This window comes from Lissotriton helveticus, chromosome 2_2, assembly GCF_964261635.1.
Source record: "Lissotriton helveticus chromosome 2_2, aLisHel1.1, whole genome shotgun sequence".
Lineage (NCBI taxonomy): Eukaryota > Metazoa > Chordata > Amphibia > Caudata > Salamandridae > Lissotriton > Lissotriton helveticus.
This window is the reverse complement of record NC_136060.1, coordinates 297,739,542-298,316,257: the sequence shown is the minus strand read 5'-3', so window position 1 is coordinate 298,316,257 and position 576,716 is coordinate 297,739,542. Positions and strand designations below refer to the sequence as shown.

The window sequence follows — 576,716 nt, the reverse complement described above, 5'->3', positions numbered from 1 at the left end:
CAGACACGCGGGGTGCAGACCAGAGCTAAGGCGGCAGATCTTAAAGGATGCCGTGGCACGTAGAACTCAAGCAACCCCGCTAACCCCACAGGTGCCTGAGGTGATAAGATCTTATGCGTCAAACAAAGCGCCTTAAACTGAATGCGCTTATCCACTGGCAACCAGTGGAGTTTCTGAAGTACGTGGGAAACAGAGCAAGAGTTCGGGAGGGCCACCAGCATGTGGTCGGCTACATTCTGTGCCCTTTGAAGACGCTTGACACTGGCCTTGTTGGCGCCCAAATATAGGCAGTTACCGTGATCCAGTCTAGACAAAATTGTAGACTGAAGAATGATTTGGCAGACTTTTGGAGGGAAAAAACCCAACAGTGGCTTCAGGCCCCGCAGAAGCCCAAAACACGCCCCAGCCACTGCCTTGGATTGGGCGTCGAACGTCAGGCCACTATCAAACCAGATGCCTAGGTTTTTCACTGTCTCCTTGGGCAAGGGGGCAGGTTTCAAGCGGTCCGGCCAGCAGTGCTCGGACTACAACCCCTGATCCTTCCCAAACAACAGAATCTCTGACTTGCTGGCGTTGAGCTGTAAGCATTTACGTCGCCATCCAGTCCGCAATCGCAGAGAGGTCCTCTTTGAACTTGATCAGATTAGTGCACCTTTTTTTGGAAAATGCAATCACTAACTGGGTGTCGTCGGCATACGATACCAGTGACAAGCCCCTTCCCTTCGCCAACACAGCCAAGGGCTGGACGTAAATGTTAAACAATAGGGGGCTTAACACTGAACCCTGCGGTACACCCTGTCGCAAAGCAAGCTCTTGTGAATGGAAAGGAGGGACATGAACTTAGAAGGACCTCCCCTCCAGAAAAGACCGGAGCCACTCCAGGGCCGCGTCCCTGATGCCAATTTCCTGCAGGCGTCTTAAGAGTATCGCATGGGAGACGGTATCAAAAGCGGCACTTAGGTCCAAAAGAACCAAGGATGCTGAGTCTCCGACACCCAAGTTTGACCGAATGGCCTCCGTAACTACCAGCAGAGCAGACTCAGTACTATGGCGGGCACGGAAACCATGCTGAGATGGATCGAAGATGGCATTCTGCTCGGAAAACTTGGAGAGAATGGAATTCACGTACGATTCTGCCACCTTTGCTAAGAACGGCAATTGGGAAATAGGGCGATAGTTGGCTGGCTCTGCAGGGTCCAAAGAGGGTTTTTTAAGCAGAGGAATAACCTTAGCATGTTTCCAAGCCCTCGGTACAGACGCTGAGGCCAAAGAAAGATTGACCAGGTTGAAATTCAGCGGAGAGAGGAAAGTGTGGAACTGACGAAAATGAGCAGGAGTCAGCGGGTGCGCTGGCGAACCCGATTTGATCTTTGAACAGAGTGCCACGAACTCCATCTGTGACAACGGAGGAAAAGATGACAGGGTGTTTACCCGCATGGAACACGAGACCCCCAAGTCCCCCACCACCAGGGGCAAGACAGGGGTGGGTAAACCCTGGTAAATCTTATCAACTTTGTTCACAAAGTACAAGGCCAATTCATTGCACTGCTGATCAGAGGAGATCGAAGAGGTCCCCGTAATGCCTCCGCTCTTCATGCTCTTCAGCACAGAAAAGATGGTCTTGGCATGGTTGGTACTGGCCAGAATTTTATTGGCCACGAACTCTGCACGAGCTCGCTGAATAAGCTTGTGATACTGTTTACTCACTGCTCGATATTCGCTTGTAGCCGTCTAGTCAAAGGAGCTCCTCCAAGCACGTTCCAGCTGCTTACAGCCATTTTTGGCTGTGACTAATGAGTCGCTAAACAAAAGGTTCGATGGCCTGCGGGATTTCCCTCCTAGCCTAGCTGGGATACAACTATCCAAGCCCGATGTTACCCACTCATTGAAGCAGGAGTTTGCTGTCTCAATATCCGGTGGCAACTGGGGCTTATGGCTAGACAGTCATGCAGAAAAACAGCCAGAGCCGAGCTTGTGCCAAGGGCGCTTTAGGACAGGAATTGGGCGGGTCAAATCGCCTTTTACCAGAAGACGTATAGCGAAGGAGACCAAAAAATGGTCGGTCCATGCCTGCGGAATGGGCGGTAGAATCGTGAGAGAGCTTAAGTTTGAAAAGATAGGGTCCAGCAGGTGACCAGCCACATGGGTACCTGTTTGAACCTGTTGGATCATCTGGTAGGCCTCCAAATCCGCCAGAAACCTGGCGATCTCAGCCTTCCCACAGTTGTCAAGGTGAAGGTTGAGGTCCCCAAGAATGGTAAAATTTGCTGTCCTGCACGCATATTGCGCAACTTTGTTAAGCAGGTCTTCTCTGAAAGGACTAGAGGGCCCCAGGGGATGGTAAATGAGGAGGCCAGTCATAGTAAGATTATAATTCAGTGTAATTTTAAACAAAGAACTTTCGCAGCCAGCAATATCCTCCTTGCTCAGGGAACAGTTGTAAGCATCCTTAGCAATGATTGCGATGCCCCCTCCTCTGCCGACCCCTCTGCAAATACTATGCAACTCATATCCCGAAGGAAGGGCCAGCCATGATTCAGCCACTGAGTCAGGTGTAAGCCAGGTCTCAGTCAGGAATAGAACATCTGGGACCACCTCAGTTAGAAGGTCAAGAACCTCTGCATGGTGTTTGGCAAAAGACCTACAGTTAAGACTCAAAAACTTAAGGTCAGAACCAACTCCCTGCCGGAGATTCAAGTCCTTAGGTGGCAAATGACAGGCACAGTGCTTACAATTGAAGGCATCCTCACACGTGACCCAGACCGGAGAATGACACTTGACTTCCAAAGCCAGCAGCTCATCACGCGCATACACAATGCGAGCGGCAGTAAGAAGGCCAGGGGTCCTGGCGACTGGCGATGACCCGGACGGGCGCAGACGGGCTTACCTTTGCGGTGTGTCCGCTGCGCATCTGCGGCAGTGCCGGCATTTCAAGCCTCAGCGAGGAAAACAACTGTCCCGCTGACCTGTGTCCTACCCAAGATGGCGGTCTCGCTCCGATCGATCTCTGGAAGTAGCCCCTTGTCCGCCCGTTCTGCCACCACAGAGCACTTTCCTGCCCTCCCCCCGCAGCCTAAGAGCAGCAGCCGAGGGTCCTAGCTCAGGTAAGAACAGTGCAACAAACAATCCACACGTTAAAAACAAAGTGCAGTGATGCGCTATTACAGGCTAAAATCTAATGAAATTATTTGGCAAGATAGAAACAGCAACTAGCTCCCGGCTCACGCCTCAGGAGACTGGGGTCTGCGCGTCCGCTGCAGTACCGGCTTTTCAAGCCTCAGCGAGGAAAACAACTGTCCAGCTGACCTGTGCCCTACCCAAGATGGCGGTCTCGCTCCGATCTATCTCTGCGAGTAGCCCCTTGTCCACCCGTTCTGCCACCACAGAGCCCTTTCCTGCCCTTCCCCCCTGCTCACAGATCTAACACTTACCTATAAGTCCTTAGTGTATAGTACAAAATGTACCTAGGGCCTAAAAATGTAATATCGCTAGTGGACAGTAGCACCTATTGGGACATCTATTACATTGGCAGTGCAAAACATGGGTTCAGGCCTACCATTGTAGTGTGACTGCAGCAGTTTAAAAACTACAGTTTGACCTGTTGAAATAAACCTCTTTGTCAGGTCAAAACATCCCTTTTAAATATGAATAAATCACCCCTATATAGGCCTTGTAGTCCACAACTGTAATGTTAACATGTCTTTACAATGTCTGGAATCCCAAAAGCTATTTTTCACTGTGGCATGCCTAGCTGCCCTATGTAGATAACCAGAGCTCAGATTAAAATCTATAAAATGATTAGTTATTAAAAATCCAATTATTTGGTGAAGTCTGATTCCTAATACATATTTAAGAAAACTAACATTTGAAATTTAACTTTTCTCTACCTGAAGTTAGTGGAGGCTAATTTTCATTTGCTCTCAACAGTCTCCCAGCTAGTGATTAGCATTTGAATAGGCGTGAAAAAGGTGGGAAATGCTTCCCAGGAGCAAGTAATAGGCTGACCTGAATAGACAGCGATGACTACTTTAAACCTCAAAAAATATGCATGACGGGGGCTGTCAGCTTCCTTTTTGACATTCAGTGTCAAATCCTGCTTGAGGGTCAAATTCCTGATTCACAGGTGTCATGGGTGTCACCTTTCATCGCCAGTTTAGGTGTTGCCATGCTGGTTTATCTGCACCCTTAACGTGACTCAGCAGTATAAAACAAGGTTTTATGTTTAAGTTTTGGTTTTTATAAAGCACATGGCTGCCTGAGGGCTTCCCCGCCCTGGTGAGTGCAGGACTGAGAGCTGAGACCACTAGAGTATTAGAGGGGAAACATCCAGGTCTTGAGTTTTTTCCTAAAGGATAGTACTTTTGCAGTGATCTGAGGACAAGTGGGATATCATTCCACAACTTCAGAACCAAGTGTGCGAGTGATCTTCCTCCCCATCTTGTCCTTTTGACGCTGGTCGTACTGAGGTGACTTTGTTGAGAGGATCTTAAAAGTCTGTTTGGCGCATATGCAGATACCAGATTTCTGAGTTTTACTGGACTTTTGTTATTTATGTGATGCAGAGGGATTTTAATATAATTCTTGCCTCAATCAGCAGCCAATGGAGCTGTGTAAAGGATTCTCTTACAGAAGCGTATCTTGGAACCTTTAGCAGGAGCCTTGCTGCTGCATTTTGCACCACCTGAAGTCTCTTTATTATATAATTAGGCGAGCCCATATAAGGAGAGTTGCCATAGCCCAGGCTCAAGACTATGAGGGACTGAATAACAGTTTTCCTTAAATGATCTGGGGTCGGTCATAGAATCTTCCTGATCAGTCTAAGTAGCCCAAAACAGATTCGAGCTAATTTATTTACTTGGTGATCCATTGCTAGGGAGCAGTCCAGACATACTCCCAGCTTTTTTTTATAGTGGATTTGGGCTCATATGAATTGCCCATCCCATTTGGCCAACTATTCAGTGGTCTGGGTATGGCCGGGTTTCCTAGTATCATTAATTCTGTCTTGTCTCCGATTAGTTTTAAGCGACAGTTAGACATCCATTTAGCCACTTTATCCAAGGAAGGGATCAACTGTTGATTTCCTACATTGGGACCATTTGACTGAGAAGCAACCCGCTGGGGGTCATATGCATAAGAGACGACCGAAATGCCAAACTCCTGCACTATGGTAGCAAGCTGTCGAAAGTATATGTTAAACATCGTAGGGCTGAGTGACGAACCCTGTGGCACAGCACATATAGTTGGCAAGCTGTCTGAGAAGCAATCTTTTTCCATGACTTGATAAGATCTGTTGTCCAGAAAGAAAATCAACCGATCCAACGCTTTATCCTGAACTCCTTCTTCCCTTAATCTGTCTTTTAAGATGTCATGATCAACGGTGTCAAACGCCACGCTCAGATCGAGCAGTAGGAATAGCAGCGGAACCTCCATTGTCTGATAGAGCTTTGAGCTCCTCAGTGACCACCAGAAGTGCTGCTTCTGTGCTATGATGAGCACAAAAGCCCATCTGGGTAGGGTGGAGAATATTGTGGTCTTCTAAAAAATTGGCTAATGTCCTATTGACATGTTTCTCCAGACGTTTGCTGAGAAAAGGAAGTAATGAGATGGGTCACATATTGCCAGCTATTGCTGGATCTAGATGTTAGTAAATGTCTAATTACTGCGTGCTTCCAATGTTTTGGAACCAAGCCCACATCTAGTGAGTGATTGAGAAGGTTAATTAGAGAAGGAAAAATAACATCTGTCACTTTGGATAGGATATGTGGAGGTGCAGTGTCTAGTGGAGACCCTGAGTTGGTTACCTTTATCAGGCTGAGGATAGTTTTTTCATTGAGCCTAGGGAAGTGTGTTAGACTTGGGGTTGAGGAGAATTCTTTAATCTTGATTTCCTACTCAGGAGCAGGTTCGATATTGCCATGCAATTGGTTATAAATGTCTGACACTTTTTTGTGAAAGAAAGATGTCATTGCGTTGCATCTTTCTTTTATGGCTTGAGGAAGAATATTATTTTCATGGGGGTGGTCAGGGCTTTGACCACTTTAAATAGTTCCTTTGGAGAGTTTGCTGCCTGATTGATTTTTTTCCTCATAAAATTTAGCCAGCACTTTCTTTATTTCGTTATGATAGGACCTGATTGAGGGTTTACATTTTATTTTAAGGGCAGGGTCGAACTCCTTTCTCGAGTTCCTTTCTGATTTCTTACATTGTTTTTTAAGTAGAACGAGAGGGTCACTGTACCACGGGGCTTTCTTTGTATGTGATTTAAGGTTGGTAAATATCTTAGAGATGCATGCCTTCAGTGACTGAAATTCCCTCATTTGCATACCCTTCTGCCACATAACTATTGCTCAATCATTAATCCATGGTGGTATTGTTATAGGTGCCAATATATGTTAAACGGACACATATATCCAGAGTGTGCCGTATTTATAATGATGGAAATCCCTGGAGGCAGTGGTAGGCTATTGTTGGGACCCACGTGTCTATTTTTGTATTAATAAAAACAGTTTAGCACTATTGGTATGTGAACTGATGCTATTACTAATTGCCCTCCCGTGCACATACAATTGAAGGAGTGCTTCTTCAGCATGCATCGCGCAATAAACAGACCACGCAGTGTGTCAGCGTAAAAGGCCATTTTATTAGACCAGGCTGCGCAATCTTTACATAACAATAAACATCAACAGGTAAATAACATCAAACCCCCAACTCACACTTCACTTCTCATACACTTCACCCGTTCCACCTCATCACAAACCACTACATGCCCCATACCGTACCTTATTCATATCCACCAATCACCTGTCACCCAGCCTGCTCCTTGTGTCCTTCCAGCCATACCTCCATCCGCCATTCGAACTCCCCCCCAAGGGATGGGTGTGCCCGCTCTTGACCCCCCGTCCCTTCAAAGTACCGCCTAGCGCAGCTCTGGCCTAAACTGGCACGCTATAAGCCGGCCCAAACCGCACCCCAAACTGCAGGGTGGGTGGGAGGCCTTTTGCTAACCCTCCCGATGGTGCCAGGTGCAGGAAGAGGAAGTTCCCTTCCTCCCCTGCGCCCTATACCCACCCCTAAACTCCTCCCCTTCCCCTGCCTGTCCTATCAGTGTGCGAAAGACCCCGGGGGAAGACTAGTCTGCGACTGTGCTTCCCCCGGGGCCCGGCATCGCGCAATAAACAGACCACGCAGTGTGTCAGCGTAAAAGGCCATTTTATCAGACCAGGCTGCGTAATCTTTACATAACAATAAACATCAACAGGTAAATAACATCAAACCCCCAACTCACACTTCACTTCTCATACACTTCACCCGTCCACCTCATCACAAACCACTACATGCCCCATACCGTACCTTATTCATATCCACCAATCACCTGTCATCCAGCCCGCTCCTTGTGTCCTTCCAGTCATACCTCTATCCGCCATTCGAACTCCCCACCAAGGGATGGGTGTGCCCGCTCTTGACCCCCCTGTCCCTTCAAAGTACCGCCAACCAGGGAAACCCCTGTAGGGCGGTTCCCTTCCCCACGCCACCCCTGGGTCCGCATTCCAAACCACCAGCACCCCATCCGCACTCACTCCCTTCGACACCAAATCGCCTTGTTCCACAACTTGCTCACCACATCCCTCATCTCCATCATGTAGTAAGCATTCCCCAAACGAGACAGGTGCACTCCGTCGTCCCTGAAAACTAACGGCTCCTCCAGTCGAATGCCTCCGTGTGAGATCACCTGAGTGTCTTTGTCCCCGCAAAAAAGTCTCATCGCCCTGTTGAGTTTCCTCCGTGCTTTCTCAATTGCCCCGTGATTCCGTGGCCCCCTCCAGACTTTTCTGGGCACCAACTCCGTCCAGGCAATGCAAGTCCCTGCAAGCCTTGACTTCAATACCTCCAGGTCCCTCTGCATCAGCTGCACAAGTGCCAAACCTGACAGCTGCACCAGATCGTTCTCCCCCAGATGAATAATCAACAGGTCCGGGCATCCCTTTTGCGGAACCATTTTTGCGAGCCAGGGCTGTAGTGCCCCCCATCGCATGCCACCTTTTCCCCACCAGTGTACCTCATGGAATCGCGTTTCAGTCCCAGGTTATGGCCGTACACCTGCTGTTCCACGTATTTAGATGCCCAATGCACAAAGGAGTGTCCAACAATCCAGGTCACCGTCCTAGTCCCCGGTCCACCCACGCAACCTACGAAGAGAAATATGTTAGCACCAAACACAAATCCTGTCCCGTCCTGAGGCGGAAAGCGGGGAGCTGGCGGTACTCTCACATTGCTTTTAAAAATTGTAATTTCTCTGTGTGGTGTCACTTATCTGTGTTTTTAAAGTCCACTCATACCTTCTTGCAATACTCGCTTGCAGCGCACAGCTGATCTTAATAGCTGTCGCGCCTTTCCTCGCTCGCACTCAGCGGCCGCCATCAGTCCAGGCGTGCGCGCTGACTCCGCCCACTTTTTAGGCCACACCCCCTTTTCTCGCTAGAAATGTGCATGCACAGGAAGCGCAGCGGGAGCGCCATTTGCGAGCCGAAGGCGCGCCTAAGGCAAGCCCGTCTGCGCCCGTCCGCGCTAAGACCGCGCCAGGCGCAGGAATCCCTGCCCAAACCTCCATGCATATCGGGTACCTCCCTAGCGAACTCCACCTATTGCGCGGTAACCACCACTGCCCTTACAGACTGGATTTGTCTTATGTCTCCGGCCCGGCCTGCTGCAAGCACTGCCGCTGGTCCCTCACTGGCAATCCACCTCACTCCTCCTCCCCTTCACCCCATACCAACGACTCCATGCCCTTTAAAGGTGGTTTGATAAACGCTCGATCGATGTGCAAACATAGCCAGGATATACACGACCTCATTCTCGAGTCCGATCTGGACTGTCTTCTGATCACAGAAACCTGGCTAACGGAAGACAGCAACCCAGACATAGCTACTTCCCTCCCCCATGGTTACTCCTTTCTTAGACAAGACAGACTGAAAGGTAGAGGAGGAGGCGTTGCAATTATTTTGAAAAATACCTTCACCTGTCATACGTTTAGCTTAGACCCCTTAACTGATACAGAAGGCATAGGTTTCTCTATCAAACTCAGCCAATCCTTCTCCTTCTCTGGTGGCTTGATCTATCGTCCGCCCGGAAATGCCTCAAAATTTCTAGCCTCCCTGAGTGACTCTCTGGGACACTTCCTACTTCGTTACCCTCATTTTACCCTTCTTGGAGACTTCAATCTTCACCTTGAGTCTCCATCTGATCCCCAAACTAACAGTTTTTTACAGACACTCGAAATCTTCAATCTTCAACAAAGTGTCATCTTGCCTACCCATTCACTAGGTCACACCCTCGATGGTGTCTGCACCAATCTCTCATTTCTCACTACCCAACCCCCCCTCCCCCAGGTATGGACAGATCACAGCCTGATCCCATTTCATATTACTATCTCACTCCCTTCTGTCAACAAAACAATTTCTCACCGTGACCACTCTGTCAACTGGAAAACAGTCCAGAAAAACCTTACACTTAACCCCATCCTCCAATCACATTCCCCCGTCCTATCCGGTAACATTGAATTGGACGCAGATCTCTTCCATAATTGGATTTCTCATGAAATCACAAATCGGAACCCCACTAAGCACCCCTGCAGAATTCTAAATAATACGAAAAACAACGCCCCATGGTTCACACCTGCCTTAGCGACCGCTCACCTAATCTGCAGAAAAGCCGAGCGAAAATGGCGCAGAACATACGATAAGGACGATCGTCTCTCCTATATCCAACAAAGAAAAAACTACCTTTCTAGCATCAAATCTGCTAAGAAAACCTTCTACGTCAATGCCATCAAAGAAGCTAGTCAGAAACAAAAAACCTTGTTCTCTATAGTAAAATCGTTTATCCAGCCCAAAGCACTCCAACCCGAAATCCCCCCATCCCAAGATCTCTGTGATACAATTTCAGACTATTTCGACGAAAAAATCACCGCCATCCAAATGAACTTCCCCCCGTCACAAACCCATCAAGGGCCCCCTATTCCTGACAAATCAGAACCCCCAGTTGGGAGTCTCAAACATTTCACCCCTGTTTCTCTAGCCCAAACTAGAGAAGTCATTTTATCTTGTAGGTCCGGCTCCCCCTCTGATCCATGCCCTCCCAAGATTCTTCACCAACTCATTGACGTTGTTAACCCTGTCATCAATGACATAGTCAACTCGTCACTTAGCTCCGGATCTGTCCCTTGCATATGGAAAAGGGGCACAGTCAAACCGCTCATGAAGAAAGCTAACAAATCACCGGTGGACCTGACCAATCTTCGCCCGATCACCCTTCTCCCTGCCTTGGGAAAAATAACAGAACAGTTGGTTTACAAAGAACTTAAGATCTACTTGGAAGCCCACAACATACTTCACCCCCAACAGTCTGGTTTTCGTCCCAAACACTCAACCGAGACCGCTCTGATCGAACTGTCAGATACCATAAAAACGCTGCAAGACCAGAGGAAGGAGGCTATTCTCATACTTCTCGACCTCACAGCAGCGTTCGACACTATCTCTCACTCTATCCTTATCAACCGACTGATGGAGATAGGGATCTCAGATACGGCCCTACTATGGTTAAAATCATTCCTCAGCGACAGATTCCAAACTGTCGCTCTTGGTCCTTTCCAGTCCAAAGAGAAAAAGGTCTCCTCTGGAGTACCCCAAGGGTCCATCCTAAGTCCCCTCCTTTTCAATATTGACCTCATCCCACTCCTTTCCCTGATTGAATCGTATGGCATCCCAGTAACCTCGTACGCCGATGATACGCAGCTGATTGTACCCCTTGAGGATAATTCAACCAAAGCTGAGTTTAACCTCAAAAACTGTCTAACTGCGGTCTTCCACTGGATGGACACCAACCACCTCAGATGTAATTCCAGCAAAACAGAGATCCTCCGCGTCGGAAAGAACACCTCCTTCTGCCCAGCCCTCTGGTGGCCGGACAACTCTGTTGCCCCTCCGCAGACCGTAACAACAGCTAGAAACCTCGGTGTAACATTCGACTCGGACCTTTCATTTGACCAGCACGCCAAGAATGTTGCCGGCAGATGCTTCGGCATAATCAAATCACTTAGAAAGTTTTTTGACTTTCTCCCTCTTGAGGCCAGAAAAACAGTAACAGTGGCCCTCATAATTTCACGCCTTGATTATTGTAACGGTCTATTGGCAGGGACAAAAAAGTCCACACAAACCAAACTCCAAAGCATCCTTCACACGGCTGCTCGACTGGTCCTGAAATTACCCCGCACATCTTCTGTCTCTGCAGCCCTGAAAACCCTGCATTGGCTCCCCCTCCATAAAAGAATTCTTTTCAAAATACTTACCATCGCTTTTTGAGCGTTCAACAAGACTGGCCCAAAATATCTTACCAGACGCTTCCCCCACTATAAACCTAGTCGTCCCCTTCGTTCTGCCCAAGAAAATCTCATGTCCTCCGTCAGTTACAACCTGAAGACTAAAGGTGGAAAAACTTTAAATTCCCTGGCCATCAAAGCCTGGAACAGCATGCCCAAACACTTGAGACAACAGATCCTTGAGAAACCTTTCAGGAAACTTCTCAAGACTTGGATCTTTAACCTCCCCGATGATTGGACTAAAGCTGCCATCTAGCCCTCCTTCCGCCAACACGACTAGGCCTTCAGGAATTTTCCGCGCCATGATGCTCCCTTCGGAGCGACCGCTGCGCTTTAGAAATACCCCTTCAAATTCAAATTCAAACCTCATGTCCCAACCAACTGATTAACTAGAAACGGCTCACTTTCTCACATAACGCTCGCAACAGCGTGACTTCCACCGTCCAATCTGCTTAATCCTGTCCCAGGACCACCCCAAACGGGCCGCAGCTGTCCCAGAAAATGCGAAAAGAGTGAGTCCCAAAGCCAAATGCATCCAAACCCAGACGAACCAAGGCCTTGCGCAACACCGCCAACAACTGGCCGCCGACATTCGCGCGCCCGATTATTGACAGAAAATCTCACCGACCGACACACGAGCCGTCCCCAGAAAAGACCGCCATTCAGCCACCGGGCAGACCGCCACGTCACCCGCGCCATTCAGCCAGACCCATTTGCCCCTACCCAACTGATCAGTCTTCGAGCACCGCAACCAAATTCCCAGGCGCCCCCCATCCACCCGAATCTCCTCAAACAATCTGCCAGCCATTGTCCTTGTACCCAGCAGTTCAGACACCCGAAACGCCCCAAAAAACATCCACACCATACACAAACGAAAAAGTCTCGCCTCTAAAAGGTCGTAGCAGCATTCCGGCAAAACCCCAACCAGCCGGACCAATAATTCAAACGTAACTGTCTCCCGCAATCTACCCCCCCCAGACCTACATTCCCTACCCCAACCTCGCAGCATTCTGCTCACAATCACATCTTTAGTCGGATCAAAACCCAGAAACAAACTACAGTAAAAGGAGATCCCTGCCAATTTACCGGAAATCGTAGCCGCAGTCAAACCCTTGTCAATGCAACACAGCACAAAATTCTTCACTCCCTGTTCCACCACAGACCTGTCACCCATACCAGATTCCTGACTCCAACCCATGAATGCCCCAAATTCCAGCCATGCCAGTCGATACGTCCTCCTTGTGGTCTCCGCTACTGAACGTTCAACAAGGCCAATCATCCTCACTCCCTTAAGGCCCAGATGCCGGCCGGCAGCTCGGTCTTGCACAAATCCGCTCCCGGTGCCAGGTGCCGGAACCGCTGCCACAGCGAACGAGACAAAGCATCCGCAATGTCATTATTTGCCCCAGGGACATGCCTCGCCCGAAACACCACATTCAGTCTCAGACAGGCCAACACGAATCTCCGCAGCAGCCGCAGCACTCTCAGGTCCCTGGCTCTCTGGCGGTTCACCAGCTCCACCACCGTCATGTTGTCGACGTGGAAGAGCACTGATCTGTTCTGAAATTCACTCCCCCAAATCTCCAGTGCCACCAGCAACGGAAAGAATTCCAGGAAAGCAATGCTCCTCCCCTGTTTCAACCAGTGAGCAGGCCAACTCTCCGCGCACCACCTCCCATCCCAGAAGATGCCAAACCCCGCTGACCCAGCTGCATCAGAGAAAATTTGACATTGCCAAACCGCCTGTGCACGTGTTGGACTGGCGGACCGGAATATCAAGTGCGGAGGCCGTATGTAGTGGGCAATGTTTGTTTATTCTTGCCACTGGATAGACAGAGCACGTAAGGGTTTTGGTCAATGAAAACAAGAAACAGCTCCTCTGGATGATGGTTGTGGTCTGGTCCGGGTCACGCGACGAGCTGGTCCCTCCGGGGTTCGGGTCTGGGGTGGTCCTCAGAGGTTCCGGGAGAAAGAAACAAAACAAAGGAGCCGTTAGTCCCACCGGACTTGTTAGGTTGGAACCGTTCACCAACACCCGGGTACAAGTGAGAGGGAAGAAGCGACAGTGAGGAGGGGGAAGGTAGGGTCGGGTCAGGATCCGAAAATAGGAGGGAGGTAGAGAAGCAGAACGTGAACTGTGAGAGAGGACGTGAGGGGGAAAGAGTCTCTAGCTACAGTGCTGTACAGGGCTATGAAGTGCTATACAAATAACTACAGTGCTATAGGCGATAGCGTGACTCTCGGGTGACTCAAACAAAGAGGAAGTTATCTACAATGCACCTAATGTGCTATGGGGGCGGTTCTCGGGTACTCACACGCTCCGCCGCAACTCTCCTGGTTGAGTTGCGGCCGCTCCCCAGCCGCCTCCTGCGGACTCCACCAGTCCTCGCTCCACTCGTCTTCTTCCTCAGCCGCCTTCTCCGTCTCCACTCCGGTCTGGGTCTCCTGCCACAAGCTTGATCCGACGACTGTCTGGTTCCTGCTTCCGGCTTTTCCAGTGTCCGGATCCTGATTGGGGGAGGTACTTCCGGGGTCGTGCTGGTGTGTTTCCGGGAAAAGGTTTCTCCTGGTTGGCTCCTGGAATAGAGGACAGAGGGGTGGGTTTCTGGTTGGCAAGGCTGTTGCTAGGGACGCATCGGGATCGCTTTCCCTGCAGCGTGAATGTCTGAAGAGACGCGGCCCAAGTGAGGTAAGGGATGATGCCGCATCACACCGCCCTATCATCATCAAAATCCAGGGACACTCCGTTGAAATCAGACAGAAAGGTAATCCAGGTCCTCAAATCAGCCCGCACCCCCATCGAAATCCTGACTCTGTGGTGTGGAAGCACAGCTCCCGACATGGCCATGCCGAGCCGCCTACAGAACGTCCGCCCTGCTCTTACCACTCTACACGCAAAGTTCAAGAAGCCCAAGAGTTTCTGCACTGTTCTCAGAGGGATCCGCTTCTCTTCAATCGCCCACGTCAAACATGCCAGAATGTCCGCCACCTTAGCCCCTGGAAGCCGCGCCAGCCACTGAACCGAGTCCAGCTCAATCCCCAAAAACGTCAGGCAACAGCTGGGACCAGCCGTCTTCTCCGGCGCCAGAGGACCACCGAAATGGGAAGCCATCTCCTGGAACCGCGACAGGGCCCTGCCGCAATCACCAGAATCCGCCCTCCCTAGGAAAAGGAAATCATCCAGATAGTGAGTGACCTCACGGCACCCACTAACACTCACCATGGCCCACTGCAGAAAAGTACTAAAGAGTTCAAACAAGGCACAAGAGATGGCGCACCCCATGGGCAAAACCTTGTCCATGTAGATGGCCTCCTCAAACTGCATGCCCAGGAGCGAAAAATCCGCCGGATGGATAGGCAGCAGACGGAAGGCTGACTTGATGTCACATTTCGCCAATTCAGCCCCCGCCCCGCACACCCGCACCAGACGGATCGCGCCGTCAACTGAAGCATAGAGTACCCTTGAATCTTCCTTCGCAATAAAGTCGTTCACTGACTGGCCTTCCGGCCACGAGAGATGGTGAATCAACCGAAACTCCCCTTCCTCCTTCTTTGGCACCACCCCCAGTGGACAGATGATCAAATCTACCAAAGGCCAGTCAGTAAACGGGCCAGCTACCCTTCCTGCCTCAACCTCCTTCTGCAACTTGGCAGCCACCACGCCCGGCAATTCCTTCGCTGATCTCAAATTTTCCGCCCAACGGCACACCCTGGGACCCTGATAGCCCACCCGGAAACCTTCCGTGAAACCCCATAAAAGTCGCGATGCCTCCTCCTGATCCGGGTAGCACGAGAGCCACGGGGCCATCGCCTCCACCTTAACCGGTGTAGGAGCCCTTTGGACCAGGGTGGCCCCGTCCTTTGGCGTTCCGCCATTGTTCAGAGGGAGTGGCAAGCTTGAGGCACTGAGTGAGAGCATGTTTCCCGCCGCACTTTGAGCATTCGTGCTTAAACTTACAGGGATATCTGGAGCAGTATCCCTTGTTGTAACTCCAGCACGCCCCCGTCGAATATCCCCCTGGCTTGTTCTGTTGACCATAGACGAGGGTGTTAGGCACCGCACCTCCTCCCGCCCCACCCTGGGCGGGACACGGCGGAAAGGACCGATACACTACCGGCAAACCGCTGGCTGTGTGGGTAGAGGCAGTGGAGTGCGTGGACGCCATCCACTGCACCCAGAGTTCCTGATCTACCTCCCCCCAACTCTTCTCCGGATCTGCACTAACCCGCGCCCTGAACTCCTCGTCATAACTCAACTAGGCAAAACCCCCAAACTGCATCTGGGCCTTGCGAATAATGTCCATGTACTTAAACAACGCAATCGCCCTGTCCAGGTACCTCTCACAGTAAATATTGGCATAAATCCAAAATGCCGAAGTCCAGTTCTCCATTGTCACAGGCACCCTGGGTCGCCTAGTCAACTCTCACTCCTCCTCTTTCGTGCCCTCCTTGGCCTGAACCTCCCTATGCAGCAATTTGAACACATCCACGAATTCGTGCCTCCAAATCCGTGCCTTGACCTTTTCTGAAAGATGCGAACCCAAGGGCATCGCCAAACCCATATAGGGAAGTTTTTTCGGTACCTTCAACCATTTCTCCTCCCTACCGTCCCCTTTGTCCGTCTGCACTCCCGTAGTCACCGACTTACCGTCCACCTTCTCACCTTCCCCAGGTGGACCGCCCGATGGCGTCACCGACTCCCGAACTGAACCATCCCCAACACCCACCGACCTGCACGTCCTCTTCCTCCCACTTTGAGGACCGTCATCCCAGGCTGTCCACCAAGATCCCTCACCTGCAATCTCCGAGATCCGCTCCCTGGGCCGTCCTCTGGGCGCCGCCACCTGGACTGCTACTGCCTTGGCCGTGGTCTTCGCCGCCGCCGGGGCCTGCAATACACCAAATGCGCCGTTGTCCGCCGCGGCCCCTGAGCCATCTGCGTCATCCCGCACCTCCCCGTCTTCAAGCTCCTCACTCTCGTCACCATAGTCCAGCTCAAGCACCGGTTCCAATTCCACATGTGTACACACCACTTCTTTCACTGCCCTCTTCACACCCTTCTGCACACTCACAGATGCACGAGTTCCAGACTCAACACGCGCCGCCGGAGCCCGAGCCCTCGGAGGAGGGACAGCCGCCGCTGACTGCCCTGCTGCTTCTGTCCTGCATTTTGGGGCCGTCTTGCCAGGCACCCCCGGGCTCTGCCGACATTCGCCAGCTTGGTTCCCCTCCCGCCCCATAGGTCGCTCCAGCCTGAGTGGGCCCCAGCACCATCGGGCCTCAGAGCCGTCCTGGCCGTCCCTACACCAGCCATCACTCTCTTGGGGGGTTCCTCCACATCGTTCCTGGCCCTGACCCGCCTCTGCGCCTCTTCTAACTCTGCCTCCCGTTCCTCCTCAGAGGTCGGGGTAGGAGGCCCCTCAATCTCCGGCCCCCACACTGCCCCCACACTGGCCCTGGTCTGCTCCGCCCATCTGGCCTCACGGATCTGCTCCAGGATCCGCTCCTCCCTGGCCCTGTCCTCCCGAGACAAGGAGCCCCAGATCTGCGGGGGTGGGCAGTAGCCAAAAAACTCAGCCCCCGGGGGTAAGAAACCCCCTGTAACAGGCCCCGGGGCCCACCCCCCCCCACCACCCAAGGGAACAGGGACAGCTAAACCTCCCGGACCTACTGGACCCCCGCCCGCCTCCCGCCCGCCGGGGCAGGGGTGGGCGCCCTGGAGCTGGTGGACAGGTCGATGGGGGCATCGTCCCATTGCGCCACGTCCACAGTCACAGCCCCCTCATTCCAGTCCTTCCCAGAGGTGAGGTCCTCCACCTGCTTCCCTTTCCCGGTGTCCCCTGCCTCTCCACCAGCTCCCACAGTCACCAATGGGGCCACAACCTGGTGATCCCCCTGCTCCACCCCACACCACCCTCCTGGCCCTCCGGCACCTGCTCCTGCAGCAGCAGCTGGCCGGGGGGGTGCGCCCTTCACTGCCGCCCCAGAGGCCCCTGGCACAAGACCGAGCAGAGGGAAGACTCGCGGGGGCAGGCCCATGCGCTTCCCGCCCCTCGCCGAGTCTCTGGGCGCCCCGCCCCCCCTCCGCTCCAGCACCTGCCCATGCGTGCCCAGCTCATCGTCCTGACACGCTACCACAGCTGCCTTTACCCCGACCGAGGCCGCACGCGTGCCCCTCGTGGCCCCCACCCATGCTTGTCCCAACACACCTGGTTGCAGCAAGTCCTCCCTGCCAGCCCGGGCCAGCAACAGCAAGGCCGCCCGACCTCCTCGGACAAGACGCTTGACATCGTGCAAAAACACACGCTTCCGGCGTGTCCTGACTCGGCTGCCGTGAAACAGCCCCCGACGCCAAAACACAAGCCAAGCTCGCTAACTAAACGGTACAACTTTCACTATCCCTGCACTAAGCTCTCCTTTTGCTAACCCTCCCGATGGTGCCAGGTGCAGGAAGAGGAAGTTCCCTTCCTCCCCTGCGCCCTATACCCACCCCTAAACCTTCTCCCCTTCCCCTGCCTGTCCTATCAGTGCGTGAAAGACCCCGGGGGAAGACTAGTCTGCGACTGTGCTTCCCCCGGGGCCCGGCAGCGCTCCACGTGGGCAACCTGTCACCGTTGCAATCACTGACGCGTGTATGCAAGGACTGGTATTTAAAGAGCGCACACGCGTCAACTCTCTGCTTAGCCTCATTGGATTTGGACAACTTAACCTGGCTCCTCCGGTTCCTGTTGGCTCCGTTTCTTCCCTGTTCCACGGCTTCTTCTCATCGGCTTCTTCAACTCGGAGACTGACGCCGGCCTCCCAGACTTGCGCATCAGTGCTCCATTTACCAGTAACTTGGAATAGAAGCGCAACAGAAAATAGTACAGTAAAGGCGAACCATTGCTTATTGTATTGTATTGTAATTGCAATTTATATAGTGCTTACTACCCCTGATGAGGCGTCGAAGAGCTTTTTCGGCAGGTAGCACGCTACTCCGGGACCCATAGAGGATTAGTGTTGAATTAGTATAGTGAAACATGCAAGTACATTTTAAGTGGTGGATAGGTTAGTCAGTTATTTGGATTTGGAATGATAGCAGGAGGATAGAGGAGAAAAAAAAGGTTTGTATTTATATAGCGCTTGTTACCCCTGATGGGGTGTTGAAACATGCTATTCAGGAAGCCCATAAAGGATTAGTGGTGAATTAATATGGTGAAATATGAAAGTAATTTCAGTGGTGGATATTAGTTAATTATTTGGAGTGAGAAGGATAGCGGTGGGATAAAAAGGGGATGAAAGGTTTGCATTCATATAGCACTTGTTACCACTGATGGATGTTGACGCGCATTTCTGGCGAGTAGCAAACCACTCCGGAACTCATAAAGGATTAGTGTTGAAAATTAGTATAACAAAATATTAAGTACATTTGAGTAGTGGATATGTTATTCAGTTATTTGGGTAGAGAAGGGTAGGTGGCGGGATAGTGAAGGGAAAGAGGTTTGTATTTATATAATGCTTGCTACCCCTGAAGGGGTTTTGAAGCGCAAGTAGCACGCTACTCTGGAACCCATCAGGATTGATGTTGAATTAGTATGGTAAAACATGAAAGTAATTTTAGTGCTGGATTTGTTAGTCAGTTATTTGGATTGAGAAGGGTTGGGGAGGGGTAGAAAAAAGGGAAGAGTTTAGAAAGGTTTGTTTTGGGGGATCGGTATAGTAAAAGAGGTGTAAGATGATGCAAGGAGGGGTAGAGTGGGAGAGAGTCTAGAAAGGGTTATTTTGGGGATCATAGTAGTGGTATGGGGTTTGGGGTTAAATGAGAGAGTGGATGTAGAGGATATATTGAGCGAAGTATAGGCTGAGAAATAGGGAAGTGCATTGGAAATGCAAAATGTGAAGATAGTGATAAATATATACAGCCTGATTCATGAAGCTAAATTGCGCCCGCAATAGCTGCGAAAATGCTATTGCGGGCGCAATTTCCCTAATCGGCATTCATCAAGAAAATATCTAAAGCGCAAACAAAAAATAGCAAATAGATTCTCAGATTCCCGGCAGGAGTGCGCCAAACCACAGAGTCTGAGAAAATATTTTGCGAATTCGCAATTAGATTCTCAGATTCCCGGCAGGAGTGCGCCAAACCACGGAGTCTGAGAAAAAAAATTGCGAATTCGCAATACAAGCGCAATCGGTATTCATGAAAATTCTCTAATAGCGAAAAAACACAAATTCTCTGTTTGCGAGGCGCAAATTAAGGACAACCCAAAGCAGGTGGTAACCACAAAAGCCATTAGAATTTTTTTGGGAAAAACCGTTGGCCAATCAGGAACAGGTGCAGGCCTGACCAAACACACATAACGAGATTCAGCAGCAGCAGTTGGAGTCTCACAATGCCAGGAATGTACATGGTGGTCAGGCGGCGAAGGCTACAGCGAGTAGCACGGAGGAGACGCAGAATACAGGACAGGATATTCCGCCAGCGGGTCACCCTGCTGGCCCAAACCAGGGAGCAGATATATGCAAAGTACCGCCTGAATGGGGAAATGATAATCCAGCTAATACAGGACCTTGACCCCCTGATGCAACACCCAACAAGGCGGACCAATGCTGTGCCTACACATGTACAGGTATTGTGTAGCCTGCACCTCCTGGCCTCTGGGAGCTTCCAGGGGATAGTAGCGGCTGCTGGGGGGATATCCCAGCCCACCATGTCACGCTGCCTCAGGAGTTTTGTTGACGCAATGCTTACCCAGCTACACCGACACATCAAATTTCCCACCAGCCAACAGGAACTGGACTTGACAAAGCTACAATTCTACAATGTGGCCCATTTCCCATCTGTGATAGGATGCATAGACTGCACCCACATCGCCATCTGCCCACCAGCTGCGACGGAGTACATGTACCGGAATCGCAAGTCCTACCACTCCCTTAACATACAGATGGTCTGCAATGCCAAGACATTCATAACTGACATTGTGGCCCAGTACCCAGGGAGTACCCATGACTCATTTATATTCCGGCACAGCGGCCTCCACACACGACTGGCCAGGGGAGACTTTGGGGAAGGACACCTACTTGGTAAGTACACTTTGTCAACAATGTCACATTGCAATGAAGTAGCTGCGCAGCACAGGCACTCACCCTCTGCTCCTCTCATTCAGGTGACAGTGACTACGCCCTCCGGGAATACCTCCTCACCCCATACCTCAACTCTGCTACACCACAGCAACGGCGGTACAATGTTGCTCACATACGGACAAGGAATTGTATAGAACGGACTTTTGGGCTACTGAAGAGCCGGTTCCGCATACTGCACAAGACAGGTGGGGCCATGTATTACAGTCCTGAATTGTGCTGCCGCATTGTGGCTTTCTGCGCAATACTCCATAACATTGCCACCAAGCGCAGGATACCTGTTGACATCTCTGGCAGTGAGTCAGAAGGGGACGCCCAGCCACCTGCACATGGGCGTCATGCACGCGGGGAGAACCCAGCTGAAGGCCACAGATGCCGCAACCACATCACAATGAACTGTTTCTAGTGAACCCTCTCCCCTCACCCAACATATCACAATTGCATGCAAAAGTTAATAATGACACTACGCCAATGTGTGCTGCCAAATTAAATCTTATTGTTTGAATCACAATAATGTTGCCAGTAGACATCCTTTCATTGCAAACAGTATTTCAGCATACTGCTGCGTCCAATACACAGGGCAGGCTTATGTTCAGCCTGTGCCTGTAAAAGTACTATTCAGTCAGGTGCGCTTCCGGCGCGAAGCACCCAAGCGCCTCTCCGGCTCCTCCTCATCCACCGCACGTGTCCCTGCATTGGGCCTGGTGCTGCGTCTCAGCGCCCCTACGTGTGAGGCAGAGTGGCTGCTCACACTTGATGTCCCCTCACTGGCATCGTCATCCCCGACAGTGGCAGGTACAGCAGGGTGAAGTGCCATCACGGCAGTGGTCAGGCCCTCAAGTACCCTGGCAAAATCCTCGCAGCATTGAATGAGCTGCTGCTGCTGCGCCAGGCACCGGCGCGATAGCTGCGAGGTGGCATTGCCAATCACATAGTTTGACCGGGTGTAAGCCGTCAGCCGGGTCAGTAGCTGACGGTGGCGGCGCCGGTCCGTGTTGCGCTGTTTAATCATTGCAGCTGTGTTGGCCTCCATGGCTGCAGTCATGCGGGTCATCCCCTCCCCCACACCTGCCATGGCTGCCATCATGCGGTCCATCCGGTCCCCCACCCCTGCCACATTGCGGCCAATGTTATGCAGCTGCAGCTGTGTGGCCCCTTGCCGGCGTGCCTGCATCTGGTGAATCCGGAGCATGCGACGTTCGACACTCATGCTCGGCAGCCGCTGTCCATTCCCCCTCCTGGTGCTGGGAGCATTGGTCTGCAGGCGAGCCCTGCCACGGCTGCTCTGCTGGCCTGCCACAGTGGTGGCCGCTGTGTTGCCGCTGTTGCGGGACCTGATGTTGGTGCCCCAGCTGCTGGTGGTGTCAAGCTAGGCATTGCTGGTGGGGCAGAGGCTGGAGGCACAGTGGTGGTGGGCCCGGCTGCAGGTGTTGGTGCAGCGGCAGAGGCTGGAGGCACAGTGGTGGTGGGCCGGGCTGCAGGTGTTGTTGCTGCGCAGACGCAGGAGGCTGTGTGTGTAACTGCATGTCCTCGTAATCCTGTGCATCCTCATCTATGTGCAGCCTCTCACTGTCGCTGCTGTCAGCGCCACCTGTGAGGGGAAGTGGACGTACATTAGTTGCATGTATCTGTCACACGTGCACTTGCTACATGCATGCTGGGTGACATTCCCTGACTGCCTATAGCATTGCGTACTTTTGGCCCTGTCTGGCTGCATTGGGGTACTTGTACATTGTGGCCACACTACATGTCCCACAATGCTTTAGGGCATTAACTGATGTGCACCGATGGCATGACTTTGGAACATTATGGGAGGCTATTGGGTCATGGCCATTCATACGGGACAGGGTCGCAGTCGCATGCCACTTACCTTGGCTCTCTTGGGCGGGGCGGGATGAGTCCATTCGGGTGACTCCAATACACGCCTCTTCCTCCAGCGTGTCCTCAACGCGATCCTCCAGGGGGGTGTTTTGAGGGACTGTAGGTCCTCCCCCTCCAGTGCCCAGGGACTCTCCCAGCCTCTCGGCGACCCTCTCCTTGGCACGACCTCGGAGGTCGTACCACCTTTTCTTCAGGTCTTCCAGTGACCTGTCGGCCACACCCACAGAGTTCACTGTGGCCGCTATTCTGAGCCAGATCCTGCGCCTCTCCTGCTCGGGCACCCTCCTTGAGTCTTTACCAAAAAGTTTGGAGTGGTTCTCCACCACCCCTTCAATTAGGTGCTCCAACTCTTGTTCCGAAAACTTGAGTTTCCTCTTGCGCCCGGGGTTGCTGGGCCCAGGTACTGCATCCTCTGCCATTGCTGCAGTGGTATTGGAGGTGGTAGTCCAACTTAGCAGGTGTCCTTGCAGGAGCTGTCTCTGTTGCTGCCTCGAGGTCTGCCTCACTGTGGTGAATGGGGGAGGGAACTGGCTGCTTCCTGGTTGTGATGTCATCGCTGTGCTCCAAATGCGACTTCCCGTTTTCCCGATCTCGCGCTATTTGCGGTCCCGCTATTGACGATCTCGCTATTAGAGATATCGTTATTAGAGATATCGCTATTAGAGATATCGCTATTAGAGATATCGCTATTCTGCCACGGATGTTGCCGGAAATAGCGTTTTTAATGCGAATTTCGATGATCAGGAACGGTATTTGCGGCCGCGTGCGATTCGCTTTTTATTCTCTAAATACATCATGAATTCCATTTTGCGTGTCCTTAATAGCGATTCGCTATGAATCGCTATTAGGGGCTCGCAAAACGGCCCGTTGATGAATCAGGCTGATAGATCCTTAAGTACATTGAAAGTATATAGATGCATAATGGAGGTATGTATATTGGGCAGCATTTCTGGCCCTGGCCAGTCTCGAACAGGCTCAAACAGGCAACTGCCCTTGTCCTCTCCACCCTTAGCAGGCTCAAACAGGCAACTGCCCTTGTCCTCTCCGCCCTTAGCCTCGTCGCCTGGGCTGCGATGCCCTAAGACTGGCCTTTTATAGCCCTAGTGTTAGAACTGGGGGTCTCTAGTTGGCAGGGGTAGGTACCACTGTCCAAATAGGGACCCTTGCTTCTAGTCAGGGTAAGGAGGAAACCCTCTGAGATAAACCCTGCTCACCCTCTAGGTAGCTTGGCACGAGCAGTCTAGGCTAACCAGAGGCAATGTGTAAAGCATTTGTACCAACACTCACAGTAACACAGTGAAAACACCACAAACTGACTCCACAACAGTTTAGAAAAATAAAGATATTTAATCATAACTACACAAGACCAAAATGACAAAAATCCAACATACACAGTTCAAGAATATGGTTTCAAAAGAGTTCTTAAGGTTGCGATAAAATTCTTTAGGTTGCGATAAAATAATCCAGTTACGTGAAAAGTTCACAGTTGCGTCACGTTTAGCTCACAGTACCTTTAGTTGCGACAAAGTTCCAAAAGCAGAAGCTGGTGCGGTGGAAAACAAGCGATGCGTTGCTCCTTTGACCCTGGGGAGGCGATGCGACAGCCCCGCTGCAGCAGCGGGTGTGTGGCGACGAATCCGGTCTGTATAGGGAGGAAGGCCACTTGTATGGATTCTGGTGCGTAGGTTCCGTAGGAAGTTTGCTCTCGCAAAGGCACGATGCGATGATCTTTGGAGGTGCGAGAATCTCTTGGGCGACGATGCGCGGACCAGCGGTGATCTTCTCTCTTGCAGCTCATCGATGCAATGGCCTCGATCTCACCCAACGACGACAGGCTCTGCGACGACACTCGCAGCGATGTTAGGCTTCCTGTACCGATCGGGTGCGTCCCGCAAGCGAAGGATGTGACTGCTCTGACAGCAGCAACAGGCGCTGCGACAATCTCGACCTTTGTAGTGGCTGGAATTTCCTCGCACTGTCTAGGATGCGCTCCGCAGCGAGCAATGCAATAACTTTTCTGTAGCAAAGTCTCTCAAGCTTAGTTTCCAGCTTCCCAACACAGGTACAACTTCCAGAGGCACCACACATGGGCCAAGCACTCCAGGAAGGACAGAACTCTCTCAGTAGAGCTCAGGGGAAGCTGGGGGTGAAGTCATTTTGTTCCTGGGACTTCAGAACAGGGAGCCAGCTCTTCTCAGGCCCTTGGAGATTCCTTCAAGCAAGGGGACACAGCACAAAGCAAAGTCCTTCCCCTCTCCTTGGCAGCAAAGCAACAGCAGGGCAATCCAGCAGAGCAACAGCTGGACAATCTTCCTTCTTCAGTTTCAGCTTTCTCCTTGGCAGAGGTTCCTTCTTGATTCCAGGATGATCTAATTTTCTGTTGTCAGGGGTCCTGTACTTATACCCCTAAAAGTCTATGTTCTCTTTGTGCAAGTGGGCCCTGAGCCCGGTCTGAACCAGTTCTGGGTGTTTCTTCAGTACTTTGTTTTCCTGGCTTCTCCTTTCCTTTCAGTGTGAGGGGCAGGGTCGTCAGCTGCCCAGCAGGAGGTGGAGCCAGCATTGTGGAAGGCAGGCACAGCCCTTTTCAGGCCCAGGTGCTATCTCCTCCCACCACTCAAGTTGCAAATGCAGTCATTCAGCCTAGGGCTGACTCAGCCAGCCTCCTGGGGAATCCCCAGCCCCTGTCACTCTCAAACCAGACAGCCAATCCACAAACAGGCCAAGGCACACAGAAAGGTCAGACAAGAGAACAGCAACTTTCTAAAAGTGCTATTCTCAAACACAGGAGTTAAAAACCACCTTTCCTAAAAGATGTGTTATTAAATTCTGAGTTCAGGGATACTAGACTCTTATGTCCTATCTTGTTCCTGTGAGAAGAAATGCTGGTAGCCACTGTAGCCAGCATCCCCCATGTTAATCTATGGAGCAAGATAGCCTTACAATAGTGAAAAACGAAAATGGCTGTCATTCACTACCAGAGCATGTCACCTGCACCAGTACATGCTCTACCTTTCACATACACTGCACCCTGCACAGGGGGGTACCTTGGGCCTTCCATAGGGGTGACCAATGTGCACAAAAAGGGAAGGGTTAGGCCTGGTCAGTGGGGACACTGACCAGGAGGACATGGCAGTTCACAGACTGCACACAGGCACTGCGGTGGCAGGCCTGAGACACCATTTTAGGGCTACTCATGTGGGTGGCACAATCAGTGCTACAGGCCCACTAGTAGCATTTGTCATCACCAGCCCTGGCACACCCAGTGCACCTTACTAGGGACTTCATGGTGATACAAATATGCCAATCATGTATATCCAATTACAATACAATTTACACAGAGAGCATATGCACTTTAGCACTGATCAGCAGTGGTAAAGTGCGCAGAGTCCTATTGCCAACAGCCACGGGTCAAGGAAAATAAGGGAGGAAGAAGCAAAAAGTTTGAGGATGACCCTGCAAGAAGGGCCAGTTCCAACACCAAGTAATCAGGTGACCCCGTCAGCCAATGGGAACCCTAGCCCTAACACTATCCAATCACAACAATAGCCCTAAAAATCTAGAACCAATAGGAAACCAGGACCTTACAGCCAATCTTAACCCTAGTCCAAGCACCCAATCAGTTAAAAACCCCTAATCTCTACGTACAATAGAGGCCCTAGCCCTACCAGTAGTCCCACCCCAAGTCCAAGCAACCAATGGCACAGGAAACCCTTGAGCCTACTGCCAATAGAAAGCCTAACCCTACTCTTAGTCCCACAACCAGTCCAGCAACCAATCACACCAGAAGCCCTAATCGCTACTTCCAATTAAAATAGCCCTAGTCCCACCCTAGTCCCAAAAACCAATAACGCAGGAAACCCCTAGTCCCTACTTCCAATAAAAATCCTAACCCTAGCCCTAGTCTCAACCCTACATTGATTGAATCACAGACCCAGAAACCAATCAGAACACTCAAATACCCAACCAATGAGGACACTAACCCTAATCCAATAGAAACATCAGATACAACCACCAATCAGTGTACACATGTACCAAACAATATCAGACCATATAAGGTCCCAGCGACCTCAGACAAGGTTTGCTGGCCAGGGAGTTGGAAGCTGCTTTTCCTGTTCAGAATCTCCTAGGAGACAGACAGGCTCAATCTGCACTTTGGACTTCTGCAGGTAAAGGCCTCACTAACTTGAAATCTAACAATACTGTTTGAATAAAACTTTACTCCCTCTACTGGCCAAGGAAAAAACACAAGTTTAAAACACAAAACAGATGATAAAATATCCAATCACAGGCAGGTTAAAACTACATTTTTTAAACTTTAACAACCACAGGCAAAGACAGAAATCACAGTAAGGGAAAATCTTTTTTTAAAAAAAAACTTTTGTTTAGGGGAAGAGACAGCACTAGTCTACCTCCTTACCCCTTCCTGGACTCTGCTCACTGCAATCTGGGGCACAGGGAGGCTGCAACTCACAAGATGTAGGCGAATTATTTGGGGTGCACCCAGCAAGGCCTTAAGGTGCCTGGGCTAGTGTGAGGGGACGGCTCAGAGTTGCCTGGTAGTTGAACAGCCAATCCCCAGTCCTGGGTCTGCTGGCCTGGGGGGGTGCCAGGGGGGGCTGGGGGGCTGGGGAGCTGCTTTTCCTGTTCAAAATCTCCTAGGAGACAGACAGGCTCAATCCACGCTTTGGACTTCTGCAGGTAAAGGCCTCACTAACTTGAAATCTAAAAATACTGTTAGAATAAAACTTTACTCCCTCTACTGGCCAAAAAACAAAGTGCTCAGTCCCTAGTAAACACAGTTTAAACCCTCTGTGTAGTGTTTTGTTACTCTGGAAGATTGAAAATATCACAAACAATTTTAATTTCGCAGGAAAGACGCATTTCTTGGCAACACAGACAAAGTTGTGTAGTGTTTTGTGACTCTGGAACACTGAAAATATTGCGAACAATTTTAATTTCACAGGAAAGACGCATTTCTTGGCAACACAGACAAAGCTGTGTGGAGCGTTTTGTGACCCTTGATCACTGAAATTATTACGAACCATATTCAGCTTATTTCATGCAACTAGCCTCCAGTGTTAAAGACACATACGTACATTTGGTGGCACAACTGTCATGACGCATCCTGTTGCTAAGGAAAGACCTTTTTGAGAACAGACAGATTTATTTCCGGTACAGTACTGAATAGAAATTATACTAGGAGTATTTATGCACACTCTATGTACTGGTGATAAATAGCACTGACAACAGAAACAACTAATAACCAGTGTTATTTTTCTGTTTACATATCATATGCATATGTATATCTTGTACATCTAAAGTAATCTAGTGTGTTCCTGATTCATTATGATGACTTCCTGATACTATTGTGGTACACATCCCTTTATCTAGTTAGTTAAGAGGATATTGTATTACTCCATTATCAAATGTAATAATGTCTGTTTTATTTCAGATGATTAGTGTACCGTGGGCAAGCAGTGCACAACACTATTGACCCCTGTCTCTTACAGTGCAGCACAGAACCTGTACCTAATACTCCAGCATCCCACAACAGAATCTCCACTACACCAACGCGACAGATCAAAGTGGTGGCGTCCTGGTATTTCTTTCTCTTTTTTTTATCATCCCATTCCCTCCTTCCCCTTGAGAGGTCACAGGTGAACAGTGTGAAATTCATTGCCACCTAGTGAGCTTTTATAGGGACTTGGTGTCAATCCTCACCCAAGTGGAACCACCTGGAGTTCAGGTCTGCTGGACTTACATATAACACTTTATGGTGCACTTTAAAAAATGGGAAACAAGATGCCAAAATAAACCTGGATTTTAGTTTTAGATGTGAGCGGACTCTAGGATTACCATAGTACTCTCCCCACACACACACCCCCAGTCCTCAGAGCTCAAGTCTAGACTTCCACCATCTTGAATATTTCCAAATTGGTGTGGTTGACCCCAGGAATATTTGCCTCATTAGTTAGGGCCTGCCCAGAAGTTATTCCCACCCACTAGCTTGTGCCAGGCATAAATGTGACACTTCCAGGAGCCCATTTCAGAACACGTTCTGGACCTGAAGGAGAACATATCTTGTACTCAGGACAAAGAAGTGGACTCCAAGGGTCATATGGCTGACCTCCTGTTCAAGCTACAGCGATACAACAAGGTACAAGAGGTCTTACCTGCAAGTTCTCAGCTAAAGCTACAAGGATACAACTAGGTGCAAGAGGCTTTTCCAGCAACTGCCCACTTAACTAGGAGCAACTGGACGTGGATTGGACCTGCTGCTGGCCTCTACCTGACACTCAGTGAGTCTCTAAGTGCCAACCCAGAGGTGCTGGGGGCTTTAGAAGTGTACTCCTGTGGCGGATTGGCACTTAAAGGACAAAGGACCTGATTAGAGTATGGGTGGATGGGTTACTCTGTCACAAATGTGGCCGATATCCTGTTCACCATATTGGAAGTGTTTTTTATCCTACGGCACTTGTAATATTGTGGCAGGATATCCGTCACATTTGTGATGGAGTAACCCGTCCCCTGAACTCAAAATCAGGCCCTAAGTCAGAAGGTAAAATCTAGTTGGTGTATCTGGACCATGCTCCATCGCACTCTGTCTCAAAACTACACCTAGGTCCCTAGATATACCGCAACCATTGACTATCATTGGTGCTCTCTGCTTTTTTACACTATTTCTTCTTAAAACTTTAAAAAATCATATATTGGGGCGTGGTCTGGACATGGTGTAAGATGTTCACCTAAACGGAGAGCTCCGCTCCGAGGGAGTCTCCCTGCAGGGAAAGTGGCATTCCAGAGGAGGTCCCGCACCATCACTTTGGCCGCTTCAGAGGAGGGGGCCCTCCGGCAGGCTCCGGTCCCGTTACCTAAATTGTGGACCGTCCAGCAGGGAGGAAAATTAGTCGGGCGGCCGCTGGGCCTGGAGGCATAGCAACAGCCTCAGCCTGGCGTGGCTACTTGGCCTGACCCCGTACCAGGTAATATCTCCACGGTCCCACCGAGCGGAGCCTGCTGCCTAAGACCGGCGAAACACTGCAGCGACCGGAAAACATCCTCCTTGGCACGTAGAGTAAGTGCTGCCCCCCTCGCCCGGTTTCCCCTTTGAGCACAGCCTGCATGGGCACGCTGTAGTCCTCGGCCCCTAGCTACCTCGGAGCCAGGAGGACCCTTCCAGTAAGAGGCTGAGGCAGCACAGAGGCAACAGAGGATTGCGGCTGCCCAAGGCCACGCAGTGGCCATCAGGAGGGCGGCCTCCTAGTCACAGTGGGCTTCCCCCACCCCCTCCTAGCACCCTCTCCTCCCCGGGGCAGGAGGAGTCCCGAGGGAACGTGGGAGGAGCTGTGTGGTCACGTCCGGTGCGGCAGGCAGGGCGAGGGGTACTTAAGTCCCCCTCGCCATTTTCCATGCCTCTTTGCCACACCGGACGCGTCGTGGTGACCTCGCCAGCGGGGACACACATTGCGCGGGTCAGTATTTAATACTACAACGTGCGTAATAAAGGTTTCGAGACAGAAGCGAGGTCATCGGGTTGGTTTCACCACCCTGCTGATTGGCTGCCGTTAGCCATAGAGGCCGTTGTTAGGCTTACTATTCCATTCTCTTTCTTAGTTGTCCAGCCTCTTCTCTCTTCCTGTGGCAGGGAAACTTTCCCGGGATCTTGCTGCCCTGCTGCATCTACTGGGGTAAAGGGCTATGCCTCCCAGCGTGCAAGATGCGTTTAATTATACAGTGCTGCAGTATGCAATTATTATAGTGCTATAGGAGGCGATTGATACAGTGTGGTAGGATTTGTAGCAACTCCAGTGCGCCTTCTGCCCCCGCACTGTGTCCCGGAAGGCATCAGAGCGCGTCACAATAGGAACAGTAATGAGACAGGAGGAGAAATTTACAAGTGAACAGATTACAAAGCTGTGTTACAAGAGAAGTGGCGTGTGCACGTTACACAATCGTACCAAGCTCTGGCGCGAACATTACCCCAGGGTCAGAGCACTGCATAGAAGAACCAGTTTTCAATTAATACAAACCCCATTACGAGCTCCGTTCAGCCGCTTTACATATATACTTATGTATGCGTTTCATATAGCACGGTCTTTACCTGAAGGCGTCAGAGCGCTTCACAATGGGAGCAGTTATGACACAGGAGGAGAAATTTACAAGTGAACAGATTACAAAGCTGTGTTACAAGAGAAGAGTGGCCTGTGCATGTTACACAATCGTACCAAGCTCTGACGCGAACATTACTCTAGGTGTCAGAGCGCTGCATAGAAGAACCAGTTTTCAATTAATACAAACCATGTTTAATGCTTCCATCATGCTGCGGGGCAGGAGCTGTAGCTACGTTTATTTAAAGGTGCTTTCATATGGCGCGAACTTTGCCCATAGGTGTCAGAGCGCATTACAGAGAAACAGTTGCATTACATTACTCTGGACTACATAATTCGGTATTAGACAGAAACGTCTACAGTTGCTTAGGAAAGGAGGAGAGCAGAAGCGTTTCAATTTACACAAGCTATGTTCTGCCATTGGGGATTGTGTACACCTGACTTGGAAGTGCTTCAGTGCGTGTGAGGCAACCAGGCTAGCAGCAAGCCGACACAGCATGATATACTCAGTAGGTACATGCCGCTGAGTGCCTGCATGTAAGTTGAGATGATATACTCAGTATGTATACGGGTTTGAGTACCTGCAAATGAGGTGTGCGGTACACCAGGCCATCAGCTGGTGTACTCTGCATGAGGCCGCTAATGTGTACGTGTGACTGGGTGCCCCTGTGCAAGAGGTGTGATACATCAGGCAAGCAGGAAGATAGAACTGCATGATGTGACTAATGTGTACGTGTAACTGAGTGCCCATGTTAAGAGATTTGTGTTATTCCAGACGAACAGTAAGCCAACTATGCGTAAGCTGATCAGTATGTACAGATGACCGGGTACCCGTTTCTAGGACATGTGTGTTACACCAGCCAAGCAAATGCTGTCCGCATGGTGTGGCAATATGTACACACAACTGATTGCTGGTTTACAGGTAATGTGCAGTACTTCAGGTCAGCAGCGTGCAGACATTGTATGATGTGGCTATCTGCATAGGGGACTGAGTGCCCATCTTTAGGGGACGTCTACTAGACCAAGCCGTCCACTGCATGACCGAGGTATACATGTGACGGAATGCATGTTTGTTGGCAATGCGCGATCCACCAAACCCTGCATGCGGTGGCCTGAGGGCATGTAAATGAGTGGCCAATGCAGAAGAGTTGCATGGAACAGACATTGTGGTGTGCACAGCAGACTTGTGAATGACTGCTCGGGCCGGGTGAGGCAAATAGTGATGTGGGCACAGTGTACTTGTATATGTATGGACAACTGCTTATGCACAATCATAGGGCCATCTGGAGCGTTACTATTGGACATCATCTAACATTCTCTCAAAACAAGAAAGTGCTGCGCTGTCAGAGCAGAATTCACGTAGGCGACGACAGTGTGGATTCAGTGTGCCTAAAGGTGTTAATTTTCGTCACGTTGTTACGTTTGGCATAATATATGGGTCTGTTCAAAAACAGAGCTGAGCTGGCACTCCCAAGAAATACTCATCAAAAGTTGTATTGTTTGAATTTTGCTCTGCCAATCCATATCTGCGCCTGCCGTCGGGCGTTTACCTCCAGTGTTTGTCTTTTAAGCAACCACATGGGTGCACATATGCCGCCTTTCCATAACCATGTACCGGCCAGATCCCGCGCGTGCCCCGGCGCTCCCCCCCTCCCCGTTGCCCGGGGTAGGTGACAGGTTCCCCCAGTCTCAACTAGCACGTGCAATGCCATCAGGCCTGGCCTCTGGCACCGTTTAGTTTTGGCAACGGCTTTTAGCCATCCTGCACTGCATCCCAACGCCTTAATTTTGTGCAGCATGGCTAAAGTGAACGAGCATTTGCGAGGCACCTAGTGCACGCTGGTCAACTAGTGGAGCCTAGCAGCTTGGTCTGGACATCTAGTCGCAGAGCAAACACTACAAGAGGTAGCAAACCGTGCATTACAGGAGGATGGGTGACGGGTGCTAGTGACATAAGCGTTCTATGTACATGAGAAGTATAATGCTACATCATATGGAGGACACACTAACACTAGAACATGCGTACATAGGCAAGGGTGGCACTCGTGCATGCACCAGAACCAAACACTTCGCAAGAGGTAGCTATCAGTGTGTGTGTTACAAGAGAATAGCGTCGGGTGCATGTCACATTAAAAAGAGCACACTAAATGCACAAGAACCCACGTCACGTATGCATAAGGTGGCACTTGTGCAGGTATCGGAACCAAACACAGTTTATGAGATAGCATTCAGTGGGCATAGAGAAAAGTGACGCGTGCATGTTACAAGAGAGTTCCTACCACAGGTAGTAAGATAATACTTCATACAGGGCAGACTCTCAGCCACTGGTACACACTGGGAGGACACTTCATAGTAAAGGAGATTTGAATTTTATACATTATAGGTCTTCAATCAGATAAACAGGGCTTGTATTATATGGGGAGGTGTCCTTGAAGGAGAAGAATGTCGAGGTCAGTTTTGAAGGCCTGGGACGAGGAGGTGCCTATGAGATGAGGTAGAATGGGAAGAGTTAGAAGTGACTCTAAATAACACACTCCAAAGTGTATTGGTCGTTATCAGACTTAGCATGTGAATCAATGTCTTAGTTTCACGACGCTACTCTTCTGCAATCTGGCGCTGGAGGTACGCAGTATGTGCCACTCCCATCTCCTTCAAGAATGTATTGTGGGCAAACTAGTTCCCGTAACTGACTAACTAGCTTGGCCTCTGTAGCGGGGGGAATTTATGGCCCTGTCTCACGGCAGAGTATTCATATCAATTACGAAGGGGAGCAGGGCTTCTAATGGATGTTCTATGTCTCAGATGCATGAACCGTGCTGGAGAACCACCCTACTGTTATGGGGGTCCACCTACTACCAAGAGTTATAAGGGTTGTAGCACGCTGGGGGCAGTGTGCGAGGGTCTGGGACTCCCAGGTCCTCCACAGGTGTCAGGTCGGTACCTTTTTGGGGCACGCAGGTTACACCCCAGGGAAGTTGTACATTCGTAGTCAACTGTTGCATCTGAACTTAGCAGGTAGCTACTGTACAATTATTGGTTGTTTCGCATGAAACGTCAGATCTACCGGGCAATTTGTTATGTACTGGGCAAATATTTGGCTGTTCTGTCAGTAAGCAGTGGGAGTCTGTATGCGACGCAGGCATGCCCTGTAACAAAAGTGAAATGCGTTTCTTTACACATATGATGTGTCTAGGCATATGTTGCTGCCCATGTGCAGTAAAGGATTGTTTTTCTTTTGTACAGCAATTGGGGCGCAAGTATGGGGTTCTGATTCAATGTGAGGTAGGATGGCCGGAGATCGTGCTACGCAGGGTGGCAAGGTGACCAAGCCTTTGAAGCAGTAGAGAGTCCTTGGTGACGAGTCAACAGTGCCTTGGGCAAGTTCACCGAGCAGAGGGCTCCGGGACTCGCAGGCATGAGTTGATTCAGGAACAGATCTGGGCTACCATGAGGTGGCGGGGTCCACCTCTCACCGGTAGGGATGGACCTTTTCTCCTAGACCGGCAGGTAGTTCTCCAGCTAAGAGGTTGCAGGTTGGAAGGAAGCTAAGTAGTGGGATCCGGAAGCAGAGAGGTGCAGCACTGTACGTCAGCGGGCACATAGGGATGCCAGAGCCTAAGACCTGGGGCCTCAGGGGAGGTTCCGGGAATCCGTGTCGGCGCCCCACTAGTCCTTTGGGCGGTTGTGGGCCTGTGCAACCGGGGGTTTGCCTAGCTACGCCCCGCAAGGGGCGTGAGTATAATCATTACCATAAGGGGCAGCACATAGGTGGTTCGCCACGGTGCTGCCTGGCTCAGCAGGCGGGCAGGTGGCGAGAATGCGGCCTGCCCTTGGATCGTCTGTAAGATAACCCACTATGATTACATAACGTTGTATGTAATAAACCTGCAGCAATTTTCCCAATCTAACACTGGTGTCTAGTGTGTTATTTGCGGGATGCATGCTTATGTTGTGGGGAGGGGGTTCTGTTGCCATGATGTGACTATGCGGCTGCCCGAGGCCACGCAGTGGCCATCAGGAGGGCGGCCTCCTTGTCACAGTGGGCTTCCCCCGCCCCCTCCTAGCACCCTCTCCTCCCCAGGGCAGGAGGAGTCCCGAGGGAGTGTGGGAGAAGTTGTGTGGTCACGTCCGGTGCGGCAGGCAGGGCGAGGGGTACTTAAGTCCCCCTCGCCATTTTCCATGCCTCTTTGCCGCACCGGACGCTTCGTGGTGACCTCGCCAGCTGGGACACACATTTTCCCTCCCGACCTCTCACCCCGTGTGTCAGCTTGGGGGGACATTTTGAACGTTTTAATGTTTTAATTCTCGTTGCAGGCGGAGTTACAGGGCGATCCGGAAGCAGAGAGGTGCAGCACTGTACCTCAGCGGGCACATAGGGGTGCCAGAGCCTAAGACCTGGGGCCTCAGGGGAGGTTCCGGGAATCCGTGTCGGCGCCCCAGTAGTCCTTCGGGCGGTTGTGGGCCTGTGCAACCGGGGGGCGTGAGTATAATCATTACCATAAGGGGCAGCACATAGGTGGTTCACCACGGTGCTGCCTGGCTCAGCAGGCGGGCAGGTGGCGAGAATGCGGCCTGCCCTTGGATCGCCCGTAAGATAACCCACTATGATTACATAACGTTGTATGTAATAAACCTGCAGCAATTTTCCTAATCTAACACTGGTGTCTAGTGTGTTATTTGCGGGATGCATGCTTCTGTTGTGGGGTGGGGGTCCTGTTGCCATGATGTGACTATGCCTCCTTCACACAGAGAGCACAAAGCCGAAACACGGCCCAAGTGTCACAACAGGGGGCAGGCGAGTGGAGCGGGGTACTGGAGGAAGGCAGGAAGGGCCTAAAGACTTCGACGGATTCGAGTGGACACCCAGATCGGCCGGCTTGACTCCTGCTCCTGCTAATGCGTCATGGCCCTCTGCATCATTCTTTATACATCAAGGCGGATGCCTGGGCACAGCAGAAGCTGCTTAACCCCTCACTCACAGGCCGAGTGCACATAGTACGTACTAAGCATTGACAGCCCACACCCACGATCCCCCACTACTACGGGGCTGCGGAGAGCGCAACACAAACTCCCTTAATAGCAAGGCCCTGCAAGTGAGCATCCAAGCACCGCAGCGGACCGGGGTGTGTGCCCTCCCCCCGCCACCCTCTACCCCGCTCAGGTTAGTGCCAGGACCAGCACAGCAACGCGGCACAAATATCCATGGATAAACCTGGGAGCAAGACTTCCATAAAGCTCCTATTCACAGAGGCGCACAAACAACCGCACACTATGGCCTCGAAGACTGATGGCCCCCCAGAGAGCGGCCCCCAAGCGCCTTCACCAACACCGGCAGCAGGCGCCACCGTGGACCACATACTCCAAGAGATCTCCTCAGTCAGTCGCAGACTGGAGGGGATGGACTCTAACATCTCCAAGCTGTTGGAAGAAGTCAAATCAATATGAGCGGACTTAGCTCGGTTCCATACCTGAACGGAGGTGCTGGATCAGAGGCAGACGGTGGTAGAAGACCGGCTGAACACAGTCTATGACAGGGATCTGGAAATCCTCTTCCTCGCAGCAAGCTCATCAACTTGGAAGACCGCAGCCGCAGTAACAACATCCGTTTTTTTAGATTTCCGAAGTCCATCGAGAGCCCCAATGCTGCCACATTCCTGAAGGATACCCTCCCGAATCGTACTGGGGCCACTTGTACCCCCCTTTAGAAATACAACAGGACCACCGCATAGGCCTCCACGAAAGGACTCTAACACGCACCATGTCCACTCATTGCCTGCTTTCTACGCTACGATCAGACGAGGCAAATCCTGGCTGCAGCACGTGTCCATGGGTCATTCACCTACGACAGCCACAGCATCCGGACAGCTGCAGACTTTTCCAAAGAAACTAATGAGCACCGCAAGACCTTCCTTTCCCTTCGGCCTAGGCTTCGACAACTGAACATTAAGTATGGCCTCTTCGAACCTGCGAGGTTTCGCATAACTAAGGACGGCAAGTCCAGGGATTTCTACAAACCAGAGGACCTCTGCCGGTTCTTGGACAATGTAGCACATCAGGACATAGATACGCACCAAGGTGACTCCGACCTTTCTCAACCGCATGGACCCTCTCAGTCGCCGGAGAACAGAAGACATACCTCTGGAGGGATTTGGAACTGCAGCATGGACCAGGACAGAACGAAATGCACACATGAAGGAAGACATAACCTCCACGCTTCAGGCGATGGGCACTTTTGCCCACAATCTGCAGAGGGATAAATCCCGCTCACCCCTGAAGCTTTCAACTGAACCTGAACAGGTGCACAGAGGGTCTGGAGCGGAGGGCTCAGGCTGATGACTCCCCCTACAGCTGGACAGGTGCCCGCAGAAACAGTAGGATGACTCCTGATCAACAGGCAGCTGAATATCCTATAAACTGTATTGTATTGTAGTGTGTAACATCTTTTGGGTTATGTCGATTCCAATTCATTCTAAATGCATACCTGGTTTGTTGTTTCAAATGTTATTGACTATTGTTTGATTTATAGCGGGGATCGGTTGTATCACTTCACCATATTTACCCCCCTGCCGCTCCGCTCAACCATGACCACCCCTCCCTCTGCACACCGACAGCGGCACCGGAGCCCAACATGACACAGACCCCTCTCTCATGGAACTGCCCCTTACACCTCCATACACACCCATGCCCACATGACATGACATAAAGGAACCGCATGGGTATGGGGTTGCCCATATTCCCCCTTCTGGATTGTCGTTTGCCTCTCTCTCTCTTCTTTCCTCAAACCTATGTACTAGTGCTTCTCTCACAGCAGCTGCCCACCCCGCTGCAGTAGACCAGGACACCCTTGGAGTATAGACCCGGGGAAAAAGGAACACTGTTTCCTGCGCACAAGGTGCCGAGAAAGTACACCTCCCCTCCCTTTACCCCACTATCTTTTCCCTTGCTCCCCTCCCCCTGTGAGAACCACTTTATTTGAACACTGCGCACCCTCACTGTGACAACCTAGCATCCCCACTACCCCTCCCCCGCTGCTTGAGAAGCCCTTGCAGCAGCCTTTGGTTTACAAGATACCCTAACGCCCGCCAGAAGCCCCACTGATCTAGCGGATCTCTATTTCATCCGGGTAGTGCCAGAGGGTCCCCGTGACCCCCTCTTCTCCCCTTTTTCTTTTCCTTTCTTTTCTTATCTTTAATATTTATATTTGCTCTCATTCTATCTTGTCTTATCTGGAGTCTCACTCCAGCGGAAACTCCTATGCCCCCATTGGAGTCTTTTCTTCTCTTCTTATCCCCACTCCTATCCTAGACTTGATACAGTCAACTTTGCACCCTTCTGTGTGACTGAGGTTCCCCCTCTCCTCCTTGGTTCCACCAAAACATTATTCCTGCTCCTCGTAAGGCCCGCTTTTAATTTTACAGCACCAGTTCTCCTGAGCTCCCCCTGCCACGCTATCATATTATTAACTCCCCACGACCACTGTGAGTTGTGACATGGAACGTTCATGGCCTCACGCACTATATACAGCAGAGGAAAATTCTGGCCTATCTACACTCTAAACGTGCAGATGTGGCTCTACTCCAGGAAACACACCTTGACGTAGTGGAATCAGATAAGTTACGCCAGGACCAGGTAGGGAGGGCAATACATAGCAGTGTACAGACTGAGGTACCTGGGATCGAGGGACCTCCCCGTAAATGTAGTGAAGCAATTCTTCTCAGGAAATCCCTCCCGGCGACAGTGACGAAGACCTGGATAGACATGACGGTCCCTACATCTTTGCAAAGCTGAAAATAGGTGACCACCACATATGCGTAGGGCTGGTCTACGCTCTGACAGGGTCGAAAAAAAATGATTTTCTTACAGCTTAATAGGGCCCTGATGGAAATAGGTACCTCCCAACTCTTATAGTCGTGTCCTGGAATTTAGCAAGAGACCCGATTCTGGATAGGACTGGACCACTGCACAGGAGTAATGCAGCTGATAGGGCGTTGCTGGAGGATGTGATGCAAGATAATGGTTTGGTGGACCATTGGCGCATGAGCCACCCCACAGATACGAATTACACCTTTACCTCCCAGGTGCACGGCACGCTCTCCCATCTGGATTACTTTCTCGACTCCCATAGGGTGGTACAGCTTACCCAGGACTCCCGTATTCTTGAGGCGGCCCTTTCAGACCATTCCCCTGTTCTCCTCTCCCTGGAATTAGGACTGACCAGCCCTGGCCGCAAGCCCAGGCAGATGAACATCCAGTGGTATCAAGCCCCTTCCGGCAAATCCCTCTTGCAGACCCATGTTATGGAATTCTTATCAGATAATCGAGGTTCCGTTAACTAGCCCAACCATATGGGCGGCCGCAAAGGATACCATGCAAGGCCAACTTATGAGAGATGCAGCTCAGGCTAACAAACAAAACAAAGAAAAGCAAAAAGCGCTGGAAGCTGACATCAGGAAATATGTCAGTCTTTACTCCGTTCGCCCTACACCACAGCACCGCGAATCTCTTGAGCAGGTAAAGATGGCTATGAATAGCCTTTTTACAACTAAAGCAGAATATGCCTTGCAGAGAATGAAGGAGAGGCACTACGATCAGGGAGAAAAGACAGGGAGGCTGCTAGCAGCCCAACTCCGCCAACATGAAGCGAACATGGCTATCCCGGCTATAAGGTCGACGTAAGGTGGGACTCTCAACCGTCCCCAGGACATAACAAATGAATTTGCCTCCTTTTATAGGGCTTTGTATACCCCAGGACCTCCAATAGAGACGGACAGACTGGACTCATTTCTGCGGGAGGCGAAACTCCCTCGCCTTTTGGATAAAGGCAGAGAGCTTTTGGACAGAGATCAGCAAAGAAGAAAATGCCACGGCGATAGCAAAGCTACCCTATCATAAGGCCCCCGGTACGGATGGCTTCCCGGCAGAATTCTATCACTGGGAAGAGGAAGAGGTTGTTACCACAATGTAGGCAGCATTCTGTGAAGCAGACCTGTCTACTTCCCTGGGCCTCATCTCCAATATTGCTGTAGTAGCCATCTTGCCCAAGCCTGGTAAGGACCCCCTAGAGTGCGGAAGCTACCGGCTTATCTCTCTGTTAAATTGCGACATAAAAATACTGGCAAGTGTCCTGGCAGCTCTCCTCCGCATCTCCCATCTCTGGTGTATGCCTGGCAGGTGGGTTTCGTGCCTGGTCGATCCTCCAGGAATCACTTACCCACCCTCGCACACACACTTGGGCGGCTAAGGACCTCTCTCAGATGCCCTTTCCTTATACGCGGAAAAGGCATCGAATGTGAGTACCTGTTTAGAATGATGGAGCATTATGGCCTTGGGAACAATTCATAGCTAAAGTCTGCCTACTATACGGGAACCCCACGGCACAGGTGAATTGCGGGGGTTCCTGTCCAACCCCTTCCCAATACATCACGGGGATTCCACTTCCGGTTGGCGAATCCAAACTGTATCTATATGCAGACAATATCCTACTAACCCTCACGGATCTATCCCGCTCAATACCAGGGCTGGATTGGGATTAAAAATCAGCCAGGGCACGCAAAAAAAAATAAGTGGCCCCCATTTGCATATTGCCTTTCTGCAAACCACTGTTTCGGCAACAGTTTATTAAAAAAAAGGGGGGGGGTTAAAAAAATGCACAGATTCGTTTATACTGATGAAACACACCTGAAAATAAGTGAGGCCACTCCTGCTCAGGCCTCTGCCCCGCTCAAAATGCATATATTAATAGGCCGGCCCAGCGAGAGAAAGGGAGAGACACCTATGGAGGTAATGGGCACCCATCTGCCTCCAGCAAGGCCACTCAGGTACCCACTGGGCTGCTGCAGTTACCTGAAAAACGCAGAAACCACCCAAATTGGCCCCCAGACTGCTCAAAAAAGCAGCTCACAGCTGGAACTGGACACCGGCCCCTTGGGCATTGCCCGAGTGCCCGCGTTACCAATCCAACCCTGCTGCTCCAGATCATTGACGATTTTTCCTCCCCATCTGGATATAAGATCAACTGGGGCAAAAGTGAAGCACTCCCCATTTTGGACAGGACCACAAAAGCTGTCATCCATGGTTTCCCATTCCGCTGGCAACAATCGCGACTCAAGTATCTGGGCGTTCTTGTCAATAAAGGCCTAGTAAGCATGAGTCAGGACAATCTCAATCCACTGATCACTCAAATGCAAAGGGACTTAGAGACGTGTAGGGCGCTGGGACTCTCGCTGTGGGGTAGAGTGCAGGCAGTCCATATGGTAACGCTCCCACATTTTAACTATACCTTGGGAATGCTCCCGATGCTGGTACACCTCACCATCCTGTGACAGATAGACTCCAAGATCAGAACATTTGTGTGGGATTTTTCGAAACACGCATAGCCATGTCCAAACTGCAAGATTGCTGAACTCACTGGGGACTGCTGAGCCATCCCTCTGTAGAACTTTACACTCTGTCCCTGCACCTCTCCCAGATAGAGTGCTTATTGCTAGACTCTCCGGCCCCGCCTCACTGGGTGCCATTAAAGCGTCATTTGCTCTCGGCCAAGGCGGAGCTATCTGTCTTATATGTGACAGAACCCAAGAACCCTGGTATTAACCACCCGATCCTATCCGCCACGCACGCAGTCTGGCACGAGCACACAAACTACTAGGCACCCCCCCCCCCACCGTCTGCATGAGAAGGCTCCTCTATGGGGGAACGACACCCTGCGCATAGAGGGGGGAAGGGCTTAATGTGGCCCGAATGGCAGGCGGCGGGCATTCAAACAACTGACCAGCTCGACATGGGGAGGAGTTTGGTCTCCCTGTGACACAGTCCTGGAGACACACCCAACTGCGACACTGCCTGAGGCAATGTTTGGGATCCCCTCTGTGGTCCCTGCCCACATCACCAGTGGTCTCATTCCTCCTCACCTGGGGGAGGTACAAAGGGGTGATGTCCGGCCTCTAAGGGGTATTCTCGTCACACCATTTCCCGATCCCTCTGTCACAGGCGTTACGCACTAGATGGCAAGTACTTCTGGCAATTACGTATGATGATGGCGACTGGGCGGATATCTTAGACACTCTGGACAAGGGCACGAGAGAGGCACGGATGAAATTCGGCCTTTTCAAAACCCTGCATAACTGGTATTGGACGCCCACGAAACTCCACAGAGCCTGCCTCCTCCCACATGCCAATTGCTGGAGATGTACCAATTCTTGCTGCGACATTACACATATCATCTGTGAGTGCTCCTCAGTGCAGGCCCTCTGGGAGTATGTGGGTCGGGCCCTCAGCGTCTCCATGCCCCTTCGCTTACCTCCACACCCCCGAAGTTCTTTTGCATGATCTAAAGTGGTCCCCAGACCTATCACAGCCTCAACTCCACCTCTTTCATACAGCTCTGGCTATGGGCAAACTTTGCATTTTGCGTCAATGGAGTGTCCCGGCCCCCCCAACACTGGAGTCATGGCTGACAGAAATGATCCGAATGGCTTCCTACGAGAGGATCATTTACAACTTACAGGATCAATCAGACCTCTTCCTAGAGACATGGACTCCCTTTCTGCGCACGGAGGTGCCAGAGATGGACACAGACACGCAATAAGTGGCACTGGGTGACTAATGCCAGGGACTGCCGGAGTACCCCCCCCGTTCCATTAACAAACACTATTAAAAGGACATAAAAGGGATTTCTTTTCTTTGGAGGCGGGGGTCGTACAACCCCCGGCTGTATTTATTAAAACATAAAAATAAATCACATATTTAAATAATTTTTTTTTTAACAATTACGCAGAAAACGTTACACAACATTTGATTACAATTGATATATACAGATATCAGATGGCTAACCTTAACATAATTCTAGTACAAGGTATTTCCTATCCGGATCTAACGTATCAATCACATTATACAATATTTATTTTCTGCGTATCCTATTTGGGCCTACGGCAAGGTCACTAACTGACTTATCACTTAAACTGTCGGAGTGCGCATGCGCAGAGGTCCCGTTTACCTTGAGGGTACTTCCTCCCGCGGTTACCCCCGTACACTCTATTAACCACACCCTTCCGTCAAAGTGCGCATGCGCAGAGGGCCGGCTTACCGTGAGGGTACTTCCGCCCCCTGGTTACCCCTGTACGCTCTATTAACTCCATTGAAGGGGGCCCTTGCATCTCTGCGCTGTTTACTGGCGTCATTGTGCACGTGCGGGGTGGCCAACCAGCCTAGAGAAAGCGTGACTCTCCCCTCCCCCGCACCCATGTAGCCATCAGGCTGTAACTGCACCAGGAGTTCTAGGAGAGACCACTTGTCCCTCCCTTTGGGCAACCCCATTCAAGAATGGCGCCGCCCCCTAAGGACCTTCAATTAACTGCTCACCAATCATGACCTTACCGCCACAGACCAGCGTAGTTGACCGACTATCTGGTCCCCCCTACCCACCTACACTGAAAGGTCATGCCCTATCCTTAAAATTCACAAACCTAGCCGTTATATTTTGTAGTCCGACTATTAGGCCCTACCAACTCACTGCAAAGTCATGCCTTGTCCCTATACGCCACTAACTAGGCAAGAAGATTCTCCGCGACGGTTTCACCCCCCGGTGTGGACAAATGGACGCCGTCTTTTAAGAAGCACGACTCCCCCCAGATGCACCCCTGGGCTATACTCTGTAAGTCTCAAACCCTAGCTAGCCTCACCATTCTTGTCACTAAGTATTCGTTTCCAGTGGCCCAATGGCCTCTCAGACTCGCTTCCCCTATTGGAAGCTCTGGAATGTCTGTGCCAGGGTGTACCCCGGGCACAGACATGCCGACCCACCCTTCTACCCAGGCGTCCCGGTGTACCCGGTCCTTTCACACCCCCTCCCAAGTGCGGGATAGATATGCTAGGGCTGTCTGATTCAGGGAAATTAGACCTGCGGCCATGGGGCCACCAGATGGGCCCAATTGATGGCATCACACTGTGCCCGATAAGACACGGCACCCCAGACACTGACACTCATTGAAGTCCGTGAACCACCTACACTTGACCACTATGCTCTGGGAAATGTTCTGCACATGCCTACCTCCCTACTACGGACTATCCTAACCACGCAGTGTCCGCTAAGATGGCACCCGTGAGCACAGGCACCGTAAAGGCAGAATACTGTTTCCCGACAATGGGTGTTGAGGTGCCTGTGAAGCAGCGTACTACTATATTACTGCGTCTGAATAAACCACTGGTTAACACACCTAGAAACAACCAACGAGTGCTGGCACCTCTTGAGCCCTTGATTGATCGCCCATCACACTGGATGCCGTCGCTTACCACTCATGTTCCGGATCTACCGGTCCCATTGGCTGTCCACCTCTTGCAGTTGTTACGGTGTGGAGCACTTTCCCGGGTATCCGCCAGGGATCCGGGCATACATAAATGAAAACAAACACAAATGATTAGTGTTTTTTGGCTTAAAGATGAAAGATACAGTTCACATGCCAGCCCTTACTTCATGCGACTGACCCCCTCTTTAACTCACACCCCCAGCCTAGGGTGTATAGGTACTGTTGCGACACAACCCAGGCATCCAATATGCATACTTGCATTAAATAAGGAACATTGAAAAAAAACTTTTCAAGCATGCCTAGCACAACACCTGTTGCACTTCATGGGGACCACTTCCCATCCACAGCACGGGAGATTAAGTGCTCTGCCCTCCCTTGCCAAACTATTCCGGTGCCCTGATAAGTGTGACTGCAAAACATAGTTCTGCTAATTAATTAGCAATCAACTGGTAAACCTATTTCCGCTATTTCTCTTACTAATGGTTTTCCTTAGTTTATAAACAATAGTACCAAAGTGAGGGATCCAATCCTATAATTGCATCTGCAATTGCATGGAATACAGCTAAGGGTTTTCAATATTTGCAAACTAAAGGTAGGAAGCGTGATCCGCCAGCTAAATTTGAGGTATTAGAACCACCCAGCGTGGCCTTGTCCTCTGTTGAAAGCCGAACAACATAGCACCTGCGCCATAAGTACTCGAGTTATTTTGCGACAGCACTGGTGACATATGGATGCTAACAAAAACTATCTCGAAATTAAGGTCTCTTGAGTAAGTCATGCACCCTAGCTGCCACCACCAGGACAGCTCAGAAGCTGGCCCCCTCTACTGAACAGACAACCAGTCCTATTCACCAACCCAGGCACTTTGATGCAATGTACCCCTAACAGAGCAATTGGACAACGTTTGCAAGTGTCAAATGCTTAGCTTTTTGGAGTCCCTGGTACTAACCATCATTTTACTAAAAAGCCTGACTGGCTCAGTGACTTTTGGGATTGTTGTTGACCAATCAGAAGTCATCCCAGTATTCAATCTACTGTAGGTGCATTTATCACCTACATCGTTCGAGGTGCTTAAAATTCACTTTGAAGCAATAGATAAAGACACGTTGTGGCTAAGATCAGGAAGGAGAAAGTCAGCTATGTCCACTATCGCCAAGGGTAATTGTACCATATAGGTGCAGGAGCCTTAACACATAGACACCACTAAGGACTAAACCAGTATAAATGCACCTGTACTACTGATGCAGCCCCTTCAACATTGCATTCTTACTACCAGCAACAAGGGTATTAAACATTATATCACCCTGAGCTATCAGCGCGTGTTCACCTACGTTGTAACAGCAGCTGAGCAACCCGGGAAGCCCATCATAATCCCGCGCCGGCCCGTCCCTCGGCCTCTTCTATCCTCGGTTGGTCAAGAACCAGCGACTTAGGTCTTTTAACAAGAGGACTGCACACACCGCGTTGGACCCAGTTGCTTGCAACCTAAATTACAGCAAGAAAACAGATTGGGCGATGTCTCCGGAGAGGCTGAGGAGCAGCCATGCCTCCCATGATTCAGGAAAATTGGCTTGCTAAGGGTAAACGTACCATGATCCGCCCTTTATTCCCAGATGAGCTTAAAACATGGTGTTAAAACCAATGGGCAGAACATTGCCCAATAGCGATTTCCATATTTCTTACCAAATGCCTTTTGAAAGTCATCATCAATTGTGTTTTTTAAGAAACGTAATCCGCCCAGCCCCTGACCCCCACAACTGTCTAGATGTGGTGCTAACACAATAGGGCACCGGGCCAACGCTTTATCAAAATGTATCATCCCATTTTTGTCACTAAATAACTATTGTATACATCTCTAATTGAAGGAACCGCTATATTGAGACACCCCGAATCGAACACTCAGAGGGTAAGAGTCTTGCAGCCTTATTCATCAACGGGGCCGTTTTGCGAGCCCAAATAGCGATTCATAGCGAATCGCTATTAAGGACTCGCAAAACGGTATTCGTGACGGATAGCGAGAAAAAAAAGCGAATCGCACGCGGCCGCAAATACCGTTTCCGATCATCGAAAATCGCATGAAAATCGCTATTTCCGGCAACATCCGTGTCGGAATAGCGATATCGCTAATAGCGAGATCGTCAATAGCGGGACCGCAAAAAGCGCGAGATCGGGAAAACGGGAAGTCGCATTTCGAGCACAGTGATGACATCACAACCAGGAAGCAGCCAGTTCCCACCCCCATTCACCACAGTGAGGCAGACCTCGAGGCAGCAACAGAGACAGCTCCTGCAAGGACACCTGCTAAGTTGGACTACCACCTCCAATACCACTGCAGCAATGGCTGAGGAGGCAGTACCTGGGCCCAGCAACCCCAGGCGCAAGAGGTGTCAAACCAATCCACGTCGTCCCTTACCTTGTCCTTGCTTGAGGCCCTCTTGGATGACGTAGATGATTTCGCAGAGACGCAAGGGACCAACTTCCCAAATCACTAACTAAAACTTACTGGTTCAGATTTTTAACAGCAAGATTTAAACTAGGAATTAGGGAGGAGGGCCGGTACTGGACGTTGTAGTGTAGAATTTTGTTCTTGCTGTCGACCTGCGAAGCAACAAGCACAAAAGACTTTAGAAATCTAAATGAAGAAGAATTCTCCTATCTAACCTGTGACCTTTAAAACTATTCTTACTAATTCAGTCAAAAAGCCTAAGTCAATCTGGGAGTTCAGATATTCCCCTACCTGCGATCAGAAAGGTGTTGGCGTTCGTCCAGTATTTCTTTCGGGGATAGAGATGTTGAAGTAGTCAGACGTCCTCTAGGATTGATGGTCAGCCTGTGTAGTCAGGAGGTGTAATCAGGAAGTAGTTGCTCTCTAAAAATAAAAGGAAGTATTACTTTAAATTCTTTAAATGACTCTTCGCAAACCCACCTAACTATTCCTGTCACTTACTTGACATAAACTTCTTGCTTCTTGGTCTTGGGGTTCTTGTAATCTCCTCAGTTCAAAAGAAAATAAGCACTAACCAAAATATACACTATATCCTAAAAGTCTTCCTTCAATAACTTATCCTTTGGGCTCAAAAACTAAAATTCACATTCTAAAATATTTCACAGCATTGTACATACATGTATTCAGCAAACAAATGTTCTCTCACATTTAGAAATGCAATAACCAATATAAATCAGAAATGTCCAAAGTCTCTTCTTTGCATATGCTTCTGCAAGTTTAGAGTTCCAAAAATTATTGTTGACCTTTCTTGCGAAGGGCGCCTTTAAATATTTAAAGTACTTAGCTTTTCTAAAACTTGTCTTTCAGAATCCTTGCTCCGATGAGAAGGAGGAACCGCCGTGAAGAGAAGCAGCTTGGAAGTCCTGCCGGAACCGATATGCCATCAGGTAAGTTCCCTCTGCAGAGCTGCCTCCAGACGCGACCTTCGCTGGAGGAATTCTGTAGGCAAAGCGTCTTCTAGAAGGCTGGGTGTGGTTTAAATACTAGACCACACCCAGCCGCTCCCTGTTACGCACGAGAACGTGCGTGAAGATGAAGTCTTCAATCAGACTTGGATGCGCACCAAAAGGGTGCGTGCGAGGGATGCAGGGAGAGATTGACGAGACCTTCAAAGTGCACGGTCTCGGTTTCTCTCAGCGCAACGTTCTAAACTCTGAAATTAAACCTCTGAAACTGAAATAAGAAACATCGCATGGCACAGCAAAGGCATTGTTAACATGATATACACTGCCAAGAGGTACAAAGTGCAAAAGTATATGATACACACAATCACACTGACAATGAGCGTGCGGGGCGCACGGGACAGGGGCGGGTTTCAATGGGGACAATACTGCATGTGTCTAGAGGGCATGTGTAGCGGTAGGCGAATCATGACAGTACTCCCTCCTCAAGATCCCCCCAAGGACAGTGGCAACGGGTTTGGGTTTATCAGGATGTCTTAAATGAAAGAGTCGGACCACTCTGGGAGCATTTTTAAGATGTTCTAAAGGTTCCCATGATCTTTCCTCTGGGCCATAACCTTTCCAATCTATGAGGTAAAAAAGTCTTCCCCTCACTCTCTTTGAATCAAGGATTGATTTGACTTCAAACTCGGGGTGATTTTCCACCATGATGGAAGGCGGAGATCTTGGAATACGAGTTTGGGGATGAAAAGGTTTAATTAGAGAGACATGGAAAACAGGGTGCATCAAATACTTGTGAGGAAGAATCAATCTCACACAGACTGGGTTAATTACTTTGTCGATAGGAAAAGGACCAATACATTTTGGATTAAATTTCCTGTTTCCTTTTAACTTCAAGTTTTTTGTACTCAACCATACCTTCTCCCCAGCCTCATACCGAGGTTGCTCAGTTCGATGTTTATCCTTGGCTTCTTTTTGAGATTCTTTTGCTTTGGCCAGGTTGAATTTAGCTTCTTCCTGAATAGAGAATACCTTGGATACATAATCAGAAACTGCGGGCACGGACTCATCGCAGTTGGAACCTTCGGGAATACTTTTAGGATGGAATCCGAAATTACAAAAGAATGGGGACATTTTAATGGAGGAATGTTCAGAGTTATTATAGGCGAATTCCAAAGGACTTAAAAGATCGGACCATTCTTCGGATACATTAGGTAACATACAACGAAGATATTGTTCAATAGTCTGATTAGTTCGTTCCGTTAAACCATCTGTTTGGGGATGATAGCTAGAAGATAAACGAACTTCCATATGTAACAAAGAACTCAGTTTTTGCCAAACCTTAGAAATAAATTGGGAACCCCTATCAGAAATTACAACCGAAGGAATTCCATGTAGCCTTATCACATGAATCATGATTAATTGAGCAAGTTCTAATGCAGTAGGGAGCTTTTTTAAAGGAATAAAATGGGCCATTCGGGTGAACTGATCTACAACTGTCAAAATTGTATTAAATCCCTTCTTGGTTTCAGGTAGTTCGACAATAAAATCCAACGATATAGTATGCCAGGGTTGAGGTGGAATAGGTAGGGGCATTAACAAACCACTAGGAGCCTGATGAGAAGTTTTGTGTTGAACACAAATACTACAAGTTTCCACAAAACGTTGGATGTCTTTGAACATGGAAGGCCACCAAAAGTTCCTCTTAATAAGTTCCATAGTTTTCAAAATGCTTGGGTGAGCAGACAACATAGTATCGTGGTGAAGATGGATAATGGATTTTCGAATCTTTTCATTAGGAACAAAAATTAAATCATGAACCATCATTAAACTGTCTTTCTCAAGTAGAAAAGGATGATCTTTTTTCCAGAACTCCGAATCCTTTTCACTCAAGGCTTTCTTGATGTCATCGATTATGTCACAAACAGATATACTACCCTGAAAACAAGAAGTTGGGATTACAGGATAAACGATTTCAGGTTGATCGGGGCCCTTATCTCCTATTCTAGATAAAGCATCCGCCTTTAGATTCTCCTTTCCAGGACGATATGTAATCGCAAAATTGTAATCATTGAAGAACATAGACCAACGTAATTGTCTAGCAGATAGGGCTTTTACTGATCTTAAAGCTTGAAGATTTCGGTGGTCAGTATAAATGGTTACCGGATGACGAGCCCCTAACAAGTAGTGACGCCACTCTTCAAACACTGCCTTGATTGCTAATAATTCTTTATCAGCAATAGCATAGTTCTGTTCAGCTTCCGACAACTTTCTTGAATAGTAGGCTACAGGATGCATTTGGCCGGTGTCTGAATTTCGTTGTGAAAGAATTCCGCCCAAGGCTAGTTGGGATGCATCAGCTTCTACTATAAAGGGTTGACTGGGGTCTGGATGACATAGAATTGGAGCCATAGTAAACCTTTTCTTTAATTTCTGAAAGGCTTCATCAGCAGCTGGAGGCCAAGAAAACTTTACTCCTTTCCTCAACAACTTGGTAATGGGTGTTATAATTTGAGAAAAGTCCTGAATAAATCTGCGGTAGAAATTTGCAAATCCTAGGAAACTTTGAATTTGTTTCACAGACGTGGGGCTCGGCCAAGTTGTTACAGCTTCTACTTTTTTGGGGTCCATTTCTATTCCATCTGGACTGATAATATAGCCCAGAAAGTCTACCTTAGAGACGTGAAACAGACTTTTTTCCAATTTCACAAAGAGTGAATTTGAAAGTAGTTTTTGAAGAATGGCGCAAACTTGTTGTACATGTTCTTCCTCAGAGTTTGAATAGATGAGAATATCATCTATGTAGACCACACAACAGATGTCTAAGAATTCATGTAACACCTCATTTATAAAAAACTGGAAGGCAGCAGGAGCGTTACAAAGACCAAATGGCATTACTTGGTATTCGAAGAGACCAAATTTAGTGCGGAATGCTGTCTTCCATTCGTCTCCCTTTCTTACTCTAACTAAATGGTAAGCTCCTCGCAAGTCCAGTTTTGTATAAATCTTAGCCTTTTTAATTTGGTCCAAAAGTGTAGGAATCAGAGGTAGGGGGTACCTATTCTTAATGGTGACATTGTTTAAGGCTCTATAATCTATGCACGTGCGCAATTCCCCTCCCTTCTTTTGATTAAAAAAAAGAGCTGATGACACAGGAGATTTTGAGTGTCTAATGAATCCGTTAGCTAGGTACTCATCTAAGTATTCTCTCAGATGGACATTTTCAACCTCAGTAAGAGCATATATCCGACTGCAGGGTAAGGTTGCTCCAGGCATTAAATCAATCCTACAGTCAAAATCCCTATGTGGTGGAAGGGTGTTGGCTTTCTTTTTGTCAAATACATCAGTCAGATCATTATATTCCGAAGGAACCCCATCCAAAATCAGAATATTAGGCGATTCTAATCCAAAGTCAAAACCTTGAATCACGTCCTTAGATCTTTGAATAAGGAAGCAATGATCGGTACAAGTAGAAGATTTAAAGGTTATTGACTTGGTTACCCAATCTATAAGCGGGTTATGTTTTACCAACCAAGGGATTCCTAGTATCATTTTAAATTGAGGAGCATCAATGATGTCAAACTGTATCCTTTCTCTATGTATAGGAGAGCAATCCATTTCCAATAATTCAGTCTGTCTATTTACAGGACCTGAAGTCAATTCCTTGCCATCCACAGCTCTAACAGTTTCAGGATGATCCTTAAACAGAGACTTGAAACCTAACTGAAGGAAGAAATGAGAGTCAATAAAATTTCCTGTAGCTCCAGAATCTATAATGGCTTCTACCTTTCTAGTGTGAGAATCAGGAAGCAGACCTCGAAGTTCTACTAGTATAGAAAAGTGTCTACAACCGATGGGAGGAAGAGTTGAGGCCAAACTAGAGAATAAACCCGATAAACTGACCTCTCCTTTTACCGAGTTTTCTAGTTTTCCGTCTTTTCTTGTGAGATGGCTAAGTTAGATGATTTAGTCTTAAACTTATTTGGTCTTGTAGGGCATTCCTTTACAAAGTGTCCTGTCTTTCCACAATAAAGGCACTGGTTTAACCGTCGCCTCTTTTCTTTTTCCTCCTTTGTTAAAGGACCACGGATAGAACCTATTTGCATAGGTTCTACAGTATCTGATTTAGAGCTCGTTTCTCGATTAGGTACTGATTTTTCTTTGAAGAAAGCTAACTTATGCTCAAACTTCCCTTTTTCTCCCTTTCTCTCAGAAATACGATGATCCAACTTAACTACTAAGTCAATGAAAGCACTAATGTCTTCAGGAGGTTCTAAAATTTGAGTTATCATATCCTTTAGTTCGTCTCTTAAACCTCTGTAGAAGATTGAGACTCTTTTATCGTAAGGCCAATCTGCTTCTAAAACCAAACGGTTAAAGTTAGAAATATAATGTAATAAATCCGATGAACCTTGCTTTAATCCTAAAAGCTCATTGTCTGCTGACTGAACAAAAAGATGTTTTGCAAACATTTTCTTTAAAGCCCTCTCAAAGTCTTGGAAGTTGTACAAAATCTGATCATTATTTTCCACTAAGGGGACTGACCAAAGAGCTGCGTCTCCACCCATGTAGGATAACATAAACGCTACTCTGGAGGAATCATCAGGAAAGGCTGAAGTCTTTGCTATAAAGTGTAAATGACATTGTTGAAGAAATACCGAGAATTTGTTACAGTCCCCATAAAATCTCTCAGGTGGGGCTAAAGGGGTTGGAACCGGGGTTACAACTTGGATTTGCGTTGGAGAACCAGAGCTAGAGGATGAAACCTGGAACGTAGCTGGTTTCAAAACAGATTTCTGATGAACTGAGTCCTGAAGAGATGACAGGTCTCTGCGTAAAGCAGCATTATCCTGTCTAATAGCATCTAAAACTGTGGCCAAATCCTGCAGGGTAATTTGATCCATTGCGTCTGGGCGAAATTATCAACGTGTGCTTTGCCTTCTGTCAAACCAATCCACGTCGTCCCTTACCTTGTCCTTGCTTGAGGCCCTCTTGGATGACGTAGATGATTTCGCAGAGACGCAAGGGACCAACTTCCCAAATCACTAACTAAAACTTACTGGTTCAGATTTTTAACAGCAAGATTTAAACTAGGAATTAGGGAGGAGGGCCGGTACTGGACGTTGTAGTGTAGAATTTTGTTCTTGCTGTCGACCTGCGAAGCAACAAGCACAAAAGACTTTAGAAATCTAAATGAAGAAGAATTCTCCTATCTAACCTGTGACCTTTAAAACTATTCTTACTAATTCAGTCAAAAAGCCTAAGTCAATCTGGGAGTTAAGATATTCCCCTACCTGCGATCAGAAAGGTGTTGGCGTTCGTCCAGTATTTCTTTCGGGGATAGAGATGTTGAAGTAGTCAGACGTCCTCTAGGATTGATGGTCAGCCTGTGTAGTCAGGAGGTGTAATCAGGAAGTAGTTGCTCTCTAAAAATAAAAGGAAGTATTACTTTAAATTCTTTAAATGACTCTTCGCAAACCCACCTAACTATTCCTGTCACTTACTTGACATAAACTTCTTGCTTCTTGGTCTTGGGGTTCTTGTAATCTCCTCAGTTCAAAAGAAAATAAGCACTAACTAAAATATACACTATATCCTAAAAGTCTTCCTTCAATAACTTATCCTTTGGGCTCAAAAACTAAAATTCACATTCTAAAATATTTCACAGCATTGTACATACATGTATTCAGCAAACAAATGTTCTCTCACATTTAGAAATGCAATAACCAATATAAATCAGAAATGTCCAAAGTCTCTTCTTTGCATATGCTTCTGCAAGTTTAGAGTTCCAAAAATTATTGTTGACCTTTCTTGCGAAGGGCGCCTTTAAATATTTAAAGTACTTAGCTTTTCTAAAACTTGTCTTTCAGAATCCTTGCTCCGATGAGAAGGAGGAACCGCCGTGAAGAGAAGCAGCTTGGAAGTCCTGCCGGAACCGATATGCCATCAGGTAAGTTCCCTCTGCAGAGCTGCCTCCAGACGCGACCTTCGCTGGAGGAATTCTGTAGGCAAAGCGTCTTCTAGAAGGCTGGGTGTGGTTTAAATACTAGACCACACCCAGCCGCTCCCTGTTACGCACGAGAACGTGCGTGAAGATGAAGTCTTCAATCAGACTTGGATGCGCACCAAAAGGGTGCGTGCGAGGGATGCAGGGAGAGATTGACGAGACCTTCAAAGTGCACGGTCTCGGTTTCTCTCAGCGCAACGTTCTAAACTCTGAAATTAAACCTCTGAAACTGAAATAAGAAACATCGCATGGCACAGCAAAGGCATTGTTAACATGATATACACTGCCAAGAGGTACAAAGTGCAAAAGTATATGATACACACAATCACACTGACAATGAGCGTGCGGGGCGCACGGGACAGGGGCGGGTTTCAATGGGGACAATACTGCATGTGTCTAGAGGGCATGTGTAGCGGTAGGCGAATCATGACAAGAGGAAACTCAAGTTCTCGGAACAAGAGTTGGAGCACCTAATTGAAGGGGTGGTGGAGAACCACTCCAAACTTTTCGGGAAAGAATCAAGGATGGTGCCCGAGCAGGAGAGGCGCAGGATCTGGCTCAGGATAGCGGCCGCAGTGAACTCTGTGGGTGTGGCCGACAGGTCACTGGATGACCTTAAGAAAAGGTGGTACGACCTCCGAGGTCGTGGCAAAGAGAGGGTAGTCCCTGGGCACTGGAGGGGGAGGACCTACAGTCCCTCCAAACACCCCCCTGGAGGATCGCGTTGAAGACACGCTGGAGGAAGAGGCGTGTATTGGAGTCACCCGCATGGACTCATCCCGCCCCACCCAAGAGAGCCAAGGTAAGTGGCATGCAACTGCGACCCTGTCCCCTATGAATGGCCATGACCCTATAGCCTCCCATAATGTTCCAAAGTCATGCCATCGGTGCACATCAGTTAATGCCCTAAAGCATTGTGGGACATGTAGTGTGGCCACAATGTAGAAGTACCCCAATGCAGCCAGACAGGTCCAAAAGTACGCAATTCTATAGGCAGTCAGGGAATGTCACCCAGCATGCATGTAGCAACTGCACCTGTGACAGATACATGCAACTAATGTACGTCCACTTCCCCTCACAGGTGGCGCTGACAGCAGCGACAGCGAGAGGCTGCACATAGATGAGGATGCACAGGATTACGAGGAGGTGCCGTTATACACACAGCCTCCTGCGTCTGCCGCAGCAACTACACCTGCATCCCGGCACACTGCCACTGTGCCTCCAGCCTCTGCTGCAGCACCAACACCTGCATCCCGGCACACTGCCACTGTGCCTCCAGCCTCTGCTGCAGCACCAACACCTGCATCCCGGCACACTGCCACTGTGCCTCCAGCCTCTGCTGCAGCACCAACACCTGCATCCCGGCCTACTACCACTGTGCCTCCAGCCTCTGCTGCAGCACCAACACCTGCATCCCGGCACACTGCCACTGTGCCTCCAGCCTCTGCTGCAGCACCAACACCTGCATCCCGGCACACTGCCACTCTGCCTCCAGCCTCTGCTGCAGCAGCAATGCCTAGCTTGACTCCACCAGCAGCTGGCGCATCAACATCAGGTCCCGCGACAGCGGCGACACAGCGGCAACCCACTGTGGCAGGCCAGCAGAGCAGGCGTGGCAGGGCTCGGCTGCAGACCAATGCTCCCAGCACCAGGAGTGGGAATGGACAGCGGCTGCCGAGCATGAGTGTCGAACGTCGCATGCTCCGGATTCACCAGCTGCAGGCACGCCGGCAAGGGGCCATACAGCTGCAGCTGCATAACATTGGCCGCAATGTGGCAGGTGTGGGGGACCGGATGGACCGCATGACTGCAGCCATGGCAGGTGTGGGGGAGGGGATGACCCGCATGACTGCAGCCATGGAGGCGAACACAGCTGCAATGATTAGACAGCGCAACACGGACCGCCGCCGCCACCGTCAGCTACTGACCCGGCTGACGGCTTACACCCGGTCAAACTATGTGATTGGCAATGCCACCTCGCAGCTATCGCGCCGGTGCCTGGCGCAGCAGCAGCAGCTCATTCAATGCTGCGAGGATGTTGCCAGGGTACTTGAGGGCCTGACCACTGCCGTGATGGCACTTCACCCTGCTGTACCTGACACTGTCGGGGGTGACGATGCCAGTGAGGGGACATCAAGTGTGAGCAGCCACTCTGCCTCACTCATAGGGGTGCGGAGACGCAGCACCAGGCCCAATGCAGGGACACGTGCGGTGGATGAGGAGGAGCCGGAGAGGCGCTTGGGTGCTTCGCGCCGGAGGCGCACCTGACTGAATAGTACTTGTACAGGCACAGGCTGAACATAAGCCTGCCCTGTGTATTGGACGCAGCAGTATGCTGAAATACTGTTTGCAATGAAAGGATGTCAACTGGAAACATTATTGTGAATCAAACAATAAGATTTAATTTGGCATCACACATTGGCGTAGTGCCATTATTAAATTTTGCATGCAATTGTGATTTGTTGGGTGAGGGGAGAGGGTGCACTAGAAACAGTTCATGGTGATGTGGTTGCGGCGTCTGTGGCCTTCAGCTGGGTTCTCCCCGTGTGCATGACGCCCATGTGCAGGTGGCCGGTCGTCCCCTTCTGACTCACTGCCAGATATGTCAACAGGTATCCTGCGCTTGGTAGCAATGTTATGTAGTATTGCGCAGACAGCCACAATGCGGCAGCACAATTCAGGACTGTAGTACATGGCCCCACCTGTCTTGTGCAGTATGCGGAAACGGCTCTTCAGTAGCCCAAAAGTCCGTTCTATGCAATTCCTTGTCCGTATGTGTGCAACATTGTAACGCCGTTGCTGTGGTGTAGCAGGGTTGAGGTATGGGGTGAGGAGGTATTCACGCAGGGCGTAGCCACTGTCACCTGAATGAGAGGAGCAGAGGTTGAGTGCCTGTGCTGCGCAGCTACTTCATTGCAATGTGACATTGTTGAAACAGTGTACTTACCAAGTAGGTGTCCATCCCCAAAGTCTCCCCTGGCCAGTCGTGTGTGGAGGCCGCTGTGCCGGAATATGAATGAGTCATGGGTACTCCCTGGGTACTGGGCCACTATGTCCGTGATGAATGTCTTAGCATTGCAGACCATCTGTATGTTAAGGGAGTGGTAGGACTTGCGATTGCGGTACATGTACTCCGTTGCAGCTGGTGGGCAGATGGCGATGTGGGTACAGTCTATGCATCCTATCACATGTGGGAAATGGGACACATTGTAGAATTGTAGCTTGGTCAAGTCCAGATCCTGTTGGCTGGTAGGAAATTTGATGTGTCGGTGTAGCTGGGTCAGCATTGCGTCAACGAAACTCCTGAGGCAGCGTGACATGGTGGGCTGGGATATCCCCCCAGCAACCGCTACTATCCCCTGGAAGCTCCCGGAGGCCAGAAGGTACAGGCTACACAATACCTGGACATGTGTAGGCACGGCATTGGTCCGCCTTGTTGGGTGCTGCATCAGGGGGTCAAGGTCCTGTATTAGCTGGATTATCATTTCCCCATTCAGGCGGTACTTTGCATATATCTGCTCTCTGGTTTGGCCCAGCAGGGTGACCCGCTGGCGGAATATCCTGTCCTGGATTCTGCGTCTCCTCCATGCTGCTCGCTGTAGCCTTCGCCGCCTGACCACCATGTACATTTCTGGCATTGTGAGACTCCAACTGCTGCTGCTGACTCTCCTTCTGTGTGTTTGGTCAGGCCTGCCCCTTATTCCTGATTGGCCAACGTTTAAAAAAAAAAAAAAAATCCAATGGGTTTTATGGTTACCACCTGCTTTGGGTTGTCCTTATTTTGCGCCTCGCAAACAGCGTTTTTTTTTTTTCGCTATTTGAGAATTTTCATGAATACCGATTGCGCTTGTATAGCGAATTCGCTATTTAGTTTCGCAGATTCCGTGGTTTGTCGCACTCCTGCAGGGATTCTGAGAATATATTTGCGATTTTGCTATTTTTCGATTGCGCTTTGGGTATTTTCTTGGTGAATGCCGATTAGGGAAATTGCGCCCGCAATAGCATTTTCGCAGCTATTGCGGGCGCAATTTTGCTTCATGAATCAGGCGGTAAGGCCTTAAGCCGGCCCCGTATTAGGCCACAGTGACTCTGCAAACAGACCAGCAGGCGCTCGTTAAGGGACGCGCTCCTGTAATAGAAGACAACCCACTTGATCACACGGGAGCAGTAGTGAAGTTGTGCCCTCCCAAAACACTTCAAAGGGACGGGTGGTACGCCCTGTAGTACAAATTAACTGTCAGGGCGCCTAGCTGGCAGCATTACCATGAAACGTGAAGAGTTCGTGGGAAGGGGGGCATCACGGTATGAATCTGTGCAAAGATGGGCAACTACAGTCCCTCTAATGTACATACACTGTGCGTTCTCATGAGATATACATCAAAGAACAGGCCGACATGGGTGCCTAGATGAGGGTAATATGCAAAACGCCCATAATAGAGGTTACACAATATGGTGCGGCCAAAGACCGGCCTCCACCCATGCAGCCCTTCAATGCAATGTGGAAAGCGCATTTCTATGGAGGTTTCTAAATATGGAGCTGTTGGCTAACACCTCCTGCTCACTGCACATACTGCTCATTTCAATTGGGTGCAGACAAAGTAACGGAATTGGGAAATGGATGCTTTACAACAAGGAGCAGTTTACTGCTCTCACAACCTCTCACAACTGGATGTAAACCAAAGAGCAGACCTTCAAGCCACGCTTCAATCACTAGTAGTTATTTACGAAAACAATAAATTGCCCTGAAACCATGTTATAAGAGGAAAAAGTCGGGGGGCGTGGTCTGGACGCCGGCTAAGATGGCGGCGTGACCCGGAGGCTCTGTCACCGTCCTCCGCACCTCACCGTTTTATGGCAGCTACTCAGCACCTACAGCGGACATGATCCTGGGTTCTTGCACCGGAACATGAAGAGAGCCTAACGCCCTCATTATTTCCCGGTTTCGGCGAATTTCGGAGGTGTTTGCCACGGTGTCCCATTTTCGGCAACCTGCGGCTGCCATTTTGAACGCCGGCCGCGATATCGAACGGCGGCCGCCTGGAGGCTCCTAAAAGCTCCTGTTCTACTCCTTCGCCCTCTGGTGGGCTCTAAACACCCAACTACATGCTGGTGAGCACCCAAGAGTGACTTTATCTTTTTCCCTGCCTGTTACACCTTTTGCGGTTCGTCATTGCAGATATGGGCGCCATTTTGAGGCTCTTGTGATTCTCCTCACGTCCTGCTGTTCCCCGGACTTTCAGTATGACCTGCGGGTGTTTCCTCGGCGGCCCCCCCCTCAAGTACTCTTTCTTCATGCGCTTTTGGGATTGCCTGACTTTCCCAGGATAGCTCTATCTCCCAGCAGCGCTTCAGCAGTGTATGACGCACCCCCTTTTGCGTGCCTCTTTGCTCCTCCACCTCTGTGTTCCTGCATGGGAGTGGGAATTGCCTCCTCGTGATCTCCCAGTGTTTTTCCTACTCTTGAATCCTTCTGGAGCATCACATCTTCCCTCATGCTTGTCGCAAATTGCATTCTACTTTGCAATTCAACTGTCGTCGCTCTGTTGGCTGGAGGTGGTGTTTCCTCTTCTATCTACATTTACTGCATTTATTGCGCTTCTTACTACACCAGAAGAGGTCCTCTTGCTCTATTGACTTTTTGACTCTTCTTGCTTCCTCCCCTATCTTACATGGGGAAATTGCGCAATTTAAAGATCGCCAAGATTTCAAAGCTGCCTCTTAGTTCTGACTCTGATACTCCTGCACAAGATATGGAAGAAAGTATGCCGTCTAAATCTGATTCTCATTAAGGGGCCATTCCTAAGAATCATTCTGGAGGCAAACTGCCTACTCCCTCCATTTCAACCTCATCCAAACGCCTGAAGAAGGACCCACCGTCCCCTGGGAGTGCCTCCTCTGCTTCTGCTATGGAGCTCATCTTGGAGGAGTTACGTGCTTTCAAACCCTTCATGGAAGCCACCACAAGCAACATGCAAGCCATGCAGGAGAAATGGTCATCTCTGGACTCCCGAGTTTCCTCTTTGGAGTTATCCTCAGACTCTTTGCAATCCGCCTGTACGCGCATCCCTTCAATGGAATCAGAGATCCTACAACTTAAACGTCTAACGGAGGATTTGGAAAATAGGAACCGCAGAAACAACCTGCGCTTATACGGACTTCCGGAACTCACAGAGGGATCCAACCCCACTCTTTTCTTCCAGTCCTTCCTGTCCAAGATCCTGGATGCTCCGGCCTTGTCTTCCATTAACATCCAGCGCGCTCATCGCCTCGGTCCTAGGACCACCTCCAAGCCAAGGGGCGTCATCATGTTGTTCCTGCAGTTCACTGACCTCTTGCAGGTCCTTTCAGCCGCCAAACTCAAAAAACAAATTATGTGGGAAGGCCATCGTCTCTACCTCTCTCAGGATGTCTCCAAGGCCACTGCTGATCGCAGAAAGAGATTTTTGGACATGAGACCTCAACTCCGAGCTCTTGGCGCCAGATATGGTCTTTGCATCCGTGTCTTTTCAAGGTTACTTACAAGGACAAGACAACCACATATGAGGATCCTGCAGCTCTGCGCGCCTTTCTTCAACACCACGTGCCGGATGTTATGGACACTTCCAAATCTGGTTGATTGGATTTTTACTCGCTTTGCTCTTTTTATGATGAAGCTTTGATGTTCTCTTAATTGGCGTTGTTGCTGTATTGCGTTTCCCCTTCCTCATGGTTTCCGTTCTCATGGTTGTCGCTCCCTTTGATAGTCGTGTTGCATTCTCTCCTGATGTATGTTTCCCTGATTGCTTTCCCTACCTGATGTTTATCTTAATGGAAGTTATTTCTCCTTTGGTCTTGTTATAATTTCCGTTCCATATTTAACTTCTTAATCCTTTTCAGATTCCCACACCTCTTCTAATATTTTTTCTCTCATTTTTCAGGTATGTCTTCTTCCTCTCCATCCTGCTGTATCCTATAGTCCATTTCTGCTGCCCCATTTTTGACTTGTATCTTAGAGGTTTGGTGTCGACCCTGGTTGTCATTGTCGCCGTCTCCCGCTTCCACCACCCCCATTCCTGTTCTGGTGTTTTCGTAAGTATGTTTTTCAGTCGTCCGTTTTGGACGTGTACTGTCTTCCTGATCGTTCTTGTCTCTGTTCTCTCTCCTCACTCTTTCTTTCTGCATTTTCTCACCCTCTCTGCTTTTTTGTCTTCATCTCCTTTTTTCCCCCTCTCTTCTACACCCTTCTTTCCTCTCTTATGCACTTCTCTATTATCTCATTTCCTTTTCTCAAATTTTTCTATTCATTCCTCATATGATTATTCTTTGATCTCGACTAATCTCTTTTTTCTCTCTTTTCTATTTTTTACAATTTTTTCTTGTTCATTGCATTTGTTAAGCATGTTTTTATTATTAATCTTTTTATACTGTTTCATTCCGAGTTACAACTTGGAATGTTAAGGGATTAACCAATCCCATTAAAAGGCAAAGGGTTCTATCGCATTTTGCTAGATTGCATACAGATGTTGCCTTTCTCCAGGAATCTCATCTGTCCGAGGAGGAGGCTCTCAAGCTGAAACGTTGTTGGGTGGGCCATGTTTTCTGCTCCCCTACTGTTGCTAAAAAGAATGGCGTTGTGATTTTACTTCACAAAAAGTTAAATGTTACCTCTATTTCGCATGAATGTGATGTTAATGGTCGTTGGGTCATAGTTAACCTTTTAATTGATAACATTCTGCTCACTTTTTTCAATGTATATGCCCCTACAGGGATTGATTAATCTTTTTGGCCCTCTGTCTCGGACAAGCTTGTTTCCCTTTCTGGGGACTATATTCTCTTTGGTGGAGACTGCAACCAAATTATGGACCACTTCCTGGATCGGAACTCTAAGACCAGATTTACTCCCTCCAAAATGCACTCTCAATTTGTCAAAACTTCCCAAAACAACGCCCTAGTGGATATATGGAGATTGTGCAACCCAGACCTCAGGGAATACAGTTTCTTCTCCCCTCCGCACCATTCCCAATCCCGCATTGATCACATTTTCCTTAGCAAGTCCCTATCCCAACACGCCATCCGTTCTGAAATAGGCTCAATCCTCCTTTCTGACCATGCCCCTGTCTTTGTGGATTTGGATTTCCTCCCCTTTTCCCCGCCCTCGGGCAGATGGAGATTTAACAACACCCTGCTTCAAGACCCCAATTTCTGCTCCGAATTCTCTACCTTCGCTAACGAGTTCTTCCTTCTTAATCAAACTCCCGATTCATCTTTCGTCATGGTTTGGGACTCCTTTAAAGCAGCATCTAGGGGTTTTATTATAAACTTCGTCGCGAAGCGGAAGAAACTTCGAGAAGCCAAATCGGCTCAAATCCTGACAGATATTAAGCGATTAGAGCTTGAATATTACTCCTCTTCTTCTGATTCCTCCCTTAAACGTCTTATCGAGGCAAAGATCTCCTTCAACAAGTTCACGACCGAAGCAGCCTCTAACATGTTATTAAAATGTAATTCCAGATACTACGGTGGTAAAAATAAGATGGGGAAGCTCCTTGCCAACTATTTGAAAATCCGGAAGGAACGTACAAAAATTGAATCCATCCGTACTTCTTCAGGTGCCTCTTGTTTTAAAGATAAGGAAATTCTCTCTGAATTTGTCAACTTTTATGATGCCTTATACACTCCTGAATCCGTTCCCTCACTCTCAGATCTTGATTCCTACTTCCAAACATTACCCTCCCCTTCTACTTCCCACGTTAATCTTGCCTCATTAGACCTTGATATCTCCCTTTCAGAGATTTCTCTTGCGGTTTCTAAACTGCGTCATGGTAAAGCCCCAGGGCCCGACGGCTTTACTGTCGAGTTTTACTCCCACTTTGCTTCTCTCCTTCTTCCTAAACTTCTCCTTCTCTTCCAATCCTTCATTGCAAATTGTGCTTCGAGCGGTTCTTTTCAGCAGGCTTTGATTTGCCTGATTCCCAAGGAGGATAAAGATCACTCTCTTTGCAAAAACTATCGCCCGATTTCTCTCGTTAACACGGATTACAAAATACTAGCTAAGATTCTCGCTCTCCGTATGGATCCCCTTCTTCCTGACCTACTTGGCCCTGAACAATCTGGGTTCGTAAAAGGTCGCCTCTCTTCGGACAATGCGCGTGTCTTCCTTAACATTATCAGCAAATCTTCCCGGTTGAATCTTCCCTTTGCGGCTATATCCTTAGACGCGGAAAAAGCCTTTGATAGGATTGGTTGGGATTTCATGTTTCGAGCTCTCCATTGGTTCGGCATCTCTCCAAAATTTATTTCCCTCATTTTCTTGCTCTATTCTAATCCTCAAGCTTCCATTTTTGTTAACGGTATGACTTCAGATTATTTCTCTCTCCATAGGGGTGTACGTCAAGGCTGTCCTCTCTCTCCTCTTCTTTTCGTTATGGCTTTAGAACCTTTTCTCACTAAAATCCGACAGGACGATACCATTTCCGGATTTCATTTTGGCTCCCAAAAGGTTAAACTATCAGTATATGCGGATGATATCCTCTTTTATTGCTCTGACCCTCCCTCCTCTCTACCTTCCTTTCTACAACAGGTCTCCTCGTTTTCTGCGGTATCTGGCTATCGATTGAATGTCGACAAATGCGAGGTCCTTCCTCTGAATTCTCTCTGTCTCCAACATCATTTCGCCCAATCCGGTTTCTCGTGGCAATCCTCCAAAATTAAGTATTTAGGTGTCCTATTCGCTCCTACTCTCTCGGACACTCTTAAGCTTAATTTTACTTATCTCACTAAAAAGTTAGACACTAATATCACCCGTTGGCATCCACTCTTTTTGTCTTGGTGGGGGCGACTTCACTCTATCAAGATGATGCTCTCTCCCCTCCTTCTCTACACCCTTTCCATGCTCCCGATACATATTCCCATTTCATATTTCAAAAAAATTGATTCTCTACTTTTTGAAATTCCTATGGCACGGCAAACGCTCCAGAATCGCCCTTGCGACCCTTCGACTAGATAAAGCTCGCTCCGGTGTCCGTTTTCCGGACTTTAGGCAATACCATCGAGCTTTTTCTATGAAGCACACTGCTCGGTGGCTCTCGGACGATCCCCCCTTTTATCCTCCCGTATGGCTGTCCATGGAATCTTCTTTCATCTCTCCCTTCACTTTCCGTGAAGTTCTGTCCTTCACATCTTGTCCGGCTCGCCTCCGCACCCCGGTTATCTCGCATTGCCGCACTCTTTTCCTTCCCTTCCTGTCTTCATCTTTCCCTTCCCTTCAATCTTTTCAAGACCAACCTATTTGGTTCAATTCTCGTCTTCAAATTCGTAATCGCACGATTTACTGGAAGGTCTGGCATTCCCGTGGTTTATGTTGGATCTCTCAATTACTTTCTAATGGTGTTCCTTTATCTTTCTCAGTCTTACAGTCCTCTTTTCACCTACCCTCCAGCGCCCGCTCTCAATATGATTCGCTTTTACCTGCTCTCATCTCCTTTCTTCAGTACCTCCCTTCCTCATGTAATATGCCTGCTGATCATCAGGCCACCTCCTCCTTGCTGGAGTCTTCCCCCTCCGCCTCTTCTCTTTACAATTCTTTTCGGTGCTCAGTAGATAGGGCAAAATCTAAACTTGAGGTTACGTGGGAATCCGATTTTTCTCAGGAATGGTCCACCCTTCTTTGGGACAGAATCTGGTGTGAACTTCATAAAACCTCTAGAGCTGCTAATACTACCCAAACTTTGTATTTTCTTTATAACAGAACCTTATTTACTCCTCTCTCCCTCTCACGTTTTTCACCTGATACTCCTTCCACCTGCTAGTCGTGCCCTTTTCCCTCAGCTGATCTCAAACACATGCTTTTCGAATGTCCACACATTTCCAAGTTCTGGATTTCCGTATGGGCTCAAATTCAGAAAATTTTTCACTTTCAAATCCCCTTCTCCCCTATCTCGATCTTTCTGGGCTCCTTATCTCCTGAACTTCCTCAGTCCCCTGGCCACTACCGACTCCTGGATCTCTTCATTGCTATTGCTTTTCATACTATTACCTCTAACTGGAAACAGGCTGCCAATGTGTCTTATCGTTCCTGGTGGAATGCAGTCTGCTTCCATCACCGATTGGATACAAATTATGTCTCTCCCATCTCACTAGCTATCAAGCGGGACCTTTTATGGATCCCTTCGGTATCATATCTCTCTTCCACTGCTCCTGTTTGCCCTTCCTTAGCTCCTGATTCTGTTGAGGTTCGCAAGCCACCTTGAATTTACTTTGCCTTTTTGTTTTGTTTCATTGTTATTTCATAATTTGTATGCAGAACATTTATTTATCTTCTTTGTACCTTATATGCTCATATTGTACATGCTCATTGTAAATACTTGTTTATTATTCTTTGTAATTTTCCTTAAGTTGTAATTATTATTATACCCCTTTGCTGTTTCTTCTTTTCCTCCCCCCCTTTCCCCTTTTTCTCTTATTTCAATAAAATCAAACTTAAAAAAAAAAAATAAGAGGAAAAAGTCATTCTCAAGGAAACTAATGTGAATCAGGCCCCCATAAGAAAATACAAAACGTGCTGACCCCAGTTCTGCACCATTATTTCTCAAGGAAACTAGTGTGAAATAAGGCCCCCATAAGAAAATACAAACCGTGCTGACCCTAGTCCTGCACAATTCATTTTTTCAATATTGTTCATATTTTACAAAATGGGAATCAAGCTATCAATGATGTCATTATTTTTGTGTGTTCTTCAAGCATGTAATTATATTTTACTTTCGGGATCGCTGTGTCTGCAAATCCGATTGTATTCTTTTAAAATTTAAACCGTTCCTCAATAAACCATGATCTTTTACTCCCGCCTAAACTGGAGCTCGACTCCCGCCTAAACTGGAGCTCGAACCCATATCTCCCCAGATAAAGGCGACCGCTCTGACAATTGAGCCACCATCTTTCAGCGCTCATGGGCACTGGTGCCTGACAGCTTTGGACAGACATTACCTTTGCGACGCCCGCCTAACACAACAATGTCACTTACAGCTGACTGATACAACATGGACAATTGTAACTTGCATTTTACCTACGCATATTCCACTAGTGGCCGTGCAAATTAGGGTTAACAGTAAACTGAAAGGTGCTCAGGTATCACCTGGCAATGAGTTTGCCCAGGCAAGGTTAATAAACACGGAACGGATTCGGAGAAAAAGGTGGGGGGCAAGGGAGATACTGAGAAGGATCAAGGCTCTCCGCTGTTTAAACGGGCATTTAGGCTGTTCGAGTGAAAGAACACAGCTCGTTAATGACAGGACACTATCAGCCAGATTCATCAAACTATCAGCCTGATTCATCAAGCCGAATTGCGCTCGCAAAGGGCCAGATTCTGAGAATCTGGCCCATTGCGAGCGCAATTATTGCATTTGGGATTCATCATCCCAAATGCAAAATTCGGTAATTGCTAATTCGTTAATTGCGAGGAATTACATTAAAGGAATCTCTATTTGAGATTCCTTAAATGCAATTCATCAACCATTTTTAAATTGCTAATTCGCAATTTCGGGCCGCTATTTACCGAGAGGTCAGACCTCTCGGTAAATAGCAAAAACTTAGAAAAATGCTTTTAAAAGCATTTTTCTAAGTTGCATGTTGCACACACGTGCGCAACACCAGTTTCAATTTGCATTTAAGGGGTGCTACAGGGTGTCCTTTGGACACCCCTGGCACCCTTTAAATCGCTATCTTATTTGCGAGTAGCAAATTGCTAATCGCAAATAAGGAATACTCCCCATTCATTCCTATGGGCCTTTTGGCTCATAGGAATGAATGGGGAGTTATTCCTTATTTGCGATTAGCAATTTGCTACTCGCAAATAAGGAATGTGTAGGAATCGCTATTTATTTAGCAATTCCTACATGAATACCGTTTTGCAAGTCCTTAATAGCGATTCGCTATGAATCGCTATTAGGGGCTCGCAAAACGGCCCGTTGATGAATAAGGCTGTAAAATCGGCTCGCAAAGGGCCAGATTCTGAGAATCTGGCCCTTTGCGAGCGCTATTTTTGCATTTGGGATTCATCATCCCAAATGCAAAAATCGCAATTCTAGAAATCGCTAAATTGCGATTAATTGCATTTAAGGAATCTCAATTAGAGATTCCTTAAATGCAATTCATGAACCATTTTAAAATTGCGAATTCGCAATCTGGGGCCGCTATTTACCGCGAAGACTAACTACGTGGTAAATAGCAAAAAAATTGAAAAATGCACTAAAGTGCATTTTTCAAAGTTCCATGTTGTGCACACATCAATTTCAGGGTGCAACAGGGTGTCCTTTGGACACCCCTGCACCCTTGAAATCGCAATCTCAATTTGCGGATCGCTAATTGCGATTAGCAATTTGAGATTGTCTTCCCATTCATTCCTATGGGCCTCTAGGCCCATAGGAATGAATGGGGAGATATTCGTTAATTGCGACTCGCAAATTGCGAGTCGCAATTAAGGAATTATTAGTAATCGCTATTTTTAAGTGATTTCTTGATGAATAGCATTTTGCTATTCCTTAATAGCGATTCGGTATTTTTCGCTATTAAGGAATAGCAAAATGTGTTCTTGATGAATCTGGGGGTTAGTTTGCTCCTTCGGTTCGCACAGTCTGCCTGCACAGCCTGACTGCATCCCCGACTTATCACTCAGACTGCAAGCAAGTCACAGCAACCAACGTCAGTACATACGCACTGTTATCAATTGCGCATCCTTTTAATTACGCTGCCACTTTGATTATACTAACTTCGTATTTACTTCTTTTTTAAAGCTAAATTATATTCCGCATCCCAGCAATGCTACAGAGCTCAAACACACAACGCTTAGAGCCTGAATAACTACTTGCCCCATTGCACAAGGCAGTTTACCGCTTCCAATTAACAGTGCATGTTTAAAACCACCCCCTGTTATACTACAAACAGAACTCCGAGCGCGATCACACAACGCTTAGAGTCTGAATCACCACTTGCCCCATTGCACAAAGCAGCTTACCGCTTCCAATTGAAAGCCCGCGTTTAAAACCCCCTGGTATACTTAACATTGCATACTGCTTCTTCGTACCACCGCACTCCTGCCGGAATCCACATGAAAGATGCCACGATTCCTCTGCACAACTGTTCTGATCGAACACCGCAAACCCCCTCGTGCTCTCGTGACCATTAGCAGGCTGCTTCTTTGTCGTACCACCGCACTCCTGCCGAAATCCACACAAAACAGCCTCGATTCTCGGCCCAATTGTTCCTTTCGAACGCTGCAACCCCCTCGCGATCTCTTGGCCTGTAGATGGGGAACACAAAGAAATAAAATTACAGCCTCCTAGGGAGGCCGATATGACTAAGGCAGCCTGGGGGAGCTTCAACGAAGCTCCAAACTCTGACCACTCATAACAAATTCCAACTGTGGGGAAAAGAAAAGAAAAAGAATTACAGCCTCCTAGAGGCTGGAGGGGCAGGCCGTGGAATGCGGAGTCAGAGAGGCAAACTCCCGCGCTCCCCGGCCTTTTAACCCCTCATCCGCCAGGCCGGATCTAACCGGCCTGGCCTTTGTTCCATAGTGACCCGGAAGTGATTCAATCACTTCCGGGTCACTAGGGGACCCGGGGTCCAATCCACGTTGAGGCGCGCCCGCCGCGTCATGTTTACTCGATGGGGGCGCGCCCCAACAGCTGGAGCGGGTAGCGGATGGGGGCTGGTGCGCCCCGCCATACCTGTGGTGGGGCCGATGTCAGCCCGCCTTTGTCAGAATGTATGATACACACCACCTGCTTTGGATATCGTCCTCATCTTCCTCAACCCCAATCTCTTTACCATCCTTGTTCTTATTTATTTATTTCTGTTTCCTCCCCACCCCTTTCTCCCACCCACCTCCCTCCTGGTCTTTCATTCTTTCCTCTCTAGCCCCCTCACCTTACGCTATTCTTTATTCTTGTCTTCCTGGACTCCACCACCACTACTGAAACCTCTTAGTTAGTCTTAGTCTTATTCTCACTATTCTTATTGCTGCCTGCCTCATCACATAAATTACTCGGGGCGACTACAACTGTCACTACGAACCTTTAGACGATATTAATACAGTCACCCAGGAAGAGGCTTCTGCATGGTCCATCCTAGAATGCACTATGTATCCAACAAAGGGCTGGACTCCATTAGCTCTCCAGCTAAATAAGCTCACAATCTCCCACTCTCTTAGAGCCTGTAATGGAAGATTTCCTTCTGATATACCAGGCAAAGTCACATTTAATAGACCAGGTAGAGACACAACAATAGATTATATAATGGTAGACATTGAATTCTGGACTTATATCAAGGACTTCAATGTTATTACCAGACACGATAGCGATCATAATCTTTTATTATTGGAATTAAATCTCCTGATGGGTCACAGCCAAATGCCCCCCTCTGAAGAGCCTCCGTATCTACCAAAGTTAATTGCCATAGCTGGTGGTAGACGAACCAGATGGGGTAAACATATTCAATCAGTCGATAAGGTAGCTTCACTGTACCAACATGCTCTCCCTTTTATAGAGAATGTCTACAGTTTTCCAGTGGAAAAACTTGAACCACCACACCAACTTGCTTTAAAGAACATCAATCAAGACATCTTTAGTAAAATAGCAACCTTCTTTTATACCACTGTGAATTCCAAGGCCCGTCCAACACGTTCCCACCCAAGGTTTAATTCTTCCTGTAGACTGGCAAAAAGTGCCCTTTTAAAACAGATAAAAAGTGGAACAAACACTAACATCAGAATAGCAAGAAGCTTTTTATAAGAACTTAATTGCCCAGGCTAAGCAAGAGTGGGAGGATGACAGATGGGCGTCCATTAAAATCACACTGGACAGCCGTGACTACAGGGCCTTCCGGAACCTAGTTAAAACGGGCAAGGTTGAGGACTGTGATGCCATAGTGCCCAATTTAAGCGAAGAGGTTTAGAATTATCATTTTAAAAATCTGTATTCCCAAACCAATACGCCACCAGCCACCGCCCTCACCTCTACACCTAAGGGGACATTCGTCCCCTCTGACCCCGGTAGTTCTAACACGATAGCCCCGCCCTGCACTATGCAAGAAGGTTTTGAAGAGCATACCCTCAGGGAAAGCCCCTGGTTTGGATAGAATCCGAAGAGATCTGTTCCGCAGTGAACGGAAGGTATAGGCTCCCTACATTTGGGTTCTGTTTAATAATATTCTTCAGGGCATGGAGGTTCCGCACACGTAGTTAGGGGCAGAAATCATACCCATATTCAAAAAGGGCTCCCCTCTAGACCCGGCAAATTATCGCCCGATCAGCTTAATTGATGTCCTCCAAAAACTGTTCGCCCCTTTCCTATTAGTAAGGCTGCAGACTTGGATGGACGAGTTCCAGATTCTAACCCCCCTACTGGCTGGTTTCCGTGCCAAGATCTCCACCATCGACCAACTATTTAGACTTCAATTAATTCACTGGAAAACTGTGGTTATGGGGGGGGAACCTTGTATCTGATATTTGTAGACCTACGAGCTGCATTTGATCTGGTCCAAAGAGATAAGCTCTGGGCCCTTTTGAAAGATATGGGTATTCCCTTATATATTTGCTACCTCCTACAATGATTGCACCAAGACACCTTTGCAAGGGTACGGTATGGGAAAAAGGGGGAACTTTCAGCGCCATTCCCTGTGGAAAGGGGGGTCAGACAAGGGTGTGTCCTGGCCCCTACACTCTTTTCTCATTTTTTGAATGGCCTGATTGCTGACCTTCTGGGCAAGAAAGATTTAGATTCTCCTCGAGTTTCAGATCGTAAAATACCTGCTCTCATGTTCGGGGATGACACGCTTCTTTTGTCAAAATCACCAATGGGCATTCAGCGAACATTGGAAGCATTCTGTCAATTTTGCAAAAATACAAATTTGGAGATTAATCGTTCCAAAACTAAGTACACGGTTTTTGGAGCCAGCACAGCAAACTGCCCTCACCCCCATATAGAGGGTATGGCCCTCGAGAGAACTCCAACATTTGACTATCTAGGGGTGACCCTGAATGACCGGATGGATTGGGGGACACACGTGGCCAAAGCTTGAAGCTGGCCCAAGCATCGGGGGGTATTCTTAAGGTTTACAACGATTGCTCCCAGAAAACCCTAGGTCCCCCATTAGCAATTTATAAGACCCAAGGCAGGGGAGGAGCACTTTATGGGGTGGAACTCTGGGGGCATGCCACCGCTAATCCTCTTGCTTTGACTGAGAACGATTTCTTCAGACGCCTTTTAAAACTCCCCCAGAGCACCCCTATCCTCCCTTTGCGACTTGACCTGGGCACGGTCCCTATTTTAGACATATCTGCTAATCGCCCCCTTTTTTTCTGGAGACGGCTTTGGAGCACGCCCGAGCTCTCCAGCTATTGAGAGGAACTAAAGGACCTGTTATCTAATCTGGGGGTGGGGAAGATCGCTTGGATCACGCATGTCAGAAACCTTTGCTACGCAATAGGGAGGCCTGACATCTTGCTTCTACCAGATCAGACATGCCCCTCTATCTCAAAAAAATCCCTTGCATCTGCCCTTAAGGAATATCGCTTGGCTTGCCTATCACGAAACAGCACATTAGGTATTTTGAGTTCTAGATTCCTGGAGGTAAAGTCTGTTTATCACTTTGAGCAGTTCTTTGACCAAATACAGCCTCTTTTGGCCAGGAAATTATATGTGCAATTCAGATATGGAACACACCCACTTAGGGCCTACACTAACAAGTGGATAGGCGCACTCACCCCTGTGCAGGGTTGTCCAGGGTGCGACGCTAGTGTAGAGTCTAATTTACATGTTTTGTTATTCTGCCCTTTATATAAAAAGGCCAGAGTTAAATGGATTGTCCAATTATGTAAGAACTTGGTCCTTAGGAATTATCTCGAGGTGTTTAGACTTTTAAAATATGATACATCCTTTTTGATGGCAGTTGTCACTTTCAGGTTTCTATATTCTATGTGGTGTACTAGGAGTGCAAAGATCAAATCAACAGGAAAAGGGAGATTCGTTGAATCTGCCTCCCCCTTACAGACCTACCTGTTGGTTAAAGTCTAAGCCTATAATATTGTAATCACCTGACAATTTATATGTACGGCTTGTAGTTTTTCCCTTCATTTTAGCACATTTTATCTGATGGTTTTAAATTTTACAATTAATTTGTTCGAGATTTAATTGTGATATTTTTTGTATTTAATGTCGCTTTTTATCCCTGTTGGTCATGGAAAATCTAGAATTTTGTCTTTTATTGAAGTTTTTGTATTGCTTTTATGGCCATAAGGCCGATAATAACGTTTTCTTGACTGACTGACTGACTATTCTTATTAGTATTAGGAGTTGCTTTGCCTCCCCTATCTCCCCCCTCAGGCACACTCACAACCATACCTAGATGGTCATATTGTCTCATTGTCGTGATACCATGGCCTTTGCATGCTGTTGCGATATCCCCGCCAGCGCTCCAAGTCCTCTTGCTTCTCTCCTCCAGACAGTCCCTAGTTCCTTCTCTCTGGCTCTCTTCTCCTACAATGAGCGAGAGACTCAATAACTCACATGCGCCTCCAGGCACCCTGGTGAATCAGTAGGGAACAGAATATGAACCTTGGCAGGGCAGTAGTTACACACACCACGGAAGGGGAGGAGTCAATTGGCGGAGGCATGCAGGCATGTTAAACCCCCCACCCTCGGCTCCCTTCTTACCCCCTCCCCTCCATCCCTATCCCGCATAATACTTACACTGTATGGGTGTTACTAGTAGGAACTAAATGTTAATGCAATGGGAGCACACCCAATGTTGCATCGGAAGGGAGATGATCATGTGAATGTAACCAGTATTTGTATATGCACAAGTCTACCTCGCTTTTATGCTTGTTAGTCTGACTATTTAATAAAAAACTTACAATGCAAAAAAAGAAAGTGGGCAGTTGGGGACCAGAGGTTGAACATGTGCCGAGCTGTTGTTGGTGCTATATAATCTCAATAAATAATGGTTTAATCAACGTTTAATACAAAAAAACTAAATAAAAAACATTAAAAAATCATATGTTGGGTTCTCCTCATTGGATGTTTGTCATTTTGGTGTAATTAAACTTTACTCTATTTTCCTGATTCGGTTTGCAATTTTTATTGTTTTGCATTTCAGCTTTATTACTATTTTGGAACCTCATAAATACTTTACAAATTGCCCTAAATTAAGCCTGTCTGCTCTGTTTCATAGCACGGGAGTTGAGCTCAGGTTAAATTAGTGACTTTTAGGGTTCACTATGACAAGGGTTCTGATTATTCCTTGGGTAGTCATTCATCCTAAATATTAATCCGGTTTCTTACAGAAACCTAGGCAAAGTTTCCTGTGCCTAAAATAGTTGGATCAACTGGTTTTGAGAAAGTTCTCCTCAAGTTGAAAAAGATTTTTTGCAGTTATGGTGTACCCAACTAGTTGAAGGCAGACAATGGCACACCCTTTCAGGGCTGTGAATTTTGACCTATGGGATACACACTACCCACATATCACTCATGGGTCCAGGATCCACAGAATGTATCAGAGACTCAGCAAAGAAGGATGAACAACAAGAGTCAAGCCAGCTGCAAAACACGTGTCAAAACTCCGGACCTGAAGTTTGGAGACTTGGTCTCGATCAAGGACAGGAATTCAGAAAGTAATTTCTGCACTCTGTTTGAGTGCCAACCGTGGAGAATTGTTGCTTTGAAGCGGAATCCCCAAGTACCATTGTCCCATCAAGCGGGGTTGGTTATTTCCCATTCTATACTGGTGGTGACTTTCAGATGTAGCCCACGGCAGTCCCCATGCAATAAAGTCTATGTTTTGCCTTAAAGTCAATGCTAGCAGCATTTAAGTACTACGTTCATACAGGTCCCCAACAGGCCAGATGGCCTGGAACAGTCACCCGGTGGCAGCCACAAATCACAGAACTGGAGTGCTCCTTTGAGACCTCCATTCTCCTGATTCTGAGAGACCGCAACCTCTTGCAGTTTTTTCCCAGTGACGTGTTGTCTCTTTAGACGTCCCATGTCAGTGTCGGACATTCTAGCCTAGCTCCTGTGGTAATTGATAAGTGATCCTTCTGTCTTTCTTGGCACAACAAACCAGGGTATTGGCCTTGTCCCACAGTGGCCCTCCCCCCAACTAGTCACTAAAGGGGATCACTAACCTCGACCCACACACTGGCAACCGCCTTGTCTTCACAGTGACCCTCTTCCTGGTGACATAGGGGTTACAGACCCTGACAAAATAATGAGCGAAGGCTTGCCCTTAACAGTGGCCCCCTTCCTTGTCACACGGGGGTCTCAGCAAGCCCACACTCCTGCAGTGTCCCTGACCAGACCCAGCGTCTCCCACTTCACTCACTGGGATCCACTTTATAAGATTCCTGCTGGTCCTGGCTCCCTCAAGGCCCTCTCCTCCTTCTCACAGGATCCATTGATTATGGCAGGGAGTCAGAAGGCTGGTGCTCAGGGCAAGTGGTCATGACTTCCCGGGTAATGGTCCCTCACCCAGCATGGAGAGTTGTTACTTAGTCCTGGAATCAGAAACTAGACATATTTGATATCTTCTGTCTCCTGATGAGGAGCGCTGTTCAACAATTTGTTGGTCTCATGCTCCCACCTTTATATACTAATTCCAGACACAAATGTAATTTAGTATTTTATAATTCAAAATTCTGATGTGAGTGTCAGCTGCTTCGAAGTGCTCTCTCCTATGCACTTTTCTTTGTCAAAGGGGCAGACTTCCACAGCAGGAGTGGCTCCAGTTCTGAATGATCCACAACACAGGCCAAAGGAGTAACTGGGGATAAAATGAAATGGGATGAATTTGTACTTGTAAAGCGCACTTATACCCCAACCGGGGGTTCCTGGCGCTGTACGCATACCGCTGTGGAACCCTTCCGGGCTTTTCCCTGTGAAATGTCCACTCCTAGGCACCCCCAAGGTGAAGCCAGGCATCCCAGCCCTGTTGGGGCCGTTGTGGAGAATAAGCAAGCTATTACCCAGAGTTGCAAAGCGGGACCCATGATTAGAATAGGCACCGAGGCGAGAATTATCAGGTCCGAGGAGATTGAGCCCAAGACCCGCCAAGGCAGGAATTGAACCCTGGTCCCGGGCCAGACCTCTGCATCAGGGTCTGCCGCTCTAACCATTGAGCCACATTTCTCCACCTGGCTGTCAGCCATGAGTAAAATATGCTTCATAAAGGTGCACAAGTCTATGCCTTCCTTTCTATCATGATCCCTTGGACCACAGGACCAACATTATCACTTCCACCATCTCTCTGGCTGTGAACCCAGGCATCATTGATCAGTAACTCTTTCTGGAATCACAGAGACCTTTAACTGGCACAGAGTGTGCTCTGCTCCCTTTCCTTTGGAGTGTGCCTCCACTCCAGCACTCAGGAATGTCAGCAATACACATTTCATGTCAGGGGTGTGGGGGGGTGCTCTCCTCACCCCTTCTAACCTCCCTAGGCCCTACATTTCCATATTAGAGCTCACAGACCTTTATGTTATGTATCATACACAAGCACACACATATACCAGCACAAACACAGAAGTATTACATGCTGCCTGGCATTGCCCACATCTATGCAGACCAATGGCGAGTTAAGTACACAGCCACTGAAATTTACATGAGTGGGCCACTAGGCATCACTCCATGATACAGGTAAAAAGACATGTTAACACTACTCATCACTATGAAATACAAAACAGGTATACTGCCACGTCATGGTCCAACAAGACCTCATTACCAGGGGCAGAGCCTCGCGCCCAAGTAAGATGGTGGAGTCTTCCTGAGCTCCGTGCTGGTCAGGCCACCACACAACCTAATCTCTTTACACTGGGGCAACTCATTAGGCATTAAGATGGTGACGTGAGGCAGAAGCAGGAGCAGATGCAGCAACATACATCTCGCTGCTCCAACTGGTACTGGGCCGATGAACTTCCTCAAAGAGTGCCAGCCCGTTGACCAAGCTCTAGAGAAACCGGATACAGTCACCAAATAATTGCAACTTGGACTTACCTGCGACCGATTTCTAGAGGGGGTGGGTGGACTGGTGATAACAGCGCACTTGTGCCTGAATGCGATGAGTGATGGCAGTATTATAGAACTTGGGTCATACTCCTCTTGTAGAGAATACTTTACAAAAATCAGTTTACTATTATGGGGGGGTTAGGATTCTTAGGTTGCAACTTTGGTCTGTGAGCTACTGTGGAACCAAATGGATGGGTCAGGTGTTACACTAAGACCTGGGACAACCCCTTGATCAAAAGCATACAGACACCTGGGGGACAACACAAAGCCCTCTTCTATGCAGATGATATTCTAGTAACCCTTTCAGACCCACAACAATTAATAGCCACCCTAATTAGCCTGATCTCACAGTTCCAAATTTCTCTTGATATCAAAGCAACTGGAATAAATATGAGACCCATCCCCTGTCCCCAGCAACATCCCAGAAATCACTAGTGGATTCCCCATTATGGTGGACTACTCAAAGCCTCGGATACCTGTGGATCCGTTTGAATATACCACTACAAAGTTTGATGCAAGAAAAACTGGGCTAACTTATTGAAGTTATTCTAATGGCTATCACCTGCTGGTCTCTACGGAATTGCTTCCTTTGGGTCAGAATTCAAATAATCAAAATGAATAGTATGCCCCATTTGAACATTTGTCTTTGCAAAGCCCTTACTCTGAATCCTGTCCAGCCTACAGCAAACACAATCCAAACTATGGAAATAATTCCAGTGGCATAGAAGGAAACCCAGACATAAATTGCCCAAGCTACGTGCATCCACTGAGCTCTGTGGTCTTCGACTTACCCCAACTGGAATCTTAGTGGTTGTCCCTCCAACTTGCTCAAATTAGATAACACATGCTCATGAAACTAGAGAATGCACCTTGGGTTGTGATAGAAAATGGGATCCAGGGGAAGTGTAGGGGATTAAAGCTGGTGTTTACTAAAGACCTTTGACAGGTGGGAAAGAGAAATCCAATTCTAAATGCGACAGTCTACGGTTTCCATGGCTTGTAACAGACACAAACATGTAAGACTTTGGGAAGCTGTGTAATCTGTATGTGAGATGAAGAACAACACTAGCCGGACTTTGAAGCACTTGGAATATCCTCCCAGATCACCTTTTTACCTGGAAGACAGTCTCAAGACACTTGCAGAGGTACAAACCAAATTTGGCCTCCTCCCCAAGCACTTTTAGAATTACCCAAGATAGAGGCACTGTGTTCTTCTACTCTTGGAGCCAGCTCTAAAAGATCTTCCAGACTTGGAAGACCTATAAAGGGGTGTCTTCTGGGCTATACAAAATGATTAACAACCATATATTTCATACACCACTGCAGCGCACTTAAGGAGATGGTAGGCACATAGACTAGAAAATGTGTATTCAAAAGAAGAAGGGGACGAGGCATTATTCTAGTTCTGATAAGACATTGTATAGGTGGCCTTAATCCCCTAAGAGACTGAGCAGGACAGGTTTGACTTTCAACTCGAAGTGGTGGAGATGCCCTGCCCAAAATAGTGACTGTGTCCACATGCTGTGGTAATGCACTACCCTACTCGCTTACTGAGGTGATGTTTGGTCAAAAATAACCTGTACTGTAGAGATAACAACTCTGCTTAATAAGTCGAGGTGCACTTCAGCACAACGCAACAGACTAAGCTAAGATCACTGGGCATAGGGGCAGGTGGCTCGCTACACCACTAGCGACGGCAAATGTTGGCATACTATAAGTCTCTTGAAATTCGACAAGTCCCCGACTATCCAGACAAGATGTACCAATTTGTAACTTATGAAAGGGTTATATATAAATGGAACAGACAAATTCACAGAGATAAGGGGTGACTTTTTGATGGATAAAAGTAAAGCATAGTAACAATTACATAGGTGTATACTTATACCTGTTTCACAGGCACACTGCTGCAAAAGTGCACTCGTTACTCTGTTACTCTTACTTCTCCCAGGGACTTGGCATAAGTGGTGGTAGGGAACCTGCTCTTGTTGCCTTGCTCTCCTTTTTGTGTTTTCCAACAGCTTCTCATAAACGATGCGTGAGCCGACTACTACCTAAGCTCTTAAGTTTCATTGGGTTAGCTGGATACAGTATTCATCTTTACAGTGATGTTCTTTCAGAGTTATGTCTGTGTTTTGGGGATCAATTTCATTATGAGGTGACCAGAGTGATAGACCTCATCTTTTAACATTTCCTGTGTCACCACACTGTTTTTTAGCCAGAGAATGAAAATTTTTGCTAGCTTAGGGAACATATCCCTTGTATGGTGTGTCAGCTGAGGGTAGAGGTAAGCTCCTTGCTGCTGATTCTGACATCTGTGCAGAAGTTGTAGGATCACTGAAATATGACACATGGCAAACACTGATAAAATTGGATAACCGCCCAAGAGATATCACACTGCACTGGGCAACTGCTGGCTTCTTTGGATGTTGAATCGCAATTTCCAAGGGTTAACGCACATGCGGGATTTTAGCACATGAACCTTTATTGTTCGTTTTGGCAGGACAATTTTTGTGTGTATGAAAAGGGATGGCATAAGCGCATCTGTGCAAAAAAGTGTATAAATTGCAAGGAAAATACGCTTTTTTATATCAGATTCTTGTCTGTTATTTCTCAGAGCAAAAAACTCAAAACTCACTTTTATCTTATGTGGGTGGAGGGTTATTAGAATGCAATTAGGGAGGGGTCATATATTTACATGCCTAAAGTAACTATTTGAATCTACCAAGGAGAGAATTAATGTACTGTTGATTTTGGTGTACAAATCCCGATAGAGCAAACTTTGCTTCAAAACGGTCAGTATTGATTTGGGAAGGACAAAGGCACAGGTACTACCAATGAATGTATTAGGGAAGTGCCCTTAGATTTCAGATGAGCTACAGGTACACCACGGACTGACTGAAAATGCAGATTTGTCAAGCACAGTACTTTATTAGATACACCCTTCAGAAAAAGGGGTAACAGTATATGTGTTGCCTACTGAGTTTAGATAAGAAGAGAAATCACTGTGGTATTCAGCAGTTACTGGAATTACATCTATTACCCATCGTTTCTATGGTAAAGATGTGACATCAATGATTTGACTTGCCTGTAGGGCAATCAGGCATGCCTGATTAAACAACATATTAAAGGTAATCAAATGGCAGACCACAGACCTGGGAACCTAAATAAGAATGTCAAAGTACAAAAAACATAATCAAACCTCCCTGGACAAATAGCCCCACCCACTAATGCAGTAATGTACTCGAGGCAAAGGGGGGGACACACAAACTGGGCCAGCACAGACCTACATCATCATACTGTCCAAAGTCGTTGGTCGAAACAGAGTCCGGTAGTGCCTTCCCTTGTAGTCCCTAAATTCATGCTCATCTTTATTACCGCTCTAAGGTAAGTGTAAACAGTTGCAGTAACATCAGCAGAAGCAAAACATAGAAGAAGATGCAGTGGCTGCATGCAATGTCTTAGAGAGGGTTTCCGTGATCTTGGTAGAGCATAAAAGCTACAAAAACATTACATGTAAGGTACTTTGTGAGGGAATCCAATCACTGGGATAGGGGTCCAAATTATGCTCCCAGTTATTACAATAAGGGAATGCCACCAAGCTGTGGAATACATTGAGCTGGAACATCAGCAGGAGAAAGTTCTGGTAGAGTAACAAAAATGGCTGGGGACCATTGGACGCGTCCAGCAAGATATAAGATAAGCTCGAGGACATGGTTTTGACTTTGTTTCACCTTACTGGCCATTACTTAACATAGCACATATCCCTCAGAATCCTTTTGATGAGGGAGAAGAGAGATGACGGTTTGCCGAACAGCTCTGGCCCCGTCGGAGCCATGGTTGTATCCTTAATTTCCCTCAGCCAGGGAATTTCAAGGCTCCAGTCCAGTGACAAGCAGTCTTCAATTATTGCTCTATTTAATGTCAATGCCTCATTGGTCCAGAATCATCATCACTGCATCATGGGGGGGATCTGTATTTTGTCCTCCAAAGGAATTAACCCCAACTCATTCAGGCAGAGAAACGTGGCAGTGCTTTGGGGGAGGGAAAGCAGGAGACGGGCAAACCTTTTTTTCAGTTGGCTGTAGCCCTGTTGCTTTTTTCAGGCCCCAGAATCCAGCCCCATAAGTAGCCACACTTACGCATTTCACCTGATAGACCGCTAATATATGATCACAGGTCTCCTTCCTAGTTGAGCAGCAAATTGGAAGAGGGTGTTAATACTTCACACAGACTCGCTATTTATGACCTCCAGCTGCTGGTGCCAAGACCTAGAGTTGTTAAAAATAAGGCTGAAGTAGCTAAACGTGTTTGTGAATTCAAAGGGGCTAGCGTGCAGAAAAAAGAAAAAAAACTTGATTCAACCCCATGTTTAGGACTGCATGACATAGCAAAAGTTTTGCTAATTTTAACTTTGAGATCCAGCCCTTTCATAAAGGTGGAGATTAAGTCTAAAAGATGCAGTAACACTAGGGGGGTGCACCCCATAAGGACAGTGTCATCTGCATACACCAGAGCTGGAATAAAGCACTGACCAATCTGGAGCAAGACCCTGCAAGTATGATCCAGATCCCTCTCCAAATAGTTGATGTAGAGGAAAAGAGTAGAGACACAATCGTGGAATGCCCCCCTACGAACATCAAAGGACTCAGAGCGTTCACCCTGCCCCCCCGCACCCCGGCCAAACCTCACTGATTCAATAACGTCCCAATTAAGCTCTCTGATGAGGTTAATTATTGGCCTGTCCACGCTGAGATCTTCCAGGTTGTTCCAAAGTTTTCTATGAGAAACACAATCAAAGGCACTGGACAGGTCCATGAACCCCAAGAATAAAAATCCCTGCTGGCGATGGTGTACTTACCAACCAGAAGAGAAAGATTCAGGCACTGATCGTCCATCCGGAGCCCTCTCCTGTATCCATACTGAATATCAGAAAAAGATCTGGAATCCTTGGCCCAGGCCTCAAGATGAGATAGGATGGCATGACCTAGGACCTTCACTATAGAATCCTAGAGAGAGAGATCAGGTGTCAGCAGCTCACGTTCCCTCGCCCCCCTTTTTTAAAATGGGGACGATGATCGACTGCAACCAGGTAGGTAGTTTACTAGTATGGCTTGCTGCCCAAAGGACGTTGGTGACCGGTGGGGCCCAAAGATCCAGCTGGCGCTTGTAAAGGTCAATGGGCACCCTATGAGGATCAGGGGCTTTACAGCTGAGGCTAGTTTCAATAGCTTCTAGTACTTTATCACAACACAGGTGGTATTTAGGTTGGAAGTTATCCCTTGGGTCTACCCAAGGGGTACACTTAGATTCACTCATCTCCGTCTCTCCAGGTCCCATAGAATAGACCCCTCCGAAGAAAGATGCCCACTTCTCCTGTCCTGACATAGCATTTTCTAGGGAGGCCTCAGCTGCCTCGCTTAGGAAAGGCTGGTTCACATTTCTTACAGCTAGCTTCCTCAAGATCCTCCAAGGCCTTCATCTTTAGGGTATTTTTCCTAGCCTTCAGTGTCTTCCAATAGGCTGTCCTGCACTGGGTCACTACATGCGGTGTCCTAAGGTGTTGTTGGAGAGCATGCATGAGTGCTTTGTGGGTACTTGTGCATTCGTTATCAAATCGTCCCTTCTGTTGCCCTAAGTGTGAATTATGGGGCCTGGCAAGTGTGGCATTAACTGTTTTGGAAAGAGATAAGAAGGCCTCAATAATATGGCTGGGGTTCGCCTTGTCGTCCAGTCAAATGTTTGTCAAGCGACAGCTGACCTCCACCAATTTCGACATAAAGCCCTTGCAGTTCATGTGTTCCCACTTAACCCTCAAGCACTTTTCACAGTGAGCAGCGATGTGTGTTACACACCGGCCAGGGCAGAAGGTAGACTGCCAGGCAGAAATGTCAACGGGTACTCTTTGCGTTAGATGGTCACTAAAGGGACTTGGTGAGTGGCAAAGCTCCCAATACAAGGGTCTAGGTTGGCCGAGGAAAGAATGAAATCACTGGTGGATTCCTCTCCCTTACCTAAAAATATATTTGCAACAGGTGCAATATTACTACTGAAATCATTTTCAAAACCCCAAATCTGCTTTAACAAGCCATGATTCATCTATTGCCAAGGGTGTCATGTGCGAAGTGAGACTGTGGTAGCCCATTTGTATATAAAACCCCACAAGCCTCTCGTAGCACTGCGGGGCATAAGTGGCTGTTGAAGTCCCCCCCCCCACGCAATGCTCATATGTTTGCCACCTCTAAGACTAATGGAGTCCAGATGCATGTCCAGTCTGGACAATACTGTGGCTCTGTTAGTGGTAGGAATATTATTATGAAAATTAACAATTCCAAGCCTTGTACCTTCTCTATATGCAAGGCCGAGCAATTGATAATAAGGTGAGCCTGCTTTGTAAAAAAATTATCTTGTATATGCCATGACTGAGAGGTGGATTGCCAAGCCTCCCATGGGTCTGCCGGAGGAAGATTGCATAGCAACAAGATAGAAAGTGTTAAAAACATTTAAATGTAGTGGTATTGTAGCCCACGTTTCTTGCAAGCAAGCAATTGCAAAGGTCTTCATGGAATCAAACCACAAAACGTTATTACTTTTGGGTCTAAGACCTGCTACATTCCAGAAAACAAGCGTGTCCGTACGACATGAGTTTCGGGGGCTCTGGGGTGAGAATTCGGCATCACAGTGTTTATTAGAGAAAAAGTATGCTCAGCATTAAGCTGGGGGTCAGCATTTGGCTCCCCAGGAGTAAAGCTTGAGTGCTGGATTCATGTGTTGAGGATCAGAGCCCTGTGATGCTGTCCTGCAAATTGGGTGGCAAGGCAACAATTTGTCGTTGATGACCTTTGGTGAGGGCGCTGGTGACCTGCAGATTTATATAGTTATTACAGAGCTGCTCCGCGCCAACAGCTCCTCTGAGAACACCTGTGTCGATAGAATCGGAATTGCCACGGCTTGGCTGTAGAGGGGAGGGATAAAGCAGTGGTGTCTGAAAGTCAACCTTAATGCCCAAGTCTAGGGATTTATGCCTATGCTCCCAGACCATGTAGGCTATCTCCTGGGTTACCCATGATTATGCCTCTAACTTGCAATGTGGGGTGGGGCTTAAACCCCACACATTCAAGATCTTTGGATGTTACATGGTCCAGACCCCCTAAGGTGCCGAACAGTCAGAGTATGGTGCTCCTATTGAGGATGTCATGACTGACTTTAGAAACGTAACTGAGAGTCAACACTAATTTCTTTGTGTGTAGGCATGAGCTGCTATTAACCTCTGAGCTAGCTGGAGTTACTCCAGCAGTGCACTGCACGTTGGCCCCAGCATGGATCTCAGAATCGCTAATAGTTGGGTTATCCATGTTCACTGGCTTACGCCACCAGGCCATGCCCATTAGGTGAATATCAAGGGTATTAAGGAGATCCACCCAGCCGCGGCCCATGGAGGGAGTTGCGGTGGGGCAGGCAGGCGAGGCAGGGGAGGGGCAGGATGGGGGGTGATAAACACCGGAATATGGATGATTACAGGTAAGTAAACAATTAAATTAATAAATCAAATTTTGTTCCGTGTCCTGCATCGCACAATGCAATGCAGGGCGTGCTACGAAATTAGTTTTATTAATTTAATTGTTTACTTACCTGTAATCATCCATATTCCGGTGTTTATCACCCCACCCACCCTGCCCCTCCCCCGACCCACCTGCCTGACTCACCGCAACTCCCTCCACGGGCCGCAGCTGGATCCACCGTAAGCTCCTATTTGTTGGCGTGGAATTTGAGAGCTGTAGAAATTGCATCCATGTTATATAGTAGTGAGCCCCAAAGTAGTGCCACTGGGGGGGTGGGGCAGGGGGCAGGTGCGGGGAGACCACGCTATTGGATGGCCCATAACGTTTGTGTTCAGCCACTGGTGTGACATATCCTGCTCTGTAGGTCATACTTTCAATCCCCCATAGCGCTATTAGCCACACTTTGCAGATGCCCAGTTGAATTGAGAGGTGGATTCCAAATGGTTCCCTTTGGTTCGTTCAAGGAGGATGATTCTGGATATGCTTGTGGGAAATGCTCTTGTGGTAGAAGCAGTTTAGCAAAGGTAACTTTATGGGGGTTAGCAAATGGATGTAATCCCCAATGGTCCGTCTCTGAATGGACCTTCTCAGGTTTAACTCGGTGGTCCAAAGGGACTGAGGAGAATTGATCCCATCTCATGTAACAAGAGAGAGTATGCTGGCTTGTCTGCTGCAACATCCACCATAACCAGGGTTATGTCAGAGACCCCCCCTTGGGCAGTGCTGTTGTTGTACAAGTATGGTCGAGAATTAGTCCCAGAGGTAAAATCAACTGAGGGAGTATCTCCTTCTGCTGGTGGCTGCGGCATCCCTTCCAAAGAGTTCTTGAGCCCACTGGCATTAATAGAGAGCACCGCTTGGAGCCTAGTTGTGTGCACTATAGCTAGCAAAAGGGAATGTACTTCCATTTTCCGGGCAAAGGTCCTCCGCCAGTAAGTGGCTAAAGATCTTAGTTTGCCTGTTAGCTTGCTTGTTTCCTGTGCCTAGGCGTGCCGGGGGCTGCAGCGGTGACAATTTATCAGAATTTAAAACCTGTTTTTAAAAGTCTGTGATCCACAGCCTCTTTGCAGCAGGTGAGTTGAGACTTAATCCCTCATACAAAGTTCCACTGACAGGCTCATCCTCCAGCAGCACACCTTTATTGGTGTCTGTGTTACAATTTTTATTTTAGTTTTTGCTTCTCCACTTACTGTTATGACTGCGGGCTGGTTTAGTGGGCCCCCAAACCTTGCGTGAAGGCGTGGGACTCTTCCTCTGTTGCCAAAGCTGTCCTAGCCTTCAATTATTCTACCTTTGGCTAGGCACGACAGCACAGCAGGAGCAACTATGGGGGCCTATTGAGGAGGCTTAACAGCCAACAGACTGGGAAGGTAAGCGCCGCCTCACCTTTCCTAGTAGGGGATATCTACAGGGAAGGGGCACGAGCACGCTGCAGAGGGTCTTTAAGACCTTTGAGGACTTTGTGCCTGACAAGAACTTCCCTTCACTTTGAATGCCCCGAGTCTTCAAGTCTTCAGAAGGCTGAGGAAAGCCAACATAAGCCTTGAGTGAAAGGTGCAGAAGCAAGCTGGTGGAATAAAAGGGAGGCTGAGGCAATGAAGCAATAGGGTGATGAGACCTGCGACTGGCGTCTTGATGTACCGACACACCAGAAACAAGGTATAGTGAACAAAGGCGGTGTAAGACTCACTCCTCACTCCTGCCTTACTCGTTCCACGTTCCGCACTCCACACTCCTACTTCGACTGGTACTGGTGCACCCTGTGACTCTCTCAGAGTCCTCGCCTATGATGCAGCGGAAGGGGCTTTTGCCACATTTTACCATCAGGACCCTGTTTAACTAACAGTCCCTTTCTCGCTACATGAGTTTAAAACATGTTACCACATTTCCATTATCTATAATGATCCTCTCTCCCTCCGGTGAATCTAGTATAGTTGACAGGGATTGGCCAAGCATTGACAGAATTCTAACAATGAGGACCTAAATAAAGAAATAATTCATTCAATATAACTAAAATGACATTAATAAAGACAGACTCTTATTACTTATCAATCTAAATAAATGTGGTGCTCATCAAATACAATGCAGCTCGAATCATAGATCACCACACAAGAGAAACAAAAATATAGTCATTTGTAATAACATCTCAAAACCGTGTCATGAGAGAGTGGATAGGTGAAGAGACAAAAGAGTAACGAACATTGCAAAATAAGATTAATGCAAATTCAGAATATCATACAAACTTTTAGCACAAAATGCTAATAGTCTGAATAGCTACCCTCCGGCCGGAAGAGTAAGCTAGGGCACCCTCATGAAGTTATGAGGAGCAAAGTCAAAGAGTCAGGATTCAGCAGAACAGCAGCCAGCCAGTTCAGTTAGGACACAGCAACACAGCTCTCTCCTCTCGCAAAGTCAAAGTCTCTCTGCCAAGCCTGCCTAAGTATAAATTCTAACACTAGTAATTATACCCTAATTCACTAAAGATCCAACCCCCCATGTATTGAAACCCAAAAAAATCCTCAAATCCCATTGGACTAGGCCATGGGCTATCTGATCACTCCACTTCCAGTGTACCTAACTTTCAACAGTTCCTTTGTCTTTAGAGAACTTTCATCACTGTCTTTCAGCAGAGGAACCTCCGATAATCTCTTCTGCGGCTTGCACATTTCTCTAACCAGCTAATGTGTCAAACTCGCAGCACAAGTATCCACATACTCTGGTCGGCAAGGAAATTCCATTAATTACGTTCATTACTTCCTCTACACAGCCTTGGCCATCAGGAACTCATGAAGGACAAAATACATTTATTTGCAGCCTATGTTTTAGAAAGCAAATTAAACCTAAAAGACTCTTGAGGCGGCCTTCTCTGGAGAACAGTAAAATGTGCTCTAGGAAAAACAAATACATGTGTGATTATCGTTGTCACTATAAAACAACATTATTAATGCTCTATTAATGCTTTGCATTTCTCTCCATGTTATGCAGCACATTATTTTCAAATAGTTAGTAGAAAGGAAAATATCATAACTCTTTTAAACTTATGGCTTCTATCATTATTTTCTTTGGCTGTTATTTCTGCATTAATCATTCACATTTGCGGCCTACTACAAAAGCACTGGAAATACTGATTTATTTCCAGAACGCAATTTCATCTCCCTATTTTTAGTTTAACACTGTTACTTTTTACACAATTTTGTTAATAATCCACACAATGAGAAGTTGGATCCGAGCAGGTTTTATTTTGCAAAACCCTGCTCCATCACCTGGAACACACGAGGACTGGCTGGCTGGCTGACTGAGCCTGGGCAGGGTCTCCATGGTGGTGAGTGAGGACACTAGAGCGCCAGGATACCATGATGTCTGGGTGCCAATCCCACAGGGGCCAGTTCTCAGGCAACTCTCCAGCAGGACTGAGAGCTCAAACTCCCAGAGCAGCACGTGGAAGGCATGTGGGCTTACTCACCAGCAGATGGATGTGGATCGTCCTCTACCCGTCCGTCGTCACCCTGTCCCCACGCTGTAAGAGTCACTCACTTCTCATTCCTTTCTCCGGCAGCCATAATCCTTGGTCCGTTAGAACAGCAACTGGAAGAGAGCCGACAGCAGGACAGCAGGTCAGGGGGATACCAGGACAGCTGGACAAAATGGTACGGCCTCTGCTTTCGGCCACGCCCCTCCTGTAGCACAGAGTAACAGCGTAACGCAGCAGCAGAATATTAAGTGGCATCTTATCTTGAAATTGACAATTCTCAAATTTAGTCCATGTAACATCCTGGGTTGTGTAGTCTTCCTCTATATATATAAATGCTATGGACAAAGATTGTACTTATACTTGCTCTGTGCCATCATGCCTTTTGACAAAATATATCCTGTCTATATCTCTGTCACAAGATTGCAATGATGCTGACAGCCGTGGCCCTTTATCTTGGGCATCCCATTACATTATATTGTATTATAATTGCATTTATAAAGCTCTTACTACCCCTGACGAGGCGTTGAAGCGCTTTTTCGGCCAGTAGCACGCTACTTCGGAACCCATAAAGGATTGGTGTTGAGTTAGTATAGTGAAATATGAAAGTAATTTGAGTGGTGGCTAGGTTAGTCAGTTATTTGGATTCAGAAGGATAGCAGAGGGATAGAAGAGGGAAAAAGGTTTGCATTTATATAGCGCTTGTGTTAGATCTGGGGGTCTCTAGTTGGCAGAGGTAGGTACCACTGTCCAAATAGGGACCCTTGCTTCTAGTCAGGACAAGGAGATAACTCTCTGAGATAACCCCTGCTCGCCCTCTAGGTAGCTTGGCCTGAGCAGTCTAGGCTAATCAGAGGCAATGCGTAAAGTATTTGTACCAACACTCACAGTAACACAGTGAAAACACCACAAACTGATTCCACAACAGTTTAGAAAAATAAAGGTATTTATTCTAAAACTACACAAGACCAAAACGATAAAAATCCAACATACACAGTTCAAATATGGTTTCAAAAAGAGTTCTTAAGGTTGCGTTAAAATTCTTCAAGTTGCGGTAAAATAAACCACGGTTGCGTGAAAAGTTCACAGTTGCGTCACGTTTACTCACAGTACCTTTAGTTGCAACAAAGTTCCAAAAGCAGAAGCTGGTGCGGTGGAAAACAAGCGATGCGTTGCTCCTGAGACCCTGGGGAGGTGATGCGACAGCCCCGCTGCAGCAGCGGGCGTGTTGCGACGAATCCGGTCTGTATGGGGAGGAAGGCCACTTGTATGGATTCCGGTGCGTAGGTTCCGTAGGAAGTCTGTTCTCGCAAAGGCACGATGCGACAATCTCGTAGGTGCTGCGACGATCTCCGGGGCGACGATGCGCGGTCCAGCGGCGATCCTTTCTCTCGCAGCTCCTCGATGCGATGATTCTGCGACGACACTCGCAGCGACGTGATGCGGTCCGCAATCAAGCGGTGCGGCGTTCTCACCCAGCGACGACAGGCTCTGCGACGATACTCGCAGCGATGTTCGATTCTCCCGCACCGGTCTGGTGCGTCCCGCAAACGGAGGATTCGACGTCTCTGGCAGCGGCGTCAGGCGCTGCGACGATCTCGACCTCCGTAGCGGCGGGAAACTTCTCGCACTGTCGGGGATGCGCTCCGCAAGCGAGCGATGCGACACTTTTCAATTTCAAAAGTCTCTCAAGCTTTAGTCTCAAGCTTCCCAGCACAGGTCCAACCTCCAGAGGCCCCGCAACTGGATCAAGCACTCTAGGAGGGACAGAACTCACTCAGCAGAGTTCAGGGAAGCTGGGGGTGAAGTCCTTTTGTTCCTGGGACTTCAAAACAGGGAGCCAGCTCTTCTCAGGCCCTTGGAGATTCCTTTCAAGACAGGGGACACAGCTCACAGCAAAGTCCTTCCCCTCTCCTTGGCAGCAAAGCAACAGGTCAGTCCAGCAGAGCAACAGCAGGACAATCTTCCTTCTTCAGTTTCAGCTTTCTCCTTGGCAGAGGTTCCTTCTTGATTTCCAGGATGATCTAATTTTCTGTTGTCAGGGGTCCTGTACTTATACCCCTAAAGTCTTTGTTCTCTTGGTGCATGTGGGCCCTGTGCCCGGTCTGAACCAGTTCTGGGTGGATCCTGAGCACTTTGTTTTGGTGGCTGCATCTTTCCTTTCAGAGTGAGGGGCAGGGTCCTCAGCCGCCCAGCAGGGGGGTGGAGCCAGCATTGTGGAAGGCAGGCACAGCCCTATTCAGCCCAGGTGCTAACTCCTCCCACCACTCAAGTCATTCAGCCTAGTGCTGACTCATCCATCCTGCCGGGGAGTTCCCCAGCCCCTGTCACTCACAAACCAGACAGTCAATACACAAACAGGCCCAGGCACACAGAAGGTTCAGACAAGAGAACAGCAACTTTCTAAAAGTGCTGTTCTCAAACACGGGATTTAAAAACAACCTTTCCTAAAAGATGTGTTATTAAATTCTGAGTTCAGGGATACTAGATACTTATGTCCTATCTTGTTCCTATGGGAAGAAATGCTGTTAACCACTGTAGCCAGCATCCCCCATGTTAATCTATGGAGCAAGATAGCCTTACAATAGTGAAAAACGAAAATGGCTGTAATTCACTACCAGAACATGTTACCTGCACCAGTACATGCTCTACCTTTTACATACACTGCACCCTGCCCAGGGGGGTACCTTGGGCCTTCCATAGGGGTGACTGATGTGCACAAAAAGGGAAGGGTTAGGCCTGGTCAGTGGGGACACTGACCAGGAGGACATGGCAGTTCTAAACTGCCCATAGGCACTGCAGTGGCAGGCCTGAGACACCATTTTAGAGCTACTCATGTAGGTGGCACAATCAGTGCTGCAGGCCCACTAGTAGCATTTGTCATCACCAGCCCTGGCACACCCAGTGCACTTTACTAGGGACTTCATGGTGATACAAATATGCCAAACATGTATATTCAATCAGAATAACAATTTACACAGGGAGCACTTACACTCTGGCACTGGTCAGCAGTGGCAGAGTGTCCAAAGCATCTAAACCAGCAAAAACGAGATCCAGCACAGCATCAAAAATACAGGAGGTAGAGGCAAAAAGATAGGGGAAACCACGCCAAAGATGCCAGGTCTAACAGCTTGTTACCCCTGATGGGGTGATGAAGTGCTTTTTTGGTGAGTAGCATTCTACTCCTAAACTCATAAAGGATTAGTGTTGAATTAGTATACTGAAATATGAAATTCCTTTGAGTGGTGGATATGTTAGTCAGTTATTTGGATTGAGAAGGGTAGGGGGGGGATAGAAGACCCCTGATGGGGTGTTGAAGCACCTTTTTGGCGAGTAGCATACTACTCTGGAACTCATAAAGGATTAATGTTTAATTACTATAGTGAAATATGAAAGTAATTTGAGTGGTGGATATGCTATTCAGTTATTTGGATAGAGAAGGGCAGCACACGGATAGAAGAGGGAAAAAGGTTTGCATTTATATAGTGCTTGCTACCCGTGATGAGGTGTTAAAGCGCTTTTTCAGCAAGTAGCATGCTACTCTGGAAACCATAAAGGATTAGTGGTAATTAGTATAGTGAATTATGAAATTTGAGAAGTGGACATGTTCGTCTGTTATTTTGATTGAAAAGAATAGTGGAGGGATAGAAGAGTGAATGATTTAGACTTTTCTTTTTTTTGGAGGTCATAGCAGTAGGAGGATGCTTGGGGTGAGTAAAAAGGGATGTGGTGTGGAATGCCACACCAAACTCTACAGTGCTAAGATTTATGCAGAAAATATTAACGTTTTGAAATTAGCTTCTTTTCTACCAAGCTCGCTGCATCAAGTTTGTGCTTCCAAGATTAGGTAATGTTGCAAACTACGGTTTGTTACTTGGTCTTTTGTGATCCAGGCCTTCTTTCTGATTAAATATTATGGCTTGAACAAGTAAGACAGGTAAGTGTTGCGTATGCAACCAAATAGTAAGAAAAAATATCCTCACACCTCAGAAAACATAGCAATTGAGCATCAGCAAGACCCTCAGCGCAGTAGGGAAGGGAAAAGAGAACACCGTACTATAGATAAAACAGTGATTAAAGGTGTTTTGTAAGAGGTGTGTTTTTAAGAACCAGTTTAGGATGTGTAATGGACGTTCCAGCTTTGTTACTGAAGTGTTTAAACAGATGGATGAAGCCAAACTGGAGAGTGTCTCTAGAAAGGCAGCAATGCAGAATTCAGGGGGGGTCGGGACGTGTGGGCCAAAGCTTAGGTTTGGAGAAGCATGAAGCAGACATTAGGGATAACACAGGCAGAAGAACCTCCATTGTGGGTAAGGCCACAGCTACGCAGCTTCACAAATTGAGGTAGACATGCCATTGCTTTAGCAGACAGCATGCATAGCAAGTGGCAGGAAAAGACAAGCTTCAATCATGATCAATATTCCAATCAAAATCAGAAGCAAATATCCCATACTAGAGAGCATGTGTTCTCCGCCAGATACCACAGCGCAAGAGGTCTGCAGACCCATGGCTAAATGGTCCTCCTTATCTCCCCGTAGCATAAAACCTCCTTACGGTCAGGCTGTCATGATGGGCCAACCCACCAACCTTTGCTTATCCCATAGTCCTCTATGGATCAAAGGAGAGCTGCTATACAAAAAGCAATTATACACACTTGGGCAGGAAGTTGGGGTCCAGCAGCCACACACATGTGAGCTATATGACATGGGACTACCTCTCTCCTATCAGGTGGCGTAACAAAGCAGCAAGCACGCAACTCTCAGTGGCTTGCTGTATTGGTGGGTAATCATCAGGCCCAAAGAAAAGAAATTAGGTAATTATTAGCACTACCGCAAGTCTGGTTCAGTGTTATTCAGCTAGTACCCTGAAGCAGTTAGATGCCCCGGGTTGTATGATCCCGAGGTGAAAGACCCCTGAGGATCAGGGCATATACTGGTGGGGATGGCAGAGCACCTCGTTACTGTAATTGATGGGAGGCAGTGCAACTAGCGTGAGTCGTACCCAAGCTCCGGGCCCCGGAGCTTGAATACCACTGAACCAGACTTGCGGTAGTGCTAATTATTACCTAATTTCTTTTCTTTGGTCCTGATAAAGTGCTACCAGACCCGTTAGGGGCTACTCTGGCATGAAACATGTTGACAGTAGGCACCACACCAGCCCTATATGAACATTATATCCAGTTGGGGCAGATTACTTTTAACTAGGTTAGCACCCCCTGGGAATAAACACATTTAGGTAGGATGGCTCTAGACCTATTTTGTACTCACTCACTCACCGCTCTACCAAGCTCACACACTCGCACGAACCCTACGGCTTCATCCTAAAAGATCTCCGCCAAAGAGCTCCTTTGCGGGTGCCCATTGTGCATTGCAGCGCCGGCCCAACGTGGAGCAAGGCCCAATGATGAAGCATGACATCCTTCGGGGTGTGTGAGGGCACATTTTAGAAAAGACCTTTGTTCCCCTCCCTTAGGAACTGCACACCCCTTGTATTCCTTACTACTGCCTTGGAGCACGTGTGCAGGACCTGCTTAAATAAAGCTCCTGGTTCCACTTGTTTCAAACATTATATAAATGATATAATCACACAGTTTGAACCAGTTAAGACAAAAAGAAAGGTCTGACTAAATTTACAAAAAGAAAACACTGCGAGAAGATATGGGTGAGTATCTCGAAAATGTTCTGCTCACTGTTCATCTATGAGGGGTGCCTCTCAATCCTCCTTTTCAAGACTATATTTAACTTAGTGCCTTATAACGAGTTTGACGGTCTTGGAGCGGGCCGCCACACCAGCGCCCCACGCCAGTTTACGAGTAATCCTTTGGTCTGGCTGGCAGTCTTTTGGCGTTCCCACAGCGGTGCCTATTAAAAAGGCACCACAGTGGGGGCACCAAAGCCTGTTCTTGCACGGCATGAACTGTAAAGTCCACGCTGTGCAGGAAAGGGGGTGACTGCACACAGGGGGGCACAAGATGTGCCCCCCTGCCGGCACCCCATGGCCCTGAGGCAACAGAGCCCCCTTTGTTTCCTCACTACCCCAGTTTTCATGGCGGCCTCACCACCATGAAAACTGTGGTGCAAAGAAACTCCTAATATGCTCGATGGTGACGCAGTGGCACCACCAGCATATTAGGGCCTCTGACCGCCGCACCATCACGGCGGGATCCATGATACCCTTTGGTTGCGGCAGCCCTGTGGTGATCCCACTGCCATATTCCTAATCAGGACCTAGTATCTCTTGTCACCCATTGCTGTTGGGTGCTCTTCAGTGATGTATAAGTAAGGCATCACCAATCTATTACCGTACTAAGAATTCCTATGAATATTCAGCAGTGAACCAATGACCTTGTCAGCATTTTTCAGATGGTGGATTGTGCTAACACGTATGCCTTGGTCACACTAAGGGGCGGATATACAAAGGGCCTCTGCCCTCATGGCAGAGTCGCCGCACTTGTGGCAGAATCTCTGCACTGCAGTTTCTTATTGCGGGGATTCCCCCACCAGTGCGGAGACTCCGCCACGACTGCGGAGGATCTTCATGAATCGGGCCCCAAGTAGGAATGAGCCTGTAGCACAGCAGAAATACACTACTGTAAGTTGTTTTACTAGTGGTGATGTGGCATTCTATAGCCCAGTGTTCTGCTCCAAGCTTCTCACCAACGGTATACATGCAGCCGCGGTCTGTGTAGGTAACAGCGATTGGGCGGTGGGGCCGCGTGGGGGGGGGATTTTGAGGGACGATGCTGAGGGAAAATTAAATAAATAATGAATTTTCCCTCTGCATCGTCCCTCGAAATCCCCCCCCCTAACGCGGCACCACCACCCCACTGCTGTTACCTGCATGGACCTCGGCTGCATACATGGAACAATTTATAGTCTCCATTTTGCGCAGATAAAGAGCCAGCACGTGGGACTCCTTCGTGTTAACTGGGTTGAGTATTTTCCTTAACAATCAGATGTTCTCCAACACACTAGCATTGCATTTTAGCACTGTGTGGCCTAGCGCTCTCCCTCTATCAGCAAGACATGTTCCAAAAGTACAAGAACCTGGCGCGGAACCAGGAAACGACCTACAAGTACTGCTTCCATGTTGATCATATTTAGTGTTTCTGATGAATAGTTATATAATCATTGGAGTATAATGAGTGCCACCTTCATGTAGGGTGTGTGAATTAAAGGGTTCAGATTGTTGCCTTTAGTGGGATTGCGCCAGTGTGATGAGTTGAAAGTTCCAATCAACTTTATTCCAGAATTTTCTATTGCTGTTCATTTCACTGTGCTTGTTTACAAATAATTATTGATCACATATTGCGTCTGTGAAGCAAACTGCTAATTAATTACTTAGCACTTTATTTTGGGAAGAAGAAACTTTGAGAACTATATTTACCTGTTCTGTTTTCGTTCTTAACACCTGCCTGTGAATGGATAGGGTGAAATTTACAATGACAGTTTTTGCTTGGGATTTTTGTGTTAGCACAAAATTAATTAATTGTCATCAAGCTAATTTTACTATTACAATTTCCCATGTATTTTCAGGTAGGTTAGCTTGGAGGTATTCCCATTACTACACAATAAATTGTAATAGCTCCAAGTTCAGAATATCAGGGTATCAGAGCGCATGTTTAGATTTAACCAAGTTTTACTTTCAGTGCCATACCAGAGTGATGCACTTGCTGTCCTAATCATCTACTTTGAGTGTAATATGGTAACCTCTTTCGTTATTATAAACGCCCTGAAGTGGTATTGTGATGATGACCTTGTTTATATTAAATAGTTGATTAGCTTTCAGAAACATTAGATAATACTGATGGATCATCATGTATTTTCTCATAAGTCGTGTCTCTGTGGTTTAGAAATAAGCATCTAACATTTTATGGAAAGTGAACAAATTTTTAAAGTTTTGAAAACCTTTCAAAAAAGGCTTTGCAGGGTACTCCAAAATATCAGAAAACTGAATTAAAATGGTGTACTGTAGGATCCCTTCATTGCTTGCAGTAAAGTGCCTTTTGTTTTTTTTAATTCTCAAATGTCAATAAGATTACACACATGGGAGGTTATGACAGTAGAAGTTTCCGGAGGTACACCCAGAAAACGTTCCAAGATCCCCTTCTCCACCAATGCAAAGGCGTCTCTAGACGTATAATTGTACATAGTGCTTAATTGGAATTGCACTTCAAAACCTTTTAATTTTTCTTAAAGGAGAAACTATTCCCCCCGGAGAAATCCCCTTCCACTTAAACCTTCACCTGTTATGGGTGAGTTCCATTCATAGTCCCTCCTTGGAAACAAATTTACTACTGTGCTTGACAGGAATAAACATCTGACTATCTTCAGGGTGGGGATGGCCTAAAAAGATTGTAAATATATACACAATGTTTCCGAATGTTTCCAAACTTTCAAGGCATTCTTGCCTGTGATTGCCAGCTCCCAGTGTCCATTGGGTGTCCTGTGGGCGAATAGGAAGTTCTGCGAGAACAGGAGCAGCTAGCTTCTATCTTGAATGATTGGGTGAAAAAACAGCTCCTTCCTGCCACTGGGCTTTCTCAGCTTCTTCTGAGTGCATGGGAAGGCTCCTCATCTTCAGTCAAAAGAAGGGGGACAGTGGGCTTTTGGGGAGATCCAAACGTACATGCCCTAATATACTGTGAAAAAATAGTGTACGGAGTTCCTCAGTGGGTCATGGAACACAATGGAAGGGGATGTGTGATGAAAGGTTGGTCGGAAGTCCTCTATGGAGGGGAATTCCTCCTTTCGGAGCTAGGGCCCTCACACACCCAGCAAGCTAGGTGTCATGCTTCATCATATGGGCCTGCTCCTCGTCGGGTAGGTGCTGCAATATCCGACGGGCACCCATAAAGGGGCTCTTTAGCGGAAATCTTTTGTTCCTTGCCGTATAGATGCAGTGGGTGTAAGGAGCCTAGTATGTGTAGATGTAATAGTGGAATGTACAGAGTAAAACAGGGTGGTATTCCTCTAAATACCTTTATTCAGGAAGGATCCTAGCCTGGTTAATAAGAATACAGGAGAGGCGACAATCTGGCTACAATGTGTCGGAAATGCGCTCTACTCCTAGGTGGTCGACATGTTTCTCGCCTGATAGTCATGAATGATCTGTGGCGATTCCTCAGGACTATATGTGAAAAACTATCTACAACTAGTGGTAATGTGTGCAACTACATACCATACAGTGGTTCTATGGGAACTGTACCCGCAGGTAAGAAGCCAACTGGTTGCAGCGGTGCGGGGTAGGTCAACCACTGGGCTTCTTTTTGGAGCAGACACAACATTACGTGTGTCCTTTTCCTGCTGCAACTGATGAGGCAAGATCTTACATAATTGAGGTTGGCTTCTTACCTGCGGGTACAGTTCCCGTAAAACCACTGTTTTTAACAAGGCTAGGATCCTCCCTGAATAAAGTTATTTAGAGGAATCCCACCCCTGTTTTACTCTGCACATTCCACTATTACATCTACACATACTAGGCACCTTAAACCCATGGCACCTATACAGCAAGGATCAAAATACCTCCGCAAAAGAGCCCCTTTATGGGTGCCCGTCGGGTATTGCAGCGCCAACCTGATGAGGAGCAGGCCCCTTCCACTGTGTTCCATGACCCACTGACGAACTCCGTACTCTATTTGTTTCACAAGGCTCCTAATCTTGCATTTAGTGAGTGGACCTAAGAAAAGTAGACAAAAATACACTTTTTTTCCTGCTATTCTTTAGATGATTGGGTTTCCCTTTCACCAAAAACAAGAGGAGGATGAGTAATGTGTGAACCTGTATCTGATGGAGAAGAGGCAGATGGGAATTAACAGTCATTACTGCCTGCGGGTTCAGGCATTGTGGGCTGTGTGAACAGCGTCAGTGTCTTGTAAAAACGCACATTTCGTTTGGCTATTAGCTTCATGGATCCGGCTCATCAGTGTCCAAAGGCAGCCAGCAGACTTTCTCTCCTGCATCCTCGCAGAAGAACTAGTGCAGCCTATGGTTCAAAATGTGCTTTGAAGTTAATTAATAGCTAAAAGGTCGAAGTACAAATGTTACAGATAAAAGCTTATTAGAGATGTAATAAACAGCTAGTTCCTCCCCGAGCAGCATCAATACATTTCAGCCAAGCTCAAGCGAAAGACTGCATGTTTTTGAACTATCTTTTCAACCAGAGGTAGAGAAAAGGTAGGTGATAAAGTTGAAATATCTTAATTTAGGCAGATTACTAGACTGTTGTCAGTCAAATATATTTTCATTAACAGCATCTGTTAAATGGTGGTCTATATTTTACATTTACACGCTTAGTATATAAAAGTTTTCTTTTTTTCAGGCGTTTCGCACCTTGTAGATGTGGATCTAACTTCCCCACAATGCGTGTGATTGAGGTTTCCCTGTTCTTGGCTCTGGTGCTCAGAGCCAAGGTTGGTCAAGCGGAGGGCGTATCCAATAGCCGATGGACTGGCGCGGGCACCACCCATAACCTGGAGAGCATCGTCATAGGGAGGTGCAACTCTTACATTCGCCTTGTAAATCCCTCCGTCGGGTGAGTAGCTTTATTTATGGCCTTTGCTGACATCTATTTTGGATGTAGCTGCTTGTTTTCTAACACAATATTTCTTTTATAGTTTTATGAGTAATAACTCAAAGGTCATCTTGCTCCGGCCATAACCAAAGTAAACATTAGCAAGATTTCAAGTTCAACACGAAAATGTTCTGAAATATTCCCATGGGCTGAGCATAAAGATAAAAGGATTATTCTGATACGCCTTCGTGGTTTAGTTTAAGTATATCTAGATGATCTTCTAATCACCAGTCGTTCAGGCTTTAGGATATTTTTGTGGCCAGAGAATGTTGCCAAACTCTATATCACACTTCCTGGTTAAACATAGAAAGGCCAAGTATTTGTCATAAAGGAATACAATATATGTTATGCTATCAGCATTTGTATAGTGCTTTCTTAAACTACTATGGTTCCATAGCGCTTTCTCGATCTAGGCGTCCTTTTCCTATGGTTCTGAGATTTCCTACATCGGCTGTGTAAGGTTACATTACAAAAATGAACTCGCAATTCTCTTCTAAACCAGGTAATCTTGTACTTCACCTGTACAAACATTTGATAGTAAAGAAACCGTATTATCAAAATGTAATTTCATCTTGCTTTTCTTCCATACACAGATATTACTCATGCACAAATATTTATATAAAAAACTAAAAATCCATACGGTAAAATCATTCAATGCTATTTGTTTTTGCTTCCTTAGCTTCAGCTTCTAATGTTAACCAAACCAATATATCAGAGTGGCGGTTCCTCTGCTAAGGCGGAGGAGCATCGACCCACTGCTGTGCTGCAGCGAAATAATAGAAAAATAAAATGATAATAACTCTAGGTTATTATCATTTTACTTTGTCCTGCTGCCGCAGCTGTGCAGGGAGGGGCAGGGCTGCTCTGACACAGGAGCTGGAGAAGTGGTGAGCACACTTTGCAAGTGCTCATGAATGTTTGGCCGGCTGTCTGGGGCCAGCCAAACATTCATGCGCACATGACATGTTCTCCACCCAGGCTGGATTACAGCCTGCATGGAGAACATGTCCAGCCTCCCATTCCCTGCACTCAGACCAATAAAAACGCTGCATTGCAGCATTGTGATTGGCTTAGGAAGCCTGGTTGTGCTACCTGTTCTGTTCCGGTGGTGCTGAGGGACGAGGAGGAGAAACTGAGGAGAGACGCAGCGTAACAGTACTTTTTTTTCTATTGTTATGTTTTTTATTCTTTTAATTCTCCTTTACCACCCCTGCCCCCGCCCCTGCCGCCACCCCGATCGGTGCCGGCCGCAACAGATATATCATCATTGACAGTGTCTTGTGTTCACACTCTATTCTTATTTTCCATGACCCTTCAGTTTTGCTCTGATTATATGTGGTGTTTGTGAGAAGCTGGCATGGTATATGCTGTCCACTTATGTAAGTGGGCACCTTGCACCAGTCCAGACAACGCTTATGGGGATGAAGAGGTCTTAGACACCCTTAAAAAGCTCTCTCAGTGGTAGCTGTGGAGTGCAGCCTCAGGCTTAGTCTGGAAGAAGTGTAAAGCAGCTTGTTTTTCAGAATGCAATTTTATAGTATAGATTAAGTGAAAAAGAACCACACAAGGTATTTATAAAAATATATATTTATCATAATGTAATCTCCAACACATTTAGATACCCCCTACCCAGAGATAATCACAATGCACACAATACTTTGCGAAGAAACACAGTAAATAGCACAGAATACACAGTGAACCAAACCATATACTAAGAAAGTGGTATAAGAACCACAAATCGTGTCAAGACATGTTGAGAGGACGAAGAAGTGCTTGTGCAGTGTGGGAACATGACCGCGTGCTCCATACAATTCTATGAGAAAGTCGTGGTTAGATTTTTAGAGATTAAGGACCCTTCCCAGTGGACCCTGAAGAAACCCAGTGGAAGACAGAAGGTTGGAGAGACACCCCACCCGTGGATACCCGAGTACCCATGTTACCTACACCAGAGAAGTCGAGTGTGCGGTCGGTGGTTTCTCTTGGGTACGTGAAGGAGATTCTCTCGTTGAGGTATTGGGGTCTGGTGTTGTGGAGGCATTTGTAGGCGTGTGTGAGTAGCTTGAAAGTTATTCTCTTCTCAATGGGGAGCCAGTCATTGTTCTGCATGTGTTGGGTGATGTGTTTGTGTTGAGTAATGCTGAGGATGAGTCTGGCTGCGGAGTTCTGTATGGTCTGGAGTTTGTGCTGCAGAGACTTGTTGATCCCAGCGTAGAGGGCATTTCTGTTGTCCAGTCTGCTGGTTATGAGTGCGTGGGTGACAGTCTTCCTTGATTCGGGAGGGATCCATTTGATGGTCTTTGAGAGGATGTGGAGGGTGTTGAAATAGCTAGAGGCGACAGCGCTGACTTGTCGGATCATGAAGAGGGAGGAGTCAAGTACGATGCTGAGGTTTCATGCATGGTCTGTGGGGGTGGGAGGGCTGCTGAGGTGGGCCCCCAGGTGTTGTCCCATGCAGAGGGGGAAGGTCCAAAGACGAGGACCTCTGTCTCCTCTGAGTTGAGCTGCTGCTCATCCAGGATGCGATGTTCTTCATTCCTTTCTGGCAGTTGAGTCTGGTGATGATGGGGTCCTTGGTGAGGGAGAGGATGAGCTGGGTGTCATCAGTGTAGGATACTATGCTGAGTCTGTGCTGTCTGACAATGGTGGCGAGGGGGGCCATGTAGATGTTGAAGAGCGTGGGGGCTAAGCGAGATCCTTGGGGTACTCTGCAGTTGGTTTCAGTGGCTTCGGAGAGGAAGGTTGGTAGTCTAATTCTGGCCGCTGAATTTTGGACTCACTGCAAGCGCACTTCTTCAGCCTGGTTCGCCCCTAGGAGGAGCGAGCTGGCATAATTTAGCCTAGATAGAATAGCTCCTTGATGATCAGCTGACGGGTAGGTGGATCATAAAACCCCAGCAAGGGCCCAAATCCCTAAAGAAGGCCAAAGCAAGTGACGGCCACTTTCTTGGTATGATCCTGGAAGCGGAGAGTAGAATCCATCCATACCCCCAAGTTTTTTACCACCATCTTAGGTGTGGGTACACTACCAAGAGTGGTGGGCCACCATTTCTCACTCCATAGTCTCCTGTCTCTCCCCACCAGCAACACCTCAGTTTTATTGGCTTGAGCTGGAGGTGGTCATCCACTCCGTGACTGCAGCCAGGCCGCTCCTAAAATTTGAGGCATCCTGCGTGGAGTTGTCGGAGAGGGCCAGCACCAACGGCGTATCGTCAGCATATGAGACCATAGTGAGGCCTTTGTCCCTAGCCACTGGAGCAAGAGGTTGAACGAGGATGCCACGAAGTGTGGTTCTAGGGCTGGTGTTGGCCTGGAAGTGAAGGTGTTCGGTGATGGAAAAGAAGTCACTTGTGGTGGAGGTGGAGAGTCGGAGGGAGCTCTTGTCTGTGATGGCAAGTTCTCCTCTAGGGATGTCGTTATCGATGTCGGGGGCGGAGGAGGCGTTGGTCCAGGTTTCCGTGAAGAAGGTGACGTCTGGCAAGAAGGTGTCCACGAGGTCTCAGATCTCTTCGGCCTGTCTGTGCAGGGAGTGTACATTGAGGAGGACGCACTTTAGGGTTTCAGAGGTGTTGGCATCCGACGTGGGGGCGGTGCCCGTGGGGGTGCGGAGGGTGGTGAAGGTCTGGCAGCAGTGACGGCAGGAGAATTGGCCGTGGGTGGTGTTTGGCATGGACAGTTTACAGTTGTTGTTCCTTCCAGGGATGAGTGCGAGGAGGGTAGCCAAGTCGTATTGGTGGGTGGCCGGAGCACCAGGGTCTCTGGCGCTAGTCGTGGTCGGGTCGCGGACTGGTGCAGACGGGCTTGCCTTTGACACACCTTTGGTGCCATTAAATAGGAAAGGAGAGGGAAGTGCAGCTCGTAGGAGGGAGTGGGAAGTAGCAGGGGGGCAAGGCCGCGGGGGCAGCAGCGGGGGGAAGCAAACAGCAGAAGTCACGAAAAAGCAAAAAAACAAACAGAAAGGAACTAACAGAGGCACAAAAACAGATAAGACAGAAAAAAAACAGGCACAACAGAAAAATGGGTACAGACAAGGCAGAAGACAGGCACACCACAATAAAGACAGCAGTGGAGGGCCTCAAACAACTACTAGAGAGGTGAGCGGGGTCAACGGCAGCGGACCAACTTCAGAGCTGCTGGTGGACAGAGCAGCTCTCTGACCAAGAGTTCAGAGGTCTTGCTCTGCAGCTGCCGCTGCAGCTGCAGAAGCAGGTGAGACTTGAATCAGGCCTGTTTGGCCCAGGGGTACTCACTGCTGAAGGTGCAGCGGCACCATAGAAACTTTTGACTAAATCCTATACTTCAAATGGAAATGCTTGAGTACGGCCTTCTAGTGAGCATTCCCTGGCTGCGTCCACCAGTAAATGGGGAAGAACCCTAACCACATTGCAAAGAGCCCTAACCTCAAAGGGATTGTGTTGCTGCCTATGAATGTCGTTATTTCTTTGAATGCATAGAGTTAGAAATAAAACATTTCTTTTTCATGTAATAACAAGTATTTGACTGGATATTGATTTATTGAAATTGCGAGTGCACTTTGAGTTATGAGTTGTGTTCACTAACCTGTATCTACACCCTCCTCCCCTAGGAAGCATTTGACTGCTGATCCACAGCTACCACCGAGAAACAAGTGCAGAAGGGGTACTTGGTCCACTTGCTTAGTTTACATAGTAGGTCAGGCTTGGGACATCAGGAAAAGAAGGCCTCAACCACCATGGTTGGGGCCAGTGGCACCTAAGTGCCTCTTGGCCCCCTGAAAGTTCTTCTGACAGTTTAATTTATCCTTCAAAAACAGGAAAGGTTCAACAGATCATGCCTTAGTATCACATTATCATATACCCACACCTGTTTCCAGAAAAGCAAAGACAAAGATCTGTGCAGCAACAAATAAAATCAATTCTTTCGAACACCAACACGGGGAACAAAAGCCTGAAACCCGGGCGGTGAAAAAAAACCAAAATCAAACAATCGAAAACAAAGCAGGGGCAATAGAGTCCAAAAGAATCCACACTGTAAAAGGGCAAACAGGATGTAGCGAGACAAGCGAAGGCAAATAGGACATAAGATCAAACACAGATGCGCAGGAAAAGCGAATAAGCAAGTTATAGTTAGTTATAGTTATTGATTTATATAGCGCTGAATCACCCATGAGGGTATCTCGGCGCTTAGGCTGTGGAACCCTTCCTGGCTCTCCCTGTGAGGGGCGGAGCCAGGCATCCCAGCGCTGGTGGGGCCGTTGTGGAGATTAGGCAAGCTATTGCCCAGAGTTGCAGCGTGGGGCCCATGATTAGAGAAGGCACCGAAGCGAGAATTATCGAGTCTGCGGACATTGATCCTTGACCCTGCCGCGTCGGGAATTGAACCCTGGTCCCGGGCCTGATCTCTGCTTCAGGGTCTGGCGCCTCTAACCAGTGATCCACACTTCACCAGTCACAGAGGAAGAAAAAATCCCTGTAAAACTAACTGACGACAGAAAAGCAACGGAATATAGAACTCGAAATCAGATAACAGTAAGTTTAAATAAGTAGGGTCGCACCTGCAGATTTCCCTCTGCAGTGGCAATAACCACGAATTCATGGGCAGCATCTAATAAAAAGTCTGGGTGTACTGAAAACTAAACAGCAAGAGAGGGTAACCCCAACCAAGACGCAGACGGCCATCGGAGGACGCCGATAAACCTCCATTCCCAAGAGAGGGCCCTAAAAGAACTCTATGATCAAGATTCACAAAGGATTTCAGAATTCCAAACACTTCAAAATTAGGATCAGTCAAAAAACAGAAAATGAAATTGCTAAACTACACACCAGAGACAGCAACAAAACTGTTTTTTGTACTAGATTATGCAACAAAAGTGAGAGAGAAGACACTTTAAACTGGGGGAATTTGTTAAGACTGTTCAAAGAGATACCGGAAATAAGGAGAGTAAAATCCACAGAACTCTTAGCCGTAGTATTCCGGCAAATTGCAAATTCTTCAGAAATTGAAGAGACACTCATCACCTGATCCTCCAAGGAGCTTGGGGACCTGATCTACATGACCAGACCCGTATTTGAAGCTTGGGGGATCATCCTGAGGCCGCACAAACAGCTAAAATACCCTTACCCGCTTTTACAAAAACTAGAGATGGGCCCTACATCATGCTTAAAAGGTGCTAGAAACAAAACCCCGACAGTACAGGAAAACTTGCTGTAGAAAGAACCACCGTTAAATTTCCTAAGGTCGGAAATCAAACCGTGTGAAAATGAGGACTGGTCCTGGGTGCAAGGGCCCTTATCCAAAAACGCTTCTGATGAAAATACACAGCAAAATCCAAACAACACCTCAGGGGCACTCAACAGTCTAAACCAGGGAGACACAATCAAGATCTGTTCATGGAACGTCCATGGATTTAGAGAAATGGGCCAAGACCAGGAAACATTGTCTTTTCTACAACACCATGATCTATGTTACTGCAGGAAACATGGAACACACAGCCAGCTTCAATCTTAGGCTACGTAGAAACCATATATTGGCTGAAAAATACTCTAACTTTGGGCACCCAAGGGGGGTCTATCAATCTACGCCACAATAAAATATGATTGGTTCACTGAAGAACTAGATGTTGGAGAAAACTGGCTTCAAGTATTGAACCTCATCGGCAAACCCTATTCTAAAGAATTAACCTGGCAATTAATTCTCATCAACGTATACATCCATCCGGAGAAAAGACAGAAGAAGGAAAAACTTTTCTGCCTGGTGAACCTATTAAAGGCTCTGCAAATGACCCATCAAGGCAGCAAGCTGATTGTCTCAGGGGACTTCAATCACAGTCTTGTCGGGAACAACCAAAGTGAAAGAAAGGGGAAAATAGACCTGGAAATTCGAAAACTAAAACAAGAGCTAGAAGCATTGAGCCTAACACTCTTAAATGGAAACACTACAAGAGATAGCCCGGTCGCCTTCACATACATGAGCAGAAATAGGCATTCAACCATTGATTTTATTCTAGCTAGTAATGACCTTTTCCACATGATAGACTCTGTTCACGTCCAGAAAGTAACCACTTCCTGCAAATTGTGAAGATAAACATCAAACTGGCTACAACATGCAAAGCTAAAACCCTAATTGAATTCCCAGAAATTTGCAATCGAAGGAAACTAAAGTGGCGCAGATCAGACACAAAAGCAATCATGAAAGTTATCAAAGATTATGTAAATCGGACAGGGTGCCTGAGGGAACAAGACATAATTACAAACTGGGAACAACTAGGTGAAATTCTCATTCAAAACTTCCCAGTCAAGCACGGATGCAGGAAGAACATCGAAACAAGGAACAAACCCTGGTTTCATAGGCAGCTGCATGACCAAAAAAGAATGATTGCTAGAGAGGTGCAAAATCAGGCCTGAACAACAAAGAAAGGATTAACCATAGATAAATGCGAGCTGAAAAAACTGAGGATTACATATAGGGAAACATATTGGGAATCTAAAACAGCTTACAGGGTATCTATTTGGAGCAAACTTCTCTGGGCAAGGAAACTGACAAATATTAGGAGTTTCTGGGGAATAATAAATAACTTAACAAAGGGACCAAAACTCCAACAAGAATCAGGAATAAGCGGCGAAACTTGGAAACAATATGTGCTCAAAATGTACAACCACATGGACCACAACAATACTGGTCAAGAAAGAAAGGAACAAGGTGATCCACAAGAGCAAAGACCCAGAGAAAGGAAGATCGGCCCCCAACCACGAGCGGAGCTACACTTGGCTGCTGACCCAGACACGTACTCCGAAGGCTTAAATACCCTCACGGATGTAAGGAAATTAAGAGGAATATTAAAAGAACTAAAAACGGAAGGAGCAGCAGGGCCGAATGTTATCCCCAACACCCTATTTAAACACTCACTATATTTCTGGGCAGTCTATCTAACGCCCCTCTTCAACTATATATTTGGGCAGAATAAGAGGCCATACTCTTGAAAAGGTAATATAATCCAGCCAATTTTAAAAAATGGAAACCGCAACCAGCCCGAAAATTCCAGACTTATACTCCTGATCGATGTAGAGGCCAAATTGTATGTATCATGCTTATTAGTCCATCTTCAGGCTCGGATAGAGGAGACATGCGTAATTCCGAAGTTCCAAACGGGTTTCAGGCCGGGCATGGGAACGACAACAAACCTGACAACCCTAGCAATTCTAACGGAAAAAGCCATAAGAAGGATAACACAACTATTTGCCTGCTTCATTGACCTGAAGTCTGCGTTCGACAGAGTAACCCGAAACAGATTATGGGAGCAACTAAAAACATGGGGGGTCCATCTCAATTACTCGAAGCATTGATCGCACTGCACTGTGAAACATGGGTGAAGGTGAAACTCGGAGACGGTAGCAGAACCACGGCAAGGATAAGCACCCAGAACGGCTTAAAACAGGGCTGCATCTTGGCACCGAGCCTTTTTAATTTATACCTAGCTGACATAGTTAATCATATGCTAACAGCCAAGAGTAATCCTCCAATTCTGGCTAAGGAGCCAATACCTTACCTACAATATGCAGACGACATCGTGGTGCTGAGCCAAAGCCCGATTGGCTTACAAAGAGCGATAAGCAATCTGAAATTATACCTCGATCAGGAGATGCTTGAATTGAACAAAAAGGAAACGAAGGTTGTGCGTTTGGTTGACTCCAAGAACAGTACATTCAAATGGTATGTCAACAGCGACCAAGTGGAAGAGACAAGTTTTTACAAATACTTGTGCATTACTCTGGGGCATGGCTTGATTCATAAGGAATATAAAATGGATTTGAGAGCAAAAGCTCAATCACTAATTTTTGTAAAACAAATTGTTGAACAACTACATTTCCTGCCCCGATTATAGCCATCTTTTGAAAGTGATGGCAGTACAAACACTACCTACCTTATCAAATGGCATGGAAACATGGTGTGGCAAGGACGCCGATTTGCTGAACGAGCTTCAGACTAAGGTGTACAAGGCCGTTCTTTGCCTCCCCAAATGCGCATCACCAGCCCAGGTCTGTCTAGAATTTGGCCTCCTGAATCAGAAGTTTCAAAGTATGAACGCCTTTGTGAAGCTGTGCTGGAAGCTTCGGGCCTCTGAACCTGGCTCACTGAACAATATATGTTGGGCTGAGATCCAGGCACAAATGGCCTCAAAACCTTCAAACTCATGGGGCGCCCTTCTAAGTAAATCCTTGGAGGAGCTAGACATCTGGGAGCTTTGGGATAACGAGAACGACATGGCAGCATTTAACAAGTCCTGCAACAACTACGTAAGGAGGAAATCCCTTTTGGAAGACAAACTAATCCTGACCAAACGACGCCACGCATGGACAGTGATAAATTCATGTATGAACCCAAAGCAGCAAGCCTACCTGTCTTTATACTTCCGTACAGAGATAAAAAAGAGTTTCATCAAATACTTACTAGGAATGCACGACTCGAAGGACGTCCTGCCAACATGGAAAAGGATAGCACAATCGACAAGCTTCCATCTGTGCATCTATTTTAATGAAACATTAACGCATGTGCTGTGTGTATGCCCAAGCATCAGTGACCTAGGAAGATTCTTTTGAAACCTATTTTTAACGTCCTAAAAATTCGAACATGCAGACAGGCAGTGATCCACTGGATGGAGCGTACATCCAACCTCCTGACTTGTCGTGGAGTAAAATTCCTCACACAAGTAAACAAACTTCTTCAGGAAGCGGACACAAAAGCCTGCCACGGGAATAGTCCCATTTCAAAATCTTAGGAAGAAATGCAGAACATGAGTCGTAACAGACCCAAGTTACAAACCCGTGGATATAAGATTAATCAGTTTTAATTTACACAATGTTATCCCCAACACCCTATTTAAACACTCACTATATTTCTGGGCAGTCTATCTAACGCCCCTCTTCAACTATATATTTGGGCAGAATAAGAGGCCATACTCTTGAAAAGGTAATATAATCCAGCCAATTTTAAAAAATGGAAACCGCAACCAGCCCGAAAATTCCAGACTTATACTCCTGATCGATGTAGAGGCCAAATTGTATGTATCATGCTTATTAGTCCATCTTCAGGCTCGGATAGAGGAGACATGCGTAATTCCGAAGTTCCAAACGGGTTTCAGGCCGGGCATGGGAACGACAACAAACCTGACAACCCTAGCAATTCTAACGGAAAAAGCCATAAGAAGGATAACACAACTATTTGCCTGCTTCATTGACCTGAAGTCTGCGTTCGACAGAGTAACCCGAAACAGATTATGGGAGCAACTAAAAACATGGGGGGTCCATCTCAATTACTCGAAGCATTGATCGCACTGCACTGTGAAACATGGGTGAAGGTGAAACTCGGAGACGGTAGCAGAACCACGGCAAGGATAAGCACCCAGAACGGCTTAAAACAGGGCTGCATCTTGGCACCGAGCCTTTTTAATTTATACCTAGCTGACATAGTTAATCATATGCTAACAGCCAAGAGTAATCCTCCAATTCTGGCTAAGGAGCCAATACCTTACCTACAATATGCAGACGACATCGTGGTGCTGAGCCAAAGCCCGATTGGCTTACAAAGAGCGATAAGCAATCTGAAATTATACCTCGATCAGGAGATGCTTGAATTGAACAAAAAGGAAACGAAGGTTGTGCGTTTGGTTGACTCCAAGAACAGTACATTCAAATGGTATGTCAACAGCGACCAAGTGGAAGAGACAAGTTTTTACAAATACTTGTGCATTACTCTGGGGCATGGCTTGATTCATAAGGAATATAAAATGGATTTGAGAGCAAAAGCTCAATCACTAATTTTTGTAAAACAAATTGTTGAACAACTACATTTCCTGCCCCGATTATAGCCATCTTTTGAAAGTGATGGCAGTACAAACACTACCTACCTTATCAAATGGCATGGAAACATGGTGTGGCAAGGACGCCGATTTGCTGAACGAGCTTCAGACTAAGGTGTACAAGGCCGTTCTTTGCCTCCCCAAATGCGCATCACCAGCCCAGGTCTGTCTAGAATTTGGCCTCCTGAATCAGAAGTTTCAAAGTATGAACGCCTTTGTGAAGCTGTGCTGGAAGCTTCGGGCCTCTGAACCTGGCTCACTGAACAATATATGTTGGGCTGAGATCCAGGCACAAATGGCCTCAAAACCTTCAAACTCATGGGGCGCCCTTCTAAGTAAATCCTTGGAGGAGCTAGACATCTGGGAGCTTTGGGATAACGAGAACGACATGGCAGCATTTAACAAGTCCTGCAACAACTACGTAAGGAGGAAATCCCTTTTGGAAGACAAACTAATCCTGACCAAACGACGCCACGCATGGACAGTGATAAATTCATGTATGAACCCAAAGCAGCAAGCCTACCTGTCTTTATACTTCCGTACAGAGATAAAAAAGAGTTTCATCAAATACTTACTAGGAATGCACGACTCGAAGGACGTCCTGCCAACATGGAAAAGGATAGCACAATCGACAAGCTGCCATCTGTGCATCTATTTTAATGAAACATTAACGCATGTGCTGTGTGTATGCCCAAGCATCAGTGACCTAGGAAGATTCTTTTGAAACCTATTTTTAACGTCCTAAAAATTCGAACATGCAGACAGGCAGTGATCCACTGGATGGAGCGTACATCCAACCTCCTGACTTGTCGTGGAGTAAAATTCCTCACACAAGTAAACAAACTTCTTCAGGAAGCGGACACAAAAGCCTGCCACGGGAATAGTCCCATTTCAAAATCTTAGGAAGAAATGCAGAACATGAGTCGTAACAGACCCAAGTTACAAACCCGTGGATATAAGATTAATCAGTTTTAATTTACACAAACATGTATTTTAAAATAACTTTTACTTTTGAAGAGGCTCTGAGCGCACTGCTTGTATAACTGAAGTTTCTATATTTAAAAGTTCCTCTTGTACATTAAGCGTGCAATCAAAGCGGCGCCTCTTGCCTTAGGCTCCCCATGAAATACTCCAAAGTTGTGCTCTCCACTATCAAGGTGAAAGCATCCCTTGATGCACTGCTTTAAGATTCTACTGGGGATTACCCAGAGTTCCTCTGTGATTTACTCCACAAGGTTTTATCTGTTCATGTCTTTTATTTTTTCACACAAAAATCATTCTTTTGTTGCTCGTGTTCATCATTTAAACATCTTGTGTAAACATTTATAAACTTGATCAATCCTCATATCAGTCCAATGCATTTCGGTCGATATGACCTTCTTCTGGGACCGTTTAAGCTGAAACAAGGCATAACATTGCTATGTATCAATGATAAAATCATACTGATATAAATAATATAATGATATAAACAATATTCATGCATATTCATCATGCCGATAGACATAAAAATCGTAATTGTGACCATTTGTGTTGGCACCCCAGTGTCAGCATGCTATAGTGCTCAATTGTAATGCAAAAACGCCTCACTGGCACTCACTTTTTTCTGTTAGTTCTGTTCACCTTGAACACAAAGCTATATGGGAAATTAATAAAAAAAGAGCGAAATCGAAACTAGGGAAAACCTTTAATCATTATATACCGCTACTATCTCTCTTTAGTCAAAGTTTATATTGCCGTGTAACTCACTTCAATAACGTTATGGGAAACGTTTTCTCTCTCCTATTCTCTCTTTCAGACAAAACGAAACGAAAGGCTCCGGCATTAGCATGACGCTGGTCCAATCACTGATGTTTTGACTGCACATTATCTGCACTCTTCTGTATGCTTCGTTTTCATTGGCTATATGCCTGATCACATGATCGGAACTCAAGCCAATAGAAAACGAAACTATCCCTTCTGGTTTACTGAGAACGTGCGTGGAAAGGCTTCAATAAAGCTAATGCTAGGACAAAATGTAAGATGGTCTGTGTTTTGTAGTATGCGGATTTACCACAGAATGAAATGTACTAGCTTATCAAATAAGGATATGCTATTCCTGAAATGTTAAAAACGTAAAATAATGAAGTAATAAAACATAAAACATAACAGTGTCATTAAACACACTCAATCAAATTAAACTTAAATGGGTATGCGGCAGCTGGCTCAAGCGTCCATATATGTAGGTAAGGCTCAGCACGCATGTGCTTCTATGCATAAGTGAATAATGTCTATAAATAGCAGGTAAATTCCACGCGATCATTAAGCCCAAAAGGCTTATGTGAGTTCAACATATACATCCAACTGTTCTCCCTCTGAAGGAGAAATCTGTTATTGTCACGTCCTTCAATTTTGTCGATCACTTCTAGAACTGTGAATTGTAACTGAGACACGTTGTGCTTCTCTTCTAAAAAATGAACAGCTACAGATGATTTAATGTTGCCAAGCCTGATGTTTGACTTATGTTCATTTAGTCTTATTTTCAACTTGCGGGTAGTTTTTCCTACATAAACCTTTCCGCATGGACATTTCAACATGTAGATTGCATTGGCCGTGTCACAAGTTGCATTTACACGGAGTTTGATACTATATCCTTTCCTGGGATGTGTGATGACACTTCCTCTGATGATATTATTGCAATGCCCACATTGCAGGCAGGGTCTAGTACCTCGATATGTTTCAACTTTCAGTTCTCTTTGTTTTAACAATTCACCAAGATTCTTGCCTCTGGTAAAGGCAAAGATAGGAAGATGTTCAAAACTCTTATCGAAATCACTTTCGGCTCGTAAGATGTTCCAATGAGTGCGTATTATCTTCTTGAATTTGTAACTCATCGTAGAGTATTTCGATACTACGGTCATTCTTTCTTGCTTTGTTTTGACTCAAGTCTTCATTAGTTCTGATCTCGGAATACATTTCACCTTTTCAATTGATTGTTCAATCAGGCTGGTTGGATAGCCTCTCTTATGAAATCTTTCACCCATGATTTCTAATGTACTTTGTATTTTATTGGTGTCCGAGGTAATTCTTTTTGCTCTCATCATCTGAGAAGTGGGTAGATGAGTTTTTAGCGAATCCTGATGGAAACTTTGAAAATGAACAGTGTTATTTCTGTCAGTGGACTTTCTATGCATTTCCGTTTCTATCTTGCCTTGGTGCAAATTCACTCGAACATCTAGAAATGTGATTGAAGATTTAGAAATTTCCCAAGTGAGTTCTATCCTATCATTTTTTGAGTTCAATGTTGTTAGTGCCTCTTGAAGTGATTCTTCGCTGTTCTTCCAAATGATGAATATATCATCGATATAACGCACTAGCATTTTCAAGTTCTTGATCCAAGTTGCGTTTTTTAAAATGTATTGTTCCTCATATGTCTTCATGTACAAATTAGCATATACTGGGGCGGCGCAATTGCCCATAGAGGTTCCGACTAATTGTTGGTACCATTTGTTGTTGAACTTGAAATAACTGTGATAGAGCGTGAATATTATCAGTTCCATCAAGAATTCAAAAGTAACAGTTCTGTATTCTTCCTTGCCACGGAGGAGAGCTGCACGCACACTAAAACACATCACGCTTTGAATAAACATCGATAAAAATGCAATATGAAGAAATCTCAAAGAGCACGGAAGCAAGGGCAGATACTTTCGCTTTTCAGGAGGGAGAAGCCTCCAGAATTTATTCTTTAATTCAAGAAGAGATGACTCAAACGTCCTCCAGTAGGACTAAGGCACAAAACTTGAAGCAGTTAATTTATATCTCCAAACGGCATGTGAATCAAAAACTCCACGCAAGTACATTGATCCGTTATCACAAAGCACAGCGGATACCTAGGGGATTACGAATTGCCCTCAAACCCTCTCTCTGTAAAAATTCGAAAGCCTTTCAAGACAAGTGGTATGCCATTTTGAATAGATGTTCGTTGGATCTAATTTTACTGATCATTGAAGAGCTTTCACTTATCTTGGTAGAATTAACTAAAGAGAAGGATGAACTCACAGAGGAACTATCTAAAATGATGACAACAGAAGAATTAGATACAGCCTTAAAGGAAGCAACCGAACAAATAGATCGACATACCCAAGAAGTGAATGAACGAAAAATAAGAAAATTCAGACGAGATACACTCGATTATAAATTAGGGGAAGTATACACATGGGCATATGTGTATGCCCAGAGAAGGAGGAATCGCCCCTATACCTCATTCACTGACACCTCATCATCAGGAAGCGACACCACAAATAGACCACCGTTCAACAAAAACCAAGTACCGAGAAAGGCACCACAGTCAACAGCCACAAAAGAGGGAGCAACAATGGCAGAAAAACCGACAACTTCAGCAGGTACCATTATTAGAGATGAGCATTTTTTAGAAGTAGGCCCAGACCTACAAGAAGATCCGGGTGGAGAAAAGGAGGCTCCAAACACAAGGAGTGCCACAATAAAGATGAAGGAAAAAGAAAAAAAGAAAACCACACCCAAGAACGCCTAGTGATAAACATATCCAAATACAAAATAACAGCTCAAGAACTAAAAGTATTGGAGAAAGGCACCTCGTTTGTTCCTACAACCCCTACCAATTCACTTGAACTTGAAATCAGTTTCTTTAAACTGATGCGAAAATTGAGGTTACGGTATTTCTTTGATCATGTAGTTGATAAACCCACCATAAAGGAAGAGGATCAACTTAAAGGTTTAAGAACAAGAAGTACCTTCATGGCCCCATCAAGCCATAAAACTTTAGATCTTTTTGAGACGATGGTCAAACAAGATCTGAGCAGGATAAAATTTGACAAAAAGCCTAGAAGGAACCTTACTAACAAGGACATGGATACTCTAAAAAAACTTGCACACAACAAGGATATTGTCTGCACTAAAGCAGACAAAGGCGGAGGCCTGGTCATAATGGATGCCACCATGTACCAACAGAAGGTAGAAGAACATTTAGCTGATTCCAACACCTATGCAGAGTTACATTTGAATCCTACTTATGAATATGCCACAAAATTGAGGGAACTAGTGGGTCGAGCCAAGGAGAATGGCACCATTAATGAAAAAACAAAAAACTTTTTGCTTAAAGAGAATCCCAGCAGCCCTTTGTTTTATATGACACCGAAGGTACACAAAAACCTATGGGACCCCCCACTGCGTCCCATCGTCTCAACGAGAAACAGCATTCATGAAGCCACGGGACAATTTATCGATAAATACATGCAACCGACAGTACAAAATATGACAACATACATCAAGGATTCCACAGATTTTTTAACCAGACTTAATCTTTTGGAAATAGGAGAGAATGAGGAATTACTGTTATGTACAGCTGATGTGAAGTCCTTATATACCTCAATACCCCACGGAGCTGGAATTGAAGCAATGGAGGAAGCGATTTTGACAACAGACTACAAAGAATCCATGCAAATATTCTTGATGGAACTGATAATATTCACGCTCTATCACAGTTATTTCAAGTTCAACAACAAATGGTACCAACAATTAGTCGGAACCTCTATGGGCAATTGCGCCGCCCCAGTATATGCTAATTTGTACATGAAGACATATGAGGAACAATACATTTTAAAAAACGCAACTTGGATCAAGAACTTGAAAATGCTAGTGCGTTATATCGATGATATATTCATCATTTGGAAGAACAGCGAAGAATCACTTCAAGAGGCACTAACAACATTGAACTCAAAAAATGATAGGATAGAACTCACTTGGGAAATTTCTAAATCTTCAATCACATTTCTAGATGTTCGAGTGAATTTGCACCAAGGCAAGATAGAAACGGAAATGCATAGAAAGTCCACTGACAGAAATAACACTGTTCATTTTCAAAGTTTCCATCAGTATTCGCTAAAAACTCATCTACCCACTTCTCAGATGATGAGAGCAAAAAGAATTACCTCGGACACCAATAAAATACAAAGTACATTAGAAATCATGGGTGAAAGATTTCATAAGAGAGGCTATCCAACCAGCCTGATTGAACAATCAATTGAAAAGGTGAAATGTATTCCGAGATCAGAACTAATGAAGACTCGAGTCAAAACAAAGCAAGAAAGAATGACCGTAGTATCGAAATACTCTACGATGAGTTACAAATTCAAGAAGATAATACGCACTCATTGGAACATCTTACGAGCCGAAAGTGATCTCGATAAGAGTTTTGAACATCTTCCTATCTTTGCCTTTACCAGAGGCAAGAATCTTGGTGAATTGTTAAAACAAAGAGAACTGAAAGTTGAAACATATCGAGGTACTAGACCCTGCCTGCAATGTGGGCATTGCAATAATATCATCAGAGGAAGTGTCATCACACATCCCATAAAAGGATATAGTATCAAACTCCGTGTAAATGCAACTTGTGACACGGCCAATGCAATCTACATGTTGAAATGTCCATGCGGAAAGGTTTATGTAGGAAAAACTACCCGCAAGTTGAAAATAAGACTAAATGAACATAAGTCAAACATCAGGCTTGGCAACATTAAATCATCTGTAGCTGTTGATTTTTTAGAAGAGAAGCACAACGTGTCTCAGTTACAATTCACAGTTCTAGAAGTGATCGACAAAATTGAAGGACGTGACAATAACAGATTTCTCCTTCAGAGGGAGAACAGTTGGATGTATATGTTGAACTCACATAAGCCTTTTGGGCTTAATGATCGCGTGGAATTTACCTGCTATTTATAGACATTATTCACTTATGCATAGAAGCACATGCGTGCTGAGCCTTACCTACATATATGGACGCTTGAGCCAGCTGCCGCATACCCATTTAAGTTTAATTTGATTGAGTGTGTTTAATGACACTGTTATGTTTTATGTTTTATTACTTCATTATTTTACGTTTTTAACATTTCAGGAATAGCATATCCTTATTTGATAAGCTAGTACATTTCATTCTGTGGTAAATCCGCATACTACAAAACACAGACCATCTTACATTTTGTCCTAGCATTAGCTTTATTGAAGCCTTTCCACGCACGTTCTCAGTAAACCAGAAGGGATAGTTTCGTTTTCTATTGGCTTGAGTTCCGATCATGTGATCAGGCATATAGCCAATGAAAACGAAGCATACAGAAGAGTGCAGATAATGTGCAGTCAAAACATCAGTGATTGGACCAGCGTCATGCTAATGCCGGAGCCTTTCGTTTCGTTTTGTCTGAAAGAGAGAATAGGAGAGAGAAAACGTTTCCCATAACGTTATTGAAGTGAGTTACACGGCAATATAAACTTTGACTAAAGAGAGATAGTAGCGGTATATAATGATTAAACATTTTCCCTAGTTTTGATTTCGCTCTTTTTTTTATTAATTTCCCATATAGCTTTGTGTTCAAGGTGAACAGAACTAACAGAAAAAAGTGAGTGCCAGTGAGGCGTTTTTGCATTACAATTGAGCACTATAGCATGCTGACACTGGGGTGCCAACACAAATGGTCACAATTACGATTTTTATGTCTATCGGCATGATGAATATACATGAATATTGTTTATATCATTATATTATTTATATCAGTATGATTTTATCATTGATACATAGCAATGTTATGCCTTGTTTCTGCTTAAAAGGTCCCAGAAAAAGGTCATAGCGACCGAAATGCATTGGACTGATATGAGGATTGATCAAGTTTATAAATGTTTACACAAGATGTTTAAATGATGAACACGAGCAACAAAAGAATGATATTTGTGTGAAAAAATAAAAGACATGAACAGATAAAACCTTGTGGAGTAAATCACAGAGGAACTCTGGGTAATCCCCAGTAGAATCTTAAAGCAGTGCATCAAGGGATGCTTTCACCTTGATAGTGGAGAGCACAACTTTGGAGTATTTTAAAATAACTTCACACAGCACAGCCGCTTGCGACAATACCTGCACCCCCGAAAAAGCCGAAACGCATCTTAAGATAAACGCACTTGCACTTTATAATGACATATCAATCTCAGATACAGTTTTTAAAGTGCCCCTACTTTACGAACACATCCTCATTCGTTTTACTCACAACCAGATGATCCAAATGAATTGCATTGTTGTTGCACATGTTTTAATATGTTGTAATGGTTTTAATTAACCGATACAAATATAGTTTTGGTTTTTTTATTTGCACTTGTGTATTACATAAGTAATGTTTCTTGGTTTGTTTTGATCTTGTTACACTCTTTGTCTCCATTACACCTCATAATTATACCCACACCTTCTACCTGTCTACTGAAAGAGGGACAGTGCACATCTCCACTTAAAGGTCAGCATGCTCTGTGGTTCAGCAAGTTGTCATGTAGGTGAGGCTTAGAGCACACTTTTGTGTTATTTGTGAGGCCCAACTGTCATGCCACATGCTTGGTGGTGAGGAAGGGCCAATGGGTGATAAGTGAGGACATATCAGAAGCATTAAATGTTATAGACAATATATTTTCCTGCTGTCACACCCCGTTTGGGGGTTCCATATGCATACAGGGCCAACTGGCCAACAATAGTTGTGGCTGAGGCTGTTTACCACTGGTATCATGGGGCACATCCTACTATGGTTCTACAAATGGGACCAAATACACAATTTCAGTACTTGACCCTCATGGTAGCGAAGGCAAGTAGTTAAATGCTTCACAGTGAGTTAGTGTGGGGACTAGAGCTCAGAACTCAACGGTCAATCAACATGCAAAATAACGTACTGTCCTGCCAGTTGCTTATCTTAGTATAATGAAAGTACTTCAATTTTACAGCAAAAGGAAATAGTAAACAGTTGATTTGGGCTACAGTGTCAGAGTTGCAAACTCCTCTAGAATTCTGAGAAGCACTACAACCCCTTCAGTGCCCTCTCCCCATCATAGGAGTTTTTGTAATGGGTGCTGTGGCTCGTATGAATCTCTGGCACAGGCATTGATTCTGCACTAGTGCAGTTCACTCTGTATTAACCCCACTGTATAATGCATTGATCTCATCAACAGTTCTTGCCACAAAGAAGTCACAGAGGTAAGAGTTTAATGTTCTTACTGCAGATGTACTTCTGTGCATTCTGTCTTACATTGGCTAAGCCCCACTCTAACTGGTGAGTGGCAATGTGGCTCTTGCAGGTCATGGGATGTGTTTTGCTAACTTTCTACAGAAGCAACTTCAATGATGCAAGACAGCAAGCGTAGTCTCACTACTGGGGACTTAGACCTCTGGGCTGATATCAGCATGGAAAATCTGCACAAATAGGGCACTTATCTTCTGAGATTGCCGCCTCCCAGGCTGGATGCAGATGTGTGCTCAATTTCAGCAGTTGCCGCTCCATGCGGGATTTGAAGTGGATGTCCATCTTTGGCACTAGAGGTTGTATTTAAGAGACAGGGAGAAGAAGCAGTTATGATGCCAAGATCTGATATTAAGTTTGATGATAAGGTGGAGAGTGTACCTGAAATTCTGGTTTTCCTTATATCTGGATTGATATGGTGAATTATAGGCAAACGTTTGGTAGGGAGGGTAGGAATTTGCAGAAGGTAGATGTTAATTAGGTGGTTATGATAAAGAGCCCATTGACTGGGAAGGCTTAGATCAGATGAAAATATTCTTTAAGTCTCCAGTTCCCAAACTGGTCGTAAAAAATCTAGGTATGTGGCTCGACAGCTCACTTTCAATGTGCTTTGGACTCCTGAGGATGCTCAGAAAGATGTTAGAACTGTTTCTGGAGCAACTCAGTAAAACTGTCGTGCAGTTCTTGATAGTCTCCCGTCTGGACTATGGCAACTCCCTATATCTGGGCTCTCCCAAGTATGTGATCAAGAGGGTCCAGACGTTGCAAAATGCGGCGGCCAGGCTCCTGCTCAAACTCCATAGACAAGCGCCAGTTAGAGAATCCTCGAAAGTACGCCACTGGCTTCCTATAGCGTCAAGAATAAAATGTAAAGTCCTCTGTATCACGCACAAAGCTTTAAATAACAAAGGCCCACTGAAACTCGGATCCTTGATCTCGTGATACACCCTCTCGAGATCCTTAAGATCCTCCCACGCTCACCTCCTCTCCACCACCAGAATTATAAAATCCAGATGGGGAAGTAGCTCTTTCTCCCACCTGGTTCCAAAGGTGTGGAATGCTCTTCCGCTGAACCTTAGAGGGCAGAAAGCTGAACTTATATTCAGGAAAAAGTTGAAGACATGGACTAATGGGCCATTCTCTCACTGCAGTTCTTATTGTTAGCGCGGGGAAGCCTCCGGGTAGCCAGGCGCTATATAAATCACATAAATAAATAAATAAGTGGTGCTCAATAGCAGATAAGATTTCCCAAATGCAGTGACCCTGTGATATTCATGAGGAAGAAACTTGTTTCCAAGTTTCGGAATGTTGTAATAAAGATCTAGGTTTTTCAAAATGCTTTCATCACAGAATTAGAGGGTGGAGGAAGCTGTACCAGTGGCACAAATAGTGGAAATATTACCACTGTTAATGGGGTGGTGCTATCGAAAGCAGAGCTCTATAAGATGATGGAAATGTTGCTCTGGAAAGTATTAAGTGGCTGTAATGGCTATTGGACCTTGTGCACAAGACCAGTGATGGCTTCTGTAAACGAATAATTTGAGCAAGAACATCTGGGTTGATAACCATGCCCAGCCCAACAGGGATCTTCAGTATGATGAAGGAAGTGCTTGACATCTTTTGTTACACTTTTGAAAGCTTATCCTTTGTACAGAATTCCACCCATGCTGGCATCTTGTGGAACAAGTTTGCAGTGAGTTATGAAAGGGATAATTCAAGATTTACCAATCGTTCCATGTTTTCATGATGGCACAGGCTGCTTATGGAACAGATATTGAGGAACATGACATCACTCTGGTCCAAGCTATGAGAAGAAGGGTTTGACAATAAAATAGGAGAAATGAAAATTAAGCAAGGGTTTAGTTACAAATTTGAGGGTAAGAGACTTATTAAAGTTAAGGTGTTTTTTATAAAATGATATCATTGTCGTACACAGGGACCAGCCACCCCAGTGGTGCGGTTGGGCGCCCAAGCTCCAGGGGATCCCCTCAGCATCATTCTCTGGTTGGAGAGCTCCTGATTGAGTCCGGAAGGGGCTCCTCCATGTACCTTGCAGGGGGGGTCCTTAAGTTTCATTACGCCAGTGCAGGTAATTTAACCATTTCAGGAGGGAGTGCAGGAATTATGGGATCTGAGAGATTAATTAAGTCTGCAGAAAGGCAAGTTGATTTGCTGGGGGAAGTTGGTACCCTTCTTGGGTTTATCTGACAAACTTGTGGATTTAACTTACAGTGGCCACCTAGGAAGAAGAATTACCAAGAGCAGTATGTGCATCAAATGAAAAGATAAGACTGGAGCGCAAAGCTCCATTGGAAGTGCCTTCCTGGAAGAGGGAATCCTTGATATTTTAGGTCCTGATTTAGAGTTTGGTGGACAGGTTACTCTATCACAAACGTGACTGATATCCTGCAGCTGGTATTACTAGTGCCGTAGGCTATATTACACTTGTAATACTATAGACAAGATACCCGTCATGCTTGTGACAGAGTTACCCATCCACCAAACTATAAATGAGGCCCTTAGTCAATAATAATGTTTTGTGGATTATTTCCTCTGAAACTGAAATGTTCTGATGGGAAGTGGCTGTCAATGATGTGAGAATTGTTTTGTATTGCCCCCTAAGCCTGCAGGTTGGAGGAGCTCATACAGCATTTGATAAATGCGGTAGGGAGACGGTGGCAGTGTCTCCCAGACCCGCTGCTGTGCTAGAGAGCGTCCTTCACTTTTACTAGAAGTGGTAAATATAGGGGGCTGCGAGAAGCGCTAAAACGAGCGGACTGATTTTATAGTCTGTTGCATTTTAATTTGTATAACTGTGTTTTTACTTGGACAGACTCACGTGTTCCATTAGAAACTGCTTCTCTCCCTCTAAATCACCTGGGCTCGATCTTACCGCCTGCCCGCCTCGTTCCGACCCGGCAATAGTGCCGTTGTGCGGAGGGCGGACAGGCAAGAGCCAGGCAGACAGCACTTCCGGTTTTCCCGGAGTTGAGGTTAGCGCTCTAGTGGCTACCTCACTCCGGGCTATTTAGGCCGTCCTGACCCTCGAGCCAACGCGGTAGGGAGACGGTGGCAGTGTCTCCCAGACCCGCTGCTGTGCTAGAGAGCGTCCTTCACTTTTACTAGAAGTGGTAAATATAGGGGGCTGCGAGAAGCGCTAAAACGAGCGGACTGATTTTATAGTCTGTTGCATTTTAATTTGTATAACTGTGTTTTTACTTGGACAGACTCACGTGTTCCATTAGAAACTGCTTCTCTCCCTCTAAATCACCTGGGCTCGATCTTACCGCCTGCCCGCCTCGTTCCGACCCGGCAATAGTGCCGTTGTGCGGAGGGCGGACAGGCAAGAGCCAGGCAGACAGCACTTCCGGTTTTCCCGGAGTTGAGGTTAGCGCTCTAGTGGCTACCTCACTCCGGGCTATTTAGGCCGTCCTGACCCTCGAGCCAACGCGGTAGGGAGACGGTGGCAGTGTCTCCCAGACCCGCTGCTGTGCTAGAGAGCGTCCTCCACTTTTACTAGAAGTGGTAAATATAGGGGGCTGCGAAAAGCGCTAAAACGAGCGGACTGATTTTATAGTCTGTTGCATTTTAATTTGTATAACTGTGTTTTTACTTGGACAGACTCACGTGTTCCATTAGAAACTGCTTCTCTCCCTCTAAATCACCTGGGCTCGATCTTACCGCCTGCCCGCCTCGTTCTGACCCGGCAATAGTGCCGTTGTGCGGAGGGCGGACAGGCAAGAGCCAGGCAGACAGCACTTCCGGTTTTCCCGGAGTTGAGGTTAGCGCTCTAGTGGCTACCTCACTCCGGGCTATTTAGCCACGCCCTTCCCATAAGCGCGCAGCGGTTGCGCGCAGGGGGCGCCTTCGAGCGCGCCTAAGAAGCGCCGAAGAAAAGCCCGTCTGCGCCCGTCCGCGACAGGACGGGGCGAGGGGCGATGGACTCTGACCCTACCCAACGAGCTCTGACCGGTAAGGGCACACGGATAATTAGCTACTCGGCCCAAACGCTTCTGACCCTTAGACCATCTCGGTCATGTAGCACTAAAATTCCTTGGCACCGGGTAGAGGGAGGTTTCTCCTGTCTGCAATGTCGGCGTCTATCTGGAAACAGTATTCCCCCCTCGGTTCCTAAACCCCCTCCTTCGGGTCTTAGGAGCTTCTTTCTTAATGTACGGTCATTACCCAAACACCAACATCAAGTTTGGGATTTAATTTTCTCTATGCAACCAGACATCTGCTTCCTGGCTGAAACATGGCTAAAACCACATACAGTTACTGCCATTGCCATGGGGATCCCTGCTGGGTATAAAATTAAACATCTAGACCGAGAAATAAAAACCGGAGGCGGCCTTGCTATTATACACAAAGATTGTATAAAAGTTACTATAAGTGAGCAGCACATGCACCCTCAGTTAGAAATAATGATTTTTAAATTCACTCTCACCAATCATATAACCTGGAAAGGTGCTTGGTATACCGACCCCCAGGTCCTAATACGAATTTTGCTCTTCTTCTTCAAGAAATCTTAGCCCCTCACATTAAATCTAAAGAAGATTTTCTTCTTCTGGGAGACTTCAATACACATGTTGATCTACCTACACACTCTGATGCCACTGCCCTGATTACAGACCTTGCTAACTTAGGTCTGGAATTAAAAAATCATGGACCCACCCATAAAGGAGGACATACGCTAGATCTACTCTTTTGTAATTGTGCTAAAGTTATTTGTTCCCCGGCAAAAGAAATAGCATGGACAGACCACTCCATGCTTGAATTCCTTTTGGTAACCCCTGTAAAAATTGTTAAGAGTGCTCCTCTTCCCCCTATTTGGCGACGAGAGTGGCATAAAGTCACTGCCAATAAAATCCAGGAATTCTGGACAAATCCGGAAATTTCAGCAACTGACACGTCTGATATGGCCTTAACTAAGCTCAATGTCTCAATCAAGCAAGCTATTGACATTGTAGCCCCATTAAAAAAACACAAACAGTATCCAGTGCTTAAACAAGATAGCTGGTATACCCATGAATTGAGGGTAACTAAGCAAAACTGCAGACGAGCTGAGAAAGCTTGGAGAAAAGGGAAGACCGAGAGCAGTAGAGTAGCTTTCTTAGACACTCAATCCAAGTATTACAAAAACATCAAGCAAGCCAGGAAGCAACATCTAACGCAGCAGATAGCACAGGCTGGCAACTGCTCTAAGGAGCTTTTTAACATTCTGCAGAATTTTATTAAGCCGACTGCTTGTGACAGCTCTGAGGACTTCTCACAAAACTTATGTGATGAAGTCTCGAGATATTTTGAGGATAAAATAAAGAACATCTATGAAAAAATAGTAGCAGCCAATGACGCTATAAAAATTTCTAATACAGGCCACCCCCATCCTCAAATATCGGTATCTAGCAACAAATCCACCCTTTCATCTTTTCCTCCGATTACCAACACAGAGCTCCTTTCCTCCTGCAGCTACATTAAATCTGGGTCGCCTAATGACCTTATTCCAACTAAAATGGTCGGCCCCATGATTTCTATTTTGGGCCCGCACATGTTGGATGTGATTAACATCTCCCTAACAAAAGGCCAGGTCCCTGCAGATTGGAAAAGGGCGGTGGTGAACCCGATTAGAAAAAAGGCATCCTCTCCTTGGACAGACCTCTCCAATTTACGACCTATCTCCCTCTTGCCTCACCTGGGCAAGGTTACAGAGAGGCACGTGAACACCTATCTTTCTCAACATCTGGAAGCGACGGATGGCCTGGACTACTCACAATCTGGTTTCAGGCCAAACCACAGCACAGAATCAGCCCTTCAGACAGTGACCAATAACATCAGAATGGCACTGGATGAGGGCAGCTCCTTGATTCTGGTGCTGTTGGATCTTTCCGCCGCTTTCGATACGGTGTCTCACACGGTGCTTCTTGACCGCCTAGGTGAGGTGGGTGTGGAGGGAGAGGCTCTGACATGGATGAAGAGCTTTTTGACTGGTCGTGTCCAAGAAGTTAGGCTGGGCTCCCACAATTCCACGCTAAGGGAGCTCAATAAGGGAGTGACACAAGGCTCATGCCTTAGCCCTACACTTTTCAATGTGTATGTGGCACCCCTAGCCAACTTAGCTAGATCTTTCGGGTTCACCCCGGTGTCGTATGCTGACGACACCCAACTCCTTTTCCCTTTTAAAACTCTCACATCTGCAATAAAAAGATCTTTTGCAGATGGTATGAGAGCCATTGCAGACTGGATGTCAACTAACTGTCTGCAGTGTAATGTGGGGAAAACGGAGGTCATGTGTTTTGGACAAGCGGCAACATATTGGTCATCTGACTGGTGGCCCGTGGAGCTAGGCCCTGTCCCCACCCCCAAGAGTTCTGTTAGGAACCTGGGAGTGCTCTTTGATCAGCAACTTACTTTTAAGGGACATGTTAATCAGGTTGCTGGTACCTGCTTCGGGGCTATTGGGATGTTGAGACGATTCTTCCCCTATATACCAGACCATCACAGAAAAACGCTCGTGCAGGCTTTGGTCATCAGCAGGGTGGATTACTGCAATGGGCTGCTCCTCGGAGCTAACGAGGAGCAGCTCAGTAAATTGCAAGTAATCCAAAATACAGCAGCAAGGATTGTCCTGAATGTTCCAGCAAGGACTCCTTCCAGTCCCCTGCTGATGAGACTCCACTGGCTTCCAGTGAGGAAGCGAGTCCAATTCAAGACTTTATGCACTATTCACAAGAGCATGATAGGGGAGGGCCCGAAATACATGACTAAGATCTTTCAGTCCTACATCCCTGGGCGACTTCTGCGCTCCAGTCATCAGCAGCTCTTGCAGATACCAAGAGTAAAAAAGGCCAGACAAGGTGGCCGTGCATTAGCTTATGCCGGCCCAGCACTCTGGAATTCTTTGCCTCCAGAACTCAGATCAATTCCCAGTCATCTGAGTTTCCGGAAGACTTTAAAAACGTATTTGTATCCTGATAAATAAATTAATTACTTTCCAGCTTCTGCACCCTATATCAGACACACTCTCGTAACTAGCACACTCTCGTGGTACAGCAATAGTGCGGAGATACCCCTTCGGGAGTCTAGTCTGGCGCTTTATAAGAATATAAAATAAATAAAAATAAATACATAAATAAAGGATTGTTTGCAATTGGCTAAAGTTAACCAGATATCAACTTTTGGACTAGGTATATCGCCCTGCTCCATTTATAAGTATTTGTATATTTATATTTATATTTATAATATATTTGTATATTTGAAAGCGAGAGAAACAAGAACCAATTTCGTGCCATTGTAGCTGAGTGAAAGAAAGTTGGTGAATGTTGATAAGAATGAAGTGATGAGGGGAGAGCAGAAGAACCAACAAGCATTTGCAATGCAATAGGACTCGCATTTACGCGAGACCTATTGCATTGGAACGGGAGTGCGGGCGGAGGAGAAGGCACGAACGGGAGTGGGGTGGTTGAGGGGGGGCTGAGAAGTCACTGACTACGGGAGGGGCCAGGGGGAGACAAGGAAACAAATAGTGTTCGGAGTAAAGAGGCCAGTAGCGATGTAAGGATACAAATGAGGACATTGCCGTCATGAGGAGGGACTAACAAGCCTAAAACCAATCGGAAGACCCCATTTAGGACCTAAGCCAATTAAAAAAGCGAGCTGCGCATGTGCTGCAATGCTGGGCTCGACCAAAAAACATGTAAAGAAATGCATTCATTGTGTGAAGTAGATGTGTTGGAATGGCATTGGGGTAGTTCTTGGCATGCTGAAAACTGCCTGTCACAAGAAGATTTTATGTGCTCCATGCCTTCTCTACCAATAGGTTTAAGACTTTCTCCCATCTTGCTTCAAACCCGAGGGCTGAGGTGGTGGTGCAAGGTGGCCTTTGACCTTGGACAACTGTGTTAAAGTGTATCTACTTTGTATACATTATATAATGTTCTTTTTTGGGTTTACTTATTATACCCAACTGGAATGCATAAATTCTATTTTTCTGCGATTGATAATGTTTGAAACTTTGATGAAACATTTCTCATTTTTGCAGAGAGAAGAACTGTTCGCAGATCTGGGAGGCTTTTCAGCTTGCCTTTGTGAACAAGGATCCGTGCTCTGTCCTCCCTTCTGACTACGGACTCTACATTAATTTGACAATCCACAAAATTCCTCCAAACAAGGTGCAGTAAAATGTTTTTGTCATGTGGATTGTAGGTTATATATTTACATAATGAACTTATCTTCGAGTAAGTGATAGACTGAGTAACCTTAGCAACATATTTGTATATGAAAAGCTTGCATGGGTGGAAGAGGAAGGTCATTGAAAAAGGATGGTAGGTCTTCACACCATAACAAGATGGACGATAGAATGGTACTAGTCCTGGTAATGGTTTGCACAGGTGAAAGTGAGGAGATGCCCACAATTCACATAATAAAAATATACAGTACTCTAGTCATTAAGACTCACTGCATTTTGGGTTTAAGTTAGCTCTAGTAAACCAGTGGCGTCTTAATTGGTCTTCTGGCAGAGCACTCCGACTGTGGAGTCATGACTAAGGTCTGTGGAGCTGGAACATAAGGAATCCCCTGAAAGGAGGAAAGATCTGGCAGACTCCTTCACCATTTTCTCTCACCAGCCTGGGTGTCCACTCTCATTTCCACAGAACCTTTGTTAGACACCCCTGCTCAAATTCAGCTCATTAACATGACTTAATAACAAAGGAGTTTGGCAAAACCTGAAATTGTTACAACATATCCCTGTTTTTGCAATGGCATGATAAGGTTGCTAGTTAATACAAGGAAATGGTCCCTTCTTATCAAGACAGCCAGTCGCTCAGTGGCACTCACCACTACACAAATCCACCTAGCAGACACCCTTCAATAAAAACATTGTGCCGTAGCCCCACTAAAACCGTTTCCTATCATGTGGAGGGAATGGAGCTGTGATGTGCTAACTTTTGCCGTGGTATCACACAGATTCAAACTTTCAGAGTAACAGCAAGGGACAAATAGCAACTGTCCATATGTGTTGAAACTGGCAGTCCTTCTGTCAACGAATGGGCACTAAAAAGGTCTGTTCAATTGCTTTCATAATTGCCTGAGGAAAGGGTGACGCTTCCAGTTGCCACTGTGCACTTAATAGTATGTATGTATTTTATTGCTTGTTAAGCGCAACTGTCACCCAAAGGGCATCCTGGCGCTGAGACCGATCCAGAACCATCTATTACATAAACTACACTACCCTTGGAAACAAATGGGTCTTTAAGTCCCTTTTAAAAGTGAGTAGATCAAGGCTACTCCTCAATGTCAGAGGAAGAGTATTCCACAACTTGGCGGCCGTAAAACTAAAAGCACGTCCGCCCATCCTCACTCTATGTATCCTGGGGACCCTAACCAGGAACGCCGAGGAGGATCTCAGAGGTCTAGTGGCCTGATACCAAGAAAAGAGACTCTGAAGGGGTAGTGGTCCCAGTCCATGCAGGGCCCTGAAGACAAGGCACGAGGCCTTGAATGCAATTCTCTGCTGGACCGGAAGCCAGTGAAGATCGGCAAGAGCTGCCGATGAAGAAGAGGAACGCGGGCGAGACAAGGCTAATTTAGCGGCCATATTCTGAATCCTTTGGAGTTTAAGGACCAGGATCTTCGGGGCTCCCAGAAGTAGTGCGTTACAGTAGTCTAACCTACTGAGGATGGAACTACGCACTACCTCTGCTCTGGAGCCCCGGGGAAGAAGTGGCAAGATTTTCCTAAGCGCACGAAGCAGGCCCATACATGTCGCTACCGTCCTATTTACGGAAGCATCCAGCTGCAAGTTGGGTTCGAACAGAACTCCCAAATTGCGAGCCGATTCTGCCGCCTCCACCGAACCCGGGATAAAAGATGGCCAAAAGTCAACCGGTAGTGTACGAGAAATTCGGTCCGAGGAGCAGTAGAGTACCTCCGTTTTCGACCCATTGAACTGCAATGAATTAGCTCGCAGCCATGCTGCTGTTGCCAACATGCAGCGGTGAAAAGAGTCCCTTGATATTGTCTCCGGTCCCTCAAAGGAAAAAAGCAACTGAGTGTCATCGGCATAATTGATGACTGATATGCCGAATGACTTTATCAGTGCTACCAAGGGACGGAGATATATGTTGAATAGGATTGGGCTAATTGCCGATCCTTGAGGGACTCCTTGATTCACCTGCCGAGTGGCTGATCGAAAAGGTGGTAGTGCCACAGCTTGTTGCCTATTATCCAAATAGGAAGTTAGCCAATTCAAAGCCAGACCACTCACTCCCGCACTCCGAAGACGGCCTAGTAGTACTTTATGGTTCACCGTGTCGAACGCGGCCGACATGTCAAGTAGCACTAAAAATGCAGACTTGCCCCTGTCGACCCGCGTTCGTAGCTCATCCAACACGGTGACCAAGGCAGTCTCGGTGCCGTGAGCCGGTCTGAAGCCAAATTGAACAGCATCCAGGCAGAGATTAGTTTCCAGGAAGTTGGATAAGGCCCTTGTCACCCATCTCTCAAGAATTTTTATCGCGAATGGTAATAGCGAAATCGGCCTATAATTGGCCGAGCAGAGAGGGTCCAAAGAAGCCTTTTTCAACAAAGGTGTTACAATTGCCATCTTCCAACTGTCCGGAACTGTTGCAGTTGTCAATGATTGGCAGCAGATGGAATGCAATGGGGGAAATAGCTCGTCTTGAAAAGCCTTCCAGATTTTATGAGGCATTGGATCGAGCGGCGACCCTGAGGATACGCCGTTGGCCAGGGTACAAAATTCCTCCAGCGAGGGAACTGGAAAACAGGACAGCTGAGGCAAATCATTTCCGACATTTGCCCCCTCGGATCCCAAAATATGAGAAGGCTCCGAAAAGGGGGATGTAGGCGACAAAGACTGTTCAGATCTAGTAAGTCCAGTCAAGATATTCCTGATTTTCTCCTCGAATGCAAGGGCCAAGGAATCGCACAGTTCCTGCGAGGCCGGTATTGTAGGCGCCATACAAGATGGGTCGGACAGACTCTTAACAAGCCTGAACAGGGTCTGTGATTTATTAGAGGCCTTCGCCAGAGTGTCTTCTAGGAACTTGGCCTTTGCACTTCTTAGCTGGGCCCTGTATTCATGCAGGGCCACTTTATAAGCCGCCTTATCCTGTTCCCCGTACCCCCTCCTCCATGTACGCTCTGCTTGTTTGCAGCGAAGTTTATGCTGCCCTAGATCTTCACTAAACCAGGCATTTAAGCCTCGAGGTCTGTCTCTCACCTTACGTAAAGGGGTCAGTGCATCCAGAGAAGATGTGATAGTCATAAAATGTGTCTGGCATTTCATTGTATTGTTTTTTTTGGGAGCAAATTGGTGTAACCCAGTCAGTTCCTTTGGTTTGGGTTTTTTGTTGGTGTACCATGCCTTTGGGGAAAGATTCCTCCTCTGTATCTCAGTGGTCAAGATGTCTGGCATCTTGGGTCTGTCAGCGTCTTTGTCAAGGAATTGACTGTGCTCAACAAGAAAACAAATACAGTGATTATATCCAACCTAGCATCTCCAAACAAACCAAAAGCATACCGACTGAGTAGCCACCTGGACACCTACCTTACCACTTGTCTGTGGCCTCCAGTTCCTGCTTGTTCCAGACTAATCCAGTGACACTGCAGATGCCCTGATTTTCCTGCTGGAGTTTTCCCAACCAGGATTTTCAAATCACTGTTCTTCTTGCCAACAGAAGCCCCTTCCACCCCAGGTCCTACCTAATGCAAGCCTCAGCATGACCACTCTCAGCGGACAGGCTGCTGGCAAGTAGAAGGCGCACCGTCTGCATCTGTCCACGCTTGGACTGTGCCAGGCCCTCTTACTCCCCGAAGATACACCACCGCCGAGATCTACACCATCAATCCCGGACAGCGCAACAAGCACTGCCACCATGCTGACTCATGATCCATAGTAGGACCTTTCACCTGCACCCACTGCCACTTCACTTGACACTGCACACACACCAGCCCACCAGTACCATCCCAAACAAAGCACAGAAACCACCTGAACAAACACACCAACTCGCATGCGCCCTTCTCAACACATGCTCACTGTGCAAGCTTTCCACTGAAATATGGGACCTCATCTCCACCCTCGCACCCAACATTGTCTTCTTCACTGAGACCTGGTTCAAACCCACATTCGCCCCAGACATTGGCACAGCGATCCCCAACAGTAATAAAATCATTCACCAGGACCGCACCAACAGGCCGGGAGGAGGAACGGCCATCATCCACAAAGAGACCATACAGTGTACCACCACCACCGACAACACCACCACCCCATGGAACATCTCAACTTCAAGCTCCACATGGATGACAAGACAACCATCAGAGGCACTCTCACATACTGACCCGCAGGCCTGTGCTCCAGCTTCTGCAACACCATTCCAGACTTCATTGCGCCCCTAGCCTTAGACTCTAGGACTACATTTTCCTAGGTGACCTAAAATTCCACATCGACGACCCCAATGACAAAAATACTGAACACCTCCTCGACAGTATGAGCAGCCTCGAATTTTACTCAGATCATCCATGATCCTACACACAGCTCAGGACACACGAAGGGCCCAACTTTCACTTCCAGCAACCACGTCAAATACAGCCAGGTCACCACCTCCACCATAAAATCCATCCACTCCGGAGCTCCCGGAGACCATTGCCCGCACCACATCTTCAACCTTATAAACAAAAGGATCTGCAAGGAACTTACCACCCTACTCAGCACCTCTTTCACCACCGCAACATTTCCCAATGCCTGGAAACACGTCGAAGTCAGACCACTACTCCAAAACAAAAACCCTCTAATCAATACCTCTCAATCCAGCTTCCGTAGCAATCACAGCACCAAAACGTCCCTGATAGCAGCCACCAACAGCATCCGAACACTCCTTGACCGATGAAAACCAGCAGTTTTGATCCTCCTCTAACTCTCACCAGCCTTCAAGACATCACCACATCGGCATCCAAGGGGGATGCGCTCAGATGGATCACATCCCTCCTCAGCGGAAGAACCCAGAGGATCCACCTTCCATCTTTCACCTCTGACCCCAAGGAGATCATCTGCCATGTCCCCCAGTGCTAAGCCTTCCGCTCTTCAATGAATTTATGACTACGCTGGACAACATCGTCAGATACCACGGTCTCAACATAATGTCCTATGCAGGCGACACCCAACGCATCCTGCAACTCATTGATGACTCCACTAGAACCACCTTCCACAGATGCATGAGAACCTTCGCCGACTGAATGAAAGACAACTGCCTGCAACTGAACACATACAAGATAGAAGTACTGATCTTTAGCAACAGCAGCAACACATGAAGCGACTCCTGGTGGCCATCAGATCTAGGACCCGCGCCCACTCCCTCCAGCCACACAAGAAACCTCGGAATCATCATTGACAACAAGCTCACCATGAAATCACACATCAATGCCGTCTCCTCCACCTGCTTCCTAACTCTGCACATGCTATGTTAGATCTTCAAGTGGCTACCCCTACATATAAGATGCGGTCGTGCCCTGGCGCAGCCCGGGCCAAGGGTGGGCCCGTACGCGCCCATCATAGCCAGGAGTCAGGGCTGGGCCACCCCCTTTTCTTTGACATTCCTGTGTCCACAGAGACTCGGTTAGTGACTTTAAACTCTATACCTTCGGGTGCATTTGTTACATGAACATTACTTGTATATTTTAACAACCGTGTACTCTAGTAACTATCATGAGCAAGGGTAGCTGTAAGGGTGCAGGGGTTCGGGGGTGGTGGGAACCCTTGATGCGTTTCTCTTAAGAGCAGAATCGGTACTCAACCACGAGATACAACTGACCCAAAGGCGTCTTTCGCTAGACCATCGTCGTATCTCTGCTGGAGCCTCTTTAACTGGCCCATTGTTGGTATCAGAAATAGAAGCCACAGTGGACAAATTAGATGTCCATGTAGAATTGACTCAGCATTCGGCCGCCTTAATAGATGATGCAGCTAATAAAGTCTCTACCCCCACTTGTCCCCCATCCCAAAATCCTGACCCGCCAGCCACGATTAACCTATGCAAAAGAAGGGGAGTGTATGGCCACCGCTATAGCTAAAAAAAAGGAAAGCGAGTGGCTTGCCAGCTTCTTTACACCAGGCCAGCAAAGTGCCTAAAAAAAGAGGGGGTACCAGAGGTAAGAATGGTTGTGGGTCTGAGGCTGTTACCCCAAGCACACCAAGCTTAATGGGCACTAGCTCACAGGCCTGGTCTGAGCAAGAGTCTCGTGACCTGGAAGACCGTATTGTAGCCAAATTTGACGAGAAATTATTGACATTATTGAAGCCCATTTCCTCCAAACTCTCTGACATAGACTCCAGATTGAGCATAATTGAGAATGGGCTTCCTTCTCTTGAACATAATTCATCAAGCAGAAGGACTAGCGTGCCCACTGCCATGATTGGGGATTCAGCTCTCGTGTCAAACCAGACCCCAAATATGGCTGATGTAGGCTGCACTTCTGTTGCCCAAGTTCCCCCAGTAACTACAGGTAGTAAGTATGTTCCTCAAGTTAATAAAAGATCAAGGAATGATTTAAATGGGGATATAAATAATTGGTTGGGCCAGAGAGACCATCCTTGTCAAAATAGAGCTGATAGGCTAAATCTACCCCCTGAGGCTATGCCATATACCATCATTCTGTCAAATGTACCCCCTTGCAAAGAGGAGTGGAGGAACATTGGGTTTCCCTTAGAAATAAGGCTCTCCACCACCTGAACATCTTAACAGGGCTAGGTAGTCGTTTATTTAAAGAATTTAAAATGACCCGTAGGATTACCTGGATAGGGAACTCTGTTAAAACCAGCAGAGGTGACTGTGTGATATTGAATTTCGGGTCTCCACAGATTGTTAAACTGATCTTGGATAGGGCTGGAACTAGGCACTTAAGTGTTATTAGTATTCTTCCCCTAGGCTTTTTCTATCGAAACATGCCACCAATGTTAAGAGGAAAGCCTGAATGCACGGACAAAACACAAGCCCAGGGATTTTACGAGTATACTGTACCTACCCATAATAGATTTGAGGCATTTACAAGCCTGGAAGAGATAGATTGACTGGGCCCTTCGGCACCAGCCAAGACTATCACACATAGGAAGTTGGCTTTTACTAAGGAAACCCCAGCTCTAGGTACCTCTACTAGGGATAGGGTAACATTTACTGAAATCCATGAGGGCACAAAGATACTTAGCTGGAATATTGCAGGGCTAAAAAATAAGTTAGATGCTGTTAGGTGGAGACATTTTTTAAGTGAATCTGATAATATTGGGCTCCAGGAAACATGGGATACTAATAACCTGTTTAGCTTGGATGGCTATACCACTTATTTTACACCAGCAACAGCCTCCGCTATGTGGGGGGCGAAGGGCAGATTAGTGACTGTGATTTCCCTGAATACAGCAGGCATTCAAACCAAATTGGAAACAGGCGCACCTTATTGTTTAGCAGTGCAAATTGCATCCACTAATGCTCGTACTATCCTTATTGTAAATTTTTATAACTCTTTTGATAGAGCATTCTCTAATGAACATTTGGTCAGTCTGTATCATTTTCTTGAATTGTATAAGGAGAAAAATACAAATTCTTATTCGGTTATTGTTTTAGGAGATTTTGATGTGCATTGTTGCCAAGAGAATTGTCATGTCTGACATAGTCTAGGCCCAGCAGATCAAGGAGAAACCCATTTTGAACATTCAGCACAGGGAGTTTATTTGGAGGAGTTGATGGCAGAAAATGGCTTAATATATCCAAGTACATCTAAAGGGGTTACAGCTGTACCCACCTTTAAAGGTAATGCTGCGCGTTCAACCATTGATTATATTTTTATCAGTGCAGTGTTGAGCACCAGGGTCAGTGGCTATACTGCAATCTGGTCTATGCTTAGTGACCATAATCCAGTCGTTCTGACTTCGGTGGATGATTTCAAGAAACCCGAGAAATGTAGTAGGACGGTGGGTAAATCGGATATACGGTCTACCGATCAAGCCCGCAGAATTAAATGGTGCCAGGTGGTGCCACAGGATGTTAATGCCAATCTATTAATTAAGGCTGGCTGCGATATGGGTATCTGCATGAATGAAAGTGCAGGGGATAAGGATGTTCTTGTAGCTTACACTAAAATGTGTGCTCAGATTGCCTCAGATCTTAAACGGCCGTGTAGGGAGCAGGATAAATCTGGGGATGGATGGTTTGACCATAATTGCTCGGTAGCCCATCGGAAGCTGCTGGTGGCCTTGAAGCAAAATTCGCCGGACAAGCTCAGTATAGCAGCTTTAAGGAAAACTTACAAAGTGGTTTTAGCAAATAGGAAAAAGGAGATCAGAAATGAGGCTTGGAATGAGCTATTATCTATTGATGTCATTAAAAATAGCTCTAAATTTTAGGAAGTGGTCAATAAACCCTTTTTCCAAGATTCTTTTAATAATCGCCTTGACTGTGGTATTCAGGAGCAGGCCTGGTGTATTCATTTTAAGTCAGTGTATGAAGGTGAAGACACACGATGTCACGTTAACACTACCTTTAAGAGCGAGGCGTATACCTTATTCTTTACAGAGTTAGAAATATCAGTGGCTATTAACCAGATGACGTGCAATAAGGCTCCGGGACCGGACGGCGTTCCAGCTGATCTTTTTAAATCTGATATTAAGACGTGGTCCAAAATGTTGTGCAATGTTTTTAATAAGGTCTGTAAATCAGGATTGCCGAGCACTTGGTCTGAGTCAGTAATAGTTCCTATTTTCAAAAAGGGAAATAGAGGGGACCCCAGTTCTTACCGACCCATTTGCCTTATTGATTCTGCTGTTAAAGTGCTTGGAAGGGTGGTACTTATTAAGCTCACGGGTTGGTTGGCTGAAACAAAAACCCTTTCAGATCTACAATTTGGATTTAGGAAAGGCAGGGGCACAACTGACCAATGTCTCAACTTACACCTTTTAATCGGGAAGTACACCGTTGCCAAGAAGGTCACACTTTATTTAGCATTTATGGACCTTTCCACGGCCTTTGACCGAGTGAATAGGCCCAAATTATGGGTGATGCTTCTCCAACAAGGTGTTGATAAAAATATTGTGCACTTCTTTGCTGATCTGCATAGGGATCTATCTGCCACCGTGAGATATGACCAAATGGGCAATTGCACAGGGGGGTACGCATTGCCAACGGCGTTTGGCAGGGGTGCATGTTGGCCCCATTACTTTTCACCCTTTACATCAACAATTTGGCCCCAGTTTTATGTGAAGTGTGCAAAGATATTCCCCGGGCAGGGAAACGACTTATTCCGGCACTGCTGTACGCAGATGATGCCGCCCTTTTAGCGCGAACGGCGGTTGCGCTGCAACTCCTCTTAAATTCATTTGCTGCTTTTATGAAATCTTTAGATCTTAGTGTTAACTTTTCTAAATCCCATGTTATGATAATAGGCTGCAAAGTAAAAGGGGAAAAACCCTGCACTGTGAGGGAAATGTGTTGTCTAGGGTTTCCACCTTTCCGTATCTAGGTATTATATTTGACGATCAAGGCTCATGGTCACCACAAATCCAAGCGAAAAGAAATGTTCTGGCCAGATCGACATCAGCTGTCCTGGGATTTGCTCGTAAATTGGGGGCCAGACCAATGCAAGCCCTTTTAAAAATATACGGAGCAATATGCATCTCCCTCGCAATGTATGGTGCGGATCTTTGGGGTGTTAGGAATGTGAAGACAATCCAAGTGATTGAAAATAAGTTTTTAAGAAATATTCTATCTGTCCCACAATCCACATCTGGTTATATCGTTGATCAGGAGTGTGGAGTTTGCTTTGTGGAGGATTTAATAGCCATCGCACCGCTTTTAAAATGTATTCTAACCTGGTTAAACCCTGAATTGGAGTTGAACCAGGAAATCCTAAGAGATTGTTTAGCTCTTGATCACGGGAATCGTATCCCCTGGCTGAGTTATGTTTATAAATTGACAGAAAAATTAGGTCGACCAGAGTCATTTAACTCGCCTGAAAAGCTAGTGAAAGGGGATTTTAAATGGGCAAAGGATTCATATATGTTAATGGCTGCTATGGCTCGAGAAGAAAAGGAGCTGGTTAAGCCGACTGTAAGAGCTCACCAATTGCTAAAAACATCTGACGCAATTGAGCCATACTTGAACTTCTTCACTAACCCAAATCACCGTTTTTTATTGGTCAAATTCAGGCTGAATCAATTCCATTTCCTCCTTGCTGACTCTTCGGGGTGGAAAAGGGGAGAAGATTTGGGGGTATGTTCCTGCGATGGTTTTTCTGTTCAAGACACAATGCACTGGTTTTTTTTCTGTGAGCATTTTCTTCAAATTCGGAAGCGCTTCATTTTCCCAATTTAAAAAAAACAAAGGCTTTTTGCAAGTTAAACCAGCCCTCCTTTATTTGCAGCTGCTATCGAATGTGTGGGAGATTTTTAACATTACAAATTTTCTCACAGCGGCAGTTAGATTAATGAGGAAAAATAAGACGAGTATAGCTCACTTAATGAATTAGCTTGAATTAATTTAATCTAACGACGCCCTAATCCTGAAATTACTTAAAAATTAATTGATTATTTGTATTGAATGTATTTAATGTTAGTATGGTTTTATTGTAATTTATGGCTGTTTTTAAGTCGGACTGTATGAAGTGTTTAGTATGCTTTTATGAACCGAATAAAGTATTTTTTTGACTGATTGACTGACTCTGGGTTCATGGAGCGCACTATGTTTGCGTTTTAACTGTCAGTCCATATAAATAGCTGCTACGTGACCTGTGCCATGTATAATAACTTCAGTTACAACTGACTTTTTAACACCAATTTCCATTTTGGGATGAATAGTTATTATTAAACAACAACATACCAAATGCTAATAGCTAAAACCCCAGGATGATCGCAAGGTGTTAAAAGTGGCATCTTTCCTGTATTGGACATAACAATGTTGCCCCAAAATACACTCCTCCTGCTGCACTTGACTCAGTGCCAGCAGGACGTTCTCTAATGCACTGGATTGTCTGCGCTCTAACTCTACTTTGCGGCACAACACTCAGTTGTCACCTCATACACAATACCTAGTACTCGCCTAATGCACAGCACCCAGTGCTACTACGAGGCACCTGTTCCAGCAGTGCTTACCCAATACATATCACCTAGTGCTCTCTTTAGCAGCATCCTTAGGTCACTCCTAGTGCACAACATATGTGCTCTATTCTTTCCTGCTGTTCATCACCCTATGGCTCCCAGATGGACAGGAGCTCACCCTGTGCTCCACTGTTGCTCATTCTCCTGTGGCCTCTGGTAAATCTATGCTTACCTATACATATTTACCTTTACAGTATTGTGTGAGTGGCGGTTTTCGTTATAATACTTTGGCAGGACAATATTAAAAAGTCTTAATTATGGTACAAAATCCAAGACTTGAAACATATTAGGTGTTAATTACAATACCATAATAATAATACCTTTATTACGATCAACATGATCATCAAAGTACAATCAGACATAAAATCATTACAAGAATACGTTTACATATTAACAAACGACCATACCATAGTGGATCAAAAATAGCAAAATGTTATATGTCTGGACCAAATATTACCTTGTTTTGGCTGTTTAACATATATTTTTTCAGGCCAAAAGTTCAGTAATTTATTTTGTATGAGCAGTAAAACAATCATATTTTCAAATACAATGCAAACTTTCCCCGAGGAGGCTAGGTTACATTGAGTTTAATGCCTCACCGCAACAAAATAAAAACAGAAAGGGCAAGTATATAAAAATCATTCTCTTGTAATTTAAATATAGATTGCAATAACTAAATGCAAACTAAAATCAATTTAGTAAGCAAAAGGTGATAAAAATGGCAAGATAAAAAGCAATTTTCTCCAATTTTCTCCATCCTGGCAGTAGCTTAAAATATTCCTGATAAAGAACTCTTAGCTCCCCAAAACGCAACTCAATAGCCGAAGTAGCATAAGTCAGCTAGTGTTGTCTGTTTGAAAATACATACATTCATTGTATGGCAAACAGTATACAAAAAGCTCAAATGACTGAGTCTAGTAATAATCTCTGATTGTACATAAAGGGAGGCTAAAAAATAATACCACAAAACGATTTTCTATTAGGACCACAACAAGATTTCTAGTACGGGACTCTTCGCTTCCCAAAGCACATCTCCCTTATACTGTGCAAAAGGCAATAAAGTGCAGTAACAGGCGCAGTATAATGTAGCTACTGTAGTCTATTTTAAAAACCACATTGATTCATTATATGACAAACACTATGCAGAAAGCATAACTTAGGAGACTGTGCCTAGCAATGGTCTCCAATTATACAAAAGTACAAAGAAGAGGGCTTACAGTTAGGGCCACACAAGCCTCCTACTTGGGATACAAATTATAGCATTTAGTCATTCGTTAAAATGCACTTCCTGTGCCAGATCCAAGCTGACATATGGAATCTGACAATCGAGCATTCCATATGTCTGCTTGTATCTGAACTAAGGAGCCTGAAGGACTCTTTGTGCTGAGTTGTACCCGACCTCCTGCATTGAGATGCTATCCACGTTGTTATTTGATAATGGTATGCTGTACAGAAGAATACCATGTGAATTAATGATTTTATCTTATCTTATCTTAACAAAAATGTATACAGCGCACGTTCACCTGGGGGTTTCATGGCGCTAACCGATAGAACTGGAAACTAAGCCCAGGGAGGAGAGATGGAAAACTAGGCTGGCGTCTGAACAAACAGCCACGTTTTAAGCTGCCGCCTGAACTGGAGAAGAGTGGTGGAGGAGCGGATCTCTAAAGTGAGGGAATTCCACAGTTTAGTGGAAAGCGTTGCAAACCTGCATCCTCCCTTCAGTTAGAATTTAAAACAGGGGACAATCAGGAGAATCTGAGAAGCAGACCGCAGATTGCGTTTAGGGGCGTACTTGGGAAGAAGTTCCTGGATGAACCTGGGACTGCGTGCATGAAGAGCTTTAAATGTCATGCAGGCAGTTTTAAAGAGTGTGCGCTGTATAACAAGAAGCCAGTGAAGTTGCTTCAACAGCGGTCTGTCCGATTGCCAGCGTGGAAGACGATAGATAAGTCTGGCAGCTTGATTTTGAGCCAGTTGAAGACGTTTAGTGAGAGCCACCGGAAGGCCCAGATAGATGGCGTTGGCATAGTCTAAGTGCGAAAGTACCAATGCCATCACAACCTGGGTCAGAGCGGACTGAGTGAGCATTCGGCTAATCTTTTTTATTTTCCGCAGCTGAAAGAAGCAGGATGACACCACTGCGTTGACCTGAGGCTTCAGTGAGAGCTCATCATCAATAAGTACCCCTAGGCTTTTAACCACTTTGGACGGGGTAGGTGGCCAACCAAGTTTGAGCGGCCAATAATGTGGCCCCCAGAGGAGTTTGCTTTTCCCAAAGAGGGCAAGCTCCGTCTTCTCAGGATTCAATTTGAGATGGTTGCTGTCCATCCAATGGCCTATTTTGATGTCTCTACACAAGTAGGTCAAACGTCACTCCCAGGTATAGCTACTGACCAATTGCTGCAAAAGCGTTTATGGGAAGGGTTCTATACCAAACTGGATATACAGTTTGCAAGCAAGGGGGAGGGGGCTGATTACATCTATTGAAGTCTCATAGTATGGGAAGGGTTTTACATCCAAGAGCTCTGAGGTCAGAGACCCTCTTCACTTTGTTAACCTTTGGACCATCAGATATTCCCAATATATATATTTTAGGCCTGCTTTTGAGATGGAAGGCCTTTCTTCTAGAGTAACCCAAACTTTCTCCAGACTTGGTCTCCACAATAATGATTTACAAGGTTCAACCACGGGATCCTGTGGACACATGCAGGGGACATAAGATCACTTGCTTCCACCCGATATGATACTAAGGCTGCTATTGTTCACAATCAGTACCAGTAAATCAAAAGCCTACACTCTATTTTCCAGGCAGTTCTTTGACGTGCCATTTATAAGCACACCAGAGTCATAGGTGTGCTTGCAAGGAGACCCAGAGATGATTGAATAAACTTGTTTACTTCTGCTTGCAAAATATTTACATTTGTACCCCCCCAGATTTTTGAGCCACCTAAGGCTGCACCTAAGGCTTTTAAGTTATACATCTCTAAGGCCTGTGCTACACTCCTCGATAGTGTTTGTGTGTGTATGTTTACAATGCTTGCTGTATGTTGCATCAGTACTACACTGTAGGAAAGTGCCCCTTTTTTGCATAGTTGCCCCCTACTTTTTGCCTGATGTTGATGCTCTTTGACTAAGTGTGCCGCGGGTTCCTGCCAATCCAGGGCCTATGTTTTTTTTTTCGAAACCTGTACTGTTGCACACCCAAATTGGCAACTCTCTGGCCACATATAAGTGCCTTGTAAAAGTGAACATGGGCACCAAGGGCACTGTGACCAGGGACGGCATCAAAGGGCTACAGCACATATTGTGCCACCCTTAGAGGCCCTATACCCTGACTCACACATACTGCCATTGCAGGCTGCACGTTTTGGAGCAGAACAGATTAAAGAGTCGACATGGCACATATCTCTGTGTGCCATGCCTTCTACCCACTGCTTATGGCATAGGTCACCCACCCCTTTAGCTGGGTGCACTATGCCACTGGTGAGGGTACAGGTGCATGAGCCCTGTACCCCTACAGTGCCTTATTCCATTATTTGACATTGTAAGTGCAGCAAAGCCATAAAGAGTATATGGTCTGGGAGTTTGTGATTACGAACTCCACAGCAACATAATGGCTTTACTGAAAACTGGGAAGTTTGATATCAAACTTCTCAGCACATTAAACCCACACTGATGGCAGTGTGGGATTTAATGAAAAATGCCAATCAAAGGGCATCTTAGAGATGCCCCCTGAAAAACGACTTGACTCCAGTGTCTTGACTGACTGGCTGCTCACCAGTTGCCACCCTCAGACATGTTTCTGGACCCCTGGGTTGAGAGCCTCCCGCTCTCGGGGTCCTCAATCAAAACACATCTTGGGCAGAGGTGCCAAGGTCCTCCCCCAGGATGGGCAGGGTCCACGAAGGTGAAGCTTCAAAGGCTTGCTGCCTTTGTGAGCTACACCAGCCATTTGCTGCTCCCAGCAACTGGCCCCCACAGGTTCTGATCCCCACTTTAGGCAGGAGAATTGGCGGGAAAACCAAGATAGGAGGAGAGGGGTGCCCACCTTTGCCAACCCCACCCCTCAGGTGGGGGAGGTGAGGTGAAGCACAACTCTCAGTTCCCACCATCTTGAAGATGGGGGGACCAATCCAACCAGAGTGAGGCTTTTGCCCCCTCCTACTGGAGGGTGGCATAATAGGGGGTGTGCCCCAAGAAAGGGACCCATTGGTCAAAAACCTGTACCTACCTGAGACACCCCTAAATCTAGTATTTAGGGGCAACTCCGAACCTTGCCTCCTCAGACAAGAAGAAGAAGGACTTAAGAGCTGTGCTGAAGGAAGAAGAGGAGGACACCAACTGACTTGGCCCCTACCCTACTGGCCTGTCCCGACCTCGACCTACTCCAGCGGAGACCCGGTGTGTCCTGCAGCCAGCAGCCCACCAGAACACGGAGAATCTGCCCTGCCTTCACTGAAAAGACGTTGTCTCCTGTGAGGACTGGATTTACTCACCAACAGACTCTGGCTCCGTCCAAATCCGCGAGTCTGCACCACTCTGCACCCGATGCTAACGGCCCGAGTTCGATTGGCCGAATAGCAAAAGGAAGCCTCCCGGCGATCCTGACCTGGGATCTGGGGATCCCCGACCTAACTCAAGTCTCCCGACGACGCCTATAGCTACTTTCTGGAGGATCCCCCCCAACCGCGACTGGAGCCGGTAAGAAAATCCAGAAGCCAAAAGACAACCTTGGGTGGCCCAACCGATGGTGTCCTGGCATCCTATGACATCACAACTTACCTCTCCAACCGGTGGTCGCCTCCAGAAGATCTTTGTGCTCGAGTCTGCAGAGTTTGTTCAAACCAGACAATCCCCATTGAAAGTAGCATGGCACCCGACACCAAAACAGCACCCTGCACCCAGCTGCCCTAGTGCTGATGTGGGTGCACCTTGGGTGCCAACTTGAACCCCCCTATGCCCTGAGCTTACATCCAGAAGGGTAATCAATGTTTACACCGCATGCAACACAACGCATGTCGTTACAGCGCGGTCATTACAACAACTGCGTTGTAACAACGCATGCCATTATAATGCAATGCAAGTCATAACAACGACTTGCTTTAGGGGTCAGAAGGTGTTGGATTTAACATCTAACACCTTCCCTACTGTTGCACTGACTGGAGTTGGAATAGTAAATTATACTATTCCAACATCCAGCGCCCCCCCCCTTGAGCAAGTCGTTGTTCCGACTTGCGTTGTAATGGCATGCATTGTTACAACGTGGTTGTTGTAATGACCGCGTTGTAATGACATGCTTTGATGTAAAATGGCATATTCATCCAGGAGCTCTGCTCCCTCAACCTTGTGGCCTGCTCTTGAGCAGCCACCAACCGGATGCTCCCTATACTCCAATGGATAACATTGCGCCTCAGCACTCTGCACCTAGCCGCCCTTGTTCCGTTGAGGGTGCTCTTGGAGTGCATCCTTGACCCTGGGGGAACCCTTGTTTTAACCCCAGCAAACCAACTCCCAAACCTAAGTACTTACCTGTACACCGATAACTTCATTTCCTCCCATTGGATTGCATTGACTGCTTTTCTATGACAAGTAAGGAGTTGGAAAATTATATGAAATCATAAGAAACTGTGTACTTACAGAAACTGATTTACTTACCTTTTATTTAGGAAATGTCCCAATGTGATATCTTGGCATATCACACTGAGTAGAAAAAGTAACTTGAAAAGTAATCTAATAAGTAATCACATAGTAACTGCAAAGTAACTGAAAAGTAATTTTAACTGTTTCTGAACAACTGCCTTACATGTATCCAAACCAATTATACTGTATTATTTCTGCAAAGTATTATTTCAATTACCTGTTCAGGCCATGCTTGATTCTAAAAATAAAATACAACTAAATAATATTTTTATACAAAACAAATTAGTCAGAGTTCAGTCTTTGAGTGTGTGAAATCATTTCTTGCCTGGGTGTGTACAATAAATGCTTAACACTACCCTCTGATAAAGCCTTACTGCTCGCCCACACTACCACAAATAGAGAGTAAGGTATTATCTACTTTAGCCTCTGCCTACCTCTGAGGATCCACTGGACTCTGTGCACACAATACTTTACTTTGGTATGGTATATACAGAGCCATCTTCCTACATGCATGAGTTGTTAGAGTTGCAAAGCCCAATTTAAATTTGGAGTTAATCTCAACCCTACATAATCAAAATGTGACACCTGGTCAATTTGATCACTTCTCATGAACACATTTCTGTGGTAGGCCTTTTGGTTTGACAAGCTGAAAAACAAAAATGTGTTCACGGACTGTTAATCTCCAAATAGATGGTGATTTTTAGAAATTCAGGTACTCTTTTTACAGTGCACACTTTATTTCCAAAGATAACCATGTGATGCAGTGCTTTAAAGGGAGGATGCCCTCCCAACATCCCCAGCTGAAACCTAGGGTTTAATAAATAGTTACACAGCCTTATGCACACACAAATTATGTACACAATTGTGAAAAATTATTCAGATGTTGGTTTTTATGGTTGGTCAAAATTCAATCTTTATTGGTCCTCTGCTCACTGCCAAAATGTGTTTTGTCGTTTGGGCGTGTTGCCCCACGACTTCATCAGGGCTGAAATAGAACATAAGCAAGTATTTTACACAGTCCCAAAATATGTTTTCAATGTAAAAATAATCAACCTGTGGCATAATGTGCATGCTCCTCATATCAAAATCAGAACAGCTGTATATTGGAAACCCATGCACCAGGGTATCAGACATTATAATTACATCAGTAAACACTTAATTCATACATTGTTTATCATTCAATAATTAGTCAAATGTAAATCTGTAGCTACTTATGTCACATGCCTGTTGCCTCTTCATCAACTAAAAAAGCCTCAATTTGCTCCTATACTACAATTCCCTAATTATTAAGGCGCGTATCTAAAATTAAATTAACACAATCATTGTCCAAAACATAGTACCAAGACACATAGGCATCACCAAAAATTCCAAAACAATACTTGTGTTACAAATACCTGTCTTTTTATTCAAATGATTCTGTAGGAAAATTGAGATGATATTATAGTCCCTTAATAATACCCACACCTCCTGTGCATTAAATGCACATATGAGCCTCCTACCTCACACCCAGGAAACTTTCACAAGTCCTTTGCAGTTATTAGGCTTGGGACTGTACCACTGTAAGTAATAATTACACAACATGTCAAGGCTGTAATCCATATGCCAATATGTCAAAATACCACTTCCATCAATAGAACCATGGAGAGTGGAAACCATGTCCCACTCGCCACTACACTAACATTTATCAAGTTAAAAAACGCATTCAATTCTTGTGGGAAAGAGTCTGCGTGTCCACTGCCTCAATCTAGTTGAAAGAGTCGTATCTTTTAAAAGAAATTATAGAACCGCATAAGGTGCATTTGCCCAACTGCAACCAACTTCACAGAGTCTCCCCATCGCTCCCTCCCTCATTGTCGCCAAAATTGACTGCTCAACTCGCACTCAGTTTGTGTAAGACATCCTACAGCGAGGACACCTAGTACTATAGCAGCCTATTTGGGACCATCTTTATTGCCGTATATATCAGCACTGATTATTTGATTAGAGAACGGACCAGCCTTTCCAAACTCAGCCACCATCTTTAAATATCCTATAGCGTGTTCATCTGCAACGTCCTACTTGGGCGCCATTATTGCTGTAAATATCGACATGAATTGTAACTTTGGAGAATGGACCAGCCTTTCTAAATCACCCTATGACCAACATAAACTATGGCTTCACTTTTTTCTCAATCAAATAATCAACAAGAGAAAATCACCCTGCTGCTGATAGCTTAAAGCAGATTATCACACTCTTTATCCTGGATAAATGTTCCAATAGAAAGACCAACGTACACAAAAAAGGATAATAATGTGTATGAATTAACACATCAAAATACAATCAGTTAATACAAAATGTTGTCGTACATTCAGATCCCTTTTCATTGTTTTTGTATGGGTCAGAACAGCACGAAAGACTGTCGAAGCCTCTGATGAAGTGCGGCAGCACAGAAATGCGCCAGGCATGCATAACTCAACACGAAAGCTGTTATTTGCATCGGTATGCTGGTTCCGTTCTTACCCTTTAAAAGCCTGGTGCTAGCGGATGTCTGAGTGCGTCTTTGTTCCGGTGGGGAACTTTGGAGCTTTTATTACACGTGGTGTCCCCGTCCGCGAAAGAAGCACCACCCTATTAAGGTTGGGGGCCACTGGCTCTGTATTCCACAGAGCCACCATGTGAGACATTTGCTTGGGATATTGAATGGCACCCACATGCGGAGGCCCATCTGTGGGCTCTGAACTTTTTGGCAACAGCAATAATTACGTGCACCCATTAGGGTAGAGTTTGCTGATCCAGACTACTACACCCACAAGTCAATGCGCTGAACAGAGCAGCCCATTGAAGGGTGACATTTTTCATTGTGTGTGTATGGGTCAGATCAGTACGAAAGACTGCCGAAGCCTCTGATGAAGTGCGGCAGTACAGAAACGCGTCAGGCAAGCATAACTTGACATGAAAGCTGTTATTTGCATTGGCATGCCGGATCTGTTCTTACCCTTTAAAAGCCTGGTGCTAGCGGATGTCTGAGTGCGTCCTTGTTCCGGTGGGGAACTTTGGAGCTTTCATATAAATATATATATATATCTATATATACATATATATCTTTTCAATAAATGCACCATAGTACAAAGTTAATGTTTAATTATAATGTAGAAAGAAACCACTTTTTCGTCCCCCACTCAAACAGCATTCAGACCTCCTCATCCATACCTACTCACATGTCACAGCACTCAGACCATACACCAACAACTCTCTCCTATTACACACTGTACTATGTTCTATTGGATATTTGCCACCTATGTACACAGAAAAAGTTGCTAAACAACCGGAGCACAAGAAGATACCTCCATATGCTAACAATCAGCTTGATTTCTCGTGAAATATTGAGTGTGTACTAAGTACATTTGTATGTAATCAAATAAATCAGCTTCTGATAATGCCAGTTTTTTAGTCAGTCGCTGTTCCCCCCAAAAAATTATAGTAATTGGCATGAGCTTCTTAGGACAGTCTTAACATCCTGATGCTCCTGTTGTAGTCTGCGCCGACGCATGTTTCAGTGACTACCATTTAATGGGTTACGCGTTCATCTGGGCACTCATATAAGATGTCCCAACGGATAATAATGGAATGGAGTGTGGGGGACAAAACAGAAGTAAACCTAAAAATAATTGGTTTGGTCAAGATTAAAAATGAACAAAGGCTAATAAAAAGGCCTTGGTGGAGTTCATGCTAAATCCCTTTTTCTTAGTCTGGGCTGCCATCTTTAAGTATCAGTAACCTACCAAGTTTATGTTCTCTCTATTCATCAACCCATGTATGAGTCTTGGTCAATGCACCTACTACTACCCACAGCCTCATTGGGTCATATCCATCTAAATTTCCATAATGATTAAGAATACAAAAGTAGTCCCTTCACAGTGTTACTTGATAGTATGCTCCCTTACCAATTACCAGCAATCCTATTGCATCAGTTAATTACAAAGTGCCACTAGTAGACCGGTATACCACCTTCCAGGCTGCCCACTCATTAAATCAACATGCCTCTTACATATTTTAGAGGTTCTTAATATTATGCTTAATGTACAAATGTACGTATCAACCCATAAGAATCATACCATATTGTATTTGTGGTTGTCATTCCAGACTTGTGGCAGCTACCCCAGTATTCAATCATTTAAACCAAGCTGGTATAAGGTGGTGGCAAATACATTCCATCGCAATCAAATTGTTGACAAAGAAACTGTATATAACAAGTGATGTGGGAGCTGTAATTTGCCATTTAATTGACCGTCTAATCCATCTCTGTAAGATATTTGAAGATGGCGGCCAAACTTGTAAAGGCTGGTCTGTCCTCAAATAATCAGTCCAGAGATATACAGCAATAAAAATGGCACCCAAGTAGGACGCCATGATACTAGGTGTACTCACTGTAGGATCTATTGCATGGACTGAGTGAAATTTGTGTGGTGAGTTGTGGTGGCACTGAGGGAGGGAGCAGTGGAGATACCCTCTTGAGTTGGGGTGGCAGTTGGGCGAAGGTCCCTTATGCGGTTCTACAATTTCTTTTAACAGATATGGCTCATTCAACTAGATTAATTAAGCGGACAATCTGACTCTCCTGCAAGACTTGAATGTGGTTTTGAACTTGGTAGGTTTTAGTGTAATGGAGAGTGGGACATGGTTTTGTTGATGGAAGTGGTATTTTAACGTATTGGCATATGGATTGCAGCCTTGACATGTTGTGTCATTATTATTTACAGTAATACAGCCCCAAGCCTAATAACTTTCCCGGGCAATGCACTGGACTGGTGAAAATGTACCGGTATTTAATACGAGTGGAGTTTTAGAATCTTTGGTGATGCTCATGTGTCTTGGCACTATGTTTTGGACAATGTTTGTGTTCATTTATGTGCCTTAATGATGAGGAAATGGTATTTCTGTGGGCTTTAACTATGAGCACATTGAGGCTTTTTTAGTTGATGGAAGGGCAATCAGCATGTGGCTTAAGGGGCTACAGATTAGAGGCAGCCAGTACAGGTAAGAACAGTGGGGTGGGGGAGTCGGAATAAAATAAATAAATAAAACCACCTTGCCCATCTGTCGACTTCCACCCTGCTCCACCCCACCACCCCACGGCTGTTACCTGTTGCCGCGCCTGCTGCCGATGTACATTTGAGTATTGATTGAATGATAAACAATTTAGGAATTAGGTGTTTACTTATGTGATGATTATGTCTGATACACTAGACTTGTATAAACATTTAACTGGTGCATGGGTTTCCACTATACGGCTACACTGATTTTGATATGAGGAGCATGCACATTATGTTACACGGTGATTGTTTTCATACTGTGGACATATATTTGGCCTATGTAAAATACAGATTTCTGCTTCATATTAGCCCTGATGACGTTGCTGGGCAACACGTTCAAATGCAAAAACGTGCGCCTGCAGTGGGCAGAGGACCAATAAAGATTGAATATTGACCAACAATGAAAACCAACATCTGAAGATTGGTTTCACAATTGTGTATATAATTTGCATGTGCTTAAGGCTGTGTAACTGTTAAGCTCCAAACCCCGCTCAATACAAGAGGAATTAAAATGGTTTAGCAGCTGTTGGAGCTCTTGCGGAGACAAAAGGGCATTGTCTGCAAAGAGTAAGGCAGGCAACCTCTGCCCCCCCACCTCAGGGATCACAATCATCCTTGTTTAAATATTCAACACCCCATTAATGTATAGAGCAAACAGGGTCGGAGGAAGGATGCAGCCCTGCCTGACTCCACGTTTTATTAATTAAAATGCCATGCGTGTCCCTTCAGTATAATTCAGGGTTTTCCCTATATTAGAGGATGCTAACTACACAGAAAATGTACAGTTTGATGCATTTTGAGTCCTTTTTTGGTTTTTCTGCTTTATTTCTTATTTTCAGTCTCTTTTCTGGGAAAATAACAAGCTTCTGGTGCATAGATATGCTGATAAAGCTCGGCGCTTCATCCCACTTGGAGACTCTTTGATGGGATGGATAGTAGATGACCTGAACTGGTGTGGGCAGATGAGCTACCCAGGTAACACAATATGTGAAACTACATATGTAAAGCAGTATGCAGCTATAACATATGCCAATTAAATTCAATTACACACCTGTTAATCAACGCGGATGTAAAAAGTGAAATTAATCAACAGCAAAAATAAAGTTCGTCATAGTCTTAATAAAATCTGTATGTAGGAGATTGTTAGGTAAATTAGGTGGTTTACATGCGCATGAAGTAATGTGATCATAGGGATAAATTACTTTACTTCTTGACTTGGCATAGTACCCACAGTGAATGGACCTTAGGATTGCCCAAGACAAGGCTTTTTCCCAGGGCCATGCAGTCAATAGGACAACCTAGCAATGTCAAAGGCGAGACTTCTGGTCAGTCGCGGACGGCATGGCTCGCGGTGGCGAGGTGGGCGCAGGAAGTGGGGGGAACCGGGTGTCGCCTGGGGGGAATCCCCCAAAAAAACGTAACTCGAGGTTGGGTCTTGCATCTTCTCTGCTCCTGCTCTTCTGCTCTCCTGCCTCGGACAGGAACAGGCAGCAGGCAGCCAGGCTCCCATCCCTAAGAGAGGGCTGATCAAACAGTCTTTACACACTTTTGGAGTGGGCAAACCACTCCTACCTTGCTCTGCTCAGCAATGGCGTAGCTGGGGGGCGGACCGCCTCAGGCGACACAAGTTTTAGTGGCGGCGGCTGGCCCCCACTGCCCCTGCTCTTACCTGTGGCCCCCGCTCTTCGATCAGGCTGCCGTGGGAGGCATACGCAGGGGCCGCCATGGGCTGCCTAAGGCCTACCTACACCCCTGCTGCTTGGAGAGCAAAGCAGCACCACCCACCCACCACAAAGCAGCAGGACACGAAAAATAAAATGACAATAACTCTGAGTTATTGTCATTCAATGTTTCTCACTGCTTAAAAGCAGTGGGGTGAGTCTCCTCAGCCATAGCGGAGGAGTCACCCCTGCTTCTGGTGGTCCCCATGAATTTGGTAGCTGGTGGTCCTGTGTGATGGTAAGGTGGTGTCTTAAGCCTTCTTGACTCTCTGGAAGGCTTTGGCTTTAGTGGTGGATGAGTTGAGGTCCATTGTTGATGATGGGGATGTGGCAGGTGTGTCTTTTAGATCTATTGACTGTGGGGCTGAACTTAAAGTATGTGGGGTGCGGTTTTACTCGAAGCACAACACAATTATAGGATGTACAATATTGACAGGAATGGTTTACTGTTATTATCCAGATTCTTACCAAATGGCAAAACTATACTTATCCTTTGATATCACAGAGTGGAAAGTAGGTGCTTTATTAACACTAAACAAAAGGCTTAGGCTTTAGTGGTGGATGAGTTGAGAACCATCATTGCTAATGGGGATGTGGCAGGTGTAAACCTTTTGGATCTATCGACTGTGGGGCTGAACTTAAAGTATGTGGTGTGAGGTTTTACTTGAGGCACAGCACAACACAATTATAGCATTTAAAATATTGACGGGAATGTCCAGCGGGAGTTGTTACTTTATGTAAAAGAACAACACTTTAATAATAAATTAGAATATATACATTTGTACAGTAAAAATAGCAACCAATGGATGGGCGTGGCCAAGCAGTCCAACATGGTGGACACGTCTTAGCTTGGCTCCTGTAGCCTCATTCTAATCCTTCACAATCCTGCCGTAAATCCTGTCCCTGCAACACTCCACCTGTTGTACTGGCCACCGCATACCCCAGGCTGCCATTCCAGACCCAAGGCCGCGGTGGACTACGGAAACACGGAGCTCCAGCCACCTTACTTTGGTGTGGCATGTGCCACCTGAACCGAGACTGCTGTTGCATAGATCTGGAGCTGGTAGGGGACCTGGATTCCCTGGCCGTGACCGGATGACGCTGGTGACCCTGGTGTGCGGGGGGGCGCCCAGTGCTCGTGGATGCCGCCCCGGCCTCCATGGTTTTCCTTAATGCCACTGGAGCCGTGGCTAGGGGCGGAATCGCCGCTTGCCCGTGGCGTGGGGAAGTGAGTGCTGCTGGACCTGGCAGGCCGCTTGTGCCTGGAGAGCTGCATTTAACCTCTTCCATGCTCATGACAAGCCCAGTTCGTCATGAGTCACAGGAGAGCTGTCACGGTCCGTCCACGCGCGATTGATTCCCCGCCTGTGCGGGCACATTATTCAGTGGGCGGAGTCGTGATGTCCAGGGAGGGGAGCCCAGCGCGTGGGTGCCCCTGGAACTCACCCGCGACCCCTCCAGGGCCTAGTGGGGTCTGGGTGACGGCGGGATTGTGAGGCTGACCACTACTGCACATGGGACCCTGAGGTGCTTCAAACATCACATCAAGCCCCCACCCCTTGCTGAAGATCCTGAACCTAAATAGCGCGCAGCAAACCTCGCACACCGGGTGTCTCTGTGCCCCGCCGCCAAGAATCAGGGCCACGGACGGGGGACCGGGGTGCACGGGGGACATTCCTGCCTGCCCCAACTCCCCTCTGGCTGCCGCTGACCTCGGAGGACACAGAGCCAGAGGAACTGTGCGGGGGCGCCTGAACACCCCTCACTATCATCTCTCGGGGAGATATTCTCCGCCAGCTTGCTGGGGCACATTCGAGGAGGATCGCGAGCATCGTCCAGCAGCATCCAGGCGACTACTGGGAGCCATAATCGAAATAAGAGCGGGGGACACCACAAAGAGAAACATAGTCCTCAACTGACCGCAAGCCACTGGACCTCCACAGAAGGAGAGTGACACAAGCAACCACCGGTGACTATCAGCTAGGGACATGACCACCATGGGGCACCCATGCGCAACGGGTACTGCACAGACCCGGGGGCCCCCGAGAACATAATCCCCGGCACCCAACACCACACAACTGGGCGGGGGACCCTCAAGCTCAGAATCCATGTCGAAGAAATTGGACAAAGTCCTAGCGGCAATTGAACACTCGAGAGTAACCATGGAGCACAAGTTCGGAGAACTGGCCATGGACCTTAATCTGCTCCGGAACAACCACAGGAAGTTGGAAGATAAAGTTAAGCAAGGAGAGAAAATGCTGCATGCACTGGAACCGCAAATACAACAACAACAAGACACCTTGAAAGACCTGCAATCACGGGTGAAGATCCTGGAGAACAAAACGGATGATTTAGAAGGACGGTCCCGCAAAAGCAACATTCGCATCCTCAATCTCACGGAGGGAGTCGAAGGGACTAACCCTCTCGGATACATTGCAATGTGGATCGCGACATTCACACCAGCTGGGGGCCTGACGCCATTCTTCTCCATAGAAAAGGCACACCGGGTACCGGCCTGCAAACCACCACCAGGGTCGCCACCCCAACTATTTCTCCTAAAACTGCTCCATTACCAGGATAGAGACGCCATCCTCCGAGCCGCTAGATGACAGGGAGTACTCCGAGAGTGGAGGACAAGCAGGTCATGCTATTCCCAGATTACTCACGGGCTGTTCAGCAACAAAGGTCCACCTTCTTAGCAGTCAAACACATCCTGCGCCAGAAGAATGTCCAATATGCGCTTCTGTTCCCAGCCCGTCTCAAGATCATACACAAAAGAAATACACACATTTTCTCTGACCCCCATGGAGGCCAGCAGCTGGGTCGAGCAACAGCTGTCACACTTGAACAATCCCAGGAAGGCGCAGACCTATCGACCATCAGGCTGCCAGCGACAACAACAGAAAAAAAGTCATGCTCACCCAATTGAGTTCACATTCGGACTCCTCTAAAAAGAACTCTCCAGATCTCGCACAAATCTTTGCAGAACGCCGAAAAGCACTTCAAGCAGACACAGAGATAGGGCTTCCGGGGGACAGCTCGGGTGGCGAGAGAGGCCTGCACCTATTCACTTTAGAGGAGGAGGGCAGTGACGTGAACACTCCCGGAGATGGCTCAATGACACGGAGGACACTCTGATCTGATACTCCCAAACTGGAATGACGTACATTTGGGGAGGTGTCCTTCGGGTCCTTCAGGCCTCCCAAACTAGGAGATATTGCTCAACGCCAAAGGGGCTCTCCAGCAACTGATCCTGAACTTGATGCGCCTGAAGATTGTCTATAACATTGAACTGTACCAGACGGTGGTGGCTACCATAGACACAGTTGGGCATCACCAAAGCACAGTCAACGAGCGGGTAGCTGCAGCAACAGCGGCTGATGAAAGCGGACGACAACTTCCCCCACGTAATGAACTAAAGTTTTGGGGGGCTGAGCTAGCTATCTTCCGATCATTTGGCATCTCATTTGAACTATCGACAGACTGCTGCTCGTTTTCCAGCTTTAAAATTGTCTGACACGCTATCCGACGTCTTGGAAACTACTCTGACCCCGTGGAGTTGATTCTTTGGGAGGCTGACACCTGCCCGGTGGTCGTTTTGATTGAGGACCCACACTCGCTCTACCTATTAAATAGTCGGGTAGAAAGTTTCCCTACAACTGTGAGCCTCTGACTGCTCTATAGACTGTACGTCTGAATTTACTAGACCTGGTTTTCGTTACTCGTGCCATTCTTCATTAAAATGGGATATGAATTCAGATTATTCCTCTGAATTAGGATTGTACCCCCGCATGACCATTAATTTGGAGAATTAACCTGGTATCTATATATCAAGAACAAGAAATACATATATGGAATCAATGATTTATTTGCGCCCTGACGAAGGAGTCTAGGACAAAAATTCCTTTCCGAAACGCGCGTCTGCGCTTCTTTTGCTTTTCATATGTTGTTGTACTTTATATTGATATGAAATGTTATCTGGAGCTTTTTTCTATGTTTTTGTATTATACATTGATATGAATTGTTATCTATTGTTTACATTCTGAATATTGTCTGTTGTGAGTTGGTGATTGTGGCGAAACTGGTTGTTCGGATGAAATGTATGAGTGGTTCTGACTGACTGGGTATGTCTGCCTGTGAATTTGGCTTTTTGGGGGTTCTTCTTTGTGTATATAATAGAAATATGTATATATAGAACAATTGTAGTGCTGTGTGGTCACGAGTATGAGTTTATGTTGCTATTATGTTCTAAAGTATCAGAAAAATGTGTAAATAAAATTTGACAATATTTTTTGAATAACATCTGTTTGTGGGACAATGTTATTCTCCATGTGAATGTAGGATGCACCACCGAGTTTAAAGTATTTCTTAGTGAGGGGCTTGTTTTTGCTGTTGTTCATTTTTCCCTGCCTCCCCCTCATTGTATCATTTATCAGGGACCCCCTTGTGTTACTGGTGAGCTAGCTCGCAACCAAGATGGCTGCTTAAGCCGAGAGCTCTCTCGCTTCCATTACCATCCTGTAATTTATCCTATTTATAGCAGTGGTCTGCGAGAACCGTTTGCCCAGATCTGTGCTCCGGAGCGCATGGGGCTGCTGACAGGCGATTTTCAGCCTCATACTCTGCCTGGAAGTGCTGTGGCGGTCCGTTGAGCCTAGACGAGCTGCGGGCCATGGAGCGGTGGGGCCTGCTGAGGGCTGCGAGACGATCTGCTGACCCCCCGGGTGGCGCTGCACCTCCGCCGATACCTAGACCACCCGGAGCGAAGAGACGAAGTACCGCGACTGCTGTATGGACCAGGCAACCCCCAGGCTGAGTGCAGAGGTGAGCGGGAGGACGGGGAAAGTGAGGCTTGCCGCTCTGAGCCTCTGACTGCGGCCGCGATACTCTACGCGAGCACCCGGCTTCGATTGGGCCTGCGGGGCTGCCGAATTGGAGCGGAGCCCTGCGGCCGGTGCAGCAGGTTCTGGTGTGGGACGTGGACCCCTCGGCGGCTATCTCCCATCCTCTGGGCACCCAGGAGGCTGACGGCCGCTTTCTGCAGATACGGCCGGGCGGATTGATCTGTCGGCCCTGAGACACGGGGAGGCCCCCACGCTGGCGGAGACGAGGGGAGCTGGGGCTGGCTGTGTCTGACTGCTGGAACGCTGCTGGAGGAGGCGCCGCTCATTGAGACTGACTAGGCCCTCCCTGCCCCAGAGTGCTATGGCTCTGCTAAAATGTGGCAGATTGCCGGTGTCCCTATGAGCCCTGAGGAACACGTAGGGGCCTGAAAGCGTAGCTGGCGCAGGTGCGGTGTGGGACCAGACCGTGGGGGCACATTGAGAACGCTGAGGAGGCGCGAAAAGTCCATTGTGGGCACTTGAGACTCTGGCTTGACTGCCTACTCACTGCACTCTGGTCGTGGAGAGGGGCCTGATCTCTCGCTTCTGGGCTTCTTCGGGGATAGCGAACTCTTGGCATTGCGAACATTGCCACCCAGTGCTGCTGCCTAGCTACGGACTGAACGAGGGTGGTGACAGGAGGAGGAGTAGGACCCCTCTGCGAGAGAGCTGCGGTGCTGTCCCGACGGATTGGCCCGGTCCCCGGCTGCTATGAGGCCTCACTTTGTTGCCTGAGCTGCGCCGCCGGCTGGCGTGTGGAGCGCATTGTACCTGGCCACAGGAGGCCTCTGAGCTTTCTGTAACTCTCGCTTGGTGGGGGTCGAGAGCCCTCGCGCCGCCATGGGACGCCCAGACAGGACCCAGCCTAAACTGAACTTTGAAAACAAAAGGTTCAAATACAGCGACCCCCTCCCCCTCGGCAATGGAGAAAGACGGAGCTGAGTCAGCTGTGGAGAGAGACCCTACGGAACCGGACATTCGCAGTATCTTACTGGCCATGGAGAAGAACCTGCAGGGCGGGATCAACTCCTTAGGTACAAAGATGAACGCCCTCACGTACCGCATGGATCGGATGGCAGAGCGTCTGGACAAACATGCTGAACGCCTCGGTATGTCAGAGCACCGCATTGGTGAGGTGGAAGAGGCGCAGACCGCTCTGGACTCAGAACATAAGCAGCTCGGCAAAGTGATCCAACTCCTGCAGGACAAGGCCGAAGATTTGGAGGCGCGGTCTCGCAGATGCAATATACGCATTACAGGTTTTCCGGAAAGTACGCAGACAGGAAACATGGAGCTGTTTGTCGAGGCCCTTTTGAAAAAATTGTTGGGGGAGACGGCCTTCCCAGAGATGTTCATTATCGAGAGGGCGCGCCGTACCCTGGGCCCGAGACCTAAACCCGGAGTCCCCCCGCGTCCCATTATAGCCAAACTACTTAACTACAGGGACCGCGACACGGCGCTGAAGCTTGCCAGAGAGAAGCAGCCGCTGACCTATGAGGGTTCCACGCTCTCTCTCTTTCCTGACTTCACTGCGAGGGTGCAGGAGGCGAGGCAACAGTTTGTGCCAATGAAACACCAACTTTGCGAACTGGGTGCCGATTATGCTATGCTGTACCCTGCCAAACTACGAGTCAATCGACAGGGGAAGTCGATGATATTCACGGACCCGAGGGCGCTCCAGAAGGCCCTGAAGGACTGGCGCAAGGAAACGCGGCACTCATCGGAGAGCGGACGTCCTGAAGACTCGGTCGATGGCTCCCTAGACGAACAGGTCTGAGGTTATGGACTGCGACTAGATGGGGTACCCAATTCGTCCTAAGACGCTGTGAATGAGTGTTGCATAGTCCATAGAACCTGATGTTGGTATTCTTGGTCTCGACTGCTGTTTCTGCTGGCACTTTTCCCTCTGTGCCGCTATGGCGCTTTGGGCTTGTGGCCGTGCAGGATGGGCAGGGAAGGGGGGGATGATTTTGCTGATGTGTACATTACTAGAGTTACAATATTTGCCTTGAAGACCTCAGAGATGATGTAAACAAAGAACATAAGAGAGACTAGTTGCCCTGTGACGACACGCCGGCTCTAGACGACATGTAGAGCAAAAGGATCCTTACTTGAGACTGGTTGCATGAGGCCTGATTTGGGCGCTAGACAGTTGATTGGGAGGGGGGGCGGCATAGTTAGAAATAGTGTATTGGCGTACTCTATTGTTTAAGGAGCATTGCTATGCTGTCTGTGACCACTTGCTATTACCTTTTATTTTATTTTGGAGGCGAGGGAGCGTGTCGCTGCAGCGAGTTATTCAGTGAGGAATTGTTTTAGATTTGCTGTTAGCGGACTACCTACGCCCCAGCGTGTTGCACACCTTTCTAAGTGAGGCTCCTCTACTTGGGGATCCTCTCTCTTTTTCACTTTTCCCTTTGTATTGGTCTCTAGTTTGGTGGTGTGAAGGGAGAGGGAGGGGGGGATTTGGAGCTATGAAGGGTGTTGTTGTGGGGTTTAGGTCGGGTGGGGAGGAGGGTCGTGGCCGAGTTGGGGTCGGGCAGGCGTGGGAGGGACAAGGGGGAGATCTACATGGTTTTCTTCTAGAGCTGAGTGTGGGAGGGGGGATTGTCTGTTAGTTTTTAGTTTGGATGGGAGTCTTGCTGGCGCGGGCATGAAACGGCAGATACACTGGACACTGGCACGGACAGCGAAACCTGGTCATTCACGTACATCCTTTCCCCCATTATGACACAGCAGAAACACGACACTGACACAATTACATTGCTGACTTGGAACGTTCGAGGCCTGAACGACCACAGAAAGGTCAGGCGTGTGCTTCAGTACCTCTCTAGACATGCGATAGATATAGCACTACTCCAGGAGACCCACTTGCGCCCCGATAGCCCGATACTAAGCTACAGGGGCTTGTCTAACAACATACATGCTGCTGGTTTCACCTCTCATGCTAGGGGCGTTCTGACCTGGGTGAACCCTAAGGCCTCAATGACATTGACCCCGGTTGACACTGACGGGGAGGGACGTTACGTCATCACGAAATGCGTTGGAAAGGGAATGACTTTACACATAGTAAATACTTATGCCCCTAACTTTGACTGCCCTATCTTCTATTTGACGTTGGCTTCTAGGGTGCGTGACCTCTGTGGTTAACATGTTTTATGTGGCGGCGATTTTAACATGGTAAGACAGCCTGTGCTTGATAGGTCGGACGGCCCTGACCGATGCCCTTCGGCCTCAGCCAGAGTCCTGGAGGCTGAGATGACATGCCTAGGATTGCAGGACGTGTGGCGTGCTAGGCACCCGACTCCGGGGGGCTACACGCATTATTCAGCTCCGCATGATATCCATACCCGCATCGATTATTGGTTGGCCACCTCGCACCTCCTCTCTTTGGTACAGTCGTGCACAATGCTGCCGCGTACCTACTCTGACCACTCCCCGGTACTGGTTGCCCTTAGAGCTCCGGCGAGACGACCTCCTCCTTTTTCCTGGCGTCTCCCCCCTTACTCGTTGTTAGATGACGTCCTCCGGGAAGAGCTAGGTGCTGCCATAGAGGAATTGTTTGACAAGAACGTTGGCTCGGTGGACTCCTTTTTGACAGTCTGGGAGGCCTTCAAGGCCTATATGCGCGGTGTGGCCATATCTAAGCATGCGGGTGTTCTAAAATCGATTAGGGGCCGTCTGTCCTTGCTAGAAAATAAGCTCAGGGACATTGAGGCGCGACGCCTACATGACTCTAGTGCAGAGCTGCTCTGTGACTTGGCCCAAACGATCCGTGAATATCATGAGGAGGCGGACTCCGAGGTGAAACATTTGGGGAAGTATGCCATTGCAAGATCATATGGCGAGGGAGAGCACTCGGGAGCGGTATTAGCGCGGATGACGAAGCAGCGCAGGCACTGCGCGACGACACCTGGGCTGAGATCCCCTCTGACTGGGGAACAGTTACCTGACGAGCAGGTGGCGGTCCGTTTTCGGGACTTTTACGCTTCACTGTACGCCTCCAGGGGGCCAACACTGGAGGAAAGTATACTTGATTATTTGACGCATATCCAGCTACCATGGTTGACCAACATACATCGCGAGTTCTTGGTTCGTCCATTTGAGAGGGAGGAAGTAGTTTGGGCGTTGTCGTCAATGAGGGCTGGGAGTGTGCCGGGCTGTGATGGCTTAACGGTATCTTTCTACAAAACGTACGCTGATTTGCTGATCCCTAGATTACTGACGCTCGTAGAGCAGATGGCGGAGGCAGGCGTAATGCCTCCCACGATGCGGGAAGCAATTATAGTTGCTATTCTTAAGCCCCGGAAGCCCCCAGAGGACTGCGCTTTGTATCGACCGCTATCGTTGCTTAATGTCGATGCGAAGATTTTTGCGAAAATTATTGCCAACCGTCTTAGTCCGTTAGTCCCCAAGCTAGTTGCCCCTGAACAGGCGGGCTTTGTACCTAACCGCAACCTCACCTACAACTTGAGGACTGTGTTCGCGGCATTTCAGCACACATGCCAAGATGTCCCTGCAGTAGCGGTCTTCCTGGATATGGAAAAGGCCTTTGATTCTGTCGAGTGGCCTTTCCTTAGACTGGTACTGAGCCGCATGGGGGTGGGCGACTTTTTCCTCCAACTACTGAATGCGCTCTATGCTTCCCCCTCAGCCCGGGTCCGCATAGGCTCGCTTACGACTGAGCCTTTCAACATAGGCTGTGGCACCAGGCAGGGTTGCCCCCTTTCCCCCATCCTGTACGCCATAGTAGCAGAGCCCCTAGCTTGCGCTTTGCCCGAATATCATAGCCACCATGGTATACGATTCCCCACGTACAACTTGATAGTGTCTACGTACGCGGACGACACTCTTCTGTATGTGCGACACCCGGAGGACAACCTCTCGACGGTGCTGCGTGAGGTGGTACTATTTAGTTCACTATCTGGGGTACACGTGAATTGGAGCAAGACACTAATGTTTCCACTTACGCCTGCCACCAAGAGAGTTGACTTGGACTACCCTATCCAGTGGATCACAGACTCGGTTCGCTACTTGGGAATTAGGCTGCATACGGACTCAGAGGTGGTCCTCAGGGAGAACTACGGGGTGGCAATTTCTAAGTTGGAGGATGATGTGAACAAATGGATAAATCTTCCTTTATCATTGATGGGCTGCATCTCCTTGCTGAAAATGATCGTACTTCCTTGCTTCTTATTCTTATTCAGTAATATACCCATGGTCTTATCGGGGGCATTCTTTCGGCAGCTCCACTCTCTGGTGCTGCGACTGACAAGGGCTGGGAAGCAGCCTAGAGTGGTGTGGGACATACTCATCTGTTCCTTTGAGGAGGGTGGCTTGAACGCTCCGGACTTGGAGCTATACTATCGCGCTGCACAGAGCGCATACGCGTATGGCTGGATCCATGGCCCAGCTGACGCGCCGCACTTGTGCATAGAAGCGATTGTTGCTGACCTGACCCCACTACCGGCGCTGATGTCCCATCCTAGGGACCGACGGATGGGCATCCTCGACTCTTTGAATGCCGTGACACATGCATGGCACCGCCTGATGGATGCTCAGGTCTGCTCGCTACTATATGCTACAGGGGCACAACTGGCCTGGTGTTCGTGGCTCGACCCTTGCAGAGATAGAGGAGTGGCGTCTGCCCTAGCTAAAATGGATATTGTCCACATGGGTGACCTATTCGCAGAAGGTAGGGCTCGCACCTGGGAGGCAATAGACCCGGAGGGCACACCTGGTGCTCTTCTTCTCCCACGCTTCCAGTTCCACAGAATTCGACACGCTTTGAAGGAGCTGCTGGGTGAGGATATGGCTGAACCCCAGGTGGTTTTGGCATATGATTTTGTTGTAAAAGCTGAGACGCCGACTAAATTAATTACGAACTTGTACCGCATTACACTCACAGAGCGGACGGCGAACTATACTAAGTCTCACTTGGCATGGCAGGCTGACCTGGCAGTCGACCTCCCTGAGGAGATATTGCTGCGCTAATGTTAAGAGAGTGTCTCTGAACGGTCGCCACCGTTTGATGCACTTTAAATTCCTGAATAGGGAGAGTTCTGGCTGTGAAAGATGCAGGGAACAGACTGCTGATTTTTTGCACCTAGCCTGGCTATGCCCGAAAGTCTCCGATTTTTGGTGCGCCCATCTACGGTGAAGTGAACAGAGTTACTGGGATGGCGCTAACCCCAACTCCTTTATTGGCCCTCCTGGGGTATTCTAAAGATATTTTGCCTGAAAATAGAAGGCTTGTTGACATGGCCTTTATGATTGCAAAGAGATGTGTTGCGCTTACCTGGATGCATGGGCCGACCCCGACGCTAGCTAAATGGTCTAGTGATATGCTGTACTGCTGAACGCAAACGGAGCTGTATAGTGACCTGCTTCCTACCCGCAGCCGTCCCAAGAACTACTGGGCACTGTATTTGGAGAAGAGGGCCGCACAGGAGACTCCTGACCTGAGTGAGTCACACATAGCTCTGGAGATGGGGGGCCACGGGAGGACGCATCACAGCACACTGACGAGGAGACACTAGTTTAGGGGGCACTAGCTGGGGTTCCTAATTCCATGTATAGGGCTGGAGCTGTGAGGGCGGTGGAGGTCTGCGGGGGGGTGAAGCGAACTTTTTACCTGTCAGCACTGTTGACTGTGTGGGGGACAAAGTCTTATTCTTTGATCGATATGCCCATGCTGAAAAGTAATTGTGTTGCTATTGTACTGTACGTGCCAGCTCTTTGACCCTTGGTTGTATGTTTTTGAAATGCCAATAAATACAATAAAAAAATTTAAATAAAAAAAATGAACTAAAGTTTGCACATGTCATGCAGTTTGGACGTATCGCCTTGAGCGATAGGTCCTATAAGTTGGGACAGTTTCCCGTTGGTTCACCTTACCTCCCCCTCATTTCACATTCCCCCAACACTTCCAGGGGAGCGCACACAAGGCATACAGAAATATGGTTCGGACACCAGTGGCAGGCATTCTGGTAGGAGGGGGGCACGAGGGATGAGCCAAGCCAAGAGAAGCACCACCTAGACGCTAGGAGCAATGGCGGCCAAGAACCCTAACACAGACCTGAAAGTTGTTACATTAAATGTCAGAGGCATGCACACAGCAAACAAACGATACGTGATTTACGCCTATATTAAATGGCAGAAAGCACAGATAGCTCTCCTACAGGAGACACACCTGATGGCGACAGAGGTGGATTGCCTACATAAAAAATGGCGAGGTATTATTTCGGCTACAACATACTCTGCATTCGCATGGGGTGCCCTGATTTGGATTAGACCTGGGATCCCCTTCAGAGAACGTTCCAGGTTGGTGGATAAAGAAGGTTGGTACTCCCTAACAGGACACCTCGAGGGCCGGGAAATTCTGGTTGGAAGCATCTATGCCCCCAATGTGGAGCAGGATCAATATTGGATCCGCCTTACTGGAGTGTTAGCACAATACACGGCAAAGCCATGGTTGTTGGGAGGGGACTATAACTGCACCCTAGACATCAACTTGGATAGATCTCATCCCCCTCCGGCGCTGAAACAGACATAGCAGTTCAAAAATTGGGTTACCCACTGAACACTAGTAGATGCCTGGTGAGAAAAGATCCCAAACGTTAAAGTTACTCCGCCCTGCACAATCTCTGGGTGAGACTAGATAGATTTCTCTGCTCCGCAACACTGCTCCCCCAAATACAGCACACCAACTACCTGGGCAGAGTACTGTCAGACCATGATGCGCATACCGTGACCCTCAGATGGAGGTGGCCCACCCCCGTACCCACGTGGAAATTGTATTTTGTCACACACACGGAGACCATATTCAGGAATACTTCACACTAAACGCAGACACAGCCTCATCTAGATCAATAGAATGGGAAGCGTTTAATGTCGAGGCTAGGGGACACTGCATCCAACACATAGTAGGAGTGCGAAAAATACTATAGCAATCACTACAAACTGCAGAAACACGATTGGCGGACCTAACAAAAAGCATGGATATAGGGGAAGCTACTCCAGAGCAAGTAGCAACAGCTAAAACATTGTATGTGGAGACTATGAGAGACATTCGCAAATATAATTTTAGAGCTTATGTTGCCCGGGTACATCAGGAGGGAAACAGGGCGGGAACACTCCTAGCCTGGCTCTCGAAACAGGACACGGAAAAGAAACCCATCACAGAACTGATAGACACAACCGGTGCCCCTAAACAGTCACAAGTAGATATACTACGCATTTTCCACGACTATTACACAGGAATCTATCGGGCTCCGCCACAGTCATCACAACTAGCGTTATCCCAGTTCTTCCACTCCTTGCCTCTACCCAGCATCCCGTCGGCGGATGGAAAGGCGTTAGAGACAAAGATAAAATCCCCGGATGTCACCCACACACTCAGGGCACTGGCACGACGTAAGGCGCTGGGAATGGACGGCTTTCCCCTCGAATTTTATACCACCTTTTCGGGCCAACTGACCCCGCGACTTGTGTCCATGTATGAAGACACGTTAAAAAGAGGTGAACTTCCTGGTTCTCTCAGGGAATTTACCCTGGTAACATTTCCCAAACCGCTTAAGGATCCCACTCTCTGGTCCTCATACAGGCCCATAACTCTACTCAACGCGGACTGGAAAATTTTAGGGAAAATATTGGTGGATCGGTACATTCAAGTCCTCCTACAATTGATCCACCCAAACAAAACAGTTTTCTCACCAGAGGCAACGTGTCACAGATTATACGTAGACTCTTCCACATACAAGATAGAGCAAAAGATCACTTCCCACAAGCCACATGCCTAATTCTAGACCTCAAAAAGGCCTTCGATACACTACTATGGCCATACCTATCCACAGTCCTCCGTAAAGTACGCATCGGCCCAACCCTGTTGGCATACACACAACTCCTCTATAAGGACCTCACAACTAGGGTGAGAGCGGGAAAGTACATTTCAACTCCATTGCGGGTGGAGCGCGGACGAGGCAGGGGTGCCCCTTGTCTCCCCTCCTCTTTGCCTTGGCAGTGGAACCTCTGGCCATTCGTTTGCATCAGGGGGGTGAAACCTGGGGCATTCCAATCGCAGACACAGTACATTCTGTATCGTTATACGCCGATGATCTCCTGATCTATGTGCTGGATATCACAAGCGACCTTACACTGATTTGGACCATATTACAAGGCTTTGCAGAGGTCTCCGGAGTCAGTTGGGAAAAATTGACGATCTTTCCCCTCAGCCCTCGCCTAGCTCCCTCGGAGATAACGATTGTGCCCCAGACACTCGGTTGGAGTGCTGCATCACCCCGATACCTTGGGGTGAGACTGTATTACTAACCCGAGAGCCTTTATGAGGTTGCCTTCTGGAAGACCCTGCCCTTGGCTCCCATAGGGCGTATAGCCATAGCGAAGATGATTATGGTACCCAGACTGCTCTACTCCTTTACTAATCTCCCAGTGATACCGCCTCGCTCCTTTTTTCAAGAACTAGACACACTACTTACAGCATTGATATGGGGGGGTGGTAGACACAGGGTAGCCTTACAAACCCTCTACTTACCCACAACACAAGGGGGTCTAGGGCCCTCCCCCCTTTGAGGCTTACTTCCTCGCAGCGCAGGTTCAGTGGCTGTCCTATTGGACAGCAGCGCGCCACATAGAGGAGACATTCTGTAACGATGGCCGGATACCTCTCCCGCCCATCCGGAGACTACTGATGCCATGTACTAAGCCTACGCGTATACACCCCCTACAGGTATCGATAACCCGCAAATGCATGATGTGCATACACCGTATGTCATGGGGTCAGCCCCTCTACTCCCCGCTGCTCCCATTGGTAGGATTCCCTCAACGAGAGAACTATTATACCTCCAGCACCCTCCGGATATGGAATGAGCAAGAGGTGACAGAGGTCGAGTCCCTTTTCGAAGATGGGCAGCTGAAAACATATGCTCAAATGAGGGAAGGCTATGATCTCCCCCCGGGACAATCGATTAGTAGAGAGCGCCCGACACTGCTGGGACCTCACTGAGGGAGACACACCCGGTGCTGCACACAATTCTTAGTATGGGCACAGGGAGACACTTAGTCCCTTGGCACTACAAAGCGATCTGGGAACTGATCACGGCCCCTTTACAAGCCCTACACCAGAAATGGGAGGACGGGATAGGACGGGTGCTCCATGACAAAGAGTGGGAAAAAGCACTAGAGTACCCAAAAAAGGTTTCAAGGAACGCAATCTTCAAAAAGATTCAATTCAATATTTTACAATGTGCATACTTAACACCTCACCGGCTTCACCGATTTTACCCTGATACACATTTCACATGTCCCAGATGCCAAACACCAGAGGCTAACTTCAAACACATGTTCTGGGACTGTCCCACAATCCAACTGTATTGGGGTAGGGTACATCAGACCCTGAGGGCGACAGTCAACCTCATGAATATTTCTACGTGGGATACGTGCGCCTTGGGGGTCTTCCGCAGGCGGAAGACAGAAAAGGTGCAATGCAGGTTTGCATCCCTGGCTTTGCTCTTAGCGAAACGAGGAATAGCCATGCATTGGAGGGCCCCGGCAGGACCCCATGAGGCAGCCTGGATAGGCGCAGTTAAAAAGTGGGAGGCAGAAGAGGAAGAAACACTGAGAGATAAGGAGGTGAACGGGATACGTAAACATCCCATCTCCATGGAATGAGCACCACTCCTGTTCCAGTTTACACAAGAGACAACACTAGATAACTCACCCATGGCCACACAATCCCAATCCCCACCCCTGTCCCCCATAGCACAAACAAACACCAACACGTAACAACCATGTGATAGGAAGGGCCGACTGTGTACTAGCGGTACAAAAGGGTAGTTCGGGCTGGATTGTTCCCATGAGGCACAGGGTCAGACTGATTTGCATATGGCCATGTCTGAACTAGGGTGGCAGAGTGGGCTAAAGAATGGTGATGGATTGAACCCAGATCTGTTGACTGGGTGTGAGTGTTTGATTGGTTCAGATGCTCCGTCCATCACCACCCCCTTTTGTACCGACTGTGTACTAGGGCCCCACCAGAGTAGCACCCTGGTCCGTGATGGGAGACGCAACCCCCTTCGGGTTCCTCTCTCCCATCGCTACTGACACCACAGCTCCTTAATGGACAAACTAGAATCGGCCACAAAATAGACAACTACCACAATACAATCCATAGGCTCCCCGACCCCTCCTTCCCCCCACTTCCCCCCTCAGTTAACTGTTCTACGTTTTCCCCCCGACACCGACGTAGTCGGCTTATCTGTCTTGGGAACACAATTATGGACAATATAAAAGGAGGTATACGGGGATAGAGCGGGGGACTGAATATCAACCCACACCTCGTGGAAACCCACATATGCAGGCACCAGACAACCGACCATTGCCCGTAATAGTCCACCGGAAGTGTAATTTCCATTTCATTTTGCTGTTTCTTACTCTTGATGTACGTTATATGAGGGGATGGTTGTTCCATGATGCACTGATGTACCATGAAAAGTAAAACTCCCAATAAAGAAATTTAAACAAAAAACAATAAGAATCAGGAACGGAGGACGCCATTACGACACTGCAAGGCAATGTCCGTACACTGGAGGGTCTCACACAGGGTCTGGACGCTCGAGTTGAGGATGCAGATGAAAGAGCCCGATGCAACAACCTGCGCTTTGTGGGGTTCCCAGAGGGGTGTGAGGGCTCGGACATGAGTGCATTCTTGGACCGGTGGCTCAAATCCTGAATACCAGATGAGGCCCTGTCCTCCTGCTTCGTGCTGAAGCTTGCACACCGGGCGCTCGTGGCCAGACCACCGCCTGGGACTCGGCCTCACCCCTTAATTGCACGAATCCTCAACTATCATGGCCGCGGCATAATCCTGAGACAAGCACGGAGCCAAAAGTCCCTAACCTTGGAATTTCACCAGATTATGATTTTTCCAGACGACACCAGAATTTTACAACTGAGACAGTCATTTACGGCTGCCAAAGAACGCCTCCATGAATTGCAAATATCCTATATGCTGCTCTTTCCAGCTCGACTCAGAGTCAACTATAAAAATAATACACTGTTCTTCGACACCCCGGAGGAGGTATTTCAATGGACAGATGAGGGCTTGCTGGTCAAGGCTCACACGCTGCCACCCCGGTACTCAGATTCATCATCCAGAGACCCACGCCTGCAAAAGAACACATTTCATAAAGAAAAACGGCAGCACCAGTCAAGATCCTCCTGGCGTTCTCACGGAAATAAACAACTCAGAACCCAGGAACCGTATTCGTAATGGGTGCCAGACCTGCACATGGCTGCGTTATGTGTATGCCGTGGAATCTTCAGTTCAAATATGACTACATAATGGCAACAACAAAGGCTATTACGATAAAATAGACTCCTTCACAGGTCCAATGGACGTACGAAAGTGATGGGTCCCTTGGGGGGTACATTTTGGACTTCATCGGCTCCCACCCCCATTGAGGAGGGATCCGTACAAAGTCTACGACAGATACTTCAGCGTTCTTTGAGGTATTGGGTTGGGTTAGGGTAGGGGTGGGATGGGTGGAAATGTTCCTATTTCAATTCTCAATTATTGTTGAAGCTTTACACATCTTCAGTATGTTACTTAAGTGTGGAATCTGCTCCTCACATGTATCCAACCCTCATATCATATATCATGTCTGTACCCTTGAATAATCCAGCCCCGCTAGGCGGAATCAAAGTAGTCTCCTGGAATGTCCAGGGCCTCCTGGATAAGATCAAGAGGGACGCATTTCTTAAATGTGCCACCCGCCAGGGGCGGATTTCTTACTTACTATTTACTGACCTAACAGCTTCCATGCGGGTGTCCGGCACAATTTTAGATAATTTTCCTATCAATCGTGGTACACGTCAGGGTTGTTACCCTCTCACCTCTTTTATTCACCCTAGCGGCCGAGCCCCTTGCAGCCTGGGTAAGACGCGATGCCCTATATAGCGGGTTTGAGTGGACTGTGGACATATCTGACCTCATAGCCTTATAGGCACATGACATCCTGTTCTTCTTGACCGATCCCCATTGGAGAGGACCTTGTATAATTCAGGTTAAGTATATCTTTTTTTTTTTTAAAGGAGTGCCAGAAGCACATTATATTTAGAACAAGCAAAGTGGAAACATTATATTAGAACAACCAAAGAGGAAACCATAGTATCAGCACTGTTGACAGTAAATGTAGGAGTAACGCGACAAAACTTTTTGCACATAAGTGCTCGTAACACACAGGGTGGACGGAGCAAGTGACAAATGGAACAGCGATGAGCGGCGCAAAGTGAATAATGGTGACAGTATTTACAAGGTACTTGAGGTTCACAAGTAGGTATTTACAAAGGATTACACAGGGTTTGGCCTTTTGGTGAACCAGAGTTTAGCGCCAAAAGTTGCACTGGAAAGTCAACGGCTTTTTGACTCGTTACAGGTCAGGGTCATCATCAGGATCAGGTTACCATTTGCATGGTGAAAGGTAATTTCACGTGTGGAGGACAGAGGAGGCTGGGGGGGGTTCTTTTTTGGAGAACCTATTTTGTTTGTCATGAGTATTACTCTTTGCTGACCAGTACAGTTCCCAAACTATGTTTATTTGCATTTTCAAAGTAAACCTTTACAAAGAAGAAAACAGTTGGTCAGTGTTATCACAAAAACATTCTGTGGTGAGCAAGAGAGCCAAATGGCTTATGACAAGGAATATACCTGGTATCCAATACAAATGTAGCAGGGGTCAATGACATTTATCCACATATACAGTATCTGCATTAATGTTTTAGCATTTGTCGCGATCATTTAGCTGCTACAGCCACATAATGCATTACCTGTGTCACATGGTAAGGATTGGAATACGGCATGGGTTGTGCCCCTTGGGCCTACGGTGTCTGTGGTGTCTGCATAGGTGTAGCATTGATTTCTTGCAAACTTAGTAGGTACGACAATAAGGGTTGCCAAATATCCACCGGTCTAGAGGCGGGCGGCTGTAGTTGGGCATACGTATCACTGGTGGTGTTGCAGTATGTCATGCTGTGCAACCATGTGTGGAGTATAGGGCCAGTTTTACATGCCCACTTAATGGCCACTTCACACTTAGCAAGCAGGAGCGCCATCGCTACAAAACGGTGCCGGGATCTAGGGAGGTCCTGGACATACCCCAGGAGAGCAAGGAAAGGTGACGCGTTATTTATACCTCTACCATCTTAGATATCTCTTGGAAAATTGATTTCCAAAAGTCCTCTATTTTAAGGCATGTCCACGTCATGTGTGCAAAGTCTGCATTCGGGCACTACATCTCGGGCAGGCGTCCGAACGAGCGGGGTCAATGTGATGTAGCTTGCTAGGGGTGACATTTACTCGCCGCAGGAACTTAAAATGCTATAGTTTATGGGGGTGGTTCGGCGACACTTTTTGCGTTTGTGTGCAGCAACAATACCATTGGAGGTCAGTTAAGGGGTGTCCAAGATCGCTCTCCCATGCAGCCCTCACAGCCGCATCTCTATTCGGGAGCCGCGCTATCGCCTCCTTGTACACTTTGGTGACCTGGTGATTCCCATCCCCGCCACTAATGACCCCAGTCAGGAGAGGAAATTCAGTGGTTGCCAAGGAATGGCTCTCCATGCATGCACGGAGCGCCTTTTGTTTGCGCAGGAGCACAGGAGTTGTGGCCTCCCGGAGAGGAGGATCTTCAGTACGCGAGAATATGTGCCCCCAGGGAAAGGGTCTCCAAAGGTAGTAAGCTGAAATTCAGATAGCGTTTGCTTGACTAGCGTCTCCTGCAGGGTGAGTATCCAACTGTTGCCGGCCAGGGGCAGTGCATGGGAGTACAGTGCACTCATACGATTCACCCTCGCCAGCTTATGCCAGGCCCAGCTCATGGTGGACAGCATTTGAATGTCACGCGGGTCTCTAGGGAAGTGGCACGGCACCAGTGTGTGGAGTGGGACCGGAAGTGCCAGGTCCGCCTCGGGCCGATAGTACAGAATCTGAATATCCATGTCATACCAGTGTCGAGCATCCTCTCCTAGGCAACCAGGTAATAAATCTGCAGGTTCGGAACTCCAAACCCACCTCTCTCGTAGGGCAACACCAAGGTATCCCATCCAACCCGGGGCTGCTTACCACCCCACTCTAGCTTCCCAAGCAAGGTGCGCAATTTGGAGAAAAAACTATTATAGAGCGGGATTGAAATGTTCGTGAAAAAGTATAAAAATTGCGGCAACACCACCATTTTTATTATGGCTATTCGACCTGCCATTGACAAAGGGAGTCGCAGCCATCATTCTACGTTATTTTCAAGCCTCTCAACTGCCGGGCCATAGTTCAGCTGCAGGACACGATCCCGGTCCCTGTGAATATGGATACCCAGGTATTTGACTGAGTCTTCGCGTCAAGTTAATGGATAGTCCACCGCTCTAGCACAAACCGCCTCAGTCAACAGGAATGTATAACTTTGGCAAGACATCGAGTCTTCACATGAACCCCACTAAGTCTCAAATATGGCCACTCTGGGGGTCATTGGGGAATGGGAGATGGGCCGACGGTCTGAAGCGGGCTACATAGGGCTTCACGTATTTAGGCATCTTTGTTTCAGACAGTCAAACACCCTCCTGGAAAGAAAACCTAGAAAAGACCACAATCAAGGTCAAAGGCGAGATGAATAATTGGGCCTCACTCCCCCTTTCGCTCTATGGAAGATCAGCCGTCTTCTAGATGGTATACCTGCCAAAACTATTTTTTCAATTACAATCCTATCCATACCCTATTCCAGCGACCTGGTTCCGGCAAATGAATGCTGCTCTGGGCCAATCAATGTGTGGTGGCTCCACGGCGAGAGTCACCCTACGTACATGCATACAATCCACATACTGCGGCGGCATCGACGCAGCAGACATACTCTCCTAATATGCGGCATCACAGTTACAGGTCCTGAATGAGTGGTGGTATGGGCCTAGGGATGAACCCACATAAAAGATCGACCAACGGTTATTGGGGAACCATCCCTATATCCTCTCCTTTATAACAGAGTGACAGCAAAGGGCCTTCCCCCTCTACATTGGAGGTAATTTTGTTCTGGAGACAGGCACTGCGTTGTATGGGCTGGTGGGGACGCCTTACACGGGAGACCCCGCTGTGTGCCCTACATTAGGGACCTGACATTCCTACCTAAATTCAGTCCATTAGAGAGCAAGCTCCTTATGGGGGACCTGGAGGACCATAGAATTTCTAAAATTTACCAGACCCTAGTGACAAATAGCCATACAACCCCAGCTTGTCTACGGGCTTCATGGGGCACAGATATTGGACCCATAGAGGCTGACTGGTCCGAGGCACTCCAACCACCACGTAAAGCTGCAATCCCCACCAGACTATCTTATATACAATTCAAATACCTGCACAGGGTGTATTCCACTTGACATAGTCTATGGCAGGCGGGACTGATCGCCTCACCCCAATGTCTCTGCTGTCATACTGGAGAGGGTACCTCCCAAACTCACGCTCCTGCATTGCTCAGATGAAATTGGGGGTAACCATTATAAAAGACACCTACTATTCCTGGGCCTGACACTTGCAAAGCGGGATGTTGCACAACAGTGGAAGGCTAACCCCCCTCGCGTATTTGACATGGAAGAGTAACATGGATTATGCCATGGAGATGGAACGACCAGTGTTTATCACCCATGGGTGTCCTCATAAGCCCACCAAAATATGGAAATAGTGGGCCACATATAGGAACATACCCTTGGAGATATACACCACAGAAGCTCACTTATTAATTAATTATTAATGCCTGAAGTGGTAACAAGCCATTAGGGATTGAGGGCTTACACTGTTAACTTACACTAGCAACTGTGACACAAGTAACCACAAGATATATGTAAATGACTAGACTAGATTCGGGATTAGCTAGATGCGGTTGTTAATGTTGTTTGTGTTCATTGAGAGTAATCCTACAATACCGTATAAGATGTGGGCTCTAATTTCTTCCCTACTTCCAAATGTTATTATAATCCTATGAGCTTTAAAAACTCAATAAAAATTACTTAAAAAAATAGCAATCAAAGAAAAGCACACAAAACGAATAAGTAACAGAAGGACACAAAGTAATGCAGTTGCTGCTCAAGTTACATACAATGGGGCCTATTCACAAACTACCTTTTATAGTAAGATTAGTAGTGCCACAATAGCATTTCTACTATACTGCAAACTACTATTCACATACCTACATGTATTGGTTCTGCTTCTTCTATCTTTTTTTGTGCAGAGTCTTTGCACACGTAACTATATGTTTTATTAGTAAATTTGGCACGATCAGGGAGGAGAGAATGGACAATGGGGCCTATTTACTCCTAAAAGGGAGGGGCTAAGGTAGGAATAAGGAGGGCTCAATAGAGTGTTAAGAAGGGGTTTAAGGAGGGACACAGTACCTCCCATAAAAGAGTAAGGCAATTCCTATTCACAAACTGTACTTCTAAATTTACTACAGTCGAACAAATTGACCCAAAACAGCCGTAAATGTACACCAGCTCAGAGCTGGAGTATGTGCACCACCACACATGGCAATTCACTAATATTGCAACACTCTACAGAAAATGTTGGCGTTGTGACTTAAAATAGAACCTAATAAGAAATATTGTTACATTAAATTAAATTATTTAAAATAGATAAAAATATAAAATAATTATCTAAAAATATAATTTATTTTAATTTTAAAATATTTCAATAACATTTGTTGAATTTACAAATTAATGTAAAATAATGTTTTATTAAAATATAATGACATTACTTTTAATTAATTCTATGTATCACTTTTAGTAAGTATTAATGCCTAATAATAAATATATTATTTTACTTTAGGTGGGAATTCTTTTTATAAACTTCAGAAATCCTTTTAATTTTTATTCCAAGTAATTGCATTTTAAATTATAATTACTGCAATTGTCATTGTATTTAGATAGTGTTTACTACCTCAAACGAGGCTTTGAAGAGCTTTACGCCGGGCGGCACTCTGCCCCGGGAATCCAACGTTAGTGGTAGGTCCTGTGGTTTTTGGTTATTGTTGGTTATTGGTATTAATCTTTCACTCTCAAGGAAGCCAATCCACGCAGTTACTTTATTTTCTTTGTGGTGGATTAAATTAATAGAACTTAAGTGTGATCATCAGTAGGGGCATGTGAGTTCATTGAGATGGTTGGTGGGATTGATAAATGAGCTAAAGGGGAGGCAGGAGTATATGTTGCAAAATAGTTTGTTATGATCATTAGAAGTTGGAGTGGGCAATTTGCAGAGATGAAATAATAGAGATTAAGGCATGTTTAGAGAAAGAAAGAATGCAGGGATGGAAAGTAGGAAAGTGCAATTGAAGGAAAAAGAATAGGTGATAATCATATGTTTTAAGCCAAGGTCAATTTTTATGCAGGGTTTTAGGAATTTACAGACGGCATTTTGAGATAGCATTCAATCTAACGTTGCAACACTGTAGAGAGAAACAACGTTATTAGCATGTGATATAGTGGTCTTCTAGAAGCTTTTGACAGGCAGTAGATTCAGTTGAACAATATGCCCACTGCTCAAATGCCACTACCACCACAAATACCAATTTAGTTATTAATGTTGTACCTTTTTTATACATTCAAAATAAATATATACAATTAATTTTCACTAATATATAACATAAACATAGTTTTACAATATTTTGTTACCCAACATTTTACAAGTATGCTATACTTTGCCATAGGGAGATCAGGGTTAAAGTTTAAGTAAAATGTAAACATGTTCTTAAACTTGAGAAATAGTACAATATTTTATAATGAAAATCTCCATCTGAAGATCAGTCAATAGTCGCACTATCCCACACATAACAAAGGAATGTCTGACAAAATATCGAGATTCACAATATCGACGTACAAAAATATCGGAGCAAAAATATCGAAATCAAAAATATCGGGTTCCTATACTTAACTAGATATATACACAAATATCGATTTTTTAATATCGATATACAAAAACATTGTTTACTTTTATATCGACTACATTAACATCGGAAAACAAAAATATCGCTATCTACAAAAAATAATGACATTAACTATAATATCGACATCAAAAATATCGTGCACTTCAATATCGGATTATCAGCTATATCGACTTTTTATATGCATCTGTTTGCATAATTAATTAACGTTTTATATGTTTTCACATCTAAATAAACACACAATACTTAAATTAATACTATAGACACACTATTAATTTGTCAAAAATATCCTATTGGTATAATTATATCACCTACACATATAAAAATATTCTATAGTACTTTGTATAATTTTATAATTTGTTTTTGTTTTTCACTTCTATTACAAAGTAATCACAACTGAAATTCAAATATACTAACTAACCAATCACAAACCTAATTTTTTAAATGAACCAATAGCAAAATAATTACTACTGACACTCCCCTATATAAACAATTAAAATCTAAGCACAAACTACTTGCCAAAAGTCACTGAAGGAGATTCATCTCTATCCGAATTGCTGCACAACAACTAGAAGAACCAGACTATCAACCTACTATCACATCTTCTAAGTAAGTAAATAAAATAGAAAATGCATTATTTGCTAATACTACTTACTTACCTGCTAAATACCCAGTGCCCCTTTGCTATTCATACTACTTAACATGCTAAATATTTATATGAAACTATTTTTTTTAGATACAACGAGTACTGAATATTCTACTCAAAATAACTGTGAACAAACCCTAGGAATACAGATTCTAATAACTATGTAAGTAATTTCACATTGATTCATTATGTGCACATAAATCTAAACACACAGAAATAATGACTTTTGCCCCACATATTTCTTTTTTTCTGTAGATTCTACTACTGAAAACTGCACTACTAATGAACTAAGGACATCAGTACTATTTCTCCAATACATTTTACTACGTAAGTATTATGCAACTGAAATAAATGTGGAAAAACAATACAAACATTTAGAACTGTTCTAAATATGTTCTATTATATATTGTTTATTTACAGAGCAAACACAACGAATAGATATACAGACATAATACAGAACTCCACATTCTGAGTAATACAGATAATAATCACAAAGTAAGTATATTAAAGAACATAATTACCAGATAATCTATTAAAAAACATACCAACATGGTGATTATTCTAATACATATGTTCCTTTTTTATTTAAGGTAACACTACAAACTACTCTCCAGAAGCTGAAGAAACAACTATACTGGCAAAGACCAACCTAAAAAAATATGTAAGTATCTTCACAATGTGAATCATGAAGATACACTTTTGTAGTAGAAATGAGCTCTAACATTGCAAATGTACCGAAACATTAATTAATAATATACTACTTTCATGTTTTTCATAACAGCTACAACAACATCACAAATAAATATCCCCAACTAAAAAAGCAAGCAGCTCCTAATTTTGCTGTAAATTCAAAAACACGTAAGTATAAACATTCCTACTTATCACTGACATAGATTATTTATCACATTTAATTTGACATTAACTATTATATATACATTTTATAGATATACAAAGTACAAAATGACCGAAGGAGCCGAATTTGTGACCAGCCAGAAAGGAAAACTATTACTATGCTACATGGGTTACACTTATACAAAAGAAAAGCAATATGGCATGCAAGTTAATTGGAAATGTTGTAAATATTATTCTAACAAGTGCTATGGCAGAGCAACAACTAAAGAAGCTACAGTACTGTATACTAGGGAACACAATCATCCACCTAATGTTACTGAAATAGAAGTTAGAACAGCTTTGGAAAATATAAAAGAAGCTAGTACTGGTTCCCAAAAGCAAACAAATGTCATTTTAAAAGAAGCCATTCCTAAAATCCCAAAAACTGCCACAACTCAAATGCCAAATATCCTCTCCTTAAAAAGAACTATAGCACGAACTAAAAAAGCTACTACTTCTACAACACCATCTCCCAGAACATATCAGGATATAAATTTAACTGCTAACCAAATAATAACTTTAAATAAACAACCATTTATAGTTTACGACAACGAAAACAATGACAAAAGGCTTATAATTTTTGGTACCAGTATGAATTTAGTTAAACTGCAGCAAAGCCAATATTGGATGATGGATGGAACATTTAACATCTGTCCCAAACCATTTTTCCAATTATACACAATACATGGCCTCTACCACAACTGCAACATACCTTTGCTATATGCACTATTACCAAACAAAAATAATTCCACATATATGGAATTAATAAATATAATTAAACAAAAAACTAATGATTTTTCTCCTGAAAGTATCATTCTTGATTTTGAGCAAGCAATGCTCTCAACTATCATAAAAATCCACCCCCATACCTGCATTCAAGGCTGCTATTATCATTTAAACCAGTGTTTATGGAGACACCTTCAAAAAACTACCCTAAGTGTCGAATATGCTACAAACTCATCTTTTGCTTTCCAAATTAAAAAACTCATTGCACTTGCTTATGTACCTGAAACAGACGTAGCTGAACACTACAACATTCTTATAGACAGCCCCTTCTACAAACAAAATGAAGCTAAATTAAGTCCATTTCTCGACTACTTTGAAGACACCTGGGTAGGCAGACTCCACAGATCTGGCCACAGACGAAATCCCAAATTCCTCATACCCTGGTGGAACGTTTACAGAAGTACCCTTAACGGAGATTCAAAAACTAAAAATGCAGTGGAAGGTTGGCACAATGCATTTGTACAATCAACTGGCAGAACCAAACCTACTCTAGAACATTTCATTAAATGCCTACAGAAAGAACAGAGCTACCAGGAATTTAGAATGGACCAATCTGTAACTGAACTTGTCCCTAAAACATCAAAGCAAAATAAACAAATGCACAAGTACCTGGAAGAACAAGTTAAACTTTACCCTAGTACAAAAGGCATAGAATACCTAAATATCATTGCCAAAACACTACTCTAATTAATTCCCAAAATGTTATAAAACACTAAAAGTATCACCTAAGTATGGAAAAATATGTAACGTGAGCTTCTAAAGTATTTAATGTATGCAATATATAGAGATATTATTATAATATATGCACACATTAAAACTAAATAACAAGTAAAAAACTATTCCATAATAAAAATAACATTACCCACCCACACAAAATAAGAAAGCAAGGATTTACCAATCATGTTGTCAATCCAATAACCTCCTTGTCCACCAAAGTAATCCAGGTAGTGCCAAATTAACCCCAAAAAAATGTAAAAATACAACTGTTCCAAAATTAAGACATCCACGTTATCCAGAGCCATCGAATAAGCATAAAAAACCCGAAAAATTTGAAAAATAGAAAGAATCGCTCCAGCAAAACCGAAAAATGTAAAGAAGTGTTTGTAAAGCAGTGTTGAATTAAACAAACAAACACTTCCTTTAAAAAAAAACGGAACTTCCGATGTAGCGTACACCTATGACAAAAACATAGAAAACAGACATTCCCACCCACATTAATTAGCTAGTAATTAGGTACAAACATATTAAAATAGATGATTTCACTTGTAGATATACCGTAAAAGACTAAAATTCACTCTATATATAATGAGTTAACTAACTAACACTACGTGTATATACCATAAGTAATTATCTGTTTTCGAAATCTAAAACATACCTCCCTCACATTCAACAACACAAAATATAAGGTCACTAATCTCAAAACATCATTAAAATACACATAAAACATATAAAATAAACCTTACCTGAAGCGACGTGAAGTGTCTCCCAACCGCGATCAGCCCTTCTTCCAAATAACCCAAAACGACCTAACCCGGTTACAAAATAAAGCACCCAAATGCAATAAAATAGTCCCAAGTATAAAATATAATATATATACTTCACTAAATATGCAAAAATGAACATTAAGTTTCTATTATTGTAAAGAAATATTTACTTTAATCCTACAATGATTTGATTAACAAATATGTAAATGAATGTAATAAATACATATTATGAAAAGAATAATATTTATATTAACAATGTATAGAAATATAACTACATTGTCAAAATTTATAATAATAGAAAAATGTGTTAAAAATATGTGACTCACATAATAAATATTTTATGTATTGAAATAAAGTGTAAAAAATACTTTTGTTATTTCTACATTTCTTTATGAAATTACAATATGTAAAAGAGATAATAAATAATATTCATTTTTGTACAAAAAGTATGAAAATAATAATGCTTCTGTATAGTTGCTTATCATTGTGTTTATAAAATATGTTTATAAAACCAAATGTAATAAAAAGAATTTTGTAATGAAATAACATTTTATTTGTGAAACATAAATAAAAATAATGTTTCTACAATCATGTTGTACTATTTGTATCATTATCTTACTATAATGTAACAATCTTATCAGAAATTTTGCACTGTATATTAAATGTGAGTATATGTTGGTCTCTAATAATTTAATTATTACTATACCAAATCCAGCGTACATTAAATTAAAACTGACCCTGAACCCAAAAAATACCCCTTTACCCAAAAACAAAAAACTGACCCTGAACCCTAAAAATACGCCTTTACCCAAAAACCCAAACCTGACCCTGAACCCTAAAAATACCCCTTTACCCAAAAACCCAAAACTGACCCTGAACCCTAAAAATACCCCTTAACCCAAAAACTGAAAACTGACCCTGAACCCTAAAAATACCCCTTTACCCAAAAACTGAAAACTGACCCTGACCCCTAAAAATACCCCTTTACCCAAAAACTAAAAACTGACCCTGAACCCAAAAAATACCCCTTTACCCAAAAACTGAAAACTGACCCTGACCCCTAAAAATACCCCTTTACCCAAAAACCCAAAACTGACCCTGAACCCTAAAAATACCCCTTAACCCAAAAACTGAAAACTGACCCTGAACCCAAGAAATACCCCTTTACCCAAAAACTGAAAACTGACCCTGAACCCTAAAAATACCCCTTTACCCAAAAACTGAAAACTGACCCTGAACCCAAAAAATACCCCTTTACCCAAAAACTGAAAACTGACCCTGAACCCCAAAAATACCCCTTTACCCAAAAACTAAAAACTGACCCTGAACCCAAAAAATACCCCTTTACCCAAAAACTGAAAACTGACCCTGAACCCTAAAAATACCCCTTTACCCAAAAACTGAAAACTGACCCTGAACTCAAGAAATACCCCTTTACCCAAAAACTGAAAACTGACCCTGAACCCAAGAAATACCCCTTTACCCAAAAACAGAAAACTGACCCTGAACCCTAAAAATACCACTTTAACCAAGAACTGAAAACTGACCCTGAACTCTAACAATACTCCTTTACCCAAAAATAATTATTATTATGTAATTACAAATTAATTATTAATTAATCATAACAATAAAGTTAATATATTTGCACATTAGCTGTAAAGAAATAAATTTAATTATTAATATTATATTTTCCAAAATAATTTACAATAAGTAAAAAATATATATTAAACTAAATGAAGCTAATTAATATAATTAAATAATTTATATTAATTAATTACCAAATAATTATTATTTAAAAATATGTAAAAAATTATATTCATTAATTAACTCATTAATATTAATTAATTAACAATTATTTATTCTTTAAAAATATATTCAAAATTATATTAATTAATTAACTAGTTAATATTAATTAATTACCAAATAATTATTATTATTTAATTACCAATTATTTATTATTTAAAATTATGTCCAAAATTATATTAATTAATTAACTAATTAATTATAATTAATTACCAATTATTAATTTTTTAGAATTATGTACGATATTATATTAATTAACTAACTAATTAATATTCATTAATTACCAATTAATTATTATATAAAATAATGTACAAAATTATATTAATTAATTAACTAATTAATATTAATTAGTTACCAATTAATTATTAATACATTTTTTTTACAAATATATATTAATTTATTAATTATTTTTAAATTACTTCCCACCCTTATCCCCTATAAACCCAATAACCCGCTCCTAAAACTATATATGTTTTTTAAAAATATTTTTATATTAAATATATTGTAATTTTTTAATATAGACCTTTTTATCAAATTTTTATTTACAATTATTATATTTTTTCCTACACTATTTATTTTTTCCATTACTACACGATATTTTGTATTGTCGATATTTTGTCATACGATATTATTTTTTTCGATATTTCTACTTACTTACCTATTACGATATTTTTGTATCCGATATATTTGCTTCCCAATATTTTTTACCTTCGATATTTTAACTTCGATATTTTGTCTTTCCGATATTTTTTTTTCGATATTTTGTCTGTGTACCCAACAAAGGACTACTGCTGCAAGTCTGTTCCAATTTCAGAAGGAGTTTCAGGCTCCTTCACGCTATTAATTATGTATCTGCAGATTACATTTTGTTTGTCTTTGTATTCTAGTAATTGGTCACTGTTTGTATCCAGATTCTTACCAAGTGTCAACAATATACTTATCCTTTGATCTTGATCCCACATAGTGGAAAGCAGGTCCTTTAACCCTACTAAACAAAAGGCTTTGGCTTTAGTTGTGGATAAGTTGAGAATGATCTATTGTTGATAATGGGGATCTTTTAGGTCTATTGCCTGTGTTCAATATGGTTAATCAAACCATCATAATGATGAGGCTCGACCAGATAGGCATCTGTGAATCAGTGAAAAACTGATAGTCATCCTTCAGACGGATATGCACCAAACACTGCCCTTGCTGCCCTTCCTTTCCAGAAGCTTTCCAAGCCAGTGTTGAGCCATTCAAGGATAAGCCCTGCCCCCATTCTTTTAAATATTTATGCTCAACTATCAGTCCAACGTATCAGGTTCTTCTGCTGTTTTGCGGTATCATATGCAGGTGGCCCTCAACTGGTGGCTCTGTTGGATCATTCAGCTCCCAGCTCCGCACCCAATTTTTAGTATCCTGCAGTGGACGAATGTGTCATTCCTGAAGCTAAATATATTACTTCTTTTAGTGCAAGGTCTTCAATTTCTTTCTAACGAAATTTCCTTTAAGGCAGTTGATCTTGTGTTTTGCCATACTTTGACTTCTGTAAAACATAAAAAAGTAATAATAAACAAAAAGAGAATTCTCTGTGTTGAGTATGTAAGAACCTTCAGTCTCTTAGGGCCCAATTTACAGAGCTAACTTAAGACAAAATCCTAAACTTACTATTTTTGGTATTCACAGAAACCATTTAGTAGTAGTAACGTTAGGATTTTGTCTTAAGTCTGTCTTAAGTCTGTCTTAAGTTTGTCTTAAGGCTGTCTTAAGTCTGTCTTAAGTCTGTCTTAAGTCTGTCCTAAGTTTGTCTTAAGTGTGTCTTAAGTCTGTCTTAAGTGGATCACTGACATAATATAGAATGCCAAAATATCGACCTACCAAAATATCAAGGTAAAAATATAGAATACCAAAATATCGACCTCCTATCTCCAAACAGGTAAGTACAAAAATATCGAATCAAAAATATAGATGTAAAAAATATAGTTAGTCAAAATATCGAATTTTTTAAAATGCTTTAAATAAGAAATATAATTAACTTAAACATACTTAAAATACTCAAGATTCAAGATTCAAAGATAGCTTTATTCGGTATTTAACAAACACCATAAAAGCGAACATAAATGCAAAATACAATCAAGACACAATGAAAAAATTGCATGAATTTAAAAGACACTACACAAATACAATTCATTAGGCTTATCAATTAATCTGATCTAAAAACCATTAAAAACTTTACATTTAAAAACATTTGATGGGGAGATAAATTCATTAAAGCGAAGGAGCAATTGAGGTAAATATAAACATATTTGTGTATTATATGATGTTATTAGGCACAAAATAATACTCATACAAACCCTCATGCTCCTAATCATTTCTCATGGTTCCTCTGCATTTTATAATGAACGACAAGAATTTTATCATCACTACAATGGTGAGCTCATCTTGAAGCAAATACAATCGATGGAGGGCAGATTTGCAACTTCTCAGACCCCATGCCTTTAACAGTGGTATCAAAAGTTTTTTCCTCCCCCACTGATAATACTGACAGAAGAGGATGCAGTGTATGTTAGACTGGGTGGCTACACCATCGCACGGGCATTTTATCAGGTTCCCGGACCACTCATTTGGCACGGGGAACGTTATTAACCTGAAAAAAGATTCCGTCCTCATTCGTGCTAAGAGCATTCTGTGGTAGGATGAAAAATTGGGCGCCAGATAAGGGTGGAGGCCTTGATCATGGAGGATCTGGCGATGGGCAACGATAGTGGACTTGTGCCCATCTAAATAATATCTCCTGTCCTCCAATAAACCAAGGCATGACATTTTTAGTGATTTTTTTGAGATTAGGGCACATGATGTTGGATTTGAGAATAACTCTGGTTGGTTAATAGAATTCAGAAATTTCTTCACATATGCCAACCACGGCTGCTTGGTGCCCTCGGCTTGCCCCAAGCAATCGTGAATTACTTCCCTATTGAAAGTCGTGTCCTCACATGTCCAAATCTTGAACCATAACATAACTGGCGCTATCTTTATCAAATCACTAATGTGGGGTCTGTCAAGTTCATTGTGGCATATGGTGGTGGATGTAGAGCGCGGGACTGCTAGAAGGTATCTCAAAAAAGCATTTTCCACCCGTTGTATTTGAGAGGGATCCGCAAGACCCCAGATCCCCGCCCCATAAACCGCCGTAGACACACACTTAGCTGCGTATATCTTAAGTAGTGTGTCTACCGGTTTCCCGCCTAGTTTTTTGGCAAATTGTTTAACTGCCCCTATCGAGCGTGCAAAAGCCAAGTTCCGGGAAGTGATCGCTGAGGACCATGTCCCCCTGTTATTAAAAATAATGCCCAGATAAGAAAACGTTTTAGACACAGCTATCTTTGAATCATTAACAAAGGTTTTACAGTCAGGCACTTTTTTACTGGTGGTACAAGACATCGTAAACGTTTTCCCCACATTTATTTTTAGGCCCCTAGAACTCATGAAGGTTGCAAAACCCATTAACGCCTTTTGGAGTCCCCGCTGAGTGCGGGCCATAATCACCGCATCATCAGCGTATAGCAATAGTGGGACTGGGAGACCATTTATCTTTGGGTAGTCCACCTCCAGAGCAGTTAACGAGACTGCTACCTCGTTAATATATAAGTTGAATAGAAATGGCGCAAGTATGCAGCCTTGGCGGACACCCTTTGCTATGGGGAACTTTCTAGTTTGCTCGCCATTTTTGCCAAATCTCACCGTAGCGCCTGCATCTCTGTACAACTCCTGAATAAAACTTAAAATATTATTATCTATCCCCATTGTGGCCAGGGTTCTCCACAACATTCCGTGATCTAAACAATCGAACGCCGAGGTTAGATCAACGAATGTTAGGAAAAGGTTCCCTTTTTTTGCTCCAATATATTTATTTATTATTAGGGACAGATTTAGACCTTGCTCTACGGTTCCCAATCCGGACTTAAATCCATATTGGAATTTTGAGAGAATCCCCTTGCTCTCAGACCATGCTTGTAATTTAGTTAAGAGAACCCTCCCTGCTACTTTCATTAGGTTGTCTAGCAGGGAGATGGGACGGTAACATTTTGGGTCTTGTCTGTCCCCTTTTTTAAATATTGGGATGAGTATTGCTTCGTGCCATGTGTTGGGAAAACCTAAATTGGTATAAGCGTTCATGACATTTGCTAGTAAGGGGGCCCAGAGATCCACATTCCCCTTAAATAGATCAATGGGAACTCCATCAGGCCCAGGGGCCTTTTGACTAGCACTCTGGCAGATCGCTTGTTCCACATCAGCAGGGGTAAACATTATATTTAGTGGAAAATTTCTGTAAGACGGTGAATGGACCTCTCGCTCTACCTCCAACTCATCTTGTTCCAGCAATGCAAGTGATTCTTTTTTGTAGAGGGAGGTGAAATAGTCAACCCAGGTATCTTCTGGTATGCCAATTTCCAAAGAATCTTCCTTCCTGTCTGAAAAGAAGGGAGCATTGATTTCTTTCCAGAACATGGTGTTGTCCCTTAGGGCACTTGCCTTAATAAGGGCTTCCCAGGCTGCGTTTTTGAGGTCTAACTGTCTGGTTCGTAAGGTCTGCTTGTATGCTTGCCTGGCCTCCTTAACTCTGCCACTATCCCTTGGGACTGTCTTTAGGGCCTGTAAGAGGGCTTTATGTGCTTTGGTGCAGGCTCGATTGAACCAGCCATGTAGTCTTTTTGCCTCCCCTAGCTTTTGTTTCTTATTTAACTTGGCGTTTATTGTGGCGGTAATCCCGTCAAACGCCTGTATTATTTGCTCGGGGTTGGAGCTTGATTCTAGGCAGATGGAAAACTGGCCCATTTCTTTCTGAACCAAGTCTTTCAGGAACTTTGTGGGATCGATTTTTGCCCATTTTATGGCGTAGCCGTTTTTTCTGGCCAGCGCCACTGAGCGACCATGAAGTGTGCTTATCGTGCTTGTTTTTGTGGTTCCCGAATTCCCTAGACTAAGGGAAGTGCTGATAGGGAAATGATCGCTTATTGCTAGATCCTCCGTATCAAAACCCACCACCCAGCCCTGATTCCTGTTTGAGACTAAGATAAAGTCGATTACAGTACCTGCTCCCCGGCCACAAAAAGTAGACTGAAATGACACAGATGGCTCACATAGTTCATTGGCGAAGGCCAAATCCCAATCGTGCATAAATTGGTTTAGCAGGTTGCCTACTATGGAGTGTTCAAAATGCGTGGTCGGGTCTCCCCTTAAGTCAAAAATACCACAGTTTTTTGTTTGGCTATAGGGGCATAGGTGGCAATTAAAGTCCCCAGCTATGAGAAGGCAGTCTGCCCCCTGCCCACCTCTCCTTAGCAGTGAGTCAAGCTCCGCTATAAAGGTTTTAACCTCCACAATCGGCGCGTTACTATAGATGTTTATTAGAAAGAAGGAACGCCCATTTAGTTTAATAAACAGACCTTGTAGTAGGCTCCCAACCCCTGCCTTTGAGCCACTAACCTCATGAATACACTTTTCTGTCTTACAGAGGTTAGAGGTAAAGATGCACAGTCCCCCCGAGCCTCTACCTCGAGTACCCTGAATCGAAGGGACGTAGAATGTGCTGAAACCCTCGACATGGGTCTCGTCTAAATCCCAACACTCCTGCAGGCAAATTATGTCCTGCCTTTCCATGAAAGTTAGGAATAACGGGTTCCTCACTTTTTTAGCTAGCCCGGCAATATTCCAAGATGTTATTTTTAACAAGTTTTTTTTTCCCTCGTTGCATGGACTCGGTTCTTCCTGGCTGATTGCTGGAGCAATACCCACGGGCAGAATTCCAAACTCATTATGAGTTAGAATATTATCTGCTCTGCATTGGTGTGCGGACATGCAGGTAGTTTCGACTGTGGACCCAAGTCCTTGGTCAGTTAGTGGCATAGTAGTTTGCTCGGTTAGGTGTAGGCCTAACAGGTTTCCACCCCCCTTAGCATGATCTAGTGGGCTCCTTAACACGGAATTAGTACTTTCTGCCTGAGTAAGGACATCTTGGGTCTTATTTATGGGGGTTAAGATTACTAAAGCCCCAGGGATGACCTTTGTTGGTCAATCGACCATGTCTAAGCAGTCGTATCTGTTCCTTGTGGGAACCCCCCTCCAGAAGTCAGGATTTGAGTTTCCTCTACTATGGTACCAGGGGCGAGAATCCCAGCCTCTGGACCAGTAATTATTGCTATTCCTGTTTCTATTCGAGTAACCCACCTGCGTCCAGGGCCAGTCTTGCACTTCATCCCAGCCAGTTGGAACAGCATAATTGGGGGTATTTAAAGGGGGATAAAAGAAGGAAAGACGCTGTACGTCGATCCCCCCCCTTTTTTCGAGGGCTGGCCAAGAAGAAATATAGTCAACCATGGCAGGATCGTCACAGTTGACTATAACACAGTCACCCTGTAGACTTTTTTTCGTGTCCCCAATCCAGTGCACTCTTCTCACAGAAGTTATTCTGCTATGGTGTGATGACTGGAGAGGTCTATTTTGACTTAGCCATTGCAGAACTTTGTTCCTCAATGACCACGGGGGATCATCCGAGCCATCTGTCAATTCTGGCACCCCTGTTAAAACTACTGTGTAAGGGGTAGCCTCAGGCGGCAGATGGAACGGGCGCCTATGCCTAGTACCCTTTCTCTCTCTACCCTGGAATTGGGGAGGCTGAGTTTTCTGTGATGACTGTAAGGTCTCCTTGAAATTCGCTAGCTGGGTGTTTAGGGCCACGAGGGCCGGGGTAGGCTGTACACTACCACTGATAATATCAGATTGACCCTTCCCATCTGCAGTCAGGGGTTTAGGTGTGTTTTGTGGATTTGAACTGGCACTTTTGTTAGTGTTGGAGTCTGCTATTCTAACGTGTGCAAGGGGCTTTGGGCAAGCCGCTAGTGAAATAAGCGGTTGAGCCGTTTTACTTAACTCTTTGGGTTTCCCATCCCCCGTATCTAAAGTGCCCAATGACTTTTGAGTAAATACAGGGGTATTTAGTTTTGCAAGTTGTTTTTCGATAATCCTTATACTTTTTTCTAAGGGTTGCAGGTGGTATTTTAGCAGTTCCCCCAAGCTGTTAGTAAGAAAATCATGCAGTGACACACATGTGGTGCAAGGTTTATGTAAACCACCTACAGCGCCTATTTCATCTAGGTTCCCCGGTGGTTTAGTGATCTGTGGGAGCGTGTTGAGAACCACTCTATTGGTGGAAGAATGGATTTGCGGAACTACAGTGATATGACTGTTCTTGTTCGGGTTGCAGGGATAGGCAATATTTGGTGGGGCAGAAGGAGTCTCCTGTATAACCAACCCACTACCTAACCTCTTGGGTATGGCGCCCTCCCTTTCACCCGTTAAATTAGGTTCCACAGCTAAGTCTTGGTTGTGTAGAAGTTGTAAATCCGGTGTTTTTTCTAAGTCATCCACCGAGTCAGACCCTGATGATAATTGTGTTGCGGACAAGTCCACGGTGTTTGGAACTGTGTGAACTTGTGCACTTGCTTGATTCAACAAGGGAATTATCGGCCCCTTAAGGATTGGAGTTAGTGCTGAAGCGAGGGGACCCATAGAGGATCTTCTCCTTGCAGCCTCCAGTTCATGTGACACCCTTCGTTCTATCAATTGAATGGTATTGTCAATAACTGCATTTGTCTTATTTAAAAATACATCAATGTGACCAGTTATGTCAGTAATTTTATCAGTGTTTTTTTCTGTCTTTCTCTTCCTGGTAGCTCTATTCATGATCACGCTCTATACGTTTCTAGCTCAGTAATATTAAGGAAACAATAAAGCTAAACTTCGCAGTAAACAAGAATGGAAGTATAGTTTGCCGGAGTTTTTAGCAATGAGAGAGTATAAATCAGGAGGTCAAGAGATGAAAACACAAATACCGTGGCCCAGTCCAGTCTCTCACAGTCTGGAACGGGCTGAAACGGGCCCGCCCTTGGCCCGGGCTTCGCTCCGCGCTTCGCTCCGCGCGTCCCGCTAGCGCGTCTGTAACTCACTTTAAATAGCGGGAGGTGTCGGGAAGAGGACCAGCTGCGGCGAGTTAGTTGAAGCAGCGCCCGCTGGTCCTCGCAGTCCCTTAGTCCTTGGAAGTCCCACGACGGTATCCTCGTTGATCAGGTGAGCCGGCACTAGGCAGCCTCGAGCGGCACCCGCGAAGCGGGGGCCGCGAGGCGTGGGTGGAAAGGCTGAAAAAAGGGGCAGAGAGTCCAAGAAGCGTCGTGCAGTGGTCAGCGTCTGCAAACTTCACACAGAGCGCTCACAATCCTACGCTCTTCAAGGTGAGGCGGGAGGGGTCGGGAAGAGGACCAGCTGCGGCGAGTTAGTTGAAGCAGCGCCCGCTGGTCCTCGCAGTCCCTTAGTCCTTGGAAGTCCCACGACGGTATCCTCGTTGATCAGGTGAGCCGGCACTAGGCAGCCTCGAGCGGCACCCGCGAAGCGGGGGCCGCGAGGCGTGGGTGGAAAGGCTGAAAAAAGGGGCAGAGAGTCCAAGAAGCGTCGTGCAGTGGTCAGCGTCTGCAAACTTCACTTAAAATACTCAAATAACCTTAAAATTAATAAATAATTAATGTAAGTAAAAAAAAACCATACAAATTGATTTGTTAATACATATATATATATATATATATATATATATATATATATATAAACGTAATATGAATAAAAAAATTACAATATTTTTACCGTAGGATAGCGGAATGGGTAAAATTTACTATTACCACTCCAGTGAGTGCAACAGTAGGGAAAGCGTTGGATAGCGTAGGGGTAAAAATTACTATTCCCACTCCAGAGAGTGCAACAGTAGGGAAAGCGTTGGATAGCGTTGGGGTAAAAATTACTATTCCAACTCCAAAGAGTGCAACAGTAGGGAAAGCGATGGATAGCGTAGGGGTAAAAATTACTATTCCCACTCCAGAGAGTGCAACAGTGGGGAAAGCGTTGGATAGCGTAGGGGTAAAAATTACTACTCCCACTCCAGAGAGTGCAACAGTAGGGAAAGCGTTGGATAGCGTAGGGGTAAAAATTACTATTCCCACTCCAGGAAGTGCAACAGTAGGGAAAGCGTTGGAGAGTGTAGGGGTAAACATTACTATTCCCACTCCAGAGAGTGCAACAGTAGGGAAAGCATTGGATAGTGTAGGGGTAAAAAATACTATTCCAACTCCAGAGAGTGCAACAGTAGGGAAAGCGCTGGATAGCGTAGGGGTAAAAATTACTATTCCCACTCCAGAGAGTGCAACAGTAGGGAAAGCATTGGACAGCGTAGGGGTAAAAATTACTATTCCCACTCCAGAGAGTGCAACAGTAGGGAAAGCGTTGGATAGCGTAGGTGTAAAAATTACTATTCCCACTCCAGAGAGTGCAACAGTAGGGAAAGCGTTGAATAGCGTAGGGGTAAAAATTTCTATTCCCACTCCAGAGAGTGCAACAGTAGAGAAAGTGTTGGATAGCGTAGGGGTAAAAATTACTATTCCCACTCCAGGGAGTGCAACAGTAGGGAAAGTAAATACTTCATATATAAATAAAAATAAATTAAATATTAATACCAATTACAAATAAATTAAAAGTAATTAACAATTAATTAATTAACAATTAAAAAATAATTAAAAATTACAACAAAAAAACAATAAATAAATTTAAATATTTAATTAATTACAATTAAATTACTTCCCACCCTATTCCCCTATAAACACACAACCCACAACAGAAATTAAATTAAAAATATTAACATAATTATCAATTGATCAATTAATTAATATTAATTACCAATTATATTTTAATTAATTACCAATTAACAATTAATTAACAATTAATTCAAAATAAATGCCAATAAATAAATAATGTTTTTAAATTAATTATAATTAAATTACTTCCCACCCTATTCCCCTATTACCCACAACCCGCTACAGAAAATAAACTACTAAAATCAACATAATTATCAATTAATCAATTAATTAAAATTAATCACCAATTATATTTTAATTAATTAACAATTAACAATGAATTAAGAATTAATTAACAATTAATTCAAAATAAATACCAATAAATAAATAAAAAAAAGTAATTAAATATAATTAAATTACTTCCCACCCTATTCCCCTATAAACCCACAACCCGCTACAGAAAATAAATCAATAAAATTAACATAATTATCAATTAATCAATTAATTAAAATGAATCACCAATTATATTTTAATTAATTACCAATTAACAATTAATTAACAAATAATTCAAAATAAATACCAATAAATAAATAAAAAAATGTAATTAATTATAATTAAATTACTTTTCACCCTACTCCCCTATAAACCCACAACCCGCTACAGAATTATACTACGCAAAAATTAAATACCATAAAATTATTTAATTAAAATAAATTATAAAATAAATATACACTTTTCACACATATACTAACATAAAAAATCATTTTAACAAATTGGATATTATTAAAAAATTGAAATTAACTTACTTACCTCAAATTCGATATTTTTGTTGTCTATATTCTGTCCATTCTATATTTTTGTTGTCTATATTCTGTCCATTCGATATTTTGTCCATTCTATGTTTTGAATTCGATATTACTGCTATTCTATTCGATATTTTTGTAGTCTATATTTTGTCCATTAGATATTGCGTCCATTCTATATTTTTAATTCAATATTAATACAAATCGATATTAAAAACTCGATATTTTGAGTGTATACCATCTTAAGTCTGTCCTACTAATTTTGGTATTCACAGAAGGCATTTAGTAGTTGTAAAGTTAGGATTTTGTCTTAAGTTTGACTTAAGACAGACTTAAGACAGACTTAAGACAGTCTTAAGACAGTCTTAAGACAAACTTAAGACAAACTTAAGACAAACTTAGGACAGACTTAAGACAGACTTAAGACAGACTTAAGACAAATTTAAGACAGACTTAAGACAGACTAAAGACAGACTTAAGACAGACTTAAGACAGATTTAAGACAAAATCCTAACTTTACTACTACTAAATGCCTTGTGTGAATACCAAAAGTAGTAAATTTAGGATTTTGTCTTAAGTTAGTTCTGTGAATCAGGCCCTTAATTACTGTCCAGACACCTAAGAAAATAAATGTGATCATGAGTCTGGACTCGTAGAGCTCACCAATGGATGGGAGTGCAACCAAGGATCTGTTTTTAGGTACTCTGCCTGATGCACAGAGTTGTTTTCTGAACTTGAGTGTTCTTGTCTACGGCCTGGTCACCCCCACGCTCCTGTGCCTGCTGCCGCTGCCGCAGCCCCAGCCTCCCGAGGGCCGCCAAGCCCACACCAGCTTTTCCCGCTGCCCCAGCCTCCCGAGGGCCGCCGAGCCCACACCAGCTTTTCCCGCCGCCCCAGCCTCCCGAGGGCCGCCGAGCCCACACCAGCTTTTCCCGCCGCCCCAGCCCGTGGCCCCGCCCCCCCGACAGCCGATTGGCTCGCGCTCCCGCCTCCCCGCAGACCCTCCCGACCGGCTCCCTTCTTAAGGGGAGCCAGAGCAAGATCCAGGGAGTGACCACTGCGCCTACGGCCTGGTCACCCCCACGCTCCTGTGCCTGCTGCCGCTGCCGCAGCCCCAGCCTCCCGAGGGCCGCCGAGCCCACACCAGCTTTTCCCGCCGCCCCAGCCTCCCGAGGGCCGCCGAGCCCACACCAGCTTTTCCCGCCGCCCCAGCCTCCCGAGGGCCGCCGAGCCCACACCAGCTTTTCCCGCCGCCCCAGCCCGTGGCCCCGCCCCCCCGACAGCCGATTGGCTCGCGCTCCCGCCTCCCCGCAGACCCTCCCGACCGGCTCCCTTCTTAAGGGGAGCCAGAGCAAGATCCAGGGAGTGACCACTGCGCCTACGGCCTGGTCACCCCCACGCTCCTGTGCCTGCTGCCGCTGCCCCAGCCTCCCGAGGGCCGCCGAGCCCACACCAGCTTTTCCCGCCGCCCCAGCCTCCCGAGGGCCGCCGAGCCCACACCAGCTTTTCCCGCCGCCCCAGCCTCCCGAGGGCCGCCGAGCCCACACCAGCTTTTCCCGCCGCCCCAGCCCGTGGCCCCGCCCCCCCGACAGCCGATTGGCTCGCGCTCCCGCCTCCCCGCAGACCCTCCCGACCGGCTCCCTTCTTATGACGTCCCCAGAGCGACCGCGCAGCGGGAGCACCGATTGAGCGCCGAAGGTGCGCCAAAGGTAAGCCCGTCTGCGCCCGTCTGCGCCTGGACCGCGCCCAGCGCCAGGACCCCTGGCCCTCGCAGACCCCAACCCACCCGCCGGACGTACGACGCCGCCACCCTCAACGCACTCAACGCCGGCCGAACCCCTGGATGCTACCGAGCCACCCCGAGACGCACCCACAGACCCTTCATCTGCCAGTCCTGCAAGTTCTCCTGCACCCGGACCTGCACTGCACCAGCACCCACCAAGCCGAACTCCAGCAGCACCCACCTGAAGTGCATCCTGCTCAACACCCGCTCCGTCCACAGACACGCCGTCGAGCTCTGGAACCTGCTCGACACCACAGCCCCAGACGTCGCCTTCCTCACGGAAACCTGGATGAACGCCTCCTCAGCGCCCGACATCGCCATCGCCATCCCGGACGGCTACAAGATCATCCGGAGAGACCGCGTCAACCAGACAGGAGGAGGCATCGCCATCATTCACAGGAACACCATCCGCATCACGACCAACACCGACGACACCATCGCACCCGCCGAACACCTGCACTTCCAGATTCACGTCAACCCCAAGACCACCCTCAGAGGCACCCTCATCTACAGACCCCCGGGACCACGCACACAATTCAGCGAGGACATCGCCGACTTCATCAGCCCGCTCGCCCTCCCCTCAGCCGACTACATCCTCCTCGGGGACCTCAACTTCCACCTGGAGAAAAACGACGACCGCAACACCACCACCCTGCTGGAAAACCTCGCAAACCTGGGACTCAAGCAGCTGGTGACCACCCCCACCCACCTCGCCGGACACACTCTCGACGCCGTCTTCTCATCCAGCAAAGACATCGCCTTCAGCCACGCCACAGGACTCCACTGGTCGGACCACAGCTGCGTCCACTTCACCTTCAGAAGAACGACGACCCACCACCACCAGCAACAGGTTGCCCGAAGAAGCTGGAACAAGATCACAGCCGACCAGCTCGCCGCTTCCCTGAGTCAGCACCCTCCCGCCAGCTCAGCGAACCCCAGCCAGGCCGCCGACAACCTCACGAAGTGGATCAGCAACTGCGCGGACAAACTCGCCCCTCTGAGGACCCCGCCCAGCAGACCCGGCAGCAAGAAAGCCCCATGGTTCACCGTCGAACTCAAGAGCTCCAAGAAGAACTGCCGAGCCCTCGAGAAAGTCTGGAGAAGGGAACCAACACCGGACAACATGACCACCCTCAAGCTTGCCACCCGGAAGCACCACCAACTGATCCGCGCCACCAAGAAAACTGCATTCAAGGACCGACTGGACAACAACGCACAAAACTGCAAGGAACTCTTCAACATCGTGAAAGAGCTCTCCAACCCCAACGCCGGAAACAACGACATCACCCCATCGCAAGACCTCTGCAACTCCCTCGCCACCTACTTCCACAACAAGATCGCGGACATACACAACAGCTTCAGCATTCAACCATCGCACACAACGACCGCAGCAACGCCGCCCACCACCACCCTCCGCGCCTGGACTCCGATCAGCACCGATGACACCGTCCGCATGATGAACTCCATCCACTCCGGATCTCCGACCGACCCCTGCCCTCACCACGTCTTCAACAAGGCCGACGCTGTCATCGCACCCCACCTGCGGGACATCGTCAACACCTCCTTCGACACCGCCACCTTCCCGGAGAGCTGGAAGCACGCCGAACTCAGCGCTCTACTAAAGAAACCAACAGCGGACCCCACCGAACTCAAGAACTACCGCCCCATCTCGCTCCTCCCGTTTCCAGCCAAAGTCATCGAGAAGACCGTCAACAAACAGCTGGCCGCCTTCCTCGAGACGAATGGATCCCTCGACCCCTCACAGTCTGGCTTCCGAGCCAACCACAGCACCGAGACCGCCCTCATCGCTGCCACCGATGACATCCGAGCCCTGATGGACAACGGAGAAACAGCGGCCCTCATCCTCCTAGACCTCTCCGCGGCATTCGACACTGTCTGCCACCGCACCCTAGTGCAGCGCCTCAGCAACGTCGGAATTCAGGAGAAGGCACTGGAATGGATCGTCTCCTTCCTCGACGGAAGAACACAGAGAGTCCGTCTACCACCGTACAAGTCAGAGGCCACGGAAGTCATCTGCGGCGTCCCTCAAGGATCCTCGCTGAGCCCCACCCTCTTCAACGTCTACATGAACCCCCTCGCGCCCATCGCACGCCAACACAACCTGAACATCATCTCCTACGCCGATGACACCCAGCTGATCCTCTCACTGACCAACGACCCCGCCGCTTCCAGAGCCAACCTTCACGAAGGGATGAAAGATGTAGCCGAGTGGATGACGACCAGCCGCCTGAAACTGAACTCAGACAAGACGGAAGTCCTCATCCTGGGCTCTTCGCCCTCCGCCTGGGACGACTCCTGGTGGCCCCCGCCCTGGGCACCGCACCCACACCGACAGACCACGCACGCAACCTGGGCTTCATCCTGGACTCCTCCCTCTCCATGACCAGACAAGTCAACGCCGTCTCCTCGTCATGCTTCAACATCCTGCGCATGCTACGGAAGATCTTCCGGTGGATCCCCACCGAGACCAGGAAGACGGTCACCCAGGCCCTCGTCACCAGCCGACTGGACTACGGCAACGCCCTCTACGCCGGAACCACCGCCAAGCTCCAGAAGAGACTCCAGCGGATCCAGAACGCCTCAGCCAGACTCATCCTCGACATCCCCCGACGCAGCCACATCTCCGGACATCTGAGAGACCTGCACTGGCTCCCCGTCAACAAGAGAATCACCTTCCGTCTCCTCACCCACGCACACAAAGCCCTACACGATCAAGGCCCGAGCTACCTCAACAACCGCATCAACTTCTACGCTCCCAAACGCCACCTCCGATCAGCCAGTCACGCCCTCGCCGCCGTCCCCCGCATCCGAAGAACGACAACAGGAGGAAGGTCCTTCTCCCACCTGGCCGCCAAGACCTGGAACTCCCTCCCGACCGACCTGCGCCTGACCCAAGACCACCTCTCCTTCAGGAAGAAGCTCAAGACCTGGCTGTTCGAGCAGTAGCAGCACCCCCCCCCCCAAGCGCCTTGAGACCCTCCGGGTAAGTAGTGCGCTCTATAAATGTCCTTGATTGATTGTCGGTAGTAATACTTTACTCCTCTACATCCCTCGTGTTCCTTATCTTTTGTCATTCTGCTCTGCTACAAGGGCTTCAGACTCACTGTGATTGTTTGGGAGGTCGATTACTTGTGGTATAAACTGGAAACACACTCCCATTTGACTTGCGCTCACTTTCCAATCACCTAAGCCTTAATTGGTTCGTATGGAGGCCCCTATGCCTTCGGGAAGAGGTCCCTATGCTTTCCCACTGGAACATGGCCTGCCCTTTAGTCCAGTGCACAGCATCGCATTCATCTTATGGACAGCTGTTACCATTCATGTTCCATTCCTGTATTTAAAAGAGTCATAAGAGACCATCCATCAAACTCCCTAAATACACATATGTCTGTCTTGATTGAGCCAAAAATTGCCACAATACATCTGGGCCTGAAGCCGCCTCCCCGTCACGCCCCCCACAGGCGGGATAAAGGCAATACCTGCACCGCGCATCGCGGTACGCGCGCGGTCGGCGCGGGGGGAGAAGCCCGGGACAAGGGCGGGACAGTCTTAGACAGTCCTAGACTGCCCGGGACTGGTCTGGGCCGGCCACTCTGTCCGTGCTACTACCAAAGCAAGCTGTCAGAAGTAAGACTATACCATCTATTATCTAAAATCTGTCACCCCGAGCTCGCATTCAGCGCGCACTTATTTGGTTGTTATTAGCTTGTGTAGTGCCGTAGAGTTTAATATCATTGGAGATTATGTCAAAGAGGAATGCCCATAGAGCTATAGAGCCGCTTAATACCATGGATAACTATATGGTGCAAGTGGTAAATAAAATAAACAGCGAAAGAAGACAATCGCTAGGCTTGAGTCAATCTCCTGTCCCTCTTTTAGTGAGCCCCTCCACCAGCACGCAAATGTCTGATACACTATTGCAAGACCTCAGCACGAACATCCCAGATACCAACCTCCTTGATATTGTAAATCATGACCAAAGTGTAGATCCGCTGGTCGACGCGGAGACAAATGCAGAGTCTGACCCCGAGCCTCATGTGGAATTTATAGCAGAAGAATCTCCACCCTCAGCGCCTGTGACCAGGGCAGTGAGAACCTGCAGAAAAATCCAACCCAAACGGGGGGGGCCACGAACAGGGAGGAAAAGGACTGCTTCCCCACTAAAGTCTAAGGGGAAAAACCGGAGCATGAGGAAGATAACCTGAGACAAATCATTGACGATGACCTATTTAATAGGATAGCGGACATGATAGATCTTAAGATAAAAACTATTATTAAGCCACTGATTGGGAAAATTGATAAGCTAACTGCAGAAGTGAAAAGGATGGGAGGGCTGCAATGCAAGTTAGCAGAAGAATTAGAGAACTTAGTAACTATTGTCACTAAACCAGTAGATACTACGAAGGGAAATAATGGGGGCGATATAGTAGTAGACGAAGGATTGTCAGAGACTATCCCGCCAGGTCAGGCACCACCAGTTGTACTTAGCCAGGAAATAGCGAGTGAGGCCCCCATACTTCCATCTACTGCCCCAATACCGCCACCCCCAGGGGACGACCCTTCGCAATTTATAGTGGAAGCATCACCATTGGTACTGGTACTGGCTAATGTACCCATCTTACTCCCTGGCCAGACAGAATCTAGTTCATCCCTGACAAGTAAGGCATTATACTGGTTGACAAGCAATATGCAGATGACACATCATGGGAAAGAACAGTTGGCAGGGGAAATTGTAATGGCGAGGAGGATGACATGGATAGGGAACAAGCAAAAAAAGTTTAAGGGAGACTGCGTAGTATTAAATTTTTCAAACGCAGCCGTGCTCCCAAATGTCCTGTCAAATATATTTCCCCCCCAACGAAAAAGTGGATCCATAATCCCTCTCACCCTAAAATTCTTCTATAGTGAGCAGCAAAACGCGATCCAGCCAAACATCCCAAGATCAGGGTGGTCTACAAGAAGCAATAGATGGGGTGGGGGCCTTAGACCTATACTTAGTGATTATGGTATTGGTCTAGCAAACAGATTTGGCACAGGGCCAGGGGACCATCAGAATGTTTCTTTTGCCAGGACCCCTAGAGCACACTGGAACACAATGAATAGGTGGGGGGTGGGTGACCCGCTAAATGACCGTGGGAACTGTGGAAATGGCCTTGGAGCCTGGCTGGATGAAGAACAGTTTCCAATGCGTCCCAATACCCCACTACCCAGGTGGAATGCTGTAACAAATGGATGGGGACTGGGGGCCCCAACCCACGATTGGGGGTTTGGCACAGCGAATAGGTTTGGAGTCTTGGCAAACCTAAATGATTGCGATTGACGTATGGGGGGCCCAAATACGACAACAAATGGAACAAGGGTCCCATACATAACAAGTATCCCCAAAGATAGGGGTAGAGGACCTAGAAATGGTAAAAAAATGAATGAGACTATAAGTTTGGAAGGCCGTAAAGCGCAAGCCGCCCCAGAAAGGGAAATTGTTCCTGACCAAATTTTGGTCGAGATTGTTGGTGGCTCCCTCACTGAGCATGTTAGTGTTATTGAGAACGATATCACCCACGAGCTGTCAAATGCAGCAGAGATAGTGGGTAACTTCTCGGCTAATGGAAGCCCCCAACTATGAGCAGAAGAGGGGGTAACCCCGACCGATTCTGCGGTGAAGAGAATTGTAGAAACCTGCAAGATACTAAGCTGGAACGTAGCGGGTCTCAATTCCAAACGCAATGATAAGGAATGGTCAAGCTTAGTTGTTAGACACAATATTATTGCCTTCCAGGAAACCTGGGATACAACTGCAAACCTTTGGTGGGATGGGTACACTAGCTTCGCCAAGGCAGCCACTCCAAGCCGCACCGGCAGAGCTAAGGGAGGTCTGTTAATGTTATTCTCCCTAGAATTGAAGGGCTCCCTAAAACAGATTAGTACTGACTAGCACAACATCCTCATTGTTGAGAGAGAGATTAACCCCGCTAGGAGATCACTATATATTAATTTTTACAATTCGGGGAATAGGGGCAATAATGGTAGTAATATCGCCACCTTAGACGCTATACTAAGGTCAGGCAGTCAGAACACACAGCTCGATACAGAGTACATCTTATTAGGCGATTTTAACATTCATCCATGCATGCTAGCATGCAGCTTAAGTAACAAGGAATGGGGCGAAGACCTCGTGGGACCTCACTTCGAACACACCTCAGAAGGAGAGGAGCTAGAAGAGCTTCTGGCAAATTTCAATCTGTATGAACCAGAGGGCGATCCAAGAATAGCTACATTTACTGGCACAAACCCTGGAACCATAATCGATTACATCTTCACCACGCAAGGTATTTTAAACCAGGTGATTTCCTATTGCACTGTGCCTTCTCACTACAGTGACCACAACCCCGTCCTACTTGAAGTGGCTTGGGGAGATTATATGGGGCCAAATCGGGGAAAGTGAGAAGGGCCAACACTTTGCGTACCTCTGATCAAGGTAGGAGAGTCAAGTGGGCTAAGGTGCTCCCAGAAAATTTCTATGCGGAGGTTTTTCCGAAAATTAAGGTACAGGTTGAGGTGTGTCAGAACCCTTGTGCCCTGGGTTGTGAAATTATAGGGGCTTTTGAGTCAATTTGTGGTCAGGTGGCGCAGGATCTCTTGGCTAAATCAAAGAAAGGAGTACCGAATAAGAAGCGCTGGTTTGACACCGCGTGTTCCAACGCACACAGGTCTCTGATGGTAGCCCTGAAAAAAGTACCAAGGGTAAAGGACGAGACTGTTAGGTTAAGGAAAATCTACAAGTTAGCCATTAAAACTAGAAAAGACAGTATCAAACGGGAAGCCTGGGAAAATCTTCTATCCATGGCTGTCCTGAAGGACAGTCGGAAATTCTGGGAAATTATTAAACAACCACTCCTTTCCGACCAAATTAATGAGGCCATGGACTGTATCATCCCAGATGACAAGTGGTTGACCCACTTTAAAAATGTGTATGGGGAAAATGATCAGGTAACCCAAGATGTCTCACTGGTCACCCTAGACGCCACTCCAATACATTTTTATAGCACAGAAGTGGAGAAAGCTATTCTGGCCACAACTAAGCATAAGGCCCCGGGCCCCGATGGGGTGCCAGCTGACTTTTTCCTACATTCCCCGAAGCTGTGGGCAGAGGTATTGGCCAATGTCTTTACTGCCGTTAATAGTAACCCTACACCATCCTCCTGGGATATTTCAACCATAGTCCCCATTTTTAAAAAGGGCCAGCGGGACGATCCCGGGTGTTATAGGCCCATATCCCTCTTGGACTCGTCGGTGAAGATCTTAGGTAGAGTCCTTTTGTCCAGGTTGAGGGAAAATGTCGAGAACTGTGGAGGATTGTCCGAGATCCAGTACGGGTTTAGAGAAAGGAAAGGTACAATCGAACAATGCTCTAACCTGCACCTGCTCATATCTAAGTACACGGTGGCCAAGGAGGGGTCCCTATTCCTAGCATTTATGGACCTCTCCTCGGCCTTCGATTTGGTCAACAGGGCAAAGTTATGGACTATCTTGCTGAGGATGGGGATCGACGAGGCATTGGTAAGATTCATGGCTTCCCTACATCAGGAGCTTTTTGCAGCCGTACGGGTCACAAATGAGGGTAGGTGCACGTCCCTTTTCAAATCCTTGAAGGGGATAAGGCAGGGCTGCATTTTGGCCCCCTTGTTGTTTACCATTTATATTAACGGTTTGGGTGCACACTTGGAGGAGAAGGAAGTCGACGTTCCGCGTGCAGGAGCTGTTAAGATTCCAGCGCTCCTGTACGCGGACAACGCCGTGCTAATTGCGCGCACGGGTGTCGGCCTTCAACGCCTCTTAAACGCCTTCGGCACATTTATGGAACAGCTTGACTTAAAAATAAACACTAGCAAGTCGCATACCATGGTGGTGGGACGAGAAAGCAGTAAGAGGAGATCTAAATCCTTCACGTGTAGAGGGGATACGGTTTCCAGAGTCTCCACGTTTCCCTACTTGGGGGTCCTTTTTGATCAGAGAGGAACCTGGGGTCCGCAAGTGAGGGCGAAGAGGTTGGCGGTCATTAGATCTTCGTCTGCCCTCATGGGTTTTGCGTGTAGGTTGGGTGCTAGGCCTATGGAAGCGATGTTAAAAATCTATAAGAGCAAATCGGTCGCTGTGGCATTATATGGTTCACCACTCTGGGGCTACGCAAACGTGGAACCAATCCAGAGAACGGAGAATAGATTTATACGGACACTCCTCTCTCCGCCGCAGTCAACCCCAACCTACTCTATCCACATGGAGGTGGGCTTAGATTTTCTAACTGATGGGCTGAACATGGCTCCCCTGATCTTTTGGATAAAGACGTGGCTTAATGAAGACCTCCCACTGAATCACAAGATCATGTCCGACGTCTTGTCCCTAGACCATTTTAAAAAGATTCCTTGGCTGGCCTATCTGTTGAAGGCATTCTCAGATTTGGGGCGACCAGAGCTTTTTACTTCCCCCCAAGATATCAAGGTCCAAGATATTGACCTTGTTAAAAAGCACTTTATGGGGAGAGCAAGAGCATTCCGTGAGGAAAGGGAGTTAGTGAAACCATCAGTAAGGGGTCATTATTTACTTGTCAACTCATTTTCTTTAGCACCTTATCTTGGTTTTGTTACAATCCCATTCCATAGGTTTCTTTTAACTAAGTTTAGGTTCAAACGCCCGTTTTTCTATTTTTGTTTATTTATTAATTTATTTTTTTGTTTCCCCTGTTTTTAACAGGGTTTCTGGCCCCCACCTGCACCTTAATTGTTAAGATCACCGCTGCTTAGCGGGTCCGGGTCTGGGGGTTTTCAGCCTGCTGTTTGTTCATTCTGCCGCCATTTTGGGTGTGGATGCGCCGCTTCAGAGGCACCGGACCGAGCGTTCTAGCTCTCTGGACCTCCTCCGCCCGCCCTTCTTAACCCTTCCCTCGAGCGCGCAGCGGTGACGCGCAGCGTTCGCGCCTTCACTGCGCCTGAGTCGTGCCAGAGTCCTGCCCGTCTGCGCCCGTCCGCGCTAAGGAGGCGCTGGGGTCGCTGTGTAGGACGGGTCTCTGGCAGATTCTACTTCCATCCCGCAGTCATGCTGCAATACTCGGCGCTAGAGCTCCGGTCCCTACAAAAGCGGAGGGATTCTTGTCGCACGGTATATCCTGCCCGCTACAGAGGTAAGAGCCGGTGCCCCGACTGTGGCTGGCTGCCGCAGAAAACTCTGGTTTCTGTACCAAGGAAGGAGCCAGATAGTGTTAGGCATCTCTGTATGCTTTTAAATACCAGATCTCTCAGTCGCCATGCTTTGGATATTTATGATTTGTTGGTAACAGAAAAACCTCTGTGCCTGATGCTGACGGAGACATGGCTGGGGGAGGCCTCGAACCCCGATATTGCCGCTGCCATCCCCCCTGACTATAACATCTTTAGGCAAGATAGATTGAAAGGGCGGGGGGTGGTGTGGCGCTGGTTGTAAACAATCGTGCTACCTGTACCTCCATTCCCATGGAGACGATTACGGGCTGCGAATCCCTTGCCTTCTCCATTGCATTATCGCCGCACCAGTCCTTTAAGGGACTTCTTGTCTATAGGCCCCCTGGGCCGACGGGCACTTTTTTTGAAGAGTTCCAGTCGATAATTTCTACATTGGCACTCAGATCGGAACAGTGCATAGTGGCGGGCGACTTTAATATTCATATGGACGATGAAAGGGATGCAGACACGATTAAAATGATGGACGTGACGGCTCCTCTAGGCCTTGCGTCCTATCATTATGGACCGACGCATGAAAAGGGCCATATCCTGGATATGATCTTTTCGACGACCTCCATAGAGATTTTGGCACCTATCCAGGTGCTTTGGTCAGATCACAGGCTGGTCAAGTACTATGTGTCAGAGACAAGCAAACCATCTAGTGTCCCACGACAGCTTTCCCAGGGATCTAGGGCATTTCATCGGGTCACTCCAGAGCTGCTGACACAGGCATGTCTGGCTCATCCGTGCATCCTGACAGGAGACTTAGAAAGGGATTCAGAGCTGGTGCAACGGTGGCTGTTGGAGAGGATGGATGATCTTGCCCCAGTGAGGCCTCCTCGCAATACCGTAAAACGGGCGTCCGCCCCCTGGTTCACCGAAGCACTGGCGGCTTCACGACGGCAGTGTAAGGTGGCAGAAAGAGCGTGGCGTGTGCAGTATGACCCGGAGGCCAAACTTGTTTATAAAGCATCTGTCAAAGCCTACCACCGAGATATTCTCTCCGAGAAGAGAGGCTACTTTTCTAGAAAAATCGAGAGTGCTTCTAATTCCTGTAAGGAGCTTTTCGCCATCGTGAGGGAATTTATGGCCCCACGTGTTCCCCTGTCCATGGCATCCCCTACGGCGGCTCGGGTGAGTGCCCTTGCCGACTTCTTCACTGCCAAGATCAGGCGGATTCAGGACTCCTTTCCCTTGTCGGGGCCTGAGGTCTCTTATCTCTCGGAGGATGCCCCGGTCTCCTCTCTTAGCGCAGTTTCGAGGCTGACGGATTTTCCACCACTCCCTGCCTCTGCATCATTGGACCTGATGGCTCGCCTTAAATCGGGTTCTCCTTGTGACGCATGCCCGGCCAAATTTTTGGCCAAAATGGCTGGAGTCATTAATCCTATTGTCAACCCTCTTCTGAACTGCTCCCTCAGTGAGGGTGTAGTTCCCCAGCTTTGGAAGCAGGCAATGATTATACCTCTGCTCAAAAAGCCTGGTTTGGACGCGGAGGTATTGGCCAATTACAGGCCTATTTCGCTCCTGCCCGCCTTTACCAAGATCCTTGAGAAGCATGTGCACAAGGTGCTCTCTGAGTACCTGGAATCGCATGATTTACTCCACCCTACTCAATCCGGCTTCCGTACGAACCTAAGCACTGAGACAGCGCTTTTGGAAGTCTCGGAGGCTATTAAGGAGGTGCTGGATTCAGGTGGCAAGGCGATGTTAGTGATGCTCGATCTGTCGGCGGCCTTCGACACCGTCCCCCACGAGGGTCTCTTAGCCAGACTTTATGAGATCGGTCTGAGGGGGATGGTGTTCAGCTGGTTTCGATCTTTCTTGGCCGGCCGCCGACAAACGGTCTGGGCCTCCTCTAGTTCCGCTGAGATGCCGCCATTGGGTGTCGGAGTCCCTCAGGGCTCAGTATTGAGCCCGACTCTTTTTAACATCTTTATGACCCCTCTGGCGGCACTAGCGGAGTCTTTCGGGGCTCAGATCGTTTCCTACGCTGATGACACCCAGCTCCTCTTTACGTGCGCTAAGGGTGTAGAGTTTGACGGAGAGAGTATCCAGGGTTGCCTTGGGGCCGTTTTTAATTGGTTCCATCTTAACGGCCTCAAGTGCAACTCGGATAAATCGGAGGTACTCTTCTTCGGATGCAGCTCGGATCCAGAGTGGCAGGAATGGTGGCCGGAGAACATGTTTCCACCTTCAGGTTCATCCCAGGTGGCCAAGAACCTGGGTATCAAGATCGATAAGGACCTGTCACTGCGCTCGCAGATAATCGGTCTTACCGGTACCTGCTTCGGTTTGCTCCGGATGCTCCGCAAGTTTCTTCCCATACTATCGGAAGACCACAGGAAGATAACGGTACAGGCGATAATCGGTTCGAGATTAGATTATTCCAACATTCTGTATCTCGGCCTACCGGAGTATCTGTTACAACGACTGCAGGTGGTCCAGAATTCGGCAGCTCGGGCCATTTTCGGTCTATCAGGCCGTGCTCGAACCTCTGGTCTCCTGCAGGCACTTCACTGGCTTCCCATCCGGAAGCGGATAACTTTCAAGGCCCTGACCCTGGCTCATAAAGCTCTTTATGCGTCAGGAGCCAAATACCTCCACAAAAGGGTAGTTTTCTATCACCCTTCAAGACCTTTGAGGTCTGGATCCCTGTTTCTTGCGGCGGTCCCTCGTATTAAGAGGGCTCGCATAGGAGGCCGTTCTTTCAGACTGTTGGCGCCCCAGCTCTGGAACACTTTACCACTGACTTTGCGCAGTACCTCTAACTTACTGACGTTCAGGAAGGGCCTTAAAACCTGGCTTTTTGCTACTTAGATTTTAGTTTCCTAGGTGAGTCTGGATCCCCCTTTTATTTTGTTTCTGCCCTTCTTTTCAGTTGTGTTATGATACAGGTGTGTATTGAAAAGCGCCGGGACACTCTTCGAGTAGCCGTGCGCTATATAAAACAAAATATAACATAACATAACATAACATTTGTTACATTTTTATTTAGGCACTTTTAAAACATGGGAAAAACCGGAACTAGCTCCACCCTGCAGCTGTGATCATTTTTCATTCCAAGATACTATGCATTTTGTTATGTTTTGTGGGTTTTATTCAGAGCCAAGGAAAAAATATCTGGTACCAGTTCTGAAGGAGGCGGGCTTCACACAAGTGAGACCGGCCTTGCTCTTTTAACAATCATTGATTAACCCACGTATTACTTTTTGTATAGCGAACTTCTTGGTAGCTGCAGCTAGGATGAAAAAACATACCCATTAGATCCATTGTCACTCCTTTTTAACTTTTGCAGGCCTAGTTTTGTTTTAATGCATTGATTGATTTTATGGTCATATCTTAATATGTATGAAATGTTCCTAAACTTTTTGTATGAATTGTTTTTAATCTCTTTGTATGACTTTTAATTAAGTCGAATAAAGTTAATTTGGCTGACTGACTGACACTTCTGCAGAATACATATCCTGTGTTGCCTTAAACGCTGATTGAATCACTTTATGGGGTCAACCATAGTAGCAGCAAAAGTGGAGCAAGTCCACCATGAAAGCTGGATCTGAGGCTATCATGGACATCATGAGGACTGCACGCTGTGCAAAATGGCAACATCACCTGCCAGCACCATCAACCGTAAGACAAGCGCACAGGTGGGGCTTGACAAGAACACGACTCTCAGCCGCACAGGCTCAGGTCCCATGAATCTTCCTCCAGGTCACAGCCCTTCAATGAAGCAAAGTACTGCAGGCAGCAGCATTGCCAATGAGAGTTTAGGGTATGAACCATCTTGTTCTCAGTGTGTCCTTCCATTGGAGGAAATGCATCACGTGGTGTGTGTCCAGGTCTTTGTGAGCTGGATCACAAGGTTCGCTGAGAGACACAAGCGACCTTTAAAGATTCAGAGATAGACAAGCCTAATGTTAGAGTGCACAGTGGGTTTGCAACATGATAATAATGCAGACGGTGGCTTGTGAATAGTCAAGCCTGTCATTACCCAGGGCAAAGTGTAATATCCAGTTGTGCTGGTGTTCCGGTCAGCATTTCGCAGGCAGTGCTGCTGCCGGCTCCAGCAGTGTGACCTCATGGTCTTGCGCTCTGACTCTGTCACTCCTTCTGATTATGGGTTTATAGGCAACATATAATTATACGCTATTTGTCTTACAAGCTTTACCCTGCAGCACCGTGTCGGACGAGTTTACCAACTAAGCTAATCCTATTTTTAACTGGCCATAAGTAAAAAGCGCAAACAATAGCGAGCTGTTGTTTTGTTGCCTAGGACTTGGATAGTGCACAATCTGGCACGTGTCTGACCTCGCGCAGCGCCTCTCAAAATGTATCTATCGCAGGCCGGAGCCTGATTCGATAAAAGAGCAATTAAAACAGGTTCACGCGGCTACACTGCGTCACTGCACTCCACCTCTTTCCACCTCAGGTGTTGAAAAACCCTCCAAGTGCTTGCAAAGTGCAAACGCACTTGTTCTTGGGGGCACGAGGGCTGCATCGATCTGTAACCGAGTCTAGTACTTGTGCGAGGCTCAACAGGGCTTGTTCTTGAGATACAGTCACCTAAATCACCCTGACGGACCCAATGACTCGCCCTTTTCCCTTCCCCATCGAAAGAAGCGTTCTGAAGTATTATGTGCCATCTTTTTTATGAATAAATATAGTAAGAATTCATATTGGTTGGGACTATATTCTCTAAAAACATCACCCAGAAACAAATACCCCGACGAGAATGTAATTCTATTGTTCATTTACAATTTTTATGAAGGGCATCTTTATGAAGGGCACGTTATGTCCCAATGCCAATGTCCCTACTAACCACAAAGAAACCCCTAGCAGCGGGCTGAGCCCTCACAAATACCTGAAACAGCTACCCAGATGCCAGTTCTTCATAAGACATTACAGCGAGTACTAACATGATCGTCGCTTTCAACGAACCTTGCAAATATTATCTTTTGTGTACTACATTCCATCCATCCCAAACCATCCTTTCACCCGCCTCCCATCCATCCACCCAGCGTCCATCCATATGTGCCCTTTAGAGGGGCCTTCAGCTGTCACAGTTTTGTATGTGCTGTCTAGCCGCAGACAGCAGCAAAGAGCAGTTTTTTGTTAATTTGTACTATGATTTGCTTTTATTTTAAATATATTTTATTAATTGAACCATTCGACACCAGCAACCTATCAACACAATCAACCTATTAACACCATCCATCCACACCATAATCCATCCAAAATTAATTGACTAATTGGTTCATTGTTCAATCCTACTCTGCATCCATCCATCCATCCATCCTTCCTTCCATCCATCCTCCCTTCCATCCATCTATCGATTCATCCATCCATCCATACTTTAGAATATGTTCATTACCTTATCTCTGACAAATTTTTTAAGAATATCATTCTTATATTTCCTCCAGGAGTTGATTATATTTCTTGCCCTACAACCTCCGAATGTGAAAACAACGCAATAGAATCTCTCTGGAGGATTGCTTCAGTCACGGTAGGATATTCCAACTTTCCATTGTGTTTTTTGGTGTCTTATCGTCCTTTCATAAAACAAGTTGTCACTGGCACAGTTTTACTCACACTTGGGCTCAGGGCAGTACACCTGGTACTAGAATGAAAGACTTCTGCTGTATCCGTCCTGGAAAGAGCCGTCCCAGAGCGGCCTGAGAATGATGTTTCAAGAGGTCAAAGTTAGAAACTGATTTTGAAGATTCTAATCAGCAAGGTGTCCACTATTCTCATATGTTGATTAGGTGCTAACCAAAAACTATAATCATATAAGCATCACGTTTAATAATTGTGTTATCAGTGCCTCAATTATGTTAATTTTATGTTCTCAGAGAGTGTTTTCCTATCTCTCTGAAGCTCCACAACATTTGCTAGCCCTTCAGGCCAGACCTCTCAGAATTCACAGTGTTTGTGGGCTGTCTGGACCCTGGCCACAAAATGCAGAGAATATTATTGGTTTCTGTTGTAATTTCCCAGTGCCGCTGTGTGACACACAGTTTTATCCCTCGTCACAGGGCCACGCTGAAGAGCCACTATTGCACGGTGAGCTGGAAACTCTCCGACAGACTAGGTTCCAGCTCAGGTGTGAATGTGAATGCAATTTCTAAAGCGCAATTCATGCCCAAGGGCGTCTTGACGCTGTCGGACGAGGGAAAAGGTGCTGAAGTAATTTGAGAGCATTTGAGCAGAAGCTTTTTGAGCATTTGAGCAGATGCAATTTGGGAGCATAGTGAACTCTCTGCACAGCTAGGCTCCATTTAAACCTCCTCAGGACATGGACGGTGGATTCAGATTAGTTCCTTCCTTCAGTGGGGGATGGAAGTGGTGGCCATTAAGTACCTCAGTTGGTCCAAAGCCCCATATTCCATGACTTCGCCCCTTCTCTCTGTAGAGCTCCATAGTGAGAACTATTTTAAGATTGGGAGGGCTGTAGTTAGATTTTCAAAGTAAATATTTTTGATTTTAAAAGACTTTTACAAAGTTTAAAGCACAAAATTAAATGCATCATGTATAAAGGATTGGCCATGACAAAAGATAAAATATGGTTGGAAAATGCATATCTGTGCAAATCCCTATAAAGGTCCCCAAAAATTGCCTGATTTACGCAGACATTCTATTCTGGTCTTTAATCCTACATTACATTCTTTCCGAATTCAATAATCAGGGGCACTCACATACATGAACATTTCCACATGTAACAAGTCCACATTTCTGCATGTAGCAATTACACTTTTGCATTTTAATATTATTTTTCTTCCCACAAGGAAAATATTTTTCTTTTGAAGAAACCCTTTCCCACAGGGCTCCCTCCAGTTTTTGGGTGATCCTTCTTCATTACCACGCAGGATACGGACTTAAGGGCTATTTATGAGAGCCTTGCGTCACGATTGGACCACGCAAAGTGGAACATGAGTGAATTAAGGCTCCGAGTCAGATATCTGAAGCCACGCAGAGCCATCTTGCATGAATTTGAGTGGCCTCATAAATCTTGAGTAAGGCAACGCATCGCAAATTGCTGTATTGCCTTACTCTGCTCAAGGGAGGCTTTCCATGGGCGTTGCAGTGGGTGTTGGCACCCAACTCCCATGGATTTTGCAGCATTCACAGATTTACAAGGACTTGTAAACCTGGCAATGCGTCAAAATCTTACGCCTCCCAAGGTGAGGCAGAAAAAGGAGAAATATCTCAGTTTCTCCTTGTTTTTCCTCTTTCTATGTGTGCTGCATTCTGCACCGGTGAAGCAATGCACCATATTGGATAAATACAGTACATTTCTGCCCTTTCAGTTTGGCAGTTTGGCATAGAGCAGCACTGCAAGGTGACTAGCTGCGCTACTCTACGCCAAATCCCCATAAATTAAGGGCTTACTCCGGCCATTGGTAGGATTTAATCTCCATCTATTTTGGAAAGAAAGGGCGTGCCTAAGGTTTGCAATTACCTATAAACTCCAGGTTTGTGGGTGCTCACCAACCTTGGCATGTAGTCTTACCCCCAGAATTCTACCAACCTGCCCGTGAATAGATTTACTCACATAGAATTTTGTTCCCACACTGATGGAACTTTATGTGCATGAATGATGATTTCTGCACTCGTAAATGATGGTGTTTGAATTTAAGTGTATTAAAATCTTTGCTGACCAAGTCCTAAGACAGAAAATTCTAATTGCCGTTGAGAGATTTCATGACAAAATATAGGCAAATTTTATAAGTTTTGGAATAGTCTTTAACAACGCTAGGGTTTGAAATGAGTGATTGAGTAGAATATTTGAGTTTTTCCTTTACTGTTGTCTGTTAATATTATGTTACCAAATGGCAAACATTTACACACTCATAGACTGCAGCCAGGTCATAGTTACTACTTTCACTGACTGTCACATCTATGACTGAGGAGGTAGTATCTTGAAATCTGGAATATAATACACCTGTCCTTAGCTAAATCAGAAAGAACAAATGGGTATGCCAGGGCCTGAAGTCATTGTCACTCAATCCTATGTCAAAGTTAATTACAGGTTATTGTTTCACAAGAAAGCTCCTACCAAGAATCATTAACCTTCTGTTGTTTAGAGGTCTTGTTGAAGCAAAGAAATAGTCCAACCTAGAGATCAAGTGTTAGAAATGGGGTTTCTGGTTGGCTAGGGTATGCCCCTAAGCCAGGTAGAACCCACCACTCTAGTCTGGGAAAGTAAGCTACACATCAAAGATAACCTGTGTTCTTCCTCTGGTAGCTTGGCGCAGAGCAGGCAGCCATTTCATCAGAGGCAATGTGTAAAGCGTTTGTGCAACACACTCACACAGAAACACAATGACTACACCACAAAAGAAACTCCACACAGTATTATATAAAAATATAGTTTATTGTACATAACATAAGACATGAATCATAAATACTGTGCATATTATCCTCAAGGAACAAGTGGCTCCAGGTAATGCCCAAAGGGGCATGGGGCACACACTTCATGCCACGCAGAAGACTTTGCTGGGCCCCCTGCTATCAACTCCCAACAGCAGCTGCTCATGAGCAAGCAGTGCAGCTGCCAAGCTCAGTACCTTCCAGGTACCACTGAGGTCTCTCCTGACCTGGGAGCGGCGTACTTCTTAACAAGGGAGCTTAGAGGAGGTCAGTGAGCAGCAATGGGGTGCAGGGCACTTGGGAGACTCGTCCCGGTCTGCACGTCAAGCCCCCACTGACATTGGCACTCAGGAGCCGTATCATGTGACGCGGGCCTGTCGCCTTCTGATTAAGGGTGGGTGGAATTGGTGGAGTAGCTCTATGCAGAATTCCGCTGAGTTGTCTAAAATTTCAGTGGAATTCTGTGGCGCTCCACTCTGCACTATGGAAGCAACAGAGTACCAGACCAGGCTGGCAGCGCACTGCAGGTTTGTCATGGAGGTTTCCTTCCCCCTTCCCCTGACCCCCAGACTGCCTCCAGCTTTTACCGGCTTACCTCTCGGCCTGTTTAGTTGCTGGTCTACAGCGCAAATGGTGCTGCCACCCCTCCTGCCACCATGGCAGTAATCCGTGGTGTTTCTTCTCCTGGGCTGTAACTAATGAAACTGCTTCACTGCGGGACTCGGGAGGACTGGGCATACGCATGCATGAAGAGTGGAGACCGTAACCCAGTCTCCACTCTCCATGAGCATGCATGCACAGTCCTCATGAGACCTGCAGTAGAGGGGTTTCATTAGTTGTAGCCCAGGAGAAGAATCCAGCACTGCCGAGGAGACAGCCCAGGCACAGAGAACGCCACACCGAGATCCGGGTAAGGACTGTAGGGGTGGGCAGCGGTGACGAACTACGCAAAATGGCGGAATAAGACTTTTTGGGCTAACTCCATGCTCCCAGCAGAGCGCGGAGTTGGCAAAATTCCACAAATTCCGCTGGCAGAGCAGAGTTTGCCACCCACCCTTACTTCTGAAGAGTTACAGACAGGACAAGGTCCTGCTCCAACGACGCTTCCATTCTGGAATGCGGTGAGACGAATTGATGGAATACCAACACTCAGGACTCATTTGGGGTTACTGGCAAACACAGGTCCCTAAGTGAGCCGCACAAGCTCAATACGCGCATTTCGGAAAAAAGAGGTCTAATCTGTATGGTATTAATGTGTGAGTTGCCATGTGAGTTGGATGTGTGAGTCTTATTATTCTCTTGGTTTTGCAGAATATAGGTTCCATAGTTGCACTGAAGTGATTGTGTGTTCTCTATGGCTTTAAGGCTTATCCTCATCTGTGAACAGTATAAGCTATAAATCACAAAGGTTGCCCTTGTTGAGGACGCCCTCACCAAAAGTTCGCCCTCTCTAGTTGAGACTGCAGTAGAGTCAGCTTCCCCCTACAATCTATTCAAACTGGGCTCTATGCGTGTCAGACACCATTGTCCTTGATCACAAGCCAGTTGATGGAAAACAGCAACAGCAATGTAGAACGCCTATTTTTATTTCTCAAGTCCCGCCCCAGTGGGCGTATGCTACAATGCATGGTGGTACTTGCAGTTTCTACACATCATTCAATCCCTAGTATGTGTTGCTGTGTCCATAAATCTCATACAATATTGTCCACAGTGGGCTGATAAAAGCGGGAAATGGCAAATGTGCTGCCATATGTACCCTCAAAAATGGGCTTTCCGTTCATTCGGTGACAAGCGTTCCAGTCGGTGACAAGCGTTCCAGTCACCATAGATCCGCTCTGCAGCGGCGGTGTGTCCTCGCTACCAGACCAGCCACCAAACATCAAAATCAAAAAGGTTGCCCTTGTTGAGGATGCTCTCACCGTCGCCGTGGATCCGCCCGCTCTGCAGCGGGGGGGGGGTCCTCGCTACCAGACCAGCCACCAAATATCAAAATCAAAAAGGTTTCCCTTATTGAGGATGCTCTCACGGAAAGTTCACCCTCTCTAGTTGAGACTGCAGTAGAGTCCGCTTCCCCCTTCATTCTATTCAAACGGGGCTCTACGCGTTTCGGACAATATTGTTCTTTATCATAAGCCAGTTGATGAAAAACAGCAACAGCAATGTAGAACACCTATTTTTATTTCTCAAGTCCTGCCTCAGTGGGCGGATGCTACAATGCATGCTGGTACTTGCAGTTTCTACACATCATTCAATCCCTTGTGGGTGTTGCAATGTCCATAAATTTCATACAATATTTTCTACAGTGGGTGGATAAAAGCGGGAAATGCCAAGTGTGCTGCCATATATACCCTCAAAAATGGGCTTTCTGTTCATTCGGTGACAAGTGCTCCAGTCACCATAGATCGGCTCCTCAGCGGCGGTGCATCCTCGCTACTAGTCCAGCTGCCAAACATCAAAATCAAAAAGGTTGTCCTTGTTGAGGACGTTCCTACGGAAAGTACACCCTCTCTAGTTGAGGCTGCAGTAGAGTCAGCTACCCCCCTTCAATCTATTCAGACGGGACTCTACGCGTTTTGGACACTATTGTCCTTGATCACAAGCCAGTTGATGGAAAACAGCAACAGCAATGTAGAACACCTATTTTTAATTCTCAAGTCCCGCCCCAGTGGGCGTATGCTACAAAGCATGCTGGTAATTGCAGTTTCTACACATCATTCAATCCCTAGTGGGTGTTGCAGTGTCCATAAATCTCATACAATACTGTCCACAGTGAGTTGATAAAAGCCGGAAATGGCAAGTGTGCTGCCATATGTACCCTCAAAAATGGGCTTTCCGTTCATTCGGCGACAAGCGTTCCACCACCACCTCCCTGGGGCTTTAAACACTAAGGGAGGGGGGCCGCACAGCCCCCATGCTGGAGCTCTCCTTGGCCTTGGGGACTGCCAACCCGCAGGGCCGGCTCCAGCAATGTCTTGGGGTGCCCCACCCCCAAATAACTGCTCTTGCTTCCATGAAACAAAGCAGAAGTGCTTTTGGACAAGGGAAGCTGCATGTCTGCAGCTCCCCTTGTCCAAAAGCAATGCTGGCTCCCACAGAAGGCAGGGGAGCCGGCAGGGACCACAGGGGCATTGGGGATCCGGCCGTGCTCCCCAACGTGAGGCCAGGTACTGGGGGATGGAGGGCCATGCGGCCCCCTCCCTTTTGGTTTTAGCTAAAAAAAATAAGGCCGGGTCCCGGGGCCAAAATTGGCCTCAGGAGGTGGGGCCCCCTCCAAAACATTTTTAAAGAAATTAAGGCTGGCCAGTTTCCCAGGGTCAAGAGAGGTCCAGGGAAGGGGGCCACGTGGCAAAAAATGTTTTTTGCCGGGCCCCAGGGAATAGGGTCCGCAGGGCCGAAATCGGCCACACTGCCCCCTTCTTAAAATAAAAATAACATTTTAAAAATGGCAACTCGCCGGAGGCCCTACCACCTCCCAGCATGACTCTGCACACATGCCTCCTGTGGCCCTCTGCATTGGGGGATTAAGTCTCTGTTGCTACTGAGGGTCCCTGGGGGCCAACTAGGCCACCAGAGACCTCCAGTAATCCCCACACAGTGGGATTTCTGAAAGGTGGTATGACGCCATGCCCCTTTTTACACCACTCGGCAAACGTGCCTCTTGCTGCACTGCTTGTGGGGTGATGAGGTCCCCTTGTGTCCTGAGGACCTCAGGACTAAAGTGGACTTTATACCCCAAGCAGCAGTGCGCCAGGAGGCGCGTTTGCAGAGTGGTGTAAAATGGGGGCATGGCCTCTGACCACTCTCAGCAATCCAGCTGTGTGGGGCTTACTAGAGGTAACAAGAGGGCTAGTCGGCCCACAGTGACCCTTAGCAGGCAAGGGGACTTCATCCCCCAACCAAGAGCACGTCAGGAGGCGCGTTTGAAGAGTTGCGCAGAAAGGGCTGGCATGTGTCCACCTCTCAGAAATCCCACTGTCTGGGGCTTACTGGAGGTAACAGGTAGGCAAGTGGCCCCTAAGGACCCCCACAAGTGAATGGGACTTAAATCCCCATCCAAGAACATGCCAGGCAGCCGTTTGCAGAGAGGTGGGCAAAGGGAGTGTGGCCTGCCAAGGATGTTTTTGGGGCCAACTACCCCTCCTGTTACCTCCAGTGAGTCCCACACAGTGGGATTGCTAAGAGGTCTTCGGAGGCCACGCCCCTCCTTTCTCCACCACTCTGCAAACGCGCCTCCTAGCAAACTACTGGTTGGGGAATGAAGGCAACTTTACTCCTGCGGGACTTTGGGGGGCAAGAAGGCCTCCTGGTACCTCCTGTAAGTCCTACACAGCGGAGTTCCTGAGCGCTGGTCAGAGGCCCAGTCCCCTTTCTCCACCACTTTGTAAACACAACTACTAGTAAAAGAAGCATTTGCAACGTAATAGGTCTCACATTTGCAAGAGTTAGAACTATTGGTGTTGTAAATGTAAACATTTTTTACAGATGTTTTTTGGAGTGGAGTGGATGTACGTTGTGTGAAGTGGAATTATGTGGTATGCTGTGCAGTGAAATTATGTGGATACAAAGTATGTGGTATTTAGTGTATAGGAATTATGTAGAGTGGGATTATGTGTTATGGAGAGTAATTATGTGGTATGGTATTCTGTGTTGTGGAGTGGTAACCTCAGGCGTAGTCTCCCTTGTTTCCAGAGCAGCTAAACTATAAACTCAATGAGACAAAAACAGAAGGAACTACTGAGAAGCACTTCTGGACCTAGTCAGAGGTATGAGCAGGGCCACTGGAATTATGCGACTGTTTGACTGCACCGACTTTCGCACAATTATACATTTTCTGCATTTACCACATCATCCATCGACTGCTGCATAATCTGCAGATTTGAACAAAAAAACCTTGTTTGTAGCTCAAATGACTCAAACGTTACTAAAATGCAGCAACAAGTGTTATAGCATGATTGAAGGCCCTTTGCAAACATAGAAATGTCACCTGTTACTTATTGTTAAATGTGGGTGTTAAATTGGTACTAATGGTGTGCAAATCACTCTTGCTTGTTTCTGCGCCTCTCTTGTCTCTTTCTGCATTTCTCTTGCTTCTTTTGGCACAGTTCTTCCTTTTTCTGTACTTCTCTTGCCTCTTTCTGTACATCTCTTCCGCTCTCTGCACCTCCCTTCTTTCTGCACCTCTGTTGCTTCTTTCTGTACTTCTCTTGCTTCTTTCTGCACCTGTAGCTTCGTTCTGCACTTACCTAGTTTCTTTCTATACCTCTTTTGCTTTTTTCTGCTCTTCTCTTGCCTCTTTCGGCACCCCTCTTACCTCTTTCTACACCTCTCTTGCCTCTGTCTGCACCCCTCTTTCCTCTTTCTGCACCTCTTTAGCCTGTTTCTGCAACTCTCTTGTCTCTGCACATTTATTGCCTCTTTCTGCACTCCTCTTGCCCCTTTCTGCACCCCTCTTGCCTCTTTCTTCACCTCTGTTTCTTCTTTCTGCAGTTCCCTTGCTTCTTCTTACACCTCTCTTGCTTCTTTTTGTACCCCTCTTGCTTCTTTCTGCACCCTTCCTCCCTCTTTGTCCACCCTCTCTTGCCTCTTTCTGCATCTCTCTTGCCTCTTTCTGTACCTCTCTTGCCTCTTTCTGCATCTCTCTTGCCTCTTTCTGTACCTCTCTTGCCTCTTTCCACACCTCTGTTGTTTCTTTTTGCAATGCTCTTGCCTCTTTCTGCACCTCTCTTGCAAATTTCTGCACCCCTGTTGCCTCTTTCTGCACCCCTCTTGCCTTCTTCTGCACCTCTGTTGGTTCTTTGTATAACTCTCTTTTATCTGCACCTCTTTTGCCTGTTTCTGCAACTCTCTTGCCTCTTTCTGCACTTCTTTTGCCTCCTTATGCACCTCTGTTGCTTCTTTCTGCACTTCTCTTGCCTCTTTCTGCACCCCTCTTGCCTCCTTCTGCTCCTCTGTTGCTTCTTTATGCACTTCTCTTGCCTCTTTCTGTACCCCGCTTGCCACTTTCTGCTCCTCTGTTGCTTCTTTCTGTACTTCTTTGGCTTCTCTCTGCACTTCTGTTGCTTCTTTCTACACCCCTCTTGTGTCTGTCTGTTCCTTTCTTTCCTCTTTCTGTAACTCTCTTGCCTCTCTCTGCACCCTTTCCCTTTTTCTGCACCTCTCTTGCCTGTTTCTGCAACTCTCTTTCCTCTTTCTGCAGTTCTCTAGCCTCCTGCTGCGCCTCTGTTGCTTCTTTATGCACTTCTCTTGCCTCTTTCTACACCCCTCTTGTCTGTTTCTGCCTCTGTTGGTTCATTCAGCACTGCTCTTGCTTCTTTGTGGACCTCTCTTGCAAATTTCGGCAGCCTCTTGCCTCTTTTGGCACCCCTCTTGCCTCCTTCTGCACCTCTGTTGGTTCTTTCTGCACCACTCTTGCTTCTTTCTGCACCTCTTTTGCATGTTTCAGCAACTCTCTTGCTTCTTTCTGCACTTCTCTTGCCCTTTTCTGCACCCTTTCCTCTTTCTGCACCCCTCTTGCCTCATTCTGCTCCTCTGTTGCTTCTTTATGCACTTCTCTTGCCTCTTTCTGTACCCCGCTTGCCACTTTCTGCACCTCTGTTGCTTCTTTTTGCACTTCTTTGGCTTCTCTCTGCACTTCTGTTGCTTCTTTCTACACCCCTCTTGCGTCTGTCTGTTCCTTTCTTTCCTCTTTCTGCAACTCTCTTGCCTCTCTCTGCACCCTTTCCCTTTTTCTGCACCTCTCTTGCCTGTTTCTGCAACTCTCTTTCCTCTTTCGGCAATTCTCTAGCCTCCTGCTGCACCTCTGTTGTTTCTTTATTCACTTCTCTTGCCTCTTTCTGCACCCCTCTTGTCTGTTTCTGCCTCTGTTGGTTCTTTCGGCACTGCTCTTGCTTCTTTCTGGACCTCTCTTGCAAACTTCGGCACCCTCTTGCCTCTTTTGGCACCCCTCTTGCCTCCTTCTGCACCTCTGTTGGTTCTTTCTGCACCACTCTTGCTTCTTTCTGCACCCCTTTTCCTGTTTCAGCAACCCCCTTGCTTCTTTTTGCACTTCTCTTGTCCTTTTCTGCACCCCTCTTTCCTCTTTCTGTACCCCTGTTGGTTCTTTTTCCACTGCTCTTGCTTCTTTCTGCACCTCTCTTGCAAATTTGTGCATCCCTCGTGCCTCTTTCTGCACCCATCTTCCCTCTTTCTGTACCTCTCTTGCCTCTGTTTGTACCCCTCTTGCCTCTTTCTCCACCTCTTTTGCTTCTTTCTGCACTTCTCGTGCCTCTTTCTGCACCCCTCTTGCCTCTTTCTGTTCCTCTGTTGGTTCTTTCTGCACTGCTCTTGCCTCTGTCTGCACCCTTGTTCCTTCTTTTTGCATCTCTTTTGCCAGTTTCTGTAACACTCTTGCTTCTTTCTGAACTTCTCTTGCCTCTTTCTGTACTCCAATGGGAAGTGCAAGCTGTCAAGTTTAAAGGTCTGCGTGCTCTCGTGACTGAGGTATATGTCTACTTGTACATGTATTCTTACATGTGGTATGCATCTGAAGATGGTGGTTAAAAAGCGGGTAACTTCTCCTATAGGTGGTCAAATCTTCTCAGTTCCACTCTGTCATTCGGTTGCGCAGGAAGACATGATGTGATATTTTGAAGTAACAGGCTCCAGACCTCAATATCATTTGATAGAAGTTTATTCTTAAAAGAAGATCCCATCCAGCCAGGGTTAACCAGTCACAACTGCCTCTACTCTGCCTACAGTTACCTTCACACTATGACATAAATACATTCAAACCTGTGATGCAAGAAGAACCATAGACGTGTGGACAGGGGAAGGGGAGACAATTATCAGGCATCACAGAGAGGAGAATTACAGGATATCACACACGTCTTATGTATATATGTGTTATAGAGCCCCTCAAATATACTATTGAATACCCATGTGCAATGTATTGTGAGCAGAAAAAAATGCATACTCCTTTTGTACACACATTTACAGAGTATGCTGTTTGAAACACAGGTATTCAAGTATTTGTATGTTTATTTTCATTTAACATGTCACTAGGTAAAAGCATAGACACAAATGCATACCTTCCCAAGCTTGGTCAGACTTACAACAGTGATATGCTTAGGATTGCTGTTTTATATTTGGTAGGTCTAACATTCTGAGCAGTCGTTTAATAGTGAACCTTCAAGCGAAAGGTGAGGTGTAAGACATCTTGGGAGAAGGATTAGTGATTAGGCTACTTTGTACGAGTCTGTTGTAAGGTACAGTCAAAGTAGGCCTCTTTCTGCACCTCTGTTGATTCTTTCTGCACATCTCTTGCTTCTTTCTGTACCTTTATTCCTCTTTCTGGACTTCTGTTGCTTCTTTCTGCCATTCACTTGCTTCTTTCTGTGCCTTTCTTCCTCTTTCTCTACATGTCCTACCCATGTAGGCATAGTTAGAAAATAGCATTTAAAAAACCTTAGAAATTCGCTGAAAAAACCCAGAGATTTCAGGGAGGTTATAGTTAGGAATTAGCTTTTTAAAAACCTTTGAAAGTCACAAAAAAAATAGATTTCATGGACATTATAGTTAGGAAATAGCATTAAAAAAACCTTAGAAATTCACAGAAAAAAACTAAGGTTTCAGGGACGTTATAATTAGTCGGACATTTCACTCGTATAAAACCAGAGAAATTCGTCTGTTATAGCTCCCGCCCCAGCAATGCACTGCTGATGATGTCACATATTACATCACTCATGATTTGGCCAGTGACATCACTGATAACATCATCCACTTAATATCTGATGCACCTCCTCACACCCTAATATAACCTTTGATACACCCACCCTAAAATACAGACTACCATTCTCGAAACCATAGACACACCAATACCAGTTAGTACATACCCACTCACTGATTAATAGGTCTAAACACACATCCACTCACTAACCCATAAAGTCATTCATACACGGTCACTCATCAATACAGCCATTGATACATGCACTCATACACCAATACAGACACTCACACACCACCACTCACCCATAGACTTACTCACACACCTAGTCAGTCATGCAAAGAATCAATCCCTCCCATTTACTCACCTATACACTTATACACACACCACCTCACTTATTCATACAGATACTAACACATACTCTCTTATACAATCACTTACACAAGCACACACTCACCCATACAGCCACTCACACAATCACTCACTCTCACATATAGTCATGTATATACTCCAACACTCACATATACTGCCTTTCATATATGTAGTTACTCACACATGTACCACTGAGACATCCATTTACTCACCAATACAGCCATACACACACTCGCCCACCCATACAGCCCCTCGTAGCTGCATTCATTAACCCGTGCACCCAGTGAATCGCCCACTCACACAACCATGCAGGGTGTCACATACGATCCACCCACACAGACACTCAGGCACCAACATAGGTACTCAGACAACCAATCATTAACCCATATAGACACTCATTTAGCTACTCACCAATGCATACAGCCACTACCACACCAACGGACAGACTGATACAGACATTTACACAGATTAGTCATTCACCCATGCATTCACTAAGACACGTTTAATCACTCACTTGTACAGTCAGTCACGCTTCCACTAAATCATCCATTCAGACACTCACTCATTCTTCAATACACCTTGGCATATATATATATATAAAACATACTTACATTTTTCAGAAACACACAGTCACTGAATGATGTCATCAGTGATGTCATTTGAGATGCCATCAGTGATGTCATCAGTGATGTCACTGACCTTTGCATGAGTGATGTAATATGTGTGTGCTGGCCTCCTGTTCTGGGAAACTCAGGGACTTCAAAGTTTCCATTGGGCTTTTTCTGTGCTAAAGAAATACCAGGGGCATTATTTGCTGCAAGCCTCCCTGTGCTCTATGTTTGGAAAAGATCCTGTGTGCTTCCCTCTGTGGAAGTGCCATTGTGCGTGTTACTTAAATACCAGAATTACCCAGGGCTGTGATTGCTGAAAGTCCAGTGTATTGCTCTTTCAAACCAAGTTTTCAGGAGGCGTACATTCACCGTCCCGACTCTGGTCTGACCCCCACCCGCTGATTTGCTGAGCCGTAAGCAGACAGGATCCGGAGTGAAGGAGCGGCTGGCCCCAAGGAGTCCCTGGCGTTTCTGGCAACCAACACGCCACCCAGAGTTCTTGGCGCTGCCCGGCAAACGCCCAGGAAGCTGAGAGCAGAGGTGATGACATTGGTAGCCGGCCCACGCACTGAGTCTGACCGCTTCACTGCAAAGATCTGGCACAGGGCGCTCACCGAGGGTTGGGAGCAGGAGCCCCACCCCATTGCACTAGCCACCCAGGGCCGTACCCGCTGGGAGGAGCAGTGCCTTGCTCTACGTAGATCCAGGGAGGGCTCCCTGCATGGCAGTTGGTTCCGCCACTCTCCCTCCCGGATATTCCACCAGGGGAATTGCTTTCTTTCACTGTCAGCTGCATTCCCCATGAGCAGCCGGCAGGTGGCCCAACAGCTGGCCAGCTCAGTGAGCACAATATCAGTGTGCTCAAAAGGGAGAAACCGGACCCACAGGACTGGTGAACAGCATGGTGATCCTGGCACTTTTCTCGCCTGCACATCATGTTCGATTATTGAAATTGGCTCATTACTGGTGCGGATTTCTAAGCAAGTGTAACCTCTGGTTTCTTTTCAGCCTGGAATGTGCAGTGAAAGTAATTTGATGATATCTGCAAATAAAAACATGTATTTACTGTCTTGCCCTAAGAGGTTATGTATGGTTTCATGCATTGCAGGGACAAAATAAGAAGTATTAGTTCAGAGACTGCATATTATTTGTGAGACTGTTGTTTTTATGCTGTTCTGTTCTAACGTGCAACATATGGGTAATTACCTTATTGCACTAAGTGTGGTATGACAATTGTCTAGTTGGCAAAGTGATTTATGTGATTGTTGTCGATGTGTTTTATATATAATAAAGGTGATATTTTTATATAGCCTTGTGTGGAGTCTCTTTTTGTGGTGTGTCTAGTGCAGGGGTGTCCAACCTTTTCTGTAGTGAGAGCTACTTCTATGAAAATCATGGTGAGGTACTGAAGGCTAAGCAACTCGTGCATCAATAGAAGACACCCTCAAACCCAACTCCAATTACTTTAAGCATAATATCCATAGAACCAGATTTGAGCATAATACCTTCTCTAAGGGCACTATGACAGGACTGCCATGTGTGTCAGTGACAGCGTTGTCTTTGGGAATATGTGAACATGTGTGCCTATGGATGGGATAAATGTGTGGATGGGTGACTGAGAGATTATGTCATATGTAAGTGCTGCACTAGAATCCCTTTTGTCATGTGTGGCACAGTTACATGTATAATACTAACATATAACCATTTTTTTTAATGTGAGAACTGTAAAGTCTACAAAACGTTCTGCAAAAATGTTCATGATGTGGAACATTTTTCAACACTTTACATTTTTCTCACTTAAAATAATGATTATAGTTTTAAAAATAAATATGGCACTGTGTCTACCCGCCATTTAGAGCAAGATACCTGCTGTGTTTAAAGGTGGCACTTTGAAATGGGAGAAAATTAAACTAAAGGGTTAACTTTAAGTTTATATTGATTCCATAAAACTCACCATTTAAATTAATCCCAATTCCAAGTGCCACATTTACAAACACCAGGAACCTTACTCTCAGTGCCATACTTGTAACACAAAAATACAGCCATTTGTTTAACTGGGAGGAATTTGAAGTGAGAACATTCTTCAATCAATCAATTAATTAATCAGGGACTTGTAAAGCATGGTTACTCACCCGTGAACCTGTCAAGGCGCTGGGGAAGGGGAGCAGCTGCTCAGACTGGGTGGAGGATCATTTGAAGAGCCAGGTCTTAAGGTCTTTCCTGAATTAGGCCAGTGACGTGGATTGCCTGAGGTGCAGGGGCATGGTGTGCAAGTTCTTGGTGGCGAGGTAGGAGAACTACCTTCCTCCAGTTCTGAGAACGCATTCTAGGCGTGACTTCTTTTTTTAGCCTTCTTAAATTAAATCTAACAATAGCATCCTTGCATATAACACTCCTACATAACCGCAGTCTGAAATCTGGATACTGACTATTGTCGGTACTTATTCTTTTTCTAATTTCATATCCTTGGTTCATTCATTATAAAGGCTTCAGGGCCTTCCGGAAATATATGGTAGGTCCTGTGCAGACAGAAGGGAGTTTACGGAGCTGTAGACGCCGCCGCGTTGTTCTCGCTTGCGTCCCGGGTACCAAAGGCACTGCAGCTCCTACGCTGTCTTTGGGTAGCAGCAAGGTTCACCAGGACAAAAGCTCATGCGCCTCTTCCACAGGCAATGAGGGGGAATGAATGTGCAGATCACTCCACGATGCATATGTTGAGCAGTGGACACCTGTGTGCTGTCAGCACCATAGAGACTCCTCGTCATAGTCTTATGGAGAGAATAAATGGGCCTCGGCACTGACCGGTATATGTAAATCGGAGTAAGTAAACCTGCCTTGCTTCAAGGATGGCTGTCTTCTTAGGCTTGTTTTTGTGTTTTCATATGCAGCCCATGAGAGCTGCTGTGTGGTGCAACACTGAGGAAACCCATAACCCCCGGAAGAGAGCACAAGTTGTTCTATGTTACTGTGTGCTCAATACTCTGTATAGCATACATCTGCATTACGCTCTTATTCCGGGCAAACATCAGTTTCCTCCCTTCACCACTGCATGATAAGGAGTCCCTTCCTGCAAGTCTCTGGCTGAAGCACTGAAGATCTCCACTCCTGAAGCGTGAAGACATATGGCACCCTCTTTGGGTATATGTGCTGAATCACTCGACAGCGCTGTCCTCTCAACCAGCTCAAGATACCTACAGGAATCTGGCTGAATATTCCCCACAACCACGTCCTTCCAATCAAGGCCAGAGAGGAGGGTGAGCCGGTGTTCCGGACTTAGGGGGAGACCAAACCGTCGGGGAGATAATCTAGTTAGAACACCGGCAGGCTGGGTATGGCTGGCTTGTGCAACACAAGAGGAGCAGAAGATTCACAGGACAGACCTCCAAAACTTGGGTGGGAAAGGGGAGTACACATGTGGACATTTTGTTGCTGTTTCTGCTTCTTAACTTTCTGTCAAAATCCTGTGATGACCCTCCTTTACACTCTACCATGTATTATTGTGCTGGTTTTCCTTATGATGCAATTGATATCCATCCATCTATATATCTATTTACTAGCGGCCCATGTAGAAATCAAAAATCCACTTCTCAGGGGTCTCACTGATACTTAGTCCATTCAAACCAATAATAAAGAATTTGGCACAGAAGCTGAAAATATAAAAGAACATTTTTATTAAACTCAAACGAGTGAGACTACGTCACACAGAAGCCTTAGCAACTGAATGAGGCAGTCTGCCTTAGTGCTTTGGTTCTGCACCTTATATACCCTCTATCCTGCCCCAGACATGTAAGGGAGTTGCATCAATTACATCCCTAAACAAATGGAAAATCTGGAGGGTCAGCAGGTGAGTAGCCTTTGGGGTTTTAGCAGGATATGGGCAAAACATTATAATTACATAGTTCACAGAGGTTAATCTGATTTAGATGGCACTGCAGGGCATAGCATGATTACATGTACAGTATCCCAACCCAAAAGTTAATCATTAGGAATGTCCCAAATTCAATCTCCAAAAGCCGGACAAACCTATAATTGAAAGCATAACCCATGTAATGTCAGAACATAAAGGAAACAGTAATAGATGCTGAACAAGATAAAACATGTGCAAGGAAACTAAAAGTTAACGATGTCCTGAACATTGATTGGCAATCTCAGACAAAGATCAATCAGGGAAATTGGCTTTGCGAGGTCAGTTTCAGGTGAAGAGGTCAGTTTCTTACAGTTCATTCCAGAGTCAGAAAGAAACTGAGTTAATGTATACATGAACTCAGAAGGCCGAGCCACTTGTTCGCCAGGCTACCTTCACAGGCCTACGTGAGGGCAACACAAAATGGTGGCACAATATAAAATGGAGTCAGTCTCGAGAATTACAGAACCTCAGCCCCTCCTTTTGCCATTACGTAGGCAATAACCTAAGACTCCTGTGAATCTGAATCTAGGTCTATATCGATATTTATTAGGTCGTCAAGGTGTTGCTGTAACATCATCTTATTATTCTCTACTTCTCTCGGGACAGGTCTCTGAACACACATAGTAGCACAAAGACTCACTTCTGGTGGACCATTTTTGGATGCTAGAGGCAGAGCCACTTCCTCTTCCATGGCAATTCAGTCAAATGAGAACTTAATTAACATTTACTTTATACAATTGCACTGGAATCGCTTGTGCAACTGTGCCAAAAGTCCGTTCAAAGCCTCTCTGGCAGGCTTCTATCGTCCATCAAATCTGCTTCCATTATCTTCTTCCACATTGGGCCTCTCTATTCAGGCCTCTTCATGAACATAGTACTGCTTAGTTGGAGTGCCCTCCTGGAAAACACTCACAGCTCACTCGAAAGTCTCAATGTCTCAAGGCAGTGCACCAGTGTCTCTCCTCTGCGGCAGACACTACGAACAATGTGCTCTTCATTGATCATGCGCACAGATCATCTCATGCAGACCCGGGTCTACATTCTCAGGCTCCAACACTCATTTATTCAGTGTCAGAGGACGCTCAGGCTGCTCTTTCATGGGCACCATAATGTAGTGCCTTTTGTCAATCTCAGATCCTCCGGTGCACTGCCCTTCTGTTGGAACAAAGGAAAGGAAAGGGGTGGCCAAAACTTAGGCCAAGGGGCTCAAGGGACCGCACACTGTCAGAGGTTACCAGCACATGACAGGTAGAAAACTGAAGCCTCAAAACAACAGGGATCCTTCTCTTTCGCTCTTTTACACTGAAACTCATGTTCTGCGTTGAACAAGCCTCCTTTTTCTCTGGAGTCCACCACCGTCTAATGAAGCAAGCACGATGCTCTGGAGATGCAGTTGATGAAGCACCGGCAATCGCTGTCCAGCTTTGTTACTTTTTGGGTGTTGAGACTGTAGGGCCAAGACGTCCGCCTCTCATCTGTAGCTATCATTGATGGGAGTTAGGATTCGTCTTGATCACCGTTCTGCAGGGTATCATTCTTCCTTTGACTCTGGAAGATCCCGCAGAACCTAGTGATGTAGGAAATGTGACACAGTTGTTAGTTTTCTTCAATTTAGTACAAAAATAGTTCATTCTATTTAACAAGGGGACTGCAAGCAGGTGGCCTGCAATCTTCAAAGGAGCGGCCATACGACATGGGACTATTGTGATCTAAAATACACTGTCATTCTCATAGAATACAAAGACAAAGGCAGTAGGCAAAACAGTGCCTCTAGCCCCTTCAATTGGATTCTCTTCATTATTCTCTGCCATCTAAGGGTAGATAGCTACATGGGAATTCTATCTGAATGGATGTCCTCACACATAGTGGCATTGTCTAATGGGGTAAACATTTTTTTTCTCAATTATTACCTCTAGGTGTTCCTAAATTCCTTATCTAAAACACCTCACAAGAGAAATCACATGATACAAATTATCAAGGACATGTAGATATCTCCCTTTAATAATTGTGCATCAAGTGGACTATGCAATACAAAGGCTAATGATCAAAATGTAGAAACAAAAGACAAGAACTAGAGAGTCCTAGTATTTCCATGATTAGAACACATCTGATCCCGCCAAAAATTAAAGCAGCAGGAACAAAAGGGAACTGAAAACCAAATTAAAATAGGCATTGAATTTGTCATGTTCAAAAAATAAACGTAAGGTATCTCCTATTGAGGTGGAAAACTTGTCTTACTATAATATTAAGTCAGTTAACCAGTCTATCACTACCCTGACAGTCAGACTGGAAAACATCGAAGTAGGCCTAAAGAAAATTCTTGAAAACCAGTCAGGTCATACAAAAGGGAATTGTGCATAATATGGGGTTCCCTGGTACATCACTGCAGTCTGGAAGTGTGAACCTGAACAATACACCAATTATAATAAATGGGCTGACTGGTGAAAGGAATACGGAAAAGGCAAATGGGAGTAGGACACAGCTAAAATCCCCAATAACTAGACACAATGCGACATCGATCAAGGGGAGAAGCGGCAAAAGAAAAATCTATAGGAAGAACAAGAAATTACTCGAGTGATTGTCAGGCATGTGACACAACACCAAGAATACGGGTGATACACAAAAATCTAAAATGTTAGCTCTACCGCTGGCCGCTACACCATATATGGTAATCTCAGCTAATGTTCCAGTTCCTTCTTCAGGGAAAAATGAAAAGTTTAGTTCACCTTTTAGCAAGAGCCACAAAAAATTATAATTGTTCCTTAATGTCCAATCAGGAATCATTTAATCAAGGGCTGCCTGACCCTAAGGGAAAGGGGCAGTAACGTGACTAACTGCAGGTGACACACTTTGATCCTATATATCTCTTTTTATTTTTCTTCAATACCATTATAGCCGAATATACATGCACTGGTGAAGTGTTGTCTGTCTTGTTCACAGCATGAAAATATCATATCTGTGAAATTTAATATCAGAGCAAATTCACCCACCTGTTGTGCAGCGATATACATCGTCATGTAGAACCCTTCACAACACAGGTGAACTTGTAATAGTATCAAAAGCAGCAACATAAAACAAAAACATACATAAAATAAAAAACAAAACACACATGTCAAGCCATCAGATATACGTGCTGTATACCAAGCACAAAAAGCATAGACAAATTACAATAGCACATGTAAATGAGCGGTGACGCCCGCACTTCATGCACTGTGAACCTGCAGCCCAAAACCCAATATTCGGGCCTGCTTAATTTGTCAGGCTTAAAATCAAAATTACACCAAAATTACACTTTCTTTTACTTTCCCTCCTTTTGACAGCAGATCACCAGTTAGTGGAGATCGGCTGTCAAATACAACTTACTGTGTCGCTTCTGACACACAGGACCAGCAGAACTATTCATAAAGGATAAAATGCTAAAACATGAGAAACGCACAAACATTTCTTTTCAAAGAAGTCATAATAAAAACACATCTGTTTTCAACATACTGCTGACACGGCACATAATACACAAAATCTCAACTGTAACCAACCATCTTTTGTAAACATGCTAAACCACCTTAATTTTAACTTTCCAAAAGTAAAACTCATTCACAGACACTCTGCGTGTCCCGTGCGCCAACCCCCATTGAGGCCCTGCCTTTTTTTTTTTCTTCTTGGAAGGCCAGTCAGCAATGCACTTCTCGGAGACAAAGACCTAATTTAATAGGATGCAGATGTCGATGTGAAAGCCTCACACAGTCCTTCAAGAGCAAAGAATAACACCTCAGCAGAACATCTGTTTCCACTTACTCCTAAACCCCCACCGTACATACCTTAAGGTCAAAATCTGCCTTGCGAGCTCCACGCTCCTCAACCCCCCTCTCTCTTCCTCACTCTAAAGTTGACAAATACAAAAAACCTTCCTAACTCTTTCCAACCTGCAATAATCAACCCTATTTAAAAACACATGTTATATATATTACTCCTTTTAGGGGCCACAATTTATTTATTCTTAGATTATTAAAACTTTTACTGTGAAGAATTCGCAGAGCACAACAACACAACATACCAGCTTTAGAACAAATGCTTGTTACCACCCCATGCAATGGTACTCATTTCATCAACCTTAAATGGATGAACGTCTCAGTAGGTCCAGTTAGAGTTAGAACCTTCAACCCTGATATCAAACTCAAACCTCTGCACCGGGTACATTGGCTCACTGAGTCATTAAAAGCAACCTCAAATAAGAACAACCTGGAAACTTGTATTATACCTAAATGTATGCATATACTGAAGCCTAAGGCACCTTAAAAGCTACTCTAAATGGCAAGAATACTGTTTAAATAGTCTATTTTACCCATTTTCGACTTTGGTATTTGGGGCACTTAAAAATTAATATCCTATGATTGTGTTACATATTAATCATCCTCAGAAGGTTCTTTACGCATTGCAGAGATTGGACATTGGACATCTCTCATGTAAATCCTTAGAAAAATGAGTTTTTTACGCCTGCGCCAAGTGAAATTCCATGTGCAAATGTTTTCATTTTTGCTGTTCAACACAACTTACATTAAATTCTAATGCTAGGAGGTCATAGTATGAGTAGTAAGCTTCATGAATATTAAAAAACGATTTTAGAAGCACTTATTATTTTTTTAAAATATTTTTTTTATAATTAATAATAATAATAATTCCTTCTCCTTCAATAAAACCAATCATTTTTGATAATTCCACATGAAAGCAAGCTGCATCCCTTGCCTATAATTTTTAGACGCATTCATTCACAAGCCTAAGCACAGAAGCCTAACTTAAAATATGGCAAATGTTTGCGCCACTTTTTTTTTTTTTAAAAGGACAATTATTTTAACATTAAAACCGAGAATATGCTTAAAGAGAAGAAAACCACACTTGAAATGTCTTCCTGTGATACAAAATAATGAACCTTATTTTTGTAACCTTTTTCAAAACAGCATTCTGAAATGCAAAGATTCACCCGTGTTTAACTGGGAAAGTCCTTACTGAGTAAACATTCCTGTCTATTCGTAATTGCTTCATGTTGCTTACTTAGCGGCAGCAACAGCTGTTTCTTAGTGTTGAAAACGTGGGCACGGTGGCAGTCTTATTTAAAACAGCTACAAAACACACAATTTCCCTTTTGAGGCCTTTCATTCCTAGTGAATGTGAATTCTAACTTATTTTTTTTTAAGCATTGAACAGTTTTGTACATGCGCGCAATTGCTACTCTATAAATGAAATAACAACATATAGCTATTGTAGCATATAATATGGTTCATTTCTGAATTTTATTTCATTTCTAATTAATATTAATTAACTAACATTTTGCATAACAGACTAAAGACAACAATAAAGACCACAAACACATATTGAGCACATTATCAGACATATACAGAAAGGAGTGAAAACACTCAGGACGCACAATACAGCGCACTTAACAACAACATTTCATAAATAGCGCCATCGCTATTCACGTACAGAAGTTGCACTAATGGGAAAATCACATAAACATTTAAACACACATTTAACCCACAGATCAACACTCACAACGGAAACAAAGGACAGCCCACAGACTGTACTTAAACCAAACCATTTGTAAATACTAGTTGTAAGTCATATTTACAAGAAACGCTTCTCAATAGTGTTCCAAAAGACTGCAAAAACAGCCCAACAGACTGATGTATATCCACGAAGCCAAAATATACTCAATTCACTAGCTTTGGCTGGCAGAACACCAAAAATCGCTCTGCATATCTCCATTCATAAAATTGCACAGAACAGAGGATCCTTGTATGTATTATGTCCATATTTTAATTCCCTGGGGCTACAGAATGATCAAGGAAGAAATATGTTTTTATACCTAAACCTATTTAGGCATTCCCTCTAGGGAAGCCGGCTAATTTACTTCACATCACACTATGGTACCTTCCAAAAAGCAACACATTCTTCGATGTGTGCTTGCAACAGGCATGCCAAAAATATTGCAGAATATGCAATATTATACCCAAAGTAGTGCTTAAAGTACTGTTCGTACGTGCACCGTTCAACAAAATCAGATGGAGAAAAATCTCCTCATTACCTGCCTACACAAATTACAATTCGCATATACAAACCTATACAAATCCAAAGTTGGCCAACACAAATTCAAAATTCCAAAGCTATACCAAACAAATGGTTGTCCAAATTCTAACTGGCAAGTTCTAAATGACCTAACGGTCTTTTTTTTTAAAATACTCACGCCAAAAAGGTTCTCAGTCAGGAGTGACATCATGTGGAGGATCAAAATCAAGAAGATCAGAAATATACTGGGCTACAGAGACAAAGAATCCCCAGAACCTCCGTGCACAGAGTACCTCCTTAGTAGAGTCCTGTCCTGTCCTCCTCAGTAGATTTCTGTCTTCTGACAAGATCACTCCCTCAGATAGCCACTTCTCTGATGAGGCCCCACGTGGGCGCCATTTGTAGAAATCAAAAATCCACTTCTCAGGGGTCTCACTGATACTTAGTCCATTCAAACCAATAATAAAGAATTTGGCACAGAAGCTGAAAATATAAAGGAACATTTTTATTAAACTCAAATGAGTGAGACTACGTCACACAGAAGCCTTAGGCAACTGAATGAGGCAGTCTGCCTTAGTGCTTTGGTTCTGCACCTTATATACCCTCTATCCTGCCCCAGGCATGTAAGGGAGTTGCATCAATTACATTCCTAAACAAATGGAAAATCTGAAGGGTCCGCAGGTGAGTAGCCTTTGAGGTTTTAGCAGGATATGGGCAAAACATTATAATTACATAGTTCACAGAGGTTAATCTGATTTAGATGGCACTGCAGGGCATAGCATGATTACATGTACAGTATCCCAACCCAAAAGTTAATCATTAGGAATGTCCCAAATTCAATCTCCAAAAGCCGGACAAACCTATAATTGAAAGCATAACCCATGTAATGTCAGAACATAAAGGAAACAGTAATAGATGCTGAACAAGATAAAACATGTGCAAGGAAACTAAAAGTTAACGATGTCCTGAACATTGATTGGCAATCTCAGACAAAGATCGATCAGGGAAATTGGCTTTTCGAGGTCAGTTTCAGGTGAAGAGGTCAGTTTCTTACAGTTCATTCCAGAGTCAGAAAGGAACCGAGTTAATGTATACATGAACTCAGAAGGCCAGGCCACTTGTTCGCTAGGCTACCTTCACAGGCCTACGTGAGGTCAACACAAAATGGTGGCACAATATAAAATGGAGTCAGTCTCGAGAATTACAGAACCTCACCCGTCCCGACGCTGTCCGGGGATGAAATAGAATGTCTGCAATTGTTGGAACAAATACAAATATTAATGGAGGCAGCATTAGCTAAGGCAGTAGGGTTAGTAGGTCCAATACCATGTACTTGTTCTGATGATTAACACGATCCGTTTTGCAATTATAGGACGTCTTCTTTACCTGTCTAGTCGAGCTGTGCATGCGCCTCAGCACCCGCTGACGAATTCGCCGAAGTCCCGCCTCTGCGTCCGTTCATAACCCCTCATTCGGTAGCGCTGAAAGTGAGCGTATGCTCTTCTGTTTATTGTCATTGCCGCAATATGCGAACGTGTGTGTCCGCTCCAGCGGATGCCCCAAGTGCCGCAAAATGCATGCACTCCCCAAACACGGCACGGTGCACTTAGACGCCCCACATCGCGTCGCCACAACTCCTGCTTCTGAATGCTTACGGCATCTCCGGCGGCACACGCCCACAACAATGCTAAAGGACACGCCCGCTCTTGTTAGAACGCTAGTCCCACACAGAACGCTTATCGCAAGCTGTATCATACCGCCGGCGTTTGCCGAATGCACGCGCCCATCGCTTCACAGCAGAACGCACGCGCCCACAACGGAATACTTTGTCCAAAACGTTCTTTGTCACTTCTAATATATATGTTGGGTTGGTGTATAGCCTATGTCCATCTGCTGATACTCTCCTTTTCAATGATGTATTGGGTGTTCCGGTTGGCGCTGTGTTTCGGGAGCTTATAATATTAGAATATTAGTATGGATATTTATCTACTATGCACAGAGGGCAGTAATGTCGGCCTTCTTCCTAAACACTGGTGGCTAGCGCTAGCGCTAATATAACATTACCAAAAAACCGTTCCCATCTGAAAGACAGAGGGCCCTCAGGTTTTTGGTTAATTGAAATAAACCGAAATTGAACTTAATACCTCTTTACCTCTTGTTCCAACATTGCAGAACGCAAGGGGATTCCGTCTTGGCAGCCGTTTTTTCATGACTATTTTGGAACTAAAATAAAGGAAGGCAAAATTATACGGTCAATTTTCAATGGTCGTGGCTACCAGTTATTGGCTACCTGTGAAGAAAAGAGGGGTTTAATGCACTATGAACTGCAAGCTGCATGGGTTGTTTAAATACGCTGGTTTTGTGATCCGCAAGATTAGTCTCAGATTTGTGCAGCAACCATGGACGAAAAATGACTGATTAACCCCCTTTTTATTTAAAAAAAACCCATTAAGCACGACTTTCTGTGTAACAAGCAAACTGTATATTTACATACGCTGAAGTTTCAGCCAGCAGCAATCTGGTAGCGCGCAAAGCATGTACGTTTAAAATTTCTGGAGAGTTTTTTTGAAATGGAGTGTGACTACAAGAATATAATTGTTGTCGTAATTAGCCTGCTTTATGGTTGACTAAGGCTTATGTTAATTGGAATACATTTACAGGGTCACAAAACCCAACAAAGAGACTCAGTAAAATGTTTGTGATTTGTATGCGCATGAATGCCCTGGAAATAGTAAAAAGTAATGAGGGCTTTTTTAAACTAGCAATATTATGTATGCCATGATCTTGCTATTTTAGCTTGATTTATGAGAAGTTGTTGCTTGCAATGAACTTGGCAGTATTTTGTCCATGTTCATGTTAAAAAAAATATATATATCGTGATCACAAAATGGCGCTTACTAGTTGATAAAGGCTGGTGTTCAGCCTCGGTAAGTGAGTGTGTGTCTACCTGGCTGTATAGGTGAGTAGTGGATGTGTGTGTAGATTTATGAATTAGGGAGTGGGTGTGCAAGTACTTCTATGAGTTTGTGAATGGTTGTGTGGTAGTGGGTTTATGAAAGGTTCTATGGGGGTGTGAGTGGGTGTGTTAGTCATTTTCTGGATGATGTCATCAGTGATGTCACTGACCATGTCATGAGTGATGTAGTATGTGAGGTTATAAGCAGTGTTGCAGGGACATGATACATGAGTTATAGTTAGCCCAGCTCACTATAACTGCTGAATTTCACTGGTTTTGTATGATTGAAACCTGAGCCTAAATATAAAGTCTTTGTAACCTTTCTTTTTTCGGTGAATATATATATATATATATATATATGTATATTCACTGAAAAAACAGGGACTTTGTTGTTAGGCTCAAGATGTAAGAAGGCCGCCTGAGGCGTCCCGCATCTCACACATCGTGATTCCGTCAGGAATCCCATACACTGCAGCTGCATTGGTGTGTGGTATAGTTGGTGGAGGAATTTAAAGGGAATAAGTCTAAACCTGTAATTGGGCGGGAGAGCTGCAGTCTGTTAGCAACAGTATAACCATTACTCATCTTTAATAGGAAACTCAGTGGCTAGAGCCCAGTTAGTGTGGGCAGACAGGGAACAGGTGGGGGCTTTATCTTGTGTATATAGAAGAATGACCAATGTACGGGAAGTATTTGTCAACATATGTGCAAGACCGTGTAACATAGGTGGGGTTTGGGAAATGGTTCATGAAGCTTATGTCAGGTGGCACGGATCTGACGATACTACATTATGTCTAGTGTAGTAGGGCGCAGGAGTTCATTCAGCCCTGGTCGTGGATAAATTGGCTACTATGGTATAAGTTAGCAAATATGAACAAATTCCTCCTGTGTAATCTCGCCTTAGTACCATCATCTTGCAGGGCAGGCAGCATGGGGTTGAGCACCAGTGGAATGGACGGCGTAAATAACCTTCAGCTGATTGCAGCCGTGCAAACCATCCCAGGCCCAACAAAGGTATCCTACAGTGTCAGTCGTCATGCACAAGTGCTTGAAGGCCTGATGTACCACAGTAGACAGCAGCAGGGGGGATTCGTTTCCATCTCCACCACGGCATGTGGCTAAAATTGCTTATGGTAGAGGTAGAAATGGAGATATTGAGCTTGAGCGCAGAGTGCATATAGTGCCATATCTGGTGCATTTAAACCACCCTGACACAGCAGCAGTGTAAGTATTCCCCTAGTATTTCTCGTCTGTTTATCAGCCCAAATCAAGCATCTTAGACTGCAGCACACATAGAAAGAGGAAAACGCTTCAGAGGATTGTTTTTGTGCAGGAAGGCGTCCCTCCCTGCACAAACACAATCTTGCTTACAACACAGGCACCCTTGCACCATAGTGCCAGGGTGCCTGCGTTGGCGCTTGGCAGCATATTGTGCGCCAGTGCAAGAAAAGGACAGGAATGCACCATATTATGTTAAATACTCTGGCCTTTCCCTTTCATTCAGTACAGAGCAGCTTGGTGGCTTGCTGCATTGCGTTACATGAATTCTTGATACATCTGTTCCTTTAACGTTTGAGACACCAGAGTCAAACCAGAAAACTACCAGAGATATATGTGATAAATGCATGCACTGGAGAAAAAGCTATTAAAAATCAATCTATCAGAAGATCTCAGGATTCTTTAAAATATGCACTGTTAATGTCTATACCCCCAGAAAATATTCAAGGTTACAATATGAAGATCCTAAAGCAGGGACTAAAAGTGGACAGAGGCAAAATGATCACCCAACCCAAGTAGGAAAGCTCAAAGCAGTGGTGCATCACAAAAAAAACGAGGGGATTGCAAGAAACAGAGCAAAATTTGCACACATATACAAAAACATCAATTGATTCATGAAGAATCTGCTTACTAGAAATGATGGAGTCGAAGGGTCAGATTCAATGAGAAACACTATCCTCAATTCATCTCCTAATGAGAGGGCCTTGGATTATGAAGAAAACTCAACAAGGGTTCAATGAGAGGCAGGCTGACCAACAAATAATAAAACCAAAAAGGAAACTGCAAGGCAGTTAAACATTCCAGGTCATTTTTTTCTGATTTTAAGGAGGGGAACAGGCGCAAAATGTAATTCCATTTTTACCGTTGGTATTCACAATGAAGACTTTAAGCTGAACAGCTAGCCTCACCTTGCCATGGCAGAGAGCAACAAAATGAATGATATCCTGCTGAATAATCCTTTCAGATCCTCTCTGGAGGTGGCTTGTCTGTTGTTGGTTGGTGGGGGCTGGAGAGGGCAATAATTACGTAAACAGCGTGTAACCAATGTGAGATAGGAGTGCATTCTGTTGTATCCCAGTTTGTTTTCCCTTTTTTGCCATTTTGCAGCGCCGAGATTCGAATTGTGATGACTCCATGGCGAAAGGCAGTGGACAATGTTGATTAAATGGATGCCCAGGGTCACAACCTTGTCTAAACATTCTGCAGCTCTCAGCATTAATCAAAGAATTAAAAAGAGCTCTGACTGCTGCAGCGCTAGCGTTGGCGAGCTCTGGGCGATGAGTGGAGAGGGGTCTCGGGTGGGTGTGTGCAGGCTGGTGTGTGGAAAGGGGTCTCGGGTTGATGTGTGCAGGCTGGTGTGGAGGAGAGTGATGAAAGGAGTAGTCAATGAGGACTTTAGTGATGCGTTTTGATCACTTTATGGGCTCCTGGCCGGATGATGGCCTTTCAGACGCTGGGCCTTGTTGGATCGCATGCGGGAAGGCATAGTGCCAATATCGGCCCATACCCCAAACCGCTCACAACAATTTCCCATAATAACAGACACCACACAATGTTTTGTTGGAGAAAGTTGTTGCAGCTTTATTTGCATAAACATTATGCCAACATGTTGGGTTATCTTACGGGTGATCCAGGGTCAGGCCGCCTCTCGCCACCTGCCCACCTGATGAGCCATAAACCCCCTGTGGTGTTAACTGCGGGGGTGTTGTCAATTTTGGGGGTTGGGCTAGCCCCTCCCCCCGGCGGATCTCCAGTCCACCCCTTACTCACGCCCCTCCCCACTACGGGGGGCTGAGCGTTGCAGGTGATCCAGCGGCCTATAGAAAATATATCATAAACTACGCTACCCAACTTCATAACCTATAAACAAAATTCTATACTAAATATGGACCCATTTATAAACCTGACATATTTTGGGCCTACTGAATCAGGTGGTCAAATTAAATCTATATACACATTATCTACAAACTATATACATTTTATACATCTGCGAAAGGAATGTTGTCATTAGAATAAAACTATACCATTTAGATGACCACCATTGGCGACGTGATCTAGCTAATAGTAACCTACACTCATGAATAACCAAGACCAGCTTGTTTGTCAAAAGTAAGATTTTATTTACTAGATTATGGTATATAAATTGATAGTTTTATAAATGAATTTTATTTGCAATAAAGTAACCATGATTGTAAAGAAATATGAGAAAAATACAATTTAAGCAAGTTAATCAAAATCAAAGTGAATATATAAAGTTTAGCATTTCTAAAACCTAATTCCCTAACTGAGCTAAATAGATAGAAATTAAAGAAAAGTTCTATGAGGATTCTTACGTGCTCCACGCAAAGTCCATCAGCACATCACCCTCATCGGAAAGTCAGAAAGCAGCAGCCAGCCCATCCCTAAGGGCATGACTTTTTATACCTTTCTATGCTAACTAAACTACGCAAAGGAAAGTTTTCAGAAATCTTCGACGTCCCATTGGCTGAGAGTGACAAGTGACATGTCACCCAGTTTTCAAAAAGTTCCACTAAATCATATTTCATAGAGACCATTGTTCCTTCCACGTGAAGCCAGAAGCTTCCTCATATTGCAACAAATGTATAAAGTCATTCTCGCAGCGTCCATTGACTTTCATTATACTTCCGCGGATGCCAAGTTAAGGACTGACAAAATGTTCACTTTCGACCTTGGCCATGTCCGACAGAATGATGACAGCATTAGTTTTTGCTTTGTGAACGCAGCTTTTGACAAACGCTTTAATTCAGAATGGGCGTCTCGTGACTTTCTGCAGAATTACATGTCAGCTCTTTTCTGCGGCTCAAGTGACTAGGCCCAAAAGCAGGCAACTTATGATTTCTAATATAAAACAAACACAAGAAAAGTATTAATGTAAGAAATAATGTAGATTCTGTATCCACCCCTTGGTTCACTAATTATTTAACCCACCCGATTAATCAAATGTTACCTAGCCATTGCAAACAAATAAAGCAGCGTTTATATCTACCAGTCTCCGTTATTCCATGAGACCCATATGCACCTAGAATAGTAGAAATGACATCACACAGACAAGGAAAAGCAAAACAAGCACATGCTTCTTTTAAGTTTGCAGCAGTTAGTAATGACAAAAACGAAAACAATAAATTATTTTATTATTTTGCACGAACAAAAAGATGCAACAATTATGCACGTTTATGAGCACACATGTTAGTCCCCCCACGTGTAAAGTTTAATCTAAGTTGCATTAGTACAACATATCACAAATCATTAATATTTTTATTCATGTTATGGAAATGTGACTTTGCGAGTTTAAACAAAATTTTGTTTTCTATCTCGCTCCATCAACTCCCTCATCTGGTGATTAACAAATCACCACACCAGCACTCAAAATTTTGGTAAATTAAATTTTTAAGAAATCGATTCAAATTCATTTGTATTAGTAAACCTAAAAGTCTGTTTCTGCATAATCTTTGCAATTAACATGACGCTCTCTATGTAACTCCTGTAATTCGATCTCCCTTTCTTCTTCTTTTCTAAGTTTATAGATTCTTTTCTTTTCTTTCAACTGTTTCTTTCTTTTATGTAACAAACAACCTAATTTGGTCAAAATAAAAATGAATACTATTATAATCAAAGGTGCTAGAATCTTGCCAAGAATTGAACTTCCGATATTATGAAACCAGTTTTTAATTGCTTGAAACCTTTTTGAAAGTTTCCCTGTAAAATCTTCTTCTTCTAAAGGAATTATCTCTGAATGCATTTGTGTAATATTCTTAATATACATTTCAATATTCTTACTTTCATCAGGTATATATGTACAGCAATGTTGAACATGTAAAATGCCACAGACTCCTCCCTCTTTTGCTAGGAGTATGTCTAAAGCAAGACGGTCTTGAATTACCATAGATCTAATTGCAATAACTTCAACATTCACTAATTGAAACCCATCAGCTGTGTCAGTTGATAATCTATCAACTATAGTGGACAATTTTCTGATTCTCCCTGCATTTAGGGTTATACCAACAAAAGGTATTACAGCTTGAAAAATATCTCCCAGAACTTCAGTAAAAGTTTCTCTTTTAACTCTATTTACATAATTATGAAATTTAAACAATCCTTCTGAATCTCTGTCAACATGAAACACTTTAGGAAAAACAATTCCCACATAACAAGTTCCATACCAATGGTCTGGAAGGTTGTAGTAGGCTTTGTCACCACAAACAAAATAAATCCCAGGAAAGATAGGATCTTTTCCACCTTTAAATCCCCAACCTCCCAAAATCTGATAAGTATCTTCACAGTTACTTGCACCTACAAAATAATTATCAAAAAGTGTATTATCTCTTCTAATGCAAAGTTTTCCACTAACTGGTTTGTCTATGTGAATTGCAATATTTTCAAGCATTTTGCCATTTAATTTCTCATCCTCTTTTTGCCAGAAGGCTGACTTAGTCTGCTTGACTAATTCATTTCTCTTATAAATTGCTCTTCTCTCCTCAACCATGTTTAAAAATTTCTTTCCCTCAGCACTTAATTTACATGTTAGATTATTCTTGTAAGCATACTCATAAGTGAGTTCATTAGTAACAAGGAAAAATTCTCTCATTTGTTTTGCTTTCTTATGCTTATTTAAAGCGTTATCAATCTTAATATTAGCAAAAATCTCATCATAATTTGAATAGTAATATTCTAAACGTCCAGTTTGATAAAATAAACTAGTTAATACACTACATGTTACAGCATAAGTGAGAGGAAGCATATTATATGTTACTCCCTCAGAAACAGAAGCAGGTAATTTAACACAGACATAGCAGTCTTTTGCATCCATTACCTTAACATATTCACTCAATAGCTTTGTGAATGTATTACTCGAAAAATCACCTATCGATTTATCTTGATGAATGTTAGGCTGATGATCAATAACTTTTGTAGACGCACTATGTTTAGTTTGACTAACCAGAGCTTTGCTTGTTATGTTAACTTTGTGTAATTCTCTATTCATCTCTAAAGGAATAATCACAGCTAGTACCAACCAGAGCAGAACTAAAATGAGCAGACATACCAGAGTCATCTTACAGCATCTTTTAAAAACAGAACACTTTGAAGTGCTCTCCTTAACATAAGGCATTTTTGGTTAGTTTTAGCCTCAAAAAATAAAAATAAATTTTAAAATTCTAAATTTATATTTACACCCCCCTTTTAAAATATTTTTATTTTTAAAACCCTAAACAAGATTTCTTCGACCTTATGTCATACATAAGTTTTCTTCAACTAAACAGTTTTTCTTCGACCTTGTGTCAACTAACAAATTCTTTTCAGCCTTTTGTTAATTTAATAATTCTGTACTTCAATCATTGTCACTAATTTCTTGGATTTCGTTTTCTTCTTCACTACTATCATATATGTCAATAACAGGTGGAATTACTAAGTAAGTCCACTCAGGAGACTTGTATTTTTGGTTTGGTCTTATTATTCTCTTCCCTTTCCTCGATATCACTTCAATTTTCCTTCCAACTCCAACTTCTTTTCCAGGACTCTTTTGACTACTAATTTCTTCAACTTGTTCTATTGGCTTTTTGATCAATCTGACTCTCAATCTTCCACCTGGCCAGTAGTCTGCTTTTCTCACGTACTTCTTCTTTGGTTCAGAATTATTTGATTCTGACTTCCAAGTCCTTTTCTTTCCGTTTTCACTTTCACCTTCCACGTCACTTTCTTCAGTTTCGTAGTCTGAAATTTCAATTGACTCAGGAACTTCTCTATTCGGCAATTTCACTCCTTCAGGAACTTCACTTTGTCTTCCATCACTGGTACTTGGTAATTCGTTCTCCTCCTCTTCCTCAATTACCTCTAACTTCCCAGATTTCGGATTTCTGTTCCTTACTTCAGAGCTTGTTCTCTGCCTTTCGATACTCTCCTGGTCTGAAACTTCTTTTTGTTCAGCTTCTTTGTCTTCAATAGAGACAACCGAATCTTCAGTTATCTTTCCTTTTAACAGATTCTCTTCACCTTCAGAATCTATTTCAATTATTTCCAAGTCTTTTCTTGTCAGATTTCCATTCACTGGCACAGTTTCCAGATGTCGACTTTCTTGTCGATCTTCAGAATCTGGAATTACTTCACCTTCTGTTTTGCCTTCTGCTTCAGAATCAGAATCATCTGTAGTATCACTTTCAACATCAGAACTCTCAGGAGTTGGTACTGGAATAGTATGACTAGGATGTATCCAACGTTTCAATCCTCTGCACTTTACAGCATTAGTAGTGATCAAGATTATCTGCCTAGGTTTCTGCCATCTAGGAGCTAGACAATTCCTTCTCCGATGTACTTTCGTTCTGACCCAATCGCCAGGTCTCAGATCATGAGTCAAAACCTTTTCATTTGATTGAGCTTCAGTTCCCACCTGATTAGACACAGAAGTTACCATATCAGATAACCTTTTACAGTAATCCAAAATTGCACTGTCATTTATGCTCAACAGTTTACCTACAGGTACAAATGCTTGTCTCATAACTCTTCCCATTAAAATTTCATGAGGACTCAAACCTGTCTTTTTATCTGGTGTACTTCTTAATGACATCAAAACAAGTGGAAGAGCATCAGTCCACTTCATACCTGTTTCAAGACACATTTTTCCAATTCTGTTTTTGATTGTTCCATTTATTTGTTCAACTACTCCTGATGCCTCTGGTCTGTATGCACAGTGTATTTTCTGCTCAATACTCAAAGCTTCGCAAATTAACTTCATCAGTTTGTTATCAAAATGGCTTCCTCCATCACTCTCAATAGTGACTGGAAAACCGTACCTTGGGATGATTTCTCTGAGCATTAGTTTTGCTACTGTAATTGAATCACAATGTCGTGTAGGAAAAGCTTCTACCCATCTTGAAAATAAGCATACAATTACAAGCACATATTTCAAACAATTGTGTAAGGGCATTTCAATGAAATCCATTTGTAACCTGGTAAAGGGACCACCTTCTCGACCAATTATTCCTGTCCCCACTACTGATTTTCTGTTTGGATTCATTTGTTGGCATGACAAACACCTTTGACAAAAAGATTCAGCAATAGTTCTAAACTTGGTATTAAACCATGTTTCTCTGAAAAGTCTGACCATAGAATCTCTTCCTAGATGTGCTGGACCATGATATAATCTGGCCATATCAGCAATCAAACAATTTGGTAAGACTACTCTGCCATCTTTGTAAACCCACACTCCATCTTCTTCACGTGGTCTACAATCTGATCTTAACCACAAGTCTTTTTCATCATCTTCTGCTTCATTTTGTAAATCTCTAATCTCATGCCATGTTTCTACAACAGTTGTTAGCATTAATAAATTTGAATCAGTTTCTTTACTCCTCTCCCGATTGTATGAATAATTTTTCCTTGCGCAGTATTTAGCTGTTTCATCTGCGAAGGCATTTCCTTTGGAAATATAATCAGTTCCTCTAGTGTGCGCTGCACATTTAACAATGGCAATTTCTTTTGGCAATTGTATTGCTTCAATTAATCTCCTAATGAAAACTGCATTTTTAATTGGCGATCCTGTTGATGTCATGTATCCTCTCTGTGACCAGAGTTGTCCATAATCATGTACAACTCCGTACCCATACTGACTATCAGTAATGATGGTAACTCTTATATCCTTTGATATTTCACATGCACGAATTAAAGCAATCAATTCAGCCACTTGTGCTGAACGAACTCCTTCAAGACATGATGCTTCTTCAACATCTACGACTGTACAAACTGAGTATGAAGCTTTCAAGACACCTCCTTCGGATCTTAAGCATGAGCCATCTACAAAGTAGACAAAATCCGATTCAGACAAAGGTCTGTCTTTGATGTCTTTTCTTGGTTTAGTGCAGAATTCCATGACATCTAAACATTCATGTTCTGTTTCAATGTCATCAACAATTTCAGAATCAGGCAGTAATGTAGAAGGATTCAGATTTAAACATCTTGAAATCGAAACATTATCTGCTCCCAGTATGATTTTCTCATACTTTGTCAATCTGCTACTTGTTAAATGTTGAGTCTTACCTCTTGTCAGTAATATTTCAACTGAATGAGGCACAAAAACCTTTACAGGAAATCCCATAATGATTCCTTCACTTTGTTCAAGGCTGATACTTGTAGCTGCAACTGCTTTCAAACAACCTGGTAATGCTTTTGCAATTGGATCAAGAACTGCAGAGAAGTATGCAATAGGTTTCTTTAAATTTCCATGTCTCTGAATTAACACAGATAATGCACATCCTTCTCTCTCACTGCAATACAGTTCGAAATCTTTCTCATAATTTGGCATACCTAAAGCAGGAGCTTGGCATAAGCTCTTTTTCAGGTTCTCAAAAGATTCCATCTCAGCATCATTGAGAATAATTGGATCTTTTACATCTGACTTTGTCAGTCTTTGTAGTGGTTTTGCAATCACTGAAAATCCACTTATCCATTGTCGACAGTAACCAACCATTCCCAAGAACATTCTGACCTGTCTTTGTGTTCTTGGTGGTAACATTGCTTGAATCATTTTTATTCTCTCTATTGTTACTTGTCTTTTTCCCTTTGCAATTCTGTGACCAAGATATTTTACTTCTTGTTTGCAAAACTGTAGTTTTGCTGGGGACACTTTATGTCCTTCTTCTGCAAGGCGATTTAACAGAATTATTGTGTCTGTTACACAATTTTCTCTTGTCTTTGCAGCTATTAACAAATCATCAATATACTGCACTAGTGTAGACCTACCAGGTAAATCTAGGTCTTCTAATGATCTTTTTAACAGTTCGTTAAAGATTGAAGGACTTTCTGTATAGCCCTGTGGGATTCTTGACCATCCGAGGGTTTTACCTTGGAATCTGAAAGCAAATATTTCATAACTGTCTGGATGTAAGGGAACAGTAAAGAATGCATTGCAAAGGTCGATGACTGTATACCATTCAGCATCATGTGGAATCTGAAATAGAATTACTGCTGGATTTGGGACCACAGGACAACATGGAACTACAATTTGATTAACCTTTCTCAAATCTTGTACGATTCTAAATGTTCCGTTAGACTTTTTAACTCCCATAATTGGTGAATTACAAGAGCTACTCTTCATTTCCTTTAATACACCTTGCTTGATTAATTTTTCAATTATAGGTGTAATACCTTCAATTGTTTCTGTTTTCATTTTATATTGTGGAGTGTTTGGAAATTCTATTCCCTGTTTCAATGTAATTTTTACTGGATCTACGTTTTTCATCAGACCCATCTCATTTCCACTAAAATCCCATATTTCAGATTTCACTGTTTCTTTGAGTTCTTCAGGTAGATCCTTTTCTTCAAATGCAGGAAACAATTTTGTTTCTTCTGCTTCTATCATCATCATTGTCATTCTGTATAAACCATCTTCCTCCATTGTTTGTAACTCAACTCCATCAGGAGAACAATATATTCTACAATTCATTTTACATAGGATGTCTCTGCCCAATAGATTTACTGGACTACTATTACAAACCACAAATCTGTGTTTGTCTCTGTAATTTCCAATTTCAACTGGTACTGGATCAGTTAAGTCAGTTTTAATTTGCTGATTACTTACTCCAACAACTTGGATGGTATCCCCAGAGAGAGGTAGGTTTTCAATTTCCACTGATCTAACAGTAGAACGGGTAGCGCCAGTGTCCACTAGAAAAGTGATGTCTACATCATTAACTTTCCCGTTTACATAAGGACCAGACTGGTCAACCTCAAGAGTGGCTCCAACAACACACTCTTCCTCCTCTCTCGGGCACCGTCAACAATAATCATCAGAATCGCTGTCTTGACTTTCTGCTAATAAAAATTGTTGTGAAGCATTTTGCATTTGAACTCTTTGCTGCTTTTGCTGTTTTTGTGGTTTTATTACCTGTTCACTTCCCTGAAATCCCACGTTTGGATTATATTTTTGAACTCCCCCACAATTCGGAAAAGGTGGTTGTGGCAATTGATCTTGACGATTATTCACCTGTTGTTGTTGCTGTTGTTGTAACTGTCGCTGAATATTAAATTCGTTTAACCCCTGTTGCATCTGTAGCTGTCGCTGCAGGTCAACACCATTCTGCATCTGTGGATTCAATAAGGGATTCTTTAAGTTTTTAGGAGGATGAGGACACTCGTCCCTCCAATGTCCAATTTCGCCACAATTAAAACAAGGTAATCTTTGCTTCAGCTCCTCAATCTTTGGGCTAAATTTCTTTGGGAAATTATTACCTTTAAACTTTCCTTGTATCTGGTTTGTATTTCCAGTTTGAACAAAATTAGTGTTCTTATTTCCCATGCTGGCAATCTGTTGCTCAGCCACCTTTACCTGAGCCCACATGGCTTTCTCCTTCAGCTTTTTCTGTTTTACTTCTATTTCATCGCTACAATACTTTGCTTTTCTTAGAATATCATCTACAGATAGTGATTGCCATCCGACAATACTAGTTCTGATCATTTCTCCAATTTCAGGTTTTAGTCCATAAACAAATCTATAGACAAAATGACTCATGTCTTTTTCATCTAATTTTTCATAACCACTGTATTGTTTAAAAATTAACAGTAGTCTTTCATAAAAAGAATGAACTGATTCTTTTGTTTCCTGTTCTGTTCTTTCTATTTTAACCCAATCAACTTCTTTGGGTGGAATTTTGTTTTTCATCCAAACAATTACTTTCTCATAAAAATCCATTACAAGTGGATTTGGAGCACCTGTTTCTTTAATTCGCTCAGGTTCTGCTTTTGGCCAACTAATCGATATTTTGCATTCTGTCCAAAGATCAGATGGAACGACAATGTCAAAAAATCCATCTAAATCAATCCACAGAACTTTTGACACTTTGATGAATCTATCAACTTGCCTGTACCACTCAACTGGTTTTTCCCTCAATTTTGGAAAGTCATTTGTGAATAACAGAATGTCCTGTCTCGACCAAGGGACATGAACATATCCTCCACCTGCAATTTCTCTCATTGGAAATTGTTTTGACAATTTATCCAATCTTTCATCTTCCTTCTTTTTCGTCCATTTTACTCTCCATTTATTCAGTTCTCCTAGCTTTTTGATATAGACAATCAAATCTTTAATATGAACTATTCTTCCCATTGAGTTCAAACTCTCAATGTCACTTTCTGAAAAGTCTAATCTGTAATGCTTTGCAAAATTCTTTTGTTTACTCACATCGATTTCAAGTTCTGCTGCTAGATCCTCTAGTTGATCATATTTATTTTTCGTTTTCCACTGAATGCTTTTGCAAATGAACAGTAGTTCATCATCCCGATAGTAATTTAAACTATCTGGACCAATTGTTCCAATTATTAATTCTTCGATATTCGCTTTTAATTTGGCCACATCTAGTTTTGGTGTGGTTACCCTGACTTCAGGACTCCCTATATCTGATATAGCACCCATTGGTGTTTTTGGAGATAAATCCTCATTAAAGGTTAAATCAGGCATTCTTGATTTAGAAGTATTTATTTCAGATAAATCTGAATAAAATTTTTCAGCAGCCTTTTGAATTTCTGTATTTAAAGGAATAGTTAATCCAGTTTTGTTTGTTTCCCTTTGGTCAAATACAGGCTGAACAGGACCAATTGTTACTGGAACTGTCACAGCTTCCATGCCTTTTGTCATTCTTTTTATTAGTTTTTCTTTTGATCTTATATATTCATTATAATCAACATCTTCAACATTTCTTGCCTCTCTTGTATAATCTTTTGGAGGTTCCCTTGCTCTTGGAGTCATTGTAAAATGTCTACCTTCATTTCGAGCATTCTCGAATTCTGGTCTTCTAGGAGTTTCATTGATTTCACAATTATTTGGATAAAGTTTAGGAGCTTCACTAATTGGAGGTGCACTCGGTGAAGTTTCAGTAGAAACCACCGGAGTAGACCATGATCTAGGAGGTCTCAAAGGCTGATTAGGCTGATTCTTTCTAGTAGTTGTATATATCTCTTCCATAACTGCATCTTCAGATTCACTTTCCATAGATTTCCCTGTAGGAGAACCCATTACCATTTCATGAATTAAATACAATCCTTCACTCATGTTTCCCTGTCTCCACATTCTCAATCTATCTTCATGAGTTTCTCTTTTCCAAGATGGATTTTTAGAAGGTCTTTTAATTCCGCTAGCTTCTCTTTGTAACTGATACATCTCGTCTTCCCACTCAACTAAAGCTTCAAATTGAGTTGGTCTCGGTTTTGGAACAAGAGCATTCATTTTCTCTCGTAAATTTCTTAAAACTCTTACATTAAATGAACCTTCATCAGGCCAAGTTAAAACGCCGTCATTTTTAGTATAACGTTTCCAACTGTCGAACCATAAGACAGTATGATATCCATATTCACCTTCCATGTACGCTGCAGGTGTTTTATACTTATGAAGTAGTTTACCACCTCGCGTTTCGATTTTCTTGTCAGGTGAAAATAAATTCTTGAACTTCTGAAATAATGTTGACTTTTTCTCAACATGTTTAAAATGATAACTCATTTTTAAGAGTTAAATCTAATTCACAAAATCGTTCGTAAAATATTTCCGGGATGTTCCGTAAAATAACCAATCCGTGCGCGAAACACACCAACAAGCCAATGACAGTTGAGCTACGTCACTTTTCTGCTCAACCAATAAATTTAGAGTTTTTCCGAAGGACCAATCAGCTCACAGGTCGTCAGAGACTCAAGAGCCAATCAGAATATAGCTTGTGACGTAGGTCACCCAATCCCAGCGCGGCTCTGTGACGTACACAGCAGCTGCGGTTTCTCGTTTCTCACTCCTGGCGCTTACCCCTCCTTCACAAAATCTTTTCACAGCGTCATTTTAAGAACACTTTTCAGTGTAAATTAATTCTTAACAATGACTATAAAGACAACATCTGTTCGTTTCACTATTTAGGATAGTTTACATACATTCAAGTATCCACACTTCGGAATAGACGGCGCTATTCACACTAAGGATAATATTCAATTGTCAGTAGAGTAACCTTACCCCACCCTTCTAACGCGTATTTATGAACTCGCTTTGCTCTGAACCCACCGCGAAGTGAAAGTTCTAAGAGTTTCCACTTGAACATAAAATACAATTCAAACTCGCACTTTCACACTGAAATTTCCCTAATTTCAAGCACACATGAAATCCGTACAGGACTCTCACCTGTTTATAGAAATCATGCACCGTTAGCAAAATAACGACGTTATCCGTACAGGACTCTCACCTGTTTATAGATATGAAACATGTACCCGTACAGGACTCTAACCTGTTTATAGATAATCATGTACCAACGCTAATTTACCCTTCACTCAAGCTCGGATATAACTAATACTCTTATCACAGTGAGTTTTATGGAAGGCGCTTTGTCCCTATTCTCATGCTGCTCTAATTTCTTAGAAAACTCTCACTATACAAGATTCAGACCTAGCCCTAAAACTGTGCTGCTCGACGACAACACTATGGTATACGGCGATACCTCTTGTGATACTCGGCGATATCACTACAAACAGAACAGATGGCTTGCGTGACTAATTTCTCGCCACACAATCTATACCGGTATAGCTTACAGATAGCACGAAAAACGAACTCAACATGTGTTAAAACATCGATCCTATTTCTATACCATAACGTCACCCTTAGCAACCAACATATTACCTTGGTTACCCCTTAGCAACCATCAATTTCTGCTACCAGAGAATTGATCCAGCGGCCTATAGAAAATATATCATAAACTACGCTACCCAACTTCATAACCTAGAAACAAAATTCTATACTAAATATGGACCCATTTATAAACCTGACATATTTTGGGCCTACTGAATCAGGTGGTCAAATTAAATCTATATACACATTATCTACAAACTATATACATTTTATACATCTGCGAAAGGAATGTTGTCATTAGAATAAAACTATACCATTTAGATGACCACCATTGGCGACGTGATCTAGCTAATAGTAACCTACACTCATGAATAACCAAGACCAGCTTGTTTGTCAAAAGTAAGATTTTATTTACTAGATTATGGTATATAAATTGATAGTTTTATAAATGAATTTTATTTGCAATAAAGTAACCATGATTGTAAAGAAATATGAGAAAAATACAATTTAAGCAAGTTAATCAAAATCAAAGTGAATATATACAGTTTAGCATTTCTAAAACCTAATTCCCTAACTGAGCTAAATAGATAGAAATTAAAGAAAAGTTCTATGAGGATTCTTACGTGCTCCACGCAAAGTCCATCAGCACATCACCCTCATCGGAAAGTCAGAAAGCAGCAGCCAGCCCATCCCTAAGGGCATGACTTTTTATACCTTTCTATGCTAACTAAACTACGCAAAGGAAAGTTTTCAGAAATCTTCGACGTCCCATTGGCTGAGAGTGACAAGTGACATGTCACCCAGTTTTCAAAAAGTTCCACTAAATCATATTTCATAGAGACCATTGTTCCTTCCACGTGAAGCCAGAAGCTTCCTCATATTGCAACAAATGTATAAAGTCATTCTCGCAGCGTCCATTGACTTTCATTATACTTCCGCGGATGCCAAGTTAAGGACTGACAAAATGTTCACTTTCGACCTTGGCCATGTCCGACAGAATGATGACAGCATTAGTTTTTGCTTTGTGAACGCAGCTTTTGACAAACGCTTTAATTCAGAATGGGCGTCTCGTGACTTTCTGCAGAATTACATGTCAGCTCTTTTCTGCGGCTCAAGTGACTAGGCCCAAAAGCAGGCAACTTATGATTTCTAATATAAAACAAACACAAGAAAAGTATTAATGTAAGAAATAATGTAGATTCTGTATCCACCCCTTGGTTCACTAATTATTTAACCCACCCGATTAATCAAATGTTACCTAGCCATTGCAAACAAATAAAGCAGCGTTTATATCTACCAGTCTCCGTTATTCCATGAGACCCATATGCACCTAGATTAGTAGAAATGACATCACACAGACAAGGAAAAGCAAAACAAGCACATGCTTCTTTTAAGTTTGCAGCAGTTAGTAATGACAAAAACGAAAACAATAAATTATTTTATTATTTTGCACGAACAAAAAGATGCAACAATTATGCACGTTTATGAGCACACATGTTAGTCCCCCCACGTGTAAAGTTTAATCTAAGTTGCATTAGTACAACATATCACAAATCATTAATATTTTTATTCATGTTATGGAAATGTGACTTTGCGAGTTTAAACAAAATTTTGTTTTCTATCTCGCTCCATCACAGGCAACCCCCGGTTGCTCAGGTCCACAACCGCCCGAAGGACTAACGCGGCGTCGTCACTCCTCCAGGATCCCACCGAGGATCTCCCTGGGGATAATTGGCTCTCGCACCCTTACTGTGCTCCTGTAGAGGGTACCCTTCTGTACCTTCCAGCGTTGGATCGCCCTGTAACTCCGCCTGCAACACAAAGCAAAATAGATTTAGATGACTACCCCCCCCTGCTGCCCGACAGCCGGGTTAGCGGTAGTGAGGGGAAACAGCGTCCGGGCAGCACCGCTCATCCGGGACAAGGGGGAGAGGTCCATCCACACGGCTGATCAGGGGTCTAAGAGGGCACCCGGCCCGCGACCCCAGGCCATATACCATCGGCTTTGCCCCTCCCCCGCCGGAAGTGACCTCATTGGAGACCCTCCGGGTCCCAAACACTAAACCGCTCTTTGGGGTTCTGTGCCATCCTGTGGCACTAAGGGTGTCCGCCCTCTTAGGTGGCCGCCTTCGGTGGCCCGGGGCAGCCTGGCATAGTGCCAATATCGGCCCATACCCCAAACCGCTCACAACAATTTCCCATAATAACAGACACCACACAATGTTTTGTTGGAGAAAGTTGTTGCAGCTTTATTTGCATAAACATTATGCCAACATGTTGGGTTATCTTACGGGCGATTCAGGGTCAGGCCGCCTCTCGCCACCTGCCCACCTGATGAGCCATAAACCCCCTGTGGTGTTAACCGCGGGGGTGTTGTCAATTTTGGGGGTTGGGCTAGCACCTCCTCACGGCGGACCTCCAGTCCACCCCTTACTCACGCCCCTCCCCACTACGGGGGGTTGAGCGTTGCAGGCAACCCCCGGTTGCTCAGGTCCACAACCGCCCGAAGGACTAACGGGGCGGCATCACTCCTCCAGGATCCCACCGAGGATCTCCCTGGGAATAATTGGCTCTTGCACCCTTACTGTGCTTCTGTAGAGGGTACCCTTCTGTACCTTCCAGCGTTGGATCGCCCTGTAACTCCGCCATGGCTCTGGTTGTGGCCGCCGCCGGCCCAGAGCCCCCCCACCTTCTAGTGTTCCTATATCTACAACCTGCCGCTACCATTGCTTCCGCTAAATCTAGCAGGAAGAGGGCCATCCCCACCTCGGATAGGTGTATACCATCTACCTCAAAGCAACCAGTGCAGTTTGCATGTAGCAACCCAGGTCTTATAAAACGAAATCCTCATTGCTCAGTGAACTTGCGCAATGCGCTATTCACCCGCCTGCGTGAGGTCTCCATCGCCTCCCCTGACCTAGCGCCCTGCCAAGAAAGCCTAGGTGTAATTGCGGACCACCAGAACTCACCAGTCCCCAACAAGTTGCTCAATTCGCACATAGTGCTTCTCAACATATGCAGCAGGCCCCTGCGCCCCAGGCAGATGTTTTACACATTGTTTATTATGTACACCAACCAAATTCTTCAAACACTGCAAACATGATTACAGACTTGAGGTCGCACAACAATGGCACATCAAAATTCGAGGTCTGTGCCTAAACCTGCCTCTTAAGGACGTATGTTATTCTTGTAGCAACTTTACTCTCGATACCCCACTTGTTTTATGTGTTTCACTGGCAAGCCTGCCTGGAAAGCCGTGGTTGCTGCCCCTATTCTAAAAGAGTGGCTGAAAAAGCGATTGCCCTGTACCTTGTTGCTTGCAATTTCCAAACACACCTCCAATATGCGCTGTACTTGGTATTTGGTCAAAGGTGTCCCACCAGCATGCATCAGGAGGTAACCCTCGCCTGGGGGGGCGCAGAGCCAGGTATCTCGCAACTAGGCGCACTGGGAAGTCCTTGGCACTTCCAACCTGTTTAACAATATAACTTTTCTTGCCCCTTCCTGGTCCGCTTAGATCTCCTCAACCTTAGAGTCAGGACCTCACCTGTCAAGACAGCATCCCGTCTGCACAAGGCTACTCCTGATGTGTCCTGTTTGTAACTCACCACTAGCTCCCCCATTCTAAATGCACCAAAGAAAGCCAGCCCAAAAGTTGCTGAAAAGAGAGCTGCTTCAAAAGCGGAGTGAGTGGCCCTCTCGACCCAGTGATCTATAGCCTGTTCATTCAGGGGCCTCCCTCGGCTCAAGCAAGGACATGACCTCTCCTCCTCTGGACAGCAGTGATGCCCAGAAACCAAAATCCCTTATCAGTCCTGCCGCTCCTCAGGACTGAGAACTGTATCCGTGATGTCCCTGAACCTCTCAACTAACACTGCAAACTGTGCTCTGGAGATGTCCATACTAGTGCTCCTTCCCCTCCATTTCAGCACTGTCAAGACCATCACACCCTCCTGGGAATGGCTCACTCGCAACCCCTGCACACAGAAAGGCCTATTATGTGAGGCCCATAACCTTGCATTTATCCCGACAGTGTATCAGGGTTCTGTTGAAACCTAGTTTGCTTGACTGCAGAGTGCACATTGCTCCGTCCCGGATATGATTTCTGTTTCCGTCTGCCAAGCTGCTGACCTGCCCGCCCCAACCCTGGGCGAACTAAAAGAGGCTATACTGTTATCCATATAAGCAGCTGCTGTTGCTAATGACGGTCCTATACAGAACTGGTAAACTAGATGCTGTACTTTATCATCTACACATGGTGCAGCACCCCTTAGCCCATCACATCAACTGTACACCCAGGGGCAAGCCCGAGCTGGGTACCCCAGGTCCATGCTGCACACGCCTTACTCTAAGGAGCTCTACTCAACGGAGCATACGTCCCAACGTAACTGATCCATTTGTATCCCACAGCAGTGTGTCAAAGTAAGCGAACCAGGCCCCCTTACGGCTAAAAGGATGACCTGGGACAAAGGCAATTGTCCCTCATAATCCTGGCGGTCCCTAGATGCGCTTACGGAAGTCCAGACTTGACAATACCGTTGCCCCTGACCATCTGGACAAGCCCTCTCCCCTGCTGTGTGCAACCCTATAGTGTGACACAAGTACTAACCTTCAGATAAGTTCTGTAGAAGACCTCTGGGCAACCCCCTAATGAAAACCATACCAGTCTTCTGCCCATCTACCCTTGTGATTCCCCCTCCTGTCACCTATGAGCTGAGGCCAGCAGTTGCATAAAGTACTTGAGCACAACTGGGGCATATGTGTAAGGAGGGCATGGTAAATGCACAACCTCTACACTTAACCCTGCTTCTACCCCCCTACAGGAAGTCAGAACCGGGTTCACACCTTGCCCCCCAATAGCACTTGACCAGGAACAGCATACAGGCTCTGAGCCCGGAGCACCCCTGGCCATTCCTGCTTCCGTACCCACCAGTCCTTCTCAGAGTGGTGCCTGTGTACTTGATCTGATTGTCCTGAAATTAGAAAACAGGTTGCACTCCAATCCTGGACGTGCTGACCCAGAACCTCACATTCCCTTATTGCACATGAGATGGATGATATGCCCAGATACACCAGTATGTTTAAGAAAACGCATTTCATTTTTTTTTTGTCACAGGGAATGCATGATTTGCCCACACTCTGCCACTGCTTACAGAGAGGCACCCCAAGTTTTTGCCCAGTAAAACAACCAATTGCCCGGCCGCCTCAGTTGTTTTTACAAGAGATAACATGCAATTATTGCACAGGGGCTACCTACTCTGCACAGACTCGCCAGATAACTACCAAGTATTACTTCCATGGGGTGTAACTTGCGCGTTCCACAACAGGGACAGTAATGACACTTGGGGAGAACCTGGGGATCCAAGACCCTAGCACACTGCCCCCAGTGTTCATGACCTGCCCAGACCCATCAGTTGTGTAAAAGAAAACGCATTTCACTTTTTTGTCACAAGGCATGCATGAATTGCCCAGTCTCCCACTGCTTACGACAGAACATCCCAATTATTGCCCAGTAAATCAACAAATTGCCCAGGCTCATCCGATGTTTTTACAAGAGCAAACATCCAATAATATTACAGGAGCTACCTGCTACGCTCAGATTCACCAGTTGACCACGAATGTAATACTTCCATGGGGCGTGACCTGTGTGCCCCACAACAGGGACAGTCTTGACACCTAGGGAGAGCCTGGGTGTCCCAGACCCTAGCACACTGCCCCCTGTGTGCTATGACCCTTATACCTGTTGACATTTGAGGTGGACCCCCATGTGAGTAGGGCGGTTCTCCAACGCGGTTCCTACATAAGAGACATAAAACATCCATTAGAAGCACTGCTCCCCTCCGTATATCGATATGGATTCTCTGCAATGAGACAGGGCCATCAATGCCCCCCACGCCACCGAGGCAAAGCTTGTTTGTCAGTTACAAGAACTAGTTTGCCCACAATAAATTCTCGTAATAAGTTGGGAGAGGCACATACTTGCATACCTCCAGCGCCTGATGCCGAAGTGTAGTGTCTCGAAACTATGTCAATTATTCAATGCTAAGTCTGATAATGACCAATGCACTTTGTGTGTGATTTCGAGTGACTTCGTAACTCGTCCCCTTACTATTATTCTCAGGAACACCACCTCCTCCCAGGCCTTCAAAACTGACCACAAAGTTCTCCTCCTTCAAAGACACTTCCCACTTTAATTCATGCCCTCTTTAATCTGACGGAAGAACTTTTAAAATATAAAATTCTATTCTCCATGACTATAGAAGTGTCCTCCCAGTGTGTTGTTGTACCTTGAGAGTCTGCCACATATGAAGTATTATCCTTCTACCTGTGTTTGGAAGTCTCTTGTAACATGCACACATTACTTTTCTCTTGTAACATACTGATTGCTACCTCTTACATTGTGTTTGGTTCCGGTACTTGCACAAGTGCCACCATTGCCTACGTAATGTTTGTTCTTGTGTTTGATTGTCCTCCCTATATTGTTTATACCTCTACTTGTACTTTGCACGCTTTTGTAACTTACACACATGTCACCTCTCCTCCTGTAATTCACCTTTTGTTACCTCTTGCATTGTTTGATCCGAGTCAAATTGTCCACGGGGCCCGTCCATGGGCGAACAAATAAATCTACAAACCACCAAATGAAGGAAAAGCTTTATACAGTCACCGTTAATTAGCCAAAATTCCACACCAAACTCTCTCCCCGTGCTGTGGTTTAAATATTTCATATTCCTGGGGGTGGCTTTGACACATACACCACTAGAACCACAGTGACTCAAAAGGTTGTGACCCTGCCGGGAGTTGAATCCATGACAAGAGGTCAAACATGGGCCCCCATTATTGGATGCATTGATCACTAATACCTCCTGCCCGGTGACGGAACCAGCCATTAATGAAAGTAATTTGAATACAAGTGCGCACTTTGAAAATTATGTAAAACTTACCCAGGCATTAAATTGTAGCCAAAAGTAAGCAATGAGTTCGCCATACATTACTGAAGTTACATTCCTAACATTTGTGAACCGTTGGGGTGTTCACGATCTTAATGTCATTATGGACCCTCGTGCACTACCAAGATTACGCATCAAACTGAATACATTACTAGGCCCACCACGGTATCATTTGCCTGTGAATGACATACTATCATCCCTTAATGGCTTTCTGCTGCAGTAAAAACTAAAAGTTGAGAGGGTGCAGCGACTGTAAATGACAAAACTGGGGTTTAGCCTATTGTGCCGCACACTTGTAGTTTTCTTGTCATTTCCCCCAGCTATCTATTACAAGTATCATACCTATAGTCAGGACTATTTGGCTTTGTCAGTGGCTGATCGCTGCATAAGGGAAATAAGCAGCAACCATGGCTTGTACATAATATTGAAGAAGCTAACAATTGAATCCCTGTGGACACCACGACAAAATTGCTGCTACAAGTATCATACTTATAAGTCCGGACTATTGGCTTTGTCAGCGGCTGTCCCTGCCGCAACGGGCCAACCCCCATTGCCCGCAGCGTTCCTAGCTAAACCTGTCCAGATCCAGCTCCAAAATTCCTTCCTGTGGTGCGCCGACACCTGTTTACCCAAGGTCATTCCAGTAACCTTCCATGAGGCGTGGCCCGACATCCTCCTCCGCCTGATTGCCTGCATAGACATAAAGCAAGACATTAAAAACCCCAACCCCTCCTATCCTATACATCAACTCAAGTACCCGGGGGGGCTGGACGGGCTACCAGTCCACCCCTGACGAGAATGTCCTCAAAATAATCACATGGTGTTGTGTTATATTAGCCATTGCATACGTATAACTGTCACATGACATCTCACCCACACTAAACAAGTAAGAAGGGATGTATTGGGTCTTCCGATGGACCTCCATCATAGCCACAACTCACGCGTCCTATCCAGGCACGGGGGGGTGCTGGGCTAGCAGCACAAGCAATAAAATTAATCATCTGGTTTAGTGTTCTTTCTGTGACACCTCCCCTGCAAGAAGTGACCAAGAAGGCATATACCTGATTCATATGCTGGACATCCACCTCAGTGTAACATTACATGTGTACATAGAAATGCTTCCACCTGCCCCAGTTCTTCCAACTCTTTTACCCTTCTAGCATTTTGGTCAACATATTTACAGAAGAAAGTCCTATGCAAATCTATATTTTAAGTGAAGCGCTATGACACCTACGGGAAATGTTCCCGCTAATCAGCCCCTAAACCGGGCACCATATACAAGGCACAGCCTGCCGCCTGGTTCAGAGTCACCGTTTGCACTGCCCTAAAGCGAGAAGTAGTGTAAACCAAAAGTGAGAAACAGGGTATATATTTCGAAAGTGCTATTGGTCATTGTGGAAATGGACAGGATCCTTCTTGAGGTAACACCGCGGTGAGAGTGCAGCTTCCTTTCCACAGCGAGTCAATAAATCCGGCTCTGGAGACCCAAGCGGTAAAAGTACCCGACCACCCACGAGCCCGGACCCCACAATGCTGACCACGGGGAAGAAACGGAAAAGTAACACATGGTCTTGCTCAGGCACAACCGTAATACCAGCTTCGTGTGAAGGGGGAGCCGCACTGTAGGGTGTGAAAGGACCAAGCTACTCTAGCAGCTGTAAGCCTCCGCCCGCCCCCCTCCCCCCAACCTGCTACCGATCCACCAAGCAAGGGGACCCGGACAGGAAATAACCCCGCCCAACCAGAACGCATCAAGTGACTTCGGGGGAGAGCCGCAGGGAGCATGCCAGCCAACCGCCGGACGCGGGCAGGGGGACGAGAGGTCAGCTGCACCAGTCGGGGCAATCGGGGATACATCCACCGGAGGAAAAAGGTCAGCCTACCCGCCGCGACTCCTGCCCCAGGCCGGAGGAGAGCACAAAGGAGCCCACAGCCCCGCGAGCAGGCTCTGCCACCCGCGGGCTCCAGCAGCGCCCCCACTGCCCGAGGCGCAACGCACCACCCCCTAAGCAGGACCGAAGGTGAGCCGCCGGGTTTCGTGACCACCCCACGAAGGAGGGAGGGGGCGGCAGCCGGAGTAGGGGGAAACGGCACAAGAGAGGCAGGAAAGGGCGGCAATGCACCGGCAAACTGGGCCACACAAAAGATCACTACCCCCTACCCCCTAAGTCTAGCAGGAAGAGGCTGACCGCCCCCGGGCCCAGGCCACACTGCGGGAGGGCGCATCCCCCCGTCACCCCATCCACACCTAGCTGCGCTGCAAAGAGGTCAAGACCGCGCAGAGGGAGATCAGATCGGACCCCTTGCCCCGCACTCCCACGGAACCACCGGCTCCCCCAATGCAGCAAGACCAAGCCTGCCCCCCCCCCACCCCAACGCAAAGTCCGAGACCAAAGGGGGGGCCCCGCTAGAGCACCGGCCAGCGCAGGAAAAGACGGACCCTCCCGCTTCCCACACCGCCCGCAATACCAAGCCATCCCACACCGCAAGGCCCCGCCAATGCCTGCCCGGCCCCGCAACCCACCCCCGCACACCGGCTAGGCCGCATTCGCATAAGATGGCCCAGGGGGGAGACCCAGGGAAGGGAGAGGGGGGGAGACCAAGAGGGATGCAACTCACCTCCAACCCAAAAACAGCGTCCGGGCAGCACCGCTCGTCCGGTACAAGGGAGAGAGGTCCGTCCACGCGGCCGATCGGGGTCAAAGAGGGTGCCATGCCCGCGACCCCAGGCCATATACCATCGGGCTTTGCCCCTCCCCTGCCGGAAGGGACCTTACTGGAGACCCTCCGGGTCCCAAACTCTAGACCGCTCTTTGGGGGTCTGTGCCATCCTGTGGCACTAAGGGTGGCCGCCCTCTTAGGTGGCCCCCTTCGGTGGCCCGGGGCAGCCCGGCATTAGGCGGATGGCCACATCCCCCGCAGGTGGACACAGCCCCTTAGTGTTTCCCCACTGCCCCTAGAGGGGTTTCGTATTTTTTCTACGGCCACCTCAACAGAAGGGGACAAAAGTACGTAATGAGATCTCGCCTCATCAAGGGTGATGCACTTCCGGGAGGCCGCAGGCTATTTAGGTGGACACCTCACCTAGGCATTCCTCTTTTCCGGCCAGCAGCAGAGGAATTTAAGCTCCAATACGTAATATACAGCACGCACCGTTTAAACAGTGAGAAGGCAACGTAGTGCCCGGTGGCTGGAGAATGTTTGAGGAGGGGTGTCAGCGGTTAGTCCTTAACGGTGCTGCACTCGGACAATCACCCGGGCCGTAAACTAACCCTACCTGTATATATATACAAACATATTTGGAGAAGCAGATGTGAAGTCACAATAAACCAACTGGGGAGACGTTCCTTTTCATTTTAGTAAAATCTGATTTTGTTTTAATTACAAAAATACAAAGGATCAAGTTATTGTAGCAATTTCAACAAGGAAAAAAATAAATCAGACAGCACACGTTCGCTTGGGAATAATAAGAGTAACATAGTGGAGCAGTGCCACCCGGTGGGCCATATAACTTATAGCGCTATATATGGTGCTCGAACACATAAACAATTATCTGTCATTGTAAACCAGATTCCGCAGTGGTGTAGCAAGAAGGGCGGGGGCAGTCCGCCCCGGACTGCACGAGTTTTGGGTGCAGCGGCCTCCACCCCCCACATGCTCTATCATGAGGCAGCCGGGCAGCAGAAGCAGTGACCACCACGCAGGCCCGGCTCCAGGAATTTTTATTTGGGTGGGCCACGGGTGCATTTGGGTGGGCCACTGCGGGCTTGATTTGTTGCATAAATGTCTAGGCAGGCCGGCTTCAGGGCCCTCCTTTATCTCTTCTTAGTCTTACAAGGCCCAGTAAAACTCACTCTTTTCCAAATCTCTTTTTAATGTTATCACTCTCAAAAAGTGTTTTTTCCATGTAATGTTACTTTGATGGGAAGAGGAGGTTTCTGATATGTGAGTATCAGGCAAGTGACACTCCTCAGACTCCCTCTGTGGGAGCCTTCAGGGAGAATTCCTCTTCATTACTACCTCCACCTGACCATGGACTCTGCAACACACTCCCTTACAGGCTTGATTATCCACTACTGCTCTCCAGTGCACCTTATCTCACAGATGACCATGGGCCCAAGCCCCATATCAGGCACCATCTTGCTGCACTTTCATTTTTCCCGGTAAAAGCATTAGTAAAATCCCCTTCATACTTAAAACATTGAATATAGCAGTAAATATAATTAGCAGGCACTTTAAAGTATGTTCCACAGTAGCCCTTATGGCCCGACTGCTAATTAAATAAACAAAAACAGAAAGGCCATGACAGGGCCGGCTTTAGCACTGATGCGAAAGTCTTTTTTGGCGCCGCACCAATAACCTCTTTCTCAGCAAATACCTTTACTACCACCATCCAACAGTGCCCCTCATCCCTCCATGGCGCCCGTATTGACCTCTTACTCGGATTCTCTCACTGCCATACGCCACAAGTGCCCCTCATCTCCCCATAGCCCCTCCCCTTATGACCTCCTCCTCGGATTCCCTCAGTGCCACCCTCCACCAGTGCCCCTCATCTCTCCCTAGCTCCTCCCTCCCCCCCATGACCTCTTCCTTGGATTTCCCTCACTACCAACCTCCACCAGTGCCCCTCATCTCTCCCTAGCTCCTCCCCCCCCATGACCTCTTCCTTGAATTTCCCTCACTACCACCCTCCACCAGTGTCCCTCATCTCTCTGTAGTCCCTCCCTCTCATGACCTCCTCCTCAGACTCACTCATTACCACCCTCCATCAGTGCCCCTCATCTCTCCCTAGCTCCTCCCTCCACCCCATGACCTCTTCCTCGGATTCCCTCACTGCCACCCTCCACCAGTGCCCCTCATCTCTCTGTAACCCCTCCCCCTCATGACCTCCACCTCAGACTCCCTCACTACCACCCTCCATCAATGCCCCTCATCTCTCCCTAGCTCCTCCCTCCACGTCATGACCTCTTAATTGGATTTCCCTCACTACCACCCTCCACCAGTGCCCCTCATCTCTCTGCAGCCCCCCACATGACCTCCTCCTCAGACTCCCTCACTACCACCCTCCATCAGTGCCCCTCATCTCTCCCTAGCTCCTCCCTCCACCCCATGACCTCTTCTTTGGATTTCCCTCACTACCACCCTCCACCAATGCTCCTCATCTCTCTGCAGCCCCCCCTCAGGACCTCCTCCTCAGACTCCCCCACTACCACCCTCCATCAGTGCCCCTCATCTCTCCCTAGCTCCTTCCTCTACCCCATGACCTTTTCCTCTGATTCCCTCACTGCCACCCTCCAACAGTTCCCCTCATCACTCCATGTGGAGAAGTGTGGCTCACTGGTTAGAGGAGGCAGACCTGGAAGCAGAGGTCAGCCCGGGACCAGGGTTCAATTCCCGGCTCGGCGGGGTCTTGAGTCCTAAAATGTCCATGGACTCGACAATTCTCGCTCCGGTGCCTACTCGATTCACGGGTTCACACTCTGCGACTCTGGGCAATAGCTTGCTTAATCTCCGCAACGGCCCCTCGCGGCGGGATGCCTGGCTTTCACCTTGCGGATACCCTGCCGGGGTTATCTCACAGGGGAATACCAGGACGGGTTCCCTAAGCAAGCGCTTAGAAACTGCTCGGTGATTTGCGCTATATAAATTCCTGTACATTTACATAGCCCCTCCCACTACCTCCTCCTCGGATTCCCACACTGCCACGCTCCACCAGCGCCCCTCACCTTTACGTAGCCCTTCTCTCATATGCATTTCATTTGTTGTATAGCGCTACTCATATCAGTGTAGTGTGTCAGTACTTTACACCACACACACATTATACAGAGACAATGAATCATACAAGTATGTAAATCAGTCTACAGGGAATGTCACATAAACCAATGAGGATTACAAGGTGTAGGAATCGCGTCATCCATACTGGTGGGCAGCATATTTTAAGAGGGTTTGCCTGGGGAACCCAACCGTAGGATTTAAAGAGTATTCCATGGGGGGGTCAGCTTCACTGATAAAAATGAATATCTGCCCAAACATACTCATTTTAGCAACATTAGAATGATGAAAGACTGTGGAAGTTCCAACTGTATCACAAAACAAAAAAAGCAAAGTTCTAACTATACCATTAATGTGTGTATGCAGCTCTTTGGTGACAGTTCATTGGTCATTGTCCTATGTTAGGATTGTAACTTCTGAACTGCAAATAACACAAGGATCTCTGTAACAAAGGCAGTAACCCACTGAGCTATCCACATCAAATACAGTTCATCTGCATTTAAAAACTATTAACAGACAAATTATTGCTCTCCAGCAGGATCATTAATCACCAGTGTTATCTGGGCATTTTGTATTGTCTTATTGCTGTCCTGCATTGGCCATGATAATGATAATAACTGTTTAAATTAAGCACACATGAAGTATGTGTCCTGCTGGGCCTGTGCAGATTTTAAAAAGAAAAAAATGTAGTAACACATTCTCTTACCTACTAAATTACTCACCTTTGTGTCACAGCCTGATGTGATAGGCCACTGCAGGGGTCAGGAAAGGTGACTAGGAATAAACAAACTTCTTTTCTCCTGCTCTGCACAGTAAAAGAAATATCACCGCAGCAGGACAGTAGGCAAAGATTACCAAAGGTCACCCTTGTCAAAGAAAGGATTTGTCGTCTTTCGCCATGCAGAGATGAAGGGGTGAAAAAATAAACAAAGCCTCGTTAACATTTAAATGGTCTTTAAAGACCTGTGAAGTACTCGGGTGCGGCGGCGATCATCTCTAAAACTGTCTGTGTTTGTGCGCCCGGGAAGCTGTCTCGGCCGGGCTGACACACACGACTTGTGCGTTGCGTGCCTGCCTTCAAGCCCTCACTGCGAGGGCCAGGGCTCCTCTTTGGGTGGGCCAGGGCTCATGTTTGGGTGGGCCTGGCCCACCCGGCCCACCCGCTAGAACCGGGCCTGCCACCACGGTCGGCCCCAAGGCTAGCAACACCACTGCGAATCCAATCCAGCCTTTCTTGTGCCATGAAAATTTAGAATTACTGGCACATACTTTCTATACATTAATTCTATAACTGTTTATCGAGTGCACGCCACAGATGGAGGTGTCCCTACGCGCTTAGAAGAACAGGAATTCTTACCTAGCTTAGGGGGAGCCTGTGTATGAACAACTTAATAGTGGAAAACCGGAGGCAGCTTCTCACTAGTAGCATGAAAGCACTATGCCTTGCTATACCAAAAAGACGTTGCTCAACCATCCCACCCCTTTCAGCCTTGTTAGATCTTGCAAAAGTTGTGGTCAAAATCGGAAGCACGATGAGGCGACACCGAGACTCGAACCAGGTTCCCCAGTTCCAGAGTTGTCTGGTACGATGTGGCCTAACGGCTAGAGCGGCGGACCTTGACGCTGGGGAACCATGTTCGAGTCTCAGCAGGGACGCCCAACATCCGATGATTCTGCGCAAATCACTAATATCTCCCTGCCTAACAAAAAATAAATGCGTCCGTCTGTGACACAACTGGTGCTCAGGTAAAGTGCTCTTATACCTTCGGCTGAAGTTCGTGCTATATAAAGCTCATCCCCTCTCCCCTCCAAAAAGCCAAATTCACTCCTCTGCATCAGACAGACAAGGAAGCAGGAGAAACCACCCCAAAGGCTGTGGGCCCGCCTGGGACAGAAAACGGGCATAGCGCCATTCCAAGTGTGCGATCCCATGGAGAGGGGGAGTTCAGAATATCTTGCAGGAAAAGTCCCGTTACACAGTTTTACTGGTGTACCATTGGGTGCACTATTTAGCACATGTACTTTCATTCAAGTATTGTGTGAAGCACAACATGTGCAACAAACTCCGAACAAACCACTCTGCTCACTTTTAACAGATCTTTGCTGAGCACTCCTAATATCTACTATCTGTATGTAACTGTATAATATCAGTCCAAATCTCAATAAATGTCCAAAACCATCCAATCAGCAGGTAATATCCAAATCCAATCCATTAAAGTAGAGTCACTCCAATTGAAACACCAAGGTACGTTGTTGGTCACAGCTTCAATCAATTTTATTTCATTCTTCTTCCATCAGTCAAGATTAGCAGCCAACACGTGTTTCGTCAGGCATTCATATCATGCCTTTTGACTTCTTCAGAGCTGCAAGCCAAGAAGATAGTAATAAGACTCTATTTACAAATCTACTCTTTAAACACACTTTTGGGTAGTTTAACAAAAAGTAAGATCACCACCTACGTGTAGGTCATAGTGTTAACATGGCTGTGAGTTTAATAACAGAAAAGGGGAAAGCACCCGAATAAATTAGTGCATACCATGGTGTCTATAATAAACAGGACAAGACCCAAAGTACCAAATCTGTCAGTAGTACGTAAATTCGAAATGTATGCTCACTTGTTTCCCCCTTCCCCGCCTTGAATGATCACGCCACCTGAGTGCAACTGACATTGCAGATTATTTCTCATAAAACAAGCATAATGGTACCGGGTGTGAGATAGCAAACAAGAATGCAGCAGGAGGGAGACAGGGTCAAGCTATCCAGGCTGATGAAGGCTGATAGCCAGAAACCGGTCCTTGGATGCTTGATTCCGGTCCAGGAAAGACATGGCTTGGCAGTTTGGGCTGGACTGTTCCCATGAGGCACAGGGTCAAGGCTGATTTGCATATTGCCATGTCTGACCTGGGGTGGTGTGGAGTGCAAAAAAGCGATGGATTTAGGCCCAGATCTCTGTATTGGGGTGAATGTATGACATTGCTCTGCATTCTGTCCATCAATTGTAGTTTTTTCAGGGGTCAGTAAGTCGCTGAACAGTGGGAGCAGGGCGGGAGCAGTACGAGAGGAACAATGAGAGGTAAGAGTAGTAGAAAGTGCAGGAGAAGAAGAATAAACACGCTCATACATAGTGGCATGCCAATAGTTTCAGCGCTCCGTCCATCTTCTTGTGTTTGCTTTGTTTGCCCTAAGTTGGCAGGTTATGCCCAAACGTGGATCCCTTGCTCACTTTGCCACTGGATTCAAGCCAGCCTGGCTGATGAGGGGTGTTACCCCGAAACCGGTCCCAGGATGCTTGTTTCCGGTCCAGGGAAGACATGGATTGGCAGTTCGGTCTGGACTGTTCCCATGAGGCACGTGGTCAAGACTGATTTGCATATAGCTGTGTCTGACCTGGGGTGGCGAATTGAGCTAAAGAACAATGATGGATTCAACCCAAATCTGTGAATGGGGGTGAGTGTCTGAAAAGTTTCAGCGCTCCGTTCATCACCTACTTGTGTTTATTTTGTTCACCCTAAGTTTGCAGGATATGCCCAGACGTGGGTCCTATGCTCACTTTGCCACTTGATTCAACCTAGCCTGGCTGATAAGGGGTGTTACCCCGTAACCGGTCCCAGGATGCTTGCTTCCGATCCAGGGAAGACATGGCTTGGCAGGTTGCTCTGGACTGTTCCCATGAGGCACAGGATCAAGATGGATTTGCATATATCTGTGCCTGACCTGGGGTGGTGAAGTGAGCTACAGAATGAGGATGGATTCAACCTGATCTGTGACTGGGGTATCTGAAAAGTTTCAGTGCTCCGTCCATCATCGCCTTTTGTTTGCTATGCCAATAGTGCAACACAATAGAATCTAAGAAGTGAAGTACACCAAAAGTGTGCACACTTGTATGTGGCAATAATAACCAAGATGCCCGGCGCTGCTTTGGAACGTATAATTGAAATGTTATTTAATTGTGCGTTCCAAAAGGAGTGTCAGCCATCTCATATGGTGAGCTCAATGTCCACAAAGAAGAGACATGATATGGCATAGGGACTAGAGCGGCTGATCTTGAAGCTGGGGAATCACGTTTGAAACTCTGTGGGAGGGTCAAAATCCTGTAATTCTTGGCAAACTAATTAATCTCTGCGTGCCTGGGAATGCATCGTATTTAAATGCAACTGGTGTGCGAAGATGAACAAAAGGAAAAAAGGACAGCGCAAGAGATGTGCATGAAAAACATAAAGAAAAGAGTTTCACAAAAGTGGATGAAAACAGCACTTGGGCCATGGAATACTAATAAGAGAATCACAGGAAGAGCAACAGGAAACAGTATGCTACAGCCAATAAAACAGAGGAAAAGTAAGTTGTAAGCACAGCAAGCAATGAAAAGTAAGGGTGGGGTGTAAGCCCCTTTTAAGATTTATATTGAAAACAATAGATTTCACAAGCACAGTGCAAGCGCTGTGCAGGTAAGGCCTAAAGAGGACTCACATTTTTTCAACATTTTCCCAAAAGAGAGGAATATAGCAAGAGGGAGGATGGAAGTCGGGTTGACAGAGAGAGGTAGAAGATGGACAGGATGGAGAAGAGGTGGGGCAGAAAAAGCAAGAGGAGGAGAGAGAAGACGCAGCAGAAAATGGAACATGAGGAAAGAGCCCAGAAACAACTGGTGGGACGCCAAGGAGGAAGCAGTGGGACCGAGGGAGGAAGTGAGGAATAAAAGTAATTTGGACTCATGCTAATTCCATGAGGGTATATTCTGATTCTCATGTAGGTGGTGACTCTGTGGTGTGTTAGTTATTTGTCTTCTGCCATTAAGCAGCAGGTTTCAAATCCAGGGGAGATCTCTTTAAGTATGGAAAGTGTTTTTTTGTTTGTTTTTATATTTAGTAGATAAGTGAAAGGAATATGCTTGGGATTGTAGCAGGCACAGATAAAGGAAAAACATAAGGAATAAAGAAAGATAGAGAAGAGAAAGCCAGCGACATGGGAAGTGGTGAAAAGGAAAAAAGGGAGAGCAAAAATCAAGCAACTAAACTGGAACAGAAACCTGTTACTTCTGCATGTGTTTTATTTGAGCCACCCTGCACTCCAGAAGAAAGTCTCTAAATGAGAAAGAAACACAGTGCCAACAGTCACACCCAAGGACAAGACCCGTGGAAGGAAACAAACAGATGAAAAGCCAAAGACTCTAAGTAAAAGAAGTTGAAGTCATAAATAAACAACTTTGTGTGAACTTTCAACACCAATTGTATAGTTTGAAGTTTTCTGTATGCCTTATCCTCTGCAACGCCCACGGTTGAGGCTGGCATTGGGGGACACTGTTGAGGACCATATTGCCTAATATGCGGATGATATTCTTGTGTTTTTGCAAGATCAGCAGCGTTCTTGACATCTGTTTTTGAAGATCCTTCGGTTGTTTGATGACGCATTGGGCCTCCGAAATAATGAAGGCAAATCTTGCGTAAGTAGAGGTGAGGGGAAGCGTGCAGGGTTGGCTTTGGTGCCCCAATTTCCCCATGTGGTGCAATTATTTCAGATACCTAGGGATTCATATGTCTCATCTCCCTGATTTGGCTTGAAATCTTAACTGCCAGGGACTGACTCAGGTGCTTGACCGGGACTTGAGCCACAGGCCAATCTCCCGCTGAATCCTCTGGGGCGCATTGCCCCTGTGTGCGGATATCTCTCGCCTGCTGGTGGAACCGTCGTTTCACAGAGATGATGCCCCTTTGGCAGGGAACTTGGCTCTATCATGACTCAGCTTTAGAGGGTTTTGCTTCCTGGGATTGTATTGGGATCTCCTACCTGGAAGACGTATATAAGGGGGGTAATTAGGTGTCATTTTAAGACTTGAATGAACGCTATGCCCTGGTCAACTTGCAGTTCTTTCACTATCTTCAACTGCGTAATGCTTTTATTTTTTGGGAGTTTTAAATAGCGCAAACTTGACCCAAAGGTATGAATCAGAGCGCTTTACATGAGCACCAGTTCCGTTACATAAGGACACATTCATTTTTGGTAAGTATGGGGAGTTTAAGTGATTTGCCTAGAATCACAGGATGTTGAGCGTCGTTGCCGAGACTCCTAACCCGGGTCCCCAGATTTGAGGTCGACCGCCCTAGCTGTTAGCCTGCATCCTCTCATCCTCTCATCCTCTCATCCTTACAGGCACAATTTCTCCTGGATGACCTGCTTACGGAATATACGCAAACTGCAAGCTGCATGGGTTGTTTAAATACGCTGGTTTTGTGATCCGCAAGATTAGTCTCAGATTTGTGCAGCAACCATGGACGAAAAATGACTGATTAACCCCCTTTTTATTAAAAAAAAAAAACATTAAGCACGACTTTCTGTGTAACAAGCAAACTGTATATTTACATACGCTGAAGTTTCAGCCAGCAGCAATCTGGTAGCGCGCAAAGCATGTACGTTTAAAATTTCTGGAGAGTTTTTTTTAAATGGAGTGTGACTACAAGAATATAATTGTTGTCGTAATTAGCCTGCTTTATGGTTGACTAAGGCTTATGTTAATTGGAATACATTTACAGGGTCACAAAACCCAACAAAGAGACTCAGTAAAATGTTTGTGATTTGTATGCGCATGAATGCCCTGGAAATAGTAAAAAGTAATGAGGGCTTTTTTAAACTAGCAATATTATGTATGCCATGATCTTGCTATTTTAGCTTGATTTATGAGAAGTTGTTGCTTGCAATGAACTTAGCAGTATTTTGTCCATGTTCATGTTAAAAAAATATATATATCGTGATCACAAAATGGCGCTTACTAGTTGATAAAGGCTGGTGTTCAGCCTCAGTAAGTGAGTGTGTGTCTACCTCGCTGTATAGATGAGTGAGTGGATGTGTGTGTAGATTTATGAATTAGGGAGTAGGTGTGCAAATACTTCTATGAGTTTGTGAATGGTTGTGTGGTAGTGGGTTTATAAAAGGTTCTATGGGGGTGTGAGTGGGTGTGTTAGTCATTTTCTGGATGATGTCATCAGTGATGTCACTGACCATGTCATGAGTGATGTAGTATGTGAGGTTATAAGCAGTGCTGCAGGGACATGAGTTATAGTTAGCCCAGCTCACTATAACTGCTGAATTTCACTGGTTTTGTACGATTGAAACATGCGCCTAAATATAAAGTCTTTGTAACCTTTCTTTTTTCAGTGAATATATATATATATATATATTCACTGAAAAAAACAGGGACTTTGTTGTTAGGCTCAAGATGTAAGAAGGCCGCCTGAGGAGTCCCGCATCTCAGACATCGAGATTCCGTCAGGAATCCCATACACTGCAGCTGCATTGGTGTGTGGTATAGTTGGTGGAGGAATTTAAAGGGAATAAGTCTAAGCCTGTAATTGGGCGGGAGAGCAGCAGTCTGTTAGCAACAGTATAACCATTTCTCATCTTTAATAGGAAACTCAAGGCCAGATGTAGGAGCCCTAATACCGGTCGGAAACGGCCTATTTTGGCCTTTTCCGACCGGTATTAGGGTTTTCAGATGTAGGGCATGCATTTACAGAATCGGTATTTTACCGATTCTGTATTTACCGATTCGGTAAAATTACCGAATCGGTAAATACAGACTCGGTAAAATACCGAATCTGTAAATGCAGATGTAGCTGGCACATGTCAGAGTGCCACAGGGCTTTAAGAATCGGTATTTTACCACCCAATCCAATTGGGTGGTAAAATACCGAATCCAGGTGTGCATGCACATGTGTGCATGCACACCTGTGCCATGTGACACACAGACATGCCCTTAGGGCATGTCTGTCTGCACATGGCGCACATGCCTATTTTTGGGGTGCCAGAGGGTGTCAAAGTGACACCCCCTGCACTCTTGCTGGAATCCGTATTTACCGATTCGGTACGGTATTTCCCATTGATTCCTATGGGCTTCACAGCCCATAGGAATCAATAGGAAATACCGATTCGGTATTTACCGAATCGGTAAATACCGAATTTTAACGATTCGGCATTTCCACATCTGGAAATACCTACATCACCCCCCTCAATATTTACCGATTCATAAATACCGAATCGGTAAAATTCGGTATTTATGAATCGGTAAATATCATTTACCTACATCTAGCCCATAGTGGCTAGAGCCCAGTTAGTGTGGACAGACAGGGAACAGGTGGGGGCTTTATCTTGTGTATATAGACGAATGACCAATTTACGGGAAGTATTTGTCAACATATGTGCAAGACCGTGTAACTTAGGTGGGGTTTGGGAAATGTTTCATGAAGCTTATGGCAGGTGGCACGGATCTGACGATACTACATTATGTCTAGTGCAGTAGGGCGCAGGAGTTCATTCAGCGCTGGTCGTGGATACATTGGCTACTATGGTATAAGTTAGCAAATATGAACAAATTCCTCCTATGTAATCTCGCCTTAGTACCATCATCTCGCAGGGCAGGCAGCATGGGGTTCAGCACCAGTGGAATGGATGGCGTAAATACCCTTCAGCTGAGTGCAGCCGTGCAAACCATCCCAGGCCCAACAAAGGTATCCTACAGTGTCAGTCGTCATGCACAAGTGCTTGAAGGCCTGATGTACCACAGTAGACAGCAGCAGGGGGGATTTGTTTCCGCCTCCACCACGGCATGTGGCTAAAATTGCTTATGGTAGAGGTAGAAATGGAGATATTGAGCTTGGGCGCAGAGTGCATATAGTGCCATATCTGGTGCATTTAAACCACCATGACACAGCAGCAGTGTAAGTATTCCCCAAGTATTTCTCGTCTGTTTACCAGCCCAAATAAAGGATCTTAGACTGCAGCACACATAGAAAGAGGAAAATACTTCAGATGATTGTTTTTGTGCAGGAAGTCGTCCCTCCCTTCACAAAAACAATTCTACTCACAACACAGGCACCCTTGCACCATAGTGCCAGGGTGCCTGCGTTGGCGCTTGGCAGCATATTGTGCGCCAGTGCAAGGAAAGGACAGGAATGCACCATATTATCTTAAATACTCTGGCCTTTCCCTTTCATTCAGTGCAGAGCGGCTTGGTGGCTTGCTGCATTGCGTTGCATGAATTCTTGATAAATCTGTTCCTTTAACGTTTGAGAGACCAGAGTCAAACCAGAAAACTACCAGAGATATCTGTGATAAATGCAAGCACTGGAGAAAAAACAATTAAAAAGCAATCTATCAGAAGATCTCGGGATTCTTTAAAATATGCACTGTTAATGTCTATACCCCCAGAAAATATTCAAGGTTACAATATGAAGATACTAAAGCAGGGACTATAAGTGGACAGAGGCAAAATGAACACCCAACCCAAGTAGGAAAGCTCAAAGCAGTGGTGCATCACAAAAAAAAACAAGGGGATCGCAAGAAGCAGAGCAAAATTTGCACACATATACAAAAACCTCAACTAAGAAAATAATATTAACATCAATTGATTCTTGAAGAATCTGCTTACCAGAAATGATGGAGTCGAAAGGGTCAAATTCTATGAGAAACACTATCCTCAATTTATCTCCTAATGAGAGGGCCTTGGATTATGAAGAAAGCTCAACAAGGGTTCAACGAGAGGCAGGCTGACCAACAAATAATAAAACCAACAAGCATTGGCATTGCCAATAGGTCTCGCTTGTGGGACCTTATAAGTATTTAGTTTTGCAGCACAATATCCTTGTTGCACCAATGATATTGTGCTGCAAAACTAAATACTTATAAATAATAGTAAAAATTAGTGTGGACGAAGGAACATAAATTAAAACAAGACGGAATGGAAGGCAGAGAAGGGGAGGGGGGAGGAGAAATGCGACACGGCGGGCAGGGGAGGGGGCCGAGTGGGGAGAGCGGGGAAAAAAATGTCAACAAATGCGTGCGCCGGGAAACTGAGCCATGACTAATTAGGGGAGGAGAAGCCGAGAAGCCGCAGAGTGCACGCTGGGCGAAGCCCTTTGATGTGCTGTGCGGCGGCCGTTAAAAAAATGCAATTAGGAGGGAGGGAGGCTGATGCGTGTGCTTGTTTGATCACGTGATTCACGTGAACTTAAACAAAACCGCAGCAGAAAGCCCTTGGTTTGACGAGGATTTTGGCTACTTGAATTCTCGCTCCGCTCGATGCGCTTGCGCGCATCGATAGGTCGCGAGACCTAAAAAGGAAACTGCAAGGCAGTTAAACATTCCAGGTAATTTTTTTCTGATTTTGAGGAGGAAGGAGGGGAACAGGCGCAAGATGGAATTCCATTTTTACCTAAGGCTCCATCTCTGGCATCAGACTGGGCCCTCCCCAGTGACTACTAAACGAAAGGAAAAAAGCAACATACACATTAGAGAGAGAGAATGGACCACAGGGGAAGCAGGAGAGAAATACATACTGAACAAGCATTGGTAAATGCAATAGGTTTCGCCTATGTGATTAATAATAAATCTTTTGTTTGTGTAAGTTTTAGCTTGGTGAGCAGTTGTGCAATATAAGTCACTGAAACTCCATTAATGTGTTATGACTTATTTATTGAGAAAGCCAATACAATGTGCAGTAACTGGTGGTAATATAATGCGGGAGATTAGGTAAAGGGCAGAGGACAAAGAAAAAAAACATGCAGGGGACAAGCACGTTTGAAATGCGTGCAGTCACGGGGAGATTAGGTAAAGGGTGGAGGACAAACCAAATAAGCATAGCGCAAGTGCTGTGCAGGCAAAACCAAACAAGCATGTTATACGTTTGTCTGAATCTTGAGAGCATTGTTTGGTTGCAACCTTTCAACCCTTACAGGAGCGGTATAGGACAATTCATCACCGGCTGTAGTTGTTAAAAGAGGTTTACAACACAAAATGGCATTAATTGTCTACAGTGTGTGTGTGTGTGTATGTGTGATGGGGTGCGAGGAAGAAGAACTGCGTGCATGCTTGATGAATGGCTGACTGCCTAATCCCATCTGTCAAGAAGTCAATAAGGAGGAACTTTTCAGTTCAATGTGAACAGGAAATAGATGTGTTGTTGAGAGAGCTGCATTACAAGGGAATAAATACAATATTATTTAGACAGGGTGTGCCCGATGTCCTTTAGTAAAAGTAAATGTTCCAACGGAATTATAAACAAAATGTGTTGTGTTTGGCTTGTGGGTGAAAGGACAAATGACATTCAACTTGTCAAAAATCAAGCCATTAGCAACATTTTAGAGATACGTGTAACAGATGAGTAATGAGGGCATGGGGGGAGCTGGCATCTGATGGCTGTTCTTCAACAGTTGTAGCATTTTCATGTTTTTCTAGAATATGTTAAATTGGGGGTGACAGGAACTGAAAGGATGCATGGCTCATAATTTCCATGTATTCTGCATATGATAAAGGCACCAGTATTTAGCAAGATAATTAACATGGACACCGTATAGGTTGGTATTCACAATGAAGCCTTTAAGCTGAACAGCTAGCCTCACCTTGCCATGGCGGAGAGCAACAAAATGAATGATATCCTGCTGAATAATCCTTTCAGATCTTCTCTGGAGGTGGCTTGTCTGTTGTTGGCCGGTGGGGGCTGGAGAGGGCAATAATTACTTAACAGCGTGTAACCAATGTGAGACAGGAGTGCATTCTGTTGTATCCCAGTTTGTTTTCCCTTTTTTCCATTTTCCAGCGCCGAGATTCGAGTTGTGATGACTCCATGGGGAAAGGCAGTGGAAAATGTTGATTAATGGATGCCCAGGGTCACAACCTTGTCTAAACATTCTGCAGCTCTCAGCATTAATCAAAGAATTAACAAGCATTTACAATGCAACGGTTTCACCTTTGTAAAAGTTAGAGCTATTGGCATTGTAAATGACATTTTTTATTTATGTGTTGGTTTTGAAAACAGATAAATAAATGGCATTGCCATTTACAATGCCAATAGCTTAATCTCTCGCAAACAGTAAAAATGATTAATAATAACTAACCTCCTTATCAAAGGACCAAAAACCCTGCGTTAAGTTGCAGTCATTAAAGAGCTTGCTGACAATTAGGAGCTCCCTGAGTGATGGTGTGTGTTTTGTAGGTGTGTGTGTGTGTGTGTGCACGTGTGTATTGCTGACATGCAATGCTCACATTCAATTAGGAGCTCCCTGAGTGATGGTGTGTGTGTGTTTGTAGGTGTGTGTGCGCATGTGAGTATGCACATGTGCACGGGTGTGTGTGCATGATCATTGTGTGAATGAACGTTCACGAATGTGTATGAATGTGCGCATGTGAGTGAGTGTGCATATGCATGGATCCAAAAGGCATGAAAATGTATGTGCCACTCTAGTTCGTTGTGCCGATACTAAGTAACTGTGAGTACTGGCCCATTTAAAGCACTGAATAAACGTGTTACCAATGTTTCCCTGCGTGTTCCATTTATTCCTTGTATGCAACGGTACACAGACATAATATCGACTCCAAAATATCGTTTGGACATAATATCAACTCCAAAATATCGTTTGGAGAAAATATCGACAGGACAGAATATCGACAGCCAAAATATCGTTTTTAAGGTAAGTGAAGTAATATCGTTTTTAAGGTAAGTGAAGTAATATCGTTTTTATTTTTAGGGTTCTGGGTCAGTTTTGGGTTTTTGGGTAAAGGGGTATTTTTAGGGTTCAGGGTTAGTTTTGGGTTTTTGGGTAAAGGGGTATTTTTAGGGTTCAGGGTCAGTTTTCAGTTTTTGGGCAAAGGGGTATTTTTAGGGTTCAGGGTCAGTTTTCAGTTTTTGGGTAAAGGGGTATTTTTAGGGTTCAGGGTCAGTTTTCAGTTTTTGGGTAAAGGGGTATTTTTAGGGTTCCGGGTCAGTTTTCAGTTTTTGGGTAAAGGGGTATTTTTAGGGTTCAGGGTCAGTTTTCAGTTTTTGGGTAAAGGGGTATGTTTAGGGTTCAGGGTCAGTTTTCAGTTTTTGGGTATTATTTTATTATATTTTATTACTATATATATATGTTTAATAAATATGAAATAAAAAAATATTTATTTAACTTTCATTAATTATTTAATTATTATAAGTTAATTTAAGTAATTTTAAGTATATTTTAGTAATTAATATTAATATTAATTTAATTTAACACTGTTTTTAGTAAATACGATATTTTTTACAACTATATTTTTGTAAACGATATTTTTAACTCGATATTTTTGTACTTACCTGTTTGTAGATAGAAACTCGATATTTTGACTGTCGATATTTTCTCAACGATATTTTTGATGGTCGATATTCTTTCAGTCGATATTCTTTCAGTGATCCGTATGCAACAATGAGTAGAAAGGAAACAGAGAACAAAGAACGTGGAGACATTAACATTAAGTTGAAACTTAAAAGAAGCTGTTTTTTTTGCACGAGACTCCACAACCAACATTAAAGTGAACAAATTAAACCCAAGCTATCAGAATTACATGCATTTAAAAACATACAACGGAAAGAACACGAGATATTAAAAATAAAGTAATGCTTATAAATGCACAATATTATTACTGCAATATGCGAACATGAAACAAATGCATACATAAGAAGCATATTGCTAAGTAGCTACTGTGCGATCAACGAGATTATTTCGTGATAAACACATCGTAAGAAAAAACCAACACAGAGATAGCTTAAAAAGTACATAAAACGTACTTTATACTTGTTTATTAAAGAAGATGGAAAGAGACTAAGTAACATAGACAATACACAGACACAAGTTTAATAATGATGCATGCCAGGATAGCGGTGTCGAGGCGATGACTTGATTACTTGCCAAGCTAGGAAGAAAGGGGCAGTCGTAACATAGTCTTACCCAACCTGCCTTCGAGATTGTCTTTAAACTATGCATCCCCATCAAGCTGCAGTGCATGGTTGAGCCGGCGAGACAGCGCCCTGTGCCCCCAGAGACACCCATGGGACAGCCTCTGTGCCAGGTGCACCAGGAGCTGCAGAACACGGGGGAGCAGGTGAGACCGCTCCTTGTGCCCCCAGAGAGACCAAGGGGGCAGAATCAGTGGGAGCAGCGGGAGCTGCTGTGCATGGTGGAGCTGGTGAGACAGCTCTCAGTGCCACCAGTGAGACCCAGGGGGCAGCCTCTGTGCCAGGAGCACCGGGAGCTGCTGAAAGGAGCCCGGATGACATACCTGAAGCCCCCCTGCCCGGTGTGCAGCATCCTAGCGGCCTACAAAGGGAACACCTCTAAATTAAACGTGCCGCTGCCATCATCGAAAGCACACTTAAAGCACCTGTCACACCTCCCGCCGACGTCCGGTGTGTGCAGGTACACCCCAGGTGCCCACACCAGAGCCTCCACATGTGACGGACGCGGCCTGTACCGCTGACCCAACACACCCACGAGTACGGCCCGCGGCAGTGCTGGCCCGAGCCCCATTGCACAGCAGCAGCGTGGGAAGCGGGGCCCCGGGGATTAGAGGCAGCGGCTCTGCGCGGCCCGGTGGCAGCCGGCCAGCGCTGTGCCAATCGCAGCCGTGCACTGCTAGGGAGGCGCCCGGCTGGATCCTGTCCCCAGGGACTGTCTGCAGCCCCGCTGGGGTGAGGGAGGCCTGCATCGGAGCATCGAAGGATCGCGCACTGCCAAGGAGGCGATCGGCGGATTCAGCCCCCAGGGCCTGCCTTGTATAGAGAAGGATCGCGCAGTGCCAAACCTTGCACTGCTAAGGCGGCTGCATTCTGCCCCCAGGGCCCGCCTGCAGCTCCACGGGGAGGGGGTGCCTCTGCACAACGAAGGATCGCCCAGTGCGCAGGCTTGTGCTGGTAAGGTGCTGGTAAGGTGCTGCCCGGCGGATTCAGCCCCCGGGACCTGCCTGCAGCCCCACTGTGGGATGGGGGTCGCTTCCAACAACACAAGGGCTGTGCCTGGCCTCATTGAAGCCCTGGGCACTCACGTCGAAAGTGCTGCTCCTGCAAACACGTCAAACAAAAGGGTTTTGCATCAGCGGAAGATGCTTTAACTAGGAAACCCGTGTGACCTCACGACGCCCCTACAAGAAGGGCTCCGGCAAACAAACACGATGGATGCCAACAGGCGGCTGTGACCCACCCACTGCTGTGCTCATAAAGGCAGCGAGAGCGTGGCATAACCCTGCAGCTCGGACAGGCAAGGAAATCCATGTCACGACCCTGGGGATTCAGGGCAACTAGTAGCCATGAGCCACAAACCGCCCGACGCAGAAGATCGCTCTGGTGTCGACTGGCGAGCAGGCATGAGGGGGGCTGAAAACGTTTACCTAACTTTGATGACGGACCACGTCGGGTTAATAGGAACGATTATGGTACGTGACTTAGCAAGAGCGTCATGAAACCAACGAAAACGAACCACCTGGCCACAATAAAGCTGAACAAGCACTCACCTGGACTTCCTCCGGCGGGGGTCGGCCGCGGAATGGCCAAAACAAACCTCGACGAGCAAAAAAAATAAACCCCGCCCACCGCCGCACTGACGTGACAAAAGGGGCCGGATGAGTAAAATTCTCAGAAACGCCCACGAGTCGCCTCGCAGGATGACGAACGCCTCTGTTTGCCAATGGCTAGCGTCCATTTATGGAGCTAGCCAATGGGAAACAGAGGCGGGACGAACATCCATACTGTTAACAAAAGTTTTCGCCTGGGCGGAGCACTGCGTGCTACGGCCAGGCGAAACCTAAAAAGAGCTCTGACTGCTGCAGCGCTAGCGTTGGCGAGCTCTGGGCGGTGAGTGGAGAGGGGTCTCGGGTGGGTTTGTGCAGGTTGGTGTGTGGAAGGTGTCTCGGGCTGATGTGTGCAGGCTGGTGTGGAGGAGAGTGATGAAAGGAGTAGTCAATGAGGACTTTAGTGATGCTGTTTGATCACTTCATGGACTCCTGGCCTGATGATGGCCTTTCAGACTCTGGGCCTTGTTGGATCGCATGCGAGAAGGCATTAGGCGGATGGCCACATCCCCCGCAGGGGGACACTAGAGGGGACAGCCCCTTAGTGTTCCCCCACTGCCCCTAGAGGGGTTTAGTATTTTTTCTATGGCCTCTTGGACGGAAGGGGACAAAAGCACGTAACGAGATCTCGCCTCATCAAGGGTGACGCACTTCCGGGAGGCGGCAGGCTATTTAGGTGTGTAATGTCGGTCCCTAGGCCCACATTATGGTAATGAAGGGAGACACGGACACCAGGATAGTCGGCTGGTAAATGGGCCCAGAGCACGTGCGCTCCGCCCTCTTTACTGACTGGGTCACGTGACTCGTGACACCAGTGGTGGGTGGGTGTAAAGTGTGGGTTACATCATTTAAACAACTAGACCGTGTCCAGCAGGACACTACATTCCTCCCCAACTTTAATAAAAGTTGAGACAAAACAAAGTCCAAACCTGTGGGAGGAAAAACACAAAATATGCAATCTCATAACTTTAGAAGGAGTCTCTTCAGCTGCTTGCTAGATGACGCCAGTGGAACTTGACGCTGAAATGTTAGTCTTCTTGGGCTCAACGTCCTGGTTCTCGGTGGGCGTGCTCGTCTGGACTTGCGCCATGGCAGTGTGTTCTTCAGTCCATTGAGATCTTGCTTTTGGGGTGACGCTGAACAGGATGACCAGATGGTAGACTTGATGGAGGTTATCTTCTACTAGTCTGTCGGGTTTCTTCACTGTAGGCAGCTTGCCTTCACATTGCAAAGGAGGGAGTGGATAAAGGACATCCCTCTCACTGAGATGCCCCTCTCGCGAGTATTCTCCTGCCACGAGATGGCCCTCTTCTTCAGGTTTCCGCTGGGCTGGGTGTTCTCTGCAGCGTTGCTCCAACTCCACAGTCTGGATGTGAATGGAGGAGGCGATGAGATTACTACCTCGCAGTCCGTAGCTCCAGCTGGAGGGTGGCTGTTGACTCCTGCCTTTGCGCACAAGTTCCTCTTCTTCCCAGGACGTGCAGGATAGACGGCGGTGGATCCATCTCTCTTGTCGGGACCCTCTGCCACTGGTGTCCCTGAGGTCTTTGCCCCTTGGATATCCACGGGCTGGTGTGGAGTGGTCAGTTCTCCTTCTGCCAGACGTCTGAGCGTTCTCCGTATCCAATCTTCCGCTCAATCCAAAGGTAGGTGTCACCAATGGTCCAGCCTGTACTCTCCTGTAGTCGACCGGTCGTCTGGGAACTTGTAAGTAGATGCCTGTTCTGTTCCTAGTGCCGTCAATGTTCTCCTGGACATGTGGGTCACTGTACGCGGTGTTGTGGTGCGTGTCACCTCTTCTTCTGGTGGGTGTGGACTTGTCACACCTCTCCTCACCTTTCTGGATGTTGTTGTTCTTGATGGCGTCGTGCCACATGACTCGTTTCTTCTTCTCCTTCCTTCATGGCGTCGTGCCCTTCTTCTCTGTTTTTCTTTTCGCTAACCGGTCTGGTCATCTCGCTGTCCATGTCTTCCTGACTAGGCTTCTCCAGGCAGTGTGCACTCCACCTGTTTCCCTCTGGTCTTGTCCTGGCTTTAGGACACTGTCTTCTTCTCCTCTGTGACTGGACCGGTCATTGCGATCTTTCTTGCTTCCTGTTACTTCTGGTTCTTGTAGGTGTTGCATCCGTCTCTTCGGGTCCTCTTCCGGACACTCTCTTGGGCATGTGGTTCACGGACGTCTTCTGTCTTCGGAGCAGACCTCCTGCCAGGTTTCTCTGCGCTGGCGACCATCTGACTGGTCGTTCCACTTTTCTTTCTAGGCGATTCTCTGGCTTCGGCTTCCTTGTGACCAGGTTGGGTGCTCACCCTTTTTCCTTGTGACTTCATCTTCGTTGGCGATCAGACAGGGGTCGGCTTTACCTTCTTCTTTGCAACTTCGTCCTCCTTGCGACCAGACTGGGTGGTCGGCTTCCTTTCCTTTGCGACCAGACTGGGTGTTCGGATTCTTCTCCCTGGCAACCAGACCGGGTGGTCGGCGTTCTTCTCCTTGCGACCAGGCTGGGTGGCCGGCTTTCTTCTCCTTGCGACCAGGCTGGGTGGCCGGCTTTCTTCTCCTTGCGACCATGCTGGGTGGCCGGTTTCTCCTGGTGAGTCTTCATGCCTCCGGTGATCTGTGTGATCACTGTTCTTTTCCGTTGTAGTGCTTTTTGCGTTGGCGCGCTTTTGTTAGCGCTCTACATGCGCTTCACTGTGTCCGGAGGGTTACGCCCCCCCTCCTGTGACTTTTGCTGGCGTTCCCGTGTGGGGGTACATGCTTTGGTGTCTGTGTAGTGCTTCCGGAGGGTTGCGTCACCAGACCGGGTGGTCGGTGTTCTTCTCCTTGCGACCAGGCTGGGTGGCCGGCTTTCTTCTCCTTGCGACCAGGCTGGGTGGCCGGCTTTCTTCTCCTTGCGACCATGCTGGGTGGCCGGTTTCTCCTGGTGAGTCTTCATGCCTCCGGTGATCTGTGTGATCACTGTTCTTTTCCGTTGTAGTGCTTTTTGCGTTGGCGCGCTTTTGTTAGCGCTCTACATGCGCTTCACTGTGTCCGGAGGGTTACGCCCCCCCTCCTGTGACTTTTGCTGGCGTTCCCGTGTGGGGGTACATGCTTTGGTGTCTGTGTAGTGCTTCCGGAGGGTTGCGTCACCGCTCCGTTGACCTTTTGTCTGGTCTTTTCTTTTTGTGTGCTGATTGCTGTGCTTCTTGCTTTTCTTGGGCGCACTAGCTGCGTGTCCTCTCAAGTGTTCTGTGTGGAGTTGCTTCACCCCTGGCGCGTTCCTTGTGTTTCTGGCGCGTTCGTGCACCATCCCTCTTTGTCCTTAAGGGCTGGATGGCGACTTGGCGCCATTCGGGCATGGCAGTGTTTTCTTGGATGTGGCAGGTGTACAGTCTCTGTGTTGCTGTGCACTTTGCTGCGTAGTGCCTTTTTGTCCTCAACACTGGCTGGTGGCCTGGCACTGTTCTGGCATATCTGTGTGCCTCACGTCATCTTGGGGGAAAGGTGTAATGCTTCTCTTGGTCCGCTTTAGCACTGTTCTGTGGCAGGCTGCAGTGATCTCTCACTTTTTCCGATGTGTGAGAGCGCAGTGGCGCTAGGTGTCTACTAGATGGCACTGCTGCTGTATTTCTGCTCCAGCTCACCGGCAGCTTTCTGTATGCTGCGATCTTCATGTATACGAAGGCATGGCCTGGATTTCCTCAGCCTGGCTCCGGAGGGTTACGCCACCGCTCCTTGGACCTTCTCCGGTGGGCACGTTCTCGTGCGCTGACGGTGGGGCTCCTTTGCTTCTTGGGGCGTTAACCGTGCCTGGTTTCTTTGCCTCCTCTGGTTGCGTAGTGACCTTGCGTTGCGCTGTCGTTGCACCTCCTTGTGCATGGAGTTCTTTCACTCCTTGCGCATTCCTGCGCTCCCATTCGCTAGCATCTCTCTGTGTGCTCAACGATCTGTGATGCCTTACGCCACTGTGCAGTGACCATGGTGGGTACAGTCCTCGGTCGGCGTTGCTACAGGCTTGCTTTATGAGGCATTCTTTGATTGGTTTGTCCAAAGTTTGTTCTTTTCTTTTGGTGCAGTACCACCCGGCGTCCACTACATGGCGGTGTTGCTCCATTCATTACAACCGTGCCTTTGCTTGGATGCAGCTCCGTGTTCTTGTCATTCTGGTCTTTTCTTCAGTTCCTCCAGATGGAGCTGCCGGTGCCGGGGATGTGTACTGCGTGGGTGCAGGTGGCGCTACAGCCACTCTGGCTTCACTGGTGCGCTGGAGCCAGCGGACGACCTGTGGGAGGTGCAGCCTTCTAGTTGCAGGCTTCGTGGATGCCTGGTGAGTTCTCTACTTTGCAGGGCTTTGAGAGTAGGGAGGAGGGGGAGAAAGCTAGTTCCCTTCGTGCTCCGCTGCGGTGCTGTACTTTCGTGCTGTGTTCTGCCGCCATTGCCGCCTCTCACCCTGTCGCCGCAGCTCACCTCACATTTACACGCTGCGCGGCGGGGGAGGTTGGGACTGTTGTGTTGGCTTGCGGGTGGGCTCCGCTTGATCTTGCGACACTGGGCAGTCACATTGGCGCGGGGTGGGCACCCGCTCTGCCTTCCTCTCGGCTAGCGGCCGCAGTCGGCTACTGTAGGTTGGTGGCAGAGCACGCCGCAAGTTGTTCCCTCGCAGTGCAGGCAATCAGAAACGGCGGCCGGCGTCTGTCAGTCCGGCCGCGCTTGTCCTCTCTTCTGCGGTCGCGGGCCCTCTCCTGCCATTGGCACGGCCGACGCAGGTGGGCTCCGCGCGGTCTCTTCCCGGGGAGGATTACTTGGTCTCGGCCGGCACAGGTGGGCTCTGGCCGGTCCGCTTTTCCACGGGCTCCCCTTCTGCCCTGCGGCTCCGCTGTCAAGGCGGGTGGGCTCCGCTGGCCTCGCTTCAGTCTTGGCCGTCCCTGGTGCCCCGACTCACTTCCGGCCTACAGGCCTCACTTCAGCGAGGGTCCCACTGTTGCGGCCAACACGAGTGGGCTCCGGTCGGTCCGCTTGTCTTCTCCCGGCACTTCCTCACAGGGCGGCAGTTCGGTGCAGGCGCATGAGGTGCGGGGTGGGCTCCCGGTCACCTCGACATGTGCATATGGCCCGGGAGCACGACACACGCCCGCGGGCTTCTCGGGGATATGTCGCCTGCAGTAGGGGGAGGGGGTACTCTCGACGAGCAGCGCTCTCTCCTTCCCCTTATCTTTAGGCTGTTGCACGCATGGGCACAGCCACCTCATCGCCAGTGTAATGTCGGGCCCTAGGCCCGCATTATGGTAATGAAGGGAGACACGGACACCAGGATAGTCGGCTGGTAAATGGGCCCAGAGCACGTGCGCTCCGCCCTCTTTATTGACTGGGTCACGTGACTCGTGACACCAGTGGTGGGTGGGTGTAAAGTGTGGGTTACATCATTTAAACAACTAGACCGTGTCCAGCAGGACACTACAAGGTGGACACCTCACCTAGGCATTCCTCTTTTCCGGCCAGCAGGAGAGGAATTTAAGCTCCAATACGTAATATACAGCACAGTTTAAACAGTGAGAAGGCAACGTAATGCCCGGTGGCTGGAGAATGTTTCAGGAGGGGTGTCAGCGGTTAGTCCTTAAGGGCACTGCACTCGGACAATCACCCGGGCCGTAAACTAACCCTACCTGTATATATATATACAAACATATTTGGAGAAGCAGATGTGAGGTCACAATAAACCAACTGGGGAGACGTTCCTTTTCATTTTTAGTAAAATCTGATTTTGTTTTAATTACAAAAATATAAAGGATCAAGTTATTAAAGCAATTTGAACAAGGAAAAAAATTAATCAGACAGCACACGTTCGCTTGGGAATTATCACAGTAACACAGTGGAGCAGTGCCACCCGGTGGACCAAATAACTGATAGCGCTATATATCGTGCTCGAACACATAAACAATTATCTGTAACCGTAAACCAGATTCCGATGTTGTGTAGCAAGAAGGGCGGGGCAGCCCGCCCCTGGCTGCACGAGTTTTGGGTGCAGCGGCCTCCACCCCCCCACATGCTCTATCATGAGGCAGCCGGGCAGCAGAAGCAGTGCCCGCCACGGTCAGGTTAGCAACACCACTGCGAATCCAGCCTTTCTTGTGCCATGAAAATTTAGAATTACAGGCACATACTTTCTATACATTAATTCTATAACTGTTTATCGAGTGCACGCCACAGATGGAGGTGTCTCTAAGCGCTTAGAAGAACAGGAATTCTTACCCAGTTTAGGGGGAGCCTGTGTATGAACCCCTTAATAGTGGAAAACCGGACGCAGCTTCTCACTAGTAGCATGAAAGCACTATGCCTTGCTATACCAAAAAGACGTTACTCAACCATCCCACCCCTTCCAGCCTTGTTAGATCTTGCAAAAGATGTGGTCAAAATCGCAAGCACGGTGAGGCGACACCAAGACTCGAACCTGGTTCCCCAGTTCCAGAGTTGTCTGGTCTGATGTGGCCTAACGGCTAGAGTGGCGGACCTTGAAGCTGGGGAACCATCTGCTAGATGCATCAACGTTCGATTTTGAGAGTCCTTAATTGCGAAGTTTAAGGATTCGCATTTAGGGACTCGCAAAATCAGATGCATGTAGGATTTGCTAAAATATTAGCAATTCCTAAATATTCCGTATCTGCGACTCGCAGAGTGCGATTCGCAAATAAGGAATGACATCTCATTGATTCCTATGGGCCAAGAGGCCTATAGGAATGAATGGGGAGGAATTCTCAATTTGAGAATGCGATTTCAAGGGTGACGGGTGTCCAAAGGACACCCTGTTGCACCCCTTAAATTGACCTGGACACTGGTATTGCGCACACACATGTCCCAAGGACATGTGTGTGTGTAACATACAACTTTGAAAGATGCACTTTAGTGCATTTTTCACAGTTTTCGCTATTTACCATGAAGTTTGATTTCACGGTAAATAGCGACCCCTATCAGCGAAATCGCTAGCTATTTTACATTCATGAATTGCATTTAAGGAATCTCAATTTGAGATTCCTTAAATGCAATCGCAAATAGCGATTTGTGCATTTGGGATCCCAAATGCATAAATACCGGTCGAAGATTCTGAGAATCTGCCCCTTTGTGAACGGTATTTCGCTTGTGCATCTAGCTGCATGTTCGAGTCTCAGCAGGGACGCTCAGCATCCTATGATTCTGCGCAAATCACTTAATATCTCCCTGCCTAACAAAAAATAAATGGGTCCGTCTGTAACACAACTGGTGCTCAGGTAAAGTGCTCTTATACCTTTGGCTGAAGTTCGTGCTATATAAAACTCATCCCCTCTCCCCTCAAAAAAGCCAAATTCACTCCTCTGTATCAGACCGGCAAGGAGGCAGGAGAAACCACCCCAAAGGCTGTGGGCCCGCCTGGAACAGGAAACGGGTTTAGCCATTCCAAGTATGCGATCCCATGGAGAGGGGGAGTTCAGAATATCTTGCAGGAAAGGTCCCGCTACATAGATTTACTGGTGTACCATTGGGTGCACTATTTAGCACATGTACATTCATTCAAGTATTGTGTGAAGCACATCATGTGCAACAAACCCAGAACAACCCACTCTGCTCACTTGTTGCCCCCTTCCCGCCTTGAATCATCACGCCACCTGAGTGCAACTGACATTGCAGAATATTTCTCATAAAACAAGCATAATGGTACCGGGTTGGGAGATAGCAAACAAGAATGCAGCAGGAGGGAGACAGGGGTCAGTAAGTTGCTGAACAGTGGGAGGAAGGCAGGAGCAGTACGAGAGGAGCAATGAGAGGTGAGAGTGGTAGACAGCCTGCAAGTGCGGGAGAAGAAGAATAAACACGTTCATACATAGTGGCATGCCAATAGTTTCAGCGCTCCGTCCATCATCTTCTTGTGTTTGCTTTGTTTGCCCTAAGTTGGCAGGTTATGCCCAGACGTGGGTCCCTTGCTCACTTTCCCGCTGGATTCAAGCCAGCCTGGCTGATGAGGGGTGTTACCCCGAAACCGGTCCCAGGGTGCTTGTTTCCGGTCCAGGTAAGACATGGATTGGCAGTTCGGTCTGGACTGTTCCCATGAGGCACATGGTCAAGACTGATTTGCATATAGCTGTGTCTGACCTGGGGTGGCGAATTGAGCTAAAGAATGATGATAGATTCAACCCAGATCTGTGACTGGGGGTGAGTGTCTGAAAAGTTTCAGCGCTCCGTCCATCATCTCCTTGTCTTTACTTAGTTCACCCTAAGTTTGCAGGATATGCCCAGACGTGGGTCCTATGTTCACTTTGCCACTGGATTCAACCTAGCCTGGTTGATAAGGGGTGTTACCCCGAAACCGGTCCCAGGAGGCTTGTTTCCGGTCCAGGAAGACATGGCTTGGCAAGTTGGTCTGGACTGTTCCCATGAGGCACAGGGTCAAGATGGATTTGCATATAGCTGTGCCTGACCTGGGGTGGTGAAGTGAGCTAAAGAATGATGATGGATTCAACCCTGATCTGTGACTGGGGTATCTGAAAAGTTTCAGTGCTCCGTCCATGATCTCCTTTTGTTTGCTATGCCAATAGTGCAACACAACAGAATCTAAGAAGTGAAGTACACCAAAAGTGTGCACACTTGTATGTGACAACAATAAACAAGATGCCCGGCGCTGCTTTGGAACGTATAATTTAAATGTTATTTAATTGTGCGTTCCAAAGGAGTGTCAGCCATCTCATATGGTGAGGTCAATGTCCACAAAGAAGAGACATGATATGGCATAGGGACTAGAGCGGCTGATCTTGAAGCTGGGGTACCACGTTTGAAACTCTGTGGGAGGGTCAAAATCCTGTAAATCTTGGCAAACAAATTAATCTCTCCTTGCCTGGGAATGCATCGTATTTGAATGCAACTGGTGTGCGAAGATGAACAAAAGGAAAAAAGCACAGCGCAAGGGCTGTGCAGGAAAAAACTAAAAAAAGATTTTCACAAAAGTGGATGAAAACAGTACTTGGGCCATGGAATACTAATAAGAGAATCACAGGAAGAGCAACAGGAAACAGTATGCTACAGCCAATAAAAACAGAGGAAAAGTAAGTTGCAACCACAGTAAGCAATGAATAGTAAGGGTTGGGTGTAAGCCCCTTTTAAGATTTATATTGAAAACAATAGATTTCACAAGCACAGTGCAAGCGCTGTGCAGGTAAGGCCTAAAGAGGACTCACATTTTTTCAACATTTTCCCAAAAGAGAGGAATATAGCAAGAGGGAGGATGGAAGTCGGGTTGACAGAGAGAGGTAGAAGATGGACAGGATGGAGAAGAGGTGGGGCAGAAAAAGCAAGAGGAGGAGAGAGAAGACGCAGCATAAAATGGAACATGAGTTAAGAAATGAAATGAAAAGAACATTTATAGAGCGCGGTAGCTACCCTGAGGCGTCCTAGCGCTGCGGACAAACGCAAGAGAGGGGACAGAGGGAGCCTTTTTTTAAGTTGTTAAACAGCTGAGTTTTAAGCTTTTTCCTGAAGGCCAACAGGGTGTGTTCTGCACGCAGGTGAAGGGGTAGGGAGTTCCAGAGTTTGGCCGCGTTGAGGGAAAAGGAGCGTCCTCCACATCTGACTTTCTTAATTCTGGGTATTGTAAGAAGGTGTGAGGAGGTGGACCTAAGCTGTCTGTTTGGTTGGTAGGGAGTGATCAGGGTGTGGTTGATGGTGGCGCCAGATTTCCAGAAGGCTCTGTGTGTAATGCACAGGCTCTTGAATACAATTCTGTCTTTGACAGGGAGCCAATGAAGCTTTTTGAGTTCGGTTTGAACTGAGGTCCGACGTGGAATCTGGAGCAAGGTGCGTGCTGCGCAGTTCTGAATCACCTGTACTTTGTTCAGGGTGGACTGCGGAGCCCCTAGATAGAGGCAATTTCCAAAGTCCAAACGTGATAGGATTAGGCCTTGGATCATGATCCATCTGGCATTAAAGGGAAGGAGGGGCATGATTTTTTGAATGAGCCTGAGTAGGCCAAAGCAGATGGCTGATAACTTTGCTGCTTGGTAGTTGAAATTGAGGGACTTGTCCAGCCAGATGCCAAGGCTCTTGATTGTGTCTTTGGGTACAGGGGGGGGGTCTAAGATAAGTGGGCCAGAGGTTATTAATATTGGGATTGGGGCGGTGACCTAGTAGCATTAGCTCGGTTTTGTCTCCGTTTAGTTTGAGACAGGAAGATGTCATCCAAGAGGTCACTGCCTCCAAGCAGTCCCTGAAACTATTGGGGCTGGTGTGAGGATGGCTCAGGGCCACCACTAGCTGAGTATCGTCCGTGTAGGTGATTATTTTTATCCTGAAGGGATCTCAGCTAGGGGGCTCATATATATATTGAAAAGCGTAGGGCTTAAGGAGGAGCCCTGCGGTAACCCACAATCGAGAGGTTTACTTAAGGAAACAGTGTCGCCCTCAATCACTTGGAAGGATCGATCCTTCAGGAAGGATTCGAGCCATGAGATTGCTGTTGATGTGATTCCTACGTTGGTGAGCCGCTGTAGTAGTATGCTGTGGTTTACAGTGTCGAAAGCGGCACTTAGGTCCAGCAGGATGATGGCTGTCATGCCTCCCTGATCCGTGATCTTCCTTGCCTCTTCTGTAACATTGATAAGGGCAGTCTAAGTTCCGTGCATGGGTCGGAATCCTGTTTGAGTTGGGTCAAGCAGCTGGTGTGTTTCTAAGAACTCCGCCAGAGTCTTGTTGACGTGTTTCTCCAGAATCTTGCTAAGCCAAGGTAACAGGGATATCGGTCGAAAGTTCCCTGGAGTGATGGGGTCTAGGCTGTTTTTTTTTTTAGGAGGGCCCTAACCAAGGCCCATTTCCAAGGTGGAAGGACAGTTCCGGTGGCCAGTGAGGTGTTAAGTAGTTCTAAGATGGTGGATAGAATGTACGTAGTGACTGCCAGCAGAGAGCGTGGTGGGGTTGGGTCATTGGGGGATCCGGATTTAACTTGGAGCATGATGGATTTTAATTTGGGGGGCTCGAGTAAGGGAAAGTTTGCGAGTGTTGCTGAAAAGTGGGGTTGTGACTCTTGAGGTTTGATTACTGGGATTGGGGCTTGAGTGTGGGGGAAGGAAGTGTATATGGTTTGTATTTTATTGTTGAAGAATTCTGCCAGGTCGTTACAGCGTGATTTGGGGTTGAGGGGGATATGGAGTTTTTCCGGGAGTTTGAGAAGGGATTTTGCAATTTGATAGATTTCCTTCAATTTGGATGCAGCGTCGTAGATCTTACTCTCGTAAAAAGCTGCTTGCGCAGTTCTAATTCCGTTTTTATAGGATTTTATCGCGCTTCTAGACGCAGTTTTTTTTGGAGAGCGAGTAGTCTAAGCGCCAGTTTCTCTCTAGTTTTTTGCATAGGCGTTTCTGGTCTCGTAGGTCCTGGGAGTACCATGGAGCTCTCTTGGTGATGCGCTTTGGTTTCGTCACAGTGATAGGGAGAATGGAGTCTAGAGAGTTTGAGATCCAATTATTAAAGTTCTCGTTGGCTATGGAAGGGTCCGCATTGAGAGCTGGTCTAGAGGAGTCTAAAGATGTTATCCATTCTGCTTTGGGGAGTTTGGACCAGTTGCGTTCCTTCCGGGTGGCTGTGTTGGGTGCTTGAGGGGGGTGGAGCATTCCCATGAGGCTGGTATTAAAAGGTGGTCCGTCCATGGCAGGGTAAGAGGGTTTCCCACTGAGAGGTCTGGACAGTTGGTAAAAATGTGGTCTAGGATATGGCCCTTGGAATGAGTGGGTTTTAGCACTAATTGTTGGAGCTGTAGTGCAGCGAGACTGGAAGTTATTTCCAGGGCGTTGTTGTCTAGAGCATTGTCCAGGTGGATAATAAAATCTCCTAGGAGAGTGAAGTTAGATGAGCTGCAGACTAGGTTGGCTATGGAAGCTGGCAGGGAGTTAAGGAACTGTCCTAGGGTCCCAGGCGGAAGGTAAATGAGTATCCCTGATAGGGTGCTTGTGCCCAGAAACAACTGGTGGGACGCCAAGGAGGAAGCCGTGAGACCGAGGAAGGAAGTGAGGAATAAAAGTCATTTGGACTCATGCTAATTCCACAAGGGTATATTCTGATTCTCATGTAGGTAGTGACTCTGTGGTGTGTTAGTTATTTGTCCTCTGCCATTAAGCAACAGGTTTCAAATCCAGGGGAGATCTCTTTAAGTATGGAAAGTGTTTTTTTTTATTTATTTAGTGGATAAGTGAAAGGAATATGCTTGGGATTGTAGCAGGCACAGATAAAGGAAAAACATAAGGAATAAAGAAAGATAGTGAAGAGAAAGCCAGCGACATGGGAAGTGGTGAAAAGGAAAAAAGGGAGAGCAAAAATCAAGCAGCTAAACTGGAACAGAAACCTGTTACTTCTGCATGTGTTTTATTTGAGCCATCCTGTACTCCAGAAGAAAGTCTCTAAATGAGAAAGAAACACAGTGCCAACAGTCACACCCAAGGACAAGACCCGTGGAAGGAAACAAACAGAAGAAAAGCCAAAGACTCTAAGTACAAGAAGTTGAAGTCATAAACAAACAATTTTGTGTGAACTTTCAACACAAATTGTATAGTTTGAAGTTTTCTGTATGCCTTATCCTTTGCAACGTCCACGGTTGGGGCTGGCATTGGGAAACACTGTTGAGGACCATATTGCCTAATATGCGGATGATATTCTTGTGTTTTTGCAAGATCAGCAGCGTTCTTGACCACTGTTTTTGAAGATCCTTCGGTTCCTTGATGACGCATTGGGCCTCCGAAATAATGAAGGCAAATCTTGCGTAGGTGGAGGTGCAATGAAGCGCGCAGGGTTGGCTTTGGTACCCAAATTTCCCCATGTGGCGCAATTCTTTCAGATACCTAGGGATTCATGTGTCTCTTCTCCCTGTTTTGGCTTGAAATCTTAACTGCCAGGGACTGACTCAGATGCTTGACCAGGACTTGAGCCACAGGCCAATCTCCCACTGAATCCTCTGGGGCGCATTGCGCTATTTAAGATGATGTACTGACACGCTTTCTATATGTACTAGGAAACTACCCCTACCCCATCCTTTGTAAATAGTCCCGGTCCCTAACGGTCAAGCTTACCAACTTGTAAGGGCCAGGAGGCAGACATAAAGTAGCCTTTCAAATATTGCGTAGATCCCCCTTCGACGGGGGCCTGGGGATGACAGACATGTACCTTTATTACCTAGCCGTCCATTTAGTCTGGAATGATTGGTTCACAGGAAAATGGGATGATCCTGCCTACCATTTGGAGATTTACTCAGTGTGCCTAGATATTCTGCATGATCTTCTATATGGAGTGTGCTACCCCTCAACGATGCCCTCCTGTGTGCGGACATCTCTCGCCTCCTGGAGAGCGGCTCTCTGCCTCATCTGGTGGAACCGTCGTTTCACAGAGATGATGCACCTTTGGCAGGGAATTTGGCTCCATCATCTCTCGGCTTTAGAGGGCTTTGCTTCCTCGGATTGTATTGGGATCTCCTACCTGGAAGACATATATAAGGGGGGCAATTAGGTGTAGTTTTAAGACTTGGATGATCGCTATGCCCTGGTCAACTTGCAGTTCTTTCACTATCTTCAACTGCGTAATGCTTTTATTTTATTTTTGGGGGTTTTATATAGCGCAAACTTGACCCAAAGGTATGAATCAGAGCGCTTTACATGAGCACCAGTTCCGTTTCATAAGGACACACTCATTTTTGTTAAGTACGGGGAGATTAAGTGATTTGCCTAGAATCACAGGATGTTGAGCGTCGTTGCCGAGACTCCTAACACGGGTCCCCAGATTTGAGGTCGACCGCCCTAGCTGTTAGCCTGCATCCTCTCATCCTCTCATCCTTGCAGGCCCAATTTCTCCTGGATGACCTGCTTACGGAATATAGTCTGCCTGAGGCCTAAATCTTCTTGGGACGGATGGGTAAGGGTGCTACCTCCATGATCTACCGCTCTCTAATTATCCACGCTCCCGACAATATCGCAGGGGGGCGGACTGGTGTGCATTTCAGAAGAAGACTATTGATATAGCTCGGGCTGTCCCCAGGAATATATGCCAGTGTGGGGGAAATGGTGTGATTATTATGGCCTGTTGATATGAATTAATTCTTCCACTCCAGGCGGATAGCATGTCTCCTTGCATTGTTGTACGCACAATGTTTTTCTATTGTGAAGATATGTGTTCTGCCGCAAAACTTTAAATAAAGTTGGTTATTAAAAAACAAAAAAGAACCGGAATGTCGCAAAGTCTGGATCTGAACCCTGCCTGGTTAACTAAAGTGTGCTTGTATGTTTATAGAGTATTTACACAGCACAAACATAACCAAACAGCAGTTGAGCCCTATTTAAGGTCAAAGATTCATTACTAAGTGTGATTGGAGGGGTAGCTGGCTTCTGATAGTAGAGGTGTTACTTTATTGTTCTCGCATGTGCTTTAAATAGATAGAGGTATAGGAAGTACCTATGAAAACAAATGATGGAGGCTAGGTCCCTTACTATTGCTAGTACAATTAAATCCCCCAAAAGGTCCCCTAACATAAGGTGTACAAGTGTCTCCGATTATTTGTAGCAACTGTCATTGTTATGAATAATTACTTGGAAATTCTGCATAGGCTTATGTGTAAAGAGAGGTTTGACACAAGAAATGCCATAATGATTTGCCCACACGAAATCTTCCAACATGTACTAAACAACACACCTGTTCACCAACCCCCTTCTGCAAGAAGAGAATTTTGATTGTAATAGATTACTTGTGGAATTAAGCTGAGAAATAGGTAGACTAAATTGCTGATGAGAGGAAAATAAAACCAATATTTACAACCAAGGCAGTAAACCCATCCCTCCTTGCAAAGATCAAGATTTGCACTACATTGGACTTCATAAGTACAATTAACATTTCTATTCATGGAAAGAATAATGTAAACATCATCATATTGAGAAACAAACAAATGGAGGTCTTAACCTCCTCTGTCATTGTTGAAGCTACCTGATTTTGGGGGACTGAACTTGGAGAACCTGAGCAAAATCAATTGATCATCCATGGTCTCATGGAACATAGCTGGAGCATCAATTTTAAGGTGGAAGATCCAGTGGGCAGTAACCCTGGGCGTAGTTCGCGAAGTAGCGTTATGCATAGCTATGCGAAGTGCACTTCGCCAGTTACGCGTAGCACTACGCGAACTGCGTAGTACCCTGTTCGCACTGTGCAAGATGCCGTTTTCAATGATTGCACAGTGCGGCCAAGCATCCGGCACTGTGCAATCATTGAAAAGGCATCTTGCACAGTGCGAGCTGTAGTTTTCTGCCGCTCGAGTAGATTTTTACTCTAGCGACAGCTCTCTCAACGCGGACTAGTAGTTTCTCATCGCGAGCAGTGGCGAGCATACGCGACCACTCTTAATGAGAAACCTGACCTCCCCGCGTTGAGAATCTCCTCGGGTGGTTTATTTTCCACGCTCGCGATCAGCAACTTGATGTTGCTGATCGCGAACAAGAAAAAAGTCTCGCCGGGATGTCATTTTGCATGCTCGTGGTCGCCAACTTGACGTTGAAGACCGTGAGCAAGCAAAAAATGACCGCTACGCTACACATGTTTGCACTGTGCTACGTGTAGTTCACGTAGTGCGAGGTAGCGCAAACTACGCGAGCGTAATGTAGTGCTTTGCCCAGGGTTAGTGGACAGGCCCCACGCCTACCTCTAAGCAACCTTTCTGTGTTCTGATACTAGGATATCTTTATCCTCAAACATCTTTCTGGGTGCACCCACTGCATGTAGTACACCTAATAGTGCAAATTTGCCTGCTGCATTCAGTTCTGAAGGATAGAAGAAAGCCTACACTCGTTGACTGAGTTACCTAAGCTTCAATACAGAAACGTACTATGCAGGTGACCAATGCTCATCAGCCCTGCCTGCAACTTTGTTGAGCTGCTATTAAAATGAATGAAGACCTTAGTCAGTGCATGCAGTTTTGCTAGTTTATGATAACAACTACTACTGGGCTGCGTCTCCTTGGCTCCAGTCACTCCTTCTTCCTTTCCTGTTGTTTCTACTCATATTTTCAGGCAGAGATAGAAAAACTGCTGCCAATTTCTATAATTTCACAAATCAGTTGAAACCCTTTAAAAATGCCATACATTTGTGGGGAAGTAGGACATTGTCAAAACTAAAAAGAATGAGGTATGCTGTTCCTAAAGGGGACAAAGGACAAAGGGGAGTAGGTCAGAGAAAAGGAGCCACTACAAGGGGAGTAGTTCCTTTTTGGAAATGGGACTCTCACACACCCTTGCGTGTGTCATGCTTCAGTATTGGGCCTGCTGCTCATTTAGCCGGTGCTGCAATGCCTGATATGCACCCTCAAGGGACTCTTCATACGAGTTCGTTTTCCAAAGCCATGATGTGAAGTGCAAGTTAAGGGCTCTTTGTGTAGATTAAGGAAACATAGGTGTTGATATAGTGATTAGTGACTTAAAAAAGGCTAGGCAAGTCTCAAATCAAATTTTAATCCATGAGTATGCCTGACTTATTAAAAATGTGATGTCACCCCTGGGGACAATGCTCCCTGGTGACTTATAAGGGCAACATGTTCCATACCATCAATTAGTCAAGATGTGATCTAGGGCAATTCTTCAGGACAGTAACATTTATAACTAACCTACACAGTGTCTGGGACGAAGGAGGCACAAGTAGTAGCCAAACACTAAATATCCTATAAGTGTACCAGCAGAATGTAAAATCACTGACCCAATTGAGGGTGATCTCATCACCTTCTCTAGAGAAACATTGAGAAAAACGCTAATTTCTTTTAGCGTGGACATCGATTGGAGAACTTCACCAACGACCTACCCCATATCATGTGCCTTGGGAGTCACAAAGTCCTGAAGAATTGCCCTAGTTCACATCTTAACTAATTGACAGCAGTTTTACTGTTTTGATTGTTGTCATTCTGGTATCATTTTATTCATTAAAATTTATTCTATGAATTTATTTGGGAATTTTGTGTTGTCTTTTTGCTGTATTACTATGCGGCATAAATACTTTATACATTGTCTCCAAGTAAAACCTGACTGCTTTTGTACTAAGTTACCAAAAGGTTAAGCACAGGTTAATTTAGAGACTTTTTTAGTTTACCCTGACAAGGATTGTGGTAGTTGCCAGAAAAGGGCTTCCATCCCTTCAACTAACAACCCAATTTCTTACAGGGTGGCTTATCATCCATCTTGATGTCCGCACTGACCACCCTGCAGTCATTAAATATGGACATGCTGCACTACAGCTCCATAAAGAAATGTTCTAGAATATATTTTTACACCACTGCAAAAACGAATAGGCTTCCAAGAATAATTTGTGAAATACTACGAAAATAAGCACGATCTCCCAATAATTCAGATACCAGCTCTAAGCCAACAACTATTGCTCCATGCTTTAAAACTCCATCCGGAAGTGCCATGGTAGTGGGACCAGTGGTGTGCACCTATGGGGGAATATACGAGAGTTTACAAAATAGTTTGAAAAATCATCTGCAAATGAGAAATCTAAACTGGGCTACCAGTAGAACTCTTTCACTATTTACTTAATTGTCATAATACCCAAATAGTTTTCATCGTTTTACTAACTCCTGCAAATGATTCAAACATACCCCTATTTACCAGCAACTCGCCTTTCAGAAAATTGATCAGCAAAGTTCTAAAAAAGGCTGCAATTCCAGATTCAGCTACAGGTCTGGTCGACCCCTCCCTATTACTAATTTCTCAACATCCGTTATGACAGCATCCTCAATAATAGCTCTCATTCAGTCTTCCTGTATCACATCACAAGAATAACAGCTACAGCATCAGTGACCTCAAGCACACAATAATCATCTTTCGGAAAACTACAAAAATCCTGTTCAGAAATCAGCATGTGTGAAAGAAAATCCACCGTCAAATTATTACCTCCTGCGATATGCTGCCCTCTTGGAACTCTGGCCCTCATTTTGGGGATTTGACGAAGGGTAGTGCAGAAAGTCAGCTTGCTGTGCTGCCCTATGCCAAAGTGAAAGGGCAGGAATGTACTGTATTTATGCAATATGGTGCAATCCTGCCCTTTCTCACAGGGCTGGCGCCAATGCAGTACCCTTGCACCAGGGGGGCACCTTCCTGCACAGAAACAATCCTAACGTGTGTTTTCCTTTTTCTATGTGTGCTGCAGAATGAGGCGCACATAGAAAGCGGAAGAAACGAGGAGCAATAAAGTTATTTATCCTCGTTACACCTCACCTCGTGGTTTACATGCTCTTAAAAATCTGGGAAAGTGTCAAAATCCATGGATGTTGCCTGGGAAAACCCACCGGAATGCTTCAAGAGCGCAGATTAAGGCAACTCAGTGATTTGCACTGCCTTGCCTTACTTCATATTTATGAGGCCATTCAAAGCCACGCATAGTTACTTTCTGTGGCCTCATAGATATGATTTTGAAATTTGCGTCACCAGATCGTTACAAAAAGTGACGCTCCGGCAGCGCAAGGGGCTCGTAAATATGCTCCTTTATTTATGCATGTTATAAAGTCAGTCTCAACAGGCCATATGGTCAGTGCACATTATAACCTGTTTCTCATAGAGATGTTCAGTTATTCACAATCAGGAAAGCAATTCCCTCTAAATTGTGGGGTCACGCATTTTAGAATTCTCAAAATGTTCAGAGTGAAAGCTGCTATTTTCTCTGTACCTATCAAATCTGGAGGTAAATTGGGCCATCGCCAGTTAACTGTTACCCATATCTGCTGCGTCTGCAGGCGCCACACAAACTTTGATTTCTTCCTAAGCAAATCTTTCAGCAGTTCTGTTATTATTCGAAACTTGTACTTTTGTATAGCACTCAGAGAGCCCCAAAAAGAACAGCGACCCTTATGGTGAGGTGCTTGTGCAACATGTATGAATAAAGAGGTTTCTAGACGGTAATTCCTCTATTTCTCAACATTTGCAACACACTTCTCAAAAGGACCTTATGTTTCACAACATTGCAAAAATGAAGACGTCATCTTTAAAGACATACATAGGTTTTTGAAAAATAGGAATTTCTACTAAATTAGTAACCATTCTCAAAATAAAGTAGGCTAATTGGGGTGGCAGACGCTTCTCTTACTTAGCATGCAAGCTCTGGAACTCAATGTCCCTCTCATTGAGATCTCAAACAAACAGTCTCCTATTTAGGAAATCTTTGAAGACATGGCTTTTTGTGTCCAGCATTTAGTAGGTCTCCCTCTTTGTTATCCCAGCTCTAGCAACAAGACGCCTCAGCATTTGTGCCCTCTATAAAAACTTTACTTACATACTAAACGTGCTGCTATTTACAGTAGTTCTTGCCAAAGTGATGTTGCTATTAAATAATAATAAATAAGGAAGGCACCTGTACAAAGTTTATCCTTGCACATATCATGTTCCTGTCTATTCACAGGTCTCTAGAAAACACGGAACCGCAAGCTTCTCCTGGTCAATATGATGACACTGGCTGAGTACAATGACAAAAATATTTCATACCATAACATTGTCATCACAGCAACATTGTGCTGCATCATTATCTCCTTCTTGCTGTACCCACACTAGGACCAAATCCCTGAAACCGGTTCTCCATTTTACATTATCAACAAACCTGGGTTCTTCAGACATCCAGGGACCGTGCTCACTATACAGCTGGAATCAAGCTAGCCTTGCTAATGAAGGGTGATACCTTGAAACCGGTCCCAGGATGCTTTTTTCTGGTCAAGGGAGCACCTGGCATCCCAGTTTGGGCTGGACTGTTTCCATTGGTCGCAGGGTCAAAACTGATTTGCATATAGCGGGGTCCAAACTGGGGTGGCATGGTAAGAAAAAAACAATGGATTTAACTCGGATCTGTGACTGGAGTGAATGTTTGACAATCTCCAGCACTCTGTCCATCATCTTTTTGAGTTTCCTAAGTCGCCCTAAGTCGGAGCGGTATGCCCATGCGTGGGTGTCATGCTCGCTATACGACTGGATTCAAGCTAGCCTAGCTAATGAAGGGTGATGTCTTGAAACCGGTACCAGGATGCTTGTTTTCTGGTCCAGGTAGGACCTGGCCTGCCAATTCGGGCTAGACTGTTTCCATGGGGAGCAGGGTCAAAACTGATTTGTATATGGCTGGGTCCAAACTGGGGTGGCATGGTGAGCACAAAACGATGGATTTAACCCAGATCCATGACTGGGGGTAAATGTTTGAAAAACGTTCATCACTCTGTCCATCATCTTGTTGTGTTTCTTAAGTCGCCCAAGTGGGAACGGTATGCCCATACGTGGGTCCCGTGCTCGCTATGCTGCTGGATTCAAGCTAGCCTGGCTAATGAGGGGTGATACTGTGAAACTGGTCCCAGGATGCTTGTTTACTGGTCCAGAGAGGATCTGACCTGGCAGTTTGGGCTGAACTGTTACCATTGAAAGCAGGGTCAAGACTGATTAGCCTGTGATGGGTTCCAAACTGGGCTGGCATGGTGAGGAAAAAAACAATATATTTAACCCAGATGTGTGATCGGGGGGGGGGAGGGATGTTTGACAATGTTCAGCATTCAGTCTATAATCTTTTTGTGTTGCTATAGTCACCCCAAGTGGGAAGGGAATGCCCAGATGGGGGTCCCATGCTCACTATGCTACTGGATTCAATCTAGGTTGGCGGATGAGGGGTGATACCCTTAAACTGGTCACAAGGATGCTTGTTTTCAGTTCCAGGAAGGACCTGGCCTGACAGTTCCCGGCTGTACTGTTCCCATGGTGAGTATGGTCAAGACTGCTTTGCATATGGCTGTCTCTGCAGTGAGAGAGGAAGAAGTCCTACCCTCTGTGTCCACTTGCAACCAAAAGAAACTCCAAGGGCTTCTCAAACTTTCCTCCTGTTGTGGAAGACTGAGGAACATCAAAGAATGCCTTGTGCTCTGTCTACTCATCCAACGGGGCACTTTTAGAACTTTTTGGTGAGCCCCCTGACCCGCTTTCACCACCTGCAACATATGTCCTTTACCAGCTGCCTAGCCCTCCATCACCTGTGGTATGCTCCCTCAGGCACCGTGAACAAAGTGCTGTGCTGCAAAGAACAAGGGTTGTGGTGATTCCTAATCATCGGCGCTGGCCGCTCGTCAGCTGGGCCCAATGCACTGGAAATTGTCAAGGGAGGGAACACTGCATTGCCTGGCAACTGTACTCCACTGTGGGGTGCCTTTTCCAGGCTCCCAGGGGGCGAGCATACCAACTGAAGCCTCATCGGCTGTGAAACCCCAGCCTGTGTCGACGCTGCACCTGATGTCCCTAAGATGCCCCTGCAGCAAGCCAAAGGAAACAACGTTGTCACCCGCCCCCTAGACTGCGGCATTGTGACCCATGCCCCCACAGCACTGATCTAGTTACGGGGGCCAGCAGTCCGCTTTCACCACTCAGAGGCCATTGTGGCGCCTCAGCAAGCACCGCACAACATAGTCTAGGGGAGTCCGAACTATCTGCTTTGTACCCGACTGGCCCCAGTACGATGCAAAGTTTGGAGAGGAATCTTCACGGCTGACATTCCAATACCCTCCTTCTGAGGGGGAAGTGGCAGGGGTGTAAACTATTGTATTTCATTTCAGGCAAGCGCCCGCAGTATTTTCCTCACTGTGAATGGCTAAGAGGCTGTGTTTGTGTTCACCCAGGAAACGCTTTGTGATGGGTAAGCACTGCTAAGCCAGAGTACAGAGCTCATTGGAAGGGACAGATTGTGTATCTTCACAGACCTCAGCTATCCCCACACTATGCACAATGCTCCCTCTACAGTGATTACCTGCATATTTCCAAAGGCCTGAACACGGACTCTAAATTACTGCCAAGACTCTGATTGGGGCACCGTCTGGAAATACTACTGTTTCACCTGATCCCTTTAGAATTGCATATCTCATGATTCTTTCATACGATTTTTGTGGTTATGGTCTTATTTTCTTCAAATAAATACCCTTTATTTTTCTAAACTGGTATGGAGTCGTTTTGTGATCTTTGCACAGTGTTACTGTGTGTGTGTGCACCAATCCTTTACACATTGCCTCTTGGATAAGTCTAACAGCTCTGTACCAAGCTACCAAGTGGGAGAGCAGGGGTCATCTTAGGTGTGTAACTTACTTATAAATCACAAACAATACTTCAATCAACCACGTAGTGGTCAGTGGTGCTAGAGAACTAGCTGTGCCCAAAATGGGGGAACCAAGAACAAGGAGGGGAAAGAACTCTCTAGTGAAAGGTTGTACCTAACCCTACTATGAATGTGGGGGGGGAAAAAACTATTTTTGTTTTAATTACCCTCACACACCCTAATGGTGTCATGCTTCATCATCGGGTCACCCCGACCCCTAAACGTCGGGGTGGGCTCAACCACAATGTTGGGAGCTCTTTGAATAGTTTAAAGACAAGGGGGGTTTTAAGATAAAAAACCTCAGGCAGATCCCCAGTTTCCCTTTATTCTTGGGTCTGTCTGGGTAATTAAAAAATTGTAAAATTGGGTCTTTATTGGAGTGTTATGGTACTAAGACCCTAGTGCCGACATGTTTCAGTCCGTAGTGGATGTAAAGGTCCTGGACTTTCTTCAGGGCAGGTTTGACCCCCTATGTGAGGGAACTAAAAGGATGGGAGGTCCCTATCCTATCAGTAAAGTGAGGGCAGAGTAGCTGCTCCTTGTGGTATGTTAAAGGTTTGAGTGTGTCATCTGCCAGAATCCATCTGAAAAGGAACATAGGGACAGACACCATATAAGATACATTACAGACAAAATTACGTTGTGTGTTTGCCCCAATGGGGCATCGTGGATACCGCCAGGGTGAGCATGCCTTCAAAGTTGTGCATGCTTCTATGTGGAGGTATCACCCTTTCACTGTGCCACTCAAACCATAACACTGAAACATATTGGAATTATATGTGACAGAATTATAGCGTTATCAGTGTGAGAGTCTGATACAGTAAAAACAGCATGCACCAGGCTTTCTGTGTAGGTGGCGAGGTTATTTGCATACTAGCGTTATCAGTGTGAGAGTCTGATACAGTAAAAACAGCATGCACCAAGCGAAAGCAATCTCAATTGCACCAAATGGTATACAGTTTTCAATAAAAGAATGTATATAAATATATCGTTAACCAGAACACACAGACAATCACATATCATGCATTCTCTCTCTCATTTCAATGATACTTTACCCGATTTGGGGAGGTTGAGTTCGTCACATAGGACCGGATTGACTAAGCGGGTGGTCCTGGGGTAGATGTTAAAAGTGGTGTGACAAAACAATTTCTATTTAGTGCGCCAAAATATACTCAGGGCCATCGGTTAAAAGTCAACATTGCCACTGTCTAGAACAGGGGAGTGCGCTGGGCATCAGCGCAGATTAACAACACTTACTTCAATTGAGCAGTCACCCAGCAGTCTACCTATATAGGTCTCGGTCCTCGGCTTGTGCTAGTCGAGTCTCCGGTTGCGCGCTTCAATCTTGTTTATGCGCGGAAACCTGATGGGAACACAGATCCCGCCCCGACCTCCGACCTGCGGAGGAAGTGACTTGTAGCGTGACTACGTTAGCGTGCTATTTAGAAAATGTACCTGGGAAGTGTAGTTTTAATGCATAGTATTGGTAGTTTACATACGGGAGAATTCAAATTGCAGAAATTAGAGCATGTGACAGTAATTAGATAGAAGCGCTCGTATGAACGAAATAAAATGACAGGCATTAATAAGGTTATGCACTGTTGACATCATTGCCCAGAAAGCGCAAGTGACGTGGGTGTATAATTTATGCTCCATATGTGTGGAGTGCAGGAGACATTAGCGATTGGGTGTGGACATTACACTATATCTTAGGTCTGCTTAGCAGGAAGATACAACTGTTGTGTAAAGATAAACCAATAATGGTTTCTCACTTTCATGGATGACTAGTGTATATAGTTTACTACTGGGTAACTAGACGTGATGGTGACTGGTACCCATGTGATGAGGAGAGTAGCCTCGAGGGGAAAGTTGTTGTCTGAGGTAGTTTTCTTTAGGTGTGGGTGTTTGTTGTGATGCATTCAAAGGTATTGACTGAGGGTGAGGACACTTGGTGTCACTGTCAAAACCGATGAACACTCAATGGTATTCGGTGATCACATATGTGATAATGCCAATCTGGAGTTGCACCATGTTTATTTGAAAAGTTGGCTCCATGGTATACTGTCGTTCAGCCCGTTCTCATGGCTTTTCAATCAGTATACCCAGCGTTGTTCTCTGTCTAGGAGTCTTTTTTGCAGGTTGCTGGTGCCTTTGACTTTTTCAATTATTGTCCATCGTATGTCTGTGTCTTGGTGCTGTTTTTCCACATAGTGTGATGTCAGTTTAGTGGCTGTGACTGCACGTCTGATCGTGCTTCTATGTACGCTTATCCGTATCTTAACTTTGCGACTGGTCATTCCCACATAGGATAGTTCGCACGGGCACTTGATGAGGTAGATAACTGATTCTGAATTACAATTCGTGTGCAACCTTTGTTCCCATGGGGTCCGTAATCCTAAATCAAGGTACTTGTTGTGTTCCATAAATTCACAGGCCAAACATGAACCGCACGGGTAATGTCCTATTACTGGTGGAGTGCTCCACAGTGTCAACTGATGATCACCTTTCGGTTTGAATGTGTCTGTATGGATGAGCATATCCTCATACTTTGGTTTCTTCTGAATGAGAACACGGGTTTTTCATAGGTCAATTTTTTTGATGTTAATATGGACCATTTTTTGTTGATTATTTTCTTCAATTCATTGGAAGAAGAATTGAATGTGGTGACACATATCATTTGCTGTGGCTGTGTCCTTTCATGAATTTCCCAGTAGTAAACTATATACACTAGTCATCCATGAAAGTGAGAAACCATTATTGGTTCATGTTTACACAACAGTTGTATCTTCCTGCTAAGCAGCCCTGAGATATAGTGTAATGTCCACACCCAATCACTAATGTCTCCTGCACTCCACACATATGGAGCATAAATTATACACCCACATCACTTGCGCTTTCTGGGTAATGATGTCCACAGTGCATAACGTTATTAATGCCCGTTGTTTTATTTCATTCATACGAGCGCTTCCATCTAATTACGAGCACGGCACTGTCACATGCTCTAATTTCTGCAAACGGAATTCTCCCGCATGTGAACTACCAATACTGTGCATTAAAACTACACTTCCCAGGTACATTTTCTAAATAGCACGCTACCGTAGTGACGCTACATGTCACTTCCTCCGCAGGTCGGAGGTCGGGGGCTGGATCTGTGTTCCCATCGGGTTTCCACGCATAAACAAGATTTAAGCCCGCAAACGGAGACTCGACTAGCACAAGCCGAGGACCGAGACCTATATAGGTAGACTGCTGGGTGACTGCTCAATTGAAGTAAGTGTTGTTAATCTGCGCTGACGCCCGGTGCACTCCCCTGTTCTAGACAGTGGCGATGTTAACTTTTAACCGATGGCCCTGAGTATATTTTGGCGCACTAAATAGAAATTGTTTTGTCACACCACTTTTAACATCTACCCCAGGACCACCCGCTTAGTCAATCCGGTCCTATGTGACGAAGTCAAACTCCCCAAATCGGGTAAAGTATCATTGAAATGAGAGAGAGAATGTATGATATGTGATTGTCTGTGTGTTCAGGTTAACGGTATGTTATGTTATGTTATGTTAATTGAATTTTTTGAGCGCACAGCTGCCCCAGCAAAGGGGCGTCCCGGCGCTATATCTGAAAAGGTAACATAACCAACAGCACAGAAAAGAATGGGGGGTGATTAATAAGGCAAAGGGAAAAAATAAGTTTTGACAGCTTTCCTGAAGGACAAAAGGTCTTCTAAAGACCGAATGTAGAGAGGAAGTTCGTTCCACAATTTGGAGGCCAGGACCATAAATGATCGGCCACCCAGTCTACATCTCTGGAAACGAGGAACAAGTGCCAAATTTTGGCCGGCAGAACGAAGGCTGCGCGAAGGGGTGTTCAAGGTCAAAAGGTGCTGAAGGATGGCGGGAGTGTCAGTTTTAAGAATTTTAAAAGCAAAGCAAAGGGTTTTAAACTCTATGCGTCTAATTACAGGCAGCCAATGTAATTTATAGATTGTGCTACGGGCTGAGCAGAAGCGCGGCAAGCCCACTAAGGTCCTGGCTGCCGCATTCTGAACCCGTTGGAGTCGCAGGATTTCCGCCTGATTGGCGCCCACCAACAGAGAGCTCGCGTAGTCGAGTCTTGATAGTACGCTGGCTTGTATTACCATCTGGCGGGTGGGGGCGTCGAAAAATTTGAGGATAGGCCTCAAACCACGCAGAATGCCAAAGCACATGGATGCCACCTTTTTGGTATGGAACGAAAACGTCAGCTTAGAGTCCAACCATACGCCAAGGTTTTTCAGTTCTGAAACAGGTTTTGGGGGAGGTCCCAACTCTTTAGGCCACCAACTAGCACCCCACAGATCAGGATGTTTCCCCAGTACCATCACCTCAGTTTTGAGGGCGTTGAGTTGTAAACAGTTGGCGGTAAGCCAACTAGCAACAGCCCTCAAACCATCCGCAAAGTTAGATGCCAGTTGGTCGGAACCCCCATTAAGAGCCACCGCCAACTGGGTATCATCGGCGTATGATACCATAGTGAGACCCCAACTCTTCGCAACCTCCGCCAAAGGTTGGACGTAAAGGTTGAAGAGAGTGGGGCTCAACGCCGAGCCCTGCGGGACTCCTTGGGTGATGGCATGCGGCTTAGATCTGAACGGTGGCACTACGACCTGAAAGGATAGTTCCGAAAGGAATGATTGAAACCAATCCAACGCCCTGCCTGATATATATATATACACATTCTTTTATTGAAAACTGTTAACCATTTGGTGCAATTGAGATTGCTTTCGCTTGGTGCATGCTGTTTTTACTGTATCAGACTCTCACACTGATAACGCTATAATTCTGTCACATATAATTCCAATATGTTTCAGTGTTATGGTTTGAGTGGCCCAGTGAAAGGGTGATACCTCCACATAGAAGCTTGCACAACTTTGAAGGCATGCTCACCCTGGCGTTATCCACAATGCCCCATTGTATGTTAAATGGTGTCTGTCCCTATGTTCCTTTTCAGATGGAGTCTGGCAGATGACACACACACACACGTTTAACATACCACAAGGAGCAGCTACTCTGCCCTCACTTTACTGATAGTATAGGGACCTCCCATCCTTTTAGTTCCCTCACATAGGGGGTCAACCCTGCCCTGAAGAAAGTGCAGGACGTTTACGGCCACTACAGACTGAAACATGTCGGCACTAAGGTCTTAGGACCATAACACTCCAATAAAGACCCAATTAAAAAAAAAATTATTACCCAGACAGACCCAAGAATAAAGGGAAACAGGGGATCTGCCTGAGGTATTTTATCTTAAAACCGCCCTTGTCTTAAAACTGTTCAAAGAGCTCCAAACACTGTGGTTGAGCCCACCCCGACTTTTAGGGGTCGGGGTGACCCGATGATGAAGCATGACACCACTAGGGTGTGTGAGGGTAATTAAAACAAAAATAGTTTTTTCCCCCACATTCATGGTTGGGTTAGGTACAACCTTTCACTAGAGAGTTCTTTCCCCTCTTTGTTCTTGGTTCCCCCATTTTGGGCACAGCTAGTTCTCTAGCACCACTGACCACTACGTGGTTAATTGGAGTATTGTTTGTGATTTATATACTACCTAGGGAGGATATACTCCAGTAATTACCCTCTCAAACCCTTTAGGTGTTGGGATCTCTCCTAGCACCTCTTGTATTTACCGTGTAACTTACTTATCCTAACTGGAGTGAGGGTCCGTACTTGGACAGGATGTATACCCCTGCCAACTATAGACCCCATTTTTAACATTATATAAGGAGGACGGTGCTAGCTTGTCACTGTGGGCTCCCGAGCAGAGGAGTAAATGTTGCTTATTCCTGAAACTATATCAGGTCGGAAAATCCTCTCCAAAAGCCACTCCATGAGGGTGGGCTATGGCTTTGTGGTTTGTTCACTATCTGTTTCTGTTGCTTCCTGTCTTCATGGGCCAACCCTTTCCTTTGTGTGTTGATGGGGATCATATCATGTCTCGTATAGCTCATCCACTGTGCTGTTTGTCGTAACAAGAGTAATTATCCGCTGCTGGATGAAGGCTCTGATTTCTTTCTTAGACTCCATTGGCACTGATTGTTTTCACTAACATTATCTCCTACCACTATTTCTAGTTTATGGCTAATGACCGGCCTCTTCCTTTTTCTATCAGTGTCTTCCATGTCATTTGGCTCCTGGCTTGTTCTGCTGTCTCAGAACTCTTTGAAGGTGTTGTCCTCTTGTCAAGTGCTCCCTAAGACTATTGAAGGGAATGGCTGATGTGCATGTCATCAGCAACTGCCAATGGTCACAATTTGCACCATGATCCAATTCTAAATTTTGATATAATGTAGCAAAAAAACTAAACTGTACATCTGGTCAGTTGTTCCCTAAGTAACAATATACATGTGTTGTCCCAGGCGGAGTCCACTGATCTCAGGGGACAGGCATGTCAGATGTTCCTCAGATATGTTGGAGATACCAGACTGGAATTCTGGGGGAACTGTTGAGCTGAACTATTTGACCATGATAAATCCTCAGTAAAAGACTGATCGCACTAATGTGCTGATGCATGAGTCTCACACAGCATGACCTGAACAGCATGCACCTGTGTCTCCTGATTATATTTTACTATTGCTTATTAGTTGGTGTGTAATATGACACTTATGTCCAATGTTTTGGTTTATTACAGTATGCAAGAATCAGCTCAGGAATTATATATATCATGTTGAATGGATCTTCTCCAGGTGGAGCCTTTCCAAGTAAGAGGTAAGAAAGTACCACAGAAAAGAAAAGTATATACACCAAGTGGGATTATGAAAAGGACAAGTGAACAGTGCCATGCTCTTTATTTGTATATCCAGGATTTACTGTGGATAATAAGAAGTGCATGATGCAATAAATGCTGATCCTTATCTAATCTTCTCAATGGGGCACGATTTGTGACCTCCTTAGGCTAGATAGATTTGTATTGCAGTGTCTTGAGTTATTGGGCCACAAATACAAACATTTTTTAAACTGCAAGGTCCTAATTACAATTCCATACGAATCAGAATTAGGAAACCACAATTTCAAATGTATGAAACTTTCATTTGAAATTCCCAGTAGGTCGCATATGGACCTGCCTCATTAATATTCATGAGGCAGTTTGCAATTTGCGACCCATTGGAAATCGCTATAAACACAGGAAAGGTGGGCTGCCGGGGACCGCAGACCACCATGTCTGTGTTTGCTTTTAAATAAAGCAAAGGTTTTTTTTTTTAAATGGAGGACATTTTTTTAAAGGAAAACGGGATGCGTTTCGAAAACAATAATGAAACGTTTTATTTTTATTTGTCAAGAGTAGGCAGTGGTCTGTGGGACTACTGCCTGCTCTTAAAAAACGTGTTTGCATGCATTCCCAAAAGGGAAGGGGTCCCTTAGGAACCTTTCACGTTAGGTAATCCGTTAGCACCAAGTTGAAATTGGTGTTAAAAAGCGAATGTTTTACGCCCGCATTTCGGTTGCAAAACATTCCTACATAGTACTGCGAGTCGTTATTAGGAAGGAAGGCCCTTAACATGCCTCTAATACTGAATCGCTAATCTATTTTGCGATTTGGTAATAGGTTACCGAATCGCAAAATAGGATTTTGTACATGGATTTTTTGTTTTTTTGTCACAAACAGGATTGGGCAGTTTGCAACCAAAAATAAGCTATGTACATGTCTCCCATTGTTATTTGTTGTATTATGACATATTTAGAGAAACACAGATGCATACAGAACGGAGGTAACTGTTTCTTACTCTTTACTTTGCTACATGATAGTAATTATGCTTAAACTGTTGGAATTTAGAAAAGCAAATGGCTATTCCTTTTTTCAGATTCATCTTTTAACCCCTTCGATGCTGATGACGGAACGGTTCCGTCATGAGCGTCGGTTGAGCTGTGCTCATGACGGAACCGTTCCGTCATGACTCCGCCCGCGCAAGGCGGAGTCAGCATGGGCGGGGAATTCGCGCCGCACGCATGCGGTTAAAGTGCACAGTTGATATATTGTTTATTTTAGGTCTTGCCACACCCCCTCCCCGACACACATTTTTGGATAGCCTCTTTCAGACAATAGCTACTATGGTACAGCTTTAACATCTGACTGAGTTTTAGTATCAGACCATGTAACTTCGCTGATGTGAGTTACTTAAAAAACTAGGGCCAAATATATCAACATTAGGGATAGCGATTACCAAAATTGCTAGGAAGTCGCTATTTCTAATGTATGAAACTCATAGAGTTTCATTTAGCGATTCCTAGTGGGTCGCAAATCGACCTACCTCATGACTATTAATAAGGAAGGTTGCAATTTGTGACTCACCAGGAATCACTAAAATCACAGGGATGGTGGACTGTAAGGGTCAGTAGACCACCATGTCTGTGATTGCTTTTAAATAAAGCAATCTTTATTTTTTAAATGTAGCACGCTTTCATTGAAGGAAAATGGGATGCGTTGAAAAAAGAAAAATGAAAAGTTTTCTTTTCATTTTTTAAGAGCAGGCTGTTCTTAAAAACGTTTTTACAACCATTCACAAAGGGTAAGGGGTCCCCTGGGAACCCATTCCTGTTTGTGAGTGGCTTACCACCTACTTGAAGTAGGCAGTAAACTGCGATTGTTTTGCGACCGTATGCCGGTTGCAAAACAATCGTACATGCCCCTGCAACTCGCTATTAGGAAGGGATGCCCTTGGCATGCCCCTTCCTAATAGTGACTCGCAAACCCTATTTTGCAAGTTTGTAATAGGTTATCAACTTGCTTAAAAAGGTTTGGTACATGCCAGAAGCCATTTTAGCTGTCGCAAATGGTCCGATTCTACATTTGCGACCTTTAAAAAGTGTTGGACATCTGTCCATAGGTGCCTATAGACTGCACTATATAGTGGTATGTAACTTTTTATCGGACATGTGTGGTGGGTTAGTGGCATCAGTATGTAGCTCCATGTGGGGACTTACAAAGTGATTAGCATCCTTGGTGGAGCGTTGGATGCTGACCAGCCTTTCAGAATGCTCCCTTTGTGGTCTATAGCTATGTCACAAGGTACAATTGCAGGATTATGTATGCCACCCCCGTTTCTCTGGTGTGCTGGTTTCCCAGTGGAATGCATTCCTCCTCCGCCCATAACTCCCTCCCAGTCTAAGGGTATGTTTTAGAGAATGTAGGGTATTCAACAGGGAGAAGGAGCTGCCGCTCATCTGCAGAATGGTGAAAAAGCTGCTCCATTTTTCCACTGCGCTTCTCCTTCATTCTGAAACTTTCTAAGCTTCACCTCTAGCATTGTTGGAGGAAGAAAGTAAGTCCAATCAACAACAGAAAAGTGAAAAAATATAAATTGGAACATTTGTTTATAGTTTTTCTACTTCTGTGTGAAAATTGGGATTACATTCCCCTTCAGAAAAACAAGGAGAGCAGCCTGGAGAGTTATGTCTCAAACACTGAGTACCCAGCACTCCTTTCGCATCTGAGTGGATAGAGTCTCTTCTGAGCACTGTGCATTGTTCCTGGCACAGATTTAGGGGGCAGCAGCATTTGAAGTGCGGCGATAAATGTTACCATGGCTCATGAACTGAAGTCATCTCCCCCCACACCAACCCTAAGAAAAAGGTAGTCATTCACAATACAGTTTTCGCTGCAAGGCCAATGAGGTTCACAAAATTTGGCAAAGCAAATCCGAACGCCGCATCATAAATTGATGTTCAGCAGTAAAAGTCAAGCGCATACTGTTTATGTGACTGCTGCACTGGCTTTTGAATTTCTGTTTTATTTTTTTATTTTTCTGATTCTTGTTAATTGAATTGTATGCCTCACAAGGGGTACACAATTAAAACATTTTCCAGGAAATATCTTTAAAGATTCTTGAAGTGTGACATATCAACCAAGAACAAACAGTATCAATTTTAAGTACACTTCTTGGAATTCATTTTACATGCATTTATTGTATGCAACATGTGTATACACCTAATAGACACAGCATTAACTAGACCAATGCTACTGTAAACAATGATTTTTTTTGCCAACAGTATGTGGTTTCTGAGATTTAAAACAATCCTATTCTATGTTTAGGTGATAATCATTTCTACGGACATTGTGAAGCAAATGCCTTAACTGAATGTGTAACATGATGTCGATACAAAATATTTAAGTTACTCAGCAAGAGTGGTTCTAGATGTAAAGATACAAATTAACATCTAACTCACTGGCTCCCAATCACAAAACAAGTCGAGTAGGGATTGGGAAAGAATGGGAATAATCTTCGCTATTAATGTTACCTACCAAGGCAGAAAGTTTCAACGCCATCGATTGAAAAAAAGAATGCCACCGATGCTACAACTTATAGCACCTGCCCACATGTGAAAACCATTGGTCCCTTTACAGTTTTTACACCCTCAGGTTGCCATTGATCCCAAAAAGCCTCCTCTCACCAACAGCCTGATTCATCAATCTCCCGTTTTGCGAGCCCCTAATAGCGATTCATAACGAATCGCTATTAAGGACTTGCAAAACGGGATTCATGTAGGAATTGCTAAATAAATAGCGATTCCTCCACATTCCTTATTTGTGATTAGCAAATTGCTAATCTCAAATAAGGAATAACTCCCCATTCATTCCTATGGGCCAAAAGGCCCATAGGAATGAATGGGGAGTATTCCTTATTTGCGATTAGCAATTAGCTAATCGCAAATAAGATAGCGATTTAAAGGGTGCCAGGGGTGTCCAAAGGACACCCTGTAGCACCCCTTAAATGCAAATTGAAACAGGTGTTGCGCACACACATGTCCAAAGGACATGTGTGTGAGCAACATGCAACTTAGAAAAATGCTTTTAAAAGCATTTTTCTAAGTTTTCGCTATTTACCACGAGGTTTGACCTCGCGGTAAATAGCGTGCCGAAATAGCGAATTCGCAATTTTGAAATGGATGATGAATTGCATTTAAGGAATCTCAAATAGAGATTCCTTAAATGTAATTGCTCGCAAAATAGCGAAATCGCTATTACCGATTTTTGCATTTGGGATGATGAATCCCTAATGCAAAAATAGCGCTCGCAAAGGGCCAGATTCTCAGAATCTGGCCCTTTGCGAGCCGATTTCGGCTTGATGAATCTGGCTGCAAATTCCTTAAACCCTGCATGAAAGACTGACCTTGATTTAAAACTATTGATCGTTCTCTCTCCTGCATTCTCCCTAATGACCCTCTTCTTACCCATCCTCCGTTCTCTGCATGCCTCACTCTCTCTGAGTACAACCTACTCTGTTGCATGCCTATTAATCTTACTCTGTTATTGTATATCTGTAAACTGCTCACACCTCAGCCGAAAAAGTACAACAGCTCCTTCTATCCTTTTATGAAACTATACCCTGCATATTATCAATAACTAATCTCCTCTAGCCTGTCTACCCAACCTATGAATCATTTGCATGAACTCACACTAAAGATCATATCAAAGTCCTATTAACTTAATCTAACACAAGAAACTGTAGGAAATGCATGGGACTGTTTCCTTGAATAAATGGCAGCAATGGTAGAATGCTTCAACAATAACCAATAAGCACTAATTGAACTAATGATCTTGGGTTTCCGGAGTAAGCGGATGCAGCCGGCGCACAGGTAAGAGCGGTGGGGCAGTGGGGTGAGGCGGGGGAGCGGCGAAGTCGACAGACGACTAGATATGTAAAATTAAATAAAAAAAATAATAAAACCACTTACCTTGTGCTCGCCGTTGGTTTTATTATTTTTTTAATTTAATTTTACCTATCCCGTCGTCTGTCAACTTCCCCCACCTCACCGCTCTTATCTGTGCCGACCGCGCCTGGTAGTAAGTGCTATATAAATTCACTTATAAGACAGTACTTGTAACCTGTGACATTAACATTAGTAGCACATAAATGAAAGTGGTAAACCATTTAAAAATGTAAACATCACCCACTTTTATGGACAGCAATGTGAATAGAAAACAACGCACTTTCATATATAAAACAGAAGGTTGCATTAAAGCATCAGTATGACAAAAGTAATGAGCATAATAGTTTTAGATTGCACATTATCGTGATTACAATCAGAGGGATTCATTTCTGACAGCTACGTCAGATCAAATACTTCCAAGATTGAGTGCATTAAATGAAAAACTATCAGTGTTGTTGATGGAGATGAAAGTTGTTAAATGATAATAAAACGTAACATTTTGACAAGAAATTGTTAATTACCTGTCCCTTATTAATGTTTTAAGTTTTTTGGCAGACTATGAACTTCCTAATTTCCAAAGTGCTCAAGTCTCTCGCTTTGAAATCTGGGTGAACGATGAAATTGAAGGACCTGATCTGTAAGTTAATCAAGAAAAATTACCAACATACCCTTTTTTAATTTTGAAAAATGTAAATTTTATTGAAGAAAAGAAAAGAAAAAGAGGGGGGTACAGTAAGGGGAAGATGTAGTAAAAAAGGATACACATTACATCTTTAAAACCTTAAAAGCACATAAATAAGAATTCTTATAGCAATATAAAGAAGATAGATAAGCATATAATACAAGTCTGGTCAATAACCTATAAATGCAAAAACATAGTGAAAATGTTAATATAAACAGTAATGAAAGTAAGAACATAACAGAATGTCAAGAAGTTTCGACACTACTTGCTCAGAGAATTTACGTACATACGTAAGCTTAGCATGACAATCAATAAAATGTGTAACTGGGGACCATAAAAGAGAACGTTTAAGAGCTAAGGAAATTGGGAATACATAAACTGTATCCAATCTGTGATTATAACATACAGCATACCACCAAGCCTGGAAGGATAAATCAAACACATTTTTCCAATGTTTGGTAATCTGCTGAAATGTTTCTCCCAAAAGCAAGATTTTATGAAGAATAGCAGGGGGGGGGGCGCATCGAAGGGGGAACCCAATTTGAGCTCTTTGAGCAGCCTTTGCAGGGTCTTGAGATCCAGAGGATGGAATTCCTCCAGCAGGATGGGGCTGTCAAGAGTGATTATATCGCATTTGTGGAACCATGATAGGAGGGAAGGAATTGCAGATGGTTTGAATCTTTTCTGAAAAGAAATCAGCAATTTGATCGCACCGCGATTGAACACTGTCTGTGACATTAAGGGTGGTAGGGGGTGTAAGAAGGGATTTGGCGATTTTGAATATCTCACGTGGAGAGTTGGCAGATTAAATTTTTCCTTGATAGTAAAGGGCTTGAGTATTTTTAATCTCATTGTTATAGATTTTGATAGCTTCTCAGTATTTGATTTTACTGGCGACAGAGAAGGCCTTCCTCCAACTTCTCTCGTGCCTTTTGCAAGTCTGTTTTAGCTGGTCTAGTTTTTGGGAATACCAAGGATTTATTTTTTTGCTGCCACCTTTTCTGGGATTTTCTTCTTGGGGAGAACACAATTAAGTGCAAGTTCAAGCCAGTTATTAAAATTATCATTGGCAACAATGGGGTTAAGGTGAGATGGAGGAAAAGTGTCCTTTAAGATTGCTGATCAAGGTGTCTAGTGGGAGTTTCGACCAGTTGCGAGCAATTTTTGTGGTTCTGATAGTTGGTGGATTGACGTCTGGTAATGTCCAGTTGAAAGGAAGTAAGAAGTGGTCTGACCACGGAATAGGAACGGCATCCTCTACTAGAACATTGCTTATATGAGAAAAAATTGGGTCCAACAGATGGCCTTTGGCATGGGTGGGACTGTTCGCTTTTAACATGAGTTGGACCATTTCCAGTTCATCGGCTAATTCTACGGAAGAGACGGATAAGTCGTCATCAAAGTGTGGGTTAAAATCACCCACGATTGTAAAATTAGGGGAGGCACTGGCTAAATTTGCTCCCACATCCAGTAAGTCTTCCTTAAAAAGCCCAAGAGGGCCTGGAGGGCGGTAGACCAGAATGCCTGAGAAGGTATATGTGAGAGCTAGATCAATCACAAAGGACATACTTTCACAATCAGGAACAGGGTTTGCGGTTGTTCTGCATACAAAGTTGTCCTTGTGAATTATGGCCAGGTCACCCCCACGACCTGTAAAGCGGTCAAGCCTTTGGATAGCGTAGTCTGGGGGAAGAGATTGAACAATGTCAAAATCTGTATCATTGTTTAGCCAAGTCTCAGTTAAAAATTAAGCATTGGGGTTTCTCTCTTCGAGGAGTAGATGAATTTCAATGGAATGTTTAGGGAGCGAACGGCAATTAAGAAGAGATTCTTTAGAGGATTCATCTAATAAAAGTGAATCTAGTAGTTTATGTGTGCATTTAAAAATAGGGGTAGATAACTTCTGAGGTTTCTGGGTGAAAGAAAGATATTCTAGAAAGGAAAAAGGGGCTACATACGATTGTTCAAGTGTCACCCAGAGGGGGGAATCTGACGAGGGGGTAGTAAGCAAATGAGATGACTGATGTAGGTTAAAATCTTTATGGTAAGCTGGAAAATAAGGAAAATTGACCCCACCTTCTGTTTTAGGGCGACTAAGCTTTGTTAATGACATACTCACTTTTCTCTTATTCCAAAGAAAAGAAGACAACAAAGAGCTAATTTTCTTTAAATACTTCTGGGGAATGGTAATTGGCATATTAAATGTAGTAAATAAGGCAATTGGGAATAACATCATCTTGATGGTATCTAACCTCCCACACCAAGAGAGGTATAAAGGGTGCCACCTGCCAATAAAGGAAGAAACCTTTGAACAACATTTGTCCAAATTAATGGAAACTGATGAGTGAATAGAAGAGGAAAAATATATTTCTAAGTACTTGATATGGTTGGCATTCCAAGTGAAGTTGGTGATGTTAAAATCTTCTTTAAAGGTACATTTGGTTAAGGGAAGGATTTCACATTTGTCATTGTTTAAGTAAGACTGAGTTTCAGGTAAAAAAGCAGGTAGAGAAGAGCTGGGATTACACATAAACAGTAGTACATCATCCGCATAGGCTGCTAATTTAATCTGCATCGTACCGTACTTAAAACCTTGAAAACAGAAAGGGTCCTAAAGCCAAATTAAATAAAAAGGGAGATAAAGGACAACCCTGATGAACACCCCTGCCCAAGTTAAAATACAAAGAAGTGAGACCATTAACAAATATAGCAGCTTTAGGGCTAGAATATAAAAGAGAAATTAAAGAGTTGATTTTAGGACCAAAGCCAAACCATTTGAGTGATGAAAAAATGAAAGGCCAGTAGACTCTGTCGAAGGCTTTTTCCACGTCTAAAGCTATGGCAGCTAAAGAATCAGAAAAGTGAGAGGCCTTTGAAAGCTTATCAAAAAACAGACACGTGTTGTCAGTTAGAAAACGACCTTTCTAAAATCCTGGTTGTTCCTTACCTAGAAGATCTGGAAGAAAGGTTTCTAATCATAGGGCCAAGGATTTTGAGAACATTTTGTAATCAATATTTACCAATAAATTTGGTCTATAGTTTTTTGCAAAAGCGTGGGCCTTTATTATCTTTCGGAATAAGACAAATGAGGGCTTCTAAAAAGGAGCCAGAAGCAGTGCCAAAAGAGGACACAAGTTTGTGTAACTTAGGGAGGAGAAGATGGGAAAATGTGAGAAAAATTCAACAGTGAAACCATCAGGACCTGGGGCTTTATCCTTCTTAAGAGTGCGTAAGGCATTGTATAGTTCTTTTATTGAAACATCCAACTCCAAAGATTGAAAATCTAAGTTAAGATCAAACGGTTTAGTAATAGAAGAAAGATAATTCATGATGGAGTCATCAGTAGGGTTGGTTTCAGGCGTATATAAAGAATTATAAAACGTATGGAATTCTTGTAGAATTTCCGGAATCTTTCAATTTGTGTATCTGGTGAACATTATGAATTGACTCAATATTAAATTTGTTTTTTTTACTTTAAGGTAATTTGCCAATAATTTGCCTGATTTGTTATTACCGCCATAGAATTTAACACTAGACTTAAGCAAATATAAAGAGGATTCCTTTTTAAATTTAAGTTTGGCATCCATTGGAGCTTCTAAGCAATATTTTGATTTAGATGTGTAATATGCATGCTCTAGCGATTTTATTTTAGCAAAAAGATCTGTGGCTGATTTCCGAGCCTTGTCATAGTTCTTGGAAACATAATTAATAATAAAATCTCGCGCAGCTGCTTTGAAGGTGTTCCAAACAACAGAAAAGAGAAGGGTGTCTGTTTCATTAAGAGAGAAAAATTCCTTAAAAAAAGAAGAAAAGGAAGGCGTAAAGACAATCAAGTTATAGAGAATTATTGAAACACCAAAGTCTAGGTGCAGAAGACTTCTGGAGAATGTCTAAGGAAACAGAAACTGGGGCATGGTCAGAGATTAGGATAGACCCAATATCTGATGAATTTAGAGATTGAGAAAGAGCATGAGACATGAAAATGTAATCAATATGTGATTGTGTGTGATGTACTCGGGAAAAACGTGTATTCCCTCAAGGAGGGGTTTGCATAATCTCCAGGCATCGACTAAATGCCTTTGCTGAAAAGAACGTAAAAATGTTTTGTGAGGCTTGGAGAGAATAAAGGAGGACAAGGAATTACAATTGATAAAGGGATCAACAATTTCGTTACAGTCACCAGCTAAAATCAAATTATCATGAGGGAGTTGCATTAATTTTTCTTCAAGATGGGACCAAAAAATACAAGCACCAGTAGTTGGAGCATATATATTAAAAAACGTGAGGGAAGTTTTCCCAATCATTAGGTTCGTAATTAACCAATGACCATTGTCATCATTTTCCTGAGAGACAAGTTTAACTTGTAGAGTTTTATGAACAAGGGTAATAACACCATTACGTTTGCCATCACCTGGAGAAAAGAACATTTCTCCAACCCAATCTCTCTTTAACTTCAGGGATTCAGATTCAGTGGGGTGAGTTTCTTGGATCATGGCTATCTGGGCGTATATCTAAAATACACTAAAATAACAAGCAAAATATTACCAGATGTAACAGTAATCTTGATAGAAAATAACCATGAATGCATATCGAATAAACACAATGCAATAACATTTGAAGGAATAACCATATAAGTAAACACAAAAATTAACTTTAAAGAGAGCAGTGTGAATAAAATCAGATCTAATGTGATCTACAAAAAAGAAGGAAAGTATCAGAAAAAAGAAGAGATAGAGAAAGAAAGAAATAAAAAGAAAAGAGAGAAGATAAAAAGCAGATGGCAAAGAAAAGGAGGAAGAAATTATCAGTAATACTGAATTAACAACAATTAAGAAAAGCGAGAATATGGAGGAAGGAAGATAGTTTGATTCGGGGAGTAGTAGAAGAAATAGCGAGAAAAGATGATGAAATGGAGATAATCAGAGATTACTGGATATTAGAGTGTAGGAGCAAAAGAGTAAAGCAAAAATGCAAGAAAGGAGGAGAAGAAGCCTGAAAGAGAAGAAGTAGAAGAACAAAAAGTGGAGAACACATACCTATAAAAATCCAAAAATGGGAAGGGGGCGGGTGAAAGCACATGGAAGGACGGCACATCCACATCTCACGAAGGGAGGCACAGATAAATGGAATATTACCAGGTGCGTGACAACAGATAAAAACACAGCAAGGGTACCTATAGGAAAGAGAAATACAATTAAAATAAATAGCTGGCATCTTAAGAACTATAATAAAAAATAGAAAAAGTAGAGTAAATAGTTAACTGAAATCCTCTAAAACAGAGAATGAAAACATGTTATACAACAATGCGAGAAAACATTATTATAGCAGTAAAAGTCAACTAGATATGATCAGCCTTAGCGTGAGGAGGATGCATTGAAAGTATCCATAGTATCAGATTTATAGGAGTTGAGAAAGCTTTTTAATTTGAGGGGAACCTCATATGTAGTAGTTTTGTTCTTGTATGTGACTTTGAAAAGGCAAGGATGAAAGAGACCATATCTGGCACCAAGGTCACGAAGCTCTGGTCTCATCTTTAGAAAGTCCCTACGGTGATCAGCAATACTTTTAGCATAGGCCTGTGAAAAAAACAGCGTATGACCTAACCACGAGTAACGTGACATTTTTTTTGAGGCTGATAAGACTTTGAGTAGGTCAGTATACGCCAAAAAGTACAAAATGACCCCTCTTGGCCGAGTAGAAGTAGAAGTAACTGCATTTTGATGCCCCAATCTGTGGGCACGTTGAATATTCAGAACTAGTTCTGCAGGAATACCCAACACCTTAGGCAAAAATGAGATGAAAAAAGAAAGAGGGTCTGCACCTTCCGTGTTCTCTGGTAGGCCATAAATTCGTAAATTATTTCTATGATTTGTATTTTCCAAATCTTCAACAAGTTTCTGCAATTGAGAAACTTGTGATTGAAGGGCATGTACCTTAGAATCTATCATTTGAAAAGAGGAGACACTTTGTTCCACCACAATGAGTCTTTCGTCAAGCTGAGACCATCTTTTATCAAAAGTTGAAGTTTCAAACTTGTTTCCTCCATAAAAGGTTTTAAAGACCGTATTTCTTCAAGAAGTAGATCCATAGAAACAGGTGTAGGTGATTTTGTTGGAGATGGAGGATCTTTTTTGAGCCGTTTAGATGTAGCTTTTACTGAGTTGGGAGATGTAGGAACCAATGATTGCGACTGGGAGGAGGTGCCAGACTTTGAAGGTGCAGAGGCAGACTCCATCTTGGCAAAGTTTGTAAAAATCATAGAATTTTTGAGAAATCGGTGAGACGAGGTTGTAGAAGATGAGGAAAATCTCCGCAGTCTCCCCATAAACTGAGGAAGCAAAAAGTACAAGAAAAAATGTTGTTGGTACAAATTCAGTCAAAAGGCAAAATTGAGGGATGTGAGTCTCTTTTGGGATGTCATGAATCATTCGATATTCACAAAAAGGCCTCCCTCCAAGAAACATTGCTTAGTTCCCACTGAGTCTTGGGTTACTAATTTTACACAAGTATTTAAAACTCCCACTCCACACAACAAGATAATAGTACACTTTCTGTTGAAGATATCGAATCAGCCCTTCAGTTTATCTATACTAATAGGGTTATGGAAGTTGCTGCGACCAATAAGAATAGCAAATGTGGTAAAGCTCCAGGCTCTGATTGAGTCCACTCAGACTGGTTTAGAGAAAATATTGACTTATGGGCACCCCTTCTTATAATTATATTTAGAGCTGCGATAACTGGTCCTGTATCCCCCACTTCGAAAGAAGCTATTAGAGCTCCAATTTATTAACAGGGAGACAAGAACAACCAAACATGCTATCTTTTTTTATTTTATTTTATTTAACAAAGGTTACAGAATGGACAGAAATGATAATTCATTGGAAACATTTAGCAAATAATCATACAAATAAAAATGAGTAGATGTAAAGAGAGAAAAAAAGAAGAAAAAGAAAGAGAAAAAGGAAGAAATAACTATACATATATCTCTAAGGATGCCCCCACTTCAGACAAAAAATTCCCATATAAGACCAGATCTTTGCAATGAGCGTATACCTCTAGTTTTAGCCAAAGCTCGTTCTCTCTCATAAATATCTTTCACAGGAGCCAGCCATACAAAGAAAGTAGGAGGATTAGGCGAGATCCATACTCTTGCAATGCTAAGAAGGGCAGTTACTAATACAATAGATAGAAAGCTCCTCATGGCAAAATTATTTCACGCTTTAAGCCCCAACATGATCTCTTTAGTAGTAAGAGATAAGTTAAGACCCAAACATTGACCAATATATTGGATAACCTTCTCCCAAACGTCACATAACATGGGACAAGTGCAGAACATGTGAAGGATGTCGGCTGCCCTATGGCCACATTTGAAACCACAAGATCTATCCACAACATCTCGACCTGGCCCCTGTAACTGTTGTTGCCATTTATTAATCCTTTCAGGAGTATAGTATAACATACAAATGGTCTGAAATTGTTGCAGCTTTAAATTTATAGAATGAATAGAATTATTTAGTATGCCCAGGGCCAAGACAATCTCAGAGGGATCTGTAGTAATGCCTAATGTCCGACTCCATTTAGAAACTAGATGACAAGTATCCTCATATCTAAAATGACAGAGCTGCAAATATATTGAGCTAATTCTGGCTTTAAGCAAGAGATTCAGAAAGCATGTCAATAATATGTGTGAATATGAAAGTTTCAACAGCTGTTGTTTTAGGAAGTAATCTCTAATTTGTAGATATTTAAAAAAGGAACTTTGTGGGAGACCAAAAGAAAGTTGTAGAGATGCAAAAGTAGAAAAACCATTGTGATCATATAGCTGGAATAGTCTTTCAATTACACTGCTTGCCCATTTACAAGCAGTGGGATCATGAAATATGCTCGGGAGAATTGGGTTATTCCACAATTTAAAATATTGATGTTGTGTAAGATATTTGAGAGTAAGGGAGCAATAATCAAGGATATCATGCCATATTTTAACAATGTCCCTAATTGTCTTGAAGCAGACCCGTTTGTAGTAATTAGGATCATTAATCCTATACTGAAACATTTTGCGATCTGTACCTAATGCAAGGTTGGGTCCAAAATATGATGGTTTAACCGTTAGTAAGCTTTGCATTCGCCCAGTAAATGCTGCCCAGATGTAAAGTTGTAATCCTCCAAATTTAAAAGGAAGTTTGAGAAAGCGTATCGCTCGTCATGCTTGTTTAGAGCCCCATATAAAATTACTGATAGCACCCTCTAGCTTTTGAAAAAAAATAATTGGGGACACGTAAAGGGGTAGCTCAACACAAATACAAGAACTATATCAATCAATCAATCAATGTGTTTGTTAAGCACGACTACTCATCCTTAAGGGTCTCAAGGCGCTAGGGGATGGAGAGGTTTGCAGGTTCCAGTCTATCAAGGAGGCGGTCTGTCGAAGAGCCAGGTTTTGAGGTTTCTTGAGAGGATGGGGAGCGATGTTGTCTGTCTGAGGTGGAGTGGAAGGTCGTTCCAGGCTCTGGCTACAAGGAAGGAGAAGGAGCGGCCTCCCGATCTGGTCTTTCTGATGCGGGGGACTGCGGCGTAGGAGAGCTGGGCTGATCGTATGGTCCTTTGGGTTGCGTGGAATTTGAGCCGGCTGTTCAGGTATGCCGGTCCGGTGTCATGAAGGGCCTTGTGAGAGTGGGTGAGCATCTGGAAGGTGAGTCTAGCTTTGATGAGGAACCAGTGGAGTGTGCGCAGGTGCTGGGAGATGTGGCAGTGTCTGGGCAGGTTGAGGACCAGTCTTGCGGCGGTGTTTTGGATGTTCTGTAGCTTGCAGTGAGATTTTTGTTTATTCCAGCATAGAGTGCATTGCCGTAGTCGAGTCTGCTGGTGACCATGGCGTGAGTGAGGATCCATTTGAAGCTCTTACATAGGTGTGGAAGCTGGAGGACGAGACGGAGTTGATCTGGCGGTCCATTTTAAGCTCTGAGTCCAGGATGATTCCCAGGTTCCGTGCGTGGTCCGTGTGGGTGAGCGGGCTTCTGAGGGCAGCGGGGCCACCAGGTGTCATTCCAGGCGTCGAGGTTAGGGCCCATGATGAGTACTTCCGTTTTGTTGGTTTTTAGTTGTATTCAAAAACAACAATTGATGGACAGAATGCAGAACAATGTCATACATCCACCCCAGTACAGAGATCTGGGCCTAAATCCATCGTTTTTTTGCACTCCACACCACCCCAGGTCAGACATGGCCATATGCAAATCAGTCTTGACCCTGTGCCTCATGGGAACAGTCCAGCCCGTACTACCAAGCCATGTCTTTCCTGGACCGGAATCAAGCATCCAAGGACCGGTTTCTGGCTATCAGCCTTCATCAGCCTGGATAGCTTGACTCCAGTGGTGTGGAGAGCATGGGACTCACATCTGAGCATACCCATCCCACTCGGGGTGACAAATGCAAAAACAACAATTGATGGACAGAATGCAGAACAATGTCATACATCCACCCCAGTACAGAGATCTGGGCCTAAATCCATCATTTTTTTGCACTCCACACCACCCCAGGTCAGACATGGCCATATGCAAATCAGTCTTGACCCTGTGCCTCATGGGAACAGTCCAGCCCGTACTGCCAAGCCTTGTCTTTCCTGGACCGGAATCAAGCATCCAAGGACCGGTTTCTGGCTATCAGCCTTCATCAGCCTGGATAGCTTGACTCAAGTGGTGTGGAGAGCAAGGGACTCACGTCTGAGCATACCCATCCCACTCGGGGTGACAAATGCAAAAACAACAATTGATGGACAGAATGCAGAACAATGTCATACATTCACCCCAGTACAGAGATCTGGGCCTAAATCCATCGTTTTTTTGCACTCCACACCACCCCAGGTCAGACATGGCCATATGCAAACCATCCTTGACCCTGTGCCTCATGGGAACAGTCCAGCCCGAACGGCCAAACCATGTCTTTCCTGGACCGGAATCAAGCATCCAAGGACCGGTTTCTGGCTATCAGCCTTCATCAGCCTGGATAGCTTGACTCCAGTGGTGTGGAGAGCATGGGACTCACGTCTGAGCATATCCATCCCACTCGGGGTGACAAATGCAAAAACAACAATTGATGGACAGAATGCAGAACAATGTCATACATTCACCCCAGTACAGAGATCTGGGCCTAAATCCATCGTTTTTTTGCACTCCACACCACCCCGGGTCAGACATGGCCATATGCAAATCAGCCGTGACCCGGTGCCTCATGGGAACAGTCCAGCCCGAACTGCCATGCCATGTCTTTCCTGGACCGGAATCAAGCATCCAAGGACCGGGTTCTGGCTATCAGCCTTCATCAGCCTGGATAGCTTGACTCCAGTGGTGTGGAGAGCATGGGACTCACGTCTGAGCATACCCAGACTATCCGGACTATACTCAGCTATCCTGGCTGAAGACGGCTGATAGAAAACCGGTCCTAGGATGCTTGATTCCGGTCCAGGAAAGACATGGCTTGGCAGTTCGGGCTGGACTGTTCCCATGAGGCACAGGGTCAAGGCTGATTTGCATATAGCCATGTCTGAACTGGGGTGGTGTGAAGTGCAAAAAAACGATTGATTTAGGCCCAGATGTCTGTACTGGGGTGAATGTATGACATTGTTCTGCATTCTGTCCATCAATTGTTGTTTTGCAGGTGTTTAGTTGTAGGCAGCTGTTTTTCATCCATTTGGCGAATGCTTCCATGCCTTCTCGAAAGTTGTGTCTGGTGGTTTTGGGTAAGTATGGGCGAAGTTTGCGGATTTGCAGTCTGCGAATTCACACGAAAACGCAAAAAAGTCAGTGAATTTGTGGATTTTCCCACAAAATTGCGGATTTTTTTAGGATCTTCATCTACTCAACTGGAGTACTTTCTACTGGCTAATCAGTAAGTGCTACCTGGTTGGGTAAATGTATAGTGCTTTTCCTACACTGCAGCTGCGTAAAGGGACAGAAGATTTGTCTCCACTGACTATGTGTGCCTGTAATTTTGCCACCGCGTCAAAAGGCGCCGAGATCCCTTGAGTGAGCTGTCCATCATATTTGGGAAAGGGCGGGAAGACATTTGATACCGCTAGTGTGTGGTGCGGGGCTTCTATGCGTGTCAACATGCCTCTTGTGTATAAATGGTCAGAGAGCAAGCAGGGCAGTAGGTGAGGAGAAAGCAGCCTCCTGGTCACAGGAACTACACGGGGATTGCGCTCGAGAAACTCAGGGATGCAAAGACCTCCCTCGGGTATTACAGCTAATTTTCGACTGCAGATATGGGGTTAAACCACACTTGCCCAGCCTCGACTGTGCTCACTAATGTTTTGGGCTGATTAAAAGTTACTGAATTTGAGCTTCAATTCGGGCACTTGCTTTATTTATATCTGTAAGTGCTTCCTGTTGAGGTTTAATTTTTGTGACAGGAGCCTCGTGCCAGAATGAATCCTACCCTGCATAGTTACCCACAAAGATGCCACCGTTTTTTGCAATACCTCTACTCAACTGGAGTACTTTCTACTGGCTAATCGAGTAAGTGCTACCTCGTTGGGTAAATGATAGTGCCTTTCCTACACTGCATCGGATTGGTCTCCACTGACCATGCATGCCTGTAACTTTGCCACGGCGCCGAGGTCCCTTGAGTGAGCTGTCCATCATAGTTAGGAAAGGGCAGGAAGATGTTTGATACCGCTAGTGTGTGGTGCGGGGCTTCTATGCGTGTTCACATGCCTCATGTATAAAGGGTCAGAGAGCGAGCAGGCCAGCATGTGAGGAGAAAGCAGCCTCCTGGTCACAGTGCTCTAGAAACTCAGGGATGCAAAGACCTCCCTTGGGTATTACAGATAATTTTCGACGGCAGATATGGGGTTAAAGCACACTTGCCCAGCCTCGACCGTGCTCACTAATCTTTTGGGCTGATTAAAACGTTACTGAATTTTAGCTTCAACTTGGGCACCTGCTTTATTTATATCTGTAAGTGCTTCCTGTTGAGGTTTAATTTGTGGCCCACAGGAAGCACTTACAGAGTTAAGGCAGGTGCCCGAGTTGAAGCTAACTTTGTAACCATTTTATAATGGCGCCAGCAAGCACTCTGCCAGCTTGCCCGCGCCATTCTAAAATGGTTACAAAGTTAGCTTCAACTCGAGCACCTGCCTTAACTGTGTTTCCTATGGCCAAGAAAAAAGATCCGCCAGCTCGCGAATTCGCAAATTTTTCAGCAATTTCACTAGATTCGCAGATCGCGAAATTGCAGAAAATTCGCAAATTTTGCGAGCGGAGCGGATTTTGCTCCAATACTTAGTTTTGGGTTTGTTGGATAGGGAGAGGTTAAGTTGGGTGTCATCTGCATCTTACACAATGTTGAGTCCGTACGTTCTGACAATGGGAGCGAGAGGAGCCATGTAGAAGTTGAAGAGCGTAGGGCTGAGGGAGGATCCCTGAGGGTACTCCGCAGGTGGTTGTTGTGGGGTCCGAGAGGAAAGGGGGAGTCTGACCCGCTGCATTCTGCTAGAGAGGAAGGAGCGGATCCAGTTGAGGGCCTTGTCTTGGATCCCTTCGTCATGGAGTCTGCGTATTAGGGTGCGGTGAGAGACTGTGAACGCCGCTGTGAGGTCGAGGAGGATGAGGCCTTCTGCTTCTCCTTTGTCCTATAGGGTGCGGATGTCGTCTGTTGCGGCGAGGAGGACAGTTCCCATACTGTGATTGTTTCTTAAGCCGGATTGGGAGGAGTCGAGGATGTTGTGCTCTTCGAAGGAGGTTGATCTCGGCGTGTTTCCAGTTGTTGGGGACCGAGGCGGTTGCCAGGGAGCGGTTGATGGTGTGGCAGAGCATTGGTGCGATAGTGTCGGTGGCTCTGTTGAAAATGCGGGGGGCCGAGGTCCGTGGGGGCCCGGAGTGGATTGACTTCATCGTCTTCAGTGTGTCTTCGGTGGTGGGGTTGCCCAGTTGTAGATCGCTGGCTTCAGGGTGTCGGAGGTGGTTGGAAAGTGTTCAGTGTGTTGGTTGTCTTTGTCGAAGTTGTCGTAGATGCTCTTGATTTTTTGGTGGAAAAAGGTGCTGAGTTTTTCGCAGAGGTCTTGTGAGGGAGGGATGTCGGTGAACTCGCTGGTGGGTTGGGCAAACTCCTTGATGACTTTGAAGAGTTCTTTGCTGTTGTGTGCATGAGTGGAGACTCTGTCTTCAATCGCTTTTTTCCTCGTTTTTCTGATGAGTTGGTGGTGGGCGTTGGTGGCGGCTCTGAAGTTGTTTTGGGCTTCTGTGTATTTGGTGTTCCTCCAGGCCTTTTCGAGGCAGTGGCAAGTGTGTCTGGACTCTCGAAGTTCGGTGGTAAACCATCTAGCTTTCTAGGCGTGGGTGTTGTTGTTTTTCTTGAGGGGGGCTATGGTGTTGGTGCTTTGGGAGATCCATCTGTGCAGGGTTCAGGCTGCGGTGTTGGGGTCGTCATTTTCCGCAATGATCTAGTTTCTTCGTGGGAGCAGGTGCTGGTGTCTGTGGATGGTGAGTGTTCTGAAGGTGAAGTGGATGCATCGATGGTCAGTCCATGGGAGTTTGGTGGTGTGGTTGAAGATGATGGAGTTTCCTGTTGTGAAGAGGGGGTCGAGGGTCTATCCTGCTGAGTGCATGGGTTCGGTCACGATTTGGCGTAGTCAAATGTTTTGGAGGGTGTCCAGGAGGGATGTGGTGCTGGGGTCCCGTTGGTTGTCGAGGGGGAAGTTGAGATCTCCCAGTAGGGTGTAGTTGGTGCACGGGATTGCATGCGGGGAGATGATGTCCGTAAAGGAGTTGGCAAAAAGTCAGTGGGGTCAAGGGTGTCGGTAGATGAGAGTTCCTTGGAGGGTGGAGGTGGGGCTGGCCAGTATCTTGAAGTGAAGGTGTTCCATCAGGTTTGTGGACAATGGTGATTCCTCCTCCTGGGCGGGTAGGGCGGTCCTTCCTGGAGATCTTGTATCCTTGGGGAATAGTGATGGAGATGTCCGGTCCCGAGGTGGTGTTGGTCCAGGTTTCGGTGAAGAATGCTTGATCCGGGGTGGTGCTGTCAAGCAGGTCCCAGATTTTGGTGGCTTGCTTGTGGAGGGATCAGACAATGAGGAGGATGCATTGCAGGGTCTTCGGTTCGGTTGTGTTCTTGTGGGCGGGTTGCACTGGGTCCGCGGTCTTGGTGGTGCTGCAGGTGTGCCAGCAACGGTGACAGCTGAAGGGTCCCTGGGTGTCGGCCTGTGATGCTAGCTTGCAGTTGTTGTTGCGGCCTGGGTTGAGTGTGTGGAGTGCCGTTGGGTCGTTGCGTTGGTGGTGCAGAGATCCAGGGTTCCTGGCGCTGGTTGCGGTCGTGTCGCGGAAGGGTGCAGATGGGCTTGCCTTTGGAGCGCCAGCGGCGCACCCGCTGTGCGCGCCTGCTATTAAGTAGGGGTCAGGGAGGGTTGGACAGCTGGGAGGTAGGAGCGGAGAAGGGCGCTGGCCGGTGTGGGGGGAGGTGCCGCAAGGGCAGCAGTGGCGGGGGAAAACAGGTGGAAAAAAGGCAAAGGAAAAAGTCAAAAAGAGAGGGTAAACTGCAAATAGGGCAGAAAAAGTGCAAGCAGAGTGAAGGACAGACACAGAGGAGTGGTCGTGGACGACACAAGTTGGATTGGTCTGTTTGACTGAGAAATATTGGCAACCTGTCAGCTCGTTGGACTTGAGAATCCCAGTCCCAATCAGCAAGATCAGGAAAAGCTTCTGGAATAGTTGAATGATAAAGGCTCGTGGATGCGAGCCTTCTTTGCCTTCCGGGATCCCAAATACTCTCAAGTTATTCCAATATTGCCGGTTCTCCAAATCTTCGATTTTTCCTTGTAGTACCATTGACTGTCGTGATCACTGACCAATTCAGTAGTGTGTAACAATGCGTCTTCATGATTAATCTTTGCTGCAATATCATCACCTCCCTCTTAAGCACAGTCACCTTGGCAGTTACTGCAGTTAATGATTGCTGAATAATAGCATTATCCACCCTAAGCTGTATATAATGTTCCTGCGCCTCAGTTCTTTGTGCAGATAATGCTTGCAGAATTAAGCTAAGCGAAGGTTCTGATGTTAGCACCGCCTCTGATGTATTTATGGCTGTATTTGCTGCGAGAGCATTACTCACAGTCCCATAAACCTCCTTTACAGGTTGCATTAGATCAGCCGGATCACCAGTAAAAGAGCCCCCAGCAGGCTCAGCATTTTTTATGGAGCACACCATTGTAATTTGAGAAAAGGTGGCGTTTGGACCGCCGGTGGTTACAGGGGCCTGCCCAGAGCCGCATAGACGCGAGACAATAGCTATAACTTCACCTTTCGAAGTCACCCATTTATGTAGAGGACTATCTTGATTTTTTGCTCTTGAATGTGTTGCTGCCGGCACGTTAACTTGTTGTTGATGTATATTGCTAATAGATTCAGTAACTTTTCTGATAGATCTAGCCTATTTGTTAATTTTAAAATTACTTTTTTTCTTTTATGTAGATGACAAGTTGATAGCCTCCTCGGGTGAATAGCCGAGTGATTTATCAGTGTTTGTCATTAGTAAGAGCAGAGATAACGTATGAGCTTTAATAGCATTTTGCTCATTGTAATGCTTATCACAAGTCAAAGTAGGTAAATCTGCCGTGGCCAAGGCTGAAGACTGCGGAATGTCTAAAGAAAATGAACTGCCCTGCTCGTTCAATGTTTATTCGTTCAGAGTTTGTTAGCCTCGATACTGAGCTACTCCCAGGCTGCAGATTAATTCTCCTGTTTTCAGTTGAGTCATTTAGATCAGAAGCGCCCAGAGCCGGTAGCTGATCGGCTGTCTGTGTGAATATGGATGTATTATCATTCACATACATTTTATCTGTCACACATAGACCGGTAAAATCGGCGGGGGCGGCGGCATCGTCGCTCCCCTCTGAGCAAAGATACATGAGGGAGTCGAATATCTGCTGACATGGATGAAGACATCAAAGTCCTGGTGGAAGGCGCCCGCTCAGGATGTAGTTCAGTTATAGGAGATATCAGCTCAACATTCCAAACCGCTTCACTGGTTGCATCCGACAAACCCTCCACTCCGCGCTGTACCGCCTCCTTGACAATCTCTGCCGCGGCTTCATGAGCAGCAGCAAAGAAATCTGTAGCCTTCCCCAAATGAAGTAACTTCATAACCGGTCTGCCAACTCGGGTGTGTTCTTCTTGCTCGTGCTGCCGGTCAGATCCACTGTTAAGTTGATAACAGGAGCCGCAGCAGAATTTCAGCTTGAGCACGCACCTCGCGGCACGCTGACCTTAGGAGGAGCGATGGAATGCGAGATGCACTGCAGAGCAGAAGGCGATCACGTAGACAGACCTGGCCAGTAGTTCACAGAACACCACTGGCCAGTCCAACGATGGAAACAGCTCCAGATATTGCAAAAAAGAAGTAAGTATTGAACGGTTCGATAAAATATCAAAGGTAAATGTTATCGTAAAGCTTTTGTAGCTGTTAGAGTTTTTCTTTATACATTTGCTAAAGTAGAGAAGAGTGGCAATTCTCTCTATTGCAGTTAGCCATTGTAGGAAAAGTAGCGTTCAGCATTCAAAGGCATTCAGGAGCACTCCAAGGACCCTGCTCCTCGCGGCGGAGTCAATCTGCCACCTTCCTTTTAGCCTGCTATCATCCAATATCTTTATAGGGCTCTACAGTCAAGATTCTGGGCAGGGTTCTCTTAGCAAGACTGGAGCACTGGGCCAATTCCAATATCATTGTCACCGAGGTGCAACATAGCTTCAGACAAGGCTCAGGTATGGTTGAACATTGTTTGAACCTTTCTCTCCTAAATGCAAAGTACACTAGAACCACAAAAGGTGCATTACTTTGAGCATGTATGGACTTGTCATGTGCATCTGACACAGTCAACCATTCCAAACTTTGGACCATTTTGGGAAATCTTGGGAAGAAGAGAATTTAATTACCCTTTTACGTTGTCTTCACTGGCGACCTCTGCTAAGATTAGTTTTGGCACCATTGGGAAATGTACACCACCCATCCATTGTAATCAAGGAGTTTTCCAGAGATGTATTCTTGCACCGTTTCTCTTTCTTATCTATTTTAAATGGCCTTGAAGGCTATTTATTACAGAAGAAACTAGACTCCCCCAGGATGAGCAGTAGGACTGCAAATAGCAGTAGCAGGTGCAGTAGGACTGCAAATAGCCTGCTGAGAACGCTGGACGGTTCTGTCAAGTTCATGACTGCGCTAGATTTGAAGGTTAACTGGCAAACATCTTTTTAAATGGTCTGTGGGCCAAAGGGAAGAAAAGTTGAAGACCCACTTTATAGACGGTGCCCCGTCTCTAAAATAGAGAGTTTTTTTTAAATATCTAGTGTTGGCCTTTGATTCAGGTCGAAATTGGGGACCACTGCTAATATTGAAAGGGCAGTAAATGTCCAGAGCAATTGAAGACATTTATTGCTTTGCATCAAAACTAGGCATTAGCCTAGTGAAGGAGATGATAACCTTGATTAAAGTCAAATATATATCCATTGCTGCCCATGGAGTGGGAGTGCAAGGGTACTGCAATTCTTTCCTGCGCAGACTACTCATGGTCCCAGCAGACGTGCCCACCTTGTATTGCCTGTTGGAATTAGGCTTACACTGTTTGGAAGGTGTCCTGTTATTATGGTTGAAAATCTGGCAATCTCCAGAGTTAGGTTTTTCTCAATGTATTCTTTTTGATTTGGTAAACCAGTATAAAATGAACAACATTCCCTGGCTACCCTATAAATGTACTTTTCCTTTTTCTAAAGAAAAAGCACTTACTGGTTAACAGCTATTGAGTGCTATTATTAAGTGCCAGTGAATGGTGATTATTAGCCTACACCCCCTCCTGAGTAGGTCTTGGACTGCTCTGCTTTGCTACCCTGAGCGAGTCAAGTGTTAGAATGGGGTGCTTGGTTTCTCGTAAGGGGAAATTGTGGACCTATTACTTGTGCAGGCCTCACATCTTGCTCAATTAATAACCCAATTTCCTACAAGCATTTTAAAAGGTTCCGAGTGGCCTTGAAAGGGTTAAAACTTTTATATATCTCAGCCATCACTTTTCAATGAATCACATCTCCCCTCCTATCAATCACATTTAATTTTTTGGGCAAGAGTGACAGGCTGGAAAGAGTTCTGTAGAATCTTCTTCACCATCTTGAAAATAGCACATCTATTATAATATGTGATTTTTGCACTCTGGAAAAAAAAAACACAGCAAGAGAGGGGCACCATGAGAGGTATTGTCCCCAGGGGGATTCTGGAAGGGGCTGAAAGTGTGGAAACTTTAATTCCACTCTAGGAAAATAACAGAAAACAGCATTGGGTTTACCAGCCGAAACATGATTGAACAAGCTGCCATCTTCAGTAGTGAACCTGTGTGCTACTTAGTGAAAAAATCAGGATAAGAAACAAAGAGAGAGAGAAAGATAAGAGAAAGGCAGAAAAGAATACATCAATGATGAGAGCGAAAGGTTGAGCATGGAGGAGTTTGTTCTCAGTGGGGACAGGGTCAATGACGGGTAGGGTGTCGGCCAAGCCTTCCGCAGCACGGGTAGGATGCCTGCACAGGTTTGCATGCAGGGCCAAGCCACAGGACATGCTATCAGGCCAATTCTGCTGCAAACGGCCAGAGGCCAAAGGTCGTGCACAGTGGCTCTCTGAATAACGTGTATTGTAAAATGAACCGTTGACATTCACTGAAAAAAGCACAATTGAAAACTGAGGGCTGATTTAAATCTACCCAACGCATTCGCATGCCATAACTAACGTCACCAGAAATGCTCAACACAATAATTTGCCAATGGCACAGGCAAGAAGGCAGTCTAGCAAGAGTAAAACATGGCAAGGGACATTAGTTATGATGTGTGTTGTGTTTGCTGTGAACCGTAACTGACGATTTCCTGTTGTTTTTCATGTTCTAGCCAGCACTATGACATTCTTAACTTTGTTTTTTTCCGTGAATTTTACTTAAAAAGAATATTTCTGACAGCTCTCAGAAAAACACTTTGTAAAATGTACTTTACGCCTAGGGCCTGCAATATAGTAGCTCTTCCACAACTTTACCTTCCCTACATACAGCATAAAAAACATCAATTGGTCTGTTAGTTTGTTCTTGTAAATGTGATCAAAGTTGATAAAGCATGCAGAAGATTGATTTTCTCCTTTAACTACCCCTGCTGATTAAATCAAAGAAAACCCAGTTAATAATATACTATACCTTTGGATTCTGAATTACTAATATTTATGTGAAAATAGCCTTTTGATTCAGAAGGTGGGGGTGTTTTTATGTAGAAGGTAGATAGATTTGGATTTAGAAAGGTAAGGGAGTGAGGCCACCAGATGATTTTGTAAACTAGATCCTACTCTGCATGTCTTTAGTGAACAGAGATAATGGACAATAAAGCGCATAGCAGGTCAAATACATCTAAAGCCTTTTTTCTTTCCTCGTTTACCATGAAATATGTTCAGAAATTAATCTACGAGTCTTTAATTGTAAATACAACAATGATCTGTTTTTAAACTGATCTTTATCAAGGAGCAACGCAGAAAAGTAATTTAAATTTAAAGTAAAGGATTTCTGAACTCAGGATACTTTCATTTCAGTGACTCTTGTGGAACTGGCAGTTTGAAAACTTTGGGAAATCTGTTGGATTCAAATGGATATAAGTACAGCTGTACAGATAAGTACAGGTAAGTCTGTTTACCTGTGTAAAATGGAGGAGGGGGCTGCGTGTGTGTGTATATGGGTTCGAAAGCGCGCATTCATATTCCACTCTGTGCCTCTTTGTATCTTGGTTTCTGTGAGCGAGTGTGGTGCAGGTTGTACAGAAATGCAAGCATAAAAAAAATTAATGGATATTGAGAGACAGAGGACATGATTGGCACATGGTCTGTTCATGTTGGTCGAAACATCGCTGTGTTGGGTTACATAGGGGGTTGCCAATGGTTTATCCTATATCACCAAACCTATATTGGAAACCAAAATCAGAGCAGGACTGAACTCTCTACCAGTGGCTTAACGAAACTTGAGGGCACCCCTGCAAAGTGCATGTAGGTGGCCCCCAACACCCTGGAACCAGTCTGAAGCTTTCTGGCCAGGGACCTGCCAGTGCCGGAGGGGGCCCACTGAGCTCGGACCCCACCCTGCACCACCGGGGCTGCAGGGGCTTTTGTTACGCCACTGTCTTCTACAGGGTCAAAACTGCAGTAGGTCATGTGCCTTTAACTGTGAGAGCTTATCAGGCAGATCCATCTCTTCTAGCCCGGTCTGTCCACTGCTAATACTCAGACCCCATCCGCCCACCCTACACAAGCTTCTTCTTAGAGAGGGAGCCTGGGATTTTGGGTCGTAGGCGGGTGCTGCTGCTGCCTGAGTTGGCTTATGTGGGGTTATTGGCACATGAGATATGAGACAACCAGTCAGTCTCTTTCACAGCTGCCTCCTCTCATATAGTGCATTGGTACCACTGAAGCATTGCTGACGTAAGCAAGATGATAGGATTGATAGTGACTGCTGCAGAGGAGGCTTGTGCAACTACAGTGAACCCTCACAGGATTTAAACACAGGCCTTGAATTGAATTTAAATTTGAATTTGAATTTAAAATATTTATAAAGCGCACGACTACCGAGCGGTTTCTTGGTGCTAGGGATGCAGATCCGTGGTCAGGGCAGGAAGTAGGCCGCTAGTGAGGGAAGGCTTGAGAAAAAAGGAAGGTTTTGAGGGCTTTTCGGAACTCTAGATAGTGGGTGGAAGACCTGAGCGAAAAAGGAAGAGTGTTCCAAAATACAGGGTCGAGGGTGGAGAATTTCATACCTCCCAGTTTCTTCCTCCTAAATCGAGGAACAGAGAGAAGGAATTGGGAGGAAGAGCGCAGCTCTCTGCAAGGGAGATAGGCCTTGATTTCAGAATTAATAAATGCGGGGGCCGTCCCTGCCCGGGCCTGAAAGGTGATACAGCCCATCTTAAAGAGGGAACGTTCCCGAATGGGAAGCCAGTGTATGGCTTTGAGTAACGGGGTGACGTGATGGGATTTGGGGAGGTTATATACAAGTCGGGCAACCTGGTTCTGAACCAGCTGTAGTCGCCGCAAATCATAAGCAGGGATACCAGAGTATAAAACGTTGCCGTAGTCAATACAGGAGATGACCATGGCTAAAAGAATGAGTTTGAGGGCAGAAATGGAGAAAAAGCGTTAAATCTTTCGGATGGTGCGAAGAATCATAAAGCAGGAGGAGACAACAGAACTAATCTGGGAGTGCAAGGTAAGATGGTCATTCAATTTTATCCCTAAAGTCTTAACTGAGGAGGAGGGGACAGGAGGTAACCCCAGGGAAGAAGGCCAGAATGAAGGGTTCCAGGGACTGGAGCAACCACCTGTAAGGACCAGTTTGGTTTTGTCTGGATTTAACTTCAGGTGGTTGTGATTCATCCAGTCCCTGATAAAAATCATAATGGATTGGAAATTATGAATAGAGTCTGAGGAAGATGACAAATTAAAAATAAGCTGGAGGTCATCGGCGTAGTTGTACACCGTGACCTCCATTTGCTGGAGTGCAAAAACAAGAAGGAAGATGTACAAATTGAACAACAGGGGGGACAGATAGGAGCCTTGCGGAACACCGCATTGAACCTTGCGGGGGGTGCAGAGAAGTCGGCCAGATGGACGGCCTGAGTACGGTCCCTCAGGAAGGAAGAGAGCCAGACCAAGGCCAGCCGCCCTGACACGGGTGAGCAAGATGGAGTGGTCAACCGTGTCAAAGGCGGCGGATAAATCAAGAAGGACCAGGGCCTTGGGCAGATTGGTATCCATTCCGTCTCTGAGGTTGTCCATGACGGAAAGGACTACCGACTCCGTAGAGTGCTTGGGGCGAAAGCCTGCCTGACACGGGGCTAACCTGCCAGATTCCTCCACAAAGGCGCTAAGCACTTGGGTGACATGTCGCTCCAGTATTTTGCCTAAAAAGGGAAGGAGAGAGATGGGGCGATAATTGGACATGGCAGTGGGGTCTGCACCAGGTTTCTACAAGATGGGGATTATGGTGGCAGATTTGTGAGATTGTGGAACAATACCCTGAGCAAGGGAACCGTTAAGAAAGACAAGAGGAGGCAAAGGACATGCCAGGTAAATTTGTCTGAGGATTCGTGCAGGGCAAATGTCCGAGGGAGATCCGGACTTGACTCTTAGGAGTAGGGACAAGAACAGCTCCCTGGTCAGAGGAGGAATAAAATCAAGAACTGACTGATTGAACGGAGGCTGAGGGTCGGAAAAAGAGAGAGAGGGGGGAAATGTTAGACTTGATAGTGGTAATTTTCTCGATAAAGAAATTATTAAGCGAGTCACAGAGGGCCTGGGAAGGGGAAGGTTTAAGGGTGGCTCTATCGGAAAAGGATAGGTCCTGCACAATTGGAAAGATTTCTCTTGGTTAATTTTCGGTGGACAAAATTTTCGAGGAAAAATAATTCATCTTGGCAGTGAGAATGGCTTTTTTTGTATTGGTTGAGAAGTGAGGTGTGTAGCAATTTGAGTGTAGGGCAGTAGGCACATCGCCAGGCGCGCTCTGCCTGCCGAACCGCAAGCTTCCTCTCTTTAAGTTCGGCGTTGAACCACCTATTCGCGTCATTGGCGCGCCTGGCCTCAACGCGTCTCATGGGGGCTACTTGGTCGCACCCACTAGCAAGCCATTTGTTGATAGTGTCTGCTTGAGCGGAAGAGGAAAGGTCTTTAATATCAGGAGTAGAGGCAGAGAGAGAAGAGCAAAGGGAAACCATGTCGACATGGTTCCAATTGCGCGCCCAGGTGTTCCTAGGCAGCGGGGGTCTTTTAACAAGAGTGGGGTGAAGGAGGAAAGAAACTAAAGAGTGATAGGACCAAGCACATGGAGTAACTACAGGGGGAGAGACGGGACGATTGAGCGACCAAACCTGGTCCAAGGTGTGGCCGTGAATATGGGTAGGGGTATGGACGTGAGATAAAAAGTTAAGACTAGAAAGAGATTCCGAGAATTCTCTGGACATATGATCCTCAGCAGGATCTGAAGGCCAAAAATTGAAATCCCCTAGCACAAGAACAGAGGAATGGTTCACAGCTAGGGTGGCCAGTAATTCCTGTACAGCAGGGATGAAATGAGGCATTAGATGAGGGGGACGGTACATGAGCAAACAGGTCAGAGGCGTTTGGAAGGAGGTAGAGCGGACGACTAAATAGTCGACCGATGTGATGGGAGGGGTCGATAGCAACTGAAAATGAAGTTCAGATCGAACAATCAGGGCGACGCCACCACCAACTTTCCCTGTGGGTCGGTCGGCGCGGAGAGCGTAATAGGACGAGGGAAGAGCCGCTAGTATAGTGAGCAGAGAATCAGGGCCAAGCCAAGTCTCTGTAAGGAACAGAAGATCCGGTTTTTGAGTGTCAAGCAGAACAAATAATTTGTGGGCCTTTCTATGCTGAGGTCATCAAGTCTATCACTAGATCACATTCTCTCCTCTTTTCGCTCTCCGCATTCTCACATTCCTTTATCTGGGGCAAAGAAACAGATGCACACATTAAGTGGAGTGTATGGTACCGTAAAATCAGCTACACATGTGGACACTTTTCTTCAGGGCAAAGTATCTCTGGAGCACTACACAATTAGAAAGTCATGCATAAATGGAAAATTCTTTCATCCACACTGTTAGACATGGCATCCTCGGCGTGGGTTTCCTCTGTATTTTTGCCTTTGCCTCATGTGTTTTTGCTGTGTGTTGTATTTCGTTTTCGCTGGTCTAGATGCTTTGGGCACTTTTCCACTGCTGTTCAGTGCCAAAGTGCAAGTGCTCCCTGTAAATTGTGTTTATGGATTGGTGATTCCATGATTGGCATATTTGATTTACTAGTCAGTCCCGAGTACAGTGCACTGTGTGTGCCCAGGGCCTGTAAATCAAATGCTGCTAGTGGGCCTGCAGCACTGATTATGCCACCCACAAAGCAGACTGTAAATGTAACTCAGACCTGCCACTGCAGTGTATGTGCGCAGTTTGGTACTGCCATGTTGACCTGTGAAGTGCACCCACTTGCCAGACCGTAACTTTTCCTTCCCGTACATATGAGTCACCCTTAAGGTAGGCCCAGGTAACCCCCGAGGGCAGAGTGCTGTGTATGTGAAAGGTAGAACAAAGCAAACACAAGATGTTGGATGGAGCACTGAAACTTTTCAGACACCCCAGTCACAAATCTGGGTTGAATCCATCATCGTTCTATAGCTCACTTCGCCACTTCAGTTCAGACCCAGCTATATGCAAATCAGTCTTGACCCTGTGCTTAATTGGAACAGTCCAGCCCGAACTGCCAAGACAGGTCTTTCCTGAACCAGAAACCAGCATCCTGGGACCGGTTTTGGGGTAACACCCCTCATCAGCCAGGCTAGCTTGAATGCAGTGGCAATGTGAGCAAGGGACCCACATCTGGCCATACCCTTCCAACTTAGGGCAAACAAAGCAAACACAAGGAGATGTTGGACGGAGCACTGAAACTTTTCAGACCCTCCCCCCCAGTTACAGATCTGGGTTGAATACATCATCGTTCTTTAGCTCACTTCGTCCCCTCAGTTCAGACCCAGCTATATGCAAATCAGTCTTGACCCTGTGCCTCATGGGAACAGTGCAGCCTGAACTGCCAAGCTAGGTCTTCATTGAACGGGAAACAATCATCCTGGGATCGGTTTCACTGTAACACCCCTCATCAGCCAGGCTAGCTTGAATTCAGTGGCAAAGTGAGCAAGGGACCCACGTCTGGGCAAACCCTGCCAACTTAAGGCGAACAAAGCAAACACAAGGAGATGATGGATGGTTCACTGAAACTTTTCAGTCGGTAACTGGATGGAAGCCAGCTGCCCCAAGCTCAACACCGACAAGACAGAAGTAGTGATCTTCGGCAAGAACACCTCATCATGGGACTCCAGCTGGTGGCCGGCTGAACTTGGACCAACACCCACACTTAAAACCTAATCCAGGAACCTCGGAATAATCATCAAAAGTAAACTGCACATGACCGCACAAGCCAACGACGTCAGTGCATCCTGCTTCCTGAAGATGCTCAGGAAGATCTTCAAATGGCTACCAAGCATTATAAGAAAAATGGTTACTCATGCAATAGTCACCAGCAGATTTGACTAAGGAAACACCCTCTATGCCGGGATCACCAAGCAACTAATCATAAGGCTACAGCCATCCAGAACTCAGCAGCCAGACTCATTCTCAACCTCCCACACAGATTCCACATCACACCGCACTACAGAACTCAGGCCCCACATCCAGCAACCACCCAGGCTGTCACAATCTCACTCACCTGTAAGCCAGGAGCCATGGAAATAGAGATAGTCTTACTCCTCACCTCCAGGCCAATCCTCCACACTGAATGAGCAGCATGAGTGGTTTGTCTGGAGGGGAAAAGAAGGTATAAAGAAACCGTATAGGGAGAAGGCAGCAGATCTTGCATGACAGCGGGGCTCCCTCTGAGTAAACTGATACTGTGCTGGTGGATTAATTTCTTCAGAATAGGATTCCAGGGAACACAACGCTCTATAAAACACAATCACAAAGAAAACCAGGTAAGTGGGAAAAAACAGGAAAACAAGGAGAGCTTTTGTCTTGTTGAGCTAATCACGCCACTCCCCACCCAGAGGGGCACTCACTGATTTAAAAATCAAGATGAAAGCCCCCAGTTTCCCTAAAACTGTCCAGGAATGGAGAACATGAAGATAGAACCAATATTCCTATTAACAGCCATAGGAATACATTTCCAGATTTGTTGAAAGAATCATGAGGTGTCCAAAGAACTAATTCAAGGTGGTAGGTAAGGATTCCAAGGAAAATCACCAAATATTCAGTTTAGGAGAACCTGTAGTCTAAAAATAGAATTGAAACAAGAGGGGTAAATCTACCAAACAAAACTAAGCCTAAATACCTATAATACAGTGCACTGACCATAAGACTTGCAGGGGCAAAAAGGAAACATAAAACATACGAAGGTTGATGGCCAATCCAACCAGGAGGTAGCGAGTAGGAGGAAGTTCGCCACTGAGTGGATGAAGGTTCCAATGTTCTGTTTAGAGAAAACTCCTGAAACTGGTAAAGCAACAGCAAGCAATGGTGAAGATGAATCCAAGAACCACAATAGAGTCAGAAACACCTGGAAGGATTGCCATGGGAAGTACAGCAAGGACGCAGAGCACATCGTCACAGGATCGGGCCGCCAAGCACGATACTTTCTCTCAATAGAAAAAAAACGTAATGCCAAGCACTGAGGTAATGGAGGACACGCTACTTGTGCCATGTTCTCGTATCACGTGATTAGGTGACCTGGAAGCGTTATGCTGTGATCTCGCGAGATCACACATATAGAAAAAACCAAGGAAATGAAGGAGGCACATAATAAAATAATCGGATTTAGGAAAAAACAAAGAGGTAAGGAAATACTGATTCTGTAAATATGATGGGCAGCCCAACATTCATTCAAGTTTCATACAAAGTGTACCTTACGGGAGTGATTATTTTGAATCAAGGGAGCAGGGCGGGGTTATGTACTAAGAAACCTCAGAATCGGCATTGAGAGCATATTGTGCATGCGGACAGGGTGGTAACACAGGCTCATCTGATCTGCAGGCCTCCTACTCACGCACATTCCATGCATATACACAACCAGGCCAGGAGGATGGGTGTTTTCTTACACAGCTTGTAAAGCGTGGAACAAGCTCTCACTCCACCTAATAGCCTCCTCCTCTCTTCCTTAATTTGTCAAGAAGCTGAAGACCTGGCTTTTCAATTAAACAAGCGATCGTCGGCAGGTCTAAGCACACACACCCGCTAAGCACCAGAATGTCCTCGCAGGTGATAGTGATGGAGCGAGATAGAAAAAAAATTTTGTTTAAACTCGTAAAGTCACATTTCCATAACATGAATAATAATATTAATGATTTGTGATATGTCTTGCTAATACAACTTAGATTAAACTTTACACGTGGGGGGACTAACATGTGTGCTCATAAACGTGCATAATTGTTGCATCTTTTTGTTCGTGCAAAATAATAAAATAATTTATTGTTTTCGTTTTTGTCACCACTAACTGCTGCAAACTTAAAAGAAGCATGTGCTTGTTTTGCTTTTCCTTGTCTGTGTGATGTCATTTCTACTATTCTAGGTGCACATAAGTCTCATGGATTAATGAAGACTGGTAGATATAAACGCTGCTTTATTTGTTTGCATTTGCTAGGTAACATTTGATTAATCGGGTGGGTTAATTAATTAGTAAATCCTGGGGTGGATACAGAATCTACATTATTTCTTACATTAATACTTTTCTTGTGTTTGTTTTATACTAGAAAGCATAAGTTGCCTGCTTTTGGGCCTAGTTTGCTCGAGCTACAAAAAGCTGAATTTTACTTCTGCAAAAGTCACGAGACGCCCATTCTGAAATAAAGTGTTCGTCAAAAGCTGCATTCACAAAGCAAAAACTGACGTGCTATCATCATTCTGTCGGACATGGCCAAGGTCGAAAAAGAACATTTTGTCAGCCCTTAACTTGGCATCCGCGGAAGTCAATTGGAAGCAATGAGAACGTTATTATACATTTGTTGCAAACCTAGGAAGCTCCTGGTTGCATTCAGAAAAGACAATGGTCCTTAAGAAAAGTGACCTAATGGAACTTTTGAAATATGGGTGACATGTCACTTGTCACTCTCAGCCAATGGGACGTCGAAGATTTCTGAAAACTTTCCTTTGCGTAGTTTAGTTAGCGTAGAAAGGTATAAAAAGTCATGCCCCTAGGGATGGGCTGGCTGCTGCTTTCTGACTTTCCGATGAGGGTGAAGTGCTGTCGGACATTGCGTGGAGCACGTAAGAATCCTCAAAGAACTTTACTATAATTTCTATCTATTTAGCTCAGTTAGGGACTTAGGTTTTGGAAATGCTAAACTTTAAATACTTACTTTAATTTTGATTCACTTGCTTAAATTGTATTTTTCTCACGTTTCTTTACAATCATGCTTGCTTCAATGCTAATAAATAACTTTTATAAAACTATCAATTAAAATACCATAATTTAGTAAATAAAATCTTACTTTTGACAAAACAAGCTGGTCTTGGTTATTCAGAAGTGTAGGTTACTATTAGCTAGATCACGTCGCCAATGGTGGTCGTTTAAATGGTTAGGATTTATTCAAATGACAATATTCTTTTCGCAGATATATAAAATTGTATATAGTTTGTAGATAATGTGTATATAGAATTTATCTGACCACCTGATTCAGTAGGCCCAAAATATGTCAGGTTTATAAATGGGTCCATAATTTTGTATATAATTTTGTTTATAGGTTATGAAGTTGGGTAGCGTTGTTTATGATATATTTTCTATAGGCCGCTGGATCAATTCTCTGGTAGCAGAAATTGATGGTTGCTAAGAGTAACCAAGGTAATATGTTGGTTGCTAAGGGTTACTAAAGTGTTATGGTATGGAAATAGGATCGATGTTTTAACACATGTTGAGTTCGTTTTTCGTGCTATTTGTAAGCTATACCGGTATAGATTGTGTGGCGAGAAATTAGTCACGCAAGCCATCTGTTCTGTTTGTAGTGATATCGCCGAGTATCACAAGAGGTATCGCCGTGTACCATAGTGTTGTCGCCGAGCAGCACAGTTTTAGGGCTAGGTGTGAATCTTGAATAGTGAGGGTTTTCTAAGAAATTAAAGCAGCATGAGAATAGGGACAAAGCGCCTTCCATAAAACTCACTGTGATAAGAGTATTAGTTATATCCGAGCTTGAGTGAAGGGTAAATTAGCGTCGGTGCATGATTATCTATAAACAGGTTAGAGTCCTGTACGGGTACATGTTTCATATCTATAAACAGGTGAGAGCCCTGTACGGATAACGTCGTTATTTTGCTAACGGTGCATGATCTCTATAAACAGGTGAGAGTCCTGTACGGATTTCATGTGTGTTTGAAATTAGGGAATTTTCAGTGTGAAAGTGCGAGTTTGATTTGTATTTTATGTTCAAGTGGAACTCTTAGAACTGTCACTTCGCGGTGCGTTCAGAGCAAAGCGAGTTCATAATTATACGTGTTAGAAGGGTGGGGTAAGGGTTACTCTACTGACAATTGGATATTATCCTTAGTGTGAATAGCGCCGTCTATTCCGAAGTGTGGATACTTGAATGTATGTAAACTATCCTAAATAGTGAAACGAACAGATGATGTCCTTATAGTCATTGTTAAGAATTAATTTACACTGAAAAGTGTTCTTAAAATGGCGCTGTGAAAAGATTTTGTGAAGGAGGGGTAAGCGCCAGGAGTGAGAAACGAGAAACCGCAGCTGCTGTGTACGTCACAGAGCCGCGCTGGGATTGGGCGACCTACGTCACAAACTATACTCTGATTGGCTCTTGAGTCTCTGACGATCTGTAAGCTAATTGGTTCTTTAGGAAAACTCCATTTTTATTGGTTGAGCAGAAAAGTGACGTAGCTCAACTGTCATTGGCTTGTTGGTGTGTTTCGCGCACGGATTGGTTGTTTTGCGGAACATCCCGGAAATATTTTACGAACGATTTTGTGAATTAGAATTAACTCTTAAAAATGAGTTATCATTTTAAACATGTTGAGAAAAAGCCAACATTATTTCAGAAATTTAAAAATTTATTTTCACCTGATAAGAAAATTGAAACGCGAGGTGGTAAACTACTTCATAAGTATAAAACACCTGCAGCGTACATGGAAGGTGAATATGGATATCATACTGTCTTATGGTTTGATAGTTGGAAACGCTATACTAAGAACGACGGTGTTTTAACTTGGCCTGATGATGGTTCATTTAATGTAAAAGTCTTGAGAAATTTACGAGAGAAAATGAATGCTCTTGTTCCGAAACCGAGACCAACTCAATTTGAAGCTTTAGTTGAGTGGGAAGACGAGATGTATCAGTTACAAAGAGAAGCTAGTGGAATTAAAAGACCTTCTAAAAATCCACCTTGGAGAAGAGAAACTCATGAAGATAGATTGCGAATATGGAGACAGGGAAACATGAGTGAAGGATTGTATTTAATTCAGGAAATGGTAATGGGTACTCCTACAGGGAAATCTATGGAAAGTGAATCTGAGGATGCAGTTATGGAAGAAATATATACAACTGCTAGAAAGAATCAGCCTTTGAGACCTCCTAGATCATGGTCTACTCCGGTGGTTTCTACTGAAACTTCACCGAGTGCACCTCCAATTAATGAAGCTCCTAAACTTTATCCAAATAATTGTGAAATCATTGAAACTCCTAGAAGACCAGAATTTGATAATGCTCGAAATGAAGGTAGACATTTTACAATGGCTCCAAGGGCAAGAGAAGCTCCAAAAGATTATACAAGAGAGGCAAGAAATGTTGAAGATGTCGATTATAATGAATATTTAAGATCTAAAGAAGAATTAATAAAAAGAATGACAAAAGGCATGGAAGCTGTGACAGTTCCAGTAACAATTGGTCCTGTTCAGCCTGTATTTGACCAAAAGGAAACAAACAAGACAGGATTAACTATTCCTTTAAATGCAGAAATTCAAAAGGTTACTGAAAAATTTTATTCAGACTTATCTGAAATAAACTCTTCTAGATCGAAAATGCCTGATTTAACCTTTAATGAGGATTTATCTCCAAAAACACCAATGGGTGCTATATCAGATATAGGGAGTCCTGAAGTCAGGGTAACCACACCAAAACTTGATGTGGCCAAATTAAAAGCGAATATCGAAGAATTAATAATCGGAACAATCGGTCCAGATAGTTTAAATTACTATCGAGATGATGAATTACTGTTCATTTGCAAAAGCATTCAATGGAAAACAAAAAATAAATATGATCAACTAGAGGATCTAGCAGCAGAACTTGAAATCGATGTGAGCAAACAAAAGAATTTTGCGAAACATTACAGATTAGACTTTTCAGAAAGTGACATTGAGAGTTTGAACTCAATGGGAAGAATAGTACATATAAAAGATTTGATTGTTTATATCAAAAAGCTAGGAGAACTGAATAAATGGAGAGTAAAATGGACGAAAAAGAAGGAAGATGAAAGATTGGAAAAATTGTCAAAACAATTTCCAATGAGAGAAATTGCAGGTGGAGGATATGTTCATGTCCCTTGGTCGAGACAGGACATTCTGTTGTTTACAAATGACTTTCCAAAATTGAGGGAAAAACCAGTTGAGTGGTACAGACAAGTAGATAGATTTATCAAAGTGTCAAAAGTTCTGTGGATTGATTTAGATGGATTTTTTGACATTGTCGTTCCATCAGATCTTTGGACAGAATGTAAGATATCGATTAGTTGGCCAAAAACAGAACCTGAGCGAATAAAAGAAACAGGTGCTCCAAATCCACTTGTAATGGATTTTTATGAAAAAGTGATTGTTTGGATGAAAAACAAAATACCACCCAAAGAAGTCGATTGGGTTAAAATAGAAAGGACAGAACAGGAAACAAAAGAATCAGTTCATTCTTTTTATGAAAGACTACTGTTAATCTTTAAACAATACAGTGGTTATGAAAAACTAGACGAAAAGGATATGAGCCATTTTGTCTATAGATTTGTTTATGGACTAAAACCTGAAATTGGAGAAATGATCAGAAATAGCATTGTAGGATGGCAATCACTATCTGTAGATGATATTCTAAGAAAGGCTAAGTATTGCAGTGATGAAATAGAAGTAAAACAGAAGAAGCTCAAGGAGAAAGCCATGTGGGCTCAGGTAAAAGTGGCTGAGCAACAGATTGCCAGCATGGGTAATAAGAACACTAATTTTGTTCAAACCGGAAATACAAACCAGATACAAGGAAAGTTTAAAAGTAATAATTTCCCAAAGAAATTTAGCCCAAAGATTGAGGAGTTGAAACAAAGATTACCTTGTTTTAATTGTGGCGAAATTGGACATTGGAGAGACGAGTGTCCTCATCCTCCTAAAAACTTAAAGAATCCCTTATTGAATCCACAGATGCAGAATGGTGTTGACCTGCAGCGACAGCTACAGATGCAACAGGGGTTAAACGAATTAAATATTCAACGACAGTTGCAGCAACAGCAACAGCAACAGGTGAATAATCGTCAAGACCAATTGCCACAACCACCTTTTCCGAATTGTGGGGGAGTTCAAAAATATAATCCAAGCGTGGGATTTCAGGGAAGTGAACAGGTAATAAAACCACAAAAACAGCAAAAGCAGCAAAGAGTTCAAATGCAAAATGCTTCACAACAGTTTTTATTAACAGAAAGTCAAGACAGCGATTCTGATGATTATTGCTGACGGTGCCCGAGAGAGGAGGAAGAGTGTGTTGTTGGAGCCACTCTTGAGGTTGACCAGTCTGGTCCTTTTGTAAACGGGAAAGTTAATGATGTAGACATCACTTTTCTAGTGGACACTGGTGCTACCCGTTCTACTGTTAGATCAGTGGAAATTGAAAACCTACCTCTCTCTGGGGATACCATCCAAGTTGTCGGAGTAAGTAATCAGCAAATTAAAACTGACTTAACTGATCCAGTACCAGTTGAAATTGGAAATTACAGAGACAAACACAGATTTGTGGTTTGTAATAGTAGTCCAGTGAATCTATTGGGCAGAGACATCCTATGTAAAATGAATTGCAGAATATATTGTTCTCCTGATGGAGTTGAGTTACAAACAATGGAAGAAGATGGTTTATACAGAATGACAATGATGATGATGGAAGCAGAAGAAACAAAATTGTTTTCTGCATTTGAAGAAAAGGATTTACCTGAAGAGCTCAAGGAAACATTGAAATCTGAAATATGGGATTTTACTGGAAATGAGATGGGTCTGATGAAAAACGTAGATCCAGTAAAAATTACATTGAAACAGGGAATAGAATTTCCAAACATTCCACAGTATAAAATGAAAACAGAAACAATTGAAGGTATTACACCAATAATTGAAAAATTAATCAAGCAAGGTGTATTAAAAGAAATGGAGAGTAGTCCTTGTAATTCACCAATTATGGGAGTTAAAAAGTCAAATGGAACATTTAGAATCGTACAAGATTTGAGAAAGGTTAATCAAATTGTCATTCCATGTTGTCCTGTGGTTCCAAATCCAGCAGTAATTCTATTCCAGATTCCACATGATGCTGAATGGTATACAGTCATTGATCTTTGCAATGCATTCTTTACTGTTCCCTTACATCCAGACAGTTATGAAATCTTTGCTTTCAGATTCCAAGGTAAGACCCTCGGATGGTCAAGAATCCCTCAGGGCTATACAGAAAGTCCTTCAATCTTTAATGAACTGTTAAAAAGATCATTAGAAGACCTAGACTTACCTGGTAGGTCTACGTTAGTGCAGTATATTGATGATCTGTTGATAGCTGCAAAGACAAGAGAAAATTGTGTGACAGACACAATAATTCTGTTAAATCGCCTTGCAGAAGAAGGACATAAAGTGTCCCCAGCAAAACTACAGTTTTGCAAACAAGAAGTAAAATATCTTGGTCACAGAATTGCAAAGGGAAAAAGACAAGTAACAATAGAGAGAATAAAAATGATTCAAGCAATGTTACCACCAAGAACACAAAGACAGGTCAGAATGTTCTTGGGAATGGTTGGATACTGTCGACAATGGATAAGTGGATTTTCAGTAATTGCAAAACCACTACAAAGACTGACAAAGTCAGATGTAAAAGATCCAATTATTCTCAATGATGCTGAGATGGATTCTTTTGAAAACCTGAAAAAGAGCTTATGCCAAGCTCCTGCTTTAGGTATGCCAAATTATGAGAAAGATTTTGAACTGTATTGCAGTGAGAGAGAAGGATGTGCATTATCTGTGTTGATTCAGAGACACGGAAATTTAAAGAAACCTATTGCATACTTCTCTGCAGTTCTTGATCCAATTGCAAAAGCATTACCAGGTTGCTTGAAAGCAGTTGCAGCTACAAGTATTAGTCTCGAACAAAGTGAGGGGATCATTATGGGATTTCCTGTGAAAGTTTTTGTACCTCATTCAGTAGAAATATTATTGACAAGAGGTAAGACTCAGCATTTAACAAGTAGCAGATTGACAAAGTATGAGAAAATCATACTAGGAGCAGATAATGTTTCGATTTCAAGATGTTTGAATCTGAATCCTTCTACATTACTGCCTGATTCTGAAATTGTTGATGACATTGAAACAGAACATGAATGTTTAGATGTCAAGGAATTCTGCACTAAACCAAGAAAAGACATCAAAGACAGACCTTTGTCTGAATCGGATTTTGTCTACTTTGTAGATGGCTCATGCTTAAGATCCGAAGGAGGTGTCTTAAAAGCTTCATATTCAGTTTGTACAGTCAAAGATGTCGAAGAAGCATCATGTCTTGAAGGAGTTCGTTCAGCACAAGTGGCTGAATTAATTGCTTTGATTCGTGCATATGAAATATCAAAGGATATAAGAGTTACCATCATTACTGATAGTCAGTATGGGTATGGAGTTGTGCATGATTATGGACAACTCTGGTCACAGAGAGGATACATGACATCAGCAGGATCACCAATTAAAAATGCAGTTTTCATTAGGAGATTAATTGAAGCAATACAATTACCGAAAGAAATCGCCATTGTTAAGTGTGCAGCGCACACTAGAGGAATTGATTATATTTCCAAGGGAAATGCCTTCGCAGATGAAACAGCTAAATACTGCGCAAGGAAAAATTATTCTTACAATCGGGAGAGGAGTAAAGAAACTGATTCAAATTCATTAATGCTAACAACAGTTGTAGAAACATGGCATGAGATTAGAGATTTACAAAATGAAGCATATGATGAAGAAAAAGACTTGTGGTTAAGATCAGATTGTAGACCACGTGAAGAAGATGGAGTGTGGGTTTACAAAGATGGCAGAGTAGTCTTACCAAATTGCTTGATTGCTGACATGGCCAGATTATATCATGGTCCAGCACATCTGGGAAGAGATTCTATGGTTAGACTTTTCAGAGAAACATGGTTCAATACTAAGTTCAGAACTATTGCAGAATCTTTTTGTCAAAGGTGTTTGTCATGCCAACAAATGAATCCAAACAGAAAATCAGTGGTGGGGACAGGAATAATTGGTCGAGAGGGTGGTCCCTTTACCAGGTTACAAATGGATTTCATTGAAATGCCCTTACACAATTGTTTGAAATATGTGCTTGTAATTGTTTGCTTATTTTCAAGATGGGTAGAGGCTTTCCCTACACGACATTGTGATTCAATTACAGTAGCAAAACTAATGCTCAGAGAAATCATCCCAAGGTACGGTTTTCCAGTCACTATTGAGAGTGATGGAGGAAGCCATTTTGATAACAAACTGATGAAGTTAATTTGCGAAGCTTTGAGCATTGAGCAGAAAATACACTGTGCATACAGACCAGAGGCATCAGGAGTGGTTGAACAAATTAATGGAACAATTAAAAACAGAATTGGAAAAATGTGTCTTGAAACAGGTGTAAAGTGGACTGATGCTCTTCCACTTGTTTTGATGTCATTAAGAAGTACACCAGATAAAAAGACAGGTTTGAGTCCTCATGAAATTTTAATGGGAAGAGTTATGAGGCAAGCTTTTGTACCTGTAGGTAAACTGTTGAGTATAAATGACAGTGCTATTTTGGATTACTGTAAAAGGTTATCTGATATGGTAACTTCTGTGTCTAATCAGGTGGGAACTGAAGCACAATCAAATGAAAAGGTTTTGACACATGATCTGAGACCTGGCGATTGGGTCAGAACGAAAGTACATCGGAGAAGGAATTGTCTAGCTCCTAGATGGCAGAAGCCTAGGCAGATAATTTTGATCACTACTAATGCTGTAAAGTGCAGAGGATTGAAACGCTGGATTCATCCTAGTCATACTATTCCAGTACCAACTCCTGAGAGTTCTGATGTTGAAAGTGATACCACAGATGATTCTGATTCTGAAGCAGAAGGCGAAACAGAAGGTGAAATAAATCCAGATTCTGAAGATCGACAAGAAAGTCGACATCTGGAAACTGTACCAGTGAATGGAAATTTGACAAGAAAAGACTTGGAAATAATTGAAATAGATTCTGAAGGTGAAGAGAATCTGTTAAAGGGAAAGATAACTGAGGATTCGGTTGTCTCTATCGAAGACAAAGAAGCAGAACAAAAAGAAGTTTCAGACCAGGAGAGTATCGAAAGGCAGAGAATAAACTCTGAAGTAAGGAACAGAAATCCGAAATCTGGGAAGTTGGGGGTAATTGAAGAAGAGGAGGAAGACGAATTACCGAGTACCAGTGAAGGAAAACAAAGTGAAGTTCCTGAAGGAGTGAAATTGCCGAATAGAGAAGTTCCTGAGTCAATTGAAATTTCAGACTACGAAACTGAAGAAAGTGACGTGGATGGTGAAAGTGAAAACAGAAAGAAAAGGACTTGGAAGTCAGAATCAAATAATTCTGAACCAAAAAAGAAATACGTGAGAAAAGCAGACTACTGGCCTGGTGGAAGATTGAGAGTCAGATTGATCAAGAAACCAAAAGAACAAGTTGAAGAAATCAGTAGTCAAAAGAGTCCTGGAAAAGAAGTTGGAGTTGGAAGAAAAATTGAAGTGATATCGAGAAAAGGAAAAAGAATAGTAAGACCAAACCAAAAATACAAGTCTCCTGAGTGGACTTACTTAGTAATTCCACCTGTTATAGACATATATGATAGTAGTGAAGAAGAAGACAAAATCCAAGAAATTAGTGACAATGATTGAAGTACAGATATATTAAATTGGCAAAAGGCTGAAGAAAATTTGTTAGTTGACACAAGGTCGAAGAAAAACTGTTTAGTTGAAGAAAACTTATGTATGACATAAGGTCGAAGAAATCTTGTTTAGGGTTTAAAAAAAAAAAAAAAAAAAATTTTAAAGGGGGGTGTAAATATAAATTTAGATCTTAAATTTTTTTATTTTATTTTATTTTATTTTGAGGCTAAACTAACCAAAAATGCCTTACGTTAAGGAGAGCACTTCAAAGTGTTCTGTTTTTAAGAGATGCTGTAAGATGACTCTGGTGTGTCTGCTCATTTTAGTTCTGCTCTGGTTGGTTTTAGCTGTGATTATCCCTTTGGAGATGAATAGAGAATTACACAAAGTTAACATAACAAGCAAAGCTCTGGTTAGCCAAACTAAACATAGTGCGTCTGCAAAAGTTATTGATCATCAGCCTAACATTCATCAAGATAAATCAATTAGTGATTTTTCAAGTAATACATTCACAAAGCTATTGAGTGAATATGTTAAGGTAATGGATGCAAAAGACTGCTATGTCTGCGTTAAGTTACCTGCTTCTGTTTCTGAGGGAGTAACATATAATATGCTTCCTCTCACTTATGCTGTAACATGTAGTGTGTTAACTAGTTTATTTTATCAAACTGGACGTTTAGAATATTACTATTCAAATTATGATGAAATTTTTGCAAATATTAAGATTGAAAATGCTTTAAATAAGCACAAGAAAGCAAAGCAAATGAGAGAATTTTTCCTTGTTACTAACGAACTTACTTATGAGTATGCTTATAAAAATAATCTAACTTGCAAATTAAGTGCTGAAGGAAAGAAATTTTTGAATATGGTTGAGGAGAGAAGAGCAATTTATAAGAGGAATGAATTAGTCAAGCAGACTAAGTCTAATTTCTGGCAGAAAGAGGATGAGAAGTTAAATGGCAAAATGCTTGAAAATATTGCAATTCACATAGACAAACCAGTTAGTGGAAAGCTTTGCATTAGGAGAGATAACACACTTTTTGATAATTACTTTGTAGGTGCAAGTAACTGTGAAGATACTTATCAGATTTTGGGAGGTTGGGGATTCAAAGGTGGAAAGGATCCAATCTTTCCTGGGATTTATTTTGTTTGTGGTGACAAAGCCTACTACAACCTTCCAGACCACTGGTATGGAACTTGTTATGTGGGAATTGTTTTTCCTAAAGTGTTTCATGTTGACAGAGATTCAGAAGGATTGTTTAAAATTCATAATTATGTAAATAGAGTTAAAAGAGAAACTTTTACTGAAGTTCTGGGAGACATTTTTCAAGCAGTAATACCTTTTGTTGGTATAACCTTAAATGCAGGAAGAATCAGAAAATTGTCCACTATAGTTGATAGATTATTAACTGACACAGCTGATGGGTTTCAATTAGTGAATGTTGAAGTTATTGCAATTAGATCCATGGTAATTCAAGACCGCCTTGCTTTAGACATACTCCTAGCAAAAGAGGGAGGAGTCTGTGGCATTTTACATGTACAACATTGTTGCACATATATACCTGACGAAAGTAAGAATATTGAAATGTACATCAAGAATATTACACAAATGCATTCAGAGATAATTCCTTTAGAAGAAGATGATTTTACAGGGAAACTTTCAAAAAGGTTCCAAGCAATTAAAAACTGGTTTCACGATATTGGAAGTTCAATTCTTGGCAAGATTTTGGCACCTTTGATTATAATAGTATTCATTTTTATTTTGACAAAAATAGGTTGTTTGTTACATAAAAGAAAGAAGCAGTTGAAAGAGAAGAAAAGAATCTATAAACTTAGAAAAGAAGAAGAAAGGGAGATCGAATTACAGGAGTTACATAGAGAGCGTTATGCTAATTCCAAAGATTATGCAGAAACAGACTTTTAGGATTACTGATACAAATGAATTTGAATCGATTTCTCAGAAATTTAAATTACCAAAATTTTGAATGCTGGTGTGGTGATTTGTTAATCACCAGATGAGGGAGTTGATGGAGCGAGATAGAAAACAAAATTTTGTTTAAACTCGTAAAGTCACATTTCCATAACATGAATAATAATATTAATGATTTGTGATATGTCTTGCTAATACAACTTAGATTAAACTTTACACGTGGGGGGACTAACATGTGTGCTCATAAACGTGCATAATTGTTGCATCTTTTTGTTCGTGCAAAATAATAAAATAATTTATTGTTTTCGTTTTTGTCACCACTAACTGCTGCAAACTTAAAAGAAGCATGTGCTTGTTTTGCTTTTCCTTGTCTGTGTGATGTCATTTCTACTATTCTAGGTGCACATAAGTCTCATGGATTAATGAAGACTGGTAGATATAAACGCTGCTTTATTTGTTTGCATTTGCTAGGTAACATTTGATTAATCGGGTGGGTTAATTAATTAGTAAATCCTGGGGTGGATACAGAATCTACATTATTTCTTACATTAATACTTTTCTTGTGTTTGTTTTATACTAGAAAGCATAAGTTGCCTGCTTTTGGGCCTAGTTTGCTCGAGCTACAAAAAGCTGAATTTTACTTCTGCAAAAGTCACGAGACGCCCATTCTGAAATAAAGTGTTCGTCAAAAGCTGCATTCACAAAGCAAAAACTGACGTGCTATCATCATTCTGTCGGACATGGCCAAGGTCGAAAAAGAACATTTTGTCAGCCCTTAACTTGGCATCCGCGGAAGTCAATTGGAAGCAATGAGAACGTTATTATACATTTGTTGCAAACCTAGGAAGCTCCTGGTTGCATTCAGAAAAGACAATGGTCCTTAAGAAAAGTGACCTAATGGAACTTTTGAAATATGGGTGACATGTCACTTGTCACTCTCAGCCAATGGGACGTCGAAGATTTCTGAAAACTTTCCTTTGCGTAGTTTAGTTAGCGTAGAAAGGTATAAAAAGTCATGCCCCTAGGGATGGGCTGGCTGCTGCTTTCTGACTTTCCGATGAGGGTGAAGTGCTGTCGGACATTGCGTGGAGCACGTAAGAATCCTCAAAGAACTTTACTATAATTTCTATCTATTTAGCTCAGTTAGGGACTTAGGTTTTAGAAATGCTAAACTTTAAATACTTACTTTAATTTTGATTCACTTGCTTAAATTGTATTTTTCTCACGTTTCTTTACAATCATGCTTGCTTCAATGCTAATAAATAACTTTTATAAAACTATCAATTAAAATACCATAATTTAGTAAATAAAATCTTACTTTTGACAAAACAAGCTGGTCTTGGTTATTCAGAAGTGTAGGTTACTATTAGCTAGATCACGTCGCCAATGGTGGTCGTTTAAATGGTTAGGATTTATTCAAATGACAATATTCTTTTCGCAGATATATAAAATTGTATATAGTTTGTAGATAATGTGTATATAGAATTTATCTGACCACCTGATTCAGTAGGCCCAAAATATGTCAGGTTTATAAATGGGTCCATAATTTAGTATATAATTTTGTTTATAGGTTATGAAGTTGGGTAGCGTTGTTTATGATATATTTTCTATAGGCCGCTGGATCAATAGTGAGCTTTACAAATACACGTAATATAACATAACTTACATGTGTAATGATTTCCACTTTAATAAGGTAGGAAAGGTAGAGATGAAGATTTACACTTGTAAGTTTGTGAATTGCATTTTGTAGTACTTTAGAAGTCCTTTTGTAGTACTAATAAACATACTAGAAAATGCAGTTTGTGAATAGGCCCTGCATAATCATTGTTCAGAAGAAGAGGGGCAGAGTTGCAATGAGCCTTCCGAGTGAACAGGCTGGTGAAAATGAGCTCTTTGCTGTTCCCCATAGTTCCTACCTCATGGAATTCTGATGTTGAAAAAAACATTTCACATTTTGTGTCCACTTCGATAATATTGATAAGAAAATAAATGGATGATTTTGGGCCAGATGTAGGAGAGGAAATACCGGTCGGTAACGGCCGAATTCGGCCATTACCGACCGGTATTTAGGAATCGGCATGTAGGGGCCAGCATTTTACAGAATCGGTAAATTTACCGATTCGGTAAATTTACCGATTCTGTAAAATACCGAGTCGGTAATTTTACCGATTCGGTAATTTCCACATGTAGGTGACACTTCTGAGTGTGCCACAGGCCCTTAAGAGTCGGTATTTTACCATCCAATCCTATTGGGTGGTAAAATACCGAATTCAGGTGTGCATGCACATCTGTGCATGCACACCTGTGCCATGTGACACACAGACATGCCCTTAGGGCATGTCTGTGTGCCACATGGCACACATGCCTGTATTTGGGGTGCTAGAGGGTGTCAAAGTGACACCCCCTGCACCCTTGCAGGATTCGGTATTTACCGATTCGGTAAATACCGAATCGGTATTGCCCATTGATTCCTATGGGCTTCAAGGCCCATAGGAATCAATGGGCAATACCGATTCGGTATTTACCGAATCGGTAAATACCGAATCTTACCGATTCGGTAAATGTAAAAAGAAATTTACCTACATCTCACTACTTCTATTTTACCGATTCATAAATACCGAATCGGTAAAATTCGGTATTTATGAATCGGTAAAATAGAATTACCTACATCTGGCCCTTTTTTCCTTGTGAATATTCTATTCTGACCCTGTCTAACCCAAAACCCTTATTAATTATCTTCTTTCATTGCAGACCTGTGCAGTTAATCCAATGTGTGGATTTCCCCAGGGATCATCGGTGTGCCCTCTGCAGCTCTGGCAGCATCATGGAGACATCTGCACCCATTTTCCTCCAACTTGCAATCCTAGTCGTGAGCTTTGGACAGATTCACTTACAATCAACTATGTGACAGTACAACAAAGTACTTCTGACCTTATGCCCAGTCACCACTGATTACAGGCCAATGATAGTGACTGTGGAAACAATACCATCATTATTATGGACCTCTCAGGCATGTTTATGTTGAAAATCAACGCTTCACACTTGACTGTCGTAACTGCATAGTACAGCAGAAATATTCCATTGTGTATGATCTAAATGCTCCTCCTGCTGTCTACGTTTCAAATTATGTTAATATTAAAACGAATCTAGACATTATATTTGTCACTTTGGTATGTTTTGGGGCCAAAGGTTTTGAAGTCTGATAGTACTGACTGGTTAATAAACTTTTAGCCTGATCCCTTAGCTAGGCTCCTCTCTCTCCTGATAGCCCAAACGAAGGGATATGCACAATCACATCCTGATTTTTATTTTGTAGCTAAGACGTTTGCCTGGCTCCAATACAAAGACAAGATTACACTAAATAACTTTGTTTGTGCACTGCTAAAACAATCTTACGTATTTATTATTGGCATCCTAGGGGTTGTCTATTGTTCCTCGTTGACCTTTAGTTGGCAAGCTGGGAGATCTTTGTTTATTTTAGAGTGCCTTGGGTATAGTAGGTGCTATCCCTCAAGGGTCCTGCTCTAGCAGTCCTGATTTAGGTGCGAAATTACCTCTCAAGTTTGTTCAGCACTCTGCTCTTAGCGAGCACAGGAGGATTGTGTGTAGATCTTATTCACATAAACTGATGAAAAAATGAATGAATGAACTGGTTTTGTACAGTGAACAGTTGCCCGGTGCTGCAAAGACCAGAGGGAACCACAACCATTGCCAATTAGCAAGAGGAAAAACAAACACATTTTAAGAAGCGTTTGAAAATAGAGCTTATTTTTCATACCTCGTAAACTCATCAGCACCTTATTCCCAGCTTGAGTAGCCAGAAAGAAAACCTCCTCTCCTGGTGTTCCTGAACCTAGGGGTACCAACTAGAAGAGCCTGAGAAGAATGAGAAGTGCTTGGGATCAGAGGATTAAAAAGCTCTGTGCACCAATAAAATACCTTTATAAACAATTCTCATCTTGACTAGCAGCCAATGAAGTTCTTTAAGATGATACGAGACAGAAACACTGCAGAGGAACCTCAGAATAAGGCGCTCAGCTGTATTCCGAAAAGATTGAAGGCGTTTAATCAAGTAACCAGGAATGCCAAGATATTGTTTAGTAGAAAACTGGGATATGTTCTGTGCTGTATGAATTATATTTGTATTTTTCTTCCTGCAGCAGTAAGTGGATTAGCTCTACATTGTTTGGTATTTAAGTCCTCACCTTTCTTTCCTCCTGAGGTAATATTAAAGTGTCCATTTCTCTATTAGTGCACTACTTTTTGGGAAGGGAGGGAAGAAGTCAGGATTTCCTTAGGGGTACAGCCTTTCATGGCCATGGCAGGAGCAGGAATGAGTCAGCCGCCAGCCTTTCATGGCCATGGCAGGAGCAGGAATGAGTCAGCCGCCACCATTTCTAAATGAGCTTGGTGAGCCAGACATCCCTTGGAAGAGGTGGGAAGGAATTTTTAAATCCTACCTCATAGCAATAGGGGGTGGTAATTATAACAATGTGAGGAAACAACACATTTTACTGCACAACTTAGGTATTCATGGCAGGAAAGTTTTTGAAGACATAACAGGCAGACTGGTGGATGATGAACAAGAAGAGGTTGACGGGACAAATGTGTATGAGTATACTCTGAGGAAATTGGAGGAACATTTTAAAGTTAAACTTAATGTAGTACTGGAGAGGCACAAATTTTATAAGAGGGTGCAAAAGAAGGATGAGAAAGTCACAAATTATGTTGCAGTCCTTAGGGGTTTATCTGCCATTTGTGAATTTGGGGCATTGACGGATTCCATGATTAGAGATCAAATTGTGAGGTGTACTAATGATCCTAGGATTCAAGAAGTACTGCTCACTAGGAATCCTGATCTAGATGAAGCACTAAGCATAGCAAAGGGGTTGGAGCATACGGCGTTGTGCATGAAGGAAATGAAAATTCAGGATGGAGTTAATAGAGAAAAGAGTGATAGCAAGGTTGCACCTGAGGGGGAGACAGTATGTAAGGTGGGAGAAAAAGTGAAGGGCAATCAACGCAGTAATGCAGAAGATTTATTTTGCTACAAATGTGGTAGCCCCAATCACTTAGCGAACAATTGGAAGTGCCAGGGGAGGGATGTTTTGTGTAGAAAATGCAATAGGAGGGGGCATTTTTCAAAAGTGTGTAAAAATATTAATCAAAAAGTACATGTCATAGAAAATGTTGAAAGAGTAGATGGGGGTGAGAAAACTTATATTTTTCAAGTTGAAGATGACATGGCCAATGAGGATAACAACTACCATAAGTGTGAAATCACCCTTGATGGGGAGAAGTTCGAAGTATATGCCGATTCGTGCTCCCCTTTTACTTTGGTTGACAAAAGCATATTTGATGAGAAATTTGCCAAACACAAGGTTGTTCTTGAGAAAGCAGACATAAGTCCAGTGGGGTACTATGGGGAACGTATGCCATTAGAGGGTATGGCAAGGATGAGGATCTCTTTTAAGAACAGGCATACTGTAGGAAAAGTCTATGTAACCACGAGGGGTTCTAGCCTCCTGGGGTGGAAACATCAGAAAGAGTTAGGGATTAAGCTAGATCCCAACAACAGAGAGCAGGTACTCCTAGTGGAACCTCCTAATATTGCTGAAAACCTAATCTCAGAATTTAAGGAGGTGTTTAGTGAAAACCTGGGAGTTCTAAAGAACTACATGCATAAAATCACTCTTAAAGAGGGGGCTGTACCTGTAGTACATAAAACCTGATCTATTCCACTTCGCATGAGGGAGCCATTGGAAAGGGAGTTGGAAAAGCTGGTCAGCCAAGGTGTCATCATGGAAATTGAAAGCTGGGCATGGTTGGCTCCAGTCGTCATCACAACTAAGGATGGAGGAAAGAATGTAAGGCTCTGTGTGGACTTGCGAGACTTAAATGCCAACATTCTAGTGGACAGATATCCCCTCCCGAGGATCGGCGAGATGTTGAGCACCATACAGGGGACGAAATATTTTACCTGTCCTCGGCCTATTATCAGATAAAGCTGCATCCGGAGTCTCAATCACTGACGGCCTTTACAACCCCGTTTGGAAATTTTAAATTTCTGCGGATGCCTTTTGGCTTGGCATCCGCAGCTGCAGCCTTTCGACGTGTAATGCAGCACATTCTCAAAGACTGCACAAAAACGATGTGCTTTCAGGATGATATCCTGATTTATGGTGCTGATGAAAGAGAGCACAATGACAACATCAAAGGAGTTTTGGAGAGACTGAAGGGAGTTGGTTTCACCACAAGAGTGAGCAAATGTAAGTTAGGTGTGAGTTCAGTGGACTATCTGGGTCACATCATCTCAGAAGAGGGCATCAAACCGAAGTGTGATCTGGTTAATGCGGTGAGAGATGCTCCCACTCCCACCAACAAAGAAGATGTTGTGTCATTTCTAGGATTGGCGGAATACATAGCGAAATTCATCAAGGATTTTGCCACAATGTCACATCCTTTGAGAGTGTTGGTAAAAAAGGAAAGCATTTTCAGCTGGGGAAAGGATCAAGAGATGGCATTCAAAAAAATAAAAGAAGCGATCATACAGGCACCTTTCATAGGGAAATTTAATCCAGAAAGAGACATTATAATTTCAACGGATGCCAGCAACAAAGGTATTGGAGCCACTTCAGCACAGAGGGTGGAGAAAGAGATAAAAGTGGTAGCTTTTGCGTCCAGAACGCTCACCGGTCCTGAAGCTAACTATTCAACCGTGGAAAAAGAGGCCTTAGCCGTCTACTGGGCCATCAAGCATTTCAAATATTATGTGTGGGGTGTTCAATTCGAAGTGCATACAGACCACAAGCCTTTGGTGCCATTGTTCACTAAGAAAAACATGGAGAACATGACCCCACGCATAGCTGAATGGGTGTTAGGCCTACAAGGTTACAATTTCAGAGCGGTGTACATACCAGGACAACAAAACAAAGTGGCGGATTTCCTATCGAGGGCTCCCATCTGTGGAGAAGCTGAGGAGGAGAAGGTCGAAGATACAATTTTGGAAGTGAGTTTGGGAGCGGTGGCGAAAGATAGTTGGGAAACACATATGGAACAAGATGAAATTTTGAAGAGTGTGAAAACTTATATTGTGTCCGGATGGCCGAACAAATGTAAGGAGCTTGAAAGGGAAATTCAATCCATATTGGAATGTTAGGGATGACCTTTCGGTGGAGGGGAAATTCATCCTAAAGTCAGGAAAACTGGTTCCCCCGGAGGGGATGAGGAATCAAGTGATTGAGCTGGCCCATGAGGGTCACTTGGGCCGCTGTCTTAGCAAAGCAAGATTATGTGCAGATTATTGGTTCCCAGCCATGGATCGTGAAATGGAGGACAAAGTACGTGATTGTTATGCTTGCAGCGTAAGCGACAAATCGAAAGTGACAAAACACGCACCCCTGATCCCGGTGGAAGTCCCGAAGGTACCCTGGGACAAGCTCGGCTTCGACATCGTGGGTCCCATGCACAGGAAAGGTCCCCAGGACTGGTACTTGTTGGTCTTAATTGACTATAACTCACAAGGTGGTACACAATATCAACACAAAGTCCTTGATTCACTTCTTAAAAGAGGTGTTTTCGAGAGAAGGCATTCCTACAACGATGGTAACGGACAACGGCGTACAACTAGTCTCGGAAGAGATGAAAGAGTTTCTAAAGGACTGCTTGATTTCCCATGTCCGTACACCGTTATATTGCCCAAAGGCAAATGGGAAAGTGGAAAGAGCGAACCGCATGTTGAAAGAATGCATACATCTTGCCAGCAAGTCAGGAAAAAACGTGGATGATGCTATCATGGACATGTTATGGGCGTATCATACCACTCCAAATGCTACGACGGGGCACTCACCTTTTGAGCTTTTGAGAAGAAGAAAGGCGGGTTCAAAGTTATCTCCCAACTGGATGGGCAAGAATTTAGAGGTGGAGATCGATCAGGAGGAAACAAGAAAGAAGATCGAAAACAAACAAAATAAATACAAAGAATGGTACGACAAGAAATGGGGTGCCAAGGAGAGGGACCTCAGGGAAGGACAGAGGGTGTACATCAAGAAACCCGATAAACTAGGGAAAAGCGGAGACAGATTCTATGCCCCGGGTAAAATAAAGGAGGTGCAGGGGAATATTGTAGTTATGGAAGATGGGAAAATCTGGAGTCAGGACCAGATAGTTCCGGTCACAGTTAGAGACAACAAACTAGGTGCAGGCAGATCTGAGGAAGGGAACAGTAGGCAGGATATCGGGCAGAGAAGGGAGAGCTATAGACAAAGAACCTCTCCGCACTGGCACAGACAGTACAGCATGAGTTGAGAGTATTCCATAAGGGTTTGACAGCAAGTTTCTGGATGTATCAAAAAAAAAAGAAAAATAGTTGTAATTATAAATCTGTACCTTGACCAGTTGCATGGGTCTTCTGCGCAAGACCTTACTGTTTTTACTTTCATCCCTCCAGGGGACATTATGTTACTAGCTAGGTTGTTCCTTACCTCTCCCTTCTCTTTTGCATTCCTTGCCGCCCCTCTACGTTGCAACCGTTCCTACCTACCCATCCCTCTACTGTTTCGTTCTCCCTAGGGAGGATGGTGTGTTGTAACTTCTCCCAATGGTTCACCCCTCCCATACTCACCCCCTTCCTTTCCCTCACTTGGTATACTCGGTATTCTCCTGTGAAGGCTGACATAGAACGTTGAGAGCGTTCGCTTAGAGCGAGACACACGACAAGCTGGGGACACCTTTACTCCTCTTATACTTTAATAAAGAGGTTATAAACTATATGGTCTGGACCCAATTTACTACAAGAATATTTGCGTAGTCTAATCTCAATGTGATCAGGGCGTGAACCATTGATTTCCGAGTCTCGAGAGGAAGAAGGTAAGAAATGTTTTAGATACCGGAGTAGAGAATAACAGGTACCAACTACTGAAGAAACTTGGGACTGGAAGGAAAGCTAATTATAAAATGTTACTGCTAAATTCTTTGCTATTGTGGTAGGGTGAGGTGAGGGAAGGGAAAGCAGCAGACCAACAATGCTCCCACCAATTGTCTTGTAGAGACCAATACAGAAGATATTTCAGTCTTGTCTCAATTGAATTTAAGATTGCTTTGCTGTATCCAGTCCAGTGTCCTAGATGGACAGGCTTTAAAGGTTTCCTGAACCTTTGCCATCCCTTTCTCAATTGACAGGATCAGCTGGGAAATCAAAGGAATCAACTACAAGAGCCAGGGGAGCCCTGTAGGTCTTAAACAGCGTGGGACTCAAGGAAGAGCCCTGCGGCGCCCCATAATTTAGCAATTTACTGTCCAAAGAGTAGGGCACAATCCAACCTACTTGCTCACTAGCTTGCAGAAAGGACTAAATCCAATTTAGCGCAGGGCCACCGACATCTATTGCTGGGATACACTGAATGGTGTGTGAGAGTGTATGGAACAGAGCGGATTGATCCAATAGTATGAGGGTGGCGTTCATGCAGTGCCATTCTGATGGAAGTAGACACCTCCACTAGAGCAGTCTTGATACAGAATGAGGATCTGATGCCTGTCTGGCTAGTATGTACCAATCTATTCTGTTCCAGATAGCTTGAAAGTTGACTATGAATCAATCTTTCCAGCATTTTAGCCTCTGAGGGTCAAAAGCTAAATAGGTCTAAAGTTGGATAGTATAGTGGGATTTACTGAACATTTTCCATGCAGGGGAGCCAAATTACCGTAGCCTGTTTCCAGAAGCGCGGGACCGTAAAGGTGAGCAAAGCCCTGATTATGAGGGATAGTTTGCAAAAAATGATTTCGCTATCCTAAACATTTTGTGTGGCCCGTTCTGGATCTCGCACAGAGGTCTAAGCATGTGGGATCTAATTGTAATGACAAGTGCATGCTTTTTTAATTTTCACTAAAACAGCTCCCATACTTCATGTTAAACAGTAACATCGCTGAACATTTATTTATTTATTTAAGTAGCTTATACAGCGCGCAGCTACCCCCGAAGGGGTATCCCGGCGCTAAAACAGGAACTCACGACTAGAGAGGGGAGGCAGGAGGAATGGAGAACAGGATCATATTCTAGAGAAGAGCCACGTTTTTAATTTGCTGCGGAAAAGGGATTCTGAAGGGCAAAACCTGAGGTCAGGTGGGAGACAGTTCCATAGCTTAGCAGTCGTCCCGCTAAACCCTCTGCCGCCCATTCTGGATCGTCGAAAGCGAGGTGCAGTCAGGAGACGTAGATTATTGGATCTCAGAGTTCTCACTGATTGAGATATTACCACTCGCTTTTTCAGATATCCTGGCCCTAGACCGTTGATGGCACGAAAGGCGAGGGTGAGAATCTTGAATTGAATGCGGCTTGCAATGGGGAGCCAGTGAAGCTCTTTGCAATAAAAAGCAACCGACTGACGGTAAGGGATATTTCCAATCAGTCTAGCTGCCGCGTTCTGCACGATCTGGAGGCGATCAATCAAGTATTGAGGGGCACCAGCGTATAGACTGTTGGCGTAATCTAAATGAGATGTGATGAGGGCCTGAGTGATAGTTCTACGGACATCTAAAGGGAGGTAAGGAAAAATCTTTTTAATCATGCGAAGTTTCGCGAAGCAGGCTGAGGTGACCTTGTTAATTTGCGTTTTACAGGAGAGTGAGTCATCAAACTGAAAGCCAAGGTTACGTGCTGATTGGACCGGGGAGGGCGGGGGGTTAAGCGCGGTGGGCCACCACAGGCTAGGGGATATTGGAACTTTCTGGTTAAAGAATAAGACCTCTGTCTTATCAGTATTAAGCCTAAGGTGGTTGATGGTCATCCAGGCACAGATGTTATCCAAACAGTGGCGGAAGTTGGCAAAGGTGGAGTCCGAGTGGTCTCTAAAAGAAAATATCAGCTGAGTATCGTCAGCATAAGAGACCACCCTGACCCCACAGGACTCCACCACTGTAGCCAAGGGAGCGAGATAGACATTAAAAAGCAGAGGGCTCAGGGCAGAGCCCTGCGGAACACCACACAGCAGGGGTTTACCCTCTGATTTAAAAGGTCCGAGCGCCACCCTCTGCGTTCTGCCAGTAAGGAATGACTCAACCCAGGCTAATACAGAGCCGCTAATTCCAGCCTGCCTTAGACGGTTAAGTAGGATTATATGTGAAACCGTGTCAAAAGCGGCGGACAGGTCGAGGAGGACCAACATGGCCTCCTCGCCCCTATCCACACACTCACGGACGGTCTCAGCTACTTCCAAGAGAGCAGTTTCGGTGCTAAAGCCCGCTCTAAAGCCAGATTGAGAGTCGTGTAGAAAAGAGTTGTTTCCAAGATATTCTGTCAGTTGCAGCTGAACGGCTTTTTCCAGAATTTTTGCGGGTTTGGGAAGGAGGGAGATGGGGCGAAAGTTGCTAAATTTTGTAGGGTCGGCATCAGGCTTTTTCAGAATGGGGACTAAGAGAGCTTCCTTCCAAATGGATGGAAATATGCCATGATGGAGGGAGGCATTCCAAATAGAAAGAAAGGGGCAAACCAGTATAGGAGCTAGGTCGCCCAGGACCTTGGCAGGGATAAGGTCAGAAGGCGAACCTGATCTGCACTGGGTGAATAACCTGAGTGCGGTCTCATGAGACAGCTCGTTGAAAGACTGTAGGGAAGCCGATTCTGGGGCCAGATCAGGAGGAACCGGGAGATGTTCCTCAACAGGGAAAGAGGTACTAATTTTATCGATTTTCTCTAGAAAATAATCAGACAGTCCATCACATAGAGCCTGGCTAGAAGGGTTCTGCGAAGCCCTGGCGGGAGGGTTTACAAACTCTTTAACAATATTAAAAATGGCTTTGGAGGAGTTCTTAGCTTTAGAGATTTGAAGAGAGAAATAATCTCTCATGGTGACTTTTTTATGTTTAAGAAATTTTCTCAAGGCAGTTTTGTAAGTAGCTTTGGATTCAGGGTCATAATTCTGCCGCCACTTGCGTTCTAGTATTTTGCAGCAGCTTTTTTCCTCTCGAAGGGTCAGTGAAAACCACGGGGCAGAAGGGCGTGTTCGAGCGGAGGTAATAGGTTTAAGGGGAGCGATGGAGTCAATAGCAAGAAGTAGTGCGGAATTAAGTTTGGACACATTTTCGTCAATGTCACTAGACAAAGGGTCCGGCTGATAATGAAATAAAGAATCTAAGGTCGAACAGGTAACTTTGTGCCACAATCTTCCCAGCTTTTTACCACGGACAGTGGGTGTGGGTCTTAAGTATATCTCTAGGTCAAAAGGGACAAGATGGTGATCTGACCAAGTAAGATTAAGAGAGGAATGGACTGTAATATTAGAGAAATTGGCAAAGATAAGGTCAAGTGTATGCCCAGCTGTATGCGTTGGACCCTTGACTAATTGAGACAGGTTCAAGCTCTGCATCGTTTCCAACAAAGAGTTGGCTTTTGAGCAAAGAGAATTATCCACATGGAGGTTGAAGTCTCCGAGCACCATAAAATGTTGGTGCTTGAGGGAGAGATCAGCCATCAGGTGGATTAAAGCCGTTAAGGAGAGAGTCGAAGCGGTAGGAGGGTTGTAGACTAGACTACCCGCCATGACGACTGCCGCAGTGTCCGCAATAGTGAAATACATAGCTTCGATCATCCCAATATTCGGCAGCTTGGTAATAGACAAATTGAGCTGGGATTTTAGGATAATGGCAAGACCGCCTCCTATTTTGCCCCCTTCACGGTTGATACCCTTAAAGAGATAACCCGGAGGGGTGGCTAGGTGGATATCAGGGTTAGAGGTGTCTTTGAGCCATGACTCGGTTAGAAACAAAATATCCCAGGCGTCCAATACAATTGTCGCCCAGATCTCGTTGGAATGACGGGGGAGTGAGCGACAGTTAATCAAACCTGCTTTCAGCGTCAGAGGATAATTCAGGCGCTTGGGAAGGCTGAGGCAGGGAGAGGGGCGTAGGCTCCATGGCGGGAGGGTGAAATTGCAATGTGGACAATGGAAGGGGGCGTCTTCCAGATGGCAGGGACAGCAGCGCGGATGGGACGGGCAGGTAGTAGGCTTTAAATGCAGAAGCTGGGATCTGGTCCAGTTAATACGACCAGAAGCAGACTGTTCGCCAGGGGGACTGGCCCTAGGCACGGGCCAGGCGCGGACGGGCGCAGACGGGCTTGCCTTAGGCGCGCCTTCGGCACGCAAACGGCGCTCCCGCTGTGCTCGTCCGCTGCGCTTGCGTGGAAAGCACATTAGTAGAGAGGGAGGGGGCGTGGCCTCGCGGGGGGGCGTGTCCCCGCGTGACAGCAGCGATGGCGGCCGTGAATATTACCCTGCAACACAGCGCTAAGATCCGCTGTTTGTAGGGCGTAGCAGAGTGGCAGTATGGCGAAAGTGCCCCAAAGGAGCTCAGGGTAAGTGCACACAAATTAAAATCACTTTAAAACACAAATGCAAATTTCAAAGATTTCGAGCAGCGCACCTCCGGCTTTCCGCCTCAGAGGTGAAAGTATCCTGATGGCGCGCTAGTATTCAGCGTTTAAATGGGCTCGGGAGGGGGCGTGGCCTCGGGAGGGGGCGTGGCCTCGCGGGGGGCGTGTCCCCGCGTGACAGCAGCGATGGCGGCCGTGAATATTACCCTGCAACACAGCGCTAAGATCCACTGTTTGTAGGGCGTAGCAGAGTGGCAGTATGGCGAAAGTGCCCCAAAGGAGCTCAGGGTAAGTGCACACAAATTAAAATCACTTTAAAACACAAATGCAAATTTCAAAGATTTCGAGCAGCGCACCTCCGGCTTTCCGCCTCAGAGGTGAAAGTATCCTGATGGCGCGCTAGTATTCAGCGTTTAAATGGGCTCGGGAGGGGGCGTGGCCTCGGGAGGGGGCGTGGCCTCGCGGGGGGCGTGTCCTAGCGTGACAGCAGCGATGGCGGCCGTGAATATTACCCTGCAATACAGCGCTAAGATCCGCTGTTTGTAGGGCGTAGCAGAGTGGCAGTATGGCGAAAGTGCCCCAAAGGAGCTCAGGGTAAGTGCACACAAATTAAAATCACTTTAAAACACAAATGCAAATTTCAAAGATTTCGAGCAGCGCACCTCCGGCTTTCCGCCTCAGAGGTGAAAGTATCCTGATGGCGCGCTAGTATTCAGCGTTTAAATGGGCTCGGGAGGGGGCGTGGCCTCGGGAGGGGGCGTGGCCTCGCGGGGGGCATGTCCCCGCGTGACAGCAGCGATGGCGGCCGTGAATATTACCCTGCAACACAGCGCTAAGATCCGCTGTTTGTAGGGCGTAGCAGAGTGGCAGTATGGCGAAAGTGCCCCAAAGGAGCTCAGGGTAAGTGCACACAAATTAAAATCACTTTAAAACACAAATGCAAATTTCAAAGATTTCGAGCAGCGCACCTCCGGCTTTCCGCCTCAGAGGTGAAAGTATCCTGATGGCGCGCTAGTATTCAGCGTTTAAATGGGCTCGGGGGGGGCGTGGCCTCGGGAGGGGGCGTGGCCTCGCGGGGGCGTGTCCCCGCGTGACAGCAGCGATGGCGGCCGTGAATATTACCCTGCAACACAGCGCTAAGATCCGCTGTTTGTAGGGCGTAGCAGAGTGGCAGTATGGCGAAAGTGCCCCAAAGGAGCTCAGGGTAAGTGCACACAAATTAAAATCACTTTAAAACACAAATGCAAATTTCAAAGATTTCGAGCAGCGCACCTCCGGCTTTCTGCCTCAGAGGTGAAAGTATCCTGATGGCGCGCTAGTATTCAGCGTTTAAATGGGCTCGGGAGGGGCGTGGCCTCGGGAGGGGGCGTGGCCTCGCGGGGGGCGTGTCCCCGCGTGACAGCAGCGATGGCGGCCGTGAATATTACCCTGCAACACAGCGCTAAGATCCGCTGTTTGTAGGGCGTAGCAGAGTGGCAGTATGGCGAAAGTGCCCCAAAGGAGCTCAGGGTAAGTGCACACAAATTAAAATCACTTTAAAACACAAATGCAAATTTCAAAGATTTCGAGCAGCGCACCTCCGGCTTTCCGCCTCAGAGGTGAGAGTATCCTGATGGCGCGCTAGTATTCAGCGTTTAAATGGGCTCGGGAGGGGGCGTGGCCTCGGGAGGGGGCGTGGCCTCGCGGGGGGGCGTGTCCCCGCGTGACAGCAGCGATGGCGGCCGTGAATATTACCCTGCAACACAGCGCTAAGATCCGCTGTTTGTAGGGCGTAGCCGAGTGGCAGTATAGCGAAAGTGCCCCAAAGGAGCTCAGGGTAAGTGCACACAAATTAAAATCACTTTAAAACACAAATGCAAATTTCAAAGATTTCGAGCAGCGCACCTCCGGCTTTCCGCCTCAGAGGTGAAAGTATCCTGATGGCGCGCTAGTATTCAGCGTTTAAATGGGCTCGGGAGGGGGCGTGGCCTCGCGGAGGGCGTGTCCCCGCGTGACAGCAGCGATGGCGGCCGTGAATATTACCCTGCAACACAGCGCTAAGATCCGCTGTTTGTAGGGCGTAGCAGAGTGGCAGTATGGCTTTGAGGGCCACTCTGAGGGCCCGATTCCGATGTTGGACAAACTGGAGTCCATCCGAGATCCGTCTTCGACTGGAACCGAACAAGCTCCTGTCGTCGGTTCCAGCCCTGGAAGTAGGATGCGACCAAACCCTTTTTGTCACATGCCTAGTCTTTTGAATGGAAGCATGCACTCCACACTGACTGAAAGCTTTCATTGCAAAAAGCAGAGGTGCAGTTTATCCCTTCACCCCATGGGAGGCACCTTGAGGTGCCTGCCACCCGGTGCAGGGATTAACAGGGGGACATGCACCCATGGGGGCCCTGCTGGGGGCCCCCAAAGACAGATTCCCAATGCCTTTCTGTATCAGAAAGGCTGGCACAGAAAGGCAGTGGGAAGCTGCCATCCTAATCTCTAGGCCGGAAAGTGCTGGCCAAGGGATTACTAGCGGCTTTCTGAATGGCGTACGGGCTGTCTGAGCCCGCCGGAAGCCATTCAGAAAACGGATTTGGATTTCCGTCTGACCGAGGCCATCAAAATGGCTCGGCCGGAAAGGAATCCGAGCGGGTAATTCCGATGTAAATGGATTATCCCAGCTGCATTGGATTCGGGCCCTTAATATTGACCTTCAGGTGCCTGCAGCTGAAAGTGATGGAAGTATGTTCTCCTTTGCTGTGAAGCCAAGGAAGGAAGAGAGAGTTAAAGAAGAAAGAGCACGTCTTCTCGCAAGAGTGCTTACTACTGGAAAGAAATGTAATGGTGTGAAATTGGTTAATAAGCAAATGTAAATACTTCTTGAAAGCCATTGTAGACTTTAATTGATGGAGTCACAGTGACAAAGATTTATTCTTTTTGTAAGCTAATGTAAGGGTATTACCAGATGAGGTATAGAGTGTGTCCTACTTATAGACACTGATAAAGAATTATGCACTACATACATTGTGATATTACTAAAATATATACATTGAAAGCAATTGTGTTTGGGGAAGATGCGGCTGTGTGATCACAGCCATTCTGCGCTCCACCCTTTCTGGGCTCCTACCCATTCCCTGCACGCTGATGGAGCTGAAGGATGCTCAGAGGCTGGCTGCTGTGCTTCTCATGGGCTCACTGTGCCACTGGAATCAGGTTATCCTGGCTGAAGAAGGGGGAAACCCCGAAACTGGTCCTAGGATGCTTGTTTCCAGTCCAGGGAGGACCTGGCGTGGCCGTTCGGGCTGGACTGTTCCCATGAGGCACAGGGTCAAGACTGATTTGAATATGCCCAGGTCTAAACTGGGATGGCATGGTGAGCAAAAGAACGATGGATTTAACCCAGATCTCTTGACTGGGGGTGAATGTTTTGATTTGTTCTGCATTCCGTCCATCAATTGTGTGTCTTTTGCTTTATCACGGGCTGTAAGGCAACGAGCAGTGAAGGGTGTGACGCTGACGGAATGCATTGTGTGGCTGCTGGTTCTTGGAGCAGTTCGCTGGGCATCTCTGAGGGACTTGCGGCTTCAGTCGGGTGCTGGGAGCAAAGGCCGGACTTCGACGATCAGGGCAAACCGCGGTGAAGAATGGTGAAGATGACTGTGTCTCTGAAATACCTGCAACAACAAGGGACAAACAAATGGCAGCAGCTGTAAACTCTGTTAGCTCGATGGCGAAATTTCTAAAGAAATCTCTGCCCACCGCAGACGTCATAGTCAAATCTCCTATTGGAATCCCTGAAGTGGCACAAAACTATGGAGCCTCAAACTGGAAATTCTCAGGATGTGAGTATTAACATCCGCTAATGGGTGAGGGAGCAGTAAGGAGCTGTGCTGAGGATGAGACTGATTTGTCTGATATAGTAGGATTACCCATGATATCGTATGCCCCTCAGATGACTATGTTGGGAGAGGAGTTTACTAAGAAAAGTGATGATGATGATCTGGAGGGACGGACTCCAGAAACTAAAAGTACTAATGGCACTCTCCAGAGTATAAAGAGCAGAATCACCATTTACTGAGAAACAAATTATAGATGAGGCATAACAACATCAGGCAGTAACTGAGCAGGCAGAAATAGACTCAGGTGATAACATTTTTAGGTCGAGCTTCAATCAACCTGTTTTTTCTCTTCTGTGTAGGTTTTGGCACACCCACCGATTGCCATTGGTTGTTATCTGTGGCATCTGTGATGAGGTGAGGGCCCTAGGCCCGCATTGCTAATCAAGGACACACAGGACATGGTAGTGGGGTGGTACAACTGGCCCAGAGCATGTGCGCCCTGCCCCTTTTATTAGGTCAGCGTCACCTGACCAGTGATGTCTGTGGTGGGTGGGTATACAGTGTAACATATACACACTTGGCACACTAGAATGCTGACTCCACGTCACTACATCCCTCCCCAACTTGGTGAAAAATTAACCCAACCAAAAAGTGTAACCTGTGGGAAAGAAAAATGTACCAAAACATAACATAGGACTCATAACTTCAAACGAGTCTCTTTGGCTGCTGCTGGCCGCAGGCAACGTAGTTAATGCATCCAGGACCAACAGTTCGCTGTGGCATGGTTCGCAGGTGTTCGGTGGGTCTGGTCTTCTGTCTGCGCTGCCTGGATGTTGTTCTTAGTCTTGCCTTTGCTTCGCTCAACTGGTGATGAGGAGTAGTTGGAGAGAAGGGTGGATGATATGGGTGTTGTCTGTCTTCTAGCTTTCCCTACTCAGTCCTGGTCTTTGGTGATGTCTCCAGGCACACTTCAAAGTGTCTTTTGGCAGGTGAAAAGAGTAGGTGCACACATCCTTCTCACTAGGATGCCCCTCTCGCCGGTGTTCTTCTCTCACAAGATGTCCGGGAGGCCCTCTTTGCCAAGCTTCCACTGGACTGGTGCTTTCTGTCGTGTTGCTCCACCATAGCCTTCGGGCCATGAGTGGGACGCGCCACGAGCCTCACCGTTGTGTCCTTAGTTCCACCTGAAGGTTGAGTTGTTGACTCCTTTCCTTGCACACAAGGCTCTCATCCACGTGGGACCTGCAGACGCGCAGTTGTGGATCTGTCTCCTGTGTGGGACTTGCTGCCACCAGAGTCCCTTGAGGCCTCTGCTCCATGGGATGCCACGGGCTGGTGTGGAGTGGTCAGCACCTCAGCCTCCCGATGCCTGAGCACTCTCGCCATCCAATTTTCCGCTCAACCCCAAATTTAGATGTTGCCAACAGTCCAGCTTGCTCTCTTCTGCGATCGCCATGTGGATGGATGGCTCGTAGGTAAATGTCTTTGATCTGTGCTGCCGGTGCTCTTGCTAGGCCTTGTTGCTGCAGTGCACTCAGATGTTCCAGTGTCTGTCACCTTCCTTTTCGCAGTGGCAGCGTGCCACTCTGATTTCTTCTTCCTTCTCCTCGCAGTCGCGGCGTGCCACTCTGATTTCTTATTCCTTCTTTTCGCAGTGGCGGCGGGCCACTCTGACTTCTTCTTCCTTCTTTTCGCAGTGGCGGCGTGCCACTCTGACTTCTTCTTCTTTCTTTTTGCGACGTAACCTGGACCGATCTCCTTTTATCTTCTCTGGCCAGGCTTCCCCGTGTAGCGCGTGCCCTCTGCACGTGTCTTCCTGGTCTTGTCCTAGTCCTAGGACACTGTCTTCTTTTCACTCAACCGCCAGAATTAGCGTCGCGACCTTCACTTCCTCTTCAGTTCTATTCTGCTAACTTGTGGTGTTGAAGTTCGTTGGTCCATGTTCGCGGACCACGCCTTGGTCGAACTTCTTGGACCTCTTGCCGGTCCACTCTGCCGATCTCTGGCAGGTTGTCTTCTTTGTGCGACCATCTGGCTGATCGGCTTCTTGGTGCGACCATCTGGCGGGTCAGCTTCTTCTTTTCCCGGGCCACCATCCGATTGGTCGACTTCTTCTTTCTTCTCGGGCGACCATCCGATTGGTCGGCTTTATCCTCCACTTCCTGGTGACCGTCGGGGGGGTCGGCTCCTTCTTTCTTCTGAGTCTTCATGCTTCTGGTGGTCTGCGCAACCACTTCTTCCTTTCCATTGCAGTTCGCTTGCTTTGGCGAGCTTCTAGAGGCGCTCTTCGGTTGCTTCAGTGCCTTGCTGCTTTGGTCTACTGTATTGGCTTCTGCCCAGTGCCTGGGTGGTGCTTCACTGTCGTCTGTACTGCTGCACATTTGCTTCATGCACCTTCGCACTTGCCTGTTGCTGAGTTCCTGAATCACCTTTTGTATGTGTGGTGGTGCTCCTGTCTCTTCCTAACTGTTGCAGCAACAACCTGTGGCCACTAGGTATTGCTACAGTCTCTGTTGGTCTCTGCTCAGCTCAGTACGTCAGGTGGTCTGCGCCACTGCTGTCGTCCTGCTCCTGGTCACTACTTGTGAGTGCTGGTCACTGCGCCCTCCTTCGTGCACTGCTGGTGCTCTCGCGTGCTCTGTCTTTATTCTGCTCTTGCCCCTTTTCTTCTACTTTCATTCGTGTTGTGGTAGTGCAGTAGGGCTTACGTTGATATGAGTTACAATTTTCATTGCTTTCTTCTGCTTGTGACTTTCCTTGAAGGCGGCACCCTGCCAGCAGGGTGGCTCTCCACTGACTGTCCCCGCTGACTATCTCAGTTTCGTGGGTCACAAACAGACTAGGAATTGTCTCTCATGTGGCCTTCGCTGTAGGCCCCAACAGTTAGCCTTCCTTGCTACATATCACTGCTCACATTCTATTAATGTTCATTCACTTCTTTGAGGTGTGCTTAAAGTGTGCTGTTGCACCTAGACCACTAGGTGGCAGTGCTTCCTTTCCTGGCTCACTTGTAGGGTTCTCAGTTTCCAGCATTGTGCTCTCTGCCCTCGTTGACGGAGCACCTTCGCCAGCTGGCTGCGGCACACGCTCTCCAGCTGGCTGCTGCACACGCTCTCCAGCTGGCTGCTGCACACGCTCTCCAGCTGCCCTGGACCGGGACCACAGTAGGTGCCTGTATTTATTTCCCGTGTAGAAACGTGTGCATTTGCGTGCACACGATTGTGCACTTCTCTTTCAGATCCTGTTGTATGCCCTGCAGCGCTCTCTCTCCTTGACAGCCTTGTGATGGGGGCATCTCGCGCACTTTGCACCTCTTTTGTGAGCGTTTGCTGGACGCTGCTGTTAATTATAATGCCTGCACCGTTTTGGGACGGCCAGAGCAGCATCACTCACGCTGTGGGCCGCACCTTGTTATCCGTTGTGTTCGCGGCTGCTCCTGCTGCTTTCCTTTGAGCGCTGTCCCTTGGGGTGGGTCACTACCACCTCCAGCTGCCCCACTTCCCACACGCTGCAGGACGCTCTCTCCTCGGCCGCACCAATGCCCAAAGCTGCTTCCCGGGACATGAGAATTCCAACTGCACTAAAGTGAGTGTCACTTTTTATTTTTAAAACCTTCCCGCCCCTCGCAGCAGGCCTCTCTCTTACCAGGCTGCGCAGGGGGGGTGCAGGCCACCTGCTGGCTCCTCCTCGTTACTCGCTGCGCTGGGGACTAGAGCGGGTGCCGGGGACCTCTTGCTTTTCTGGCACTATACCCGTGCGGGCTCACCTCATGCCCCGCGGGCTTCCACGTTGTCTATATGCTGGGTGGGCTCCCACTCCGATACCGGGACAGGGACATAGGTCGATGGCGCAGGTCATGCCACGACTTTACTGTCCTCACTTTCGCCCACACCCTAGGCAGTCGCCATAGCCTCCTCAATGGGCTTGGATCGCCTGTGCGGCCGGTCATCGTGGCCGATGTGGGTGGGCTCTGCTCGGCTTCCACTCTTCCCGGGGCCCCTCACACGCCCGCAGACTGTCGTCACAAAAGGGGGGTAAACGCAGGCACACTGAGGAGCGGGGTGGCCTCCCGCGCTGGCTTTGCTTTGCACGGGGTCACTTTGCTTCCGCTCCCCGTCTGCGGCACCTCACCTTCGGCCCGCGGGCCTCTTCTTCCACGCGGGTGTGGTCCGCGTTGGTCACGTTACGGTGGTGCATTCTGTCGCAGCCGATGCGGGTGCGCTCCGCTCGGCCTGCACTTTCTCCCGGTGCACTCCCACGCAGGGGGGGGGGAGCTCCCACTTGGGCTCGATGAGGTGCGGGGTAGGCTCCCGGTCACCTTCTTATCTCCATGCAGGCCCGGGGCTCGACACACGCCCCGCGGGCCTCTCGGCGGCCGGCGCCATTTACGGGGTGGGGGTGCCCTCGAGGCAGGCAGCTCCCTCCCCTTTTCCATGATGTTTTTCAGCTGCGGCGCAAGTGGCACAGCTTCCGCTTCGTTGCCATTGTGATGAGGTGAGGGCCCTAGGTCCACATTGCTAATCAAGGACACACAGGACACGGTAGTGGGGTGGTACAACTGGCCCAGAGCACGTGCACCCTGCCCCTTTTATTAGGTCAGCGTCACCTGACCAGTGACGTCTGTGGTGGGAGGGTATACAGTGTAACATATACACACTTGGCACACTAGAATGCTGACTCCACGTCACTACAGCATCCACAAATGCTGGCTTTATATTGGTACATTCGTGTAAATGTCCCTCCTTTGTGTTCTTAGCTCCCTCTGTGGCGATTTCACTCGTAGAACATTTTAGTTGGCCATCACACTGTACAGTGTGTGATGGCCCCTCCTCCTTGCTCTCTAACTAGTTTTAGTTTGCCTGCCCTGCTTGTGTTTTTGCAGGCATTCAACTTCAAATCTCTCAGCCCTGCCTACCCCGTCCCACACACACACTGAGGAATGCTGTGCTGACTAGATTTAAAGTCCTAAATTGAAATATTGGCAGAGCCAAATCACGAGCTATTTCGTCACTACATAGCAGATGGTCTGCCATCCCAGTGCTCCGTGACTCAGCTCTGCCATCATTTCAATTTATGAAGAGATCGTGCTTGTTTTTGTTTTGTTACATCTTTTACTGATTTCTGCTGAAATAGGTCTCTGAATTTCCGTGGAGGTTGAGAAGCAGCGTCAGGACTCTCCATTCTCCAGGGTACTTTCCTAATCATTCCTCGCTGCTAATTTCGGTGTCGCCCTCATTTCTTTTTAAACAATTGCTTTTGAGCGTATTTGTAAATGGCTCTGATTTATGCTTCACCTTAATCAATTAGTGTTTAAGCCTGCAAGACTCCAGGGAAGCACAATATACACAAGTTAAACGTAAGCAGCCACCGCCACCACCAGGCGCGCGCCTTTGTAATGTCGTGTTCTATTTATTGAAATGTCACCCAGAATTTCCTCTTCTCCTGCACATGCTTCTACGCATGTAGGTATTACTAAATTTCGGTATGTGTAGGTAAGTGAAGTGCTGGTTAGTTTGGGGCAGTTTTAAAAGTGCGTATTGTCAGATTAATTTGGAAACGAATGCTCTTTACACGGCCTGGGCATTTTCATTTGCATAACAAAGAAGTGAAAATATTGCAAAGATCCATATTTAGGGCCATATGTATCAAAAAAGAGTTTGCGTTTCTCAAATTACGATTTTGAGCAAATCGCAATTAGAGAATCGCAAAATGCAATGTATGTAGGAGTTGCTAAAAATGTAGTGAATCCTACATATTCCTTATTTGTGAATCGTAAATTGAGATTCGCAATTAAGGAATACCTTCCTATTCATTCATATGGGCTAGGAGGCCCATAGGAATGAATGGGAAGACATTCTCAATTTGCGATTACCAATTAGAGAATCGCAAATTGAGAATGCAATTTCAAGATTGCAAGGGTGCGAAAATGACACCCTGTTGCACCCCTGAAATATGCATGTGTGAACAAATAGCATATTTCTGGTGCTTCCAGAATTGCATTTAAGGAATCGCAATTTGCAATTCCTTAATTGCATTCGCAAAATAGAGAATCGCAAATTTTGTAGTGCTCTATTTTGCGATGGCCTTTTGGAGTGATACATTCCAAAAGCCTTTTTCCAATTCGCAAACGGACCAATTCAGAGAATCTCGCCCTTTGCAAACAGGAAAAAGGCTTGATATAAACGGCCCTATGCATTGTTACGCCTCCGTGAAATGTTGGCAGTTCTCACCAGTTTTTGCCAGTTTACATGGATTCGGGCATGTTCGCTAGTTCATATGTGGATGTCATTGCTTGAAAAGCATGACATTCGTCCAGCAGAACAGATTAATGCGTGAGATAAATGTGTACATAGATGGATTTTGCAAATGTTGCTTTTAATTGAAGAATTTTGCCAGCCACTGGAAATCGTTTTTCATAGAATTACACTAAATCTATCACAAAGCTAGTTATTTTCCTAGCTTTAACCCATTGTTTCCTTTGGTGGAACTGCAGCAAGTAGAATTTGGGAAGATTAAAAAATAATTATAGATGTCTATACTGTTGGCTTTATGAATTGAGGCGTTTTAGTCGTAGCTGTCATTTTACAGTTCATGAATATAACCTTTCAGTTCTCAAACTTGTGAATGGCTCTGCTGTATGCGTCTAGCTCTCCCTCCCCCACCGCTCCCTCTCTGCCTAAAGAAACAAGCCTTGGCATAGCCAATAGGTCTTGCCTTTTGGACCTTATAAGTGTTGAGACTGAACTTTTGGCTTTGTCAATGTCTTTACCTATGTTGTAGAGCATTGTGAATGTTGTTAAGCATGTTGAAAAGTTATTATAAAAAAAGTGCTAAAAGCATTTTTGTCACTTTATATATAACCAAGAAAACATTATATGCAACTGAACGACCAGATTAAAAACAGATTTAACACAAAAAAATGTGTTCTCATTTTTTTGTCCATTCAATGCCTGCAACTTTTCTCTACCTGTTCTAATCTAATGCTCATTTGTTAAAGTTTACTTTTGTTGGGGGGGGGCATAAACAATGAGAGAGTGGAGGTTGGGAAATTGTACCTTAATTACAATAAGAGTAGTGGAGGGACACTAGGGGCGAATCAACAGATGCCAGATTCTGAGGGCAGACTGATGTGGTGTGGAGTGATGCTGAGGTGATGCTCAGGTGATCCTGAATGATACTGAGGTGATGCTGAAGTTGTTGTGTGCTGGTGCGGAGGTGATGCTTAGGTGATGCTGAGTGATACTGCGGTGGTACTGAGTGATACTGAGGTGGTACTGAGTGATGCTGAGATGGTGCTGAGTGATGCTGTGGTGACGAGTCATGCTGAGGTGGTGGAACCAAGTGATACTGAGTTGGTGCTGTGCTGAGGTGGTGCTGGACTGATGCTGAAATGGTGCTGCGTTGGTTCTGAATTGCTGCTGAGGTGGGGCTGTGCTGAGGTGGGGCTGCACTAGTGGTGGTGCACTAATGTAGAGGTGGTGCTGTGCTAATATTGAGATGGTGCAATCGCTACACCATCGCCGCCCTCCTTGCACTCAACTCTGGTAGATGCACAGACTGTCAACTGGCATCTCCAGCCTTGACCCACGGCCATTTCTCCTGCCGCTACACCACTGCCGCCACCCCAACTCCGGGACCACAGACTCCACTGCCATCGACACGCTAAGGTACATCCTCCTCCACGTGCTCCATACACAAATACGCCATGGAAATCTGGAACCTACTCAACTCTCTCTCGCCCAACATAGACTTCTTCACGGAGACCTAGACCAACGCCGCCTCCGCTACCGACATCAACATCGCCATCCCGGACAGATACAAGATCCAGAGGAAGGACCGTCCCAACCACCCAGGAGGAGGACTCTCCATCGTCTACAAGAACCCACTCCAACTCAACACCTCCAGCGATACCTTCCCGCAGCAGAACACCTGCACTTCCTGGTCTGGACCACCCCCAACACAACGCTATGCGGAACCCTCATCTACAGGCCCCCGGACACCCTTCACCACCACCATCACCGACTTCATCGCACCTCAAGCAATCGCATCAATGACCTACATACTCATCAGAAACCTCAACTTCCACCTAGACAACCCCAGCGACCCCAACTCCACCACCCTCCATGACTACCTCGCCAACATCGGACTCAACCAGCTCGTCACAAAGTCCACACACAGAGCAGTACACACCCTCAATCCCATCTTCGCTGCAGGCAACAGTGTCTGTTTCAGCCACACAACGCAGCCTCCGTGGACCGTCCACCACTGCATCCACTTCATCGTCAACACACCCATAGCCCCAAAACCTCTCCCCCGCCTACCTTGAAGTAACTGGAGTAATGTCACTGACGAGCAACTGAGATCCACCCTCGCCTGAGGAAATCCTGCCTGGGCACCCAACGCAAACGCCGCAGTCATAGAACTCCACACCTGGATCTCCAACTGTACGGATGAGGTCGCCCGCTATGGCACCCCGGCAAACAACACCTCAGGAAAGCCGCCTGGTTCACCACATATCTCCAAGAAGCAAGACGCACCTGCAGATGCCTGGAAAAAACGTGGAGGAACACCAAGACAACAGACAGTCACACCACCTACAAGAATGCCGTGACAGATGACCACAACCAAATCAGATCACAGTAAATTCCTCACCAACGCCACCAACTCCAAGGAACTCTTCACCATGATCCAGGAATTCACCAAGCCTCGTAGCAAAGCCACAGACATCACCCCATCCCAGGACCTTTGCGACAAACTTGGGAGCTACTTCCACCTCAAGATCAGAAAACTCAATGACGGCCTCGTCGGCCTCACGCAAGACACCATTGCCACACCCCCGCCACCCAGAGACACAACCCAACCCACCATCACCGACTGGACTCCAATCACAACTGAGGACGCAACCACGGCCACGAAAAGCATCCACTCAGGAGCCCCCACCGACCCGTGGCCTCCACACATCTACCACAGAGCCGCTGACACCATTGCGACTGGAATACAACAGACCATCAACACCACCTTCACAACAGGCAACTTTCCAGACATCTGGAAGTGTGCAGAACTCAGGCCCCTGCTCAAGAAGCCCACGGCTGACCCCACCGAACTCAAAAACTACCGGCCCATCTGGCTCCTCTCCTTCGCAGCCAAAGTAGTTGAGAAAGCTGTCAACAGGGAACTGTCACGATTCATCGAAGAAAACGCCATCCTCGCCCCATCCCAATCCGGATTCCGGAGCAACCACAGCACCGAAACCGCTCTTCTCTCCGCCACAGATGTCATAGGCACCCTCCTGGACCAGGGCCACTCAGCAGCCCTCATCCTCCTCGACCTGTCTGCAGCTTTTGACACTGTTTCTCACCGCACCCTAGTAGCCAGGCTACATGAAGCCGGCATACGAGGGACTGCCCTGGACTGGATTCAGCGTTACAAAAGGGGGTGGTGATGGACGGAGCATCTGAACCATTCAAACACTCACACCCAGTCAACAGATCTGGGTTTAATACATCACCGTTCTTTAGCCCACTCTGCCACCCCAGTTCAGACTGGATCCAATCATTCCTCACTGGAACAAGCCAAAGGATCAGACTACCACCCTTCCTCTTTGCCCCCTGGAGATCACCTGCAGAGTCCCCCAGGGACCTTCGCTGAGCCCGACCCTTTTCAACATCTACATGGCCCCCCTCACAGCCATCGTCCGACACCACCGTATCCTACGCTGAGGACACCCAGCTCATCCTCTCCCTCACCAGAGGCCCCACTACCGCAAAACTGAACTTCCAGAAAGGAATGCGAGACCTCGCAGTCTGGATGACCAACAGCTGCCTAAAACTCAACGCTGATAAGACAGAAGTTTTCGTCCTTGGAACCACCCCCTCAGCATGGGATGACACCTGGTGGCCTAACGCCCTTGGAAGCCCACCGACCCCCTCGGACCACTCCAAAAACCTCGGCATCATACTCGACTCATCGCTCACCATGAACAGACAAGTCAACGCCGTCACCTCCAGCTGCTTCAACACCCTCTGCATCCTCCGCAAAACCTTCAAGTGGATCCCCCCAGGGTCATGGAAGACAGTCACCCACGCACTCATCAGCAGCAGACTAGACTATGGAAATGCACTCTACGCCGCCATCAACAAGTCCCTTCTCCGCAAACTTCAGACCATACAGAATACTGCAGCCAGACTAGTCCTCGACATCCCACGCAACGAACACATCAGCAAACACCTGGGGAGACTCCACTGGCTGCCTGTGGAGAAACGTATCACCTTCAAGATCCTCACTCACGCCCACAAATGCCTACACAACAACGGACGCAACAACGGACCCAAATACCTGAACGACAGGATAAACTTCCACGTACACAAAACAAACCTCCGGTTTGCCAACCTCGCACTGGCCGAAACCCCTTGCATCCACAGAGCCAAAGCAGACGGAAGATCACTCTCCCACATTGCAGCCAGAACCTGGAACAAACTACCAGCAGCAGAAATCCAACTCACTCCAAAGAACAGGGTTTCAGATGTGAGGGAAATTCTGGGCGCACTACTAGGTTAACGCACAAATGGATGCTTAAGGCATAAGGTGCGTGCAGATGAGAGGCAATTCCCTGTAACCCCTCACAATGTGTTTTGAGGACACATCAAGTAACAGAAAAACAAAATTCTGCAGCACACTTATAGGAAAAATTCAAGTTAGAGTGATGTCTCAATGGACATATAGTTCAAAGTTCATGGGCGAAGAAGTAGTCCATCATAGTATCGTTCCTTCTTTTATTATTCATACATGAGCCAGCCATTTGGAATTTTCTTGTTTTTTTAGCCTTTGCAGTTTGATAAATTTATCTTGAGGAGTGTCACTCATCCTCATCATGAATCGAGACAAGGCTGCTGAAGAACTTTTCGACAACCTCGCCAAGGGCATGTCAACATATAGAGCGACCACCAGTGGCACTCCCAGTGTCACTAAGGAGGAAGGTCTCAGAGATAAATTTATCAAACTGGAAAGGCTAAAAAAACAAGAAAATTCCAAATGGCTGGCTCATGTATGAATAATAAAAGAAGGAACGATACTATGATGGACTACTTCTTCGCCCATGAACTTTGAACTATATGTCCATTGAGACATCACTCTAACTTGAATTTTTCCTACAAGTGTGCTGCAGAATTTTGTTTTTCAGAAATCCAACTCACCTCTGACCTGAACACCTTCAGGAAAACCCTCAAGACCTGGCTCTTCCGCTGAACGGATCTGCACGCCCCCCCTACCCCTAAGCGCCTGAAACCCTCACGGGTGAGTAGTGCGCTTACAATTCCCTGATTGATGTTGAGGTGGTGCTGCACTGGAATTGAGGTAGTGTTGAGCGGATGCTGAGTTGGTACTACACTGGTGGTGGTGCACTGATGAGGAGGTGGTCCTGTGCTGATGCTGAGATAGTGCTCTGCTGATGCTGAGGTGGTGCTCATGTGGTGCTGTGGTGGTACTCAGGTGGTGCTGTGCTGATGCTGAGATGGTACTGAGTGATGCGGGGGTGCTGCTGGATGATGCTGTGGTGGTGCTGAGTGATGCTGTGTTGGTGGTGAAAGACACTGAGGTGATGCTGAGATGGTGTTGGTGCTCAAGTGGTTCTGTGCTGGTGTTCAAGTGGTGCTGAGTAAGGTGGTGCTGGTGCTGAGTTGGTGCTGAGGTGGTGCCATGCTAAGGCTGAGGTGGTGCTGTGCTAATGCTGGAGTGGTGCTGCATTGGTGATTAAGAAGAATACTTTATTATTTGATTAAGAAAAATCATTACAATAGTGGGCGTGCATCAATGATAAAAAAAGACATGTCGAACAATTGCTAAAATATTTACACATAGAACAGTAAACAAGCGTTAACTAAATCCTGTGTTTTTGCTTACATTATTTCCTCTTGATTTTTTAAAATCTGCCTAAATGTGTCCATGTAATGCATTAATACCATCACAAGCAAATAGAAAAATGTGAAGTTCATCTATAATCAATAATTAAAAAACCTAACAATCTATATTTATTCATGGTGTTAAAATGTAAACTTCATCTAGACAATTGGGACTTTTTAAGAAACAGTTAAGAAACAGTTGAGAGCCGGGGTGGTCTGTTCTAATTTGGCATCAACTAAGACCACAGGACAAGACATTAGTCATTATTAAAAGCTGATAGCTAAACCGCTAATAGTGCAATTCCATTTGTAAAGTAAAATCCCTGCATGCAATAATTTAAAAGTTCCAAGGTCGCACAAGACAGAGAACAGTTAGTAAACAATGTGCAAAATGCCATATTCCACTGCTGTTAAGTGGTATGGTGAGGTGAGTAAATCGACAAAACAACATCAGGCTTATTCCTCCCTGTTATGGTTAACAATTGTTAGCTTGCTGGCTCTCGCTGTACATAAGTCTTTTTACTGCTCTTTTGACAAACTTGGTGAACCGGATATTAAGCAGTGGATTGTCTGGATTCATAAATGCAAGGATAGCTTGTCGACAAGTGCAGATGCCAAGTTTGTTCTATTCGCTCTATAGCAAAATCTTTCGATCATCAAGGAGTGCAGGACAAAGTCATACCGTGTGCTCGATTTTTTCCTTGCTGCACCCACACCCCCTGCACGTTATGTTGGTGATGAGTTGTTGCTTAGATGGTGCTGCACTGGTGTTGTGCTAATGCTGTGGTGGGGGCGAGTTGGCGCTGAATTGATACTATGCTGATGGTGCCCCGCTCAGTATTAAAGTAAAAAAAAAAATGAAATAGAGCGCGGAATGCCTGAAGCGGACGCCGCGCTCAGAATGCAAGTTAAAATAATTATTGAGACTGAGAGCGGTGTACCTAAAGTGAGCGCCGTGCTCAACATGCAAGTTAGAGTGGCATAGTGCTCCGTAAGAAAAGTGTCCTGTGTGAGTGCACTGCAAATACAAAAAGCAGCCGCCATTGTCCCCATCAGTGTCGAGAAACAAAATAGTTCTTACCGACTTATAATGCAGACCGTGTAACAAGCCAAGTAAAAGGTCCAGTTGTTGTGATAGGTAACAAATGCAGACAGGGCGGTACCAAGGAGGGACTAACACGCCTATTTACGAATCAGAAGCCAGCATTTATGAAGGACAATAACACAAGCCAATGACAAATATGGGAGAAGATTGGGCTGGGCTTCCAGTGCATACTCCAATACAGCATACCTTGCAGAGCAAGCAGCACATGTGCGCTGCCGCTAGGCTCGACCTAAAAAAGAAAAGTGTCTGGCACCTGCCCCTTGAAAGGCATTATTTAAACAGGATGTGGATCACAGATGCCAAATGGTGATTAGGTAAAACACACAGCATAAGGCAGGCGATTTATAAGTGTCCCTAATTCATAGTCGAGATAGTCGGACAAGGGGGAGAATAGATGTGAGGCCAAAAAGCACATGCAGCTGTATGCAGAAACAAGCCTTTGACTTATGAAGAAAAATTTCAAACCAGATGTTTCAATGCTAGGCCTTGCAGACTGCCCAATCTACAAACATGGAGCTATGCTGGATAAAGGAAACCCATTTCATTCATCGTATTTATTCATGTTTTTTTCTATAGTGCCAACCAGGTCGCTTAATGGCTAAATGAATGGTGCCAGTTGAAAGGCTGAGTGTCTCTTTCCTAATTTTTGGGGGAATGTGTTTTAGGGGCATCTGAAAAGCTGTGTGTCTTTTCGGTCTTATTTACATTTTTAAATTGCAAACCTTGCCTATGTAACTTAACACATTTTTTTAAACATTATGCCTACATAAGTAAGGTTTGCACTTTAAAAATGTAAATAAGAACGAAAAGACAGGCTGCTTGTCAGATGCCCCTAAAACACATTCCCCCCAAAAATTGGGAAAGAGACACTCAGCCTTTCAACTGGCACCATTCGTTTAGCTATTGAGCTATTGAGCGACCTGGTTGGCACTATAGAAAAAAACATGAATAAATACGATAAATGATAAGGGACTAACAAGCCTATTTATGAATCAGAAGCCAGCATTTAGGAAGGACAATGACACAAGCCAATGACAAATATGGGCGGGGAGTGGGTGGGGCTTCTTTCCTACTCCACTACCACAAGTCACACAGAGCTGACTCAGGCTCAACCTAAAAAACAAGAATTTGCAATGCAATAGGTCTCGCATTTACTAGAGTTTGAGCTATTGGCATTACAATGCCAGTAGTTAAACTCTTGCAAATGCGAGACCTATTGCATTGCAAATGCGCCCTTGCTATAAAAATAAACAAGGATTTGCAAAACCAATAGGTCTGGCCTTGGCCAGTCTTCAATATTTTTGTATTTTTTTTCCAAACATAATCATTTGGCATTCAAAGTGCAAAATAAATAAAACGTAAATATGCTGCCATCTAAAGATGGCGTGGATATGTTTGAAAATACATGGCCTATTGTCAAAATAAATAAATGAAAACAAACAAGGAGTCAGAAATAAGAGAAGAGATAGGCCTACCAAAATTGGCACAAAAGTGGACTACTTTTTAGGCGGATGACAACTGTAAAATGCCATCAGTCATCATGAAGAGATCCAGCGGCAGTAGTGGACTGACCCATTTTACTCACTGTAAATAGGTTGGAGCTGCAGCTCAGGTTCCCTAATCTGGGTCATCAAGAAGGTCATAATCGTGGCTTTATTATATAAAACTCAAAAATACATAATAAATAAATAACTAGGGACAGGGTTTAAGTAGCAGACCCTCATAGTTTTACAAGTCACCCTCTGGCTACCTGAACATCTAGTTTCACGCAGCTGATGGGACTCCCTGATCATTTCTTCAGCTCAATATATCGTATGAGCAAGTGGGTTGTAGACTGAACCAGTTGCCTGCCTGTTCACCACGGTATGCTAAGTTACATTGCCAATGTTTCCCTCAATGAATGGAAACCTTCATCCACACCAGAGCTCCTCACCGCTTGACCAGTAGGAGAGGAAGTCAGCAGGCTCCACTAGGAGTTTACAGCCTGATTCATGTACAGGCCGTTTAGCGTGGCCCTAATAGCGAATCATAGCGACTCGCTATTGAGGACACGCAAAACGGCATTCATGTAGGAATTGCTAATTAAATAGCGATTCCTACATGTTCTTTATTTGCGAGTAGCAATTTGCTACTCGCAAAAACTCCCCATTCATTCCTATGGGCCAAGAGGCCCATAGGAATGAATGGGGAGTATCCCTTAATTGCGAGTAGCAATTTGCTACTCGCAAATAAGATAGCGATTTTAAGGGTGCCAGGGGTGTCCAAAGGACACCCTGTAGCACCCCTAAAAAGCACTTTTGAACAGGTGTTGCGCACACACATGTCCAAAGGACATGTGTGTGTGCAACATGCAACTTAGGAAAATGCTTTTAAAAGCATTTCTCTGAGTATTTGCTATTTACCGAGAGGTCTGACCTCTCGGTAAATAGCGGCCCCAAAAGTGCAAAATCGCAATTTTTTTTGTGTCATGAATAGCATTTAAGGAATCTCTATTAGAGATTCCTTAAATGCCATTCCTCGCAAATATGCGAATTCTTACATAGCGATTTTTGCATTTGCATTTGGGATTGTGAATACCAAATGCAAAAATCGCACTCGCAAAGGGCCAGATTCTCAGAATCTGGCCCTTTTGCGAGCGCTATTGGCTACATGAATCAGGCTGTTAGAATCCATCACAAAGTTTGTTGCATTCAGCTCTTTGACTTCTGCATACATTCTGTAAAGAAAGTGTCCTTGTTGCTACATTTCCCTTCATTAGCAATGCCTATAGGGCAGGCTTTAACCTGATAGTGTTTAGGCGTGCAACACACGTAAACAGCATTTTTTAATGCCTGTATTAATATGTGTTTGCATATTAAAGGCAGGCCTGTTGGATTTGACAATGTTTGTTTTTCGGTCATGCACATTCATCATGCAACTGCGAATTTAGTGCCATGTGAGCTTTAAATCTCAGCAGAGAATGGCTGACAGATGCATTCTAGGGATCGTTATGTCACTGCCTCAGTGCAGGTGGCTATCTGGTATGTGCTTGGTGAGGAGATACCATGTTGTTCTTGCTCTCTTAATATGTGCTAGAACCGCAGAGACGCTGGTAGCTGGGCCCATAGTAAGGCTCTTGTAAACTTCTGGCTACTTGCTGATGCATGTATTTTTTTTTTTTTTGGTCTTTTATTTTTTGCCCATTCAAGCGTACTGGTCAGAACCATAGTGTTTTTCTGGGCGCAGGCATGCATACTTGCATCTTTGCAACTCAGAACTTGAAGGGACTGCTGAAAGCAGCACATGACCACTTTAAGCTGTTTTTTCTTGTGCGTGAATGAGTGCTTTTCTCTCATGGGTGGGCAGGGTCTCACATCCGCAGTGTAATCTGCGATCCACTGCCTTGGAGAGACACTTGTGCTTAAGAGGTATTTTATGTAAATGAGGGCGACTGCGTGGGCTCATGTCAATACCAAGTTTAAGGTCATTAAACGTTTAAGAAAAGTGTGTTTTCCAGAGCTGTGATCTGTAGCCGCCTTTTCCCTCCTCGCAGCATTCCTATCAGTCAGAGGCGAAGTTATGCAGGCTGCAATTCCCGAGTCGGGTTTCATCGATTTTTAGAGCTGCAGAAAATCACTTGTTGTTTTTGCAATTGCCGCCCTAAGTGCGCTGGGGATGCCCAGACGTGGGTCCCAGGCACTCCACACCACTTGGAGTCAAGCTAGCCGGGCTGAAGAGAGGTGTTACCTCGAAACCGGTCCGGTCCTCGGATGCTTGATTCCGTTCTGGGAAGGACATGGCTTTTGTAGTTCGGACTGGACTGTTCCCATGGGGCAACAGGGTCAGAGCTGATTTGCATATCGCCATTGTCTAACCCAGGGTGGTGAAAGGGCGAGATTTTGATCGATACCTCATCACTATTGATCCAAACCTCGATCTGGTCGACTGAACCTTTGTTGCCTGTCTTGGAGGAAGAAAGTGCCCCGCTCTGCAAGCTAGTTCACCCAATAAAGGACTCTGCTCCCAAAGATCACAAACAACTTCTAGCTTTCAAAAGTTTATTGTAAAGATATGATAAGCTGCAAATACAGGCATCTCAGAATGAGATTCACGAGATACACAGGTCCAATTACATACATGTGCTCTCGGAAAGCCCTCAGACGAGCAACGGAAATTACTAACACAAGTTCTAAGAATAATAAAGCTATCAGCATTGACGCATATCTCTCCTTCATTTAGGTTGGAGGAAAACGCACAGGTTAGGCTGTCCCTACCCTGCTCTAGATGGTATCCCTACTTAACCAAGTCCCAACCTAACAAAGGTGTCAGCGGTGAATGACCCCCAAGGGAAGTCACTCACTCTAAGTCTCTTGGTGAAAACCTATAGTTCTCCAGTCATGACCCCTCTCTGCCTACCCATCCGCTCTCTAAAGGGTCCTCAGGTATCTGCTCTAACTCCACCCAGGGGTGCTGTCCCTAATACAAAACAGTCAACAACATTTGAGACGCCCCTTGCGAGACGCCCCTCACGTGGTGTAGCTTCTGGCTTTTTCCATGATGTTTTGTATTGGGCCTCATACGTTAGAGTTGACCTTGCTTCTCAGACTCTTCTCCGGCCCGCTGATACCCCTTAAACATTCCGGAACCCTCCTCCATGTCTGGGCCGTCTACTGAACAGACCTCTATTCATTCATTTATAATTGGATCCCCCCTTTTCCTTTGCAGACAGATATCTGTAGCCAAGAACCCAACTCTTATAGACTTCCAAAAAAAGCTTGCAACATTTCTCAGCCCAGACATGTACGTATAAATCAATGTTAAAATAATTCAGGCCTACAATATTTCTCATCATGATTATAGCATTTCAACTTCTTCATTAATTAAAGCATGTTAATATTCTTATTCTATTATTCAGTAAACATCTCTATAAATCATGGCCCATTTAATGCAATGACCAAAACATTAATTCAATCTGTGTCGTGAAAAGAAACACCTTCCCTTTTAGCTCTGGCCCTGAGGCCTACCACATTCTGCGTTTAACCACATACCATCTTACATTTTAACAGCTACACGACATGGATTCAGAAATAATCACATCTACTAAAATCATATAATGTCACACATTTCTGTATTAGTTCCACTTCTACTTAAATCTCTACATTAGCTATACATTCAGAATATAATTACAGATACTATTAGCACTCATGGCATTTCTCCTCATGATTTGTGCTTACTACAGGTAAGTGTGATGCACTCATACATTTAGGTCAGTTTGCGCTCTCTCAGTTCCCCCCTTTGATGACCTCTCGGGGTCATCACTAACATTTAAACTGCAGTTATTGGTAGCATAACTTGTCTCTGCGCTTCCAGAGCCCTCAGACTCCTGTACTGATTATCTTGTATGACAGCCAATCTCTGCAGCTGTTCTCTTTGGGCCCTTTCTGACCTTCTTGCTCTGTACCATTTGAATACCCTCACCAATCCCCACAATATGATCCCACAGATCAATATTATGATGACAGGTTTTAGTATATACCACACAAAGCTTTTGCCTAAGGTGGAAATCCACCCTCCAACTTCACTCATTCCGTGGCCCACCTTTTCCCAGACATTTTCTCTACTCAAGTCTTCGATCTCCTTGTGAATATTAGTTATGTTCCTAATAACTTTCTCAAGGGGCTTCGAATTGTCTGGAATGTAAGTACAACATTCCTGGACCTTCAAAGCCTTACAGACTCCGCCCTCTTTTGCTAGTAGGACATCTAACGCAAGACGGTTCTGAAGAACCATAGCCCTTATCGATTGCATCTCTCCTTCTACCAGCATTAAGGACTGAGCAGTGCTGGCAGACAACCTGTCGACAACTGTTGCCAGTCGTCTAATTTTAACATCATTAAGGATTACTCCCAAAAGAGGGAACATAGCTCCAAAGACATCTCCAACCATTTCTGCATCTCCTATATCTCTCCTTCCCCTCGATGATGTCTTGCCCTCAATGATCACTAAGTCTTGTGCATGATATATTTTGGGGAAGACAATTGCTAAGTAACATGATCCATACCAGTTATCAGGTAGTCTCACGTAGGCATTTCTTCCACATACAAAATACACATTTGGAATCACTTGCATTCCCTTCAGGAAATCTTTAGTATAGTACTCTATATTGAAAGCATGTTCACAGTCGACTTCTCCCACGTATACATTTTCATAATACGTTTTGGCTCGGTGAAGACATAGCTTTCCTCTCTGCGTCTTATCTAACGCTATTGGACCACTACTACCCTTTCTCTTGTGTGCCTTCTCTTCCTCGGTCCAATCTGTTTTCCATTGTCCTGATTTTTTCAAAATCTTTTGTCTCCTGTAACGATCATCCACCTGCCCTATGAACTTCTTCTCGACTTCTGACACCTTGCATGTCAGGTTATTTCTACGGGCATGTGAAGTATCTAAGGTAATCCAAGGAATGAAGAACTTGGCCAATCTGTCTTCACTCTTCCAGTAGTCCCATTTGTTCATCTGCTTATAATTTGGGACTTCTGGCAACACTGAATCATAATTGGAGAAATAGTATTCGAAACTATCTCTCTCATAAAATATACTAAGCAATAAGCTACATGTAATGCCATATGTCAGCGGGAGGTGATGGTATCTAATGCCTTCATCTACAGACGCCGGCAACTGCATGCAGACGTAACAATCCTTAACCTCCATGGCATCCACGTATTCATATAAAAGTTTAGCATAAGCATTTGACCTAAAGTCTCCTTGGGACTCATCTACGTGTAACCTACGGGCTTCTGCAGCTAATAACGCTTTCTCTTGAGTGTTTTCCCTTTTCTCACCAGCAACAGTAGGTGTAAGCGTTTCTACAGAATTCACATCAGTTACCTTTGCCTCTTCCTCATGTCCCTTTACATAAGAAATTGTTACCACTAAAGCTATTAATATTATCACTCCTACTATTAGTGTACCTATTATACATTTAGCTCTGCGGTTCTGGGTGCCGGCCTCCATTTCGTCAGACAATATGGCTCTCTCTTATCTTTAGCAAAAAGTTCTTTTCCTCTCGTTCCTTTACAGTCTCTTTTAATCCTTTTGTCTTTAGAATCCACACAACTGGAAGCTGACAACCTTCTTCGCAAAAGTCCTTTAACAGTTCAATAAAGACAACCCTAGCCCTTCTCCATCAACTCAAGGGAAGTTCCCTAAAATTCTCTGCTTCCTGGGCGCTAGGTAATCTTCTTTTTTCTGTTCACTTTATTTACAAAGTCCTTTAACAGTCTACTATCAAGCCTGTGCCTGCAGCTTCGATAGCAAAGTTCAGTATTTCCAAACGAAGATTGTGCTCTTCATGTGCTGTTATCGTTGTACCAAAGTCGGGGAATTGCAATTCTGAAAGGAACATGTGTTTTAACTTGCTGAGGCGGGGAGGTCTGGGGAGCATGAATGTTAGTGACCCTTCTTGTTCGACTCCGGGTACCAACAGTCGTATTTCCACGGTGACAATGGGCTCAGAACTGGACACCACCACCGCTCGGATCCTCCCTGTCTCCTGTTTCACAGACATTTGTCGCCAGATATGTCCACTCAGGTGTGGAGTATCTTCTGTTAGGCACACGCACTCTTCTTGACCTTCTTCGGTCGGGTGCTTCAGCGCCCTGAGCACCGTCTTCTGGGTCTGAGTCTTCTGATATCGGAGGAAGGGTTACCTCTGGAGTTGACCTCAGGCTAGAGCTCCTTCTTTGCGGCCAATTAGCTTCTCCACGTGCCCTTCTACTCCTTCTCCTTCTTGTCTGTTCTCGCTCTCTGTCAGACCTGTCAGTGTCTGACTCGTACTCCCAGCTACTTTCCCCTTCTGTAGCGTCTTCCGTTTCGCTGTTGTACTGACCGTCCTCAGCTTGGTCAGACTCGTTCCCTGCTTCCGCTGGCACCTCTACAGCTTGGCTAGCCCCCTCTATGGCTTCTCGGTCCTCTGCTGGACTTCTATCCGAGAGAGGAGCTGTTTCTTCCCGAGGTGCTGGAACCCTTCGCGTATGTGACGCGTGGATCCAATTGGGCAGGCCTCCCACCTTCACAGCTGTGTTCGTGATCAGGATGATCTGGAAGGGCCCACGCCAACGAATATCCAAGCAGCTTCTTCTCACATGTTTTTTCACCAGGACCCAGTCCCCAGGGTACAGGTCATGGCACGGGCCCTGGCACGATGGAACCTCGGCAGCCTGCACCTGAAGGGACACAGAACGAATGGCGTCAGACAGCCCCTTACAATAGTCCAGGATCATATCATCTGTGATATTTAACAGTGCAGTAGTTGGGACAGATGGCAGCCTCATTGCTCTCCCCATTAACACCTCATGTGGTGATAACCCCGTTCTTCTGTCTGGGGTACTACGAAGGCTCATGAGAACCAATGGCAGGGCGTCAGGCCAACTCAGGGTCGTTGAGGAACAAACTTTAGCTATTCTGGCCTTGATCGTGCCATTGATCTGCTCCACAATTCCTGAGGCTTCTGGTCGGTAACTGCAATGCAACTTCTGATCAATATTCAGAGCTGCGCAAATCATTTTCACAAGCTCGCTGTTAAAATGTGTTCCCCTATCTGATTCCAAAAAGGCCGGCACCCCGAAGCGCGGAATGAGTTCCCTGAGCAGTAACTTGGCCACTGTGAGGGTGTCGCACCTACGTGTAGGGTATGCCTCAACCCATCTGGAGAACACACAAACAACCACCAGGACATAGCGGAGGCGGTTGCACCTTGGCATTTCAATGAAATCTATCTGCATTCTATTGAACGGACCTCCAGACCTTCCTATGTGGCTCAGTGCAACTGGTGTTCTTTTTCCTACGTTCAGCTGCTGACAGGTCACACAACGCTGGCACACTGCTTCTGCTGCTATTCTAAACTTAGGATTGTACCAAGTCTGTCTAAACACTCTCAGCATAGCATCTCTCCCTAAGTGTACGGGACCATGTATGAGTCTAGCCATTGGACTCACCATCTCATTGGGCAACACTGCTCTGCCGTCTGCTGAGACCCAAAAATGGGACTCACCCATTACACATCCTGCCTTTTCCCATGTTTCTTTTTCAATATCAGGAGCATTTTCTTGCATGTTTGACAGTTCATCCCAAGTATCAACAGTTTCCAGTATCATGGCTAATTCAGTCCTTACATTTATTCCACCCACTTCCACCTCTGTGAAAGAGTATCCTTGTTCCGCGCAATACCGCGCAACTTCATCAGCATATCTATTGCCTTTTGAAACGAAGTCCTCATTTCTGGTATGTGCGGTGCACTTTACAACTGCGATACCTGCTGGGCATTGCAACGCCTCTAACAACAGGCGCACAAACTCTCCATTGCGAATGGGAGAGCCTGAAGAGGTCATGAAGCCTCTTTGAGACCATAACTGCCCGTAATCATGAACTACCCCATAACCATATTGGCTGTCGGTGTATATGGTGACTCGAATTTGATTGCTTGCCAAACAAGCACGTGTCAAGGCAACAATCTCGGCTACCTGAGCGGAGTGTACTCCTTCCAGGCACCCAGCTTCCACAACTCCAGCAATTGTACAAACAGCATAAGCTGCTCTCAACTGCCCAACTTCGTCTCTTACACATGAGCCATCGACAAAGAAAATTTCGTCTGGGTCGGTCAGTGGCTCATCTACGATGTCGGGTCTGGGTTTGGTGCATAGTTCAGTCACATCAAGGCAGTCATGGTCTGTACATTCATCATCATCCTCGATATCATTTGGGAGTGGCATCAGGGTAGCAGGGTTCAAAACAGAGCATCTCTTGAGGGTCACATTCTCTGCAGCAAGAATAACTTGCTCATATCGCGTGAGCCTGCTGTTGGTCAGATGCTGTGTTTTGGTCCTGGTCATCAACAGTTCAACAGAATGGGGCACGCACACCTCTAACGGGTGCCCCATGACGATATTTTCACATCTCTCAATGCTGACACCCGTTGCAGCAACGGATTTGAGACATCCGGGCAACGCTGCGGCTACTGGGTCTAAAGTAGCCGAGAAATAAGCAACTGGTCTACGGGCATTCCCATGGATTTGGACTAACACAGACAACGCGCAACCTTCTCTCTCACAACAGTAAAGAAAAAATGGTTTATTGTAATCAGGCATTCCCAATGCCGGAGCACGACACAGGTCCTCTCGCAGCTGTAGGAATGCCATCAAACAGTCTTTGTCCCATGGTACCGGATCGCTCACCTCCTTGTGTGTCAGTTTTTGCAAGGGCTTTGCTTTCAGTGAAAAGTTCACGATCCACTGTCGGCAATAACCCACCATCCCTAGGAACATCCTGACCTCTCTCTGTGTCTTAGGCGCATTCATTTTCATGATCGCCTCTATCCTGTCTGGTGACACCTTTCGTTTGCCTTTTTCTATTCTGTGTCCCAAGTACTGCACCTCTGTCAGGCAGTACTGCAATTTCCCCGGGGACACCTTGTGCCCATTGGCAGCTAGGTGATTTAACAAAGCAATGGAGTCCTCCCTGCAAGCTTCTTCTGTTTCTGACGCCACGAGGAGGTCGTCTATGTACTGGACCAGAACTGACTTCTGGGGCAGCACTAGACTTTCAAGATTTTTCTTCAAAAGCTGGTTAAAGATCGATGGGCTCTCTGTATACCCCTGAGGGATACGACACCATGTTAGGACGCGATTTTCCAGCTTAAATGCGAAAAGAAAATGGCTTTCTTCGTCCAGAGGGATCGAAAAGAAAGCCTGACAAAGATCGATCACAGTGAACCACTCAGCTTGGAATGGAATCTGAAACAGTATCACTGATGGATTCGGTACCACTGGACAACACGAAACGACTATGTTATTAATCTTTCGAAGGTCCTGTACTATCCGAAATTTCCCATTTGGTTTCTGCAGACCCATAATCGGGGAGTTGCATGGACTACCCACGATTTCTTTCAATATTCCCTGTTTAATCATGGACTCAATCACGGGTTTTATGCCTGCAATCGTTTCTGGAGTCAATTTATATTGGGGTGTTCTTGGGAACTCAGCATGCGGTTTCACTACAATTTTCACTGGGTCCACCCCTTTGACCAATCCAATCTCCTCCCCAGTGAAATCCCATACTTCTGGTGCCACTGTCTCTCTCAAGTCCCAGGGGAGCTCGTCTACTGTCAAAGTAGGGTACAGCTCCACGCATATTCTTGAGTTTGCAACCTTGAAATCTGCGTCATCATCATTGGTCAATACCTCCACTCCCTGAGGTGTACAGTATATAGTACAATTCAATTTACACAACAGGTCTCTTCCTAACAGACACACAGGACTTGAATCGCAAACCACAAACTGGTGCTCATCGCTGTACTTCCCTATTTTCACCTGTACCGGTTCTGTCAATTGGCTGGTTATTCTCCTGTTTGCGACCCCCACCACCTGTATGGTCTCTCCAGACATGGGCAGGTCTGGAACTGCAGCTGATCTGATCGTGGATCTAGTGGCTCCTGTGTCCACCAGAAATGTCGTAGGGCACCCTGCTACTTCTGCTTCCACATAGGGTCCCCTCTGGTCCACCTCCAATGCTGCCCCGAGGGTGCAGTCTTCTCTTTCCACTCTCTGTCCGGTTAATGGGTCCACATAATAGCACTCTTCCCCTTCTACAAACAGGGGCATTTGTCTATAGGTCTTACCCATAGTCCCTACTCGAGGAGGTTGCGGGAACTGGGCTCGGGGAGGAGCCCCCCCCCCTTTGAGCACCTTTCCTTGGTATGGCGTCACCCCTCTTGCAGGCGCGCTCTGGACCTCTTCCTCCTCTATCTCTTGCTCTCCTATCTCTACATTGTAGGGGCACTCGCGTTTCCAATGCCCCACCTCGTTACACTGGTGGCACCTTGTCGTTTTCTTCAAGGCAGCTATATCTATTCTGGGTCTAAAGGTGGAACTCTCCTCATTGCCCTTGTTCTGACTGTACTGCTTCTTTCCTCCTGTACCTGTCCCTTGCTGCTGTTGCTGCTGTCCCCCCTTTCCTGCTGCCTGCATCTGTACCACCATCAACTTTTCTTTTAGTTTCTTAGCCTTGGAGTCTATCTCATCACAGCAGTACCTGGCATATCTCAGTATTTCGTCTAGGGGTTTACTTTGCCAACAAATCGAGTGTTGCTGAATCATTAAACTAATATCCGGTCTCAGTCCCAGGACGAACTTGGACACAAATTGCCCTATGTCTTTTGGATCCATTACATCCAAGCCGCTATACTGTTTAAACGCCTTCAGCAATCTCTCGTAATATTCGTGGACTGTCTCTTTGGGTTCCTGTCTTGTTCGGTCTATTCTGACCCAATCTATGTCTTGCATTGGCACTTTCTCTTTCAGCCAAGTCATCACTCTCTCGAATTTTGCCATCACAGTCTCGGACGGCCCATTAGTCTTAGCATCTCTCTCTGGCTCCGTTGTGGGCCACTCAGCGCTAACCTTGCATGCTGTCCACAGATCTCCTGGTACTACAATGTCAAACAGCGTGTTCAGATCTATCCATAGGACCTTTGAGATTTTTACAAATCTCTCCACTTGCTTGTACCATTCCACTGGGTTTTCCCGTAGTTTGGGGAAGGAGGTGGTAAAAGCAGCTAAATCTCCCCTACTCCAAGGGACATGTACATAGTTCCCATTTGCGACTTCACGCAAAGGGTAAGCTTCTATTCCCTGCTGTCCTCCTGGTGTCATACCAAGCGTGCTTCTCCTGCCGGTCCCTTTCTTGGACCACCTCTCTTCCCACTTATCTAGTGCCCTCCATGTCCTTATTCCAGCGATCAGTTCCCTTATGTGCGTTTTCAGCCCAATCGTTCTCCTCTCATCTAGGTCTCGATCTGTATAATGTAGCCTGTGGTTACCCTGTAATGCTTTGGTTCTTGACAAGTCCACCATATATTTGCCTGCTAGTTCGACTAACTTCTCATGGACTGCTCTCGCTTTTCGAGTAATGTCCTTTGCCATATACAGTATTTCATCCTGTTCATACATTTCCATTCTTTCTAAAGGCAGGGTACCATCTACCATATCATCCAGGTCTGACCTTAAACTAGCGACATCGAGTCTCTTGGCTTTTATCTCAGCTCGCAATACGTCTTTCGAAGGGGGCTCACTGGTCTCTCTACCATCCCAACTTCGAGCTCTACGTTTGGGCTCGGGAGAGTTAAAGGGTGCCCTCCCTTGCTCCCATCTCTCCAGGTCCCATGCTCGGCCATCCGATCTTGGAAGGTGATGGAACACGGGCCTGTTACCCCTACTCTTGCTCTGCCCACTCTCTTCTTCTTCTCTCCTCTCACCGCACACCTCTCTGTTATTTTCCCTCTGGTTTCTACTCTCTCTTTGCCTAGCATCGCTCAGTATCTGATACGATCCTTCCTGGTTCCCCATATTCCCTGGGCTGCGCTCATTTCCGTCATCACAGGGACTATGGTGCGACCTCTCACAACTCCCATTCAGTTCTCTGGTGCCGGGCACACAGTGTGGACACTTAAAACTGTTTCTGTACTCTTGCGCTCTCTTCTCCCCTTCACTGAGTATTGGGCGCGCCACCCCTCCACTCCCGGGACCCCCGTTTTCCAGGTCTGTTCTATCTCCCCTCCGGGCCCAATGGGTGACTCCCCTACTCTCTCTCTCTCTACAATCCCACTCCGGGCTGCTCTCCCCAGCCCCGCAGTGAGTCCTAGCTCGGCTGTCCTGACTTTCCCTTTCAGCTTCCGCAGCTATGATGCTCTTTTGAGCCTTCACTGCCTCATCCCACTGCTTCATGTACTCATTTAGCTCTTGAAAGGATTTTCGTCCAGATCCCCTCAGATCCACTGGCCATCTAGGGCCCCCAGGATCTCCTCCTGGGTCCCCTGCTGTGTGCATCGGGGTGCTCCACTCTCTCGGTATCGGCATCTGACTTGGGGAATTGATCGTATCTTTCCTTCTTGCCTTCTCTGCTCTTTCTCTGTCCTTCCGTACCCGTTCTTCCCCTCTTGCTCTCTCTTGGTCATATATCGATATTATAGGACCTATGGTAACAGGTACCTGTAGTGCATCTGGTAATGCGTAGGATGTGGCGCTTTCCGTTTCCGGCGCTCTTTGTACCACAAACCTCCCGACTACCTGTTGCACCTGACTAGGCTGGGACAGCTCTTTCTTTGCCTCAGGATCCCACTCTGAACTGGGAAGCGGTCTATGCTCTCCTGCATTGCCCCCCTTTTCTCCTTCACTATGCTCGACCTCTCCCCCTGCTCTATTATACGGGGGTGGCCTGTCTGTCAGTAATCTGTTTATCAGGCTGTCCTCTGTTTCGCTCTCATCATCTTCTTCTATGGGGCTTTTATTTACGGGCACCTCTAACACTGGGTACAGTTTATTTACTTCCAGGTTATGCGCTCTCCATCTTTTAGCGTCCGCATCCCACCTGGCATCCTGCACTGCCCTTACCGATCGTTTCACCCTTTCTTGTCGTCTGTTCATATTCTTTTCATGCGCTGCCCTAATCCATGCTTCAAGAGCTTCAAACTGAGTCGGTCTAGGCAAGGGTCTCATTGAGGTCATGACTGATTTTAATCGATGTAACACCTCTAATCTGAACGTCCCGTACTTCGGGAACGTCAGTTCCTCATTTCCTTCAGTAATCTTACTCCACTCTGATATCCAAAGGATCGTATGCAGCCCAACATTCACTGCCATATAACGAGCTGGCGTACCCTCCGGCGGGGCTTCTTCCCCTTCATACGATCCCCGCTTCTCTTTTTTAAACACCGCTCTCAGCCATTTAAAACACTTCATAATTATGCGCACAATATCCAGCTTCGCTACTCTGTTTACTTCCTGATGACAATCCACCAATCCTGTCGCGGCTTTGCTAGCTTGGCCTATCGCAGCGCGGTCTTTCTCCGGTCGGCCAATCACGTCGCGACACTTTCTGACGTCACTTTTCTCCGCTTCGCAGCAGCACCCCTCCTTTCTCAACTCGTCTCCCGGTTATGCATGCGTCCCATTCATACACCGAAAAATGACTACTTCCGACCAAGCGGTCACTTCTCTCGACTGTACGTCCACAGTCTATATGTAATTGTCAACACAACTGACGAAATGTCTATCGTCTCTCTGATAGGTTGCTTACACACACCGTAACTTCCGACCAGCGTCCGTTACTCACGCACTCACTCTTACGTTCCCCCTATCTCGGTCTTTCGGGTGATCAATGGTACCTCATGACCCCCTTCACACTAGTTGACAATTACTCTGGGTGTCCGATACACCCGAACCACTTAAGCTCTCCTTGAACTTAAGATTTCCACCGGTTGCGCGCGCTCACAACCTGTTCCACAGTCACTCTACAGACATTCAACTCCGCCAGACATTACAACATAGATACAATACAAAACACCGCAATCTAACACGCATAACCCTTTATACTCACTCTCGACCGATACTGCTGCCTTTTCTGTCTCACGTCATCCGGATCTTCTTCAGCGGGCTGTTCTTCCGATCATCGATCTCTAGGGGCCTTGGGGTAAGCTAACCTGGCCTAGGTCACCGTCCTCAAGAAGGCAACCATCCTCTGCTACCAACTGAAAGGGCGAGATTTTGATCGATACCTCATCACTATTGATCCAAACCTCGATCTGGTCGACTGAACCTTTGTTGCCTGTCTTGGAGGAAGAAAGTGCCCCGCTCTGCAAGCTAGTTCACCCAATAAAGGACTCTGCTCCCAAAGATCACAAACAACTTCTAGCTTTCAAAAGTTTATTGTAAAGATATGATAAGCTGCAAATACAGGCATCTCAGAATGAGATTCACGAGATACACAGGTCCAATTACATACATGTGCTCTCGGAAAGCCCTCAGACGAGCAACGGAAATTACTAACACAAGTTCTAAGAATAATAAAGCTATCAGCATTGACGCATATCTCTCCTTCATTTAGGTTGGAGGAAAACGCACAGGTTAGGCTGTCCCTACCCTGCTCTAGATGGTATCCCTACTTAACCAAGTCCCAACCTAACAAAGGTGTCAGCGGTGAATGACCCCCAAGGGAAGTCACTCACTCTAAGTCTCTTGGTGAAAACCTATAGTTCTCCAGTCATGACCCCTCTCTGCCTACCCATCCGCTCTCTAAAGGGTCCTCAGGTATCTGCTCTAACTCCACCCAGGGGTGCTGTCCCTAATACAAAACAGTCAACAACATTTGAGACGCCCCTTGCGAGACGCCCCTCACGTGGTGTAGCTTCTGGCTTTTTCCATGATGTTTTGTATTGGGCCTCATACGTTAGAGTTGACCTTGCTTCTCAGACTCTTCTCCGGCCCGCTGATACCCCTTAAACATTCCGGAACCCTCCTCCATGTCTGGGCCGTCTACTGAACAGACCTCTATTCATTCATTTATAATTGGATCCCCCCTTTTCCTTTGCAGACAGATATCTGTAGCCAAGAACCCAACTCTCATAGACTTCCAAAAAAAGCTTGCAACATTTCTCAGCCCAGACATGTACGTATAAATCAATGTTAAAATAATTCAGGCCTACAATATTTCTCATCATGATTATAGCATTTCAACTTCTTCATTAATTAAAGCATGTTAATATTCTTATTCTATTATTCAGTAAACATCTCTATAAATCATGGCCCATTTAATGCAATGACCAAAACATTAATTCAATCTGTGTCGTGAAAAGAAACACCTTCCCTTTTAGCTCTGGCCCTGAGGCCTACCACATTCTGCGTTTAACCACATACCATCTTACATTTTAACAGCTACACGACATGGATTCAGAAATAATCACATCTACTAAAATCATATAATGTCACACATTTCTGTATTAGTTCCACTTCTACTTAAATCTCTACATTAGCTATACATTCAGAATATAATTACAGATACTATTAGCACTCATGGCATTTCTCCTCATGATTTGTGCTTACTACAGGTAAGTGTGATGCACTCATACATTTAGGTCAGTTTGCGCTCTCTCAGTGGTGTGGAGTGCAAAAAAACGATGGATTTGGGCCCAGATCTTTTGACTGGGGGAGTGTGTGACATTGATCCACATTCAGTCCATCACTTGTTGTTTTTGCAAAAACAGGTAACTCTGCGAGCCTTGCGCAGCGTCGAGCCCACTGTACCACGAAATCAAACAAGCGCTCGCTGTGATGGGTAGAAAGCAATTCAAACAAGCATTACATGGACGGACGCGAAAAGACAGATGGTCTTCGCTTACCTGTGTCCCCAATGATAATATACTTGAAAAGGTACTCGTAAGCTATGGTACCGCCACCCACTGGCTGCTATTGCTGGGGTTGCAGAGCGCTTTCCTTGTGTCTCCCTCTAGGTGGGGGGGTCGCGATCCTTACTTTGGTCTCTACATGCAGATACGGGTGAGGGGCCAGGCCAGTCCCGAGTAGTGGGGAAACAAGCGCTCGCCATTCCTGCTGTTTATTTTTGCATCGCGCTTTCACTTTAAAGTGAAAGCGTGAAGCAAAAATAAACACGCGGCTCCCGGTCTCCTTTTGAGACGGCTCATCTGGACTGGATCACACGGCTTGTTTATACAACACGCCTCTTTGCGATAAGAAACTGCTTCACAACAGTCGTGAAGCAGGCGATACAGTCCGGGTGGACCAGAACAAAAAGCCAAAGGGAGGTATCACAGAAAGCTCATTTCCAATCACAGGCCACCGTTTAGCATAAACGGTGACGCCAGCCAATGGAAATGAGGGGCGGGGCTTCAAGCCCTCTTCTCAAAGTACTCTCTCACAAAATCTCTCGCGGAGGTGGAGCAGTGGTTTGCGCTGCAATGCCACATGAGACCTAACAAGCAGGGTGTTTCCAGGGCCAGATCTCCCTCACTCCTTTTGTTGTTGCTATTTCCACATGGCATGCATTAGACACAAAGGTATTGGAGCGCTTTACATTAGCACTAACTACATTACTGTGGCGCGGTGGAGAAGCAGACCATGGTAGGCAGGTATCTGGTTAAGGATTTTAATAGCAGTAGGGTTCAACAAACAAGACTTGTGTTCGATAGAGTCTTTGGTCCAAAGCAAAAAGGCAAGATACACCCGTCTCTGGTGCAAGGGATTCCAGGATATGTAGTGTGGCTTGGCCGGTACTCTTGAACTCTCTGGTGGAAGGTGGGAATTCAGCTGGGTCTATGCTTGGCGACCATGGCACATAGGGAGAGAAAGAAATAAAGAAAACCCGTAAGGGGCATGTTTGCTATCACAACAGTGGCGCAGGGAATCAGGGGGAGTGTAGTGAATTGCCACCTATACCGTCACCAGTGGTTACATGCCATGCAATGCGCGTCACTACACCGAAGACGGGCTCTGGTCTTGGTCTCTCCTTTGTACTCCCCCTCTAGAGCCCTCTAGTGTGCACCCCCACACTGAGCAAAATCGCCCCCGTACCTTGTGGAGCCACGTCCCTCCAGGGCCGTGGCTCGAGTCTTCGCGTTGCCAGGTAGGGTCTGGCTGCCCGTCTGTTTCCTCGGCTGGGTCTGACCCACTCCGGCTCTTCTCCTTGGTTGGGGAGTCTTCCTGCTCCCCTGGAAGACTTCCTGCTTTCGCCCACGGGCTCACCAGGTAGGTCCTTGCAAGCGTCCTCCCCATGCGTTCTTCGTCCGTTGGTCCCAATGAACACCTGCTTCCTTCGGCGGCTTCCAATTTGAAGGTCTCCACCCCACGTGATCTGTTCAACTGATCTGGGAAGTCCGATGTTTTAAAGGGCCAGCACCCCTCGGGCAAGCTCTGTAAATACATGAGAGGAGACGGGGACAGATAATGGGGAAAATGGTCCAATGCAGGGGTTCCGGACTGCTCATCCTCACAATTACACAAGGACACTTAAATTTTTCTTGTCACAGGAATGTTAACATAAACAGATTTGCCCAGAGTGGTGAGCCTATTGCTGAAACTTAAAAATGGATCTTTAGTCCTAAGGCTCGCATAAGGCTTCACAATTGTGACACATCATCACATAGTAACCCGATGTTAGTGGTTATGCTGTCTGCATGTCTCCTCTGCTAGCATCTGCTGCTCCTCACCTTCACGTGATGATTGAAAGCAGGGACCCTTACACCCGTGTGGCATCAGCTCACCGCAGTTTGCTGTTCATGCTGAATCTCTCAGTGAGCAGTGATGTTTTCACACATATTAGTTTGTTTGTGTTCAGGTCCATTCATCACAGCCTGCTTGAGGATGTTCTGAGAACTCCAGCACTAAATTTTTTGTTTAAAATGTAATTGTATCCTGTTTAAGGCTTCTCGGATGATTTGGAATTCGCCAGTTCCTCATCCTGCTGGCATGAGAGCGAGTTAATTGCTCAATGTTGCATAGTGTGATCTGCATCACATAAGATAGTATCCCAGCTCGGCTGACAAAGTCCATTTGACTGATACACTGTTACATTAGGTGACAGTTCCTGTTATTTGCTACATTTACAAAATCGCAAAAGAGCAGTATGTCCTTTTAAAATATACAAAGTGAAGCAGTAAATAATGCAGGCCTCTTCTCAGCACCTATCACTCTTCTACCTTGACCTGTGCTCCTAGGCCTTTCAGCTAGGTCATGCAATATAAATATCACATGCTGTATTTATTGGAGAAACATAATGTGGTTATTGTGAATTCTTCCTACATCAAATGTTAAGTAAATGTGTATTAAGTACAAAAATCATAATGCCACAGACAGTAATGGCATCCTTCACTCACTATTAGGAAGAGTGAATTAGAGCAAGGCTGCTTCCACCGGGGTCCTGCTAATGGTGTATATGCAGCCCCCTCTTCTTTCTGCTACAACACACCCCACAACGGGTAGCAAAGAGCCTGAACAATGTAGAACCTGCAGACAGTATGGGGCCGATTCCGATTCAGGAAAAACCGCCCCGAATAGCCGTCCGGAGCGTTTTTCCCTTATGAATCGTACCCTGCAACGTCCCCCGTTCGTCGGACGAAGTACGATTCGTACCAGGATCCATACTCCGTACGAGTCGTACAGAGACCGTACGACTCTAATTTCCGTACGATTCTCCCTCAGAACCCGCTGTACGCGACATCTGTACGGTTCGCGGCGGGTTTCTACGACCCAGCAAGTACGATACGTGTCGGGTACGCACCGTACATCCCTTTTTCTACGGGAGCTGAAAACAGCCGTAAAAGCAGAGTTTGCGCCGAAACAGGTACGGAACGGCCCCCCCGGGTATAGTGCATACCCCCCTTGATCGCAGGGGTACGCACCGTACCGCTGCGATCATGGGGTGTACGAGCTGTACCCCATGTACGATGGTACCCATCGTACATGGGGTATGGCTCGTACACCCATCGTACATGGGGTAGGGCTCGTACACCCATCGTACATGGGGTACGGCTCGTACACCCATCGTACATGGGGTACGGCTCGTACACCCATCGTACATGGGGTACGGCTCGTACACCCCATGATCGCAGGGGTACGGTGCGTACCCCTGCAATCATGGGGGGTACGGTGTGTATGTGTTTGTGTGCTTTTCTGTACGACTCGCCCTTACCTGACGTGGACCGTACGAATCGCGTCCTCATACCCCGGTTCGGATCGTACTCGTCGGGTCGTACGGCATGTGTACGAGTCGTACGGCATGTGTACGAGTCGTACGGTTCATGGTTGCAGCCTTGCAATACGTATGGATCGCGACGATTCAGACGGATTCACTGAATACGGATCGTACTACGCGACTCGGACGGACGGGTACGATTCATACGGAGAGGTCTGCGGATACAAATCGTACGGACAGTTTTTCCCCCGAATCGGAATCGACCCCTAAGTGTCTGATCTTGAGCACTGCATGCACTAGTGCAAGAATGGATTTTGCAACAGGTAGTGAAAATTATGCAGACAGTAAGTGCCTCCTGTTAACTGCCCCCACCCACCCGTTCTCCACCCCCACCCAGTTGCCAGTTTTAAAAGCACCTTGGCAATTTTAGAGTTGACTTAAAACTAATAAAAAAATGGGGCACTTTAAAGTTGTTTTAAAAATAATACCCTTTTACAAAACCTACTCCTTACAGTAAAAAGCAGCCTCCAATATATTCATGTTGCTAAAGGTAACATATATTGTGTATATGTAACTGCAACTGTGTGATCTTTAGAACGCAGTCTAGCCCCTAAAACAAGTGGTTTGTTTTGTATTACAGATCTATTGCATTTTGTATGCAACCGTGTTTTTTGTGGCTTAATACTGATATTCAACTAATGCTGTCCACACAATCTTAACATAATTTCTGTAAATCTATGGTATTCAAGTGCACTGGTGACTAAAGACCATCTTACCCTGCCCCCTGCCCTTACCAACACACACAACACTACCAGGTCTAATTACACAAGCTTTTTAGAGTACTTAAATTAGTATTCATGTGGTACTCTTTTATAGGGCTTGCTAGTTTGTGGGGAAACATCTAAAATTGGCATAAAATGGGATAGTCATACCTACTTAGTACACATAGAAAGTACTGTGCCCTCTTTGCTCTATTTTTCCCCTGTAACGCTCTCTCCAGCCCTCCCAATACCTAAATACTTAATGCTATATTTCCGCCTAGAACCACTATCCTTCCTACTAAATTCTAATACTATATTCCACTCTATAACACTACACTCCCTCAAAAACAATTTACAACACTTTAACCTAATTCCTAAGATTACTCTTCAAAAATATCCAGGTACTAAACTCCACAATGCAGCGAGACCTATTGGCATTTGCTAGTGCTTGTTTGAAATTGGCATCCTCGCTCACAATGAACCGTCAGATCAATGCCCTCTCCTCATTATGCTTCCACATGCTCCACCTGCTTTGAAAGACATTCAGATGGATTACCACCGAATCCAGAAAAACGGTCACCCACGCACTAATCATCAGCAGACTCATCTACGGCAATGCACTCTACGCCGGCGTCACCTAAAAACTCGTCAGGTAACTAGAGAACGCCCAAAGTGCTGCAGCCACACTGGTTCTCAACATCCCCTGCTGCATCCATATCACTGAACACATCAAAGAGCTCCACTGGTTAACATTAAGCATGGGCGGATTTTGCGGATTGGCAATCCGCGAACTTGCGTATTTACGGATTCGCAATCCGCGAAGATCCGCGAACTCTAGCGGACTTGCGGATTTTTCCGTTTTTTGTGTTGGCGCGTGTTCGCGCCGATTTTGGGACAAGTTCGCAATTGCGAACTTACTTTTCGGCTTGCAACGGCCGCGACTATGTTGTTTCTACGTCTGGTTTATCATCACAGGTTCACAGCACCCTCTGTTTCACCACTGCCACCCTCTGGGACACCCATGCCACCCTCTAGTACATCCTCACAGGCACCTATTAGGTTTATTTATTACTGTAGATTATGGTGGTTGAAAAAAGCTAGCACACCTGCCCTTCTTCAACTGCCATCAATTAATTTGTGTTTCATTAATGTGTCAGTAATTTTGAAAGTTCCAGTCTGGCTGGCACCTGCTTCCTTCCTTATCTGTAATTTGCTTTTTGTTGCAGTGAAATTTTTTTTTTACAGGACCTTTATGGTGCTATTCTATGAGCCTGCTGTTTGGGTCATAGCAGGGTCATAGAATTGTTGCAAACTCTGGAGGGGCCCATCAGGAAGCACTACCTTGAATGTTACTAATGTTAAGTTTGAACTTTTGCACCTGCTCATTGCTTTCATTTTAGCTAAAATCGTTTTTTTTGCAATTTCGCGCGTTATTTGGGGCGCGAATCTGTGTGAGATCGATTTCGGAAGCCGCGAATACGTGCGAATACAAAATTGTTTTTGTTGCGACGTGTATGTTCGCGTGATCTTGCGCGTGTTCGCGAGGCGCTTCTAGCTATTCGTTTGCCAAGTTACCCTATCGGTCGTACACGGGCGCGGCCATCTTGTTGGCGTGACGTAATTCCGTTTCCGCCCGCTATGTGTAATCTCGCAAAGTGTGCTGCTCGCGAGTACAAGTTCGCGCGTACTCGCAAGGAAAATCTCGCGCGAACTTACCCACGCGGTCGTGAACGGGCGCGGCCATCTTGTTTCTCATTCATTGCTATGGTTCTGGGCATGCTTTCTCTATCCTCTCTCAATCTCTGCCATCCTTTGCTTGTTTGAAGTTTTTTTGATCTAATTTTACTTATTATCTAACCCTCTATTTTTCTAGCTCTATATTTTTGTGTTTTCTGCAGCTTTTAGTTACTTTTAAACTACTTTTTTAAACTCTTTTATTTTCTTCTTCACTATTCTATTTCTTCTTTATCATTTAAGTTTATTTCTGCCCAGACCATGGTAAAGGGAGCCGGGAAGCACCCTGAGAAGGGGAAGGGTCCCGCACCCCGTGCCCGGCTCCCGTGCGGGCGTTTAAGGGGGGAGAAAGTGGTCCCGAGGGAGATCTTTAGCGCGGAGGAAGTGGCGGCACTGATCTTCCATGTCCAGCGCCGCCTCCCCAAGACGATCCTGGGAGGCGGCAAGATCGCGACCGGCTATGGCATCCGGGAGCGCCGCCAGCGGTGGGAGAAGGTGTGCCGGGCCATGTACAAGATCTCTGGGGTCCGGCGCACATATAACCAGGCCACCCACCGCTGGACCGATGTCATGGACCGGGAGCGGGACTTGCTGGACGCGCTCGGCGTAGAGGTCCCCGGGCTTGGTGAGTAGTAGTAGTAGTACATTTACTACTCTGTTTTATCCTGCTCTGTTATTTGCAAATCTTTGTTCTTTACCAAGAGCAATAATGCTGCCGATTACATTGAGGTAAATTATATTTCAAAATCTTCTATGCATTTCATTTTCAGGTGCACTGCTCTCCTTCTCAGTAGCCTTGCTTGCTACTATGCTTCTTTGTTTTGTATGTTGTGTTCAGAAGCATTTCATTGGCCTGAGAAATTATGTATCAGTGTACTGTAAAGAAAAGAACTGCGTAATGCTAGACAGTAAGGGTCATATTTTCAATTACCGGCGCATCCCTGCAAAGTAGCAGGGATGCGGCAGTAATTGTGTGCCATGCCACCACCACCCATTGGCCCAAAACGTCACAGAAGCCTTACGCATCTGTGCCGTAAAGGCAGCGCATTGCTGGAGTTGCGTGCCAACGATGGCGCAGCTCCAGCAATGCTCTGGGGTACCCTATCTCCCCAATGCTGCATCAAGCCGTACGTCGGCTTCAAGCGCGCAGGGTTTGAGTCATGCATCATTGTCATAAAAATGACTGATTGACATCTTGTAGATTTCCCTCAGCCACTTTTAGGATTCGTTCCTGCGCAGGTACGCCCTCCCTTGCGCCGGAACGCCCCCTGATGGCGCAGGGCTTTACAACGTGATGCATCGCCCATATGCCCATATGTGTTTTTTTTTTTAATATATACGCCGCACCAACACCATGGCGAGTCTTTTGTTCTGCCGCTGCGTCAGAAAAGGCACGCAACAATGGAGGAAAATCAGCCGCAACTTCCGCAAGGGACTTATAAATCAGCCCCAACAGACTGAAGTCCAGTGTCCTTCCTTTAGACAGTCACATGGCTATCAGAAGAAATAGTGGCGGTGGTGGCGGGTGGATTGATAGTTTGAGTATTCACTGATCTGCAAGCAGGATGGACTTTGTCTGTCACGTGTTGTGCACTACTGCCTGCAGTGCCAGGCCTAGGCAAACCTCTTTAGTAGTCTGTTTATTGAGTTACATAGGAACTTTCTAAGTCACCGTTCCGCAAATCAGGCAATACGAATAACGTAGTATACCACATGAGATAGATCCCGTGGAATAGTTGTCTATCTATTTGCTATTTTTCCAAAATATGTTGTTATTGTTCTTTTGAAATGTTTGATTTGGTTGAAAAATCTCATCCATGTTTTATGGTTTTTCTTTCTTTCATGTTGTACATCAGCTCCCCCCAAGGGCAAGAGGACACAGGAGGAGGGTGCTGAGGATGCAGGCCAGGATCGGGCAGGCGAGGGCTCCTTTGCTGGCCCCAGTAAGTTTACATTTTACTAAACAGTACCTATTTTTTCCTAGCGTTCCTCATTCGATTTTTTCTAAATCGTCTTTGATCTTCTTGTAGACTGGATATAAATTCTTATCCTGCCTCGAATATGATGACTCCCTGTGGTATTACTAGACTATTCTTATTAGTCTGTCTGTGTAGCTAACTAAGATTGGACATTTGGCAATTCCATTGGACTCCCATTATATTCAGCAATACCTCTATGCACTGTCTCCTTACTGACTAGATAGTGTGGCAGAGTCATTCAGCTCCCGAAGTCACCGATTATAGATCCCCAATGATCTCTAGATTATCGTACGCAGGACAAGAGAGTAGTACGGAGTCACAGCACAGTCAAGAAGTGTCAGAGGCACTCATGCTTGCAAAAATTCCAAAACCTTTAGCTCATCCACTCTAGTCTAGAGGAACAAAAACCACAGAGTCTATTTAAGTGTAAAAGCTTTATTAAAAGTAAACACATTTATTGAAATCTACTTTGTCATAAAACTATTTAACTGTAAACGGAAAAGTGGTTAGTGCTGACGATTAATTGGACACATTTCTTGTGGTCGAGCCGAACTCTCACCTACTTTGAACTTGATCCTGGTCGTGTTCTTAGGACTCAGGAGTCAAGCTTCTGTCTGTTAGGAGAAAAAGTGGTGCGTGTTAAAAATCAAAAGCAAGCATTCATCAGTTGTGCATAAAAGTGCAGCAAGACAACAGCCTTCCCTGGAAAATGGGACATTTTTACTATGGAGTAGACAGTCACAAATTATTACATTGTATTCTGTTTTTTTAACATTTCTCCTAGACCAAATATTATATAGTAGTGAGTGGTGTATTCTAACTTTCTTAAATGTACTTTGTAGGTGTAACATCTGGTGACGGGGCCAGCGCGGAGGTGGCTGATGTGTTGGACTTGGACTCGGAGGCCTCTGGGGAGGATGCGGCGGTAGAAGAGCTGGTGGCCGTTCCTGTGGGGGATCAAACGGTGGTGGCGGAAACAGGTAAGCTATATATTCCTTACTTATTGAGATTGAAGACTGCATAGTGTGCTTTCTGCACGGGTGTATTACAATTACAAATCAACCAGGTAGTAGCCTCCTCGAAATGTACTTCGACTTAGCTGTGAAGTTTTTGGTGAGAAGAATCCCAATAAGTTCTTAGACGAACGTGATGGATGGGATGAACGAAAAGCGAAAGAAGGGTGTAAGTAAGTGGGACGCGAACTTGTATGATGGCTGGCAAAGAAGAACGATATGTGTTTGCTTGGACCCAGAGGTGGCTGGGAAGGAAAGAATATGGTATGGTGCATGGCTGGGTCAATGATGAAGCAAGGATGGGTGGAAGGACAGCAGCCTGGGTGGGTGAAACAGAAACTGTATGTGTGCGTATACTTTGAATGAATGGATGCCTGGAGCATGGTATTCTCTGACTCTTACATAGCAAATGTGTATCTAGAGAGAGTAGATGGTCGCCAGGTGAAGTAAGTGTTACCTTGAAGAGCATGTACCACCGCACCCGCACGTCCGTCCCAGTGCAGGGAAGGCAAGGAAAAGAAATTGTAAATGTGTCCAATACTTCCATGAATAGTAGCAGTACTTTGTATTGCGTTTGCATTCACAGCATATATCTGGTTATTACGGTGGACACTCCGTACCTCTCTTAATAACTTTAGTTTACTTGTAGTACGTCATTCATGTGTGGGTGTATCACTGTGTTCACTCAATATTAAGCAAAGCACCTAAAGTCATCTCATCTGTCATTAAATACGTCCCATGTGAAGTGATAGATAATCAAATTAGTTAGCTTCTTCAGTTTCCTTTTCTAGTACTCATTTGCACTGTAGGGTGAAAGGTAAATTAATTAAGCAGTAGCCCTTGTAACAGAGTATTCTCAGTGCCACCCGTAATAGAAAAGTAATAGCTTCACCACCTGCATGTACTGGACCGGTACAGTAACGCAAGTCTGTCTCCATCATCATGGTGTGCAACTTTTTTTCTCGGGTGCAACTTCACTGTGCTGTGTCCATGTCATTCTGCCGGCTTGCATAAGATAACGTACCCATTTCCCTAAACAAGAGAGAAGAAGAAGAATAAGACTGGTGTACTGTCATAGTCGACTGTAATGGAAGTCCATAGTGGTCGTAGAATTAGTTCATTAAACTACCACTACTGTTAGAGCAAGGATGCAGAAGTGGGAGGGTTACATAGATACTGTCCTCAATAGTTATGTACTGTGCTTTCAATTTGCTACTTGTACTCTGTGACCCAACTTTCGGCTCAATCACTTTGTGTTATTAATAAGGAGCATTGGTTACAGACTATGTCTTTCTTTCTTCATATAGTTGCTCCTTCTTCCAAATCAACAACAAGGAGGGAGCAGGCTAGATTGGCCCGGCAACGGAGGCTGGAGGCCACAGTCGCCGAGTATCGGCGGCTGGTGGCCCTGGAGGAGGAGGAGGACACGCAGTCGAGCGGGGCAACATCTTCGACTGCATCCTCCTCCGTGACTAAACCAGCGGGACCGAGCCGGGCTAAGAAAGCCGACCGCCACCGCCAAGCACCGGAAACACCAGCTGCCCCCCACAGGAGCTGCAAGGAACGCCAACACCGCCTACGAGTCCGCATGTCCAACCTGGAGCAGGAGGTCCTGAGGTATAAGACCTTGGTTAAGGGCCTCCGCTCCGAGCTTGCCACCCTCCGCAAGGAGTATGATGCCCATGCCGCATCATGCACCAGCACCAGCACCCTCCAGTAGTGGAGTGTCCCTTGCCCTTTTTTTATAGACTTTTGGGGGGTGGGATTTGGGAGTTGGGATCGTTTTGGGACGTTTCAGAGACAATCGTTGGGGTTAGGGTGGGTGAGGGAGATTATTTTGTTAGGGATAAATAAATATATTTTTCAACTACTTTATCTGACCATACCTGTTTTTTACTGCTTTTCAGTCTGGTGGGTGGGGGGCGGGGGTGTAACAGTAACTTTGTTTTCCTGAACAGTCGTAGGACTTTAGTAGTACAACCGTCAAACTCTTGTCTACTCCGAAATAATACTCCATTATACTACCTCCCACCAAACGCTTATCTTACCTGTAATTTGTGTTAGAAATTAGGGCTAGGCCCAGGGCTGGCTCCAGGTGAAATGGGGATTAACGTTGTCATTCCTGGGCGGGTGACATTTCCTCATTGCGGTGTTACTAGTGGTGTGACACAGTGGCAGTTGCATGCCTATGGAAAAAAAGAAAACGAAACCTTGTTTGTACTCCTTACTGTAGCATTACAACGGTTACGGTACGATCGAGAAAATAGCAGGTGACAGTACACTAGAACAGTGCCATAATGTAGCCTAACAAATGGTAAAGTATTGCAAGTATAACTAGTACTTGCGTTGAATTTATTTGACATTGGCTACTACTACTAGAAGATATAGTACTGAAGCTGAGTAAGTCTAGAAGATATCCTCGTATTCCTTCACCAGCCTGTTGCTGCTATCACCTTATCCTCCCCAGCAAGTGTGTGGAATTATTGATGTCATTTTAGTCAGACATCAAGCAAAACAACACAGCCCGGGGGAAGAGGGTTAGGGTTTGTAAAATGGATGGGAATGGGGGTTTCTTTTTGGGTAGGTTTTGTTGAGAGAAGAAAAAAAAAGCAGATCATGGACAAACAATAATTGAAGATACAGAGTTTACAGACAATCTTTGGTTACAAAGTAAAGGTAAGCACATGCAGTCACACTCATAGAATAAAAGACAACAATGGATACTGTATCTGTATTGCGTATGTTGTTGGAGTTGTCCTGTTGAAATTGGTAAGTAAGTTGCATGCAGCAAACAATTCCTCTTATTGGCGGCACTCCTCCATTCCAGCTGACGCTTCGTCCATCAATGTGGTGGTGACCACTGACAGAAGAGACACCCTGTCCACTGCCTGCCTGGCGGATGTTGACTGAAACCCGGCCTGTAATTATTGAACGGAAAACAGGAAGTGCTATTACAATACCACTGATAAATAAATAAAAGGTATGTACGCTGTGTGGTTCAAAAAGTCACACTTTGATGATGCCTAGCAGAAAAATGGTTACAAAACGTACTTTGAAAGTAACAGTAGACCCAAATACAGACCGTGGATTGTATTCAAACCACTTGCCTGCAAGCAAAAGTATCCATAGCCAGCATCGCTCCAACAGTGCTCTACAACAACAGAACCGCGTTGCAATAGAACCCCCCTAAACACATGCAATCCTGCTGCTAGGGCTAACCCTAACGAACCCTAACTTACAAAGTGCCAAAACTGGTGTTTCCTTATGGATTTTGTCCAACTAACTTCTAGCCGGTATTAGACCTTCCCAGGAATGCCCCAGGCAAGACCCGCCAACCCACCCGCAAAAAAACACCCGACACAACACCACCAAACAGCGAAAAAGCTAAATCTCATACTTACAATGTCTCTCGGCCTTCGGTCCAAACGCGGCGCTGTGCAGCTAGGTCGTCATCATCATCATCAATCATCATAACTCCTGTTTTCCACCACGGATTTCCTGAAAAGCAAATGCAATCAAGATTAGACTGTCGCAGCAGTGCTTCGACAGAGACCCCGGCCGCAACCCACCCACGAACAGCAGGAAGCCCCCCAAAACGCTACATTGAGCAAGATGTCTGAAGAAATGGCAAAAAAAAGGCTGTTCCTTATGGATTTTGTCCAAAACACTTGTATCCGGTATTAGACCTTCCCAGGAAAGCCCCAGGCAAGACCCGCCGGCGCCAACCCACCCGCAAAAAAACACGCGACACAACACCACCAAACAGCGAAAAAGCTAAATCTCATACTTACAATGTCTCTCGGCCTTCGGTCCAAACGCGGCGCTGTGCAGCTAGGTCGTCATCATCATCAATCATCATAACTCCTGTTTTCCACCACGGATTTCCTGAAAAGCAAATGCAATCAAGATTAGACTGTCGCAGCAGTGCTTCGACAGACACCAAAAATTACACACAAACCCCCGGAACCCCGCCAAAGAGCACCTCAAAGGCAAGCAAGTCAGCAAAAACGGCAAGAAATTTTCACCTCATATTTGGTCCAAAACACTTTTGTCCATTATTAGAGCTTCACAGCAATGGGCCCAAAACCGTCAACTCACCCGCAAAGAAGTACAACACCCCCACAAGTGCTGAGTCTTTCTTCATTGTGCGTAATCCAGCACTCTGCTTGGAGGGAAATCGCAGTCTGGAGGAGGAGGATAGAGGAGCATGTTCTTCAGAACTTGTGAACCTGAGGAATGTAGACTGCGGCACCTTCAAATCAATAAGCAAACAAGTGAAGACAGTTCTGATGATGGTCTTCTTTTTGGGATTAGGTGATTAAAGTTTGAATTAAATTAACTGTGCAAAACAAAGAAAGAGAGACACAAAGCACACAGGAATAAAAGTGAATAAGGACGAAAAAGAAAGTTCTTGATTGATTGTCTCATTTTCAGGGCTCGGTGTCAGGGAATAAGAACAAGATTTCGTCATCATACTCTGCGAATTCAGGCTGGATGAGGTCAGTGGCACCGAACAGAGAAAAAATCCCCTCATCTACGTTGCTGTCCTCATCGTCTTCATGTGGCGTGCTTTCTCGCACTTTGTAATCTGGTGGTATGAGGTGCTGATTCATCTTGATCATTGTCAGCCGCTCCACATTTTTGGGCGATAGGCGGCTCCGTTTGGCAGTTACAATGCCACCAGCAGCACTGAAAACACGTTCAGAAGACACACTTGCGAGTGGGCAAGACAAATAGTTTATAGCCAGGTTGTAGAGCTGTGGCCACAATTGTTTTTTGCCATGCCAATACTGCAATGGCTCCTCATTAAGAAAGACCACTGTTGAGTCATTCAGATAGTCCTGCACCATCGACTCAAGGTCATCAACTGTTCCTCCACTTTGCTTACTTTTTGCTGTGCCTGTGACATTTTTTAGAGAACCATACCCCATCAAACTTAGCCAATCCTCCTCCCCAGCCACTGTTAGTGTTGTCATTGTGTGTGGTGCAGATGATCCAGTTGCCGGTGTCTTTAACGGCTGAGAGGTCACTTGTGCCCCAGCCACAGGTGCAGAAGTGGATTCTTGTGACTGCGGATGGCCTGCTGATGCTGATGCTGATGTACTGGCTTCTCCTTCAATAACCTGCCGTTCTTTTTCAAACCTCTTGGCTGACCAGGCTAACCAATGTTTGTACTTTTGAACATCTGCATCAGCGAAAGGAAAGAATGCGTTGTCTGCCAGCGCCTTTTTGTAGCGTGGATCCAGAATAGTAGCACAAATGTAATGCTGATCTGAGTTGATGTTTTTAAGACGTTCATCACCACGTAGGCGATGTAATAATTTCTCAGACAAAATGAAATGGTTTTTTTTTTTTTCATCTTTTTCAAACTCAGAAGAAACCGCCATCAGTTGGTGCTCCAGTATGCACAACAATGGGATAGCTTTTCCCAAATTACAGTCCTCCTGGCTGACTGCACGCGTGAAGAACTCAAAAGGACGAAGCATGTCTGTCAGGCTTTTAACTATGGCCCATTGCGCCTTACTCATCCGCAGGTCCTCCTTCTGAGATGTAGCCTCTGTCAAGAAATAGTGATCGAGTACCGTATACTGCTCATGCAGACGCTCAAGCATGTAGAAGGTTGAGTTCCAACGTGTTGCCACCTCCTGGATGAGTGCTTTCACTGGCATTCCACGTTGAAGTAGCAGTCTCCGCAGATGCTTCCGGGCCTTAAAAGAATGGCTGAAATGGTTGCACATTTTGCGGCAGGTGGCCATTACCTCGAACGCTGGACTCTCTTTATCACTCAAGAATTTTTGAACTACCAGGTTGATACAGTGCGCCAAACACGGCACTCTAACATGGTGACCCTGTGACATGGCCTTAACTACATTGGCGCCATTATCCGTGGAAACATAACCAATCTTGCGTTTTAGGGGGGATAGCATTGACAACACCTTTTTGTCAAACTCTTCCAAAAGGTTTTCTGCTGTGTGACTTTTCTCCAAGGCAAACATGGCTAGTGTTGCATGTTTCCGAGCAGCTTTGAAAACTTGGTCCGGGTCAACACCTGCGTTTAGCTTTGCTATAACACCTGAAAAAGAGACCCAGTGTGCAGTGATGCACATGTAATCATCGCCTGGGCCACTGGTCCACATGTCTGTTGTCAGATGTATTGTGTGAACAGCACTCTTCTGCAAAGCTGCCCCAATCGCCTGCAGCACATCTTCATGTAGTGCTGGAACCGCAACTCTGGCAAAATAGAACCGGCTCGGAACCTTCCATTTAGGGCAGAGCGTTGCAACTAATTCAAGAAAACCTACCGCTTCTACAAAAGAAAAAGGTAGAAGGTCCACAGCTAGCATTTTAGCCAGCTTAGTGTTATACAGACGCGTCAGTGGGTGGTTGCGTTCATATGGCACGTCTGAAGTAAGCATTGTTCTAATGTTGGCCTGGACCAAGCATTTACGGGCTGATAATGACTTCGTTGACCCAATTTTGCTCGCTGGTGAACTTTTGTGCGTTGGTGTCTCACTCGCTCCAACACTCTTAGTGTGCCTCACATTGGGTGTGCTGCTGAGAGGGGTACTGGGTGTAAGGGAAGTGTTTGACACGTCTTCTTCCTGCTCGTCAACATCAGATGAAACATCAACGTTTCCTTGATTTTGGCCTTTCTTGATCGCAGCTAGGTGCGCAAACCATTGGACACCGTGCTTTCTGTCAAGATGACCACTCTGGCCGCCGGTACCATAGTTGCTACCTGGCTTACCACGACTAACTGCAAGCTTACAAAGGGTACAAATGGCAAACCTTGGATTTTTGGGACAAACAGTAAAGAAGTCCCAAACTGGGGACTTGAAGTGTCTGTGGGACCTGGAGGAGGCGGCGATACTGGTGGTGGTGGTGGTCATGAAGCTAATGCCAGATGAAGTGGAGGATCTGGATTGGCCAACTTTTGTACGTTTTCCACTTTCACCGCCACTAATTAAGGTCGAGGTTGACGCAGGTCTCTTCTTGCCAGAAAGAAATATGGAAGCGGGACGAGTTGGTGTACTACTTAACTCCAATGATTATGGTGTTTCCACTGCCTCCTCATCGACAACATCATCATCATCATCATCACGCGCAGCAGCTCTTCGGGCTAGGGTCAAAATGTCTGTTTGCTGCATGCCCGCTGGGGCTGCAGTGACCTTTATGATGACTGGGTCGTCGTTGGCAGAGTCTTCATCAGCAGCAGTATCCGCCACTTCTTGTTGAGCCTCATCACACTCCATAAGTCTGAGACTTTGGACGAGCTTCCTTTTACGCTTAAGTACCTTTGTTGGATCATGGTGTGCCTCACTCTCAGACGGCTGTGGTGCTGGTTCCCAAGTTTGATCCGTATCATCAGAAGGAGGTGTGCTTGAAGAGGATGTAGACACCACCCTTGATCTCTTCCTTGCTAGGGTTGTGGAAGACAATGAAGGATCATCAGGAGGAGTGGCTTCCTCAAATGATACCTCGCCTTGATTGTCGATTTCCTGATGTGCCCCTACTTCGGGAGGAACAACTATTGTGGGCACTTGTTGTGACCCTCCATGCACCTCTGCATGCGCATCTCCTTGCGCTGCCTCTCCTTCCACATGTACTTGGGCTTGTACTTGCACATGTGATTGTTGTTGCCGCTGTGGTTGTTCAACACTCGTCAGATGAGCTACAACAACCTGTGTTGATTGAGGGACATTGCTGCTGCTTTCTTGCGATGAGCCAACATCACTGGTCGATGGTGATTGAAGAAGTATACTGGCTGCCTCTGCAGCACTCAAGGGCTTGGACTTAAGTTGGCGTGGTGGTGGTGGTGGCACTGAGCCCAATGGAGCGGGGGTGCTGCTGCCAGCTTGGTCCCCAGCAGATCCCGCTGCAGCTGCTGCAGGCATACTTTTTTTTTTACTCACAAAAAAAGGGGCGGGCGGCACACCAGTGTCCTTGGTAACTTGCTTCTTCTGCTCCTTACTGGCACCTTTCTTGCTAGAGGAGCTACGGGTTACTTTTTTTGGGGCCATCTTCTTCAGAGCAGGTCAGCAGGCAGCAGTTGCACGAGTTGCAGAGGGTTCTGTGTCCAGACGTGACGTCGCGTGACGTTATGCTGCACACACCGCTGCAGGACTTCTTCCTGGCACTGGTGGTTCTATTGAGTCTTCTTGTGCACCTAAAAGCAATGGAAGACAGAGGAACATCAGTTCAGTTATACACCCCAAAAAATCGACAAAACACAGAAAAATGAGCACAATCCCATGCCATCCATGATGTTTACATTGAAGACACCCCACAGAAAGACTAGGGACATGCAAGTATGCAACACTCACTACCCCTGGGCATAAGGGATGAAAAGTAGGCAAAATAAGTGCAGGCCTCAGACACTGCCTCTCCTCAAAATGGCCCCCTTACACCCCAAGCACATGTTGCTGCCTGTACCAGCCAGCACTCAAGATGGCCACCACCACCACCCACATGGCCAGTCCACATCAACAGTACACCCCCAAAAAACAGAAAAACAGCCAGAAATCACCACAATCCAATGCCATCCATGATGTTTACATCAAAGAGAGTGAGACAACACCACAGGCACACTCAGTCCATGCACCACCACCACCCCTGGGCAAGCAAAAGGCCACACCAGCAGCCCCCCAAAAACGACAAAAAAAAAATAAAATAAGCACAATCCCAGCCCATCCATGGCCTCAATTATGTTTAAATTCAAGAAGACACCCCACAGAAAGACTAGGCCCATGCAACACTCACCACCCCTGGGCAAAGGGCCACACCAGCAGGCCCAAAAAAACGACAAAAAACAATAAAATCTGCACAATCCCAGCCCATCCATGGCCTCAATGGTGTTTAAATTCAAGAAGACACCCCACAGAAAGACTAGGCCCATGCAACACTCACCACCCCTGGGCAAAGGGCCACACCAGCAGGCCCAAAAAAACGACAAAAACCAATAAAATCTGCACATTCCCAGTCCATCCATGACCTCAATGGTGTTTAAATTCAAGAAGACACCCCTCAGAAACACTAGGCCCATGCAACACTCACTACCCCTGGGCATAAGGGATGAAAAGTAGGCAAAATAAGTGCAGGCCTCAGACACTGCCTCTCCTCAAAATGGCCCCCTTACACCCCAAGCACATGTTGCTGCCTGTACCAGCCAGCACTCAAGATGGCCACCACCACCACCCACATGGCCCGTCCACATCAACAGTACACCCCCAAAAAACAGAAAAACAGCCAGAAATCACCACAATCCAATGCCATCCATGATGTTTACATCAAAGAGAGTGAGACAACACCACAGGCACACTCAGTCCATGCACCACCACCACCCCTGGGCAAGCAAAAGGCCACACCAGCAGCCCCCCAAAAACGACAAAAAACAATAAAATAAGCACAATCCCAGCCCATCCATGGCCTCAATTATGTTTAAATTCAAGAAGACACCCCACAGAAAGACTAGGCCCATGCAACACTCACCACCCCTGGGCAAAGGGCCACACCAGCAGGCCCAAAAAAACGACAAAAAACAATAAAATCTGCACAATCCCAGCCCATCCATGGCCTCAATGGTGTTTAAATTCAAGAAGACACCCCACAGAAAGACTAGGCCCATGCAACACTCACCACCCCTGGGCAAAGGGCCACACCAGCAGGCCCAAAAAAACGACAAAAACCAATAAAATCTGCACATTCCCAGTCCATCCATGACCTCAATGGTGTTTAAATTCAAGAAGACACCCCTCAGAAACACTAGGCCCATGCAACACTCACTACCCCTGGGCATAAGGGATGAAAAGTAGGCAAAATAAGTGCAGGCCTCAGACACGGCCTCTCCTCAAAATGGCCCCCTTACACCCCAAGCACATGTTGCTGCCTGTACCAGCCAGCACTCAAGATGGCCACCACCACCACCCACATGGCCAGTCCACATCAACAGTACACCCCCAAAAAACAGAAAAACAGCCAGAAATCACCACAATCCAATGCCATCCATGATGTTTACATCAAAAAGAGTGAGACAACACCACAGGCACACTCAGTCCATGCAACACTCACCACCCCTGGGCAAAGGGCCACACCAGCAGGCCCAAAAAAACGACAAAAAACAATAAAATCTGCACAATCCCAGCCCATCCATGGCCTCAATGGTGTTTAAATTCAAGAAGACACCCCACAGAAAGACTAGGCCCATGCAACACTCACCACCCCTGGGCAAAGGGCCACACCAGCAGGCCCAAAAAAACGACAAAAAACAATAAAATCTGCACAATCCCAGCCCATCCATGGCCTCAATGGTGTTTAAATTCAAGAAGACACCCCACAGAAAGACTAGGCCCATGCAACACTCACCACCCCTGGGCAAAGGGCCACACCAGCAGGCCCAAAAAAACGACAAAAAACAATAAAATCTGCACAATCCCAGCCCATCCATGGCCTCAATGGTGTTTAAATTCAAGAAGACACCCCTCAGAAACACTAGGCCCATGCAACACTCACTACCCCTGGGCATAAGGGATGAAAAGTAGGCAAAATAAGTGCAGGCCTCAGACACTGCCTCTCCTCAAAATGGCCCCCTTACACCCCAAGCACATGTTGCCTGTACCAGCCAGCACTCAAGATGGCCACCACCACCACCCACATGGCCAGACCACATCAACAGTACACCCCCAAAAAACAGAAAAACAGCCAGAAATCACCACAATCCAATGCCATCCATGATGTTTACATCAAAGAGAGTGAGACAACACCACAGGCACACTCAGTCCATGCACCACCACCACCCCTGGGCAAGCAAAAGGCCACACCAGCAGCCCCCCAAAAACGACAAAAAACAATAAAATAAGCACAATCCCAGCCCATCCATGGCCTCAATTATGTTTAAATTCAAGAAGACACCCCACAGAAACACTAGGCCCATGCAACACTCACTACCCCTGGGCATAAGGGATGAAAAGTAGGCAAAATAAGTGCAGGCCTCAGACACTGCCTCTCCTCAAAATGGCCCCCTTACACCCCAAGCACATGTTGCCTGTACCAGCCAGCACTCAAGATGGCCACCACCACCACCCACATGGCCAGACCACATCAACAGTACACCCCCAAAAAACAGAAAAACAGCCAGAAATCACCACAATCCAATGCCATCCATGATGTTTACATCAAAGAGAGTGAGACAACACCACAGGCACACTCAGTCCATGCACCACCACCACCCCTGGGCAAGCAAAAGGCCACACCAGCAGCCCCCCAAAAACGACAAAAAACAATAAAATAAGCACAATCCCAGCCCATCCATGGCCTCAATTATGTTTAAATTCAAGAAGACACCCCACAGAAAGACTAGGCCCATGCAACACTCACCACCCCTGGGCAAAGGGCCACACCAGCAGGCCCAAAAAAACGACAAAAAACAATAAAATCTGCACAATCCCAGCCCATCCATGGCCTCAATGGTGTTTAAATTCAACAAAACAGTTGTATCATGCACCCATAACCAACCCTGGTCCTACTGGATACTGTGGCTACCCACAATATAATTTATTTAATTTTCTGAAAAAGTTCCAAAATTGTACTTGCAGCAACTGTAATGCCCCAAACAAACTTACTTGTGAAAGTTGATTTCTAATCCAAAAGTGATCCAAAGACAGTCAAAAAGGCCTCAAATCCAAATATCCAGCAGCACCCACAAAAAGTAATCCTTCCAGCTCCAGATCCAAATGAAAGTGACCAGGAGATGGACAAAGCACTGGGAGGAGCCTGCTGGACAGGAACAGGAAGTTGGAGACTGTGGGGCACTTCCTTCCTCCCCCCCCCCCCAAAATGGACTCCTTGCAAAAAAAAAGGCCATGCAAATGTCAACCTGAGGAGTGATTCTGATAAAAATCATAATTTTCTGAAGGTTTATCCTGTTTGCTGGTGATTTTCTTGTGCGAAATTGCAAAATCTCTATTTCGCAAGTGCGAGATTGTTCCTTTCCGCCGCAACTACATGTTCGCAATTGCGAACTCTCGCGAGGTGTGCTGTGCAAGGTGGCAAGCCGCGAGTACGTATTCGCGGGCGACAAACTCCCGCGGGAACACGCAGCAAGATCTAAAATGGCGCGTCACTCGCAAAGAAAAACAACTCGGCAAACGCTAAAATGACGGAAAGTGAACGCCGTGCACCACGCCGCGCGCCGCAACCAAGCAAAAAATCCGCCGCGAGCGGATTCACGGATTTTCGACAAATTCGCGAGCGTTCGCGGATTGCGGATTTGCCGAAAATCCGAAAAATCCGCGAGCGGAGCGGATTTTACGCCCATGCTTAGTTAACATTCAACAGAAGAATCACTTTCAAGTTCCTCACGCACGCCTACAAAGCCCTCCACGAAGCAGGATCAGCATACCTGAACCGCTGCCTCTAATTCCATGTACCCACCAGACACCCCCGCTACGCCATGCTGGCCCTAGCCACCATTCCTCGGACCCACAAGACTATAACCAGAGGGAGATCCTTCTCCTACCTCGACGCCAAGACCTCTCCACCTCAGACAATCCCTGTTGCTGACCCAATTCCCAAAGGACCTCAAGTCCTGGCCCTTTGACTGAACCCCAGCTCTCAGACAGATCAGCAGCCCCTCCCCCCTTGACCCTCAGCACCTTAAGACCCTCACAGGTGAGTAGCAACACTTTATAAACCCTGCTTGATTGATTGAATAGCTGATTTATCCTTACAGGGTACTATCATCTCAGTCGATTCACCTTTATCACATGCTGTGGAGGACAAAATGGAGGTAGCAGTAAATCACTCTTCTCACATATGAACTGACATAAGGACTAATACCTATATCAGTTATATGGTGTAGTCTTTCCTAAGAAGCTTTCTTACATTTTCTGAACAATTGCAGCAGGGAACACACTATTCAGCAGCTCTATCAATGATGGAACAAGTATGTTTCTAGCTTGATATTTTGTTCCGTAGGTTTTGTGAAGTAGCTGTAACTTCTGATGCCTCGAATACATCTCGGAGACATATCTGGATGCTGGCCTGGAAGATAGACTGTTCAAAAAAGGCTCTCCTTCTGTACCTTCCTTCCCTAGGATCAGAGTTATTTGGTCCCTAATTAGATAAAAGTGTAAAGAAATCAGTTAAATCAGTGTGCATCATGTGCATTCTTCAATCAGAGGAGGGGGTTTTAATTATAAAAGACTTCTGCGCCTTTAATTGGGTGTCCCTACCTTTGAAAAATACAGATAGGTTTTTACTAAACAGACTTGTCCTGCCTGCATGTCCTGGCTGGTGCACAGACATAATATCGACTCCAAAATATTGTTTGGACAGAATATCGAGTCAAAAATATCGTTTGGACAAAATATCGACAGGACAGAATATAGACAGCCAAAATATCGTTTTTAAGGTAAGTGAAGTAATATCGACTGTAAATAATATAGAAAGTGAAAATATGTAAGTATATAATATAGATAGTTAAAAAATTCGTTTTTATTTTTAGGTTTCAGGGTCAGTTTTGGGGTTTTGGGTAAAGGGGTATTTTTAGGGTTCAGGGTCAGTTTTGGGTTTTTGGGTAAAGGGGTATTTTTAGGGTTCAGGGTCAGTTTTCAGTTTTTGGGTAAAGGGGTATTTTTAGGGTTTAGGGTCAGTTTTCAGTTTTTGGGTAAAGGGGTATTTTTAGGGTTCAGGGTCAGTTTTGGGTTTTTGGGTAAAGGGGTATTTTTAGGGTTCAGGGTCAGTTTTCAGTTTTTGGGTATTATTTTATTATATTTTGTTACTATATATATATGTTTTAATAAATATGAAATAAAAAAATATTTATTTAACTTTAATTATTTAATTATTATAAGTTAATTTAAGTAATTTTAAGTATATTTTAGTAATTAATTATTAATATTAATTTAATTTAACACTGTTTTTAGTAAATACGATATTTTTTACAACTATATTTTTGTAAACGATATTTTTAACTCGATATTTTTGTACTTACCTGTTTGTAGATAGAAACTCGATATTTTGACTGTCGATATTTTGTCAACGATATTTTTGATGGTCGATATTCTGTCCCTCGATATTATTTCAGTGATCCGTCCTGGCTACATCATGAGGGTACATCAGAAGAAACGGGTTTGACTTAGAAGTCAATTTCACTGTCTGGAGTTCCACATTATCAGACAAGTGGATATTTTAAGTCACAAGGTCAGACTACCAAACCCATTTGAAGAACCTCCAATGTAACCTTTCTGAGTCTCAGGTTGCCCTCACTTTCATCAGACCCACTGTGAAGGAGTTTGGGACCTAACAGACAAATCTGTCGCTAATAAAACAAGCAAGACAGAATGGGCATGGTTGTTACTCTGTCCTTTTCTTTGTTCAGAAACCTTTGGGGAATTTTCATCCAGTTGTGGACTCAACATGGTGATGCTACAAACTATAATACCAAAGATAACGCAAGAGAGTCGACTGTCTAGCCTCATTAGATCAGCTGCCAGCTGAATGTGTACTTGCATGTGCCAATCTATCAGGTTTCTCAAGATCTCAATATTCAGTGTCCTGGGAAGAACCTTTTTAATTTAAAATGCTCTCATTTGGTGTAACCTCTGTCCCTTGGGTCTTCACAAAGGTCCTTACACTATTGGTGAGGATTCTATTATCTTGGGGTAACCATACTATATAGATTAGAATACTGGATAATCGGACCCTCATCTTTTTCCAAGGGGTGGAAGGATGTTCAAAAGGATTGCAACACCGTCCTGTCACATGGTTTTCTACTAAACCTGTAAAAGTCTCACCTGATTCCAACTCAAAATCTGTGATTCATTTGAGCTTTCTTCCATATGGATCTGGGTTGTGTGTTCCTTCCTGCTGCAAGAAAGCAATGACTGATGCTAAGCCTTTCCCCCGTGTTGGAAATCGGAACAGATGAGCACGGGGCTGGCTTTGGGTGCAAGGCACAATGGCAGCTTCTGTGATAGTGATTCCATGGCCCAGATTATACCTTCACCCCCTGGATCCTAATCTTCTTCATTGGTGCTCTCCAGCATTGGAGAAACCATAATCCCAACAATGCTACAGATACACAATGTTGACCATGGATTTCTGTTAGATCCCTACACAGAGGGCTAATCTTGTTTGTTATGCCTGTTTTTCAGGCCAGGTCCCCACACTTCAGAAGAAAATAGAATAAACAGTCACACAACCTCCATTGTGTCCATTCTACATTGTAGAATAACAAATCACAAATGACCCCGTTGGGTATTCATTTCTATTGTATTGATATATAGGGAGCACTATCCTAACACTTATAAAGCCAAATAGTTTGTAAATGTAACCGAATGCACACAGCTGTGGCTGTGCTGTGTGGATGCAGTTGCATGTATTCTAACGGTGTTATGGCCACTCACCAGGCTCCTCCACAAAAAGAGCTTTGACTCCATCTTCTGGCCCTTCCAAGCTGCTGAGCTGAGCGGGTGATGCTGCACACTGCTTCCACCTATGCAGTCAGCTCAAAGTCTGGAGCTGTTGCCCCCAAAGGATGCAAGTTCCTTATGCTGGTGGTTGGTTAGAAGGACACACACTGCTTTTTCACTTCCCAATGGAATGAGAGGAGGAATGGCAGGATTCACATTCGGGGTGATCCTCTGCCATATTTATGATCAGACTTTTGCAATCGCTTTGTGGATGAGATGTTCGAGGAGCTTGAGGCTCCACATCTACTCAGCAAGTACCTGCAGTTCCCGTCCACTGAACTGGACTTTTCACAGTTGCTCGGCAGCCCTGATGGTCAAAAAGTTTGGATTTGTTGCTGAATGGTTTTCAAATGACAAGGATTTTAATGAATTGAGAATTCCGATGTTACAGGTCTAGGAAATTTCTGACATTGCAGGACACGCAATAACCATATAATTTCAGGTCCTAGTGATAACAGAAATACCAAGTGTGGTAATTTCTACCCAACTCGTGTTGAAGGTTTAAACTGCCTCAATACCTTTCAATCGCATTTGAGGCCAGGTTTCAGAAGTTTTGTTTTAGTCTACTGTCATATTTGACAATCTATTGCCAAATTCCTTATACTTGGGACGCTGCTGAACTGTGTACTTTTTTGTCTGTGTTTGAGAGCGATGGGGAAATGATGTGTCCACCCAATTAAAATTCAGATTGGCTCCTCAAAACAGCAAGTGAGCTTCACACAAGGACAACGCGTAGTTTTGATTGTTAGCCACTCGGACCACATACACCTGAAGCAATGGTTTCCTTTAGAGTAACAGCAGTTGGGTACAAAAGAAATGCTTTAAAAATCTTGCAGCTTTGTAGAAAGAGGAAGTAAGTGGGAGAGGTAATGCCAGAGCTGTGATTCAGGGCTGTGGTGAGAGAAAGCAGATGATTCTGGTGGGAACACACTGACTTCAAGCGTTCCCTTGCTTGCTCAGTTTATATTTATTTTATGGTTTAAATCTTTTTTTTTATTAAAAGATTTTGGGGGAGTTTTCAGAGAACGAAAAACACTATCAAACAAATAAACACATTATGAATAAAGTATAACAATTAATATATACGTGGAAAAAAGAAAAAGAAAAACAGGAGCAAATAGTTTGAAAGAAAAGAGAAGAAAAAAGAGAGAAAAAGATCGGAGGGAAAGAGACAGAGAAGAGAAATTGGAAAAAGATATATATATATATATATATATATATATATATATATATATATATTAAGGATATATCAAAAAGGAAGAATAGTAAGAAGGTAGAAATTAAAACACAGGTGTATTTGCAGAAAGATTGGAAGAAAAGGGTAGCCAAGGAAGATCAGATTTAATTTTCTGAGAAAGAGTAAGAGAAGAAACATTAGCAATTCTGTGCTCATCACAAATATGGTTCCACCAAGTTAATGATGATAATTTAGAATAAGTTTTCCAGCAGGACAAAATCACTTTAAATGCTAGAGCAATAAACAGATCAAACAACAAAGAAATAGGAGTAGAATCATCCAAATCTGGTGAGGATGAACCTAGAAAAACATTTTGCAAAGATAACGGAATATAACATTGAAATATTTTCATACATTTGGACCAAATAGATTGCCAAAACATCAATACATTAAAACAGCCATAATGTTGATGAATTTAAGTCCCAGTGGACTCAGAACAGGACGAACAAAGGGATGAGGAAGTAGGGGAAACTTGGATATACAATCAGGAGTAATAACAGCTCTACTGTAAATAAAATATAAAGATTGAGTTATATGAAATTTTAAATAACTTGGACCATAATTTATCCCAAGCAGAAACAGAAAGCGATAAAGATAAGTCTGTTTGCCAACTAATTCTGTATAAGATTTAGGTCTTTCAGTAACAGGCGATAACAACATCTTATAAATATGAGCAGCCTTAGGCCTATGGTCTTGAGAAATACTATATAACGGTGTGAGTGGAACAAGTGAGGGAGAAACTGAAGGGAAATTATTAGAAGTTAAGTAGGATTGGAAAGCTGTTGATATTAAAAGGTATTCATGAAGAAATTAGTCAGGTAAATGATATTGCAATTGTAACTCAGAGAAGGGAATAACAGAGCTATGTCGAATCAATTGATGAATAAGCATAATTCCCTTGTCCTTCCAATGTTTGTAATAAAATGATTTACGTTTATATTTGAGAAATGTAGTATACCAGACAGTAGAGGAAAAAAAGATTGAAAAGGGTCTAGACCATCAGACTAAATATTATATAATAAATGTTGGGAATATTTTAAAATAGCACCGGCAAGTGCCTGTCACGCGCAAGGAGCGAGTTTGGGCAACTCATCTCATATGTTGGCTTTTTGCTCTTAGGGGGACCACCTTAACCGGTCTTCCTCGAAGCTTGTACCAACCGAGATTTGGAGAAGGCTTAATCATAGGACCTCACACACCTTTATCTTTACAACCCAACCCTTCACCCAAAACATAACAAAAAGGGAGTCCAGAATCTATATCTTTTCTTATGCCGATCCCCAATATCCAGCTTAACAATAGCTCTCATCGATCTTAACCATTTCAATTCTGTTGGAGGATCTGCAGCGACCCACATTTTACATCTCTCTCTCCGAGCCAATAGTGTGGCATAAAACACTAGTTTTTCTTTATCATCCAAGCCCTTACCTTGTAGGTCCAATCTTCCTGTCATAACAAGTTCAGGGCTTACTTTGATCTGCTGGCCCAGAGCTGATGACAAACACGTACTTACGGCCTCCCAAAATTCTTTTATCACTGGACAGGTAACAAACATATACATGTCATCCTCATTGGGGCTCTTGCATTTAGGACACACCACCATTCCGCTAGCCTTGAATTTCGCAAGTTTTCTAGGAGACCAGTATGCCCTGTGGAGGGTGAACAAGTGATTTCTCCTTAAATTTGCAGGTTTAACCACTTTGTACAGTATCGACATTGTTACTTGCCATTGGTCTTCTGAAGCAATCTCCGGCAAGCACTCTCCCCACAGGGTCTCCGGCAGCGTAAACGGACCGTCCTCCAACTCCACTATTGACCAATACCACAACGCGACTTCTTTTTTACTCTGCAGAGCCAACCCCAACTTCTCTTCAAAGTCATTATGCGGACCAATTAAGTTTTCCTTACCCACCGCCAAGCTTTGAATCTGTATATATTTAAACCTGGAGAATTTCTGGCCCCACTCATTCTCACAGTAGCCCCATGGAGCTAGGGAGCCCTCGATAAACAGATCTTCCCACCTCTGCGGACCATCAACTTTCAATGCCTTTGCCAACGCATCCTTGGTCCAAGGGTGGGCTCCTGGCGTATCCCAGATCGGGGCCATCGAACTGTAGTATGGTATTTTTGTTGCCCTCCTAATTTTAAACCAGGCAGTCGCTAGATCTTTCAACACTCTTAATCTAATTTTTTTAAAGTACTTTGGATCGGCAAATTTATACATAAATCCATATTGCTTCGCATTCTCCATTCTAAGTAATGCAGACAACAATTTCCCTATATCTGAACTCCCCGGAGTAGCCAACAACATTCAGCAATTCTTCAGCAAAAAAGCCCATGAGTAGATCTGAAAGTCGGGGGCCGCCAGCCCTCCCTTCAAATGTTTTCTCCTAATCGTCTTCCATGACAGGTGCGACCCTTTTGACGCCCAAATAAATGACCCTATCTCGCTCTGCAACCTCGCGAGCCAGTCCTTCTCAAATAAAAGCGGCAGTGAGTCAAACAAAAAAGTTATCTTGGGTAAAACCATCATTTTCACCAGATTGACTCGACCATACATTGTTAATGGGAGATGCGCTCACCCTCGCAGAGCAGCAGAGATCTCTTTCCTAACTTTAACAAAATTGACTTTGGTGAGCTCCCTTATGTCTTGTGTTATTCTCACTCCTAGATAACGTATCTCTGATTTGCAGGCTATACCCTCTGCAGTTGAATTCCAGGACATAACCTCTGTCTTATCAGCATTTATAAGGTATCCAGAAACAGCCCCAAACTCCTTAGTTAATTCATCTATACAACCCATCGACTGCTGCAAGTTGGAGGTTAAAATGACTATATCATCGGCGTATAGCCCGATCTTCCTTGACCATCCCTCAAATTCAAACGGAGGGATCCTCTCCGCCTCCCTAATCCTACAAGCTAAGGGTTCAATGTAGAGGTCAAATAACCTTTTGTGTGTTTGATAATTCTGACTATTCCATGAGGAAGGTAATTATTGCATGTTAGAGGGCATCCATGGCATGATGTATAATGCTCACCTTTTCATAATGGCGGGCATTTTGGCATAATGTGGACACCTCAGGAATGATGCAGTTTCCTGCATATTATTTTTAGTGCTTTATCAGTGTTCAATGCCTAATGGTGCCCACTACTGCTAGAATGCTAGGGCTTGCATAATGGTGGTACTTCCTGACACATAGTGGGCATAAATGGAACATGGTACTACGGTGACCACCCCTGATAAAATGACGGTTTAGGCATATTGGTGCTAGTTTCTGGAATAATATTACAATTTATGTTATGTTGGGGCACTCTGCAGGTATAATGCGGTGGGTCACATAATGGTGCAAGCCCTGGCATAAAGGGGTAATCCATATTATGATGGTGACAACAGCAGGAATAATGCTGGGGCTGCCATAATGGTGGTAATTTGTGGCATATTGAGAGATTTCATTGCATGATAGTGCTAACTCCTGGTTTGCTTCTGTCCCTGGGTATTGGTAATAATCCTGGCATATTGTGGACATCCATGGCATAATGGTGCCCATGCCTGGTGTAATGGTGGGGCTGTCATGATGGTGTTACTTCTTGGCAAGTTCAGGAGTTTCACAACATCACAGTACCCACTCCTATGTCACTGCTGCCCCTGGCATAAAGGGTAGTGATTCCTAACATATCGTCGGAGCCAATGGCAAGATGTGGCTAATCTCTCACATTATGCTCTCCTTGGCATTGATCCAGTGCAAACCTAATCAATTGTTCAGGGATAAATACTGTACAAATCATATACATTGGCCCATACACATTCACCCAGATCCCTGATGCGCTGGGGTATAGTTTGTTAACTTGTCTCAATTTTTACTCTCGCTATTCAGGTTAAACTTTACACATTAGTATTATGTGAGCAATCTGAAATAATCATAATCGACTTTTCATCTACCTGGTCAATGAACCAACTAGTTGAAGAGTTGATGGTAATGGAAATTCTAAAGGAAACATCAAATCAATGAACTGACTAAAATAATTAGAGACTCTCAGTGGGCTTTAGTAATTTTATCTAGTAATTTAAATTGCTCATATCAATTGTTACATAAAATCAAATGCTGGAAACCTCGTGAGAAAGAGCAAAACTTATCAACAAATATCACAATACAGTCATTTCAAATATACATTGCAAAAGAGTGGACAGATGAACGGACATCAGATGCAAGTTAAATAATATCAAGTTTAAACTGTCAATTCACAGGTATTGGTGAAGAGACAGACGGTACAGAGACAAGAAATAAAACTGCAAAATTATTCTGCAATGCTAGATCAGATATAATACAAACCCAAGGGATCAGTAAGGAAAACCACCACCCTGGCCTAGGTACTAAGGACTCCAGGAACAAGAGTCAGGAATCAAAGACTCAGGAATCAGGACAGGGACAGGACAAGAACAGCTAGGCCTCTCTGCAACCTGACGATCAGCGGCGCACCCCTCACTCGGACACCTCAGCCTATGCGACCTGCAGAAGCACTCTAACCACACCCCGAATGCACCTATTCTTATACTCTAAATTACATGTCCGTCCCACAATAGTTGCCAAGATCAAAACTTTAAGATAAAGGATTGGATGAGTACGGTGGGTGGGATGTCATCCCATGATATCATTCTACTCTTTACTACACTATTGTTCTAAACATTTGTTTTATACAGTCATCCATTTCAGCTTCTCTCACACATATGCTACATTTTAATTTACAGTTAATATTTTCAACAATTTTGGGTTCCGTTCACATGAAGACAATGGCTTTGGCAGCTTGACAAATGTTCCGTCCTTCACCAGGTCAAGCTTTCTCAGCTTGTTCAGTTGCTCAGTCATGTGGTCATATGTTTTTTTTCCATGCACACCATTCCACCCGCCATAATATGGACAACTTTAGAAAGATGGAGAATTTGTCCATTACGGGATAAACAGGAAACATAAATCATTAATTAAGGTCACAAAAAAGGAAGGTGCAATCAAAAAAAGTAAATCAAAGCAACCAGTCTTCTTTATTCTTAAAATCCTTAAAAACGACAAACAGCCAACGCATTTTGTTCCTTATTGACAAAGGAAATTCTTCAGTTCTGAAACGATTACATAAAACCAATTACATAAAGATAGATTACATAAAAACATGACATGACTCAACATATAAATAGAGACAAATATATAAAAACATTCTATAGACATAATTAGAGTGACAGACAACCCACATAACTTGTGTTAGCATATACAAACATCACAAGGAAATATCTAACCAACAAAATACATTCCATTAATACATGCATATATCGCAATTTTCTATTAGCTAAAGTCAACACCATCATATACATAAACGTGCTCATAAAGAATATATTCAAAAATCATTTTTCTTTTAAATGTGGGAGCCAATTATAAATGATAAGTTTGAATTATAAACAATAAATAAGATGACCATAAGCCTGGGATTAGAAACAAGAAAGAAAACCAAGGAAAAGAATAAAAAAAATAAAAAAAGGAGAGTGATATGTATAAGATTAAAAATAAGATTAAAGACATCCATAGAACACCCGAAACACAATGTGAATCCAAAAGTACCAACAAGAAGTGCAAATTTGAAACAGAATCTCACCTAAAAGTCAATTAGGTTGAAGCATATTGGAACAACAAATATATGGTGTCCGAAATATCCAAGTAATGACGTCTATAAAATATTCAAAAAGATGTACATTGGTGACACATCAAGATTCAAATCTAATAACCGAAAGAAAATAACCATTATGTAGCATAATCTTGTCAATGCAAAAACAAAACACAACATCTATAACAGTGTCATACGACAAAGACTACCCCAAAGGAAGGGGCAACCCGCCCTCGCACAATGATGACATAGGTGGTCTCATTGGATGAAAACAAATTATTATTTCCCCAATAGTTAACCCAACGTAGAAATGTAACCTCCAAAGTATAGGTCAGGGGTCTCCAACCTTTTGTGTAGTGAGAGCTACTTCTGGTCAGTGAAAATCGCTGTGAGCTACTAAACCCCAAGCAACTCTTGCATTTTTCCGAGAGACCCTCACGCCCAGTTTTATAGACTTTAAGCCTAATTTCTTACACACTAATAATACTGCAAACACAGTGCCTCCCCTGTCTTCATTATCACAAATGACAGCACCTTAAAATGCATAAGTTTAGTGTGCACTGTACAACATCCGTGACGCCATGCATAGCCACCCTGCGTGGCCTTGAATGGCCTCATAGATATGGAGGCAAGACAGGACAAATTGCTGTGGTGTGTTACCCTGCCCCAGCGAGGCGTTCCATAAGTGGAGCATGGGTGTTACCATGCATCCACCAATAAATTTTGGCACATTCTCAGATTCACTCTTAGTGGTGGACCTGGACATTCGTCAAAATGCAACACCACCCCAGGTGAGGCGTAACCAGGAGAAGTACCTTTATAGCTCCTCTTTTTTCCCTTTTTATATGTGTGCTGCATTCTGCAGCACACATGGAAAGAGGAAAATGCCTCAGAGGATTGTTTTTGTGCAATACGTGCCCCTTCCTGCGCAAAAACAATTATATCTGTAACACAGGCACACTTGTAACACGGCACAGGGTGCCTGCGTTGGCACTAGGCAGCAGTTTGTGTGCCAATGCAGGGAAAGGATAGGAATGCGTCAGATAATGATAAATACAGCACATTCCTGCCCTTTACCTTAGTGCAGCAAGGTGGCTTGTTGCGCTATGACATGTGAAAGTTTGCTAAATTTGCCCCCCCCGAATAAGGTACCATAGCGCTATGGCATCATGAGAACTGTCACAGGACTCATGATGGTATGCATGCAGGGTCTCGCCATTCTATCTTTAGTGTTGTTGTATTTCCAGGCCCCAATATACAAGCATCAGTCTCCTCCCACACACGCACAGCCAGCATGAACTGTCCACTCTCCCCATTACTGGAATGGACTGGACATAGCTCGTCTTAAAAAGAATCACCATAGCCTGGCCTACACAGAAGCTCAGCTTGACTCAATGGGATTTCCTGAGCTGTCGTCTTGCGCAGCCTTTCATATTTTTAAACAATTGAAATATATAATGTTCAGTTTTGGAAAACGAGACCTGGTGCCCAATATTGAGTACCTGACCATATGTAGGTTTCTCCTTGAAACTGTGTTGAATGTACGGCTTGGTGAGAAGTAAAAACAAAATATGTAGGTATATTAGTAGTGGCGTGGTGGGGCGGGAGCTGGTGAGGCTGGATTATTGTAACCCCTAGGTGATGGGATTATTGTGTCAAACAAAACCAGGCCTGAACTAAACTGAATGCTGTACTGACGGTTTTAACATTTCACACATTTTTACACTTTAAAACACCGGAAAAAGTGATAAGCCCAGAATCAAGAATTTCTGATGATGCAATGTGCCAGCCTTAATTACATTTCCGATTTTCTATGCAGATGTGAGATGGTTAATATTTAAAATGGAAATGTGTCTCTGCGATCTTCAGACAACATCCATGTAACAAATAAGGCCTGTCAATAACAGTGCAGGGGAGGCTTGCTACATGTGCTCGGCTGTGTGGTTACCCTCCTGCCTTTGGATAAGTTTAATTAGACTCGTATTTCACTACGTGTGCAGCGTGTGGATTAGTGTGTGACGATCAACTGTAATGCACAGCTCTTTTATTACTACACTATAGGGCCACTACAGTCAGACAGGGGTAATCTTGGGAAGAGAGGCTGCAACCCTATTACAGTTTTTACCAAGGGCAAGAAGGCATAGGAAAAGTACAAATCTGCTTGCTGCTAATTTTTCTCCTCTTTAAAGCAGAAGGAAAACATGGACGCAAAGGGGTCCAGAAGAGGAGGCACATGCAGAAGTGGATCTGGTAATGCTAAGTCAGAACTGCATCATGTCCCCAATTCCAGGCCTGGTAACTCGTAATGCCGGGTAGGTGGGTGGGAGATACCAGCTGCTGGAATCTTTACTGTTATGCAGTATATTTATTCCTTGGCTTGGCTTATTGCTACAAATTACTAATGCACTCTTCTTTTTGCGTGCCCTACTGAAGTGCGTCATAAATATTAACATACCTTTCGTGTTCGTTTACTTTACTGGGCATATTTGATACATTACCGCAGCGCAAATGTTGTTTTCTTTCAAACGGACCTTTATGTATTCATGCCGAGTCACATAAAGTCGTTTATGGGCATTACAAATTAATACAAAAGAGAAGTGGAAAGTGAGGAGAATGCAGGCCCACCAACACGTGCCCGCACGGTACACTAGTAAGAGGGCGGCCCCCATAGTGCACACAAGGTGGCACACGGGGCAGCCCAGTGCTCTGAGATCCCTGTAAGGGTCCCGCTCGTCACTTCCAGCCTGGTGTGGGCGGGGGAGAGTATATATTCCTCCTCCGCCCATCTAGCGGCCTCTTTGTCCGCTCTCCCCTCACCCTGACGCCGTTTTCCTCCCTACCGCATACCCGGCGATTTCAGGGTGGGGGGGGAAATGTCTTCTAATCTTTTCTCATTTGTGTTGCAGGCGGAGTTACAGGGCGATCCAGAGGCGGAAAGGTACCCGGCAGTACCCTCTTCAGGAGCACAAAGGATGCTGAGGCCTAATATCCCCAGGAAGTCTGTGCGGTGGACCCTGGGATGCGACGGCGCCCCGCTATCCTACGGGCAGTTGGAAACCTGTACAACCGGGGGTCCCTTGAACGCTCCGCCCCTCGGAGGGGGGGCGTGAGCAAGAGGGTGGACCAATGGTTCACCGGAAGCGGGAGTGGCTATCTCCTCACCACAACCGCTAAGCACCGATTGGCTAAGGCCACGATGCAAATTGGCCCATCAGGTGGTAGGCCGCGAGGGGCGGTTTGCCTTTGGATCGCCTGTAAGATAACCCACCTTGTTGGCATTTGTGTATGCTAATAAACCTGCAGCAATTTTTCTCCAACAAAAAAAGTTTTCTTGTCTGTTTATTTATGCAAAATGCATGTTGCTGCGAGAGGGCTGGTGAGTGGGCCGATATTGGCACTATGGGGCCATCACATTAAATAACAGCTTTCTCTGAAAAAACATCAGCAGCTGCAAATAACAACGGTTGTGCTTTTTGTCCCATAGTGCCATCTACAGTGGAAATAAAGACTTTGCAAAAGTAATTCCCATCTTTTGTAAGACACCTGACATGGAGAGTCGGATGTGCTTCCACGGCTTACCTGCTGCTCTGATGAAAAGGGCAGATGGTGCGGGTCCCGGCAGTTCTATACTGCTTGCCTTGGGTGATCTAAAAACCAGCTGCTCTGCCCTGCCTAATACAGCTCAGCACTAGCCCCTTCTCACTCGTCATTCACACAATGAGCGTGGTGCCAGTGAGGAAAAGGCAGGGGGCACCCTAGACCAGTGTCACGAGTCACAAGACGCTGATGGAATGTCATCCTCTTCGCCCGGCCCGCCCCACCTAAGCTCAAAGGCCAATCTGAGCAGCTGCTTTGGGTGAGGGAGGGCATAACAGCCTAAAAACCATAAATAACACTAACGGGCTACTAAAGTGAACAGCAAGCAAGCATCACAAGCTGCTCACAGGGTCTCCGCAAGCTACCGGTAGCTTGCGATCGACCGGTTGAAGACCCCTCGTATAGGTAGATACTGAAGCAAGTAAACGGATCACTGAGTGCACTTCCGAACACAAATTGAAGATGATTTACATTATATTGCATAATCTGGATCAAAAAAAACAAAAAAGGGGAGCCAGGGATGTGTTATTCAACACAGAAAAAGCTAATATGAAAAATGAAACAAAAACATAGAACAACAAAAAATAAACAAAAGATAAATGGTTCATTAAAAGTTACCGCATGAGAAGCAAAATCATACAGAAACGCGGTAACAGGGACAAGACATGCACTATGGCACCCCATAAATATTCCCAAATGTAGTTTAAAATGCTCCACGTAAGTACGAGGGTATATACAGTTTAATTGTACACATCGACCTGCATCCAAATCAGCAAGTCAAATGGACATGGTACCATACGTAGATTTTACAAAATAACAGGTAATGTCCTATACGGTGTTAATGATCTCCATATACCCATATAGTACCACCCAATCGGAGCCAAAATTTTAAGAACTTATTTATATGATGCAATAGTGACGAGCAGCATGATAACTGGCAGCAATCTGTTACTCAGTTTCGCGCCACCATTTGAAGACATCGGTCCGGGACGCAAGAGACGTAATAACGTCAGAAACACGTCGCAACGAGAGAGTTGACATAGACAAAAGAGTATCTACGAAAATAGCCGCTATGTGAATGGCGGCCATCTTATAGTGTTCAGCCGTTTAAATCAAATAGAGTCATCAGCATATTTAATCTAAGTTATATTTTCATATTTTCAAACTATAATGGGGCACCATAAGTTTTCTCTCTGCAAATAATTGTGTCAACGTGTAAATTAGTCCAGAACAATTTATTCCTAAATGAAGAAATCATTCAAAAACGTGTGTCCCAATTCATAAACAACTAATCACAGAGCGAGATATGCGTAACACACAACTTATAAGCAGCAAACCAAAATCAATATAGAAAAAACAATTCAAATTATTTTAGCCCACCACAGGATCTCCAATTGGAGAAACATCGGAAATCTGATTGCAAACAAAATGTATTCACTACTCTACTCAAAAAGAAAAAACAATGTAAATGAGACGGCAATACCACTTGAATCAAAAGACAAAAAAACACAAAAACACGAAAAAAATATTATATGCATTATTAGAGAAAAAGGAAAAGAGGATAGAATACACATAAATATATATATAAATTCTTAAAACAGTGTCAAAGGGTACCCAAGTCAGATGCAGAACCCAATCATGCTCAGAGAATTATTGTAAAACATAAGAACAGAAGAACCATATTTTATTATACATAATTAGACAATCCTGTTGGGAAAGATAATATATCCCAACATTTAAAAATCTCATCCTGAAACACATATATGTAACAACAATCATCAAAAGGTGTAACAATATCATAAATATTATCAGTTGAAATGCTCAGCCAAGAAAGTAATGACGCTCCCTGTATGTATTGTGACCCATCTGTGTTGAAGCAATGAATTGTGTTATCAGAGGATTGTAGGTAATCCAATTGGGAATCTAACAACTATGATAAATATGAAACTATGTGAATGGAAGGACACTGCACTACTTACTGAAAATGAATTTAGATACCTAAGGTTTGAATGTCCAAAGTATCTGTGTATTTACATCTTGCCAAAAATTCACAAGTCAGAATTGTTTCCTCCTGGTCATCCAATTATCTTGGGGGTGGGCTCAGACTACAGAAAAACGTTCAGAGTTTGTCGACCTGAGGCTTCAAAAATATGTTGTCAATCTTCCCTCTTATATTCAGGACAGCAAAGACATCTTAGTAAAATTCAAAGATTATAAATGGTCGGATGAACTCGTATTCATCACTGTTGACGCTGAAAGTTTATATTCATGTATACTTAAAGAACTTGGAACATTAGCGGTACAGCCATTCCTCAATAGAGAAAGTGCTGACCAGTATGCTTTCAATGAGATGATCAAGGATATGATGGATATTATCCTCTGTAACAACTTTTTTCTTTTTGACAAATGTTGGTTCCAACAAATACTTGGTACTGCCATGGGCTCCAGCTTTGCTCCCTCTTACGCCTGCCTCTTTATGGGGTGGTTTGAGAGGGACCATGCCTGGGGTAGGCGTGCTGCCCCCTGGACAAATCACATTGTGTTCTGGGGGAGGTATATAGACATGTTATTTGTCTATGGTCTGGGTTCTTGAATCTGCTGCAAGAGTATTTTACATACCTAAATGCCAATGAGTACAACGTGAAATTCACCATGACTTTCGATAAGGAGAAAATCATTTTTTTGAATATAAGGTTTTATGTCAAAGATGGAACAATACAGAGCTCCATTTATATAGGAAAGAAACGGCTTGTAATGGGATACTTCATGCTGATGGTGCACACTCCCGGTCCGTTGCCCAAAATATCCCTTATTGGGAAGTGACGCGGATTAGGGATAACTGTAGTGAAGAAGACACATACCTCTATAATATCTCAGAATCCAAAAAGAGATTCCTACAGAGGGGTTACGATAGTTAGCTTCTTGATAAAGCTATTAAGAGAGCACAACATTTGAAGAGAGAAGATACCCTTTGTGACAAACCAAAAAAAATCCAAAGATGTCACACCAGAGAAGTCAGTTAGATTCATTACACAATACAACACCAACAGTAGTAAGATATTTAACATCTAGAAAAAGAACTGAGGTATCCTCAAGGAAGTTCCCGGTCTAAAGAGGTGCCTTACTAATATGCCATCTGTTACTTACAGAAAGGGCAACTCACTGCGTAATGTCTTATGTCCCAGTTATGTGCTGACAAAAATGAAACATGGTTGCCATCCAAACCAAAAGGTTTTTTCACATGTGGGTCGTGCAACGTTTGTCCCTTTGGCAAAAATAAAATCTCTAATTTTGCCTGCAATCCTTCCAATGTGTACAGTATTGTACACTTTATTAACTGCAATACCACACATGTTATTTATGTGATGGGGTGCAAATGCGGTATCATTTATGTGGGGAGCACAGTTCGTCCGTTAAGGATCCATATACAGCAGTACCATACGGTGATACTTAATAGGGATAGCAGATACCCATTAAGTGATCACTACAAAAGTACACATCCCAACGACAAATCATTTTGGTTTCATGGTATTGACCATGTACCCACTGGAGGTAGAGGTGGTGATAGGAACCTACTGGTCAGGCAAAACGAGGCCAACTGGATTTGTCGACTGAGGGCATCACAGATGGGTCACAATACAGACAGGGAGCTTCATCACTTTCTTGGCTGAGCAATCCAACTGATCATTTTTATGATACTGTTACTCTTTTGATGATTGTTGTTACATATATGTGTTTCAGGATGAGATTTTTAGTACATAAATGTTGGGATATATTATCTTCCCCAACAGGATTGTCAAATTATGTATATAACAATATGGTTGTTCTGTTCTCATGTTTGACAATAATTCTCTGAGCGTGATTGGGTTCTGCATCTGTCTTGGTTACCCTTTCACACTGTTTTAAGAATTTATGTATATACTAGCAGCCCGTCCCGACCTTGTCCGGGAGCATTCAGGCTTCCCCTCCCCCTGCTTCCCCCGACATTGCCCAGCAGCCCGTGCCCCCGCCTGCCTTGTAGTCTGTTGTGTTGTTACTCCCCGTCCCCCGCCTGGCCCGGCACCCGCCTGCCCCGACATTAACTCCCCGTCCCCCGCCTGGCCCGACACCCGCCTGCCCCGACATTGTCCCCGGTGGCCCGACACCCGCCTAACCCGACATTGTCCCCGGAGCCTTACCTCATCCGCCGCTCCTCAGTTCACCGCTCTTGGCCGCTCTGTGTTGTAACTCCCCGTCCCCCGCCTAGCCCGACACCCGCCTGCCCCGACATTGTACCCGGAGCCTTACCTCATCCGCCGCTCCTCAGTTCACCGCTTCTGGCCGCTCTGCTCCTCACCGCCTGTCCGCTGCCGATCCTCCCCCGTGCCATGTCCGCCTCTGCGCTGCTCGCACCGTCGCTGGCCTGTCCGCAGCTCCTCACGTCACCGCTCCTCCCCCGCGCCATGTTCGCCGCTCCTCCCCGTGCTCCTGACGTGAGCACGCACGTCGCGGCCGGCGCTACTTTGCTGGGACTATTTTTTTTTAATATGCATTTTTTAAATAACGTTTATTTTTTATATTTACATAGCCTATAACCATCTACACACCCTGACCATTTCAACGGTGTATCGGGTGTGTAGATTTGCGCCGTGGTTCCCGAGTTTACACGCCTCAAAGCCTGAAAGTTCTTACTTTTTATAGTAGTATAGATTTATGTTTATTCTATCCTCTTTTCCTTTTTCTGTAATTATGCATATAATATATCTATTTTTTGTGTGTGTTTTTGTATTTTTTTGTCTTTTTATTCAAGTGGTATTGCTGTCTCATTTACATTGTTGTTTCTTTTTTAGTAGAGTGGCGAATACATTTTCTTTGCAATCAGATTTCTGGTGTTTCTCCAATTGGAGCTCCTGTGGTGGACTAAAATAATTTGAATTGGTTTTTCTATATTGATTTTGGTTTGCCACTTATAGGTTGTGTTTTACGCGTATCCCATTCTGTGATTAATTTTTTTACTAATTGGGAAACACGTTTTTGATTGATTTCTTCATTTAGGAATCAGTGTATAGTATTCTTTTTTGCCTCATTTTATATAAATAAATGTTTGGGACTAACTTACACGTTAATACAATTATTTGCAGAGAGAAAACTTTCGGTACCCCATTATATTTTTAAAATATGAAAATGTAACTTAGATTAAATATGCTAATGACTCTATTAGATTTTAACGGCTGAACACTGTAAGATGACCCGCCATTCACATAGCGGCTATTTTCGTAGACGCTCCTTTGTCTATGTCTTCTCTCTCGTTGTGACGTGTTTCTGACGTTATTAGCCACTTGTGTCCTGGACCGACGGCTTCAAATGGTGGAGCGAAACCGAGTAACAGATTACTGCCAGTTATCATGCTGCTCGCCACTTTTGCATCTTATATGTAAGTTCTTAACAATTTGGCTTAGATTGGGTGGTACTATATGGTATATGGGTATTGTTAATACCGCATAGGACATTACCTGTTATTTCGTAAACTCTAAGTATGGTACCATGTCCATTTGACTTGCTTATTTGGATGCAGGTCTGTTTGTAAAATTAAACTTTATATACCCTCGGATTTATTTGGAGCGTTTTAAACTATAATTGGGAATATTTATGGGGCGCCATAGTCGTGTCTTGTCCTCGTTACAGCATTTCTGTATGATTTGCTTCTTCCATTTATCTTTTGTTTATTTTTTGAGGTTCTACTTTTTTGTTTCATTTTTCGTATTTGCCTTTTGTGTGTAGAATAACACATCCCTGGCTCCCCTTTTTTGTTTCTTTTGATCCAGATTATGTAACATAATGTAAATCATCTTCAATTTGTGTTCGGAAGTACATTCCGTGATCCGTTTACTTGCTTCAGTATCTACCTACACTTTGGAGGTTACATTTCTACGTCGGGTTAACTATAGGTGAGATAATAATTTGTTTTCATCCAATGAGGCCACCTATGTCATCATTGTGCGAGGGCGGGTTGCCCCTTCCTTTGGGGTAGTCTTTGCTGTATGACACTGTTATAGATGATGAGGTTTGTTTTTGTATTCACAAGGTTACGCTACATAATGGTTATTTTCTTTCGGTTATTAGATTTGGATCTTGACGTGTGACCAATGCACATCTTTTTGAATATTGTATAAGTCATTACCTGGATATTTCGGTCACAATATTTTTGTTGTTCCAATATTCTTCAACCTAATTGACTTTTAGGTGAGTTTCTATTTCAAATTAGCACTTCTTGCTGGTACTTTTGGATTCACATTGCGTTTTGGGTGTTCTGTGGATGTCTTTAATCTTATTCTTAAACTTATACATACCACTCTTCTTTTCTTCTTTTTTTTCTTCTTTTCCTTGGTTTTCTTTCTTGTTTCCAATTCCAGGCTTATGGTCATCTTAATTATTGTTTATAATTCATACTGATCATTTATTATTGGTTCCCACAGTTACAAGAAAATGATTTTTGAATATATTCTTTATGAGCACGTTTATGTATATGATGGTGTTAATTTTGGCTTATTGGAAATTGCGATATATGCATGTATTAATGGAATGTATTTTGTTTGTTAGATATTTACTTGTGATGTTTGTTTATGCTAACACAAGTTATGTGGGCTGTCTGTCACTATAATTATGTCTATAGTATGTTTTTAGTATGTTTTTATATATTTGTCTCTATTTATATGTTGAGTCATGTCATGTTTTTATGTAATCTGTCTTTATGTAATTGGTTTTATGTAATCATTTCAGCCCTGAGGAAGTTCCTTTGGCAATAAGGAACAAAACACGTTGGCTGCTTGCCGTTTTTAACAATTTCAAGAATAAAGAAGAACAATGGAATATATTTGATTGCTTTGATTTACTTTTTCTGAGTGCACCTTCCTAATTTGTAAACTCTTCGAATTTTGTAGCATCTAACAACGGCGGATGCTGGAAGTAGTTGCACCTAATCCTATGACATCAACTCAGGAATTTAAGTGCTTAATCTTGGTCTGTCGTTGTTGGCTTCCTTTGTTTATGTAAATCTTTGATTGTGGACCGTTTTGGACGTATTCCTCTTTTTTTGACCTATCCATTACAATGCCTAGATTTGAAGATGGTTGGGAAGAAATAGCCCTCAACTTATATGGTGCGAATAAATAACAACAACCTGCACAACAGGTTACATCTACTAGTACAACTCTTAAAACATTATTTCTCAGACTTGAACAATTGAAAAAACAGGAGACCGGTGGTGAGACAGGGTGAGGCTCCAACAGTACTTGGAAAATTAGAAAGTTCCAGGAGGTCCAAGAATCTTAATCTTCCCTACTTTCGAGAATCTTAGTGAGGACCTTTTGAAAGAATGGGAGGGTAACCTTGAAAGTGTGTCAGTAATTATGATGCAAATATTGATTAGACACGCCAAGGAGAAAGAGGAAAAATTCAAGAAGAAATAGAGGCCATAAAGAAAGATCAATGATATAATACAAAAGGATCTCATCGATAAAACCGTTTCTATTTTGAAAAACGTTATGGAGGATCATCAGTTATTTCTCAAAGACAAAAAGCTGAAGCAAATAAAGAGAGACGATAGAGACTATCGTGATGGACTTGTGTACACGTTCGCTAAAAAGTTTGACAATATTAAGGGAGTGGAACAGAAGAAGAGGACCAAAGATGAGAGGGAATAGAGTGATGACACACGCTCCATATGTAGTATTTCCTCTACTTCCCTAGGTAGTATAGCGTCCAATGTATCATGTGAGGCTTCTTCTTTTCAGAAGGAACTTGCAAAACTACGTATCAGCAGCAGATTACAACAAAAAAGAGACCAATCAAAACCCAGAGGGGAGGTAGGAGGGGCAAATGGAGGTTCCAAAGGCGAATACGGCAGCACAGTCCATACAGTAAATAAATGACATTGTTTTGTGTAATCCAATGTGGTCAAATGGTATGACTAATGAGAATGATCTGAAAATTGACTATTTGTCCAATAAAAATCTTGATAAAGATGAAATGGCGGTCTTGCGTAAGGGTCTGAACTTTTGCCCCACTCAGAATGGCGACATAATTGATACACATATAGACCTAAATTTGTTAGAGTTCTCAAACTCAAAGATCACTTTTCGAAGTCCTACCCCAAGAACATTGAGCGACCGTCAATCCCTGATCATGTGCAATTGCAGATATTCGCAACATACACTGTCTACTCACGTTGGATGATGATGTTAATCATGATATGACATCACTGATTAATGAGCTTGATATTCCCCAACATTGCATGATTGATAGTGGTTTGAAACCTAGATCCAAATTTGTACCTGTTATGAGCTACCATCATAATTTTGATGTCTTGTATGACAAAGTAAGTGAGGAATTAAGCAAATTGGAGATACCCATGAAATGTATTCCTTCAGTAAATCACAACATTACCGCCCAGGAAAGAAAGGAACTTAATAGGCTTAAACTTGATGAAAGTATCGTTATAAGGGAGGCCGACAAGGGTGGTAATGTTGTGATTATGAATCATTGCGATCATATGAGTGAGATAAATCCTCAACTAAGCAATGATTTGTGTTATCAGAGGATTGTAGGCAATGCAATTGGGAATCTAACAACTATGATACATATGTGAATGGAAGGACAATGCACTAATTACTGAAAATGAATTTAGATACCTAAGGGTTGAATGTCTTAAGTATCCGTGTATTTACATCTTGCCACAAATTCACAAGTCAGATTTGTTTCCTCCTGGTCGTCCAATTATCTCGGGGCTGGGCTCACTTACCGAAAAACTTTCAGAGTTTGTCAACCTAAGGCTTCAAAAATGGATTGTCAATCTTCCCTCTTAAATTTTTGACAGCAAAGACATCTTAGTAAAGTTCAAAGATTATGAATGGTTGGATGACATCGTATTCGTCACTGTTGACGTTGAAAGTTTATATACATGTATACGTAAAGAACTTGGAACATTAGCGGTACAGCCATTCCAAAATAGAGAAAGTGCTGACCAGTATGCTTTCAATGAGATGATCATGGATATGATGGATATTATCCGCCGTAACAACTTTTTTCTTTTTGACAAATGTTGGTTCCTACAAATACTTGTTATTGCCATTGGCTACAGGTTTGCTCCCTCTTACACCTGCCTCTTTATGGGGTGGTTTGAGAGGGAGCATGTCTGGGGTAGACGTGCCTCCCCCTGGACTTTTCACATTGTGTTCTGGGGAGGTATTATTTGTCTATGGTCTGGGTCCTTGGATCTGCTGCAAGAGTATTGTACATACCTAAATGCCAATGAGTACAATGTGAAATTCACCATGACTTTCAATAAGGAGAAAATCAATATTTTGGATATAAGGTTTTATGTCAAAGATGAGACTATAAAGAGAAACCTTTATAGGAAAGAAACAGCTTGTAATGGGAAACTACATGCTGATAGTGCACACTCCTGGTCCGTTGTCCACAATATTCCTTATGGGGAAATGACGGGGATTAGGAGAAACTGTAGTGAAGAAGACACATACCTCTATAACAGCTCAGAATCCAAAAAGAGATTCCTACAGAGAGTTTACGTTATTGAGCTTCTTGATAAAGCTATTTAGAGAGCACAGTATTTGAAGAGAGGAGATACCCTTTGTGACAAACCTAAAAAATCCAAAGATGTCACACCAAAGAAGTCAGTTAGATTCATTACACAATACAACACCAATAGTAGTAAGATATTTAACATCTTGAAAAAGAACTGGAGTATCCTCAAGGAAGTTCCCGGTCTAAAGAGCTGTCTCACTAATATGTCGTCTGTTACTTACAGAAGGGGCAAATCACTGCGTAATGTCTTATGTCCCAGTTAAGTTACTAACAAAAATGAAACATGGTTGCAGTCCAAGCCAAAAGGTTATTTCACATGTGGGTCGTGCAATATTTGTCCCTTTGGCAAAAATAAAATCTCTAATTTTGCCTACAATACTCCCAATGTGTACAATATTGTACACTTTATAAACTGCAATACCACTCATGTGACTTATGTGATGGGGTGCAAATGTGGTATCATTCTTGAGGGGAGCACAGTTCTCCTGTTAAAGATCCGTATAAAGGAGCTAGGGTGATACTCAATAGGGATAGCAGATACCCTTTAAGTGATCATTACAAAAGTTCGCATCCCAACGCCAATTTATTCTGGTTTCATGGTATTGACCATGTATCCAGTGGAGATAGAGGTGGTAATAGGGAACTACTGGTCAGGCAAAAAGAGGCCACATGGATTTGTTGACTGTGGGCAACACAGATGGGTCACAATACAGACAGGGAGCTTCATTACTTTCTTGGCTGAGCAATCCAACTGATCATTTTTATGATATTGTTACTCCTTTTGATGATGTTTGTACCAATTATGTGTTTCAGGATGAGATTTTTAAAACATAAATGTTGGGATATATTATCTTCCCCAACAGGATTGTCAAATTATGTATATAAGAATATGGTTCTATTGTTCTTATGTTTTACAATATTTCTCTGAGCGTGATTGGGTTCTGCATCTGTCTTGGTTAACCTTTCACACTATTTTAAGAATTTATGTATATATTTATTACATTTATGTTTATTCTATCCTCTTTTCCTTTTTCTGTAATTATGCTTTTAATATTTTGTGTGTGTGTGTTTTTGTATTTTTTTGTCTTTTGATTCAAGTGGTATTGCCGTCTCATTTACATTGTTGTTTCTTTTTGAGTAGAGTGGCGAATACATTTTGTTTGCAATCAGATTTCCGATGTTTCTCCAATTGGAGATACTGTGGTGGGCTAAAATAATTTGAATTGTTTTTTCTATATTGATTTTGGTTTGCCGCTTTTAGGTTGTGTTTTACGCGTATCCCGCTCTGTGATTGTTTTTTACGAATTGGGACACACGTTTTTGATTGATTTCTTCATTTAGGAATCGGTGTATATTATTCTCCTTTGCCCTCTTTTGTATAAATAAATTGTTCGGGACTAACTTACATGTTGACACAATTATTTGCAGAGAGTAAACTTTCGGTGCCCCATTATAGTTTAAAAATATGAAAATGTAACTTAGATTAAATATGCTGATGACTTGAGAGTGGGAGGCAAGATGGCGTCCGACTGACATCTTCGTGGCGATGCTCTGCTGAGCATCCACCTAATGATTGTTTAACTCGCTTTGAAATACCTTCTGAATCCTGCATGAAAAAAGCTACCTGGAATACACCAAACTGAAAGGAATGCAGCAGAGAAACTTGTGCAGTCTGGCATAATGTCAGCGGTACTTTGTGTCTGCGACTGCAACAAACAAATAAGAATGACAGGCAAGGGGGCGAGAGCTGGGAAAGTGAAGAATGCGCTTGTACCTCCACACTCCAGCACATTGTTAGAGATAACTCGGCAGAGAAAGCTGGACACTTTAGGCGCGAGAAACAAAGGCGGGGGAGAGAAAGTGGAGAGCTTTGAGAACTCTGGGGAAAATGACACTGCGATCACAGTAACTGCAAAAAAAGGTCCCGCTCGTTTACTCAAGGAAACCGTCTACTCTCAGCCTTTAATCACCAGCAGTTTCGGCACGGTGAGGGTGGTGGAAAATGATCTTGCAGTAGAGACTCCTGGTGCAGTAAATGAGATGGCGGGTCAGAGTGAAGGAGGAGTGACTGGTTACACCTCACCAGTAGTATTGTGTGAATCAAAGCTTCCAGACACCCCCTCCCCCGCAGACCAAGCAAATGTCGCAGCATCTTCAGCACCTTCGATTCAGTTGATAGAAGGTGTGCTAGTGGATAATACTGACAGTCTTAGTAACAACATCTGCATTCCAAGTGGCAGCACAAATACCATTAAGCAATTGCAAGCCCCTCACCAACATTGCAAGCTACAAACAATATGCTGTCAGATAACATACTGAAAACGCATGATAATCAAGACAAGTTCTACTACCTAACAGACGAATCAGAGCTATCAGACATAAGCATCTCTTTGGCAAGTGGGGAGGAAGGAAATAAGTGGTGTAGGAGCTCAAATACGGACCCTCAGAAAAATAAACAAGGCCTAACAAAACTAAAAAAGAAGAAAAACAGGGGTCGCTATAAAAAGAATTGCGACATATCCGACAAAGAAGATGCCACAGACCTGAAGTGGGACAACAATGATACCCCGCTTACGATATTTATTAATTCCATGGCAGCCTCTGGTGGCAATCAAACAATCATTGGTAGGGACAAAGGGGGAGACCACGGACATTTAAAAACTGAACCAGCTCTGGCAGATATTCTGCAATCTATCAAGAGCTTCCAGGAGGAGGTCAAGGAAGATAGTAGTAGATCACGCCTGGCTGCAAAAAAACTGCAAAGGGCAGTCAGGAAGGTCGGCAAAACCTGCGCAGAAATCGCAGATCGAATGGCTTCGGTGGAGGAAAGGACGGAGCAACTGGAAAAAGATGTTGCCAAGCTTCAAACTCTGAATGATGAGCATGAGAGGGTGGTTAAAGATCTTATGTATAAGATGGAGGAGCAGGAAAACCAGCAGAGGCGCAACAATCTCTGTTTCTTAGGGATCCCGGAAGGCGTCGAAAAAGATGACCCCAGGAAATTCATTATTACGCTTCTCAAAGGGGCTTCATTGCTGGGACCTGGATAAAGAAATTCAGCGTGGTCATCAATTCCCTTTTTCACTTGCTAAACGCACCCCACACCGCAACATCCTCGTGCCATGCCTTTGTTTTTTGGTAATTTCCTACTCTGTAAAGCTCTCTATGACTTGGCCAGACCTACAAATAAGCAGACCTTTGGCGGAATAACCTTTTTTACCAGACCTGATTTTGCGCATGCCACGGTTGAACGCAGGTGGAGACTCAGAGAGCTCTTTGACCCATTTCAGAAGCTAGGAGCGGAGGTGTACCTTCAAAATCCCTCCAGACTAACAATTGTATATAAAGGGGCCACACATAGCTTCATTTCAGAAATTCAGGCCAAAAAGTATTTAGAGGAAATCTCGGGACACAAGTAGTGTACGCATTGTATAAAGTATTGATAATTGCTTTGCAACTCAACAGCTAGCCAGTTGTATGGTGTCAGGAAATAGATTTTTAATAATCTTTAGGGTTTTCTTTCATCTGTTTTTTCTTTTTTGATGATAATGATTGCATATTTTTTGTGTAGTTTCTATAGAAGGTCATATATCAGGGGGCGTCTCAGTGTATACGCGGGGCTCTGCACGTCGGATGTCAAACCCCAGGCCCGGCTGTGGCCAGGTAACCTCCAAAGGTGGTGGAGGGTGGAGGGAGGGAGAGGGAGGGGGGTGAAGGGTCAGACAGGTTGTGAAAATATGTAAAAGGAAATTGAACAGGCTAAACTGGTATGAGGTTAATATCAAACAAACAACTGGAATACCCAATTTAACGAGATGGGAGTGCTAAGAGTCTTATCTATAAATATATGTGGTTTAAACGACATTAAAAAAAGGCAAACAGTAGCGGTAGAATTACAGGCGTTGAGCACTAATATTATCTGTTTACAAGAAACACACATAGAGGGTTCAGAAACACATATTTTAAAAACACTGGGGTATAGACTGATTTGTACAACAGCACAGGGTGCAAGGGTTGCTATTTTAGCCAAGGGCAGTGGGTATGTTTTTAGTCACTCTAAAGTAAACAAGTTTGGCCGCTGGGCGATCACAGAATGCCAATACGGAAATGGGCAAAAGATAACACTTTGTGCTATATATGGAAGTAATAGTGATGATCCGTCGGTTTTTGACGAGATCTCAAATGAACTCACGCACTGGCAGCTACCTTTAACGATTTGTGGGGACTTCAACATCAACCTTCCCAATGACTGGTTCATGAAGGATGGCTGGCAATATGTTGTTCGCAAACCTAAAGTGTTTAAGGCATTGAGACATATGTGTTATACACACGAGTTAGTGGATGGCTGGCAGACTTGACAACCTAATGATCTAGGGTATACTTTTTTTTCCAACCCGCATCTTACCCATGTAAGAATAGACTATATACTCTTGTCTAATTCACTCAAATTCAATTGCCAAATGGAGAAATTGCCTTGAGTCCTATCAGATCACAACCCTCTAATCTGTACCATAGAAATAGGATTAGGAAACATAACACCAGACCCTGGACTTTAGAGAAATCTCTGCTTTTAGATGACAAATATTGTGCTCACATGAGAGAGTGGATTCCTAACTTTCTAACAGATAATATAGGGAGCACTTCAATTGAAGTAGTGTGGGATGCCCTAAAAGCAGGGGTTTGAGGAGGGACGTTGCAATACTCGTTAAATGCCAACAAAAGGGTTAGGTAATCTATGACGGTACTTCAGAAAAATTTAAGATTGGCCGAGGAAGATCTGATCAGGGTGACAATAGGGGACCACGGGGTAGACGATCTAATAAAAATACAAAACCAGGTGGCAATTGCAAAGGTCGCAATCACAAATACTTTTACCGAAGCTGTAAAAAAAGCGCTTTCACAAAAAGAAATGCTTTATGAAGTGAACGAGTAAATTTGGAATCAGACTCAAATTTTTAGACCTCACTCTGACCTCCTGACTGTGGGGAAGCTGCGGTAGGATTCTGATATTTGCAAAAAGAACGGCCAAACTGCTCTTTTAAAACTAATTTTAATAAAAATATCGTGGCTTTGCTACTATTTTAAACCCACTTACTTGCACTTTAAAAAATCGCACCTCACCTGCTGCTTAGCGGGATTCTAACCCCCTCGAGGCTCCCGATTCACAACCAGCGCCATCTTGAGTGTGGGGATCAGCCGTCCACTAGTGAGCGCCATTTTCTACCGCGCTCTAGTGGCTGGCTGTCTGCATTCGCCCGCCTATTTAGGACGGGGCTTTGCAGGCGCGCGGCGAACCAGACTCGAATTTTTAGACCTCACGCTGACGTCCTGACTGTGGGGAAGCTGCAGTAGGATTCTGATATTCACAAAAAGAACGGGCAAACTGCTCTTTTAAGACTAATTTTAATAAAAACATTGTGGCTTTGCTACTATTTTAAACCCACTTACTTGCACTGTAAAAAATCGCACCTCACCTGCTGCTTAGCGGGATTCTAACCCCCTCGAGGCTCTCGATTCACAACCAGCTCCATCTTGGGTGTGGGGATCAGCCGTCCACTAGTGAGCGCCATTTTCTACCGCGCTCTAGTGGCTGGCTGTCTGCATTCGCCCGCCTATTTAGGACGGGGCTTGGCAGGCACGTGGCGAACCAGACTCAAATTTTTAGACCTCACGCTGACCTCCTGACTGTGGGGAAGCTGCGGTAGGATTCTCATATTCGCAAAAACAATGAGCGAACTGCTCTTTTAAAACTAATTTTATTAAAAACATTGTGGCTTTGCTACTATTTTAAACCCACTTACATGCACTTTAAAAAATCGCACCTCACCTGCTGCTTAGCGGGATTCTAACCCCCTCGAGGCTCCCGATTCACAACCAGCGCCATCTTGGGTGTGGCGATCAGCCATCCACTAGTGAGCACCATTTTCTACCGTGCTCTAGTGGCTGGCTGTCTGCATTCGCCCGCCTATTTAGACAAGGCTATGCACGCGCACAGCGCACGTGCGCAGCGGGCGCGCCGATGGCGCGCCAGAGGCAAGCCCGTCTGCGCCCGTCCGCGCTCCGGGCGTGCTCAGTGCCAGCCATGCTGCCCGGCATTATAAAGAACATGGTCAGACAACATACTCAAGGGAACAGTTATTGAAAATAGGTAAGAGGGAAAGTAGGGGGCACCACCATTGTCCACCTAAAGTAGGTCAGGTTAAAAAGCCATTGAACTGTGGGATGATTAACAGCAGATCCTTAAAGCATCATTTGGAAGTATGCTGTACGATAGAAGATATGGATCTGGATACTCTCTTCTTAACGGAGACCTGGACCAGCCCAGACTCTTCTGTAGAAATGGGGTTTGCCTGCCCCGGGGGTTATAAAGTTTTTCATAAACCCAGGCCCGCTGGGAGGGGAGGGGTTGGGTTTATCTTCAAGGAGGAATTTAACTTTGCGCCGCTAGAGATAGACGACGTAAAAGGAATTGAAATCCTGAGCTTCTCATTGCAGGAGGCCAAAGGTAGGCTGTTAACTGGAATGATCTGTTATAGACCCCCTGGGCAAGATACTCACTTCCGAGCACTTTCGGGAATCATCACAAATCTGACCCTAACCCACTCTAGAATGGTTATAATGGGTGACTTCAATCTATGGGATAACGGAAGTCTGGGCAGCCACTTGAGAGACTTGAGGAATACCTGTCTGAACCTTAATCTACACCAACTGGTTCAGCAACCCACTCATCTAGGGGGGCACGTGCTGGATCTTCTGTTCGCCACAGAGACTGAGACAGAGGTGATAGATGTACTGTCACAAAGTTGGACTGGCCACTATCTAGTCCATTTTAGTATTAAGGCTCTCAGTTCTACGAACAATGATGACTGTCCGATGTCATACAGAAGGGGAAGAGAATGGGCCAAACTAGGAAAAAATAAGAACTCACTGATCTTTACGAACGTAAATCTTTATTCCCCCTCCATTTCCGTAGAGGAGAATTATAAAACATTTTGTAATCACATAGCCAGTACTCTGGATCCAAAAATCCCTGTAAAAAGCCTTAAAAATAGGAAGAAAGCCTCAGCCCCCTGGTATAATGAGGAATTGAAATCACTGCGCTCGACATGTAAGAAAGCTGAGAGAAAATGGAGGAAGACTTATTCTGACCTAGAACGCCTTGAAATCTGCGTTGGCTGTATACAAGAAGACTATTATTAAGTCCAAATCAGATTTTTATGCTAATTCTATTTTACAAGCTTCAAATAGCACTAAAGCTCTGTTTAAAATTGTCAAGGACCTCTCCTGTCCAACTGGCATGAGCAAGAAGGTAGCTGCTTCGTAAGAACTTTGCGAGGAGATTGCTGCTCATTTCAAAGATAAAATTGCCAAAATTGTTGGAGATCTTCATCCCAATGATACTAGTGACCTGGACAATTCCATCCAGAGGCCGGATGAAGTGGTCCGGGTGAACACCTCCCTGGACAAATTTCCTGTTCTCACGGATGACTCCTTTAACAATTTGGCTAACAGTGTGTCCTCTGGCTCCCCACTTGACCCCCTTCCACACAAAATCTGGAAAACTATTGGCCAAGAAACCTTCCCCTGGCTGCAACAGATATGCAGCCAAACTGTGGAAGTAGGAACTGTTCCAGAGGTGTGGAAGCTGGCAGTAGTGACACCTCTGTTGAAAAAACCCTCGATAGACCCTAAGACATCAGCAAACTTCAGACCCATCTCCCACTTGCCTTATCCAATTAAAATCTTGGAAAAAGTAGTCAGCAAAAGTCTCTCATGCTATCTGGAAGACAATCATCTGCTGGACAGGGACCAATTTGGGTTTCGCCCAGGTCACAGCACTGAGTCTGCTCTGGTTACCGTACTAGATAACCTACGAATGCGTGCTGACAATGGGAGTGACACCATTCTAGTGTTACTCGATATGTCAGCCGCATTTGATACGGTGAGCCACGCAACACTGGTGGAAAGGCCGGAGAGTATAGGGGTGACAGGGCGGGCCTTACAATGGTTACGGTCCTACCTATCAGGAAGACAACAGATGGTGACTCTGACACCTTTACCTCCAGTAAGTCTCTAGTGCACTATGGGGTACCGCAGGGCTCTGCGATTAGTCCCATCCTTTTTAACATCTATTTACAGCCCCTGTTCCCCATTAGCAAATCCTTTGGTATTGACCTGGTTAATTATGCCGACGACACTCAACTGGTGTTCTCCCTTGTAGGGAAGCAAGCAGTATCGATGGATACGTTCCAGGAGTGTATGCGTCAGACTGCTGGATGGCTTAAGAGTAATTCTTTACAATTCAATGGAGGGAAGGCAGAGGTGGTATATTACCCCACAGCCAGACTGTCCCAACATTTACCTCTGGAGTTCAGGCTTACACCGGAGGAGGAACCCCTGGCTCCAGCCAAAACGGTGCGCAATCTGGGACTCTTGGTGGACAGTAGCCTTCAAATGGAGTCGCAGGCTAACAAAACTGTTGGCGTATGCCTTTCTTTAATGCGCATGCTACGACAGATCCTTCCACTACTCCCTAAAGACTCGCACTCCCTTGTAGTGAGGAATATAGTGCTGAGTAGGCGGGACTACTGCAACTCCCTGTATTTGGGAGCACCGCAATACATCTTCCAGGGGTTGCAGAGAGTCCAGTCTATGGCGGCGAAGATGGCGTTAAATAGGCAACGCAGATCCTCTACAATGTTGGCTTTGAGAGACCTTCATTGGTTGCCTATTAAAGAAAGGGTACATTTTAAATCACTCTGCATTGTCTACAGAGCTGAGCACAACTCAGGTCCTGTCCCACTGCAAGAGAAGTTTACCTGGTATAATCCCAAAAGGCAGCTCCGCTCCTCTAGAGCAAACCTGCTGACGACCACGAGATTTAGGTGCTCTAGGATGGGGGGAGGGCCTTTAGTGTGGCAGCCACCCACTTAAGGAATGAGCTGCCACAGAATATCAGACAAGCTAATTCTCTGGTCGAGTTTAGAAAGAGCCTGAAAACCTGGCTCTTTCCCAGGATTGATCCTTAAGCCTGCCCCTACTGTTGACCCAGTCTGTGTCTAGGTTGATCTATTTAAGTCTGAGCGCCAGGATAGCCGTAGGGTGGCAGCCGCGCTATATAAAAGCCTAATTCAATTCAATTGGACACCAGCTTGCCCTACGTATGAGGCAACAGGCCTCATCAAATTTGATTCGCAAGATATGTGATCCTTTGGTAGGCCAAATATCCGACCCAGAACATATAAGAGAAGCCTTCTGGTGGTTTTATCGTGACTTGTATTCGGAGGGGGGGGGGTGACCTTGTAAATATTGAAAGGTACTTAGATAAGGTACCTAATGACAAATTTGATTATGAAGATTTGGCTATTTTAGAGGAGCCCCCCCAATTCTGAAGAAATCTTAACTACAATTAAAAACCTGCCAAAAGGGAAAGCAACCGGATTGGAAAGTATCCCCTTGGAATTCGATGTATCGTTTCTAGATCAAATTAAAAGCATTTTAACTGAACTTATTATTCATATTTTTAAAGGTGGCCAACCTTCAAACTCGTGGTCCAGGGCGAAGATAGTAATTTTTCACAAAAAGAACAAACCTCCAGAACAGCTAGGCTCATACAGTCCCATTACTCTTATTAACGTGGATTCAAAGATATACTTTGAAGGTTTTGGCTAATAGAATCGCTCCTATTATTTATAAAGTAATTGCTAAATCTCAACATGGTTTCGTGCCAGGGAGATCCACTATTAATCACATTCAGAGAGTGATCACTTTATTTGATAGTATGGATGTTGCAAGAGACCCTATGGCACTGGTTCTTCTTGATGCAGAGAAGGCCTTTGACAGGGGCTCCTGGCAATTTCTGTGGGCAGCTATGTCCAGGGTTGGAATAAAGGAAGGCTATATTCAGGCAGTGCAAGAATTGTATGTCAACCCCAGGGCAGCAGTAATGGTGAACGGCAGCTTAACTAAAGAATTTATAATATCCCGTGGAACACGGCAGGGCTGCCCTTGTTCACCGATGCTTTTCGCAATATACATCAACTCCTTCATTCGCAGATTAGAAGAAAATAGAGAAATAGAACATATTTGGTCCCAGGATTACGCTACCAAATCATTGGCGTATGCAGACGACATTGCTATTGTAACACCTGATCCTAACACAGCCATGACTGCTATTGAAAGAAAGGCTAACAACTTCGGACTAGTATCCGGATATGCACTTAACCAAGGGAAAACTCAGATTGTACTGGATAATAAAAGCAAAATGAGTGATTGCCGAGTAGTAGAAAAGGCTCTATACTTAGGAGTTTGTATAGCATCTAATCTTGAAAATATGGTTAATCTAAATCTAAAGCCAAGACGGATTTAATGCAGAAAGATCTCCAACGCTTAGACAATCTTCATCTTTCTATTATAGGTAGAGTTAATGCTGTGAAAATTGCCTTTTTCCCTAAAATTTTATATTTATTCAGAGCAATACGCCTAGAATTATCAACTTATTGGCTTAAATCAATCGTATGTATGTTTTCAAATTTAACTGGGCGTACTCGCAACCCTGGCGGGCTTATTCCTTATTCAATAGAGACGGATTATCTCTCCCAAATTGAAAGGCCTATTACTGGGCATCCGTGCTATTATATAGTAAAGAGTTATTAAAGAACAACAGGGAATCGGAGGTACTCGAGGACAGCACGCCATCTATGTTTCAACTAGCTCTTGGTAGTAAGAGTAGAGGATACTTTTTGCGACACTTGTATGATATCTATCATAAAAAAGTTCACTTTAGAACGTTCTATAGGGGGTTTAAGGTTTGGAAGCCTGTTAGAAAAATGCTTGGTATAGGGCGAATTTCGTTCTACACCCCCCTAAGGGATAACCTAACTGTCCTGGAAAACTTTATTGATAGCTGTATACATAAATGGAATGAGGCGTGTGTAATGACCTACTTTTCTGTATGTTTTGGTGCTTCTGTCAGTCACCAGGTCATTACTTACCACATCCTTTCTCAGGTTCCAGAAAGACACCATATTTCACAATACTTACCCAAGAAAGGAATAAACACTGACAACATATAAGACCATTGCCGAGGAGCTCGCAAATAACAAGTCACAACACCTCCCCATCCGAGAGGGTACACAACGCATGCTCCTCCTAGCAATGTATTGGATAGAATTTAGACATCCCTGATGGGAGCCGATTTCCCTCCCGTATCAACAATTACCCATTAGAGGGGAATCGCCCATCCCTCTGTAAGTACATGGTAAAAAAGGGTCCCGACCTTCCCTCACAAGGAATACAAACAAATGATATGCTCTAGGGTTTCTTTATTACATGATAATAGGATGACAAAAGAAAGAAATAACTAAACATCACAGTAAACATTAGTAGCAATCATCAACACATACATATACATAGAACCTGAAAATAAAAGCATAGTTAAAAACAATAGGTACACCTGGAACACCTCACCATAATCTTAGGCATCTTTTCATCTGAAGAAGGGTCCGCCTCTCTTTCCCTCTCCGGTTGGGTCAGGACTCTCTAGCTCCACAAACACGACAGCACGTCTGCACCGTGATGTATCAGATGTATCAGCAGACCGCCAAACCACCATACCAGCATCTCTCTGACCCCCTTTCTCTAATATAGAATGCAGCTCTCCATCGAAGTTTCCAGCTAACTCCGCCTACAGTTCTCATGGGATTCCTGTACCACCTCGTACCAAGAGCACAACAAGGAGCTGGCCAAGCGTTTTGCTCTGACTCGGCACGAAGAGAGCACATTCCACTCGATAAGAACCGGTCCTGTCTGGTTCACTACTGGTGGACAACACATGTAATCTCAATATAACCTCTCACCTACAGAGGCTCAGAAGATGGCTGCAGTTTAGAATATGGAGTTGCTCAAGCATAGGCCTCTACTACTTGGTAAGCAGAATTATATTAGACCACGTCAAAGCCAATAGGCTAAAGTCATAATTCACCTAACTCAAATAACACTATGCACTAAATCCCTCAGTATCCATTATGAGGCACCTGTGTGCACCATCACCCACAACACTGCACCTCGACATCCCATACCTTCTATTCTTTGGCAAGATTATTGTAATGCAAGACCATCCTACATTAAGGCTAAAGTAACATAGCACACTAAAGTCAGTACACAATGGTGGTGATCGAGGGTCATCACAGAGCATCAGACCACTAAAGTGGCTCATTCACTACATTGCACCCCTTGACCCATTCACATATATCAAAAATAAAATCACTGAACTAAAGGTACATCTATGACTGCATATTTTAACTGCACAATTGGCATTATTGCAAAGTAACTATCAACTGAATAACATCTAACTGAAGATCTGATTGTCATTGAAACATCGCATGTCTCATTTAAAGGCAAAACCTTAAAAACTAAATTTTCAGAGTGAAAGATTCAAGACTGTAGGCCATATTTCAAAGAGTAAAAGCTGTATTACAGAATCAAAAACATAAGCAATAACTCTTGTGTTAAAGTGACTACTCAAAAACATTGAATTCAAAGCAGATCATAATGAACTGGTTTTCTCTTTTTGTTCTTTTTAAACTTACTGCATTACCTAAAACAAGAACTCAGGTGAAATATCTAAAAATAATTCAGCTTGTATCATTCGAACCTCTAATAATGAAACTGCAAATTCTACTGCCAAGGCAGCCAACTGTAGCTCAGAAAATATCTACTCCAATTGCAGCACAGTGTCTCTATGGGAAAAAATGGTTCTTTTCTGAGAAAAAAGCAAAACAAAAAACACCACTGTCTCTTGTCAGGGTGCACAAGCAGTTCTCCTATGCGAAAGACACACAGCTCTCATGCTTTCAAAGTCAGCCTCACTCGAAGGGGACAGTTCCAAATGCAGCACACTCTGCTGATCCCTTCTTCGCTTAGAAATAAGCAGTCCATCTATGTAGATGACAGCTCTCTGGCAACCAACTTCATCAGTATCCCCTCGACAAGGAAGAACCCCATCCGATCTGGTTCTCCATAGATCATCAGCTCCCGTCTGCCATCATCCCCAGGACATCACCACCGTCCAGTCTGGCTCCAGGCTTGGGGGGTTGAGGGGGGCCCACTCACACAAAATAACAAACAAAAATAACAAGCAAAAATAACAAAAAGGAAAGGGAAGGGGTGGGCCACACGCACCCCGGCATGATCTCGCAACCTGAAACGATAAACACGTATCATTCACCTTACAAAAAACTTCAATTCAAAAGCACACACATTTTCTTTTCACCGCACTAGAGGTCTTTTAATTTATAAAGCTCTCCTCTAATTCCAGGGAATAGTTTAAGAATACTATCTGCATTATATTCTCTAAGTTTATTTGGGCAAAATCAAATTTTTTCTTGCACAGCCAGAAGGGCTGGGTTAGCCAGCTTCAATCCTTTCTCACTCCTAGCTAGCAGACCCCCTCCCTTCGGAGATGTCCGCGTCCCAAGGCTTGCTCAGTTTCAACCATAACAGAGACAGACTGCTCTCTGCCTCGCAATCCCTCCCTTCGAAGAGCTCACACTCCAAGAGCGAAGCGCCTGCCAACTTCTGTCTGCCCTGTCTCTCTCCTCATTAGGAGGTAGCACCTCTGCAAGCCTCCTTACGCTTCTAATTGAGGGAAGCTTTCTAACCAGAGGAGTGGAATTACCCCTCCCTTACACAGATTCTCCGCGGAAAGAATTGGGTGCTCGCCAAACATAACAAACAGAAAGGAGACTGCTCCTGCGATCGCCTCCTCCCTTACAAAGAGCCCCGGGGAAGAGGAGGCTCTGTGGAATGCATGTTATCTCCTCAAGATCAAAGCATGTCAGTTCCCAGCCGTTTTCCGTTCTTAAATGAAACCCCATGCAGATTTTATATTCTGTCGTTTTAGACAAGAAACAGACCTAACCTCTTTTGACCTCCAGCCAAACCCTGCATTTTTATGTTTAAACACTCCACAGTTATGTCTAACTAATTTAAGCAAATTCTAAACTGTAATTTGTCAAACATTGGCAACCTTAAAAAGGCACATACAACATCACATTACATTTCTGTAACAACATTTGGAGCAGCATCAGTATACTATTGTGGCCTAGGAATTCTCACATTTACGAAAACATTTTATTCTTGTGATTGAAGTTACCAAATCTGTTTCCGTCAAATTCTGCGCAGACTACCTTCCTCTCTATATGGGCCACGTTACCACTAGTGCGATCTCCCATAAGCAGATCACATTTTCTCTCACGCTGTTCTGTCCAGTATCTTTTAGTGTGCAAAAGCACATAGTCATGGCCATTTGTTCTGCATCTGAATTTCAAAGTCCCTGCACTTCACTGTAGCTAAAATGGGCACATTGCTTTTGGGTAAAATCACAAAATACATTTTTAAAACCTGGAAGTAGCCAGTCATACACAATTCGCTGTTGTATACTTTCAAAATCATATGCTTGCATTTTTCTTTTGAAGCAAAATGTATTGTGCACTGATAGGTCTGATTTATCTCCACAACCAGTGATCGTTAATTCTAAAACACAGGTCTTCTTATCATTTTGCACATTCCTTTCTGACTGAAAACTCTCTTCGGAAGAATTAATTAAAACAGCCTGTGCAATTGGCAGCCTGACTAGATTTTCTGTAACATTTTTCACATGTAAATCATGCACGTTTAATTCTGTTTTCAAAGGTATTTCCTCACACAATTGTGGATGCATATTAAATAACACATTAAAAATAACCCCACTATCTCTGTCTGAAACATCATCCCACCTTTCAGGGTTATATTCTGAGATGTTACATTCGCGTTGCAGCTGAGCACATTTTAAATGCATCTTTTACTGAACACTGAAGGGATCCAGCCCATTCTGCCTAACGTAAAAAAGCTATTCAAAAGCCCTTTATACAAAACACATTTAAACACACAGCAATTCTCGTTCAACCCAACACAAATAGCTCACTCATGAGCCAGAACACCATATGGGCTACCCCCATGCAAATAAATCAACTGATATCTGAGAGTCTGCTTTCAATTGCAAAAAAAACAATATTTTCCCCTTTTAAATCAACGTTCATATCCTGCAACCGACTACGCCAAATTGTAATGACCTACTTCTCTGTATGTTTTGGTGCTTCTGTCAGTCACCAGGTCATTACTTACCACATCCTTTCTCAGGTTCCAGAAAGACACCATATTTCACAATACTTACCCAAGAAAGGAATAAACACTGACAACATATAAGACCATTGCCGAGGAGCTCGCAAATAACAAGTCACAACACCTCCCCATACGAGAGGGTACACAACGCATGCTCCTCCTAGCAATGTATTGGATAGAATTTAGACATCTCTGATGGGAGCTGATTTCCCTCCCGTATCAACAATTACCCATTAGAGGGGAATCGCCCATCCCTCTGTAAGTACTTGGTAAAAAATGGTCCCGACCTTCCCTCACAAGGAATACAAACAAATTATATACTCTAGGGTTTCTTTATTACATGATAATAGGATGACAAAAGAAAGAAATAACTAAACATCACAGTAAACATTAGTAGCAATCATCAACACATACATATACATAGAACCTGAAAATAAAAGCATAGTTAAAAACAATAAGTACACTTGGAACACCTCACCATAATCTTAGGCATCTGAAGAAGGGTCCGCCTCTCTTTCCCTCTCTGGTTGGGTCAGGACTCTCTAGTTCCACAAACACGACTGCACATCTGCACCGTGATGTATCACCAGACCGCCAAACCACCATACCAGCATCTCAGCATCTCTCGGACACCCTTTCTCTAATATAGAATGCAGCTCTCCTTCGAAGTTTCTAGCTAACTCCACCTACAGTTCTCATGGGATTCCTGTACCACCTCGTACCAAGAGCACAACAAGCAGCTGGACAAGCGTTTTGCTCTGACTCGGCACAAAGAGAGCACATTCCACTCAATAAGAACCGGTCCTGTCTGGTTCACTACTGGTGGACAACACATGTAATCTCAAATATAACCTCTCCTCTCACCTACAGAGGCTCAGAAGATGGCTGTAGTTTAGAATATGGAGTTGATCAAGCATAGGCCTCTACTACTTGGAAAGCAGAATGATATTAGACCACGTCAAAGCCAATAGGCTAAAGTCATAATTCCCATAACTCAAATAACACTATGCACTTAATCCCTCAGTATCCATTATGGAGCACCTGTGTGCACCATCACCCACAGCACTGCACCTCGACATCCCATACCTTCTATTCTTTGGCAAGATTATTGTAATGCAAGACCATCCTACATTAAGGCTAAAGTAACATAGCACACTAAAGTCAGTACACATTGGTGGTGATCGAGGGTCATCACAGAGCATCAGACCACTAAAGTGGCTCATTCACTACAGGCGTGTATTGTCCAGATAGGCTGCCTCCTCTCCCCTACAGGGATACAATCCTTTGAAGAACTTAAAAGAGATTTCCAATTGGAGTGGCGGGATTTTTTTAAATACCTCCAAATTAGGGACTTTCTGTTACGAAAGGTGGGAGGAAGGATATTGCTTTAAAAAGTTACTTTAGTAGAAACACTAATTCACATTAAAAACAGCACTATTGGGGGTATATATTCCCTTATCAATGCGCTGTTTCCGGATGATATGGAGAAAATCTCACAGAAATGGCAGGAAAAAGTCAGAATGTCTATTGATGAATTTAATTATGCATATTTGATGTCACAAACAATCCTCATGACCACGAAATTACAAGCACAGTATTTCAAAACGTGTTTTTTTTATATTATACGCCTGATGAAATTGCTAAGTGGGGTAGCGGCAAGGGAACATGTTGCCCAAGATGTATGTTATATAATGCTGAATATGTATATATCTACATGTGAAAGATTAACATTGTTAAAGCAAGAGATAGAGAATTTTTTGACCACAGTACTTCAAAGAGATATAGCATTGTCTAGTGGTGTCCTTTTATTAGGGGCGGCTGATTCTAGTAATGCTAGAGTAGGCCATGAACTCATTTTTATTGCTATGGCCGTCTTTAGAATGTGCATAGCCTCAGCTTGGCTGGACCCTAATGCACCGTTTTTCCAACCGTGGCTAGCTAGGCTTTTAGCAATTTTTAATATGGAGGTTGCCATTTATGAACGGAAGGGCAGGAAACAGCCTAAAAGAGGGCTGAAGATCTGGACCCCTCTAGTAGAATGGTGTCAATCCCAAAGCCGTATATAGCTGAATGCGAATGCTAATGTGTAATGGGGATTTGTTTGTAAGGGTGTTTCCCTTTCGTTTAATTAAATGTACTATGGAACAAACTGTTAATGTAGGCTACAATACAAAGTGAATAATGAAGCTGTATGTATACTTGTCTGACCAGGGAGGGTGGGGGGAGGGTTTGGGGGAGATAATTGTTGGCAAAAACTGAATAAAGATATTAAAAAATATATACTGATTACTTTATTCGATTTAAACAGCTGAACACTATAAGATTCACATAGCGGCTATTTTCATAGATGCTCCTTTGTCTATGTCTACTCTCTCGTTGTGACGTGTTTCTGACGTTATTACATCACTCGCATCCTGGACCGACGGCTTCAAATGGTGGCGCGAAACCGAGTAACAGATTGCTGCCAGTTATCATGGTGCTCGTCACTTTCGCATCGTATAAGTAAGTTCTTAACAATTTGGCTTAGATTTGGGTGGTGCTATATGGGTATATGGATATTGTTAATACCGTATAGGACATTACCTGTTATCTCGTAAACTCTACGTATTGTACCATGTCCATGTCCATTTGACTTGCTGATTTGGATGCAGGTCCGTGTGTACAATCAAACTTTATATACCCTCAGAGTTAGTTGGAGCGTTTTAAACTATAATTGGGAATATTTATGGGGCGCCATAGTGCCTGTCTTGCCCCGTTACTGCGTTTCAGTACAATTTTGTTTCTCATGCGGTAACTTTTAATGAACCACTTATCTTTTGTTTATTTTTTGAGGTTCTATGTTTTGTTTCATTTTTCATATTAGCCTTTTGTGTGTTGAATAACACATCCCTGGCTCCCCTTTTTTGTTTCTTTTGATCCAGATTATGCAACATAATGTAAATCATCTTCAATTTGTGTTCGGAAGTAGACTCCGTGATCCGTTTACTTACCTCAGTATCTACCTATACTTTAGAGGTTACATTTCTACGTCGAGTTAACTATAGGTGAGCTAATAATTTGTTTTCATCCAATGAGGCCACCTATGTCATCATTGTGCGAGGGCGGGTTCCCCTTTCTTTGGGGTAATTCTTTGTTGTATGACACTGTTATAGATGATGTGGTTTGTTTTTGTATTCACAAGGTTATACTACATAATGGTTATTTTCTTTCCGTTATTAGATTTGAATCTTGATATGTCACCAATACACATCTTTTCGAATATTTTATAGAAGTCATTACCTGGATATTTCACCATATATTTGTTGTTCCAATATTCTTCAACCTAATTGACTTTTAGGTGAGATTCTGTTTCAAATTAGCACTTATTGTTGGTACTTGTGGATTCACATTGTCTTTCGGGTGTTCTGTGGGTGTCTTTAATCTTATTCTTAATCTTATACATACCATTTTTTTTTTCTTTTCCTTGTTTTTCTTTCTTGTTTCCAATTCCAGACTTTTGGTCAACTTATTTATTGTTTATAATTCAAACTGATCATTTATAATTGGTTCCCACATTTACAAGAAAAATGATTTTTTAATATATTCTTTATGAGCACATTTATGTTTATGATGGTGTTAATTTTGGTTTATAGAAAATTGCGATATATGCATGTATAAATGGAATGTATCTTGTTTGTTAGATATTTCCTTGTGATGTTTGTTTATGCTAACATAAGTTATGTGAGTTGTCTATTACTCTAATTATGTCTATAGTATGCTGTTATATATTTGTCTCTATTTATATATTGAGTCATGTCATGTTTTTATGCAATCTGTCTTTATGTAATTGGTTTTATGTAATCGTTTCAGGCCTGAAGAAGTTCCTTTGACAGTAAGGAACGAAAAGCATTGGCTGTTTGCCGTTTTTAATGAATTCAAGAATAAAGAAAAACAATGGAATATATTTGGTTGCTTTGATTTACTTTTTATGAGTGCACCTTCCTTTTTTGTGAACTTCTTCGAATTTTATAACATCTAACAACGGCGGATACTGGAAGTAGTTGAATCTAATCTGATGACATCAACTCAGGAATTTAAGTGCTTAACCTTGCTATGTTGTTGTTTGCTTCCTTTGTTTATGTAAATTATTAATTATGTGATAATGTATTTTTCACTGTTTATCACCCACCATAGCCCTAATTCATGTTTAACGTGTTAGCCTAGCATAGCTTAAGCAGAAAACTGCGTTATTTGTGAGTTTAAACCATCACACACTATGAGTTTTACGAATTACACATGACATGATGATGTTCACTCAGTACATTACTGAAATATTGGCTGCAGAATATCATGGTACAAAAATATAGCATGAAAATTGACCAGAAAATATTGTGAAGTAAATATATATAGGTAAGTATAGATTTACTATTGTTAATTCCACATATATGTACCTAGACAATATGTGTATATTTTTAAGTGATATTGGCTATAATTACACAATGTGGATAATAAAATGAGTGACAATAATTAAGGCATTCAAGGGAAAAAATAAAATATGGCAGTCAACACTGTCTTTGGTAGTCTAGACCAACACAATAGAATAATTAGTGCCACAAATGTCTTTGTGATAGATGTAATGAGGGCACATGCATCTGTGTGCTGTGTTTGAGTTGTTCAGGCACACAAATTTGAGTTCTGCAGAGGGAGTTCATAGCGCACCTTTAGGAATTCCAGGCTACTCCATGCACTAGACCAACACATTAATATGTTTTCCTGAGTCTGCAGTGTAAGTTCTACTGAATAGGCTAGTGATGGCTCCGAGTCTGAAAAGCGGTGTTAGACTGCACGAAAGATACAAAGTTGCAGTGCGTAGCGTGTGTTGAACGATTAACTCACGCAAAGAAAAGCCTGCGCGTGCTTGTTGTTCAGCATGCAGCGCTGCGTGGCCGTCTGCTATGAAAACGAGCTGCTTAGCGCTACATTAACAACTGCATGTTATATTACCGCCGAACGGTGACAGTAAAGACCAGTCTGAACTGTGGATTTTCCAGGTTAGATCAGAATATGCAGGGCGGCACTAGGCATGGGCAGCGTGGGCAGCTGCCCAGGGCCCCGTGCCTGGTTGCAGCCATGGGACCCCACACTTTTAAAGATTCCTTGAGGCCCAGGAGGCCCCCTAAGAGTTTCTATTTTCTATTTTTTCAATTGTTGTCAATTTCCCCAGCTGGCCCCAGTGGCCCCTCTGTCTGGGCCTAATCGCTGCATCAGCATGAGGATAGCAGCGATTAGACAGTTACTTAAAGAGCACTTACTGTGAAGTGCACCCACCCTTGTATGAATGAATTGCAGGATAACCTGCAGGGCGCACAACAAAAGATAGAATGGCGCATCACAAGGGAAACTGCTCACCTAGGATGAGGAGGAAAGTGAGCAGAGCGGTGAATGAAAGGGGTAAGACAAACGGAATAGAGTGAGAGGAGGGTGTGAGCAGATAGGTGTGAGTGCGGCAGGGAGACGAGAGGTGCACGCAGAGGAGCAGAATCAGCACGTAAGGGCTTTAAGTGTGCTGGACCCCTTGAGTCTTAGACCCGGTGGTAAATAAAAACGGACATTTAAATGGACTCCTATGGGCCCTATATTCAAGTCCTTAACTTTAGCTGCTAAAACAATGATCCAGTGGCTGCACAATAAATGTATAACACGTTAACCAGGTTGGACTGGCCTAAAGGGCAAGCAGGCAGTGTGTGAAGGTCTAATCTGTCAGGTAAGTATGTAGGCCGTTTTTTTGGCTGTTTGTTTGCCTGCTTTATGGTCAGTTGAGCCAATTTTTACTGTTGATTTTCATGATATTAAAACAAACATTCTCTGCAGCAAAATCAAATCTATGCAGTCTTCCATACCTTACAAAAAACATACACAGCATGTCTTTACAAGTTAAAAAATGCCCTAATTTGCAAACATGAACACTTTCAACCTAACTAATTCACTAATGGGGGACACTTTTATTTTGGTGCCAGGGCCTATTTTCTGTCCCAGTCTCATGCTGCCTGTTAGCGTAATCCATGGCAGCAATTTAGCTCCTGTTTAAATTTCACATGCTTTATTTACTTAATATTGCATTCCCCACGAGTGTTAGCTTTTGCCAGGATGTGTGTTTCTGTATTTCATTTCACAGCATATTACTCTTGTATGGTGCAGACTTTGTACTGTCGCCTCCAGGTGTTTATAACAGCCTACAGTTGAGCGCTTTGGAGTTGAGTCTGTGGGCAGTACAACTTTCTCACTGTAACTGTCTGTGGAGCAAAAAGGTGTCCAGAATACATGATCATTCAATACATGGCCTCTCTGCCGTGCACACAGAGCAACGGTCTTGTATTCCAGTTGCAGTTGTGATTCTGTGCAAATGTGTGTGAAGGAGGTGCTCATTGGTCAAAACAATGACAGGGTGAACATAAAATAATTTATTGTTGTTACTCATTTATCTTAAACAGCTAGCAACCATTGGCAATACCAATACTCCGGGCTGTTTTTAGGGGTAAGTCAGTTGTGTTATATTTCTGGATTCATTCACAGAAAACTGAGAGAAAGATGATGAAAAGAGTAGAGAATTGAGGGGGAGGTGTTATTAAAAGGGTCAGCATCAACAAGGAAAGATAAGATGCTCCAGGAGGATGGAAGGGGAGAGGTGGATGTAAATGAAACAATACAAGGAAAGAAGTTATGAGGCTGGGGGAGGGATGAGTGTTGAAGGGGAGTGTATGGATACAATGTGTGGATATAAGAGACAGAACAAGCAAGGGAACATAAGCAGAGTAGAGAGAGAAGTATTGGTGAGAGGTGGATGGAAGAAAGCAGGACCACTGAAATATGTCAGAGGTTGGGCAGGATGAGACAAGTGGGAGAGGTGGAAGTTAGATGGGCAGAAAGAGAAAGTTAAATCCTAGAAAGAAGTTCTAAATCTCTTTCATAAAATGTAATTTACTCATTGACAATGTGACGGTTGGCTTCTGACTGCTCTAGGAGTTTGAAGTAGCATTTGTGCTGTGTCAGATGATTTGTGGCTGGCTCTTAATCATGGAATTAGAGCAGCCTTAATAATGCTAAACCTTAGTGCCCCACTTGACACTGTTTCCTAGCGAGTGCTTATAAATCAACTAGTACAACCAGGAATTTAAGATATTCCCCTAGTGTGGGTTGCCTCTGTCCGATTTGGGAAATCTGAAACAATCCACTCGCCACCTATTTCTATTATGTGCTATACCTCTGACTTGTGAAATGTATTGGATCTCCACTGTTCAATCTATATCATTCCCAGTTAGCCTTACTCATACAGTCCTTGATTTCTTGCTGATAGCTTGAGCATATTGATACCCAAACATCATTTCCCCCAGTGGCAATCTGGTCTTTGCCCAAGAATATGTTTGGACTTGTATGCTAGCAGTTGATTTCTGAACTAAGACAAATTCAAGGGTTCTCATTTTTAAAGGATTGCATACCATATGGTATGGCTGGTGGAGCTGGGCCAATTGCCTACATTGGCGGAGTCAGCAAAAAAATCTTGGATTCATTTTCCAACATCTTCTCTTTTTTCGGAACAGATTAACCACGTTTCATCCACTTGCTTTTACTACATTCATATGCATCACAAAAGCATCCCTTTTCTCCCCTCTCACTACCATGAAGGTGTTGTGCAGTCAATTATCTTCTCACTCGATTATGCAAATTCCCTCCCTCTTGGGCTTTCAGCCTTTTAGTATTCGGTACCCTTTAAATCATTCAGAACAGTGCTAGGCTCCTCATCTGAAATGGCTGCATCGCCATGCCATTTTTTCTCACCTTTCTGCTGTCTGCTAGGTTTTTGGTCCAACATCCTCTAATTGCAAGGCACAATCCATTTTTCACTGTGCACTGCATTAAAAAGGTTCTCTCTTTTTATAGCACTCCGTACTGTTCATTTCAGAATCCTATACTCTTTGCCATCCAAAATTTAGATAGCCCTGATTGGAGGCAAATCCTTCTCCTTTCTAGTTGTGCAGGACTGGAACTCTCTCCCTCTTGAGCTACGGTGTGACTCCAATCTTTGGAAAAACACTTAGAACTTTTCTTTCACCACTTTGGTATGGTTTGCCCCTCTCAATTGGACATCTCTTAGTGCCAGGATGCCCGGTTTGTGTATCATTTTCATTCATCCCATTCAAGAGAACAATAACTAAGTTCAATTCATTTAATATATTTCCACTCATTAGAGATTTGAAATATATTTGCCTATTTTATTAGGATTATTCATGCTATTTTTAACCATTTTACTGATATCCAAACTAGGTAAGTAGCTTCTTGTAAAGCGGCTTCAAACAATGCCATATAATTAATGACCAATTGATATTACCTCCCCTGATGTCACTTCCTGTCAGGTTAATTTTTATGCACATTTTTAGGCTGTTCCGCCCGGGGCCCCAGAAATCCTTGGACCGGCCCTGAGAAAATGTTTTTGTACACGGGGTTTCTGTTTCTCACTGTGACCTTTACCAAAAACAGCCAGCAAGTAGCGCCAAACTCAAAGCATATAATTTTGTATTGTTAAATGGAAACCTAATCCAGAACGCTAAACTTTTAGCTGCCTCTCTCTGACAAACTGCAGATTTTTCCATTTAGGGAAAGTGATATATGTAGGTTATAAGTGGCAATCAGTGCAGCCAACATACTAAAAAGAGAAAAGACTGGCTGAAGTAGTGGCAATACCAATTGGTCCACAGTATTATTATTATTATTATGAATCTTATATAGCGCGTGGTTACCCTTGGGCATCCCAGCGCTTGTCAAGGTATCCGCCGACCCGCTGCAAAGCCAAATTCAGCATCTAAGACGAGAAAAGTAGTGTTTTCAGAAGCTTCCGAAAACAAAGTATACATGTCTCAAGACGCATTTTCAATGGGAGCGCATTCCAGAGGGTAGCTGTGTGCACCGAGAATCTTCTACCCCCAGTGCGAGCCTTATACACTCTGGGGACCTGAAGCAAGAATTCGTGATCAGAGCGAAGAGCTCTGTTCGCTTTATAGGGCACCACTAACTTCCTTAGGGCGGGGGGTCCTTTCCCCTGAAGGATCTTATGGGCAGTGCAGAGAGCTTTAAACTTAACCCTCTCTCGCACCGGGAGCCAATGCAATGTTTTCAAGGCGGGCTTAGCTGATTGCCTCCTTGGCGCGTTAGTCAGCATCCTAGCAGCAGCATTTTGCACCTGCTGCAGCTTGCTGAACGTGGCTTCGGGGGCGCCAAGGAATATGGCATTACAGTAATCGAGCCTAGAAATAATTAGCCCCTGGATCGCCATATGTTTTTATTTTAATTCTATTCATAACCCCATGAATGAACCCATTGACTTGGAAGAATTCAGAACACTTTTAAAATCAAAAGACAATTCATTTTTAAAGCCTTAAACTTAGTGTTGGAAATGGCCCTTTTTGCAGGGTTATCCCAAAACGTTTTGCTTTTTCCCCTTTATTTTTCCTGACCTCTGGTTGTTGGCTATAGGACTCTGGGCACTTTACCACTGCTGATCCGTGCTAAAGTGCATATGCTCTCACTGTAAATTGTTATTGGTTATCCATGATTGGCATATTTGTTTTACCAGTAGGTCCCTAGTAAAGTGCACTGAGTGTGCCAGGGCTGGTAATTCGAATTCTACTAATGGGCCTGCAGCACTGATTGTGCCACCCTCCTGAGTAGCCCTAAAATGGTTTCTCAGGACTGCCACCGCAGTGCCTGTGCGCAGTCTGTCAACTGCCATGTTGTCCTGCAGGCCCGGACTGGCCATTGCGGGCACCGGGCACCGGGCAATCCTCCGGTACACCGCAAGGATGGGGGCCGGTTTTGGGCCCCTGGGGGCCGTTTTTGTTACAGGGCCGTTTTTGCAAAAACAGCCCTGTAACAAAATCGGCCGGAAAGCGGCCCTGGCAAATACGGCGGTCGCACCCCCAACCACCCCCCTCATCCCCAGGGTTTGGGGGGGGGGGCGGCCAAGCACTTTGTCAGGGCCGGTTTTGGTTCCCATTCCGGCCCTGTTGTCATGGCCAGTGTACACCCTTGCCAGGCCTGACCCTTCCCTTCTCTTACACATTGGACACCCCTATGGTAGGCCCATGGTGCCCCCCTGGGCAGAGTGCAGTGTATGTGAAAGGTAGGACATGTTCTAGTGTGGGTAACATGTCCTGATAGTGAAATACTGCCAATTTCGTTTTTCACTATTGAAAGGCCATCTTGCCCATAGGATAGAATGGGGAATGCTGTGTCCCATGTGTACCTGCAAATCTCCCCATAGGAGCAAGATGGGAAGCTGAAGTCTGGTATCCCTGAACTCAGTATTTGATAACGCATCTTTTAGGAAGAGTGGTTTTAAAATTTCGTGTTTGGAAATAGCACTTTTAGAAAGTGGCTATTTTCCTGTTCAACCTTTCTGTCTGCCTCTGCCTGTTTGTGTATTGACTGCCTAGTCTGCGAGTGACAGGGGCTGGGGTGGCTCCAGGAGACTGGGTGAGTCAGAACTAGGCTGAATAGACCCATCTGCATGTAGAGTGGTGGGGAGGAGTAGCACCTGGGTCTGAATAGGGCTGTGGCTGCCTCCCACAATGCCGGCTCCACCTCCTGCGGTGCGTCTGATGGCCCTGGCCCCCACTCACAAAGAAAGAAGACCTGCCCTGGTAGAGGGCACCTAGAACTGGTTTGGACTGGATCCTGGACCCCTCACACATGTAAGAACAAAGACTTTTTGGGTAAAAAAGTAAGAGCTAAAACCCCAGTAAAATTAGACTACTTTTGCAATCAAGAGGAACCTCTGCCAAAAAGCTGAAGAAACTATGAAAACTGTGCTGTGTCCCTCCCCCCTACTTCAAGGACTTTGCTGTGTGCTGTGTCCAAGAGTCTCCAAGGGACTGAGGAGAGCTGGTCTCCTGTTGCGGAAACACATGGATATAAAAGTTTCCAGGACCATCTGCTGAAGCTGTGTGACTGCAGGCAGCTGAGAATCCTTCGTGAAGCCTGCTGTAACTAAGAAGTGCTTCGGCCCACAAGAACGCTGTTGCCGTGTGCCCGGACTCAGCGTCTGCCCTTCGTGAAGCATGCAGTATTTAAGGTGTGCCCCCCCCCAGAAATGCTGTGCGTGTGTGCCGGGCTCGGCGCGTGCCCATCATGGAGCCGGCCTATGCCCGGATGTAGTGATGAGACACGGCTAGATGATGATTAAATACCTTTAATGGTATTAAAATATAAGTACAAGGAAAGCAGGCGAGCGCCAGGTAATCAGATAACAGTCTCAATTTCAGGCAATAACTTCAAGCCCTGGAATATACACAGGACTATACATTCTTCATTCCAAAACTACACTTGAATTAAAGGCATAACACTCTAATACAAAATAACAGTCCTAAATATAATATGAGCAATACATAACACATCCCCCCCTTTGATCAAAAAGAAGAATAGAGTTTAAAATAAAAATAAAAATAAATAGCATACACAAAAGTTAAACAAATTGCATCACATATTCATTAAGCCACTTGGGCAAAATCCTTTTCCTTTTAGAACCACAAACATCTTTATTATCCACATTGGATTTTACACCCTCCTGAGAAGGTAAACCATTGTGATTATCCCCCACAGACCCATAACAGGAGAAAGGTTTACTCCATTGATAGATGAATCCAACACCACTACATCTTTTCCAGCACCCTGGTCAGAGCAATTCCCATTGCCTAACTGTGACTGTAAGTCACTGTTATCAAAATGATCCTCAACCCATCCAAAATCCTTAACACTATCTTGAACTTTCAATACGATTTTGATTAGGATCCATGGCAATACTCTTGAAATTCCAAACCCTACCATCGCCCAGTTTCACAGAATTACGTAAAACTTCTGCAACTTGTTTAGGAGTCTCAAATCTGCTTTCTCCTTTAGGCACCCTAAAAGGTTTCTTAACACGGACCCAATCTCCCACACTAACTGTAACATCTTTAGCACCATGTTGCTTATCGTAATATTCTTTGTTCTTCTCATGCAATGAAATCAAATCCTTTTTCACATCACTAAGTGATCGCTATTGTCCATAAAGACTCATTACCGGTCACGATCCTTGACCAACTAAGCACTGATCTATTTGAATGCCTTATTTTCAAATGTAATATACATCCCCAGCAGAGTTGGAAAGGGGCCCTGGTCTATAGGCCGCCCGACCCACTGCAAGATTTTAATGGCCATTTGCTAGAATTTATCTCCCCTCACATAATTGCCACACGTAACTTTCTACTTTCAGGGGATTTTAACATCCACAGCGAGGACCCCCACAACCCTGATGCAGTGACCTGTCTGGAGGAAATGGATTCCGCTGGTCTCCTCAAAATTAATAATAGCCCCACCCACACAGCTGGACACACACTAGACCTCATTCTCTCCAATTCCCAGTACATTCTTTATGAGGATACTCTGTCGCTGACCTGGTCCGACCATTCTTTGTTAAGTTTTCAACTAATTAGCCCCTCTATCCCATCCAGTCCTGCGCCAGTTATGGATAGGTGTTACCGGCCATGGCATTAAATCAATACTGACCTTTTTGTATCCCCCTTTTTGACCTGGGACGAAGACACCTGTCACCTCAATGTTGACCAACAACTACTACACTTCAATAACACCATCTTGAACATCTTGGACGAAAACGCCCCTCTTAAGCCAATTACACATGCTCACACACTCACACCTTCTGACTGGTACTCCCCGGCCTTACGTGCCGAAAAGAAGGGGTGTAAGAAAGTAGAACGCACTTGGCGATCACACCATAAGGACATAGACAGAGACAGATATAAAGGCGCTCTAGCAACATACCACAACAACATCAAGAAAGCGCGAAAAATACACATCTCCCAGCAATTGGAACAAGCTGGCTCCAACTCTAGGACCTTATTTAACATAGTTAAATCTTACGCTAATCCCAAGGCATGCGAGATGGCGGAATCTCCCTCTCAAGCGCTGTGTAACAATGTTGCAACCTATCTCATCCAGAAAATAGATTCTATTTACCAAAAAATAATTTCGGCCAACTCTATCCCCCCCCCCCCCCCCCACGATGACCAACTTAGCATACACACAGGATACCCCCCACCTTCTGCTTTCCTTTCCACTTCTTTGCCCCATGGAAGTCATATCCCTTTTACACAAAACCAAATCAGGCTCCCAGATGGACATAATACCTGCTAAGATCGCCACCAAATTTGCTGAACAGCTTGCCCCCCCTATCTGTGACATTCTCAATAACACCCTTAATAGTGGCTATCTCCCACCTAATTGGAAAGATGCGCAAATCATACCCTTACGTAAGAACCTCAAAGCTCCTATCACTGACCTCAGCAACTACCGTCCCATATCTCTGCTTCTCTTACAGACCAAGCTAATTGAAAAACACATCAATAAACACCTTTCAGAGTACTTGCAAACTTCACAACACTTAGATACCTCCCAATCAGGGTTCAGGGTCAAACATAGCACCGAATCTGCCCTTATTGAAGTAACAGATAATATTCGGATGGCCTTGGACAAAGGTCAAGCAGCACTCCTTGTGCTGCTTGATCTTTCTGCGGCATTCGATACTGTCTCCCATCGGATCCTACTGGAGAGACTACAGGGGATAGGCGTTAGAGGACTGGCCTTACAATGGCTCACCAGCTTTCTGACGGATAGGACACAGACCGTCACTATGGGCACCTTTAAATCTGCCACAACAAAAGTCAGCAAGGGGGTCCCCAAAGCCTCCTGCCTAAGCCCAACCCTTTTTAATATTTATGTGTCCCCTTTGGCCAGACTGATGAGAGCACTAGGATTCACACCGATCTCTTATGCAGACGACACACAGCTCCTCGTGACATTTGACAAAAATAATCCCGACATCGCACTCAGATTCTCTGAAGGCATGAAATCCATTGCCGCTTGGATGCAGACCAACTTCTTACAACTTAATGCAGGCAAATCAGAGATCATGCTGTTCGGAGGAGCTGAAATCTGCAGGACACCCACCTGGTGGCCGGACGAATTAGGCACTGCTCCTTCCCCCAAAGAAGCGGTCAAAAATCTCGGGGTCAAAATTGACCGCAAATTGACTCTTGAGAGACATGCTAACTCTACGGCGGGATCTTGTTACTACATACTTGGCCTCCTGCGCAGGATCTTCCCCCTTCTTCCCATTTCCACCAAGAAAACGCTAATGCAGGCATTAGTACTTAGCAGGATAGACTACTGCAATGCCCTCTTGTTTTCAGCCAATAGAGTCGCCATAAAGAGACTACAGGAAGTCCAGAAAACTGCTGCCCGCCTCACGGTCGACGCACGAGCCAGAACACCCTCAGCACATCTCCTGAATCAACTCCACTGGCTCCCCATACTAAATAGAATAAAATTCAAAATAGGATGTATTATTCATAAAGCTCTCAGAGGGCAAGGGCCAATGTATCTGACCTGTAAACTGACCCCCTACTACCCCACGCGCTCACCTTTGGAAACTCTCTACCCAAAACATCTCCCAGCTTACTACCTTCATCCATTATAAGCACCTTCTCCTTACTGTTCGGGTCTAAGATTATATTTAAATTCTTCTGGTCGAACCAACCCAGAACCGATGATCCCACCTTGGCTACATACAACTTGCCCCTCGTAGATCTTCCTTTAAAAAGGAAAGTGAGTCATCTGAACCCTTACATATCTATTTTCTCTCCAGTGTAACTCACAGGATTAATATCCGACACATTAAGTTGATCTCCTATCTTATTCACAAACTTCTTCTTCCATACCTCTTCATTTATAATCGTGTATGGAGACCCTGAATCTGCATACACACTTACATTCACGCCTCCTAAGGATACCTCGCAAATAGGCTTCCCCTCCATAGAATTCCCATCAATGTTTATTACAAAATTCCCTCTAACATTTTTCACACAACTCTCATCCCCATCAAAGTCCTCTTCATCACACCCTTCTTCGTTCCAAATACATTTTACATTTGTTCTTCTGCGACACATTTTACTAAAGTGTCCCATTAGACCACATATCCCGCATTTCTTTCTCAATGCCGGACACATTTTACTAAACGCCAAATGTTCTTTACTATCACATCGATAGCACCTCCTCTCTTCAGATGTCTTATCTCTTCCTTGACTCTTTGCACTTTGAACATTCCATTTCCCTTGACTTGGTTGAAAGTGATTTTGCTGTGAATGGCTCTTACTACTATTCTGTATTTTAAATACAGCTCCACTTGTTTTATCTCCATCTTTCTTTGTTTCTTTAATAACAGACGCACACCTACCTGTCATTTCAGATTTCCTTATTATTGCTAAAACATCCTCCAAAGATGCGTCTCCATTCACGCAAAGGCGGTCTTGTATAGGCGAATTGTTATTATGCATAACTAACTGGTCTCTAATCACGTCATTGTGTAAAATTCCAAATTTGCAATCTATGGCTAATTTTTTTAAGTCATCGAGCCGTTCATCCACCAATTCCTCCTTATTCTGTTTCCTCTGAAATAATTTGTGTCTTATAACTCCAATGCATACTTTCGGAGCAAAATATCTGTCCATGTCCTTGACCGTGTTTTCAAAAACATCTAAATTGGCATCCTCAATCTTTGTCATTCTGGAATGTGTTTTCAAACCAATGGGTCCTAAAGAATGTAGGAGAATCCTTTTCTTTTGTTCCGCTTTCATCTTGCCTTGTTCATCTATTGTAGCTATATAATTTACAAAATACTCCTTCCAGTCTACCCACTTGATGCTAGGTTGTGATCCCGTAGCCCAGAAAGGTTTTGGATTGCTTATTGTTAAATTCTGTTTTGCCATGTTCCCACTCTGTACATCAGTATTGCGATCACCTCGTTCCATTTAAATATAAATGTATAACTTCCACACAAAAAATCAAACAAATTCCACTGTTTACAACACCGCCTTTTTTTTCTAACAGACACCGCCAGCCATATTACCATGGGGGTGGAAACATGCCTTTCCGTGGCGGCATTGCCGCCAAACAAAGGCATGCGGGAATTGCTTGCAGGGGACCGTTGCAGACCCCCAGGGACTCTAGGGGGCTCACATGGGGGTACCTATAGTACCCCCTCCATTTCAATAGGCAACGTGGCAGGCACCGTGCGGTGTCTGTCACGTTGTGCATTGGAATGTGCGACATGCATTTTTAGCTTTTCGCGGGCGGTGCTTTCAGCATCGCTCGCCGCAGTGTTAAATATGCGGAATGCGCTCGCCACTGTGGTGGGCGCATCCTAATTGCCCTCACAGGACCCCCACCCTTTTAGAAAACTAAGGGGGTCATTAGGATGGCGGGCGGACATCCCGACGTGAAGAGGGACCGCCCGCCATCCTAATGACCCCCATAGTTTTCCTTTCCATAACAACTGTCTGTTATGTTTCCTTTCCATAACAACTGTCTGTCTTTCTTGTTTTATGGCTACTGAAAAAGAACCTACATGTATAGTCCTGATTCTTCCTGTAATTTCTTTGCTCTTTTAAAGACATGGCAACATATCCCAAAATATGCACACACAAGATGGTACTACAGCGTGAATACATGTCTTTTTAGGTCGAGCCTACAGTGCTTGCGTTGTCGGGCGATCTGTTGTAGTTATTTTGCGTGGTCTGATCCTCCCACGCTTTTGGATTGCCTTTTTGTGTGTGTTCTTAAAAGCGTGGCTTTACAGATGGCTAATGTTGGGTGTATATTCCACCTTTTTTCAATTGTTCACACCCATAGATTATTGCTGCAGGAGCGAGCAGCGGCGCAACAGTGGCTTCTTCAGCAGGACACATGCTTTTTTCTGACAGCTGTTCTCTCTACACGCTGCTTTTTAATGTAAATTTGTACAATTATAAAGTGTGGGGAAGGGGGGGATTAAGGGATTAGGCTATGGCTCGAACACTGATTCCGAGGTCGGAGTTGGTAGCTCTGATGCAGCCGCTTATTGGAGGAGGGGGCTGGGTAGAGCTGAGGCAGCGCTGAGTGCTTTTTTTCTTTCCTGTCCTTTCTTCCATTTTTAGGTCTCAGCCTGATCCAGCGCATGCATTGGTCTGGCCGAGAAATTTAGTAGCTGCTTTTAAAAAGTGCTACCAAAGCGGCGATCAGCTTGGTTAGGTTAGGTTAGGTAATTTTATAAAGCGCGCAGCTGCCCCAGCAAAGGGGCGTCCCGGCGCTAGCGGTAAGGGCAGAGGCAGCAACACAATTAACAAGGGAATAAAAAGGTTTTAATAGCTTTACGGAAAGGGAACAAACCATCCAGATGGCGGATCTGGGCAGGAAGGGAGTTCCATAGCCTCGCGGCCATAAAACAGAAGGACCTCCCCCCGGCTCTAGCACGTTTCACGCGGGGAACCACAGCCAGCAACTGCACCGCAGAGCGAAGCTGGCGGTTGGGAATGTAAGGGGTCAACAATTTCGATAGAATCTCAGGGGCGGAAAGTTTGAGAATTTTAAACGCTAAGCTAGGCAAAGTGCTTTAAATTCAATTCTTTTCTGCACTGGCAGCCAATGGAGTCGCCTGATGGTGCCCGAAGTGGAGCAGAATCTAGGGAGCCTAAGCAAAACCCATGCCGTAGCGTTCTGGACTCTCTGTAAGCGATGCACGTCCGCCTTATTGGCCCCTAACAAAAGGGAGTTCGCATAGTCTACGCGTGACAAGATAGTGGCCTGAACTATCAACTGGCACGTGGCAGAATCAAAGAAACCCAAGATCGGCCTAAGGCCACATAGAAGACCAAAGCAGGTGCCAGCCACCTGTTTAGTATGATCCCGAAACCCCAAGGTGGAATCAAGCCAAATCCCCAGATTTTTTACAACTGGCTTCGGGGTGGGAGCATGACCCATAGATGGCGGCCACCACTGTGTGCTCCAAAGGTCCTTGTTTCTACCCACCAACAACACTTCAGATTTACTAGCATTAAGTTGAAGGCAGTTATTGGTCATCCACTCAGAAATCATCACAAGCCCAGTCCGGAACTGCGCAGGGCCACAGACCCCGCCATCCGAGAGGGTGTCAGTTGGGCCAGTTGGGTGTCGTCGGCATATGACACCAAGGTCAGGCCGACTTTACGCGCTATCTTCGCCAGAGGCTGGACATAGATGTTGAACAGGCAGGGGCTCAAGGCAGAGCCCTGAGGAACCCCCCGCTTGCTCGGATAGACCTGAGAAAGAAAGGGGGGGCGATGAGAACTGAAACGCCCAGTGTACAAGAAAGGAGTGAAACCAGTCCAAGGCCCGGCCCACTACCCCCGCCTCCTCCAGGCGGCGAAGAAGGATCTGATGGGAGACAGTATCAAACGCGGCGCTGAGGTCGAGCAGGATCACGCCGCTGTTTGACCCTCATCCAGGATGGACCGCAGATGTTCGCACACAGCCAGGAGTGCTGTCTCGGTACCATGTCCTGGGCGGAAGCCAGTCTGGGATGAATCTAAAATGCTATTGCTATTCAAAAAGCACGCAAGAGTGTTGTTAACATGGGCCTCTGCCACTTTGGCGTCCCAGGGCAGGAGAGATATCGGCCTGAAGTTTTCAGGTTTAGTAGGGTCAAGGGAGGGTTTTTTCAGCAGGGGGACCACCCTGGCTAGTTTCCAGGCCTGTGGTACCACCGCCGAAGTAAAGGAGGAATTAATAACTTGGCAAAGAGGATTGAGAAGGACCGGGAAGCAGTCTCTAACGAGATCTGGCCGCATAGGTTCTAAAGGAGATCCTGATTTGACCCTACTACTTAGAACACAAAGCTCATCCTCAGTGATGGTAGGAATGGCAGATAGGGTGTTAATAGGAAAAAAGGATCGGGCGGTAATCTGGTCTGTAGGACAGCTGGAGAAAGATTTGTAAATATTTTCCACTTTCAGGATAAAGAATTTGGCCAGTGCTTCGCACTGCTCTCTGGATGTAAAGGTATGGACAGGTGGATTTTTTCTATCCTTAAAATCACTCAGGATTTTAAAAATACATTTAATGGGGTTTTTACTAGTCTTGATTTCATCCGTGAGGTAAGCAGCCCGAGCCAATTAAATTGCTTTATGATAGGTCTTAATCTCGTCCTGGTACCTTCTTTTTGCCTCTGGGTCATAGTTCTTTCTCCAGACCCGTTCAGGTTTTTTACAGGCGCTACGCACGGTAGCCAGGGAATCGTTATGCCAGGGATTAGATCTAGTGCAGCGACCCACAGACTGCTTTACCGGGATGAGGGAATCCAAAGCACATGTGAGCCATTCACAGAATGATTTATAGGCCTGATCAGGATCTCTGCTTAGGGTTGGGGGACAAGCCTCTTGCTATCACACACACAAGAGTGTGCATCACGTGCACAGCTGGCATTTGGCTTGTTTGATTGTGCGCATGCCCTCCTCTCCCCCCTCCCCCCTCCCTTCTCCGACTCCCTTCCAATGCTTGTTTTTCTAGCCATGGGTGGGATCGTGTTTCCATTGAAGCACCACTGAACGGCTTGAGTAATGGCACGGATCGCCTGACCCACCTGTGCTCTGCAATCAGCCCACAGGCCAGACATAGTTTAAAAACCTAATATTAGCGTGACGGTGGCCTGCTTGGAACATTCCGTCCCAAGTGCCTCTGCCCTGAGGCCAGGCCCGCACATCCTAGATTGAGACGTGACGAGTTCATTACCAACCTCCCTCCCCTCTCTGACTCCCCCACCCGCTGCCTCCTCGTGTGCGGCGTGCGCGCTGCAGCGCTGACACTGCCTGTGATCTGAGGCAGGCTGGGTTCATGCAGCAGGGCCGTCCAACTGTTCCTACACGCCTCGCTGGCCCTGGGCCTTTCACTCCCCGACTGACTCTCTGCAATCAGTGCAATGCTGTGCTAGTGGTTGCAATTGGCCTTTCTTCGACATACAAGCATACCAAGAACAGAAATAAAATAACCACATTCTTTTTTATGATGCGCAAACTCAATTCGAAGCCACAGCACGCGCTTTACAAGAGCCCCAGGTGCGTTTCACTACAAACACATTTATTTTTAAAGATGGGGAGATATAAGTGATTTCAAACAACTTCAATATTTCTAAACATCTTGTTGAGCCTCCCACCGATACTTGAACCCAAGCTCCCCAGCGTCAAGGGCGGCCTCTCTAGCCCTTACGCCACTGGCTCCATTCGCGTCTGAAAATAAGGTCACCCAAGAAAATGTGTGGCGCAGTTCTCACTAATAGGCCTTTGGGGGCCACATTGGCCCTTAGATATTCAGTCATTACTGCCCCTTGCAGTACTATCTTAACTTGCTGTTTCTTAAGGGATGCGATTAAATTCCAATCCCCTTGCATGCTGACAGTCGCCATATGTCCCTCTGTATCAAGTAGTGAGGGTGTTCTGAGGATTTCTGCTACAACATCCTCTTCAAAGCTGATTCCCAGGTTCTCATTCATAGTGGAAGTAGTCATGTGGTCGTGTCTCGTAGAGATAATTGGTGGGAAGGAAAGTAAAGAAGTAGTCCCTCGCTGAGCCCTCTTTGCTAAATGCTTATCAAGCAAGCATTGGCATAGCCAATAGGTCTAGCTTTTGGGACCGTATAAGTGTTTAGTCATGCAACACTTGATGTTGTTGCACCAAGGATATTGTGCTGGATAAGTAAACACTTATAAGGTCCCAAAGGCGAGACCTATTGGCTATGCCAATGCTTGTTTCCTTTGCACTTTAACCTTTACCCAGGTCTTCATTTATTTTATTTTCTCCCAAGCCCGCTTTCTTTTCTTCTTTCCTCTGTCCTTTCTTTTCTTACATGCAGTACCAACCTTTTTCCATGACTTTCGTTCCGTTCTTTCCTCCATGCCCCTTTGTTTCTTCTCTCCCATGTCTTGGTTTCAGTTGTTTTCTTACGCATATTTCTTCATTTTATTTGTCCATGCTCTTCCTTCCCTTGTCATACACCATATGTTCTATTATCTCCCATGCATTTCCTGCTTTTATTCACGTGCATATGTTTATTTTTATATATCCCTTGCTGTTTTCTGTTCTTCCATGCAGTCTCTTTTATTTGTTGCCCTTGGTTTTATTTTTTTTCTCCTCCTCTGGGCTGTGCCTGTCTTGTCCCTCCCTTACCCAGCCCATACCTCTTGTCTTCTCCTTTTCTCCCTTTGTTTATGCATAATTATACACCCCGGACATTATGCAGAGGCGCTAGAGTGCCTTACAATATAAGTATTTTGCTACATGGACGTTATAGACCCCCTTAGTAGCTCACAGAGGCTTTACTAGACCCGCCCGTACAGACTCCTGTGATGTTTCCTCTTTCCCCTGTTATCCAATCCTTCCCCTTTAAGATGTGTTATTCTTCCCTACATTCCAAGTTCTAAGAATGTACCTCGTAGCACAATTCTTTTTGAGGCAGTTACTGGTGGCTGTTGATGGATGAGGTTTTAATAAACCCACTCTGCTTTACTGAAACAACTTTTCCTTAATTATTTAATAATTGAATGAACAACATTATACTGGCGACGATCGGAAACGAAAACAACCTCAACATAGCAACACATCGGAGTTCCTGACCTGTCCCCTCCTCCAGCGGCTGTTTCCATAATCACGAGTGAAGCGAAGACTTCCCAGCGGCAGTTCTGATAAAGACATATTGGTGAGGAGAGCGGGAGGTTTTGTTAATAAAATATGGGACTTGAAGATTAATTAAAAAGGACTTTGCGCAAATGAAAAAAAAGAACGGTGACTGCTCGCGCTTTGCTCTCGCGCTTCGCTCTACGTTCCTGTGACGTCACCGTGAGATTCAAGTGCATGCGTTCCAGACGCGCTGACGCTCCTCTGCGTTTCAGGAGAACCACGCTGCGGTTCATTAGAACACGCAGACCGAAAACAAGACGCGCTGAACGCGCTACATTGGAACACACAGACAGAGAGCAGAACGCTATGAAAAGACTGAAATAGAACGCGCTAATCACACTGACGGCATAAAGAGCTGAAAGGAGGGCAAAAGATATTATCCATTGTTAGTGACTAACACTACAATTCAAAGTGAATACTTTACATTCAGAAGGATTATTCTTTATTATAACAAATACTTCTCTTTTAAACAAACATTAGAAAGTGGAACATTATATTTTATAACTCTAATTTTCCATCAACTAAGTGAAGAAAAGAAGCACAATACAATTCACATTTACTAAAAGAATTAAAAAATTTAATTGATTCGTAAATAACAAAATATAAATTTCAATCTTACATTTAATTTAAAGGGAAAATGCAAAATGTAACACAACCTGCGTTTTTTCTTACAAGTCCAGGAGAGCCTAATGTAAAATGGAAAAAATGGAAGAAAATATTCGCTAATTATGCCAAGGTTTGCGGAACCAACTTGAGTGCTGAAAGAAAGCATTCACTTCTTCTTCATTGTCTAGGAGGTGAAGGACAGGATGTCCTTGAACATTTGCCAGACTTAACAGCTGCAGAACAAAGAAACCTAAATGAATACGAAATTGCCATTGTACAACTTGATAGGCATTATCTACCTAGACTTAGCACCATCATGGAAAGGTACCATTTTGGCCTTCGTGAACAGAAAAAGGATGAAACTGTAGAAGAGTATGTATCATCTTTGAGGAAACTTGCCTCCTCTTGCAACTTTGGTCAGACACTTGATGAACGAATACGTGACCAATTCGTTTTGAGATGTGCACATGATGATATAAGAAAAGAACTGTGGTTAAAAGATGAGCCTCCTTTAGAAGAAGTTTTGACTATTGCTAAACAAGTAGAGCATATGACAAGATGTGTCGGAGAACTAAAAAGAGAAAAGGAAAAGCCGTTCACCTCTGAATCTAAAGACGAAGTAAAAATTGACGAGACTGTCTGTCAAGTAAAAAAAGTGGAGAATGTCACAAATGACGAGAGGAATGTTAAGACAATTAATCCTTCTTTTTCTTCCTCTAATAGGTTTGCTTGTTATAGATGTGGTCAAATTAGTCATTTGGCTAACTCACCTATGTGCCCTGCATTGAAAATAACATGTAACGTATGTAATAAGAAAGGTCATTTTGCAAGGTTGTGCAGAAGCAAAACGTATAATGGTGACAACTCTAGAAGGCGGTGGCCTCAACCTCAAATAAGGTCAATTTGTTTTGAAGTTAAGGATGACAAATCTGATCATCCCTCTCATTTAGTTAGAGTGGAAGGCTCAATGATAAATTTAAAATTTGATTCCTGCTCAAAAATAACTATAATTGATGAAAAATTGTATAATGAACTATTTAAAGACAAAGTCAAACTGTTTAAATGTGATATTTTTCCATTGGGGTATAGCGAGAAACCCATTGGAATGGTAGGATATTTCATGGCAGAGATTGAACTTGGTTCGAGAATCACTGTAGGTAAAGTCTACGTGTCAAAGAAAGGTGATGCACTTTTAGGTTGGTTAGAACAACGCTATTTAGGAGTGACACTTGATCCAAATGCCACCCCACAAGTCAGAATTCAAGAAGTATCTAATCCAGTACGAGACGACAAATGTGATGAAGGGTTGTCTTTGTCTTTGGCTAAACAATATCCTAATGTTTTTAAAGAAGAGTTAGGGTGTCTGCGTGGATACAAACACCATATTAAATTAAGAACAAATGCTTTTCCTGTGGTGGCTAAAGTAAGGAGAATTCCTCTGGTTGAACAAGCAAAAGTACAAGAGGAACTTGACAAACTTGTGAATAATGGTATTATTGAACCTGTGGAGGCGACTGAGTGGCTTGCTCCTGTAGTTATTGCAAAGAAACCCACTTGCGAAATTCGCCTTTGCATTGATCTAAGAGCTCTAAATAGGGAGGTAGTTGTTGATAGGTTTCCCCTTCCCAACATTGATGAGATAGTCAGCACTTTAGAAGGTGCAAAATATTTCACCACTCTCGATTTAGCTTCCGCTTACCACCAGGTTGAGTTAGATACCAGTTCACAAGACCTTACTGCCTTTGTTACACCAATGGGCACGTTTAAATTTAAGAGAATGCCTTTTGGCCTCGTCTCAGCTGCCTCAGTTTTCCAACGAATCATGGCTAAGATTTTAAGAGGTTTGTCAGGTGTCAAATGTTATCAAGATGATTTATTAATCTATGGGAGTAGTGTTCTTGAACATGATAGTCGTGTGTCTGATGTTTTGAAACGGTTAGAGGGTGCTGGTATGACTTTGAAAAGAACCAAATGCAAATTTAGGGTACAGGAAGTTAACTATCTAGGTTATTGTATTACTGGAGTTGGAATCTTTCCAAAGAAAGAACTTGTTGAATCTATAAGCAAAGTTAAAGAACCGACTAGTAAGGAAGAGGTTCTCTCCTTCTTAGGTATGGTAGAATTTTATGGGAAATTCATTCCCAATTTTGCTGATAAAACACACAATTTGAGGAAATTAACTGCAAAGAATGTTGTATATAATTGGTCTCCTGAATGTAAGAGTGAATTTGAGTGTATTAAGAAAGAGTTGAGTAAAGCCCCTTCTCTTCATGCGTTTGTTCCCGGCCTTCCCACTGTGTTATTCACCGATGCTAGTGATAAAGGCCTAGGTGCCGTGTTGGTCCAGAAGAGAGATGGTAAAGACTACCTCATTTGTTGTTCTTCCCGGTGCCTTAAAGGGTCTGAGTCTAATTACTCCGTAATAGAGAAGGAATCGCTTGCAATTTTCTGGGCCTTGAGAAAGTTTAAGAATCTTGTTTGGGGGACGAAAGTATGTGTGCTATCTGATCATAAGCCTTTGAGAGAAGTGTTTTCAAAGAAGGGTCTCGATGCCATTTCCTCAAGAATCAGGAAGTGGATTGTATCTTTGCAGGAATTTGAGTTTGAAGTAGAGTATATTCCTGGGATTGCTAACAGGTCGGCTGATTGCTTATCTAGATTGGTTGACAGTGAGAATGTTGACCTTGATGACTTTTGTGAAATAGAAGAGAGTACCAATGTGTGTGAAATAACTGATGGTGCAATTACTGAAAATGAATGGAGGTTAGAGTTGGGAAAAGATGAAGAGATTTCTCAAGTTATGTCATCTTTAATGAATAAATCTCATTTGTCCAAACCGTGGACGTTAGTTTCAAATGAACTCTCAGTATGTGATGGATTGTTAACTCGAGGCACTAAACTTGTTCCTCCCTCTTCTCTTAGGAATAAGTTGTTAGCTCATGCCCATTGTGGTCATTTGGGTATAGTAAAAACCAAAGAGTTTCTACGTATGCAATTTTGGTGGCCAGGCATGGATCTTGAAATCGAAAGAATGGTTAGAGAGTGTCCTGAGTGTTGTTCAAGCGATAAGATCCTGAAGACTAAACAAATGCCTTTAGTTAAGAGGGCTTTACCTGATCATCCTTGGGATGAGGTTGCTATTGACATTGTGGGTCCCTTATCTGGTATTGTCGATACACCCTATCTCATCGTTTTAATAGATCTTTATTCAAGATGGATTGAAGTCTCTGCTGTCAGAGAAATTACCACTGATTCCATCATTAAGTTCTTAGAACCTCTGTTTTATAAGGAAGGTTTTCCAAATAGTCTTCTGTCTGACAATGGTCCCCAGTTCTGTTCCTCAGTCTTTGTTGAATTTCTAAAAAAATGTGGAGTTTCCCATAAGAAATGTTCACTATATCACCCTGAGTCTAACGGTGCTGTAGAGAGGGTCAATAAAACTCTGAAGGAGTCAATTCAACTTGCCCGTGCTTCTGGTCTGAATTGGAAATCCACTCTCCAAGACAGGATAAATACTTATCGTTTCGTTCCCCATTCTTCTACTGGGAGGTCTCCTTTCGAACTATTTAAAGGTAGAATTCCCAATACGTTGTTGTGTCCTGGGTGGATGTGTCTAAACAAAGGTCTGGTGGATAATGATATAGGTGAGTGGAGAACAAGAGAACTATCCATGCAGGATGCACGTAAAATATATTTTGACAAGAAGAAAAGTGTGGGTTCTCTGGAGATCAAGATCGGTGATCTTGTAAAAATAAAGACGCCAGTTGGGCGCAAACCATGGTCCAAGTATACTAATGTTAGAGCTGTTATCAAAGTATTCAGAAATGCTGTGAAGACCGAAGACGGAAGAATCTGGAACAAGAGTCGTGTTGTACTTGTTAATCCTAAATCAATTGTTGATTCTTCTGGTTATGATACCAGTTTGTACAATAATTTTCTTTCTCCTTCCAATTCCCTATCAGACAGACTACCCTCTCCTCTTACAAGAAGTCAAAGAGTTCGTAGTGCTCCGTATCACTTGAAAGACTATGTTTAGTCTACCTTACTTTTGCTTGTATTGCCTAATGTAGTTATCACTTTCATTTTTGTAAAGAAGGGAGATGTGTGATGTTTCCTCTTTCCCCTGTTATCCAATCCTTCCCCTTTAAGATGTGTTATTCTTCCCTACATTCCAAGTTCTAAGAATGTACCTCGTAGCACAATTCTTTTTGAGGCAGTTACTGGTGGCTGTTGATGGATGAGGTTTTAATAAACCCACTCTGCTTTACTGAAACAACTTTTCCTTAATTATTTAATAATTGAATGAACAACATTATAACTCCTATCTCTGTGAGCACCTACACTCCCTCCCTCCCACCCCTGCGAAAGGATGGGGCCCCCTTGCAGAATGAAGAGGGTCCCCTGAGTGAGTCTTGCACATCCCAGGGATATTAATTGACCCTGGACCTAACGTAAGTGTGTGGCTCCCTGGAAAGGTTGGGGGTCCCCTGAAAGGCAGATTTGTAGCACTCACTATTACCTGTGAGGGTATCCTGGTGCTGAGCAGGTGTGAGTTTAGGCACACATAGGGGAGCGTTATGAGGATGGGGGGCAGCAGAGGCTGTTCCAATGGCTGCATGGGTCTGCGTTAGGTCATCAGCAGAGAGGCCTCGTCAGTCTCTGCTCTCAGGCTCTCAGGCTCTCAGGCTCCCCCCCCCCCCCGCCCCCGCCCCACCAGAGAGCATCACCATGGGGGAGACTAGCAGTCTGGGTCCTCACTCTGCCTAAAACTACGGACAGTTCCATTTGGGAGACCTCACTAAGAGAAAGGTGGGCAGCATCGGCCCCGCCACAAGTATGGCGGGCGCACCGGCCCCCCTCCCTCGATCACGGAGGCGGGTCTGTCACCCAGCTATGACGCAGCAGGCACGGCTCAAAGGTGGATGGTCCCCGGTCTCTATCACTTCCGGGGCACCTAAAGAGCGAGGGTCAGTCCGGTTAGAACCGGCCTGGCAAGGAAAGGTTAAAAGGCTGAGGAGCACGAGAGTCTGTCTCTTTAACTCCGTGCTCCACAGCCTGCCGCACCAGCCTCTAGAGAGGCTGTAATTATTTTCTTTCTTCATTTCAGGTGGCCTCGAGGGACTGTGTTGCCGGAATTTGAAGGATATCGCGGCGAGAGGAGAAACAGTGAATCGGTGCAGAGGAGATCGGCGGCTGTTTTGGCTTCTTTCTCTTTTCTCCTGCAGGTGCACGGCGATACGGGCGGCGTGTACAGGACTTGGGAGCATGGTCAGGTTGCGAGGATACCCGGACCTGCTCCCGCTTTATTTTGAGAGTGAGAGGGAGTCAGTGTGTCGGGAAGCACGCACGGCGCTTCTCTGAGGTAGGGGGGGGGGGGCAGGAAAATGTGCACACTGAGCTCCTCTGCTACGGAGCTTTCTCCCGCTTTTGTAAACTTTTTAAGTTGGCCGTTAGTAGTGTTGTGGCATTAAGCAATCCTATGGAATTTCCACCTGCTTTCCCGAGTGTCCAGGGGTTTCAAGTACCACGGCAGACAATAGTGTGCCCACTGCAGCGATCTTACTGGCTTATTCTGGGCAAGGGTTCCGGTCCCGCTCTGGCTGTCAGCAGCTTTTCTCCCCCCCTTTAACAAGCGGTTAGCGCGCGGTACTCGGGGGTTTTGTTACATTGAAGAACGTGTAAACAGGGCATTTATTTAAATACGTGAGCATATTTGCCGCCTAGGGAGGACAGTATACGCTCAATTTTAATAGGGGATAGGCAGCACTGTGCACCTACTTTCTCTCACGCTCTCCCACTTTAGAAGTAGCACTGGGGGACTGTGGGGGCCCATGTACATTGTTATTTTTTTAACATTGAGTGTTGCTAGGCTCCCTGTTTATAGATAAAGTTAATGGTTTGCTACAACCAGAGCACATTGAGTGACCAGTGGGTAATCTTGGTCTAGGTTGCTTTTGAAGAGGACAAGGGCATTGAGCCAGGACAAGAGTGATATTATGCGCAGCATGTTTTAGGGACATTTCAAGAGAAAGACACTGATGGATGTTTTGCCAGTAAATAATCTTCTGCTTTTCAGTTTATAGTGTGCAAGCATGATGACTCACTGCGGTAGGGCACCAGAGCCAGCGCAAGGACTATCCTTTGAAGAGGACACAGGCAGGCCTGCATTTCACTGCTTCTGTGGGCCACGCGGGACTTGAGATAACTCGCCTACCCCCAGGTTAGCTGGGGTGGCGCAGCTCCAGTTGTGTGGTGCTTACGGCCAGTTTGTGTACCTCCAACAGGGCTCAGGAAAGGACCTGGATAGGTTTCCAGGCCAAGATATATTGTGGGGAGGCTCTCAGTGAGTGAAAACACTTAGGGCAGATAACATTGTGTTTGCGGTGTTATTGTTAATCAGTTTATAAGTGACCCTGCAATTTGGGTTTAGGAGCTATGGCCAGTAAGCGTGGCGCAAAGCGTTCCCGCATGGAGCACATAATGGAATCAATGATACACAGGATGGTGACTAGGGATAGGAAATGGAAAAAGGTTGATAAAATAGGTCAGAGCCTTGCGGACCTCAGGGAGAGAGTTGAGGGGCAGAGTGAGGCGGTTGGGAGGGCTAAGCGAACCATAGTGCCCCCAAAACCGAGGGGTGAATTAGATCTCTTACCGAGGTGGGCTAGGCCCAACAAAGAGAAGACCCAGCAAAAAGCCCCATGGCAGTTCCCCATCTGGGGGGGCAGGGAAATGCCCGGTCCATCAGGTAAGGTTCCTTCGGGGGGTCCCTCTGGGGTCCCATTCACACCGGTACTTGTGGTCCCCACACCTATCCCAGTGGTCCCCACACCTATCCCAGTGGTCCCCACACCTATCCCAGTGGTCCCCACACCTATCCCAGTGGTCCCCACACCTATCCCAGTGGTCCCCACACCTATCCCAGTGGTCCCCACACATATCCTAGTGGTCCCCACACATATCCCAGTGGTCCCCACACCAATCCCAGTGGTCCCCACACCTCTCCCAATGGTCCCGGGAGGGGTGGCACCGCAGGGTGGGGTCCCATCAGGTGCCCCTGCAGGCGCCAATCAGGTCCCACAGGAATTGGTGACACAGCTAGCGGCGGTTCTCCTCTGGTTAGGGCGGGCAGGGATGTTGCCAACTTCAGTGGGGGAAAAAAAAGTAGGGGAGGACACTTTGGCTGAGGCAAATAAGATGATGGGACAGAATATTGCAACACCAGGTGGGATGCCAGGCGAAGGGCCGGGTACCCTATCTCTTCCACAACCAACTGGGGGGGTTCCTTTATTATGAAACAACAAAGATGTGCCAGTGAGAAGCCCGGGGAAGGACAAGCTGACGGAACCAGCTGGAGTGGTTCCAATAGGTAAGGAAGTGACATTACCATTACTGGGATTGGGTGAGTCATGCACCGGGAGGGAACATTTGGCCAGGCATGTAACGCGGGAAGTGAAGGAACTGGTATGGTCTGGTGCTTACGTTAATATGTTCTCTCTGCTCGTGGACGAAAGGGAAATGGAGTACTCAAGGAAACTGTAAGATTGGATGCTTCCTTGTGAATGGCGTAGTGAATTGTTGAAATTCCGGGTGGAGAAGAATTTGAGCAACTGGATAAGGGCTTTCTCAGTATTTATGGCAATAACAGCTGAGCGTTCTCCTAACATTCAAGCTGAAATGGCTTGTTACCAGAGCAGGATTACTATGTCTCATGACAAATATGGGGGCATAGGGCGGAAGGAATATGACAGGAATTGCAGGAAAGCTAGGCAGCTGACCCATCCCTCTCCTGGGACCGAGTCAACACGATTGCATGGTTGGATCAGTTTGGGCCAGGGCAGCCTGCTAACACAGTGTAAAACTTCAACAGGGGTCACACATTTCAATCTTCTCAGCCCTTTCGGCCACCCCAAACCACGGGCATGGCCCCTAGTCCAGGTAGCGGGGGGGACGGAAAGGGACATGTTGGTATTTTAATAGGCGGACAGGCACCACGGCCCAAGGCACCTGTAAGTTCAGGCATGCATGCTCTGAAATACTTTTGTACTAGAATGATGTTAAGGTTAGCCATCCGAAATCTGTATTTATCAATTGTACTTAATGTCTTGGAAATGTTTTTCTACGTACTCATGTAAATATTGTTTATTTCAATTTTGTTTAATTTTTTATGTTTAATAAATCCGGCCAGGGGTTGTACGACCCCCGCTTCCAAAGAAATTTCTCTCATGTCAATTAATAAGGTTTGATAAGGGAGAGGGGTTTAGGTAGTCCCTGGCCATATCCAGCCAGGCTCGACTTAGCCTCCCCGGACAGCATCAGCAGCTCCCCGGACCCTCCCTGCTCACCCCTCCCTTCCCATAGTGAAATTTCACCGGAGCGGACCCATAAACCCCCTGTCGATCAAGAGCCATAGATATGTGGGAGCAGCAGGACTCCAACGAAGTGTCACTTATCAGCTTGTGTTTACGAGGAATGTATTCCTGTCGAAACAAAAACAAGTGTATTGTGGAAAGAGGCTGCAAATGGGGTGCAAAGTATCAAAGTCCGCCAATGCCCATGAGTGGGGTGCTGGAATATTTGTTGAGTTTGTCTCTGGGGCTGCGTGCACAAAGCATCAGTGTGCACCGAGAAGCATTTGTTCCAATGAGGCGATGTTGTGACAACAGGTAAAGACACAGTTAGGATACACCGTGTTCTGTTTCTGACACTGCATGACGGGTTAAGCGATAACACACACATCTGACATGGAAAGCAGCAGAGAAATGATACCTCGTTGCCACAACAGTCTCAAGCCAGCCTCTCCCTCCCAGAAGGCATTGGCTGTGAGATCGTTGTAGTCCCGTCCTCTCTGCCTCTCCACAGAAAGTATCAGCAGAGAGGCCTCAGCAGCTCATTTCTATTCTGCCCGCCCGCTTTCAGATAGAATCAGCAGAGAAGCCTCAAAATCCCAGCCCTCTTCTGCCCGACCCCGCCTTCGGAGAGCATCAGCAGAGAGGCCTCACAGCCCAGCCCTCTTCTGGCCACTCACGCCGCCTTTGGACAGCATCAGCAAAGAGGCTTTGTCAGCGCAACCCTCTCCTGCACCCGTCCTCCCACGCCGCCTTTTGACACCAACAGCAGAAAGGGACTCGACAGAAAAGTCCACTTGTGCACCCCCACATCCGTTCAAAGAGCATCAGCAGAAATGCTACAACACTACTGACCTAGCCCCCCACCCCAGGACGGCATCAGCAGAGAGGCCTCACAGCTGACCTGGTGCTATTTGTGGGCCCAGCTCTGATGCTGTGATCCCTTCTTGTCTAAGCGCAGCATGATCCTGTGACTCCTGCTGGCCGCATGCACCACCAACCCCCATCAGCAGAGGGACTTCGGCAACCCCGGTCCTAGCCAGTAAACAACCAGGCTTTAAGGGATTTCGTGAACTGCCAAAGACCAGGTGATTTTAGCAGTGCCCTTGGTACGGGATGGCACAGGCGTCTGTACCGAAAATGCTCTATGTCCGAACCAGGAGGGTTTACATTTTTCCTGTACCAGGAAACCTGTTGCAGTTCATCCATGACTATCTATGTCCATGGCACACTTCACTTTACTTCACTCCACACCACTCACTCTATGCTACACCACTCTACACCAATCCACTCTGTGCCACTCCATGCACTTCACTTCACCTCACTCCACACCACTCACTCTATGCTACACCACTCAATGCCACTCCACGACTCTCTATGCCACTCCATAACACTCCACAGCACTCACTCTATTCTACAGCACTCTACGCTACTCCATTCTATGACACTTCACTTGAATTTACTCTACAGCACTCACTCTATACTGCACCACTCCACGACTCTCTATGCCACTCCATGACAATGCACTTCACTTCGCTCCGAACCACTCACTCTATGCTACATCACTCTACACCACTCAATGACTCTCTATGCCACTCCATGAGGCTCCACTTCACTTCACTCCACACCACTCATTCTATGCTACATCACTCTACGCCACTCCACAACCCTCTATGCCACTCCATGACACTGCACTTCACTTTGCTCCACACCACTCAATCTATGCTACATCACTCTATGCCACTCCACAACTCTCTATGCCACTCCACTCCACTTCACTCCACCCCACACCACTCACTCTATGCTACACCACTTCACTACATGGCACTTCGCCTCACTTCACAGCACTCACTCAATGCTCACCACTCCACGACTCTCAATGCCCCTCTATGACACTCGACTCCACTTCACTCCACTTTACACCACTCACTCTATGGCACACCACTCCACGACTCTGTATGCCAATCTATGACACAACACTCCACACCACTCCACACCACTCACTGGCTCTCTATGCCACTCCATACACTCCACTTAATTTTACACTACTCACTCTTTGCTACCCAACTCTACGCCACTCCCCAACTCTCCACGCCACTCCATAACAGTCCACTCTACTCCACTTTACAACACTCCACTCTCCTCCCCACCACTAACTTTTATCCATCGTGAACAGCAGCTGCGCTGGTGTATAACATGGCTAAAACATATTGGCAAAGCCAATAGCTGTTGTGTAGGCAAACCTATTGGCTTTGCCATTGCCTGTTTACATATGTCTACAATACAGATGATTTGTACAATACTCATATGCATGCAGCCTTCAGTCCCCGTCAGACTACTTGTTTACAGTTAGTATATCCGCCACTTGGTGGATGTATTAGTGCAGCTGTCCTTACATGAACCTCAAAAAGATACACAAAAATATAGAAACAAATATACCTCACAAAATACACAGTTATGCAATCTTTTATTTAATTCACAAACAAAACACTATACTCTAAGATATCACTTTATCTTTTTTGCTTCTAATATATGTTCTCGTTTTGTCAGCACATACAAGTGCTTTAATTCAGGCAAACCATTATCGTTCGTGCTAGACGCCATTTGCTGTACTAGTGCTACCATAAATCAAGATATGGATACCAAGTTAATGTTTGCCCCCAGTTTAAAAATACCTCACATTTAAAGAGCATTATAAAAGTTTACAATTTTACCTTTTGTTTTTAAATGTATATATAATGTATTTATCTGCTAGTATTGTTTAATTTTTGCCGTTACAAAGCCAAGTGACATGCCCATTAAAAGGGTGACCACTCTTAGGGCCGTTTAGGTCAGTGTGACTGGTGTGGCCGCACTGGGTGCTGAGCTAGAAGGGGGAAATTGACCTCAGGTGGAGCGCTTCAGCAATAAAGTACGATTTAAAATCAATCACCTGCTGAAGAGTTCTTTGTGGTCCAAATTTCAGGCAGCAATAAAAATGTCATGATAACTCTTGTGATTAATGTTCCTGCTAGAGAGAGGGATCAAAGCTGTCTAGTGGCAGTTTGACACTCCGTTCCGTAAAGTAACACAGGCAGTTAATATGCCTGCTGCAAAGAAAAGATCTGTGTATTATGTGGATAGTTTAGTGGATTAGTAAAGCCAGTCTTTACCAGCGCTTTAAAACAATTGCAATAAAAGATATTGTTGCACCGGGTGCTACACACACTGGGGTCGGCCCTGATCTCCCTTACTATTCCAACCTCCTCTCATCCACCCTTGAGCACCAGAAACGAGACACCAGGCCATAATGTATCTGTCAGAGTTATTACCAATTGTTAGACCTGTCAGCATAAGTGTGGACTTGCCCCAAAAATGTTTTTCATCCCCCTCCATTTTTACTGTCTTGTGTTTGCTGGCCTTAGGCCTCTGCACACTTTACTTTTACTAACAATATTTAATTGACTTATAAACCCCTAGTGAAGTGGTACTGCATGTATCGAGAGCCTGTAAATCAAATGCTACCAGTGGGCCTGCTGCACTGATTGTGCCACCCACCTAAATAGTCCTTTAAACATGTCTCAAGCCTATCATTACAGCCTGTGTGTGCAGTTTTACACTGCCATTTCAACCTGGCTAAATAAACCTTTTGCCAGACCCAAACCTTCCTTTTTAGTACATATGCCACCTATAGGATAGGCCATGAACAGCATGCAGTGTGCAGTGTCTTTGAAAAGTAGGCCATGTAATTTTCAGTTTTATATGTCCTGGTAGGAAAATGTAGATTTTCATCAGCTTAGATGGACAGAAAATCTGGATTTTATTAAAGACACGGAGGCTAATATTATGCAATCTTCCTTTATTGCGCCACTCACAGCAGCACCTTTAAAGAATATAGAACCCAACCAAAGTTCTAAGAAATCTAACAACGAGCCGGAATCTCCAGTCATCTTCCTTCTTTTTTTGAGCACTGCAGCAAAACGCAAACATAAGTCTCAAGAAACAACAAAATATTATCCACATTTAGCATGAATCCATCTCTCTGTCTCATTGTTGACCACAAGCTGTAAAAGAAAAAGAACAATTACCAAACAAAGGTAGGGAGAGAGGTGGGATAATATTAGCCTCTGTGTAATTAATACAATTCAGATTTTCTGTCCATCTAAGATGATGAAAATCTACATTTTATGGCAAGACCGGAGGCTAAAATTATGCAAGTTCAAAGCTTCTCTAACAAACAAGAAGCTACATTAATCACAGGTTTAAAATAAAAATTTCTAAAAACAGAATCATAGGACCAATCAGCACATCTCAAAATATCATGCAACGCACCTCCCAGCATAAAGGCTTTTGAAGCGGAAGCACCTCTCACTTAATGTGCACCAAACCTACTTACATCTAGACCAGCATTCTTTACTTCTTTCACTGATCTTGCCAGAGTCGGACTAGACAGAGCTCTGTGTGGTTTCCTAAAGGATATTAAAATCTGCTTTTCATTAGGAGAACGAATACCAGAAGTTCTCTTCTCATATTCCTTTAAACAATGCACAACACATAGACATTCATGTTTATCAAAATAAGGATATAATATGCTTTCTGAATTCATTTTTGTTCTTCTGCATATATAAAAACAAACTCCCTCTGGATTGAAAATCCTAGCACTGACATCCAAAGCCTTCACATCTGAAACTCTTCTAAAAGATAACAAACACAATAACATTGTCAGTTTTCCACTTAAAATTCTCAAGTCCAATCCACTGTTGTTTCCTAAGTTCTCCAAATATGATAATACTTTTGATACATCCCAAACGGACCAATATCTCTTCTCAGGTGGCTTTGAAACTCTCACACTTCTCATCAATCTTTTAACCAAAACATTCTGTCCCACAGAAACTCCATTAACCAGTTGATGACCAGCGGCAATGGCTGATCTATGTAAATTGATAGTTCTGTAAGCTAATCCTGAAGTAAACAAGGTAGCCAAATAATTAACTATTGACTATATCCACTGAAACAGGATCGTAATCCCTCTCCACACACCAGCGTAACCATTTGTCCCATGCCAATCTATACATTTTCATGGTCCCTGGAGCCCAGGATTCTGTACTAAGGTTAGAAGCCTCATCCAAAAGTCCAGGCACTTCCCAGACTCCCCTGAAATTGAACATGCCATCAGTCTCAACTGACCCGATAACACTAAATCGTGGAGTTCCCCCAAAGGTCCCATCGGAACGTCTTTAAACGATGGCAGCAGAAATGGAAAAACTATTGACTTTTCTAGAAGGATAGGATACCAGACTTGGCACTTCTAAAGGGGGTTATCAAAACCACAGTTTCCTACCATTTGCAAACTAACAAGGTTACTTGTGTTATCTATCAAGACAAATGGAGGGAAGGCATAAGACAAAGTCCCCTCCAATCCTGTCTGAAGGCATCGATCCCTGCTGAGTCTAGATCTGTACGCCAACTGAAAAACTTTACTAGCTGAGTAGTCCACCTGTTCGCAAACAGGTCCACATGACAAGGACCCCACATCTCCATCAACATCAAAAACACCAACCTGTGGAGAGTCCAGTCGCTGGAATCCATGTAATTCCTCAAGTACCAGTCCGCTTGCACATTTTTCAGGCCTGGGATGTGTCCGCCTGACCGAGGTAATTCAAACAATAATCTCAAAACACTATAGCAAGATCCGGTAGATCCCTTGATCTTGAACCCCCTAGTTTGTTGACATATCTAACAGCTGATACATTGTCCATTCTCAATAGGACTGAACACCTTGCTTGTCATTTGTAAAGCTCTTTATTTCAAAAGTCCCTGCAAATAGTTCCAGGCAGTTTAAGTGCATTTTCCTTTCCTCTACAGTACAGATTCCTCCTGTCGAAGTAGCACCACAAAGAGCTCCCCATCCAGTTAAACTCACATCTGATTCAATAATCAATTCCGGATTTACTCAGAAAATTGCTTTCCCATTCCAAGCCTCCATAATTCTTAGCCACCAATGGATCTCTGACCTCACTTCCGCTGAAAGTGTAATCTCCTCTGAATACACCATACCACGCCTTAAGTAACTGCTCTTCAATCTTTGTGGAGCACGATAATTCAAAGGTCCTGGAAAAATAGCCTGAATAGCTGAGGAGAAAAGACCTATAAGTCTTTCCAATATCCTCAGTGAAATCACATCTAAAGACAACACTCTTCGAATTTCCTTCCTTATTCTCTTTATTTTCTCCATAGGCAATCTCAACTGACCTTGAATGGTCTTTATCAAAAACCCCAAAAACTGAGATTCCTGACTTGGAACTAAGCATGACTTCTCTCTGTTTACTACAAAGCAGAGACTGTACAAACGGTCTACTGGTAACCTCGTGTGATCTTCCACTCTCGATTTTTCCTGATCCATAATTAAGATATTGTCTAAATAAATAATCACACATATTCCTCTCTCTCCCAAGGAGGCAACTACTGGTCAAAGCATTTTGGTGAAGCACCATGGGCCGAGGATAGCCCGAAGGGGAGACAAACAAACTTCCATAACTTTCCTCCCCATCTGAACCTCAGAAATCTCTGGTGCTCTGGCCAAATAGGGATAGTTAAATAAGCGTCCTTTAGGTGTAGAAGAGTCATCCAATCTCCTGTCTGAAAAACATCTCTCAGCATATGCATTCCTTCCATCTTGAAATGATGGTACTCCACCCAATCGTTCAGTTGTTTCAAATTTATTACGGGTCTCATACATTTCCTTACTTTTCCACCAGGAAAATGTTGCTTACGAAAACCACACATACATCCAATTCTTCTACAATAGCCCCTTTCTTTTGCAGTTCTCTCATTTCTTTTTCTACTAAGTCTGTTAGATCTGAATCAAATCTTATCATTGGAGGACACAGATTCTGAACTGGTTCCACCACAATATCTATGTGATACTCCAAGATTTTCTGAAGAACCCATTGGTCCACTGTTATCATACGCCAATTCTGATAAAATTGGGCAAGTCTGCCACCCAACTTTACATGGGTAACAATATGATCTATTCTTACCAGATCGTCTTGATCTCCTATTCCCTCTTGTATTTCCTCTTTCCTTTTGAGGGTAGAAGTTTCCTGATTGGTAACCAGACTGTGACTGGTAGTTGTAGTTGTAGGGTCTGAAGCCCCTTGAAAGTGAGGTCCTTGTAATCCCTTGACCTCGGCTGGGGGAGCAACCTCTAATTCTCTCGGCCCTGCCAAAAACAGGACGGTCAAAGACCTTTTTTATCTCACTTTGCGATTTCTGGGGGGAACTAAATGCCCCAACATATTTGGATATATCCTTAATGAGTTTCTCCAAACAACATGCCATTGGCTTCCAAGCCACCCTCATTATTTGCTATTTCAGCTAACTTGGGGTCTATCTTGAGGAGGATACTCTTCATCCTTTCCACAGAAATTGAGGTGTTTGCATTCCCCAGCAAACACACCGTCCTCTGAATCCATTCCCTAAGCTCCTCAACATCCAAATCTTTCTTTCCAACATAAGCCTACTCTCCATATCAAAGATCTTTGTGAGCGGGTCAGTTAAGTCCAGAAGTCTGTCCTGGCACATCTTTAGACCCTTGTCTAAACCTTTTTTAGGATCTCTACCTCCTTTCTCAATGAACGTTATTATCTTTGCATTGAGATCAGGGGTCATGCCAATTTTATTCGCTAATGTGGGTCTTGGGCATTCTGAACAGAGCCTCATTCTCAGGTCCTTTGGACCTGCTTCCTCAGCCACAATTGTATGTATTCGGCTACATGAGGAGCTGGACTCCATTCTGGAGACAATGGGTGTTTCATTAACATTGGGTCAAACATTGACTCACCCAGAGGGTCCATGACCCACCAAGGCCATCTGACTTATCAGTTGGTTTTATCTCAACTGGCTTTTCTTTCTCTACAATTTCTACCTCTGATTCGAAATCGGAGGAGCAGCTCAACGCAACCTCTGCGCTTCCAGATGACTCATCCCACAGAATAGTACTCATCTGACCTCTATCAAGGTCCCCTTGTGTGTCCTCGACACTTCCATGCTTCGTACGTTTACGAAAACCCATATGGCTGCTGGTGGCATTGTGATGAGCATTCCGGCGCGTAGCCCCCAATGCTAAGGTCCATTTGATCGTAAACATTTACGATGTACATATTGAAACGGACTAAATGAAGTCTTTTAAAGGTGCCAGAACATTTCTCGCATTAAGAAGGGTAATCGCGCCAATCCTGCTTGCGCTGCGATAGACAAGCGCTTCACTCAAACAAGCTGAGTAATATTAAATATGCTATGTCACGCCGTGTTTAAGCTCTCAAACCCCTTTCACACTGAATGGTTGGCAGCCTTAAAACTTCATTATCGTAAACCAAATTAAATTGGACATTTGTATCGTTAAAGCATATTGTTAAAACATATGCACTTTCAACATTGTATAATCGAACAATTATCTAGTTATGAGCTAACAGTCATACATATCTAAATAACACTTCAAGCATCAGTATCCTATTTAAGTTAGTATCAGAGCAACTGCAGGCAGGACTTATCTTAAGGGCAGAAGCAAACAAAATAAGTAATATGACTGGAGGTTCCGGCTCGTTGTTAGATTTCTTAGAACTTTGGTTGTGTTCTATATTCTTTAAATGTGCGGCTGTGGGTGGCGCAAAAAAGGAAGATTGCATAATCTTAGTCTCCGGTCTTGCCATAAAATCTCTTACATTCATTTTACACTACTGCAAGGCCTACATATCCCATAGGATAACATTGGAGTTAGCTTATTGCATGTAATAAGGTGTAATTTCAAAAGGGGAGAAGGTACAAAGTTCATGTTTGGTATTTGAAGAATCCTCTTTCGTGGTAAAGTTGGATTTTAAATTACAGATTTGAAAATGCCACTTTTGGAAAGTTGGAAACACATTGTATCTAGCTACCACACTAAGTACTGTTTTTTACTTGTACTGACTCAGACCAATCACTAATTACATTGGTCTTTATCGTTTATTTTATCATTATTCATATTTTTGTGAACCATTTACTTTTTATCTTTTGTGTCAGAGATGACCCTGGGTCAAATGACTTGGTGTAGCTGGCAGTTGGGCTTTGTGTATTCTTCCTAGACAGCCAGCCACAATAGAGATATTAGGTGTGCCTGGATGGGCCATCAATGGCAGGATGGGACTGCGGAGCTGGGCACAGCCCTACCTACACTTGAGTAGGTTGTGTCCTGCACCACACAAAGGGCTGCATACTCCCTGTAGTTACTGTGGAGCCAGGACTGGGAAGGCAGATGACAGGGGACTTCAAGGAGAAGCCTCTAGAACCTTCTCCCACCTTCCAGAGGAGGGGTACCGAGAATATGTATTGGTTCACAGACGCCACCTCTTCAGCACAATTCTGGACCTGTGGATACTTTGTGAGGAAGAAGGACTGCTATGCTGCTGAAAGAACTGCTACTCGGCTAAACTGCTGCTCTGAAGGAACTGCTGTTGTGCTGACCTGCTATTCTCTTGCCTGGGTGAGGACTTGACCTGCTTCTGTTGAACCAAAGTGACTCCAAGTGCTAGTTGACTGGCCTCTTGACTTGAGCCTCAGGGACAGAAGGTTCCAACAACCTTGAGCCCAGCACTTGGGCATATGTTAGTCTACCCTGCCAAGTGTGCCACCCCACTCCTGGACCCTTGGGAGTGGGCCTAAGGTGCTCTGCCAGCTTCTGTGGATTCAGCGGAACTGACACATCCCGTCTGCTTATGGCGCTATGCCGAGCAGTACCGATGCATCGCTGCTGCTGCATGGATCGATTCCATCACTAAGACCTGCATTGTACCACAGCCTGTCACCTTATCAGAACCACCGGATTCTCAGCACAGGCCTTTTTCATCTCTTGTCGAGGGCAGCCTTAACAACGATGTTGAAATCTGCATTATAGCCTCGCAGCTCCTCATAACCAAGACATTGCCCTGGCTGTGTGATGCATCCTCAATACCAGACTTTGAATTGCAAGCCCTCATTGAGAGGATCCTCAATGATGACACAGGGCCTCGCATTGCAGCCTTGCCACACCTCGGAACCAACGCATCGCCTCGGTTGCACAACACATTTATTATGCGAATCCTCGTAATGCTCCACAAACCAGGATTTAAGCCTTACTGGCTAGGCCTAGCGGGCCTAACTGGTCCCTGTAGCTTGCTCACACTCCATCCGAATATGGGACTTTGTCCCCGTCCAGCACAACTAGATTTCCACAGTTGACGTTTTGTGCTCTTTGGTACAATTTTTACGGAAATTATAAAACCTGCATATCTCTAATTCTACTGGTATTGTTAATTAAAAATTACTATATTTTTCTAATCTTGTGTTAGAACCCCATTCAGAGTGACATGGGGCAAGCAGGAGGTACTGCGCCAAACCCTGATGGTTGATGCCGTTTACTCGAAATGTTCCATGGCCTGTCCTAATATGGACCCCGCTCAATTGGGCCAAGCACCCCATCTGTACCTCACTCTCGTTTGGGTAGTGCCAGACAAGCAGTCAAGGCTCCTTCGGGGGGAAGAGCAGATACATATTAGTGACCACAACTCATAACTCAATGTGGACATCACCCCTGCAATGCAGCTTTCAGAGAAGAGGGGAGATCCATCCCCTGAGTTGGAACTCCCTGCCAGAGCAGGAAGCATTGTATCCTCAAAGGCCTGTCCCCAGAGGTCCTGGAAAATAGGGAGGTAGCAAGAGAGTTCAGGCTACTGATGACCAAACTCAGAGACGAGGCAGTGTTGAAGAAAATGGCCCATGAAAGGAGCCTTAAACAGCTGGAACTGAAAGCAAAGAAGGCAGATGGTCTGTGCAAGCATATGCCTCCAAAGTGGAGGGACACACTTCTGACCCTAGAAGTAGAAGACCAAACCACGTATACTCCCATGAAAGCCATCCTTCTAGATAAATTTAGGCTGACCTCTGTCAGTGACAGCCACAAACTGCCCAATAGGTCCTGGGTGAATGTCCTGGACTACACTAACAAGGCACTAACTGGCTGGGCGAGGGAGAGCAAAGCTAATGATTACAATGGGCTGTACAACTTGATTCTCAGGGAGCACATGCTTAATATTTGTTTTACAGAGCTGCACCAGCACCTACTAGACAGTAAGTGGACTGACCCCAGGAAGCTTGCTTAGGAGGTGGGCCTCTGGGTCAGCACCAGAGTGTCCAAAAAGGCATCTGAGGGGAGCTTCCAAAAGGGTAGTCAGGGGTCTCAACAGAAAAAAGAGGGGGGAGGAAAACTTAAGAGTGAGTTCTCAAAAGGATCCCAAAATAATTTCCAAGGGAACTGTGGTAGCCAGTACCAATCTGAACCAAAGAAAATGGGATTCTTTGACTAACAGACAGGGAGGTTTTCCCCTAATGTACTGAGTGTTACAAATATGGGCACTCCAAGGGAGACACCAAATGTCCCAATAAGGCACCCCCCTCCACTGATGGGAAGACACCTGGGTTGGTGAGTGCAGTGCTTGAGGAGGAGGTGTTCCCTGTTAGCTTTGAAGAGCAGACAAAGGTGACCTTAGTGTCCCTCTGGGATAAGGAGATGGTGCCAAGTACAGGCAGTAGGTCACCGTCAATGGGTGGAGGCTCTGAGGCACACAGGATCCAGCATGACCACTATAAGGTATAATGTAGTGTCCCCAAGGCAGATCTTCCCTAGCACAATCAACAGTGAGAGTCATCGGCTGGTGGCTCAGGTTCCCTGTAGCGGGTCTCCAATTCTCTAAAAGTAGTTGTGAGCCCTGTCATGCCTGTAGATCGTCTGTTCGACAAGAACTTGGAGCACACTATCTGGAGGGAGATGTTGGGATTACTTGAATTGGTCTGTATGGCTACAAGGACAATGGCTCCCCAAGAAAGGAGTTAAGGGCACCTGGATCAAAGGCCCAGGTACCTTCTAAGAAGAGTAAAGGCAAGGGATGAGGAAAACCAGCCCCTGAAGTCCCCGCAGTCCAGGTTGATAGGATGCACTTGAGCCTACCATGCAGGACATAGCCACCCTGGGTGACCTGCATGAGCTTGCTGGATGGCAAGTTGAGGGTGGGTCTACCAGGGAGGAATCCTGCAAGGTGGAGAAAGAGTGCCCCACTTTAGAGGGCTTAAGGCAGAAAGCTGAGGCCCAGGCTGCAGGTGATAACTCTGGAGATCACCTTCTCAATTGGGAGAATAACCCTTGTACAGTGAGCGGCAGGATCAAAGATATGGGGCAGCATGTGTACTGATGATCTCCCAGTGTTACAGCACCTTCCTACTAGGTTTGGCTCATGATATCCCTCTGGCAGGACAGCTGGGGCAAGACAAGACCTTTGCTGGGCGTGTTACCCACATCTATTAGCTTTGGATGAAGACAGTCTAAGATGCATTAGGGGTGGGCGGAATCTCCGCGAGCACGTGGAAATTCCGCGAACACATGGAATTGCTGGCCCCGCCCATTCGTAATGTGTTTTTGCGTGCTCACGGGAAAATATGTCCCTAACTTGCCCATGTGGTCGCTAATGGGCCCGGCCATCTTGTTTTTCACTTATCCCGCCCCTTTGTGATGCCTATTTCCTGTTCCGGGTCACGTATTGCATGCTCCCACCCTTTCGCGATGAGTATTTCCTGTTCGGGAACGCGTATTACATGTTTGAAACGCTTTTTACGTGTTCGGGGGCGAAATATCGCGTGAACTTGCCCATTCGGTCGAAATGGGTGCGGCCATCTTGTTTTTCACTCTATTGCTATGGTTTTCTATCCTTCCTCTATCTTTGCAATCCTTTGTTTCTGTACACTTTTTTATTTTTTAATTTATTATCTATCTCTCTATATTCCTGACTCTATATTTAGAATTTTTTGTTATGTTTTCTACTACTTTTTCACTCTTTTGCTATAACTTGCTTTTTCTGTTACTTACTTTTCCAATTCCTCCCTTTACTTTTCCTCCCCCCTGAGTCCTAGAACCATGGTGAAGGGTGAGGGCAAGGCCGAGGGCAAGGCCAAGGGAGAGGGCAAGGTCGAGGGCAAGGCCCAGGGAAAGGGCTAGGCTTCCACACGGAGTGCAGGCTAGGGACATCTTTGGCGAGGTGGAGATGGCCGCACTTATTTTTTTGTTCAGCGCCACCTCCCCTTAACCCTAGCAGCAGGCGGTAGGCTTGGGTCCGGGTACGAGCTCAGGGAGCGTCACCAGCAGTGGGGAAAGGTGCACTGGGCAGTGTTTCGCTGCTCTGGTTTCCGGCGTACCGATAACTAGCTGACGCACTGGTGGTCCGATATTCTGGAGCGGGAGCAGGACCTGCTAGGACTGGGGGTCCCGGGGCATGGTGAGTAGCTATTTAATATTACTACTTCGTATTCTTCTGCACTGTGTTATATATTGTGAATACATTTTTTTCCCAGAGCAGCAAGAATTCTGCTACTTACATTGCAGGTAAATTACGTTTAAAAATCTTCTGTGATTGTTATGACACAGTTGCTCGGCGCTACTAATCTTACTTGGTTGCAACTTTGCGCTCGCTTGGCATGATTATGTAAGAGTTTATTTTAGAGAACTTAAGTTAGGTAATGCTAGAGAGACTCTGGTTCTTCCTTTGTCCTCCTGCCATTAAGAAGAGACAGTGGTGGATTGATAAGTTTAGTTACTTGTTATTAGTAGGTAATTTTTTAGTGGTCTGCGTGACACATCCTCTGTCACGTCACGTGCTGCTGAGTCCTGCTTACCCCAGTCCTTAGTAGAACCTTCTGTAGTTCTTTTATTGAGTGGTAATAGGCTTATCACTAGCAGAACATCAGCAGGAACCAACCAAATCTACAATTTGGTGTATGCAAAAATGTATGCAAAAATGTATGCATGTGTCCTCCATCTATGCATTTTTGAGGTTTAAAATAAATGGAAATGCAGACTTAGTGAAAATTGGCCCGTCTGGAATAGGTGGGTTAGGTCAGGTGATACGTAGGTTTAGGTAGTAGTTTGGAAACAGAATGGAACACTGGAATAGTGTTCATAAATAATAACAAGACGGACTGCGAATCCCGCAATACTAGTCGATCAGACATAAATGTTTTTTTGAGCGTTTTTTTAAATAGTTTATTTGTTTCACACCAATCCTCCATGTTTGTATCTTTCTTTCATACATCTTTCATGATCAGCACCAAGGGGCAGGAAGACGGGGTTGGAGTCGGCGGGAGCTGGTGAAGATGCCTCCCGGGCCAGGAACTCTCCTCTACCGCGGGCTCTGTTTCTGGCCCCAGAAAGTCCTCCTGGTATTAATATTGACAATTATACTTCCTTAACTTTTACTGCACCAACACCTTATTTTTTCCGAAATATTATTTTGATTTTATAATTCTATTTTTTACAAAATCTTCTTCAATATTCAATCTAGACAATCAGTTTCTGATTTCTTGTTATCCCTGCCTCTAACTGCCTCTGCTATGACTCTACTACTACTACTATTAGTCTGTCTGTAGCTAAGCTTGCCCAGGTGGCCACTCTTTATTTAAAAGGTTTTAACTAAAGCTCCAATTCACTAATCGCTCTAGCCATTGAGTCCAGTCCTTTGGGTTGTCCTCTTCTAGTCTTCTTAATCTTGAGGCTTTTCGAAAATTCCCACCAACAAAATGCCCAACCAGATATTTAACTATTTTTGATAGAATAGTTCACACCGTTACTGTTGTAGGGATTCTGCACATACAGAACTATGCACAGGACGTTGTTGATAGGAGGTTGGACCTTCCTCAAACCTCACCCACAATCCCATGACCGACTAGCTATAGTGGCTCATTAGCTCCCCGAACCCCCCGAAGATACCCAATGATTAGACAACCCAAAACATAACACTACACTCCCAACCTCTCAGAGTCGTGGAAGCAACGCACACCCTTTCTCTCACTCACTCATTTAAGTCCACACCAAATACCACAGAGTCTATGTAAGTTGAAAATTATTTTCAACTAACAAGCTCTGGACGTTGTTCTATAATGCAGTATATAAGACAGCACCAACAGCAAAATGCATAAGATTAAAACAATAAACATTGTTACAACTACAAGTCCAGAGAAGACAAAAGGGGAAATCATGATAACTGATCAGTGGTTGAAGAACCCCCCCCCCTTGGCAGTAATATAGTTTATATAAAATTATAAATGAAGATCTCTGAGCAAATTCTGGTTACATCATAAGCTCTGCAAACCTCTGGTTCGTAGAAGGGAATCTTCCGTCTGTAATGAGCAAAATGGTGCACATTAGTATATTGCAAGCATTTCATGCCGAAAAGTGTAGCATGTCATGGCTAAACAATACGGACTGACCACCAGAACTCCATAACAAAGTTGCTTGTTTATCGAACCTGTACGCAGTGCTCAGACAGTAGCAGCTTGAGCTCATGTGGGCTCAAAGGCTTCTTGCACAATAAGCCGCGAGGTAACGTGGGCAAAAATAAAAGACACAAAGCTAAAATGGTTTCGCGGCTCAGGCTAACTTAGCAAAGAGACTAGCATGACCCTAGGGACCATATAACACTACTAGTGTCTACTCTACTCTAGTAGTACCAGATTTTCACTAATGATGTCTGTTTGAATCTTGCTAGTGAAAAAGAATAAATAGGGGGAGGTGTATATGGCATCTAAAAAATGTGTAATGTTTTTTCTAGGCGTACTATCAACCACCAGTGCCGGGGCCAGCGGCGATGGTGACGCGGCCATTCCGGAGCGGGCAAGAGATGCGGCAGCTGCAGGGGGGGTCAGACAGGAGCATGGGTGGTGGCTTATAAAAAAGAATAAATTGTTGTTATTGTTGAAACAAACTAAGGTTTGTTGAGAGATTAAGAAGAATGATAGATGTACACTTTGAATGGATGGGTGCCTGAATGGTATTCATCATAGATAGCATAGGTGGAAGAGACTGTCACTTGATGAAGAGTTTTAGTTTGAAGAGAATGTAAAAGAAACCGCGCCAGAGTAGTAAAGCCGAGGAGAATATAAGTTGTATTTTCACTCGGAATACTCCCTTGACTCACAGTAGTTTGCAAGCACAGCCTATATATTCTTTATGTATGTATGTAGTTATCAAGCGCCTTCCTCTGACTCCGAGGACCACTCCCTACCTATGTTAATTTATTTCCGACTGTGTCAGCCAGCCTGGCATGGGTGGCATATCGGCTGGTTACACAATCAATCAAAACAAAGACCCTCATGTCGTCCCCCATATATAAGCAATGAGCATTGGAACAGATATCATCTTGTAGTAAACAGGGCAGGGTGAAAGTGAAATTGAGCAGTTGCCCTTGATGTAACAGAGTATGGCCCGTACCACCCGTAATAGAATAATACCATCAGACATTAGAAAATAAAACTAACGTCAGTCTGCATCATGACTCGAGTATGTTTGTCTTGGGTGCAAGCTGACTGAGCTGGCATGCCGGCTACAACAAGGTTACGTAATTTCGCTAAACAAGAGAGAAGAAGAAGACCGGTATACTGTGTACTCGGGTCCATAGTGCTAGTATAATACGTGAAACTTCCACAAATGTTAGAGGCCGAGGAAGTGGGAGGATAGATACATACCACAAATGTTATGTCCTGTGCTTGCGAGTGCTACTGTTCCACTGTTCCACATTTAATCACACGAGTCCGCACATACCAAACTCGCACCTGCACTCCCCACGCATCAGGAATTACCATGGACACACACATTCCCCATGCATTCCTATGGGAGGGCAGGCCAATCTCACACACACACTCATAGAGCGCATGTACTTTACACTGCGCCACAGTGCTAAAGTGCGCAAAGACCAGAAATAATTATAATTATGTAACACTGAAAGGCAAAAGGTTTAGGGGTGAACCTGCCAGAAGGCCCAAGTCCAACATACCCCTTTTTTTAATCTTTATTTGATGGGTGGGAATTGGGTGTTGGGGTTTATGGACATTTTGGACATTGGTTGGACTTTCTCATTTTGGACATTGGTTGGGGTTAGGGAGAGGGGTGAGTCGGGTCGGGTGTTGTGTTTTTTTTTACATAGTTTATTTTGTTAGGGTATTAAATTATATTTATTTATTTATACTTAAACATAGCATACATTGTTAATGTTTTGTTGGGGGGTTACTGTTTTACATCACATGGTTTCCTTACTGCTGCGGGGCCACAGCCAGTGTTTGATTTAAATAATCTGCCGAATTTGTAACACACAAACAGATAGATGCGGTACCCCTCACTGAGTGACTTGTCCAACTAGTACTGTCAGTCTCTCCTCCTAGTCCATTATTATACCTCCCCCAAACTTCTTATCTTACCTTGGATTGATGTTTAAATTAGGCAGAGCGATCGCTGCATGGCGATGATGGTTTTGTTTCCCAAGAGAATGGAAATGCCATGGTTGTGGTGGCAGTAGTAGACACTGGCAGTAGCATTTGCAAAAAAAGAAAATGAGACAGTCAGTAGCCTGAAACTCCGGGTGGAGTAGTAGAACAAAGTAAATAAAACATAATTGTGGCAGGGATAGTCTAGTACAACAAGTTACAAACTGTAGTTGTGTTGAGTCACTCGACTAGGCCAACACTCAACACAAGCGTAACCTTAGGATGACAAATCCAATCGATGCTGGCAATTAATGTTGATGGATTAGATTCCTTTGGTAAACAAGCATTTGCAATGCAATAGGTGTGGCATTTTAGAAACTTTGACCTGTTTTCTAAATGACATTGCCTTTTATTATTGCGCACGTGCCATGATTGAATTTTCAATAGTTACAAAGAAATATCAAGACATATTTCCATGCTTCTTATAGGCATCAGAAAAAGGAGAATAATTTGTGACAAAAACCTGACACTGGCACGTTAAGTGATCAATAAAAACAATGTTTATTTCACGCAAATTATGTTCAGGGTCCAGACAACAGAATATATAGCGCGTGGTTTTAAGACGCATACATGGGGTGACTTCATTTTAAGATGACAGCAAAGGTTAAAACTACCGGTTCCCAGTGTCCTTGTTTCCTGCACTTCTGTTGTGACTCACTTACCAGCCAGTGAGTTAACTTGTAATATGCAATATGCTTGAGAGACTTGGGGGACTGCGAGGTTTAAGTTTCTTTTAGGTCGTTTTGGATACGTGTCTGAAATTTGTTCCAGCACGGGGGTAAGGTAATTTACTAAAATATGTTATGGTGATACATACTTCTGATATAGTTTTTTGAAGTTTAGAGGACAATATTTCTAACGCAGCGTATCAAAACCAGTATCAATAATCAACAATGGATGCTCTTCTGGCGCCAGTGACAATCTATATGCATATGCGTTCTAAGAAAACGCTGTAACCTGGGGTGCTGTTAAAATATTGTTCCAACCTTGCCGCATTTTGAAGAGCCAACCACTACATTTTCAAAAAAATAGAAGTTAATCGTGTTGGATGAGTGCAGTCGCACCGGATCTTTTAAGTATGCACGTTCAGAACAGCTGAGAACCCTTGTTACACAGTACCATTAGCAGTTTAATTGTCCAGCTTTGAAAGAGAGAAATGACAAGAGGGAAAGCTGATTTACGAGACTACAGTTACGGTTAACATCACAACATCACAACGCACACAACAGCAAAGAGCTCTTTAGCATCGTAAAGGAACTCTCCAAACCCAACGCTAACGATATCCCGCCCTCACAAGAACTGTGCGACTCACAAGCCATCTTCTTCCACTGCAAGATCGCTGACATCCACGACAGCTTCAACACCACGACCGCCCCGACTACGCCAGACTCCACCCCCCCTGTGAACACCACCAGCACCAACCGCCTGACCTCCTTGTCCAACATCAACGATGACGAGACACACAAGGTCATGAAGTCCATCCACTCAGGATCTCCGTCTGATCCGTGCCCACACCATGTATTCAACAAAGCAGACGCAGCCATCGCACCCCAACTACGGAAGGTCATCAACATCTCCTTCAAAACAGCAACATTCCCGGAAAGCTGGAAGCACTCCAAAATCAACGCCCTCCTCAAGAAGCCCAAAGCGGACCCCAAGGACCTCAAGAACTTCCAGCCCATCTCCCTGCTCCCGTTCCCGGCAAAGGTCATCGAGAAAATCATCAACATGCAACTGGCCCACCACCTGGAAGACAACAATGTCTTGGACCCGTCCCAGTCCAGATTCAGATGAAACCACAGCACCGAGACAGCCCTCATAGCCGCCACAGACGACATCAGGCGCTAACTAGACAACGGCGAAACATCAGCCCTCATCCTCCTGGACCTGTCAGCCGCCTTCAACACGGTCTGCCATCGCACTCAAAAGATACGCCTCCTATAAGCCATTATCCAAGAGAAGCCTCTTGACTGGGCCACGTCCTTCCTCTCCGGCAGAACCCAGAGCGTCCGCCTCCCACCCTTCCGATCCGAAGCCACCGACATCATCTGCGGCACCCCCCAGGGCTCATCCCTCAGCCCGACGCTGTTCAACATCTACATGGCCCCCCTTGCACAAGTGGCCCACCATCACGACCTCAACATCATCTCCTACTCCGACAACACCCAGCTCATCCTCTACCTCACCAAGGACCCACACACCGCCAAAACCAACCTCCACGAGGGAATGAAGGCCGTCGCCGACTGGATGAGAAGCAGCCGTCTGAAGCTGAACTCGGACAAGACGGAGGTCCTCATCCTCGGACCCACCCCCTTAGCCTGGGACAACTCCTGGTGGCTGACCATACTGGGAACAGCACCAACACCCACCCACCCACCATGCACGCAATCTAGGATTCATCCTCGAATCCACCCTCTCCATGTCTAAGCAGGTCAACGCCGTCTCCTCCTCCTGCTACAACACCCTGTGCATGCTCCGCAGGATCTACAAGTGGATTCCGACCGAAACCAGGAGAAAGGTGACACAGGCCCTCTTCAGCAGCAGACTAAACTACGGCAATGCACTCTACGCAGGAATCCCAGCCAAACACCTACAATGACTACAACGTATCCAAAATGCCTCCGCCCGACTGATCATCAGCGTCCCCCGCCACAGCCACATCACCCCCTACCTGAGAGACCTACACTGGCTCCCCATCGACAAGAGGATCACCTTCAAGCTCCTCACCCACGCACCCAAAGCACTCCACAATGCCGGACCAGCCTACCTGAACAGCAGCCTCAGTTTCCACACCCTCAGTTTCCACACCCTCACCCACCAGCTCCGCTCCGCCAGCCTTGCCCTCGCAGCTGTCCCACACATCCAACAAACGACCTCTAGCGGCAGATCCTTCTTCTACCTCGCAGCCAAGGCCTGGAACACCCTCCCTACCCACATACGGCAGACCCATGACTTTCTCGCCTTCAGAAGACTCCTCAAGACCTGGCTCTTTGAGCAGTAGCAGCAACCCCCCCCCCTCCCCTCAGCGCCTTGGGACCCTCACGGGTAGGTAGCGCGCTTTACAAGTACCCTGATTGATTGATTGAAATCTGCAAACACTGTAAAAAGTGGGAGACATCGCTGCCGAGGAAACGCGATCCTGGTGGGGACCGGAAAGTCCTTTACAGCCTCGCTTTATCGGGCAGAGCAACCCCTTACATTGTCTTTACTGAAGAGCAATGCCCAGCTATATGCACAGTGGAGTATAGCATCGTTCTGCATATAGAAAACACGTTATATGTTTACACCCTATTGTTTCAGAGGCACAGACAGGTAACAGCATTTACACACAACATAGAGAGGCCGCGGTTACACTCCCAAATTTAACATGTTCCAAGCTAAAGTGGGGGTGCCGCGATTGTAAACAGAAGTAAGCAAATAGAAAATAAATGATGACCGCATGCTTGTTTTCTTTTGTTACAATCGCGGCAATCTTAAACTAAAGGGCGGGTGCCGCGATTGCTACAAAAGTAAACTATTTGTTTACTTTTAAAGCAATTGCGGCACCCTGCGCTTTAGCTTACGATATTGAAAGCAAAAGCAATGGGTGCAGCCATTATAAAAAATCAATGTGAATAAAAAGAAACAAGAATGAAGCAATGCAATAAACAAATAGGACCGAGAGAGCGGCGTGCAGAAAGCGGACAAAAAAAAAAGAAAATAAACAAGGAGTGACAGCCTGGTGGCTCTCGGGGGTGGCACACAGAGGGCGGGTGATGGTGAGGGGGACTGGGGTCGACAGTGGGGAGGACGACACAGATGTGCATCGAGCACTGCCACAAACATGAAGGAATGCAGTCAACACAAAAGAGAGTTCCCAAAATAACAGTTACACTTTCTAAGCGTAACAAACATGTACCTGGTCGGCGCTGCATAGGCAAAAAACGGAAGTGACGTTCGCTGCCTAAACCGACACTGCCGTGAACAAATAGTAAGCAGCAGGCGGAAGCTACCTCAATTTACTGGTCTTGTGACAGCGCATGCACTGTGTAGGCTCGATCTAAAAAATGATCTCGCAAATATACTGCTCATGGTTGGGCAACCAGAAGATCCTCACCCTGCCTTGAAATTGAATTAGTGGCGCTTTTGCCACATCTGCCCAAGCAAACATTTGATTAATTATTGGTGTATATTTAATTTAGTTATACATCAATAAATTACACAGCCCGTGGGAAAAGGGTTAGGGTTTGATGAATGGTTGGGAAGGGGGGTTTGGGGAAAGGTTTGAAAAAGAAAAACAGTACGCATGGACAAACAACAAAACACAATCTTGGCAGACGACCATATCCATAAATCTGTTAAGGGAGTAAAAGGAAATGCATGCATTATGATGATAACTTGATGGTTAATGATAAGTAGTACTTTCTAACTACTACTAGACAATTAGACAGTACAGGGCAGCAGTATATTATGCAATTTGCCTTGCCTGTCTGCCCTCAGAGAGACCCAAATAACATACAGTTTCTATTCTGTTGTACAGGGCTTACTTTTAAAGATAGCAAAGAAAATCCAAAAATAGCTGTAGGGATGAATTTTAATTATAAGCAGAAAGCAAACATAATAATAACAACAACACACAGTAGTAATTGTGGCAGGGATAGTCTAGTACAACAAGTTACAAACTGTAGTTGTGTTGAGTCACTCGACTAGGCCAACACTCAACACAAGCGTAACCTTAGGATGACAAATCCAATCGATGCTGGCAATTAATGTTGATGGATTAGATTCCTTTGGTAAACAAGCATTTGCAATGCAATAGGTGTGGCATTTTAGAAACTTTGACCTGTTTTCTAAATGACATTGCCTTTTATTATTGCGCACGTGCCATGATTGAATTTTCAATAGTTACAAAGAAATATCAAGACATATTTCCATGCTTCTTATAGGCATCAGAAAAAGGAGAATAATTTGTGACAAAAACCTGACACTGGCACGTTAAGTGATCAATAAAAACAATGTTTATTTCACGCAAATTATGTTCAGGGTCCAGACAACAGAATATATAGCGCGTGGTTTTAAGACGCATACATGGGGTGACTTCATTTTAAGATGACAGCAAAGGTTAAAACTACCGGTTCCCACTGTCCTTGTTTCCTGCACTTCTGTTGTGACTCACTTACCAGCCAGTGAGTTAACTTGTAATATGCAATATGCTTGAGAGACTTGGGGGACTGCGAGGTTTAAGTTTCTTTTAGGTCGTTTTGGATACGTGTCTGAAATTTGTTCCAGCACGGGGGTAAGGTAATTTACTAAAATATGTTATGGTGATACATACTTCTGATATAGTTTTTTGAAGTTTAGAGGACAATATTTCTAACGCAGCGTATCAAAACCAGTATCAATAATCAACAATGGATGCTCTTCTGGCGCCAGTGACAATCTATATGCATATGCGTTCTAAGAAAACGCTGTAACCTGGGGTGCTGTTAAAATATTGTTCCAACCTTGCCGCATTTTGAAGAGCCAACCACTACATTTTCAAAAAAATAGAAGTTAATCGTGTTGGATGAGTGCAGTCGCACCGGATCTTTTAAGTATGCACGTTCAGAACAGCTGAGAACCCTTGTTACACAGTACCATTAGCAGTTTAATTGTCCAGCTTTGAAAGAGAGAAATGACAAGAGGGAAAGCTGATTTACGAGACTACAGTTACGGTTAACATCACAACATCACAACGCACACAACAGCAAAGAGCTCTTTAGCATCGTAAAGGAACTCTCCAAACCCAACGCTAACGATATCCCGCCCTCACAAGAACTGTGCGACACACAAGCCATCTTCTTCCACTGCAAGATCGCTGACATCCACGACAGCTTCAACACCACGACCGCCCCGACTACGCCAGACTCCACCCCCCCTGTGAACACCACCAGCACCAACCGCCTGACCTCCTTGTCCAACATCAACGATGACGAGACACACAAGGTCATGAAGTCCATCCACTCAGGATCTCCGTCTGATCCGTGCCCACACCATGTATTCAACAAAGCAGACGCAGCCATCGCACCCCAACTACGGAAGGTCATCAACATCTCCTTCAAAACAGCAACATTCCCGGAAAGCTGGAAGCACTCCAAAATCAACGCCCTCCTCAAGAAGCCCAAAGCGGACCCCAAGGACCTCAAGAACTTCCAGCCCATCTCCCTGTTCCCGGCAAAGGTCATCGAGAAAATCATCAACATGCAACTGGCCCACCACCTGGAAGACAACAATGTCTTGGACCCGTCCCAGTCCAGATTCAGATGAAACCACAGCACCGAGACAGCCCTCATAGCCGCCACAGACGACATCAGGCGCCAACTAGACAACGGCGAAACATCAGCCCTCATCCTCCTGGACCTGTCAGCCGCCTTCAACACGGTCTGCCATCGCACTCAAAAGATACGCCTCCTATAAGCCATTATCCAAGAGAAGCCTCTTGACTGGGCCACGTCCTTCCTCTCCGGCAGAACCCAGAGCGTCCGCCTCCCACCCTTCCGATCCGAAGCCATCGACATCATCTGCGGCACCCCCCAGGGCTCATCCCTCAGCCCGACGCTGTTCAACATCTACATGGCCCCCCTTGCACAAGTGGCCCACCATCACGACCTCAACATCATCTCCTACTCCGACAACACCCAGCTCATCCTCTACCTCACCAAGGACCCACACACCGCCAAAACCAACCTCCACGAGGGAATGAAGGCCGTCGCCGACTGGATGAGAAGCAGCCGTCTGAAGCTGAACTCGGACAAGACGGAGGTCCTCATCCTCGGACCCACCCCCTCAGCCTGGGACAACTCCTGGTGGCTGACCATACTGGGAACAGCACCAACACCCACCCACCCACCATGCACGCAATCTAGGATTCATCCTCGAATCCACCCTCTCCATGTCTAAGCAGGTCAACGCCGTCTCCTCCTCCTGCTACAACACCCTGTGCATGCTCCGCAGGATCTACAAGTGGATTCCGACCGAAACCAGGAGAAAGGTGACACAGGCCCTCTTCAGCAGCAGACTAAACTACGGCAATGCACTCTACGCAGGAATCCCAGCCAAACACCTACAATGACTACAACGTATCCAAAATGCCTCCGCCCGACTGATCATCAGCGTCCCCCGCCACAGCCACATCACCCCCTACCTGAGAGACCTACACTGGTTCCCCATCGACAAGAGGATCACCTTCAAGCTCCTCACCCACGCACCCAAAGCACTCCACAATGCCGGACCAGCCTACCTGAACAGCAGCCTCAGTTTCCACACCCTCAGTTTCCACACCCTCACCCACCAGCTCCGCTCCGCCAGCCTTGCCCTCGCAGCTGTCCCACACATCCAACAAACGACCTCTAGCGGCAGATCCTTCTTCTACCTCGCAGCCAAGGCCTGGAACACCCTCCCTACCCACATACGGCAGACCCATGACTTTCTCGCCTTCAGAAGACTCCTCAAGACCTGGCTCTTTGAGCAGTAGCAGCAACCCCCCCCCCTCCCCTCAGCGCCTTGGGACCCTCACGGGTAGGTAGCGCGCTTTACAAGTACCCTGATTGATTGATTGAAATCTGCAAACACTGTAAAAAGTGGGAGACATCGCTGCCGAGGAAACGCGATCCTGGTGGGGACCGGAAAGTCCTTTACAGCCTCGCTTTATCGGGCAGAGCAACCCCTTACATTGTCTTTACTGAAGAGCAATGCCCAGCTATATGCACAGTGGAGTATAGCATCGTTCTGCATATAGAAAACACGTTATATGTTTACACCCTATTGTTTCAGAGGCACAGACAGGTAACAGCATTTACACACAACATAGAGAGGCCGCGGTTACACTCCCAAATTTAACATGTTCCAAGCTAAAGTGGGGGTGCCGCGATTGTAAACAGAAGTAAGCAAATAGAAAATAAATGATGACAGCATGCTTGTTTTCTTTTGTTACAATCGCGGCAATCTTAAACTAAAGGGCGGGTGCCGCGATTGCTACAAAAGTAAACTATTTGTTTACTTTTAAAGCAATTGCGGCACCCTGCGCTTTAGCTTACGATATTGAAAGCAAAAGCAATGGGTGCAGCCATTATAAAAAATCAATGTGAATAAAAAGAAACAAGAATGAAGCAATGCAATAAACAAATAGGACCGAGAGAGCGGCGTGCAGAAAGCGGACAAAAAAAAAAGAAAATAAACAAGGAGTGACAGCCTGGTGGCTCTCGGGGGTGGCACACAGAGGGCGGGTGATGGTGAGGGGGACTGGGGTCGACAGTGGGGAGGACGACACAGATGTGCATCGAGCACTGCCACAAACATGAAGGAATGCAGTCAACACAAAAGAGAGTTCCCAAAATAACAGTTACACTTTCTAAGCGTAACAAACGTGTACCTGGTCGGCGCTGCATAGGCAAAAAACGGAAGTGACGTTCGCTGCCTAAACCGACACTGCCGTGAACAAATAGTAAGCAGCAGGCGGAAGCTACCTCAATTTACTGGTCTTGTGACAGCGCATGCACTGTGTAGGCTCGATCTAAAAAATGATCTCGCAAATATACTGCTCATGGTTGGGCAACCAGAAGATCCTCACCCTGCCTTGAAATTGAATTAGTGGCGCTTTTGCCACATCTGCCCAAGCAAACATTTGATTAATTATTGGTGTATATTTAATTTAGTTATACATCAATAAATTACACAGCCCGTGGGAAAAGGGTTAGGGTTTGATGAATGGTTGGGAAGGGGGGTTTGGGGAAAGGTTTGAAAAAGAAAAACAGTACGCATGGACAAACAACAAAACACAATCTTGGCAGACGACCATATCCATAAATCTGTTAAGGGAGTAAAAGGAAATGCATGCATGATGATGATAACTTGATGGTTAATGATAAGTAGTACTTTCTAACTACTACTAGACAATTAGACAGTACAGGGCAGCAGTATATTATGCAATTTGCCTTGCCTGTCTGCCCTCAGAGAGACCCAAATAACATACAGTTTCTATTCTGTTGTACAGGGCTTACTTTTAAAGATAGCAAAGAAAATCCCAAAATAGCTGTAGGGATGAATTTTAATTATAAGCAGAAAGCAAACATAATAATAACAACAACACACAGTAGTAATTATTGAAGACAAAAAATGAATCAAATCATTTAAAAGAATCTGAAAGTTGATACTGTAACTGTATGTTAGCCTGGTCAAAATTGGGAGTTGCATCTCGACATTCCTCTTGGTCCTCCCTTCCATGGACGCCACGCCCATCAATCTTGGGTGACGCCACTGCCTGCCTGGCAGATGTAGATTCATTCGTAAAGTAAGTGTGAGTTGTTTTTCTCAGTATAGCATAGGGTAAGGGCCGGTCTGTAATTGTAGATGGAAAACAAAAGGGATATTGAAAGATCTAGTAGAAAAAAAGCATAAATTACAGTGGAGTGCAACTAGAACACTTCCAGAGGTGGCATGGATACATCATGTCTACTCTAGTCTGTTTCCAGCATTAACCTACAACATCAACAGGACAGAGAAGGCCCACAGCACTCATGACCCATCCTCCATGTAGCGTACATTTTTTGACAGAGGCTGACAAAGCACATATACAGTAGGAACATAGCATTTCACAAATTAAGTGACTAAATCAATGCACCGCTGTCAGTCATATCACTACACTCGACTCCACCACTACACAGACCTGTAGGTCTGCAGTGGTTGTTGTTGACTTGTTTACCTTTTATGCCACTCATGAAACGCCCTGACTTATTCCATCAATCATCTCCGATCCTACTGAGTGACTGTGAAGATATTTTGTCACTATGGTCATCAATCATCATCATGGTGTTGTCCAACTCAGTGTGCAGTGTACAGATTGAGTCCCCTTTCCATATTCAAAATACAATGGATCGGCCTGCAGTAGAAGTACACATTTGTTATAAAAAAACAAGAAGGAAAATAATATTGCCTTGAGGTACTTTTAGTGTGTAGATTAGATAATAGTATACAATGAATTAAGTGCATGCACAACAAACAACAACAACACAAATCCCTCAGTCGGCGTCCAATGCATGGCATCATTCATTACCTGTTTGGCTCAGAACGGAGGATAGCTATAGTAGTCATCATCATGTTTGTTCCACTTCTTTTGGAGGGACTCAACGAGGCAAGACTTTCTTTTTTCTTCTATTATGCTACATCCAGTCATCATCTGGCTTGAGGGCAATGAATTTAGGGCTATTCAGGAGGATGGAGGAGCAAACCTCGGAGAAGTGGACTGAAATGCAGACAACTGAAACTATATATGGCAATAAAAAGACTGGAAGACGGTGGTGATGGGTCTGTTGTTTTCGAAGTTTCAAACCAGAGAGACAGACAGACAAATAAAAGTAAATAAGAGCGGAAGACAGTAAGAAGTGCAAGCCTAGTAGTCAGGGAAGCATAGCTCATCCTCAAACTCTGGGGGTTCAACCAGAAGTAGGTAATCATCATCTAACACTCTACTTCCATCACCTGAGCCGCTGTCCTCATCTTCCTGCTTTGATTCATGTATTGTGTAATTCGGTGGTATAAAGTGTTGATTCATTTTGATCATGGTTAACCTCTCCACGTTTTTGGGCGAGAGACTGGTCCTTTTCACTGTTACAATGGAACCAGCAGCACTAAAAATACATTCAGAAGAGACACTTGCAACAGGGCAAGCCAGATAGTTTATTGCCAGCCTGCTGAGCACTGGCCATTGGCACCTTTTGCCATACCAACACCCCAATGGGTTTTGATCAATGTAGACCTCTGTTGGGTCATCCAGATAGGCCTGGGCCATCCGCTCAATGTTCAGGGGTGCTACACTTTGTTCGACCTCTTTTGTCTTTGCATCAGCACTGGACCTAGCAAGCCTTGCTGTAAATACCAATCCTTTGCTGTTTTTACTGAGGCTGGTGATGATCCGGTTCTTGCTATTCTCGATAGTGTTGGTGACAGCTGTGAGCCAAACATACTGCCCTCAGGCTCTGAAGTTGAACTTGATGCCGGCTGCCCTGCTGTAGTACTTGTGTTTGGGTTTGAGTAGCGGGCCTTTAATTACCAGCCGTTCATTTTCCAATTAACTGGCTGCCTCAGCTATCCAAGTTTTGTACAGGGCAACATCCACTTCTGAAAAATAAAATAGTGTCCTATTGTTCAGTGCTCTTAAAACATTATTTCTCAGACTTGAGCGATTGAAAATACAGGAGCTATCCCGGTGGTGGGACGGGGTGACGCTCCAACAGTACTTGGAAAATAAGAAAGTTCCAAGAGGTCTAAGAATCTTAATCTTCCCTACTTTCGAGGATCTTAGTGAGGACCTTTTGAAAGAATGGGAGGGTAACCTCTAAGGTGCATCAGTAATTACGATGCAAATATTGATTAGACAAGCCAAGGAGAAAGGGGAAAAAATTCAAGAAGAAATAGAGGTCATTGATATAGAACAAAAGGATCTCATCGATAAAAACTTTGCTATTTTGAAAAAAGCTATGGAGCAACATTAGTTATATCTCAAAGACAAAAAGCTGAAGAAAATGAAGAGAGATGATAGAGACTATCATGATGGACGTGTGTACACGTTCGCTAAAAAGTTTGACAATATTCAGGGAGTGGAAGAGAAGAAGAGGACCAGAGATGAGAGGGAAGAGAGTGATGACACATGCTCCTTAAGTAGTGTTTCCTTTTCCTCCCTAGATAGTATAGCGTCCAATGTATCACGTGAGGTCCCTTTAGGGGAAGGGGCTTCTTCTTTTCAGAAGGAGCTTGCAAAACTACGCATCAGGAGCAGATTACAACAAAAAAGGGACCTACCAAAACCCATAGGGGAGGTAGGAGGGGCAAACGGAGGTTCTAAAGGAGAGACAGTAGGAAAGGCGAATACAGCAGCGCGGTCCAAACAGTAAATGACATTGTTTTGTGTAATGCAATGTGGTCAAATGGTATGACTAATGAGAATGATCTGAAAATGGACAATTTGTCTAATAAAAATCATGATAAAGAAGAAATGGCGGTCTTGGTTAAGGGTCTGAACTTTTGCCCCACTCAGAGTGGCAATATAATTGATGCACATATAGACCTGTATAAATTTGGTAGAGTTCTCAAACTCAAAGATCACTTTTCGAAGTCTTACCCTAAGAACATTGAGCGACCGTCAATCCCTGATCATGTGACACATACAATTGCACATATTCGCAACATACACTGTCTACTCACTTTGGATGATGATGTTAATCATGATATGACATCACTGATTAATGAGCTTGATATTCCCCAAAATTGCATGATTGATAGTGGTTTGAAACCTAGATCCAAATTTGTACCTGTTATGAGCTACCATCATAATATTGATGTCTTTTATGACAAAGTAAGTGAGGAATTACACAAATTGGAGATACCCATGAAATGTATTCCTTCAGTAAATCACAACATTACCGCCCAGGAAAGAAAGGCACTTAATAGGCTTACAATTAATGAAAGTGTCGTTATAACGGAGGCCGACAAGGGCGGTAATGTTGTGTTTATGAATCATTGCGATTATGTGAGTGAGATAAATCGTCAACTAAGCAATGAATTGTGTTATCAGTAGATTGTAGGTAATCCATTTGGGAATCTAACAACTACGATACATATGAAACTATGTGAATGGAAGGACACTGCACTAATTACTGAAAATGAATTTAGATGCCTAAGAGTTGAATGTCCAAAGCATCCGTGTATTTACATCTTGCCAAAAATTCACAAGTCAGATTTGTTTCCTCCTGGTTGTCCAATTATCTCGGGGGTGGGCTCACTTACTGAAAAACATTCAGTTTGTCGACCTGAGGCTTCAAAAATACGTTGTCAATCGTCCCTCTTACATTTTTGACAGCAAAGACATCTTACTAAAATTCAAAGATTATGAATGGTCGCATGAACTTGTATTCATCACTGTTGATGTTGAAAGTTTATATATATGTATACGTAAAGTCCTTGGAACATTAGCATTACAGTCATTCCTCAATAGAGAAAGTGCTGACCAGTATGCTTTTAATGAGATGATCATAGATATGATGAATATTATCCTGAGTAACAACTTTTTTCTTTTTGAGAAATGTTGGTTCCAACAAATACTTGGTATTGCCATGGGCTTCAGGTTTGCTCCCTCTTACGCCTGCCTCTTTATGGGGTGGTTTGAGAGGGGGCATAGAGGGGGTAGACATGCCTCCCCCTGGACTAATCAGATCGTGTTCTGGGGAGGTAAATAGATTATATTATTTGCCTATGGTCTGGGTACTTGGACCTGCTGCAAGAGTATTTTACATACATAAATGACAATGAGTACAATGTGAAATTCACCATGACTTTGGATAAGGAGAAAATCAATATTTTGGATATAAGGTTTTATGTCGAAGATGAGACTATACAGAGAACCCTTTATAGGAGAGAAACAGCTTGTAATGGGAAACTACATGCTGATAGTGCACACTCCTGGTTCCGTTGTGCACAATATCCCTTATGGAGAAATGACGCGGATTAGGAGAAACTGTAGTGAAGAAGACACATACCTCAATAACATCTCAGAATCCGAAAAAAGATTCCTACACAGAGGTTACGATAGTGAGCTTCTTGATAAAGCTATTTAGAGAGCACAACATTTGAAGAGAGAAGATACCCTTCGTGACAAACCTAAAAAATCGAAAGATGTCACACCAGAGAAGTCAGTTAGATTCATTACACAATACAACACCAACAGTAGTAAGATATTTAACATCTTGAAAAAGAACTGGGGTATCATCAAGGAATTTCCCGGTCTAAAGAGCTGTCTTACTAATATGCCATCTGTTTCTTACAAAAGGGGCAAATCACTGGTAAATGTCCTATGTCCTAGTTATGTTACTTACAAAAATGAAACATGGTTGTCGTCCAAACCAAAAGGTTATTTCACATGTGGGTCGTGCAACATTTGTCACTTTGGCAAAAATAAAATCTCTAATTTTGCCTACAATACTCCCAATGTGTACAATACTGTACACTTTATTAACTGCAGTGCCACGCATGTGATTTATGTGATGAGGTGCAAATGTGGTATCATTTATGTGGGGAGCACAGTTAAAGATCAGTATACAGGAGCACCGTAGGGCGATACTCAATAGGGATAGCAGACACCCTTTAAGTGATCACTACAAAAGTACACATCCCAACGACAATTCATTTTGGTTTCATGGTATTGAGCATGTACCCACTGGAGATAGAGGTGGTGATAGGGAATTACTGGTCAGGCAAAAAGAGGCCAAATGGATTTGTTGACTGTGGGCACCACAGATGGGTCATTATACAGACAGGGAGCTTCATTACTTTCTTGGCTGAGCAATTCAACTGATAATTGTTATGATATTGTTACTACTTTTGATGATTTTTGTTACATATGTGTTTCAGGATGAGATTTTGAACACATAAATGTTGGGATAAATTATCTTTCCCAACAGGATTGTCAAATTATTTATATAACTATATGGTTCTTCTGTTTTACAATAATTATCTGATCGTGTTTGGGTTCTGCATCTTTCTTAGTTACCATTTCACACAGTTTTAAGAATTTATGTATATATTTATTATATTTATGTTTTAATCTATCCTCTTTTCCTTTTTCTGTAATTATGCATTTAATATTTTTTTGGTGTGTGTTTTTGTATTTTTTTGTCTTTTGATTCAAGTGGTATTGCCGTCTCATTTACATTGTTGTTTCTTTTTGAGAGAGTGACGAATACATTTTGTTTGCAACAGATTTCCGATGTTTCTCCCATTGGAGATCCTGTGGTGGGCTAAAATAATTTTAATTGGTTTTTCTATATTGATTTTGGTTTGCCGCTTAGAGGTTGTATTTACGCGTAGCCCCCTCTGTGATTAGTTTTTTACAAATTGGGACACAAGTTTTTGATTGATTTCTTCATTTAGGAATCGGTGTATATTATTCTTTTTTGCCCTCATTTATATACATAAATTGTTCGGGACTAACATACATGTTGACAAAATTATTTGCAGAGAGTAAACTTTCGGTGCCCCATTAAAGTTTTAAAATATGAAAAAGTAACTTAGATTAAAATTTGATGATGACTTTATTCGATTTAAACGGCTGAACACTATAAGATGGCCGCCATTCACATAGCGACTATTTTCATAGACGCTCCTTTGTGTATGTCTACTCTCTCGTTGCGACATGTTTCTGATGTTATTATGTCACTCGCGTCCTGGACCGACGGCTTAAAATGGTGGCGCGAAACCGAGTAACAACTTGCTGCCAGTTATCATGTTGCTCGTCACTTTTGCATTGTATAAGTAAGTCCTTAACAATTTGGCTTAGATTTGGGTGGTACTATATGGGTACATGGGTATCGTTAATACCGTATAGGACATTACCTGTTATTTCGTAAACTCTACGTATGGTACCATGTCCATTTGACTTGCTGATTTGGATGCAGGTCCGTATGTACAATTAAACTTTATATACCCTCAAACTTATTTGGAGCATTTTAAACTATAATTGGGAATATTTATGGGGCGCCATAGTGCGTGTCTTGCCCCGTTACCACACTTCAGTATGATGTTGCTTCTTAGGCTGTAACTTTTAATGAACCATTTATCTTTTGTTTATTTTTTGAGGTTCTATATTTTTGTTTCATTTTTCATATAAGCCTTTTGTGTGTTGAAGAACACATCCCTGGCTCCCCTTTTTTGCTTCTTTTGATCCAGATTATGCAACATAATGTAAATCTTCTTCAATTTGTGTTCGGAAGTACACTCCGTGATCCGTTTACTTGCCTCAGTAGCTACCTGTACTTTGAAGGGTACATTTCTACGTCAGGTTAACTATAGGTGAGCTAATAATTTGTTTCCATCCAATGAGGTCACCTATGTCATCATTGTGCGAGGGTGGGTTCCCCTTCCTTTGGGGTAGTCTTTGTCGTTTGACACTGTTATAGATGATGTGGTTTGTTTTTGTATTCACAAGGTTACACTACATAATGGTTATTTTCTTTCGGTTATTAGATTTTAATCTTGATGTGTCACCAATGCACATCTTTTTGAATATTTTATAAAAGTCATTACCTGAATATTTCGGACACCATATATGTGTTGTTCCAATATCCTTTCACCTAATAAACTTTTAGGTGAGATTCTGTTTCAAATTAGCACTTGTTGTTGGTAATTGTGGATTCACATTGTGTTTCGGGTGTTCTGTGGGTGTCTTTAATCTTATTCTTAATCTTATACATACCATCCTCCTTTTTTTCTTTTTTTCATCTTTTCCTTGTATTCCTTTCTTGTTTCCAAATCCAGACTTATGGTCATCTTATTTATTGTTTATAATTCAAACTGATCATTTATACTTTGTTCCCACATTTACAAGAAAAATGATTTTTTAATATATTCTTTATGCGCACATTTATGTATATGATCGTGTTAATTTTGGTTTATAGAAAATTGCGATATATGCATGTATTTATGGAATGTATTTTGTTTGTTAGATATTTCCTTGTGATGTTTGTTTATGCTAACATAATTTATGTGGGTTGTCTATTACTCTAATTATGTCTATAGTATGTTTTTATATATTTGTCTCTATTTATATGTTGAGTAATGTCATGTTTTTATGTAACCTGTCTTTATGTAATTGGTTTTATGTACTTTTTCTCCCTGAAGAAGTTCCTTTGGCAGTAAGGAACGAAACGCGTTGGCTGTTTGCCGTTTTTAACGATTTCAAGAATAAAGAAGAACAATGGAATATATTTGGTTGCTTTGATTTACTTTTTCTGAGTGCACCTTCCTTTTTTGTGAACTTCTTCGAAATTTGTAACATCTAACAACGGCAGATCCTGGAAGTAGTTGCATCTAATCTGATGATATCAACTCAGGAATTTAAGTGCTTAACCTTGGTTTGTCGTTATTGGCTTCCTTTTTTTATGTAAATTCTTAACTATGTATTTTTCACTGTTTACCACCCACCATAGCCCTAATTCATGTTTAACGTGTCAGCCTAGCATAGATTAAGCAGACAACAGAGTTATTTGTGAGTTTAAAGCATCACACAATATGAGTTTTACGAATTACACATGACATGATGATGTTCACTCAGTATATCATGGTACCTATTGCAGCCCTGATGGAGTCCATAGAGCTATACTCAGCACAATCAGGATACAAGCTCAACAAAGACAAATCAGAGTGCAAGCCCCTTAACATCTACACCACAAGAGAGTCGTTGGGAGGGTCGGGACTCACCTGGCAGAAAGGCTTCATTAAATACCTGGGGATCCACTTCGGTAATGACCTTATGACCACACTTAACGAAAATGTCCTGGTCCCCCAAATTTATAACTTGGTGGGGCAGAATAGAGAGAATCAGGATGATGATCACCCCAATGATCAACTACCTGGTGAGCATGCTCCCTCTGATACTCACGGATGACTTCCTCCGCAGAGTGGATAAACTAATCACTAACTTCCTTTGGCGAGAGAAAAAGGCATGCATAAGCATAAAAAAACTCAGACTAGACAAGACACTGGGAGGGGTGAACCTAGCAGAGTTTAGATCCTACCAGACGGCATTCTTAGCCAAACAAGGCTCTGCATGGCTAACACCCCCACAACCCTACACCCCAGCATGGCTACTAGTAGAGCGCGCCATACTAAACAACCTCAACCCGCTGGTGCTCCTGACAGCAAATAAGCTAACACATGCCTCCAGCCCTATCTTCAAGAATACGAAAAACGCCCTGCTAAAAATTGATAACAAAATTGAGAATAGAGTAAGGAACTCAAAATGGGAATCCCTATGGGTCAACGGTAAGTTCAAATACAATGGTCAATGCCTTCAACTAGAAACATTGATTGAGAGAGGCATCTCACACCCAGTGCAGCTTGAGGGTGAAGGTCAACCCTACACTTTTGAAACGCTTAGAGGGATGCACAACCTCCGGACAATAGAGCTCTACAACTTCGTTACAATCAAGACAGCCCATTCAAAAGCCAAGCTCTCGCCACACCCCCCTCAATCATCCAGTACGCCGCCAATCTCAATAAAATAGGCCATCAGGTATCTCACCTATATAAGCTACTATGCCCAAAGACGACCAAACTCAACGACAAGACTACTAATTACTGGGTAAAGCAGACTGGGCTCCCGACTCAACGAGCAGGAGCTAGCTATCCTTTGGCCTTCGCCATCACGGAACAAAATTACACCAGCACGGTCACAGCTTTCATAACCACACATCTCCCCACACAACACGATAGAGACCTCCTAGACCTCCTTCTGACCGCAGGAGTCAAGCAGGTCCTGGCCAACTGGAAAGATATCGCTAAAACATCATAACTGTGTGACATACCTCAGAGGAGCAGATAGCACTGCCCTGCAAAACTCACCCTGGAAACCATCATCTAGGGGGATGTGGAAGTCACTGGACACTTTCCTCGAAACATACGACCCACCCTGAATCCACCAGGGCTCCCTCAGATCACCCAAACACTGTCTCCAACCCAGACTAGGCTCAGAGCCAAACATCACTTCTTGCGCACTATCTCTCTTCTCTTCTATTTTCTTCCTACACTATTCTATCCCTATTCTACCCTCGATGCCCAACAGAGAGGGCTTCAGATAGTTAGGCTTAAAAGAGCAATCTGCATTGATTGTAACAATAATAAGCTTTTATGTAATTATTGTTTCTTTTTTTTGTGACGACATGTAACGTCCAACTGGAACTCTCAATTGCAAAACGAATGTACCCGTTTTGTAGTAAATAGTAAAAAAATACTTGAAATCAAAATATAGCAAGAAAATTGACAACATATTGTGAAGTAAATATATGTAGGTAAGTATAGATTTACAAATTTTAATTCCACATATATGTACCTAGACAATATGTGTATATTTTTAAGTAATATTGGCTATAGTTACACAATGTGGATAATAAAATGAGTGACAATAATTAAGGCATTCAAGGGAAAAAATAAAATATGGCAGTCACCACTGTTTTTGGTAGTCTAGACCAACACAATAGAATAATTAGTGCCACAATTGTCTTTGTGATAGATGTAATGAGGGCACATGCAGCTGTGTGCTGTGTTTGAGTTGTTCAGGCACACAAATTTGAGTGCTGCAGAGGGGGTTCATAGCGCACCTTTAGGAATTCGAGGCTACTCCATGCACTAGACCAACACATTAATATGTTTTCCTGAGTCGGCAGTGTAGGTTCTACTGAATAAGCTAGTGATGGCTCTGAGTCTGAAACGCGGTGTTGCACTGCACGAAAGATACAAAGTTGCAGTGCCCAGCGTGTGTTGAACGATTAACTCACGCAAAGAAAAGCCTGCGCGTGCTTGTTGTTCAGCATGCAGCGCTGCATGGCCGTCTGCTATGAAAACGAGCTGCTTAGCGCTACATTAACAACTGCATGTTATATTACCGCCGAACGGTGACAGTAAAGACCAGTCTGAACTGTGGATTTTCCAGGTTAGATCAGAATATGCAGGGCGGCACTAGGCATGGGCAGCGTGGGTAGCTGCCCAGGGCCCCGTGCCTGCTTGCAGCCATGGGACCCCACACTTTTAAAGATTCCTTGAGGCCCAGGAGGCCCCCTAAGAGTTTCTATTTTTTCAATTGTTGTCAATTTCCCCAGCTGGCCCCAGTGGCCCCTCTGTCTGGGCCTAATCGCTGCATCAGCATGAGGATAGCAGCGATTAGACAGTTACTTAAAGAGCACTTACTGTGAAGTGCACCCACCCTTGTATGAATGAATTGCAGGATAACCTGCAGGGCGCACAACAAAAGATAGAATGGCGCATCACAAGGGAAACTGCTCACCTAGGATGAGGAGGAAAGTGAGCAGAGCGGTGAATGAAAGGGGTAAGACAAACGGAATAGAGTGAGAGGAGGGTGTGAGCAGATAGGTGTGAGTGCGGCAGGGAGACGAGAGGTGCACGCAGAGGAGCAGAATCAGCACGTAAGGGCTTTAAGTGTGCTGGACCCCTTGAGTCTTAGACCCAGTGGTAAATAAAAACGGACATTTAAATGGACTCCTATGGGCCCTATATTCAAATCCTTAACTTTAGCTGCTAAAACAATGATCCAGTGGCTGCACAATAAATGTATAACACGTTAACCAGGTTGGACTGGCCTAAAGGGCAAGCAGGCAGTGTGTGAAGGTCTAATCTGTCAGGTAAGTATGTAGGCCGTTTTTTGGGCTGTTTGTTGGCCTGCTTTATGGTCAGTTGAGCCAATTTTTACTGTTGATTTTCATGATATTAAAACAAACATTGCCTGCAGCAAAATCAAATCTATGCAGTCTTCCATACCTTACAAAAAACATACACAGCATGTCTTTACAAGTTAAAAACTGCCCTAATTTGCAAACATGAACACTTTTCAACCTAACTAATTCACTAATGGGGGACACTTTTATTTTGGTGCCAGGGCCTATTTTCTGTCCCAGTCTCACGCTGCCTTTTAGCGTAATCCATGGCAGCAATTTAGCTCCTGTTTAAATTTCACATGCTTTATTTACTTAATATTGCATTCCCCACGAGTGTTAGCTTTTGCCAGGATGTGTGTTTCTGTATTTCATTTCACAGCATATTACTCTTGTATGGTGCAGACTTTGTACTGTCGCCTCCAGGTGTTTATAACAGCCTACAGTTGAGCGCTTTGGAGTTGAGTCTGTGGGCAGTACAACTTTCTCACTGTAACTGTCTGTGGAGCAAAAAGGTGTCCAGAATACATGATCATTCAATACATGGCCTCTCTGCCGTGCACACAGAGCAACGGTCTTGTATTCCAGTTGCAGTTGTGATTCTGTGCAAATGTGTGTGAAGGAGGTGCTCATTGGTCAAAACAATGACAGGGTGAACATAAAATAATTTATTGTTGTTACTCATTTATCTTAAACAGCTAGCAACCATTGGCAATACCAATACTCCGGGCTGTTTTTAGGGGTAAGTCAGTTGTGTTATATTTCTGGATTCATTCACAGAAAACTGAGAGAAAGATGATGAAAAGAGTAGAGAATTGAGGGGGAGGTGTTATTAAAAGGGTCAGCATCAACAAGGAAAGATAAGATGCTCCAGGAGGATGGAAGGGGAGAGGTGGATGTAAATGAAACAATACAAGGAAAGAAGTTATGAGGCTGGGGGAGGGATGAGTGTTGAAGGGGAGTGTATGGATACAATGTGTGGATATAAGAGACAGAACAAGCAAGGGAACATAAGCAGAGTAGAGAGAGAAGTATTGATGAGAGGTGGATGGAAGAAAGCAGGACCACTGAAATATGTCAGAGGTTGGGCAGGATGAGACAAGTGGGAGAGGTGGAAGTTAGATGGGCAGAAAGAGAAAGTTAAATCCTAGAAAGAAGTTCACTTCTAAATCTCTTTCATAAAATGTAATTTACTCATTGACAATGTGTCGGTTGGCTTCTGACTGCTCTAGGAGTTTGAAGTAGCATTTGTGCTGTGTCAGATGATTTGTGGCTGGCTCTTAATCATGGAATTAGAGCAGCCTTAATAATGCTAAACCTTAGTGCCCCACTTGACACTGTTTCCTAGCGAGTGCTTATAAATCAACTAGTACAACCAGGAATTTAAGATATTCCCCTAGTGTGGGTTGCCTCTGTCCGATTTGGGAAATCTGAAACAATCCACTCGCCACCTATTTCTATTATGTACTATACCTCTGACTTGTGAAATGTATTGGATCTCCACTGTTCAATCTATATCATTCCCAGTTAGCCTTACTCATACAGTCCTTGATTTCTTGCTGATAGCTTGAGCATATTGATACCCAAACATCATTTCCCCCAGTGGCAATCTGGTCTTTGCCCAAGAATATGTTTGGACTTGTATGCTAGCAGTTGATTTCTGAACTAAGACAAATTCAAGGGTTCTCATTTTTAAAGGATTGCATACCATATGGTATGGCTGGTGGAGCTGGGCCAATTGCCTACATTGGCGGAGTCAGCAAAAAAATCTTGGATTCATTTTCCAACATCTTCTCTGTTTTCGGAACAGATTAACCACGTTTCATCCACTTGCTTTTACTACATTCATATGCATCACAAAATCATCCCTTTTCTCCCCTCTCACTACCATGAAGGTGTTGTGCTGTCAATTATCTTCTCACTCGATTATGCAAATCCCCTCCCTCTTGGGCTTCCAGCCTTTTAGTATTCGGTACCCTTTAAATCATTCAGAACAGTGCTAGGCTTCTCATCTGAAATGGCTGCATCGCCATGCCATTTTTTCTCACCTTTCTGCTGTCTGCTAGGTTTTTGGTCTGACATCCTCTAATTGCAAGGCACAATCCATTTTTCACTGTCCACTGCATTAAAAAGGTTCTCTCTTTTGATAGCACTCCGTACTGTTCATTTCAGAATCCTATACTCTTTGCCATCCAAAATTTAGATAGCCCTGATTGGAGGCAAATCCTTCTCCTTTCTAGTTGTGCAGGACTGGAACTCTCTCCCTCTTGCGGCAACGGTGTGACTCCAATCTTTGGAAAAACACTTAAAACTTTTCTTTCTCCACTTTGGTATGGTTTGCCCCTCTCCATTGGACATCTCTTAGTGCCAGGATGCCCGGTTTGTGTATCATTTTCATTCATCCCATTCAAGAGAACAATAACTAAGTTCAATTCATTTAATATATTTCCACTCATTAGAGATTTGAAATATATTTACCTATTTTATTAGGATTATTTATGCTATTTTTAACCATTTTACTGATATCCAAACTAGGTAAGTAGCTTCTTGCAAAGCGGCTTCAAACAATGCCATATAATTAATGACCAATTGATATTACCTCCCCTGATGTCACTTCCTGTCAGGTTAATTTTTATGCACATTATAGAGGCCTCACATGTTCCTGTTCCACCCGGGGCCCCAGAAATCCTTGGACCGGCCCTGAGAAAATGTTTTTGTACACGGGGTTTCTGTTTCTCACTGTGACCTTTACCAAAAACAGCCAGCAAGTGGCGCCAAACTCAAAGCATATCATTTTGTATTGTTAAATGGAAACCTAATCCAGAACGCTAAACTTTTAGCTGCCTCTCTCTGACAAACTGCAGATTTTTCCATTTAGGGAAAGTGATATATATAGGTTATAAGTGGCAATCAGTGCAGCCAACATACTAAAAAGAGAAAAGACTGGCTGAAGTAGTGGCAATACCAATTGGTCCACAGTATCGCCATATGTTTTTATTTTAATTCTATTCATAACCCCATGAATGAACCCATTGACTTGGAAGAATTCAGAACACTTTTAAAATCAAAAGACAATTCATTTTTAAAGCCTTAATGTTAGTGTTGGAAATGGCCCTTTTTGCAGGGTTATCCCAAAACGTTTTGCTTTTTCCCCTTTATTTTTCCTGACATGTGGTTGTTGGCTATAGGACTCTGGGCACTTTACCACTGCTGATCAGTGCTAAAGTGCATATGCTCTCACTGTAAATTGTTATTGTGATTGGTTATCCATGATTGGCATATTTGTTTTACCAGTAGGTCCCTAGTAAGGTGCACTGAGTGTGCCAGGGCTGGTAATTCGAATTCTACTAATGGGCCTGCAGCACTGATTGTGCCACCCTCCTGAGTAGCCCTAAAATGGTTTCTCAGGACTGCCACCGCAATGCCTGTGCGCAGTCTGTCAACTGCCATGTTGTCCTGCAGGCCCGGACTGGCCGTTGCGGGCACCGGGCAATCCCCCGGTACACCGCAAGGATCGGGGCCGGTTTTGGGCCCCTGGGGGCCTTTTTTGCAGCGTTTCTGCAATAACAGCCCTGTAACAAAATCGGCCGGAAAGCGGTCCTGGCAAATAGGGCGGTCGCACCCCCAACCACCCCCCTCATCCCCAGGATTTGGGGGTGGGGGGCGGCCGAGCACTTTGTCAGGGCCGGTTTTGGTTCCCATTCCGGCCCTGTTGTCATGGCCAGTGTACACCCTTGCCAGGCCTGACCCTTCCCTTCTCTTACACATTGGACACCCCTATGGTAGGCCCATGGTGCCCCCCTGGGCACAGTGCAGTGTATGTGAAAGGTAGGACATGTTCTAGTGTGGGTAACATGTCCTGATAGTGAAATACTGCCAATTTCGTTTTTCACTATAGAAAGGCCATCTTGCCCATAGGATAGAATGGGGAATGCTGTGTCCCATGTGTACCTGCAAATCTCCCCATAGGAGCAAGATGGGAAGCTGAAGTCTGGTATCCCTGAACTCAGTATTTGATAACGCATCTTTTAGGAAGGGTGGTTTTAAAATTCCGTGTTTGGAAATAGCACTTTTAGAAAGTGGCTATTTTCCTGTTCAACCTTTCTGTGTGCCTCTGCCTGTTTGTGTATTGACTGCCTGGTCTGCGAGTGACAGGGGCTGGGGTGGCTCCAGGAGACTGGGTGAGTCAGAACTAGGCTGAATAGACCCATCTGCATGTAGAGTGGTGGGGAGGAGTATCACCTGGGTCTGAATAGGGCTGTGGCTGCCTCCCACAATGCCAGCTCCACCTCCTGCGGTGCGTCTGATGGCCCTGGCCCCCACTCACAAAAAAAGAAGACCTGCCCTGGTAGAGGGCACCTAGAACTGGTTTGGACTGGATCCTGGACCCCTCACACATGTAAGAACAAAGACTTTTTGGGTAAAAAAGTAAGAGCTAAAACCCCAGTAAAATTAGACTACTTTTGCAATCAAGAGGAACCTCTGCCAAAAAGCTGAAGAAACTATGAAAACTGTGCTGTGTCCCTCCCCCCTACTTCAAGGACTTTGCTGTGTGCTGTGTCCAAGAGTCTCCAAGGGACTGAGGAGAGCTGGTCTCCTGTTGCGGAAACACATGGATATAAAAGTTTCCAGGACCGTCTGCTGAAGCTGTGTGACTGCAGGCAGCTGAGAATCCTTTGTGAAGCCTGCTGTAACTAAGAAGTGCTTTGGCCCACAAGAACGCTGTTGCCGTGTGCCCGGACTCAGCGTCTGCCCTTCGTGAAGCATGCAGTATTTAAGGTGTGCCCCCCCCCCCCCAGAAATGCTGTGCGTGTGTGCCGGGCTCGGCGCGTGCCCATCATGGAGCCGGCCTATGCCCGGATGTAGTGATGAGACACGGCTAGATGATGATTAAATACCTTTAATGGTATTAAAATATAAGTACAAGGAAAGCAGGCGAGCGCCAGGTAATCAGATAACAGTCTCAATTTCAGGCAATAACTTCAAGCCCTGGAATATACACAGGACTATACATTCTTCATTCCAAAACTACACTTGAATTAAAGGCATAACACTCTAATACAAAATAACAGTCCTAAATATAATATGAGCAATGCATAACACATCCCCCCTTTGATAAAAAAAAAGAAGAATAGAGTTTAAAATAAAAAAAAATAATAAATAGCATACACAAAAGTTAAACAAATTGCATCACATATTCATTAAGCCACTTGGGCAAAATCCTTTTCCTTTTAGAACCACAAACATCTTTATTATCCACATTGGATTTTACACCCTCCTGAGAAGGTAAACCATTGTGATTATCCCCCACAGACCCATAACAGGAGAAAGGTTTACTCCATTGATAGATGAATCCAACACCACTACATCTTTTCCAGCACCCTGGTCAGAGCAATTCCCATTGCCTAACTGTGACTGTAAGTCACTGTTATCAAAATGATCCTCAACCCATCCAAAATCCTTAACACTATCTTGAACTTTCAATACGATTTTGATTAGGATCCATGACAATACTCTTGAAATTCCAAACCCTACCATCGCCCAGTTTCACAGAATTACGTAAAACTTCTGCAACTTGTTTAGGAGTCTCAAATCTGCTTTCTCCTTTAGGCACCCTAAAAGGTTTCTTAACACGGACCCAATCTCCCACACTAACTGGTACATCTTTAGCACCATGTTGCTTATCGTAATATTCTTTGTTCTTCTCATGCAATGAAATAAAATCCTTTTTCACATCACTAAGTGATCGCTATTGTCCATAAAGACTCATTACCGGTCACGATCCTTGACCAACTAAGCACTGATCTATTTGAATGCCTTATTTTCAAATGTAATATACATCCCCAGCAGAGTTGGAAAGGGGCCCTGGTCTATAGGCCGCCCGACCCACTGCAAGATTTTAATGGCCATTTGCTAGAATTTATCTCCCCTCACATAATTGCCACACGTAACTTTCTACTTTTAGGGGATTTTAACATCCACAGCGAGGACCCCCACAACCCTGATGCAGTGACCTGTCTGGAGGAAATGGATTCCGCTGGTCTCCTCAAAATTAATAATAGCCCCACCCACACAGCTGGACACACACTAGACCTCATTCTCTCCAATTCCCAGTACATTCTTTATGAGGATACTCTGTCGCTGACCTGGTCCGACCATTCTTTGTTAAGTTTTCAACTAATTAGCCCCTCTATCCCATCCAGTCCTGCCCCAGTTATGGATAGGTGTTACCGACCATGGCATTAAATCAATACTGACCTTTTTGTATCCCCCTTTTTGACCTGGGACGAAGACACCTGTCACCTCAATGTTGACCAACAACTACTACACTTCAATAACACCATCTTGAACATCTTGGACGAAAACGCCCCTCTTAAGCCAATTACACATGCTCACACACTCACACCTTCTGACTGGTACTCCCCGGCCTTACGTGCCGAAAAGAAGGGGTGTAAGAAAGTAGAACGCACTTGGCGATCACACCATAAGGACATAGACAGAGACAGATATAAAGGCGCTCTAGCAACATACCACAACAACATCAAGAAAGCGCGAAAAATACACATCTCCCAGCAATTGGAACAAGCTGGCTCCAACTCTAGGACCTTATTTAACATAGTTAAATCTTACGCTAATCCCAAGGCATGCGAGATGGCGGAATCTCCCTCTCAAGCGCTGTGTAACAATGTTGCAACCTATCTTATCCAGAAAATAGATTCTATTTACCAAAAAATAATTTCGGCCAACTCTATCCCCCCCCCCCCCCACGATGACCAACTTAGCATACACACAGGATACCCCCCACCTTCTGCTTTCCTTTCCACTTCTTTGCCCCATGGAAGTCATATCCCTTTTACACAAAACCAAATCAGGCTCCCAGATGGACATAATACCTGCTAAGATCGCCACCAAATTTGCTGAACAGCTTGCCCCCCCTATCTGTGACATTCTCAATAACACCCTTAATAGTGGCTATCTCCCACCTAATTGGAAAGATGCGCAAATCATACCCTTACGTAAGAACCTCAAAGCTCCTATCACTGACCTCAGCAACTACCGTCCCATATCTCTGCTTCTCTTACAGACCAAGCTAATTGAAAAACACATCAATAAACACCTTTCAGAGTACTTGGAAACTGCACAACACTTAGATACCTCCCAATCAGGGTTCAGGGTCAAACATAGCACCGAATCTGCCCTTATTGAAGTAACGGATAATATTCGGATGGCCTTGGACAAAGGTCAAGCAGCACTCCTTGTGCTGCTTGATCTTTCTGCGGCATTCAATACTGTCTCCCATCGGATCCTACTGGAGAGACTACAGGGGATAGGCGTTAGAGGACTGGCCTTACAATGGCTCACCAGCTTTCTGACGGATAGGACACAGACCGTCACTATGGGCACCTTTAAATCTGCCACAACAAAAGTCAGCAAGGGGGTCCCCCAAGCCTCCTGCCTAAGCCCAACCCTTTTTAATATTTATGTGTCCCCTTTGGCCAGACTGATGAGAGCACTAGGATACACCCCGATCTCTTATGCAGACGACACACAGCTCCTCGTGACATTTGACAAAAATAATCCCGACATCGCACTCAGATTCTCTAAAGGCATGAAATCCATTGCCGCTTGGATGCAGACCAACTTCTTACAACTTAATGCAGGCAAATCAGAGATCATGCTGTTTGGAGGAGCTGAAATCTGCAGGACACCCACCTGGTGGCCGGACGAATTAGGCACTGCTCCTTCCCCCAAAGAAGCGGTCAAAAATCTCGGGGTCAAAATTGACCGCAAATTGACTCTTGAGAGACATGCTAACTCTACGGCGGGATCTTGTTACTACATACTTGGCCTCCTGCGCAGGATCTTCCCCCTTCTTCCCATTTCCACCAAGAAAACGCTGATGCAGGCATTAGTACTTAGCAGGATAGACTACTGCAATGCCCTCTTGTTTTCAGCCAATAGAGTCGCCATAAAGAGACTACAGGAAGTCCAGAAAACTGCTGCCCGCCTCACGGTCGACGCACCAGCCAGAACACCCTCAGCACCTCTCCTGAATCAACTCCACTGGCTCCCCATACTAAATAGAATAAAATTCAAAATAGGATGTATTATTCATAACGCTCTCAGAGGGCATGGGCCAATGTATCTGACCTGTAAACTGACCCCCTACTACCCCACGCACTCACTCAGATCTAGCTCGGAGCTGCTGATCACCATTCCTAGGATCAAAAAGGCACGCAGTGGAGGCAAAGCATTCTCCTACCTGGCCCCAATGTTTTGAATCATTTGCAGCTTCATCTACGGGCCTGTTCCAATCTGACCCAATTCAGAAAGATGCTAAAAACATACCTCTTCTAAACCTTTGGTCCTGTAACGCTGTTTAGTCCCAAGCGCCGAGATACCCTCATGGGTGATTCTTTTTTTTTTTTTTTTTTTTTTTTTTAAAACCTTTATTGAACAATGAAAGCTCACAAATACTGGCCTACAACCCCACGGGCTGGCCCTCATGGGTGATTCAGCGCTATACAAACCAATAAACATAAACATAAACATAGGTGACCATTGTTTTACCCCACCATCCATAAGCCAACCTGGATTAAACTTACTTCTAGGAGTTCTTCTTCTCATCATGACAAATGGAGATAAACCTGTCTCAGTTTGAGAAGTAATCCTGTAAGACCAAACAGCCTTTTGTACTTGTATTTTCCAATCTAAACGTTTGTTTATTGAAGCCTGTATAACACCTTGATTCACCCTGTTGAATCGTTCCACAGCTCCATTTCCACTCGGATTATAAAGTGCTGTTGTCTTATGCCTCACACCACACCTCTCAAAATATTCTTTTGCCAAATTCAACAAAAAGTGTACCCCATTTATCAGTTAAAATATACACCGGTAGTCCTTCCATCACAAAAACCTTATCCAGGAACTTTAAAACTGTTTGTGTGTCCTCCTTCTCCACAAAGTTAACAATGGGCCATTTACTAAAAAAGGTCTATAGCAACTAAACCATACTCCTTCAGTTCACCAATAGGTCCCACAATATGCACTGCCACCGTGTCCCATGGTAGGTCAGGAATTAACCCCTCACTCATCCTAGGTCTCAAAGTCTTCAAGCTTTTATCCGCAGAACAACAAACAGGGCACCCTTTAACAAATTCCTCTATTTCCTTATCAATACCTGGCTACCAAAATACCTCTTTAACTCTATCTTTGTCCTAACAACTCTAAAATGTCGTTCATGGCACAATTTCAAAATCCTTCTCCTTAAGAAACTCGGTGGAACAATCCTATCACCTCTCAACAACACCTCTTTGTCCAAAGACAACTCCATGCAAACCTACCAGTAAGCTCTCAAATCATCTTTAATAAAATCTTTCTTAGGCCATCCTTTACAAATGTGTTTGGACACTTTCACCAAAATGTTATCCATATAATTCTACGCTGAAATTAACCCAAGGGTCATCCACACAATCTTCAAGTGGTATAGGTAACCTAGACAGGCAATCCGCTATAACATTATCTTTACCAGGAACATATATCATCTTATAAATGTACTCCTTCATCCTCAAGGATATTCTAGCTAACCTGGCAGAAGCTACAGCAGTTCCTTCACTAGAAAGGATACGTACAAAAGGTTGATGGTCCGTGCGAATGGTTACAGGTTTCCCCACACGAAAGCCCGAAAATGCTCTAAAGCCCATGCACAAGCCAATGCTTCACGCTCTATAATTGGGTACTTACTCTCTGACGGTGACAGTGCTCTAGAAGTGAACAATAATATTTTCTCCTTGCCTTCCTTCTCATACTGTGAAAGGACTGAGCCTAACCCTTTATCACTCGCATCCGTCAACAAACATTCTAAATTCGGGTCAAAACTGGATAGTGCATTTACAGCCTGTAAATCATACTTGATTTGTGAAAATTCCTTCTCACACTCCGTGGACCACACAAACTTTACATTCTTTTTCAGCAAAGATCGAATGTTGTACACTTTTGAAGCAAAATTGTTAATAAATTTGGCACAGTACTCCGCCATCCCCAAGAACGATCTTATTTCCTCCTTTGAAGTGGGGGCAGGTGATCTTATAATGTTCCCCACCAAAGCAGGCTTGGCATAACACCATCTTCACTTATTTTGTGCCCCAAATATGCCACACTTCTTTGTCCGAATTTGCATTTTGACAACTCTACCGTCAAACCTGCTGACTGTAATACTCCACAAACTCTTTTCAACTTGGAATCATGCTCATCCTTAGTAGCAGCTGCAATCAGAATGTCATCCTGGAAGAAAGAAACTCCTTCCATCTCACCAAAAAGTCTATGCATTAATCTCTGAAATACAGTCGCAGCTGACGCCAAACCAAACGTCATACGTCTAAAACGGTAACACCCAAACGGTGTAATGAAAGCCGTAAGGCTTCTTGAACCTGGCTCTAACTCCACCTGATGATATGCCGCAGAGAGGTCAATAGTCGAAAACCAAGTTGCCCCTCTCAACGTAGATACCATTTCATTAATTTTTGGTAAAGGGAATTTCTCAATCACGATAATATTATTTAGGTGGCGTAGATCAATGCATAGACGAATCTTACCATTTGGTTTTCAAGCTACGACCACCGGAGAAATCCATTCTGATGTTTCTATTTCCTCTATAACACCTTTACGTAATAAACCTTGTAATTTATTTTTAACTTCATCCCTGATTAACATAGGGCTTGGTCTCACTTTTTGAACATTAGGTTCAGCATTGCCTTTAAGGACAATCCTGTGCTCAAACCCCTTCAGAGTGCCTAAATCCTTTCCGAAAACCTTTGGAAACTCTCTACCCAAAACATCTCCCAGCTTACTAACTTCATCCATTATAAGCACCTTCTCCTTACTGTTCGGGTCTAAGATTATATTTAAATTCTTCTGGTCGAACCAACCCAGAACCGATGGTCCCACCTTGGCTACATACAACTTGCCCCTCGTAGATCTTCCTTTAAAAAGGAAAGTGAGTCATCTGAACCCTTACATATCTATTTTCTCTCCAGTGTAACTCACGGGATTAATATCCGACACATTAAGTTGATCTCCTATCTTATTCACAAACTTCTTCTTCCATACCTCTTCATTTATAATCGTGTATGGAGACCCTGAATCTGCATACACACTTACATTCACGCCTCCTAAGGATACCTCGCAAATAGGCTTCCCCTCCATAGAATTCCCATCAATGTTTATTACAAAATTCCCTCTAACATTTTTCACACAACTCTCATCCCCATCAAAGTCCTCTTCATCACACCCTTCTTCGTTCCAAATACATTTTACATTTGTTCTTCTGCGACACATTTTACTAAAGTGTCCCATTAGACCACATATCCCGCATTTCTTTCTCAATGCCGGACACATTTTACTAAACGCCAAATGTTCTTTACTATCACATCAATAGCACCTCCTCTCTTCAGATCTCTTATCTCTTCCTTGACTCTTTGCACTTTGAACATTCCATTTCCCTTGACTTGGTTGAAAGTGATTCTGCTGTGAATGGCTCTTACTACTATTCTGTATTTTAAATACAGCTCCACTTGTTTTATCTCCATCTTTCTTTGTTTCTTTAATAACAGACGCACACCTACCTGTCATTTCAGATTTCCTTATTATTGCTAAAACATCCTCCAAAGATGCGTCTCCATTCACCCAAAGGCGGTCTTGTATAGGCGAATTGTTATTATGCATAACTAACTGGTCTCTAATCAAGTCATTGTGTAAAATTCCAAATTTGCAATCTATGGCTAAATTTTTTTAAGTCATCGAGCCATTCATCCACCAATTCCTCCTTATTCTGTTTCCTCTGAAAGAATTTGTGTCTTATAACTCCAATGCATACTTTCGGAGCAAAATGTCTGTCCATGTCCTTGAGCATGTTTTCAAAAATATCTAAATTGGCATTCTCAATCTTTGTCATTCTGGAATGTGTTTTCAAACCAATGGGTCCTAAAGAATGTAGGAGAATCCTTTTCTTTTGTTCCGCTTTCATCTTGCCTTGTTCATCTATTGTAGCTATATAATTTACAAAATACTCCTTCCAGTCTACCCACTTGATGCTAGGTTGTGATCCAGTAGCCCAGAAAGGTTTTGGATTGCTTATTGTTAAATTCTGTTTTGCCATGTTCCCACTCTGTACATCAGTATTGCGATCACCTCGTTCCATTTAAATATAAATGTATAACTTCCACACAAAAAATCAAACAAATTCCACTGTTTACAACACCGCCTTTTTTTTTCTAACAGACACCGCCAGCCATATTACCATGGGGGTGGAAACATGCCTTTCCGTGGCGGCATTGCCGCCAAACAAAGGCATGCGGGAATTGCTTGCAGGGGACCGTTGCAGACCCCCAGGGACTCTAGGGGGCGCACATGGGGGGTACCTATAGTACCCCCCTCCATTTCAATAGGCAACGTGGCAGGCACCGTGCGGTGTCTGTCACGTTGTGCATTGGAATGTGCGACATGCATTTTTAGTTTTGCGCGGGCGGTGCTTTCAGCATCGCCCGCCGCAGTGTTAAATATGCGGAATGCGCTCGCCACTGTGGTGGGCGCATCCTAATTGCCCTCACAGGACCCCCACCCTTATAGAAAACTAAGGGGGTCATTAGGATGGCGGGCGGACATCCCGACATGAAGAGGGACCGCCCGCCATCCTAATGACCCCCATAGTTTTCCTTTCCATAACAACTGTCTGTCTTTCTTGTTTTATGGCTACTGAAACAGAACCTACATGTATAGTCCTGATTCTTCCTGTAATTTCTTTGCTCTTTTAAAGACATGGCACCATATCCCAAAATATGCACACACAAGATGGTACTACAGCGTGAATACATGTCTTTTTAGGTCGAGCCTACAGTGCTTGCGTTGTCGGGCGATCTGTTGTAGTTATTTTGCCTGGTCTGATCCTCCCACGCTTTTGGATTGGCTTTTTGTGTGTGTTCTTAAAAGCGTGGCTTTACAGATGGCTAATGTTGGGTGTATATTCCACCTTTTTTGAATTGTTCACACCCATAGATTATTGCTGCAGGAGCGAGCAGCGGCGCAACAGTGGCTTCTTCAGCAGGACAAATGCTTTTCTCTGACAGCTGTTCTCTCTACACGCTGCTTTTTAATGTAAATTTGTACAATTATAAAGTGTGGGGAAGGGGGGGATTAAGGGATTAGGCTATGGCTCGAACACTGATTCCGAGGTCGGAGTTGGTAGCTCTGATGCAGCCGCTTATTGGAGGAGGGGGCTGGGTAGAGCTGAGGCAGCGCTGAGTGCTTTTTTTCTTTCCTGTCCTTTCTTCCATTTTTAGGTCTCAGCCTGATCCAGCGCATGCATTGGTCTGGCCGAGAAATTTAGTAGCTGCTTTTAAAAAGTGCTACCAAAGCGGCGATCAGCTTGGTTAGGTTAGGTTAGGTAATTTTATAAAGCGCGCAGCTGCCCCAGCAAAGGGGCGTCCCGGTAAGGGCAGAGGCAGCGACACAATTAACAAGGGAATAAAAAGGTTTTAATAGCTTTACGGAAAGGGAACAAACCATCCAGATGGCGGATCTGGGCAGGAAGGGAGTTCCTCGCGGCCATAAAACAGAAGGACCTCCCCCCGGCTCTAGCACGTTTCACGCGGGGAACCACAGCCAGCAACTGCACCGCAGAGCGAAGCTGGCGGTTGGGAATGTAAGGGGTCAACAATTTCGATAGAATCTCAGGGGCGGAAAGTTTGAGAATTTTAAACGCTAAGTTAGGCAAAGTGCTTTAAATTCAATTCTTTTCTGCACTGGCAGCCAATGGAGTCGCCTGATGGTGCCCGAAGTGGAGCAGAATCTAGGGAGCCTAAGCAAAACCCATGCCGCAGCGTTCTGGACTCTCTGTAAGCGATGCACGTCCGCCTTATTGGCCCCTAACAAAAGGGAGTTCGCATAGTCTAAGCGTGACAAGATAGTGGCCTGAACTATCAACTGGCTCGTAGCAGAATCAAAGAAACCCAAGATCGGCCTAAGGCCACGTAGAAGACCAAAGCAGGTGCCAGCCACCTTTTTAGTATGATCCCGAAACCCCAAGGAGGAATCAAGCCAAATCCCCAGATTTTTTACAACTGGATTCGGGGTGGGAGCATGACCCATAGATGGCGGCCACCACTGTGTGCTCCAAAGGTCCTTGTTTCTACCCACCAACAACACTTCAGATTTACTAGCATTAAGTTGAAGGCAGTTATTGGTCATCCACTCAGAAATCGTCACAAGGCCAGTCCGGAACTGCGCAGGGCCACAGACCCCCGCCATCCGAGAGGGTGTCAGTTGGGCCAGTTGGGTGTCGTCGGCATATGACACCAAGGTCAGGCCGACTTTACGCGCTATCTTCGCCAGAGGCTGGACATAGATGTTGAACAGGCAGGGGCTCAAGGCAGAGCCCTGAGGAACCCCCCGCTTGCTCGGATAGACCTGAGAAAGAAAGGGGGGGGGGGCGATGAGACCTGAAACCCCCAGTGTACAAGAAAGGAGTGAAACCAGTCCAAGGCCCGGCCCACTACCCCTGCCTCCTCCAGGCGGCGAAGAAGGATCTGATGGGAGACGGTATCAAACGTGGCGCTGAAGTCGAGCAGGATCAGCGCCGCTGTTTGACCCTCATCCAGGATGGACCGCAGATGTTCGCACACAGCCAGGAGTGCTGTCTCGGTACCATGTCCTGGGCGGAAGCCAGTCTGGGATGAATCTAAAATGCTATTGCTATTCAAAAAGCACGCAAGAGTGTTGTTAACATGGGCCTCTGCCACTTTGGCGTCCCAGGGCAGGAGAGATATCGGCCTGAAGTTTTCAGGTTTAGTAGGGTCAAGGGTGTATTTTTTCTATCCTTAAAATCACTCAGAATTTTAAAAATACATTTAATGGGGTTTTTACTAGTCTTGATTTCATCCGTGAGGTAAGCAGCCCGAGCCAATTGAATTGCTTTATGATAGGTCTTAATCTCGTCCTGGTACCTTCTTTTTGCCTCTGGGTCATAGTTCTTTCTCCAGACCCGTTCAGGTTTTTTACAGGCGCTACGCACGGTAGCCAGGGAATCGTTATGCCAGGGATTAGATCTAGTGCAGCGACCCACAGACTGCTTTATCGGGATGAGGGAATCCAAAGCACATGTGAGCCATTCACAGAATGATTTATTGGCCTGATCAGGATCCCTGCTTAGGGTTGGGGGACAAGCCTCTTGCTATCACACACACGAGTGTGCATCACGTGCACAGCTGGCATTTGGCTTGTTTGATTGTGCGCATGCCCTCCTCTACCCCCTCCCTTCTCCGACTCCCTTCCAATGCTTGTTTTTCTAGCCATGGGTGGGATCGTGTTTCCATTGAAGCACCACTGAACGGCTTGAGTAAGGCACGGATCGCCTGACCCACCTGTGCTCTGCAATCAGCCCACAGGCCAGACATAGTTTAAAAACATAATATTAGCGTGACGGTGGCCTGCTTGGAACATTCCGTCCCAAGTGCCTCTGCCCTGAGGCCAGGCCCGCACATCCTAGATTGAGACGTGACGAGTTCATTACCAACCTCCCTCCCCTCTCTGACTCCCCCACCCGCTGCCTCCTCGTGTGCGGCGTGCGCGCTGCAGCGCTGACACTGCCTGTGATCTGAGGCAGGCTGGGTTCATGCAGCAGGGCCGTCCAACTGTTCCTACACGCCTCGCTGGCCCTGGGCCTTTCACTCCCCGACTGACTCTCTGCAATCAGTGCAATGCTGTGCTAGTGGTTGCAATTGGCCTTTCTTCGACATACAAGCATACCAAGAACAGAAATAAAATAACCACATTCTTTTTTATGATGCGCAAACTCAATTCGAAGCCACAGCACGCGCTTTACAAGAGCCCCAGGTGCGTTTCACTACAAACACATTTATTTTTAAAGATGGGGAGATATAAGTGATTTCAAACAACTTCAATATTTCTAAACATCTTGTTGAGCCTCCCACCGAGACTTGAACCCAAGCTCCCCAGCGTCAAGGGCGGCCTCTCTAGCCCTTACGCCACTGGCTCCATTCGTGTCTGAAAATACGGTCACCCAAGAAAATGTGTGGCGCAGTTCTCACTAATAGGCCTTTGGGGGCCACATTGGCCCTTAGATATTCAGTCATTACTGCCCCTTGCAGTACTATCTTAACTTGCTGTTTCTTAAGGGATGCGATTAAATTCCAATCCCCTTGCATGCTGACAGTCGCCATATGTCCCTCTGTATCAAGTAGTGAGGGTGTTCTGAGGATTTCTGCTACAACATCCTCTTCAAAGCTGAGCCCCAGGTTCTCATTCATGGTGTAAGTAGTCATGTGGTCGTGTCTTGTAGAGATAATTGGTGGGAAGGAAAGTAAAGAAGTAGTCCCTCGCTGAGCCCTCTTTGCTAAATGCTTATCAAGCAAGCATTGGCATAGCCAATAGGTCTAGCTTTTGGGACCTTATAAGTGTTTAGTCATGCAACACTTGATGTTGTTGCACCAAGGATATTGTGCTGGATAAGTAAACACTTATAACGTCCCAAAGGCGAGACCTATTGGCTATGCCAATGCTTGTTTCCTTTGCACTTTAACCTTTACCCAGGTCTTCATTTATTTTATTTTCTCCCAAGCCCGCTTTCTTTTCTTCTTTCCTCTGTCCTTTCTTTTCTTATATGCAGTACCAACCTTTTTCCATGACTTTCGTTCCGTTCTTTCCTCCATGCCCCTTTGTTTCTTCTCTCCCATGTCTTGGTTTCAGTTGTTTTCTTACGCATATTTCTTCATTTTATTTGTCCATGCTCTTCCTTCCCTTGTCATACACCATATGTTCTATTATCTCCCATGCATTTCCTGCTTTTATTCACGTGCATATGTTTATTTTTATATATCCCTTGCTGTTTTCTGTTCTTCCATGCAGTCTCTTTTATTTGTTGCCCTTGGTTTTATTTTTTTTCTCCTCCTATGGGCTGTGCCTGTCTTGTCCCTCCCTTACCCAGCCCATACCTCTTGTCTTCTCCTTTTCTCCCTTTGTTAATGCATAATTATACACCCCGGACATTATGCAGAGGCGCTAGAGTGCCTTACAATATAAGTATTTTGCTACATGGACGTTATAGACCCCCTTAGTAGCTCACAGAGGCTTTACTAGACCCACCCGTACAGACTCCTATCTCTGTGAGCACCTACAGTACCTCCCTCCCACCCCTGCGAAAGGATGGGGCCCCCTTGCAGAATGAAGAGGGTCCCCTGAGTCTTGCACATCCCAGGGATATTAATTGACCCTGAACCTAACGTAAGTGTCATGTGGCTCCCTGGAAAGGTTGGGGGTCCCCTGAAAGGCAGATTTGTAGCACTCACTATTACCTGTGAGGGTATCCTGGTGCTGAGCAGGTGTGAATTTAGGCACACGTAGGGGAGCGTTATGAGGATGGGGGGCAGCAGAGGCTGTTCCAATGGCTGCATGGGTCAGCGTTAGGTCATCAGCAGAGAGGCCTCGTCAGTCTCTGCTCTCAGGCTCCCCCCTGCCCCACCAGAGAGCATCACCATGGGGGAGACTAGCAGTCTGGGTCCTCACTCTGCCTAAAACTACGGACAGTTCCATTTGGGAGACCTCACTAAGAGAAAGGTGGGCGGCATCGGCCCCGCCACAAGTATGTCACCCAGCTATGACGCAGCAGGCACGCCTCAAAGGTGGATGGTCCCCGGTCTTTAGAGTGACCCGGAAGTGATAGAATCACTTCCGGGGCACCTAAAGAGCGAGGGTCAGGCCGGTTAGAACCGGCCTGGCAAGGAAAGGTTAAAAGGCTGAGGAGCACGAGAGTCTGTCTCTTTAACTCCGTGCTCCACAGCCTGCCGCACCAGCCTCTAGAGAGGCTGTAATTATTTTCTTTCTTCATTTCAGGTGGCCTCGAGGGACTGTGTTGCCGGAATTGGAAGGATATCGCGGCGAGAGGAGAAACAGTGAATCGGTTCAGAGGAGATCGGCAGCTGTTTTGGCTTCTTTCTCTTTTCTCCTGCAGGTGCACGGCGATACGGGCGGCGCGTACAGGACTTGGCAGCACGGTCAGGTTTCGAGGATACCCGGACGCTTTATGTTGAGAGTGAGAGGGAGTCGGTGTGTCGGGAAGCACGCTTGGCGCTTCTCTGAGGTACGGGGGGGGGGGGGCAGGAAAAGGTGCGCACTGAACTCCTCTGCTACGGAGCTTTCTCCGGCTTTTGTAAACTTTTTAAGTTGGCCGTCAGTAGTGTTGTGGCATTAAGCAATCCTATGGAATTTCCACCTGCTTTCCCGAGTGTCCAGGGGTTTCAAGTACCACGGCAGACAATAGTGTGCCCACTGCAGCGATCTTACTGGCTTATTCTGGGCAAGGGTTCCGGTCCCGCTCTGGCTGTCAGCAGCTTTTCTCCCCCCCTTTAACAAGCGGTTAGCGCGCGGTACTCGGGGGTTTTGTTACATTGAAGAACGTGTAAACAGGGCATTTATTTAAATACGTGAGCATATTTGCCGCCTAGGGAGGACAGTATACGCTCAATTTTAATAGGGGATAGGCAGCACTGTGCACCTACTTTCTCTCACGCTCTCCCACTTTAGAAGTAGCACTGGGGGACTGTGGGGGCCCATGTACATTGTTATTTTTTTAGCATTGAGTGTTGCTAGGCTCCCTGTTTATAGATAAAGTTAATGGTTTGCTACAACCAGAGCACATTGAGTGACCAGTGGGTAGACTTGGTCTAGGTTGCTTTTGAAGAGGACAAGCGCATTGAGCCAGGACAAGAGTGATATTATGCGCAGCTTGGGGGCCAAGTGGGCATTAGTATAGTAGCTAGTACCACCACCCCTACATCAAGGACCTTTGATATACTGTGTGGAACTGCATTGCTTGTCATTTTAGGGACATTTCAAGAGAAAGACACTGATGGATGTTTTGCCAGTAAATAATCTTCTGCTTTTCAGTTTATAGTGTGCAAGCATGATGACTCACTGCGGTAGGGCACCAGAGCCAGCGCAAGGACTATCGTTTGAAGAGGACACAGGCAGGCCTGCATTTCACTGCTTCTGTGGGCCACGCGGGACTTGAGATAACTCGCCTACCCCCAGGTTAGCTGGGGTGGCGCAGCACCAGTTGTGTGGTGCTTACGGCCAGTTTGTGTACCTCCAACAGTGCTCAGGAAAGGACCTGGATAGGTTTCCAGGCCAAGGATATATTGTGGGGAGGCTCTCAGTGAGTGAAAACACTTAGGGCAGATAACATTGTGTTTGCGGTGTTATTGTTCATCAGTTTATAAGTGACCCTGCAATTTGGGCTCAGGAGCAATGGCCAGTAAGCGTGGCGCAAAGCGTTCCCGCATGGAGCACATAATGGAATCAATGATACACAGGATGGTGACTAGGGATAGGAAATGGAAAAAGGTTGATAAAATAGGTCAGAGCCTTGCAGACCTCAGGGAGAGAGTTGAGGGGCAGAGTGAGGCGGTTGGGAGGGCTAAGCGAACCATAGTGCCCCCAAAACCCACGGGTGAATTAGATCCCTTACCGAGGTGGGCTAGGCCCAACAAAGAGAAGACCCAGCAAAAAGCCCCATGGCAGTTCCCCAACTGGGGGGGCAGGGAAATGCCTGGTCCATCGGGTAAGGTTCCTTCGGGGGGTCCCTCTGGGGTCCCATTCACACCGGTACTTGTGGTCCCCACACCTATCCCAGTGGTCCCCACACCTATCCCAGTGGTCCCCACACATATCCCAGTGGTCCCCACACCAACCCCAGTGGTCCCCACACCTCTCCCAATGGTCCCGGTAGGGGTGGCACCGCAGGGTGGGGTCCCATCAGGTGCCCCTGCAGGCGCCAATCAGGTCCCACAGGAATTGGTGACACAGCTAGCGGCGGTTCTCCTCTGGTTAGGGCGGGCAGGGATGTTGCCAACTTCAGTGGGGGAAAAAGAAGTAGGGGAGGACACTTTGGCTGAGGCAAATAAGATGATGGGACAGAATATTGCAACACCAGGTGGGATGCCAGGCGAAGGGCCGGGTACCCTATCTCTTCCACAACCAACTGGGGGGGTTCCTTTATTAGGAAACAACAAAGATGTGCCAGTGAGAAGCCCAGGGGAAGGACAAGCTGACGGAACCAGCTGGAGTGGTTCCAATAGGTAAGGAAGTGACATTACCATTACTGGGATTGGGTGAGTCATGCACCGGGAGGGAACATTTGGCCAGGCATGTAACGCGGGAAGTGAAGGAACTGGTATGGTCTGGTGCTTACGTTAATATGTTCTCTCTGCTCGTGGACGAAAGGGAAATGGAGTACTCAAAGAAACTGAAAGATTGGATGCTTCCTTGTGAATGGCGTAGTGAATTGTTGAAATTCCGGGTGGAGAAGAATTTGAGCAACTGGATAAGGGCTTTCTCAGTATTTATGACAATAAAAGCTGAGCGTTCTCCTAACATTCAAGCTGAAATGGCTTGTTACCAGAGCAGGATTACTATGTCTCATGACAAATATGGGGGCATAGGGTGGAAGGAATATGACAGGAATTGCAGGAAAGCTAGGACAGCTGACCCATCCCTCTCCTGGGACCGAGTCAACACGATTGCATGGTTGGATCAGTTTGGGCCAGGGCAGCCTGCTAACACAGTGCAAAACTTCAACAGGGGTCACACATTTCAATCTTCTCAGCCCTTTCGGCCACCCCAAACCACGGGCATGGCCCCTAGTCCAGGTAGCGGGGGGACGGAAAGGGACATGTTGGTATTTTAATAGGCGGACAGGCACCACGGCCCAAGGCACCTGTAAGTTCAGGCATGCATGCTCTGAAATACTTTTGTACTAGAATGATGTTAGGGTTAGCCATCCGAAATCTGTATTTATCAATTGTACTCAATGTCTTGAAATTTGTTTTCTACGTACTCATGTAAATATTGTTTATTTCAATTTTGTTTAATTTTTAATGTTTAATAAATCCGGCCAGGGGTTGAACGACCCCCGCTTCCAAAGAAATTCCTCTCATGTCAATTAATAAGGTTTGATAAGGGAGAGGGGTTTAGGTAGTCCCTGGCCATATCCAGCCAGGCTCGACTTAGCCTCCCCGGACAGCATCAGCAGCTCCCCCGACCCTCCCTGCTCACCCCTCCCCTCCCATAGTGAAATTTCACCGGAGCGGACCCATAAACCCCCTGTCGATCAAGAGCCATAGATATGTGGGAGCAGCAGGACTCCAACGAGGTGTCACTTATCAGCTTGTGTTTACGAGGAATGTATTCCTGTCGAAACAAAAACAAGTGTATTGGGGAAAGAGGCTGCAAATGGGGTGCAAAGAATCAAAGTCCGCCAATGCCCATGAGTGGGGTGCTGGAATATTTGTAGAGTTTGTCTCTGGGGCTGCGTGCACAAAGCATCAGTGTGTACCGAGAAGCATTTGTTCCAATGAGGCGATGTTGTGACAACAGGTAAAGACACAGTTAGGATACACCGTGTTCTGTTTCTGACACTGCATGACGGGTTAAGCGATAACACACACATCGGACATGGAAAGCAGCAGAGAAATGATACCTCGTTGCCACAACAGTTTCAAGCCAGCCTCACCCTCCCAGAAGGCATTGGCTGTGAGATCGTTGTAGTCCCGTCCATTCTGCCTCTCCACAGAAAGTATCAGCAGAGAGGCCTCAGCAGCCCATTTCTATTCTGCCCGCCCGCTTTCAGATAGAATCAGCAGAGAAGCCTCAAAATCCCAGCCCTCTTCTGCCCGACCCCGCCTTCGGAGAGCATCAGCAGAGAGGCCTCACAGCCCAGCCCTCTTCTGGCCACCCACGCCGCCTTTGGACAGCATCAGCAAAGAGACTTTGACAGCGCAACCCTATCCTGCACCCGTCCTCCCACGCCGCCTTTTGACACCAACAGCAGAAAGGGCCTCGACAGAAAAGTCCACTTGTGCACCCCCACATCCCTTCAAAGAGCATCAGCAGAAATGCTACAACACTCCTGACCTAGCCCCCCACCCCAGGACGGCATCAGCAGAGAGGCCTCACAGCTGACCTGGTGCTATTTGTGGGCCCAGCTCTGATGCTGTGATCCCTTCTTGTCTAAGCGCAGCATGATCCTGTGACTCCTGCTGGCCGCATGCACCACCAACCCCTATCAGCAGAGGGACTTCGGCAACCCCGGTCCTAGCCAGTAAACAACCAGGCTTTAAGGGATTTCGTGAACTGCCAAAGACCAGGTGATTTTAGCAGTGCCCTTGGTACGGGATGGCACAGGCGTCTGTACCGAAAATGCTCTATGTCCGAACCAGGAGGGTTTACATTTTTCCTGTACCAGGAAACCTGTTGCAGTTCATCCATGACTATCTATGTCCATGGCACACTTCACTTTACTTCACTCCACACCACTCACTCTATGCTACACCACTCTACACCAATCCACTCTGTGCAACTCCATGCACTTCACTTCACCTCACTCCACACCACTCACTCTATGCTACACCACTCAATGCCACTCCACGACTCTCTATGCCACTCCATAACACTCCACTTCACTCCACAGCACTCCCTCTATTCTACAGCACTCTACGCTACTCCATTCTATGACACTTCACTTGAATTCACTCTACAGCACTCACTCTATACTGCACCACTCTACGCCACTCCACGACTCTCTATGCCACTCCATGACAATGCACTTCACTTCGCTCCGAACCACTCACTCTATGCTACATCACTCTACACCACTCAATGACTCTCTATGCCACTCCATGAGGCTCCACTTCACTCCACACCACTCATTCTATGCTACATCACTCTACGTCACTCCACAAACCTCTATGCCACTCCATGACACTGCACTTCACTTTGCTCCACACCACTCAATCTATGCTACATCACTCTATGCCACTCCACAACTCTCTATGCCACTCCACTCCACTTCACTTCACTCCACCCCACCCCACTCACTCTATGCTACATCACTCTACGCCACTCCGCAACTCTTTATGTTACTCAACTTCACTCCACACCACTCACTCTATGCTACACCACTTCACTACATGGCACTTCGCCTCACTTCACTTCACAGCACTCACTCAATGCTCACCACTCCACGACTCTCAATGCCCCTCTATAACACTCCACTTCACTTCACTTTACACCACTCACTCTATGGCACACCACTCCACGACTCTGTATGCCAATCTATGACACAACACTCCACACCACTCCACACCACTCACTGGCTCTCTATGCCACTCCATACACTCCACTTAATTTTACACTACTCACTCTTTGCTACCCAACTCTACGCCACTCCCCAACTCTCCACGCCACTCCATAACAGTCCACTCTACTCCACTTTACAACACTCCGCTCCACTCTCCTCTCCACCACTAACTTTTATCCATCGTGAACAGCAGCTGCGCTGGTGTATAACATGGCTAAAACATATTGGCAAAGCCAATAGCTGTTGTGTAGGCAAGACCTATTGGCTTTGCCATTGCCTGTTTACATATGTCTACATTACAGATGATTTGTACAATACTCATATGCATGCAGCCTTCAGTCCCCTTCAGACTACATGTTTACAGTTAGTATATCCGCCACTTGGTGGATGTATTAGTGCAGCTGTCCTTACATGAACCTCAAAAAGATACACAAAAATACAGAAACAAATATACCTCACAAAATACACAGTTATGCAATCTTTTATTTAATTCACAAACAAAACACTATACTCTAAGATATCACTTTATCTTTTTTGCTTCTAATATATGTTCTCGTTTTGTCAGCACATACAAGTGCTTTAATTCAGGCAAACCATTATCGTTCGTGCTAGACGCCATTTGCTGTACTAGTGCTACCATAAATCAAGATATGGATACCAAGTTAATGTTTGCCCCCAGTTTAAAAATACCTCACATTTAAAGAGCATTATAAAAGTTTACAATTTTACCTTTTGTTTTTAAATGTATATATAATTTATTTATCTGCTAGTATTGTTTAATTTTTAAGGTTACAAAGCCAAGTGACATGCCCATTAAAAGGGTGACCACTCTTAGGGCCGTTTAGGTCAGTGTGACTGGTGTGGCCGCACTGGGTGCTGAGCTAGAGGGGGGAAATTGACCTCAGGTGGAGCGCTTCAGCAATAAAGTACGATTTAAAATCAATCACCTGCTGAAGAGTTCTTTGTGGTCCAAATTTCAGGCAGCAATAAAAATGTCATGATAACTCTTGTGATTAATGTTCCTGCTAGAGAGAGGGATCAGAGTTTTGTCTAGTGGCAGTTTGACACTCCGTTCCATAAAGTAACACAGGCAGTTAATATGCCTGCTGCAAAGAAAAGATCTGTGTATTATGTGGATAGTTTAGTGGATTAGTAAAGCCAGTCTGTACCAGCGCTTTAAAACAATTGCAATAAAAGATATTGTTGCACCGGGTGCTACACGCACTGGGGTCGGCCCTGATCTCCCTTACTATTCCAACCTCCTCTCATCCACCCTTGAGCACCAGAAACGAGACACCAGGCCATAATGTATCTGTCAGAGTTATTACCAATTGTTAGACCTGTCAGCATAAGTGTGGACTTGCCCCAAAAATGTTTTTCATCCCCCTCCATTTTTACTGTCTTGTGTTTGCTGGCCTTAGGCCTCTGCACACTTTACTTTTACTAACAATATTTAATTGACTTATAAACCCCTAGTGAAGTGGTACTGCATGTATCGAGAGCCTGTAAATCAAATGCTACCAGTGGGCCTGCAGCACTGATTGTGCCACCCACTTAAATAGTCCTTTAAACATGTCTCAGGCTTACCATTACAGCCTGTGTGTGCAGTTTTACACTGCCATTTCAACCTGGCTAAATAAACCTTTTGCCAGACCCAAACCTTCCTTTTTAGTACATATGCCACCTATAGGATAGGCCATGAACAGCATGCAGTGTGCAGTGTCTTTGAAAAGTAGGCCATGTAATTTTCAGTTTTATATGTCCTGGTAGGAAAATGTAGATTTTCATCAGCTTAGATGGACAGAAAATCTGGATTTTATTAAAGACACGGAGGCTAATATTATGCAATCTTCCTTTATTGCGCCACTCACAGCAGCACCTTTAAAGAATATAGAACCCAACCAAAGTTCTAAGAAATCTAACAACGAGCCGGAATCTCCAGTCATCTTCCTTCTTTTTTTGAGCACTGCAACAAAACGCATACATAAGTCTCAAGAAACAACAAAATATTATCCACATTTAGCATGAATCTATCTCTCTGTCTCATTGTTGACCACGAGCTGTAAAAGAAAAAGAACAATTACCAAACAAAGGTAAGGAGAGAGGTGGGATAATATTAGCCTCTGTGTAATTAATACAATTCAGATTTTCTGTCCATCTAAGATGATGAAAATCTACATTTTATGGCAAGACCGGAGGCTAAAATTATGCAAGTTCAAAGCTTCTCTAACAAACAAGAAGCTACATTAATCACAGGTTTAAAATAAAAATTTCTAAAAACAGAATCATAGGACCAATCAGCACATCTCAAAATATCATGCAACGCACCTCCCAGCATAAAGGCTTTTGAAGCGGAAGCACCTCTCACTTAATGTGCACCAAACCTACTTACATCTAGACCAGCATTCTTTACTTCTTTCACTGATCTTGCCAGAGTCGGACTAGACAGAGCTCTGTGCAGTTTCCTAAAGGATAATAAAAGCTGCTTTTCATTAGGAGAACGAATACCAGAAGTTCTCTTCTCATATTCCTTTAAACAATGCACAACACATAGACATTCATGTTCATCAAAATAAGGATATAATATGCTTTCTGAATTCATTTTTGTTCTTCTGCATATATAAAAACAAACTCCCCCTGGATTGAAAATCCTAGCACTGACATCCAAAGCCTTCACATCTGAAACTCTTCTAAAAGATAACAAACACAATAACATTGTCAGTTTTCCACTTAAAATTCTCAAGTCCAATCCACTGTTGTTTCCTAAGTTCTCCAAATATGATAATACTTTTGTTACATCCCAAACGGACCAATATCTCTTCTCAGGTGGCTTTGAAACTCTCACACTTCTCATCAATCTTTTAACCAAAACATTCTGTCCTACAGAAACTCCATTAACTAGTTGATGACCAGCGTCAATGGCTGATCTATGTAAATTGATAGTTCTGTAAGCTAATCCTGAAGTAAACAAGGTAGCCAAATAATTAACTATTGACTATATCCACTGAAACAGGATCGTAATCCCTCTCCACACACCAGCGTAACCATTTGTCCCATGCCAATCTTTACATTTTCATGGTCCCTGGAGCCCAGGATTCTCTACTAAGGTTAGAAGCCTCATCCAAAAGTCCAGGGACTTCCCAGACTCCCCTGAAATTGAACATGCCATCAGTCTCAACTGACCCGATAACACTAAATCGTGGAGTTCCCCCAAAGGTCCCATCGGAACGTCTTTAAACGATGGCAGCAGAATTGGAAAATCTATTGACTTTTCTAGAAGGATAGGATACCAGACTTGGCACTTCTAAAGGGGGTTATCAAAATTACAGTTTCCTACCATTTGCAAACTAACAAGGTTACTTGTGTTATCTATCAAGACAAATGGAGGGAAGGCATAAGACAAAGTCCCCTCCAATCCTGTCTGAAGGCATCGATCCCTGCTGAGTCCAGATCCGTACGCCAACTGAAAAACTTTACTAGCTGAGTAGTCCACCTGTTCGCAAACAGGTCCACATGACAAGGACCCCACATCTCCATCAACATAAAAAACATCAACCTGTGGAGAGTCCAGTCGCTGGAATCCATGTAATTCCTCAAGTACCAGTCCGCTTGCACATTTTTCAGGCCTGGGATGTGTCCGCCTGACCGAGATAATTCAAACAATAATCTCAAAACACTATAGCAAGATCCGGTAGATCCCTTGATCTTGAACCCCCTAGTTTGTTGACATATCTAACAGCTGATACATTGTCCATTCTCAATAGGACTGAACACCTTGCTTGTCATTTGTAAAGCTCTTTATTTCAAAAGTCCCTGCAAATAGTTCCAGGCAGTTTAAGTGCATTTTCCTTTCCTCTACAGTACAGATTCCTCCTGTCGAAGTAGCACCACAAAGAGCTCCCCATCCAGTTAAACTCACATCTGATTCAATAATCAATTCCGGATTTACTCAGAAAATTGCTTTCCCATTCCAAGCCTCCATAATTCTTAGCCACCAATGGATCCCTGACCTCACTTCCGCTGAAAGTGTAATCTCCTCTGAATACAACATACCATGCCTTAAGTGACTGCTCTTCAATCTTTGTGGAGCACGATAATTCAAAGGTCCTGGAAAAATAGCCTGAATAGCTGAGGAGAAAAGACCTATAAGTCTTTCCAATATCCTCAGTGAAATCACATCTAAAGACAACACTCTTCGAATTTCCTTCCTTATTCTCTTTATTTTCTCCATAGGCAATCTCAATTGACCTTGAATGGTCTTTATCAAAAACCCCAAAAACTGAGATTCCTGACTTGGAACTAAGCATGACTTCTCTCTGTTTACTACAAAGCAGAGACTCTACAAACGGTCTACTGGTAACCTCGTGTGATCTTCCACTCTTGATTTTTCCTGATCCATAATTAAGATATTGTCTAAATAAATAATCACACATATTCCTCTCTCTCCCAAGGAGGCAACTACTGGTCAAAGCATTTTGGTGAAGCACCACGGGCCTACGATAGCCCGAAGGGGAGACAAACAAACTTCCATAACTTTCCTCCCCATCTGAACCTCAGAAATCTCTGGTGCTCCGGCCAAATAGGGATAGTTAAATAAGCGTCCTTTAGGTGTAGAAGAGTCATCCAATCTCCTGTCTGAAAAACATCTCTCAGCATATGCATTCCTTCCATCTTGAAATGATGGTACTTCACCCAATCGTTCTCTTGTTTCAAATTTATTACGGGTCTCATACATTTCCCTTACTTTTCCACCAGGAAAATTTTGCTTACGAACACCACACATACATCCAATTCTTCTACAATAGCCCCTTTCTTTTGCAGTTCTCTCATTTCTTTTTCTACTAAGTCTGTTAGATCTGAATCAAATCTTATCATTGGAGGACACAGATTCTGAACTGGTTCCACCACAATATCTATGTGATACTCCAAGATTTTCTGAAGAACCCATTGGTCCACTGTTATCATACGCCAATTCTGATAAAATTGGGCAAGTCTGCCACCCAACTTTACATGGGTAACAATATGATCTATTCTTACCTGATCGTCTTGATCTCCTATTCCCTCTTGTATTTCCTCTTTCCTTTTGAGGGTAGAAGTTTCCTGATTGGTAACCAGACTGTGACTGGTAGTTGTAGTTGTAGGGTCTGAAGCCCCTTGAAAGTGAGGTCCTTGTAATCCCTTGACCTCGGCTGGGGGAGCAACCTCTAATTCTCTCGGCCCTGCCAAAAACAGGACGGTCAAAGTCCTTTTTTATCTCACTTTGCGATTTCTGGAGGGAACTAAATGCCCCAACATATTTGGATATATCCTTAATGAGTTTCTCCAAACAACATGCCATTGGCTTCCAAGCCACCCTCATTATTTGCTATTTCAGCTAACTTGGGGTCTATCTTGAGGAGGATACTCTTCATCCTTTCCACAGAAATTGAGGTGTTTGCATTCCCCAGCAAACACACCGTCCTCTGAATCCATTCCCTAAGCTCCTCAACATCCAAATCTTTCTTTCCAACATAAGCCTACTCTCCATATCAAAGATCTTTGTGAGCGGGTCAGTTAAGTCCAGAAGTCTGTCCTGGCACATCTTTAGACCCTTGTCTAAACCTTTTTTAGGATCTCTACCTCCTTTCTCAATGAACGTTATTATCTTTGCATTGAGATCAGGGGTCATGCCAATTTTATTCGCTAATGTGGGTCTTGGGCATTCTGAACAGAGCCTCATTCTCAGGTCCTTTGGAATCTGCTTCCTCAGCCACAATTGTATGTATTCGGCTACATGAGGAGCTGGACTCGATTCTGGAGACAATGGGTGTTTCATTAACATTGGGTCAAACATTGACTCACTAAGAGGGTCCATGACCCACCAAGGCCATATGACTTATCAGTTGGTTTTATCTCAACTGGCTTTTCTTTCTCTACAATTTCTACCTCTGATTCGAAATCGGAGGAGCAGCTCAACGCAACCTCTGCGCTTCCAGATGACTCATCCCACAGAATAGTACCCATCTGACCTCTATCAAGGTCCCCTTGTGTGTCCTCGACACTTCCATGCTTAGTACGTTTACGAAAACCCATATGGCTGCTGGTGGCATTGTGATGAGCATTCCGGCGCATAGCCCCCAATGCTAAGGTCCATTTGATCGTAAACATTTACGATGTACATATTGAAACGGACTAAATGAAGTCTTTTAAAGGTGCCAGAACATTTCTCGCATTAAGAAGGGTAATCGCGCCAATCCTGCTTGCGCTGCGATAGACAAGCGCTTCACTCAAACAAGCTGAGTAATATTAAATATGCTATGTCACGCCGTGTTTAAGCTCTCAAACCCCTTTCACACTGAATGGTTGGCAGCCTTAAAACTTCATTATCGTAAACCAAATTAAATTGGACATTTGTATCGTTAAAGCATATTGTTAAAACATATGCACTTTCAACATTGTATAATCGAACAATTATCTAGTTATGAGCTAACAGTCATACATATCTAAATAACACTTCAAGCATCAGTATCCTATTTAAGTTAGTATCAGAGCAACTGCAGGCAGGACTTATCTTAAGGGCAGAAGCAAACAAAATAAGTAATATGACTGGAGGTTCCGGCTCGTTGTTAGATTTCTTAGAACTTTGGTTGTGTTCTATATTTTTTAAAGGTGCTGCTGTGGGTGGCGCAAAAAAGGAAGATTGCATAATCTTAGTCTCCGGTCTTGCCATAAAATCTCTTACATTCATTTTACACTACTGCAAGGCCTACATATCCCATAGGATAACATTGGAGTTAGCTTATTGCATGTAATAAGGTGTAATTTCAAAAGGGGAGAAGGTACAAAGTTCATGTTTGGTATTTGAAGAATCCTCTTTCGTGGTAAAGTTGGATTTTAAATTACAGATTTGAAAATGCCACTTTTGGAAAGTTGGAAACACATTGTATCTAGCTACCACACTAAGTACTGTTTTTTACTTGTACTGACTCAGACCAATCACTAATTACATTGGTCTTTATCGTTTATTTTATCATTATTCATATTTTTGTGAACCATTTACTTTTTATCTTTTGTGTCAGAGATGACCCTGGGTCAAATGACTTGGTGTAGCTGGCAGTTGGGCTTTGTGTATTCTTCCTAGACAGCCAGCCACAATAGAGATATTAGGTGTGCCTGGATGGGCCATCAATGGCAGGATGGGACTGCGGAGCTGGGCACAACCCTACCTACCCTTGAGTAGGTTGTGTCCTGCACCACACAAAGGGCTGCATACCCCCTGTAGTTACTGTGGAGCCAGGACTGGGAAGGCAGATGACAGGGGACTTCAAGGAGAAGCCTCTAGAACCTTCTCCTACCTTCCAGAGGAAGGGTACCGAGAATATGTATTGGTTCACAGACGCCACCTCTTCAGCACAATTTGGACCTGTGGATACTTTGTGAGGAAGAAGGACTGCTATGCTGCTGAAAGAACTGCTACTCGGCTTGACTGCTGCTCTGAAGGAACTGCTGTTGTGCTGACCTTCTATTCTCTTGCCTGGGTGAGGACTTGACCTGCTTCTGTTGAACCAAAGTGACTCCAAGTGCTAGTTGACTGGCCTCTTGACTTGAGCCTCAGGGACAGAAGGTTCCAACAACCTTGAGCCCAGCACTTGGGCATATGTTAGTCTACCCTGCCAAGTGTGCCACCCCACTCCTGGACCCTTGGGAGTGGGCCTAAGGTGCTCTGCCAGCTTCTGTGAATTCAGCGGATCTGACACATCCCGTCTGCTTGTGGCGCTATGCCGAGCAGTACCGATGCATCGCTGCTGATGCATGGATCGATTCCATCACTAAGACCTGCATTGTACCACAGCCTGTCACCTTATCAGAACCACCGGATTCTCAGCAGAGGCCTTTTTCATCTCTTGTCGAGGGCAGCCTTAACAACGATGTTGAAATCTGCATTATAGCCTCGCAGCTCCTCACAACCAAGACATTGCCCTGGCTGTGTGATGCATCCTCAATACCAGACTTTGAATTGCAAGCCCTCATTGAGAGGATCCTCAATGATGACACAGGGCCTCGCATTGCAGCCTTGCCACACCTCGGAACCAACGCATCGCCTCGGTTGCACAATACATTTATTATGCGAATCCTCGTAATGCTCCACAAACCAGGATTTAAGCCTTACTGGCTAGGCCTAGCGGGCCTAACTGGTCCCTGTAGCTTGCTCACACCCCATCCGAATATGGGACTTTGTCCCCGTCCAGCACAACTAGATTTCCACAGTTGACGTTTTGTGCTCTTTGGTACAATTTTTACGGAAATCATAAAACCTGCATATCTCTAATTCTACTGGTATTGTTAATTAAAAATTACTATATTTTTCTAATCTTGTGTTAGAACCCCATTCAGAGTGACATGGGGCAAGCAGGAGGTACTGCGCCAAACCCTGATGGTTGATGCCGTTTACTCGAAATGTTCCATGGCCTGTCCTAATAGGGACCCCGCTCAATTGGGCCAAGCACCCCATCTGTACCTCACTCTCGTTTGGGTAGTGCCAGACAAGCAGTCAAGGATCCTTCGGGGGGAAGAGCAGATACAGATTAGTGACCACAACTCATAACTCAATGTGGACATCACCCCTGCAATGCAGCTTTCAGAGAAGAGGGGAGATCCATCCCCTGAGTTGGAACTCCCTGCCAGAGCAGGAAGCATTGAATCCTCAAAGGCCTGTCCCCAGAGGTCCTGGAAAATAGGGAGGTAGCAAGAGAGTTCAGGCTACTGATGACCAAACTCAGAGACAAGGCAGTGTTGAAGAAAATGGCCCATGAAAGGAGCCTTAAACAGCTGGAACTGAAAGCAAAGAAGGCAGATGGTCTGTGCAAGCATATGCCTCCAAAGTGGAGGGACACACTTCTGACCCTAGAAGTAGAAGACCAAACCACGTACACTCCCATGAAAGCCATCCTTCTAGATAAATTTAGGCTGACCTCTGTCAGCGACAGCCACAAACTGCCCAATAGGTCCTGGGTGAATGTCCTGGACTACACTAACAAGGCACTAACTGGCTGGGCGAGGGAGAGCAAAGCTAATGATTACAATGGGCTGTACAACTTGATTCTCAGGGAGCACATGCTTAATATTTGTTTTACAGAGCAGCACCAGCACCTACTAGACAGTAAGTGGACTGACCCCAGGAAGCTTGCTTAGGAGGTGGGCCTCTGGGTCAGCACCAGAGTGTCCAAAAAGGCATCTGAGGGGAGCTTCCAAAAGGGTAGTCAGGGGTCTCAACAGAAAAAAGAGGGGGGAGGAAAACTTAAGAGTGAGTTCTCAAAAGGCTCCCAAAATAATTTCCAAGGGAACTGTGGTAGTCAGTACCAATCTGAACCAAAGAAAATGGGATTCTATGACTAACAGACAGGGAGGTTTTCCCCTAATGTACTGAGTGTTACAAATATGGGCACTTCAAGGGAGACACCAAATGTCCCAATAAGGCACACCCCTCCACTGATGGGCAGACACCTGGGTTGGTGAGTGCATCGCTTGAGGAGGAGGTGTTCCCTGTTAGCTTTGAAGAGCAGACAAAAGTGACCTTAGTGTCCCTCTGGGATAAGGAGATGGTGCCAAGTATAGGCAGTAGGTCACCGTCAATGGGTGGAGGCTCTGAGGCACACAGGATCCAGCATGACCACTAGAAGGTATAATGTAGTGTCCCCAAGGCAGATCTTCCCTAGCACAATCAACAGTGAGAGTCATCGGCTGGTGGCTCAGGTTCCCTGTAGCGGGTCTCCAATTCTCTAAAAGTAGTTGTGAGCCCTGTCATGCCTGTACATCGTCTGTTCGACAAGAACTTGGAGCACACTATCTGGAGGGAGATGTTGGGATTACTTGAATTGGTCTGTATGGCTACAAGGACAATGGCTCCCCAAGAAAGGAGTTAAGGGCACCTGGATCAAAGGCCCAGGTACCTTCTAAGAAGAGTAATGTCAAGGGATGAGGAAAACCAGCCCCTAAAGTCCCTGCAGTCCAGGTTGATAGGATGCACTTGAGCCTACCATGCAGGACATAGCCACCCTGGGTGACCTGCATGAGCTTGCTGGATGGCAAGTTGAGGGTGGGTCTACCAGGGAGGAATCCTGCAAGGTGGAGAAAGAGTGCCCCACTTTAGAGGGCTTAAGGCAGAAAGCTGAGGCCCAGGCTGCAGGTGATAACTCTGGAGATCACCTTCTCAATTGGGAGAATAACCCTTGTACAGTGAGCGGCAGGTTCAAAGATATGGGGCAGCATGTGTACTGATGATCTCCCAGTGTTACAGCACCTTCCTTTTAGGTTTGGCTCATGATATCACTCTGGCAGGACAGCTGGGGCAAGACAAGACCTTTGCTGGGCGTGTTACCCACATCTATTAGCTTTGGATGAAGACAGTCTCAGATGCATTAGGGGTGGGCGGAATCTCCGCGAGCACGTGGAAATTCCGCGAACACATGGAATTGCTGGCCCCGCCCATTCGCAATGTGTTTTTGCGTGCTCACGGGAAAATATGTCCCTAACTTGCCCATGTGGTCGCTAATGGGCCCGGCCATCTTGTTTTTCACTCATCCCGCCCCTTTGCGATGCCTATTTCCTGTTCCGGGTCACGTATTGCATGCTCCCGCCCTTTCGCGATGAGTATTTCCTGTTCGGGAACGCGTATTACATGTTTGAAACGCTTTTTACGTGTTCGGGGGCGAAATATCGCGTGAACTTGCCCATTCGGTCGAAATGGGTGCGGCCATCTTGTTTTTCACTCTATTGCTATGGTTTTCTATCCTTCCTCTATCTTTGCAATCCTTTGTTTCTGTACACTTTTTTTATTTATTATCTATCTCTCTATATTCCTGACTCTATATTTAAAAATTTTTGTTATGTTTTCTACTACTTTTTCACTCTTTTGCTATAACTTGCTTTTTCTGTTACTTACTTTTCCAATTCCTCCCTTTACTTTTCCTCCCCCCTGAGTCCTAGAACCATGGTGAAGGGAGAGGGCAAGGCCGAGGGCAAGGCCAAGGGAGAGGGCAAGTTCGAGGGCAAGGCCCAGGGAAAGGGCTAGGCTTCCACACGGGGTGCAGGCTAGGGACATCTTTGGCGAGGTGGAGATGGCCGCACGTATTTTTTTGTTCAGCGCCACCTCCCCTTAACCCTAGCAGCAGGCGGTAGGCTTGGGTCCGGGTACGAGCTCAGGGAGCGTCACCAGCAGTGGGGAAAGGTGCACTGGGCAGTGTTTCGCTGCTCTGGTTTCCGGCGCACCGATAACTAGCTGACGCACTGGTGGTCCGATATTCTGGAGCGGGAGCAGGACCTGCTAGGAGTGGAGGTCCCGGGGCATGGTGAGTAGCTATTTAATATTACTACTTCGTATTCTTCTGCACTGTGTTATATATTGTGAATACATTTTTTTTCCCAGAGCAGCAAGAATGCTGCTACTTACATTGCAGGTAAATTACGTTTAAAAATCTTCTGTGATTGTTATGACACAGTTGCTCGGCGCTACTAATCTTACTTGTTTGCAACTTTGCGCTCGCTTGGCATGATTATGTAAGAGTTTATTTTAGAGAACTTAAGTTAGGTAATGCTAGAGAGACTCTGGTTCTTCCTTTGTCCTCCTGCCATTAAGAAGAGACAGTGGTGGATTGATAAGTTTAGTTACTTGTTATTAGTAGGTAATTTTTTAGTGGTCTGCGTGACACATCCTCTGTCACGTCACGTGCTGCTGAGTCCTACTTACCCCAGTCCTTAGTAGAACCTTCTGTAGTTTTTTTATTGAGTGGTAATAGGCTTATCACTAGCAGAACATCAGCAGGAACCAACCAAATCTACAATTTGGTGTATTCAAAAATGTATGCATGTGTCCTCCATCTATGCATTTTTGAGGTTTAAAATAAATGGAAATGCAGACTTAGTGAAAATTGGCCCGTCTGGAATAGGTGGGTTAGGTCAGGTGATACGTAGGCTTAGGTAGTAGTTTGGAAACAGAATGGAACACTGGAATAGTGTTCATAAATAATAACAAGACGGACTGCGAATCCCGCAATACAAGTCGATCAGACATAAATGTTTTTTTGAGCGTTTTTTAAAATAGTTTATTTGTTTCACACCAATCCTCCATGTTTGTATCTTTCTTTCCTACATCTTTCATGATCAGCACCAAGGGGCAGGAAGACGGGGTTGGAGTCGGCGGGAGCTGGTGAAGATGCCTCCCGGGCCAGGAACTCTCCTCTACCGCGGGCTCTGTTTCTGGCCCCAGAAAGTCCTCCTGGAATTAATATTGACAATTATACTTCCTTAACTTTTACTGCACCAACACCTTATTTTTTCTGAAATATTATTTTGATTTTATAATTCTATTTTTTACAAAATCTTCTTCAATATTCAATCTAGACAATCAGTTTCTGAATTCTTGTTATCCCTGCCTCTAACTGCCTCTGCTATGACTCTACTACTACTACTATTAGTCTGTCTGTAGCTAAGCTTGCCCAGGTGGCCACTCTTTATTTAAAAGGTTTTAACTAAAACTCCAATTCACTAATCGCTCTAGCCATTGAGTCCAGTCCTTTGGGTTGTCCTCTTCTAGTCTTCTTAATCTTGAGGCTTTTCGAAAATTCCCACCAACAAAATGCCCAACCAGATATTTAACTATTTTTGATAGAATAGTTCACACCGTTACTGTTGTAGGGATTCTGCACATACAGAACTATGCACAGGACGTTGTTGATAGGAGGTTGGACCTTCCTCAAACCTCACCCACAATCCCATGACCGACTAGCTATAGTGGCTCATTAGCTCCCCGAACCCCCCGAAGATACCCAATGATTAGACAACCCAAAACATAACACTACACTCCCAACCTCTCAGAGTCGTGGAAGCAACGCACACCCTTTCTCTCACTCACTCATTTAAGTCCACACCAAATACCACAGAGTCTATGTAAGTTCAAAATTATTTTCAACTAACAAGCTCTGGACGTTGTTCTATAATGCAGTATACAAGACAGCACCAACAGCAAAATGCATAAGATTAAAACAATAAACATTGTTACAACTACAAGTCCAGAGAAGACAAAAGGGGAAATCATGATAACTGATCAGTGGTTGAAAAACCACTCTCCCCTTGGCAGTAATATAGTTTATATAAAATTATAAATGAAGATCTCTGAGCAAATTCTGGTTACAACATAAGCTCTGCAAAGCTCTGGTTCGTAGAAGGGAATCTTCCGTCTGTAATGAGCAAAATGGTGCACATTAGTATATTGCAAGCATTTCTCAGTCATGCCGAAAAGTGTAGCATGTCATGGCTAAACAATACGGACTGACCACCGGAACTCCATAACAAAGTTGCTTGTTTATCGAACTTGTACGCAGTGCTCAGACAGTAGCAGCTTGAGCTCATGTGGGCTCAAAGGCTTCTTGCACAATAAGCCGCGAGGTAACGTGGGCAAAAATAAAAGACACAAAGCTAAAATGGTTTCGCGGCGCAGGCTAACTTAGCAAAGAGACTAGCATGACCCTAGGGACCATATAACACTACTAGTGGCTACTCTACTCTAGTAGTACCAGATTTTCACTAATGATGTCTGCTTGAATCTTGCTAGTGAAAAAGAATAAATAGGGGGAGGTGTATATGGCATCTAAAAAATGTGTAATGTTTTTTCTAGGCGTACTATCAACCACCAGTGCCGGGGCCAGCGGCGATGGTGACGCGGCCATTCCGGAGCGGGCAAGAGATGCGGCAGCTGCAGGGGCTGCAGGGGGGTCAGACAGGAGCATGGGTGGTGGCTTATAAAAAAGAATAAATTGTTGTTATTGGTGAAACAAACTAAGGTTTGTTGAGAGATTAAGAAGAATGATAGATGTACACTTTGAATGGATGGGTGCCTGAATGGTATTCATCATAGATAGCATAGGTGGAAGAGACTGTCACTTGATGAAGAGTTTTAGTTTGAAGAGAATGTAAAAGAAACCGCGCCAGAGTAGTAAAGCCGAGGAGAATATAAGTTGTATTTTCACTCGGAATACTCCCTTGACTCACAGTAGTTTGCAAGCACAGCCTATATATTCTTTATGTATGTATGTAGTTATCAAGCGCCTTCCTCCGACTCCGAGGACCACTCCCTACCTATGTTAATTTATTTCCGACTGTGTCAGCCAGCCTGGCATGGGTGGCATATCGGCTGGTTACACAATCAATCAAAACAAAGACCCTCATGTCGTCCCCCATATATAAGCAATGAGCATTGGAACAGATATCATCTTGTAGTAATCAGGGCAGGGTGAAAGTGAAATTGAGCAGTTGCCCTTGATGTAACAGAGTATGGCCCGTACCACCCGTAATAGAATAATACCATCAGACATTAGAAAATAAAACTAACGTCAGTCTGCATCATGACTCGAGTATGTTTGTCTTGGGTGCAAGCTGACTGAGCTGGCATGCCGGCTACAACAAGGTTACGTAATTTCGCTAAACAAGAGAGAAGAAGAAGACCGGTATACTGTGTACTCGGGTCCATAGTGCTAGTATAATACGTGAAACTTCCACAAATGTTAGAGGCAGAGGAAGTGGAAGGATAGATACATACCACAAATGTTATGTCCTGTGCTTGCGAGTGCTACTGTTCCACTGTTCCACATTTAATCACACGAGTCCGCACATACCAAACTCGCACCTGCACTCCCCACGCATCAGGAATTACCATGGACACACACATTCCCCATGCATTCCTATGGGAGGGCAGGCCAATCTCACACACACACTCAGAGAGCGCATGTACTTTACACTGCGCCACAGTGCTAAAGTGCGCAAAGACCAGAAATAATTATAATTATGTAACACTAAAAGGCAAAAGGTTTAGGGGTGAACCTGCCAGAAGGCCCAAGTCCAACATACCCCTTTTTTAATCTTTTTTTGATGGGTGGGAATTGGGCGTTGGGGTTTATGGACATTTTGGACATTGGTTGGACTTTCTCATTTTGGACATTGGTTGGGGTTAGGGAGAGGGATGGGTCGGGTCAGGTGTTGTGGGATTTTTTTTACATAGTTTATTTTGTTAGGGTATTAAATTATATTTATTTATTTATACTTAAACATAGCATACGTTGTTAATGTTTTGTTGGGGGGTTACTGTTTTACATCACATGGTTTCCTTACTGCTGCAGGGCCACAGCCAGTGTTTGATTTAAATAATCTGCCGAATTTGTAACACACAAACAGATAGATGCGGTACCCCTCACTGAGTGACTTGTCCAACTAGTACTGTCAGCCTCTCCTCCTAGTCCATTATTATACCTCCCCCAAACTTCTTATCTTACCTTGGATTGATGTTTAAATTAGGCAGAGCGATCGCTGCATGGCGATGATGGTTTGGTTTCCCAAGAGAATGGAAATGCCATGGTTGTGGTGGCAGTAGTAGACACTGGCAGTAGCATTTGCAAAAAAAGAAAATGAGACAGTCAGTAGCCTGAAACTCCGGGTGGAGTAGTAGAACAAAGTAAATAAAACATAATTGTGGCAGGGATAGTCTAGTACAACAAGTTACAAACTGTAGTTGTGTTGAGTCACTCGACTAGGCCAACACTCAACACAAGCGTAACCTTAGGATGACAAATCCAATCGATGCTGGCAATTAATGTTGATGGATTAGATTCCTTTGGTAAACAAGCATTTGCAATGCAATAGGTGTGGCATTTTAGAAACTTTGACCTGTTTTCTAAATGACAATGTCTTTTATTATTGCGCACGTGCCATGATTGAATTTTCAATAGTTACAAAGAAATATCAAGACATATTTCCATGCTTCTTATAGGCAACAGAAAAAGGAGAATAATTTGGGACAAAAACCTGACACTGGCACGTTAAGTGTTCAATAAAAACAATGTTTATTTCACGCAAATTATGTTCAGGGTCCAGACAACAGAATATATAGCGCGTGGTTTTAAGACGCATACATGGGGTGACTTCATTTTAAGATGACAGCAAAGGTTAAAACTACCGGTTCCCACTGTCCTTGTTTCCTGCACTTCTGTTGTGACTCACTTACCAGCCAGTGAATTAACTTGTAATATGCAATATGCTTGAGAGACTTAGGGGACTGCGAGGTTTAAGTTTCTTTTAGGTCGTTTTGGATACGTGTCTGAAATTTGTTCCAGCACGGGGGTAAGGTAATTTACTAAAATATGTTATGGTGATACATACTTCTGATATAGTTTTTTGAAGTTTAGAGGACAATATTTCTAACGCAGCGTATCAAAACCAGTATCAATAATCAACAATGGATGCTCTTCTGGCGCCAGTGACAATCTATATGCATATGCGTTCTAAGAAAACGCTGTAACCTGGGGTGCTGTTAAAATATTGTTCCAACCTTGCCGCATTTTGAAGAGCCAACCACTACATTTAAAAAAAAATAGAAGTTAATCGTGTTGGATGAGTGCAGTCGCACCGGATCTTTTAAGTATGCACGTTCAGAACAGTTGAGGACCCTTGTTACACAGTACCATTATCAGTTTAATTGTCCAGCTTTGAAAGAGAGAAATAACAAGAGGGAAAGCTGATTTACGAGACTACAGTTACGGTTAACATCACAACATCACAACGCACACAACAGCAAAGAGCTCTTTAGCATCGTAAAGGAACTCTCCAAACCCAACGCCAACGCTAACGACATCCCGCCCTCACAAGAACTGTGCGACTCACAAGCCATCTTCTTCCACTGCAAGATCGCTGACATCCACGACAACTTCAACACCACGACCGCCCCGACTACGCCAGACTCCACCCCCCCTGTGAACACCACCAGCGCCAACCGCCTGACCTCCTTGTCCAACGTCAATGATGACGAGACACACAAGGTCATGAAGTCCATCCACTCAGGATCTCCGTCTGATCCGTGCCCACACCATGTATTCAACAAAGCAGACGCAGCCATCGCACCCCAACTACGGAAGGTCATCAACATCTCCTTCAAAACAGCAACATTCCCGGAAAGCTGGAAGCACTCCAAAATCAACACCCTCCTCAAGAAGCCCAAAGCGGACCCCAAGGACCTCAAGAACTTCCAGCCCATCTCCCTGCTCCCGTTCCCGGCAAAGGTCATCGAGAAAACCATCAACATGCAACTGGCCCACCACCTGGAAGACAACAATGTCTTGGACCCGTCCCAGTCCAGATTCAGATGAAACCACAGCACCGAGACAGCCCTCATCGCCGCCACAGACGACATCAGGCGCCAACTAGACAACGGCGAAACATCAGCCCTCATCCTCCTGGACCTGTCAGCCGCCTTCAACACGGTCTGCCATCGCACTCAAAAGATACGCCTCCTATAAGCCATTATCCAAGAGAAGACTCTTGACTGGGCCACGTCCTTCCTCTCCGGCAGAACCCAGAGCGTCCGCCTCCCACCCTTCCGATCCGAAGCCACCGACATCATCTGCGGCGCCCCCCAGGGCTCATCCCTCAGCCCGACGCTGTTCAACATCTACATGGCCCCCCTTGCACAAGTGGCCCACCATCACGACCTCAACATCATCTCCTACTCCGACAACACCCAGCTCATCCTCTACCTCACCAAGGACCCACACACCGCCAAAACCAACCTCCACGAGGGAATGAAGGCCGTCGCCGACTGGATGAGAAGCAGCCGTCTGAAGCTGAACTCGGACAAGACGGAGGCCCTCATCCTCAGACCCACCCCCTCAGCCTTGGACAACTCCTGGTGGCCGACCATACTGGGAACAGCACCAACACCCACCCACCCACCATGCACGCAATCTAGGATTCATCCTCGAATCCACCCTCTCCATGTCTAAGCAGGTCAAACCCGTCTCCTCCTCCTGCTACAACACCCTCTGCATGCTCCGCAGGATCTACAAGTGGATTCCGACCGAAACCAGGAGAAAGGTGACACAGGCCCTCGTCAGCAGCAGACTAAACTACGGCAATGCACTCTACGCAGGAATCCCAGCCAAACACCTACAACGACTACAACGTATCCAAAATGCCTCCGCCCGACTGATCATCAGCGTCCCCCGCCACAGCCACATCACCCCGTACCTGAGAGACCTACACTGGCTCCCCATCGACAAGAGGATCACCTTCAAGCTCCTCACCCACGCACCCAAAGCACTCCACAACGCCGGACCAGCCTACCTGAACAGCAGCCTCAGTTTCCACACCCTCACCCACCAGCTCCGCTCCGCCAGCCTTGCCCTCGCAGCTGTCCCACACATCCAACAAATGACCTCCAGCGGCAGATCCTTCTTCTACCTCGCAGCCAAGGCCTGGAACACCCTCCCTACCCACATACGGCAGACCCATGACTTTCTCGCCTTCAGAAGACTCCTCAAGACCTGGCTCTTTGAGCAGTAGCAGCAACCCCCCCTCCCCCCTCCCCTCAGCGCCTTGGGACCCTCACGGGTAGGTAGCGCGCTTTACAAGTACCCTGATTGATTGATTGAAATCTGCAAACACTATAAAAAGTGGGAGACATCACTGCCGAGGAAACGCGATCCTGGTGGGGACCGGAAAGTCCTTTACAGCCTCGCTTTATCGGGCAGAGCCACCCCTTACATTGTCTTTACTGAAGAGCAATGCCCAGCTATATGTACAGTGGAGTATAGCATCGTTCTGCATATAGAAAACACGTTATATGTTTACACCCTATTGTTTCAGAGGCACAGACAGGTAACAGCATTTACACACAACATAGAGAGGCCGCGGTTACACTCCCAAATTTAACATGTTCCAAGCTAAAGTGGGGGTGCCGCGATTGTAAACAGAAGTAAGCAAATAGAAAATAAATGGTGACCGCATGCTTGTTTACTTTTGTTACAATCGCGGCAATCTTAAACTAAAGGGCGGGTGCCGCGATTGCTACAAAAGTAAACTATTTGTTTACTTTTAAAGCAATTGCGGCACCCTGCGCTTTAGCTTACGATATTGAAAGCAAAAGCAATGGGTGCAGCCATTATAAAAAATCAATGTGAATAAAATGAAACAAGAATGAAGCGATGCAATAAACAAATAGGACCGAGAGAGCGGCGTGCAGAAAGCGGACAAAAAAAAAGAAAATAAACAAGGAGTGACAGCCTGGTGGCTCTAGCGGGGTGGCACACAGAGGGCGGGTGATGGTGAGGGGGACTGGGGTCGACAGTGGGGAGGACGACACAGATGTGCATCGAGCACTGCCACAAACATGAAGGAATGCAGTCAACACAAAAGAGAGTTCCCAAAATAACAGTTACACTTTCTAAGCGTAACAAACGTGTACCTGGTCGGCGCTGCATAGGCAAAAAACGGAAGTGGCGTTCGCTGCCTAAACCGACACTGCCGTGAACAAATAGTAAGCAGCAGGCGGGAGCTACCTCAATTTACTGAATACTTCAGGTCTTGTGACAGCGCATGCACTGTGTAGGCTCGATCTAAAAAATGATCTCGCAAATATAGTGCTCATGGTTGGGCAACCAGAAGATCCTCACCCTGCCTTGAAATTGAATTAGTGGCGCTTGTGCCACATCTGCCCCAGCAAACATTTGATTAATTATTGGTGTATATATAATTTATTTATACATCAATAAATTACACAGCCCGGGGGAAAGGGGTTAGGGTTTGATGAATGGTTGGGAAGGGGGGTTTGGGGAAAGGTTTGAAAAAGAAAAACAGTACGCATGGACAAACAACAAAACACAATCTTGGCAGACGACCATATCCATAAATCTGTTAAGGGAGTAAAAGGAAATGCATGCATGATGATGATAACTTGATGGTTAATGATAAGTAGTACTTTCTAACTACTACTAGACAATTAGACCGTACAGGGCAGCAGTATATTATGCAATTTGCCTTGCCTGTCTGCCCTCAGAGAGACCCAAATAACATACAGTTTCTATTCTGTTGTACAGGGCTTACTTTTAAAGATAGCAAAGAAAATCCAAAAATAGCTGTAGGGATGAATTTTAATTATAAGCAGAAAGCAAACATAATAATAACAACAACACACAGTAGTAATTATTGAAGACAAAAAATGAATCAAATCATTTAAAAGAATCTGAAAGTTGATACTGTTACTGTATGTTAGCCTGGTCAAAATTGGGAGTTGCATCTCGGCATTCCTCTTGGTCCTCCCTTCCATGGACGCCACGCCCATCAATCTTGGGTGACGCCACTGCCTGCCTGGCAGATGTAGATTCATTCGTAAAGTAAGTGTGAGTTGTTTTTCTCAGTATAGCATAGGGTAAGGGCCGGTCTGTAATTGTAGATGGAAAACAAAAGGGATATTGAAAGATCTAGTAGAAAAAAAGCATAAATTACAGTGGAGTGCAACTAGAACACTTCCAGAGGTGGCATGGATACATCCTGTCTACTCTAGTCTGTTTCCAGCATTAACCTACAACATCAACAGGACAGAGAAGGCCCACAGCACTCATGACCCATCCTCCATTTAGCGTACATTTTTTGACAGAGGCTGACAAAGCACATATACAGTAGGAACATAGCATTTCACAAATTAAGTGACTAAATCAATGCACCGCTGTCAGTCATATCACTACACTCGACTCCACCACTACACAGACCTGTAGGTCTGCAGTGGTTGTTGTTGACTTGTTTACCTTTTATGCCACTCATGAAACGCCCTGACTTATTCCATCAATCATCTCCGATCCTACTGAGTGACTGTGAAGATATTATGTCACAATGGTCATCAATCATCATCATGGTGTTGTCCAACTCAGTGTGCAGTGTACAGATTGAGTCCCCTTTCCATATTCAAAATACAATGGATCGGCCTGCAGTAGAAGTACACATTTGTTATAAAAAAACAAGAAGGAAAATAAACATTGCCTTGAGGTACTTTTAGTGTGTAGATTAGGTAATAGTATACAATGAATTAAGTGCATGCACAACAAACAACAACAACACAAATCACTAAGTCGGCGTCCAATGCATGGCATCATTCATTACCTGTTTGGCTCAGAACGGAGGATAGCTATAGTAGTCATCATCATGTTTGTTCCACTTCTTTTGGAGGGACTCAACGAGGCAAGACTTTCTTTTTTCTTCTATTATGCTACATCCAGTCATCATCTGGCTTGAGGGCAATGAATTTAGGGCAATTCAGGAGGATGGAGGAGCAAACCTCGGAGAAGTGGACTGAAATGCAGACAACTGAAACTATATATGGCAATAAAAAGACTGGAAGACGGTGGTGATGGGTCTGTGTTTTTCGAAGTTTCAAACCAGAGAGACAGACAGACAAATAAAAGTAAATAAGGGCGAAAGACAGTAAGAAGTGCAAGCCTAGTTGTCAGGGAAGCATAGCTCATCCTCAAACTCTGGGGGTTCAACCAGAAGTAGGTAATCATCATCTAACACTCTACTTCCATCACCTGAGCCGCTGTCCTCATCTTCCTGCTTTGATTCATGTATTGTGTAATTCGGTGGTATAAAGTGTTGATTCATTTTGATCATGGTTAACCTCTCCACGTTTTTGGGCGAGAGACTGGTCCTTTTCACTGTTACAATGGAACCAGCAGCACTAAAAATACATTCAGAAGAGACACATGCAACAGGGCAAGCCAGATAGTTTATTGCCAGCCTGCTGAGCACTGGCCATTGGCCCCTTTTGCCATACCAACACCCCAATGGGTTTTGATCAATGTAGACCTCTGTTGGGTCATCCAGATAGGCCTGGGCCATCCGCTCAATGTTCAGGGGTGCTACACTTTGTTCGACCTCTTTTGTCTTTGCATCAGCACTGGACCTAGCAAGCCTTGCTGTAAATACCAATCCTTTACTGTTTTTACTGAGGCTAGTGATGATCCGGTTCTTGCTATTCTCGATAGTGTTGGTGACAGCTGTGAGCCAAATATACTGCCCTCAGGCTCTGAAGTTGAACTTGATGCCGGCTGCCCTGCTGTAGTACTTGTGTTTGGGTTTGAGTAGCGGGCCTTTAATTACCAGCCGTTCATTTTCCAATTAACTGGCTGCCTCAGCTATCCAAGTTTTGTACAGGGCAACATCCACTTCTGAAAAATAAAATAGTGCCCTATTGTTCAGTGCTCTTAAAACATTATTTCTCAGACTTGAGCGATTGAAAATACAGGAGCTATCCCGGTGGTGGGACGGGGTGACGCTCCAACAGTACTTGGAAAATAAGAAAGTTCCAAGAGGTCTAAGAATCTTAATCTTCCCTACTTTCGAGGATCTTAGTGAGGACCTTTTGAAAGAATGGGAGGGTAACCTGTAAGGTGCATCAGTAATTACGATGCAAATATTGATTAGACAAGCCAAGGAGAAAGGGGAAAAAATTCAAGAAGAAATAGAGGTCATTGATATAGAACAAAAGGATCTCATCGATAAAAACTTTGCTATTTTGAAAAAAGCTATGGAGCAACATTAGTTATATCTCAAAGACAAAAAGCTGAAGAAAATGAAGAGAGATGATAGAGACTATCGTGATGGACGTGTGTACACGTTCGCTAAAAAGTTTGACAATATTCAGGGAGTGGAAGAGAAGAAGAGGACCAGAGATGAGAGGGAAGAGAGTGATGACACACGCTCCTTAAGTAGTGTTTCCTTTTCCTCCCTAGATAGTATAGCGTCCAATGTATCACGTGAGGTCCCTTTAGGGGAAGGGGCTTCTTCTTTTCAGAAGGAGCTTGCAAAACTACGCATCAGGAGCAGATTACAACAAAAAAGGGATCTACCAAAACCCATAGGGGAGGTAGGAGGGGCAAACGGAGGTTCTAAAGGAGAGACAGTAGGAAAGGCGAATACAGCAGCGCGGTCCAAACAGTAAATTACATTGTTTTGTGTAATGCAATGTGGTCAAATGGTATGACTAATGAGAATGATCTGAAAATGGACAATTTGTCTAATAAAAACCTTGATAAAGAAGAAATGGCGGTCTTGGGTAAGGGTCTGAACTTTTGCCCCACTCAGAGTGGCAATATAATTGATGCACATATAGACCTGTATAAATTTGGTAGAGTTCTCAAACTCAAAGATCACTTTTCGAAGTCTTACCCTAAGAACATTGAGCGACCGTCAATCCCTGATCATGTGACACATACAATTGCACATATTCGCAACATACACTGTCTACTCACTTTGGATGATGATGTTAATCATGATATGACATCACTGATTTATGAGCTTGATATTCCCCAAAATTGCATGATGAATAGTGGTTTGAAACCTAGATCCAAATTGGTGCCTGTTATGAGCTACCATCATAATATTGATGTCTTTTATGACAAAGTAAGTGAGGAATTACACAAATTGGAGATACCCATGAAATGTAGTCCTTCAGTAAATCACAACATTACCGCCCAGGAAAGAAAGGCACTTAATAGGCTTAAAATTAATGAAAGTATCGTTATAACGGAGGCCGACAAGGGCGGTAATGTTGTGTTTATGAATCATTGCGATTATATGAGTGAGATAAATCGTCAACTAAGCAATGAATTGTGTTATCAGTAGATTGTAGGTAATCCAATTGGGAATCTAACAACTACGATACATATGAAACTATGTGAATGGAAGGACACTGCACTAATTACTGAAAATGAATTTAGATACCTAAGAGTTGAATGTCCAAAGCATCCGTGTATTTACATCTTGCCAAAAATTCACAAGTCAGATTTGTTTCCTCCTGGTTGTCCAATTATCTCGGGGGTGGGCTCACTTACTGAAAAACATTCAGTTTGTCGACCTGAGGCTTCAAAAATACGTTGTCAATATTCCCTCTTACATTTTTGACAGCAAAGACATCTTACTAAAATTCAAAGATTATGAATGGTCGCATGAACTTGTATTCATCACTGTTGATGTTGAAAGTTTATATATATGTATACGTAAAGTCCTTGGAACATTAGCATTACAGTCATTCCTCAATAGAGAAAGTGCTGACCAGTATGCTTTTAATGAGATGATCATAGATATGATGAATATTATCCTGAGTAACAACTTTTTTCTTTTTGAGAAATGTTGGTTCCAACAAATACTTGGTATTGCCATGGGCTTCAGGTTTGCTCCCTCTTACGCCTGCCTCTTTATGGGGTGGTTTGAGAGGGGGCATAGAGGGGGTAGACATGCCTCCCCCTGGACTAATCAGATCGTGTTCTGGGGAGGTAAATAGATTATATTATTTGCCTATGGTCTGGGTACTTGGACTTGCTGCAAGAGTATTTTACATACATAAATGACAATGAGTACAATGTGAAATTCACCATGACTTTGGATAAGGAGAAAATCAATATTTTGGATATAAGGTTTTATGTCATCATCTAGGGGGATGTGGAAGTCACTGGACACTTTCCTCGAAACATACGACCCACTCTGAATCCACCAGGGCTCCCTCAGATCACCCAAACACTGTCTCCAACCCAGACTAGGCTCAGAGCCAAACATCACTTCTTGCGCACTCTCTCTCTTCTCTTCTATTTTCTTTCTACACTATTCTATCCCTATTCTACCCTCGATGCCCAACAGAGAGGGCTTCAGATAGTTAAGCTTAAAAGAGCAATCTGCATTGATTGTAACAATAATAAGCTTTTATGTAATTATTGTTTCTTTTTTTTGTGACGACATGTAACGTCCAACTGGAACTCTCAATTGCAAAACGAATGTACCCGTTTTGTAGTAAATAGTAAAAAAATACTTGAAATCAAAATATAGCAAGAAAATTGACAACATACTGTGAAGTAAATATATGTAGGTAAGTATAGATTTACAAATTTTAATTCCACATATATGTACCTAGACAATATGTGTATATTTTTAAGTGATATTGGCTATAGTTACACAATGTGGATAATAAAATGAGTGACAATAATTAAGGCATTCAAGGGAAAAAATAAAATATGGCAGTCACCACTGTTTTTGGTAGTCTAGACCAACACAATAGAATAATTAGTGCCACAATTGTCTTTGTGATAGATGTAATGAGGGCACATGCAGCTGTGTGCTGTGTTTGAGTTGTTCAGGCACACAAATTTGAGTGCTGCAGAGGGGGTTCATAGCGTACCTTTAGGAATTCGAGGCTACTCCATGCACTAGACCAACACATTAATATGTTTTCCTGAGTCGGCAGTGTAGGTTCTACTGAATAAGCTAGTGATGGCTCTGAGTCTGAAACGCGGTGTTGCACTGCACGAAAGATACAAAGTTGCAGTGCCCAGCGTGTGTTGAACGATTAACTCACGCAAAGAAAAGCCTGCGCGTGCTTGTTGTTCAGCATGCAGCGCTGCGTGGCCGTCTGCTATGAAAACGAGCTGCTTAGCGCTACATTAACAACTGCATGTTATATTACCGCCGAACGGTGACAGTAAAGACCAGTCTGAACTGTGGATTTTCCAGGTTAGATCAGAATATGCAGGGCGGCACTAGGCATGGGCAGCGTGGGCAGCTGCCACGGGCCCCGTGCCTGCTTGCAGCCATGGGACCCCACACTTTTAAAGATTCCTTGAGGCCCAGGAGGCCCCCTAAGAGTTTCTATTTTTTCAATTGTTGTCAATTTCCCCAGCTGGCCCCAGTGGCCCCTCTGTCTGGGCCTAATCGCTGCATCAGCATGAGGATAGCAGCGATTAGACAGTTACTTAAAGAGCACTTACTGTGAAGTGCACCCATGTATGAATGAATTGCAGGATAACCTGCAGGGCGCACAACAAAAGATAGAATGGCGCATCACAAGGGAAACTGCTCACCTAGGATGAGGAGGAAAGTGAGCAGAGCGGTGAATGAAAGGGGTAAGACAAACGGAATAGAGTGAGAGGAGGGTGTGAGCAGATAGGTGTGAGTGCGGCAGGGAGACGAGAGGTGCACGCAGAGGAGCAGAATCAGCACGTAAGGGCTTTAAGTGTGCTGGACCCCTTGAGTCTTAGACCCAGTGGTAAATAAAAACGGACATTTAAATGGACTCCTATGGGCCCTATATTCAAGTCCTTAACTTTAGCTGCTAAAACAATGATCCAGTGGCTGCACAATAAATGTATAACACGTTAACCAGGTTGGACTGGCCTAAAGGGCAAGCAGGCAGTGTGTGAAGGTCTAATCTGTCAGGTAAGTATGTAGGCCGTTTTTTGGGCTGTTTGTTGGCCTGCTTTATGGTCAGTTGAGCCAATTTTTACTGTTGATTTTCATGATATTAAAACAAACATTGCCTGCAGCAAAATCAAATCTATGCAGTCTTCCATACCTTAGAAAAAACATATACAGCATGTCTTTACAAGTTAAAAACTGCCCTAATTTGCAAACATGAACACTTTTCAACCTAACTAATTCACTAATGGGGGACACTTTTATTTTGGTGCCAGGGCCTATTTTCTGTCCCAGTCTCACGCTGCCTGTTAGCGTAATCCATGGCAGCAATTTAGCTCCTGTTTAAATTTCACATGCTTTATTTACTTAATATTGCATTCCCCACGAGTGTTAGCTATTTCCAGGATGTGTTTCTGTATTTCATTTCACAGCATATTACTCTTGTATGGTGCAGACTTTGTACTGTCGCCTCCAGGTGTTTATAACAGACTACAGTTGAGCGCTTTGGAGTTGAGTCTGTAGGCAGTACAACTTTCTCACTGTAACTGTCTGTGGAGCAAAAAGGTGTCCAGAATACATGATCATTCAATACATGGCCTCTCTGCCGTGCACACAGAGCAACGGTCTTGTATTCCAGTTGCAGTTGTGATTCTGTGCAAATGTGTGTGAAGGAGGTGCTCATTGGTCAAAACAGTGACAGGGTGAACATAAAATAATTTATTGTTGTTACTCATTTATCTTAAACAGCTAGCAACCATTGGCAAAACCAATACTCCGGGCTGTTTTAAGGGGTAAGTCAGTTGTATTATATTTCTGGATTCAATCACAGAAAACTGAGAGAAAGATGATAAAAAGAGCAGAGAATTGAGGGGGAGGTGTTATTAAAAGGGTCAGCATCAACAAGGAAAGATAAGATGCTCCAGGAGGATGGAAGGGGAGAGGTGGATGTAAATGAAACAATACAAGGAAAGAAGTTATGAAGCTGGGGGAGGGATGAGTGTTAAAGGGGAGTGTATGGATACAATGTGTGGATATAGGATACAGAACAAGCAAGGGAACATAAGCAGAGTAGAGAGAGAAGTATTGGTGAGAGGTGGATGGAAGAAAGCAGGACCACTGAAATATGTCAGAGGTTGGGCAGGATGAGACAAGTGGGAGAGGTGGAAGTTAGATGGGCAGAAAGAGAAAGTTAAATCCTAGAAAAAAGTTCACTTCTAAATCTCTTTCATAAAATGTAATTTACTCATTGACAATGTGCCGGTTGGCTTCTGACTGCTCTAGGAGTTTGAAGTAGCATTTGTGCTGTGTGAGATGATTTGTGGCTGGCTCTTAATCATGGAATTAGAGCAGCCTTAATAATGCTAAACCTTAGTGCCCCACTTGACACTGTTTCCTAGCCAGTGCTTATAAATCAACTAGTACAACCAGGAATTTAAGGTATTCCCCTAGTGTGGGTTGCCTCTGTCCGATTTGGGAAATCTGAAACAATCCACTCGCCACCTATTTCTATTAGGTACTTGTTGTAAATGGAAGTCTGGAGCCTGGTATCATTTAGGTTGCTTTACAACAACATTTGTGAGCAACATCATGTGAGTGACCATGAAACCCCAGAGGTAGAAAGAAGACAGGTTAAATATAACAGTTTTAAATTCAGGATTTAGCTATTGTTTCTTGATATTCTAGCCCTTTTGTGCTTGGGTATAGTCTTTTTTTTTTTTAACTGTTTTTATTGATTTTTCAAAAAACCACCACAAACATGGTTCACATGTAGTCATACACATACAGTCATCTTAATGTTCCATAACAGTACAATCAGTTGTCGTCAGCAAAATAAGTATTCCTCTTTGCAGTGGTCAACGTTATTATAACAGGGCAAGCAATTCAGATCCAGCACATATCCACTACGAAAGAAATAAAAAGTAAAAACCCAGGAAAGAGCACAGGTCATATAAAAAGAAAAGATAGGCGGGAAAAGAGCACCCCCCACCGCAACCCAGGAGGGCATCAACCAGCCAGGCATTTAGCACTCAATCATCCGCTCAGGTCAAGCCTGTACAATAGAACATCAGCAGGTATGTCCAAGTCTCGATAGTCCACATTTGTGTGTAACAGTTCCCCTCGTGATACATGTCCCCCCAATTTTGTATCCGAGTTCGATCTTTAAACGTGTGGAAGAGGGCCTCCTGAAGTAGAGGCATGGAGGGATGATACACCAGTGGTAACAGTGGCAAGGAAAGTATAGGCGCATCCAACACCTTACTCACATGCGCCCAGGCAGCCACCGTGGAACTCACCGTGGTCGGCGCCTTATCTCCCGATGGGATCGGAGTGTACACAGCCCCTTCAATGGGGATAGGAAGAGTGAGCCAATGCTCCGCCGCCACCTGAGGCATATAGCGTGGCTGATGTACCCAAAAATGGGCATAATGCGCCTGTGCGCTGTAATAATACAATTCAAAGTTAGGTACGCCAAACCCTCCCTGAGAATATGGCCTCGTTACTACATTCCACTGTAATCTCGCAGTTTTACCCCCCACACTAATCGTGTCAGTTCCGATCATAGTTGTTTAAAAAAGAATGTCCCCGGGTGAAAGGGTATATTAAAAAACATGTAAAGTAGTTGTGGTAATATAACCATCTTAATCAAAGACACACGTCCCGCCATGGAGAGAGGGAGAGTGATCCATCTTGATATATTATCTGCAATTCGCACCATAGTGGTTCCATAATTAAGACGCATCAATTTGTCTCTATCCCTCCTCACACGGATGCCTAAATATATTTAGTTCATCCTTGCACCATGCCATCGGATAATCCAAGGGAAAGCGACTCGTTGCATCAGTAAGGGGAAAAATGCAAGATTTACCCCAGTTTATCTGGACCCCCGAGAGCCTCCCAAATACTATAAATTCTCAAAGGATAATATTCAAATTCTGTTGGGGGTTTCGTAAATAAAGTGTGATGTCGTCCGCGTAGAGGGAAACTAATATCTGCCTCATGTTACATTGCAGTGCTCTGTCACGATGGTGCTGGCGCAGTTTAGCCGCCAGCGGTTCCACAGCAATTGCGAACAGCAGGGGCGATAAGTGGCAGCCCTGCCTCGTACCTCTCGTTATCGAAAAAACCCTCAGAAGTTTTACCATTAATCACCGCTATAGGTGAACAATACAACAATCGTATACAAGAGAGAAAAAGGGGGGAGGGAATCCAAAACGGGACATTACATCAAACACATAGTCCCACTCAATGGAATCAAAGGCCTTTGTGGCATCTAGGAAAACTGCCGCCAAAGGCAATTCCGAAGATACATTATTCAAGATTGTGAATAGTGTCCGCAAGTTATGGGATGATGCACGCCCGGGCACGAAGCCCGACTGGTCAGGCAGTATTAAATGTTCCATGGGTAGACCAAGACGGTTAGCTATGAGCTTAGCTAATATTTTAACATCACAATTGAGCAGTGACAGGGACCTATACGAATACCAGTGTTGCGGTGTCTTCCCTGGTTTTAAAAGGGAGATGATGACTGCCTCCCTCATGGAGGGAGGGAGATGCCCTACCTCCAATACATCCTCATACACCTCACGCAGTATGGGAGCCATCATGTCAATATAGGTTTTATAAAACTCGACAGGGATACCGTCCGACCCTGTAGCCTTACCCAACTGCATATGCATGATGGCTTCCCTAACCTCATCAAGCTCGAACGGGACACACAGAAAGCTCCGCTGCACATCGCTCAGCCATCCCAGCGATATATCCCCCAAGTATTCGTCTAGGTTCAGTTTCTCCGTCCTCGTGGTTGTATACAATGCCGTGTAGTGCTCAGTGAAGGCGTTGAGTATGTTCGCAGTGTCCCTGTACATAATACCATCTATTCCTTCCAATTCCAGGATTATATTAGAACCTCGTGACCGTGTGCTTGGGTTTAGTCTTACTTTGTATTGTAAGTGCTCAAACATTGTTTTAGTTTGTTTAGTTAGTTTTAGACCTAGTTGTGTTACAGACTGTTCAAGTCTTAGCTGTCGGTAGCTTTGTTCTTTTTGGATTGATTTTATTATTTTATGTAGGGTTAGTTGGGTTCGGCCTGTTGTTGCTTGGAAAGCATTAAGCCATCTTTCCACAGCGTTATTATTTTTCCTTCTTTGTTTAGGGTACTGTTATATACATTCCACCATGGAATGTGGTATTTGGGCTGTCTCCTGTGTCCAGATCTGTGAGGCCTTCCAATCTATGCATCCTCAAAATAGTCGAGTAGGGGACTTAGTTTTAGTTCATTTGTTTGGTAGTAGGGGCTTTCTAATAATAGACAGTAGTGTTCTGCTACATCAGTTATTGGGACGTGTGCTAGTGCAATTAGCTTTTTAATTTCATATGCAAAATTGCTATTAGTTGCCTATTCTACGCTAAGTCTAGATTTTTTAAGGTGTCTCCATATGCATTGATTAAAGTGGTAATAGCAACCTTCTATTGCTGTGTGAGGGTAGTTTTTCAGGATGGCTTGTATCATTAACTGTTCAAAGTCTATGATAATTTTGGGGGGTAGTAATTATTAGTTTTTTGCTTTAATTTTGTTAAGAGTTCTACATAGGTAGTGGTTTGTTTGTTTGGTAACAGGGCATATATAAAGGGGATGTTGGTATTGTGATACAGTCCATGGATTGTGTAGAATTGGTAAAATGGTTTGGGACATATTTTGAATGTTCCGTTCATCATCCATGTCTCACAGTTCTGTAGTTTAAGTAAGTTTGTAGGAGTTGTATATATTATAATCCTTTTGTAGTTAGATTTATTGTCATGAAGTAGAAATTGCTCTTCATTATGAGTTACAGTGAGTTCAGGTGGTATCTGAATTTCACTGAAAGCTTTCTTGGTAGGTAGGGTGGTAGCAGTGGATGTTTTGTTCTAGCTATTAGCCTTTTTAACATTGAGACGGAGGGTAATTGGCCAGTTACATGTTCTGGAATTCTGGGCTGTACATCGTTTAGTATTTCAGTTGTAGGTTTTTTGAGAGCTAGCGCTAGCTTCTTTCATTTTAAGGGGGTGGGTATGTTCCTTGACATTTATTATAGTAGCTTATTTGTTGTAGCCCTCCTATAACGTGCATTTGAATAATATTTGCTGCATTTCCAATTAACATTGTCGCCTGACTGCTTTTCTTGGGTGTAGACATATTCTATATAGCATAATAAAAATGTTCCTTTCTGGGAAGTTATGAATTTCGCACCTTGCATGTATATAAATAATATTAAATGTATTGTAATAGTTTTTATTGTTATACAGATTTTTATATTTAAAATTATACTTATATGCTTGAATATGTTGATTTTCTTTGATGCTGCTGTGTTTCTCTTGGTGCTTGGTTTTAGTGTTTCTTTTTATTTCCTGCAGAAATAAAATTATAATGTTATTAAATGTGCTGAACAGCATTTTTTGTATTTTAGGGTTTGTGTGGTTAGTGGGCGTTTTGGGTAGGGATTTTTGGTTGTTTTTAAAGTTAAATTTAGATTTATACTTACTTTTTGGGCAAAGTGGTTTTTTGATGATGGTTATAGTTAGTTGAGTGTCTCTTGAAGTTTCTCTAGAGGTGATATAATTTAGAAAAAACACTCATTCATTATTTAATTATTGTAAAAACTGCTTTACAAATATTTTATACAGTTGTAACATTAAAAAATATTTTATTTACTTTTACTTACTTTGTGAAGTTGAAATCTGAGCTTTAAAGCAATCCAGCAGCGATTCCTCTTAATCTTCATTTTGTTGTTGGAGCATAAAATAATGTTACATTTCCTTTAGTTTATATAGTTTTTGTTTAATTGTGCTTTCAATCTTAGTGGGTTATTTAGGTTGTAGGTGTTTTAATTGGTTGTTCCTAATGTTTTCAATTAATTTGGCAGTTGTTTCCTCATATGGGAAACGCTAATTAATGTTCAGTTAAACTTTTTTTATATTCATACTTAAATTAAAAGTATAATAGTATATTGTTTGTAATTTATATTGCATTGTATGTGTAATAAAATTTATTTCTTTTATATATTGTGTTTGGAAGGAGTATTTAATTAGGTGAATTTAATTATGTTAAAGGTATTTTTTATATTATAATTTATTTAAGTTTAATTTTATTTA

The 576,716-nt window shown here is 45.0% G+C and overlaps 1 protein-coding gene and 1 long non-coding RNA gene across 2 annotated transcripts; one reads left to right on the top strand and one right to left on the bottom strand.

Annotated features, from left to right (window-relative positions):
• Positions 1-96,321: 96,321 nt before the first annotated feature.
• BST1 (bone marrow stromal cell antigen 1) lies at positions 96,322-349,489 on the top strand. The gene is made up of 9 exons (XM_078678450.1): positions 96,322-96,436; positions 96,582-96,794; positions 124,759-124,888; positions 147,428-147,563; positions 204,720-204,802; positions 301,973-302,049; positions 307,535-307,627; positions 327,269-327,355; positions 349,085-349,489. Exons 2-9 carry the CDS (start codon positions 96,622-96,624, stop codon positions 349,239-349,241), a joined length of 936 nt encoding a protein of 311 aa, XP_078534576.1. The 5' UTR covers positions 96,322-96,436; positions 96,582-96,621; the 3' UTR covers positions 349,242-349,489.
• A 99,871-nt stretch (positions 349,490-449,360) lies between these two features.
• Positions 449,361-474,447, bottom strand: LOC144821806 (uncharacterized). The gene is made up of 2 exons (XR_013608452.1): positions 474,000-474,447; positions 449,361-451,250 (listed from the first exon to the last, which is right to left on the bottom strand). It is a non-coding gene; the product is annotated as an uncharacterized LOC144821806 (long non-coding RNA).
• Between the last annotated feature and the right edge of the window lie 102,269 nt (positions 474,448-576,716).

Excerpts from the sequence above, each read along its gene's own strand:
- BST1 (XM_078678450.1), top strand. The coding sequence starts at position 96,622 with ATGCGTGTGATTGAGGTTTCCCTGTTCTTGGCTCTGGTGCTCAGAGCC. Across the intron at positions 204,803-301,972 it reads GGAGGATTGCTTCAGTCACG|TATGCAAGAATCAGCTCAGG; the intron begins GTAGGATATTCC and ends GGTTTATTACAG. Across the intron at positions 302,050-307,534 it reads GGAGCCTTTCCAAGTAAGAG|TTTTTTGGCAGACTATGAAC; the intron begins GTAAGAAAGTAC and ends TAATGTTTTAAG.